The sequence below is a fragment of the Mastacembelus armatus genome, chromosome 13, assembly GCF_900324485.2.
Source record: "Mastacembelus armatus chromosome 13, fMasArm1.2, whole genome shotgun sequence".
Taxonomy (NCBI): Eukaryota; Metazoa; Chordata; class Actinopteri; order Synbranchiformes; family Mastacembelidae; genus Mastacembelus; species Mastacembelus armatus.
Genome location: NC_046645.1, coordinates 8066843 through 8565414, shown reverse-complemented (window position 1 = coordinate 8565414; position 498572 = coordinate 8066843). Strand labels below are relative to the sequence as shown.

Genomic DNA, 498572 nt, shown 5'->3' with positions numbered 1-498572 from the left:
TCTTTCTGACATGATAACTCATTCTGAGGCCAGTGCCTATGCTCAATGGTGAAAGAGACCTCTTTCATTACACGGTTGAGGAAGAAAACCAAGTTGAGGCTATTGATTTTTTTTTTTGCACAAGCACTTTTAACTTGTCACAGTAGGAAAATGACTCTTTTCTTGGCAGGTTATAAAGTCATGTCAGTGAGCCAGTATAATATCAGGGCCTTGGAGCTAGAACATCTAACCGAATGCAGTCTTTGTTAAGGTTATTAATTACACATGTGGTTTTTCTTGCTATGACATGTCAAAATGTCTGAACTGATGAAGACCCCTTGTTTTTTGTAGTGAATATCAGCCCAATCAGATGCTGATCCCATGCGCTGTTCCCTCGCAGTGTATATCTAATGTCCATCAAATCCAAATGTAGAATTATCTTCAGCTGGCATCCTTAGATAAAAATCAGTATCTCTGGCAAATATGGGAGGTCTGGAGATAAAGAAGAGTGGGAATCACTCCCTTCTGTGGGCCATAATACAAAATACAATACACTGTAGTATAATATAACTTTTCCATATTATACCTCTACAGTATATAACACTGTAACATGAAGAAATTAAACATTAAAAATAATGACAATCTATATAACCAGAATAATATACATACACTATAACATCAGATCCAAAAGTAGAAGAATCACAAACTTAAATGTCCTTGATGAGTAGCAAATGTTTCCATAATGATGAGAACACAACTAACAGTATTATATTGTATATATTTTATTCTATTAATATATAATTAATATATAATAACTTATAACTTGCAACCTGCAGTGCATGGTGGTTAAATACTCACAGTACAAAACACAAAATGTACTACACTGGTTGAACAAGTGGGGGTGCTATAACTCAATCATTCGACTGACAACCGCAATTTACTGCACTACTAAGACCACTGTTCAGTTAAATAAACAACACAGACACCATGAAACTCAATGATGGGATTAAGTAGTATAAGTAAAATGATCATCTTTGCAACCAACAGATGTTCTGGAAAAAAGTGTTCCGATTATGAAAGATACAACAGCATGCTCATGTGAAATCATAGGTATACATGGTATCATGATGTTGTCCAGGGCATACCATATTGCAAACTGTAATGACTTTGCAAATAAGAACATTGAACATGTGTACAGACACATGTTCATTCAGTTTGCTTGAGTTTTTCTGCATTATTTTGATTTATGGTTAAACTCCAGTACCGTTCAGAGAAAAACATTGTACATTTAAGTGAACTGCATTGATTTGACAGCTGTAGATATTTTTCAGATTGAAATGTCACATAAAACCATATGGAGAAGTTTATACAATCCAACACATAGTTAAACATTAAGCCAGTGGTTTCCAAGCTTTTTGGCTTGTGATTCCACTTAATAAATCAATGTAGTTGTGTCTCTTGACATGTGTCAAATGTCTATGAGCTGATAGCATTTTTACCACATACATGCCCCCTCTATACATATACAAGAAACATCCCCTAGGATTCACTGGGATGCATTGTCAGTGATGTATCCGGGGGTCATCGGGTGTCCCACAACATCAGATTCCCTTGCCCAGGTCACCCGCTGGGGTTGATCAGGCGCCGACTTGAGCCCCAGCAGCAACCCACAGTTCAGCCCTCTTAATCCAAAGCCACATTATGGCTTTCTCTGTGGCTTTGCTCATAGATTCAATGGCCCTCCTCTTGGTCACTCCTGTAACACCCAACCGTGTGAGGACCTTGCAGAATGGGTGTTCTGCTAACCCTCTGCATCAAACTTCTATGGGCTCAGTAGGCAATAGATGAAACGAATGTTTGTGGGTTGTGAGGCCTTCAGGAAAAGCCAATCACAGCTGTAGGATCTAGTTGCACTTGGATGATGGAGAGGGTGATGAAGTTGCATTGATGGTGGAATTCAGTACAGTCGAAAATGATTTAGTATCTGACAGAGTGACAATGAAGCTAACGGGGACCATATTGCTAAAGTCTACTTGGCTTTAGGAGAAGGACTACTTACCACCACTGGAATTCAGAAACTATGGAGGGATTTGTTTTAAGTTCAAAGACATGAATCATAGGGGAGTGTTTTCTCAGTGAAACATTTTTGAACAACATAAGCATATGTCTGGGAATTCAAACTGCAATTTTGATCTTTTAGTTAAGACAGCTGTCTTTGGGTAAAAAGCATCTATTTAATTTTCACCTTGGTACATATTTTCAGTAGTTTAACATCAAACATGTCAATGTTATATTTATTCTCTATCTCATCTGAGTGTATATTTGTCCCTTGGTAATTAGCACATACAATTAGCAGTTGCAATAACATTACCTCATTACTTGTACAGTACAACACATTTGTGGGGTCTTAATGTGACATTAAATAAACGTTTAATATACTTGGAACTACTACTTTTTTTTTTTTTTACAAAAGTTGGTAGTTTTTGACAGTAAGCTGTATTTTGAAGTGATCCACCTACAGAAACGGCTAAATGGTCTTATAGTGTCAGCCAATACAGTCTTCTGTGTCAGAACATTCCAGCTAGATTGCTATGACTATCACCATTGGGCACTGTGCAAGGGATCCCACAGGGTCCATTTCCAGAGGCCAACTTTTTCTCACTTTTTCTGTTCTACCTTGGCAACATTACTGTGTATCACTTACATTTTTGCCACCATGAATGCATCTTAAAAACCTGCCACTCATATGTCAACCCTAAACTGTTTCCAGTGATCACAGTTCTCAAGAGCAGGGGTGCCCAAACCTGGTCCTCAAAGGCCAGGGCCCTGCTTGCTTTCCAACTATTCCTGTTCAACCCAATGCTGGCTAGCCACTGCTGAAATATACCATCTCAGATGAGGTCTAAGATGAAGTCAATTGATATCTTCCAGCCTCTGATTGAGCAGCAATGGGTAGAGCTGTGACAGTGTGAAAACAAGCAGGATGTTGGAGGAACATGGGGTCCAACATGGGCACTGCTCAAGACGTTTGACAATCATTTCAAACTCCATGTCCTCCTGCTGCCCTTTTGTAAAGCTTATTTTCATCAGCAAATGGAGCTGTTATGACATCATCTACTGCATTTCTATGACTTGTCCATGTTGATTTTTTAAAAGAAACATGAAGGTTCATTTTTGAACTTGGAAATAGTTGTTTGCCAAAACAAACCCAGCTCTACGTGCAGTTAACTAGCCTTTTATGGAGCTTCCCACTGTATCACACAAAATGTTCCCACCTCCACAACAACTGAACATATATCAGACTGTCTGATAAGGTTGAAAGCTCAGAAAAAGCATCTATTTCCAAGGTCAAGTTTGTGTTAGTTTTATTTTACTGTCACTGACCCTGTATTATTTATATGTTCCAATTATGTGCTTATTGATCGTCTGGCTTATGTCTTTGTAAACGTTTTTGTTGAATAACTACTGTATATACACTATATATTTAAAAAAATATTTTCTTCATTGTATAGCAGAAGGTCTTGTTCTACTCAGATTTCACTTTGGATACTATGAATTTCACTAAACCAAGGTTTCAAGAAGAACAGCTGTGAAAACAGCTGACATGAATCCTTCACTAATGCACCAGAAAACCTTGTAGCCTATTTATCCCATTTTAGAAATATTTAAAAAATGGTCTTTGCTTAACTCTCTTAAACCCACATCGCTAAACCTCCCACCCTAACCTTTGGTATACAGTATCTCCTGGGTGGCTCTTCAGTTAATTGGATGTTAAAGCCAGCATATATAACTGGCTATCTTTGCAGTTACACTAGCCCTCTTCTTATTACCTTTGGCTTTATTATGTTCATGCTTGCTGTTCAGGGCTCCAAGAAATGCTGTCAGACTTGTGAGAAAATGCTTTGGACATATTGTTTATAATCTTCACTCCTTATCTTGTGTGTCTAGTGAAGTAACTAAATACAGTACTACACACAGTGGCATTAAACATCTAAAATATCTGATGTAAGTAGATCAATATCCAGGAATTTGTCTGTGTTTGTTTTAAATAAAGTAATATAGATAAGAAAATGACCACTGCCAAGAATTACAAGAGTACGCTCAATTTTAAATGTTCTGGAGTGATTAATCGATTGTTGACAGACTATCTTGACTCAGCCTTTAAAAAGAATTGGGCAGATAACTTTTACAAACTTGTATTTATCTTGTACACTGTACACTGGAGCAGACAATATACAGTGTATAATGAATGGCATGAAAGTTAAATGCCAATCACGTCATGTTTGTTTAATTTTCTGTGAATACACCTGTTTGTGCCATCTTCACATAAACCCTGACTTGTAATGAACTGTAGTACATTACAGCTGCTATGCTACAGTTCTGTATAGGCCTGTACATACAAATTTCCATTAAGTGTGTTTTCATAGCCATGAAACTTACTGACAGACTGATGACATTATTTACACAACCTAATAACTAAGGAAACAAGCCATTATTTATGAAGGCAGGGTAGGTGACACAAACGAAAACTTAGTTTAAGCACACAAGGGAAGGTCTTAAACCAAAGCACAGAGTGTTGAAAGTTTTTAAATTAAACACAAAAACTGAAAATTGAGATCAATTGCTGGAGTTGTTGAAAGCTGCTTTTCTATTCCTTATTACTAACTGTAATTTAAAATGCCTCTTGCCCCTTAATGTTCAAAGTCATGGTGATGCCTTTCTAAAGAAAATGAAAGAAAATATACATTATAGGATTTCTTCCCAACATAATCATCATTACCAATATGTAAAAACACATCTGGGGTTGGTTGAATTCTCTTGTATTGTGTGATTTAAATGATCCCTCATTCCAGCCTTTGAGAATTGACAGAATGGGGTCCTGGGAAACGAAAGAATCTTATCTATCTATTATTATGGCATTTCATGACCTTGGACTCTATTCTTCCTGTCTCAGCTGCTGCAGCCTTTCACTCTTCTCTATACTGTAATACTCACGCATAAGGTCAAAGGTGTAAATGAAAAATTAAGTGGCCAGTGCACAAGGGAAAAATAAGATTTTTGAGAGCACCCTCTTTGAGCCAGGTCTTCTTTCACTTATTAGATGTTTGTCTGGAAGGAATTTAGACAAAAAGATATTCACAGATTCCATCAATGTTTCTCATACATTACATTCATGAAGGTTGATCCCCTGATTTAATTTTTTTAATGAATTGACAAAAAAAATAAAAACAAGACCGGACTGTCTTTCCATAGTGGGCATGTGTGAGAGAATGTGCCTCTAAGATTTGATGGATGAATGGAAGGCCTAAATATTTTTTCTTCTTTGTCCTGATGTAGTACCTCAGACCACATGTTTTCTCATGATTTTCTTGGGAGAGGTTGACAGTTTTCTGTAATTAAATCAATCATCATTTGGCCCATTGCAACTGGAACAACTAAACTAATATCTGTTTGGGCATATGTTATGTTTCTTGCCAAAACAAAGACATGTAATGGTTTTGTATTCTTTCTAAAATGATTATAAGTGATCTATATAATAACAAAATACAGTTATATTTAAAGTATTCCTGACAGTTGAGCATTGTGGATTTTATCTCCAAATAGCATTAAGCAGCAGCTACACCTGTAGACTCACACATTCATTTTCCATATTAGGCTTTTTTCCCCTTCAGGGTGACAGGGGACTGAGCCTATTACTTTTATTAGAGCAATGACCTAATATTCACAGGTGGATGAGTGAAGTTCTGTCTATCTGAAGTATAAAGATTCGTTCTGCATACAGTTAGACTCTCATGGCTACTATTACTGTTTCAGTTATTAAATCAAATTCTTAACATGTTAATGTGGTGGACCGTCATGTTTATACAGGTTTTTCTTTTTTTTTTCACAAAATGTATACTTGGCCAAAGTTATTCCAGCTATATAAATCCAGCACGCTCTATAAATAAATTTGATATGAACTGTGCTAATAGCTGCAGTGCAATATAATATAGCCTGCACGTATATGTTGCATTATCTGCACTATATACATACATACATATATATATATATATATATATATATACATACATATATATATATATATATATATATATATATATATATATATATATATATATATATGTATCCAGTGAGAGGTGGGATGAAGTTGGGTAAGAGGTACAGCAAGCTGTCCTGGAGACTGCCAAGCAACGACTCGCAGCCCTGGCCACACGCCTAAAGAGGTACATCAGACAAATAGAAGCAGGGAGAATAAACAGGGTGTTCTCCACTGAACCATCCAAAGTGTACTCCCAATGGAAGGGTAGTAACATGTGCGCAGACCCACCAAGGCTGCAGACTGAACAATACTGGAAAAACATATGGGAGAAGGAGGCATCACATAACACCAATGCCCAGTGGCTGGCGGACCTGAGAGCAGACCACAGCAACCAATCTGAACAGGAATCAGTAACCATCACAATGGCAGATATCCAAGAAAGGGTCTCAAGCATGAAGAACTGGAAAGCACCGGGGCCTGACATGAGCCACACCTACTGGCTAAAGAAGCTAACTGCACTCCATGAGCACATGGTAGCTCAAATGACCCAGCTGCTAAGTCCCAGAGCTGCCAGCGCAGTGCTAGGAACAGCTAAGATACTGTGAAGAACCCTCAAACTCCCAGGCCTCTCCTCTGGTAGAGGACCCAAGATTGAGGAAGACACACATACCACCCATAGGGGTAAGAAGGGAATCCACCCCAGCAGAAGTACACGTCAGCGTAACAGATGCCACTTCCGGTTGCCATTTTGCTGTAGTCTGAACTTGTACTGAACGTTGAAACGTTTTGAATTGTAGCGCAGGTGTTACACTTAACGATGTATTCTGGACAGAAGAGAGGCTCAGGAAGTGTAGCCATGTCTTCAAATGAGCCGTAAGTGTCTCTTGTATTGTTCTTCTAGATAGTTATGGGTTTTGTTTTGTGGCTGAAACGATCACGTGTGACATGTTGTTAGATATGTTTGTGTGAAACAGTTAGCTCTAGTTGTAGCTTTAGCTATAGCTCGGTGTAGCTAGCTGAGCTAGCTAACGGTGGAGAGCGGTTAGCCCCGTTTGAAATTTAACGATTAAAGGTTAATTAAAGGGCCAACTTTAAAACAGAGTTAATAATAACTTAGTTAAGTTAACTAAGTCTAGGCAATGTTTAACTTTACATGCTTTGTATTTACCAATTATTTAGTAGTGCTAATGTATGTATAATTTTTACATTTAACTAAATGTGGACAGAAGAAAGAAAGGAAGGAAAGATGTCCCGTGAAATAACAGACCAAGGTTTCAAGGTAAGGGTCACTTTGTTTCACTAGAGTTAGTGGGCAAACATTTACTTTTGTTTTAAATTAATTTATTTTATTTTATTTTTGTACATTTATCATAATCAGCATTTCTTTTAGAATAATCAATTAATTAAAAAAATAGCCTAATATAATTTTACATTCAGTAAAGTATGGCTGCAACTAGCTACCTAATCATGATTTACAAAATTGTTATTATTATTATTATTATTATTATTATTATTATCAGTTTGTTGGTTATTTACTTTAATAATTGATTAGGCTGAATAATTATTAAACGTCATATAAATATGCCTGTTATTTCTTCAAATGTGTTGTTTTGTCATACTAAACCACCCAAAAGATATTCAGTTTACCGTCTCATATTAGAAAATCTACAAAACCTAACATTCGAGATGCTGCAACCAGTGTTGCACCAGAGTTTAGCATTTTTTTCTTAAAAATGTCTGTCAATTTGTCATGCTGCTATATTATCACCACTCAATTGACGTTCCATGGCAGGCCAAACAACCCACAGGCCAGGTGATGTCCTGGTGCTGCCAATGGTCTGTCTGTCATTAGCTCACACCACGACACTACACAGACTTTTTACATTGGAACTTGCAGGAAAAAAGGCTGGGTATTGTCTGTTCTGAGTTCCTCAGACAATTGCATTCTCACATGCAGATAAATGCATATCTGGAAGTCTGTTGCTTCATTTGGGTTAACACACCACTCTCTTTTGCTTTCAGTGTTAAATTCTAGTAAACAAGTGCCTCTTTAATGTAGAAAATTTAAGATCTGCTTAAATGTTGCTTGTGGCTTGTGCAGCAGAATGTCTATCTATCTAGTTATCTATCTGTCTGTCTGTCTGTATGTCGGTCTAATCTATCTAATTTCGAATTTCATGCATTGTTCATTGGGTGTTATAAAACTAGTTAGTGTGTGGCCTTTGGTGGGATCTACTGTACCTCTTTTTATGACTGTAAAACATTGTGTGTGTGTGTGTGTGCACTTACTTACATATAATACATATTGTTTATGGGATGTTTAAGTAAAAGCTTGGAAACGATGTTCATAGTTGCTCATTGTAAGAGCTCTCAACATTTATCATTTCATGTTACCTTTCACTCAGCTAAATATTTGTAGTATTAGGTAAGCTGTTCAAAAGCATTGAGCCAGACTACACATCTGAGTTATATTATCATGAAACACATGAATGAAATTGAGATGTATAGGAATAGAGGGGTGAATTTCGAACAAAAATGAGGTAGTTGTATAACCTGGCTGTTTCAGAGGTACAATAAAATACGATTCACACAATACAAATGACAGAAATATCATGAACTTACATTTGAACTTTTGGCCACACTGGTGCCTGACACAGTGTTGTTTTCACAAGATTTGAAGATCAGACCTGATTTAGGCAAGTGCTTCTGTGAAAGATGCAAGACAGTGTCACAAATGCATTAGGTACAAGGATTTTGTCAGAGGGTCTATTCACTGTAGAAGATAACAACAGGTGTTTTCACTTAAAGAGGAAATCCTGTAGGGTTTATTTTTCTATTACTTTTGCTTGTTCTATAATATTCTCCTGGTGGTTAGTGTTTATTATGCAGATACACGCATCTCCAAACTGGCAGGGTGTTCCAGTAAGATTATGAGAAATTCCTCCAAAAGAAATGATGCTGTCAATATCATGGAAAGATATTTTGACAAACATCGCCTCCATTTGAGAGTAATTTCCTGCTTGTGTTCTAAGTCAACAGCGTCAGAAAGGAAGAATGCCCTGAAAAGTCAGTGAAGCATGTTTTCTTTTTGTGGAGCCTAGATTGATTGATGTATGTCAGGTTATGGCTTCTGATTTTAAGAAGGTAAGATAAACCTTGTCACATAACATTACTTTCTATAAGAATGCCCTAATTTTGTTGGAATCAAACTCATGAGAAGCAGAAATCAATAACAGGACATTGTTTGAAACTGCTGTAGTCTGTTCTTACGTTTTACATCATTTTTACCACAGAATAATCGTTGAAATGTGATGTGCATGACATGCCCAACAGCCTATGTTCTGTAAAGTTTCTAATCTTAAACCTAGAGATTACAGTTGGCATGAATTAACAGCAGTGCGGCAACACTAATTTACCCTTCAATATACCATAATACCTTGAATTAACACATTGTTCAAGAGATAAATTTGTGGCAGTATTTTGTTTTATTTCCTGGCAATTTTGAACAATAATCCCATGTTGGGGTATTCTGGGAAAACTAAAACATTGGTAGTGCTGTACAGCATGTGTGAAATTGCTCCACCATTTGGCCTGCACCATAAATCAGCAAAGCTAATACTTGGAAAAGGTCAGTGAAGTCAGATGAAAGCTCTTTATGGCTGATGTTGGGGAAACAGTCGCTCCAGATCTTAGTCCTGAAAGCTGCACCTATTTAGTTTGTAATCTTTGTTTCCAAAATTTAAATTTATTATAAAAAAATGTTAGCAGCACTGTTTTGATTTCATGGATTATAAATATTCCCAAGACATGATAAATGGTGGTGCTCACGAAGGCAATATTTTCTGTTTAAGTCACTGTTAGACCATTTTGGCTAACACTTTGACCTGCGGCTTCGAAAAGTTAAAAAATCGGATATCGTGAAGACTTTCTCCTTTGTTAGATAAGAAGCCAGTTGATCCTTACTCTTCCTAATAAGCGATTTGATGGCAATTTGCTCCTTAGTTGTTCCAGGAATAGTCCATGCACTTTGTGTCCAGAAACTAACACCAGCTAGGAGCTGTATGTTGAACTGTTCATTTTCACTATAGCAGTCATCAAAACAGCTCATAGGGTATGTGTAATGTGGGAGTGTGCTCATACTTTCTGTCTTTCCACAGCTGCAACCATGACCACAATGCTGCAGTTTGGTTTGTCAACAATATGACATTCTTTAGCCGTACTGTTCCTGGATGTTATTTGACCATGTATTGGTCATTGCAATGACAACTCAGGTTTAGTGTCTCCAGTGTAGTTTCATTGTCTGAAAGACCAAACACTCAAATAAATGCAGTCATTTGATGCACACTGTGCCAGCATGACCTTGAAATTAAGAAAGTGTTGAATGGAGAAGCACCATATACCCAAGCCCAGGCTCAAAAATTTGACTTTGTTGAATGGAGAAGTACCATATACCCCAGCCCAGGTTTGAAAATTTCACAAAGTGTTGAATGGAGAAGTACCATAGCCCAAGTTTGAAAATTTCACAAAGTGTTGAATGGAGAAGTACCATAGCCCAAGTTTGAAAATTTCACTGTGTTGAATGGAGAAGTACCATAGCCCAAGTTTGAAAATTTCACTGTGTTGAATGGAGAAGTACCATAGCCCAAGTTTGAAAATTTCACTGTGTTGAATGGAGAAGTACCATAGCCCAGGTTTGAAAATTTCACTGTGTTGAATGGCGAAGTACCATATACCCAAGCCCAGATTTGAAAATTTCACTGTGTTGAATGGAGAAGTACCATATACCCAAGCCCAGGTTTGAAAATTTCACTAAGTGTTGAATGGAGAAGTACCATAGCCCAGGCTCGAAAATTTCACTGTGTTGAATGGCGAAGTACCATAGCCCTGGCTCGAAAATTTCACTGTGTTGAATGGAGAAGTACCATATACCCACGCCCAGATTTGAAAATTTCACTGTGTTGAATGGAGAAGTACCATATACCCCAGCCCAGATTTGAAAATTTCACTGTGTTGAATGGAGAAGTACCATATACCCACGCCCAGATTTGAAAATTTCACTGTGTTGAATGGAGAAGTACCATATACCCACGCCCAGATTTGAAAATTTCACTAAGTGTTGAATGGAGAAGTACCATATACCCACGCCCAGATTTGAAAATTTCACTAAGTGTTGAATGGAGAAGTACCATATACCCCAGCCCAGATTTGAAAATTTCACTAAGTGTTGAATGGAGAAGTACCATATACCCCAGCCCAGATTTGAAAATTTCACTAAGTGTTGAATGGAGAAGTACCATAGCCCAGGCTCGAAAATTTCACTGTGTTGAATGGCGAAGTACCATATACCCAAGCCCAGGTTTGAAAATTTCACTAAGTGTTGAATGGAGAAGTACCATAGCCCAGGCTCGAAAATTTCACTGTGTTGAATGGCGAAGTACCATAGCCCTGGCTCGAAAATTTCACTGTGTTGAATGGCGAAGTACCATAGCCCTGGCTCGAAAATTTCACTGTGTTGAATGGAGAAGTACCATATACCCACACCCAGATTTGAAAATTTCACTGTGTTGAATGGAGAAGTACCATATACCCACACCCAGATTTGAAAATTTCACTGTGTTGAATGGAGAAGTACCATATACCCCAGCCCAGATTTGAAAATTTCACTGTGTTGAATTGAGAAGTACCATATACCCCAGCCCAGATTTGAAAATTTCACTAAGTGTTGAATGGAGATGTACCATATGCCCACGCCCAGATTTGAAAATTTCACTAAGTGAAACTAACTTACATTTGAACTTTTGGCCACACTGATGCCTGACACAGTGTTGTTTTCACAAGATTTGAAGATCAGACCTGATTTAGGCAAGTGCTTCTGGGAAAGATGCAAGACAGTGTCACAAATGCATTAGGTACAAGGATTTTGTCAGAGGGTCTATTCACTGTAGAAGATAACAACAGATGTTTTCACTTAAAGAGGAAATCCTGTAGGGTTTATTTTTCTATTACTTTTGCTTGTTCTATAATATTCTCCTGGTGGTTAGTGTTTATTATGCAGATACACGCATCTCCAAACTGGCAGGGTGTTCCAGTAAGATTATGAGAAATTCCTCCAAAAGAAATGATGCTGTCAATATCATGGAAAGATATTTTAACAAACATCGCCTCCATATGAGAGTAATTTCCTGCTTGTGTTCTAAGTCAACAGCGTCAGAAAGGAAGAATGCCCTGAAAAGTCAGTGAAGCATGTTTTCTTTTTGTGGAGCCTAGATTGATTGATGTATGTCAGGTTATGGCTTCTGATTTTAAGAAGGTAAGATAAACTTTGTCACATAACATTACTTTCTATAAGAATGCCCTAATTTTGTTGGAATCAAACTCATGAGAAGCAGAAATCAATAACAGGACATTGTTTGAAACTGCTGTAGTCTGTTCTTACGTTTTACCTCATTTTTACCACAGAATAATCGTTGAAATGTGATGTGCATGACATGCCCAACAACCTAAGTTTTGTAAAGTTTCTAATCTTAAACCCAGAGATTACAGTTGGCATGAATCAACAGCAGTGCGGCAACACTAATATACCCTTCAATATACCATAATACCTTGAATTAACACATTGTTCAAGAGATAAATTTGTGGCAGTATTTTGTTTTATTTCCTGGCAATTTTGAACAATAATCCCATGTTGGGGTATTCTGGGAAAACTAAAACATTGGTAGTGCTGTACAGCATGTGTGAAATTGCTCCACCATTTGGCCTGCACCATAAATCAGCAAAGCTAATACTTGGAAAAGGTCAGTGAAGTCAGATGAAAGCTCTTTATGGCTGATGTTGGGGAAACAGTCGCTCCAGATCTTAGTCCTGAAAGCTGCACCTATTTAGTTTGTAATCTTTGTTTCCAAAATTTAAATTTATTATAAAAAAATGTTAGCAGCACTGTTTTGATTTCATGGATTATAAATATTCCCAAGACATGATAAATGGTGGTGCTCACGAAGGCAATATTTTCTGTTTAAGTCACTGTTAGACCATTTTGGCTAACACCTTGACCTGCGGCTTCGAAATGTTAAAAAATCGGATATCGTGAAGACTTTCTCCTTTGTTAGATAAAAAGCCAGTTGATCCTTACTCTTCCTAATAAGCGATTTGATGGCAATTTGCTCCTTAGTTGTTCCAGGAATAGTCCATGCACTTTGTGTCCAGAAACTCACACCAGCTAGGAGCTGTATGTTGAACTGTTCATTTTCACTATAGCAGTCATCAAAACAGCTCATAGGGTATGTGTAATGTGGGAGTGTGCTCATACTTTCTGTCTTTCCACAGCTGCAACCATGACCACAATGCTGCAGTTTGGTTTGTCAACAATATGACATTCTTTAGCCGTACTGTTCCTGGATGTTATTTGACCATGTATTGGGCATTGCAATGCCAACTCAGGTTTAGTGTCTCCAGTGTAGTTTCAATGTCTGAAAGACCAAACACTCAAATAGATGCAGTCATTTGATGCACACTGTGCCAGCATGACCTTGAAATTAAGGACCATTGATTCGGTCTTTTTAATTTTGATGCTACCCAGATGTGAGTCCTTTTAATGTTAACAGTGCCTTACTGTCAGTAAGGAAATCCAGTTTGTGTTTTTTGCCATAAACATAATTAAATCTTTTGTGTGTATATGTGTGGGAATGTGTCATTATGGTTAGCTTAAGCAGTGTTATTGGTATCAGCATTTACTTTTTTTTTTTTGATTTTTTGATTCCTCACATTTAGCTTTGTCCAGCAAACACACAGAGCTGGTGACTTTATTATATAGGCCTACATTAATTTATTTTTTATTTATGATTTTACATGTATTTAAATCACGTTCACTTGTTTTCATGTTTGATGTGCTGAAAGAATGGTCAACATTGTGAATGTCATGCTGTCCCATAGATTTATTGCTGTTTCATTTTTTTCTAGATTGCATACAACACCTTTTTTTTTTTTGCCAACTCTGAGTTTGAGCATCAATCTGCAGGCACTCTACCTGACACCTTGTTTTAATTGTCTTTGGAGTTTGTTTTGTCTATCTAATATTGAAAGCGGCAGTCCCCATCTACAACATGTAAACAAAATTTAGACTTGTTTTGTTTTAGGTTAATTGTTTCCTCTTGGATTGATAATGCCAGGCACAAGAGTTCAAACAGCATTGTCAGACATTTGGAAATTTTGAATTGATGTTAAGCTGCTGATGATTTATGTAATTGAAATGTACACTTGGCATCTATGATAGAGCAAAATCTTTTTGTCTTCACATAGCACTATCACAGCTGAACTAACAACTGGAGACCTCAACATACTGTCAAGAGAATCATCAATTTGTGTAGCGGAAAACTGAAATAACAATGAGATATCCACTTTAAGATGAGCATGACACCACTAGTGATTTATAGCAAGAAATAAAAAAGCTAAATGATTGCAGATTTTACACTGTACAATCCCACTGTGCATTTGTGACAGTGACATATAACATGCAAAGTTTATTTGAATATGACCTTATATTTCTGGCTCTCTGGTTCATCAACTGCCCTAATGGTATCCCTGAAAAAAATATGAGGTTGTTTGGCTACACTGACATTAGTTGTTATTATATTATAGTAATACACAATAGTATTACATGTTGCACATACAATGCACACACACATATGGGATGTCATAGTATATAAAACACATTGATGTATGCAGTGATTTTCTTAGTAGTTAGTACTGAGGTGCCTTTGTCACATTCTTTTTATTTCTTTCTTTTTTTTTTTTAAACTGTCCTGTCCTGCTGCTTGGCATACAATATTGATCTGGATGCCTTGTTGAACCAACAGAGTTGCTTTTTTAACAGGTGTTGAACCATCTCCTCTTGTTGAATAATTCTTGTTTAATTAGATGATGGGGTGAGGACAGAAGAACAGAGTAGATAGAAAAGAGAAAGACATAATAGAAAACAACAACAGCTGCAGTTATGCATATGCAATATAGAATATAAACAACAACGTTTATACAATGTCAGCAATACAATGTGATAACAATGCATTACGATTGTCAGTGATAATGCAATACAATATTGTTTATAATAATAGGAATAATAACTATAATGGCAACAATACACTTTACAGTGTCTAACAGTATAACAGTGCAATGATACACATAGTTGACCATAAAATGTGCATGTGACTGTGTGCATGAGTTAATGTGTGTGTGTGTGTGTGTGTGTGTGTGTGTCTGTGCGTCTGTGTGTGTGTGAGTGTGTGAGCATGTGCATGTGCGAGTAAGAGCCGGAGGCCACCATGCCACCACCCCAGCCCCAGCTGCAGACAGGTGTGTACTCTGACTGCCAGTTTGCAGTTGTCACATCCATTTGGTTGCTATTGAGATAATGTAAATGTTGAACAGAGTTTGCCTAAAACTATTTTCTGTCATTGTATTTATGTGGAGTAATATTGACTAATACCCTCTTAAACATTTGAAAAATAACAGTAGGTTATATTTGTATGCTTGTTTTATTGCCAGGTGTGCGATGTTTTAATGGTGACTCAAGCTGTGGCATGAACAGAACCTGAAAAGTTTCCATATAATGAGGTAAATACTGAAAACAGGTGACAAATGTTAGGCTGCAAGCTTTCCAGTTGTACTGTTGTTTCCCACCTTGTTCATTGTGTTGACAGAGCATTGACAGATTATGGACTTCCTCTAGGGTCAGGCATCAGAACAAGAAACATGCCGTTTGTATAGTTGTGGCTTTGTAATGAGGTAGAATTGTTTTACAGACACAGTGCTTGTAAATTCTAGCAGGAAATTTGAACACCTCTGAACTCTGCAATACTGGTTGAAAACAAGTGTTTTTCAGAACTGCAGGATTGTAACCCTGCTGAAAAAAGCCCCATGAGCTCAATGTCTTGTATGCCTAAACACTTACAATGCAGTGTGGTTTTTGTTGTTTTTGAAATTAAAAAAATAAAGTGAGGATAAGGTCCTCACTTCTAATTTCAAATATGAATGTATTCATCAACATCCAATCATTCATGTTTAAACTACAGTATAACCCGTTTGCAACAGCCCCGCTTGATTAACTCTAGAAAGTCTTTTGAAGGATTGTTCAGGATTGTTGTCAGTCTGGGATCATATGAAGAGACATTAGGACGCTTCATAAAGTTTGAATCTACAGAAGAACTGCAGCAGCTTTTCCAAGGTTCTGCAAAGTACCAGGAGAAAGTGTGCAGGTCAAACAAAAGAGAACTGTTGCTGGTGTAAGGGCAAAATGCTGCAAATACTGATTACATTTAGGTTTTGTTCCCCTTACTGCACTTTGTATGAGGTTCATGTTGAATGAAAAACTATGTAATTTATATTAAAAGCATCCCCTGTGTATTTTTAGTGCATTTACACAGTATGTATTTTCCAAATAGTGAAATATTTAACATTTTTGAATGTTATTTCAAATGTCTGGCAGTTTATGCTTTTAAATTTAAGACATCTCTTTTGGCTTATGTAGACCATGTGTATGCATTGGTTTTATTTTACAGATTCCAAATGTAAGCAACTCTGCCAGCATGGTGACAGGATACACTGCAGTACAGCTAAATTCTTATCATATTATTGTTTTTGGTGTTTAATTTTCCCAGGATTGTTAATTCTGTTGAAAGTGATAAATTAACTTCTAAACCAGAGGTCATGTGAAATTATTTACAGCCTGGCACCATCTACATCCTTTCTAATTCAGCTGTAGTGAGTCAAAATGATTCTTTTCTATTATATAAATTGAAAATTGAATAATAGAGAACACTGAATCAAGTTATGTATATACAGTATACAATGAAACTCCAGGGACGTATCAGGGCAGTAAAAGTGTCAGGAAAGTCTTTTTTTGACTGAACAGTGGTCTGTTACTGCAAATTAAATTTAATTGAAGGGAATCAAGTGCTAGCTTATTTTCATTTTCAGACATTTATATTAAATCATAGACATTTTGCATAAAACCTATGGTCAATGTTGCTAGAAGAAGAGATTATTCAGCCATGATTTGAGACTATGATTTATAGTATTTTCAAGAAATTATTGAGACATGAGTTGAGACTGATTTATAGTATTTTTTTCTGCTTTTTTTCTGTCACTAATATTTGCTCATCATCTAGAGCAAATACATTTTATACAAGTTATTCTTTTATATACTGTAGATCCATAGATGCTTGTTGTGCATTCTGGGTGACAATATTATCTGGAAATTAAAGCACTGCTCAAGAAGGGATGACAGTAGTTTCATGGACAAATCCTGCTATCCTGCCAGCCTACAAATATTTAAGTGACTTACCTAATGGGACTTGATTAATTATGGTTTGAGTCATTATATTGAGATCAGCACCTTCCTTGATTTGTTTTATTACAGTTGTTCTGTCTGCTGAAGATTATTTCTGGAACATCTGCATGCAGATACATCTCAATTCATTGAAATTATTTGATTTGCCAAGACTGGATTCCCTTTGAAATCAAAATTATAGTCTAAGAAAGCATGACATTGAAAACAAAATACATCACCCCTATGGCATCCCGTCCTACAAATTAGCAATAAGTCAGCACTGACTCACATTCTTGGTCTGCTTGTGTTTGTTCTTCACAGATTTTTGGCAAATTTGTTACCACTGTTTCTGATCTTCATACCCTCTGGCTCTCCCCTATGCTTTTCATTAAACTCATCTTTTCACTTTTAATATTTATTGCCATAAAGGAGTTAACGTGAAAAGTGTACAGCTCAGTGTCCCTGTTTACTATCGATGCCACAATGTGATATAAAATGTTAAAAAACATTCTAACATTAAAAAAAGTCTTAGGAATGGGCCAGTAAACGTCCTCTTACAGACTTTTACCTCACTTTTAAATGTGGTCAATCACTCAACCATGAATAATATCTTTTTTCTTGCTTAACATTTATACAAATTATTAAATCAATCACTAAATCAAAATGGTACATTGGAATTTATATTGAACCGAGGACGCTGTACTTTTTAACACTGTTTTTGTCACAGTTCAGTGTGAAACCTGGACCATGTGTAAATGCTTCTGAAGCTTTTCTGAAAAATCTGCACCAATTCTGACATCCATTCAGCATTTGACAGAAAAGCTTCAGCTATCTTCAGCAGGCAGACTGACAAAAATTGTTTTCATGTGGGTTCAGCAAGAATAAATCACCTTTGTTTTTATGATTTTATTGCTTTTTTCCCAGCAATATGGTATTACCAGCAATAGAACTGACTTTGTTTGAATACCAGAATAGGTCTGTATGTTTTAAAAATAATTTTAGGATAAATCATTCAGCCCAGGATACTATAAAAATCAGCGTTTGCAGTTGCCAAGTTCTGTTGCTAGAAGGTATTTGTAGATACTGCAGCTTGGGTGATCAAAGGCTGATTTAAAAACAAAACCTATTAAAAGTTGCAGCCCCTAATAGCATCTTTGCTTCTCCTACACTCAGCTTATTTTACAATAGTAGTGAGAACCTTGTGTGAAGCATCCCTGGTTCTTTCTCTGCAACTTCCTAACTTACTGTGTTTATTGTGAGGCAATTTAAGGCAGTCTTTTAGGAGGGGAGTGAAACCTTTGAGGATACTGTGGGTGTTGCTGTATGTTAGTCACTAAGAGGTGAAAAGAAGCAACTGGTTATATAATCTAAATTGTTTGGTCTGCTAGTACATTGTAGCTAAATAACTGTGCTTTGGGATACAAGTAACTGACCTGCCAGAAGCTTCTTTTTCACTCTTACAATTTCACCATTCTGTTTTCACTTTGGACTAAAGCAAATACTGTTGTGCTAGCTTTGTGACAGTCATCCAGTGTATTTAGTTCTGTTTATGTAACTACACATGCATGCAAAATCTGACATTTTTGTTTTATTTTTAAAAATAATGCACCCATTCAACCTTAAAATCTAGTGTCTGGTTTTACCTATATTCTTAAAGCTCTAACCAAACACTTGATCATAAGACGGGAACTTACATGGTTGCTAAGTCTAATCAGACCTTTTTGCTCCATATTGGTAGTTTGATGTAACAAAGCAGCCATTAGATACTTGCCATGCTATAGTTGCACCAAAGGCTTTTTTGTGTTATTTTCCTGGCCAGGTTTGTGGAAAATGTCTGGGCTTTTTGCAGCTTATGTTCAGTTACACAGCTTGTCCTGTCTGTCAGAACTCTTGACAAGACAGTCATTGTACTCTGACGATTTATGAGCCAATGACAGATTAGTTCTTGTCTTGTATTGTGAATATGTTGTCTGATTTTCAAAGAAAATGTTGTTGAGTTTGATTTGATATCGCACTGGCATTTGATACCACTTCTCAGGGGTTATAATGGAGAGCTGTAGTGTGCCTCACTTTGTGATTAATGAGTTTACAGTGGAGTAACCCTGTGGCAGACATGATGTAGACTGACTTGGAATTTCCATTTATGTTTTATGTTTTCAGGGCAGTTTAGTCATGTACCTCATGAGTGTTTAAATTTCTTTCGGTTGATCCCGTTAGGGTTTGCTACAGTGGACCAACTGATCCACATGATTGATTTCACACAAGTTTTACGCCAGCTGCACAGACACAGTATTGCACTGAGCAATTAGCAGTTATGGCTTTTTACAGAATGTCCACATAGTATATCAGGAAACTCAATGAAGGATTCATCTTTCGTTAACATCATTGGCATTTTAATTGATTTCTTATGACCATATTAGCAACAAAACCAAGAAATATATATTAGACAGTGTGTATTTTTCCTTTGATTAAAATCCTGGCAGGTAAGCCAACAGGCTCTTGTAACAGTTTGCCCTGATCATACACCATGTGCAGTCATGTGTCAGCCAACAATCCTTCACTCTGTCTCAAGCGTCCACGGCCTCTCAAAGCTAAGCAGTCCTGACAGATGAAGCTGCAAAGGCTGAGAGCATGGATTATAGAACAGACGAAAACTGTTTGAACTGTATCAGTGATAACATTATGAGTATGGGAGAAAGCATGCAGGACGAGCAGAGCAAGCCAAAAAAAAAGTCAATGAGCTTAACAAAGTTTTCCATAACACTACACGCAGCAGACAGTGACCCATGTTTAGAGTCTGTTGTAAACCTGTTCTGTTAAAGTCATGAGTTGCTGTTTGAGTTGCTTTTGATTTATGCACATAGATTTATTGTAAATTTTCTGTTGTATTAAAGGATAATACCACAGTAGTATATTATGCTTGGCTATAGTCATGATGTACAGTATGGTTGAATCCTGTGCTGTTCGTTTTAAAAGAGAATCACAGTAGCCTGTAAACGTATCTGGGCGCTAAGGGTAAATATATGCTGTCCTCATTACTGTTTTTATTGCTGTGTATTTTAGTCCAAATGATGAAGTTTTCATTTGTAATTACCAGGTTGCCAAAAAAACACAATGTCTGTTGTAAAGCTGAGTTTATTTATCAGTGAAGTTCCAGGTTTTCTAGTTTCCTGACTTATTCCAAGTTAGTGCTGTGGTAGACCAGTGACCAGGTTGAGGCATTTCTATCTTCTGCTCAATGTATACTGTACATTATTTATTATATTTTTCTCATCTGTATCAAGCTTACATATACATTGGGTAATACTGTTTTGAGAGCCATCATGTGTGCAAAGAAGGCATTATTTTTTGTTTGGGATTGTTCATTCCTTTATGGTTAATAGTTTTTCTGCGAAGTAAACAAGTTGCATTCTTTTATTACATGGAGTAAGAATCTTGTGACTTTTCTTTATTGTTTATTTTATATCATTCCAGAGAAGATTTTATTTTATCCGTAATATGCCTGTTAGACAGTATTTGTTTAGTGCCAGGAAATGAGTCACTTGTGTTCCACGACTGACTCTGAGACAAACCATTAAGAGATTTACTGACCCTCTGGTAGATATTAAGTTCACTGAAATCCCTATGTTCTTGTTTCAATAACAGGGTACTGTTAAGGCAACATAAATATCATGCAAGTTTCCCAGGGAGCTTTTACCTATGGATGTGCATTATTAACAAAGGTGAAAGCTGGACAGGTAGATTTTATATCGATTATTAGATTCCTTGCTAAAATGTGCAGTATACCAGAAAACCAAGGACACCCCTGGTTAATATTACAAAAATGAAATGAAATGAAATTAATGAAAGCAACTGGGATAGACTGTGTTGTGTCTACTGAACATAAACTGCAAAGCAGTTGCAGCAGTGGTTAGGGCCTATAGAAAGAGCAATGCTATCAATAACAGAAAAAGTGCCTGTCATCACAAAATGATGCCACTTGCAATTCACTATTTACACAACCTTGCACTGAAAAACAAACTGATATATGTTTCTGACCTGGCATCGGCCTGAATTTAATGCAACAGTACATGTTTGGATTATATTTTATTTGGTACAGCAATAAAATTGCTCCAGCACAGAAGAGAATTTACAACATTAAAATCCAAAAGTTAGATGGCAGAACATATTCAATGGAAAAGTCTGTAAATTACTGAAAAAAATGACTTTTTCTCTCCAAATACGAGTATTGTGTTTAGAATAAATTGGCTTCTTCTGCTGAGGTAAATAACATCCAAGCGTACATTTTGAATTTAAGTTAAAAAACAATCTGAACATTGTCTTAAAGTACTTCTGCTTTAAACTATGAATTAACAGTAAGACATAATTATTCTCTCTCTACTGTAGTGGGTGCCACTACTTTGCTAGCCCTGACCTTTTGCATGTTCATGATCTGTGAGAATAGCCAGACACAAGCTCAGGCCCAGCAGCGCCTCAGGCCACCCAGTACATGTGAGATAAGATAAAAAGAACAGGAGACTCAATCAATGCAGAAGTGCTTTACTGGCCAGGTTGAAGCTTTTATAGAAGTGTAGATAATTGTGTTCTAGCTGGCTACCTACTGATAGTGGATGATTTGAAAGCCAGTGTCCATTAGCATTGCATTCTTGCTGCCTTCTCAGCTTGCTCCTGAATGGCTCAGGGTGATGTCAAACAGGACATTTGCAAGACATCAAAAATCACAGACAGAAATAGCATCCAGCTGGAAAGAGACAGTGATGACAAGAATAATCACATCTTCACTCAAAAGCCTCCATCTACATTTTTGGATATGATTTTGGAAATGACTTAAGTTAGCGTGAATCTATTGCACCATATTTAGTAATAGTCCTGTTTAATGACACATCTCTTGCCTCATTTACCTCACTGCCATAGTTTAGCAGGACTTAGGTTTTGTCATCATCTTTTGTACTTCTTGACAGTGATGTACTTAAAAAAACTTAACTGTCATTCATTTTGATGTAAGCTGATCAGGAATCATAAAAACGAATAGGTTTCCACTTTGAAGCAAGATTATTATTCTCAACTGATGTGGGAATTCAGATTGATTGAACTTGCCATATTTTGAATCACACTTACCTAGGGTAGCATAAAGTTTTTATCTCTTGAAAATAGTTGAAAACAAAGTCAAGAAATGAGTTCCTGATGCAGACTTACCCAAAATATACTGTGGATTTACTCAGATTTTAGAGCTAAAAAGTCTTGTTGAGCGCTATGAATTTGTACACAGTTCTGTAAAACATGAGTTGGGTTGAAAGCAGACACATTCCTAATAAAATTCCTGCAAGAGGCCACAGGGTACAAGGCTCTGTTACTCTTTTTAAAAAGCAAGCTTCTGCTGATATTTCTGAGCTTACTGAGGCTTCTGAGAGCATATGACCTGGCAGTTATGAATCAAAGTTTTAGGAAATTTTGGGGAATATTTGATAATGAATGTGAGTAGTTCAAGTAGTTAATACTACTCTGTCTTCTCACGTTGTCCTGTTGCTATTAAGCAAAATACACAGCTGACAAATTAGCAATAAGTCAGAGACGAATACAGTACTTAAACAATAGTACATGTCTTATATAAACTAGCATTAAATAGTAAATTGTGGAAAGAAGTATCAGGGTCTGGTTTACATTCAAAAACTGCACTCCAGCATATTTGTTTTCAGCAGATAAAGCTTTTCTCTTTTTCTATTCCTGGTTGCTAAAAGGTCAGTTGTGGCTGCTCTGAGACCAGAGTTTTCAAGTTTAACACCACTCTCCTGTAATCTGCACATAAGTGGAGCCATGATTGGCTTTCAAATTTGTGGCAACAGAAATTTTTCTGCCAATGTATGTTTGAATCTCCGATTTCATGGGAGCAAACAGACATTCATCCTCTTCAGCAGAGGAATGTGAAAACAGCCTGTTAGTTACAAACTATGCGCATACAACATTATATTGGAGGGCAGATATTTATGGGGTATAACAATAAGAATGGAATAAAATACGTGTTTAAATGGTGGGGGGCTCTTTAAATATGTTAGATACAGTTGATGTATTTGGTATTTTTAAAATATTTAGAATCAGATTGCTTTTCTTGTCAGTAGATCTTATTTTAATTACATGGTTCATGGTTCAGCTGTATAATACTGTCACTGTGTTTTATTCCACTCAAATTCATAAAGATTTTGTGTAATAATATTGTGGTGATTTATTTTAAATCATAAACAGATTGTTGGTAGCTGGAGTTGGCTGTAGCTGGGTTTTAATAACTTGACTACACTGCCAACTGTTGCATCAGAGATCGGAGGTACAAAACATACATACTTTTTAAAATATGTACAAGACTGTGACAACAGACGTCAGTTACTTCAGAAATCAAAAACAAAAAACTGGCATATCCTGTGCCCATTTTAGTTCATATTTTCCTTTCGTCATTCCCTTCCAGGCAAGCACAGCTGCCGCAAAACAAGAGGCTCTTCAGGAGACCAGGACTAACAGAATATGGGGCAGTTGTTTTTGTTTCCCTAATGCCTACAATCTAACCAAAATGGCAGTGCTTAATTAGTTTGCATACAGAACAATAATGCCAAACCCTTCCTGAGCGTGTTCACTGGGCATATCACAGACATTACGCAGTGGTTTTGCCCCATTAAGAATCCATATTTTTATGCCAAGAACCACATCCAGTTACAAACAGGCCATCTTATAACTACATGAATGTGGGGCAACCACAGCAATGTACAAAGAGGATTGTCAGGAAAATGACTCTACCATTGAATAGTGCATCTGTTTTTGTAGGAAGTGTTCACTCTTAAGTCTTTCACTGCCACCTTTAGTGAACAGACTGCCTGCCAAAACTGCAGCGCAATAAAGTATAAGCTAATGTGTAACAAAAAAATGCAAAGCTGGCCTAATAGTATTATACTGATGTGCGAAACTTCAGGCTTCACCCAGCAACCTTGTTTTTGTGGAAAAATAAAGCAAAAAGAATCTACTCTGCTGAAAGTTTGTAAAATCAATGGAAAGTGTGACTTGAACTCAAAAGTGACAAAATCAGAACTTTTCACAATAAATATAGCAGTTGATCTTGAAAATAACCCAGTGACAAGTTAATGTGACAACTTTAATTTCTCATAACATGGACCATCAGTTCTGCCGCATTCTAACAAGATTTCTACTAAGAAAGTGCTTTTTAATCTTTCAGTTTTAAGCTAGTTACCCTTATTAAACTATAACTGGTGTATAGTCCTTAAAAATGAATGTGTTTGTCACAACTGGCAGCTGTGAGGGGGTGGTGGACCAGAGGGGATAACACTGAGTGGGCTAAGTCTCCATAGAAGCTCCCTTTAAAACTTGGAAGACTTGCCAGTCTGTAATAAACAGACTCCTTTGTGAGGGTTTTGGAGTGGTACTGTAAGGACAACAAGAACAAACCTAGGATTGGCAGCAACTCCATAAGGGTCTAGGAAACCCAAAGTTGAGATTATATTACATCTGAAATACTAAAATGAAAAAGAAAATAGAACATGTTAGAGTTGATTTAGCTTGCCAAGGGCTGCTGATCCAGTTAACTGCTTCCCAGAGGGGAGTCTCTGTTGTTTGAGCTGGACCTGCCAATCCTGCTTCTCTGCAGCCTTAGCCTACAGCTAATTAAAACAGATTCACAGTGTAGTTTCTCTAATATGGTGTGTCTGTACACTACCTACAATACATATATATAGATGCTAATTTTGAGGAATAAGAAGGGAACAACCTGGGCACTTGACATTATTTATTCTTTAGGTATGCTTTCTAATACTACATGATATGTATAACCTACTGTGGTAACAATCTTACATTTGGGAGGAGCTAACAGTGAGAACTTGTACTGTAGGTAAACTTTTTTCAACTACCGAATGAATCTTGTAACATGTAATAAATCTGTTATTATTTTCTTTCAAAATCACCATAGGCTACTTATTGGAGGGTGATAGATGACAAATTGTTAGCAGCCTATAATATTATTTTTTTTTTTTAGGTGTATTGACCTAATAACTAAAAAACACTGGGGTATTTTTGTTTATTTAATTTGCGTTCATGCTCATTGGCGAACGAAATGAAGACATTTTTCTCTTGACAGTTATTTCAAAGAGGCTATTTCAGAATTTCTCTGTAATTGCAATGTAAGTATACCTTCCTTGTTAAGGTAAGTGCAATATCTGCAGGTTGCAGTGCTCATTGTTACCCTCTTACCCTCCCAGATTTTGGATTTTTCCCCCTTCTATCTAGAAGTATATCTTGCTACACATTGGACAGATACAATATACTATTACTTCAAAAATAGTATGCAGTAAATTTACTTTTATTATGCTATATGTTGTAGACTGTACTCTAATTAAGAAAGGTGAAATACTTTGTGAATTAAACTATGCGAAAGCTAGACAAAGAATATCACTGGTGTCTTTTTTTTATAAACTGGAAAGTACAGGAAAATCTCTCAAATAAGTGTTCTGTTTGAGAGTATTCTGTTCAGCTCAGCTGGTTGTGTTTGGAGTCCATATTAGTTCAACCACAGAGCACGACAGATGATGCACAGCACACTCTTCTTCTTGAACATGGTATAAATTATGCACAGTATCTCCTGGGGTAATTTGGGAACAGGGATTGTAATTAACAGCAGGACTGCAGAAGGACTTTTAGGCTGCATATTTTGCAATGCTAAGCTGAACAAACTGGAATTATTACAGGACTGGAAGGCTGGAATGAAATTAGTGGCGCCTTTGAGGATTATAGCGGATGATCAGACATAAGCTCTTTCTGGACTTGACCATTCTCCATAAATTTCTAACTTTAAAGGTATTATTAGTAATTTGTATAAAATGACCACTGACTTTGGCTTTTTAGAACATATCAAACATTATTATTGAACAAAGCTCTGGATATGTGATCAGAATTTCTGTACCAAAGTTTTGATTTCCTCTGCTACACTGTTAAAAAATAAGTTTGGAGTTATTCAGGTCTGTCTCACAATTTGTCTTACATTACGTACATGCCATATGTACACTGAAGAGTGTTACCAGTTGTTGACTGTTCCTCTTCTCTATAATGGCCCTGGAGATATTCTGCTGTGACATAGTAGAAATGGGGGACAAAATCCAGTCCATTTTTTTCTTTTTTCTTTTTGGCAAAACTGCATTGTGATATCCAGCCAAAAATAAGAGCCTCAGCAGTCTGGATTTGCCAAACTAAGTGGCTAACTTCCAAAGTTAGTCTTTTTGGTATGAAATTCCATGAGTGCATTTCCCTGGATAGACTTAAACAAATCCAAATCTTTCCTTTAATTTGGCAATTAAGTAAAGGTGTGTATTGGATAAAAGGGTAATCATTATATAGAAAACAGCTGCAGCTTCAGGTCTGCTCTTAAGCCATGTTCTTTTGGTGTTTTCTGGTGGCTGATTGGATCATTGCACAGGGGAGTGCAAACTGTGAAAACAGCAGTGATGTGATCTGGAAGAGTCATCAGTAAAGTGATAGCATAAAAAAATGTTATACTCCATATGTAGTTTATGTTCAGGTTGTTCAAACATATAAAAAAGGGTCTGACTGGTAGTGGTTTTTAGTGTCTTTTTAGGCAGTTACTACAGCTGTGTTTTGTTAAGCAGGACCTCATCCAAAATCAATCTGGTTACAGACAAAGCTCCTATAAAATTAATATTTTCCAAATTAAAGTACAGTCTATACACATATTGTACAGTTTATTAGCCTAGTGGCTCATACTGGATCTGCCATAGGTGTCACCTAGTCACCTTTCATTGCTATAAGTGAAAGTCACAGGCAGGTACTCTTTAAATCTTTATGAATCTGTTTTCTTTTAGTGATGTGACCTTAGTCTTGCTCCATTGTGACATTTTGTCAAATCTGAAATGCTTTTGTTTCGCGATGTGTAATTTTATAAAACTTTTTTGTTAATTCTCTGCAGGTTGCTCTTAACTAGGACAGAGCAATATGATCAAAAATGACATTGTAATATTTTTTCATAAATCAATATTTTATTATTTATATTTAGACTTCGTGGACAGACAATATGCAGTGCATGAGTAGCACTGAATATAATGTTCACAAGAAAATTTGAAAGGAAACTTTAAATTTCCACAGGATAAGAGATAAGATATGTTGTGGTACTAAATAATCACTTGTTTATCAGTAATTTGATACCCTCCAGCTAACATGGTCTAACATTTAGGCTTGCCTGCTATGTCGTGCTGCTAGATTGCATGTGAGCATTTTCCATATCACAAATGTTGAGTAACCTGTCTTTTCCACAATTTCATCCTCCTGTGTGAGCTTCCATCGTGTCATTACTCATATTTATATTTCTAAATTCATATCCTTTTTTCGTGTTGGTCCTTGCATATGTCAGCTCTAATGCTGTGGTGTTACAGGAGTATTGTGCAGTAAGTTGTCCAGACTCAGAGCAGACACTTTTATTGCTAAAAAAGTATGTATCAATTTATCATCGTTATTAAGGGTACTTTTAATGTAATAGATCATTTTATTGCCCAGTCCACTCTACAGCACTATTCAATAAAACCTGGAAAATATGTACTTTTGTATTATTGTCTTTTTAATCAGACACGCTCGATACGCTTGTATAGGAGAGACAGTCACTGGCAGATTTCATGACAAATTTCTATTTGAAATGTTGATATTTTTGCATATTGTTTTAAGCTGCTCCAAAGCTAGAACAATGCTTGGCATCAATGGATTTTGTCTTCAACAAGCTATTGTAAATGCTTATACAGATGTACAGTACATGGCCTTCCCTCCCAGACATCATGTTTCATTTGTAATGGTCAGCTTGTGGAGAATTGTTGCGTAGATTTGTAACTTTAGAAGACAAAGAAAGACAGAGAACTTGGTGCGTGATCATTTTGGGGCTTGTGGAATTGTCGCTGAAGGTTGATGTTTGTGTCAAAATCTGCATTTAAATGCACTGATACATTAAATGCTTTTGGTATTGTAGTGATACTCTACACTGTGGCATTGGGAGGGCTGGGGTTTTATCTGATGTGACCTCACTCTAGGTAAACATCCGACCTGGCAAGTAGTTTTTAGCAGCTGCACAGGGAATGTAATGGCTTTTCAGCAAAGCATACACTGCATACAAAGCAGGCCTATGTTTTTATGACCAGTCTTACATGGACAGTTTTATATTGTTGAAAATGCTTAACTGGGTTGAGGGAAAGTTTTAAAATATACATAAAAATGTCTTAGCCAGCACAACATATACTGAAAAACAAAAAATCAAAAGTATGTTTTGACTTTTTGATCAATAATTGACTTTGTACTGCAACCACTGTATGGTAATAATGTGTTATTATATTATCTTCTCCCATTGGGATCACAGCATAAGCACAAAGCAGTGAGGTCACATAAAGTCATTCCATAATCTTGAACATATAGGTTTTAACATAAAGATTAACATATTTGCTCTCTACCAGAGTGTCTGAAAGGCCTGCCCTGTTTTTGACCAGCACAGCACAGTTTGTTTACCTGTGTGGTCAGAACATGCAGCAGCTCCTGCATGTTCTTCATTTTGAAGTATTATCTTTTTTTGAGAAAGTGCTCCAAATGTTTTGTGTACCCATTTTTCTGTTTTGTTACACTCCGTAATTGGTTTTTATGTCTTAAGTGAATTAGGGCTGACCCACTTTGTGTTGCAGAAACAGTGGCTTTTTGTTCAAGCATAAGCTTCCAAAGGGTCCGGCACTGACATCTTACAGCAGTGGGTCCAACCGTTTTGACCGTTTTGTAATTTTCCATTTCCAGTTCACTGCAGCCAAATGGAAGGTTTTTACCTTGTCATATGAAAGATGTTGTGTACTCTCAAAATGTGGATGTTTTTCACGTGTTATACTGTTGTAAATGCCTTTTTTTTAAAAAGTGTATAGGAGTAACTCTTTTGTTTGTTGAGAATGATTCACAATAAACTGTTTTGGTCTTGAAATTATTTATTTTCATTATTTTGTCCACTGTTGCAGTTCTCTCCCACATTAAATTATCTCCTGTCCTAAATTTTATGCTTCCAGTTGGTATATCTTTTTTCAGCAGTCCAGCTTTTTTTCATGGTATCCATGGCCAATGCTGAACATACTCCAAGGAAGCAGATGTAACATTTAACAACTGAATTTTGAATTCTGAAATCTTGTTACTGAAAATTATTTTAAGTACTTAGTAAGTACTTATTTCTAAACATCCTTCGATGTTTACACATGTTTACACTATGCCAAAATCTATATCCAGCCCTCTAATTTGCCAATATTATTAGAGACTTGTACCCGGGATTTGAGGATTTAACCAATGTACATAACTTGGTTATGACTAAACATGAACATCATATGTTAACCTGTGTAATTTCATACTTATGTTGAGTAATTAGTGTTTATGTACGGAAATGTACTGAGTGAAACCAAAGAGGTTTTGTTCCTCAGTCTCCATGTTCAGGGACTTCATTACTCCTCTACTCAGGAATGTGATATTCAGTTGCTGGCACAAAACATGCAAGACATGCATCAACTACATAATTATTTAAAAAACACTGATTATATCAGTGGTTACTTCATGTCTCATGGAGCTTTTTGACAGTTTAAAAGAGCCCTAATTAAGAGAATGTGGTATTTATGTTGTTTGGTGGTTTGGATGTTTTAAGCGAAGAAGTCCAGAAACATCCTCATTGTTGGACAGTTTGATTTTCAGGGCGAAGCATGTCTGAGCTGTTCATGTCTATATTATTAATGTATTGTTTCCTTTCTTGCTATTACTGTCCCAGGCCTTAACTGCAGCTGATTTCCTGCAGCAGTCAAAAACAGCCTTTTTCATTATAGGGTGTTGTGTACAAGTGATATTATTAAAGTACATGGGAAAATTCTTCAAGGTGAGTCTGCATTTGGATAAATTGACCCTAAATGCTGATATCGAGTGATTTTAACAGTCTTTGCTTGTTATGAATTTACAAGCAATGTCTGTAGAATCTGCAATTTACTTGCTTGTGTCCATTTTGAGATTAATCAGTCAAACCATTTAAAGAGGCATTATGTAAAATAGATAAATGAATTAGATCCAAGCAAAATATATGTCTCTTACCACTACAACCTCAAAAATGGCTGACTTCACCACAGTATACAAACAAATGGGCTAATGGTGAAAAACAGGCAACTAATTTATATGAAATTAGTGGCAGGTCTTTGCTTTCTTCATTATTTTATATACCATAAAAGGATGCAGTATCATAGGTTTTTTTTTTTTTTTCAAAATAGTATTTATGTGTTCTTCATATCTAAAATGCTTATCTAAGGTTGATGGCCATCATTTACTGTGTTGATACTGGATGCTGGGTGACATGATTCAGTGTTCTGTTATCTCTCATTAACTGCCATTAAGTTGAGTTATCTTTGCTAAGATTGAAGTGTCTTTTATTTTGCTAATAATTGGTCGCAAAACATTACAGTACAGAGCAATATGTGCTCTATTGTTGCATTGTGAGTTCAGTTTCAAATGCTCAGCTTTTTTATAATTAAAATGACATTAGCCTTTTCACACCATGGCACTTCATTAAGTATTATTATTATTATTATTATTATTAATAATAATGATCCAACTATATCACTGTGAATAAGGTGATCAGTATGCAGGTGCCTGTGTTTTTAGCAGCTTTCATCTCACTGTTTCAGTTTGATGGTCTGTTAAGTCACAGACAATGCAATGCAACCAGGCCACAAGCTCACATGACACAGAAACTGGGCATATCTTACTTGTCCAGCTTGAAATGGTTGTGAGCAGAAGTAGATGAGCGAGTTGTTAAGAAAGTGACACATTTATGAAGACAGATACACCTAGATGTTTTTGTCGGGATTGAAGCCAAACTAGGGGTAGGATAGCTATATTGAATACTGGACAGAACACTGGACAGAAAGTGAAGAACTTTAGTGGGATGCCCATGTCGCACTGTTTTCTAGTCACCACCTACAAGTTGCTGTGACATTGCTTTGGAGACTTTTTCCCCTCTAGTGGTCAAATAAAGCAATTGTAACTTGTAAGCTGCTTTAATGACTGTTCCTTTCATCAAGATTGTATTAGATTTGTCATACCTGCAACTGAATCTCCTTGGCATGCAGATCCAAACAGTACAATGACCTTCTGCTGTTGTATATATGCACACACACAGTACAGAAAAATAGGCACACATTTACAGGCACATGTTTATCATCACCCTGTAAAACCTGAATACTTTCTCTAAGCAGTCAACACTGTCAGATTAGGAGTGGGCAGAAAGACATGCATTTGGTTCCAAAAGGAAATATCTTGAATGACTGGGGCCTCAATACACTAAGTTCTCGAAGTGGATGGTGTGGTTCCTTTAGATTGAGCAACCTCAGTTTTGGAATATGTCTCTTTTAAGGCTATGAGCCAGTTTCACTTAGTGTGAGAACTTTCTGCCTTATCTATGAATTGGGCAGTGTGTCTCAGCGTTTCCTCCATGGGTATTCATGAAAATGCCATTGATTAATGTTCATGCACTAAAAGCACACACTGGGTACTTAGTACTTATCGCACATGGTGAACTCCCTTCTCTTGGCCACAGACCTGGGCCCAACAGTTCCGTAATGGGGGACATAAGGAAATTATAACAATGTCAAGGAAATGTGTTAGCATGCCTGTCGGAAATGAGTGTCTCTGTACTCAGCTGAACCTTGAGGAATGGGGTTAAACTAACCAAAAACTAAATTTTATTTGGAGCAGTTGTTATATATGGTGTGTAACTTTGATCCATAGAAGCAGGAAATATTACTTTTTTGTTCCTTGATGATTTCAGGGTTGGTGAAATGCATGAGAATGCTTATAATTTTGGCCTTAACTTGGTTTTCCCGTATCTTGTTATCATTCCACGTAATTGCAATGTCCTAAGCATGTCTAGTTGGAAGCCATCTGACATGATGAAAAGTTGTTTCATCAGCATTTTACATTGCCCATGGATTCTACTGCCTGGACTCTTTCTCACTCTTTAGTAGTGCATTTTCAGATTGCCCTTGACTCCCAGGAAAGCCTGAGAAACTCTTAGATTTGCACATCACTTTGCACTCAGCCGGCAAATTGTTCTTTTTTGGTATATAGAATAGAATAGAAGCAAGAGTGAGCACATTATTATTATTGTTATAATTATTATAAACCAAACCTCTTTTTGTGGGTTCACTGTTTTTTCAGTCAGCCCATAGTCTTCAAATTCTAAACCTATTAGTAGTAAGTGATATATGACATAAAGTTGCAATTTTTTTACAGCTAGTTTTGACACTATTGAAGTTGCTGACCAACTATTTGGCATTGCCCTTACCACTATAGATAGCTACTTTCTGTTGCATGACATTAGCAACACAAAGCAGTTTATGCTTGATTAACATGCATGCAAACCCCTGAATGGAGGCTCTAAGCACTATGCATTGCCAAAAACATTGCACATGAACTGAAAAAGAATACAATCACAGCTTTTATAGTAGTGCTCCTTCCAGTGGAAATAACCAAATGAGTACTTTAGTCATGCTTAAAAGATGTTATGATGAATTATTGTTTATTTTTAATCCTAATATTTAATTTTAAGCTGATAAACGAATTTCTCTTGTAAGCCCTACTTTGAAACATAGATGTGGCACATATAAGATAAACTGAATACTAATGGTCATTATAAGAAAATCCTGCATTCCTAATCTGTCCTTTATTTTACACTATACGTGTCCAAAGTCTTAGCATGGCAATTTAAACATAAAAGACATTTTAAGTATAATTAATGATCAGTACAAAGATTAAAGGAGAATTAGTGCATAGAAACTTGGATGTTTCACTTGAGTGCACGCAAAGCTCCCTTAACGTTTGAGTCTTCAAGATTTTAATGCCAAATGTGAGTCACCCTACAGCCTGGCTTGGCCCTTACCAGAACTCATCAGTTTTCCCTGGGTGCCTGGGCTCCGATCTGATGTTCACTGGAACCCGCTTTATATACAGACCTATGTTAACTGCTGAGAAACCACATCTGGAGTGTCGTCTAGATGTGTGCATCACAGTTTGGAGGTTAGCCAGTCTGCTTGTCTGTTATCATTAGAAGAATGATGTTTGTACTGCACCGGGCACTCCTCATCTACCAGTTTGCAATGGTTGTCACTCTGTGGTGTCTTACTATACAAAGATGAAGACAGACTATATAGGTTGAAAATAGTCGTTATGTGTCTTCATTGTGGTTTGTTTTTCACATGTTCTTTGGCAGCTTAGAACAAACATAGTTTTAAACAGGCCTCTGTTGTGAATACTGACAGGATCAAAAGAAAATCCAGCAATCTTCGGCATGCCAGGACGCATACTATGCTAGAACCACCCAACATAGCTGACCAGCTTCCCTCTGTGTTGTAATGATCTCAGAGCTGATCCAGTGCAGCACCCCACAGCAAGATATAAACAGTTGCCCAGTGAACAAAGGTTCATTGTACCAATAGTAGTCCATGTGTAGAGTGTTAAACTGTAATTTCCCCTCACGCTACAAGAAATACACAAGAAAACAGCACCATCTGTAATAGCATACTGTTCGTTTGAACCTTTGATCACAACAGACTGTCAAATCAGTTCACCATGGATAAATGGACTAACAAAGGTAATATATTTCTGCTCATGGAACAGATGTTGCCTCACAGCAAGAAGGTCCTGGGTTCGCAACCCAGCCTTTCTGTGTTGAGTTTGCATGTTCTCCCCGTGCATGCGTGGGTTTGCTCCAGGTACTCCGGTTTCCTCCCACAGTCCAAAAACATGTATGTTAAGTTCATTGGTGACTCTAAATTGCCCATAGGAGTGAGTGTGAGTGTGTGTGGTTGTTCGTCTTTGTGTGTCTCTATGTGGCCCTGTGATGGACTGGTGACCTGTCCAGGGTATATCCCTGCCTTCCACCCAAAGAGAGCTGGGATAGGCTCCAGCAGATCCCTGTGACCCTGGTTAAGGAATAAGCAGGTATAGAAAATGGATGGATGGAACAGATGTTGAATTGATCACATATTATACATGTTCATATGATATGAGTTTGTTGAAAAGAGTGTTATAGCCATATATTTGTACATTCATATTCATAACTGAATAGATATGAATGACCATTGACATTTTAAATCACCTTTTATAAACAGAACTACTAGCAATAACTTGGTCATAAAATTTGAGAGGTGCTCATTTGAGAACTAATTAGTATGTCTGTTAGAAGTAAATAAGTCCCCCACTGCCTTAAAATTTAATGTACTTATACCTCAGTGTGTTGATATGGTTTCTGGCAGTGACCTCAAAATCTGTCTTTAGAGATTTTATTTCAGTTCTCCTAAAGCTAGAGTACTTGGAAGCTTGAAGCGGAGTATATTGTGATGCTCAGCCAACTATACCTGTAGAGCAAGAGCCATTAGAGCAGGGTTCTTTTGTAATCTGTGGTTGTGTCCAAAAGAGCTGGTCTCACTGTGAAAGGCATGTGGGAGGAAACTGGAGTAAGCCCCATGGGGGCACACAAAGAACATGCAAACTCCACAACCTCTACACTGCCTTGTCACCCTCAGACACAACCACTCTCATGAAATACTAATCTTAATAAAAAAACAAAGCATTACAGTTACAACAGATAAATTCTGTCACTGTATAATTCCATTAAACTAATCTGAGACGAGTGATTTAGGATGGTTTGCGGTATTGACCAAATTCATACTAGGTCACATATGTTTCTGTTGACCATACAGCAAACTAGAGACTCAGTCAAAGGTTCTAATTCATTTGAATGGGAAAGTGCGTCTAAGCTTTTAACTAGTAGTGTAAATGCTAAATCCTATTTTTATTTGGTAAAAGTGAACAGCATGTCAAAGCAGAAACATAATTGTTATAAAGAACCCACTGTTTTGGGCATAATTAATAACAGCAAGTTCTGTGTGACCTCTCCTCAGCATTCCACCAAAGTCTATGTTCAATCTCAGCCTTTTTGGCAAAAACAGCATTCAGTTTAGCCCAGAGGAGGGCTACCAGACATGAGCTAAAATAGACATTAAGTCTCACAAATAAATGGAGAAAAACACTACTCTCATCCAGAATACACTTTTGCTTCCCAAACAGACTAGTCAGCTGGAGGTTTTTGGCCTTAAATCAAACATTGAAAGAATAGTACCATGCAGGATACGGCATTAGGTCAGTGTCCTGCTGATGTTTGGATTGTAACTAATAATTTACTGTAATCAAGCAAGCCCAGAGCACTTCAAATGTTTCTTTGTTACTGAGTTTTTGTTTTAGATTTTTTTACTTATTCAGTTTGAGGTTTTTTTCATGTAGCTGATGAGTTCACTGAGAAAAACAGATGTTTCATTCATTGTTGAAATTATCAATCCAATATGTATAATATAGGAATATTGAATGCAGCAATAAGTGACTATTGGCTATGAGTGCCGTAGCAGAGCAGGTTAAAATACACAATGGGATCTCAGGTGTGGCCTGAGAAAAGCAAAGCATAATTTCATTGTTTAAACAAATTTGTGAGCTTATAAACAAACCTGTTCCGCTAAGTTTATAACACCATCTGGCAGCTCATTTTATTTACTTGCTGGCCCATTTTGTTTGTTTGTATGCAGTTACATGATGTATGTTAATGTATTGCAGCCTTACCTATGGGTGCCTGACCACAAGAACGTTGTAAGACTAACAAGCGATAGAATAATTAATGAAGCTGGTATTTGCTTTGTTGGTTAGACCCTTGTGTATCCCGCCACTTAGGTTCAGTGTAGTAAAATGAGAACGATAATAATAATTAATAGTTGTATATCTATAAATAGGTCTCTAAATGTGAGAAAATTGGTGGCATAACCACAGTTTTTCTTTATGCCACAAGTTGCATGGAAGAATGGAAATAATTACTCTTTCTATTCAAGTTTATTCATAGCTGTTTGTACTACATAATTAAAGGGAAAATATACTTTCAGTCTGAATGAACCTTGAGGAGTTGAGATTGTTAAGATGCCTGACCTAACTTTAAGGAAATCAGCATGAGGGAATGTGAACACTAATGATGGCTGTCACTACTATGAAGGATAGTGTGTGTCTTGGAAAGCAGAACCCATTAGCATGCGTGCAACAGCCTGATCTGTCAGGTTTGTGTCTGAGAGAGTAATAATGTTGGCTGCACCTTCTGCCAGCATGAAGTACCTCTGCTCAACCTCTTGTACTTGAAAGTCCAAAAATCCAACCCAAGACAGAACAAAAAGCTGGACGACAGACTTGTCGGCACTGAGGTGTTTCCTCAGTACCATGAAAATGACTTGACATATGGTTTGACATATTGAACCAAGATGAATCTGCAAACAGGTGTCTGGAGAGGATGTGTCCTCTTAGTGGTAGAACTCCATATCAGCGGCACAATTTGTGATAGTCAGTAGGTCACAAAGTTGTTTTAAGGTGATTTATTGATGTTATTATTGGTAAATGAAGAGGAGTCTTAAGACATACTTTAGAAAGTACAATTAGTCTTTTTGTAGCAGTTATTTTTTTTTCCTCACTAATATTTTTTTCACCGTAAATTTCAACAGACATACCCTGATGAGAAATTACATTTATACTTATGTTTACTCAATTACATTGTGGTGGCAAATGTAATTGCTGGCTGGAATTTGTTCAGAGGCAACATGTTTTTTTGAATGAATGAGGCTGCACATTTATGGATTGGACCGGAGTCACCAGGAGGTGGTTGGGGAGGATGGCGGATGTGCAGAGTGCATGACTGTAACTGCATAGACTAAGGCTCCCCTCTGTGCTTCAGCTCAGGCAACAAAAAACACTTTGGTTAGGTTCAGGGAAAGATTGAGGATTAGATTATATGTAAATAAACACGTCATGTCTGAGATGGACTGAGGTTGGTCCTTGCTCTACTTCTGCTCATTTTTACAAGACTGACAGTCACAATCAACCAGGTGAACTTTCCTTAAGACTGTAGAGACCAGCAGGCTGATGTTTTTTGGGTTCAGTGCTCTCAGTCATCCCTGTGTGATGCTTTTCTTTACACTGTGACTGGCTTCCACACATGGATTCCCAGGCACAGCGCCCTGATGTTTCCAGTTTATGCATGCAGCCAGTGACTTTGTAATGTTTTCTTCTGATATTCTGTGGACACATGCTGATTGTTGCTGTATTCCTTTCTCTCTACCTCAAAGTTTTCAGGATCACTTGCTTAAGAGAAACAGCAAAAACTAATGTTGCTGCTTGTGTTGGAAAGCACTCAGCTAAAAATTAGAGCCACGGAGAACAGGTAATTATCTGGGTTGTGGTTCGCTCTTCCTCTGTCTCTCTTGACTCTTACAGATAAGTATGCGCTGTATCCATGCAAATGCTTGGCTGATAGTTCAGTTCCTTCTGGATGAGGAAGGGGTTGGGGGGGCTGTCTCTCGCTGTCTCAGTGTGTGTCTCTTTCTCTCTCTCTCTTTCCTTGCTGGCAGCAGCGTCTGTACTGTTGGCAGGAGTGACCAGAATAAAAACAGCAACACCAGACATAGAGGAGGAAAAAAAGCAAAGTGATCCATTGAACCAGAGTCTTTACCCTCTCCCAATTACGTCGAGTCTTACATTTTTTTCCCCTTTTTTCACCTTTTCCCCCTCTCTTTAAAACTTCGGGTTAGTGGTAATTATCTAGAACAGAATAAAACCATCTGATCGGGAGAGGGGTGGTGCATTTTGGAGCGAGATGGCTAACAGAAACATTCTGTTGCTCTTCTGTGGACTCTTCCTCTTAGCACTGATTCAGCCCTCTCTTCAAGGAGGTAAGTGTGAGCTACAGGTGAACTGAGCCACGAACTTTGCTGCATCAATCACCGATTTAGAACAGGTGCATTTCTTTTTTTATCTGTGTCTTTTTGATCCTTAGAGACATAAAACCAAAGACCTTACGTATTAGAAAGTTTTGCTAATCTTTGTTATCAGAGTTACAAATATAAGTTATCACTCATTTTATTAAAACTATTTAAATAACATACAGTTTTTCTGTTGCAGTGGAACTTGATTTAAATAAAATACATTTTTTAGTGCTAACTTTTTTTGTTGCTTTTTGCAGATTAATCTCAGCTATAATTTGACAAAAAGCAGTTCAACAATTGCATTTCTGTATTTTTTTTTGGTTATATAATTTAAATACATTTATTGTATTAATTGACACAATCATAAAAATTAAGATGAATATTGTTTAGTTGGGCTGATCTTCTATACTTTTACTGAATCACTCAATAGCAATTAGTGTCCTATCTAAATGTAAACATAAAATATGCAACCATTCATTTCTGTGGTTCCTTAAACGAGTATGTATGTTTTATGATGTTTTGAGATGATAACAGTCAGAACACTAAAAACTATGGATATTTAATGCATGTTTGCAAGGCTGCAGACACTGTCCTACAGTATGAAATATCAGGAAGAGAAAGTTCCTGTTGGTCCCTCTAGTCACTCAACAAAATCTCATAGGTTAAATTCCCCCTTGATGAACTTCCAGCTGCATAGACTGTTTGATAGTGTCTGAGCGGGTCTTTTCTGGACGTTAGAGGAGTCTTCTGCCAGATATCTATGAGGCAGCAACATGCAGATTTGATCGGTTAGTTTCATCAGCACTGTAAACCTAAAGCTAAAGAGAGCTTGTGAGCATGCCTTCACTCTGCTTACAAATGTTCCACCTGTGAGTTTGGTTTTTCTCCCCTTTTCTCGTTGCTTTGAGACTTTTTTTTTCCTGTTTTTGGCAGAGATTTTCCGAGTTATTTAGCCCTCAACTGGAAAACATTTTAAGAATCTGGGGCTGGGTAATAGTAGAGTATTTTTTTTCTTTTTTGTATTTATTTGCTCAAAAGTCACAGCTGTTTGTTTTTATTTGTTTTGTTTTGTTACTTTCTAGTGTCAATGTCTTATCTTCCAAGTGTCCTTTCAGATTCAGTATGGTTAGATTGCTAGACTTCTAAAAGAAATATTTGTCCATATGAAGCTGCAGTTGTTTTGTTTGCCTTCTCTCATTTGATCAATTTGACACAGTCTACCAAGTCTTTTTGTCTTAGTTCATAGATTGTACTATTTAAAAATGTCCTCATAGTGCATTTATCCATGCATTAATCCATTTATTCCTCTTTGTGACAGCCACATTTCAGGTGTATTTAGGTAAAATATCAAATGTAAATTATCTAAAATATATCAGCCAATGTGCCAACAAATTTCAAGACTGGCTTACCTCAAATGAATGTTGAATTAATCCATATAAAGCATTTCACTGGTGCTTAAAGTACTTCCATGTATCTTTGCACTTTTAACTTGGCCTGGTCCAAAGGTCAATTTTCTGTGAGTAACATGAACCTCATTAACACCCAGTGCACTCATTTAATGCCTCTGCACATAAAGCACTTTTTAAAAAAGCCAACCTTTGAATTATGATCGAAAGGAAGGACTGTATGAATGTTTTCCACTGACAAGTGTAAATGAGTTATGTTTCTAGAGGAAACATCTGGGAAGGAGTTGTTAATAAATATTCCCCTGTCAAGTTACCCTATGACCATTTGCAGGTACTGTAGTATGTTTGTTGTTTTTCCCTTTTACATTGAAAGGGGCAGGCTTAAATTACATTCTACAAACATCTGTCAAATGAATGAATGAGCTGAATGTTACTTTTATGAAACTAAATTTATGTTGACACAGCTTGGGCTCGGTGGCTTGTATTTTTTATTGCTGTGTTTGATAACTGAATCAAACCAGGCCTAGATAGATTCATAAAATTATTTGACTAAATTACCCAATGTAGGAATTTAATCAGCCTCATTCGTGATAAACAGTAAATCAGCCACAGTAAGCATCCCATCCTTCTCGTTCTAACCCTAACCTGAAGAACTTGTGCCAAAATTAAAGTTTGGCTCTTATGACAGGCTCAGTTCTGATGGATTAGTGGGAGATGAAGTGAGAAAAATAGCTGTTTTGTTCTCTCACAAATTCCAAAAAAGAGGCTGTGTGTTGTTTCCTTAAATGCCGCTGGAAGCCAGTTTACTTCATTTGGTATTCATCAGGTTCAGCCTAAAGGCTGCAGAGGAATTTAATAATCAATGACACTCACTTGGCTGTAGGTGAAGCTAAACTAAATCAGTGCAGATAGGATGGCATGCCTTAGCTGTCACAAAACACTAGTGATGAATTGCAGCATTACCCCAGCACTGCTGGTAAATACCTAAACTGATTGTTTTGATTCACCAACCAATTGGTGCTTCAGGCTTTATTGGTAGCGTGTGTTGTGAGAACTACTTCTGGTTAGGTTGAGTGCAAACCACAGCATACTGGATTAATGTCATGCATAGTCATCCCAGTGCTGAACAACTCTACGCTGCAATTAAAGAAATGGACCATTCGAAGTACCATCTGAGCAACACAGTGAGGTTTTCTTCAGTGGAGTTTTTGTTCAATTTCTTTGGCTTCTTTAATACTAGACCCACAGAGCCATCTTAATTTGTTGATGTTGAATGGTTTGGTGTAATTTGCAGTTGAGGTGACCTCATTCAGTTCTCATTTGGATAGCAGCCTTCTGGTTTCAAGCACTGCCTGACCAGGGTTTGCTGTTGTGAAAGAACCGTTATTCCATGTATTCATGTCTTACTCTGGCACACATCCTGGGAAAGTCTTAGAAGATCGGGCGATTCCATTCCAGATTAGAGTTTAACATCAAAGTTTGTAGCCTGGCTGGGAAGTCACTGTATAACGAAGCTCCTAGGCATAAAGAGATTACTAACAATTTGGCCAACAGGCTTTCCAATCATCATCTTTACTGTAACTACTGTTAAAAGTGCTGCAGGGATAAGACTAGAGCTTTGAGATGAATGAGTTGTTTTTAGTAGACGCAGTACAAAAGGACTGCAGTGTAAATCCTTCGCACTACACACAGCATTCTGTCCTATCAGTTGTAAACCTGATGGACTGTTAATGCAAGTGGATTATTGTCTGGCTGATTTGTGATCCAACATACTTTTGACTCAAACATATAAGTTTCTCACAAAGGCATCACGTTTTCACATGTAGATGCAGCATGTGCGCATTTACTGTGAGTGTATTCACGTAGTAGTGAGTCCTCACTGCAGCTAGAAACACATATCAGTTAATAATTGTTTAGTTCATAGTCTTTGGTTTTGGATAAATGTCAGCCCTAGCATCTCCCAGTGAGATGTTTGGTCTGCACTCAACCAGTGCCAAGTGTTCAACAAAGAAGCACATTAACTCAGATGATTCATTCCAGCCACTCTGCAAGCATCCCCTCACCAGGCTGTGAGCTGCTAGGAGCAGTCTCAGTGGGCCAGCGATCTGAAACGGCTCCTGTCAGGAATGTTTTCATCTCAACCTGCCATTGCCTACTGATAGCCAAGTTTACAACATGACATGACAGCATGAGCACATTAATATAAATAATATTTTTTAATAAAAAGCCTTAGCTGATCAACTGATGAGAAAAGATCTAATAAAATTAAATTGTAAATAAACACATTACGTCAATTTAATCAGAATTCTCTGGCGTAAGTCATTGTATGCTGGGTTGTATTAGTTTCAGTGCACTTTTTGTGGGAGTGGATGGAGATAAACATGGCACCTTTAGGCTTTTTGCATCAATGAGTTTTGTTTAAACTAAACAAAACTGCATTTTTGAAAGAGTTTTGTTAGATTTTACCAGCACAGCTACTTGAGAACATGTCCAGTTCCAGCATATGCTTTATAAAATGCCTACAGTCTGGGCTGGGTGCATAATGAAGATTTAGTTCTCTTTGACATAATTGACTGATTTTATGCTTTTCCCCTCTAACTGTATAAAGAGTTTTTACCCTTGTCAGGATAAAAGTAAAATGGTAAACTAAACATTTTGTTCATAAATACCACTGATAATTCTTCACTCAGTCGTGTTGTTGCTGACAATTCAGAGTGAGTGGCCAAAATCATTCTTTATGTCCTGCACTTAATATTTCAGAAGTCGGTACACATCAGTCTTATCTCGGTTGTAATGGTCAATTTCACATATATTTTATAAAATAAAACAACTGTACGATGTATTTAGTTTGAAATTTTGCATCTGATAGCTTTAAAAAAGGCATGAAAAATGCAAGGCAAAAACGTTTGTAGTGAATGTCCTTTATGTGGTCAATTATGGTCTATTTGACTTTGCCCCTGTTATTGTGTCAGTTCTACTGTGTGATATGATCGTATAAATCAGTTTCTGGAAAGGAGTCATAATATGAACTGTTTATTCCAATAGCTTGTAGTGATTTCACATTGTTGATGGTTATCTTCAACCATGGCTTATTCTTTCATTATGTTCAACCCTGAAATATTCATACAGGAGAGTCCGCAGTTGTTCCAAATCCCCTTTTTTTTACTTTCAAAGGCATGTCTTTCCTAATGTTGTAATGATCCCCTGTCAGCTTCCAGTGGTAAAGCTTCACCCAAGACACCTAAAGGCAAACAATCACTAGATTAGAATCGGTTCTAGGTTAAAATATTGCCATCTGTGGGCTGTGAGTTTGTTTTCCAGTGCACAGCTCAGTCCGATGTTCTGCTTCAGAGAAGCGTCACTGGGACTATGTTGGGCAAATGTAGAAAGGAAAGGTGAAGTCTGATTGGGGTGGGTGCAAGAATAAGATGAATTTTCCCATTAAAATTTTTTGCTTTCTGGATTGCTCCTCAAATTTTCCTTCTTCACCATCCAGCATGTTCTGGAAAATAGTGCACTGGGTGACTGATAGTAGGCCAGCTGTCACACATCTGATAACAGGAGATGTAAGTGTGCCAGGAACCAATGTTCGCTTCATTGCACTGCTGCTGTGTGTTGCAGTTGGAGAACTTTCCATAAAGACACAACTAAACATCTTTCTCTGGGAGAGTGGTTTTGAATTTGAACACAGCAGTTTTTTTTTTTTTTATTTTATTGAAAGGAATGGAAACAGTGGTACAGAATTGTCTAAATGTATGTGTGTGATGTTACTAAGTAGTTTTCCATAGGACTCCAAGCTATGTGAAGTGCAACACCATCATCATGAATAGTTATTTGTAAAGGACTAGGATTGTGAGGCTGTGTGAGGGTTTTTAATCACATGTTTGGCATCCATAAGTCCAATGTAAATTGTTCCTTCAGTTAATTTTATGATTTAGTGAAAGACTAATTATTAAACAACCACAACACGAGGTTGTGGAAATGGCACATTGCTCAACAGTTTGTAGTAAATGAAGTAAAAGCTAAACTTTTGAAGTTACAAAGAGCAATTGTAAAAACTGTATGGAGGTACTAAGGAAAAGCTGTCATTGGTTCAGTTTTATTGAGCAACAAACCAGTTCTTAAAATTTCCTAACTTCTTTCCTACTTAATTATTATTTGTGAGCCCAATAACCTGTATCCCCAGGAAAATGAAGTGCTTTAAGCCAGTATAAGGTTTCCACATTGACGGTAATTTGTAGATAAAATAATGAATCACATACATTTTTTTCTGCATGTGTATTGCCAGCTTTGAAGCTTAGCTAAACAGCTGATAAATGTTTCACTTCCTACTTTCCAGGCCGACACTCAAAACATGACATGATGCAAAACTAAACATACAAGGAGTTGTACAGCACTTTCCACCTGTTAGCCTGTCTGGTCAACTACATCATTTTATCAAAATTCAAAACAAGGGAATGTGAGAAACCAAAACACGTGCATACACATATGTTGTATATAAAAATGATTTTATCTAAGCCTTTGAGCTTTTAACACATTGTCTTCATTGTGTTGTATAAACAAAATTTTAATCCTTTGGAAGCTGAATTCTGATTATGAAATTTCTCAGCAATTGTATTGTCTTTGTGTTTTGAATTTAATTTCTGGAATTTCTTAGACATTACTGTCACTTCCACAATAAATGGATGTTCAAGTTTACTTGATATATCATAAGGACAGACAGGCTGATGGAAAGTGGGCATATATTAAACTCAGTTACAACAATTTCAGACAGCAAAGTCCCAAAAACATAAGAAATGTTGAATTCTTCACAGATTTTCAGTTGACATGACATTCATTTGTGAAAACACAGCCCGTAATGTCTGTTAACACAGACCCCTTGTCACTGTAAGCTTCCACATGGGCTGAAATTTGGGAAACTGAGAGCCATAAAAATTGTCCACCAATTCCATACTGTGTAAATCATTTAGATGGGCCTGCATGTGGGACACCTGCCAGAAAGCAGCTCAAGGTCACATCCAAAAGTAGATTTTTCTTTCTTCCTGCGTCCTTATTTGCACAAAGTTTACTGGTGAAGTAAAGTTGGAAGTGTTTTTTTCTGCAAAGCAAAGTATACAGAGTACTTTGCTCCAATTTATGTTAATTATCATTATGCAAGGAGGATGGGATTTGAAAAAAAAAAGAAAAAAGAAATGTATTATATTTATCCCACATGAAAACAGATAAATATCACACTTGGGATGATGGTTGCACAAATGGGCCACACTTTATAGCCAACATGACAATGTATTTGTGTTTTGGGACCCAAATTTCAGCCCATCATTAACCCATGTGAGAACCATATGGACATTTTGAAAAAGATATAATATATACTTTAGTCTTAGCACTTGTTCTAGATACACTGTAATTAACATTGGAGGTTTTCATGAAGTGTCAGTATGTCCCCCCCAGACAGTACCTTACATAGCAGTAGTTCCCTTCTGCTGATAACTGGCTGCATTTGCAGCTTACTGTGAGTGAGTCGTACAGTTGGAGCACATTCAAGTCCAAAGTGGAGTGATGATAAATTCAAATCACTGTCAGGATTCCTGTGAGTGCATGGACGTCATCACCCTCTTAATGCAGTCAGAGCAACTCTGGGCTCACACCACAACAGTAGACAATTCAGCTCACAGCAGTCATTGTATTTAACTGATAACAACAAGGCTTCTCACATGCTGGTGCATAACAGGAGGTGATTTATTGATGCTACACATTGTGTGTGCTAAAGTCACTACAATGTAATAGAAATTCAAATCTACTATTCCAGTGTTTTTTATCGATCAGTATTAATCATATTATAAACACTCAGGGCAAATTTTTAACTGGAATCAACTGTGAAATAAATTCTGCCTTGTTTAATCCCTTGTGCTCAATAACTCAGTCTTGTCCTTCACATAAATTCCAGCACATTACTGTGACCTGGAGTTCACAAGGAACATAAGCCCAAGATTATGATGACGATAATTAAGACAATCATGAAGAAATCCCGAAATTTATTGAGGTAGGTGAGGCTGAATAGCAGAGGTCGGTGTATGTCTTATTTACATATATGGCCTAAGTGAACCTAATGCACTTTGTAAAAATAATACAGTAGCACGATGGGATTCTAAGAAATAGGAAAACTGGAGCAGACACACACTCCCTCTTAACTTGCTTGCACTACCCAGACAGGAAATCCTCCTTTTGACTGTAAAATGAAGGAGCAGATTTGAGAACAATCACTCCACCCTCATCGTGTAGTGCCTGCACCTCAGATCTCTGACATACAGCCTCTGGCATGGGCAAAGTGACAGATATGTACATAAACACAAACACATGGGGGAACACATTAGTTGTATTGACTAATCAAATACAGGACCCTGGATAATATTATTTTTTTCCAAATTTTATTTTATTTGAACCTGCATGACTTTTAATAATTTTCTTCAGTCTGTCGTGAGTATAACAAGGCCAAACCCTAAGATATCTGATCAGTTCTACCCTCATCCATCTCAGTGTCCTTGAGTTAAAAGGCAACCTCTCTCATCTGTCCATTTGTTCATTAATCTTGTCATGAAGAACCTGTTCCCATTTACACTTGTGCTGAAAAAACAAAAAACTTTTACTTTGCACTCTGCAAACCGCTGTTGGCACACTACCCTTTGCTCAAGAAAAGAATTTTTCTTTTAAACAAAAACAGACAAATTTTTTCATCCTGTTCCAAACAAATTTTGAGTGCAGTTTTAGAATATTTCTATAAGTAAACATGACAGTGGTGTCCTTGCTAAATCACTATTACATCAACACGTTTAGATTCTGCTGTGTATACTTTCAGATTTTAATGTTTTACTTCGGCGTACTTTCAGGCTCTTTTTTTTTTACAAGTCAGTCAATCCACATTTTTTTATTGTTAAAAGTTGTGGTTATCCTGTACATGTTATAGCATCTTAGCAGCTCCATTTAAAAGTGTTTTCTTAATATATGTTTCTGAATGTTGCATTTAACAGGTTACATCCACTGATTGTTTGTGACTGCTCATTTTCATCTGTACAGTAGAAACAATAGGGATGTTATTGTGGCACTAACTCATTAAATATGTCACAGCTTGTTAGTGAAAAGGTGAAAGCCTTCTTCGGTGTAATGGATTTTAACTTTGATTTTTCTGTGGCATGTCTCATGATTTTTCATTCAACCCTATTCGGACAGTAATACCTTGTAATGTTCTTCCCCTAATGGACACACTGAGTGGACAGAACTCAAAGCACAGTGTTCACAGAGTATTCGCTAATAAACACATGAACGCCTCTGACATGTGGTTTAAATTAATTGGCCACCCCACACATGTAAGAACCATTACATATGATCATTGTGGTCCTGCAGCCCCATTCTCTTCATTGCATTGTGACTTTAGTGATCTAAACCAGATTTCCCCCTCAAAAAATATAACTCTGTAATTTTGGCCAGAGCTCACCAGTCCCCTTGGATTTAGCTGTTAGTCGTCCCAGAACAACTGGAGTCATTTTTTCATCCTCCCTCTCTTTTATTTCTGTTGTTGTTCTTCGCACACATGAGGCCACCATGTCTGGGATCCAGAACGACCATCTCAGGAATTACTCAGAGTTGCAGCCAGAAATCAGGCGAGAAATGAGGTTAGGGGGTGTAGGTGGGGGTTGAGCGTCTCCACAGTGCTTCAGCAGCTTTTTGAAAAGTTTCCAAATGCAATACCTCATCAGAATAAAAACACTTGGAATTTTCTCCTAATCAAGCCTATAAAGTTTTTTCTTTATTCTTTTTGGTTTCAATCTGGCTCTGGCTGGAGCCACTGTGTTCACGTTTTATTGTGCACCCCATCACTGCTGTGACCTGGGGCAGATGTGTATGCCAAGGACAGATTTCAGTTTGGTGTCTGGGTCACAGATGATGAATGTGTTTGAGAATGCTTGTCTAATAAATGGGCTTATTGTTTAGAAAAGCTGTTTTATTGCAATAAAAAGAAATATTGATGGCTGAAACGTCTTTGGCCACATTTTTATTGTATGTCATACATGCTGGTGAATTGTGTGTGACCTTTTGCTTTTTCCGTTGTTTTCTCCAGGTGTGTATGTACCACCTGGTGCTGCGGCCGGACCAGGAACTGGATTGTTTCCAGGTAACAGAGTCTCCAATGGCTGTCTGGACATTAAAAAAAAAAAAAAGTACATAGCCACAACAAACAAAGTCTGTTTATTGTGAACAGTGGTATAAGATTTTAATTACACTACTGTAGGCCAGAAGTTTTGCTAAAAGAAGCAGCATCTGAATGTGAATTTGTTCATGTATAGTAAATAATGTCAAGATAAAAAAAACTATAGTAATACAATATAATACACATTTCACAGTTGTCATGCAGTTGAAATGCATCCCTTTAGGATCACACAGCATTCATGCTTTACATGGTTGGATTAAGTTAACAGTTAATGTGTTCATTCAGTTATCTGAATAACCTGAAACCTGAAGTACTCACACACACACACAGACACACACACAGACACACACACACACACGTCATACTGTGCTCCATTAAATCCTTTAATGTTCACAGTGAGTCAAACTCATAAACCAACCGTCTCCTAGAATTTATTTTTAGGTACAGTTAAACTGCCACAGCAGATATGTTTTGGAGGAATCATGATTGCGACCGGATTACGGTTTCTGTTAATGTAATGAGAATATGTTCTTAATTTAAGAATTTGGCAAGCTGCAAATATCAGTAAAATGTTCACAGACAACATATTTGTTTCCTGCCAAAATATTCAGTCTTGCATTACAGAATCCACTTGTAGTGACTAAGTGTTAATGAACTTTTTATGGTTATGTTTTGGCACAGCACTAGGCTAAAGATCATGGTATGGTTTAATACAGAAAAGGGTTTCAGTGACACATCCTGTTTATTTACATTTAACCCAAACCATCTTAACCAAAGTGCTTTTGTTGCCTGAACGTAACCACAGACAGGACTGTATTCATTGTATCGTTGTACATCCACCATCCAACTTATCCACCCCTTGGCAACTCAGCTGCTGTTAATAAATGTGCAGCTTCACTCGTTCAAAAAAAAAAAAAAAGTCATCCGGTCTGAATCAATGATGTTTCATAAAACTGTTTGCTGTTGCAATTTTGTTGTGTCTAAACGTACTGTAGATAGTAACGTCACTTTTATTAATGTCAGTGTTGGTCCCTGCACAGTCATGATATCAAAACATATATGCATACTCACATAAACTGGCACAAGATGCGTGCCACAACATGCTCCCCTGGTGTAATGATTGCTGGGCCAAAAAACTGCCTGTTACATTACATGTTGCCATCACATAACTCAATACTCTATCATTGTTGTCTTACAAGGGTCTACGGGAGGGGTGCATGCAGGCTACCAGCCAGCTAAAGCTGCAGGTGAGTAGCCTTCATTTGTTGTTGTGCTACTTTTTATCACCTGATTTGTTGATGGACCAAATAAATTTCTCATGTAGCAGCTGCTTGGTTTAATTTATTGTTTTATGGTTGTTCATTAATTCTTTATTTTATTTACCTTTATTCTTTCATTATTTGTATTTGCAGAGGTTCGAATATTTGATGCTGCATTACTCATGAAGTAAATCCTTTCCATACAGTAGTCTCTGTCATGACAGCTGTTGCTTTCTCAGGGCTCTAATTGTTAATCCAAATGGCCTTGGTCTCCTCTGGGCGTAAACACAGCCACCAATATTCTGCCTGCTGTTTGTCATTTCACACATCCATAGCAGATACACTCAGCTCTGCATGCACACTACACTTTAGCAACAGTTTACCAACAGTCTGCAGTGTCCTGGCATGGCTTCAGCTCCCATTTGCTGAACACATTTGACCATGTGTAGCTTTTTTTTTAGATCTCAGTAATAAAGCCATGAATTCAGGAGGAACTGATACAATGAGACTTTTTGAATTTGTATTTTTATACTGTGAATTGTTTGTTAGATGTTTGTAAATTTTTATTTGAGTGCTAATATACTGTATAAACCTATGTTGTAGCACCAAACGATTTAGTATTTGTTATAACAAAAACAAGAAGAAACAAGTTGTTTCTCTGAAGACAAACTTCCCTTTCAGCACTCAGCTGTTCAGATCTGGGGGAAACACATGGTGAGACTTCCTTGTCACACCACCAAAACCTAAGAAGAATTAAATTTTAGGGATATTGCAATTGCAATAAACATTGTGTATGCGGCCAACCACTGCTGTTGAACCAGTTTACTGGAAGGCATAATGAGGTGTGAGGTTTGGAAATTTGAGGCTGATTATACAAGTCTCTTCTAGAAACTCAGTGGTCAGCAATTTTCAGGTAATTGACAATAAACCCTGAATTATGATCATAAAGACATGTTGGCAGATTTTAAATGTAGACAACAACAATGACAGCGACAGTACTAATCACAGTCATATCTGTCTCTGTTTCACTCTGACAGTAGGAGGTTATGGAGGGGGTGTGGGCCCAGGCGGCTTGGTGCCAGGAGCTGTTGGACCTGGTGGCTTGGGTTTTACAGGTAATATATTTAAAAGAAAACCGTGTAAACACTTTTGCTTCTATACAGCTGCATTGAGGAGTTTCCATCCTTACGTATATTCAGGATTTTCTTCAACATCATTGTTTGAAAAAAAGGTTAGAATGCTTCTCAAACATAAAGACGAACATGACCAAAGAAATTGTAGTTGCTGGTGCACCGTGTTAGCCAAATGGTTACACCACATGCCTTACATCCACAATAACCAGAGTTCAGTTATGTCAGGGGACATTTGTTGTATGTTGTACCTTTCTGTTTCCTGTTGTTTCTTGTGTCTTAAAAATTCTATTCATTTCTTAATGTTAGAAAGGTTGAAAAATGTAAAGCGGTGCATGTAATACATACACATATTCTATGTCTATATAGTTAGAAATAACAAGGAAAAAATATAGCCTCACATACATTTTATTTTTTATGTTTTTACCCAGCAGGACAAGCTGGAAAAGCTCCTAAACCTGGTAAGTTGGAACGTGTTATTCTTTGTGGAAACTGATGTAAAGTAAGATAATGGGTATATTTTATACTGCATGTATTAAAATAGACAATATGTCATACTGTAAGTGGACTTACTCTATATTTTGAAGATAGAGTCACAACCTTGTTCTTGCTCTGTTTATATGGCATTTGCTACAAAACAATACTGTAATAGAAGAAAACAGGTTTGTTTTGTTTACACCACGGAAAATTCCTGCATTACATTTAGTGTACAGAAAGTTTTGTTCTGGGGTGGATAAAGTACAGTATGTATAGACTGCATCTCATTCACCCTCCAACAGGACAGGGAGAGCTGCACAGACACAGGGCAATGACTCCCACACCTCTGCTGCTTTAAGGAGTGACGACTGGCAGTGTGCAAACAGCCATCACCACCAAACAATGGTGCCAAAGCACTGATTAATGTTATTGTAATGTTAAGAGTTTTACAATATCCGGAAACCTCTGTGTTGAATTTTACCACAGCCCTTCTGTCTGATAGTGTACAGTAAATATTTTCCTTTGCTGTAGTTCACTTTGAGCTGCATTGGCACTTTAATAAAGTTTAACCATCGTTTAATTTCCATAAGCACTGCTGATACAATCTCAGCCTACCTCTATGTGTTTAGAAAGATAAGGAGCCAAGCAATCGTCTTATAGCCCTGATAACACATGGTGTGGGTTACAGAAGGGTCCCTCTGGAGGGTCACACCCCCACCCTCTAACTAGTGTTGCTGCAGAGCCACTTTGTGAAAATGACTTAATATCCAGTATTAGGTGGAAGTTGACTTTGGCTGGGCTCAGCAGAGCATTACTTAGGAAATATTGCCCTGCCTTTCATATGCGTTTGCCTCACCAGGCGTACATTTCATAAATGATATTATTGTCAAAAAGGGAGGCAAACAATGTTGAAATCACCTTGTCATGTGATTTTATTTTAAATTAAAGCAATTTGGGTCTATGTGCTTGGCCTCATACACTCTACTGATCTCTGTTGTATGAAAAACCTTGAATTTAGAGTGAAGAGTTGAGGGTCAGCTAAGGTTTCAAACATTTTTGAAATGGAAGAAGAGACCTGAATTCACTAAGGCACAATAAAAAAATATTCCACCTTGTGGCTGTAATTTTCTTCAGTAATCTATAAATGTTGGTTTCCATCAGAGTGACTTTCATATCAGCGATTTCCATTCCTTCAGAAGAGTATTCTCTGAGCCTGTCCAAATTTGGATATAATAACTTTCTGCATATCTTAGTTTCCATTATTTTAAAAATGCTCATCCACAGTTCATCAGTACCGTAGGTAAGGTTCATACAGTGACAGGTTGGATCCATCTGTTTGGCTTTTGCCACAAAAAAACATGCCAGAAGAAATGATATGCTACCAGCATGTGAAAAATCATTGACATTTTCATTTGTTAACCTTAATAGATAAAGCAGGCTTCTGTTGCTAAAGAGACACAAATGCAAACATGAAGAGAGCTGCCATTTATTCTCATGTTTAAGCCAAGGAGTGACATCGCAGTCTGCAGATATGCACCTTGCCTGGCCAGTAATGGGGAACAGCAGCTGGCTGTATGAGTAGCGTGACTGCAGTGAATTGCAGTGTAGTTCATGCAAGACCTTGTACAATGTTACACTAATTGTGAGGCCTGTCAGCATCCAGCTTTGACAATACACTCAAAGCTGGAAAAAGGAACTTTCTCTTTATGAACAGCTGTTGGACACCATCTCCTTTACTGTGTTCCCTCAAGCAAAGGTGGATTTAATCCTCATGATGTGATTGCCAAAACTTGGCTGTTGTAGTCTAGCCAGTTGTCATTTTCAGGCAGTGTGAAGGCACTTAAGTGAAACATAGAGGTTACTGTTTTTGCTGTAGGTGTATTTTTATTGAATTATTACAACAGTCTGTTTTAGTTCGAGAAGGGATGTATCTGGGTGGGATTCCTACAGAGCGATACAAATTGAAGATGACAAAAAGGCAATGTTGTGTTTGTCCTACCTTTCTCTCACTGTCACAGAAAACTCTCAGTGAAATATTTTATGAGCAATCAGAATCTATAGGCAGCTTCATTTAGCATTTGTCTGCTTGGATTATAGATACACTAGTGGATGAATACTGTAGTCATTATTGTATTTCTAATATTTTGCCCATCCCCAGTGTCAGTGAGGACCTACACTACAACACTAAAGAAACATCTCACATTGTTATGCGATTGACTACATGTCACTTCTTTATTAGTGTCAAGACTCATAAAGTGTGTGGGAGACGTGTAAAATAAATTTGTGACAATGACAAAAGAAAATAAGTTAAAGTTTGGCTGGCAGTGGGTTGTGTGGAGCCTCCTTTGAGTTTGGCATCACCAGCTAGTTCAAGCAGCCCGAAAGGTGTTTGTCATAAACATTCTTCTGCTGTTTTTTGTCATTTGTCTGAAATGAAACAAATTTAAAGGTAGCCTGCAAGACATTTCCAAGCAAAAGACAAGTCAGCAATGGTTCTTCACTGCCACTGAAAACACCATAATCTATAGTAATAGAAAAATTGTATTAACAGTAGTCTCAGTGGTGAGGTGGAAGTGGAATCATACTTGATAAAACTGCAATATATCTTCATCAGAGGGGCAATGAGAGGCGGGGCACACCCTTAACAGATCTCCAGTCTATCACAGGGCTGACACATATTGACAGACAAACACTCGCCTTCACACCTATGGGCAATTTAGATTAACTAATCAGCCTAACACCATGTGTTTGGACTGTGGGAGGAAGGTGTACCCAGAGAAAAACCCACACAGATGCAGGGAGAACTCCACACATCCCCTTTTCCACTAAGGCATTTCCAGGTCTGGTTCGAAGCTAGTGCCTAATTTTGAAAAAGTTCTTTCCATTTCAACATCCAAAGAACTGGCTCTGGGCAAGGAAAGTTAGTGCTACCTTGGTACCAAATCTCTACTGGTCTAAAAGTAAGAACCACTTACATCAGAAGCTTAGGGCAGGATTATCATGACCAAGAAGACCAGGTGTGACTGTGTTTGGATGCCAATATTAGGAAGCTGAATCCAAATATGGTATTTGGCAAAGTACAAATAGTGGGGTTTTATGATTATATATTTAAGACAAATATTGTTAGTAATTTGTTTTAGGAAAGAAAAATCAATAAGTAGTTGGTCTGTGAGTGTGGTATGTATTTGTGTTCTATGTGTTGTGACAGGAAGATGAGTTGAGAGGGGAGAGATAGAGACTGAAAATATATACATAAAACGGAGACACTATTTTGTTGTAATTTTTTTTTTTCATTACCTGCTTTGCTGAAGTAGTTTTCTGTAACATTACTTGTCCTTTGTTTTTTTGCTGGACCTGCAGAGTTTCTTTACTCAAGAGCCCCTGGGCTGCTTGTTTTCCAACAATATGTGCCCTTCCCACTGCTGATTACCTGGATCAGACATGTTCAGTCAATCACAGGCAGGGATAGTTGGAAAACAAGCAGGGCAGGGCCTCTCAAGCACCAGGGCTGGCTACCCCTGATTTTCACACTGCACTCTCTGCTTGGTCAGCCTGTGTGTCACATAGTTGCAGGGATCACATAGAAACAGAGTGCTATTTGTAACTATTCTAACAAAAAGGCCCTGGGCGGACCAGGTTTCAAGCCCAGAATCCAGAACCTCATTTTGAATATTATGTATCTTTCTGCAGTTTAAAACACACTCCTCTATACATCCAGTTCTTTTGGTTCATCTTCAAACCGTCTGGTTCACATCAGGGTCATTGTTTAAAGAAGCACTAAGTGTAGGCCTGCTTCAAAACAGGAAGAGTGGAGGAAAGGCAGAGAAATGAAAAGATGGAGTAGATATGGGGAGGACAGAGAAGAGACGACGAAGGACGAAGCAAGGAGGGCAGAAAGGACCAATAACTCTTGTGAACATACCATAATATGTCATAGACGTACGTACACCGGTACTCATAAACACACACAACATTATATTCCACATGCATTTATGCAACACACATACTTAAATAGCTTGTTGAGAGAAAGGACAATGATAGATTGAGGTAAGGATGAAAGTATTTAGCCAGAACACGATGAGCTTGGAGGAGGTTTAGTCTCCTAGAGCACATATGTTTTTCATTACTGGAGCTCAGACCTGTCATTTGAGACTAGAAGTATCTGTCTCTGAAAGTGCATGACAGTGGGTATATGCAAATGTGTTTATGGTCTTCATATGTACATAATTGTAAGTGTGAACATGTGCATGCACAAACACACATAAATAATAAATATGTCTTCTGGCATTGATTTAGGGAAATATACTGTACTTTCCAGAATGCAGGCAGACATACACAGACGGATGATGCTTTATTTCTACCCACTTATCTTTACTTTGCCTCTCCTTAATCTTTTCTTCACCTTATTCTCACTGTTAATCTTTTAATATCTTGGAATCTAAACCGTCTGCAGAGAAAACTTTTTTATTTCAGGTCCCCACACTAGACTTAACCTACATACTGTAACGCAGTCAACACAGCTTGTTTGTTCACATTGGAAATGTCTTTTGGTTCCCAAACAAATGTTTCTTGGATGATGTCAACAGATGTTGTTGTTAGCTTCTTCAATAATCTCACTTATTCCTCTCAAAAATTAAATTTATTTTGGAGTAAAGCAAGATCAGATAACATCTTTATTAGTTTTTATTGGTGTCTAATCAGTCACGCATGCCACACATTACACTTTATAATTGTGGTATTTTACCCCCACATTGAACTTATGCTTTCACATTTACTGGGTAAGAGCTTCCCAGCCTTTTAAACCCACTTTGTGACATGATTGTGTGGTGGTTCTGTGTGGTAGTGCGCATGTTACCACCAAAGTATTTTTTTCCATGTTTTTGGGTCAGTGGATGATCCATAACTTGGCATGCTCTGACAACCCCTCCTGTGCTCTGTTTGCCAGCAGGTCTGGAGCATGGACCACTATCCTTGTCCATCTGGCAGAACACCCTAAATGCTGTTTATATTGCAATGGAGAAATGTCTTGCTCTTACTTCCCAAAAAGTCTATGAAGACAGATGACACTGTTGCAATCATTAATAGAAGCAAACTAAAGTCCTTTAGGTTTGAAGGCCAGTTTTGTGTATTTATAGCTGAGTAATAAATCATGCTGCTGTTTAGCATAAGAGGTCATAATAATGGCAGATTATTAGTTTGAGAAGCTGAGTAAAGTGTGAGTTCTACATTGAGTATAGCTGCAACTGAACAACACATTGGGTAGAATGTCACCTATTTACATGGAAAATGGTCATGTTAGAAAAATTGTCAACAAATGAGTCACACAAAACCTTCAGTCAATGGAGGGCATTAACTTAGAAATATCAAGTATTGCTTTAAGTTGTGACATGTCTTAAAGCAATAGTTTTTAAAGGCGGTATCATTTTAAATGGTGAAGGCAAATGTTGTTCTTAGTGAAGTGATGAAAGTCTTTTGTAGTCCATTGTTAGTGGTCCCAGAGTCATCTAACTCATTTTTAAAATGTCTGTATTTTTAAATTATCATGTTGATTCAAGGTCGTTATCTCACTGCATTGAAATTTCTCTCTAGATTTCTCTGTACTTACCTACACCCAGTGATGGACTAAATGACTCGTGAAGATGGATGGATTTAAAATGACTTCGGCTTTAGCACTTCAAGCCTAATTATACTGTAGGTATCCTGCTCTATTAGTCAATGTGGCAAAGTCGCTACATACATGTTTAGTTTGCTAAGCAGCTTATTCACTCAGTGAGACAGTTTATCTCTCGCATTTATTTTCCTTTGTAGCACATCCCATACATTTGTCATAGTGAACATATTGTTCAGCCTCAGATGGCTGCACAATGATCACAGCCGTTATACTGACAGAGAAACTTGGAACATGCCTGTGAGGCCGACTCAATGAATCTTAACATCATTGTTTCAATTTGCATGTTTTGCGCCAAGTCGACCTGTCGAACACTGGTCTCTTTTCTCATCCCTGAGTTGTCAGAAAAGTATTCAGTGGAACTGCAGTCACTTCCATATGTGGACCATCTGCGAGCAGAAAAACACTTGGCCAATTTTACATACCATGGCCACAGACTACATTTGTTGACTAATTTTTCCTTTTTTTGCCTTCTGCATAATTTGCACAATTGAACTTCTCTAGACATAACACATACTTGTTAAAATGAGCAGTTTTTCGAAAGTTAATTCTCTAAGTGCACATGTTCACTGCTGTTTAATGCTTACCGTGTGTTTCTGACTTGTCTGCATGCCAATACAGTACATGCTATGATCATTTGTGCCAAGCTACAGTGGGCAATGGCTCTGAGTTGGAGATGCTCTTCAGACATATTCAGGGGCGGTTGGCAGACCACATGTGACATTCCTTCAGAAGTGGAAAAAAGTAGAATAGCAGAGGCTCTCAACTCACAGAAACAAGCTAAAGCAAGAATTGTTTGGTTGACTTGAAAGCATGCAGCATAGCGTGTGCTGCTCTGTATGACTTGTAGCATAAACAATGACATCACATACTCAGTGGATATGGTGTAATGCATGGTGTACAAATTAGCACAGCTTGAATTAAGGGGCATGGTCTGAATGGTCTTCACACATATGTGTTTGAAATAAGGCATATGTTTTGTGGACGTGAGAAATGAGGACAGGCTGGTGAGGTCAGGCATTCACAGACGTCACTGGGCAAGGCAGCCTGGTCTGGCATGGTGGCAGTGCTGTGTAATCCACATAATATAAGTAAGGGTGACTTTTACACTTGCTGTTAATTTGGAGCCATTGGTAAAAGTTGCTGAACACCCCAGAAACTATGTGTGATTTGATGTCCAAATGTGTGGGTTGGTGAGACCCTCCAAAGTTGCTCCATCAATGTACAGTAAGTGCTTAACACACAGCAAAACACGGCACATTCTGATTGTAGTATGATGCAAATGTCCCTTAGAAACATAAAAATGACTGACTATACAAACTTAGAAGTTTGGAAGTCCAGTTTTATTACGTTGATTTTGACCTGGATGCTGCCCCCGTGGTAGAGAATGAGGCAAAGTTAGACCCTTTTTGTCTGAAGCAAATCTGACAGCTCAGACAGTGCTATTGGGATCATCTGGCAAAGAGGGAGGCTGAGGTTTTGGGACCTCACGTTGATAGTGTCAATGACTCCATGGAAGAGGAAAGCGAAAACAGTAAAAGGCTTGCCGCCAAAGTTGGTTGGCTCTCACAGGCCAGCAAGGGAGAGAGTTAGTGTGCAGTAATGTGACTGTGTGAATATTTAATTAGTCCACCATGTGACTAGTCCTGCTTCTCACAACTTTGAGACAGACATGACGGACAGCACAGAGAATCTAGAGGTGACAAGGTGCAGGGGAGAGGGGGAGAGGAAGCTTGGGGAGTGTCATTGTGTCCTCTTGTCTCACGCGATCTGGAATCACTACAGCACCTCACATCACTCTGCTTTCATCCTGCAGGTCCTGCATCACCTCAGAAGAATGTAATTCATCCACTAACTTGGAAGTGGAACGGTGTGATCATTTGATACTGATAAAACTCTGGTGTCGTGATAGTGAAGGACATAATGATGGGCTTAGCTTTCAAAGTAAAAATTTATACAGGACCACAGCCGAAGAACGAAATCTGTCTGTCAATTTCAGTAAAATGCTAATTCTCTTGAGGCCTCCAGAGAGCCTTTGAACATTAAGCTATCATCAAGTTTTGTCACATTCCATCACATTAACAAAACTGATGAATTTGACACGCCTTGACATGCGTCCATTCTTCTCATAACTACTCTTTACTCTTTGTCTGACTGTGGTTTGATGGTTTGTACAGCAAACCCAGTGTTTAGCTGAACACCCACCCACTATTTCTGATTCATCCATGACCCCCATGGAATTTTTGCATATTGACACTAGTTTCCAGCTCAGACAATACTATTAAAGAGACATGTAGAGAAAATAAACATTTATTCTTAGACCACTTCCCTAATCAAATATTAGCTATAACAACAAATATGAGATATAACAAATAATACGGTGAAAGCCAGTCTCAGAAATTTCATTTCAGAGCTCTGGCTTCGAGGTCTGCTCTCAGCGCGTCTGCTGTCAGTTACAATGGATCTGTGCCATGGAATTTTTTTGCTCTCTTAAATTAAACCCTTCACCAGGCCCAGCTGGTTCACAAAGTAGAAACAAGGAGGGGGGGTCAGGAAAAGATGGAGAAGAACGAGAAAATCTATCTTTCACTTCTCACGTTTGGCTTCCTCTGGTTGCTGCTATTAACACCTCATGTCTGGTCTATGCAACCTCTTAGACACAATTTGGACAGGAAAGAGTGAGTTAAAAGAGAAAAGGATGGCGTAACAAGGAGAACCAGCACAAGAGACTGAGTATTGAAAACAATGTTTTGATTAATGTCTCTTGTATTACCTTACCTAACCCCAGTGGAGAATGAGCAAGACGTTTCAGTGGTGAGATTGAAACCAGATATTTGTGTTCTCACTGGCTCATGTCCATCACTTGTACTGGACCAAAGTTTGAGAACATGACTGGTGACTGAAAGAACTAGCCATGCTGTCTGGCTTTTTATTCCAATGTCAGGCTTCGGCTTAAATACCAGTGCACATGACATGGTGCAGCAGGAGGCAATGACTATGGAAGCCTGTCCCTCATCACATTTTAATTCTCATGAAAACACAACTTCTTTGTTAGAGCAGATCATGACTTGCATTCAATTTGTACCCTCACTGAGATCATTCTCCAACCAGCCACCACAAATGAGTCACTGCTGCTGGACTATGCTCAGTAACGCTCTCCCACACCATCACAAATTTCACCCTCAACAACCTGCTGGTGCACTTGTCACCACACAGCTGTGAAAGCCAGTGGGCTTTTCTGAATGGAAACTGGCTAGTAAACCATGTTTCTGTCACACTTTTTTTTGTAGAAATCTAAGTGGAGGAAACTATGATATATTGCTGTGCCGCATCACTTACCTTCCAATTTTCTTGGCTCCCAGTCTTCTCTCCTGTGTAGTATTGGGTTTCTGTCCCTTCCATTTTGTATTCACAGTGTCGACCTTTTGTAGGGTTCCTTTGTCCACAGTCCAAAGGCTGTTGGGATTTTAAATGGTCTCCCACATAGTAGTTTCCCACTGAGCCTTGAGGGTCAGTGAGAAAATTATCTGCTACATTAGTTTACAGAAATCCTTGAGTTTGTCAGCCGTCTCCTAAATAGTGGGAGCAAAACCAAAGAAAAGTGATTATTTGATGTTAGGGTCATGGTGCAAAATTTCTATGTTTGTGATTCGTGACAGCAAACAACATTGGTGTAGTCTTCCAGTAATGTGTGACCTAAGACGGGTCTATTTGTGTGAGCTGACATACTGTAATCATATAGTAGTCCAACAAAAGCATACTTGTTTGACTTAGAAGATGTTGTGAAAATGGCAAAACTGAGAGCTTTTGTACAAAAAAATCTGCCCTGCGTCTCCCAAATATAATATCAGCAGATGGATGCCAAATCACCAGGTCTAGATTTTGTTAGCATATCCTCTTGTGTTGACCCTGAAAATACACAGTCCCCAGGGTAGTATTTTTTTTACTTGAGAGCGTTTTATTTTCCCAGTATGTTGTAATGTCAGTACTACAGACAATAAAGTTTCTTGTTTAAATCTTGTGTCTGCCCAAGGTCTGCACTCGTGATCACACACACAGCTTCTCAAGCTGACTTCTGCATGGCTGCATCTTGTCTCCTGATCTCAAATCAAAGAGCTGTGCTCAACGTGGCAGGTGCTGGTCGACCCTGAGTACGACTGCCAGAGCCAGGTTGGGTCATGCATATGTGAGCACAGGTGGACCAGATGATGGATGAATAGACTCAAAGTCTCCACAGTACTGCCTGTCTTCACTCTCTTTTCATGTTCCTCTTCCTCTGACATGCATCATCTCTCTATTGCGTAGATTGTGCTGTATTGCCATCACTCACACTGACACACACATACCCTTAGTCTGGCCAATGAGACATTCTGTGATCTGGAGGCTAGACCAGACAGTACGGTTTTAAAAGAACACACCAGACTAATTTTAAAGGTTTAAGGCATCAGCAGTGTTCAATAAATCACACAGCTCTCTTGTTTGTGTCAGTTTTATGTCAAATCCTGAACATTTTATGATATGTGGGCTTCACCGAAACAAATGAAGCAAATGTTACAAATTCCTTCTGTCAGTGGAAAAGGGAAAGGCCCAAATCAGTTTGATTTATATAAGAATTGATTACTGGTGTTATTACTTTGAGGTGTGTCTTATAGACAGTTGAGCAATCGGGAAGAATCGAGCTGATTGCTTTGAAGGAGAGAGATTATCACAAGGATGCTTAGCTTAGTGTCTGGGCTCGCACTGCATGCTCAGACTGTTTGCCAAGCCCTTGGCAATGCCAGTGCCCACATTTGTTTTGACTAGGTCCTGAAACCCCACACGTCCATCTTACTCTGTCTCTTCCAGCACATTCCTGCATCTCGTCAATATCATTACTTGAATCCTTCAGATTGCTGGACAGACTTCAAGCTCTCAACCTTCGATGCTCACCTTCTTTCCCATGCTTAGTTGTTCTCACTTCACATATTTTGGATTGCAAGTATTGATGATAAGTACCTTGATCAACCAGCTTGTTGGCAGCATTTCAATTCCTTCGTTTCATGTTTGTCACTGATAGGGGAACTAGTTAAGGTCAGAGCTGCTTTAATACAGCTCTCAGAAATACATCTCTGATAGTCATGTGTCTGACATTAAAACAATCCAAGAAACTGACATGTATCTTTTTGGCATCTCTTTGGACTTCACTTTGCTATTTGTCTCCTAATTTAAAGTATCTTCCTTGAATTCATGAGCAGGTGGTGAACAATTCAGTCCATGTCCTTTCCACACTTTCCTATTTTCTTTTCTTTTTTTTTTGTTCTTTTTTCATTGGTTAGCGAGCAGAGATCCAAGCTGGGATATAACTTTATTCATGTATCATGCACTGTTGCCAACCATAAATAGCTCTGAAAGAACAGATTGCTCCCTCCAGTGTTTAGACTACAGCATGACCAGATGACATTTTTGATGTCTATGTTTCTTAGTCAGTGGGGATCAACTTGGCTCTAGAAACATAAATGTGAAGTGTTTTCAATCAAACTTAATAATGTACACATGATATTGTCATATTTCTTTTGTTTTTTTATTTATAGGACAGTATGCTGTGGTTGTGGGCCTGGAAATGTTTTGATGAAAGAACGAATGATTAGTTTTTATTATGAGTTATTACTGAAGGCAAATTATCACTAAATAAATCACTAGAAATTCATTACAGGAAAAGCAGGATCTACAGTTTGTCCTACAGGAATTCTCACTTTATTCATTACCCTCTAATCTAATAACTGTTGTTTTCTTTTCTATTAAGGTTATGGCAATCTAGGAGTTGGTGGTCTTGGAGGTGTTGGCCATGGAGGAGGTGAATACAAGTAACCTTGAAACTAAACTTGGTCATGTGCAAGTGTAACATTTATTTGAGAGCAGGTTAGAACATTTCACGCCAAAGGTCTCCAATTTGTTTCATTTTGTTTGATTTACAGTAGGTGGATATGCTGGATATGGCAGAGGCCCTGTAGGCTTTTTCCCAGGAGCTGGACAGAAGGCTGCCAAAAGAGGTGAAGCAATGGCAGATAATGTTTGGAAATGAATCTTAATAATGTAAAGGGCCTTCAAATATTGATTGGGTTATATTACTTCATTGAGATATTATGTGCCTAAACCCATGGTGACATCATGTTCCTCACACAGGGGCAGTTCTTGAGGGGGGCAGAGGCATAGACTATAGAAGGGTGGCATACTGAATTAACGTGAAACTTTTTAAAATGGCCTAAGAAAGTCCTTGATTTTACAGGTTAATAATAACCAGTAGGGTAAAATATAAATAATATGACTGTTTAATACTTTATTTTACACTACACTTTACAGTGTATTTACCTTAAAGTGGTCAAGTGTTTCTAAGATGGTTTATTTTCCACAAAATAATGCTAAATTGAAAGTCTTCACACTATAGCATTGTTTGTTAATGTTTATTAACTGTATAAATATATATTCATATATTTATATGCAAGATAAATCAAAATCCTATGTGACATCAATGGCCAAGGTGCAAACAATACCACATACATCCAGGTGGTCACAATCAAAACTTCTTTTCCTTTCGGCTGCTCCATTCAGGGGTCGCCACAGCGAATCATCTGCGTCCGTTTAACCCTATAGGTGGTCACAATCAAAACAAGGTTTAAAAAGAAATCAGCTCTTCGTCAGCTCTGTATTGCATGAGGCTTTATCCCAGTTCAGAGTCTGCAGCCTTCGAAGGACACGGTTTACCAAAGCGCTTTACCAAAGCGCAGACTTCGTAGTCTATGTTGACCGAAATGCGACGGTCTAGTCTACGTAGGACTTCCTGTTTGCGTCATCAATTGTTCCCGCCTTACCGTTGAGTCACATAGCTCGGCTTCTGTCGCCTAGCAACCATCACAGGTTTGTTAAATTACTCGCTTATGATGGAGCCAGAATTTTTTTTTCATGATTTATATTATTTTGTAGAAAATGAGATGCTACGCCGCCAGCGTTGCTGACGATGTTTCTCATTGTGTGACATTACTTTTGGACAACAGTGTAAACTTTTGCTAAAGTTACTTTACTAGCGTTTTTAATGTGGGTAGTTGTATTTTCATGATGACCTCCTCGTCGCTCGTATGTTCGTTTTTGTCACCTTTCGCAAAGAATTTTGGGATATGTTGGGCAGCTTCGTATCCGGGGCCTTCTAAAATGGGACAGCCTTGTCGCGCCACTGTGACGCAATCGGATTTCAACTTGGCCTTCCCTGAACTGGGACAGATAAAGATGAACGTTTATTATGAATCATGAACAACATCAAAACACTTTAAAATCGCATTTTTACATCTATGTGGAGAAAAAGAAATATCACAATTAACTGAGCATAAATTTAACATCATCTTGTTTTGACTTGCAGTGATACTATATGGCTTTCCACTCCCGCTTTGGTTACTTCTGGTTCTTACATGTATATCTAGGCTTGCCATAAAAGATCCTTGTATAGGTGAAATGCCTCTGGTGTGTCATTTAGTATAATATTAAGAAAGATTATTTCTCTTTTGTGTTAAATCGGCTTTGCCCTGTGTTCAGTACTTGAAGTTAGACATCGTCTTCATGAACTAGTCATCTGCCCTCCCTGGTTTAAGATGTAATCAGAAGTAACAACTCAAAATATTCAGTTTGAAATCAGTTGATGTGTCACTATAAAACAACAACATAAATAAGGTTTCTTGATGGCTAATCTGATGATAATGATATAAACAAATTCTGCAAAAATTCTAGTTGCCCTCAGCACAGGCACAGGAGGCCCTCTGCTACCACAGGGAAATAGGCTGAAGACAGATTACTGTACAAACTTGAGCTCTGCTGAATACTGACTCTAAGCTTTTTTGAAGTTTGAAAACGCTGCATGCTTGTACGTTTTAAGAATGCCAAAATGAATGTTTCACATTAATGGTAACTCAGCATGAAAAACGCTCTTTGGCAAACACATGTACTTTTATCTTGTACCTGCAAACCTCGGACAGTTTGAACTTCGGCAAAGTCCAGCATGACCTTAAACTCTCTGAGCTGTGTATGTACAAATGATTTACTTTAAATGAGGCAGGCTGATTATGCATGGATTCAGGAGGACCCAATCATGGCCTGGACTGTGCTGTGGCAGAGAGCCAACTCTTAAGTATTGGTTGGCAGTGACAAAACTTGAGTGCCTAGAATCACTCTGCTCTTTTCATGACAGTCAAAATAACAAGTCATTCCTCTGAAAGAGCACAGATAAAACAAAAACATTCCCTCACTAAGCTCTTCCTCACCATATCTCTCAGGCCACATACTTAGAGGCAGTGCGCAACGTCTGTCCAGCAAAGTATGGGGAATTTAAGATTAAAAGATGAAAAAAAGGTTTAAACAAATAAACGAATCTGTTTTATTCTACAGCCAAGCCCCCTCACAAGTGAAGCTGACAGCTCATTTCCTTCATAAGGGGATAGCCAAAGAAATTAGGCATTTTATGAGGCAAGGCAAATGCCATCCATGCATGCTGGCTGCCTGTCCTGATTAGATTAAATGTCAGCCATGCTGCATTTGATCATGGGGTGTTGACAGCCTAGTAGGGCCAGATTAACTGCTTTCAATACTGATGTCCAGACTAAGGATATGGCTCCCTGCTGAAGAGATCAAGTCTAGCACAAACCTGCTCATCCAGTGTCATTGAGCCCCCTAGTGGCCACTGGATATACAGCTATAAAATATTTTCACCGCAAGGTTTTCATTAGTGTGTTGATGACTCCAGTTGTGAGTTTAACCTAGCAAAATTGTGTATTTATATTTTATACTTATGTCTGGGAACTTTCCGTATGAACAGGAACTGGAGGAACTGTGCTTGGGCCAGGAGGAGGTCCTGGTGGCGCAGGAACTGGAGCTGCACTGCCCGCTGGAGGCAAGACACGTCATTCTGTCTATTTTCTAATTTTCATAGCAGCTTTTTAATGAGAAGTCGAACTGGTGTTTGATACAACTTGTGTTTGTATTTTCCACACTGTAATTTCTGCCTTTTTCATGCCCAAATAGGCTTTTCCTCAGGTACAATACATTTAATTTCTCTGATGAACAGCCACCTCAGGCTCCAAACAGTTCTTATCCTGATAAAGAAAATACCGCTCGGTGTTCTTCAAAGACAGGAAACACAGTTACAGTTGTTTAGAAGAAATGTGTATATGTTTTTCACACTATTTTTTTCAAATTCCCTTCCATGAGCCAGTTTGTTTTTTTTTTCTTTCAGTACCTGTTTTACCTCAGACTGGCCTTCCAGGAGGGGCTGGTGCAGGAAAGAAAGCTGCCAAAGTGCCAGGTTTTGTAGACTCAACAATAAACTCATAAAACTGAAAGCAGACTGGATGTGGTTCACTTGGCAGGCACCACATGAAATTCATTTTCCATTGCATGTGGCAGGAGTTTCTTGTGGCTCTAAATAAAAACTATATATATATAAGTATCATGTGTTACAAACTTAAACTAAAATAATGTAAATAAAGGACAATGGCTATTATGTGTATGTATTTCTTATATAGTGTCACATTATATTTTCTGTGCCAGTATGAGGCTATGAAAAAATAAGATAATGTATTTTTTCACTTTTGGAATAAAACTAGATACAGGTGAAGCACCAGATGTCAGCAGCACCTGCCTGGCTTTGTTGCATCCTGTCTGGCTTCAATACAACAGTTTTGTGGTAGTGTTTTGTTATAACAATTGACAGGCATATAATTTTCCTGGCCAGCATTGCCATGTCTGACTCAAATGAAATAGATTATTGCTGCTCATGTGTGCTACATCCCTATCTCATATTTGAATGAGGATGCAGTGTTTGTAAATTGTACCGTTATTCTCTCATTTGTGAAAGGTGTGGGTGTCCCTGGGCTTTACCAAGGTGGACTGGTGCCAGGTAAAGGTTAGTCTCTGTAGTAGATTAATCTCAAACACCATTTGTCAAGTGTTTTACCACATGAATGCCAGTGCCTTTGTAATACTGTGCAGGAATTAAATGTGGCAGCTTTTTGTTTTCCTATGGCCCCTTTAGGGTTTGGTGGACGTGGAGTTCTGCCTGGCGTACCCACTGGTACCGGTCTAGGTTCAAAATCAAGTAAGATCAAAAATTGTTACCTTTCTTTCATCATTATTAGATACAATTTGTATTTTTATTTTTTAAAATACCTCAGTAGACAGTAACAGAAATATATGTTGAAGAGTTAGACATCGAAAAACAAAAGATAAATGTATAAATATATAATGTAAAAAAGTTAAAAGTGGTGGCAGTTTTCAAAGAACATTGTGAAAGTGTTACGGTGCGGACGCTGTTTAGTTTCAAGATTTGTATTCAGGTCATTTGTTTTATTGCTGCAGCTCTTACATTTACATATTGAATCAAAGATCTCTTTTCATCTGTGTCTGATTGGGTGTTCTGATTTCTCTTGTGCAGTTGGTGGTGTAGGACAAGGAGGAGCCCAAGGTAGATGGAACAGTATTTATGATTATAGTATTTAATACATCTGTGTTTTTGTCAGTATTATCAGGAATTAAATGTATTTTTCAGTCCCAGGAGGCCGTGGGTATGGTGGACCATTGCAGCCAGGAGTGTTCCATGGATACCCCCTCAAATCACCCAAAGTGCAAGGTGTGATCTGAATATAGATGATAACTTTCTTGTTCATTTTTGTTCATACATATAATGACAGTTTGAACTTTATCGATGTTGCATTTGAAAAATGTTTCAGACAATTTATTATAGATGGGTTTCAAGTAATTGACTGCATATGATCATGCGTGCACAGACACTTTTCAACTCATCATCTTCTCAAGAGATTTTTGTTCTGTTCAGGTGGCTATGGTGCAAAACCAGGAGGAGGAAAACTTCCCTTTGGTACAAATACTTCTTTGCAGAGATTTTCGATATAGCTGTTAACTATTAATAGAAATCCTGAAGCTAATGATGTGTTTTATTACCATGTCTTAGGCTATGGGGGCTTTGGTCAGGGCGGAGCAGGACTTCCAGGAGGACAAGGTGGTGTTGGTTCAAGGCCTGGATATCCTGTTGCAACTGGTGTGTGTTTTTATAAATGTACTGTTAAAATTTGTTGTTAAAGAATGGAGTATTGAGGTAAAAATACTATAAAATGTCTAATGGATTTTTTTTTCCTTCAGGAGTAGGGCCCGGAGGCATCTCACCGGCTCAGGCTAAAGCTGCCAAATATGGTAATCCATCACCTTTATTACCAAGACAATGCTTCCTTGATGTATCTTTCTTTTCAAATAAACAAAAAACATGATACAAGTTCTGTATCATCAGCACAAACATATTTGTGGCTGACTAAAGTCTGTGCTTTCTGTGCCTTCTGTGCTCCAGGTTTAGGTGGTATTGGTGGCACTGGTTTACTGTATCCAGGACAGGTACCAGGAGGTATAATATCCAGTAAATGATATAAAGATAAAATAATAATAATAATCAAATTTTTATAGCTATGCTAACAGATTTATGACTGACAAACTCATTACATACTAAAACTAAAACAATTGCAATACAATTTTTTTTATGTACTTTTAGTAGTGATATGAATCCCTATCTTTAAACATTTTCCCACAGGATATGGAGCAGGGGCCAAGGCTGCAAAATATGGTGGGAACCTTTAGGTTTATTTTAAATGATATTCTTAAACATGTTTTTTCACACTGTCTGCTCAGTCAACCTGAAAGTAGAAGATAAACATATTTAAATACTACGTATTATGTCAGGTGTACACGTGTATGTGTATGGGTGTTCCCTTTACAGGTGGAGTACCAGGTAGGGTCCCAGGTGTTGTCCCAGGATTTGTTCCAGGTGGAATACCAGGAGTGGTGCCAGGTGGAATACCAGGAGCTATACCAGGTGGAGTAAAAGGCGTTGTCCCAGGCGTTGTCCCAGGCGTTGTCCCAGGCGTTGTCCCAGGCGTTGTCCCAGGCGTTGTCCCAGGCGTTTTCCCAGGCGTTTTCCCAGGCGTTGTCCCGGGGGTGGTGCCAGGTCGAGTACCAGGTGTGGCCCCAGGTGTTGTCCCAGGAGTGGTACCAGGTGTTGTTCCAGGAGTGGTACCGGGTGGAGTAAAAACTAAGGCCCCAGGTGTTGTTCCAGGAGTGGTACCAGGTGGAGTACCAGGTGTGGTCCCAGGAGTTGTACCAGGAGGGGCACCCATTGTAGTACCAGGAGGGCTGTTTGGTGGATATTCACCAGCAGCCAAAGCGGCTAAATATGGTATGGTGTATAAATACTTTTTTAACTTTTTGCACTTTGCACTTTTTTATGTTATATTACGACCTTTAAATTATACACTTGTCATCAGAAGTAGAAAATACTTATCCAATGTGGAGCAAATGTGGGATATAATTGTTTTTCCCAGGGGCAGGAGGACAAATCGGGACGGGAGGACAAATCGGGACGGGAGGGCAAATCGGGACGGGAGGGCAAATCGGGACGGGAGGACAGATTGGACCAGGAGGACAAACAGGAATCGGATACTCTCCTGCTGCCAAAGCTGCTAAATATGGTAGGGTATTTACATTTTTAAAAATACATTTTTTGTGTTACAACATACATTTTTGAACAGTAAATTTATTTTCCTGTGTTGTCTTTTGACAAAAAAAATCAGTTTACTGTATATTATTTGCTTTTACCATGGAACAACTCAATTTTGTATTAATTTGTCAGAATACCATCACTTCTCCATCTACATTGATGGATAAATAATTTCCCTACAACTAGTCAGATTTCTTTGTTTTAAGCTGTATTTGTTTAACTTATTGTCCACAGGAGTAGGGGGACTGGGAGGCACCGGGGCACTGGGAGGCACAGGAGGACTGGGAGGCACCGGTGCACTGGGAGGCACGGGAGGACTGGGAGGCACAGGAGGAGTGGGAGACATAGGAGGAGGATACCCTGCTGCTGCCAAGGCTGCTAAATATGGTAATAACAGATTGCTATTATCAAATTGCAGAACTTATCATATGGCTCTTGTGGGAGGATGTGGACATTTAGCAGCAGCGCGCAATAATGTTAGACACAGAGGATACCAAAGGACATGTTAGCCTGACAAACCCTGACACTGAATACAAAGGAGATGAGATCACAATATACATCTCAATATTTTACACTTTTGACATCAATGCTTTTGCAAACACAAAACACTTGTTTCCAATAATCATCATAAAAGTCATCAGTAAACTCAACTCAAAATTGCTGGTGCTGGACTCATGATGATGAAATCTCCTGTCTTTTTTTGAATTAGGAGTTGCAGGAGGCACTGGAGTGAGTCCAGGGGGTGCAGGTGGAGTACCTGGTGCAGTAACAGGAGGGGGACAGTACTCTGCTGCTGCAAAAGCTGCTAAATACGGTATAACAAATACACACATAAACACATCACACATCCAGTTTTCAATAGTTACAAATCTGTTCTCCCACTTATGGACCTTGTCCTACTTTCTATTAGACCACCATAGTGATACTCGCTTTCTTGGTTATAAATAGGCTGTAATTATTAGGGCATAATTTTACAGTACTTTTTGTTGAATTTGCTGACCACATGGGTGGCTCTGGCAGGAGGCATTAGCGGAGTAGGACTTGCTCTGCCAGGAGTGACTCCACATTCAGCTGTCCAAGGTGTTCCTGATGGTTCTGTTGTTGTGTTACCAGGTGGTACAGGGGTTCCTGTAAAGCCAGGTAAACTTCAGTTTTTAGTTATTTTCCTAGAAAAACTTTTGTTAAATATAACTTTTGCCTTACAAATGAAGTTTTTATTGCTTTTACAGCAAAGGATGTAGGTCCTGCAGGAACTCCTAGACCAGGTACAGTGAAAAGCCAATGCTGTACACACATTTGTGTTGTCTTAAACAGCATATGGGAAGAAAATTTTACCTGCAAAATACAATACTTAACTACATATTCAACTAGCAGACCTGAATCAGGAAAAGTAATACATAGACCCATATTACATTTAGCAATGGGTCCATACCTTGGTGTGACTGAACTAGTTCTGTACCATCATTTATCCCCTCTACATTTTCTGCCCACAAAACTCATATGTTGTTTTCACAAGTGCAACCAACTATTGACCAGTTCACTTATAGCCTCCCAGTTGTGGCAGTATTAAAGGTCCACGTTATATCTTCTATCTTCTCTAGTGTCTCACACAATGTTTTTTCCTAAAACATTGTGTGCTCAGACTGTGTGCTTCCTATAGTGATGAAAGGGAAGTTAATTTAGCCTCTTGCCCCCTGCCACTCCTCTATTATTATTTCAGCTGTAGCCACAGATTGTCTCTTTCTCTCAATAATTGTCTGATCCTGCACTCCTTTCTTTTTTACTAAACTCTTACTGTGTTTGTTCAGTTACTTTCATGTATATCATAGCAGTGATTTTTGGACAACAGCAAATCTAATGCACTCACTAAAAAGACATTCAGAAGTTAGTGATGGAAAGGATGTCACATTTCCCACTTTGATTGCTTCTAGATATTTACAGACGTGTTTTGACAATGTGAATACTGATATTGTATTCTACTGGGGGGATTTTTTTCCCCCAGGGTTTGAAGTTTATAAAATAATTACCAGAAAAATCACACAATAATAATGTGTCTTTTTATCTGTACTTTTGTGTTGTCACTTCAGAAAGTATTCAGAGCCCTTCTATCTTTGTGCACCTTATTGTGTTGTAATTTCATTTTAAGTGACTAAAATTGTGATGTTGCAATCAACATACCAATGATGCCATTGCTAATTTATTTAAAATATAATATTTAATATTTATACATTTGTACAAACCCAAATGAGTGTCACTATCAGATGACAGAGACAGGATGTTAATGTAAGTGTAAGAATCTTCACATTGATGTTAGTACAACTGGTGATGTAGTTTAATCAACTTTTGAATAAAAGAGATTTTAGGCAGCAGAGAAACATTTGACTTAGAGACATTCAGACAGTCATTACCTGGATGTAAATATGAATATTTGTTACTGCTAAAATGAATTCTTACCATCCATGTCGACATAACCATCTAAAATTTCCTCTTGATGTTCACTAAAGAACTGCAGTACGTTTGTATTAATGTCATCCGCAGTGTCAAGTGTCTCCCACTAAACACCGTGGACAGAATTCTAATCAAAATGTGAACAAATCCAGTTTTTTAATTTACTCATTGCTCTGCAGAGTGACACTGTGTCACAGCACCTGTAACTGTGGTGACCTTACACAAACCACTATCTCGTTTTGAAGTGGAAATTATGTTCTAAGCAAATACTAATTGTCTAAATTAACACTGCAGACAGGTAGAACTGTAGTGGGAGAACCTGTCAGAAGGAAATCCACCTATAGAATACTACTTTTTAAAGTAGGTTGTTGTTTTGTATAGTTGCTGTCTTAACACAGTTTTAAACATGTTATTTCAAAAGGAGTTTGTCTTGCATCAAGTTGCTGTTTTTTCTCCTTCATCCCTTTTTGTGAGATGTGAAATTAAGGTATAGTTTTATAATTAACAACTGTATATTTCCTTATTCACATAAGGAAACGTATTTAAAGTTTTGCCTTTAAAAGACTAACAAACTGACAAATTTGACTTGAATTTGACTAATTATGTTGTTTCTGTGTTTTGTACTTTTCCACTTCATACTCTTGTGATGGATGTTTGAAAACAGGCGGTGAGTTCAAATTAAGGGTGTATTTGCAGTTATATAATTAAACATTGTAGATTCTCTGTAATTTTGTTTTAATTTCGATTGTGCGTTTAGCAATTGGTGGAGGAGTTATTCAGCCTAGTGGTGAGTCAAACATAAGTGCTTTTTTTTTTTTTTTTATTTATACCATACTATGACACTTATTTAAAACTGTAGAATTTATGGAAGATAACATAACAATATTTTTGATTTTACAGATGCCACAAGTGTTGGTAAATATATAAAATTATATAATATATTCATATTTAAATTACACAAATCTAATTTTTTCCATAGCCTGTATTAAGACATAAGGAATGTGACAAAATGTTGTGTATTTCTGTGTCACAGGTGGAGCAGGTGTTGCAGCACCCCCTAGTGGTAAGAGCAGTTTTAATTATGCACATGCATTGACTATGTGCCATTAATCAGTTTAAATATTCTGTTGGATGTGTACCCAATGTTTCTACTGTCTAACCCTGACTTATTTCTCAGTGAGGTTGCTTTCTGTCTCTGTCAGGTAACATATTTTATGGTGGATGTTAACTCATGTAACCTCTGCCTTTGTTTTTTTGTTGTTTTTTTTTTTGGTGCAACAGGCCAAGTTCAACCTGGTGAGTGTAGAAAATCAGTTTTTTGGTCATTAAAGTTGCTGTCTTCACTGATCCTGAAAACAATATTTCCTTTGTTTTAAAATGTTCCACTCATATTGTAACTAAAAGCTAGGTTATGCCACGATATCAGGCCTCACTGACTGGTCATGTGTTTTACATGGGTGAAATAAGTACATCATTTTATTGATAAAAAACAACAGTCTTCAAAATAAAAGACAAACTAAAGACAAAGCAAATAAAAATTAAGAAATAGTATAAAAATGTTCATAAAACAGATCAAATTTGATAAAAGAACACTGCACAAAGGAAAGTCTGGACAGATGGGTCTTGAGCAGCTTTTTAAAGGAAGTGTCCACAGATCTTAGGTCCAATTGAGAAAGTGCCAAAGTTTAGAAACTGTGACTTCAAAGTCTCAGTCTCCTAAAACCAACAAATCCTGATGAGAGGACCTCAGAGACCCACTGGTGACATAATGCGGCATTAGATGTCTTACGGAGATTGGTGTCTGGCCATGCAGAGCTCTAAAAGTAATCACAAGACTTTGAATTTGATGGAAAGCCAGTGTAAAGACATCAGGACTGGCATTAACATGAGGTCTCTTTGAAGGCCTGGACAAGATCTCAGCAGCTGCATTTTGGACCATTTGTAAGCAATCTAGGGATGTGTTATGCTAAGACAAGTGAAGAGGGAATTACAATAGTCTAGACGGGATCAAATAAAGGCATGAATAATCATCTCCATCTGAGCCTGATGCGCAAGGGGTCAGCAATGTTTCTTTGTTGGAAAGAGCCGGAACAAATGCAAACAGCCTGAAGTCCAGACTCAGTGCCTGGTCAACAATGACACCCTGATTTCTGACTGAGGGTTTGTGTTGTTCTGTGTGTACTTTCTTGTTGAGTTTTGTGCTTTTCATTGTTCATATTTTACTGCTCCTTTTTTTGTATTTTAAAGTACACAAACTGTAAAACTGTAAAATAGCGTAGGCTACTTGTCTCTTAACATGTACATGTAAGAAAAAATATACTATATTATAATTTGCAAGATCGACACTTTGGATTGGATTTGGGTTAATTAGTTTATGATTCAGATGTAAACTAACACCCTCTTCTCTCATTTAGTTGTACCTGGAGTCCAACAGCCTGGAGGTAGGCTGATTTTTACATTTTTGTTGATCCAAGAACTCCCATGATGGTTTTGCAAGCTATGCTGCATTGTTGAGACTCAGTGGATTATGATACGTACATTTGGCCACACAGTGGAGACAAATACAAATGGAACAGCTAGGGATTTTTTCTCTTTATTCTGTGACCATAATAATGCAAAGCTTTGCTGTTTTCAGGTGTTGTACCAGGTGTCAAAGCTCCTAAACCATATGTACCAGGTAAAGGAGTCTAATATTTATCTTTTTTAAAGACAACTGCACTGTTCAGTCTGTTAAACCATGTTAAAATGTGTTTGTTTTCATAATGTATAATATACTGTAATATACAATATACTGTATAATATACAACATTACCTCCTTATCTTCTTGTGGCATAAATTTAATTAATTATTCCTTAGTTGGTCTTTCATTGCCACAAAATCAATATTTGATCAATTGTACTGTGGGTGCTGAATATTCAGTATTACTGCAAAAGTAAACCTCCCTTTATTATGCTGTAGTAGAAAAGGTCACACTTTAAGAGGTCATTGTTGCCATTGCTATCCTTCTGTAAAATATTATAAAACATAAACTATCTCTGTTTTGCTATGACATTTTACAAAATCTAAGCATCTTAATAATGTTATCAATACGCTTTTTATGATCCTGATCAGTGTTGGTGATGTTAAGTCACACACAGGCTCTATTTATCTTACTGTGCACATTCTGTCTGGGCAGATAATGATTTGGCTTGAATCAATAAAACAAGGAGTTAATCTATAAGGAAACGCTGCATCAGGTCTTTCTCTACCCTTATGCCTCTGATGGACAGAACAGTCATTGATTTTGTGCATGTCTAGGTTTGCAGTTTTCTGCTGTTCTGCACTATTTTACATGTGACACAGGTGGAATAAAGTCCAAGGTGTTTTTCATGCATTGCATTTTAGTCATTTACTCAGTCAAATGTCAAGATAAATCTAATTATCCCTGAGAGGGACACCAGTCAATATAACCACAAATATATCATACATAAAACCAAAATAAAGGCAGAGTGTAACATGGGGGATGATTTGTCATGTTCATGTTAAAGCCAACTAAACTCTATAATATGTATGTATAAGTCATTGGTGACTAGAATCAGATTGATCCAATGAATATGTGTCTCCAGTTTTAGCAGAGAACTGATTTTTGAGATTTTGATTTCTTTTTTCATTAATCTCAGTTTTAATAAAGTAATAGAATGTCTAATTTAGTAAACAGTTCGCTTGGTTGTTGAATTTAGTAACTAGCTATTAAAGCTAAGATCTATTTAGAAAGAATAAAACCAGCATAGCAGGAACAGAAACGCATATTCCTCATCTTAAAGAGGAAAATTCTGCATTTACACCTTCGCTCTTCTAACACTTTCACTCTACAGCTCCTGGAGGCGGAGGTGGATATGCTGGAACTGGATATGGAGGCAAGTTTTCCATATGTTTAATTAACATTTATAGATGTGGTTTTAATCACTGTGAGTATTTTAACTTCATATTCCGGGCTTTAGTTCCTTATGCTGCCGGCACAGGAGCTGGAACTCTGCCTGGAGCGAAGCCTTTGAAGCCTCCAGGTATATCAAACCCCTCCATTCAAAATGTTTCCTAACAGTGACTTCTTCTTGTATACTTGTGTTTCTCTCTGATGTTTTTAGTCTTTAGCTTGTGTAGATCTATACACTGATGTGTTAAACTTTTTTGTAGTTCTGGGTGGAGCAGGAGGTGGAGCAGGTATCCCATTGGCAACTGGAGGTTAGAACACACCTATAATTCATTTAACTTGAAATATTATACAAACACGAGGCACACTGTAGGTTTCCAGTAATGGGGAAACATAAAACACAACAAGCTTACATCCTCTTACTTCCCTTTTCAAGAAAATTGTGTCTTATATCATAAACTTTAGCTGTTGTCATTTCTTGGATGAGTCCCAGACTCCAACTGTAGGAAACGAGATAGCCTACCAGAGAGTAATGCTACTTCCCCCGTGACTCATGGGAATTAAGTCCATATCGTTATGGTTATGGACAGATTAAGGAGAGGAGACTGGTGGCACCAGCGCTAACACTAATCTTCCTCCAATTTAAAATAAAACAAAGCAAAATAAAGACGTTCTGCCCAGTGCCCAAAGTGACAGTTGGTCAGGAGATGCCATCACGTTACACTTCCTGTGCAGGAAATTGGCCAACATGCTGATAAGTTCCTGATGGGACGTAGTGTTTCAGGAACAAGAAGCCTACTGGATGCTGTGATGAGGGAAATCAACTGGTGTTTTAGTGGAGACAGTACTTTCTCTATCTGGTTGACTGTCCTGTGCAGCACAGTTTCAGGTGTCTTCTGTTGATTCTGACAGGTGGGTTGACGTATCCCTCTGCTGTTGGACTGGGAGGTGCTGGAACTGGAGCTAAAGCACCCAAACTAGGTACTGACCTGTCACTGTTACAACACATGATGCACAATGTAGCTGGGGGTCTTCAAATTTAATTAAATATACAAGCATGTTTATCTTACATGCCACAGGCCTTAATTTAACTAACTTATGTCAATTTAAATTATGCCCACTAATTCCCCCTTGAATATTTTGAGAAGATTTTCAGCACTGGATCTGATTAAGAATTTTCTGTGTTGCATACTCAGACTTAAACATTAGTCATGTGCTGATTTGCAAAACAATTTCTTTCATTGTGACAAAGAGCCTGCTGAAGAAATGAAAATCTGAGTTCACCAGTATTAAAACATCCTCTACAGTACCAACATGTGAATTACTATTTTGTTTGAGAGACTGTCAAAAGCAAAATGCTTGTACAGTACTAGTTTCAGTTTCACCAAAGGTCCATGCAGTGTTACATTACCGTTAGGAATTTGTAAATGGAGCAAGTCCACAAAACAGCATGTCCCAATGGAGACTGATTACTGTGTACTAATACTGTTTACAACATCAAAGTGTGACTGAAGATAACACCAACCCCTGGAGAGTCCGGCCCTAGAAGGCAAAACTCTGAACCTTGTGACTGTGGTTTCAGTTTTCCAACCGGCTACTTCAGGGGCCAAAGAAAAATTACCGACCCAATACAAAGAAAGCCATGACAGTAAAACAAACACCTAATATGAACATACATGTTCTCATTATTTAATATTTGGTTGTACAGGCTATGGCAGTCTTTCAGTTGGTGGTGGACTTCAGCCAGGTGAGGACTTGTTAATATATATATATTTTTTTTCTGTGCCTCCCCATTTCATCCCCAGAATTGATTATTTATTAAAAACAAAAACAATGGCAGACTAATATTGGACCAGCAGGATCCAGGTGGATCCAGCAGTCAACCAGTGGTGAGAGATGAGTGTGATCACACAGATGCAGCTCCTTTAATGACTGACCTGTCATAAAAACTCATGTCCCTAATCCTCCCCCTAAGGGCTAGAGACTTGTCCGTCTGTGTGAAATGTTACTGCAGATGGTCTAATAACTTTCATTTACCAGCACAGCTTTTACAACTGAGAATTATATAATTTGTGTCGATTTGTTTTTTAACTGTTTAATGATCCAATTGTATGTCTGACATTTTCTGCCAACGGATGTACTGAGTCTCCATGGTAACTGCTTTCAAATTATACAGGTGCGGCTCCTGGTGCTCTGGGTTATGGCGGAGGTTACCCCCAACAGTACTACCAAGGTACTAGTACTGCGTCTTGTGCATGTCATCACTTGCTGATTAGGCTTTGTGAGATTTTCTCTGCTGATGATTCTGTGACGGACTAGTGCATCATGCAACATGGTGTAATTTTTGTATTTGATGATGAATTGCATTCTGTGTAGTGACATTTAGAGAAGCTGTTGTGTAAAAACCCGTGAAACGGGTGGACAACAAAGTAGAGCCATTTTTGGATGGGTAAGATGGCATTTGTGGTCGCTCCTTAAGAGAAGAGTTGTTGCCTTAGACAAAAACAGAAAACACTGCTCAACAAGAGAGTGGTTTTCTTTTACATTCACGCTTTATTAAAATTGTTTTTTCTACCGCTGGAAGCCAAACATTAGCCCCAGTGAGTTCCAGCCGAACCATCCTCCACCTACACAAGGATACGACTCTTTGATTTTTCATCCTTGTTTCTGGATCAGGAGGCACATTAATTCTCAAATTGCAGCAGCCATGTAACACAGCTGGATGGATGAAAGGACGGACAAACAGACTCATCCCCTTTATAGCTGAGGATATAGAAAAAGGAAGAGGGGTTCTGCTGCTTTTCCACAGTTGTGTCCGTTTGTGACTGGATTTTAGACAGGTCTCAATGACCCCTCTGGCTATTTCACCTAAACACAATGCAGATTCTCCACACCTCCACTCTGTGGGTTTCCTTGTAATCTCCCTTAAAAATGTGTTATTGGTTTTATTAACTGATTTACACCAGAAACAAATTTTTTTCTAAATCAATTTGTCATCAAGTCCCAAATTGAAAATGAAAACATTTATTGAAAAAATAATTGATGTTCACTTTTTTTTTCACAATATGCAATTACGGACTTCTGAGTTTTGGTTTGAGAATCATTTTATTTCTAATTTCTCACTCTCAGCCTATTAATACACATGGGAGGCTGAAGTAAATTGAATTTGCTTTGTCTGAATTTTCCCATTTCTATGCATCTAATTACAGAGAAATGAATTAACTAGGGCAGCATGGCTGAGTGGTTAACTCTGTTGCCTCACAGCAAGAAGGTCGTGGGTTCGCAACCCGGCCTTTCTCTGTGGAGTTTGCATGTTCTCCCTGTGCTTGTGTTTACTCCGGATACTCCAGTTTCCTCCCACAGTCCAAAAACATGTATGTCAGGTTGATTGGTGAATCTAAATTGCCTGTAGGTGTGTGAGTGTGTGAGGTTGTCTGTCCTTGTGTGTCTCTATGTGGCCCTGTGATGGACTGGTGACCTGTCCAGGGTGTACCCCTGCCTTTCACCCGAGAGAGAGCTGGGATAGGCTCCAGCAGATCCCCGTGTCCCTGGCTTTCAGGAAAAAGCACGTATAGAAGATGGATGGATGGATGAATTGAATAAATAACATAATATAAGGTTTAATGAAATCTTAACACTTTTGTAAATAAATAAAAATAGGTTGTGCAGTCTGTGTCAGTCTGAGCTGACTTTATTCAAATGTGTGTAGTTTCATCAGGCAAAACCAAACTTTTTATCTATCATGTTTAATTGGGATTAGGTGTTTTCATGTTTTAAATCTAAAATGCACACAGGAAAATATTACTGTCTGTGTACAATCTGGTCAGTAAAGTACAGTGACATCATCTCTGGATCAGACAGTTCTGAGTGCCTCCCATGAGATCTACTCGTGTCAACAGTTTTAGTCTTACCACACCCTGGCCAGAAGAGACACGTCAGCCAGTGTGACAGATCCAAAGTGCTTTCATCTTAGCATTAGTCTGTTGGCACCAACTCTTCTCTCATTCCTCTGTCTTTAATGTTCCTTAGGTGGATATGTACCAGCCCCGCTGACTCCTCAACAAGGTACCAAATACTCTCATCCTCACATCTCTCCATGTAGCCAAAAAACTCCTACTGAACAGCTAATAAGATGTTTCAGTGATGCCTCTGCCACCTTGGCTCCTTTTCCAATTTCTCTCTTGAATTCTGCTCTTTGGCAGAGGAAGGAAACATGTCAGGTTATTTGGATGAGATTGGAAAAGTTTGGAGCTTGGGTTGGTGCTGTGAGTGCTTGTCAGGTCAGATGGTGCGGCACAGCCGATGTGTCAAACGCACGGTAATCTACATTTTCCTGAAAATGGGAGATTACTGCTGGTGGGATTATTTCTAGGAAAGTATGTCTGGTTTCTTAGATAACTGCATTTTACTGGTTTAGACTCCCGTGGAGTCAGAGTTATAGTCTCCTTAGAGTGTAATGTAGATGGCTGATTATTACACAGATACCAATTTACAGAATCAATTTTGTGATTTACATGTATCAACTTTTATTGTTCATAACATCTTGTGCTTTACAGTTGCACTGAGTTCAGTAACAATGTTCATAAGTGTGAAACCACATGACCCAGGCATCTGAAGTGATTAACTACATATCTTGATTTTCATTTAGCTCACAGAGAAAACTCCTTGACTCCTCCGAGGCACATGTATCAAAAAAATAGAACAGCCACTATATACCTTTTTTATATCAGAAAAATAGGGATTTATGGGGAATTTTTACTTTACCACAGTGCATGCTGGGAAGTGTATGAATGTAAGCTAACAATGATTGGAAATAATTTGCTGACATAAGTAAACAATCACTTGGACATGATTTTAAGTTGTGAATGTGATAGTTAAATAATTTAAAGTCAAAACAAATAAACTTATCTAAGTACACTAAGTTAAAAGATGAAGAAAAAGATTAGAAAAAGCTTATGCATGACTGAGATTTGGAGAAAGTGTGAAGGTTTTTCAGATCAGTAAAAAGCAGTTCCTGAACGATCAATAAAATTATCTTAATTCAGGGTCTACGTATGTTACTACGACTTAAGTTAAAATTCCAGCATGAGACTATTTCCAAGGTTAAAAATGATATCAATTCCCATTATCTGGCTGTGCTGGGACAGATGTGACTGTAATGACATCAGGGCAGCATGTTATTCTGACCTACAGGTGCTGTATTGATATAAACGTATCGATGGGTGCGTGTTGTTATTAGTAATATTTGTTGTGTGGATGTTTCTTGTCACTGCATCGGTAACTGTCAGTTTTTCATACATCACTAATTTGCTGTCTTGAACCAGCCACCTCATCACTTCAACCCCCTGTAACAGCAGCACCTCTTCAATGGTAGTGAACATCAGAGGGTCTCCTGCATTTACTCATATTGCTCATTAGAGGCTGTAGTCAAACATCACAACCCTCACACACTCATGCATTACTACACCAGGAGGCATCTTTGGTTAAAGTCAATATACTGTTCTTGCTGTTTTGCAGCTAAAGCAGCCAAGTACGGTGCACTGCAGGGCTTCTTTGGTGGCGCAGGAGGAGGAGGTGCCTACAGAGGTAAAGAGTCTGGCTACATTTAAAACATTGTTCAAGTACTGTAGATAAAAGATTTGGTTATTTGTGGCTTGAACTAATTGATGCTGAGGAAAGACCAGACTCTGATTCTGATGATTTTTGCTGCAGATGGAGTTGGAGGATGCCAGGGCAAATACTGTGGGAGGAGGAAGTAGAGGATCTCTTGAGAGCCAGCGTGACCTCAAGAAACCATGGTGCTACTGCATGATCTAGAATGTACATTTCATATGCAAACAAACCCCCATTAGAAAACATGTAAAGCTGTTTTTTTTTTGTGTTTTTTTTTTTACTTAACTTCAATGTCTGTTTTTATACAAACCCACCGACCCAGAATTTTGTACACGTCTGATGTGACAAATGATACTGATAGTGCCTTTAATCATTAATGTGGTCAAGTGAATCAGCTTTAAATCTCAGTGCTACACCAGCCTACTTAAAATACAAAGAGTGTGTTTGCGTTGCCACGTGTGTGTGTGTGTGTTGTGTGTTGTGTGTGTATGTTTGGGCATGTAGTTGTACTGTTGTGCGAAAGACTGTCAGAACTATCAGCTGCCAATGTGACCTATGAATGATTTTCTTTCGGTTTGTAATCCAAAAGCAAGGGGACCTGTCCTCAGTGTTACAGCCCACACTGTCACACTCGGCTATAAAGAGTCCGTCACCTTTGTAACACGTCAGAGGGGCTTGGTTTGGTCAGGGTTCGTCCAAAAAAAAAACGGATGAAATCTGGCCAATCTCAGCATCGTTTCTGGCTCCCCCGTCTCCTCTGCTGCTATTTTTAGACCTGCTGGGTATAAGGCAGCGGGAATCGGGGCTCGGGCCAACCCATCTGCTCTCAATGATTCTAGTTGCTATGCACTTCAGTTTTCTCAGCATTTTTCATGTTGTCAAACTTGTGATGTATGAAGAGCAGTGTTTGCTCTGAGGAACGGTAAGCTGAAGAAAATAAAAAAACGTTCACTCATTACAGGATGTTCAAAAAACATGAGAAGCAGTGTTACCTTATGATGTAAGGTCCTTTTAGTTCCAAGTAAATTAAAATATCATTTAGGTTCTTCTCTGGCATGTTTGTATGTATGTTTACTTAAGCGCCCTTGTCCTGAACTCTGGCATAGAGCGCTTTAGTCTGCTTCAAATGTTTAGTCTCATTGCATCAGTTATTTACATTTATGTACCTTGTCATTACATGATTATTCAAGTTTTTCTTTTGTTGCACCATGTTTTGACTCATAGCTTTGTTATCAGGAATGTGTGAACATAAAACTAGAACAATCCTTTGCTTTTGCATTTATTCAGTGTTAAGAATTGTAGTACAGACTAAGACTTTGTTTAATGAGAGTGCTTAAGGTTTGTGTTCATGTGTGGCATAAGCTCCCATTATTCTTCATTTACTTGAGCTGCTTTTATTAAGGCTTTACTGACCAAAGGTTCATGAGTGCCATTGCCAAGTGATCCCATCTCTTCCTGTAACTATGTACTGTATTTTGTACTAATTTGATGTTAGCTGGCTTCAGTTCCTTCACTCAGTCCTGTGTAAGAACTGTCTTTGAGCCTTGCTGGGTCACACCTTGTCTTTTGTCCCGTGGGATACTCTTCATCTTTATTTAAAAACTGTTTTTAGAAGGAGGAACAGTGTGGTTTTGCACTTTTTATATTTCCACGAGACACATGTGACTTGTTCCCAGATATCCCAGCATTTTATTGGCTTCATTAAATAACAAAATAAAATATGTTTAAAGAACTTATGTCTTCCTGTTGGTTACTTCTCCAGCTTAGTGTGTTACAAAACAGCAACCATGTGTCCTGACGGCTGATCAGAACCACCTGGTCTGGGGGGTCCTAGTGGATCAGTCCTCTGTAAGCCACATACCACATTTATAATATATGATAATTTCATGGGCTCCAGTCCTGCCCGCTTGGGACCTCTGAGGCATCTCAGTTCGGCCAGATCTGTTCTGTCTCCCCTGCTGGGCAAACTTAACGAGGGACCATCAGATTTAGTATATTTTAAAATCTGATATCTGTATAATATGGCAGAGTTCTTTGTAATGAAATCAAGTCCCAGATTAAGGGAAGACATTTGCCAAGGCCTCAGTGTGGTGACTACAAACTCTGTTCATGTTGTGCCAGCTGGAAATAATGAACTCGTGGAGGTCTCCTGGGAGAGGCACTGACCCATGATCCACATCCTGTGAAAGTAGCTTACAGTGTTGTTCCATCAGCAGATGCTTTAGTCTTACAATGTCCCAGAAATACCACAGAACCTCTGTGGAACTGCAGTTTAATTTTATTATAATGTACTATAATGAGACAGTGTGTTTCAAGAAAACCATGTAACTTGTTTATCAGAAGAACATTTCAACTTTAACAGAGGTGGCCCTTGAAAGTTACAGCCAGAGGGTGATTTGGTACTTTGCTGGATTGTAGATTCAGCTCTTGTACTGTGCACTGACACAGTAGGTACGTCAGCCAAATCTTTTCATTTCTCACAGGACACACTCCAGCACTTCATCTTTTTCCTTGACCACTCAAGGACAGAGACAAGTCAGAGTCCTATGCTGAAGATGCTCCAGTGCTGTCTTGGTTGTTAGCTTCAGGTCATTGCTGTGCTGAAAGGAGAACTATCTCTCCAGTCTGAAGTCATGTACAATCTGAAGCAGGGTTTCTTTAAGGACCTCTCTGTATTGGCTACATCTATGCTTTCCTCATTTATGACCAGTCTCCCTGTGTGTGCATACTGCTTGGAGCGCTGCCCAAACAGTTCAATTATTGTCTCATCAGACCAGAGAATCTTTTTTTCCCATGCTCTGAGTCCTTTAAATGCCTTCAACTTGCTAGCTGTCTGTCATATGCCTTTTACTTAAAGTGGCTTACGTCTAGCCACTCTGCCATAAAGGCCTGATTGATGGTGTTGCTAAGATGGTCGTCCTTCCAGCAGATCCTCCCACCTCTCCGGAGGACTTCTGAAACTATGTTAGTGACCGTTCGGTTTTTGGTCACCTCCCACACTAAGGCTGACTCTAGAGTCGTGAAGGCTCCAAATGTTTTCCATTTATTTACTGAGGTCAGTGCTCTGGAAATGTTTAAACTTCTACAGGGGGTCACTTTGACTTACAGGTGAGTGTCTTTCTACGTTATGTCCAGATCAGCTGAAGTCTTGAACTTAAACTGATGTTTTCATTGCTCTGGTCTCCTGATTCCAGGTCAGCAGCTTTCACATCTGAAGCATTTCATGTGCTTCGCACTAACAGGACAGTCCACCTGGTTTCACTGCTGCTTTACCTTCTCTCATCCTGTCCTCTCTGATCAGAGATCACCAGTGTTCAGTGTCTACACCTCAGCCTTTGTCCTGCTTGGGTTTTAGCAGATGTCATACAAAACTGTCACATTTTTATTATCAAAAGACAATGTAACAATTTTTAACTGGGACTGGGAACCTGTTGAATATGAGATGGTGGTAAATGACTATTTCTGATGTTCAGCGCACTGCACTGATCCTTCTGACCCCTCCCCCTGGGATGTGCACGCATTATCCGGGCGGTGTTGCTGGTTGGCCGGGCCGTGTCTTCACCTCCCCGGCTCGGCAGCGTCATTGGTTCAGCCGCTCGCTTGAATGAAGCGCCGCAGAAACGTGCAGGCAGCAGGCAGGAGGAAGCCGTGTGCGCCGCCGCAGGGAGCCACCGACGCAGAGCGACACGATCCGCCGGGCGGGCTGCGGCGCTGCTCGGACACCGGTTATCTGTGGACCAGAGGCGGCTGGCTCTCTCCCGGGGCTCGGTGTCGGAGAGTGAATGAGGTTGATGCTGCTCTGCTGCACCTGGAAGGACGAACGCATGGGAGAGGAGGAAGGTGAGGAGCTGCGGGCTGTTTACGGAGGCGCGTCCTCTGCTGCTGAAAACACCGAGGACGCGCCTCGGAAACAAAACGCTGTGCGATGTTTTTCTCGCTTTGGGTTGATGTTGTCAGTCACAGGCGGCTGAGGACGGTGGTGTTGCTGCATCTGCAGGGAGCGTCAGGCTGGATGTCCATGTTGTGCTGCCATGTTTTCTCTCCGGGCTGGTGCACCCATCATGTTTGTATGCAGGGTTCACCCTCAGGCCATGCGCACCCTTCGTTTGCAGCCGCCCCGAATATTCGGCTCATACACAGGTAGTTTCAGTGAAATAAAAAGTTAGAACTTGCACAAAATAACATTAAAGTTCTGTAAAATTAAAGTGACATCAACAACATATTAGAGGCGTTTTCTCATTTTCTAACTAATTCAAATATCAAAATCTCCTTAAAGTCAAAAACTGTGAATGACACCCAGAGTCATTTGGAGGCAAACTGTTTTGTCCCCTCTGGTTTTTATCTTAATGTAAATTACTGACCAAATAAAACCAGAAATAAAAAAATACTGCTGCTGTAGAATATGTTTGGCTGACTGTTGTTGGTTCATACCTGCACTGAAACTGATGTTGTGCACATTCAGAGTCCAGTCAGGTTCACTGGACTTAACAACAGACCTTTTATGTTTGAGGTCGTGTGGAGAGGCAGAGGATTAGGGACAGGTTGGCCACATCTTCCTGCACAGGTTATACAATGTGTGTTTGTTTGCTGTTACTGGGGTATTTGCATCTTCAATGAGTCTCCTGCTCACAGGACAGGAAACAATTATCAGGGAGTGAAATGCTCCGTGATAAAGAGACACGGTGAAAAATATTAATTAAGGAATCAGTGAAGTGAAAGGTGAGGAGAACAGAGGCATTAACACAAACCCCCACCTGCCTCTTATTCAGTCTGATCAATAAAACTACATCAGAGCTGCTCACACATACACTACAGTGCCGACTACACACAGCCTCCACCTATGCATTTTTCTAATTGAGGGTCTGACTGAATAATAGCAGCAGCTGCAGCACTTTACCTGGTGATACATCATCGATCACTGGCACCAAATATCCAGATGTGCTTTTGCAATGGGCAGAGGTGTGTGTGCGAACTTTGTACTGATCTGTGTAAAGTTGTGTTGTACCTGAGTGACGGCACATGCTGCAATTTAAGATAATTGTCCCCCTAATTATTTCATTTCATTTTTATAAAATGATTTGAAGGCACCTAATAATAAAATACATTCATTTCTTTTTAGCTGTTTTTTTAGATGCAGAAACAGTAAATGATTTCACATAAATAAAAGTACCTTTTCTTTGTTCCCTGTCATCATAGTAACATAATCTATAAGTCCATCTGTTTCTATCACGTCTTACGTTCAGTCATACCTGCTGTTTGTTGAAAAGGTGAAAACGTGAACCTGTTGTTAGTTTTGCGTGACAAAGTGATGTGTTCTTAGGTGAATGAACTGCAGCAGTGTCTAATTGAGTGTTTGCTGTTTGCAGCTGATACTGCTGCTCTCTCTCTAATGCATTACAGAGTCAACTCTTCCATCTCCGCCAAATTGCATTTTCCTGAAACTCTAATCATAATTAAGATTTTCCTCATTAGAGAGTGGGAGGATGGGTTTGTGGTTTAAGCTAATGATGGAAGTCGACCGAGCTCACGTCATCAGAGAAATGTCTCTGTTGAAAACAAAGTGTGTTTTTCATAAGACATAAAAATGTTTGTATGTTATTTGTGAATCGTAACGAAGAGTTAGGAGTGTCTAATCTACATTTATGGATGTGGCAGCCTGTCATGGTCATGCCACATCAGCATCCTACCCTTTGTCCAAACCTGGATTTTAGCTGCGGTGACACCCAGTCACAGATACAGATACAGAGTGTGTTTTCACTCTGTGGCACAAAGTGTGTTTGGATCAGTTTATCTGTAAAACGACTGCGCACTGTGGCTTAGTTGGTTAATCTGCTTATCTAATGGTAAAGATCCTGGGTTTGAATCCCGTCAGTGCCTTGTTCTTGCAGGTAGGTCCATAAATATTTGCATGGCCTTGCTCAGGCATCAGTCTGCATGAGGCTTTTTCTTGCCAAATAGTGTCAATATAATTGTAAAGTGTTAGTGGACAAAATAACTACAACATAATATTTTGACCAGAGTTTTCTTTAATGATAGTGACTCCATCCATCCAGCCATCCATCCATCATTCCATCCATCCATCCATCCATCCATCCATCCATCCATCCATCATCTATACCTGCTTATTCCTTAACCAGGGTCACAGGGATCTGCTGGAGCCTATCCCAGCTCTCTTTGGGTGAAAGGCAGGGGTACACCCTGGACAGGTCACCAGTCCATCACAGATAAAAGTGATTTGAATCACTTAAAAGCTACTTGACTGAAATTAATAATTAATAACACTTATTTCTTGATTTTGATTAAGTTTGGCTTTAGATATACAGGTGAGCAACATTCAGTCAAAACCTCACTGAATGACACTAAATGCCTAAAAATTGGCCGCTGAATATAATTTGATTTGAAACACTGAAGACTTTTCATTAAGTCATGCATCAAATCAGTGGTTGCACGATGCTGAGTAGTGCTCTCATTACATGGCCTGTTAGCCGTCTGTGGACACCAGCAGACGAGCGACACTTCTCTGCTTCTTAGACTCGTGTTGTTGTGTTTTGCTGGTCTGGGTGTGTGACTAATGAAGGATTTCAGACACACTGCTGTGTTTGTGTGTGTTATTACCCAGCACTTGATTTGCATTAAAGAGATAGGGACAGAGATAACACATGCAAAATGCAAATATTCTATGTCATCAAATAACTTACTGATTTTAATGAGCTGTAAACACAAGCCGCTGCATGGAATGACCTTTGACCTCTTGTGTTACTGTTGTTACAGCTGGAGGAAGTTTGCCCGTGTGTGCGGGATGCAAACAGAGGATCTACGACGAGCAGTACCTCCAGGCCCTCAACAATGACTGGCACACCATCTGCTTCAGGTACTGTTCAACTCAAAGTCACTGAGTCACAATGTGCAAACACACCGGATGCATGAGCTCACGTTCCCCAAAACCTGCTATACCTGATTGTTTGGTACTCGGCAAGACAAGCGAACACAATACTGCAGATTGTTTTCTTCATTAGTCAGGTCAATATGTCGTCACCTTTGAAATTATTACAGTGAACAGCTGATCGTGAGCCCTCGTGTAGAAATACCTGCCTCTGTTAAAATAATATTAGCAGCTTTTTAATTTACATGTTTAAAAAATACAATCAATGCAATGAAATTATAATCTAATTTTTATCAGCTTCACATGAGGCACAAAGGGAACAGTGATGTAAATGAAGCACAGCAACTGCAGATCTGCTGGTCCTGGAACAGAGGCTCCTCTAACGCCTCCTGGAGGCCAGAATGCCGATCGGTGTGAGCAGGCTATTCTCAGCACAGAACAGGCGTGGACAGTATCAGAAGGACGATGTAGTGCCGACGGGGGGGGACTCTGGACAAGAGGGATCTACATGGTAGTGATTCAACTTCTGAAGGATGCAAAAAAACATAACATTTCACATCTGAGGCTTTAATTTACTGACTGGAGGGAGAGAGAGCAGTTAGTCATGTTTTGATAGGTCCACGTGCATTAGAGACATATTTATTACATGCTGTGGGAGGTTGAGGACATAAAACTTATTCTTTACTACATGTAGAGTAAGTGGAGAGAACAGTAAGTATAATAATTAAACATTCCCCATTGAAATGAATGTAGCAGCTGCATAAAACACCTAGAAAACAACCCGACAGGAGGAAGAGCCTGAGTTTAGTTCCACCAGACAAGTACAGCCTTCAGTTTGATGAACTTGCTCTCGTCCGAGAGGCTGGTGCGGACTGCCAAGCGCTTAACCTCTGCAGAGTCATAAACACCAGGAGGTTGAGGTCACATGCGGGTCGATGGTTCTCCTGGCCATCGTGCGCGTCAATAGGATCATACAATTAAAGGAGACGGGTCCAACTGCAGACCTCAGGAGACCCTCAGGTCTGCGAGTCAATGGGCAGAGATGATGTGAGGTGTGTCACTTCCTTTTCCGCAAAAGTGTAAAAGCTAACACACCTCTGCTTTTATGGTTAATGTGACTCATTTTCAAAAGAGGCTGAATGGATCTTCTGTGTAAAAGTGTGCTATGAGTGAAGTATAGGTGTTAGTGAGCAGAGTTAATCTTCAGTCTTTTATGCAGATGGTATAGCTAATAGGTTATTAATGGTCAGGGGGCTTGGTTTGATTTCTCAGGGGTTTGTTTCAGGGAAGAATTGACAATTTTGTGTTTTTGGTCTGAAGTATGTGAATCTTAATATAAGGCGTCATAGTTGTAAGTGCAGAGCGTATCTGACACATTAACGCTGAGGGCAGCATAAGTGTCTGGCAACAGTGTGAATGTGGAGACAATAAAATGTTTTCTGTTTCTTCTGTTAAATCCTGGTAGAGTGCGGTGGAGTATCGGGTGAGATTGCGCGTGTCTGTGTGTAAATGAAATCTGTTTGCAACTAGTATCTGGGTTTTTCATCTTGTGTGGTGAACTCCTCTGACTGCAGGAGGCGAATCTAGAGATGATTTGTGTAAAATAGCGTAAAAACAATCTCACCTCCAGGTCCTCACTTATGTGTGATAAGCCGTCCTGGCTTGGACTTTAAGTGAAAGTGTTGAACTTCAGGCTAAATCACAAAATCTTCAGATCAATATAGTCACTTTATGTCGTAACACACAATGTGTCAGAGCACGTGAGTGAGACGAGATCCACAGATGGCTGAGACGTACTAATGGCCTTCGATCCCTTCAGGAGATCAAAATGCAATTTGAGACTTCCGGAAGAAGCACATGTCCTGCTGAACGCTCTTCATGTGATTTCGTTTTTTTTACATCGTATGTGCCAACAATCAAACTGTTAGAGGGATTTTTTTTCTTTTATGAAGTAAAAGCAAAAATTTATTTTTTAAACTGAAAAATGAACTGATACAACATTTAGTTTTGTTTGATGCATTGTCTCACAGACTGATGGATCCTGTTCAGCATCAAACTCCATTATCTTTCACTGTTGTTATTTTAGATGAAACAAAGCATCAAAAAATAAAATCCTTGTTTCATAGTTTTCATTACTGCTGGAAATCTCTTCACAGTGAGCTGGACGTTAGTGACTTAAAATAGGGCAGTTTTTACAAGGCTGCTCTATTTATTATTAATATGGCACAGTTGTTGATGTTGCTGCAGCTTTTGTGACATCTCTGCTTCTGTCTCTCGGGCCCGTCTCTCACATACTTCGTGGATTTAACCTTGTTCTGAGATGAAGTACTGAGGAGTTCTCTCAGAACGTGTTGTTGTCAACCTTCAACACAAGCCATAATAGAACGTGCTGCACATCACATTACAGTGATCAAATCTTAAAACCAGAGATAAAATTAAAAGAATAAAAACGTTGAGTAAAGTCAGAAAAGGCTCTCCAATAAATGTATGTTTTAAGAAGAGGTTCAAAACACGTCACTGTGGTCTCAGTTCTGTGATATTTACTGACTGACTGACTGAAGCTGTTGCAGTTTGGTTGGAGGCGTATTTGCAGCCTGAGAACAGGCTTCATCTCACCTGAGAGAGTCATTATTTAATTGATGTGAGCTCTGAGACTATTAAAAGAGCTGTGGTTAGATGTTGCAGATTTTTTTTCACCTTATCAGTGTCCTCTTGACATTCTTCTTCAAGGTAGTAAATATCCAGCTGCATCATGTGTGTCTCTGCTCTTCACTTTGTTAATGAGAGCTTGTTGGCAGGTTGGCTGTCTCTGTGTGGAAAACAGCGCATCATTAATGATTTCCCCCTGCCAGGTGTCTGAATGGGGAAATCTGAGGAGGTTATCTGGGCACAGGGCAGAGTCCACAGTGGTTGTGTGGTGTGAGTTTTTGTGGGTGTGTGTGTGTGTGTCTGTGTTTGTGTGATGAAGCGTGGATGAAGGGTTGCTGCAGGTCTCAGTGAGGTGTCTTATTTTGAGTGTTTGCATTCTAGCATTTGCCTCTTTTGAGTGTGTTTATGTGTGAACTCATTTGACGCCTTTTCCTCTTTGCATATTTATGCACTTTGCACTTGCATTTCCTTGTAACTGCACAATCATTAGGCGTGATGTCTGTGTAGCTGATTCAGACCGGAGCCCTGTGCCAAGCTTCCTCATCCTCCTTTTGAGGTGTGACATATCAGCATGCAGCTTTAAGCCTTTCTGCCCACCACATAGTGACACAACTCATACCAGAACTGTTGGATTAACAGGGGTAAAGTCATGTGAGTAAGTAAATCTGTAAATAAAAAAAAAAAAAAAAAAAAAAAGAAAGAAGGGTTTTATTGTAGAAATTGAAGGAATGTTTCCCTATAGAGCACACCATGTTTAAATATTAGAGGAAATCTTTTTCTGACCCAGATCCAAACCCTCAGTGAGAGCAGGATTGTCATGGAAAGGGAGGATTTAAAATGGCTTCACTAGTCAGACAAGACGTCCGTGGAAAATTGAGTAGTGGGACTGGGAATTCAAGCTTAAGCCCAAACAAAAAATGTCCAGCTGCTGCGGTGAACCTAAAAAGATGGGAGAGGAGAGGAGAGCGGAGGGTGGAAGTGAAATCAAAGTGTTATTTGGTGTTATTTTAAGATTTCAGTCAGTCCCTTGGGTGGAGAAAAAAACCCTCCTCTTCAGAAAACAGCAGCAGCTCAATGTAGTTTTTCATAGGAAAATACTGTACAGCTGTGAGCTGTTCATATCTGCGCAGAGCTCCACTGTACAGGCTGGAGAACTTTATTAGAAAGGCAGCCATAGCATCTATTCACTGCCAAGAATGACTACAACAAAGCATCATTCAACCAAATAGATAAATATGTCTAATATAGTTTTATATTTCTGTCTTATAGCTCTGTGGGACAGAGTTTTCCTTTAATGTTTCAGGGTCTGTTGGCACTGGGTTTTGAAACTGTGACACTTATCTAGGTCTCAGTATTACTTATACTCTAGTTTTATACCTTTTATTATAATAGCACCAAGGGAATAAAAATGACATATTCACATTACCAGAAAAAGCAAAAGCAGCCTGGAATAAACAGTCGAGCAGTAAACATGACCCGAAAATATTCCAGTGGAAACAAATGTGTAGTGTGAAAGCCTCATCAGAAACACCACAGATGGTGACAAAATGAAATTAAAGAAAAAATGTCAGACACTTAGGATGAACATGGTTTGTTGTAACTTGGATGCTATTTTTGGTTTGGTCTTTCTATTGGTTATAACCCCAGTCTACTCCCTCCCTTATCGCTGACACCTGGGATCATTTCTGAAAAGATCAGTCGGTCAGATCATGAGACACCTTTTAAACACAATCCCAGATAAGAAAAACCTATTGTCTCCTCTAACTAATCCCATGACTTTTACTAACTGTAGTTGTCGGGTGAACGACTGTTACCAACATTTTGCCCATTTACCTCAAGGTAAATTTCTGTATATAAAACTCATATTCTGTCAAAGACAACTCAAGGTGCTTAACAATAGAAGAAAACAAAAGAATCAACAGAATGATATAACCTGACATACAAATGTGAACAATAGTCAGATTGCAATTCTTTTCTTTTTCTTTTCTTTTGCAATTCATTTCTTATGGGTCATCAGTGTGTGTGAGTGTAAAATAACACAATTTTTTGTTTCCTCTAATTTTATCTGACCAATAATTAACCTTCTGTTACATTATACAGCGTTGCCTTATTTATAATTATTTATTCATTCATTATTTCTGAAAAGGCCATGAGGCTCTCCAGATCCTCCTCTCATCGAGGAGCTCCTGGGCGGCTTTTATTGCCCTCACCCTGGATTTGAGGGGATTAAGTTAAAGTAGCTCTTAACATTTAAGAAAATACAACACCTGTGTAATGAGATGGTGTGTAGCATCATTGTGAGAGGACTCTGGAGTCTGTCTCCACCTCTCACTGCCTCCTGGGAATGAGGAATAAGAGGATTTCTGGTGTTATGCTTATTGGCATTCTGTGTCATCCTTTTAGTATCATCTGTTTTATTCACTGTGTCATGTTTGTATTTTAGATTCCTGTCTTTTATTGTTTTAATTATATCATGGAGTCTGAATTACCAGTTTACAGTTAGTCTAATTCTACCTGGTCCATTTGAACATTTATAATAAAGGTGTTAGAAAAATCTACATGGAGCTGGAATATGTTTTATCTCCAGCTCTGAGAAGTCGCCCTGTGCTGCAGTGTCTCTGCAGTACAGTGCAGCACTGTCCTGCTCTCAGTAAAACTATTTCTGCCTGACAGTCAGAGCCCAAAGGACTACAGACTTTTGCTTTGTTAGCACTTTAGCTATCAACCTCCTTTTTATATCCAGCGTGCATCTACTGATGCGACTGATAATATATAGATGCTGCCTTCTAACTTTAATGATGCATTAACAGTGTCCATGCAAACTTAGATGTAGATGTACACACACAAAGATGTAAGAGTGACAATGGTTTTGGCAAAACTGCCCTTTCTCAAGGACAAGTTGACTCAAGCACCCCCCCCCGCGCCGCTGTAGTGTCACACACACTCCTGTCACCATCTGTTCCTACACCCTTACACACGTCTGCAGGCCCAGAGTTCCACTTTCTGACACAGTCCTGTTTCTGATAATTGTCCCAGGATTGATATATAATCCCAAAAGTTGAAAAAGTAGATTGAAGCAAACAAAAGCTTATGAAATTACAATAACAATCACCATGCACCTGTAAAAGGTGATCATTTATTGATGAAATATCATCAATAACCACCAGATTTTACCTCCTGACTGTACAGACTGAAGCTGTACAGACAGTTTGAAGAGCTGCAGTGACGCAGCTGTTTCTACCTGCAGATGAACTCTGCCTGGTAACAGACGCTGCAGGAGATGATGGAGGCGAAAGATGATTTAGAGCCGATGTGTTGGACTGTTTACAGAGCTGAAGTAGACGCTAAACATTTCTGCATAACCACGACACTGAGCTCTGGTTCAGTAACGTTAATGAGGTGACAGTCAAGATTCCCACAGGAAAACTACTTATTGAGGATGGTAATTAATTCTGAGGCTTTATGAATAATCACAACAGTTTTTCTGAGCAGACGCAGCTGGTCAGAGTGGTGTTTAGTGCAGTTATGCCAAACATTTGCTGGTTTTAGCTTCTCAAAATTCAGGACTTGATGCTGAATATTTCTGCTTTGGGCTGTGGCTTGAATAAAAAAAAAACACTATCAATGGATCTGATTCAACTATTCAACTATTCACCACATGCTGCATTCACATGTGGAAAAATGAAACATATATTTGTTTTTATTTGTATGACAATAATATAAAAATGTTAAATGTAAATCATGTCTGTTTTCACATGTCATTTTAACTATAAACATGTCCAGCTCCTGAGAATAGACACAGACATGTAAATGTTGTGACTGACAGATTAACATAATTTGAATAATACTGATGCATCTATGTCTAAGCAGTATGTTATTGTTGGTCAGGGTGTAGCTGCTTTCACCTATTAGATAATTAGTTGTGCTCCGTGTTTTTCCGCCTAGTTATTCATAAATATTTTAAACATATTTGTTGGCCTTTGACAGTCAGGAAGAAACATAATCATCATCACTAAGTAAATAGAACAACGCGTGCGATGAAGTGAGAGCCTCCACTTCAGTTGTCCAGTACACTCACTCACTGAACTTTTTTTTTTTTTTTTTTTTTGCTCTGTTCTTTTTGCGTTTACTCTTGTTCAGGTGAAAAATAAACTTGTCAGTGCTCTCACGGTCAGACGACACTGTTTTTAAACTTATTCAGATGTACCAGTTGAAGGTTTTCAGTTTCCCACTGAATAAATGAGGGACTGTGCCCAAATATTTGACTGGTTGTGCATATTTGACATGTCTGTACTGGAATTTTTGTTTTTCTTATTTGCCTACAGTTGCCCGTATATACTGATAACACTATCTGGCCTGTTTATCAATAAAGCTGTAATATGTCTGAGTCAAGACGTCTGGGGATGTTTGGATCAATCCCAGCAGTTAGCTGATGACACACTGACAGAGGTGTAGACAGTAACTGACTCATCTGATTTGTCCTGGTTTGCTTGAACAGATGTTGACACAGATGTTACAGCCTAAATGAGATTTCTTGGCGTACCTGTGGGTGAGGTTAGGCTTATAAGAGGAAATGATGGCTCACTTGAACCTCTCTCAACAAAGATGTTGAATAATAGAAAAATTTGATTAGAGCTACCAGGATCTTTAAATGCATTGAAGAGTGCAGGAAATGGACAGCTTCACATTACAAGAGTGGCTCCAAGCAGAGTCTTAATAGGTTTACAAAGAAGAAATATGCTGCGATGAGGTAGGTGGGGCTGCTGTGTGATGTCACAGGGTCATGTCTGCTCCCACAGGACCGGCAGATGACAGGAAATAGTGGATATAGAAGCGTGACCCCTCGGTGCAGCTGCACTGAGAGAGGAAGTAGAGGAAGGGAGAGACACAGTACAGTGAGAGCTTGTCATTGATGGTTGTGACAGTGAAACTGCTCGAGCTGTTGAACATCAGAGCTGCTGACATGAGTCTGTCTCCTCACTGTCAAAACAAGACCCTCGCTCCCACGGGCAACATGTCAGCAAAGACCCAACGCAGAGAAATACGACTACGACGCAGACAGTAAGTGAACCAGTATATATTCATGAGCGTGTGATTATGGAGTTTATAGTCTGATGCTGATGATGATGGGACTCAGGCCTCGTGTAGTGAACCTTAACTTAAACATATGAAAAAAGCAATTTTAACCCAAGCATCACTTACATCGGTTGTTGCAGGGTTTATTCAGTCATAGATCAGTGAATGTACAGTTCATTTTGCTTTATTATAAGCATATCTAGACTTTTATTGTTCTGCCAATAATTTTCTTGATTAATGAATGAGTTCATAATTAATAGTTTGGTTTATAAAATATAAAAACAATGAAAAACACTGATAATGTTATATTGTCATAGTGCATGAGGTAACATCTTGTTTAGTGTGAGTAATGAACCAAAACCTCAAATATTTTCCATTACTCTAACACTCTTTTTTTGGGAAGACAAAAAGTAAAGATCTAATTGATCAATGTTCAGTTAAGTGACTGATTATTGAATCTCTGCTGTGGAGCTTAACAGAGAAAAATGATGAAATTAAATTTATGTTAGTATGCATCACTTATAAATCAAACCAACCAAGTTTCTTGTTTCCCATATAGAAGTTACAAATATATAACTAAAGATTATTAGCCCAGGGTAATGTCTTTAGCTTGCCTTTTTTTTTCTTTCTGACCAACCATGTAAAAACCCAAAGAGAATCAAAGCTGACTCACAGTAGTGAAACTAAAATGACCTGCAGCATATTGTTTCTTCAGTCCTTATCCAAACTCTAAACCACCAGTGATCTCTTCTGTTTTTATCAGGTAAGTCAGCTGTTTTTTTCGCTTCCCCATTGTTTCACACAGAAACTCCAAAACTGAAATAAATATAATAAACAACTTCATCATTTGGTGCTTACATATACCTATACTCATTGTCTTCCTTCAACTCTACAGCATTTAACAATAAACAGGAGGTGTCAGGGGGATGTAGTTACTGTAATGTGGTTTAGCTGATTTACTCATTTCTCTTTTAAATTGTCTCTTACTTCCCTAAATGCATGGTACATGTTATTCCACTGTCAGTGAAACTTCTGTCTCTTTGTAACCACAAATGTCTCAATTAGGGAATCAAACCCTGCCGTGCTGTGAGTGTCTGCATTATCTGTGTGGTGTGAATGTTTCTGATGTGTTAATATTAGCCAGCTCTTTATTTTCCTGCATCATCTGCTTTAACCAAACATACTCTGTGTGTGTGTGTGTGTGTGTGTGTGTGTGTGTGTGTGTGTGTGTGTGTGTGCGTGTGTGTGTGTGTGTGTGTGTGCGTGTGTGTGTGTGTGTGTGTTGCACTGTCAGGCTGTCAAAGTGGAAAACTCATTTGTTCATTGTTCAGGATATCTAGTTTGCCCTCTGTTATTCTAAAGAAGCCAGAAACAACAACATGTTTATACATACATACATACATACATGTATGTCTCTGTCTGCAGGGAAATGTGTAGATATCAAGCAAATTTGGCCATACACACTTAGGTTGAGGCACTTTGTTACCACTTTCTAATAATGCAGAGTCATGAAGAGGTTAGAAGTGATAATATAAATATAATAAACTCTCTTATTAATTTCTCTAATAATGTTGAAGCTGCTGCTTTGGTAAATTCATATTTTAAGCTGTTAAATATTCCACTGAAGCCTGCCATTTTTAAAAAAGGATTCATTCTCCTTTTACATTCAGGACTCACTGTGACATCCCGGGTTAATATCTGCTGATAACTCGCAGAGAGGAGAAAGGGGTCGACCTGTGAGTTGGTGCATTTTTCATTAACCGCCCGTACCTGAGCGCTAACCTTTGACCCTCCCTACTGTCCTTTAATCACACTTTGAAAATTCAATTCCGAAGCAGATGGAGTCCGGGCTTAAACCCTGAATGTGATTACAGGAAGGAAGATTAATGCCCTCGTTTTCTTTCTGTTTAGTTCTGTCACTTTCATAGTTCACAATAGGTTTAACTTCAACATTGGTCCCTGCTGTGTCTGCAGATTGTTAGTTCAGTGAAGTCATATTCAAGCTGCACAGCACAAGTTCTCTACAACCTGTGAGCGTTAAAGATGAAAAGGTTTGTGTGATTATCTATCATTAATTATTATCATTTGTTAAGTGTCATCAGTTGTTCTGTTGAGGCTATTTTAAAGGTGCGTCCACACTGACCTGCTTGGTGCAGCTCAAACAAACTGATGTCTGCTTTGGTTTGCACAGCTGACAAAAAAGAGCCTTGTGTGGTTTGTGTGTGTGGCACCAAATCAGCCCATGCATGACTGCCACATGATAGTTGGGTTTAATGTAAAGTCAAATGATAACTACTAATTCAATTCAGTTTGTGTTTTTGTAAACATGGTAACACGTATGCATGTCAGCACTGATCCAGCAGAAAATGAAACCCAGAGCTTTGGTCTCTTTAAGCAGTGAAATGAATAAGTTACAAAATGCCCCTTTTTGTCCCATTTCTAGGGGAAATGGAAGAAAAACCACTTGAAGTGAGAAGACCCCAGACTGACTGTGCTGACAGTCATTCAGTCAGGGAGGCTTAACAGCAACAAAGGGAAATGTTTCCATGCACGTCATTTACTCACAGTCATCCAGGGCCCCTGTTTACCAGACCAGTAGATCACCAGGCCTCAGATAAAGACACTGTCTCCCACAGTCTGAGACACTGCTTCAGCAGAGTTAAGGCTAGGGAAGGCACAATTCTTTCTGCTGTTTAAAATTCACAGTTTCTCTCTGCTTGATTTCAGTTCAGTTTAATTAGCAAATCCATCCATCAACTTTCTCCTGCTTAGCTAGATCCTATCATGGATGGTTAGGCCCATGGACAAAGACAGAAATGTTGTTCATGGGGCATTTTAGTCTCTTCATAGTTTTGCATCCCTTTGTATTTTAACTCATACTTGACTTGACTTAATGCCTATTTTAAACATTACATTTTAACAGTCACTTTATTTAGATGCCTCTGATCCCTTCAGGCCCCTGGCCCTCTGCCCTGTAGACCAGTAATCCATACATGGGTTCAGATTAGAGATTTTACTAGAAATGATTTTTATTCTTAAAACAAATTAAATTAAACATATTTGTTCTGCATCATCCTTTCATTGTTTAGGCTGTGAAAATGGTATTGACTAGTTACTGCTTTGACTGCCCTTCATGTCTTTAACAAAGGGCAAATTACAAGAATGAGTAAAATTGACAGATTCAATGTAAATGTAGTGGAGTGACTGTATACAAAAAACAGAAGTGAGAACAAGATGAATTTTTTATTTTATTTTAATTTTTAATGCAAAAACAAAAATACAAATTTCTTCACCTAAAAGCTGAAGTCTTCACTGTTGTTTGAGACTTCCAGTTATTTGTTTTGCCACATTTCTCTTGTTCTGTGGTTGCAGCACCTCGAGGTTGGCATTTTCTTCCTCGTGACACTAAATTTGTACATACTGATTGAACAACCAGCGTCTGATGGGAACCTAAACATTCTGTTTGGCTTCTGTTCAAAGCCACAATCATCTCTGCATTTTGTTTAGAAATTCCTCTCATGATGTTTGTTGAAATGTACATATTAATGAAGTTGTCTAATAGGAGGAACAGATTAGCCTGAATAGCTGAGGGATTTCCTGGTAGAGTCTGAAACCAGCCACAAAGCATGAGTGGGGGGTTCGCAGATGAGGTAATGCCTCTTTTTATGTGAGAATGACATCACTGCTGTGGCATTTTCTGTTACCATGGAGAAGGTGGAGGGAGGAGAGGGGGGGGGGTGGGGTGTGTCTGCGGGGGGGCACAAAATGAGGACGTGGGAATGTGTCTGTTCTGGGTTATACTGTTAATGAGACAGAGCTGAATGAATTAAACCAATTAATTTCACAAACTGTCACTTTTTATTTGTGACGGCTTGTTAAAAAAAGCAAAACAAACAGTAAAACATGGGAACCAAGTGGATCTTCTTATCTCTAACCTTAAAGCACCACTTAAAGAGGAATATTATCTTTATGGGTTTTAAACCTTCATACAGTTTCAAAATTACTGTTGCCTCTTTGTGTGGTCGTATGACCACTTCATCAATAAATCAGGTAAATTGTTTTCTTTTTCTCTGTACAAAACAAACCCTGACATGAATTTAAAAAATAAATCTTTTCTTTTCAAGATCACAGGCATTTTTTAAATGTATAAATTATTCTCAAAGGTAGATTTGTTTAAAAGAGCCTGTGGGTTTGGGAATCCTTTAGTTTTCCAGAAAATATCATTGCTGGAAATCTTGGCTCTGCTCCAGGAATCCCAGTCTATTTATGTCTCCTGAGGAAGAGAGGGTCTCCCCCAGACAGTCTGCCTTTTTCTGAGCTTGACTTTCACCCATCTGTGTGTGTGTGTGTGTGTGTGTGTGTGTGAGAGGGTGTGTGTGTGTGCGTGCGTGCGTGCGTGCGTGCGTGCGTGTGTGTCTAACCCTCCACCCTCTTGTCTCTTTCCTAGACGTTGTAACTTCTTTGTCTGTGAGGATTTTAGCTCAGCCTGCAGGAACAAGCCCTGATCTCTCTGCTGATCTGCTGATTTCAGGCTATGGACACATTTGTTTCTGCCACCATCAAACTCAGTATACACTTAACGTTTATTGTCACATTTCTCCTGATTTTACTGGAAGGTGCAGACGACCAGTGTATTGGCTTATTGATCAGAAGTACACAATGCATTTGTGCTGTCCTTGCACATTTAAAAGAAAAATGGATGGATGTCCTTCTGAGGTTGAGGCAGAGGATGGAAGATTAAATAATTAATGAGGAGATACAAATGTGTGCATGTGCCTGTGTGTGTTTGTGTTTGAGACATGTGCTTCCCTGTAAATCTTTCAGCCTTGCATCTGTCACTTAGTAATGATCCTCCTCCACGCCTGTACCAGAACACACAGAGCGCTTCCTTTGGACTCCCCCTGCTTCCTGTAGCAGTGTCAGCCTACACATCATTTAATAACCTGGATACATCTGCACAGACACACACACACACACACACACACACACACACACACAGTATGAAACGCTGACTAGAACTGGATGGTCAGTATGGCTTGTGTGGGAGTCTGATTCATTTTACTGCGAGGCATTCATGGGTTTAAATACTATAGTAAATAGTAAAGAAATAAAGCAACTCCTCCCATTTTAGAAACTGGAACAAGCGACTGTTTGACATTTATGCTTGAAATGTGACTGAAACTATACAGTGATTACCAGTAATGATTACTAAGGCACCATTAAGTCATCATGTCTTGTTCAATAAATTTACAATTTCATGACCTTCAGCAGTTGATTCCATTCATTCACTTGGGCCTGATGTTTTTTCCTTCAGCTCATTCATATCAGCAGGGACAAATTAATCATGTCAGGTATTGACCCGGGTCAGGCCGTCAGCAACCAATCATAGTCAGTCAGAATCCAGTCATATTATGAAACTGTCCAATGGGATCTAAAAACTATGGCTAATAGACTGATAAACAGCACATGGATAATTCATCTGGCACCTCATAATTTAAAAAAAAAAAAAAGGTAATTTATCTATTTACCTCAGGTTAAAGAGGTAAACCTATGCAGTATTTTATAAGAACAACCTATGAAAAGAAATGTTTGGATGTTTTCAGCTATGTGATGGCACTCAGCTTCAGTCTGGGTTTTGTTAAAGGTGAGATGCCGGGTAAAAGGCCGCCTCCTTTTGACCCGGAGAAAGAATTTATGATTCTGTCAGACAGATTTAGCTAATCCAGCCAGGGTTTTAAGCAGGAGAGGGGAAAGATTTACTAACTGCCCTCCCTCATTCCTCGTCTTCCCTTTCATTGGTTGTTTCCTGACCCTCGGGGGATCCAGCTGAGTTTCATGGTGTCTGAAATCTGCTCTGCTTCCTCTTGTTAGTTATGTCTGAGGATCCTGGGCAGCCTTCCCTTTGTCTTTGGCATTTTGTCTTGTCTCCCAGGACAGTGTATCTTAGCAAGTCAAATGTCATTTAGACTTTAATAACTGTTTATTTTGCCTTTTCTGTTGTTATGTTTTCCTTTCGTCTCCTGGATATTTTCTCATGTCTTTTTCTGACCTTGAGCAGTATTATTGATTGCTTTGCAGAAGGCCCTGTAATGCACAATTTTTCAGAATTTTGATTTTACTTATAGTTTTTGCACTGTATGGTGTCAGAGCGTAGCAGAGTGTGAGAAACAGATTTTCTGGGCATCATAGCAGATTCTGAGTCTGTCACACTGATAATCCTCTTAGGCCTCCATGTTATTGCGCACACAGTCACAGCCACAAAAACGGCCAAATGTGAGCACAAATAAAAAATCACTGATTGCAATCTTGGAACAAGTGTTCATTTTTACTGTGGGAGTCTTGGATTGTAACTGAGCATCTCTGTTTTTCTCACCTACATCTGAGATAAGATTCTTGTCCTGAAGGCAGAATTTGGCGTCTCCGTCTGGGAGTCAGTAATGTATTCACTCATATCTTTAATACTCTGCTGCCACTCCCAGCCCCAGTGGGAGTGAAATCTGTGATGGAGCTGAAGCTTTAACATCAATCCTGTGTGTGTGTGTGTGTGTGTGTGTGTGTGTGTGTGTGTGTCATATATGCATGTGCACTTATGTGTATCCTCCCCAGGTAGGGGTTTGCAGAATGTGTGTGTGTGTAGTAAAAGGCAGTTATTGAGTGGCAGAAAGCCAGAACAGCTGAGTTGCTCCTGGCTTGGTGCTGCAGACATCTTCTGAAAGCCTTGACCCACTTCCAATTCTCCTCCTCCTCCTCCTCCACCTCGCCCATACTCACTCAAACATACTGCATACTAAAGTAGTTCTACAATCTGCTGAGCTGCAGTGAAGCTCTGCATGCAGGCACTGGGGAAGGTGGGGTGTGTCCGTGGGTGTCTCTCCAGTAAATAAATTGTGTACGTGTGTCTGCATGTGTTCCAAGGTTATGTGTGTGTAAATGTGTGCATGTGTGTAGTTATAAGCACAGGCTTTAGGTAGGTACAACACCTTGGGCAAAGTCAGAGAGAGTTGCTGCTTCTACTGAATATTTTAATGAGGCAGCAAACATGTTTTACAGCTGAATGTGCAGGACTTGTTAAATGTGAAACAGAGCACAGCGGAATGATTGAGAGATGTATAACTGCATAGAGGGCAACACGTTGGCTTGGTGCTGCCTCACAGCAAGACATTTCTAGTTTGAAACCCATCAGGGACCTTTCTGTGTGGAGTTTGCATGTTCTCCCTGTGCTTGTGTGGGTTTTCTCCAGGTACTCCGGTTTCCTCCCACAGTCCAAAAACATGTATGTCAGGTTGATTGGTGACTCTAAATTGCCCATAGGAGTGAGTGTGAGTGTGTGAGGTTGTTTGTCTCTATGTGGTCCTGTGATGGACTGGTGCCTGGTACCCCTGCCTTCCACCCAAAGAGAGCTGGGATAGGCTCCAGCAGATCCCTGTGACCCTAAATATGAATAAGCAGGTACAGATAATGGATGGATGAATGAATAAGTGCATAGATTTGGGTCAGATTTCAGCCCTTTCACAACAGTTCTGTTGCAGAGTGCTGTGTGTAGCACAAGGAAATTAGCAAATCCTCACAAATGAGAAGCTGGAAACAGTAAATATCTGTAAATTTGATCAGAACATAAACATTTACTTGATTATTATTATATTATCTATATCTATGTGTCTATAATTATCATAATTGCTGAATCATTTTCTGTAATTTCAACATTAATAAGTGTGTATAAAATAAAGTAGCACAAAAATAAAGTACCTGTCAATTTAATGTCGAAAGCTATATTTCATTTAACGATTTAGGAGTCTTGAGAACATTTGTTTGCATTTGATGCTGGTTTGAAAGTGTTTTTTGTAATAAGCAAACCAGACGAAGACTAAATGTGTTTGCTGGACAAAACATAATGCATTGCTGAAGATTGGTCAGGACACCAGAGTACATTTGGTTTTCACCAGGATATCATGTTGCATATTTGTAACTCAAAAATTTGACTAAAAATTGTATGGCAGTCTTAAACACAGGGATGAGTCCAGACCATTGGCTGATGGGAGGGGAGCTCCATTTTAAAGGACTGAGACATCACTTAGTCCTAGCATTTACACAGAGATTTAGACAGATTATAAACAAGTACACACAAGCATGCAGGCACACACTAACTCACTAATGCATGAGTGTTTAATATACACAGGGGGATTAGTGCATATTTTGATTTATGGACACACACACAGCAAATGTGCCTGCTTACATAAAGACACAGTGTTTACACAAGTTATAACTTAACTGGATGTGAGCAGATACACTGTCTCGTTAGTAGGAGGATCAGTAAGTTGCTGTCTGGCTCACTGAGGACAATTTTGGCACATGATGAGTCCCACTAAAGCTCCTGATTCATATGAGAATGTTTCCTGAGAAGTGTTCTTATCATTTGGCATCACTTACCAGGAAATAAACTTCAGTCAAATGTTTTTTGGTTGTTTTGAATACCAGACCATCAGGGCAGGCCTTCTGGGAGTCTGGCAGGTGTGTGTGTGTGTGTGTGTGTGTGTGTTTGTTTCCACTCCTTTGTCCTTTGCCTTTCATTGTCAGCATCAGGCTGACATCACGCTGGACTGTTATCAAACAGATATTGAACTGTAGTGACAAACGGACAGAGCTCTGCAGACCAATGTGTCTGATGGTGTTCGGCATCACACTGTATCCAAACAACAGGTAGATGCATCTGATCGGCCACTTCACCACTTGAAATGTGATCTTGATGAATACAACCTAGAAAAAACCTAAATTTGAATGAGTGATTTCAGACTCAACCAAAGCTTTATGACTTTAGGTGGTTATTTCCCATGACAGTACTTGACTGACATCCGCCATTTGTTGCTAGGAGACGTTACACCCACATAGTGTTGGTAATGTGCTAATAGCAATTTGAGACGTCCATTCCTTTACAGCATCTTAAATTTTGGAGGGAGTCACACACTCTGAAAGTGAAAGCTACTGTAGGTACTCTGTCCTGAAGAGAAGTGACGTTGTCTCTTTGTTATTCCCTTGTGGTCACCCATGTTTTCTGTCTCAGTCACAGCTGTGTATTCTGGTGTGATCTCATTTGTCTGTTCCACCTCAGTTTGGGGTGACGTGTGATAACTCCACAAAGAGACCAATTATCACTATGAAAACTATAATTTGAGGCTTTGCAGGGTGTCATTAGGAGCGTTAAAGTACAGTTTGCAAAGTGCAGGACATGAAGATCTGTCAACACAATAACAACTTGATTTGCACTTTGTGTGCAGTTTTTAAAGTTCCTGGAGGTCTGTATGGCTGGTCCAGAGGCACAGTGACGATGTTTGGACAGATGTTTTTAATCTTTTTCTGCTCTCTTATATGTACAAATATCTTCCCGTTTATTTAAATACATACCTTTCTGCTCTCAGATACGGTTCATTATCATTATTTGTGACACATAAGAACAATGCTTCACAGAAAAGAGTAATTTGTTTAAAACTACTGAAGTTACGCTGTGACATGATTAGATCATATTGGATCATGCATCATTTGCATGTTCCTGATTATATATTGTTTCCATTGTCTCGATTTGCATGTCTTATATTCAGTGTTGAGCTAAAAGGGTAATGACATTTTATCTTCAAATGTCCATTAAAAAGTGGGAATTATTTGTTCCACTGCTCATGCATCTCTTTCCGCCTCTTCTTTTAGGTGCTGTGAGTGCAGCGCGTCACTGTCCCACTGGTATTATGAAAAAGATGGACGGCTCTTTTGCAAGAAGGACTACTGGGCTAAATTTGGGGAGCTGTGCCATGGCTGCAACGATCCGATCACCACCGGCCTCATCATGGTAAGAGGATCCATCCACTGACATCTCTCATCACCTCCCCGGCTCTTTGTTTGCTGTTAAACCTTGAGTTACAGTTTGGACACGCACGTCCCACTCCATGCATTTGCGGCCTCACCTGGTCGGTGTGTCCTGACATGGGTACATACATGTAGGCTAAGTGCCAGACCTGTAACTGACACTGACGCCTTTGGCTGCTTTGTCAGATTATCCTACAGGCCACCAGTGAAAGCCGGAGCTGCTGTTGAGCAGATGGGCTCATGTGTTCAGAATAGATGTGGTCGCATCACCGGAAAGCAGATAAACAATAGACTCAGCCTCTCCTGATAAGTGCTGCTGCATTATAGAAAAGACAAAGTACCAAAGGAGAGTATTGTCTGGTTGTTCATTAGTGGTGGAAACACACACATGCTAAGCTTGAAAAGCAGATTAATATTGTTTTGTTTTTTTTCCAGGCGTTTTAAACATGAAACAAGAAATTAATTAATTTAGCAAAAATAATCGACAAGCATCGATTATGAAAAAATCCTTCTCACTGTCCTCCGCATGTCGCTGAATGAAATCAATGTTTAATGTCACCTATCAGGTGTTTTGTCACTTTGTCAATTTGTTTGAAAAGTGCAGCAGCAGCTGATACCTGTGTCGTGCTTTACAACAGAGGGCAGGTGGGTGGTCAGGTATAGTTTGTCAAGTTTTCAGCAGCAGCATGATTTATGACGTGCATATTCCTGTCGTCACTGGTAATCTTTGCAGCGCCGGTCTTGGTAATCTTTGTGTTCACACTTCCCAGTGTGGTAAAATTAGAAATATTAGCCATGTCAGCTGTGTCTATAAATATGTGAGGCTCATACTTTTGGAAAACTATCACTTTCTCGTTTGAAGGAAATTATCCACTGAAATCCCCATTCATCCTTTGTGTTTTATTAGCTTTTTTACTCGCCTAGCAAGTGTTTTTTTTTTTGAAGTGGGATTTAATGTACAGGGCAACATGATAGTGCAGAGGTTAACACTGTTCTCTCAGCAAGAAGGATCAGGGTTTGAATCCCATTGAAACCTGGGGTATTTCTGTGTGGAGTTTGCATGTTCTCTGTCTGAGCAGGTTTTCTCCTGGTGCTCCAGTTTTCTCCCACAGTCCAAACACATGCAGTTTGGGGTTAGGTTAATTGCCCATTGGTCTGAATGTCAGAGTGAATGTCTCTATGTGTCACTCCTGTGATAGGCTGGGGATCTGTCCCCCACCTCTCCTCCAATGTCAGCTGGATTTGGCTGCAGCTCCCTGTGACTCTGGATAGGAATAAAATGGATGGATGAATTTAATGTACAGTTCATTTTAAATGACAGGACAGTTGAATTGTTATTTAAACTTCTTTTCATATATTTTTAATGAAGAAAACATGTAGTTAGAGTAGTTTAGTGTTGGTGAGGTAATACACTGCCTCTAAAGCAAAAAGCAGAGTACTGGTTAAACATCACTGATTGTTGGTAGCCTGTGATAGAGGAAGCTGCTTAAAATAAAAAACTGAGTGAGTCTGTTCATTGCACTTGAATTATCTCCTGTGATGCAGTTGGCTCTAGGTCAGACACTGCAGCCATGTTAAGCAGAAATCATTCATGGGTCTGAGTGTGTGTGTGCGTTTTATCATTTACAATACCTCCAGACAACTTGCCTTCTGCAGTGCAATCTCAGTAATGAAAGATGTAGGAGACTCTAAAGTGAATTAGAGAGGCCACTGCACCACGTCTCCTCTTTTTTCTCCTGCTGTTGGTTATTGCTCTTCTTACGGTGCAAAGAGGCTGATTGACCATCTCTGCAGTTACACTTCAGTAGATTGGTTAGCCAATCAGTCTTTATTGCTTTAATGGACAGATCAGTTGTTTTTCCCTGTAGAGATGCGGACCAAGGTCAGCTCCCACTGTCTGTGCCACACCCAGGAAGAAGGAGCAGGAACAAGCTTTAGTCCTGCACAGTCAGTCTGCAGATTAGCAGAACAAACAGATTAGCAAAAACAGTCCAATTTTATAAACTCATTGATGCTGCTGCACCAGACAAAGCTGCTGTCACAGTCAGTGAAAACACTTAATGCTTCATGATGCAGTGATGAGTCAGAGTCTGCAGACAGAAGCATAGAGATGATGGTCAGCAGGTGAGAAATAAATGAGTACAGAAAGTGAGAATGAAATGGGTTTGAATTTCCTGTAATTTCATCATGTTGGTGTAGTGGACCAGGATTCATGCTGGTTCTCACTTTAGTATGTTTCCAACAAAGTGTTCATTGGATTATCTGTTTGATGCTGGAACCCAGTCTGTGTATGTCTTTTTTTTTTTTAATTTCTCAAAATGGACAATGCATCAGACTCAGCAGCCTTAAACAGTGTGTGTGCGTGTGTGTGTGTGGATGTAAATGAGTCGGTATGTTTTGTCTCAAGGCTGCTTAGGATGCAGCTGGAAGATCTATGTTCTCTGTCGGAGGTTTCTCAGTTGTCATGGAATTGCACATTTTCAGTCTCTCTGTTTTCTCTGTCTCATATTTTTCGGACTTTATGTGCATGTTCTTTAATTGTTGTATGGTTTAAAGGTCCAGAACATCAATGTTAATGGGCCTTGACAGAAGATTATTTCCTCAGCAGCTACATGCAAGTTCAAGACTGACTCCTCAAGCGCGAAATGATTTGGTTGCTTACAGTGAAAAATTAAGTGTGCTTGTACAGTACATCATTTGCATTGTTTTCTTAGTAGCTACTGCTGCCCTGTGGATGGGGTCATTGTTCTAAGTTAGTATCATGTTATACAGAGGGAACTGTGTGTTTGCACAGTATGAACATGCCATTGTGTCTTCCTGTCAGCACGTTCAGCCTTGAGTACACTAACAGTAAATTAGCGAATGGATGTTACTCAGTTATTTACTACCTTTACCGCTGATTTATTTATTGAACATTAAGTAACTCATGTAATTGAATTTTCTATTAACCGTCTTTTGCCCAGTCCATCCATCATTCCTCCTACTGAAGATGAATCTGCAGTAATCGCAGCCATCTTCACATCCAGTTTAGGGTCAGTCAGCCTTTCAGCAAACAAATTAGGGCCGAGAGCTGATGGGAGCAGGGCCAGATATCGACCTGGACCTGTTAGGTCCAGAGCCCGGGAGAAGCTTCTAGTTTCACAGTTTTTTTTCACAGTTCCGCCGTGTGAACACTGCCACAGTATTTTGTCATCCACCTGTTCTCATATTGCTTCAGAGAGGACCTGAGCTTAATGTTGACCACCACAACAAGGTGGATCAATTTCCATAGTCTTCTTTAATGTAGTGATGAAGAGATGTTGAACCTCAAGATAGAGTGTGGTTTTTAAGGCTGTGCTACTCAAAACCCTGGACACTGATCCTCACAATATGCAGAAAGGCGGTGATATAATGTTTGACGTGTTGTGGTTATATATACAGAGCATGTTTTCAGACAGATCCATAGTGTTGAACAGAGTGACAGAAGTAGTTACAAGTATTTCTGAAGAGTATCCAGCAGCTTAAGAGGTTGAAGGTTACAGGTTTGTATTTCAAAGGAGTAGTTTCTTTTCCGTGGACTTAAAGTGATGAATCAGTCTCACAGCATTTATTCTCTTTGTCAGTGATGTCATGTAATCACTTTTCCTTTCAGCGGCCAAAACCTCTGCAGCACCAAAACTCAGTCCAAAACTCTGTTTAGGTCTCATTATTTTTTTGACATGACATGAATTTTCATTTTTTTTGTGTAGTCGTCATGTTAGTGTTTGCAGTTCTCAGATGGTTATGGTTTTGATCTGACTGGCGTTATGTTAAAACTTGGGGATTTTTGTTGTTTCTGTTCTGTGTTTCTTTGTTTTTCTGAGATTGCAGTAAGTACCAGAATAGTGGAAGGTGAAATCTAAAAAGTTTCCCTGAAATCAAAAGTATTCATGACTCTGGGATTTTTTTTTTTTAGCATGGTGTTGACCCTTCAGAAAATTCAAATCACATGCTTTGAATGTTACATCATGTGCTGTACCTCTCCATGTAGCCCATCTATACTAATGGTTGTTTTTTAGTTTCAGTCAAGCTTACAGTGGGTCACATTTAACAAATAGCAAAATTAAAGAACAATAAAAGCCAAAACAGAAACAAATGATAAACAGGACCTGACTTTGTGGTAGTTTAGTGAGACTAAGTTTCAGTGTTTTTGTTACATTAAAATTATGAAATTGTGATTTTATTTTTTATATGCTGTTGCCAGCACATACAGAGCAGTCCAACAGTGACACACAGCAGGTTTGAGCTCAGTGCATTTTTACTTTATGACTTGTTTATAAATACTTGTGTGGTTAATATTGAGAAATGCAAATTCTGGTTTGGGTTGACCAGCAAACCTATGGAAAGTCCCATATTTACTGTGCACTTTATCAACCTCCATTGGTGTGAGGTATCTCTGAGTAAGTGAGTGAGTGAGTGGGAATGTGCCTGTTGTTTCTGTAAATGCCTGGTGATTGGTTTGACTATAAGTGAAGACAGGAATTTCTGTGTAACATGTGTTGGGAAATGGTATTTCTTAACATCATGTTTCTGTTCAATTGTAATATTGTTTTCTTCAGCTATCACTGATGATCTCATCATTGCTTGTTTGGGCTGAACACGACGCTCTGTCACGGCGTACAAACTGGTTTTACACAACATCTGTGATAAGCCAGAGATGTTTTTTCCATTGAAACACAGGGTGGATTTCAGAAATCTAGCTAATAATGCATAACTTAGAAGTGTTGGCTTTATGTTATAATCTGTTTTTAAATATTGTACACAGTATTTCACTTTTAGAGTTTTAGAGAGATCATAATCTGACCAATAACCTTCAACTATGTATTTTTAGGAACTTGTGTAGCATTTCCTCTTTCCAGTGGGGTAAGACTGACGAAAGCAGCAGCCTGTGTAGGCTGAAATCCCCCCAGTGGTGCAGTTGTAGGCCACTGGGTTTCACTTTTGAACTGAACAGTTTGACTAAACTCAAATTTTGGTTTTTGTTATAGATGTTTAGAAAAAGTACAAGAGGCTTTAAAGTCAGCACAGCTATGCCAAATTAATATTAAATTAATGTGTAATGTAACATGCATAAATGTAATGTTACATTTAGTAAAAAGGGAAAAGATTTATAAGTCTGCAAAGCCCATTTTAAATATCTACTGTAACTAAACTCACTTTTATCCAGTTACTGCATGAATGCAAATGACTGTGAGATGTTTTTCATTTACAGCAGCAATAATTGGAGACAGATCAGCAGCTGGCTAGAGATGAGACATTATTATTTTCAGATATACGATTTTTCATCAATTATACAGAAAAACAATTACAAGATGCCACCAGTTCCCCAACTGATCACAGACAGATGTTGGGTCTGAGCACTAATAAACAAAGCTTAATCTCATTTTTGTGATGCAAAGAAACAGACATCACAGTCTGGTGATATTTGTATGTATTCCAGCTATAGTATATATTCATGGTAACATAATAATATTCAAACCATCTTTCTGTCTCCACCACTTTAACATAAGAGCCAACAGCCAGAGCAGAGCAGTGAGTGCTCTATTAATATCTGCCCCCCCCCCCCACATGGCCCTTAGGCAACTGGCTTGTAGTGAGGGGAGGGGTCGACACTTCTTGGCATGCAGGACATGTTAAGGACATGAACAGAGTGAAACAGCAAGGACACACAGAGGGAGAGAGTTGATGGATGAAGAATCAAGAATGAGGGGGAAATGATCACAGAAGTCAATCATAACGCTTTGTGACTGTTACTTTAGAGCTAAGGACAGTACAGGATTTCACTATTACATCTATTCTACATGTGACTAATGACTGCGTCTCTGAGGACAGGGGAAAGTTCTGGCTTTTGTTTTTTCTTTCACTTTTATCTTAATGTGGTAAAAACCTGCAGGTTGTCATCTCAGTGTGGGACTGAACTCAAATGACTGTTTAGTTGAACGTTTAATTAAACAGTGAACAGTGTCAGACAAAGACATTACAAGGAAGAAAAAAATGAATAAAATACATGCTGTCCTAGTTAAAAACTGTGTATGTGGAGGAACTCCTGTTTACACCATAACAGCAGTATCTAATTTGCAGAATTTAATTCTTAGGTCTTGTGCTGGATTAGTTCATTCGACTGTTAAGTCATTTGACCAGTATAAGGTAATTCTGATACATTTTTTATTGCAGTTATCAAGAAAAAATATTTTCTAATTCTATCGAGTATAAAATTGTGCTGTTTTTTAGCTTAAAGTTAGTTAAATATTAGGAATGTTTCTCTATTTTATAGACATTTTTATAGTGACATAAGAAAGACTACACAACGTAAACAAATCAGCTGGTGAGAACATTACTCCCCTGTGGTAGTTTGGAAATGTGATTGCAGAATGGGAGAACATGAGCAGTGAGGAATTTACTGAAGACACCGTGACAGCAGGGGTGGAGGGGAGTGTGTGGTTGAAGCAGCCAACAGTAGGCGGGGCCACACAGGAAACGATGAGGTCATAGCAAATATGAGAGAGGAGGAGGTGGCGGAGGAGCAAGGAGGAGTGACATTGATTCAGAGATGAGCTCAGCTGCAAAGGCGTGGGCTGCTCTCTCTCTCTCTCTCTAGCCTCCCTCCTCCTGCAGCTCTGTCTCTACCCGGCTTGGCCGCTGCCACTGTTTTGTTGTGACAAGGGAATCGCCTGCCTCAGTAGAATGAACTAGAACAGTCAGGAGAGACGCCGGCTCTCGTTGACATGGTGGGAGACTTGTTTTTCTGGAGCTTCTGCTGTCTCAGGCTGTGGAAAAGGGATAAGAAGGTGAGGCTGCTGCTCTGGGTCACTGGGTCTCTTATGGGTGACATAAAGTCATACATCAGCCGGCCAGGAGGAGGCAGGGGACCGGCCAGTCGCAAGTGGCTGGTGGAGATGGTTTTCTAGTTGTTTCTTCAGGGTCTCTTGTTGTTGCTGTGTAATTTGGAAACTGAAGCTGAAGCATGTTGCTGTACGCTGCTGTGTTGTTTCGTGTGTGCCAGTCTAATGCTTCGTAATTACAGATCTGTTTCTCTTTCTATACACAACTCTGTGGTTGGTTATTTATTTATTTATTTATTTTCCTGTCATGGAAAACTGATGAGCCGTGGCAAGCAGGGTATTTTTAGATGGCATTCTTTTCAGATAAAAGTAGGATTCAAAGTGTGTGTGCATTCAAAGATGGACCCCAGTTGTCTGGTCTAATAACTGTGTCACTGCACTCTATTATTTTTATTTACCACCCACATGCAGACCATGCTGTAAGCAGTCCCCTCATTTTAGCAGAGTGGATGTGACCTACAGAGAGGACGGAAGAGGCTAAATGCATTAACAGCATTTCTAAAGCTGAGGTCTGTGTTTGCTGTGGAAGTGTACTGTTTGTGGCAGAAGGGGAGTTTCCATCCAGGGAGCATCAATGTGGCCTACTGTCTTCTCTCTCAGGCTTTCAGTCTAATTGTATTTGCCTAAATGATGTCTATTGATAGAAGGATATGAGGAGTTTGGACAATCAGCTGTGACTTTATTACTCTTCACGCATTTTATGTTTAAGCTTAAGTATTTCCTTTGAAACATGAACCTGAATCTGCTGTCATCCCAGGTACCTAATGAGCGTGTTGTCTTCACAACATCTGAATGAGGTCATTTTAAAAAAAACCACGCCTCTAAACCTACGTGTTGATTTTGCAACTTCACATATGGATTGTGTTTTTTAGTTTAGCTGGTTTAGTTTGGACCAAAGTTCATCAAACATGAGGTTAAGCAGAGCCAGATCTGCCATAATTTAGTCAGGCCATTCAGAAGCACCTTGAGCACTGTTGATATGAGGTCACTGTTTCACATTTAGCTGGAGGAGAGTGAAGTCACAGGGTCTGACTGGTGTTCATTGGTGTGGAGGTAAAGGGACCAGGCAGCATGTGGCGCTTCATGATGAGGTCCTTCTGGTGTGCGCAGGTAATACACTTACACTGAAGATCTTAAGTCATACCTGGTACTTAATTGGTCCATGTCACAAACGACCTCTGGGTGTTCAGCTACAGCATGTAGAGGTTTAAATGAAATGTGGTGTGAACGTAGGAATCGAAGGTTAAGAAGTTGAATGTGTTAAGCAGAGCATGGCATCTTTTTCTTGACAATTAGGCTGCAAAACACCAGATTAATTAGAAAATGGTGAAAAATGTTCCCAGAGCTGAAGGTCACATCTTCAATAGACCAGTGGTCAGACAAAACAACCTGATATGTTTAATGTTGAATTTTAAATCATTTCCTTTATCATCAGCTATTCATTGTCTGAGACAAGCACTCGTCTACTTCAGTCTGGGAAAAACGTTCAGTCACTATAAGGGATTTGTGGGTTTTCTCCACATTACTGTAAGGTCTTGACTTTACTGTGTAAAAGGCATTGAGATGATTTTTTTTGTTGTGGTTTGCAACTATATTAATAAAGTCTATTGAACTGTATTGAATTCAGTACTACACATCCTGACTTTATGAAAGAACATGCAGATGTATCTGCCTCCCGATTCACTCAGTAGGTCTCATAATCACTTTTAACTTCTCTGTGATTTGTGATTGAACTGTTGGCATCTGTTGCTGTGTCATGTGGAAAACGTCTGATGTGGAATTAAAGCTAAATGGTTTGTTTGAAAGAGCAGCTAAAAGAAGAGATAAATGGTGAGATATTTTATCAGTGGTTTGAAGCCGAAGGAGGATTAAAAAAAAAAAAAAAAAAAAGGTTTACATTTTCAGAATATTTTTACAAATTATTTGAAGTTGTTTTATATTTTTATTCATTTGCTTTTTATTCTTTGTGATCATCTTTGGACTTCCACTGTTTTCAGCTCACATATATCTCACATTGTGTCTAAGCTAATTGTAATGCCCAAAGGTATGATTACCTCCACCTTGGCTGACTGATGGCCTGAAAGCAACCTTTTTTTTTTTTAAACTGTTTAGTGTTACTGAGGGCATTAGAGCGTCATAAATTCCTTCATACAGCTTGATAGGTCTTTGTCACATTCCACAACCAACTTAAGGTCCTACATATAAATCATTAAGAACAAATAAAGTCTAAGGCCTGCCAAGTTGACCTGTGTGGCTGAACATAGCTTTTAGTTGTGTCCAGCAACACTGGCTTGAGTCATTACATAGGAAGTGAACATAGTGGGGACAGTCAGGCAGTGGTTCATGGGAAGAGGGGAAATTATGATGCTAAAATAATCTTTATTTTTTAACTTTTCTCTTTTAGGTTTTAACTTTTTGCCTCTTGAACAACTGCTTCATAAGTTCAAGCCAAGTTATAACAGAAGTGTTTACTATAGTAAGTGGAGCTTACAGAGAAAGTTTGACTTGAAACTGTTACTTCAGGCAAATATTAATATTTTGTGATGCAGCAAAGATTTCCTGTTTACACAGCAATACAGATGTTTACTAATAAACAAATTAACACAGTACTGAAATGTTTATAAGCTAAGAAATGTATCATAGATGTTAAATTGAACAATAGTATACTTTGGATTAAGGAATCACAAGCACAAAAAACATTGGACCGAGGACTGAGGTGTCTCTTGCACATAATCAGTAAAAACCAAATGTCTCTTTTTGTGGTTGAGCTACATTTGTGTCGGTTGAGTCTGAGGTCGAGGTGTGTGACAGGGATCCCATCGACCTGCTCACCCTTCCCCCAGGAAGACATGTGCAAATGGTTTGGTTTGTTGTCACTAAAGGAGGCCACGAGGCTAAATGACCGCTGGCTAGTGCAGTCACACACTCGTGAGCCTGATGAGCTAATACAGAAATAATAAAAAACATTCTCAGAGGCTTGAGGACACACACACTCTTCAGTGTTGGGCGAGGATAAAAAGTGGAAGTAGAAGTGTGTTAATAGATGTGATGGTTCTTGAATTTGTCTATTGAAAGCTGTGAAGCAGTCACACGGTTTGATATCACATTAGAGTGACAGTTTACTTTATTGCATTTCAGTTTCCCCGAGTCTGTCTTTGTTTCTACAGTTTAAAGAGGAAGGATATCCTAAATGTGAAGGCAGCAGCTGTCGCCTGTCAGATGCAGTTGTAAAGGGTGTGTGAGTGTGTGTGTGGTTGTGTTGCCTTGATGGTAAGCAAATGGCAGCCACAGTGTTAGGTTGAGCAGAGCCATCTCTGTGCAGCTGTCCTCTCTTCTGGCTTTTCCCATTTGTGACAGATACAAATACACATACTGTCAAAAATCACAACTATCCACATTGAAAGTCTCCTTTTTAACTCTAAAATGATCTGTTACTGCCAAAGTCTACTACTGGTTAAGTCTTCATATTTTCCATCTCTCTTTCGTAGTTTGTACTTTTTGATGCATAGTGTTTATGCTTACTGGGAATGTTTGACAGTAATTTTTTATGGATCCTTTTTATGCGGCTGCTTGGAGGACAAATAAAGAAATTAAGCTGGTCAATAAGCCCTTGTTTCCTTGTTCGCCTTGTTTCCTTGTCCATTACAAAATCATTATATCTCTATTTTCTCCTCCTGCTCTCTCTGTTCCTCTGATATATTGTTTTTATCTTGGCCATTAAACAATCCATAATCTATTATATACTGCATATCCTGGGGGGGGGGGGTAGTCCCAGCTGACATTAGACAAGAGGCGTGGTCCATCCTGGACAGATCACCAGTCTATCACAGGGCTGACACACAGACAGACAAATGCTCACATCTTCAGGCATTTTAGAGGCACCGGTCAACCTAACCTGCATGTCTTTGGACTGTGGGAGGAAGCTGCAGTAACTGGGGAAAAACCCACACAGGCACGGGGAGAACATGCAAACTCCACACAGAAAGGCCATTAAACAACTTTTTTAGTCCAAATGAGGTCAATTCTTACTTAATCTGCTGACTATTTGCTGCTTTTTAGTTAAACCTAGATGTTTTCACTCTGAAAAACAAAAAGCATTTGAAAGACACAGCTAAGTCAGGATGTTACATTATCCTGCTCCACATGCCAAAGTCAGGTGATGGTATCTTTTCCTGGTATTTAGCTGAAAATAATTAGTTTAAAAGCTCTTTATTAATAAGCTTGTACAGTGTCCTCCTCCCTGCAGCCTGAGGGCCCTCTGCACGTGTTTATCAGTTTGTGTGTGCTTGTGGTTTCACTGCTACCCTCTGGAGACTGTGGGGCAGCAGCCATATGGCTATAGACAATGGTTTTATTGATTCATTGATCAACATGTTTTCTCTCTTCCTGCTTCAGTTTACCCATTTGTTTCAGATTTATCAACCATTTAGAAGCAGTATTTCTCTGCTTGGTACTTCTGTTTTAATTTTCCATTCAGTTGTGCATGAGTCTGCCTCATATACGCATTGATGAGTTCATATTTTCCTCCACTGCTGTTGGTTTGATGTAAGCAATACTATTTTATATTTAAATTTAGTAAACCTAATATGGTCCAGGGATGTTCTCTGAACTTGCTGTTCCATATAACTAATAATTTATTTTTATTCACGAATAATCTGCTGAGTGTTTTCTGGAGTAAAGCAATATTGGTATAGTATCAGACATCCCAGGGTGATGTGTTTAGATTGCTAATTCATCCCCTCCCGAAATATCCAGTTTTATCATAAATGACTAAAAACACTAACATCCTCATAAAACAACCATTTAGTCCTTTTTGCCAGTTTGCTCTCTATCAATAATGGGACTACAAAATCCTAAATGCTCAGTTTCTTTGATTTCTCCTTTCCATTTAACCGATTATTCTTTGTTCAGCAGTCCTCCACATAAAGTCCCTACTCAGCCTTGTTTTACTGAATTAGCATTGCAGATAAATGCAATTGAGAAGTGCTGTCAGGGGGCCCACTCCCTTCAAAATCTTCTGCCACTCTAAGCACAAAATTGTACCACAAGCACGGGCTCTGGGGAGCAGCCACAGCGCAGGATTCGACCATTGGTGCTTAACATCATAGCTCATGTTTAATCATGATGTTATTCGGTGTGGGTGGGTCATCTGCATTGGGTGCCAAATTATCTGTGGAAGTGTGAGCCTCTTAACCAGTTTGTGACTGAGAGTCACAATAAGCAAGTCTACACCGATTTGACAAACAGCAGTAAAAGTGTGTCGCTCAGTCAATAAGATACAGGCTCAAGCTTTTAATATGTTTAGATGAATCTGGTCATTTTAACAGTCCCTGGTGTTGGTCTGAGGATCATCCAGACCTGAAACCTCCAGCGGGGGCATCATCCGCTGATCTGCCACTGTCATTAATCTGCTCATTGCCTGCTCTGGTTTTTGGCTCTAACTCAATTTGCCCTCTTGTTTGCAAAACTGCTCTAAGCTTTGGGGGTAGGGGGAGAAAGGGGGGGGGGGGGGGGGGGTTTCTGGCAGCAGCAAACTCAATCTTTCAGCTTGTAACTCATATTACCCTCAGTGACCAGACCTCTCCCTACTTCTCCAAGCAGTTATTAAAGCCTCATGTTGCTTGTTGCTCCGGTCACGTCCAAAACTCAGTTGTGAATCCCTTCCCTCGAGCGTTTTCTCTGTCGATCACAGAACAATCTGTCTCACATGCTTGTACATTCGTTTTTCCCATTGTGCTCTGTTTTTAGGAAACATATGGATAAATATTAACTGTGCATGTGTGTATTTTTTTTCCCCCAACAGGTCGCAGGGGAACAGAAATATCACCCAGAATGCTTTACCTGTCTGAACTGCAGGACATTCATCGGTGATGGAGACACTTATGCTCTGGTGGAGAGATCCAAACTCTACTGGTGAGCATCGACCACTGAACAAATACACACACTGGGAAATTAAAAGTCTGGCATGATGAAAGAAGATTGCAAGATTGAGACCTACAGTGCACACTTTAAATAATTTTAATTCAATAAGGCAGCTTGTGTGGTTTTGCTTTTTGTGTTTTTAGTTAGTTTCTCTAATTGTTCCTCTGCCACAAACTAATCCACTTGAAATCCCTTTGAAGGGCAACCAAAAAAACAGTAAACATCCAATAAGCCAAAGTGGCTGTTGACTGACAAACCCTATGCCACTTATTTTGGGCTTCAAAGGACTAGTTGTGGCCATGAATAACTGGTGGTGACTGACACCATAGTGAAAATCACACACACATACTGTTCAACTACACCTGCAGTTCTTTAAGGCTGATATTGTTAGAGTGCCTTAATTGAGTAAAGAAGTAAAGGTTTTTAACCAAGCTGCACTACATATAGATGGAAGAGTCTCTGTCCTCTTGGATGTGGATGATGATAGTGCGACAACATTACATTTACCAAGAGATTTATGTATTACCAGTTAAGGTCAAAGCAGGAAAAACAAGAATTGTGTGTCTCTGGTAGAGGTGAAGCATAAAAGAGAGAGTGCATGTGTGTTTTGTGATTAGGTTTCTGGTATGTTAGTTGTAAATCACTTCATAGTTTTTTTTCATGAGTCATTGTCAGGCCATTCTCCCAGCATTCATTACATCCTGGGGAATAACAACCTTATTTGTCAGCCAAACTTACGAAACAGACTTCGATTGCACAGTATCTTCCCAAACTGAGCTAAAGCACCATCTCATTAACAACATGTGATGCTGTAAAAACTGTTGTAATGAGAACTTGACTGTCCTCTGACTTGCATGGATGGTTGTAGAGCCAGAAACATCACGAGGGTTCCCGTTTTCTGTGCTTTATTATCTCTAATGTCCTCCTTTCCATCCATCATTGCTTCCTTCATCCTGTTTTCCTTTCCCCAGCGGCCACTGTTATTACCAGACCATTGTTACCCCGGTGTCCTTGCCAGACTCGCCATGCTCGCGGATCCCTCACACCGTCACGCTGGTCTCCATCCCAGCCTCCACTGAGGGCAACAATGGACGCAGGGGGCGAGGTTTCTCAGTAGCCATCGACCAGCCACTCAGCCCGACCAATGGTTACAGCCCTGAACATGGACACACTGTCCGAGTGTCCCAGTGAGTCTATCTGTGCTTGCTTGTGTGTGTAATTGCATATTTGTGCAATTGTGGGGGAGTAAAAATGAGAATGAGACAAATAGTTAAGAGAGGTCAGTGTGGTGGAGGACAAAGAATGAGGGATTCAAAGTGGAGGACAGGGTGATAGATTAACTTCATTAAAATGAAACTATATAATAGTGTGGAAGGAAAAGGAAAAGAGTATGAGCTGAGACTTTATCAGATCGTAGGTCTGGGTCTGAATGAAAATTATTCAGTGTTTTCTTCATCTTTATCTAGGGTGGACGCAGACTGCATCAGCCCAGATGTGAAAAATTCCATTCATGTTGGAGATAGGATCCTGGAAATTAATGGGACTCCCATTCATAATGTTCCTCTGGATGAGGTACTCACTTCATATCCCTTATACTTCATTGTAAATATGCAAATGAGACCACAGTGTATTGACTCTTAGTTGAGAAGGGAAATGGGACAATAATTATCTACAGTTATTGTAGAAAAGCACTATGAAACCTAAAGAACCATCGTCTACTACACTTATAATCTAGTTTTCTGCTGTTTTAATTTTTGATGGACCAGCTCATCTGATCTTTCTCTTCCTCTATAGATCGATCTGTTAATCCAGGAGACGAGCCGGCTGCTGCAGCTCACTATCGAACATGACCCTCACAGTCAGGGGCAGGAGGAAGGCTCCTCAGAGGCTGAAGAGCAGGTGGATGGGCCCATGTCCATCCCTCTGTCGGAGGGTCCCAGCCCCATCCTGCCCATCACCCAGCCCCCTAACCCTGACATCAGCAACCTGAAGTCCCGCATCATCACGTAGGAAATGAACACATTTCAACTGTAATGCACAGTACCCAGTGTTACTGTAGGCAGCAGTTGTAAACAGTGCACTAAATATGTCAGAGTTTGAGCACTTATGACAATCGGGTTCTAACCTATTTTGCTCAACCTGGCAGCAGTTTCACTTCTGTGTGTCCGGTAATTGCTAACATTACGAAAGTGTGTGTTAAAACCTTAAAACAATGTTTATATTTCATGGAAAGCAGAAGTTATTTGACTTTTTTAATCACCTGCTCTTCTCTTCTTCATCCTCTCCACTGTCATACCCTCTTCACCTCTGTTTTCCCTTCTCTCCTTTTCCATCGCTTCACCCTGTCTGTCTCCACTGCCTCACTGCAGACGGAGCTACAGCATCGATAAGTCACCAGGCTCCAGCAACGCAGCGTCCCCCATCTCCCAAAGGAAGGATATCAACCGATCCGAGTCTCTCCGCGTCGTGTCCAATCGTACTCACCGCATCTTCCGCCCATCTGACCTCATCCATGGAGAGGTGCTGGGAAAAGGCTGCTTTGGACAGGCCATCAAGGTAGAATTAAAGAGACACTGCCCGCATATTCTTATTTTGACTTGTTTATAAAGCACATGCACAGTAATGTGAAATATAGTCATCCTTAAAATGTCCAAAAGATGGCAGCATTGACATAAGTAAGACGTTTGGGAGAAGCAGGAATGGAAACATTTGTGGTTTAACTCATCTTGTACTTTCCAAAACCCCCATGCTGACATATAGTAGATGGAACGAAAAAGTCGCAACCAAATGTTTATGGTTACAACAGTTAATTCTTTGTTCATTACATCATTGTGTCTTGTACAGGTGACCCACAGGGAGACAGGGGAGGTGATGGTGATGAAGGAGTTGATTCGCTTTGATGATGAAACACAGAAAACTTTCCTGAAAGAGGTGAGTGGATGTAGACAATATATACTCTATTTTTATTTTATATACTCTATTCTATTCAGAGGCTGAGTCAACTCTTTGCTTGTCCTAAAGAGAAATCTGAGATGAATATGTGTTGACCTCACATCGTAAAATGGTCATAATGATTACAAACATCATTTTAGTGTGATGTGAGTAGTGACTATGGTGTTAGAATGAGAGCAGCAGGGATCCTGAAGTTATTGGAACAGGTTTGTTACGTGAAAGCTGCAGATTTGACTTTTTAGACCATCTAGAAAAGAGTACTGGGTCATAGCTAGATGGAAAAGTGTTAAAGTAATATTTTCAAAGAAATCAGGAATGAATTTGAACTGTGGAGGATCTAGTGCCAGCTGGTGGTGGTGTGAAAAAAAAGAAAGTGTGAATGAATGAATTTAGAAAGAAAATCTCTGTTGAGAAAAGTAAAAGCAAAATGCTTTTTTGTGTGTGACCTGAAGCTGATGGTTTAAAATTAGCAGCTCCTCTGTGTGAATATAGAGCATGAGACAGTAAAGGGAAATGTTCTCCCTCATGAGTAAATGAAAATGTAATATTTAAAATGACCTCTGACATATGATGAAAAGGAGTGTTAACACAGTTTTCTCCCAAAATGACGGATGAGCAGAGGTTATTTTATTTTATTTTAACTCTCACACAAATCTTCATTTCTGTCCTGGCTCTCTGTTCATTTGAAAAGATAACAGAGACTGACTCATACGCAGACGTTCAGACTACAGTAAATTCTTGAGTTATTGTTGAACTGATCTAAATTACACTTAATGAGCTTGTTTGATGTTCGTCATGTAGACTCACTCATCCAGTTAACACTCCACTAACAGACGTTTGAAGTTCGCAGAAATGATTCTCCATCGGTTGTGTCTATGTATGTGTGGTGTTTCAGTTTTATTATTAGGTTTAGAGTCTGCTTTGTAATTGATGTGGATGATGACAGAGTAAATAGATTGGCTATAAAACAAACTCTAGCCACAATGAAGCATGATTATTACTCCCACTGGCTGTTTGTTTGTAGGTGGCCCAAGTCTCACATTACTGAGTGTCTGGTGATCTCATTTACAGCTTCACAGTCTCTCTGGTGAAGATTGCAAAAGTACGCACCAAACATTTCAGACATCATAAGATTTGAAGGGTCGTATTTCAAGTTTATTCGTGTGTGTGATAGTGGGCTGTCTCCTGTTTCACAGCACAACCATCAGGGAGGGAAGTCTTTTATGGGCTGAGTAGCGTGGGTAACCTCTTGAACTACAGTAAAGTTGCAGCATTTAATGACGGCGCTTTCTTTGTTGCTTTTTAAATTGGAACAAGTAGAAGTAGTAATAGAAGAAATCAGTAAATTGAATCTGAAATTTAGTTGTAGTTGTAGTCAAAATGATGTGCACACTAAATATGTAGTTGCAGTTCAGCCATGAGTGTGATCATACTAACTTTACAAGATGAAATACATTTGTTGACTTGTTCCATATGTCCAGCAGGGGCTGATGATTGAACATTGTGAAACAACCTGTTTTGATTTCATCAGGTGAAAGTCATGCGTTGCCTGGATCACCCCAACGTGCTCAAATTCATTGGAGTCCTTTACAAAGACAAAAGGCTCAACTTCATTGCAGAATACATAAAGGGAGGCACCCTGAGAGAAATCATCAAGAAAATGGTGAGTGGAGAGTGTGTGTCTGCAGGAATATGAATGTGTCTATCTCCTGTTCAGTAGTCAAAATGCATGGAATAAACTTTTTACTAATAGATGCAGTAAAACTGTCATTTGGCTGTGATTAACAGGACAGCAACTATCCCTGGAACCAGCGGGTCAGTTTTGCAAAGGACATTGCTGCTGGAATGGTGAGTTCAAATCCAGAAAAAAATCATGTAACTGTTATAGTTTACTCTATGTTATCAAAAAATGTAGTTCTGTAAAAATAAATAAATCAGTGAAATGTCTTGATGGCTGGTGTTTCCAGTTATCGTTGCTGCTCTCTCCCTTTAATGGTCATTTTGCTGAGCTGCAACACTTCTGCTAATGCTGTGCACAATCTCTTCCATCCCCCTCTATGGACTGAATTCGTGCAGGATTAGAACATGAGTTCCTGATATTTTCCCTTGATATAAGTACAATTATGAGTGTTGTAAATGGATTATTGTATTTACTACATCATCTACTTGGAATGAAACAAGGCATTACTGTTTCACTTTGCACAGGTTTTAAAGTACCACTAAAATCTCCTGTTTTTTTATTCTTCCTGCGTCTCTGCCCTCTCCAATCTGTCTGTCATTCAGTCATATCTGCATTCCATGAACATAATCCACCGGGACCTGAACTCACATAACTGTCTAGTCCGAGAGGTAAGAACTTATGTTTTTCAGTCCATACCTGTGCATATAGAGTATGTTTTCTTTGAGGATTTAACACAGTGCACCTGCCATTTGCTAGGGCAGTTAAAAAAACAAAGACAAAGCAGAGCTTTGTTAGCAGCTCTAACAGACTAAGACTTCTTAAGCTCCATATGAGGTAGTGTGGAAACAGAGAGAGCACTGTACATGTGCCACATGAAAACAAAAGGTTTGTATTGTAGAGCTCATATTTGAAATTTTAAGGCTTGAAGTTGAATTTTAAACTTTGTAAATGAGCTTGAAACTGCTTCTTTTGCCCCCCTTTGCCTGGAAGGGTAATATCAGCATTTTATTAAATGTTCAATTTTCTTCACTCAGGACAACACAGTGGTGGTGGCAGACTTTGGGCTGGCTCGGCTCATGGTTGACGACAAGCACGAGGAGAAGTTGTCGCAGGGTAAACTGCCGGGTCTGAAGAGGCATGATCGTAGGAAGAGATACACGGTGGTGGGAAACCCTTACTGGATGGCACCTGAGATGATCCATGGTATGATTTTTAGAGACACTTGTACTTTTTCAATAATATTGATTTACTGATTCACACCTTGTGAAACAAACTAGAGTGCTATAGTTGTTTTCTTGAAATCTGTTGTCTTTAACTCAACTATGTTGTTTATTCTGAAAATAAACAACAGCTTAATTTGTTCTTTTTTCATTTCCCAGGGAAGAGCTATGATGAAAGAGTGGACATCTTTTCCTTTGGTATCATGCTCTGCGAGGTAAGTGACTTTCCTAATCAGACAGCTAGGATTTCATACTGTTTTATTAGTAAAATCAAAAACATTTCCCATATACTTTTCACTCACACTTTCCTTGGTAGTATACTAAACTGTCACCTGAACAAAAAACTCTAGGTGCTTTTAGACCACGCATTTCTACAGACTACCCCACTGAAATACGGACCCGAGAACTACAGACCTTTTTTCTGTCCACATCCACACAGTTAGTTAGACCGTTGAATTAATGTAAGCCGGCTGATGGTTGGCATAGCAACGTCACCTCCACACAACATTCGACAACGCTAGCGAAAATTCATGATTGATCTGTCAAGATTGATCGTTGTTTATTCTACTTTAAATTAAAATTAGAAATCAGCATAAACATATGTCACTCATGGATTCCTTTGTACTGGAAAAGTACCTGCTCTGAAACACGAGCTAAAAATGTCCCCCAAAACAGTCTTCTAAGGACTATTATAGTTCTCAAGTCCTGCAGTGTAGACACACAAAAAAGGGGAACTTCCTCCAACAGCTCTGAGAAACATGAAAACAGTCCTCTGGTCCAAATGCACCTTTTATTGCCACTTAACGTTAGAGGTTTTGCAGTTTTACTACACACTAAATTTGGCCAAAATCTAAGTTCACATACAATTTTGGCCTATTACAGTATTTTCACAACTCCTCTTCTTGGTCCACAAATTACTAGTGTCTGCATTTTTTGACAGGTTTTTCATGTGTTAAACTGCTAACGTGTAAAATACACTATCCATTTGGTTTTATGAGGAAAAAATCTTTCTGGACGAGCTTTTCAGGGCCCCTAAAAATAAAAATAAAGAAACTTTCCAAATGAAAATCCAGCCCCAAAATGTGGTAACTTCTGGGCGTGGCCACACACAATCCCTGAAAATGACTTCCCCAGATGGACACCATTAGACAACAAATACTGCAGAGATTAGCGAGAGCAGAAAAACAAAGTTGTCTTCACGTGGCTTCTGACAGGCAGGCATCAGTCTGGGAGTTTACTGCTTTTCATAAGAGGACACCCTGACACTTCCATCTTTAAGTCCTCTTTCTCTGTCTGTCTTTTTGTTTTTCCTGCTCTCTTCAGATAATTGGCAGGGTGAACGCAGACCCAGACTACCTCCCTAGGGCTACAGACTTCGGACTGAATGTGTCTGGGTTCTTGGAGCACTACTGTCCTCCAGATTGTCCCCCTGCCTTCTTCCCCATGGCTGCTGTGTGCTGTGACCTTGATGCAGATAAACGGTCAGACATCTACTTCCAGCGTAGAAGTTCATAGTTTTCCTCTCATTTTAAGGTTTAGGGTAATTTGCAGAGCTTTGCATCTGTTGGCTGTAATTCACCCCACTGTTGTATATGCAGTGGTATTGGTTTGTGGTTGTCAAATTAGTGGAGTTTTTCTCATTTATATAAGTAAGACGCCCTCTACTGTACTGGGTGTGCTACAACTGTTATCTTTACAACTATGCTAATCACCCTCAAAGTATCTTGGTGAATAGTTTGTGTTCTGGTTAAGAGAGTTTAATTTCATAAAATTCAAAAATTCATAAATGCCTTCTTAATCTTTTTAGTCCTGCTTTCTGCAAACTGGAAGAGTGGTTGGAGAATCTGAAGATGCACTTGGACATCGGTCTGCCCCTGGTGTCTGAAGTGGACCAGCTGCATAAGGTCTTCTGGGAAAATCACAGCATCACACGCCCTGAAAACGGCCTACACACCCACCCCGAACAGCCAGAGTAGGACTACACACGGCAAGAGCAGTGGGAAATTAGAGTTATCCCCACAAGGGACAGTGAGCGCCTGCCTTGAGTGGTGCAATGGCTGGAGGGGTTGTGTAATCATCCCTCCATATTTGACACAGATGCAGCGGGCTCAGGCTGGCTCAGGCTTAATAAACAGACTCAGGGGGGGAATGCAGATCTGCAAAGCCACCTGTGCAGAGTGCACACATTCAAAGTCAAACCAAGACACTAACTATGATATCTTGAGCCTGCGGCACCTGAAGTTAAGGTGGAACATGTCATATGCAATCAGACCCAACTTTCAAATCATGACTCAACTCTTGAGTCATGTAGATCTAACATTAGTAGTCATACCATTCAAGAATACTTAGTGTACCTGCTGTAGTGTGTATATTCATGTGGATGAAATAGTCAAAAAGCATAAAGCAAACCTTCAGCCTCCTCACTTTAGGCCTCTACAGAGTACATAGTGCAGTATGTGTTCGCAGGTGTTTCTGTGTGAGTTTGGTTTGTTTTTTGATTTGGATCTCAAAACTGAACATGCAAAAAATGCAAAGGAGAGGGGCTCGTCTGTTGCTTAAGACACAAAAGGTGAGATCAACTTTCTGTTCACTTGTATAAGTCAAACAAAACCTTTCAAGCTTTAAACTGTTCACTGAAGAGTGCATGACTGTAAATAATGCTGTCAGGTCATATGCTGGTTCCTTGTGTCCCTCTGATCCCAGACCGACATGTGTCTGTGATGCTGCCCCTCTCCTTCATTTATTGTGTAGCACTGACTTAAACTGAGGTACACGTCTTTAGCATAAATTTGGTACGTTGTCTCCAAATTAAACACCTATAACCAGATCTCATTAACATTGATGTGGTGTCTTATACATTCAAACACATACTTGTGTACATATCTAGTGATTGTAAATGTTTTAAATAGTGTAAATGTACAGACATATTTTATATACGTATGCTACATTGCCATATTTTTATTGGCTGACCAGTTGAAATTAAGAAGAGTTAAAGTTTGACTGCAGTAAAAGGGCACAGCTCACTGTTTGTTAAAGTTTTCTACATTGTTACCACTGTGGCAGGTTGGGGGCTTTTAGCATTTGAGATAAGAGGAATCTTGGCACCACCATCTCCAACCCTTATAATCCGTAAATTCGACATTCTTCTTTTCCCTCCATCCAAAAAGTATTTCTTTACATTTAAGTGGTCTTCTTGGAGTTTCATGTAGATGTGTGCTGGAGTAAAAGTATATATCATAATACTAGATTACGTACTTATGTATCACGTTTCTGCAGGGTAAATTTCCCTTTTAAACATGCTGAACTTGATCTGGATATTATGATAAATTCAAATTATATTTTGAGGGCAATCAATCTGTTTTTTAATTATTCACTCTCATCTCATGTACTGTATAGTGGTTCAGGTGTAGAAATATCACCATGTACTGCCTCATTATGTCAGCTGTCTGTCCACATATCCTCTGTGGATGACCCACTGTTTGTTTACATGTAAATGCTGATTGTAAATATCACTGTATATATGTGTCTGTCCAAAAACTCATCTGCTTGCATTGCATAAATACGCGCACTCCTTCAAAATAATCTCTTCCACTGTCAAATTTCTCTTGCACCTTCTAACATAAGATTTCTATCTCTAATCTAAAAATCCTTTTTTAATTTCCTGCTGTTCTCACAAGCTGCATGATGTACAAGCTAAGTTTGTTTTAGCTTCTAAACCAAGCTTTTTTTTTTGTCTCTAAATATTTTATTATTATTATAGATTTCAAATAAGAAAAGAATGAAAGACAAAAAAGTCATGAAAGAATGCCAGGCTAAAATGGAAATGAGAAAATAAAAACACAGCATTTGTTTTTTACAGCCACTGAAATCTTTTTGTAAAGATTTGAGTACTTTAATTTGCACTATATTACCAAATGGCTGTTTGAAGCCATGTTTGTTAATTTCCTCTCTTGGGCTACTTGTGATAAGGAAATTATGTCAGTTCAGGTTGATATATGAATGCAAGACACTGATAGAGCCTTTCAACTGTAAAACTGGGATCTGGGAAATTCATCCTCTTGGTAGCAAACTGGACCAGGTGAGGATTAGATACATCATCATTTTAACTTTTAAATAAAGATTTCACAAGGGCCTGATTGCTCCCTCTGTGATCTTTTTGTAAATAGAGTCATACATCTGCAGCAATATCAACTATACACAAGCAAAACTCTCATGTTTTCTGACCTTTGCTACCTAGATGATGTTATATCCCAGCTCTGCCTGCTGCCTACAGACTGGTCCTTTGTGAAAGATGCTATGTGTTGCTTCTGACTGTTTGATTTCGTACGTGATGCCCACAGAAGCTGCAACAACTGCTAGTCTATCTGATAATAGAGCACTTAAACTGGCCTGTCTCACCTCTCACCTCCCTATCATACATACTCTTTTGGCTCAGGGCTGTAATTTTCTGGAGCTTACTTCACAAGTCGTTTAATTCTGCAGCTTAACAGGAAAGTAGTACTTCTTTATAGTAACAGTGAGACTCAAAGAGCATGTGACCTTCTGTCAATATGTAGGCTGATGACACAAAAAACGCTTCTGTAAAACAAACCCCTCCTGGTTGATGTATTGGTTTGTGGGCATGTACATGTACGTGAGTGGCTTTTTGCCCTATTTCTGTCTCCATTCCTGTCTGAGCCATGTTGAGCATGTTAGATGTGTCTATGAGGACGTGTTGATGATCATTGAGAATGTGTCCGCAGCACTTCTTTGCAAAGGATCGTTACCTCTGAACAATGCTGTGCCTTTGTTGTAAGCTAGCCTTGCCAACGACTCGAAAAAACGTGAACTGATTTCCTTTTTTATGTATCATAAGCGGAAGCCTGTTTCAAGTGGATTGAATATCATTGCTGATACTATGTTGTATGAGATTTCATCTTGTTCTGTATCATATTTATATCTCCATTGTCAGTTTTGATATTTTAATGTTGTTTCTTTTTTGTCTTATTTAATTTTTTACACAAGCTGTGAAAACAATTCTGCACTTTAATCCTGAACGTGAACATATAGACTCTTAAGGATTTTTTTTTCTGTCACAGCTAAAAATAAAATTGTTGCTCTTAAAACAATCAAACCAGCGTCTCAAAGTGTTTGTTCACCTTAAGCATTCTGACAAAAATAGCCACAACAAGGTTATGGTTGTATGTCCTATATTTACTCCACTATTAACCCTTCTTCACATTTGTAATTCTGAATTCACGTAGAAAACAAAGTATGACAGCACCAATAATTGTGCTTCACTCACTCACACTAGGACAGCACTGCATTGTCCAGATAAAAAGTGTGGGTGACATTTAGATGAAAAAGATAGTGCTCTTTTCTATTAACAGGTGAATGCATAATAAATGTATTAACAGATTGACCACCAGATGTCACTGTCTCTCTTTATTTATATGATGAAATAAAATGGGTGAATCTCAGAAATGAGATTAATGAAGCTAAATAAAGATGTTCATCTACAGTATGCACCAAAGTTAGCCTTTCTACTACTACAAATACTGCCAAATATTAGTACCAACAAACGGTTTCAGATCTTTTTCTTAATTACAGTGTAAAATTTACAATTTCTAGATTTTATGATATTATATGTTATTTGATTATCAGAACTAGTAAAAAGTACAATTTTAGGATGAATAATTCAAATTTAGTAAAATGGTGGTACTCAACTATAATACGTGTATTATACCTCCACAATGTAGTACAATCTAGTACTAAGTGCTTTGATACAAACAATATTGTATTTAGGACAGTCAAGACTGTAATAAGAGACACTACCTACACACAAGACAAACACATATAGAGTAATAGAACGAGAGAGAGAGAAAATAAATAAGATGCGATGCTAAACAATTTAAAAATAAACACAAACACAACAAAACAAACACAAAGACGAGACAATTATTTGTTTTTGCTCATTTTCGCTGACAATGGTGCACGTGAGCGTTCTCCAATCGCATCCACGTGCGATTGTTTTCATTCCGACGTCGCTGCTGTAACGGCTGGTGGTTCGTGACGTCAACGGCCTGGAGGTCAGGAGGCAGCCGAGCAGCCTCACACACCGACACAGCTACCCAGCATACCAGACGCACACACGGGGGGGACGGGTTTGTCCGGTCCGACACAACACACAAGACTGTCAGTTCAGCGCAGGTGTGTTCACATCGGCGGAGGAAATTAAGGAAATACCGCAGGAGGAGAAGAAACAGAAGAAGGAGAAGGTTGGACGTCGCGGCCGTTGGCGCTAACTGAAACTTTGAGACATGGAAAATTTGTCCAGCAACCACCGGTTTCGCTCTGCGGTCTTCAACCACGGTGAGTATGCAGCTTTATCACATCCGACACCGCATGTGGGATGTGATATTACTCAGGTGATGCTCGTCTGCTGTCTTAAATTACCCACAGCCCGGACTGGCCCACGAGTAAACCTTCAAATCTTGCTCTTAGTCATTAGGGACAAACGGGACTGTACCGCCTAAAACACACAATATCTATGGGGCATATTTGACTTTAAGTCACGTTTTGTCCCGTTTTATAAAATGTATTCTAACAGGACAGAGGGTGATTTTCGTTGTGCCGAACGAAAATCCCTGAAAATCCTGGTACTTTGAGCTTCACACGGGACACAGCAGCAGCAGCAGCAGCACACTGTAATTCTACAGTTATGCAAGAGTGGTACTGGGACTCGCCACACTAAACTATTTCTGGACCCAGTAAGATATAACTGAGCAGGGTTGCACCGACGAAACTGAGAGCTACGGCCGGTGGAGAGATATATGAGCTACTGTCCTAAAACAAGCCGTACTGGCACAGTCAGTTCGCGTTATGTCAACAAGCTTTAAGCCACAGAGACTTTCATTGCCTTCATTTTCGGCTCCAAGATGAACCATAGACCACCACAATTAAATCGACCTTAATCAATCATGTAAATAGTTTCGATTGACTAATCATTAATTGTTGTAGCTCTACTGAATAAGCTCCTTGTTACCAGCTCCCATATTTTTGCATGACCCTTTTTTTAAAAAAGCAAACAATAAAAACATTTTAGATAAATCACATTGGCCTTTAAATTGTGAGCATTTACTGCTTTTCTTTGTTTTACACAGTAGTATAGTTGACAAAACAAGACATTTTCAGACCTCTATAAACACACACTGTTTCTTAATGACTTCAGGCATATGTATGTATGTATGTATGTATGTATATGAAACCTCATGTCAGCCAATACATCGGCCTGCCCCTTTCATTGAACTGTACTTCTGCATAGTCCAGAGCATAAGAAAGATGAAAGATTTAGTGACTTCTTAAACTTTATCAAACATCCATCATCACTGCATCTTATTATGTCTGTAAATAGTTTTAGCTCTCAGCCTGTCTGCATCTTTTGATCTCTTAATCTGTGTAAAGACACTTGGCACATTCCATTGTGAATTTTGGTAACAGGAGCTCCAGCCTCATGGTATGGAGTAATGGAGGCTACAGTCAAAGAAAGATTTGACTCAGTGAAACTGTGAACAGAGAGAGTGCTGAGTTTCCATGTGAATTTGAGAGTGAGCTCAAATCATTGATAGAAGCTTTATTTTGTGTCCGTTTTACTACTACTTTTATTGCATTGGTTTAACCATAAACACTGGAGCTACTCCTTAACAAACAAATATATTTTATGTCCTTGTTGCATACCTGAGAGTTTATTTCTTCCTTTCTAGTTGTGTTACCTTTTCTTATCCCAAAAATGAAACTGCATGCCCAAAGATTCAACTTTATCTTCTATGCCAGTTCATTTTTTGAGGATCCGCTTCAGATTTAACATCTGGGTGATAAGTTCAAATGTTAGTTTTTCTATGTCCAATCTTTGTGTGTTACGTTAGACCATTTCATTTCACTGGAAAATCTTTTCTGAGTTTCTTTAGTGACATTTCTTTGCAAAACTGTTGACACAAGCCAGGGGATATACAGTCAGCTGAACTGACTTGTGGGATATTGGTGGAACTAGAACTGCTTTACAGAGAGCCTGCAAACTGTTTTACAGATCATGCAACTTTCTTTCTTTCTATACAAAGCACCACCAGTCCCTGATGTCAGTTTACTCACCTAAAAACAAAGTCTGACTTTGAAAGGCACCCACGATGAAAGTGAGTGTTATGCATGGGTGGCACAGTCAGCAGTGGCTAGTGTTCCTTAGGGAAAACCTTGTGGAGAGACACTAGCATCCTCACCACTGTCTGTGGCTGTGCTGACAGCATCTCTGGTGAAGGAACTCCGCATGAAGTTCAGGAGAGAAACCACAAGAAAAATGAACAAGTCAAGTGAGTCGTCATTTTAGTGCAGCACAGGAATTTAACACTGATGACATGTTCTGCGTCTCTCTAATAAGATGTTTTTGGCTCTAAATTTAGAGCTGTGGTTGTGGATGTTTAGTTTATCTGTTCGTTTGTTTGCTCTGTAAGCAGTGCACTGAAGTCTTATTTGTATGTCATCCTGCCACAGTAATTTGACTTAAAGTGCATCTGGAGAGATACATACTGATGCCACTTATATTTTAAAGACATACAGCTTAATCTTTATATGTCCTGAATATAAAGCACTGCCTGTCATCTGTAGCATTTGTGCTGTTCCTGAAGTGGTTGTAAATGGTGGCAGAAGCTAAAATGATATTTTAGTCCTTTGACCTGTGGCTCAGCACAGTCTTCTCTGTAAGCTTACAGGCAGTCATGGTCCTGGGTTTAAGATGGTGAATCAATATTTGTAAGACAGCCAGTAGGTTTCCCAGGACAGGCAGCATGGAGTAAAGAAATTTGTTTTGCTTCTTAAGAATATCAGTAAATGGCAAACATCATGAATAATTTGCACCAGTGTCTGCTCTTGACTAATTACTGTAGAGGTTGACTGATCTGTAAGTGCCAGGTTTTGAGATAACTGCCAGCTTCGATCATTACCAAGACTGCTTTGTTTCCTGAAGCAGGACAGCAGCAGGGTGTTTTCTCTGTGTGAAAATAGTAGTTTTCCAAATGCATTGTCCAGCAATAATTAATGTCATATATAGCTGCAGAACTAAAGGAGCAAAATTTCTCAGAAGCGACTGATGCTGTAACTGTCCACTGTAAAAGTAAAAACTCACCGGGAGCCCCTGCACTTTGCAGACTAAATTACATGCAGTCTTTGAAGCATGCTTACTTGGATACTTTTATCATTATCACATAAGGGTTATCACAGACAAGACTGTGTAATTGATGGTACTGTACTGTTTTCATAACCGTACTGTTTTCATGTGACATTTATGTTAATACTGTGTTTCTGTTCCTTTACTATGTTTCTGACCTCCACTGGATGTGGATTTTTGAAAATTGATCATCCTCCTCTGACCAGATGATGAGGTAAGCAACCAGAGTTTTCCTTATTCCTGCTGCTGGAGATGAAGTAGGTCATTGGTGAAGGGAGATTTAGCCTTGATTATCTCACCAAGATCAGGACACTGTGGTTTGTTGATGTCAGCCCATTTTGAACCCTGATGTATAGTATTGATGGGTTTTTGTTCATTGGGGATTTATATGGAAGGAGTTTATGAATTAGCTTTTAATAAGTATTAAACTCATTGATCCTTGAAATTTATGTATTTCGAACTACTGGAAGCACAGTAACCTGCTGTTTAGTCTGAATGTGAAATATTTTTTTATTAAGCATGCGACAGATGTTTTCTTTCCACAGTGTTAAACTGAGTGGGGATTTTTGCTGACTATTCTGAGCTTGTGTGACTTCCTATTCATAAATGTGGCAGTGTTTTACTTAACAGAGAAATACCTGTATGAATATGTATAATTTCCTTGTTCCTTGTCTCGCCAAATGACATCTGAGAATCTGTGTGTTAACTTTTTTGTGTGTTAGCTTTATTTGTGTGCTGAATTGCATTTGTTTCACCTTTTGGTTATAATTGCCTTTTCTGCTGAACTATCTTCAGCAGAATCAGGAGCGCTTTGTGAAGGGCACCATGGTTTCACAATGATGGTGGTCATGTGTTATCACCTTTCCAATAGCCAGAGCCTGTCACCTCAGTGTCAAAACTGACCCCTCCCTTCTCTGCCCTACGTCACTGTCTGCATCCCAAAGTCCTGCAGCTGTGTTTGACCTAGCTCAATGAAGGTGGAAGAGAGTTTGTTTTTAACCCCAAACAGTTCACAGATGGGTGGAGAGGAGTGGGTCTGTATGGGTGTGAGAAACTCTGGTTCCTTCCTCAGCAGTATTCCAAATCTGTTTAACAAACTGCAGCGCAGGCTGACAGAAGACACATCTCGTGAAGAAACTTTCAACATCTGTCCAAGGCCCAATGGCAATTGCTGCTGCTGGCGGCTTTCGGCTGGGTGAAAGCATTTACTAGTTGCTCTTGATGGTTTGGCACATTTCTCGCTGGGTGTGTGATTAAATGAGCAGATGTCTAATTCTACATACTTTTATTTCTTGCTCTGCAAACCACACCCATTGTGTGATTCTCACTAAAAACACAATGTGTCTTTCTGTTGAAAGCCATCATTCAGTCCAGGTTGACATAACTGAAGTGCTCTTCCCCTGAGTTCCACACCCCATGGCTACAAACCACACAGGACTCTGGGGTGTGGTAGAGCAAGAGAGTGACTGTGGCTTCCTTTTGTTAGTCTAAAAATGCCACCTAACCACATACACATGTATCTGCAGTCACAGAATGATGTTGCTGTTCATCGGCAGTGCCAGCTGTGGAAAGAGGAGCATAGAGAAGGGGATGGTTGTGTCTCTCGAGACGATTGCCAATCCACACACATTCATCATGCTGCATTCCTCTGTGGCTTTTACTCAACTATCCATTAGTTTCCTGTGCCTTCAATTGCTGCTTGCTACTGCAGCCAACATGTAGGCAATCCATTAGCTAGCTTGATCCTACAGTGGATGCTGGTTTTCTCCTTTGCTCTGTTTGTCCTGTAGTTGTTTGTGTTTTCTGGTTTGCTGTCAGTGTCAGTATGTGCACATTCATTGTATTCTTTTGCAAACTGGAATGGCAGAATGTGCAGATATGCCCCACCACACCCATCGGATCATCAATTGACATGTCATTGTTGAAACACATACAGCACATATTATTGTGAATGATGCAAGTAATTAGTAAAATGAATGTCAAATGATGGGTGTGAGACCTGGTGAAATGTTATTGCTTACAGGAAGACCACTTCATTGTTCAACACATTTTGTGTAAAATAAAGAGCAGTCAACCCAGACTCAAGCTGACCAGATACAGTTGTACTTAATTCCAAGTTCTCACTCTTCCTTCGTATATAACTAGTAATGTTTATCATCACAGGAATCTTAGCCAGCATACATTATCAATGTTAATGGTAGCCTGTCATCCATTACGTTATCTCATCAAGTCCGTGCACCAAAAACAGTGGCACTTTACTCTGCGAGCCCCTCAGTAAGAGAGAATGACATGCCAGCTCATTCAGTGAAACCTGATCCATCATTTTGTATAAGTCTGCTCTGGCTGAAGTGTGGGGGCTTTATTCTCTGAGCATGTAGTGAGAGTCATGGTGTGATGCCCCAATGGTGATGCAGACACTGTAGCAGTGGGGGTTTTGGCCTGTGGGTTTGACAGGGCTCCCTCTGGGCTTTTTCCAGTTTGATATGAGGGCAAACAATCGGGTTAGGGAGAAGGCACGCAACACTTCACTGAATATGCAGCTGGCTGCGATAAGACAACAATGAAGAAAAGGTGAAAGATTAGCTCTTAAAGAGGGATTTGTTGACACCAGACACTGTCGTGTGTTGAGTATTCTTTTGTAAGATCAGGTTTTTCCATAGTGAAGTAAAGGCAAATGTACCTTTCAGTCATTATGAATTATGTAGCACAATAGGGTGAATATCATCTTGCCCAATCACTGTTTTTAGTTTATTTTGGGGGTGGGAAGGTGCAGGTATGTGTTTATAGATTTTTGTTGATCTCATTTAGTATTTGAGGATGCAGTACTATTACTTTCATACTGTCAGCTTTATTGTTGTCACAGGAAAGAAAAACATAATAATCATAACTGAATTTCATTTAGCTGCTCCAATTTTAGTGTCAGGGCATTGTACGTGTTGGGTTACTGTTACAGCTTAGTGGGGCTTTATAAGAATTGACCCACTGTTATATTATTACCAACACCTTCATACCAAAATACTTTTACCAAGTGCTATTAAGAAAAACACATAATGCATATTACTTGGCTACACATAGAGATATCTTACAGTTAAAGGTACTACACAAAGGCTATCTAGTTCTACTTCAGTACTTCTAGTATTACTGAATATAAGTCACCTCATTTTCATAAATAGCTAGCTTTAAAATGGCTTGCTAAATTGCCCTATTTGGTCCTCCTCTGACATCTTAACTTCCTATGTCCACCACTTTCTTCCTGTCCCTGCTGGGCCTGCTCACCAGACCCTCCAGCTGCCTGCAGATGTCCCACGTCAGTGCAAGCTAGCCTCTCAACCTCCAGCCTCAGCATTCTGCCAAAGTTTTGGTCAGAGGGCAACCTTAGACATTCCTCTAAAGTCTCATAGAAGTGGCCCATGCCAAGCCCCCCACCCGCTATAAATAATCTCAGTCCAGTTCCCATGGCCCCCACTGAGATCCCAGCACTCTGTTAGCAATGCATGACATGCTACAGCTATACCAGAGACAGCACCTCCCTGTTCTACCAGCCTAGGGATGACTTGCTTTCTGAAAGGAAGTGGGGCAGGTGTTAATGCAATTTTTATCAAAGAGGGCTAAACATGGTTAAGGGAAAAAAGGAACTTTTCTGTTTGAACGTATGTGCTGTTCTTTGTTTTAGAGACTTGGCACTACCCATCTCATTCAGTTTTTCCACTGTGCTCATCGGTGTAGCTGTAGAACTGGTAGCATTATTTGTTATCACACTAAAACCTACATCTCTAGTGTTGCTGTTTTCTTTTTTTGGCATTCCATATTCACATTGCACAATTATTGTATTTACAGCATCTATTCCTAACCTCTAACCCCCCTGTGGGAGAGTCAAATTCCTTCAGTTTTTTTCACTCTGGTTTGAAGTGCAGTCATCTCTAATTCTTCTGGAATCAGCTTATTGAAAAAATATTTACATCTGAGGTAAGCAGGGGGAAAGAAAGTAACACTGTAGCTCATTAACACAAATGTTAGCATTTTGCCCTTTTGATTATTCATGATAAAATGCTGAAGGAGTGGCACATTTAATAATGGCACAGTTAAGGCAAGGCCTACAAATGTTTGTCTGTTTACTCGCATTGAACAAGCATATCTTCATCATCATCAGCAGACTTAGTAGCCAAGAATTAAGAGCACTGACTTTTACTCCAAGTTTATTGTCTGTTGATTCAGTTAGTACTATTACTGACAGCTTAAATCTACTGTGTGAAGCAGCAACTGTAGACATTTTTTGTATGTATTGTTGAAAAGTGTTTTGGGAAATATAGGAAATGTCAAAACTCTGAACCATACTTTGTACAAATTTCTCTTACTGCAACTGTGTCTTATTTAGTGTGTTACAAATTGACTTGTGCAGTGAAGCCACATACAGCAGAAGCATTGTATCAACCAATCTGATGTTTATTAGGATAGACAGTAGCCTGGGCAAGAACCAAAATGCCCTGATCTAATCTTTGTCCTTCTGGGAGCAAAGTCAGAGAGTTTAAATACAGACACTGTGAAGACAGCAACAAATCAGGCAGATTTGAATTTTGGTACTAGGATAGCTAAATAGCTTCTTTTTTTTTTTTTTTTTTTTTTGACATGATATCTGCAGATAAATAAAATGCTATGTTTGCTTACCCAGGGTAGTGATGAAATACCACTGTCAAAAAAAGATTTTTAGGGGAACCCGGTCTGAAGTCTCACAATGTTTTTGCAAATCACATTTTGAGCAAATCACATTTTTAACCAACATTTATATGTTTTTCATATTCCTGATTGAATGACCGATAGAATTATTCACTTATCAAACACGTGCTAACCTGGCTGCAGTTGATCCCTGCCATTGCCTTTTTTTTTTTTTTGTACTTTTTAAATTTTTATTTGTATGGCATCTTAATATGTCAGCCATTGGTCCTGAAGTTTGTGTGTACTTGCAGAGCATGTGTGTATGTGTGTTAATGCACAGAGAGAAGTTAACAGTTCTGGCTGTCCAGAACTGTCTTAGTCCTCAGCTAAAGCAGCCTCTACTTCCCCTAAGAAAACACTTCCCACCCCATTTTGCTCCCAGCATGCTGCAGGACAGGGAGAGGAAATGCCATGATAGGCAAAAGGAAGAGCAGAGAGATGGTGGAGATCTTCTTAAGAAAAGGGGTGTAGAAAAGGATGGTTATTGTCCCTGGAGAACATAAAACCTGTATCTTGATGTAATCTGCCAGTGGATAAATATGGGAGAAAATACATCGTGGAATGGATATTGGATAATGGTGTAATGCGGAGACAAAAATAATGTGGCGTTGAGAGAAGCGTGAAAATGAGAAGAAATAATTGAGTAGCAATGTGTATAGTTTAAAAAGCATGAAGGATGCTAGACTGTAATAAAAATCACTGATAAGAGAACTCAGAGATGTACCAGCTCATAGAAGCAACTCAACAAAACCAATGGTATGAACTATGCCAATATACAGTATAAATGTAAAACACCAGGAAAGATACAATCTTGATTGTTCAACCTACTGTATTCTTTCATTCACATCAGCATCGACATACCAACAGACACAGACTGCACAGTATCAGATTTAAGCACTTGATTGTAAGTGAAGCATGGAATGTGTTCGCATGCTGTGACATGATGATAGATGGAAGAGCGTGGAGGGGCTGAGAGTTTAAGACAGATCCACAGTATTTAGGGAGTGTTACTGTAATTGGGATTTAGGAAATGGTTTAATGAGAGAGAAGAGAAGTCAATCAATCAGTCAGTTATTTAATCATGGATTTGAATAGCTTTTGAATCTGCTGTTCCCTTTACCATAGGACTCCACAGCTGTCAGAAATAAAACCCAAATGTAGTAGGTATTGGCAGAAACCAGGTGCACTTTTATTGACCATCAGAACAGTATGTCATTTTTTTTTTTTCCCCTCCCCTCCACATATCACATCAGAGCATTATATGTGCATGCACATGCAAAAATTTACTACTATTTGAGTGGTTTTAATGGGAGTAATATCTTGTTTTATATTTTTAGAACTGCTGGCTGGATACAGGTTTAGTACATTTACAGTTGTGTTGAGCTGCACATGACTCACTAGTGTAGGTGATTTGGCATTGTATGGCACAGTAGCATATCATTTCCAAACTGATAATCAGTCATGATATTCTTTACTCCTTCTGTAAAGTGATTTTACTACAAATGATACGTTCTTTTGCATCTTCCTTAAACAATCTGTTTTCTTTTGGATATTGATAGTCTTTTATATCTGAAATCTACTTTCACCTTTTCTACTGAGACTTTTTCTTATTGTTCTACATTTTTGTCATTCCTCTATAAACAAGGTGTCTCAAAACAAATAAGTAGTGTTAACTGTCTTCTGACTTAGGCACTTGTCTGTAATGATCAGTTTAGTGTTGCTCTGTGACTAGCTGTAACCATAAAGGTGTTTTTGAGTCCAGAGACAATGATTTGATAGTTTGAGTGATTAAGTGATTTCAAGTGGTGGTGTTGTAAGTTTTGGGATTTGGGACAGAAGCATCTGAGGTGCGCTTCTGTGAGAATTGGGACCATATGAACCGGAGGAAAACCACAACATATGCCTCTCATTGAAGGATCAAAGAGGAGACAAGTTTCATACCTCCCTTCATCCATTGAGCCCACTCCCCCTTTTCCCCTTCACCTCTCTTCCCTCTTTTCCTTTTTTTTTTTTTTTTGTTCTGGTGCATGAAGTACCTCTCTTGTCGGCCTCAAATAGTCCATTTCATTTACAGAACTCATTCCCTGATATTACAAGCTTTCTGTCTTTTACATCCACATAAACACTCGCATACCTGTGGCACATTGACCTCCCTATAATCCAGAAGCTCAAACCAGAGCAGGATACCTCCCATACCCTCCTCTCAATGTGCCTCCACCCTCACTGCAAACGACCTGAAATAGACTGTAATGTGTAAAAGTGCCTTTCTGTGTGGCGTTCGCATGTTCTACCTGTGTGTACGTGGGTTTTAGTTGAGTACTCCAGCTTCCTCCTAGAGTCCATAGACATGCAGCTTAGCTTAGTTGGTGACTTTAAACTGAGTAGTTTCAGGGAACTACTTTACAGTTACAAGTGATTCGGACACTACTACAAAATGGCGTACGAGGACATACGGACACAGCCTGCGTATCTTAATGTGTGTCATTCCTGTAATTAGACTGGTGATCTGTCCAGGGTGCTCTCTGCCTATGGCCAATTGTCAGCAGGGATTGGCTCCAGCTCCCATTGGAACGTCTAATGGAAGCAGTATAGATAATGGATGATGAGTGGATCAATGTGTAAAAGTTTATGAAAGTTTTTTTTTTTTTGTTGGCAAGAGCCTGGTTTACATCACCATAACTCATACAGTATGAATTAACATGTTTTACTGAAACATATAGATGCTTGTTGATTTATAACCTGGACTAGAACTGCAACCACTTCTCTCTTAATCAATATATATCCTTTCTGTCTTCCTTTCCCTTAGACACTGTTAAGGATTACACAATGATGTCCTATGAATTATTTTTATTGCTGATCAACAGATAAACTGCTTTGATATTGAATAATCATTTGTCATTTTTAAGCAAAACTGTCAAATATTCCGTTTCCAGCCTCTAGAATGTCAGAATTTAATGCTTTTCCTTGTCTTACATAAATTATTAGCTATAATAATAATAATTACTTACAGTGCTAAATTTGACAATTAATGTCAGTTAAGCCTATTTTTGCTGAACATAAATATTGCTACCATCTGCTATAACTTTTTTTTGCTTCAGATTCAGAAATCCGCATCTAGACCATTTCCTATCAAATATAACTTTCCAATGCAATAAAAACTTACAAAAATTACAAAATCATAATCACGATTATTTTGGTCATTATTGAAAACCCGATTATTTTACACGATTCCTCATCGACTTTGGAAATATGTTGCATTTATTGAACAAAACAATGAATTCTCCTTAAAACAAATAATATAAAATATATTCAAATGTATAAATAGCATAAAAAATAAAGGCTTGTGAGATTTGTGGTGTTACCAAGAAGTGCCGACACCACTGCGTAGCAAATCTTGCACATAATATGTTTTTGATCCACGTCCGCTTCTTCGAATCCAAACTGTTCCCAAACAGCGGACTTGCTTCTATCTCTTTTGTTGACCAAAGACTTCTGTGGCTGCTCTCTTTCCACCATCTTCACTCACACTGATTTTTTAAAAAATGCCTCCAGATACCAGATATGCAACTTGCTTTGCTGACTGCATAGGCTGAGAGAATTCAGAATTCGGGATTCTGGAGGGGCGAAAGTGTGCATGCACGTCATTAAGAACACAGGCCAAAATAACCTGAAAAACTCTTTTGTTTTTTCTCCATTACATAGTTTTCATAACCGTTGAGACCTGAAATCAAAATGCGATTAATTGCACAGCCCTACACTTCTTACAACCATTATACTTGTATTTGTATTTATATTTTGTAATTTTCGACTGCTAATAATAATAATGAACTTACAGTAATATTTAACCAAAATTATCCTTCTAAAATAGTGTTCAAAATCCCCTGACTGGCAGGAAACCATTTACTCATTTACTGTTGTTCTGTATGAGGTAGACTTAATTACAATTACAGGTGTCCCATCTTAGTGTGTGTGTGTGTGTGTGTGTGTGTGTGTGTGTGTGTGTGTGTGTGTGTGTGTGTGTGTGTGTGTGTGTGTGTGTGTGTGTGTGTGTGTGTGTGTGTGTGTGTGTGTCCTGATCTTCAAAGGTTAACAGGACACAGAACACGGATGCCCATTACTTACTGTTTTATGGGTCTTGCCTTAGTATTTGAGCACCATAAGCAGCTAATGACTTCCTTATTTTTATGGCTGAAAACCTCTTCCTGTCTGTTTTTAGATTCCTAGTCTTTGAAAATAAACAAGAAAAAACAACTGCCAGTTTTAGCAGATTACTAGGTTGCCATGGGCAACTCTTCATGGAGTTAAACACACTAGCAATGCTTATACAGAGCTCTCACTGAGTATCCCTAGGATTTGTTTTTATTGTTTTAACTGGATTTTTACAGAACCACTGGTCTCTTTAGTGAGGTTTTCCTCATGTTTGAGGATATTTCTGATACATATTGTTGTGATCTCAGCATCACTGGTTTGTGTCTATGAAGATAACTTTAAAATGCAATGTTAAGTTGGATTGTAATACACAGTATTACATTTTCACATCCACCCATAATTTTTCATCCTCGCTGTCCCCTAGTTTGCTATACTACATATTACTAGTCAACTCCATCACTGACAGTACTCAGTTCAGTGTGTAGGCTCACATGTATTTTTTTCAAATGAGATTGTTCAACCAGAAGATAAGTTGACCTGAAACTGTCATTGAGATTCTGGGGGGAACAACAAAAAACAAACTTGATTCTAGCTGGTGGAGAAGCTGTGGGAAACTGGAATCAAAGCACAATTAGCCTCTGATTAGCTAGTGAATACACTATAGACTACTGGAAACCTTTTCTTTCCTTTACTGGTGCAGTGCTCACTTCTCAGCTCACCAGTAAAGGGCTATTAAACAAAAACACCTGATCACTGCTTCCTTTTTATCCTGTTAAAGAAAAAGTATGGGGATATTGTTAATGGTTTTTATGTCAACAGAATAAAAAAGCCGATAATCAACAATTATTTTCCTATAACATGCATGTCTGTGGACTCAGTCTGATAGTGTATATCGTATTCCTAATTTGACATTTTTTCAAAGCAGCATTTTCCTTTGTTGTCATGAACGCTTTTTTTTTTGGTTTTTTTTTTTTCAAATTCCACATACTACTGGAAAAACCTACAATACCAAATGTGAATGGTTCCATACTATTAACCCCTGTTTCAGTAATGGTTGCTAAAAGTTACAGAGCCCAGCTGTTTTATGCAAAAAATTGAGCTGAAATAAAAATGATAGTATAAAAATGAAACCATATATGTGTGAGCTATTTTTTTAAAAAGATTTACAGAAGCAGTGAGTTTGGAGCTGAGAGCCACAGACAGGGCATGGAAGTGGGGATGTTTTCAGAGATGAAGTAACACATTGTTGATTTTAGTCTTGTCAGAACATTTGATGTCAATAATACTGTATATAGCACAATACCAACTAAATCCTTTTAAGAGGATTCTGTCGTTTCTCAAGAATAGGCAGAAGTTAAATAGTCTGAAAGGCCCCAATAGGCTCTTTTATCCTCCCACCACAGAGCAGACCATTGGACAGTAAACAAACACCCTCAGTGTCCTTGTTTTCACTCCACCTGTTAACCACAACGACAACAGACTGCCAACTGCCCTCTTGTCCCACCAGTCTGTGATTTTTTATGATTGTGAGGAATGTATAGAATTGTGAGGATTTTTATGATGGTGAGGATCAAAGGTGGTCTAATGTATTTGATTAAATTACCAAACACAAACTGAAGACAATGAAAAATGTAAGTATTAAAATATGTAATCTTGAAACTGGTGAAGAGCGTAGTGTAACTCATTTATGGAGACATCATGATTATAAACCAGGCAACTTTTAGACATCACTAAAGTTAGGTAGCACTGTAAGTAGTATTGTTTATGGTCATTTTGGTTCTAAAACAATAGAGAAAAACTTTGTAGGTGGACCTACATCTTACTGTCCACAAAGACCAAGTTTTCTAAATGACAGTTGTGACCCTATCTACTCAGCCATTGTAGTTTTCACTGGGAAACCTACAGTACAGTTGGGCTTGCAAAAAGACATTTGGCATTGCATAACATCCCTAGACAATGTGTACCAATCCCCCTGTGTTTCAAAGAAAGCTATCCTCACACAAACACATCAGTGGGAATTCCTGTGTGACATGATGAAGCGTAAAAGTAAAATTCTGACAAATAAAACACAGCATGTCATAGTTTGTAGCATGGCAGAAGTTTGGCATGTCTCAAAACTTATGTCAGGAGCCTGTCAGAAGCTGTTAATCTTTTGCTGAATTTAGGCAAGTTTTTGACTGATTTACAGCTAGCTCTTGTTGGTGTTGGAGCTACAGTAGACCAGTATTCTCTAAATACCTCTCTGTTTTCCAGAGTCTGTGGAGAGTTTCCTAACTCTGAATGAGCAGTCTGGTTATGGCATAGCTGTGTCTCTCTCACATTGCTGCCCAGTTTCCCTGGGAATCATGCCAAATGGGGTGCCCCTGTCTCTGCAGCATTACTGTTAGAGGGAAATGTTGAAGGCTTGTGCATTATAATGATGCTAACAGATCATTGTGCTCAAAAGGCACACATTTTATTTCAATGCCCTTACAGATATTGAAATCATAGGATGTATGTGAGAGGCGTGGACTTAAATTTAAAATATCTGCAGTGTCTGGACTGGACAGTATATTTTTAGCTGCATTACTTTTCTTGTAAACAGTAAAGAATGATTAACTCCAATGCACTGAGAAGGAGATTTGGAAGCCCTGTTTTTCTTTCTAATCAACAGCCTGGTACATCGAGAGCCAGACTGAGCAGGGACTGGTGAGCAAGCACTGGCTGCTGACTTAGGAGTCTTGTGTTCAGTGGTGTCTGGGCTATTAATAGAGCTGGCCTGAGAATTCAGACTAAGGTCAGCAATCAGATTCCTGCTCCCAACTATTGGAAGGGAACAAAAAGGAAAAGCCCCTCCCTTAAATTATGCATTCACATTATTATTGACATACGTAAATATCTGCTTGTGCTGATATGTAGATTTGCCTCTAGAAAGCTCCAGCTGCCTACCTTAGCTCACTGCTTTCAATTTCCGTGATTGACTCAGTGGAAAGTACTATACCCCTCAGTCCCCTCATGTCCTCAGCATCTCAGTAGATTTTGTCTTTTTAATTCATGAGGTGAAACATTTTTATGCTCTAGAACTGTGCTTCACAGTAACTTCAGAACAAGTGGGTATTTTCAGAATGGGATAAATCTCCCTCCTAAATGTCATCCTCCTTTGTTGCCTTAGCATGAATTTGTTCAGAAAAGGGATAAATGAGAGCAAAGACAAGTGACAAAAGAAGTGTTGCTGTTGCACTTCATTAACACTATCAATTTCAATAGTGAACATTGGGGATTAACAGTTGTTTAGGTGAGTGCGTGCGTCCATTGTAAATGTGAAATAAAGCCAAACAATATTTACTTTATTTCTCCTCTAAAATTGTCGTGGGTTTCTTTATATTACAGACATGACTGACTGGATTATTGTTTTTAGGAAGGCACAGCTGCTAGCTAGACAATGGCAGCTTTGTTAGTGATCTGTCCACTCATACAGATGGATAAATAGACACACAAGTGTCAGTGAAGCCACACAGGCCTGACTATCACACACTAATTTAAACAGATATCACCAGAGGACAGTTTATTCCTCAGCCACAGATGGCCTGCAACCATGATTTACCAGTTTAAGTTAGTACATCATGAGCCATTCATATTATAATCCACATAAAAAGTTACACAGCTAAAGGGTTAAATACTTTATTATACATTATTTATACATTATTTATCAGTTTTCCACAGCATAGTGGGTAGTATGCAATTGTATATTCACAGTAACAGTGATCTATTCTTGAATCTGTGCTTTGGTCACTTTATGTCTACTCTGCTCTTGAATGTGTGCTTTGGTCACTTTGTGTAACATAAATCTAGTTTTGGTTTATTGAGATTATATCAAGAACATCTGGTGAAATAATTTAGACTGCTTCTTGTGCTTCTGCAACAGATGTGGTAACACAATAATTTGTGCAGATTTTTTTGTGTAAAGTTAACCTATTTATCATGGTTGCGATAGGCATACTTTTTCAAACATAGTTCAGCGAACTGCAAGAATGTAAACTGTATGGTCATTTTTGTTCTTTTGGGGTCATGCCTGCAAAAGATGGAATGAACAGAGCCAAGTTAAAAATACCTTGTGTAAAGAGCTGGGATGTTACAGTATTTGATTGTGGGTCTCTGATCTCAGTGCATCAGTCTCTACATTGCTTTTACAAGCTTTTTTCTCCACCTCTTCTATCTTTCTATCTATCTTGTTGTTAATTTCTCCTGACTTGCCCCTCACCTACTTCCTTTCTTCCACATTACTGTCACATTGTGCCATGGTGGCTCAGTCCATGCTGATGCCAGCAGCCATGAAGACCCAAGGCTGTTACAATGGAGTTCAGCACTATTCAGCCAACTCACAGAACAGTGTTTTTGACTGGAGCTTCTCAAATAGGCTCCTTACAGTCCCAGACGATTTGGAAAATATCTGTTCTGGAGAAGCTCTGTGCCATTTAGCTTTTGTCTGTCTGCCAGTCGAAAGGTTTAATATGATTATTAAACAGGTATAACACTATATCTCCAAACATTGTACCCATGCCAAGTTTCTGTGTTAGGTCTTAGCTGATAAATAAAAGCACCCAATGAATAAAAAAAAGTTTACGTGCAATTAAGGAAATCATCAAAAACTAGATTTTTATGAGAACAAATAGATTTTTGAAAGCAGATACAAATCTCAGTGTTAATAAACTGCATATATATTAATTATATGAGCAAAAATGTACATGCTTTACATTCTCCATTTATCCATTCGTTTTCAGGTATTTCCTACCTTTTACTACACTAAATTCTGGATCTAGTTATTAGCAGGAGAGTAGCATATAATAGAATTTTTGCTTCTGTGTAAAATTTTGTGCTTAAGTGTTTTCACATCTGCAAAAATCTCAATCAAATCAAAATGTTTATGTGAAAACAGCATTTCTGAATTAAAACTGGCACTTTAAATGGGTTATCAGTTGAGCCACCATTATTTATTTTTTTATTTTTATTTTTTTATCGTAAACTAACAAAGAATAAAAGTCAAAATGCCAGGTCTATAAAAATAGCATCACATCAAATTATACACCATGATTTATATTCCATTTGTTGGCCCGGGGCTCTGTATTTGAAATCACCCTGTGTGACACCCAGCAGGATGCCACGTGTTTTACTGGGTCTATGCTGTTTCCTCCTGACTATCTTTTGACACATCATTTACTTGAGATGCAAGTGCTGGTGACGCACACCATGTGCTATACATAATTTCATGCTCTTCAAATTAAAAAATCATGCAGTATTCTCAGAAATTTGTAGCAGCGCTTTTCTTGCAGCTCATTGTACACTGATACTAGGTTTTACAGTGGTTCATACATAATGAAATAGTAAAGCGTAGCGGAAGTGGTGACAATGAATATTTTAGTACGATTAAAGAAGAAAAAATGACCATAATAAGCAAAAGAAAGTTCTGAGTGGTGCTGGAGCTCCCCCGTTTTTTTCTGAGCTCTGACCCTCACACTCAAGCAGTTTTCTCCTTTGTCCAATATCGCTGCTCATTTTGCAGTAGTACCAGCCGCCAAGCCCAGGATGCAGCATGCGCTTGTGTGCAGCATTATGTTATTAATGTCCAGCTATAAGATTTTGTAGCTCACAATTGGTCGCTGTCCTTTACTGAGTCGTATGTGTCTGTGTCTTGGCCATCTGCACAATGGTAAGTGTATCGTGCTCTGCATTGTGATGCGAAGTGAAATATGCTTGTATGCCTGGCACAAGCCTTTAGTCACAGAGAATGTCTCCTGGTTTATAATATCAAGAGGCAAACCCACTGGTCATGCTGTCATCAGTCTGGCTTATATTTTTGACTGATATCATCAGATGCTCTGAACAGCTCTGTATTTTTGTTTCTCCCAGCCCAGTGTCCTGAGCAAGTCAGAGGTCTTTAATGCCAAATCTGTGCTTTTAATCCTGTGCTAATGCAGTGTCGTGGGATTGATATTTTGTTGGTGGCAATTACTGAGGTCAAAGGCATGTACATTAGTGAGTGCTTTGGCTTTTCCATCTGTACAGGACTGCTTGTGGCAGACAGATTTTCCAGTAGTTTCATTTTTAAAGCAGCTGTAAACCAGAGATCTGGCAGATTACTGTGAGAACCATATTAAGGGTTGCATGCTGATTGTGAAATATACTGTATGTTGGAGCTTCATGTGCTAAAGTTACTCCCATCACAGATGAATTATTTGGAAAGATATCCGATTTGTGAGTGGGCACTTGTGTTGAGGTTTACAGATTTTAGATGTTTGTGGCTCTTGGTGTGTTTGGGCATCAAGATTAGAGAAATAGATTAGGTCCAGGAGGAGAACAGATGGAAAGAGAAGGAGGAAGGGAACAATTATGTGTAGTTCATGTTGAAGCCCGTGCCAGTCAGATACCACCCCATAAGTCACCCACACCATCTGCTGAGTATACGCATGTGACAAATTTGCACATCCAAATCCTTTTTAAGAATTAGGAGAAACCATTTTCTTTTACTATTATTCTGGATTTGTCATGTAAACTAGCTGTCTGTATGATCTGCTTTCAGAACAGACTCGTTCCCTATTCTCTATTGAAGTCTTGAAGCCATATGGTGGGAGATCAGCTCTTATTGGTACATTAACAGATGAAGCACAGATGTAATAGTCATGTCCTTCGAACATGGTTTGGCAGTCAAATAACCTCAAGCCTTTTAGCTGCAGTGTCTAGAGAGACGCTTGAATCTTAAAAGGTCAGTCAGTGACCAGAGAGCCCTCCTGCTTATTATCCTTCATAATCCTGAGCACTCAGGGATTTCTCATCTGGTGTCTTAAGTGTCAATCACAGGTTCTTGCAGGTTCAAACTGAGGGCTGCTGCTTGTCAATCAGTGATACTGTTAGGAGTATAACAATCTTTGTATGAAATAAACAGCTCAATCACCAGGAAGGTACACTCAGACAGCCCAGGAGGCAGCAAAGGTGCCTACCTTTGCACACAACTACTATTGGATCCAGGTGAAACGTCACAAGAAGGAGAAATGTTTACCTATTGCATATTTATCTTTCTCTTTACCCCAAATTTTATTTATAGAAGTCTAAATGCTAAAAAATGTCTGTGGTCAAATTCTAAATTGTACTTTGTTAATGTTTATTCACATCCTCAGGTTTTCTTCCAAGAATTTGGCACTTTCAAATATCTGACTTGTTCTCACTTGAAGTAACACTTTGTTGATTTTGAAAGAGTAACATCCATTACACTGTATACAGAATGTACATGTAATGTCAATGTCAATGTATTACTACAGAACATTTTGGTATCAGAGGCATAATTGGCATTATTATATTTCAGTGCCTTGTGATCCTATATTAGTTGACCAGCAAATTTTATCATTGCCAGGTCAGCATAGTAAATCCCCCCAATGGCAGAATGTACTGTGTATCATTATATACAAAGTTTATATTAAGCCTATCATATCTCAACTTCCCTAATACAGATTATTTCTGAATGTGCATCTGGCATGCTTACCCTGGAATGTTGTTTTGTCTCTTGCTCTGATTCATTTTCAGAAACATTTGATTTTTACACTGATCTCTAAGATAAAAATAAAACCTAATAAAATACATGAATGTTTGTATTTTAGGGCATTTGTCAAAACTTTAACTCAGTCAATCAACATTGTCTTCCTTGGGGACTGTCGGCTGCGGTCTTTATCCACTGTTGAAAAAGTAATGAATCTGAGAATAGTTTAGCTACTTTGTGTTTGTTTCCACTCAATCTGCACCTCTTGGCATGTCAGGAAACCTTGTCCAGACACTGATGCAATTTCTCTTATTTAATCTGGTCAAGTCACAATGCCAGCACTGTTTCAGCAGTGTTCAGTAGCATTGTGATAAAGGCCAGCGGGAGCCAAAAATCACACAAGGTGGTTTTGTGTTTATGTAATGTGGGAGTTAGACAAGCTGGAATTCAGTATTGCAAAAGCAGGGCCACACACTAACCCACTGACTTCCTTTCACCAGGCTAAACAGAGTTCACCATCCATCACATGTTTTGTATTTTGCCTGTAGTTGCCTTTTGCCTCCAGGTGCTGTTTTTCTTTTTTTTTTCTTTTTCTTTTTTGGGGGGTGGGCGGGGTCTGTTTGGGTGTAACATTTCACTCTAAATAATTATTAATAGCACATTTTTACACTCCAAATCCTGTAATTTGTTTGTGGTTTCTTCATGATTCATCAAACATTTGTTCAGTGATGTGAGAGCCAGTGGTAACCAACACACATAATAATTCTATCTCATTTTGAATAATGAGAAACTGATGACGCCATTAAAATCGCATGGTGGAATAAATGCAGTTATTGCGCTTGAAACCAGGCCCTTTGTTGTCGCTGCAATTTCAGCACCCTGTGTGATAAGTTAGAAATCTGTTTGATAGTTTAAGTACTTCTTTCATAATTTAGCCAGATTGCAGCATATCATCCATGCTACTGCTAATGATGCAATTCAGACTTCTCAAACTGTTTAAAAATTACAAACAGAACAATGCACGCGACCTGTATTTGGGAATACAGTTCATATGGCCATAATTACTCTTTTCTGCTGGGTTCCCACAAATTGTTGGTGTATTTGTTTTGTAGCTCTCTCAGCAGTATCTCTTTAAACAGATTTTGGGCCACCTGGAAATCACACACTCTGCAGGGTGAGATGGTGTGAGTCCCTGTGGGTTACTGCAGATACAGGCTGGACAAGCCACAGGTGACCGGGTCTGACACAACACATAAATCTGCACATCCTATACAAACTGTACATACGAGCTATGTCTTTCTTGTAAACGCTTTAAACCATTATATGACCATTGAATGTAACATACAATTCAATTAAAATAACAACAAAGGAATTACTTTGACTATTCTGGAAAGACCCTCCCACCCCACTCCCACCCACTTTCTCTCTCTCTCTCACACACACACACACACACACACACACACTCACACACACTCACACACTCACATACTAAGGCATTTGAGCTATTGTTGCCCCATGCAATGTTTTAAGGGGAAAAAACAAAGTCAGAAAATGCTTTACCTCCTTTCCAACAGGAATTTCTCTGTCAGATAAAACGCTTTAACTGAATGGAGACGGAAGTGTAGGAAGTGTAACTTCAGCAGCTCCACCGTCTCCTTCTTCCTTGCTATTGTGAAACAGTATTTATGTTCCCGCAGATGATGTGGATATCTGCTTTAGAGGGCGTCAAGTGCATGCCACTGATTTCATTCAGATTCTCAGACAGTTCAGGAGAAAACCAATTGATATTTTCTTTTTTTTTTTTCTTTTCTTTTTTTTTCCTTTTTTTGTGATTACCTTTAGCAGAACTAGTTTCCTTTTTCCTGGGTTTTCCCTAGTTTTAAGTATTGTCACAGAACTGGTGATGCTCAGAGAGTGAAAGCTGTCAATGTGTTCAAAGCTAATGTGTACAACATCCATCTGTCTGCACTACAAATATATGAATTATAATATTTGCCTAATGCCCTAATGAGAAATAACGTATGTGCTGGACATGGATCATAAGTTCAAGGTTTTATTGAAATGTTAGACTTTTTGGTGATAAATTAATATATAACATCAGTGAGACTCTCGGCCTTATTTTGTACCATGACATTACATGTTTGTGAGTTAGTTATTTAATGTTAAGGTTGTGAACTACAGGCCTTTTTCCACAAGAAACTGACACAAATAAAATGATCAGAGCATAACAAATAATAATAATAGATATAGCTGGATTCCATTAACCTTAATGCTTCATTTCCAGGGCCCTGTTCTCTATGTTGAACAAAGCCATTAGTGTCTATTGTGTTTTTCCTGCTACTTAAAGTCAAAATCTTTGCAATAAAAAAAGCCTAGACACATGTACATAAAATACTACATGACATTGACGAGGAATAGTCAGACTGTTTGTAGTCATGAGCAGCAGGTGGCACTGTGTCCTCCCTCTACTGTCTGCTCCCAAGGGAAACAGTGGCAACACTGGATCCTCTGCAGCATAAATTAAATGAAACTGTATTAAATCAATGAATTGGAACAGCCCTTGCAGACACGTAACACAAATTTTCATGTTTTGTGTGAAACTTGGCTGGGCTTTAGGCATTTTTGAATACTGCTGTTTTTTGGATGCTGTGCTGTGGCTTTTATCAAGGAAATTAATCCAGGCCTGTTTGCCTCCAAGCCAGATAACCCTAAAGTATAGATAGGGTAAGAGAAACAGCATCTTTCTTTAAGGAAGATACATCTCCTGCCTGTTAGCCTGTGTCATTTCTGCCCTGTCTAATCCAGGTCAGTTCTCCACATACCACTTTAAATGGGGATTTAGTAACATTTGCCTACTGTGTGATTTGTTAGACTGGCATGTTTGTTGTCCTGATACTATTGATACAGGCTGCACTTTGCCTGGTACTTATGGTTATTATTGTTGTATAAGTTGGAACTTGGCACACTTGCAATGAGAGCAGTCAAGATTAGGATCATGTTACATTTAGTTCTTCCTCCCAGAGGCAGAAAATGAAATCTCAGCTGGATTCTGCCTTGTTTTTTGCTCTCCTGTTTTTTCTCATGTTAAACTGCAATGCTGAAGCCCCAGCCTTAAGGTGAGCCTTTCCAAGTAGGTAATTTCTTGTAGCCTAGACCAGGCTATGGTTAGTCTCTGGCACTGACACAGTCATTTAAATGCAGAAACAAATTCATGTAGTGTTTTATATGCAATAGGCAAACATTTCTCCTTCTTGTAATACACTATATCTAGTCACTGAAATGCAGTGCATCCATTCATTTCTTTACAAAACCCAAAGTAATCACTACTAATCACGAAATCTTTATTCCCTAAGGAATAAATGCAGATTATAAGACTTGCAAGGCACAGAGCTTCATCTAGATTAATAAAACAGCTTTGTGCCCTGGCCCACTTAAGTGTGTGTGTGTGTGTGTGTGTGTGTGTGTGTGTGTGTGTGTGTGTGTGTGTGTGTGTGTGTGTGTGTGTGTGTGTGTGTGTGTGTGTGTGTGTGTGTGAGAGAGAGAGTGAGAGAGAGCATGTGTGTAAGCATGAGCGAGCAAGTGAAAGTGTGAATCAGAAAAAAAAAAAGAAAAAAAAAGATTATTTCGTAGCCTGTAGGCCATAGATCATTTCTCGTCCCTTCACTGGACTTGTTTACATATGCTTTAGAGGGGACACTGACATAATTAATTCCCTAGCCCCTTACCCAAACCGTAACAAAAACTGAATTCTTATCTTAAACCTAAAACAAAGAAAATGTGATTTAACCCACAGGACAATAGTCCTTTGAAGTGGTGAGCACCAGCCCAAGTGTTCTTATTGGCAGAAAAATAAAATTTGTCCACACAACCATAGAAAGACATGTACACAAACACACACTGATTCTTTCTGTGCCGCTCTGGCCCTGGTACTGCCAGCTGGGATTTCTGGGTTGGATGTGACAGCCATTGTAAGAAGTTATGTGCAAACTGTTGTCTTCTTCTCACCCTTAAACCCAATATTGTATTGTTGAATTTTCAGTGATGAACCTCTACTTTGATTATTTTTTTTCCATTCTTAATTGATTTAAATTATTTCTGAATAGACATATCTGTGCTACTAAGATTGTGCCTGTGTTCGTGTGTGTGAGAGAGAGATCACTGGTCTGTTAAGATCTCACATGTAGCTTTAAGAATGAGGGCACAAGTGGCTTGCAGCAAGGCGACGGGGCAGATGTTGTCGAGCTCCCCACAGAGCAGCACCTCTTCTCAAATAAGAACAGTTCGTCACACGAGTTGGTGCCACACATCTGCTTATCAGCGGCAGATTCACCAGAAGTCTGGAGCAGGGTGGAGCTGTTGAAAAGCGCTAAATGCAGAGTGGCTGAGATTGAAGTTGTACCTTTTTTTTTTTTTTAAAAAAAGATGACCAAGTACAAGGGGATGTGGAGAGCAAAACTGGACACCAGCTCATTGGTGAGGCAGGAAAAATAGGTGTGCTTATGTAACACTGAAACTAAAGAAGTCATAGTCTGCGGAGCTTTCCAAGCCCCCCCCCCTCTCTCAAACCTTCCAAGGCTCTCTGGCGACACTAAAGGAATACCACTGGTTGTGAAGGGACAATATGGCAACTAATTCAGAAAGAGATAGTGATACAGAGGTATGTGCTGTACTTCTTTCTGACTCTAAAATCTCTAAGTGTTCGTGTCTTGCTCATCCTTGTTTTCTCTTCCCAAGGTTGCAGTGTTGTCTGCAGTTTTTTAGTGTGGATAAACAATATACATAACTTATCCTCATGAAGCCACACACAAGCTGGATCCATCACATGAATGCATGTGACTGGGCTTTGTGTTCAAATATGATTTTGTACAGGTAATAAAAACTTTCTGTTTCTGAAAGAAACCAGAATATAGTTTTTCCACATGACCACAGAACACAGTGTAGCTGATTAGTTTTTTTTTTTGTTTGTTTTTTTTTTGCTGTCCATTTATAAGATGTTAAATCACACATGTATTGATCAGGTGTGACAGCTTAATGTACTGAGTGTCTATCTGTGATCGTGAAAGAAATATATGTGGGGCAAAGAGGCACACAGAGCTGGAGTACCAGCATCTTTTTTTATCTTCCTTTGCTTTACACATATTGCTAAAGCCGAAAGAAACCATAGTTGAGTTTTCCTTTTCCTTGAATAAGTGGATTTTGGTCACGTGGAAATTTGCAAGAGCTCTATAGCTGTGGGAGTGTGTGCTGAGGGGGACTATTTCTGTCTCTGTCTTTCTCTCTCTCTCTCTCTGTACTGAGCCAGCTTCACACAGTGCCCTGCTATAACTATCCAAACAACCACAGCATTCACACAGAGTGCACATGGCTCATCTTACCACCTGCTACTGGTCTCGCCACAAGGGGAAATCTCACTGGTATTTAGTCCATGTATTCCACAACATTTACCTTTTAAGCAGGAGTAAACAAAGAACATTGTTTCTGGTGTGAATGCGTTTGAAGAGCCACATTTATAATCATGCTTTTCCTAGGAGACCATGTAAATGATGAGGTTTAAGATCAGTGTATATAAGTTGTTAAATACAATCCCACCGCATGCACCATAAAGAAGCATTCTTGCCAACAGAGGCTAAAGTTGCAAAGCAAAAATGATTTAGCATTCACTGAATAATAACACAGTGATTATCATAGCTGGACTATAAATGACTCTGTCGACTGCATTTCCTCCCAAGCTGAAACATGCTTTCATCATAGAAGGTCAATAACAACATGCTGTACAGTTTCTTTATGACTCTGGGCAGCTTCTGATTGCATTTCCCATGTCATACAGGGAACGTTTGAAGTGGGCTTTCCCCTGAGGGCCATCTTTCATACAACAAATCATCACCCATCAGCGCTGTGGCAGCCAAACCCACTACCACGATCCAACAGTAACAAAGCAGCGTTAACCACACAGCTTGTTTATTTTGAATTTGGTTTCATGTCCTTTCAGTTATTTCTCAGGGACTATGTGGGTTAGCCGTGAAGACTGTGTTGCACATCCCCGTTTGAAAGGTTACTTTCCTTACAGTGTTCTCCTTCATGAGCGCTTACTGACTGACGTTGACTTCAGTGGGTATCATTTGCTTCCCGTTGTTGTGCAACAACCTGACCTGCACCTCAGACTGCTTATTAAATGTAATTTAAATTATTGGATCCTTTGGTCCAGACTATGCATTAAGTGGCTCTGTGGTCAAATTGTTGGTTTAGCCCACTTTACTCAATTCATACAACAAACAGGACATTCCAGTCCAAGATCTCTTTGAGAGTGGAGATCTTAGATTGGACACAAGCTCGAGGTCAGTGTGGTCTCTTAAGAGGCATCAACACACCACAAGTGCAATTTTATCAGTATTGCGGGAAATGCCAAAAAAGCAGCTGGTTGGATTTTGTCATTACCAAAGATGTTCCTGCAAGCATAGAAATTGTTTAATTTCCTCTTTTTTGTTTTGTTTATATATAGAAAAAGTGAATGACTAATTTTTAAGTAATGTGAGGATGTCTTTAAAGCTAAGTGGGCTTGAGTTGTCCTGTTGTATTTGAAGGATTATTTGTCACAAAGTAGTTCTTGAGCCTTTGTGTTTCTGAGGCATTTCCTGTCTTATGTCTTGCTCCAGGGCCTCAGCTGCATTATATCACTTTCAAACTTAACCAGACACACTATGGTTTCACCATGTCTGAGGCTAGTTTATTCTGTTTCGTCACTTATGACCTGTGATAAAAGTTGTTGATTAGTCCTGATGAACTAACCCTTAAGAAGAAGTGGAATGTCACTTTAGCCATTTAAGGAAATTGCAATTGGTTCATGTCTCAGCTGTGAGTTGTTCCAGTGAGACTTTGTATAGTTGCCTAAAGAAAATGTGAGAAATTGATGTCAGGGCCCTGTGGGTTATTCCCTAATTAGAACATTGTTTTCACATCATGTGACTAATATTGTAGGAAGAGTATGAGCAGACATTTCTGAACGCTTATGATAAAATGTAAAAAAGGTTTGGTTGGTTCTCCTTCCAAACCTTTAATCGATTAACCTGATGAATTTTGGAATAATGCTGGGATGGCCCACCAGAGTTAGATTGATGTTTGTATTTGGATTTGTAATTTTGAGTAGAGCTGCAGCAGTTAGTTGATTAATTAGTTGATCAATGAATTTTTAACTATTTGATCATTGTAGCCATGTTTAGGAAAAAAATGCTAAACATTTGCTTTGAATTTAGTCTTTTACTTTGTCAGCAATGGGAATATTTTCAGCTGATGCACTGATTATTGGATAAAACTAAACATTTGAAGACATTATTTCAGTCTGTGAGAAATTTTAACTTTTTTTCTGACATTTTCTGGGTAAAACAAATAATTGAAAAAATAAACAGATTCATCAATAATGGAAATAATGATTAGCAGGCGCCCAATTCACAAGAAAATGAATGTGATTTTGGCCACTTGGGCAGTATGTCTGGCATATAAAAAGTCAGAGTGAAATTCCTCCCCTTCTCATATGCTTTTCTCAGTAGGAGAGGAAAAACTTGCACTGTGCTGCAGTTTGTTTTAGAAAGCTGTTTTGCATGGTTAGTGGAAAGTGAATCCTTTACCCACACAGGGTAGTCTAATGCCTTCCTCATCACTAGACTTGAATAAACAGTGTAACCAGATGTGTATGTGTGGGCTAGAGAATAAGAGCTGTGATCGAGCATTAAAGGAATACCACTGAAAGATGAAAAATGTCTGAATTCAGTGAGAAATGTCATGCAGTGGTGGAAGAAGTACCCAGATCCTTTACTGAAATAAACATAGTGATACTAAAGTGCAAAAACACTCTGTAAAATCCCTGCATTCAATACTTCAAATAACCATAGTAAAGTAAAAGTATTCAATGTACAAAATAGCACATTTTACATTTGTGTGTTATGTTATTGGATTAGAATTATTAATGCATAATTGTCTACATTAATCTTGAACCTGTAATTTTAACTACCCTAGCTTGTGGATTTCCAGCTTGTAAAGCCTCATGGTGATGTGATTTTATTAATTATTGAATTCTGAAAAGTAAAGTTATAAATACAGGGGAGTAAAAAGCACCTCAAACAAAGTGCCGCAAAATTGTACACACAGTACAGTATTTAGTACAGTAAATGTAAGCTACTTAGTTTCTTTCAACCTATGTCGTTAAGGACATTGGTTGAAAGGTCATATTATTATTTTCAGGTGAACCTATTATAACCATGTAAGTCATATTATCCCAAACATTTTGTCATCATGATATTTAGTGTATGTGTGTGTGTCATGAAGACAAACGGCCTGTAAAGTCGACAGTAAATTTTGGAGCAACTTTCTGCATACATTTGCATATGAATGAGGAATTCTCCTTAATGCTTAATGTGGTGTCTGAAAGCAAGTATGTTGGCACATAAATAGACTATAATTAATTCATTTATCAGCTTAATTAGTTACCTCATTAGCATAGCAGACTGTGTATAATATATATTTGTGATTATGACAGGGAATTATGCAGATCAAGTGACTTGGTTTGTAGATACACTGGTATTGAGTTCCTTTTAACATCAAACTGGAATATTACATCCATGTAATGTCTGTAATTCAGAAACTGTACCTCCTGTTCAGTAAAAGTTTTCTCTGCCACCTAAAATCTTTCTTCAAAAGTTGCTTAAAAAGTTTGACCAGTTGTATTAATACGAAGTTTCCTACATTTAGTTTGCTCTGTCATCTGCTGTTAGCATTGTATTGTCCGCATTGTGTCATGTCTGATGTCTGACAGTAAGTTGCGTTAAGTAGATTCAGCATCATTGTGTAGTGTATACTTCATGTCTGGGTTGGTCGCATAGCTTGTGAACAATGAAGCTCATCAATGCTGTTGATCAGTACCCAGAGGCACTGCACTGAGTGGCTCGATGAAGCTGAAGGACGGTCTGTCCTCTGGTTTGCAAGCATATAAATGCCTGAGCATGTGGGCTCTGCTTCCTGCTGCCTGTTGGAGTGGGCATGAAGAGCAGTTTACGCAGAGGCAAGAAGAGGCTTTACGCGCTGGTAAAAGTTACCACAGGTGAGGCAACGGAACGGAGGAGGTGAGGATATTGTGGAGAGATAGCAAGCGTGGTTTGTGTTGTGCCTTGTAATGTGGAAGAAGTGGTTTGGGGTTTAATGTTGTTTCTGTAATAGCTTGAGCTTTGATTTTTAGCAAGATATTAAAACATGTATTGGTGAAAGTCTGCATTTTACAGTCGTGTGTCTGTTTTTATGTTCCAAATGTAAAGCCTGCATGCATTTCTGATCCAAAGTTGTCAAAGATTTGCGATCAGCCATCTCTTCTGTGTAGGTCACAGGATGCGCCACATGTTGGACATTGATCTCTGTGCCATGGTGGTAGAACAGGAAAGCAGGTCACTGATTTTTCTGAACAGTGAAACTGTCAATTTCTCCTCTGCCCTTGAGCTGTAATTTCCAGCATAATTAAAACTGTGGGCCATGGATTGAGGACTTACTGTGAGTAACCACAATGGGTGGCAGTGAGGATTATTTCAGGAATACATTAGTTTTGATGGAATGACGCCAAACTTGCATGAGGCTTTAAATAATCTTGAGTGGGCATATTAACATATGAGGGAGTAAAACAAAATGTGCCTCGGTTGTACTTTTGCATTTGAAGTTTCATTTAACGTTCAATGATCCCCTGCATGATGTAACTGTAGCTGGGACAGATAAACTATCTGCTGGTACTGCTGTTGGCTGAAGTGGTTCATTTTAGCTGGTGGTTGTAACACTGACTAAGACAGGACAGGACTGTAGTGGCAGGAGGTTCAACCAACAAAATTAAATTAAAGACTGTGGAAACAACTGCCCGCAAAATACCATTATGTATCGTTCAATCATCTTGTTGATTACTCAACCAAGCTCCTGTCTGCTATGCTCTCATGTCACTTCCTGTGGTAAATGGTGGCATAATGTTTCATATTATTTTGCCTTTACTTATTTTATTTTTTTTCATCTTCTTCATCTGTCTTGCTTCAACATATTCACTCCTTTTGTCTTGGGATCCTTCTCCTCTCTTTCCTGACCTGACCCTCCTTTTCTTCATCCTAATAAACCTCACCCTAATAAACATGTGCTCGTTTCTGGTTGGAGATTGCAGAGTGTACTATAGCCCCAGTTGCAATGGAAGACAGTGACCATGAGGCTCACTCATCATCAGACGAGCCGGATTCCTGCCCTCCCTCCCCTAATCACAACAGGGACTATGATGCTGAACAGGTACCAGTGATGGCTTTAAAAGCACCTGAGCTTCCCACTCAGCTCCCAGTTGGATTTTTTTTGATTTGACTGCAGCAGACATACTCTACCATCAGACAGTTAAGATTTGTTTTTTGGCCAAACCTATTCCTTGCTTCTCAATTTAACTTCATCTATGGAGCCTTTCTCTAAAATAGCAATATATAGGTATTTTTAATCAGCAAAAGAATTTATGACCATCTCTAAAAATGTTCATTATCGGTTATCTCAGTGTCTATCTTTTCCATTCCTCTACCTGTCTTTGCCTCCACCTTCTCTCACCTTCTTTTTTTTTTTTCCATCTGTTCCTCTGCACCGCTGCATGCACCCCTTTCAACCATAATTTCAATTTAGCATTCAAGCCGTTCTGACGACTCGGAGGTGGAGAACATTATGCAAGACCCTCACCATCATGGTGGGCATGGCAATCACCACCACCATGGCCATGAGCCTCATGATGCATCAGACAGGGAAGCTGAGGGCGAAGACCGCCCCCACACCCCATCGTATTTGCGCCCCCCTGTGGCAGGAATGGCGCAGTCAGATTCAGGTTCAGACCCCAGTTTGTCCCAGAGCAGGAGTGTGGAGTTTGACTTGTCATCACTTGTCAGTCCTTCCAGGCCCAAGAGCCCCTGGGGTCTCTTTGACCCATACAACAATAATGAGGTAACACAAGGAGGTCCAGCCAAGAAACCTAGAGAGTGTAAAACAAGATCTGTATGGTTCAAGTGTGCTTTGAGGGCGAATTTCTTGTGTGCTGTAATGTGTTGAACAAGTCACCTTCAGGATGTGACAGCGTACAGGATTTATTTGCTTTATATAGTTTTTAAAAAAGGATTGATTTATGTTTATTTTCTTGTGATGTCAGTTGCTTTTTTGTTTTGGTGATAATGTTGAAAATTTATTTTCATAGTCATATCTATGTGGTAATATAGATATTATATATATTTCACTGATGTTTTTTTTTTTGTTTGTTTTTTTTTCTTTGCGTGTATTTTTAGGACCAAGACAAGGAGTATGTGGGTTTTGCAACACTACCAAACCAGGTACACCGCAAGTCAGTCAAGAAGGGCTTCGACTTCACGCTCATGGTAGCAGGTAAGACCTAGTTTGCACATAGCAGACATTTGATCTTAAGCCCAACCTTGGATTTGAAGAGACTGCTATTCACGCAGTCTTAACCTGACCTCTTTTTTTCTTTGTTGTTCTTTGTTTGAAGGGGAGTCTGGCCTGGGAAAATCCACCCTGGTCAACAGTCTGTTTCTCACAGATCTGTACAAAGATAGGAAACTGCTCAATGCTGAAGGTGAGGAAGCCACAGCTATTAATATATATATATTTTATTTATATATATATATATATATATATATATATGTGTGTTTGTTTGTTTTGTTTGTTTTTTTTTGCTTTGCCTGATAAATATTTGTTGTACAACAACATGTACATGTCATGCCTTATATTAAATGGTTTGTTTGTGTCCCTTCCCATAGAGCGAATCACACAAACAGTAGAAATCACCAAACACACAGTGGATATAGAAGAGAAAGGAGTCAAACTGAAGCTCACCATTGTGGACACCCCGGGGTTTGGGGATGCTGTAAACAACACTGAATGGTACAAGTCAAATATCTTGAATGTTTAAGATGACATGAGTCTAAATGAAACTATTAGTCTTCACAGAGCTCAGCTGGATGACTTCATTTAAGCTCTACTGTTGTAAAGTCATGTGCAGTTGTTGCCTCAGAGACTGAATGTCCTTTTGTTTCTGCTCTAGTTGGAAGTCAGTGGCTGACTACATCGACCAACAGTTTGAGCAATACTTTAGGGATGAGAGTGGCCTCAACCGCAAGAACATCCAGGACAACCGTGTACACTGCTGCCTCTATTTCATCTCACCCTTTGGCCATGGGTATGACAAAGCTGCAGAGCTCCTCTAGGGACAATTTGCCCTCACTATTTTTTTTTATTACTCTGAATAATGGAAGTGGGAATAGAAACCGTGTTACTGCAGTATGTAATGTCTGGCACTTGGTATCATAATCATAAAGAAAGCAGAAAAAGCATATTTTACCATAGGCTACCATCACTTTCTCTGAGGGGGGAAAAAAACATACATTGCAACATCTTCCATTATTATTCACAGCCTTTGTCCTGAACATGTAAATGTAAATATTTGTGTATCAGTATTTACTTGCCATGCATTCAGCCTCATAAATGTTTAATAGAGCAGGCTCTTGCCCAGTGTTGAAACAGTTCTCTACTGCCTCCAGGTGAGTTTACATCTGGTGCAGTACTTTCATTCTAATCAATTTGCTTGTGCTGAGTGCTGATGTGGTGCTTTTCAGCACATTTGTGCACATCCACTGTTCCACATCACTGTGCTCATTCAGGAACTATACCTCAAGGTGTCAAGTAATGCTGCAGTGCATTCTCAACGTCATTGTGATGGAGAAACTGCTCCCTCTGTTGATGAACATCAGTCATTACTCATCAGATGCCATGCCAAGAGGTCTATTCATGTCAAATCAATGTTGCACTCTTCCAAAGGAGATCAGGACTTGATACACAGTTGGGTCAAAGTAGCTCTAAAAATTAACTGTTTCAGATAAAGTAGCTGTTTCTTTGATCCCAATTGACTGCGAGTTTAAATATTATGAAAATATCTTTGAGACATAATGCTGACAGAGAAACATCTTAAATGGCTGATCATGAAAACTATATAAAAACATATTTCATCTGTAGGAGGAGTATAAATTCCCAAATAAAAAAACAACATATTTCAGTCATGTTGAAATACTGAATGTCCATTTGTTACATATAGACGGAGTATTGTGTTTTATAATCCTGAAAGTGTATGCTTTGTTTCTTTTCTAGCCTCCGACCTTTGGACGTGGAGTTTATGAAAGCACTGCATGAGAAGGTTAATATCGTCCCTGTTTTGGCCAAAGCCGACACACTCACTCCCAGTGAGGTCAAGAAAAAGAAGATTAAGGCAAGACTGATCTTTCTCTGAAGAGATGTATTGGTTTCATCAGTAGTAGTATTATTATTCACATTCACACTTTTACATTAGAAACACATTTTCAGTACATACTTTCCTATGTACATTTCCCTGCAGATTAGGGAGGAGATTGAGCAGTATGGTATTAAGATATACCAGTTCCCTGATTGTGACTCTGATGAAGATGAGGATTTTAAGCAGCAGGACCTTGAACTGAAGGTAAGGTCACATCAAGATGATCCACATATATAATGTAGTGACATTATAGTAAAATGTTCAGATCATACAATACATGACCTTCACAAATAGACCACTAGTAAGACTATATAATCTTGATGAGCAAAGCTTTCTTCACCCCTCTCACATCGTAAACTTGGAGGATTCCATTTTATTGCTCTGTGTTTGAGTAGCAGAGACGTAATCTGAATATTAATGGGAAGGTGGAAATCAAGCAAGTTAATTTTTAAATATTGAGTTAAAAGCTATTTATTGTTACTCCAAATGAGGTGAAGCAGTGATTAGAAAGTTAAGGAAAGATGATGGCAATAACAAGACAAAAGTGCTGAAGAGGCGAGTGTAGAAAGATAAAAACATCTACCACATCTGCACTGCACCACTTTCGGTACTGCACTGGTTCTTGACAACCAACTCATGCACACCCTCCCCTAGCAGATATTGTAGAAGCATGTCTTTAATTTTGTAAACCTTTTGTTCCCCCAACAAGGAAAGCATTCCCTTTGCAGTAATTGGTAGCAACACAGTGGTGGAGGCAAAAGGGAAGAGGGTGCGAGGCCGTCTGTACCCCTGGGGCATTGTAGAAGGTAGGTCCTATTCCAAGTTAAAGTTTGGTTTGTAGAAACAGGAGAAAGTGAAGTTTAATAATGATCATTTGCAGCAGCATAAGCCTGTATGTGGCATTTCATGTGCAATGACAGAGACTGTGTGCGTCTCATTGATCTTCCAGCCTTTTATTCACAGTTGCATGCATGGGAGCAGTATTTAAACATTAACAGTTTTTGAAGAATGCTAAATGTATTGTTAAAGGCTCTCTTTACACTGATTTGCAGTGGAGAACTCGGCACACTGCGACTTTGTGAAGCTGCGGAACATGCTTGTTCGCACACACATGCAAGATCTCAAGGACGTGACCCGGGAGACCCACTATGAGAACTATAGAGCCCAGTGCATCCAGAGCATGACCCGCATGGTCGTGAAGGAACGCAACCGCAAGTATGGTCACACTCAAGCAGGGTGTACACATACAAAAACACTTGCATAAATGAGTGAAGGGTGAAATATTGCATATAGCTATATATATAGCTATATATATATATATATATATATATTTTTTTTTTTTTTTTTTTTAAAGGGGTTTTCTTATATTAATCTTCACTTTGATGTGTAATGTGTTAATGATGGTTGCCAACAGCATTAGGTAGACAGGCAGGTGATTACACAGCACAGTGCAAAATGCAGATTTAAATTACTTTTGTGTGTTCAATGTGTGTTTTGTTCATTTTGGTTTTTCACATAACACCCTCATATGGAAGCTCGTCAACATATTCAGTAAAATAATTTTGAACCCCTTCAAAAAAACATCTATAAAATGCTGAACTTTACTACATGAATCTCTCTGCAGCAAACTAACCAGGGAGAGCGGCACAGACTTCCCCATACCTGTGGTGCCTGGAGTGACGGACGAGACAGAAAAGCTCATCCGAGAGAAGGATGAGGAGGTACGGCACCCTGACCGTGAGCTGGAGTCACATCACCACCAGCATGAGCATGAGCCAGAGCACAGTTCTGAACTCCATGAGCACAGAGACCCACATCCCAGCCCAGAGACACACACAGATCACATAGACGACGAAGCCCTTTGAGTGTCTTCAGCTCAGATAGTGTTTAAGCTTTGTTTGAAGAGCACTCACATCATGTTTTCTGAGGCTGACAATGAGTAGCCCCAAAAATATGAATCGGTGCAATTGTACATTCAAACCAACAGCTCCACTGTTCTCTCAGGCCTTGTGGATAGGAAAAGTGCTCAATGAGTACTATTTTGCACATACACTGCCCTTTAATGAACTATGCACATACTCATAGCGCTAGAGTTACATCCAGATACCCTGTGCCAGTGCAGTGCGAACACCTAAGACAAGCAATTATATTTAAGGGCTAAACACTGAAATTAGATGAACATAATTTTTTGTCAGAAAAATCATCAGACATCTAGCTTAGAAGGAATAATCTTAGAGGAAATGTTATTATATGAAGTGATCTTCCTTTTAGCTTCCAGACCCAGTCACTGATTATTTCCCAGTTAACTGAAGAATGAGCAGATATTCGTTATTGTGCATGGTATTAGTATTCATTAAAATCAAATTCATTCAGTCATTGTGAATTTGATTTGTGAAAAAGTGGTGAATTATCTCAGCTGTTTTTAAGATCCTTCCCTCTTCCCCAAGAAAATCCATTTATTTTATTAAATAAAGAGATAATTAATCCTGAGTTTCTGTTTCTGTTTAGTCCACATTAAATTTTGGTTAGAGATGACAATGCCACTCTTTCAATGTGTGATGGGAATGTGGAATCAGCCCATATACTATACTACAAAACATACATATACATCACAGCACAGTACACACACTATAGCACAACTGCAGACTGAGTGAGGCAGTGGTTCCCTGCAGTCTGTCAGCACAGGTCACGTGATCTAGAAACAACAGACTGCGTTATTGATTTGTTGTCTGTGCAGTCGTGGAAATAATTAGCATGCATGAAGGCTACAGTGCCTGTTGACATATTTATATCTCTATAAATTTAAAAATGAATGTGCTGCATCAAACTGTGGTAGTAACATTGGCCTCCTCTATCCCCTCAGTTGCGACGGATGCAGGAGATGCTGCAGAAGATCCAGGATCAAATGCACACTCAGAGAGATGCCTATTAGCAGAGGAAACCAGTCGTGCTGTGTATGTCTCTCACGCAGGAAACCTTTATTGATCTCTAGAACATTGACATCCCAACATGCCTCACTCAACCTCATCAACAGCATGTTACACATGGGTCAGGGACCTGCGAGAAGGTGGTAAGATGTTTTGGCATTTGCAGCTTAACAACACCCTTTATTCACCCCAGAATCTGTGACAACAGCACCACTGCTGCAAAAACACTCCAGCCTTTTCCACTTTATTGTTCTTTTCTGTCAAACCTATAAAATAACTTTCAAAAGGAACTTGTTTAATGTTTTTTTCAATAAATCTGTCTTGAGTCTGAGGGTTAGTTGACATATCTGAACTTTACCTAGTCACATGATCACAGGGTTGTTTTGTTTTTATTTTTTTACATAAGGTCTGATATGAGGTTTACATCCAAATACTGGGGGCCTACTCAGATTTTTCGAAGCACACTTTTCTGGTTCAAGCATTTATTTTTATCTCTATAGGTCAACAAGCATATATACTGTAATAATTTAATTTTCTATATTACTTGCGAACATTTTTTTCTACTGTCATTCATATTTTATGTATTGTTTTTTTTTAACTGCACCCTTTGACTCTGCTTGACATTGTGTATGGCTGCTTGTTTTATGTAGATTCAATTAAGCTAAATTTACTGTTGATTCATTGGGTTTAATTTTCATGTGTTTAGGTGTATATACATTTTGTTTTCCTCACTGTCTGCATGTTCATCATAGTTGCCACCTCTGCTGCCTGACAACATGGATGTTGGTGACTGTGCTCAATGCTGGCCAGTCTTAACTCACATAAGAAACCACTGCTTATGGTGTCTGACAGGTATGACAGACAGATCCTAACATTTAACATTCTGCAAAGCAGAACTGGTTCAATGTCGGTTCATCTCATATGTGGCTGTATCGTGGCAGAACCATCAACAGGTCACGTGTGTGTTGATGGCTTTGGTAAGACAAGACCCTTGTTTTGCATGAGGTGACATCCAAGAAAGGGGATGTGTCAAAAACCATGCAGTCTATTTATTTTTACATATGTTTTGTGAAGGTTGCTCACATCGCAGACCAATTTAGACGACATGAGGTTATTTATAAGGAATGAAATTATGTAGCTATGCAGCTGCCGGGAAGAAATATGTAGGAGGAATTTTTTTTTGGTTAGTTATGATGTTCACTTAAAGATCACATATTGGATCTGCTAACCTTAAAATTTATTTTTTAATCAAAGCCAACTCTGACAGACTTAATTGTCCTAAATTTAGTTTTTTCAAAGTGTGAATTTAGTTTTGTATTGACATGAAAAATATTGTTTTGGAATAATTTATCAGAAAAGTTGAATGAAGTTGATTATCTGGAAATTAGACGACTCTGCCATGTTTTGTAACCTTTGTTTAAAAAAAAAAAAAAAAAATTACATTCCTTGAGCTTTTTTCCCAGAGTCAGGTATTGGTTTTCTTAGTTGTTTGTTTTATATTAAATTTGACTTTTTTATTCTACTTTTTGGAGTATATTTATGTAATAAATGTATAAATAAAATCGGATGGAGAGGACAATATGTACAAATTCTAATATTGTAATAAAATATGAATTTTGTTTCATGTCTCCATCACACATTGGGTTTGTTGTGGAAAATTTAAGGCGAATTGAATGCTATGCCTTTATTTAAATAAATAAGTTCTCGCATTTTTAATCATCTAGTCCTAAATTAGATTTTTCGTCATTTGTGTGTTAGAGTTTCATTGTACTCAAAGGTTTGAGCGTCCAAGACTAAACTATGGCCCTCGTGTGTGTGTGTGCGTGTGTGTTGTTTGTCTGTGCGCGCGCCCGCGCGGACTCAGGGTTTGGCACAACTAATAGTTTTCAAAAACAGGTCTGTGTTGTTGAGTAGCCATCGCGGAGGACAGTCGAAGAAGCTCTTACAGACTAATTCATGATGACCTGCCATAGTAAGACTAATTTATAACGACCTGTAAAATGTTAGCGCAGGTTACGCTAGCATAATTTGTTAGCGACAGACGCCCAGGCTAACGCTAGCATGCTAGGGCTACCAGCTAGCTGAAGTTCATTTGCGTTATCCCATAATCTGACTAAAACCCTTTCGTTTTCGGTATATTGATTCATTCAGTCAATGCAGTGTCCATCGTAGTTACTCCTTCAGAACTAAATTAATTATTGGACTCTAGCTAACGCTACAGTGACAAGAAAAGAAAAGAAAACACATTGTCATGGTGAGTCTGAGACAGACGATATGTAGCAGGTGTTTCACATTTTTATGTCAACTTCATTTTTGACGCCAAAAGTGTGTGGTGACAAAGTAATGAAAATGGAGTCGACTGCGAAACCAAAAACCCATGGCGATATGAGATGCAATTGATTTATTTCCATTTAAAAACTTAAATGGTCTCCAACAAGCCCATTTAATTTCCAATTAAAAAATCAGCTGCAATTACTAAGTCACTTGTAGCTAGAGTAATCATTGTGGCTTTGTCGTCTTTGTTTTAACACGCACTTATATTCCTAATTTTTTAACACGCACTTATATTCCTAATTTTTATGTCGATATTTTCTCCATAAAACAAGATAGTATGATAAATAACTGACCAATCACGTGCCGCTAACAGACTAATTTATGACTTCCTTGTCTCCTCGTTCCACTCCTACGTGGGATGATTGACACATTTGATTGAGGTTGTTTCACCCATACACAGATTGCCGACGCTCACCATTTTGTAGAATTAATTGTGAATAACAGATATTTAGATATTTAGCCTTATGGCTAACGCCAGATCAGATTGTAGCCTTAGTAGCTTTTGCCGCTGTCTCCATTCCACAAGCTTGGTTCTGATTGGCTCAGTGGTCGTCATGGGAACGTTCACGTTTGGTGAGTTGATTGGTTTTCTAACGTCCGTTTCGGCCACTGGGATGAAAAATGAAACGAGCCTCTAAGTCAAAATAGGGAGATACTTTCTCAATATTCTGACTTGGTAACGAGAACTCGTGACTTCGTTACGCATGCCTTTCCATTGTCGGCCTTATTGTAGTAACGTCATGTAATACCCAATATTTTAAAGACTCGTGTTGTTGGCATAATTCAACAAGCATGTCTGCAATGCGCCTTTTGGCGCTGGTTTTGATTTGCCGCCATGTTTGTGAGGCATAAAGGTACACGACATCTGGTTGGTGACGTTTTCCTGTATGCTCCCAGGAATCATCAAACATGTTTGACATTTATGATCGAGGCCCCGACCCGATCAGGAGCAGTAAAATACTCGTGTTGACACCACACATTTGAGGATTGTTTAGACAAATCATCGGTCGATGGGAAATCTGGCATGAAATCGGACTTTAAAAACTGTGCCCATCAGAAGTCAGAATATTGAGAAAGTATGTTGTTTTTCAGAATATTGAGAAAGTATCTTATTTTGTCAGAATACTGAGAAAGTATCTTTTTTGTCAAAATATTGAGAAAGTATCTTATTTTGTCAGAATACTGAGAAAGTATCTTTTTTGTCAAAATATTGAGAAAGTATCTTGTCAAAATACTGAGAAAGTATCGTTTGTCAAAATACTGAGAAAGTCTTATTTTGTCAGAATTTTGAGAAAGTATATGATTTTTTTTGTCAGAATATTGAGAAAGTATCTTATTTTGTCAGAATACTGAGAAAGTATCTTGTTTGTCAAAATACTGAGAAAGTATCTTGTTTGTCAAAATACTGAGAAAGTATCTTGTTTGTCAAAATACTAAGAAAGTCTTAATTTGTCAGAATTTTGAGAAAGTATCTCGTTATTTTGACTTGCAAAGTCAGAATAAGGAGAAATTATATGCTTGTTTTGTCAGAATATTGAGAAAGTATCTTATTTTTGTCAGAATATTGAGAAGGTATCTTATTTTGACTTGCTAAGTCAGAATATTGAGAAAGTGTCTTTTTGTCAGAATATTGAAAAAGTATCTTATTTTTTGTCAGAATATTGAGAAAGTATCTTTTTTTTGGTCAGAATATTGAGAAAGTATCTTATTTTTTGTCAGAATATTGAGAAGGTATCTTATTTTGACTTGCTAAGTCATAATTTTGAGAAAGTATCTTTTTGTCAGAATATTGAGAAGGTATCTTATTTTGACTTGCTAAGTCATAATTTTGAGAAAGTATCTTTTTGTCAGAATATTGAGAAGGTATCTTATTTTGACTTGCTAAGTCATAATTTTGAGAAAGTATCTTTTTGTCAGAATATTGACAAGGTATCTTATTTTTTTGTCAGAATACTGAGAAAGTATCTTATTTTGTCAGAATATTGAGAAAGTATCTTTTTTTGTTAGAATATTGAGAAAGTATCTTATTTTTTGTCAGAATATTGAGAAGGTATCTTATTTTGACTTGCTAAGTCATAATTTTGAGAAAGTATCTTTTTGTCAGAATATTGACAAGGTATCTTATTTTGACTTGCTAAGTCATAATTTTGAGAAAGTATCTTTTTGTCAGAATATTGAGAAGGTATCTTATTTTGACTTGCTAAGTCATAATTTTGAGAAAGTATCTTTTTGTCAGAATATTGACAAGGTATCTTATTTTTTTGTCAGAATACTGAGAAAGTATCTTATTTTGTCAGAATATTGAGAAAGTATCTTTTTTTGTTAGAATATTGAGAAAGTATCTTATTTTTTGTCAGAATATTGAGAAGGTATCTTATTTTGACTTGCTAAGTCATAATTTTGAGAAAGTATCTTTTTGTCAGAATATTGAGAAGGTATCTTATTTTGACTTGCTAAGTCATAATTTTGAGAAAGTATCTTTTTGTCAGAATATTGACAAGGTATCTTATTTTTTTGTCAGAATACTGAGAAAGTATCTTATTTTGTCAGAATATTGAGAAAGTATCTTTTTTTGTTAGAATATTGAGAAAGTATCTTATTTTTTGTCAGAATATTGAGAAGGTATCTTATTTTGACTTGCTAAGTCATAATTTTGAGAAAGTATCTTTTTGTCAGAATATTGAGAAGGTATCTTATTTTGACTTGCTAAGTCATAATTTTGAGAAAGTATCTTTTTGTCAGAATATTGAGAAGGTATCTTATTTTGACTTGCTAAGTCATAATTTTGAGAAAGTATCTTTTGTCAGAATATTGAGAAGGTATCTTATTTTGACTTGCTAAGTCATAATTTTGAGAAAGTATCTTTTTGTCAGAATATTGACAAGGTATCTTATTTTTTTGTCAGAATACTGAGAAAGTATCTTATTTTGTCAGAATATTGAGAAAGTATCTTTTTTTGTTAGAATATTGAGAAAGTATCTTATTTTTTGTCAGAATATTGAGAAGGTATCTTATTTTGACTTGCTAAGTCATAATTTTGAGAAAGTATCTTTTTGTCAGAATATTGAGAAGGTATCTTATTTTGACTTGCTAAGTCATAATTTTGAGAAAGTATCTTATTTTGTCAGAATATTGAGAAAGTATCTTATTTTTTGTCAGAATATTGAGAAGGTATCTTATTTTGTCAGAACATTGAGAAAGTATCTTTTTTGTCAGAATATTGAGAAAGTATCTTGCTTGTCAGAATACTGAGAAAGTATCTTGCTTGTTAGAATACTGAGAAAGTATCTTATTTTGTCAGACAAAATATCTTTTTTGTCAGAATACTGAGAAGGTATCTTGTTTGTCAGAATATTGAGAAAGTATCTCATTATTTTCACTTGGAGGGTCGTTTTATTTTCCATTGACGGCAATAGCCTCAATATTTTTCACTATTTTGTGACATTTTATTGCAAAATTGCCCCCTCCCAATATTAAGCTGTCTGGTGTGTCTGCTCCAGTATAAAAAAAAGAAAAAAGAAAATGCAGTTTCAGGCATTTGTAAACATAAAACAATTTATTAAGTATCTTTTTTTAATAACTTTGTAATTATACATATTTCCCCAGCTTTTAACATGATACAGTTAGATCTAAATGCAGCCCAGTATTTACAGGCAATATACAACTTAAACTTTCTCCATAGGGAAAACGTGTGTTGTTGCTTCTTCAAGTATTTGAATCCGTGTTAACTTTTAACCCTGTTAACAAGTTGTTATGTTACAATATGATTTTAAAATCCATTTAAGACCATTTTCATAAAATCTGATAGTCCCTGCTCTGATCATATTGCATCACAACAAAAACAAAAAACATTTAGGAGTTAATACTTTCCATAGTGGCCAAATGTGCTAAACATGGGAAGAGGTCGTAGTCATTAACCCGATATACAGCACTGTACCTGGTCCCAGGGGCAAGGTGGCAAAAAAAAAAAAAAAAAAAAACCTATTATAAAATTTACACTGAACAGAAATAACGTTAGTCTCCAGATGAAACAAGCAACAGTAAATCTTAAAATACAAAATGTGTTTTAAATGTTACTTTACAAACATGATAGTTAATACATGTGATACCTTAAAGTAATCGCATATTTCTTTAAAAATAAAAAATAAGGTGGGGGGTTAAACTTCTGAAGAGTGCTCTACTCCATATCCTTTTACAAATGGGTACATTCAGATGAATTAGGAGGGCACATCATGTCGCTGTTCTGACAAGTGCTCTACTAAACTGCCAGTGTGCTGCACTCACCTGGCCAGCAGACTAACCTGTTCTCTATTCTATACAAAGAATTCTTTCACTAAGAAAGGACTGGGTTGGGCTGGCCAGGCTAGTGCTGCATAACTCAAATAAGAGAAATTAGTTTTCACAGCATTAGCTTTGAAAAAGGATACTCTTGAAATCAAACACGCATTAACTGTATTTATGTCAGGTATTTTCAGTGTGTACTCTGTATCCCAACCCAAAGTTATGGAGAGCAGAGCTTTGTGCCAAAAACTGCCAAATTCCTTTCTGCATCTTGATGTTGTCCATAGAGCAGATCAGACAGCAATGGGTCTTCCCTCTCAAAATAATCACTAAATTAACACAACATGGCGTGCATTCACAGCATGCAAACACACGTCCTACTATAATTCACCATACAAGACGGCACAAACTTTTTTTAAGGACCTTTTTAGGTATGCAATCAAAATCTCTAAACACCTAGCTCCCCCAACTCGGTATCACATTTGGCATTTGAACACACTGCTTGTGGAGTTTACATTTAGAGGGCATGTAGACCTAGAAACCAATCAAATTTTGCAATGTATCAGCATCTGTGACAAAAATATAACTTTATCCAAAATATGACCTTGTACTTGTACTTGTGCACAGTTGCCAGTATAGCTGAGAAATAGATACTAGAGAGAAGTAACTATTTGATTTGTCCTTTAATTATAACACTAAAAACCCAACACTGCTAAAGCTGTTCTTTAAGTTGCCTTGGTTTGACATCTTTTAGCATTACACATCACTGGAGGATTGCCTTTACCACCTCAAGGATAGCAGTACTATGTTGAACAGCTACAGTCAGCAGAGGGAGCTATTGCCTTATGCACCATCCCTGATGTCTGCAGCTCCTGTTCAGGGGGATAAATTCAGTCCACGATTTAGCTCCAACCCTGCAGCATGTGCCTCTGCTGGAGAGGAGGAGCTCCTCTAAATCACATTCCCAGTGTGCTGGTTATGGCGGGTCCAACACTCTGATCCCACAGTCACAACTCTCAAAAGCCAGTATAGCCTCTCCGGGTTGTGATCTAGTATTGGGTAATCCACAGCCGTCAAGCAGCTTAGGAACTAACTCGTACCTACATAAACACAGTCACAGGATGCTGTCTTTGACTGTGTTGTCAGCATTACATTTCCCTATCTGAAGCAGTTTCTATTAAGCTTGTGTGTAAATGACTATTGTTCCATTACATGTGATGATAGATTGCAAGTGAAAGTCTAAAACTGTGCATGTAGCCTGGCAAGTCCCAATTTCACTACCAAGACTTTAGGACACTGTGGTAGACTAATATTGAAAGATCTTTGCTGTTTGTTTTCAGGAATGTTCCCAGGTGTTTTTCAACAGCTGTTATGCTTAACGCACTGTAACATGCTCTGTGGATCAACGAGATGTCCAGCAGCTCCCCTGCCTTCACTGTCTGCGTGTTGCTGGCCTGACCTGAGGCCTCTGGTTCTTCCCTGTCACGGGGTGTCTTGGCCTGCAGTCTGGTGGTCCTGTTGGCAGTGTTCAGGCCAGCTTCAGAGTGCTGATGGGGAACGAGGGCATTGTCACCATTGTCACGGGGTTGAGCACTGTCTGACCAACTAGCTGCGGATGGTGGGTCATCATTTGGGTGCTCACTGTTGTCTGCTTGCCAATGATAGTCGCAGGTGGTTGGGTGGGTGTAGCACCTTTCACCTGAGCGTGGGCATGGTTTAATGCGTGGGTGATGTGACCAACCATAGCTGGCTGTGTAACAGCCACCGGTTGTGGATAGAGGGCAGGAAGATGCTGGCTCAGGTGAGCCACTGGGTGCACAGTGATGTGGCCAATGGGCTGGTGGCTGGTGGCTAACTGAACAGAGCTGGTGGTGGTGGAAGAAGCCAGATGGGTGATGTGTTTGTGACCCCCTCCTTGGATGACATGGTTGACTGCTTGGATGACTGAGGGATGGGACACTGAAGCATGGGCAATAACTGTGGGGTGGAGAGTTGGTGTGGTCACGATCTGTTTCTGCGTGGGGTTTAAGGGCTGACTCGGGATAGGTGGAGTGCTGGATGTTGTGCCTGTGAGTGAAGGTGGAGCTGCAGGATTGGATGCTGGCTGTGAAGGAGTCACAAGCAGTGGCTGAGGCTGCTGCAGAGGGGCTTTATTTTGGATGGATATGTGTTGAGTGATGATGGAGGTAGTGGTGGTGGCAGGTGTTAGGGTTGGGGTCTGTGTGGGTGGTGCAGTCTTGTGTAGCTCAGGTTTCATGGTTTGAGGCAAGGCAGGTAAGGCAGTCTGTGCTCTGGGCGGGGTCTCTTCATCTACGTCTTCGTCCATAATGTCTTCACCTTCTGTAACACCAGTACAGGAGCATTAACTCCATAGCTGCAATTGTGATTTTGCACATAGAGATATAATAATTAGACCCCGACTGATATGGATTTTTTTGGGCTGATACCGATATGAATTTAAAAAAAAAAAAAAAAAAAATCTGATCCGATACATAAACCGATATTATTGTGTATATTATAGTACGGTACCAGTTAAAAGTTTGGATACACTTGCACAGGCAATGGCATTTCAATTCATGTATCCAAACTTTTGACTAGTACTGTATATAGAATACAGAATACATAAACGCATTTTTAAAAAAATGTTAATATCGGCGACATATTCACCGATACTGTTATATCTGCGATAGGCTCATATTAACCGATAAAATCAGCAAAACGATATGTCAGTCGGGCTCTAATAATAATATTAATACAGGGGGAGGACTGCAGTGGCCCTTCCTCGACTGGTTACCTGAGGCAGTGGAGGTTGAGGCCTGGTCCTCCTCAGGCTGCACCGTCTGTCGCAGGACACGGTCGATCTCAATCACATCCATCCATTGGCTCAGCTCGTTCTTCAGCTCTGCTAATCGCTGCTGCGTGGCTATCTTCTCTCTGGCCAGTCGCTCCATGTCGTGCTCGTACTCCTTCTCTTTCCGCTTCAACGTCTGAAAGCAGAAGATGGTAGAAATGTTTTGTCTGCACAATAATAGACTGCAATATTCCATGGTACTGTGAATGTACACAAAGCAAATAGTTTATTAGATTCACATGTACAGGCTAATGAAATAATCTGGTACAACAGCTCCATAATAAATCCTGTCTTTGTAAAGTGCTTATGTTGTATATTGGGTTAGAGGAGCACTGATTCAGATGCAGGTGATATTTGTACTGCTACATGAATAGTTCCATTTACCTTAGACTTCTCCCCTACAATTCATAGGGAAATATACTTTTAACTTTAGTTACTACTTACTTTGCAGATGAAAAATATTAGTGATAATAGTAATAATACATTTTATTTATATAGCACTTTCTAAAACAAAGTGCAGCACAACATAAAATGGATAAGTTAGAAACATCTAAGACATACAAATAACAGTGCAGATACAGACACAGGCAAATACGCACGTATACGTTTAAGTACACTGACATGCATGCATCGCTTATACAATTAAACCACAAAGTAAAAGAAACATTTCTAAGAGTACAAAATACAATGAAATTTATGATGAATTATAGATTAAGTGTCCTGGTGGTATATAAAGTAGTTGAAATCAGTGATGTTTATACAGTAATTCATTAAAAAATACAACCCAGTAATTAAATACATAATATTCTTAAATGGACCAGACTGCACTATGAATACTTTTGGTACTTTATGTTTATGCATTCAATCAATTTTCTATATCACTTATTTGTATCAAGTGACGCTGGAGTCAATCGTGGGAGGAACCATAGTACCAAGAGAAAATCCACACAGACAGGGAGAACCTGTGAGTATATAAAGGTACCAGATCAACCAGCATTCAAACCCAGAACTAGTTACTGCACCACTACATCAGCCATATTCATTGTATTTCATTGCCAAACGAAGTAAAATTTTGAACTTTTAATTATTTTATCATTTTAGTATTGCTAGTTTAAAGGTAAAGTTCTGTAAACTCTTTCCACCATTGTCCACCCAGGTTAAACAAATACTTTATATTGTGCAGTACAACAGTCAGTTGGATCGTATCAAAACTTGCAAGGCCCGACTGTACAAAAAGAGCATCATCACAGACAATTAAACATGAAGCTCACGTCAGCCACTAAAGGAAGAGTGAGAATCTCAGGGACCGTTCACATCACGGCTTTTGTGCACTCAAGTTTATTTTTCAGCGGAGACATGCACTCAGAATATAGAGCGACTATTTTTCCAATCACGCTGATGCCGCAGCGAGATGAAAAAAAAGAGTCAACTTTTCAGAATGCAGCAAGTGCACCGGAGGTCATGTGACAAGAACCAACCAATCAGCCTCACCCTCTGTAACAACCTCCAGTTCAAAGTTCAGCAAGAATGGAGAAAACGCTGGTAATCCGTATACCTAGTTTTACAGTCTGTCAAGCTCGTTTTAGTTCGACACCAACAGGAGAAACAACGTCTAGAGACACTTAGGCGCAGAGTTTGTGATAACTGCTGAGCGATACATTGTTTTTACATGAATGCAAATCCATTTTGATTTATCCTGCAACTTCCTCGTCGTCATGCAGCACGTAGCTCATGGTTTCTAAGCAACGGCAAATGCAACTGGAGCACTTGCTTCGAAAGGAGGAGACACAGCGTGGTTGGCATTTTCCACGCCTTTTTAGACACGACATGTGAACGGCCCCTTATTAGTTCAACTATAAACCAATAAACCTCTAAAACGCCATGCTGCCTTCATGTCTGCCTATGTTCAGCTAATAATTTAACTGTAAACCTAAGACTTTAAAAACACTGCCTATGTGCAGGGAGCAGAATTACACAGCTACAATAGCAGGGGGAGGGAGGAAACAAGTATGGGCAGCAAGAGGTTTTTCCAGGCAGCGGCTCTGTATGACCCAGTTTCCACTAGCCTGTCAGCTGATGAGACAAAACCAAACAAACCTAGCTAGACTTCCATGTACACTGTAACAGCAGGAAAAGTTAAAAATGTATGAAAATATAAAAGGCAAAAAACATGTAAACACAAACACCAAGCCCCTAAAATACTCTCAGTACAAAACTTTTTTCCCCCCCACATAAATGGCTCTTGGCTAAAGCAGCACCAGCAAGATATAGTTACTGTTGGGAAACGCAAACATTACATATAATTTATTGTGTGTCAACTTCTGCTTGGTTAAGCTATTCAGCAGACTGTCTGGCCTCTTTAAGAGAGGCTAAAGGAAATGGCAGAGTGAAAACTGTGACCAGCAACCTGATGACTCAGGATTATAAAGCCTTTTTCCCCAAATGGTGGACTTCCTGTTACTGTTCAGGCCACCATGTCATTTGTTTGCGTGAGTGTACATGTGCAAGTCATCTTGTATGTGAGGGTGTGTGATCAGGAAAAGGTTATCTATATGTGTAAGCATGTTGTTGGTTTTGACTTCAGCTTTACTGTGTTTAAATGTGAGTAAGCTTTCTGCGTGGTCCATATCTACACTATAATATATGCACAAAAATGGCAAAGGGGGACAAAAGGGAGAACTTGTGTAGTTCACCATCCATCTCTTGTCTTCTAGGCAAAGTGGTCTGTGCTTGGGCTCTGTCCAACTGGGAATATTTTCAGTCAAACCCATTTTAGTTGGACAGAGGAGAGGTACGACAACAAGAAGACAATTAAACCCAATTACATCTGCGTGAACAAGCTGTTTATGTGGACGGCTGTCTAGTTATTAAGGTGAAAAGCAAGACTTAGAATTACAGGCCAATGGTGATAGATATTTAGGGGTTAAAAAAAAATCCCATATCTTGATACATATTATTTAAATATGTGTAATTAGCTATTGTCAGTTTTATCATATTAATCAGATTTATCAATTATCAGTCTGCTTTGTGTGTTTGTGTGCCTGTTTAATATGAAGTACTAAATTATATTAAAAATTGGTGGTTGAGTAAACCACACGTATTCAAGCATAGTATTCAGACAAGATGTTTTTAATTATTGCTTTTAGAACGAAATATAATATTGCGGGTATGCACTAAATTTTATAGCTTAATGAGATCAAATCGTATACTTATTAATGAATAAGATTATTTCTTACTATGTACTTAGAAACATCTGGACACAGATTAACTCGTGACCATCTGACAGCTGTCCTGCTCTCATCTAGAAGTGCTGAGGGTATCCATGTTTCAATCTGAACACATCAGCAGTGTCCTTGGTCTCAACACATCAAGTACTGAAATCCGCCTGTCTTTTGGGTTGTCATGGAAACAGCTGAAAACCTCTTAATGTTTCCTCAGTAACCCAAAAGACCATGCACAGCTTTGTGTGCCAAAGGTGCTATTTAGTTTTCTCTGCCAGTGCTCCAACATGTAAAGATTTAATGTAAAAGTATCTGGCCACAATCATAAAAACAGTTATTCACACTGATTCTGACACAGATACACAAACACTTATCTCAAAGGACTGTCAACGGAGTGAAATGTTACAAAGAGTGTACACAGCGTGTGACACGTGGACTAAAAAGGGTTGGCTGCCTCCCTTTTATCCTCATGCATTAGAAACCAGCCGTAGATGAGTGGCTCTACAACTGTGGATGCCAAAAACTATGACTCATGCAGAGACAGAACAAGGGTGGGGAGAAATGCTCTACAAACACCAAGACCCACTGAGCTGTCCCTGTTACAGTGCTAATAGTGGATAGCGTCAACGATAAGCTCGTCTTTCTGAAACAGCTAGTCTGAGATTAACCATGTGAATCTGATAAACAAGTCTTCAGCAGATGGATCCCACATGACTTCATTGCTGTGTTAATGTCACCAGGTTGGTAGGAAACAAGGTGCCAAGTACCTTTGTTTCTTTGCACATGGCCGCACCCCCTAAGCCTCTCCCCTCATCCTTCCACAGAGCCAAGGCCCCACCTCAGCCTTGTTTGTGTGTGAAACTCTACATCAGTACAGGGCTAACTGCATTGTGTGTGTGTGTGTGTGTGTGTGTGTGTGTGTGTGTGTGTGTGTGTGTGTGTGTGTGTGTGTGTGTGTGTGTGTGTGTGTGTATAAACACCACTCAAGCTCTGTCGCAAGCAATGCGCGGGCCGAGCACATGGCCCCACATAGAACGGGGAAGGGAGGGCAGCAGAACAGAGCAATACAAGCTGTACTCACTGACTTGCTTTTGCAGCAGTCGGGACAGACAGCACAAGGCTGTTTTCTTAAAGGGCCAGGAGCGCAGAAGGCCACGTTGCAGACATGCTGCTCAGCTTAGCTGACTGATCAGGCTTCTGCACACTGGTCTTGTGACAGTGTGGAAACCATAAACCCTTGTCTTTTTTTGCCTTCAAGCTGGAGCCGATAACTGCACGCAGTGCCTGGCTGTAACAATAAAAGGCTTGTCTGTGATAAAAATACCTACTTTTGCAAACTATTCCTTGCTTGTAAACTTGTGCTGCTCATAACTGGCCTAATGACCTTATCCTGGCTGAAAATTAACAGCTTGATGATCCAGATCATGCTACAGTGCAATCAAACAATACTGTTAGACTGCTCTGTGATAACAAATCTACACTGCACCTAATACTGTGGTGTGATACACTGTTATATTATAGTTCATATAACAGCTGAGATAACTTTTTCTTTTTTTAAAGAAAAAAGTACATTTATGTTCTACACAAAATTAACCATCAGATATTCAACTAGTGTAGACTTGAAACCATAAAAGAAGAAAACCAAGTGACTGTCACAAATACTAAAGCTCAGACTTTTAAGAATAGTGACCTTGACTGCTAAGGAAGTATAATTATATTTAATGTTCACAGCTAACTATGAAAATGTCAAAGCAATCAGTGCAACTGTGTTTTAAGGCAACTCTTCATGGGAAATATGCCATTTTGTGCACAAGGAAATGTCATTACGTGCTGAAAATATTTAAACATACGCTTCTTTTCTTCTATTCAGCTTATTTGTACATCAGGTTCCCCACCTGATGGTACGTTTCAGACTAGACATCTGGGGACGAGCAGTGGAGGAACAAGTTTAGTCAGCTTTAAGGGGGAAATGAAGCGCAAGTGGAGTAAACCGAGCCTTGTGTTTACAGCTCCATGTTCTCGCCCTGCTCCTGGCAGCTAAGCCTGGTGGTATGGCAAGTCCTGCCTGTTGCAGTGCTGGGCGGGGGCCCAGCACGGGGGGGTGACGTCACGCGGCTCAGGCTAGCCATGTGCTTGCTACTCATGTGGCCTTAAAAGCTCAGAGAGGCAGGACAGAGGGAGGGGGAGGAGAGAGGAGGAGCTCTGATGCATCAGGGCTTATTTTACAGCCCCAGCTTTTACAGCACCACTACAGCTCAGGAGAAAGCCTTTAGGAACAACATTCAGTAAATTAAAAGTAAAAACCCAGAGCCCAGTGTACGTCTTTAACACTACCAACTCCAGACACAAATGAAGTAAATGAATCTTTTCTACCTTTTCTGATCATAGTTGCTAAGATATTTTCACTTGAAATGAAACAAGGAAGTGGAACTTAAACTATGTCGCCACTGAGCATCATAATGACTTACTGTGGAAAACTGATAAACCAAGCCACAAAGACCACCACTATATGTGTACTAGAGATAAGCAAAATAAATCAAATGAGAAGTAGAGCCTAGAGCCTTTTTAACCCTTTCATGAGCTCTGTGTTCAAAGTCCCACTCAGACCTACAATATAAACTATTACAGGACGTATGTACAGCAAAGCTGATTGCTGGAAGGTTGTATTTTTTTGGACATCTGTGCAGAAAACTTATAAGCTGAGATTTGTTTCCTCTATTTGCTTTTAATAGAGCTCTTGTCCAGCTCAGCTGTTGACAAGAATAAAAAAAAAAAAAAAGAGGCAGGTCAGTCTGCCAGGCGAATACAACACACTGCACACACCGTGTTGCTTAATCACACAGGGTGGTGGTGACAAGCTCTGCACCCACGCTGTCCTAGTTTCCCTTCAGTATCCATGCACAGAAAGGAACAACCAGACTGCTGCCATTTAGAGCATCAAATCAGCAGCACATGGTCATCTGCAGAATTTACATGAATAGATCTGCACCACAGTTATATAACAGGGATATGAACAACTACAAGGTGGAGTCCTCAAACAGAGACCTTAAAAGCTCATAACAAACCGTGCACACCAGATGCTGCTGCTTAGCATAACCATACAAAGGAACCACCATAAGTAATTATTATGCAAGCCTAATATCAAATTCTAGGAAGACATGTACAAATACACATACAATAAAAACGGATCTGCCAGCTTATATGCATATTAATTATACTAGGAAGCATGTACTGTACCTGATTTATGTAAATGCAATTATAACCACAAAACAAAAAATGTGATAGCCATTGTTACACCACAACAACCAATACAAAGCTGGGCCTATGGGTGAACTTGTGTGTCTAGTTTAAAACTGTGACCCTACAAGGATTATCTATAGGAAAAGAAAGAAATGACTCACAGTAAACACTGACATACATAGTAGCACAGTCACAATCTGAAGGAGTTTAAACTAGGCCAGTGATGAACCTTTGACCCAGCACTTTAGAACAAGGATACTCTCACTGTACGTGCCACACATGCACACAGTGAGTCATTTCCAGACATGGCACATATTCTCAACATGAAACGCAGAGTCAGTGCTACAAACGTTAGAGTCCTCAGTAAAAAATAATCTAAATACTGACAGATAAAAGACACCAAATGTTAGAAAAAGCAGAATGGGACTAGAATCAATAAGAAAGCCAACAAGATGAAGCTGGACATATTTTCCAAAACATTTAAATTCTATTCAAGAAGATAAGAAGCAGACCTATGAATAATGAAAGTAACTAGTTGCAGCCCTATATCTAACCATGACTTGTTGAAGAAAAAAAAAAAAAAAAAAAAGTATACCAATGTTACATCCAGCTTAGACCCAACAACTGTGATCACTCTTTCCTATTTTTTTTAACAATTGCTCCTCCTCCTGTACCTCACACTGGAGCTTCTTTTGTAGTGTGGCTTCTAAAGAATGGAGGCATCACTGCTTGGTAATCATGAGTGGCAATAAACAAGTAGAAACAAGTCTTTGCAAACTTCCTAGATATCAGACGATGGTAGTACACAGGCCGAAGGTCAGTAATATTTCCCAAGTTAGAATATTTTGTCTACACTTGCATACATTATTAAAAAAAAAAAGTTTGTGTAGCATAGTTGCTTAACCACAGGTCTTTGCTGAAATTAAACAATCACTATTAGTAAAACACACTTGTCTTCACACCAATAACCAGCATTAAGCCACATCTGTCCCAGTTAAAACTGCAGATGACAATAAAAAGGGGACCAAGCCTTCCAAGCACTCATCCAAGCCTCCTCAAATGAAACAACTGAAACCATTCATGTTATGATAATAAAAGATGATATGAATTATGATTATGAACAGACTCCACCAGACATCTAGCTACCATTTGATCATTCACAAACTTTACACAGTTAGCAGTAAGAAAAACCACATCACCACATGCTTACCTGAATGTATCTCAGAGCACTTCTTAGCACACTCAGATTGGAGGTCTTCTTCTCATCAATGTTGGGGATGTTCTTTTTCAGCGTCTCAAAGCACTCCTTCAAGTGTGCTCGTCTGACCAACACAAGACAAACAAGGGACTTGAGACAGAAATAATAAAGCCACATTTGGATTTATTTTAGTAACAGGTGAACAAAGTTTTTCAGGTAGTGTGGTTGATGGAAGGTCAATAAGCAAAGCCATCAGTCAGAGAACAGAAGCTACTATTATTATTATTATTATTATTATTATCAATTCTTCTTGTTAAAACCTAATAAAACAACATCAAACCTGTCCCTCTTTAAGGAGGCTCTAAGGTAGACAGGTTAAACCCACCTGTTTTTCTCAAGCTTGTTATGTACTTCTCTTGTGCCTGCCCTGCAAAAGCACAGATGAGAGCACAGTAAGAATTTGGAGTCTAAAAAGGTCAACTTTAAGATGAATAATCGATACCAACCAGAAACCAGAAGAGTTTTCTTGCAGATAGTTTTTTGACTGATATTATCATCAGTGTCTAATTTAAAGTAGATTTTATCATGTGAGCTGAACCATCATACCTTAACACGTATACAAAGTATACTTTCTGATAAAATGGTCTTAGTTTAGTGCTTAAAAAAATATTTTAAAATAATTTTTACTTGTGCTTTTGGATGATTTTGAGGGCTGCAGGTCAATCATATTTGATTTTAAAAATACTGATCCACTGAGAAATATTACCAGATCTGTTAGAAACAATACTCCAGCCCTTTATCACTTTAATTTGGACTTACCCTCCCGGCTTCTTCTTGTTGTCTAAGTGGCGGCCGTCATCAGGAGGGCTCCCCCGGCTAATGGGGCTGTTCTGTAGAGGAGCCTGCTGGAGCACAGGGCCCGACTGTGGGACTAAGGCATGTTGCTGTGGGGGGGAGATGATGGAGCCAGGATAGCACTGGACCAGCTGTTGGTGTGTCTGCTGCTGCAGTTTAGTGTTGTTAGTTTGGGTGATGAGCTGGTGATGGTGATAGTGTTGGTGGTTCTGTATTGGCTGCGTGTGGCTGGTGGTCAGCACAGAGGTCGGGTGGTCGGGTTTGGGGTGAGGAGAGCGTGACAGCGGTGCAGCACTTTGCTCCTGGGGGGAATGAGGGTCTCTTCTTGGGGAGGCCTGTACAGGAGCAGCTGGAGGGGAGAGTGTGGTGACAGGTAGCGTGGGCGAGCCTGTAGGGTTGGGGCTGACCACAGGGATGGGGATGACGGTGATGGGCATGGAGGAGGGAGGCAGACAGGATGGTATGGCAGCTGGGCGACATTCAGCACGGCGCTCCTCTGATTTAGAAACATTGTTGATATGAATTGTTGAGTTGTACTTCCCGCCAGTGTACCGCTGCTCTGTCAGCTGCTCCAGACACAGCTTTTCCTTTAATTCATCCTCTGGGGGAACAAACAAGACAAGTTAACAGAACAAATTCCAAGTTTCTTTCTGTAACACACAAACCCAGGGGGAAAGTCAAAAGTTTGAACTTTGAAACGCATGAAGATATCAGTAAAGCACAGCAAAGAAGTTGTTACTCTGATGGATCTACATGTTGCTTTATTATTATCCCTGTCCCAATCCTGGAGCTCTACATCCTTAAGAAAAAAAAACAAGGCTCTTACCTAGGGAAGTCCTATCATCAAAATATATCTAGCACACCTTTTTACTAGAAACCAGGTTTCCTCTGTCAAGGATGGATAATATAACAGGATGCATGTTGCAAAGAGTGAAATAAAAACTCATTTAGGAAGCCAACTGTTTCTGGGGAGCACTACTGAATTTGTGCGAGTGAAGAAAAAGGCCATTTTGGAGCCTGCAGTTTGTGCTGCTTTTGGGTTAAGTTGAAGAATTCACCACTTTCTGAACATATTTGCCATTTAAAAAACATGTGTAAAACATGGAGGACACCTTTCCATTTCTAAATAGCTCTGGAGAACATTTTCATGGGGTCAGACAGTCCATTCAGTCTCTGTGTGTCGGCCCTGGAATAGACAGGTGATCTGTCCAGGGTATACCTCCCGCCTCTCGCCCAGTGTCAGCTAGGATTGGCTTGAGGCCCCTCGTGACTCAACAGGATAAGCATTTCATTGTTCATTTCATGTATGATTGGATAAGGAGTCCAGTATATCACTTTTTGCTGCATTATTTTACACTGACAAATAATTTCTTCAAATTAAAAAAAAAAAAAAAAAAAAAAAGCATGGCATTCTGGTATTCACCAGCTGTTGTAAGATATGACATGCCCTTATGTTATGAGAGACTGTCAAGTGTCTTTCCTGAGAGAAAACCTATGAAGAGCTCATAAAAACAAGAGGGTGTTCTATAGATATTATATAACCACAGCAGCACATAGACGAGCACTGGCCTACTTTCCTCTACACAGTGACCTGCTCTACAGTAGCAGAGGAGGAGGAGGAAAGACTGTGCCCTTCCTATGCAGCAAGCTGGAAGAGCTCAGAGGGGGAAGAAGCAGGAGGTCTCACTCTGAGCGGTTTTGAATACAGCTAATGGCTTTATTAAAGTTAGAGGGCTGAACTAATTCTTCCATCCATCCATTGTCTATACCCGCTTATTCCTAACTAGGGTCACAGGGATCTGCTGGAGCCTATCCCAGCTCTCTTTGGGTGGAAGTCAGGGGTACACCCTGGACAGGTCACAAGTCCATCACAGGGCTGAACTAATTCTTCCATTTAGGTTACAAAATAAGTTATGTGTTGTCAATGTTTATTGACAGCGTACTACACTATACCTGCAGTAACATCCTCTTCATAAACAATCTTTGGTAGGGGTTGCCCGGCACGCACGTGGTGAAAGGGGCGGGGCCAGTCCTACTGTTACCATGTGGGGGCGTGACCACATGTTACGCGTCATCGACAGACATTCAAAGCGCTCCACGAGTGCCTCGAAGGCCAAGGAGGGTTGTTTTTTTTTTTTGGTCAGGAGCTCGTGGGGGACAGGCTCTAGACAAGCAGAGGAAACCCTTGAGCTCCACAGTGCCACAGGACTACAACAGCCTACATTTTACAGCAGCGGGTGTGATTGAGAAGCACAGATGCACGTAGGGGAAGCCTGAAAGTCACGGTCACCTGATCTCTCGTGCGAACGATGTCAGGCCATTATTTAAAACATGGCAATCCCCTGCGCCACCGCCCATCGCCAGCCACCCCATGTTTGGTTTCTTCTTTTGGTTTTAAATATTTGTAGCACAGACAGTCAGAAATACACTGACGAAACAAAACCAGAGAAGAGTCGGAAAACTTGACATGATGCTGCTGTTGCATATAAAGAACCTCGTCTATGCAGCAGGTTTCAGTGCAGTAACTCGGGATACTGCAGCAGCCCCTGTACAGCTATGAATTTATAGCTTTAGTTGAACATGCAAACGGTTCCAGCAGACAAACCGAGAGCCGACCAGTCTACATCAAAATGAACCCGAAAGTAAAACTAAAATGTCATCGACTCATCAAGACACATCCCGTCCTGTAACTTGGTTAGTGATCGTATTTTTTAAAGCACCAAACCGGTGACGTGCGTGGCGTTAATTAGTTCATGAATAGGAAAAGCTCCGACACATCTTTAATCTTTGCCTAACTCAGAAAATAAATCTTTCAGAGACACGTCTCACTGAGCGGCTGAGTAAGAAAACAATGAATATTTCCTGGTTACCTAATGCTGGAAAAAGTCAGTCGCTATTTCTACAAAAAATACGAACTTACCACGTGCTTTTTGTTGTTGCTGGGCTTGCAATTCCAAAAACCTGGCTGCTTCCAGGAGCGTTTCGATGCTCATGTCTGTCCGGTTGGAAAGACTGTCTCTTTATTTGTAAAAGAAAGGCGATAACGCAAACGAGAGAGACGCCTGCGTACTACAGGGAGAGGTTCCCAGTCTAAAGCTGCTGAAAAGGGTAATCGGACACCCCCTCAAGAGAAACTCTAGCACTTACGTAGACTGAGTTACAAACAAGATGGCGCTCAAAGTAGTAGGAACAAATAAGGTTTGTAAATGTGCCCGCCCACACACGCACTCCCTCCCGTGCACTTTCCAGAGGACATGGCAAAACACGGAGGGGGAAGTGGACGGCTCTAACTGTGCCATGCGGCTGAGTCACGGCAGTGAACAGTCTGACCGCTGCTCATCTGAGAGAAACGTAACAAAAGTCACAGCAGATAACGCCTCGCGCTGCGAAAAGCCATGTGTCGCCTAGCAACCGCTTTAGCGGAACAGCTACAGTTCGCGCCCAGAAATAGAAACGTTTCACGCTGTTCTGTTTCTATCTGATCAAATCTAACACTGGTTGACCGTCTAGCGCCATGTCAGTATGATCGCTGACAGGTGTCTCCGCACATTTAACCACCAACCAGCGTGGATACAAGCAAAGCAGTTTTTATACTGTCTCCCCTGTACCTTGTCTAAGGGCTTCTCTGGTCAGACAGGGAGATATTTACACTAGATAAATATATAAATATACTTATTTTGCATATAATACAACATACAATCAACAAATAGGTTACATATTCTTTCATAGGTGAAATTTGGAAGATGTATTGCCTAGTATTAGTTGATTTTTAAGCTGCAATATACAAGTGACATACATGTAGTGCCTCAAAATGTATAATCTGGTGTGTTCATCTATGCTATACTAAAATTAGTACTTTTGATACTTTAATGTTTTGTTGGTAGTATGTTTTTCTTTATGTATGCAGACTTTTAAAGCATCTCTACACTTTGGTATCATTATTTAAATGGCTTCACAGCTGCACATAAGGCAACAAATTAAGGTCACATAGATGTGTTTGAGGTAGAATACAGATTAGTGGCTATATATGCTGCAGTAGCACAGCATTGGTTGATTGTAAAGCTGATCTATATCTTCAATTCATATTCTGTTTTTCAATTAATTATTTCATATCTAAAATGATAGAAATGTGTCTATCAATCAATTGACTACTCAAGGCATTTTTTGTTTTCAGCCTAAGAGTACAGCAAAGGCTGGGAACAGACTGATGCATATGCTAAGAAAGAAACTTCCTCTTACAAAAAAAAAAGTAACTACATCACAGCAGTTAACGTTTTTTTTGTATCCTACACTAACAAATGACACTAAGTGCCTGTTCACATTATTGTTAATGCTCCATTTTTCCCAGCTCTCATGTGACTCTCACACAGGCTGGAGTCAAAGTCCTGACAACTGAGGAACATGAAGTACGAGCAGAAACTGTTTTTGCTCGTGAGACTCGAACAATGAACCTGCACGTGCACTCATGGCCCTGGATACTTTCAATCTCATTTCCTGTTATTCAGTCACTTCTAGGTAGGAAGTATACAACACAGTACTAATAATATACTACAATACTAAAGGTATTTAAAGCACAGGGAATACTGAAGGCTTCCAGGAACATCCTGATTTACATAGGCTGTGTGTACGAACAGTCAGGAAAAGCAACTTACAAACTCAACATTTGTTAACACAATGTACGTTATTATTATAACCACTAATTGTGACAAGAGAGTAGAAGCACACGCACATGCACACCGTCCTCTTGTGGCCACTTCTGAAAACCACAACACCAAAAAAAACAAACCAAAAAAAAAACAAAACTTGGGTACAAAAGAAACACCATGTACCAAGTAGTAAAAATGTTAAAATATACATTTATTCCAAATGTTTTCAGAACAAAATAGCAGTGTGATGAATTTAGTACCTTAAAAGGTAAATCTGAACTGAAGTAATGACAAGTTATAATTATCTACAGGAATAAAACTCTAGAAGTCACATTTCCATAAAAATCATTTTACCTGTCCAAAAAGAAACTTCTCAAAACACTCACTCCATCCCAAACTCTAAAAACAACATTTGTAAAGTTTTATTTGCCGCTGTTTCCTGTCTGAATTTACTGTTTTGAAAAGTAAAGGTCAAGTCTTTCTGATCAGTTAGGACTTTGCTACAGACTTTAAAAGTATGTTCTTCAGGTAAGTGCACAGTTGGTTCATCAGGTCTTTGTTTTGACCCTCAACCCAGTGCATCTCAATCACCACGTCGCTCACCTCCTGCATCACGTTCAGCAGACACTTGAACAGGAAGTGTTCAACTGCACCCGGGCTCAGGGGTCTCTTGGCAGGTGGTTCACTTGCTGCAGAAGGTGTCTCTTTTGGTTCTGTTTCCTGTCCTGCTTCTGTGTATGAAGACTCCATGTCCACATCTTCATCTGCCATGTTTTCTAAGGCCTCATTTTGTTCTGCAGGTATGTTGTGTTTACTTGTCTCGGCTGAGTATGCGCCACTGCCAGTCTGCTGTGGACCAGCTAGCTCCTGTACAGGTGTCGTCGTGTTTTGACAACTATCATCAGGGGTGTTGCTGTTTTGGGTGGAGGCTGGGGCTGAGGCCACAGTGGTCTGAGAGCTGGTCCTAGCACAATGGGGCGCTCTGGGAAGCTCTCGCAGCTGACGTTTGTGTTCACGACGTTTCTGTCGTACATGGATCCAGGTGTTTTCCACAGCTGTCAGAAAGAGACCCTGCTCCTGCTCTCTGCATGGGACACGTTTATGCAGCACCTGTTGTGCAGAAAGGCCAGCAGACATAATGAGCTGACTGGAGAGTGAGCGTCAAGCTGATTGCTTTTAATGAATTAATTCAAAGTGCTGCAAACAGGGAGTGAACAGTAAAAGCCATACATGCACAGGTAATACAGAAGAACTGCAAACTCTCTCTGTTTTGCTCTGTTTTGATGTGACTGTGTAACAGTCTTAGAGGCTGTATGGAAATAGGTGTTAAAACAGCACAAGAGGCAGCAGTGGGGGCATGATGTTTCAGGTAACTGGTGAGACAAGGAAATGCAACGTGCAACATCCACTTTGAGCGATAGATTGTTGAGTGTGAAAGCCTATCGGATGCCAAAACACATCATGATTCATAATATTCAGACAGGACTTCACAACCCTAGAACACTTACCCTCAGGTCAGTGAGCGTCTTCTCCACCAGAGCAGTGATACAGTCCACAAAGCTACAGGAAGTGCAGCCGATGGCTGACGCCTTCACCTTGAGCTCGTTCAGTCCTGCTTCTGTTAGTGTGAACGACAGCGGTTTCCTGGTCTTCTCCAGTTTGCGCTTCTTACTGGGAGGAGACTGGGACAAAAGAGGGAGAAGCAGAGAGAATTAAACAATCTGACCACTGATTGTTCTGGACATGTAAAACAAATCCCAAATTAATCTTTCTCTTTATTAAAAGGCACATTTCATCAAATAGAAAACTTTACAAAAGGATAATAGGGAATGTGCACCACTGACAATGTAAATGCAGTTTTACATTGTGTAGATTAGCTATCAGAGGGACATTTTCTGCTTTTGGTTATTTTTTCTCCCCCAAATCATTCTGTTCATATTTTGGCTGTACATTTTGCTCACTATTTTTTTTAATCTGGTTTGTTATGTTCACTGATCTCACGCTCTTGTGTTTTTAAGTCACGTACTGGGACACGATGACCTGTCAAAACAGGAGGTTGAGAAACTTACAAACCACAGGCACTATCTTGTTATGGTGTTTTCAGACAAGAACATCACAGCCTAGAATGACTTAGTACTATAGTGATGTCCACAACAAAGCTCCCAACAGAGGGCAGTGAAATGTAGTGGTTTACACAGTACAAGCCATAACACACCCCCTTGGCAAATTTTAGTCTGTCATGAGATCAAATGTTTTCTTGTGACTTAACATGACACCACCTGGAAAAAATTAACTCTATTAACTCTCATCTAAGTGTTACTAAACCACAGAATCCACACAGTTCATATGGTCTGGGAAAGTCACCCATAAGAATGACATGTCTAATAATTTAAACGTTAACTTTGATAACCATACTTGGGTGAAAGAAACATAAGGGCTCAAAGTACGTGCACACATACAAAATACTGCAATACACATATTTTACACACTAGTGGAAAACTATCAAGTAACTGATACAATGAAACTATGTGGTTTCTTGTGTTGATCTCAACATCATGGAGTTGGTCTGCACAATGCTGTGACTTTGTGGATGCGCTCACTGACAAGCACTTGTTTCCCAGCTACACATTCACTTTGCAGTTGCTTTTGTCAGAAAAAAGCTTTTCAACAATTAATTGTCTTCAACTAAAATCCTTAGCATGTAACGAATGATGTATAGCAACAGAGATACGTCATTAGGTCTTATGAGCTGATAATTATGAGCTGTGGGGAGAATTTAGCTAAAAATATCAGTCTACCTATAAGCAAGGACAAATACACACAGGGTGGGTGCTCATTATACACCACAAGAGGGCGCTCAAACCACATGAGCTCCACATGGACCTGCAATGAATTAAACAGTGTTTCTTATTTCTAATCCCCTATAATGTCACACTGTGATGATGGTGGCGGTCATTACTCAACCGTGTCTGAATAGAGCAGTGTCTGCTACACGTTCACTGTGGCCAGTATTTCAGATCTGCGCTTGCAAGTCACTGCAGGCTGAGTGTTGGTGGGGAGGGGGCAGAGCAGACAGCATGGCCGACTGACCTACAAACAGCAGAAGGAAGGAGCAGCTTATGACCTTCACACTGCTGCACTCATCTGGAGCCAAGTTTTGATTACATGTTCCCTGTAGTGCATTACACTACAGGTTCTCTCTAATGACTTTAAGTGGAATTTGAAATAAAGTGCAGTAAATAAATCGTCATCTTTTCAGCATTTGATTCATGTTCACTGTGAGTAAAAGCTTTGTCCATCTTGATGTATTTGTGATGATTGTTTGTTAAAATTATGGCCCATTCAGCATGTTTAGAGGACATGGACATATTTAATTAATGGGCTGACAATAGATGCTGTCTTGTCTGGCTGCTGGTTAGAGTTATTTTTTCCTCGTTTCTCACTGATGTCTCTCCCCCTTTTCTCCAGGCTCTACAGGCCCTGAAGCTCATTGTTACAAGGAAAGGAAATCAATAAAATCCATCAAGGCAAATCTGTGTGTACAGACCATCCTTGACTAATACGTTGACATACACACATACATGCACACACACGCGCACACACAGATTCACAAAGACCATGAAACCCACTTGTACAGTTTTCTCATACACATCTCTCTATTGACTCACGTCCTCTTCTGACTGCTGCTCTTTCACTCCATTATTAATCCCACTTACCAACTATAACCTCACACACACACACACACACACACACACAAAATATGGCTAGACAAGCTCACAATAAAAGCCTGGCCTAATTTTGAAAACTAGGCAAGGTAAAAGCCTATGAGTTCAACAAGGGCTGTTCTCTCCAGATATGTTATTCAGTCATCCATCTTGACCTCCTAAGTGCACGTATACACACACGGCGTAGAAACAATTGCAGCCAATTTCACCTTCAGGCAAACACGAAATCCTACTCCAATCATCCCCATTCACTTTTTATCAAGTCAACACCACATGCATAGATTCTTCAACAAATCAACACACCTCAGAGTTCAGATAAAGCCAGGCAGTCTTGCACAATCCTTTATATTCTGTCTACATGTGCCCTAATCTCACTCACCACTGTTTCCATTCTCCTTTGTCTGCATTTTCTAAATTCATGTGCATCCTGTTTTCCTCTTGGTAATTTAAGAGTATTTAAGAGGCTTCTTGGTTATGGTGGAGCTGCACTTCACTTTGATTTGTGTTAAACAAGAGTGAAAAAGTAGCCAATGGTAGTAACAGAGGTCTACAGGCTGGTGAAGTAATACGTGGGTTAAGTAGGTCACATGTTACAGACTATATGTAACATTGATGAACAACCCCCATGACCAGAGGAACGAGCATGCAAGCAAGAATTACACATGCATGAATGTGTGTCATGTGACCACACACAGACAGCAAAAACACACTAAGCATGTGCTAGAGGGTTTGCCTGCAAATGATGGCCAGAAAGTGTGAAAGTGATGGAGGAGGTTTGCAGGAGAAAATGTAGGCCAATCTTTCTGCTCAACTGCTTTTATGGTGAAAAGGCCAAAACAGAGAAGAGTCCAACAATACACAAATAGCCCTCATCACAAAGCCTCTGCTGCACCTGCAGACCACCTCCCAGCTTTCTATTTGTTTTCGATCCATCGCTGTGAAACCATTCTTAGTCCTCTGTCTGATGCCTTTCACTGTTCTGGCTTTTTCATTGTCTCCGTTTTGTCTTTCTCTCACACTCTCTAACTGTACAGACTAGACAAAGGTATGTGTGGTGCAGATACACAATTGTGCCCTGGTAACTGTCGCCTGGATACAGCATTTTTTTAAAAATCACAAAAATATCTCCCCAGACAAAGGAATAAGTGCTTGTATTGGAACGAGGAATAAGAAGATACAGTCTGAAGAGAAGATGGAGCAGGACAGAGGTGGTTCTGGAAACATCCAGCAGCATGTGGGGAACTGCAAAATGTTGATGAGGTTATTTCCTTGGGAATTGTGTGTGTGTCTACTACTGTTTTTCAATGAATATCCAAAGAATATTGGGTGGTACCATAAAATCACAGCCAGAACTAGAGTTCTTCAAGTGCACAAGGGACAGAAATAAAACACAGAGACTTACAGGAACAATAACATCATCATAGAAACTCCAGGCCAGCGCCCACCGCATGGTTCGCCCCTGACAGAACTCTGTGTGGGTCACTTTAGGCACCTGAGCAAAAAAGAAAATAGAAAACATAGAGAATATAAATGCGCTTATGCTTGTAATGGGGTGTTAGTATAATGTGAGATAAGACATGAGAACCTTGACCACTATTTCCAAAAAACATCATTGCTGAGAAACTTTATTCCTGCTGTAAGTTTTATCTACACACACCTAACTATCCGTGAGAAATGAAAGACTAGGGGTCCATGATGTGAAAATTCTTCTACTAACAGAGCACTTTAACAGCTGCTGAGTCTGCTCCAGTAAACAGGAGGAGAGCCATTTAGATAGAGGCCAGGGGTCAAACAGCTCTTTCTGTGAGGCAGGATTTTATTTGTAACCAAGATTCACATTTGCTAAATTAAAAAACATCGAGCAGAGGAGGCACCAGAGAATTGAGTAATGGGCGATAAGAGCATTAGCATGTTAAGTAGACAAGGTTTCTTTTTTACACACACTTTAAAATAAGGCCACAGTCTCCTCCCTGGACATTAGCCAAGACTACAATCATTCTGATGAGCAGTGACTGCACCCTGAAACCTTTGGAAGGGGAAGCAGGCACAGGGGGCAACTGGAGTTTCTCATGAAAGAAGTGACTGGCACACAACCACAGGCCTGCAGCAGGCAGGAGACATGTGCTGGGCTATAAGTTAGGCTAATGATGTTAATGCATGTTAGCAATAGTGCTGTGTGAATCAGTCATGCACCGCTAACAGAAATCAGCTCATTCATGGCTCATTTGTAACATTGCTTAGCTGACGTATTAGGAAGAGCTGATCAGCTATAGTTCTGTAGGTTTCTGCTGTCCTGACAGCGATGGCTGGCACAGCAATATTCAGTCCCTGAAGAGTTTGAAAAGCGAGTCAAAGATGATTTTAACAGTCACCATCACCTGCACAGAGAGGCATGTTCCTGCATGAACAAGCTGTGGTTGCTCCGTAACACTCACTGACTGCAGTGGGTGCAGATTTATTCATCTGTGTTTGCCTTTGCTTTGCGTCTCACCGGCCACTCACCCCTTGCTTCCTCAGCTCCTCTTTCAAAGGTGCCAGGCTACATTTCTTCCCCAGCATGCAGCTGTACCACCTGCAGAAAGAAGAATCCATATTAAGCAGCTGTGTGCGACTGTGTCAGCAGCTCATGGCCTGGGCATGAGCTACGGAGCAGAGATCAAACGAGGTGAGGTGTGCTTAGAGGAGCACCACAAAGACACGAAGTAAAACACAAGAGCTGGAAAAACATCTGTGTGTGCACAGTCCACAGAGGAGGAAAAGATGCTTTGAAGCCATCCCATGCTGCAGGCTTGATCAATAATCTCTGCTGTGCAATAAAGAGATGAGGTTGGTCTTGATCAATGAGCAGTAGAGTCCAGCTGGGGAGGATGGAGCAAAGATAAACACATCAGGGACTCAGTCCAGAAGAAAGGCTGGTTAGTTTCACAAACCTTGTCAGCAGATATTTATTCAAACTAATCTGCTTTTTATTGAATCACCACAGCTTAGGGGGAAAAAAAAAATCACAGCATGTAATTTCCATAAATATTCACAGAACAATCCGTTTATTCACCCTCATTTCTGCAGGTCTCTAAAAAGTGTCCTCTTACTGTGCAGCTGTGGAAACTTAAATGAAAAAAGCTCAGAGTTGGTTAAAATGCTCACCTTCAATTGTATGGTCTAACTTTCAACCATAACAAATCAATTGATGGAATTTTTTCCTGATTTATGCCACATATCATTAAGGGCACAATACTAGCTTCACAGGAGAGGTTGGACATATCGCAAACAGTACACACCCTAGTTATTATTCTCCAAAAAGACCAAAAGTTAACATCTAAATGTAAATACAACATAAACACAATCAACAACATAAGCAAGGAAATTGAAGTGATTTTTCAGTAAGGGTTAGTTAATCAGCATTAAAACAACAAATGTTTGGCTTTATTATAAATGATTATTATTATTATACTAACATTATTACAGAAAACACCCTGAAACCAAACTCACACCCATATATACATAACCATAATCGCTAAATGTGGATAGGTAAAAATCTGCAGTCACACCCAGCTCGACAAAATGAGTGTGTGACAGTAAGAAAGGCACTGAAATGTAATCAGGTGTGGGATGTATGAAGATGCCCAGAGGGGTGAAGGGGAAAGCAACATGTCAGCTTCAGTTGACAGTGAAATATTGCACAGCCCTAATATTCACAGATGTTCTCCGGTTTCTGGCTTAGTGGGGAAGCCCCTGAACACCCTCCTCCATCACTGGCTTTTTCAAACATCCCGAAGTGTGCAGCTGCATTAGCATCCATATTCAATCTTCTCTCTTCACATTTTTGAAGCACAGGCATGTGATTAGAAGCTTATTACCAGAGATGGTAATTTTCATATCAATGACATGATAAATGTGGAGTGTTACCTCCTTTCTAACCCGGGCTCTGGGCTTTTGGATGAGTGAAATACTCGGGACTGAGGTGGCTTGGCCTTATCTGACAGTAATTATACTTCAGTGGAAAGAAGATGGGCAGGGTGGGGTGGTAAATAGTCTCAAAGGACCAATTGGCGAAGCTGGCAGTGTTTCCATGGACACCTGATAACTCCAGTATCCCAGCATGCTTTTGGGAGTGACAGCTGGCTGCGGTTGGTTTGACCTGAGCCACAAACCTGTTAAATAAACCTGGATTTGTTCCTCTCCTCGCTACATGAGTGTAACACAGAGCCACACAAGAGCAGGCAGGTGATAACATCAGCCTCTCTCAGGGCCGCTCATCTTTCCACTGCAGCATTATGCAAACAGGCGCACACAGACACACACACACACTGCACTCCCTCTTGGAGGCCAAGCAGGTGCGACATGTTTAATCAGTTTTAATAGCACCACTCTGCAGCTTCCTCTACCCATGTTTCACTCCGCTGCCCTGGTGACAGCCCTGGTAACAGGGGAGGGTAAAGTGACAGCCCCACCTACCCACCCAAAACACAGCTGGTCCCAGTGGGTTTCCGGATACAGTACAGGGCGAGTTTGTGCCAAATCCATTAAACCAACTGTGGCTGACAGCTCCATAAATGTGCAGCAACCCATCTGCCCCAGTTTAGCTCACAGTGTCTCCCGTTCACTGGTGCTGTCAGTGACTGTTTAAAGCTCTCACAGCCTCTCCAGAAAGAATAAAAATGCAGCACAACTAGCTGCCATTTTGAATATGTACTGTAGCTCTGAGGTCCTGGATTTTTACTATTCCTAATTTTAATTGGACACAATAAATCTGGTTTAGATTTGGCTTTACTGTCTGAGTCAGGGTTTATTTAGCAGGACAATGTCCTGTTCTTTTCCTCACCGCAGGCGTTTCTTGAGCTGCAGGCTGTCATGAATGATCCTCTTGACAAACTCCAGCTCTCCACCCTCTGCCATGATCTCTGTCACCCCACCGGTGTTCACTGAACTGGGAGGAGGTCGCCGTGAATTCCTGGAGTTTACACCCTGGGGCGAGCAACAAGACAGACAGATTAAGATGAAATCCTATTAGACGCCTGTTGCTATCATCTAAACAAACTGCTCTGACCAGCAAACGAGTGTTTTCTCTCAATATACCAAACTCCCATGATCAAAGAATTTAATGTTTATGAACTAAAATTCTTGAGACTCAAAAAGGACAGCAGTAAATTTTTACCTGTGCTTCCATCTGGTTCGCAAAGAAAGGAGGGTTGCACATGCAGAAATCATATATGATCTCCGTTTCCTCTTTCAAGGCATCCATCAGTAAAGTCTTCTGAGGGACTTTGACGACTGGGGAATGTAAGAACAGTGAGGTGAGACTAAGATCTGTGAGCTGGATGTTAGGTACTACTTTGTACCACATTCATGAAGGCCAATTTAAGACCAGAATCTTAAAAATATGATAGATGCAAACATCACATAGGCTGGTGTAACATCTATCCATCCACCACGTTATTATGTCTTTTCTGTTTTTAACCTGGAAACACTGAAAATTCAAAAAGATCTTAAAAAGTGCTGTTGATATGATGACAATGGATAGAGATGCACATTCCAGTTTCTTTTGCTAAAATTTTCTAAATTTGCTCCATGCCTGAGTGGAAACCTGGCTACTGATTGCCATTACGTTTACTGGTAGTCACAGTGACTGCAGTTTAGCCAGAGGCAGATAATGTCTCTTTAAGACACATTAACCACTGTCTTGAAAAACTGCTGTTTGTCTTAAGATAGTGGTCCTTTACCTTTAATGAGGTCAGACAGGTTGTTCTGCTCCACGTTTTTTGTAGCATAGTTAAAGCAGATGTCATCCACCTCTGTAGCAAGGAAATACCAGCTGTTCATTGTGGCTCCCAGCAAGGGGTAGATACAAGACGCCCCTGTGCCTGAAGAAACACACACACACACATTTTTGACAGCTTGACGATGATGTTTGTATTTGTGATGATAAACGATTATGACTGAACGATTAGTATGGAAAATGTCTGGGCTTCTCTTTTCTTTAACTTAGTGGCCAAAATGGACAACACATGCCAGTTTCAGTGGCAATGATACAATGATTAAATTATTCATATCTAACAAGGAACAAGGTAATTCAGTCTGGGATTAAAGGTCGCACAGTGGTGATCCATCAGGGAGCAGACAGCTTCAATCTGCTTACAGAAAGGTTCAGGGTCACCAATCAGTGCCCTGAGGCTCTAGAGAGGACACACACATTTGTCTTTCTGTAGTTCGGGTTAGGGTTATACATAATGCATTCACGAGCCTCTTAGCCTAAATGTAACATCACAAAAACATGCAAATGCTCAGATCTAACCCTAAACCTGAATCATCCCTTTGGAAATATGTGAAACAGTGGTCACTGGCAAAAATGCCACAGTAATGGTCTAAAACACACAATCAGAACACACACAAAGAGAGAGCCTTCTCTCTGACAGACAGAACATCAAACAAGCTGAGACATGTGGATAGGGATTTGGCTGATTAGTACTGGGAACAGTGGGAATGACTGGGCTCATGTACCAGCTGGAGGCACCAACTGACATTTCGAGTGCCGCTCTGAGCTGCTGGCAGCCACATGAAGAGTAAACAAGACCCGGGGTCTCTCACTGAAATTATCTCAGGGCCAACTGCTTGAACATGTTTTTTGTACTTCTTTCTACAGAGGACTGCAGCTATATCCAGTCCAAAACTGTGCCAGTGTGAGTATGGGGTTTCCAGAAACCATCAGACTATCCATTAAACAGTTCTGATGGTGAATACTGGCAGCACCAGCTATGCAGTTTAGGAGGAAGATAAATTGTATTAAGAGCTGGGTCAGGACACTGTGCTAAACATGATGAGACACTGTCAATTTAAACATGTTAATTCCAAATGATTGAATGAGTAGAAAGAGGAAGAAACTAGACCTGAGAAAAACTCTCGGGAAATGACAAGTGATTCGTTTGCGACACATTCATTGCACCAAAAGTCACATATAACATGTCATCTGCCAAGAGGATGACATGAGCGTACCGATGTCGATGCCCCTGCGTGGCTGTTTCGGTCCGTTGATGAGGTCCTCCACCCAGTGGATGTAGTTGAGACGTAGGGGGACAGTGGGTATGAGGCGCTCCAAAGGGATCTCGATGGTCAAGCCAAAGTCCTCCTTAAGCAAAGTGCAGGTCAGTGCCCTCACCGCCTCCGGCTCTTTGAAATTCACTCTGCAGGAGAAACATCAGACTGTCATCACAACTGTGATCAGCTGCCATATATACATTATATACCACTTATTCCTGCCACCCAGGGGATCACTAGTCCATCACAGGGCTGACACACATACACACTCAAATTCCAACCAACCGGGCAATTTGGAATCACCAATTAGCCTAATCCCAACCTGCATGTCTGTGGACTATGGGAGGAACATGGACCCTGGGTTTAATAGAATTAGACACCAGACCCCGCTTGCTGTAAGCTAACAGTAGTAACTTGAATTCAATGTTCTTGTATATCTGCTTGTGTTAAAACAACATATAAACCTGCTATAACATATTTTTTGGCAACTTCAGAGGAAACAGGTTGAGAACAAAACTAACCATGAAGTTTGTTTTCCTGACTGACTGCTAGTGTTTCTTCCACCATTTAACTTGACTGTTAGTGAGTGACCTCAGCATTTAATAAGGTTAATAAAGACTTAAGAGTAGCAGGAACGTGAGACAACCTATAAATATAAGAACAAGGATTGTATGAAAGCCCAGTGTCCTGTTCAGGGGACATTGAAGTGATTTTACTAAACAGCCCTTAACACAGTACTTCATTAACCCTCTGTTACTTCAGCCTGGTGTAGCTCTCTGCACGCACACATACACAAACACAGAGGACAATAGGGAAATAAGCACCCCATCAATTTACAATCCCCTGCTAATGACAATTAAATACACATTTTCCAGACTACTTAAACCTCCCACTTTTTATTCCCAGTTCTCAGTCCCACATGTTCAGCTTTCCCATCTTTTCTTCTCAACATGTTTAATGATTTCAGCTGTCACACAGGCAGGCACGAGTGCAGTAGACAAAATGAGGGGGTGAGATAGGTATAATTAAAGCTTCTCTAAGTGTTTCTGCACCTTGGAGGATGCAATTAGATGCATCCTGGTGATGGCACCTCACAAGTTTAGCCTGAGCATATTCTAGTGGGAAAAAAAAAAAAAAAAAAAAGCATAAAAAACATCCACTGTTCGTAATCATGGAGCTACAAATCAGAGCCAAAGCAGTCAACTTCTGATTGTGGTTTATTTTTCATTGTTCTGTTTTTTTCCCACATATCAAATGAAATAATTTACTCCTCTTTGGTACTACTTCACAACAGTTTAAAGTGAACCCCAATTTCTATTTTCATCTTTCCTTCCTGTGTAATGACCACAACGCATCAAACTAATTTAAATGGGTGTTCATGCTGAAAACAGTCCTGTGTTAAAAACACAAGGGGCTGTGTTGCTTCATCCAGCAGTAATATATGAAATACAGTACAGGAAGTCCAGTTTGAAGGTTTTTCAAAAGCCACAATGCTGTGCTTGATTTAAAAAAAACACCATAAAACATGTTCTTCTAGAAAGGTAAACTGTGGAAATAAATATACTTGCATTACAAAGTAACTGAGAAATTTATGCTTGCACATATTTGATTATACAGTGCAGCCTTTTCTAGGATGATGGGCTCCATTCAAATAATGAGGCAGCTGCATTTTTCTGAGTGGGGCCAAACCATGAATATGTTAAAGTAACTGCACACAGACCCCAGATGGTGCCCACTCACTTAAACTGGGATGAATCTAAACTTTTCTAAGGCTCTGAAAGTTTTAGAGTGGTGCTGAATAATAATACGTCCATGGGATGAATCAATTTGAATATGTCCTGAGGCAGCTCTGACATTTAACCTTTTGGGAGCATTTCAACGAAATTCTTCTCAGTTTTGGTTAGTTTCAGCTGCCAGGCCTAGCAACTGGTGGAGGTGAGGTGCTCTGCTTTGTAGAGCTGAGCATTGCTGCAACAATGTTCACATCTCCTTTAGGAGATTTACTTCATCTTACTGCTTCATCTCCCCCCACTCATTTCCTGTCACCTCTCAACATGAGCTGTCTAAAAATACCAAATTATTTGATATTGAAAAAACAAGACTGAGTAAAAAACAGGGGACAAACCAGCCTTGGTCCCTGAACTCTGTATCTGTATCTTCACTCTGGAGTGATAACATGGCCAAGTGTGAGACAGATATAAATGAGAAGTGATTTACCTGTAGAGTATGACATCAATCTTTCCCAGTGTCTCTTGGCCTACTGAACATATTTGGTTAATGGTCCAGTTTATTCAGCCGCTGAAGGAGAAAACTAACATCTGGCTCTTTTGAGGTTGTACAGCACTACGGCAAAAGATGAACCAGTGAAACATTTTGAAATTTAAAATGTCTTGAGCACAGGGGAGAAATTCAGGCTAAAGAGGGAGTAGTGACACATTAGTGAAAGGCTCACACTTCCCCAAAATGAAGGCCAGTCTGTCTCATCTGTCCAGCTCAGATATTCTGCCCCTTTCATTTTTCCTCAGAGGCATCATTAGATGAGGATCAATATTCAGAGAGGAAAGAAGGCTCCGGTCAGCCCTCTATTTTTAGCCACTGATGAGTGTGTGCATGGTAGTGTGTGTGTGTGAGATGCAGTCCGATTACTCCTATCAGCAGCCCTGCGAATGCCACATCTCCATGGCAACCCCACCTACTGAACAGATGAGGAGAGCACGCAAATCCGGCCACGCTGGAGCAATGGCTGATGCCAGGCAGAGCGTGAGAGTGCCCGTGATTTACGTCTCTGCTGCCACATAGGTGCACCATGCGTGCTTACGACATGAGCGTGGCTGACGGGATACAGTGTGGGACAAACGAGTAAAGAAGTCAATGAAGCCAGATATAGCGTACTGCAGCAATATAAGAAGCACTACAGAAAGTAGGCAGGAATCGAGAGGCAGTCAGAGCTCAAGACATGATCCCAGCTTGTGTCCAGATGAAAAGGAGCAGACTGAAGTGTAGAGTGAGAACTCAAGAGATAAAGAACGAACAGAGGAAAGAGATTCATGTGCTGAGAAACAGAAAAGTACTTGGCTCAGGTGGATGAAAAGGGCAACATCATTAAATCCAAGGGGAGTTTACTGCTGAGACAAACAGCTCAGTCTCACATCCATGTTACGCGATCAGCATGAAAGCAGACGCAGTAACATGCTTGCTCACTCTTTCAGTATCACAGTGAGGTGACCTTCAAGGTGCATCTACTTCACTCAGAGTGCTGGGGAAAATTTTGTGCTGATTAGTAGCATCCTCTGCTCTCATGCAGGGTGATTTTCTGAGTGAAACACAAAGGCAGAAATGAGTGCACTTAAAACCCAGAGTGACACTCTACTACTGAATATCTCGGAGCTTGTTGGTTGATATGTTAAATTTCTTAAAATGCCGATGCAAGAAAAAAAAATAGCCATTAGGATCCCCACAGCAACTCAATTTTCAGTGTCAATGTTTCAATGACAATTACTATTCATAATGATTTAAGTTTATTACTTATTTATAGGAGCTTTACAAATCATCAAAATATTGGCTATTTAATAACTTTAACAGTTAATGTCCCATACTGCTCATGTTGCTTCAAGAAAGCTGATTGGAGTTGATCACCAGCTTCCACAAAACAGAAATTATAATCCATAAATAACTGGCTTTTAGATAAACAGGTGTGTGGTGACGTCCTATGTGTCATGGGCACAACATGACCTCTCCACAGCAGAATCACAGGGTCAAATGTGTAAAAATAATACACTACCTAAGGCAGTGGGCTTCCCTGCTCTCTCTAATCAGGAAAAAAAGCAGCATTTTAATGGCTCTGCTGGGCTTTCCAGTGAGGGCTGCTGATCATTGTAGGTTTACAACTGTCATTTTGTCATGGAAGGTCATAATTATTCACTAATTGTTCTCTTTTACTACAATGAACATGTTTAATAAAATATCTCTGAACAAAACTGGTGTGAAAATTGAACACTTCATTAATTACAGGCGTGGAAATCTTTCCACAGAAGAACGTCTCCCAGCCCAGACAAAATACGACGAGCAAATTAAATGTCACCTGGGCTGTTGCATTTTTAATGGCCTTAATTTTTTTGCCCCTAATCCACATATCTATGTCAGATCAGACAGATAGAAAAATATCATAATGTGACTGACACACACACACACACACACACACACACACACACACACACACGACTATTTGGACCCTTATCTGGCCCTCTTCACTTCAATTCCAATCACATCCACCATATTTCTTCTCCTGCTGCCTCTGGTCTGAGCTCCACTCTATCAGTCGTCTTCACTGACGATCCCTAAATGCGGCTGAACATATCTCCCCGAGGACTGAGTGAGTGTCTCCCCAAGATTACTCTCATCCCCTAACTCACTGCTTATATACTTAAAAACCCAGTAGATTAATTCAACGAGAAATACAAAACCACACTAATCCTTCCACTGATGGAATGACAGACTGATGGGGTAGAAGAGCCAAATTTCTGCAGACGTGTGTTGATACAACACACAAAGTAAGAAGCAAATCCTGGACATCCGTTCATGTTGTAGAAAAAAAGACAATGAACTGGCAGCTGACTCCTGCCTGTATTACTGTACTCCTCCTCAGTGTACAGCTATTTTAATGTTGCTTAAATGATTTGCCAAACTACTTACCAACATTGAAAACTATATTATTTTTAAACAGTGACAGGCCCTAAATAAATGTGTTTAACTCACAGGACTCACATGGACAAAGTTTAAATCCTCATCTCCATTAGGTTGACAACCGAGCGGCAGTGACTGCATGACAGTAAAAACTGCGATAGTCAACTTTTGATATTTATTTGTTTTCAGGCAAAATATCAAACATTCTATGGTTTAATGTTGAAAAATGAGAATTTGCCGCTTTTCCTTGTTACATCTTTGCAAACTGACTGTTTTTGAATTTTCTTTTTTTTTTTTACTTTTTCCTGATTGTGTATCAACCAAATGATTAAGAAAATGTGCAGCTATTTCAGCAAATCTAAATGTAACTACAAGATTCACATCATAAAAATCATCAAGAAGCTCAAAGTGACAAAATGAAATGATTTGCGCTCAACTTGAGCTAAACATGAATGGAGGAGACATGAATGTGATTTTCCAAATTTGATGATCAATTTCATACTCAATTTCATACACTAGTTACAATTTAATTCAAATTACAGTTTAAGTAACAAAAGTCAAACTACTAAAGTAGAATGGCCTGTTCCAGAATAAATAATTAACTGGATTATTCGGTAACTATACACTAGTATACATTATTAAGTAGCTCGTGAAACTAACAACCAATGTTTCATTTCTGTCTTTTTACATTTTCATCTAAAAAAAAAAGAAGAAAAAAAAAAAGAAAAATAATTATCTAAACAGAATTTCCATAATGGATGTCTAGCCAAAACATTTCAGCCCTATTGTTTGTCGTCTGTCTGTCAGGGACCCACAGACAGACAGAGAGACAGTACAAACTGATAATTAACACCTGTCACAGACGGACATCAAGTGGAGCTTTACAGCGTGCCCACACACGTACACACGACCAGCCACAGTATGATTGACTGGCCACCTCAATACCACCATAGAGGATTAGGCGACACCAATATGTTCACAGTCGCACACATATGTTCAGACTTGCTGCAGTGACACCGTGTTCACATTCATCTGCATAACAGACAAAAACAAGTCATTTCCTCACTGAGCAGACGTGATACCTGTTTAATGCGACACAAACAAAGGAGGAGGAGAGTGTCTCAGTCCTGACAGATGAACAGCAGACCTCAAACACAAGCTCAACAATACCTGTCAGCTCTTAGCATTGGCAGGTTCCTTTGTTTTGACAGACATTTGTATTAGTTGAGAAGCATTAAAAAAAAAAAAATCTAAAAAAAAGACTAATCAAATGTGCTGTTCTTAAAAAACTAGACCCTTAATCAACCTAACACCCCAGTTCCCCAGTGATGATCTCCATGGTATAGATAATAGTTATATTTCAATACCACAAAAAAGTACCTATAGAAATATTTCCACAAGCAGCTGCACTAAGACTTTACATGACACAATTCAAAACTAGAAGAATTTTTGTTTATACAAGGAAATATATAATTCAGCATTTGAACCAAGCATTTGATTTGAATTTCACTGGTTCACTGGTTGTGTTTTCTTGGGCAACTATTGTTAGGGACTAACCACTGCAAAACCAGCCATCACAGCATGAGTCAGATCCTTACAAGTGCCCATTTTTCCTGCTTCCAACGCATCGACTCCAAGACCTGACGGTTCACTCGCTGCCTAATATATCTCACCACTTGTCAAATCCCAGTGTAACAAGATTAGCAGTCATAATGACTTCACCTGCCAGTGGTTTTAATGTTGTGCCTATTCTTCCTTTGTTCTTTCTAACATCATGACTTCTCAGCTAAATCTGGTTGGGAAGGGGACACACAATAACAGGAGCAGTATCACAATCTGTGTTTACACATTTAGATAAAACACAGGAAGCTTACTGGGCAGCTCCTACTTTTAAAATTGGGAGTTTGATTTAAGCGGTCACTTATATAGAAGTTGCTTTATAGAAGAAAAAGAGCAGAAAACAGAAGACGGGGTGAAAAAAGAAAAAAAAAACTTTTTTGTTGATTTTGGATTCAATCATTTGTGCAGTGTTGTTCTTCCTGCTGTTGCAGGAAGCTGAATGAGCAGTAAAGACGGGAGTCAGCTGGGACCTGAGCAGTGCTGAACTGGATCATTGGGGTTTGACTGAGCTAGGCTGGCATTTTCATATTCTCAGCATTAATAAATGACATGGAGACAGAGCTTTGAGAGCAAGACTGTTAAAGAATAAACAAGACAGTACGAGATAGACGTGACATGTCAGCTTATGTCTGAAAAGGTCTTATGGGACTGTTGAACACCTCAGTCAAAGTCCAAGCCAAAATTAGCCTCCAATCTTCTAGTTTCATGTTTAACACAAGGAACCAGGCTGCAGGGATTTACTACCATTCATCCACAGGAGCATTAGTGACTTGGCTGATAATGTGTCATTCACATGACACGGGCTATGGATGGGACAACTTCCCGTCTTTATACACACACACCAGAGTTGCAATCAAAGATTACTTTACTTATTGACTAATCTGTGGATGACTTTCTAAAAATACATATCCAGCCAAGCTGCTGTGACGTGGCCCTCAGTGAGCTATTCAGACATTAAAAGCAGAGACAGAGCTGAGTTACAATCTCAGGTACATACACAGGTCGTCCTGACAGGCTGGTGTGCACGTGCTGCTGGAAGTCCGGGTACTTGGAGGCCAGGTATGCGAAGTCCGGAGGTTTGTCTTTGTAACGGTTCCGGGGATGCATGGACTTGTTGAGAGCCATGTCAGCAGCCTGGGAAAAAAAACAAACATAAATGTGCTTTAGTTTGAAGCATCAGCAGACACGTAAGCTTTATACACAAACTGTGGTTTATGAGACGCAAACCGACTTCAACCACACATAGCTGGAAAATATGAAAAAATGATTTTCCCCGACAACATAAAGCATTTACTGTTTCCCTTAGTCCAAATGATACATTCAGACTCCTCCAGGTACTGTCAACTTCACGTTGAAAGGGTTCACTTCTCAAACTAACGGAGCTAACTAAGTTAACCACCAAGCTAACCCTACAAGCTACAGCCAAAACTAGTTTGTCAAAACTATTTACCTTCCTGAGCAGATTTTTTTGTGGCGATGGAGCTGGTAAATACCCTCCGACCGGCGCTGGCAGCGTTTTTTACACTTAAAAAATGTGTATAGAAACAAACAAAACTCACGTCGTACTAACGTTTTCACATTCTTCTTTTCTCTTCCTGGAAGTCGTCGGCGTAGCATCTGGACGCTGATGCGTGATGACGTCTGGAAAACGGTTTCCACGTAAACGGATTTTACAGCTGAACCTTTCGATAAAATAAATAAAAAAATGTTTTACTCGCTTTACAACATTAAAAATACTACTTCAAGCGCATTTCATCATGTCGTTTAAAGGCCTAAAATTATTTTATTTTTTTGGAAATTATTTTACAGGGAAGTTTTATTTCACAAATATATTTTTTCTAAAACAATTCCCATGTTTTTCCCCCGTTTCATTTTTTTGTTAAACTCAGCAAAATAACATAAATTTAGAAAACTACAGCAAACTGCACATATATTACAATTGCAGATTTTTAGGATTAACCTTTTTGTTTCCTTTTTAAATATTTTTGTCTTAATTTCCCTGTGTAGGTTTTGAAAGTACCTTCCTCTCGCCTGTGTAATGTATGGACAAAATATATTCTGACCAATGACATTTTGGGAAAAAAAGTAAAATGAACACCAGCTTCTGCGTGCGTCTGTACACTATTAATATTTTTAGTCTTTATCTCTATTCACTCATCACTTAGTTGACTTTATTTACACTACTTTAAAAGCTCAGTCTGTTTATTTTGAATGTAAAGATATTTTATTAGAAATGTAGTAGGTGTGTCAATTTTCTTGTTTCTAATACAACTTGCAAACGTTTGCTCAGGTTTGTCCAAATATTTTATTCAAAATACACTGACATTCAGTATAATAACTTACAGCTCCAGGTAAATAAGCAGGACAACAAAAGCAGATTTTACTTCTTTTATTATATCGCAAACAATAATGACATCCAGGTATATTGTTAACAGTTTGCTGAGTGAAGAGTGAGACCATAGTGGCGAAAATATCACAAGCTCTCCTGTAGGAGCTAGTTGTGCAGTCTGAAGCCCTCAGATGTGGTTCACAGGCAGGTTACAGTGGACAGGTGGACTTGAGGTCGGAGGAAACAACCCACAGACAGTCAAAACCCGTCTGTCGGTCCCTTCACACACCAGACCAGAGCACCAGAGCAGCAAAGGGATTGCTTGGGACCTGCGAATGGCAAAAGGGGGTTTTCTTTTTCAACAGGGCACACACTTGGATACAAAAGCAGGAACTGTGTTGTAGCTTTTTCCCCACCCATACTTAGAAAAAAAAACAGAACACACAATGTCCTGACCTTTGATTAACCACCTTCCTTAAGTACAACCAAGGAAGGGAGAAGTGTTTTACATTTTATGGTCCGGCATGTCATAGCGTGATCCTGAGGAGACTACCATCATTTTCAAAAGGCTGTGATCTCGCAAGATAAACCAGATTGACAATTTTCTCCATATTTGGCTTCAGCTAGAACATTTAACGCTTTGGCATCTTCATTAAACATGCCAAATTGTACTACAAAATTAGCTGATTCTCCACTCAAGTCTTAGGACAGAGAAAGCAGCTTGTAGAAAAAATACAACTACTGAAAGGGGAGACATCAGTAATATTCCCTGAAAGAGAGGGTTTCTCCTTTGGGATATCCTAGTCTGCCACAATCCCATTGCATTTACAGAAGAAGGAGAATTTAAACCTCCTTCAAATAGCATCACACACAACAAAACCAGCCTTTCTACAACCAATGAACAGAGCTGTCTGAACCGTGGACCAACAACACTGCAATATAGATCACATATAGAAATTTTGGGAGATACACTTATTCACTTTCTTGCGGAGATTTAATTGGGAAGATTGAGAACTCTCTCTTGAAGGTATAGTGTCTATGGAGCTGGGTGCAGCTGCTAAAAATACATAGCACAGAAGCTAATACTGACTAGTTTCCAAGCATGACTACAAGGTGTGTGCTAAACATTCCCAAACCAGACACCGGAATTAAGATTTTTACCCATTGTTTCCGATATCACATGAATGCAGCATTACACAATGTAAACAAATCGCCTCAACTGATTTATCAGCTGTACCTTTGTAAAAAGAGTTTACTGCATTTTAACATTACAACTTAAAGCTGTCGTAGTATATTTAGAATCTCAGGAACCAAATTTTGGGAAAAACATTTTCTACAAAGATTATCCATGTTTGCCATTACCCATCAAGACCCGACAGTTATGCTAAACTGAAACAAAAGGGACTATATTTGCAAATATCACATTGGCATTTCCATCGCCAGTTAATCAGGGGAGATGCCAACAAACAGGACATAATGTGCTGTTTTATTGTAGCAGGTAAGCAAATTTTTTTTAAATGAAGGGAAAGCCAGGCAAGCTATTGTTGAGTCTTTGTGCTAGACAGCTGCAGGGTATAGCTTCAGATTTATACTACAAATATTAGAATGGTAAAGAAATTTTGTTTCTTGTCTCAATATATTGTAACCAATTAGTCTCTGGTTGGAAGACTGTTGTTCTGACAGCTCTGTCTCCGGTGCAGGTTTACATGCAGCAGTGCTACATTAACAGGTCACATTAGGCTCACAGTAGCCACTAGCGGGAGCTTGAGCAGCAGATCACCACATCCAGTACACACAGTAAGAGGAAAACTTGTCAAAGAAGCTAAGGTAAGAAGATCCGTTAAGCAATGGAATTTCTTGTTAGCCAAGAACTGCACTGGAATGAAACGGCTAATCAGAAATTATAGGTTTATGAGATCAACATCATTAGATTTTATCTTTGGTCACTAAAGGACCAAAGATTTAGTGAAAACAGGGATGTGCAAGATTAATGAACCACCTCGCTAGCTACCGTTCAAAGCAAGATGTTTCATTTTTTGTCCTCCAACAGGAGTGGAATGGTCGTTTCTACAGTGTGGACTGGTTTACAGTTATTCTCCAGTCTTTGAAAAAAAAAAAAAAAAAAAAATTCCTGCTTTACAGTTACAGCTCCACCACAGTCAAAAGCTGAACATTTGAGGAAAGCCACTCAGAATATGTTTGCATATGTGAGGTGTTCTTTGAGGCTTGTCTCGATAAATTCTCACTGCTCAGACTGCAGCATTCTCTAGATTTGATCCAGGAGCTGCAATGCCCAACAACAATCACCCTCAACAACAAACCCCTCTACAGACAAAACAGCGTCGACAGGTCATTTAGCATGTCTGCTGCTAGCATTTCCTCACTAAGCCTAAATTCCCATCCAGTTCACCCGTTTAGTGCGATAATACAAAATTGCCAAATCTCTTAATAACAACCTAAATTTACATTTTCAAATTTTCACTGAAAACCTTTTTTTTTTTTTTTAAATGCATTTATGCAGAAAATATTTCACCCATCAGAAATTATATCTTTGCACATCCCAGATATCAAACCCAGGGGGCTCACTTTGACTTCATGTCACGCCTTTGTTTTCTCTTTAGCAGGTTTCTATCACACGAGGCTTACGTTTGTAACCTTCAGAGGCATCATGGGTCAACTGAGCATCGTCTAACTTTACATAATTCCTAGGGTACACTAATCCCCAAAAAGACTGATCGGTCAGGGGCTTACAAGTGGACAGAGGGTTCATTTGGACAAGTCTTACATGTAAGGTCACAGTAAATCATCTGATAAAGGGAGACCCACCTATGGTCTTTATCAAGTGCTAGAGACTGAAGTGGTGTAATCCCTGAACTCTGCTCAGGTGCTGCTGTGACCCAGGGTGCTCACTGACTGAAGCCAAAACAAACTTGCTCGCTACATTGGGCTTCTTGTGAAAAACTCAGTGCAGCTATTCACAAAGCCACTTTTCAACATTTCAACTTTTTATTCTGTGCTGCCGACTTATTAAACAGGATAATTTATCTAATGCCTAGCAGTGGTCCATGTGCCACTATGACAAGAGTACAAAGCTGTTTTTAAGCCCCCGAGGTCCAAAGACAACTGTCTGAAACATTCGTATATACAGCCATTAAAATATTACCTAGATCCACATGAAGAGAAATGGTATGCACACTTGAGAAGTGATGTTATAAAGCTACAGATTATTTCATTAACAAAGCCCCACAGACAATCGTATCTTATAGCATCATATATGCTTTTCCTGCCTTATCTCTTGAATGTTTTACCAAGCTAGGCACCAACAGACTACGACAGTGAAGGAGGAAAAGAACAGAAAAAAATTCTAAATAAAAAAATAGACAAAAAAATCTTACACATAAAGACACTGTCATTTCTTAAATTATCAGTTTTTTAGTGCCCTACATTTTACACCCAGTCAAAAACATCTGCCTTCGGTTGGTTGGTAAGGCTGCGTGACAGACAGCCAGCCCCGTGTTAAACCTATGGTACTTCTAAACAACGTTATGTAAATTTACAGTATACAATTTTGGATTACCATGCAAGAATACTTTTTTTGTAACATTTAATAGCTCGATCTACATCCAGGAATAATTTACAAAGAAGGACAAAAGTTATCGGACCAGAGAGCGCAATGGGTAAATAACCATGGTGGTAAGTGCAGCCGGAGGAGATGAAGATGCATGGGTGAAGTTTAGGTTAGGTCGGGGGTGGGGAGGGGAGGGGATGGCAAGAGGGGAGGTGGGATCATGAGGAGCCTGGGTAGTTGGGGTGGTGGTCCAATCCTCCAAGATCCAGATCAGCGACACTCCCACACTTTTACTGTTTGATCTACACTCCCAGTGACCACATAGGGAGCAGCCTTGTGGAAATCTGTTAAAGAAAAAAGTAATCAGCCATATGGTCAATAAGGGAGGAAATGAACTACTTACAATGATACAGATTGAAGATTGAATGGCATTTTACTACTGCACACGTTTATTAGTGTTTCCCACAGGTCAGAAATATACCGGAAACTGAATTTATGACCGCATACTATTGTTAAAATGGGTCAGAATATATGTGACACACTGGGTGGGCGACTAAATTATGCTACCAAGAACAGTGTTCTTTTTTCCAGACCTCTAAACATCATCTTAGAGATTCAAAAGGGTCTTTGAATTGATGGCAGTTTCTCTGATGATCATAAAATGGGTTGATACCTCACAACAAATAACCATGTCCTCCCTTTGCAGAAATGAGCTAACAACAGTGTAAGGCCATTTAATCTAAATGAAACTTCTGTTTCAGGGTATTTAAAAAGCAGATTGCAAACACACCTGGGGGAAAGTACTTGGTATTGCATTGTACTTACAGGACAATGTCTTTTTGAAAAAGGGGGAAATAACACATTTTTGAGTGATTTCAAACAAAGACGCTTTGTCTTTTCCACATCTTTCCAAAATTTATCGCATCAATAGCTTACAGCTATATCCTCTTTGGATAGAGCAGGATTTAAGAGGACTGGGTTTCAAACGGTTTGCCAAGGAAAAGTTGGCAAACCGTGATCCTCAAGGGAGTTCTCAAGCCTTGATCTCCTGAAAAGCTGCAGATAGGAGTGGGAGGTGGGAAAATCCTGCAGTGCTTGTGTACCTCTTAAACCCCAAATGCCAGCAACCCTCAGGACCCTCAACACACTGCCAGGTGGAGAAGCTAGGCTTTTTCACAATTACTAAACCTTCCTCTAAAGCACATATGAGCTCTGTTTTACTATCCTATCCCTATCAGGTTAGTATGATGAGGTTTCCTGCCACACATCAAGATTTTTTTTCTTTTAGTGGTGGTGATGGGATGGAGCCTACTTACCAAGAGAGGTAACAAAGTGTTCATGGGCACACAGGGTCTTCATGCAGCGCTTATTCTTGTAATCCCAGATCCTTAAAGTCTTGTCATCTGCACAGCTCACAATAAACTTGCCTCCAGGGTGGAAGAGGATCCCACGCACCCAGTTGTCATGGCCAACCTATGACACAGGCAGAAAATGCTCCTGCTGACAACCTAATTCATCTCAACGATGCAGTAAAATGTTCTCAATCAACATATTTTAGTATACTGAAAAGCTGTTAGCCTAAGTTGGTCCTCACCAGTGTCATAAGGCACATGCCAGTGCTAACATCCCACATCTTGATGGTTTTGTCTCTGGAACCAGACAGCAGGAAGGGGCCTGGCTTACCACTCTTCTTGGTCTGGTTAGGCACAAGGGAGAATGAAATACCATTAATGCACATTTAATACAGCATGAGTGTGGTTCAGTATTTCTATTTTAACTTTGAAAAAATGCACTATATTACACATTTATGTGAAAAGAAACCCTTTAATCAAAAACCTATGTCTCAAAAAGTCTGAAGATTCTCAGTCGTCCAGGGAAACTCATCTAAAGGTTGAGTCATGGCAACTGGACTTTCAGTTTTAAGGCCGAAACGTTTCACCACCCATCCAGGTGGCTTCATCAGTCTAAGAAAAAAGCTGGACTGGAACTTCTAATGTCTCAAAAAGTGCAATTTTAATTCCCCCTTCCTCCATCCCCTGGGGGAAAAAAGGATTTGCTTAAGTAAATTCATATACTGCTACATTAACCGCTGAGTACTAGTGGTGGTACAATAACAAAGCTGTATCAGACTCACAGACATCACTAATAGTTTTAATTCAGTGGAGATTGTGCTCCAACAGCTTGAGAGATACATATAAGCAATAACCAGAAAAATACAGAGCAGCTGCCTTTCACTGCTTGGGCCTGTTTAAATATTTTCATATAAAATATCTGAAGAAATCACAATCACTGTACCACAAAATAAAGACCAGCAGAACATCCCAAATACACTGTGAGGGTTCTACATTGCTGGCAACTAGTGTGAGTACATGGGCAAACGTCTGTGCAACAGCTGCTGTCTCTTGGTGTCAGGTCTGCCAAGTTCAACAACTCAGGCTAAAACTCAATACCTGCAATAATATAAAACCTATGTGCATATTTACTTCCATAAGAAACAAAACACCACTAAAAATTAACTTCTATGCAAGTGCAGTTTATCACAGAGGTTATACTGGGACAATTGCTGCAAGAAAAAAATGTTTTAATCTGACAAGGCTACAATTAGACACAGTTTCGATCACAAGGCATGAGGAGCAGGTCTGGGCTGACTCTAGGCCATGCTCATATTCTATCTGTGTATCCACACACACTCGTCATTCCAGGCCTTTCTTCTCACATGGCCGTCAGTTTGTACAGTGACGTTTAAGGTCCACTGACATGGCTAAAAACAAGGAATACATTCTGCATCATCTCATGGATGGGAAAGCCACCGTTGATAGACAATGGCAACAACGAGTTTACCTGCTAGACCGTTTCAAACTAGGATGCACAGGAGCTCTATCACCATGCGCTGTGTGTGGTCAGCAGGATATAGTTGTACAGGAACAGCTGCTTTTTGCGCTTGTGTTTCTAGTTAACGGTGACACCTATCACACTTCAACTCAGCTCATAATGAAGTCTGTATGCTCTGCTTTCATGATCAATCACACTGTAGGCCTCCTTACCTCCGAGCCTGTGGCATCTAGGATGGTGGGGTAGGCGCTCTCTGGTGCCCAAGAGATGCACTCCACCACATGTTCATGCTCCCTCAGCTCTGCCTTGCACTCTTTGGTGGCCACGACCCACACGCGCACCGTCTGGTCATTGGAGCAGCTGGCAATCAGTGTGCCATCTTGGTTGGGCCGCACCATGCGGACCCACTCCCTGTGGCCTGTGAAGGTCTTCACACAGTATCTAACAGAAAAGTAGAAGAGTTGTCAAGCTTTCAGAGCAGATGTGACAAATATCAGCCTTAAAAAAAAAAAAAAAAAAAATACATCACAGTGGTTTTTAAAGATGGCTTAAAGGGTGTTTTTGGACTGTGCTTACCCAGTTGCCACTTCCCACATTTTTATGGTTTTGTCCCTTGAGGCAGAAACAATGTGATCTCCATTGGGCATGATGGCTACAGATGAAACATTGTGGTCATGTCCTGAAAAACAGAAAATATAAAAACATTAACAGTGAGGAGCTACTGAGCTTATGAATCCATTAGAAACTATCTGAGCAGCCGAACCCCATGCAACATTGAAGCTTGCATAATATGTGATTTAATCATTTCAGACAAAAACACATTATCCTTTTAATCTTTCGTCAAAATTTAGAGACACTTTATTTTTTTAAAGAAACATCTTTACCCGCAAACAGCACCAAAAAACGATGCGTTTGGTCATAATTAGCCAATTAAATGACAAGAGAGGCAGCCAATTTGCTGGGGCTTACAATGTTCCACCGAGAATACGAGATGCCTAATTAACTAGACGCTGGTCCATATTTAAGCTGCTAAATAGATGAAGACAACAGTAAGTATACTCTAAAAGGCCAGCTTAGCTGTGGCTGGGTGTGTGTCTGTACACATACACATGCCATCAGGCTATAATAATGGATGGCAGCTACACAGAAAAGTGCTATCTGGTGCTGAAGAGGATAATTAACCCTGCTGTCCAAATCTGCACTAATCTACTTCACCACTTGGACTCATGTTTTTTTTTTTTTTTTTGATGTGAAAATAGTGGGAGTGGATTAAAACGGAAGAAACGTTGAGTAGATGAATTAAAAGTGAATGGTGTGAGGGTACAAAGACGAATGGGGGTGAAACGGCAGGGGACAAATCAAAACAGCTGACTCAGTTTTATAGAATAGACTCTCTGCGATTCAGTGTTTTACCATATGATGTGAACTGGTGAAGGGTGCCATCAGCTTGCAACGAATAAGACTGACAAACAATGAAACAGGTTACTTGCTTGCACAAAACATAGGATTTACAGCATAAATTGAAGAACACCAGAGTGCTTTGAGTTCCCTTAGTGGGCTTGTTTAATTCAATGATATTCATTCTGTCTGCTTCACAGTCACACATTAATCGGCACTTGTGGTAGACTTATGAAGAGCAGATCTAAATGTGAGTTGCTGAGGCTTCATGTTGTTTGGGCATCTGCTGGATGGTGGGGTGGGGGGATGTCTCACATTTCCAATAAGGAAAAACATTTTTCAAATGCCTTAAAATCAGTAGGGGATGAGGACACGTATGATATGCTGCCATCATTTACTTGGCAATTAGGTTGTAAAGGAGGGGGTACATGCTGATGGACTGCTTCAACAATGACATGATGAATGGCACTGGAGATTCTAAAATAAAATAAAATGAAAAACAAAAACACTTCTTAAAAACCCATATTTAAATGAGTGTATTATATTTTAAAAAGAAGTGGACGTAGGTGCCTGTGGGAGTACACTGTGGTGTAGTATGGAGAGGGCTGTAGCAGGACAAAGTAGCTAAAACAATCCATTTGTTAGAGCTGAATCTGGGCATAGCGTGCTGTGAATTGGAGCAGATTGAGCATCAGCAGCAGCATCAAATGTGGTAACGAAGAGCATCTGGTCCACCTGAGCCCTGTGCACAGCCACAAGCTACACAGACTGATATGGGAACCAAAATGGAAAATGTTCACATAGTTCATGTAAAAATGGTAGCAGCTGTGTTTGATGTCTGCAAATTTCTGGCCAAAATGTAATTATACATTCACCATCTTCAGATGTTTGTAATGAAATAAACTCTTATTTTCTTACCATGCATGGTCCTGATGCACTCAAAGCCTTGAAAATCCCACAGCTTGATAGTCATGTCTGCAGAGCAGGATGCTAGCAGTTTGCCAGTGTGGTCAAATGAGATGTCCTGCACCGAATCTGTGTGGCCTTTCAGTGTGCGTTCAAAGTCTCCTGTCTCATAGTCCCACACCTTAAGAAAAGACCATATTCATACATTATCTTTAGAGGAACATGCAAGTGCTATTGACAGACCCTCCTAACTGCAGTCTGGGAGCATGAGTTATGACTTATGCAGTTAATTTCAAACTGAATCCCATTTCAAACCCTAGCAAAGCCCCCAAATGTCACATCATCTGTGTCCCCATGCCCCCACTTTCTCAGCTGAGCAGCCTTAACAAGCTGAGAAAACCAAGCTGCCCAGGAAAGTCACATTACAGCCTTAACAAGCGGTTACACTGACGTAGAGTTATTAAAAATAACTCTGTTTCTTTGTCATACGATTTAGAGCCCGTATAGGCCTACCACTCTGTGTCAAATTAACGAATCATGACGCACTAATGCTGCTAATAGCAAAGATTCATGTGCCAGGGTGCCACTTAAAGTTACAGTCAGACCTGATAAAAGCCAAGAGACAATTTATAATGCCAGTTGGAGTGCAGACACAACCTGGAGTGACCCATTGTAAGCCTGATTTCCTAGTATGAGAAAGCTGTTGCATCTCCAGCTTTCAAGCAGACAGACGGTTTGTCACAAAAGGATAAATCCTCCTTGGTTCCTCTCTTGGGGTGGGGATTTGGGGCAGACGGTGACAGGAGATCCCCAACTCTCTTCTCCCTCCTCCCCTTAGTTCTTCAGCCTTCCACCCCCCAATGAAGCTACAGACAGTGCAGATGGCCATAAGGTACAAAGTGCATGGGTGGGAGTTTATTCTGGCAAGGATCAATGCAGTTCTTGTGTTTGGAGTTGCACCAGGTCTAACAGTGTGCATGTATTTAACTGTTTTAAGCAGCAGCATCTAATCCACACACACAATTCATGCTACAGGACTCCCACTGGCATTTTTCCAGGGTATTTATTAAGCTGCTGCCAAAAAAAACCTTGCCCAATTTCATGATGAGTAGTAGTTTACATCCTTTCAGAGAAAATGCCTTAGATCTTTGTCATTCAAAAGCCAACAGTAATGCAAAGACTTTCACTGTAGGCCCCTTTCATGAAGTAAGCTAGAGTAAACTGACACTCAAGCTCTTTGCCCTTGTTTAAATTAACCTAGCCTCTGGCTGACATGTCTGAGTGAGCACAGATCAGGAGATGCTAATTTACATACTGTGAAAGGTTAGAGCTGAGCTCAAGGTAACATCTTGCCATGCAAATATCAGCCACTTTAGGCCCCATCCACACGGAGACGCGTTTAGCTGTATACGAATAAATTTTGTATCATATAGGTGTTTCATCCAGATGGATCCAGCGTCACCCTTGCGTTTTCATGTGGACAGTGAACCAATATATTTTCTGAAACGACGATGTCATCAGCTCACATCTCGCCCCTAGTCAGACACCGTTATGCCATGTAACAGCGACAACAACAATAAAAACGTCTGACTACATGCTTGTGTTCGTGCTGCTTCTTTGCCATGTTCATCTTGTGTAGGTTTGTATACAGCGCGCAAGGTTTATGTGCATACTGCAGTTTCTTTGTCATCTGACGACAGGTTCATTAGCAAGGTGAATATGTCAGTCATGCTGAATGATTAGGGCAAACAAAATAAATCACCTCTTTAACAAAATAGCATTTCTGATTATTAGGCATTACATTCACGTGCAATAAGCTTATTAGTTTGTGCTTCTCAGCATCAAGAGCACAAGGCCTACTGCCCAGTTTAAAATTTAACAGAGTTATTCAAAAGGAGAAAACAAGGACATGCGGGGAGTCAGGCCAGGCCACAGAGAGACAAGGCAACCACATAAAGAGGTGCAGGAAAGCAGAGCTGAATTTTAGATTTGGGCCACAGCTCTGATCCTTCTGAGGGATGGATGGCTCTGATGGTGGGTAGTCATACTGGGGCAGCTACGGCTTTTAGTGCAAGATAAATGAGGCAGGATGCTGGAGGGTGGGGTTGTAGAAAGAAGGAGGGGTGGCGCTGGAGTAGGAAGGATTCCTGCTGTTTGGGTGTAGTTGAGGAGGAAATGTACATTTGTCTCTTATTGTCTCATGAATAATGCATACAGAACAAACAGCTTTAGAGTGGCATTATGCAGTGAGGCTGCAAAAATAGACCAGAGACAAACCATGGAGTTTATACATGGAATTGAGGGATCCATAGATGATAGAGATACTGTGTAATCCAGGGCGTGTCTTCAAAGGAGAGCAGAGGACATACACAAACTCTCATAGAAAGCAATGGGATTTGAATGAAAGCCCAAAACAACCTTTTTTCAGCCAATATTAGATTATCTTTGAAAATTTGTTTCCACTCAAGATTTACATTCGAACACCTTATTTTGAATGACTAAAGGTCAGTGAATATGTACAAAACCAGTTTATACCAAAAGTAACTCTACCCTAAATATTTTTTTCCTCTAAACATAATCACATATTTTCCTCCCAGCAAGTTTGATACAATGGGTGTAAAAATGTAGCTCATTTTTGTCTTATTGGATTTGACCATTTGGTTCACCTAAATCCTGTGGCTGTAACATAAGAGATACAGCTCAGTTTGTAAACTGACCCCCCACGTGTGATGCCAGCCGCTCTGTCACACATAAAGCGCAGAGCACAGGCTAGCCTCAGTCTGTGCCTCTCACACACAATATTAACAAGGCTTTTTTACATTGTGATTTTATCCATGTGGCTACAAACCAAATACCTCCCACAAGGACAATAACAATTGATTGACCGAATTGTCAAAAAGCAAAACAATGAGATTTATTCTTATGCAGCAGCAGTAAATAATAACGATTGTATGCAGAGCTTAGGAAAATATTTAAGCCTGACAAACAGTAATGTGAACCATAATAAACACCAGGGCTACAGCTACGTACTTATAGTCCTTCACAGACAGAGCGGAGAACCTCTCATACTGAAGCCACTAGCTCAGTTACAACATGGTGACAAACAGACTGTGACAGTCAAAGGTCCACCAGACTTTACCCAAAGAAAAAGAAAGTCTGACAGCCTCTTCTTATGGCTCTGAATACCAGATCAATATTGCTGTCCATATGAAAGCGGACTGACAGTTTTGAGTATGAGAAGGGCAAATCTGAGTGTGAATGTGGACTATCTGGGGGCAACAAAAGCACTACAAAGATTGAATATGAAACGAAGAAATTATGCTCTTAAACTATCGAATACAGACAGAAATAAACCCCCATAGGCAACACCTTCAACTCACTGCTCTCTCACTGTGCTGTATTCTTTCAGTGTTCTGGGACAGAGGCTCCTAGCAAATTTGACACAAAGGAGTCACATGACAAAGTGTGTGTCCTGCAGAACCTCAGCTCTCTTTGAGGGCTTGAAAACCCTGACAAAACACTGCTTAAACCTCATTTCAAACAAAAAAAAGATGAACATTACTCCCCCCTCTTATTTGAACACAACCTCTGCAACAAATTCGGAGGCAAACTGTCACTGCCAGCAGGACTGACCTTTATTGTTGCATCCTCAGAAGCCGATACCATGACACTGAAGACTGGGTGGAAGATGACACGGGTGACAGGACTGCGATGGCCACTCAGCGCGTACCTTTCTGGTGGGCGTGGAATCCACTCTTTGGGGTCACGCTTCTGACTTACAGGGCCACCCAAGGTGATTTCCTCTTTAGCTTCATTCAGTTTGGATTCAAGTTCCATCACCTGCCCAGAGTGCCCAAATAAAACTTGAAAAGTGTAGATGCAGAAAAACATTCAGAAATATGCACACATAACTCCACTAGTGACCATTAAACATCAGCTTTAAAAGGGCCTTTAAGTTTGCTGAAGTATGTGTTTTAAACAAGTCATATTAAGGGCTGAGATCATGCCTGACTTGATAGCATTATAGTGGAATCAGCAGTACTGTCATGAACCATTCACAAGACTACAATCCCCACAAGGATTCTTTGATGAGGAAAAACACCACAAACCTTCTTTTGTAATCTGATGACTGAGGTCCATTTCTTTTCCAAAAGGCCAGCATACTTCTTATCCAGTTCTTCATTCTGTGAAGAAAGGGGGGCAGAAATAAAAGGATATAAGGCAAATGGGTGAAGGAAGCCCATCAAAGTCATGGTCTGAGCATAACTGGTGAGGCCTGTGGGAGGGTGGCCAGCTGGGGTGACACGCTGAGGTCTTTGACTATACTAAGAAGGAAAAGGAAATTATTTACACACCCCTCATAGACCAGAGACTGCCAACCTACTGTACATTTAACACACACAAACTACTCACACACAAACACACACACCCTAGTGTTAATCCTCCTGACACAAGCTAATCTCCAGCAGACAAGAAAGGCTTAGGCAGCTTATAGCGTGCACACTCGGTGCTGGAGGCAGCGGTGGAAGTTAACTTGTGGCAGTCCTGGCAGGCAGAACCCTGAGTCCACTTGCAGGCTAATACCCTGAGCTGGACGCTACCTTTTACATAACAGACTACCTGGCACATGCAGCCTTTGTCTGACTGCCAGGAAAGAAACAAATCAATGTATTGGCATGTTTTCTATGTTATCACATAAAAAAAAATTAAAAAGGGTGCTACAAATAAAGAATTGTATTCTGTACTGTAGGCACAACAAACAGTTGATTTTATTTATTTATTTTGTTTTATTTAATTATTTGCCAAAACTGTTTTTATTTAAGAAGGCTTTAGAGGCTGTGATTTTTCAATATTAAAAAAATATTACAATGACAAACATTTTAAAATATTAAGGACATTTCCTCAAATGCAAGTAAAAGAGGAAAAACAGATGAGAAGGAACAAAAGTAGTTTTTGTCTCGTGTATTCTTATTCTGCAAACCAAATCCAACAGTTTTAGTGCTACTGTTTGTTTATCAATGCCTTGAGGCTGTTACTAACTACCAAAGTATCAAAAACCCACACTGACAGACAGCCACAAATCAGTCAGTGAGGGAGAAAATTAGTGCTGTGCTCCAATTTCACAGCTAGCTCCTCAGCGTTGGCTGGAAACAAAAGCAGACATCCTGGAGGTGTGGAGATTTGCAGGCAACACCGACACCTATATTTAACACCTCTCAAACGCAAGGGGCGATTCCTCAGACTAACATGAGGTGCATAAAAAGACTTGCACACTACAGAAAAAAGAAGGAGAAGGCAAAAGGCGAGACAGAAGCAGAAAAAGAAAAGGGAACCCGGTTTGGACAAGTCTGCTATCATCGAATCTGCCATCTGTCTGGACACGCACGCACACAAACGACAAGTGCTAGACTAATGCAGCCTACGAGTATATTTGTAGTGGGTAATGCATGTGTGTATGCATGCAGGTATGGACAGTACATTTTCTTTCTTTACATATCCCTTAGCCTTAAGCTTAAAACCTGTTACTCCATTAGCCACACAAAGGGCTGGAGTAAAGTACATTTGACAAGTACATCTGAAAAAAATAAATCTAATCACACTTAATAAACATTAAAAAAAAACAGAACAAGTGGGACAATATGGTCTCAGGTAAATGGTGCTAAAAATCACATGGTGCCGCGAAGGTGTGGGTTTGGCTGAACACCCAACCGGGTGCACCAATTCCCCCATGCCATTCATCTATTATTCAGCTGCATCCATAGGGCTGCCAATGAGAAAAAGTCTGGAGGAAGAGTGAATAAAGACAGGGGAGAGGGGGGTGGGGTGTGATGTAAAGGCAAGGTGAAAGAAGAAGTGCTACAGAGAAGCAGAGAGGATAAGAGTGAGATGAAAAAGAGTCTTTGATGTAAAGAAGTGCAGATAAATCAATAATAACATGACAAAGAGGAACAAGTTAACATTTTGCCAGTGAGCACTGAAGCTTCTCAATAAACTTTAGGAGCGCATTTGTTCAAAAAAATGAACATTCCCCCCTCTGTTTTAATTTCAGGGTTGCAGACAACAGCACATTTGCATTCACATTGTTTCTGTCCTTTTTTCCACAGTAGTACAGAGTCACACAGTAATTTGAGCTGAAGGATTTACAATTGCTAGAGTTTGAACTTAAAATGGATAAATTTGTAAATATAAAAGTGCAGGTGTATAGTGCCAAAACAACCGAAATATATTGCTATCTTGTTTTTTAGTTAATACTTTTGTGCATGTTTGGCTCAATAGATAATTATATACCAGTGATATTGAAAATGTAATATTTACATGCGGATAAAATCTTTTCCCCATTTTGTTAGCAGGAAGATGAAGCATAGACCCCCTAATCAGTCAGACTACCCTAATTGGGTGCAGGTGCTCCTGGTCACACTCATGAACATGCTGATTCAAATGAAAAATAAGGTGAAAATCAAGGCATATTGTTTGAATAAATTGGTCTGATTGGTTGTGCGGATGTATGTGTCCATCCTTAATCTACTCACATTATCTAATTCCGCCTCCTTCTTGAAAGTGGAATATGCCTCTTCATATCCATTGGAACGTAGATAATCGGCTATCGCTCGATTTCTGAAACAAAGAGGACCCATAATTAGTTCTCCTGATTAGCAGACAAGATAGTGGTTAAAGTGCCACGAGACACGACAGGAGTACAGGAGTTGCATTTAACAATGCAAAACAAAGAAAGCAAATGAACATGTTGAGGAAGCTAAATTTTTCAGGCTCTTCATAAATTCAGACTGTGTTATCCTGCTTCTAGATATATAGTAAAAACGGTTTGCAGGCATAAAGTTGAACCAACACATAACCCTGCATATAACAATACACAGTCTTTTGCTCCCTCACACACACACACATACACATACAGCCCTCTCTGCCCATTTGGCACAAATGGAGAACACATCTGTCTGGCTTCTATAATGAGCTCTTGTTGCTCTGGGCAAATAATGGGTAGGGATGACTCCCCATGGTGTTGATATGGGGAAATCGAAAGGCAGTGTACAACTCACCATCTACTATATACGCAGAGAAAGACAGACAAATCATAGAGAAGCAGGAAAATCCCTGAACTCAATAAGCTTCTGGCTATTGATATTTTTACTCCAGTCCATCTATTTTTGAGGTATAGGTTTACAGACAAACAAGTGGATATTCAGAGACACCTTCCAGTAAGCTGACACAAAAGATGGTGGGGATGGAGGCAGCAGTGTGTACCTCTTCTACTATTTGAAATATGTGAAGAGAGATGTTCAGATAGCGCAAACAATAGATTAGGCGGGAAGAGCTGAAAGCATGGATAGAGGAGACTGCCTTCATTCTTCCTGATTTGGTCTCCTGGGTTGCCTTAAGGAAAACCTCCCTACACACAGCTAACATACATGCGCACACACATACAGGTCTGGTATACGACTGAAGCCTCAGCAGCAGTTCAATTTACCTAGAGTTATTAATGAGGTTCATGTCAGTTTAAGCAAGATGCTCCAGTGTGTATAAAGCATGATGTACTCTTGTAATTATATTATATTTAGTTTGTTATGCTGATATTTTGATTTGGGGCTGCAGATATTTCAGTATCATCATATATATCGTTTTAGTTTAACCACATTTTTTAAAATATCATGTAATTTTCCAAAATTATGTTCAATGATTACAAGTAATCAATACTATTAGGTGTATCAATACAGTCCAACACAACCCAATAGAACTGTTACCATAAAATCAAGTTTATTTCCTAGAAAGGTCCATTTTTGTGGACCCTGTCATAGGAATGTTAATTAATTGCCCCTTTTTGCCCCTTGATTGGCCTATGAAAATTGGTTAACCAACATAGCTTGTAACAATAAGACCCTTATCTGTTAATCTATTTCCAGTGTTACTTCAACATAAAATGAAAGCATAATGTTTCCAAAGACAGATCATATTTGTGGTCTTCAACTCTTGCAACTCATTGTTTGCAGCATCAGTGGTTCTACGTGTTCAGAGGGTGTTAACCTGGCTAGCATGGTTTAGCTAATATTCTACAGGAGACAGTGCTTAAAAGATAAGGCTGTTGGCTGTGGTCTCTATGGGAAATAAAAAAACAACTGAATTCATGAACAATAAATGCAAATTCTCTAACATTTCTTTGATTCCAGCCCACCTGTGTTTGTGCACAGCAAACCCCACTAATAACACCAGGAGAAGCCAGACAAGCTGTCAACATTGCTTTGAGGTGCCAATATGAAGGGGGTGGAAGGGTACAATCTGTCAGCCCAGCCTGTGCCCCCTGCCCTCTCTGTGTTTTTAGTGCACTGAAACCCTCATCTCCTTCTGCCCACCTGAATCCCCATGACAACAGGAGCAGACCTTATTACAGCTCAAGGTTAACAGGAGGTTACCTACTCCTCTAACAGCCGGCCTGCCACAAGTCTGCAAAACTCGTTGGGAGGGCCGAGGTGTGCTAATATGTCTGGGAAAGTGTATAAACAGGTGAGAAGAACTGAGGCACAGAGGACACTTTGATGTGGTGTGGGTGTGTCAGAGTGCAGAGAGCAGAGTGTTTATGAGCAGGTGTTACAGCAGAGTACCAGAATATCAGAAAGGCAGGTTGGCTCCAAATACCACATGCATGCCAACTAGTCTTAAATGTTATCTATAAGTGATGATCAAGGAGGTGTCTTAATCTCTGGAAAGCCTGGTCAGTGAAGCTAAGAATAAGTCAAATCTGTAGCATTACAATTACAAATATCTATATTCATTTATAAGACAAGATGCTTTTTCTCAAATGCAAAATAGGGTACAAAAATAATACTACATTAATGCTGTGACAGGCACATGTAGCACATGGTAGTAATTGTAAGTCACCTTGATGTAGTTTATATCCAACTTTTATAAGTGTGTGGTATGGCATGCATGTGGAGAAGTTTATATAGTTTTTAATTGTTTTTTGCATAATGTAAGAGCAATAGAGCACATGCAGCCAAGTCATTTGCATAAAATAATTAGAGCTGAAAGAATTAATTGACTGCCAACTCTCAAAAAATTAAGTCAACCATTTTGATTATTAGTTTGAGCCTATCAGTCATTTTCCAAGAAAAAAGGCCCACTATTCACTGGTTCTGGCATCCCAAATGTGAGGGCTTTCATCTGACCATATACAGCATATGTTTGAATAAAACAACAGTATACATCTACTTGGGCTGTGGTAAATTGCAAAAAGGCTTTTTTTTTTCCTGACATTTTTAATAGACCAAACAAACAATAAACTGAAAAAATGATTGCTTAATCAGTTGCCCTAAAATCAAAGTGAACAAAACTAATATGAAGATGTAATACCTATGGTTTCTGTTTCTCAACAAATGCAGTTTCAAACCTATTCACTTTGAAGCAGAGCAGAAGTCGCCAGAGTGGACATCTTGCCACTGAGCCACAGTACTGACACAGCAGACAGCAACACAGAGGACAGACCACTACCCTGCACCCCGACTTCACCTTGGATGTGGCAAACAAACAAAAGATACACCAACATACAGTTTTCAATGTGTAGAGTCCCCGAAGTCTGCAAGGGAACGAGATAGAAAAGAGGGGTAAAGGAGGGAGATGTGTACTAACGTTGACAGGAGGAGACAAAACTGGATGGTTTCCATGGTTACCAGCAGCTCACAGCTAGATGACGTGATGGAGAAATAGTGATAAAGAGGGCAGGGCAAGCAAGTGGACAGGGAGAACTGATAAAAGACAAAAGAACAATAGCATGAAAGCCTGTATTGTAGCGGCACACTTGGTCTACTTCAGTGTGATGAAAAGCTTCCAATGTAAAAACATGATTGAAAATCATGCAGCAGCCATTCAAAAAACTGCAACACGGTCTTTACAAACAATATCATTTAAACCAAAATGAGCTCCACGTGAGTTAAATCAGTGCTGAGGTCAGTCAGACCTCGGGTGCAGCACTATTATGAAGCCTTAATGGAGTGACACAAACCTCGGTTGGGGATGAGAAAGGGGAGGGATGCGTGACTTCATCATTATGACAAGAGAGGGGAGTCAGACAACCAGCATGTCATGCCACTAACATCGCTTCCTTCCAGTAAGTGCTCCATGATTATACACTGTTACATTATTATAGAGATGAGCATTAAAATCTCCACCTACTGACAAACTTTGCTGCGTAAATGAAAAAAATGTGACTAAATTGAATGAGTGAAATATTTAACTGTCTACATTTTAACATGAGAAACCACACCTGGGGGTGATTGGGCCCTCCTGTTTCAAAAACATTGGATTATGGAAATTATCGAACATTTCTAGTTTTATACATTATATTACACATTTCTGGTGTCAGTATAGTTGAATGGATGCATGAAACTGAATACTTTATTTCTAATCAAACACACTACGTAAGTGGTAGATTAATGGATTAGTCCAACAGAAAAATTATGAACTATTTTGATTACTGATTGCTTCATTTATAAAGTAAACAAAATACCAAATATTTGCTGGTACAATCTTCCAAGGATTTTTTTTTTTTTTTTTTTTTAAATATGCGTCCTACACAATATATCTCTATACATATATATGGGAATTTCATGCAAAGCTCACACATTTGAATGTACAAGAAATACAGATTTACAGACTAGTAGAGCAGAAAAATGAATCAGCAGGTAAACACTTAACACATTCAATTTACAATGTATTTAACTAAGAACACATCGAGCACAGCATCCTCACCAGTTTTAGACAGACTAAATGCTTTAATAAATCTGAGAGGAAGCAGGTTTGGCTTGCCTGTCTGTTCTGGCCATTACCCTGTGCCATTTATGTGGGCACAAGGTTAACAAAGAACAATTTTTAGATCAAATGATTTAAGGACTAGGTCAATCTTTCCAAGTGCTGATGAAAGCTTAATGTAAAGAAGCTGAAGCTAAATCCTGAAAGGTCCATAAGCACAAACAAAATTCACCTTCCTATGAATTATTTCAGGGGCATATAGTTGACGGTGTTCTCTTTAAGCACATTGCCCACAATTTTAGACATATATAATTTGTAAATACCTGTACAAACACCTCATAATGAGAAGTAGAAATTTATGGTGGTCTTCAAGATGCTCCAAAAAGCTTACAGAAGTCATATAACTGGTTGTTCTTGGAAATGTTATCCACTAGCAAAGAATGACAGGTGATTTTGTAAAAGAGGCGTGAACAAAAGCTCTGCATTTTTCCCAAGCCATACATTTGTTTGAGTGAATGAACGTCTAAAAACCAGACGTGAACATTTTTTTGTTTCAACCTTAACTGCTGAACGAACCTTAAGATGTCAGTGTTAGTACTCTGTACTAAAAGTATCTGGCAATAAAGAGCAGGAGAGGCACCAGATACGCTAACAAGTCTCATCTCATATCCAGGATGGTCACGTCACAGGTACGCAAAATCAAGGTAATAAAGCTTAAAGAAAATAAATCACTATACTGAAAGGTTCAATGTGTGAAAATTATAAACCAGAGAAATAGAAAGATGAAGACTAGGAAAGAGTTGAAAAAGTTAAGCGGCTGTGTATAGTTTCAAGTTTACTAAAGCAAAAGATAAGAAGATGATCACTGAGACTAGACCACCCCTCACACATACAGAAAGGGGTAATAACATTGATTTTTTTTTTTTTAGTGGCCTAAACCATTTATAGGCAGTAATTAATATCAGGTTGGCACAACCAAGTGTTTCACATTGTAACTTAAAATGGCCACAACAATTAATCGATTTTCAAAATATTTGCAGACTTTTTCTGTCAACTGAGTACTCAATTAAATAGTATTCACTGTGCTGCTGCTCTTACTAAAACCAAGTCCTTTTTATGGGGATGGATAATGAATGCAGACCCTGTTACCATGGCAGTCCCTCTGCATGTGATTCCAAGGCAAGGCAAATATCTGATCCATACTACTGACAGACACCCTGCAGATGCATCTGGACATGTTCAGCATACTGTGCACCAATAGAGGAGATCATAAATTACAAAATGTTTGTGTGCACCATCAACAAATGTCTGTATAAACTGCTACCATCATCCCCAGGAGGCACCTATCACACCCAGACACTGGAGGGCTACCACAGATACAACATAGTCATTTAAAAATGTACTAACCCTAGTCTAGGGGACAAGCAATCAGTACCACTGGACATCATTTTAATCATGTAACCACAGCAGCTTTCTGTACTTTACCTTCCTTTCAGTGATGGGGGGATTTCCATTTTCTTTCTTTTTCAAAAGCAGTAGCCTCCTGCACTGATACGATTTAGGAAACTTCTAATTTGCTGACTCTAAGAAGTAAATACTACCTCCCAGCTACTCTACAACCTGTCTGTTATTAATTTGCATGTGTATGAACAGAAATTATTACAAGGGCAGTAGACAGACATATAAACACAATGACCAAGAAACTTGCACCAGGACACAAAATGAAAGGACTAGCCAGTGAATTAAACCTAACTCATGCCACAGCTTTGACAGCAGACCTTGATGCTGCTTATTATTAAGTCACCTCTATGTCCTCTGAATGGAAGATGTTTTGGGACTTGCTCTGTTATGTCATCACATTCATAGCCAGGAGATGATGGAAAAAAGACAAAAATCACATGAAACACCTTGAAGCCTAAGACATGAAAAAGCCTGAGGCGATTTTCTTTGTAAAACCAGAAAAAGTTCAAAAGCAAAGGCCCATCTGCACACTGGCAGCTACAGGTCTTTCACAGGAGCAGATAGTTTGTTTTCTATGTCTATTTTCACTATACGCCAGCAGGGATGAGTCCCCTGACCCTGGAATGAAACACAAATGCGCTTTCATTGGCAATGCTCATAAAAACAGTGTTGTGAAGATGCTGCGCAATAACAGCATCTGACTGTGTTGCTGACAAAACAAGACTAAGAATATTTCTCTTTTTAGAAACCCTGCTATTACCAGAGTAATAAAACCATTACGCTCTCTTTCAGTAGATCAATATCTACTGAAAAGTCAAAAACAACAACGAAGTTTAAACTACCTTCTCTGGCTTTCTGAAATGCAATGTTCACCCATTATGACTTAAAATAAAAGGAAAAATTTAATGTCAAAAAGACTGACTCTGATGGCACACAGAGTAAAGTGTTCTTATTGAACACAACCTATTTTGTTGTTCTAATACACAAGACTGTGACAAAGAAAGGGGAAGGCCCAATAAAACATTTGCCTGAATATTATCATGTCAATGTTCCCATCATCCTGTCTGCTAGGCTGCTTGGTTCAAAAATCGACTGCTGGGTCTCTAAGCTGGCCTCCCACAATGATGTTGCCAGTTAGGAAATAAGATCTTAACAACACTTTATAGTCGACAAACTCAGTGAGAGCACCAACTGAGCCAAGTGACATCTCCAACAGGCAGAACGCAACAGATGCTTCAATGTGACTCAAGAGGTCCCAAACCAGTTTCCTGTCAGCTATGGTGCCAGAGACTTGGGCAACATAGGAGAAAGGATGGGTACAGAGGGGGGTCCTGGCAGCTTCCTTTGAATAGCAAATAGCATGGAAGATTAGCATTCCAGTGGAGCTCTCCATACCAACAGACCACTCCCACAGTGCTAATCTAAACACTGTTGGGAATGCTAAGAGCCCTTGTCTCATGTGATGTGTTTCTCAAAAACAGAGACAAACCTGGTTGTCTCACATCATATCAACACAAAGCTAAAGAAACTATCATATCCTTTAAATCATCTGGTCCCAATATGCTTCACCAGTCACATAGGGGTAAAATGTTAAGGACTAAAGCTCAGCAAGACATCTCATCTCCTTCTTATGACCTTGTAACTCAGTTGCCTTTAGTTTTTATCCACCGCCTCAGGGGTTAATTACCAAGCCCACAGTCTGAGCAGGGGAAAATTACAGTGCTCCCTCATTATCACAGTCTCTTTCACGCTTCCCATTTGCTTACTATATTCTACACAACACGTGCAGATATTGGTTTGACACATCTGTGGATATGTCAGACACTTTCTACGCAGATTTCAGATATATTGGACACATGGTATCCCTGTGGAATGACTCGAGTACTGACAACGTGTACAGAGCCAGTCCAAGGGGCTTAGTACAACACTTAAGATCAGTTTCAGTTTCTTTTCTTGTGTGTATTTGGGACAAAGGTGGAAGTTAAGCTTCTACTAAGGGCAAAAAATGGCAAATTGTGAATACATCTTCAGGGGTAGGTAGTGGAGATGGAAGATCAAGACATCTGTACTGCAAAACCTCAGGAAAGCTCAGGGACCATCACTAATTTGACTTGAGGGGAACCAAAGTCAAAAATAAACCAAATTTCCCCATCAACTCCCTGATTCAATACTCATCCTTGCCTGGAAGCAAACAGATGTCACAAAAGACAATTGTAACAGGTGTCGCTGCTTTATATGCATCAGACAGTTTTATACACTGTAACTGCTGCTATGCTATTGGGTAGCTTTAAAAGAAACATCTCATTCAGATCAACACAGCAGCAGCTCTACTCATTTGGCCTTCTTAGTCAATTAGATGTGATTCAGAATAAGTGTGGCAGCAAAAAGACTGGCAATCTAATGGATGAAACGTGAGATGTTACTTACATTATCAAAGATGTTATTCTTAGGCTGTGCTGATAATGGTATGGCTATAAGGTCGCGAACATGCAACTGCAATGCCCTCAGCTCATGTTTGGCAGAGGACGGTGTTGCGTGTAATTCCCTACCTCTTTACTATTATCTTTTCACTTGCTGTCTCAAATAAAACACACAAAAATACTTGAAATGCTAGAACAAAAATGTTACTCTTGACTGTAGCTGAGGATTTGTTTTGGCAACAAAAGACATCTGTAGACTTTGGAATCTGAGAAAGTGGAATACTGTATATATTTCTCACTTTTCTGGCATTTCATATACTTACTGATGAATAGATCAATTGAGCAAACAAGTGCCGGTCATTTGCAGCCTCATTCTGTTTAACTCTAGGAAATTGTTTTATGTTTGACTTACACTAGATGGAAAAATAATATTAGAAGAAAAACTTGCAATACTTGGATAATGAAGTTATTTTTTAAGAAACTAAGCCCACTATTTATCTGATATGTTATAAATCAAACAAATGACCCGAGAAAGCAACACAGAACCTTAACAGACGATGGTGCAGCCCTAGTTTGAATGTTGCTCTTCCCTCCTTAGAAAAGCACTTAATCACGTTCATTCCTTCAAAGATGTACAACTGAAGAATGTGGTGGTACTAGACTGCTGTACCTGCATGTGAGCATCACATAAGGCAACAGATGTGCAAAACATCATCTATGTAAATTCACACGTTTTCAATGTTCCACCTTCGTTTCTCAGCCACATGTTGTGAAAAGTGTGTTGGCAACTTACAGTTCATCCCGTTGCCGTTGTGACAGCACCATAGTGACGGGGCAGTGTGGGCGGGGCTGGGAGGGATCAGTTGGTAGAAGGTGAATCTTGTGCAGCTGCTGTGCTCTCCTCAGTCAGGAGAAGAGCGGTGCTGATGCAAGCAACACAGGCGAGAACGACACGTGTACTCCAATGGCAGGCACTTGTTTTTTTTTTCCCCCAGACAAAGACTCAGACCAAGATGAGGGGAATGCAGGAATCTGCCCCCCAAGTAGATGACTCCAGAGACAACAGAAGTCAAGAGCCTGCAAACCAGTCACCAACCAAGTCTACACTGCATCTGGAAAGGAGAGAGGGAGAAACTCAGTATTAGGTGTGCATGACAGATATGTGTTGGGATAAGAAGGTTAACAAGCCAGAGACAAAATCTGAAAACTGTCAGTGGAATAAATAAATAAATAACATAAGCACAGCAGAGTACATGCACCATCATTTTCTACCAGAAAGAGAAAGTGACTCCCAAAGAAACAATTTCCCAGCACTCACCATCAACAATTAAAATAACAGCATAAAATCATCAGAATTTTCATAAAAATAAAGCACTCAATCTGCTTTTTAGCCCCCCTCCTGCTATCTGTATTAATAATCTGTCTCTCATGTCACCTGTCTAGCCTGAGAGCTCTGCTTGTTCTTGCAGCAAATTCCACTCTCCATGTACATAGAAGAGCTGACCCACATTCTCTCAGTAACGTACCTCTCCTCCTCGGTTGCCAACAGAAAAGAAAAACAGGACACAGCCAATTGAGCTTGAGTAACGGCTGTGCTCTTGTCAAATTCCTGTTTCATTATGACACCTTCAAAACTGTCTGGGTGGGCTGAGAATGAAATGACCGTTTTATTAGTGCCAGTGTGAAAATTCATTTATTGTTAAGATTGGAGTGTTAATGGTGAGGTACAACAAAGACTACACTGCATCATAGTCTTGAGGTCTTTGAGGACCAAACCAGGTGCCTTTAGAATACTAACAGAGCTAAAATATACCGTTTGTCTATGGGGACCAGCCTGACTAAATCTCTGCCAGACCAGGTACACACAGATTGAAACTAAGCCAATTTACATACTTTTGGAGACCTGAAATGAACTTACAAAAAGTACAAGGCATAGACATCTTGACACGTGTGCAGGAGAGAGTGTGTTAGATTTGCTGCAAAGGAGAGGGAGTAATAAAGAGAGCAGTCATACATCTGAAGCAGGAATGAGAACTGGAAAGACCCCAAAATTCACACATTCTTCATTTCAGCTGACGATGTAGGAGTGATGCTACCACAATGGAAAATTACTCCTTTTTATTCCTGCTATCATATGCACAGAAGAACAAAGCAAATTAGAGAGTGCAGCCCTTGTGGGTTCAGAATATAATATGTAATATTATATTCTGAACCCACGAAGGGTGCACATATACATTTGACCTACCAGGCACCAAGAGCACATTCAGCTGTAGCGTTTGCTTATTTATTCACCTATTTGACATTTTGACAGTACAGAAAAACAGTGCAACAGCAAGTAACCTAATATAGCCAACAGCTAACCTCTGGACCCTGATGTCACCACCTGACAGAGGCCCAAATGTCATCTTATCTTTGACTGTGTGGATTACAGCATGCAGAGGGTTTCTGGCCGCTCCCTAACACCTCAGTCGTAAACTCACGTACAATAAGATATAGCTAAATATGGCTCTTTCTAAAACTCCACTTACAAAACTTCCAATGAAGCCATGCACATTCTACATCAACTTGTACAACGCCTATCGTGTGTGAAATTAGGTCATTTACTATATATTGATACTTCCCTCTGTGTTGCTGGTAGCTGTCATCGTTGTGTGTATCCATTAATGTGTTAAACTCCACTCTCAGTAAATCTCATTTGAGGCCTCAGTATTGAGCAAAATGTTTGCACAATCACATAATCAGGCTAATTGGTTCAGCACAAAATGTGGTTTTGTCTTGATGGTGGGGGAACGGGCTGCCACAGTGCATCTACAAATCTGCCCTTGACAGTTAATAACGGTTATATGCCTTCCTCTCATTGATCGTCTAGTCTTTGTGTAGCAGTATAAATGATACAATAAAGGGTCCCTTACAGCAATGATGCTGACTGCTTTGAGAGATGCTTAATTTACTGATGAGTGTAGGTTATGTGTTGTTAAATTGCCATATTTAATGCACAATTAAAACATCCTCTGCATGTCAATTTAGGAATTGAACAACTGTGTGCCAAGTCCAAATTGTAATGAACCACACCCACTGTAACACTGTGTACAAACTTGGTTTTCATAAAGTCAAGCACATGAACCGGACCTATATGTTTAAAAATGTAATGTGCAAACCCTGCAACTGCAACAGGATAACCATGTAAGAAAACATCGGAGTAGCATGGCAGCAAATCTTTCAAAAAGAGTTAAAGAAAAAAAAAAAAAAAAAAAAAAAAAACTTTAATTCTTACTAAAATCTGACAAACATTTAGTCTGTTTAGTTTAAAATCAACATACATGTATCACTGAATCTGATCACCTTTAAAAGACCACAAACATTCAAAGTAATCAGACATCCAGACAAAAGGTAACGAGGCAGCAGCACCATATTACAACCTTGCTTTACTGCACCTGCCAAATAAGACAGACTAGGTGTGTGTACAACATGCTAAATAATCAGCACTTCCATGTCTGAACAAAGAAACATGACCCAGGGGAATGCAGTGCTAGAGCAGAAAAATAAGTCTAAAGTAAAACCTAGTGTGAAATAGTTTCCCCAGCAGCTCATCACAAAAATACCATCACAGCCCTGTTGACAATGCTGACAGTTATCACATCACTGTCGCCTCAGATTCACAGCTCAGAGTTTTCTACTGGTGTCTTTGTGTCATCATTCTCTTTCAAAAGCAAACCGCTGGAATCTGGAATGTCTTCATTTTCTGTTGGTGACTTCTCCTTCATATCACCATTGTCCTGGGAAAGTTATGTCATAATCATGCTTGACTGGCTTTAACAAATAAAATGAAGCATTTCTGAAAAGCTAAAGCATCCTAATGAATGTAGATAGAGCTAAATTCCCAAAGGTGACATGAAAATACCAGTAAAGGTGGCATGGCATTTCTTTCAGGGCACTTTTTGAACTATGTAGAGTAAGGTTGACAAACTGTTTTCTGCATGTCCACAAATCTCATCTCCAGCTGAGCACAACTTTCACACAAAAACTCCAGGTCAATAAAAGTTGCATGCGCAGTGCAGGAAATTGCCATAATTTTTTGTTGACATTTCTCAAACATGTTTTATATTAAATTGTAAGAATGCATGTTTTGGACATTAAATAACAGAGCCTTAAACCTGGCCAACAGCAACACAATGTTTTCTTTCTTCAACAGTTTTATTATTTGATCCATTGACATGTCATAAATATGCAAATCAAAATAAAGACATAATGGGAAAGTTGTTGAGCCAACATATTTACTAGATATTTAAGCAAATACAATTACATGGAGTGGAGATTACATTTTTGTACAAGATCTTTCTTAGTAACTTTGGTTTCTGCAGTAACATGCTATCAATATTTTTATTAAGATGATTATGTAGCAAATGTCCCTGTGAGGACACAGATATGCATAGTAATTTGCCTACAGTGCATCATCTATGTCTGCAAAGTTGCCAGTAAGACTGTTTTAGTCAGTACTTACACAACAACCCTATTATTCTGCTCCTGATCAGTGTAGCCCAGACAACTGCTATAAAACATGTGCTTGTAGTTTATCTGTTGCTAAATTACTTACCCACAAAGTTAACTATGGTAAGGCTTATCAATGGAAGATATCAGCCATTAATTTAACAATGTTATTCTTCGTGGGGAGGGTAGCAGTAAATGTATTGGCCCAAACCTAAAAACAAATTTTTTCCAAAACTTAATTCCAAAAAAAGTAGTGGTCACGTTATAATTGAGGACATGACAATAACCTGTTCACAACAGATACTCTTTTTAAGTATAGCACGGTCTTCTTACAGGCATTATGGGTTGTTTATAGCTAATGCAGCTAGACTGTGGAAAAGTTGTGACTTATTTATTTCTGTAAAAAAAAAAAAAAATTAGTGACTGATATCATCAACATTTTTAAACTTTTAGATACAGAAATTAGTATTGGCTTAATTTTATACAATATCAGTCAGGCTGTACTGTCGATAGCTTGTTACATGTGCAAGGACAGATTAGTAAATCTACCAAAGAAGCCAACAAACAGCTCAAAGCTCAAAGGAACAACAAAGCAGTCACATGCCCAAACCAAGCCCCACAAACCAAGCCCCACAAACCAAGCCCCACAAACCAAGCCCCACAAACCAAGCCCCACAAACCAAGCCCCACAAACCAAGCCACACACACACACACACACACACACACACACACACACACAAAAGATGGAAACAACGCAATCAAGATTAGATAGCCCCTGTCATTAACATGCTTGAATTAACAATTAGCTAAAAGGAAAGGTCTATCAGACTTTCAGTTATACAAGTCATTATGCCAACCATTTTAACTGGTTGCCAACACTAAAATCAATACTCTCTAGAGCATGTTACTAGTTATTTTTATGTTGCATATCAACAGTGTCAGACATTTGCTCATAAATTCTAAAAAGTATTTGCCAAAGAGGACACTTGCCGGCTGACAGGCAGCTGCTGGTGGCAAAGTAGAGTAACATGGGTATCTGTCCTTCAACCTGCCACTGATAAACATAAACAGACTTGCATGCTCATTATTGTCTGTGACACAAAATAAAAAGAAGGCCTCTTGGCCTGTACATTTCACTCCTTCCAAGCTTTACTTAGCTTTACTTTTACGAGATTTATGCCCTAAAAGATCTGTGACTGTCCATTGCTTTACTCTCCTGTCGATGAACTTGAAACAAGCGTCAGCAAACAGCACACTGAAGCTTTCTATTGCAGTGATGTACAGTCAGTGATACTGTGTTTCCATTGCCGACAATACTGAATAGAGCCTGGTTGCTTAGATGCACTTATTCAAATCAAACTGATAAAACCTGGGACAGACTAAGAACACTTTCAAGAGGGGAAAAAAAAAAAAACAGCTGACTGCTTTCAGTGACTATTTCTATCACCGTGACTGAGAAATATCTGTATTTAACAAAAAAGTGGGCTGCTGTTCTCATATGAGCCCCTTTTCCAAGCAGTCCAAAACAAAAAATGAGAACATAAACTAAAATTTCAGTCCATTTCATGTGGTGTGCCACCAGGGCTTTCACAGAGCAAGTCACAGAAGCAGATTTAGTCTGATAGAAACAAGACTGGCTTTAATATGAGTAAAATGTGCCTCTCTAACAAAATATAAGTGACCAACACTACTACAAAGCATCTAAAACTGGGAGGAAATCTTAGGTATGTCCATTGTGACCCACCACAAGTAACAAACGTTTAAGCTACTCCAATCAAATCTATTCAGTAACATCTTTAAGGCAGAGCCATGTTTGTGGTTTTGGTAGATTTGCATTTTGCATTAGATTCACATTTGAGTGAGGAGACAGTGTCTTTTTGACTCTGAGCATTGTTTTCAAAAAACAATTTCATCCCTATCCCATAATACCAGCTGAGCAGCAGCAGCAGCAAAAGATGTAGCTGGGTAAAGTAGACCAGGCAAGGCTCCTTGCTTCAAACAATACTTTATATCCAAAATCAGACCAAAGTTGTCCAAAATAACAAGAAATCAGTGCACAGCCTTGTGATCCACTGCTGCCATGATATGAAGTCATTCCAGTGCAAGCACTTATTTCATGAATCTGCCATACATCCACACAATAAGACAGAAAACATGCACAGGGGAAACAAGGCAGATACATGAGCACTGGCAAGACGCAATTCATACAAACTAATCGTCTTGCATGTGCTCCACCCTGATTTTCCAACACAGAGCCAACAAACGGCACGAAGCAGAGATGATGAGAGCTTCAGCTGCAGCATCCAACAGCATGACAAGCAGGGGGAACAAGACTGAGGAGCATGCCATGTTGGAAAGCTACAACAGAGCTGTCTGATGCTCACTTTTAAATTACATCTGCACGACAAATATCCAATGCAAACCACACGACGAATATCATTGATGGACCTACATCAGGCCACGTTGGATACAGAGGTGATCTAGCTGCAGCGCCGATTAACAACAAAACATTCACAGTGTGACAGAAAAATAGGTTTAAAGAGTTACCAGTCGCAGAGCTAGCACCAGACACCAGCTGTAACATCGTCCCACCTAGTGTCACATTTGATTGTGTAACAGTTAGTTTTTCTGCTTCAAACTCCGCTAATCACTGGTTGTTACTAACTTGGGATGAACGCCTATCAACAGTAATTTATGCTGGCACAGGCATACCCGACTCACTCACATGTTTTCCATGTGACCAGGGATATATAACGGCTTGGGTCGACCTGCCAGCCGGTAACTTAATGTTATCCGCCCGGTTATCGTTGGCTAATGTGAGCTAAAGTTAACGTTAGCCAAGTTAGCTTCCCGGCAATGCAGTCACAAAGTTAGCTCGTACACCAACTCTAATTAAAATTACAGTCTCGCACTATGCTTTCAAGCTCACGGAGTTATAATTAAGGCAACGCTAACCACCCCGAATAACAGGACATGCCGTGGTCTGGACTCGGGGTAAACTCCGGCTCGTTACCTGCTGCTTCGCTCCCAGCGGCCTATCCGCCATTTTGAGACATAAAAAGGAGGTGCACAAATTACAGCCACATCGTCATTTTCCCAACCTAACGCCACATTCCGACGACACCAACCGGCTTCACGTTTTAAAACAATTTGAACTCACCCTATGTTTCCTGCCCGTGAATATCCCCGGCGATATCACGACCCGAGAGGGCGTGAAATTTCCGCTGCGAACTCTGATCTTGTGATGCGGAGCTGAGCTGTCGCCTTCAACCGGGCGCGCGCTCCAAGCTCGCGTTCACGCTCTGACGGGAGCGTGCACGCCCTTGATAGAAAAGAAAAAACAAGCACATTGTTGTTTTATATGATTTACACAGTTAACTCTTACAAGGCTTCTCATCAGAAAAGGTTGACAAGTAGATATTATTTGATTGTGTATAAGTCCCGGATTGGTTTGAAACTGGGATATGTTTAGATGTGACATATAATCAGCCTGCATTATAAAATGAACTGTTGTATAGATCCACCTCAATCATAATAATCCAAAACACACTGCTTCAGGACCCACTTTGAGTACTTTTAATACTTTAAGTAAATGCTGCTGCTAATGCATTTCTATATCTACTACTAATAAATTCTGGGAGTTTTGCAGTGGTATGATGGTGCATGAGTTATCAAACTCCCAAACAAAACGTTTACTATTCTATCTTATTAATTTTTATTAAAAAAACGACTTAGACCAAAATATAATTAGGTTGTCACTCTGTAAAAAGCAAAACACAAATACCACACATAATCAAGAGAAGTGGACTCAAATACTCAGCCTAAAAAGCCTTTGTGCAAAAAATAAATCATCAGTGGAGAAAACACAAAACCCTCTGACAGTTATCTTGGGCATCAGAAATAATAAATTCAGTATGACCAGTGTGCAGGAAAGAGATTATTTGTATTTTGGTGTAAAGACAAATGTTTCCCCCCCCCCAATGTAAAGACATTTTGTTTGCAGTTGTTCATTTATTAATTAGTTTGAGCGCTTTGTAACAGTTATTTTGCAGATGATCCATCCATCCATAGTAAATGCAACTAGTATATTTTCTAATTATACATGTAAATGAACATGCTGTGGTTTTTGTATTATTATGCCATGTCACCTCAGATGCTACTGACTAATATTAACAGCTAAAACTATTCAAAACGAACAGTAGTGGCAAACAGTAGTGTGGTTATGAGATATTTCTATATCAAGTAATTAAAACACCCAAATAATAGGTTTTGCTGTTAGGGCCTCATCAGGTTCAGATCATCTTTAACACACTGTAATTTTTGATCACATGACTGATACTCTGGGAAAAATAGTTAAAATTTTAAGTCCCTTTTAATTCTTTGCCTATTGAATTTGTATGTCCTAGCACTGCAACATCTTCTCACGTTTACGTCAATTTACGCTATGTCCTTCAAAACAAGGCAAATATTAGTGTGCCACCTTATGGATCCTGCTGGTATTATTGCTGAGCAAAATTTAGAACAGGGAGAAAAAGGATCAAAGATCTCAAGTTAAAACAGAAAAGAAATTGTAACACAAGAAACCCAGAAAAACAAAATCAAGGTTATTATTTTGCCTTTATAAAGCATAAGGATTTTACCCGTTATCACCCCAGCTCGATTCAGAAGCATTAAGAGGCACAATACACACTTCATTATGCTACTGATGTTTCTCACTGCCCGGGCTGAAGAGCTCATCTTTTTTATATGGCCCCCTTATTTTTAGGTAATTGTGTCAGTACAATAAAAGTAGCATAAAAACAGCAGTTTCAAAAAACAACCAGGTCCAGCACCATCTCTCTATTGCTTTAATCACATACATTTAGACACGGCAACAATTAAGTGACAAATTGCCATTGGAGGGATACATTGCATGTATACAAGCGCAACCAAACTTTTACCAGTTTTACCATTTTCATTATTCGTTTTTTTTTTTTTTTTTTTTGGTACATTACGTTGAGGCAGCCCTTCTTTCGTCCACTTTTGATGGTGCTGTGAATATGTTAAAACATCCAAACAGCATGAGAAAGTGCATTAAATACTGCTCAATGAACAGACACTCCTGGCTAGTTTTTGTTACATGAAAATGACATGGCCCTAAAATGGAAAAAAAAAAAAAAAAAAAAAAAAAAAAAGACCCAGCAACAGTAAATCATTTTCCACTGCCAATGTTGAGCACCTCTCCAATGTGAGAAGAGGTCACTCTCAGCACCAATTCACACATAAGCAGATCTGCAACACTGGAGGCCTGGAATATTTCATGAAAAGATGCACCAGCCATCAGCCAGGTTTTCTATGAATAGAAAAATAGAAGATTTGGAAAGCAGATGTTCACTTAGCCTCTATTCAAACTATGCAGCAGCAAATGCAGCAACAGCCCTGGCCAACAGATCTTCTGTTGGACTACACAGAAACACACACACAGTCACACATACAAACATACATGCACATATTTTCTTTCAATGTGTAAAAATAGACTGAACACAACTAGTTTATAGATACTGCAGATAAATCTACTGTGTAAGATGGACGTTTTTCAGATCTGCATTTTTCATTAACATCAATCAAGTACCAGTCTAATCTGATAAAGATTTATACATCTTTTCCCACTTCTATACATTTTCTATAAAACAGACATGGCTTAAATTATTTGATGATCAACAGGCCTATAATATCATCAACTTAATTCTCTTGTGCACTTTTACAAAACTGTATTTACTAAAACAAATCCAGCAAATGAAATCAAACTGTTTGAAAGCTTGCTAATGTGTCACTGTATTGTTTACTTGGTGGTTTGCTTGCTTGGAGAAACAGGAACCATGGGCACAGCCGGCACCCACCCGGGATGTCATCAGTACAAATGAAAGAGTGATTAAATTAATTAGGGATCTGTATCAGTGATCGGTGATTGCCGCAGTGGCTTGAAGAAGACAATGATAAGGGAATTTACATTCTGGAGCCCCACTTGAAAAATCTCTAATTTAGCGACTGTTATCTGCTCTAAGTGCACAGTAAAAAGTACCCCTGAGTTCTAGGATAGGGTAGGTGCCTTCTCATTTAGAGCACCACTGAGGGGTGGCTACATGCCTGCAGAAACTTTAGAGAGTGGTGGGGCAATATGTGGTCCTGGCTAACAGAGCTGTGGGAAGTTGAAGGTGAGAAGACGCATTATTTGGGGTGTACGGTAAAGCAGATAAGGCTCTGGTATACAACGTCATGGTCATCCTTTGTCTCGCTCACACCTTGAGTGGCTTCATCGCCAGGTTCTTGGGCCAGGGATTTTTCAAATTGCACGTTAACATTTATTCTGCGTTGTTTGTACTTCTCCCACCTGCCCTGTATTCCTTTGACCTACAGTTCATTCAGTTTTTGCTCTGGACTGTCCTGACCCATCCCTCCCCTTGTTTATTTCAATGCTGATTCAAACTGCTTGGTTCTTGGGTCCACAGGCTCAGTGACATGAGCTGTTGTGTCACTGCCTCTCTCCCTTCATAGCAGAAAGTAGCTGTGTTGAGGGTTTTTGGACATTAATCAATGGGAATTTTGTCCTCTAGTTGCAGTTGGCTTTCCTCAGTGGGCTCCTCACTCTTCCCCAGCTCCTGCAGCTGCTGCCGCCTATGCACCTCTGCCTTCAGGTTCTCTAGATCCTTTTGGCTGAAAAAGAAAAATTGAAAGGGATTATTGTTAGATTCATGTAGACTTATCACCTTGCACCTTGTACTTGTATTTTTGGGAAACGCATGTATTGCTCCCCAAAACAGCTAATTTCTTATTTAAAGTTTACATGTCTCCAAACATCTGTAGTGCATATCATATCAAAACTCTGGTTGTATGTGCAGCCTTCTTAGATGCAATGTATAAAATTCAATATTTCAGAAAAAAGGAAGTGGTGGCACCACAAAGACACAGAGGTCAAATAACCAAGTCATTTTTATGGACTGCACTGTTTTTGAGGACAGCTACTTCATAATGATGTGGCTGCACTAATTCAATTCCAATACCTGCAGGTGTGCTGGGGATTACCAACTCCCATATAAATACAGTGCATACAATGACCATACCTGAGAGGTATGAAGATGATGCCATTGATGATGTTGAGCTGTTCCAGGACACTGGCCATGCTGGGGGCAGTAAACTGGAAAACAGAGGAAATAAAAACATAACATCAATGCTAAAATATTTGGGATAAAACAAATCTAGGCAGAAAAACATGTCTGACTCAGCAGGCACCTTGAGGGGCATGATGCTGGCGTTGGAGCCATTCTTGTAGATCTCATTCATGGTTCTCTGCAGAGCCACAGCCTGCTGGGTGAGATACTTCAGATAGTCTGAGCTCTCCTTGGTTTTCTCATGTGCCTCACCCATCTGAGAATTAAAAAACAAAAAATAATTTAAGATATATAATCATCACAACTGATAATGCCAAGTGTGTCAGTTCCCCCCAGTGCAGGGAGACCTGCAGGACCCACCTGGTTCTTGTAAATGGTGTATCCCTCCTTCTCATGCTGTAGTGCAGAGCGGAACTCAGCCTTGCTTTCGTAAACCCTTGCAACCAAGTGATGGCTGAAAAAATAAAAAGGCACACATCATGTTAATCATCTTATAAGTTAGCACTACACCTAATGCACCTGGATGAGGACTCTCTGCCCACCTGAGGGCCACTTTGAGGGACCGGGGTCCATGGTACTTTGTGTTGATGTTCAGGGCGTTTTCCAGGAATCTCAGAGACAGGTCATACTCCATCACTCCATGCAGCACCAACCCAATGTTACTCTGTGGAAAAAGCCAACTCCGCATTAGAGTTCATTCTGTACTGAGAGCAATCAACACTAAAATGCGGTAGGTTGGATTTTGCTCATTTACTGAGTGCTGGTGTATTACATTACAAGTAGTTAACACTTTATTTAAATGTTAAAGCACTCACATCTAGCAGTGCCATCTCTGGATGGTCCTCCCCGCAAACCAATAACATGAGGTAACGGGCACGATAAAGCAGCTTCAGGGCGGTCGACAGCTGGCCATTGGCAAAGCAGTACAGAGCCAAGTGCATCTGAGAAGTGAATTGAAAAAAAAAAAAAAAACACAGTTCAGAAACACATATATATCTTTTTACATGAAACAAAGGATTTTCTACATTTGGCACGATTAACTTACATATTCTTGAATTGTGTTGGGGTGCTCAATACCGAGGACTCTTTCACTCATCAGAGCAGCTTTTTGCTGGTTGCTGAGAGCCTGCAGGTAAATACGCAATTGTCACTCAGTGCCACAAAATCCATAGTAAACTTAATAATAGTAATATGTGCTGACTATATAGGATCTAGACTAAATCTGCCTACCTCAGGATGATCACCCATAATGTAATTGAGGCGTGCCAGCAGGCGCAGGCAGGCACAGATCTCTACGTGCATGGCTCCATACACATTGTTGAAGAGGTTGAGAGCTTCGTTGATCAGCTCACAGCCCTCCTTCAGAAAACCTGAGATCAAAAATGAAGGACAGCGAGATAAGTCAACGTGGACATAGTTCTGGTAAAAGATTATTGATTCAAAAAGTTTAGGTTTCTAAATTTTTATGTACGATTCCATCTGTTGGGAGTAAACACACACACACACATCTCACCTTGCTGCACTTTGGCCTGTCCACTTTGGAAAAAGTGGAAAGCATCAGAGGCTTTGGGGTTTACGTGCTTAACAACAGGGAAAATATTCAGGATGTCCTCCTCTGTGAAGGCAGGCTTGTGGCGGCTGTCGAAGTTGTACTCCTTTATCAAAATCTAAAAGATATATGACACAGATAATAAGAAAACATCTTTAGAGCCATTTGGTAAAGTGGTATGATGTGGTGTGGGCATCACTATAGACTAAACAAGTTACCTGGATGCCAGTTTTGATTGAAATTTCTCTGAGCAGAGTGGTTTTCTGAAAGCTGTACTTCTCCACCACCTGGTCAACGCTTTCACTGAGCAAGAAAAAACAAAAAAAAATTTAAGCTAATAATTGTCACCAATGATCAAACTCAAAAACAAAATGCTTAGGTGCAAAAGCAGGGCCCTTGTACTAATTGCTAGCATTACAGGGGCCCTTACCACTGTATGTTGTAGTGATAGTAGCTCTGAGCCTCAGAGGCAATGTTCTTCCACAGCTCGCTGGGCGTCAGGCTGGCCCACGCCGTGTTGTCTCCACCGCCGGGGACCCTGTTGCGACGTTTGCGACTTTTGCGGCGTGATACCAGCTCGTCTGGAGGCAGGTGGGCGACAGCGTCGGGGAAGGAGCTCAAGAAGCAGTTTAGGAAATGACTTACAGCAGCAGATAGGGCAGACAACTCCACACCCTACATGACGAAAAAGTTTTAATCAAAATAAAGAAATGCAGGTTTGTGGTTTCAAGAAGCTGGATAACGTTTGTCGAATGTTACCAACCTGGAGGTATGTCTTGAAGATATGTTTTGCACATCTAGTGATCAGCTCACTGACTCCTATTCTCTAAGGTAAGGAAAAAAAAAAAATGTTACAATGACAGAAAACATCTGATAGTGACAGTCAGCTCTGGGGAACCAGACTCACATAGATGTGTTCCAGCTGGGCTTTGGCTGGAGTCTTTTCCACAAACTCCAGAATGGTGCCCAAATAGCGAACATTGATGCCTCTCTGGTGCAAGGCCTCTGTCAGTGTGGCTCCATCCATGGGCAGAGCGCTGTGGTCCAAACAATCTTTGATCTGGTCATTTAACACACATATGGCTTTAAAATCACATGCCTAGAAAAGTCAACCCCTACACAACCCGGTTCTGTAGAAATAGACGTGGCACTGACCAGTGATGGGATCTGACAGGACACCAAGAAGGCAGCAGCATCTTTAAGCAGCTGCTTCTGCTTCTGGACTTCATCTACAGAGTTGTCTGGGAAACGGACTCCTGTTTGAAAAGAGACAAACACCAACTTTGTGATTCGCCTGTGAAAAAGTGTCAAACACGCTCAGCATTCAAATGATAATTTAATGTCAAATGAGCTAAAAATGGCTACAAGCAGGTAGGAAATAAGACACCGACAAATAGGGAAATGAAGATGAATGAAATATTATCATGGCTGCTCTTCATCTCAACGGGCAACAGGTCCATTATTTTGTAAGTACATTCACTACATTTTCATAAGTATTCTATCCAGCATTAGCTAGCCAGTTTTTCTTGGCCATTGTTAATTTATTTTGAATCAACAGAAACCCTACATTTATGGCAACACAGTTGCTTATATGACGCTTACTGTTTATAGACAGTAAAGTTATTGCCAAGCTTTTTCATGGTCCACAGATCAACTCACCTGGGGAGAAGATGTCAGGGTTGAAGCGGATGTCAAAAGACGTGTTGCTGATGGAGCCGACTGCCTTGCAGGCGTTGAGAACGACCTCACGGCTTTTGGGATCTGTTTGTGATTGGAGTCAAATAGAGCAAATAGAGAAGACAGAAGAATGTTAGACGTAATGGTGAAGGTCTGCATCAACACAAGGCTGTGGCGGTTTAAACCGTGTCCACATCAAGCCACTGTCAGAGCTGACTGCTTGGACTGAGCTGGGTGCTGTGGTCCAAATAATAGATTCTGTCAGCTGTAACTGAGTTATCACCTCATTTTGTTTTATTCTTTTATTGTCTTCACCAGACAGAATGCACATTAGTACACATTGCTATAAATGTGCCACAATTAGCCAAAAGGCTGTATTCATCACACACTGCGGACAGTATGGTTAATCTTGTGCTTATTTTGTTTATTTATTCAATGTTTTAAACATTTCAAATCAAAAATAGTGATTTCCTAAGCTTAGCGTAGACACGGCCTTGATCAGTTACCAACCACCATTACAAAGTTGCTGATCATAAACAGCTACAGATGCTACAGATTAGGTCAGCCTATTTGACAAGGAGATTATTGTGATTTAGGATCAACTGAGCAACACACAAATCACTGGAGATTATTTTGTGCATTCCAAAAGACATTTGGATTAATCGACACAGCAACTGATTATTCACTTTACTGGGTCAAATACCACAGCAATCTCATCACACGGAACAGGGGCAGACACTCGTCTCCTCTGCCAGCTGAGGACTGAACAGGGAGAGCTAGCCAGGTGGAGGACAGCCTCTACGACTCAGTACTTGAGAATGTAATGCTCTAAAGTTATGAACACACACAAAACGTATTTTCTCTAAAGTTTGCTGCATCAGCACAGCCAGCTACATACTTTTTGTATGACTAAATATGTATCCACCAGAGTAACTCTCCCCACATTGTCCTGCTTTCTTCGTGGAGTATTTTTTTTGACATACCAATACCAGATCCATCTTCGGCAACTAAGGTCTCCGCCAGCTCTTTGGCCTGAGCTAATCCTGGAATACTTTCCTCAAGCTCCTTACCCTCCAGTGGGCTCTTGCACGCCCCATTCTGGGTGGCTGCGGAGTCTAGAGGCCCGTTTGTGGCAGGCTCTGAGGAGTTTTCTTCACTGTCAGTCGCTGTCTGTGAGGCAGCGGAGGTGCTGCTGTCTGTCTGGGCGGTACAGTCTGTGCAGGTCTCTGTTTCAGTGGAATCTGATGTAGTGGTCTGTGTCTGGATTGTATCAGCAGTGCTCTCTGTGGATGTCTCTGAGGTTGCTGTGATGGCAGGTGTTTCAGTCTTGTTAGAGTCCTTGTTTGCTTTCTGTTGCATGAGTTGTAGTGCTGCCATCTTCATGAAGAGAAGATATCTAGCGAGGGACAGAACAGGTAAAAAGACAAAGAAACTCTAAATGTGTGATGACTTAAATATGGTTACCCACAGCAGCACAGACACCTACCTGTGTTCAACAAAGGCCTCAATGAGCTCTTGGCGTAGACAGGCCAGACGGTGGCGGTGCTGGCGAGGGAAGCCTTGGCGCTGACTCTCTGGAGGCAGCTCCTCTCCGTCCACAGGGAGGAAGTTGAGGTCAGGAGGGAAAGTACGAAGAAGGTCCAGAATATAATGTCGGCCATCATTTCCGATGATGCCTTTACACTCGACAGAAGAGCACAGCTCCACTGTCTCGTTCTTCTCGTTCAGCACATTGTGCCTCTGGACCTAAAGTTTACACCCAGGATATGTCAAAACTGAGTCACAGTATATCTGTTGTGGTGCTTGTAAATCTGAATGCAAATATTAATATACATTGTGTCCTATTGCCTATTTAATGCAGCAGCAATTGTCTATGGGAGATCAACTCAAGGTACAGTGCAGCGGCCATGTTTGTGATAATGAAAAAAACATGTCACCAGGTCGCTGGCTCAATGCTGAGTTGAGGCGGCCGTAGAGTTACTGACCTTGAGCGGCCTGCTGGTCTTCTCCAGTAGCTCCAAATATTTGCTGTGAGACACAACCGTCTTTCCAAAGTCAATGGAGCCATAAATGACGCTCTGCTCCTGCTCACGCTCCAGAATACCTGGGATGATGGACTGGGCAGTCACACGGTAGCCTCTATAGTCCACCACAACTGTCCCCAGGGTGTAGAGACCCTCCACATCCACCGCTCCGTAGGCTCGCACTCCATTCAAGTCATTGGTAGGTGCAGCGTGGGCGGCGGCATCTCCGCCTAGCTCACGATAGTGGTCCCGCACGTCGAAGCCGAGGCTAAAGAAGATGTTGTTCCAGATGAACATCTGCATGCGCGTTTCCTCTCCGGGGTTGATGGCCATTACGTTGCCATCAATCACTGCCATGGCACCTCGAGTGGCAGCTGCTGCAAAGTCACTGTGGACCTGCAATAGAAAAAACAGTTGATCAGAAGGAGAAAAAAAAAACAAAAAAAACTGCAACTTTACACATTAAATTGGCATCAGCTTCATCAGGCCTCCACTGTCAATGCTCTAAAGACAGATTCAGCTTAACAAGGGCTGGTTTAATATCATCTGTAAAGCTGATGTTAAACTAATTAATTGCATAGTATTTAAAACACAAAGATTTTTTTTGAAGTGTCTGACTCTGTGCTTTTTAAGACACGCAGCCTAAAAGGCTCCACTTGAAGGTGGTACCTTGAAAATGGCCCTCTCTCTCAGCAGCCGCTCAGGCAGGTTCTTCCGGGGCAGCTCTCTGGTGGTCTGCAGCTCCTCGTTCCAATCTCTGGTCTGAAGATATATCAGCATGTACAACTTATTAACACTAGAAAAAAAAAACATAATTTTTCTGCCTGATATGCTGCTCTGTTTACCTGTCCAGGAATGTGCTCCTCATAACCCAGGCGGGAGGTGTAGGCATCCTCAGCTCGCACACAGTCCATTGCGTGGTCTACCTGTGGAGCTGTCCAACTGTATACCTGGAAAGGCGTGGCTATCCTCTCAAATGGGTGTCTCTGGACCCTGCAGCAAAAACAGCAGCAGGATATTATTTGCACATTCTAATTTTATATATTTCAGACAGTGTTTATGTTTTTTTCCAATGTCTTCATCACAAAGAGAAGCTTTTCCAAGTACAAACTGAGTGAATCAGTGGGGTGACTGGTATTATGCTTCCCCATACCCTACTAGATGATCAGAATTCACATTGTTGTTCTGAATAGCTCAAAAAACAATGAAGTCACTCAGTATGAATTGATGTTTACACCTTTTCTTTTGCAGGGCAGTGAAGTTTTTCTTGAAAGCAGGGCTGATCTGGCTCAGCAGCTCCACCAGAGAATGGCTCAGGAAGCTGGGATTGGCTGGTTTGGGGTTGAAGGAGTAGGTAGTAGATCTGGAATGGACACATCATCATCATCATTCACATAAATAAAGCCTAGTAACTAGAGAGAAACTAAATAAACCTGGATCAGGGACTGGTTTTCTAAAAGGTCATTTAGCGTGGCGGTCTTCTCACAGAGGCCACAGAGCATTAACATTTGTTCATGCAGAACCATCTTATTAAATTGGCTGCTAAGCTTTTGTTGACACCCACACAGTCCACATTTTAAAAGGACACTATGCAGGGTATGTTTCTTTTATTTAAATGGAGAAATACAATGGTTGCCAAACAAACTGTATCCAGAGATTAAAGGCAGGCAGTCCTCTGCAGTGAAAACATGGAGCTGTGAGGAGATATGAGGCTGAACTGTTGACTCACTGGTTGAGGTAGAAGCCGCGTGTGGAGGCAGTGACGCTGACATGGCGTTCCTCCACAGTCACGATGTACAGGTACATCAGATCACCGTGCATCTTCCTGTTTCCAGGTGGAGGGTTCCAGCCGCTCATGGTCAGGACCTTCAGGCACTGCATAGGCTGAAGAGAAGAGCCAAAGAAACACATTTTAGACTCAAGTGTTCAATTTGTTTGGCCAAGAATTTGCTGCATTAATCTTCATGTTTTAATGCAAAACGTTCTTTCATATGTGAGGCCTTCATGCTCCTCACCTTCCAGTCCTTGTTCTGTGGCTGGAGGGGAACCAGTGGGCGCTCCTTGCTGCCTGGAAGGATGTGCTCTGGGGGGGTGCAATCAATCTGCTCCAGGTCGTTGCCCTTTTTCTTTCGCTTACCACTGTCTGCAACAACATAAGGTCAAAGTCTGTGCATTAAAATGCAAGCTGCACATGGCTGAACATGGCCGCACAGGAACTGTCTGTCTACCTATAGCACACTTACCTACACTGGAGGCTAATGTGATCACAAACAAGTCCCTGTTGTTCATCTGATAGTAATTTAACATGTTCTCATGTTGGAACAAGCATTCTGGTCACAATGGCTAGAGAGAGAGAGAGAAATGCACATATGGCTGTGCCCTCTCAGATCACCAACTGATCTTAGTACTGCTAAAATCAGTTTAATAGCAGATTCACTGTGAGCAGCAGGGACAAGCATGGTCATTATTTAAGGCTTTAAAATCCATTTTTACGTCGATCAATGATAATACCAGTAAGAAGAAAGCAAATACCATGCACGCAACTGCTGCTGTAAATGTTTCTGAATCCAGCTAGAAAAGATGCAAGACGCCTAAATGACTGAACACTAACACTTCTTTCACCAGATCAATGAAGTCAGAAACATCATGCATTTCTGTGATTGGAAAGGGCTATTGCATCATACCTCCGAGGTCTCCATCAGTGAAGATGCTGAGGAAGGACAGAGAGTTGCAGTCCACTCCATTGTAGGCATCTGAGGGGTCTAGACTTTTCAGCAGGTCTCTGATGTGGCGCACGTGGATGCGAGCTTCACGTACCGTGTAGGGCTCTGCACAAAGAGAAACGAAAGAAACCGAACAAGTGACAAATAGTAGGCGGGAGGTGGTTTGACAACACATCATATTTGTTTTAACTTGAACACACAGATGGTTAATGTATGCATCATTTGAATTTTTATAAACAGCTACATTAGTTAATACAGAAATTGCTAATTAATGATTTCTACAAAGCGTTTTTGAGAGGTTCTGAATTGTGCTCACTGAGGACAAGGATTGCTGGATCCTATACAATCTACGCACTTTATATAAAACTGCAACCATTATAATTTCTTTGAGCTATTCAAACATAAAGCTTTAATTTCCATCTTTGCACCAAAACAGGCCAAGTTGCTAAAACATATCTGAATCTCACCTTCCACCACTTTGAGCAGCGAACCCTCCTGGAGGCCCTCAATGGACTTCAGCTCGGCAAAGTTGTCCAGCACGTTTCCGTCCAGCTGCAGGGAGAAGCAGGTGCGATGACAAGTGTCCTCGCGATCCATCAGTACCTGATGAATCTCCTGTACCATTTCCTGGGGAGACACCTGAAGGAGGGGAGTGGATATGGAACATGAAATGACGGAGCTAAGTACAGCTTCAGAAATGTTTGCAGCTCGCGATGTATGATCTGCTTTGGTTAAACTGAATAGTCCTTTTTTATTTTCTAGTTTGAGGGAAAACATCGCCTACATACAGAGTTTTTTTATGCTCACACTTTATACAAGGACAGATTTTACATAGATATTTAAGAGCTAATTCTTACCTGCAGGTCAAACGGCTCAGTTCCAGGTGCCTGGATCTTTACAGTGAAGCCTGTGTCCTGGATCACTATCACCTCCTGTTCATTAGACTCCTCTTCTGCGTCTGCTTCACCGTTGCCATGCTGCTTCAATTCTGCCTCCCCTGTGTGCTCATGAGCCCCATCGCCATTCACCATGGCTTTATCTGCGTTGTGCCCTGCAATGGAAGAAATGCAGAGATCAAACGGAGCAACTCAAACTTGACGACATCATGTAAATTATTCAAACCGCTTCTTAAACCTGCACTTAGCCGTTTTGTTTTGTTTTTTTCAAGCAGTGAGGTTTGAGCATAGCATCTCAGCCAATATGGCAAATATGTGGCCTACTTACAGAGCTCACAGAGAATCATTTGGGAGTGAACTACAGTTAATTTGGGTTGGACACTGAACAATGAACAATCAATATAAATCTCTGTAAATCTGAAGGGATCGGCAGTTTCATGTGATAATTCTCACATACATTGTGTTCACACTCAGTTGATACAGAAAATATATTAATTACAGAAACCTTAAGTATGAAACAAAATGCAAAGCAGAGCATTGCAGGCTAAAAACTTTTACCCCCCCCCCCACTTCTATTCACTTCTGTCATTAACAACAAACACACCAACAGACAGTCGGCCATGCGAAGCAGCACATCCTGAGAGCAACAGCAGACATGATAACAGAGATGGGGGACAAACAAAGCGCACAGACCTAGAGGCTGAATGACCTTTCCAATAACCTTATGAAATATTTATGAACGGTTGCTCAAATGAATTCATCACAAATTGCAGAACAAGAGTGAGAGGAGGATCTAGATGCCATGGTTTCACATCAATCATTAACTGCAATGGCATTATCTCTCTGAATAAAAACCCTTCTACAAAGGTTTAAACTACAACACATAAGCACCATGTCACAATTTTGACAATGAGTAGCCAGCCCATCTTGGAAGAAGTACCTGTTGAAAACTGTTGATCATTTCCATGGTTGTTTTTTTTTTTTTTTCTTGCTGATGGAAAAACAGCAACTCAGGTGTGGCAACACCATTGAGTAGCTGCATCTTTCATGGTTATTTTACATCTTGAATAAAACTATATTATGCAAAAGATCTATACTAATGAATGACAGGGCTGCTGCTGCTAGACACTTTATCCCCCCCCCCCCCCCCCCCCCACACACACACACCCCCCCCACACCACACACACACACACACACTATTTCTCACCCTTTGCTGGAGTAATTCGTAGTTAAGATGAGAAGGAAAAGACATGAATAAAAATGAGCTTCTCGGGTAAACTAATTTAAAAGGAGCAGGGCCGAGAAACTTGGCTGCCTGAGAATTACGTGCTCTCCCTGGGACAACTGCTGCTAGTCAGTGTGTCCTTTGTCACTGTCAAGGGTAACACAGCATCAGGGTTACTGGAGCAGGGCCCAGAGAGAGGGGCGGGGCCTCATAACTGGACCACAACCTCGAGTGGAAATGAACAAAGTGAAAACGGTGGAGGAGTGGCGGCCACGCTCTGAATAACAAACACAACAGCTCCAGAGCAGACACACCAGTTAATAATGTTGCTTTGTGTCGAATGCTTGACTGTAACTGTATTGAGCATCAGGACAGAAATCTTTCTGTTCTTACCACATGAAAAAGGGTGTCCTTCGCTCATGGTTCTAATTTTTTTCTAATGAGCATATGATGCTCTTTTCTAGCATTTTACAAACTAAATGATTAAATGATTGATCAAAAATAACCATACTGAAGATAAACAGTCTTATTATGGCCTCATTTCAGTCACTCCCCTCAGAACAAGTGCTTCTGGCACCTTTGGGTGTGTCTTCAGAGTTTAGAGCTCAACTCACAAGTGATGAGGTGTGAAAAACATCTTAGTGAGGAAAAAGGTAGTTTTAGCTTCCATCTCAACAGAAATGCAGGAGTGCAAAGTGCCAGAAATGCTGCCATTAATGAGGCAGCCCAGCAGCCTGCATGTGGAAGAACTGGCCCATCTGGCTGCACAAGAAGAAAGTTCAGTATGAAGTGTGGAGTAAAGGGAAGCTACAGTGAAGCAGTAAAAAGCTAATGTATGCTGCTGTTTTAGAGGGAATAAATCTACATGCATCTAACTTTCTTCTCAATGCATTTCCTGTTGAAGTGATACAGGGTGGTGAGATATAATATACTGGTGACATCCACCCTAGTGACCTGAAACCCGAATGATTTCACCTCACTCAAAACAAACATTTTCTTTTCTCTTCTTACAAAACTATACAAACCCCATTAGATTTTTGCAGCAGATCTTCAATGGGAACAAATAAGACAAAAAAACCAAACAAACAAAAAAAAAAAAACAGATGAGAGCCGACGTTTAAAGCCAGTTTTTAAAAGGGTGGACCCTCACACTCATGGTAGGACAGTGACCAGACCCTTTACCAGGTCACGGTAAGGAATCAATGAATCAATGAAACAAGGACACAGATCAACAGAAAAAGAAAACGTTAAAACAAACAATGAAAACACTACAGCAAATTTACACAGTAACTGGCTCATTTTCCCCCTGGATAAACCTGCTTCTGATTCCAACTCTCAGCTCAGAGGGATAGTTCAGCTTCTTCCTTTGGATAAGCAGATACTTAGAAATGAGCTTCTCTTTGGTTCGTTACCCCAGGACAGCTCTCACTAACAAGCAAGTGATAAACACAGCAGTCAGTTCTCTGCTGCCTCTGACATGGGGATTCTGGCTGCTGCCATGCCAACATCAACCAGCCAGACAACCCTGAAAACAGCAACAACAACACAAGGTCTCTGTAATGTTTGCTGCTCCAAGAAGTGGCAAGCTTGTGGTGGACGGACAGACTGTGAGTCATACAGCTGCAATCAGATTTTGCAACCACAATGACTGAATATAAAGTCCATTTCAGGTTGAATTTATGAAATAAAATCACTAGCCAGAAATCAACAATGACATTCTTTAAAATTAAAATGAGCGGCATGCAAGACTATGCAGAGATAGTTTTATCATGCAATTATGTGGTAACACACAAAGTGTTTTAGTTAAATCAAAAATTTTGCTCATCCATCATTCTCATAATCATAATAATTAGCTTATTTGTTATTCACTAATTTCCAACCCTGGTTGTTTTTTGTGAAATATTGTACAGTTGCTCAAATGAAAAAACAGAGATGCTCCCAATGTGGATCCAGGGATGAGAAGTTCTACAAAAGGAGTTTAAGCAGGTCACTCTTCTTCCCACAGGAGCATTAACTAAGCCCCTTACAACAGTGACCCTCACCTCAACCTGTCTGCTCTGCCATGTGCTGTTAGTATGTCCTGCACTGACACAAAGTCCAATGTTGATTCAGCTTTGGACACATTTAAGCCACTGACCCGGCTATTGTCTTTCATATGTGACACTTTAATGTCAGGCCCAAGTCAGTCTGCAGCTAACATTTATTTTTTAAAGCTGCAACTTTTAGTCAATTATTCAACTAATCTATAAACAGAAAATTTATTTATTGCAGAACTTGCACATTTTAATACAAAAGTAAAAAAACATTTTAATGCTCTAGCAACTTTTTGTTTCTCTTTGATGTTTGCACAAATACACTGTACGTTTGCATTATGTTCAACCCCATGAATTACTGAAAAAAACAAGCAGTGGATTAATCAATTATGAAAAAAAAATCAAGGGCTGCACCAAAAAATTATTCTCATGATGGATTAATCTGCCAATTGTTTTCAACATTAACTTATAAATCTTTTAGTCTATAAAACAAACAATAGCAATAAATAACTGTCACAACATCTTACCGCTCAAGTCAGACAGATATCCATCCATTTATTCTCTATAGCCGTTTATTCCTAGTTAGGGTCACAGGATCTGCTCTTTGGGTGAAAGGCAGGGGTACACCCTGGACAGGTCATCAGTCCATCACAGGGCCACATAGAGACAAACAACCTCACACACTCACACTCACTCCTATGGGAAATTTAGAATCACCAATCAACCTGACATACATGTTTTTGGACTGTGGGAGGAAACCAGAGTACCTGGAGAAAAACCCACACAAGCACAGGGAGAACATGCAGACTCCACACAGAAAAGTCCCTGCTGGGTTTCAAACCAGGAACCTGCTGTGAAGCAACGGTGCTAACCACTAATGCACTGTGCCGCCTCAGAAAAACTTTTCAAATGTAAAAATATTCAGTTTTGTTTTGATCATAATGGTCATGGATGGTACCAGTACAGATGATGTTTATAAGCTGCTCTTTGCTGGTGGGATGTACTCAGGAAACACATCAATGTTATTTTGGATTCAAGTACGGACATGTACTTGAGCAGGCCATTACACTTTTATTTTCCAAGCATGTGGAGCCATGTTGCATTAGACACACTCTTCAATAACTTTCATTCAAACAGCCTTAACTGAAACTTTTGTTTGCAGTGACCAGACTGACTTTAGGTCAGTATTTACAATGTAGTCCATCTAACTGGTCTTCAGATAAAAACAATACCCTGCACTTAACTTTCAAATCAAAGAGTTATCATAAGAGGATGCAACTCTGACTTATGTCAAACTTATTGATCAGCCACTGTGATCAGTTTTCTTGTACCACCCAATCATCCAGCCACAGAATCAGCCATTCATTAAAACAGTGAGCCACACACACACACACACACACACACACACACACACACACACACACACACACACACACAGCAGGGAGTTGTAGTGCAAGCTGTATAACATTAACTCCACCGGCTCACGGTCTTGATCTCCGTTTAACCTCCATCTACCGACCACACTCCGCTGCTGCCTCCACCTGTTAGGGCACTCACCCGTCCGCGTGTTATTACCGTAACCTTCCCTCTCACCGTGCACGCACTGTCATGACTTTTTTTCTACACGAATACCAGCTTCCGCTTCCCGGTCGAGGAGAGACAGTCGATGTAATCTCCCTCGGCGCGGGGGGATGAGGGAAGCCGGTCGGAAGCTTAGCACCGACCGCTGGACGATTCATTAATCTAGCGTCTCTTGATGTGTATTACTAATCCTAAAACATCGCGAGAATGAATGTTTGTATAACCTTTCTGACAGGAAACATGGAATTAACATATAATGTGTAGAACCACCCCCCCGTGTTCCGGCAGGCAGTGGGCAGCTCCACTGAAGGTGACCTTCAGTTCATTCCTGACATGCTGTCACCGACATGTGAGTCAAGACCAGCTCGTCCACGCACGCTGCTGCATCGTGGAAACTCAACAAATCATGTCCCACACAGCCGAGTCGTGCTTTAGCTGGAAAACAACACTTTCCAGTACATGCGCTCGTTTTTTGGGGCGTGAATCGTGCGCGACCAGAGCGGCTAATTAGCCGCGTTAGCTAATGAGGAGCTAAATAGTCAGTGTGGCTGGTTTTGACTGACATGGGACCAGCTGTGACACGTGGAGACAGAATAGGACTTGACTTGTGCAGGCTGCTAACCTGCTAGTTAGTACAAGTCAAGGCACAGCTGTTTGTTAGAAGCAGGCCGGTAATCAGCAGATGATGCTAACATTAGCTGTTAGCTGGACCCGCTAAACTCTCAGAGGAGGGGGGAGGAGGGTATAACCCCACAGACCACCACCTTTGGGTCTTAAGGATATTAAGTCGCAATAACGAAGCGTGGAGGTAAATGTCACCAGCTACAAAATAGCCAGTGAAGCCCACAGGTTACCCAGTTAATGCACAGGGGCTGCTGGTTGCATGAATATTATGGTAACGTTATGTGTAGATCTCTAAATATTAGACGTGTTAGGTCTGTAAGAGCAGAAATGCAGCAGGCTGTAGCTGCAGGGTCTCACCACAACCGCATGAGTCCTTCAGACGTGTCTCCTTGCCGTCCTGGGCTCCATCCCCGGCTCCATCCGCAACATCAGCCGGGTTACAGTCGGGCACTGACGCCGGGATGTCATCTGTCTTGCTCACCATGGTCGGCAGTCAGTGTGGCGATAGATACCCCCCAGCAGCTCTGCTTCAATATCTGAGTCTGTAAAAACAACTATAATAAAAAATATTCTGCTTTTCCGGCCGACGCAGGCTAGCTGGCTACATGCGAAGGGTACAGGCTTACAAAAACAAGGCTACAGAGGAAGGACAGTGCTGTTCATGGTAGTGATCACACGTGGTTTTCTCCGCCCCTCCTCTTGACCTCTTTGCCTTTGCGTTGCACTTCCCCACCCACTGGAAGTACTGCTACGGCAAGCCAAGAGCGACAAATCGCTCTTACGAAATCCACGGTGCACAAAGCAGACAGGTAGGTATTCATCTGCGCAGCAAGATAAAATGGGAACAATGGCTGGGTGGAGCTGTTAGTGTTATCAACAACACAAGTAGAGACTTCACTGATTGCCTGACCTTTGACAGTTTGACCCCAGTGTTATCAGGTCCTGTCAGGCTTTTAACCTCCCACACTGAGAGCAGCAGCATTTCTTTGCTGCTATGTGGTACAAACTGTTTTCCTTTACTTGCAGTGCTGCATAGCCCTGTTTGGTAAAACATGTCAGTTTGGAAACATGTAACATAAAATCACAACACATTGTGTCATGTCTGAACATGCCCAGTAAACACTCACAGTGCTGATGGTAAAAAATATTTGATCTATTAGATTTAATAACCTCCTTTGGCAGCATCACAGGGGTTCACACACTTTTTCCAGTTTACATTATGAATTCTCAAATGATACTTCAGTATAAAAAAGAACAATACAATGATGTGTGTGCTATGAATTAAAGTTAACAGGTTGTGTTTGTTGAAATTGTAACTTAGAAGTTCTGTCCATAATTTAAGACACATTTATACACAAATGCAGGCAATTCCAAATAGTTTACTTACTCTTTCCAATCAAAAGTAACACTACAAAATAAATCATCCAATTCTATGTTTCTGAATTTATCAAATTCCCGGGGAGTTTATTCTGTTTCAATAAGAAGCAGGCAGCAGAGTAGACAATCCTTCATTTTATTCCAGTTATGTGTACAGCAGATCACTATAGAAAGCTAACACAGTATATGCGGTAATCAGTCAATAACTTAACCAAGGCCCAAAACCAGTCAACAACCCAGAACAACACCTCTCTGCTTTTCACAACAGGTACCACAGAGATTTATTGCTAGAGACCACATAAAATAACCTGCCAAAGAAGATGCTTTATGGTGACTCATACGATGCACGGAAATGTTTATGTAAAATGCAAAATAACATACGTGACCTAAACAGGGACTGACTAAAAGGATAAGACCTAGAGAAGAAACAAAATGGCACTGCTACTGACATGGTGCTGTTATTATCATGAGGATTAGGGTTATTACATTTGCATGGAGAAAGATGGAAGACATTCTCTGTGGCTGTGAGTAAATGGTCTAGTTATTGTGTGTGAATGATGTGAGATATGCTGTGGTACGCTCTGAAACGTAGTAAAGGAAAATGAGGCGATGAAGATTTATTCTCTTTAGCTGAAATATTATTCAAAAGGTATCTTCATTAAGGCATCACACCGTTCATCTGTATGTTATTTTTAGTATTGGGCCTCTTTGGTTTTCCCTCAAAGCAGTCACCAGTCTCTGCTCTAGCACAGATGCATAAAGCAGAGCCAGTGTTTTGATTATTTATCCAAGATGTTACACAATACCAAAGTGTAAAACATCTAAAATGTGTGACGATGCTGGGGAGTGGTAGCAAGAATTATGAAAGGGGGGCAGAGTTTGTTTGTTCATTTGGGCGACAAGTGGAGTGATGAAGTCTTAACAGTCTTTAGTTCAGCTTTCTACTTTTATCCCCTACTGTCTCAGAAAACCGGAGGAACAATAGTGCACACAGTCGCGCTAATGGCTTACCAGCTGGGAGGTAAATGAAAACCCTCATCACATTTGCCTTTATGCTCAAAATAAAACAGGTTCAGTTTGTTTTTGCACAGTCTTATGTTGCATATTAATATGCCTATTTGCTTAATGCTGCTTTACATGCAGCACAGCCTTGATTCTTCTATGCAAATGTGCCTCCTATAAACTGGAACAGAACAGTTACTCATATAAAGATACGGTGACAATAAGCAGAACATTGTAAAATGAAACGATCTATCAGGCAATTCAGAAAAAATACTGAGCAAAACATACTGAGCTCAGAAATGACAACATACAAAGTTAAACAATCATGAAATCTATTTCAACACCTCAAATGTCCTTAAACCAGCTAATAACATAGAAATATACGAATATATTGCTTTATTGAAGATATACTGCTGAAACACAATGTAAAACCTCTAACTGGTGTCTGTAGAAGGCGAGAAAAGCCTCACAGCAACTAATCACGATTAAATTCAATCTTACAGGAAGGCTTATGTCAAAGACTGCAGTTTCTGATGCTCAGTTCAGTAATGGTGCAAGTATCGACCGGCTCTGACACAAGTTTGAATCAAAAATAACTGAGGTGCCATGTTACATACAGTAAACCTTCGTATCCCAAAGAGTCTTAGAAAAGTGTTGTTAAAACATAAGGACACAATACTTGAGGAAAGAAATGTCTTAAGATTCCACGCTTTGTTCCGAGTCCTGCTTCTTTGTATAGACACTGCATTTCTTATGTCCATGGATCATCTATCATGAGGCAGTCATTAGAGTGGGTTATGGAACAGATGATGAATTCATAATCAGCATTGATGCATATAAACAATAACATAAAAAAGTATTTTTAGTATTAAGATTTAAATATAGTAACAGAGAGAGTTAGATTGATCTTCTACTAAAATATGCTCATTGCTCATAGTTACACTGGGGGTCACTATGTGCACTTGTGATGATGGGACAGAACACAAACACACATTTTTCTTCCCTCTTGTCATAGCACATAGACACTATCCTGGTGTGAATTTTGACATATCTACTTTGGGGATTTGTGTAAAGTGATGAAGGAACACATTGCGTCCATCAGAATTGAAAACACACCAAAACCTACAGCCGTGTTCATTTCTGTCCATTTTTCCTGAGGTGAAAAAGAACAAACACACAACAGAACCTTAAACAGAAATAGCAGTTGTCTGTCTGTGCGTCTTTGTGTTTACTACATGAATCACACCTGAGTGAAACACATGGTCCAATGAGTCAGAACTGATTATCACCTGAATGTGACCTGTTTGTACTGAGCAGTCACTGCAGAGAAACAGCAGCACACATGCCTCAATGTGCATCTTTTAGTAAATCATACAGGATAAATCTTGTGCTGGGCGAGGCTTGAACACGGCCAACACTACTGCTGACTGACACCTCCTCCTCCAAAGTGTGTTTTCATTTTTGAAGAAATAGTTACTCTACTGATATACGAATTACTTTAGTTGTAATATAATCACAAGATACAAAACCATATGTAAGTGAGAATAATAATATGAACACGTGATGATGGTTTTACTCATGTCTATAATATGCATTTTTATTTTTGATATCCTGTGTGTGTGTGTGTGTGTGTGTGTGTGTGTATGCCTGGTATTGCTTACATTTTGGAGGTTGTTGGTCCCCACTGTGTAAATAAATAAGTTAAAAAAAGTTAAAAATAGGGATTTGTTAGGGTTAGGGAAATATGGTGAAGGTTAACAAAATAACCACAAACCGCCACGAGGGATAAAAACAAGCGTGTATGTGTTCTGTGTGTTATGATAGTGTGGATTAGCTAATTTCCACTTTGATTTTTGTTTTTTTACAATTGATCATGGTCTGAAACAAACAATAATAAAAAGAATGTAGGTAAAAAAAAATCAGTGTGCAATTATGTGGAGCATAGCAATGTTACCCTTAAGTAAATTACATTGTGGACACTTGGTCAGATCCTGATCCACTTTAAAGTTTGTTTGCATCCTCTATTTTAGTGAGCAAGTTGTAATACCAGTATACCACATCACCATGTAGGCTCGGTGGCATGTCATGCAAATAACTAATAAAGTTTATTGTATATTCTGTCAGCCTTACACCAGAATGAAGCCAAAGTCATTACTATCACCTAAAACAGGTCAAAGTGTCTGCTGATTAAAGTCTTTTCACCAGAGAAAGCAACCTGAAGCATAATTATTGTTGGTGCTATCTTGAACAATAAATGTGTTTCGACAATTGACCAGCCTTTTTTACCTTCAAACTATGTTTCCTGTACCATTGCATCCTGTTAGTGCTTTGGATAGGTGCCTAGCCTCCCAGCAAATCAGAGATTATCTTATAAATTTAGATTATAAGTATTTTCTCTGGGCAAGGTTTAAAATGTAACCCCAATACCAATGGGACAGAGAGATCTTTAGTAGTCATGGATTAAATATCAAACAAAAACTGAAAAAATTTAAGTTACTGTATCTAACCAGGAATACACACAGAGGTGACCATAACTTCTGCTATTTCAGCTGTGACAAATCAGAGGCTACACAAACGTTTGGCCACATGTGATGAGTTATGGCTGATCTTGAAAGGTCACAGCTGTTCGGGTCACACACATGGTCTTGTAGTCCTTCTAAAATGTCTGCTACCATGGTCAAACGAACCATCACTGTAAATCAAAGAGGGTGCTCTCTAATAAGGCCCCATATAGAGCATGTGACACCGGTGAAAGCAGAAAATTCTAATTTCATTATTAAAGTGAGATTTGCTTTGCAAGTTATTTAAGATTATATCAAAGTACATATTAAAAAGTTTCTGTGGTAAGTGTAATATAACTCACTAGCTAAAATCAGCCTCAGTATTAATTAGTAAAGGTGCAGAACAACAGATATCAGCACTAATAGTCTGACAGACAGTCATACAGTGATCAAACTGTAGTTAAAGGACACGTCACAGTAGTTGCTAATCTGCCTTCGTCTCAGCAGCAGGGGGAGCTGCAGCTGAAGACATTAGCCTGGCAGCTTCATCCTGGGGTTGAATCACTGGCCCCTCCCCACCTCCTTCCTCCTGATCTTCCTTATCCAGGCCCAGTGGGGGCTGTCTTTGTGCCAAAGTGTGCCTGAAACGAGCTCTGTGCCTACGAGGGTGAAGAAAGAGTGCAGGGTCCGGCATGGCTGTGGGCTCTGCAGGGCCCATCACTTTCTCTGTGGGCACACACTCCCGGGCACGCTCCACTCTCAAAGATACCCTAGTGCTCTTACGCTTGGGTTTAACCACAGGAGAGGAAGGGGATGCTCCTGATGGCATCTGAGGAGAAGCAGAGTTCTGCTCTGCCCCGGAATGGGCCCCTTGACTATGGGCTCTAGCGAGGAGTCCCTGCCTCTGCTGCATCCGCTGGTGGTGAAGTTTCTGCCTGGCAGCGTGCAGCTGGAAGGAGAGGTATGCTGCCGCCTCCGTTTGTTTCTGCAGCTCTGTGTTGAGCAGGGTCGAACAGTGGCTGCGCCGTTTGAGCTCTTCCAGAAAGTGGCGCTCCTTTTCCTTGAGATTGGCTCTAAGAGCTCCTACCAAAGCCCCTTTGTGACTCAGCTCCTTGCGAAACTCTCCCAGAGTGCACTCCTGCTCAGCCAGGCGGACTTCTAAATCCCGACAGCGGGCTTCGAGGAGTTCCTCTTCCTCCTGTAACTCTAATCAAGCAGAAATGCAAATGTTAATTATTGTTAGTGTTCATTAAAAATGTTTTCTCACACACACACACACACACACTCACACATATATTTATATGTGTGTATGTAGTAATTTTCCATAGTTGAGTGTCAGGGTTAGCACAGTATCCTGCTTTTTGCTTCTGTAGACAAATTTAGTGCTCTTTGATTCCAGACAAAAACTCCAGAGGCGCAGGTTATGTGGATAAAAATCCCTGTGTCAGTGCAGCAACCTCAGGGCTGACTGTGCAGGAGCTCTCCAGAGGAGACGGAGATTACATTCATCGAGGTCTGCCTCTAAGCACAGAAATAGGTCGGGTTAGCCGGGTAGGAAGATCCCAAAGGGTGGTGGAAGGTTGGGTGAGTCTTGGAGGTGAAACTTTAAAGCGTGGAACTTATAAATGTAATACAGTGTTTCACACATTGATATAAGCTTTGGGTTTGGGGTTTTACTTTATTGGAAACCTATTTACATTTTTTCTAGCTTCCACTCTAATCTCTTGTTTTTTCCATCTATAGAGCCTTTATCATTCCTTAGTTTCTCAGTCCTGGTTCCCTCTGTCTTCCAAGATTGATCCACTGAGGACTGATCAGTCTCAGGTTTTCTGTCGCCCATCGCCACACCCAGCTTGAGCTCATATGCTAACTATAGACCATCTAATGTGATCTTCATATCCTCCTATACTCCTCTCCCCTCCTCCATGTCTGCAGCTGAACGCATTGTGCCGCCTTGTCTTTTCCCTTATCACTCTCCTCTCTACCTCTTATCACCTCTCTCCTTCCACCTCTTCCTCTCTTTTCCTGGCTCTATGCCTCTCCCGTTCTCAGCAATGTCGGTAAGTGGACACCCCCGTTGGGACCTCGAGGAAAAACGAGAGCAGGAAACAAAAAAGAGGATGGATCAATTTGTCAGGGTGGGAGGAGAACAGAGGGCCCTGCTGTATTGATGGGTAGGGGATAACCTGCCATGGAAAAGGAGATGGGGTCTAATGGCTGAGTAATGCAGCCAAGAATGACTCCCCCCTCTACCTCCAGTCCCTACACACACACACACACACACACACACACACAGACTCTTCTAACATTTTGACTCTGTTTCCTTGGTCTCTAATTTGCTGTGGCAAAATGGTGCCTCTCTGCATCCAGACAGTACAAACTGTCCTGCAAATATCAACCATGAGCCAAATACATCGAGGCATGTTGTCTTTGCCTCTGTCTCATGGGCGAAGAGATGAAGAGAAAGAGAACGATAGGGAGACGGGAGAGAAGAGAGGAGGGTGGCTGACAAAGATCTGTCCCCTGGGGGATGGTACAGTGGGAAAGACAGGGGGAGGCAGAGAGGAGTGCAGCTGTAGCAAGATCGTCAAACTGGGGTTGAGGTTGAGTGCAGCAAAGACAAAACCAACTCAGAGATGTAAACACATCTGTTTTTGTGTTTCCATGTCAGAGGAGGAAAACACAAGTACGAGACATACAGCTGAGGACATTCGAGGAATTAATTCATGATGGTTGAACATTAAGGGATTAAAAAAAATACCTATTTGACTTCTTCCTGGAGGCTTCACCTTCAGCTCACTTGTCAACTCTGAAAAATGAGAAAAAGACATAAACACAGTAAAAACATTAAAGAGGCAAAAAAAAAGCACACACATTAAATCCCATCCCAACCATCCACCTACTGGGTGAGAGGTGGGGATACACCCCAGACATTTTTCTGTCTTTATGTGTCACAGAGCTGAGATATACTGACAACCATTCAGACTTAAGAATAATTTAGAGTCAACAACTGCTCTAAATGCTTTTGGACTGGAGTAGGATACCAATGCAGGCTTGGGGGGAACATGCAAACTGCACACTGAAAGGCTCCAGGGAACACAGAGCCTTTGTGCTGTGAGGTGACAGTGGTAACCACTGCTTCACTGAGCCGCCCACTCATATTGTTAGAGCTGCAGTATAGATGCTCATCCGTGCTGAAATGTCTTATTAAAGCTGTTTGCTGATATTTTCATTGCTGGTTAACATAACAGATGCTAGATGCACTTTTCAGCACATTTTCAGTGAGCCTATACATAATTTATGAAGCTAAAGCTGCAACTTTACATCAAAGACCATGTGTCAGAGAACTGGCCAATGATGTTGTATTAAACAGGCTGGAGAAAAACTCACACTTTAACCTCAAACTATTGCCTATGCCGTTAGTTTCAAAAAAGCAAACAAAAAGCTCCAGTACAATTTGAAATTCTTGTCATCAAGCAGAGGTGCATTCATCAAAACATCTGAGCTAGGAAAAAAAGACGCTTTACACATCATTTGTCACTCATTTTAACCAGAATCAGCATCATTCTCCACATTGATGGGAAGATACATGTGATGTGATATTGTGTAAGAAGCCACTACTGTTGATTCAGATGCTCTAAAGTGATTTTCTAGCAAAACATTTGTGGAAGGAAATTTAGTGTCTGTTGTGTATTTCAATGAGGCAAGCTGTGTTTCTCCTCAATAATGTTATACCAAGGTACACTGTAGATGACTTTTATGTTCTGCATTAGTGGGAAGCTTTTACATCCATTTGTCTTGTGCCATAAAAAAAACAATGGCCAATCAGCAGACTGCCTGTCTGAATGCTGGACTGAACAGTAATAATAACAGTTCTGACCAAAGCCATGTCTATATGACTTCTTTTGCAATGCAGGGAATAGTAATAGTGTTGAATGGTGTTACTGTAAAATCTACATGATTAAGATTATCCAAGTATTACTTGACATCATATCTGTTACACTGGAAATTTTAGAAACTGGAATGATTATATCCCACGTTAGTGCAATATATCAAGTAGTGGTCAATGCTTTTTGCAAAGACAATGTATTATATATTGGTATATGATATTACTGGTGTTAGACTATCCCACACAAATATACGTCAGCAGTCTCTGATGGGACTGTCAGGCGCAGACCCCTGGTCGTGTCTGGCCTGTCACTCATTTCAGTGGTCATACAAAGAGTCCTGACGGCAGCAGAGAAATCTCCACGTTCAGCACACTCATCACAGCAGTGGGTGTTTGTGTCGCTCCCATCAGTTTTAGATTCATTTGGTACAGATATGTCTTATTTCGTTTTCCCAGAGCTACAAATGTTCACTCCGCATCACTTAAATCGCAAGATTAAAAATAAAATAAGAGGCACATGTACTCGTTATTTCTAGCCTTTCTTCCTCTTGCTCTGTCTGTCACACCCTTTCTCCTTCCTTCTGCAGTCAGCACAACACACCCACCCATGCAGTTAGCATAAAGACAGAAAAGCAGGGGTGAAAGCGAGGGCAGTAAGAAAGATAATAGAGAACAAAGCAGAATAGAAGGAAGGGCGGAAAGACTACTTGCTGATTCGGTATTGAACCATGACTGTCAAATATGGGCAACTTTGAGAACTCCTTTTTTCTAATTATTATTCACATTCACAACTGTAGTTCATTGAACTGCAGGAATAATGAAACATTTCTTGAAACAAGTCAAATAATAAAAACACGGAACGCAGCACATTTCAACATCCAGTGTGTGCAATGCTTTGTCGGTCAGCCTCATCTCCCACAGCCTAATTCAAGGTTTTCATTCAATCTCAACCTTGAATTTTGCAAAGATACTGTATACTGAAGGGCAAACACACACAGAGTTAATTTATTGCAATGACACACAATAAACATTATAATAGAGAAAAAAACACATTTTCAAGAACAGAAGACGAAGATTAATTCCCCTTGCTACTCAAAGAGATAGAAGTGCCTTAGTGCTGATAGGGAGTTTAGAGTAGGAAGCGATCAAAGCTACAAAGACAGAGCTAATAGGCTCAGCAATATTGTCAGCTCAACCTTGGAGTACATTATGAAGCTGTCAGCAAACACCTACTGCACCTGCAAACAGCTGATCAGCTTCTAGTTTTGCAGACTCTGCCTCACCTCATTTATATGTAAAAACAAAAAGACATTTCCACTATATCTTTTACTAACTTTACATCTGTTCAGACAATGTATTTTTTATGGCTGTTCTGAAGTAACCACATATGCAGTCAAAAAATAAATAAAATAAATAAATATCATCAGATCATAACTACATTTTTGAGAGCAGCCTCTTTTCCTGTGCATGTTTGAAATCTACAAGGTGCAGAGTAGCCTGTTGATCTAATTTGACTTAAAAAAAAACAGAGATTCACTCAAGCTTTGAAGATGCTCAGTAGAAGGAGTAAGGGGTAAGTAGCCATCCTACGGAAACTTGAATGAATGTGGAAATGAAGAGCTGATACAAAATGGAAAAAAGATTCATGACTCCGACTGCTTTAAGAAGAAAATTATATTACATACATATTATTTTAATGTCAATAGGTTCTAAGGTTTGTTTGTTTGTTATCACTGAGAAAATGCACTAAAACGCAGCAGAGACTTATGTATTGATTTTGTAATGCAAAGGATTGTCTCTCTGAAGGTTTGTCTAACAGTTTGTCTGGTTTTCTTAAAGCTGACTGAGCAGATCACCATAACTTTTGTTCTTCATGAACAACAAATTAGAAACAACATGTAAAAGCACCATGTGGGCTGCCCTCTGTGTTCACAGTGGGAGAGCCGTAGAGAGAGACAGAGGAAGAGGAGCAAAGGACCAGTAAACTTAAAAACACACCCCTCCTTTCTATCAGCCTCTCAACTTCTTTCTTTCTCTCTCTCACACACACACACACACACACACACACACACACACACACACACACACACACACACACACACACAGTAACCACTAGACACAGCTCTATTGACCAGATGTGATTCTGCAGCGGAGCTACAAAGTGATGGAGGGGGTTGTTGTCAACACAACTGGTCACACTGGCTCTGAGCCATCTCTGCCTCTCTCACACACACACACATGCACATACACACATATCTCGATTTGCTCTTCCCTACTGACTTTGTTAACCACAGTCTCCTTAATATGGGTCACTAAAGCTATGAATATGTGTGTCCATTTTTCTGAGGATATGTTGTGTGTGGTAATAAAAAAAAACTGTGTGTAGATGTGCATTTTGTGTTAGTCCACTCCATGTGTGCATGTTTGTATGTACATACTTGTGGGGACAGAAATCAGTTTATATGGCCCTATGAAGCGATTCCATCTCATCCTTAAATGTAGATATAGTTTTAGGTTTGTGACCAGGTTAAGGTTACATGTCCTTTACACTGGTAATAGGGAAAGCCTTATGGGAATTAATGAAATTAAATAGGTCTTCACGAATGTGATAATCCTCATGCATTTCAGTGGTCAATTAATGTTAAGTACCCATATGATTCATTGTGTGTGTGTGTGTGTGGGGGGGGGGGTTTCATATGCATTTGCTTGATTAAATGGGCGACACAGCCATTAACCCCCAAACAGGAAATTATGTCATCTACAGGAATTGTGGCATGACATCACCATGTAGTCTTTGTCTGGCATTGACTAATGGAGCGGACACACACTGAGAAAAAATAAAGACCGCATGCACATGGAATGAAAATGATTGTGACTAAACTCAAGAGTCATCACAGCAGCTCATGTCCCCCCTGGTCATGTGGTCCAAAAAGATGAAGACGAAAACCAAAAATGAAGTTCAGGGCCCTACCTGAACACTATCATAAAAAGAATGATAAAAAATATCTAGTTGATTGGTTGATGGAGCATTATGAAGTTAAAAAAGGACTTCAGTGAAGCAAAGACCACAATGAACAGGATATTTGCTAATTTAAAGACATAAAGCAGCAAAATAAATAAATAAATAAATGTGGTTGACAGAGAATTTATTAGTGAGTATTATTAATATCGAATATTGATCCTTTCAGTAATCTTTCAACCAAAAACACCAAACATATGATTCTTTACTCTGTAATGTAAATGACAGAAAGTCTAAACCCTTATTGTTCAGGGGAATAGTAAAACAAGTCACAAAGTACCTTCTTCTAATGTAATTATAACTGCAGTTTTGGCTCACACACACACAAACACACACGTTACCAACAGCAGCAATGTGTCCTGTACCTGAGCATCGTTTCTGCAGGGAGAGGATTTCCAGGTGGAGGCCGTGGAGCAAAGTGAGGTGCTCCTGCCTGAGGAACACCATGCTCCTCTCCACACTCTCTATCTGCCGAGTTAGACCGCTCTCATCAGCCATGGCCGAGTCTGGAGACACAGAGGTAGGGAGTCAGAAGGATGGGACTGATGACTGATTTCTGTTTATTCCACCAGCAGTCATGTCTTCATATGACACAGGAAAGGCAGAACTCCAGCTGCTAAATGTCACTTTGCTTAAGTCAGCCACAGAGAGAGGGGAGTGGAAGTTCTGTGTGGAGGTCATGTGGGTGCTATAAATAAGGTACTGATGACCAGACAAATCAACAGAAATGGGAGAAACCTCGCAGCTCTAGACAGGATGCAGCCAAAGCTATGCACAAGATAATAAGTCGATGCAAGTCTGTCTACTTACCTCCAAATTAATGTTAAGTACGAAAATCTATGAAAAGTGATTTGCAAGTGTTATAAAAACGTCCTCAGGTCCGGCCATGCTGGTCGCCAGTGCTGGTCCAAATCTTGCAGGCAGCATTTACCCAAAAGCATTTTTATCTGAAGCAGTAAAGACCTTTTCAGCTGCATGTGACGCCGTTTGATTAGGGGAGGAAGAGGCTGGGTTGCTGCGTAAAAATGTGAAACCACCAAGATGCATGGCACCGCGGCGCTTTGGCAAAACCGCCGCCTGCTGCTGCAACATCTGCGTCGAGCATCATTAGGATCAGGGTGTTTTCAGATTGATCGATACGCACGTCCGTGATGGAAGTGCGCAGTCCATTTTCAACATGCGCACCTTTCTTCGTCGCACCGAGCCCGCTGTGGTCGGCTGGGCTGGGAAATGATGAAAACAAGCCATCGTGAACGGAGAACACGCGAGAACATCGTACGACGGACGGAGCAAGGCAGCAGCTGATTGGAGGGACCAGTGTGTCCTCAGTGTACGTCTACACCGAGGAGGAGTACACAGAAAACACACAATACTTTAATGTCCTACTGGGAAAAAACAATGGTTAGAATGTGGTTAGAAAGAAATATTACAATATGTATTCAATTCAATTGTTAAACGCAAAAATCTAAATAAAAATGCTAGTCTCTCCTTATATATTTCTGGATGGAGTCAAGTTAGTTAGGTTGCCTTTCTATTCAATTTACAAAACATGCGTTTAACTCCATTTTATGCTACTTTATACTTCTAGTCTAGTCCTATTTTTAATTTGAATATACCAAAAGTTATGACCCTGTAAACTACATTGGAATATTCGACACTGAATTACCCAAGAGTATATCAAATAGTACAACTACAACATTACAAGCTAAAACATGAAAATACAGCTGTTACTGCCTCTGTGATATCAGTATAAGATATAATATTACTGTCAGGGGCCATTTACTTTCAAATGAGTACTTGTACTTTTATTACTTTTATTGCTAACATGCTGTGTTTGTATAAAATAATGGATTTTGAATTCAGCACATGTAATTGTATGGTTGAAATCAGCATTATATCATCTACATGTCATCCAGACTGCTCAGAAAACTGCACTGATACAACTGGATAAAGAATTCAGAGCACATCAGGTAAATCATGCACTTTAACTCTTTACCTTATTTTATTCCATATTTGTAATATTTTCTTTGTCTGCCATCTTAGCACTAACATTCATGTCCAGTTTGATGACAGTATCTGCTCAGTGCATCATGTCTGTGACCCTCCGATGTATTTTTCCTGTCAAGTCACAGTTGGGAATAACATTCAGATCATCAGACATTTCCTTCATGTTGATGCTCTAAAAAAAATAATAATAAAGCTTGTTTACAAGTCCCAAATCTGGAGTCTAAGTCCCCAAGTCTTCTTTTGTCCAAAGTCTCAAGGTACTGAGTGAGACTTAAGTATGACTTGAGTCCACCATCTCTACTCTTTGTTATTGTTATTCTAGGTTCATAAAACATCTTCCATCACTGTTACATAGTATCCATCAGCATTACTGCATCTACACTATAAGACCATGTATTCTACACTGCTCATATTAGCACAATTATATTTATCCCCAAATCTGTCAATGAAAAGAAAACACACCATTAATTTCTCTGACGTTTATTTTTACGTTAAATGTTTATATATAAACATATAAATCGGAGATTTAATTACAAAATAATTTCTGACAAAACATGACAAGACTGCTACAATATATTTAAACATAGAAGACAAAACTGTGAAATGTGAGTCTGATGCTCCAAGTTAAACATGGTTTTGCTTTCAGAATCTCAGTTGCTTCAGTATTCCAGGCTTTTCCCCTTAATGAAGGGTTTATAAGTCCTTGTCAAGCTACACAGTGTAAATAGTCTTCATTACTATTATAAACTTAATATCTAACAGTTACCAATGGACAATATTAAATCAATCAACAGAAAAATTGTATTAAACAAGGAAATAAAACGTTTGGTTGGTTGTAATAAAAAGAAATTCTTTTCTCATTCTCTAATGAAGTTGTTAAAAAAAGGATAATGAGACAACATAAGGCTATGTGGGAATAAAAGTTCACTATTTCCATTTCTCTGTAGTTACATCATAAAGTAATTTTCCTTCTGTCCATTATCCACTAAAATAAAGATTTTTGAAATACAAGCCGATAAAGATTTATGCATTACATTCACAATGTTAAGCTTTTTAATATGGAAGAAATTAGAGTCATCAGCTGTTTTCACTGAAGCTGTCCTAAAATTTTCAAGATTAAAAAAACAAAAACAAAAAAAACAGGGAACACCAGGGAAATGCTTCTGATTTGACCTTTGATTTTAAAAAAAGGTAACTGGGAATTATAACCCAAACTTCATTGTCTTTCCCCCAAACCATGAGTCACATGGTTTGGGGGAAAGACAGTGCAGTCATGGACTTTTAACAATTTGTGGAGTGTGTTTTTGTCACTTCATGAGCCGCATATAAGTGCAGAGCTTACTCCAAGTTTACAACATGGCTCTGATATTTGCTCTTAACTGTGGCAAAATACAAAATACCCTGCAACTACGTGACTTGCACAACTGACTTCACTATAATCAACTGTCTATCACGACAGAGAATTTCCTTCAAAATTGTTTTCATTTCAATTTAATTTACTACAAATAAATTACAAATACACATAATTTAGCCACTGAAACAATAATTATATATAGAAAAGCAACAACACTAGACTTGAATCACATCAAATATTTCTATGCCATAGAGATGACACTGCTGTGCTGACAGGGTGGGCAGCTATAAAGCGTGTGCAGAACACATCTGTATTCACAGATCTTAGACCTGTTTGGTCAAACAACCACCTCAGGAATTTCTCTGTATATACCTGTGCTTATTTGCAGCTTCAAATTAAAGGCAGGATGACAGTGATCTACCAAGAAGTTACAAAGTAAAGACATCTCTGGTGGTCCTGGATCTGTGTTGAGGTCACTGAGGTGATGTTGAGCAGTGTGTTTTCCACCATGGGCCAAAGGAAGAGTAATTTTTCCTGCCTACTGTAGACTGTACACCATCATGGTGTGCTATAAGAACATATCTAAATCATGACAAAATTATGAACTTATGTCAGTCTGTAATACAATGCTACCTACTGTAATTTATATTATATGTTATACTGAGTAATTAGAATGACTGCTGCTTTATAAATAATTTTTCCTAGATGATTTAATACACTGGCAAAGTGTAAAAGACCATAATTATATCCTAAAGATAAAGCAGATTGTGTCAATGAAGTAGAGTCAATTTAGTTTCAAGTAAACTGTATTTTTTCTGACTGGTGTTTGCTGGGTTTCCATAGACTAAACTTTCTTTTTTAAAATCTAACAACAAACAACCTGCCAAATGTTGACAACAACATTCCTTGTGATAGAAGGACGCAAAGAACTGGTAAAACCTTTCTGAGGTAGCAGGCGGTTTTCAGTTGAGGACCTCTGGTAGAAAAAAGAGACAAAGTCACCTCCAAACTGCTAGCCACAACATAATATGGATAGAATATATATACAAGTAAACAATAATCCTTATGAAATAACTCAAGATAATTTGCATTTGCTTTTTTGTTTCTGTGAAAGTATACATGAGTGTTGGAGGGTCAGTTTGCACATTGTATCCAAGCTACATTTTAGATTAAACTTGGCTAAAACACCCTGTGGGCAATAAGGCATTATCTTATTCTTATAGTGAGACAGTCATGACAATTAAGGATGACTGTAGCACACAATCACAGAAATTACTGATAGGCAACCTAGCTTTCAGCATACAAATTGTTTATGGGCTATGTTTCGAATGATACGCCTTAACTATACCTTGTATACACGTACCTGTACAGTATGAGAAATATAAACATCCCCCCATTCCTGCAGAACGATGGCAAATCTCAACCACAGGGTGTTAATGTACAGTAATGAGTGTGTTTATGAATGTGATTTTTCCTCCCTCCTCTCTACATCTCCTTCTCTTTCTTGGTCTCACGGGTGCTGTTCTTCAAAAAGTCACTCCTGAGCAGCCGATAAAAGAGGACAATATTCATGACTGTCATGATGGCCATGCCCACACTACCCAGCGTGTAGGCCAGGAGGGGCACCTTCTCCCTGTTGAGCACCAGCCAGCGGGTCATCCAGGCCAGCGTGTTAATGCGAAACACCACGTATGTGCCCAGGTTTATCATGCTGTTGACCCGGTACAACGTTCCTGTGACAATGTTGGCCATGCGCAGGATCTGCCTGAAGTGGAGGAACACAGAGTTTATCTCCACCAACAAAGCCACTACAGAAAATCCAATATAGCGGCAAGACAGCACAGACAGGCCAAAACAGGTGATCACCTGCAAAAGAAAAAAAAAAAAAACAAGGAAAAAGAGCATTACAATGGATGTGACCTCCCAGATGTGATTAATAGACAATATTTTCTTCTCAAACTACCAGCTTAAACTATTGAAAACTTTTGTTAATGGATTTAGTGCAAAATCAGCTTTTCTGCTATCTCTACATTTAGGAAGTTAGGTGTTTAAAAAAACAATTTGACTTTTTTTTTTTTTTTTAAAAAGTTCAACTCTTGTATGAACATACATCTATTTTAAAGTTGATATGCCCCAACAAAAAACATACGCTAGTATGTCAGTGTATTTCTCCAAACTGTGTATTTAAACTAAGAAGATGTCATGAAATAAAAGTACAATAGTGACTAAAGTCTCTGTGAACACGTGGACGGATGCCACTCCATCAATTAATTCTGCTGAGCATTGCTTATGAAAGATGTAACTAACAGATGAGCTCCACATGGTGGCAGCAACATCCTTTCAGTCTGAAAAATGATAAAAGGTTACACCACAAACCATACACGTTTACATTACACCTAAGATTCAGAGGGAAGGATTATGCACACTTTCCGATATCCACACACAGTGTAGCAGAAAGACAAACTTGTTCAGACACACTATACTTTATATTTAGACTTGTTGACATATTTATACTAGTAAGGTGAGATAATGAAAGAAGAGTAATACAAGTAGAAACCAGTCCAAAGCAAATTATTTGTTAGGGCAGTGCAGGTCATGGGACACACTGTGTTGTGAGAGAATGACCTTTACTGTCAGCTATGGCTCCTTTGTGTTTGTGTTTTGTATGAGGTCATGGGATGCCCTCTCTAATGCAACACAGAGTCAACTGACACACTGTATTAGGTTAGGTAACTAGTCATGTGAGAAAAGTCAGCAGCATACCATCTCTATCCTATCTATTGAAATGCAACTCTATTCATGTTCAAAAGTTTTTTTCACAGCATGTGTTTCCATTCCTGCACAAGGTTTAAACATTTGTAAAAACTAAAAATTCTTGTAAAAGGTTTTTGTTCTGGTGTCATTTTAAGTGCACTATCAGATGCACTGCTCTCCCCCAACAAAAACTACAGTTCAAACTGTGACTAGCATGGCTTTCGATGGCAATTAAACATAGGGTCCTGGTTCATATCAAATGAAATAAAACTTTGGCAATTTGTTTTAAAAACACCCTGTTATGGACATAAGTGTTAGACAAGGGAATACTTCAACTATATGTTACACTACAGCCAATGAAATCGCTACAAATAATTCTATGCTTACCATGAATCACCAGAGTAAACTGAATGGCAATCTGGCCAATATTGATTGAAATACTGCATCATGCTCTGGGCCAAAGTGTTAGACATTATCATAACTGATGTTCGGCTTTTAACTGGGGGCAAAAAAAAAAACCACTCACATATCCATTTTGGGATTAGATCTGATGCTCTTTCACACACACCACAAATCAAACTCTGCACCTGGTGTGAGGTTATGATGACGAACAATGCTGGTGAACAATTGTGATGCCTGCCGCAATCAAAGTCAGTGTGTTGGTAGTGAAAACAGTAATCTCAACAGGACAGAAGACCTTTTAGAACAAAACAAAGCTTAACACACAAACTCATGAGCTCACACCTCATTGTTGGTTGGTCAGTTGCTCTCCTGTGACATTGACAATTACTGCATTAACGACAAACTCAGCATTACAGAAGTGCTCTTCAAAGAATTAACATTTAAAATCAACTTAGTTAATATGCTCAACACCCCACATTAATACAGAAAAAGGACATTTTTGATATGGAGACTGAGGTGGGTAGTACTTTGGTTTAAACAGGACAGAATAAGACCAGAGGAGTGTTATTTAATATTTGGGCTGCAACTACATACATTGACTTATGAGTATAGCCACTTACATAAAATCCAAAAAAAGGGCTGAAAAACAAGGCAGTGTGGCTGTTTTCTTGTACAGTATTTTCTCCCTATGGGCTCAATTACACTGTCTCTATGCCCTGGTGAGAGACCTTCTGTTTGCCCCGTCAGGAAGAGAACACTGGGTGCAAAGATGGAAGACAAGTACAGCCAACAGGGTTATGAATAACCTGGGAAAAATCTCTTATCCTGACTTTTAGTGTCAAAGCATTACAATGAATGCACAGGTCACTCAAAAAGTGGGGTAAAGTTCATATGATAAGACAGTTGTGTAAAGACGGCAGGTATTGATAAATGTTTGAGCTGTTAAATTGAGCCAATATTGTAATGAGATTTCAGATGGTAAGCTGACAGGGCCAAAAAAAAAAAAAAAAAAGATTAAAAAGGTTTATTTAGCCCTATGCATGACTGAAAAACCAACACCTGCACACACAGGGGCTTAGGGCTGTTACCTCAAAATAGGAGGCAACCAATTAAGAACTGCATCTTTTTCTAATGGTTTAGAAAAAAAAAAAATTGAAAAAATATTGATGTCACATTGTGTCTGTGTTGCATTTCTTTCTTGTATTTAGTGTTTCATTTTCTGATTATAATATTTGTTGCTTTTTCTATTGATCCCACTCATTGGCAAGAATTCTATAGTCAAAGCTGAGACACATGCGGTAGAACCCGCCAAACCTCTACCAGGCCTCTTCACCCTTATTATACTCCCATTGTCTTTCTTCTTGGGTTGTTTGACAAGTTTACTGCCATCAGCATTCTCGCTCCGGCACACTCACAGACACACAAATGCCTCACATACCCATATACTTCCTACATTTCTGATGTACAGTATCTCACTTTCACATCTCATGCTTATCTTTTAATGAGCAGCCCTGCTTATCTAAAAATGTCTGCTGTCTTTCACAGTTTTTGTTACAATAGGCAGCACAAACACAAAGGCTTATTAGAGATTTCCATGTTAAACCAGTTTCCCTGCCTCTAGTTGAAAACATGCTGGCTACAATGGACAAAGTGTTGAATGACAACAAAAAGAAAGCAACAGGGTGGTGCAGCAAGACAAAAGAGGCTGTGTGTTTAAGATATTCTCAGAGCACATGCTCAGGGCAGCAGGTGTGAGGTTAGTGTGGTGGCTTTACATGTCAGCCATAAAAAAAAAAAGCCAGCATAAGCTCTGCCAGAGACACAGTGTATGATAATTTACTATATTTAAACACAATTCTATCTATCTAGATTTTAGTATTATTAAAATATGATAACTGTTAACCAGGATGTCAAGTACACTACTAAATAACTGATTTGATCGTCAGTTGATTATGTTACAGAAGGAAAAGATTGTCAGAGACGCAAAACTCATCTGTACAAGAGCACAATGGTAAAACATGAGAAGATGGGGTGTACTTACAAAGGGGATTCCAGAGCATGCTAGCATCAACTTCTATACATTAAGTGTAAGAAACTAGCAAGGTTACGAGTTAACTAATAAAACTGTATATAGCAACAGCAAGGTGTGTAGTGGATTTTGTATCATGTACAAGGCTCATTCTCTTTTTTTTTTTTTTTTTTTTTTTGCCCTGAAGTGGTCACGCGACTCGAAATCCCAGCACAGGAAAGAAAACTTCCTAATTTGGTCCCAATTTTTGTTTTTGACATAACAGAATTTTATATCTGTTTATTATTAGGTGTCAAAATAACGTGCAGAATTTGTCCAGTGCTTGATACTACTCACATTCAGCTATTAAATTTAGTATGAAGGATTTTTATTTAATAATTTTATCAGTACAAACATAAGAAATGTGTAAACAGAAATTATACTGAATACAAAATGCCACACTTAGTGTTATGTGGTCCTGTCCATTTCCATATATGACAATATACTGCATATCTAAGTACCCACATATAGATAACAATAATAGTGTTGTTTTATTAATATATTCAGTAATACAGCAATGTGACACTGCTACATGATGCAACACCCTAACACCATTACACTTCCTAAACATGCATTACAGAACAGGCAGTGCAATCCAATAAAGAGACAGGAAATGGCCTTGCAAAGTTGAGAAAAAAAACTTAATATGACACTCAACAGAAAGATGTTGGCCATCTGGTCAAAGGCAACACAGCTATGGGGTGATGGGCAGGTGGGAGGGTCTTACAATGGTTCAGTCTATGAGAGAAGGACGTTGGAGACACAAGACAGTAATGATTGCAGAAACCCACACACACACGAGCAAACAGGGAGTTCAAAGTTTAAAAGGGCACACACACATACACACTGAGGAACAGTGATCATAACTGTTAGCATGCGATTTGCATTAATTCTCATCAGCTGACAGCAGAATAGTAGTTCATTTCTTCACTGTCACAGATATCTGGTCAGAAATTCACCAAATGCACCCAAAGGCAATTATTTAGGGCAAATATGATCAATTAACATTGTGCATGTGCTTCTTCAAATGCTCAGAATCAGTGTCTTCTTCCTCATTGTCACATCGACAATCGGGTGAGGCTCTGTGGCTGTTAATGTTTTGATAAATTGTGACCAGTTGAGATATTTAACAACTGGGTGAGAAGGGAGGAGCAGAGGTGTGCATTGCTACAAGTGTGCTGTATGTCTCTGCCCTTGCCTAACTGATGCAATGAGAAGAAAAATGCCCCTCAGAGCTCTTCAAATGCATAGATAGAGTTTGCGCAGGTGGTAGGAGGACACATTGCCCCCTATAGTACCGGAACTAAATCACTACATTTGGTTTAAATACAACATCTGAGACTATAACATCTGATGACTTAGAATAAACATGCCTAGGGCAATTGGGTGCCTCACTGGTGGGTTTTTTAATAATGGCTCTAAGACACAGATAAATAAGATACAAAAGCTTCTGGATAGATACAACAGTAGTAGTAGCAGTAGTGGGATATATTGTTGGTTTCAGTCTTCATCAGCCTCACCTTTTATTGAATGAGATATAAAAATTAAAATTAGTAAATGTTTGAGGTGCTTGTTGGTGGATGTTGCTACTTTTGGAAAGAACAAACAAGCTGATTTCCTTTCTTTCCTGGATTTACAGAACTACACTACAGATAAGAGAGTGGTATTAATCATCTTAGCAATTACAGTAAAATATATAAAATATTTAGTAATACTTATCTTTTAATTCATAGCACAGTCCTAGCCAGGAAAGCTGGGGAGATGTGAGAAACAAAAGAAGCCTTTCACAGCTACTGGATATATCTCATCATTGCTATGAGAAATAAAACACACACACACACACACACACACACACACAGGTTAATTCCACTTACTACAAATGTTCAATATGAAGTTGTTCCTATGTTGTATACACCCACCCACGCTTATGGAATCAGATGCAAGTACCGTGGTATTCCCACAGCAGCTGGAGCTCAGCCATGTTCTCTGTTTTTTATGTCTTGCTTCTAGTCAGTTATGTTTGGCACCAAATGTAGTGTTCCTACTTCGCCACGCTTTGCTTTCCAGTCAGGACAAGTCATAGTACAAGTCAAGTCATACAAGTAGCTTACAGTGTCAACTCCCTGTGTTTTCCAAAACTGCTACTGGATAGACACCTATTCAAACAGCATGACTTGTTATTATGCCAACTATGAATAAATGTCACGCTCTTTTTTTTTTTTTAAGCGCAGTCTGCTTTTCCAGCCTCCATCCTCTTTGAAATGCATTTTACCTTTATTTGAGACTCTGTAGCCAAAGCTGCTCCTTTCTGCTGTGTAGCTTATTTCTACTTCACTGAATTTCACAATCCTTAGCCTTGTAATGGGATCAACACCAAAATGTACTTTGTTTTTGCAACACATTTTCCCATAAAAACATATTTTTTAAAATGGTCCATTACTCACAAAATGTACTTTCTATTTCTTAACTCTCAATTCCCAGCCAATCCTAATAATTTTATTTTTCATGTCATTTCATTATATTCTTTGCATTTTAAATAGGCATGCAAATTTTATGTCACACATGGCCGTGGACAAATTCACACATTGCATATGTAAAAGGTAATTATATTGTCAACATGTCTAGCTGACGTATGGAGACTGATCAAACACATGCATCATGAAAGTTCACTGCTTTTCATTGCTTCACAGCGGCATTTCTTTGGATGGCAAAGAGTCAAGTAGATGCATCCACCAATTTGTGGATTTTGTTTTTTCGTTGCTTTTGCATTAGAAAATATAAACTGTTTTGACCACAAAACAAGGACATTCTTCAAGTTTAGAAATGCATTCCATGAGAACGTAAAACCACCCAAAAACAAAGTATTATTGTACTGGAGCACACAAGCTTTCATTGGTTTGTAGTCAGGTGAGGAAGCATTACAAGCAAGAGAGTAGGTGGATGAGGGGAGATGTTGGTGACTTATGCAAGGAATGGTGTGTGTGTGTGTGGTGGAGGTCGGGGGGCCTGATAACAAGGCGTCAAGTGTGATATATGGAAAGGAACTGCCACACAGAAATGTTTTGAGGGGGTGCACATTTTGCAGAAGGCCTCTCAGAAAGATGAAGGCTTGCAGCATGTGTGTTTGTCTCTCTCTTGGGTGCCTGAGGTTCATGTGGAGACCAGATAATAGTCTTCCTGTCTCGACAGACAGAGAAAGAGGGGTCCACCATTTTTGCCAGTAAAAAGAGGCGCGAAGACAAACTTACACATTACACTCTTTCCCCACCCAAAACACATGTTTAGGTTTTTTGGTCTTTTGGTCATCTGTTTCTGTCTACCATCTCACTGGCCATCACTAACCTCAAAATGTGACATGAGGTTGTTGCCTTTGTATTGTGTGAGGTCTTCTCATTATTAATAAGTCATTAAAACAGAGGTTCCAGTAGCTCACAGTTTGCAAACATGCTGTTAACTTTTAAGAACACTTGCTGCATGTGGTTTATCGCAACAAAGTGTGGGTCAAAAAGAACAAATGGCAGAGTCCACATATTTTGAAGGCTGGACATGCATCTGTGGGCTGGCTAGCAAGAACATACAAAACAAAATAAAAGAATATACATTAAAAAAAAAAACATACTATCCATACAACATCAGCTGCTGTTATGAAATAGCAATAGACCCTAGCAGTTCTAACCATGAAAAGATAACAAGGGTAATTATATACTGTGAACTACACTTACAAAAGAGCCTTGTCATTCTCAACAGCGTGCTCATTAATGTTCCTGTCTAGGAAACATTAACTACTGTAGGAAGCACATCCTTCAGGAAACAGACCAGCTGAGCTTCGGAAATATTCGTTTAAACAAGACTGCCTCAGCAACAATAGAGGCTTCAAACTAAATGAGACTTTAAGAATTGCTGCTATCACATTAAGAAACCACAGATCAACAGCTTGACAACCTGCAGCTGGTGGAAGGTGCAGTTGAATCAAAGAAAAGGGAACTGATAAATTGATACAGTGAAAGATACAAACAGGGATACAGGATAATTAGGTTTGACAGAGCTTAAGATTTAGTATTGTGTGGCAGACATGACAATCCGGTGCCATGTGGCGTCACACCAAATACAGTACATTCCTGCATCCTAAAGTGACATTCTGTGTGGACTATCTGAGACAGTGTCATGATCCTATCACAAATATCTATTTTTACTCACAATAAACATGCTCATATAGGTTGGTGCAAAAGGAACCTTCAGAAGGAAAAATCTGACTGAGGTTAAATATGAGCAGGCAAACACAGAGAATTTTCAGGTTATAAGGTCATGAGCAATACAAACATGCTGTCATTTTGGTGATATTATTATGCTTTAATATCTAAAATTTGAGGGCTCTATAACTTCAGGTAAGCTGCTGTTTTGAACGTAACTTGAAGTTATTTCTTATTTGTGCACTTATGATGGCTCAATATAAAGTTTATTAATCATATTTTTTGAAAACTGTTTAACAGCAGTTTTACTGTGTGTGCAACATTGTTAAATACTGTACATTAAAAGAGTCAATGCTTATGATTATTTTCAAAAAACGTGCATGTTATGTTTCTTAAACAATATACAGTATATTGTAGATAAACAGATATTTCATCTTATTGTTATTTATAAGTGGGAGAAAATGTAGGGCTTCTTGCTAGCAAAGGAAAAAAAAAAAAAAAGATTATGGCTGTCAGTGGCTCATCAGGCATTAGTAACTGGGGCAGGGCCCACACATTCATAGAAATAAGATGCTGTAATCTCCACTACGGTCATTAGTAAGGGAAAAAAAAAAACCTTCCATGGAATGTTTGACTTTATTATTCTTCCTTAACTGAGGCAACGGGAATCAACAAAACTCATGTTTCATCATGACCATTTTTAATATGGCGTAACAGAAAAAACCTTCATGGTAGGCTAAGATCAGAGTTGGGCTAGAGAAATGAATTGTACATTTAAATTTCTTTTGCCATTTAGGAAAGACAATGTTGTATTTGATTGTGTTTTTTCTTTTTGTAGCGTGTTTCTGTATTTAGTTGTGTTTTCTCTTTTTAACTTTCTTCTGTTTTGTTTATTTTCATCTTTTTTTCTTAAAACTGCAATATGTTACGCTCTCAGGGCCACCTTATAAGACAAACCAAAGTTCTGTCGAAATTTTAGGTTATCCATTATCCATTTTTTAATACCCAATTGCACTTCAATCCTTTATGTAGCATTTTATATATGCATAGTTGTACAGTGTATATACCATTGACAGTCATTGGTATATACATAGACATTGTCATAAAAAATCTAAATGTGAATAAATGAATGTTAACTCTCAAAAGATCTTTCCCTTCAACTAGATCCAAAAATTTAACAAGATTAAAAAAGCCAAAACAGAAAATGGTTGGAAATCAAGCAGTGAACATCATAAAAAAAGAATAAATGAAAGTGGTATAATAGGAAGTGCAAAGGGAAATGAAGGGAGTCAGAAGAAAGATTTAGAGCTGAAGCACAGAGAGTTATGTGAATGAGAAGGAGGTCTGTGTCACTCCCACACTCAAGTGACTATCTGAAGCCAGCTGGTCTGGCCTATTCACTAGAGTTCCTGGAAGTGAAGGAGAAAAAAAAAAGACTTTCTGTAAAAAGAGGCTACTGCTATTTTCTCTCAAACCTTGCTGGGCCTTTTCCACCAGCAAACCAGGTGTTGGTGAACCTGGTTTCCACAGCTAATCCAAAATGAGTATTTCCACCCGTGAAACACTGAATCCCACCTGGCATCTTAGGTGTGATTAGGAAGAATTCACCTGTGAAATGCCCTTGATGTCTCAAGCTTGTACCATCATCACCACACAAACCCACGGTAGATTAACTCTTAAGCAACCAGACATCACATGCATTGTGAACAATGACATTTGACCTGGGCCCAAAATTCATAATACCACCATAATTTGTCCAATAATTTTTTGGCAAAAGGTACAAAAAGATTTTGAACACAAAACTTTAAATTTTGCCAAGGATAACATGACATGCACAAACAATGTCAGAGAAGAGGCAAAGCCAAGTGTGTCTGGAAAACAGAGGAAGTAACTTTTTTGTAAATTTGTGTAAAAGTCAATAAAAACTACAAACTACAGATTATGAAAAGGTACCCTTAAAATCAGATTCAATAGAAAGAGACAAAGATGTACTAGATTTTTACTTGCTGCATTAACTGAAATTATGCAGTATACGGCATATCTATTGATTTGGGTATATCCAACAGACACTACTGTGTTTAATGGAAAGTGTGCTGCTCAAGCAACCACTAAAGAAAATCTTGAGAATCTGTAAGACCAAGGGTTTTTGCAAGAAACTCCCAGACCTTGTTGTGGAACCATCTGACTACCAAAACCAGCAGAAAAGTTGGTCAGTTGATAATAATCCTATGCCAATATTCTGGCATAGTATTATGTGAGAAAGGTACTGGAAAGAGATTCTAATTTACATTTTAGAGTTGTTTTCCACATAAAAGCACAGGACACTTTCCACCAGTGAGCACACTCCAAATGCAAAAATGATATTTATATGTATCTGGCCACACATACATTTACATTCATATGCACCATATGCCTGTGTTTATACCTAAAGAGTATGTTAATGCTGCCATTTGTAAGCATGCTTTTTGTAAATGAAACATCACCATGCTTTTTCCTGTACGCAGCATAATCCTTGTCTTGTGACCTGATTTCTAAATTTTGTAAATGAATACTACATTTTTAGTTTGAAATTGTGCCTGTGTTAACAAACATATACTCATTATGGCTGATGTACAGTGCAAATCCTAAGGCATTTAAACAAATAGCTCTGGTGAGGGGTGTAATGCACTACAATAACAAGAACAAACGCTTGACAACAGAAAGCAATCCAAACATCAGCAGGGTTTTAGATGTAGGCCACACTGCCAGAAGCAAAGTGAGAACATACTTGAAGATCTAGTTCTGTATTTCCACTGTAATTTCCCTTGTTTTTCATAGTGCTTAAAAGAAAGAATCTCCATTAGGGCAGTCTGCTAGGGTCACGTGTCATGAAGATGACAGTGTGAACAGAATCTCCTAGATGTTGTAGTGTGGGTAAATGAAATGCCAGACACTGAATACTAGGTCCCCCGTATTAAATGTTAAACGTTTAAAGAAATGGGGGGGGTGGATGCTTGCCAGGGGGCTTTCACACCGGAATGATTGACTCTTTGTTCCACCCTCATTTGTTCTTTGTAAGTAGACAAGACAGACAGGTTTTTCATCTTTCCCATGTTTATGCTTTTCACAAAAGTATTGGGTTTTGGTGCTTAATCTGTTTCATAACTACATAGGAGTTATTTTTACAGTTGAATTATTTCTTACACAGATGCAGATAAGATACTCTTCTGCCAGTTACACTCAAAGTGAAACATCTTGAAGCTTATTTTTGACTGTGATATAGGGCTTGAAAGACCTACCACAATGTGATGAAAGAGAAGCTCCCAGGACTGATTCAGCTTCTGGTTTGTCACCATGTCAAAGAAGTCATAGATGAAGTAACCTGTGGGGATAGACACCATTTAGCAACAGTTAATGTCTTATTTAGGTTCAACAACTCATTAATTAAACCCAACAGACTCTTCTGACAAACACATCCTTTAGTTTATCACGTGTGTCAGGGAGACCCTGCATCCATGACGACAGCAATGGAGAGGGGCTATTCATATCCACCACCCTGCACCCATTTCCTGCCAACAGATGTATCCATAGCAACAGCTTTTGAGAATGCTAGAAAAATATCGACATTTTGAGGATGGAAATGGAGGGATACAAAGAAGATCAAGGCTCTGGCAAGACTGGAACAAACCCATTATTTTGGAAATTTGACACCAGGATCTGTCTGTTAATGTGGCATGATGTTTGGGTTTGTCTCACCATAAATAAATGTATGTGCTACCAGCCACCAACCAGTTATTATTACAAGTGTGCTATCAAGCACTTGATTTGTTTTTATTTGATTTGGTTTATTTGCATAATGTGGTCTCCATAGTTTCTTCACATTGTTTTATAGGAGCACTGAAAGCGAAGAAGACAAGGTTTGGGTCAGGTTTTACAATAAACAGCCAACTGGAGCAAAAACAGTACTCTTTAGTGACATTTCTTATCTTGCCATTCTGTCTTTTATAATGATTTGCTCATTACTGATATCTGTGTTCACAACATACATGTTAAAGAACCAAAAAATATGACAGAGAAAAATTTATTTAGCTTATTTTTACATCTTTATATTCAGCAACATAAGCATGATGCCCAAAACAAAGTGAACCAAACACTGCTGGACTGTCAACCAAAGTCTGAGCAGGAAAGCCAGAGAAAGAAAAAGTATGCTTCTAATGAAATCTTCCAAAACAATAAATTTACTTTCATTCATCGTTCAGTGTTCATTGATCGTTTGGAGCTAAGCTGCAATGGAATGCTTCCATGAAGGGGAACTCCTTTCTTAAACCAGTCAGTCAAACAACAGGTTTCAGGCTGACACACACCGAAATTATTGGAATAATCCAGTTAAGCAAGAGAAACCTGATTTAGACGCCTAGCTTAATTTAATACCGTCCAAGTTACGGCAGTATATAAACATCTCGAAAGTTGGTAAGGCCTCAGAAGAATCACACCACATTTTTAGAGTGAGGGCTTGGGAGAAGCACTCCCCTTGTTTTTGCATAGATTACTCCCCTTTCCATTACCACTTGTATCTGATGTTTATGGCTCGCATAGATCAACTGACTTTTTGCATAGTTACTGTCTTGGTGGTGTCACATGACTGTACAGGGTTACGCACTGTGCCAGGGACTGACCATAATAGCCCCTATTGATCTTCACATACCAACACTGCTCCTTGCTATGCTCAGCTTCCAAGGCTGGACTTCCTGAAAAAATGTTAACCATCCCAGGAATCCCTGGGGAGGCCCTTGCACAGTTCCAATAAATTTGTGAATTTAAGAGCTCTAATATACCACCAACTGCTCTAGACTACTTTGAGATTTGATGAGAAAAAGCAAAAAGCAGAACAGGCAGCAAATTAAGAATGTGGGATAGCATGCACACTTAAATTTGAAAAAAATCCTAATAATCTAATTTGTGCAAGTCAGAGAATAGATGTACAAAAAGTATCAGGTTCCCATAGCTGCCCAATTCTTACAGACAAATATGCTTTCCATATCTGTATCTGCTTCTGTATCTGACAAATATGCTTTCCATATTTGTCACGGGAAATGGAAACACTAAAAGTTCACTCTCCCATTTACTGACATAATTATGCAAAATGTTTTCTTATTCAGCAAATTAAAATACTAAATGCTTGTCAGTTTAAGGCTTGTATTAGCCGATTAAAAGATAGACATTTATATACTTAAACACCTTGACCTAAACCTGGCTTGACAACATTTAATCTCACTTCCACATTTTCCCTTAGGATGGCAGCACCTCTGGGTGCCACCACCAGCCCATTTGCACAAGGACCAAATTTGCAATTTACAAGTGGACACAATAGAAGTGCTACTTACCAATGGAAAATGACACTAAAGCATGAGAAAACACAGAGTGAGTTTCGATCAAATCTTCGGCCATCTGTGGGTGCAGGAAAAAGCTGAAAAGAAAAACAGAAGAGTTAAAGTTTACAACTTCAGAGTAAAAGATTTGAGGAATTTAACTTTAGGATAACTTTACAAACAATCCAGTCAACTTTAATTTTAACATTGATATGCATTAAAATGGTCACCGCAAGGCATAGTTAGCTCATTCTTACACCACATATTAAAGTCTACTGCCAATAAACTTTTTAATCATGGTAGAGGATGCGACCAAACGGTATGGCAAAAGTAGAAAACCTCCAGCACTGAACAACATTCAAACTGCTCAGTTACATGTAAACCAAACCACGCCAAAAAGAGAAAGAGAAAACCATAAGAGAAAACCATGCCCGCACGCTAAGCATATCTAACCTCTTAATTTCAGATCCTGGTTAACTTAAAATGCTGAGTAAAACTGTCTTATTCAGCTTAACTTACCAAAGCACTGCCAATGTCGCCGTAATAAAACTGTGCACGAAGGATGCAGATATATTTCTCCATTTCCATGTATTTCTGCGAGCAGATTCAGGTATGGGGAGTTTGCTGACTCCAGCGTTGACAACTCTGAAAAATCCGACGGAGCCCCCAGTCATTAAAATGACTGAACTCAGATCCATAGCTGTTTTTCTTTCTTTCTAGTATTTAAGGACCTCACAGGCCACAACTGTCTCCGATGGGAGTGGTGGGTAAACGCAGCGAAGGCTAAGACTGTGGCCCAGACAGACTGTGGGTTTACTTGTTTGCGAAGATCGACACAATCACGTTAACATCCCCAATCATTTATTCACTGGTTTTTCAAAGAGGCTTAAGACGCGAAAAAAAACCGTGATTGTTTCACACCTATTGTCCAGAAAGAGAAACGGCGTGGACTGTCAAATGGTTTCCCACTTACACGGATTGAATATATGTTTTTTTCTGAGGTAATCCGGCTAAAGAAAGCGGCCACAGGTGTACACGGCAGAGGTGAAGGTTGACCGTAGGCGTCAAGCCTCTTTAACTGTTGTGAAACCGTCCTGTTGTAAAACCCCATCACACCACGCTTGTGTAACTTTTTGACATCAACATAAAGCAAGCAGCTTCTCCCCGCCCTACTATAAAGAGGTGCGGCCAAAAGCACGTTTCATGTATTATGAGGGGTTCAAGTATGTCGGAAATGTCTCTTTCAAAGATAACATTATCAATATCACAAGATACGCTATAAAATACAAAAACAACACTATAGAAGAAATGTATATACTTTGAAGTTTTATATTAACAACAAATTATCCAAGACGTGAGGAAAATCTGGCTTTGAAAAGCTGCGTTTTATGCGCCTGTAGCGCGGTTAAAGCAGGTTGACAGCTTGAAGTTCGACATTGACAGATACACCCTCTCTGGAGCCATTTTAGGGACTGTCACTCAAAAAAAAAAAAAAAAAAAAAGATTTGACTAATTGACTAAAAGTCATGTAACCTGGTGACTAAAAATTATGCATCATTTATAGGGCACACCTTTTACAATTAAAATATATCACTTCATTTATTTTATTTTAATATTAAATATAGAAGATTTTCACTTAATAGCTTCCATCCCTAAAACAGCTCTGGAGAGGGTGGATCTGTCGAATATCGAATTATAATTGGTCTGTCTGTGCCAGTAAGTTTTTGCTATAGCCTAGGGATTCAAATGAGGAAAAGTGAAATTGAATCTGTTGATCCCCGTGGTAAGATTTGATACTTAAAAATGTTTCAAAGCCTGTAACGTCCAAAGGCACTTTCACAAATGAAAACAGTAAATATGATTTATCACCGCTTTATTTTCATTGCTATTTGGCTAATACCTTTGAGGCTATTTATTTTCTCGAATAAAACAACCGACACCAACGTTGGTTACGTTAGAGAATATCTTTAGTAAAAAGCTCCAGAATGCACATTTGTACATCACGAAGAACACCTGAAAGCAGCATTGCTTCCGGTGCACCTCATTGGGGGAATCGTATGTTGTTTGTACATGTAAACAAATATTACGTAAAGATGCTACTATGATTTGGCACAGTATTTATCATGTGCTCTTTGTTATTCTTACCGCACATCGCAACTTGGTAAATACTATACTCTTGAGGCCTGCTTCGTTTAGACGAACTAGCGTTTAAATCTGGTCACAGATGAAACAGCGCCATCATCTTGTTGTGGACCATGTCTGAATTTAACATATAATTTAAACACCATCCTAACTATCAAACCTCTCATTATTGAAAATAAAATAGGGGTTCTGGTCTGATGAATGCCACATTAGTGTCATAAACAGATGTAAGGGGCCCCTGCATCTCTTAAAAACAGTTACACATCTTCTTTTTACACATTAGCTTCATGACAGGTTAAAGAGTTTAAACATTTTCTCCCCTTGTCTTTTATTTATTCATGTCTTCACTATTTAGTATTTCTATTTTCTGATATGTTATGGTGCCGCTCCGCTGCAATACAGTGGGAAATACTACATTATTTTCTATACTGCATTTTTCTGATGACTGAAAATACAAAATATATTCAACAAATAAATTATGGATTAAATATCACGGGAAACTTGAAATGTCACAAGTTACTCAGTATAAAAAGTAGTTATATGAGTCCCAACTTTAGCAGTTGCAACATTAAAGTGATGTACATAAGCAATAATATTTGCAATAATTAATAATGAAAAATGGGCCATTCTGCACAGTAAGCTTTTTTATAGTATAGTTTAATACAAATACTACTTTACTTTTTGTTGAGTATTTTTTGAATGCATGGATTCTACTACCAGCAGCTACCAGGTTTTGGTAAGGTATTTTTTGGTAAGAATTTATATCCTGAAGTTGATGGCTTTATTAATGATTAATACATAATTTAATTTGAAAATACATAATCTAATTTTATAGATTCATCAGGCCCTATAAGCCATTCATTAGGAAGGTTTTTTGAAGTGCTAGATTGTGGGTAATCCTCCTTCAACACAACACTTTGCAGGTCCTTTAAACGAACTACTTTTTCATTCATTAGGGAGACAGTTATGGACTGATTGACAAGATTTGACCCAGAATACATTTAGCTATAGGCCAAATGCTCTTAACTGTTACACCTGCATACCCGATGGCTTGCAGAAAACTTTACTAATTGTATTTACAATGTATTCTGCTAATTTGCTAACGGCTCCTTAGAAATTTAGAAACCCAAGACCATTTGTTCACACCAAACATTTACCGCTACCCAGGCCATTTATTACAGCTTTCAACTTTAAACTCCTTATAAATGGTGTCTCGTCGCAAAGAGTATCTGTTTATATAAGTATTACTATTTTGTACTACAAGTTCAAAGTTATTAATCTGTTGCTTTATATAGCTAACGTTAGCTGGCTAGCTAGTTACTTCCCCGATAAACTTTTCGCTTTCCTTACTATAAAATAACAGTTCTGAGTTGTCCTACAGCTACAAACAGTAAACTTTTTCTTATTACACGTTTCTGCATTACCTGGATAGCTTAACACTAGCGTTATGTGTAAATTAAACAGGGATATTAATTAATCAGCATAATAGCTGCGAAAAAAAAAGTTATATTTACGTCTTTGCTACTAAATCTTCCTCAATACCCTTCAACAAGTAAAAACCATTAGCGGTCATTTAAAATAGCTACAACTTTTACTATCAGCCCACCTGTTTCACTCACCCTGACAGCGTCCACCGCTCACCGCCCTCAGGCGGATGTCATCACCTCCTCTGCTTCGGCCGTTGCTACGGTTGGTCAGCGGGGTCTCGCGGAGGAGCACGAGACTCCACTTGGCTGTCACGAGGGCGGTTCCCTTGCACTCGTTCCTGAGCGCACGCTTTTGTTTGTCACGGCTCTCACATCTCCGCGGGGATCCAGGTGGATCTTCTGATTATGTGGAGGCAAACAGGTGAGCTTTGCTTCGACTTGTCGCTGATCACTGGAGCTAAATGTATGAGGTATACACACCTGTGGCGATAGATGTGTGGTGGATCTGATCATTGGATTTTTGATGTCACCTGACACTATAAGCTGTAGAAGCCATAGATATTTTTGTTTCTATGTACTTACTTATAGATTAAGTACTATAGAAAATATGACCAGTATTCGCTGATTAACTGCTTGGTTCATTACTCACAGACTATTCTACTACTGATCAGCTAAGCATTTGAGTTTAAAACAAAGATAATGACTGATAGTTGCAGTTTCTTCTTCTTGTCTTACTCATTTAATCTTGACATTTTTTGGTTATAAAACATGGCAGCTCTGCTAAATTGTGATCTCAGACCAATAACATAACAGCCTGTTAAAATGTGCTTTCACAGAACTAAATTAAATCCCTTTGTGTCTGCATCTCATGTGTCCTTTGCAGAACCTGTTTTCTCACCTTACCTTTATCTCTCAGTTACAGTATGAATCGGCATCCAGAACTAGGTCAAAGTGAAGAACAGGAGGAGGTGACTGGTGTGGTATGTCAGGAGGCTGATTTGGAAGATGGACAGTAAGTCACAACACTTTCTTTAGTGGAGAAGCAACAGGATTATATTAACTAATATTAACTATTAGCTTTGAATGATCCCTTGTCTGTTTTGTGTTTTTATTCAGGATGAGGGAAGTAACTGTGGGGGATCAGAAGGTGCTGTTGGTCCGGACCCAGGGTCAATACAGTGCTGTTGGAAGCCAGTGCTCCCATTACAATGCTCCTCTTGTCAAAGGTAAACCTAACCTTTTCAGTTTCTTAATTTCTGTATATACACAGTCTATAAAAATTATGAAAAGTTTTGCACTGATTCTGAATAGTGTTAACTGCATGTTGTCTGATAATTCAGGAGCACTAGTTGGTGACAGAGTCAGATGTCCCTTTCACGGTGCTTGCTTCAATGTCCGAACTGGAGATATTGAAGAGTATCCAGGACTGGACTGTCTGCCAATTTATAGAGTAAAACATGTCTCTATTGTTCAGGGTACTTCCTCAGCCTTTCGAAATATTTCCTCTTTTTTTTCTTATTGTAGGATAGATGATGTCTGAAACCTTGATTCTGAACTGACAAACAAATGAGCTTTATTTTTTTTTTTATCTACCAGGTCAAAGTTGAGGATGGCAAGGTGTATGTCTCTATCAACAAAAAAGTAGGAACTGCAAGAACTGCAAATGATCACAGTGTTTCCTTTCAGGTTATGTTAAAATACCCAGTCCCTTGTTTCTTTATTCCCCTCAGTCTCTAACGTTAACCAAGCGGGTGAAGAAGATGTGCAGCATGGTACCAGACATCAAGCACACTGTTCTTCTCGTAGGAGGGGGTAAGGGCCTAGATAAATACAGAATCTTCACTTGAGAGTTACAGCATCAAATTAGTGACCATTTAATTTGTACTGACTGGCAGGTGGGAGGCAGGGGACCTTTTAGTACACAGCTTTGGACACACTTTGGGTTGCTATATAAGTAATCAACTTATGTAATGGCAAAGGTTTTGTATCAGTAAATGTGAAATTTGTCCCCTGGTAAAAAATAATTTTGAAAAAATTACACCCTGAATATGATTGTGATTTCAGGTCCTGCCTCTCTGGTTTGTGCTGAGACTCTGCGGCAGAACTGCTACCAAGGTCGAGTCATCATTATAACCAAAGACACTTATCCTCCCTTTGACAAGCCCAAACTGAGTAAGGTAAGTTGAAATGAAGAGGTAACATACATTCCTAAGTATTGATATCAATGTTTTAAATACCTAGTATTTAAAGGTAAGTTGTTAGTAAATGGCTTTGTCTCTTTTCAGGCTATGAATCTGGACGTCAGCAGCATCCTTCTCCGCTCTGGTGACTTTTATCAACAATATGGAATAGAGGTGTGGACACAAAAGGAGGTGAGAAGTAATAACTAGTAGTCTGTCTGTGCAGTATTCTCCTTGTCTAGTTGGCAGATCCTCTCTTTGGCCAAGTTGAGAAATGTATTTTATGTTGCAGGTGGTGTCAGTAAACCCGGCTGATAAGACAGTGAAGCTGAGTGATGGCGCTTTGCAGCATTATGACCAACTCCTGGTCTCAACAGGCTGCAAGTGAGGCGTCAAACTGTTTCTCAAAGTCTTTAAAAACCAAAAGAAAATTTGCAATTTGAAATGATTTTATGTTTCCATATGAGAAAAGTATAACAAAATTTCTTACTTTGCTCACAGAGCCCGGCCTCTCAACTGTCCTGGTGGTGACTTGAAGGGAGTCAAGTTACTGCAGAGTTATGAAGACGCCAAAGAGATTCACAGCTCCTGTGTCGGCCAGAAGGCTGTGGTCATTGGGGCATCCTTCATAGGTTAGCAGATTCAGATTTTCTTTACATAGTGAAAATTAGATTCTTTACCTTTGCAATTATACATTTGTTGTGTTGTGTTTCTTTCTTTTTTCTTTTTTTATTAGATTTTCAGGTTGATATGATGATCTATTTTCAGGGAGTCATTATTTAGTCATTATTCACCTATGTGCTTTTTGAAAACTGTGTTATTTTTATACAGATGGGTGACAAATTAAAGGAAAAATCTAAATACCTGACCCCTACAGTGACAGGATCTGGTGGCTCTATTGCGCTGTGGGGGACAATTTGCTGCTGTGATTTGGGTCCACTTGTCCCCTTAGTTAGAAGCGTTACTGTAAATCAATACAGTTGTTCGGAATAATCCCCTTTATCCTATGCGGAAAGATATATATCCTGATGGGAGGGTTCTCTTCTGGTAGGACAGTGCCGTCATCCATAGGACGCAAGGGGTCACTGTTGAGTATAAATATGATGTGAATCACATACTTTGGTGTTCACAGTCAGCAGATCCCAACTCAAATGAACATCTGTCACAGATTTTGGGGAATAGCTTTTGGAGTTCAGAGTCTTGTAGAATCAGTGTTTTTTCCTTAATTAGTCTGTATTTTCCAGTGCAAGATAAAACTACTTTACGACAATTGTCATCACACCTATTGCATACAAACTCAACAGAGTATTGAAATGTTTTTTCATGACAATTAAACATGATAGGTATGGAGGTGGCATCCTACTTGTCAGACAAAGCTGCCAGTGTGTCCATAGTTGGTTCTACCAGATATCCATATGAGCGGTCCCTGGGCCCAGAGGTCGGAAAAATGACTATGCAAGTAAGTACATATGCTGGGACTGCTCCATTGCTGTCAGAATACAGTGGAATTTTTAGGTTTTATTAAATGAAAACATTTTATAAACGTTTCTGTCCCTTAAGATGTTGGAGGAACACAATGTGAAGTTCTACATGAATGATGCAATCACTGAGATCAGAGGGGAGCACAGCAAGGTAACTCCACCTGTGGACCAGCCTATACATGGACCTGAGACTAAAGCAGCTAAATGGAGTTCAGCCAACGTTAACTCTGTCATTTACAGCTTGTCTTATTTCTACTCTGACAGATCAAAATGTAATCAATGAAAAAGTGCCAGCACTGAAACTTTTGCTTCAAACCAAGTGTATATTCTACATTAGATGCTCAAATGTAGCTTTTCTTCCTAGGTAAAGGAGGTGGTGCTGAAGAGTGGTACAGTCCTGGAAGTTGATGTAGTGATTGTTGGAATTGGTAATTTTATTATTCTGCTTCAGTGTGTTAGCATATTGTTTTATGGAGCTATTTTAAAATGCAGACATCTTAATACATGAACTACCGATGATGTTGTTTACATTGGTCTGCCACTACTCTGCCTTATCCGTATCTCATGTTTAGACCTTTCCTGTGAGCTCTGACAAATACACAAAGATCTGTTTTTCAGGTGTAATTCCAACTTCAGACTTCTTGACAGGAAGTGGGGTGAAACTGGATTCCAGGAAAGCTGTGATTGTTGACAAGGTAACGGTCAACAGAGGAGATAACCTACAGCCAGTATTTATTATTAACTTATTGTAACCATAAATATCTACAACATAGTATAATATAAAAGTATGATTAATCAAAGTGGATCCCTTAAAGGACTGTGTCTAAGTTACTTAGACACATAGATGCGTAAATGTCTTTTTTAGGCATAAAATTGAGACCGTGCTTTACAAATGTATAATTTTTCTAACAGTTTATGAGGACGAACATACCAGATGTTTTTAGTGCCGGAGATGTGACCACCTTCCCTTTGACAATTCGTGGAGACCAAAGGGTCAACGTTGGTCACTGGCAAATGTCACAAGCTCAAGGTAAGACTCAAAGAAACAAAAGACGTTGTTTTGTTAGTCTTCTGGTGAGTTCTGTTTACATATTTTCACATTGTACATTTTTTTCATATATCCATTATCTATACCCGTTTATTCCTATTTAGGGTTACGGGGACATTTTTTTCATCCAAGATAAAATTCAAAAATTATGTGTTATAAGTGAAAATTACTTTATACTTGGGATTAACCTTATCATGTTTGGGTTTATTTTTTTGTTTGTTTTTGTTTCAACTTCAGGAAGAGTAGCGGCCCTGAACATGCTAAAAAAACCTACCAAAATTGAGTCTGTTCCTTTCTTCTGGACTGTGTTGCTTGGGAAGAGTATCAGATACACAGGTAGTTTTGTTTTTTTTTTTTTTATTGTTTTTTTTGTAAATGCCACATCATTAAATTTAAGCCCACATTATGTTGAATCTCAAGTTTCCCTTTCATTCCTCCATTCTAGGCTATGGTGAAGGATACACAGAAATCATATTCAAAGGCAAAGTGGAAGAAAGGAAATTCCTGGCATTTTACATAAAGTGAGCAACTGTGAATGCAACTCTTGATGAATGCGAATGTACCACTTACTATTTGTGTTTTTTCATTCTTCCTCAACAGGGATGAGGTGGTGGTAGCTGCAGCCAGCCTGATGTTCGACCCTGCTGTGGCTCGTATTGCAGAGCTGATGGCTACTGGCCAGGTTTTGACAAAGGCACAGGCTCAGTAAGTGACAACTTCCATTCTTTCAAACTAGACTGTTTTTATATACTGTGTGCACATGAAATACTTGAAATAATAATGGATTTCTAAGGTGTGATATACAGTGGTTTGGGTTATAGCATTAGGCAATATGTCACACTTAAGGTTTAATACTGCTTTGATATGAATGGTGTCCACTGAACCCAAGTCCAATATTTATTGTTGTTTGGAAATTCTGAGTTGAACTGTTAACTTTACACACTTCATCCAGTGTTAGTCTGAAAAATAATAGTAGTAGTTGCTTAAACCATTATACTGTAACGCTGTTAGGCAATGCAGAGAGTTGTGGGATGTTGAAGATGCACCTGTACCAAAAGCACAGTGCTTAGAAACAACATGTAAACGCTACACAAGGATATACTGTAAATTCTTGAATGACTTTTTCTGTGTAAACATCATATCCCAAATCACCCATAACCTAGATACTGTTCGGTGTTTATTTATTTTCTTACCTTTTTCTGTTCAGAGCTGATGACTTGAGCTGGCTGCAGATGTAATCTGGAGTAACATCTCTCAGTGACGACAGAGGTCGCCTTTTTCTTCCTCATTCCTCAGTCAAATAGTGACAACTTAGATTGTTCTGTTTACTGCCTCTGGCCTTCTGAAAGCCAGTCAGACCTCATCTCTTACTCTTACTCAGGGCACTATTACCATTGCAAGGCTTTATTTAGTCTGAACTTTGTGAATCCAGTGAATAATCAGGTTAATATAAAAAGAGACTGAGGTGACTTGCTACAGCTATAATAAATGATCAGTTTATTAGTATTAGCGATTTTCGTAGTATTTTATCCCTGTACTGAAAATGCACACTCCACTGAATAATTGCAGTACATCTATCAAAGTAGGAGGTTAATTTAAATGCTTCAGTCAAAAGACATTGGTAACAGGTTACTTTTAATTTTGGGGAGTTCCTTTTAATGTATACTCCATGCATTAATCACAGAGTTGTAGCTTGTTTGCATTCTTTATTATATACTGTAAAACTTATTTCTCTGTAGATAACCATTGCTACTTCCATGTTTTAGGTTTTGACAGAGTGATAGTTGCTTTTCTGTTTACATAATTATGTAACAAATAACAATGCAATTACCTGTCTAATAAAACATGCCTCATCAAATTTATTTTTAAAGATCCCTTTAATCACTACAGGTAGGTTATGTCTCTGCATAAATGATCTCTTTTCTAACAAGCCTTTAGAAAAATGTGAGTTACAATTTTAGTTTTGCAGTCGTCCTCAGTCTTTCTTCTGGATTAATCTGCCTCTTTATTTGCTTGTTTTGGAGCATTTTTTCACAGGATCCCAATTTGTCAGCCAACAGAAATGGGTTGAGGTGGTTGTACTAAGAGAACAAACAGAAAATCCACAGTCAAATGTTATTACCAAAGCTTGCACTGTACAGTGTCTATTAGGGGTTATTTAAATAATTTCAAATGATTATGCTTAGAATAACAAATATTTAATCTGACTGTCTCTATCCACTAGGTAACTATTCAGAATTAAAGCCTGTTAGGCAGAGTAGACCCAGAATATGAGCTACCTGTGGTGTTGATTCTGAGCTGGACACATGTTTATCCAACATCTGGATTTTGAAATCTGGAGAGAAACGCGAACTCTGGAGGATTGATGCCATCTCTCCATTAACCGCCACTGCCACGTCTCTCTGCATAGCACAAGTAAACATTAAGTCAGTCCAGTGAAATGACAGATGATTTTTCAGTGTAAATAATCAGTACATGTGTTTTTTCTTATTGGAACAATGTGCCATGGGATAGTTAATGCTCTTATGTAAAGATTAATCAGCAATTCAGCACTGGCTAGCTTAGTCAGCTTTATTATACCTTAAAACAGTGCGATGAATCGAAGTCCAGTTGATCTGGGAATTCTGCCACTGTACCTTTATAGGTCACTGTTGTGTCAGACATGACTGGATTTTTGGGCAGTTTAAAAAGCCTGTAAGTACCTGAAGCATAGCTGATATCGCCTGCAAAATGAACATACACCTTAATTATAGAATGAACATTGTGAACATAAGTGACATTTAAACTTTTTTTTTTACCTGCTTTTTCTTTGAGTTCACTGTTAAACACCACAATGTGGCTTGCTGAAACAAGGTGTGGAGTGCTGAAACCTATGCTGAGGGCCAGTTCAATCAGGTCCTGCCAAAAGAGAGCACCACCCATTCCTTCACCTAAGACCAAAAAGAAAGGGGTTGCAGCCAAAGGATAGCACGTCATTGTCTTTTACATCGAATTTTAGATGAGTGCAATGTTAGTTTACCCCACAGGACTGTGTCTTTCTTCATGTGATCAGGAACGACTTTGCTGGCATACATGTCACTGAAGTACAGTTCCCCCCCCCCCTGTGTACATTGAGAAAATCGATGAAAATCACAAAAAATATGTCTGTGTCTTCCATTAATATCTGTCATGGTAATGTAGCTGAAGAAAATCTCCAATAGATTAAATTCTTCAGACTAACCTTTAGGACGTTGTAGGCTTGCTGTAGCACTGCTCTTTTATCAGGACACAAACAGATGACACAGTTGGATCTGGACAGATCACAGCAGAAAAACAGTGTTTCACTCTCTCAAAGCAAAGTAAATAGTAGCAGATTATAAAGTCCCCTGACATGTCTTGCACTGTGGAGTCATAACCATGTTTTAAACATACAGAACGATATCCATTGATTCACTTTGTATGCCAGCTTCACTGAGGTTCTCCATGTACCCCTGGACAAAGGTGACATTGGGCTCCTTATAGCCAAACTTCTCCTGATGATAGCCAATGTACTGACGAGACTCTGTGATCTAAAGAAAGACAAGTTAAAGTACAGAAATCAGTGTCAAAGTCATGTACACATGCATGTGTAGTTACCAGCTCCTCTGTCATATCAATCCCTGTCACATGTCCACTCATTCCAACAAGTTTACTGTAGGCATAACAGTCTCTGCCAGAGCCGCTGCCAAGGTCCAGCACTCTACAGCCCTGGAGCTTCGCTGGGAATGGCAGGCCACAGCCGAAGAATCTGGAGGAACAGTCAGTCTGATGACAGTGCATATCCACAAATTCACCGTATGCAGACATCACAGAGATGGTTATATGAAGCATGTAACTAGGAGGACAGCAGGCTAAGAAACTCTTTTCTCTGCTTGATGTAATATTAATCATAATATATAGGTCATTCTCTTATAACGTTGCCAGTTTTGGTGTGTTGAGCAACACTAGTGGATGCGTTCACAGATTTTCACTAATATGTTTAAGCTTTTCAGTGTGTGCACAGAGAAGTTCCATATTATCAATGTCTTCATTGTCAGTGAACCTGTTGAATTATCATAATAATTATTTGCCTGACGTTATCTGCTTTGTATAGACAATGGTGGCTCTGAATAATGAAGTAGCTTGGAGGCATGTACCTTTTGGTTACCTCAGGATGAACCAGGCTCAGAGCATCTGTGACGCTTTTAGGCACCGGGCAGCAGGACAAGCTGCAGGAAGCTGCACTTGTCTGCAGATCGCCAGAGGCCTGCAGTCGACTGCCATAGTACGCCTGCACACGACATGTTAGTCACAATGAAAACACGACTGAACTTTGTTCAATGTCAGAAGTGCGATGGAAAAACAGCCATGAACCGTCTCAGATGATACCTTCACATTTTCCCGTACGTCGCCAGCAGTCGTCATGTCTGAAAGTTTAAAAAATGTATTTTCAGCTATTTAAAAACAAAAACTGGTCTGAGTGAGAATCAGTTCGACGTGGCCTCCTCTTAAAACCAGCGCACTTCCGGTCCGTTTTTTTTTTTCAGATTAAAAGCGTCATCTACAGCAGGGTAACTAATACATAGTTTACAGAATAGATTCATACTGGGGTTTACATTTTTCCCTACTGGTAACAAATACTCTCACAAACAAAATAAAAAAACTAATAGTGTGTTAAACGTGTTATACGAGGGAATAAAAATGTTATTCCAACTTTATCTTGGTTTTGTCCTATGTACTTTTTACTTGTTTTTTTTCTGTAAAGCACTTTGAATTACTTTGTGTATGAATTGTGCTATGTAAATAAACTTGCCTTACCTAGAAAGATAAGTGTGAATGTGTATCATCATGTATGGACAAGGCCATATAAAATAAATGGGGTTTTAACCTCTGTTAACCTACTGTTGGTTTACAAAGCACTCAGTGGTTTAGAACCAACATGTATCTCTGATCTACTATGGTGTAAACCATCCAGGTCTGCCTATTGTCACCTCAGACTCAAAATAATGTAAACCTAGGGGGAAAAAATTAAAGATAGCCCAAGCATATTGAGATAGGTACATAACCTAAATGGAATATTCAAACTAAGAGGGCAAAGATAAAATATTTTGAGGACACCCTTAGGGAAAAAAATAAAAATAAAAGTCAAACATAAAAAACATTAAAAAATGTTTTTAAATAAAAGACTTTTATTATTATTATTATTATTATTATCATTATCAGTAGTAGTAGTAGCATTTATTGATTAACAAATTTTGATCATTGGATTTATCCGAACCTCCAAACTACAGGGGGCAGTAAAGTGCCGGAAACAGGATCATCCGGGCATCTTAAAATTGCGCTTGTTCAACGTTTGCGTATCTTTCGGCGTAGCGCCTTGCGTGATTAGCGGTAAGCAACATTCACATCCGGCGTAGCTGTTGCTTGTGAATTCTACGGAGCTGCGTCCATCGTGTAGCCGCCGTAGTTCGTGGTGCGTGATACGTTTTCATCGAGCGAATACAAGAGGACAGCTCTGACTGCAGCTTTGAGGGAGAAATGCTGGTGTAGCTGCCTGTGTGTGGAAGAAGGCCGTGTTCAGCGTTAGGACTTTACTCTGGCAGTGAGGGGAGCGAGGTGTGCTGCGTGTTTTTGTTACTCAACGTTCAGTTGGTAGCCGCAATGCTAATCTTAGCACTCGGCTAGCTTACCGTTTCATCCACGCTTGGCCTAATTCATTTCGAAAGCAACAATACTAGTTAATTTTTCTACACGCTAAGTGTGCCTTTTATTGTAATAAATCAATTGACCGTGGCTTACGCTGTAAGATCTGCCAAAGCAGTTAGGTGTTTAACGTTAGCTTTACAATAACGTTATGTGCCATTCAGGAAGCCATGTTGTAACAATAAAGCTAACAGCGTTAGCAAATTTACCCATCGTGATAATTACGGTTAACTGTAGTATGAAATTATATTGTAGTAGTAGTTTTTATTGTCAAAACACAGCAACTCCAGTGTGAGTCAAACAAAGAAAGTAGACTTTAACTTAACTAACTTTATGTAGTTTATAGCCTCATCGTCGACTGGCTAGATACACTAGGGAACTCGTGTGTTGACTTTAATATGTAAACATGTATATGTGATTTTGCTGTTTTCACTTGTAATCCTTGTTGAAAACATAAAGACTCAGTTCTGAAACTGTTTTGTTGGCTCTTTCCATCAGTGAGGCGCCATGGCAGCTACCTTCCCCTACAGAGGGGTCCCTGCAGGGATGCCACCTGGTGTCCCCCCTCCTGCGCCCCTTCCAGACTACATGTCTGAGGAAAAACTGCAAGAGAAAGGTATGTGAGCTTTCAGTCAATGCAGCATATATATGGTGTAAAACTACAGTGTAAAATTAGAAATGGATGCTATTTATTTATTTTTTTTCTGTTCAATGTCTCTGAAACCCACAGCAAGAAAATGGCAGCAATTGCAGGCAAAGCGCTACTCGGAGAAGAGGAAGTTTGGCTTTGTGGATGCTCAGAAAGAAGACATGCCACCAGAACATGTCCGCAAGATCATCAGGGACCATGGAGACATGACCAACAGAAAGTTTCGCCATGACAAGAGAGTCTACCTTGGGTAAAAATGAAATATTGACGAGTTAACTTGTTGATTTTAAAGGTTAAATAGAAGATACTGTATTTTATCTGAGAAATCAGATTCAGATATAGCTACATGTTAACTCATTTGGTTATTGGTTAGTAAACCCATCACTATTGCTGTAGCTCATTTTCTTTTTGTTGAACAGTGCTCTCAAGTACATGCCACATGCAGTGCTGAAGTTGTTGGAGAACATGCCTATGCCATGGGAACAGATACGTGATGTGCCTGTCCTCTACCATATTACTGGAGCTATTTCCTTTGTGAATGAAATCCCTTGGGTCATAGAGCCAGTCTACATTGCCCAGTGGGGGTAAGAGAAAGTGCAGTAGTATTATATTTGTGGTACATTGCACTTGTGCCTTTTGATAAATGCACAAATTTTAGTGCTCATTTATATTTCTAAAATATTTAAAATCCTTGGCATCCCTTATCCTCTTCCCAGTACTATGTGGATCATGATGCGTCGTGAAAAACGTGACCGTCGGCATTTCAAACGTATGCGTTTCCCACCCTTTGATGATGAGGAGCCGCCACTGGACTATGCTGACAACGTCCTTGATGTGGAGCCACTGGAGGCAATTCAGATGGAGCTGGACCCTGAGGAGGACTCCTCAGTTGTGGAGTGGTTCTACGAGCACCAACCCCTCAAAGACACTGCCAAGTATGTCAGCACATCAGCCTTTTAAGACAAGCAGGTTTTATATATTCAACTGAATTTTAGCTGGCAAAATCTTACAAATAATTCGTTTTTGCTCTCCTCAGGTTTGTGAATGGCACCACCTACCGTCGCTGGCAGTTCACACTGCCCATGATGTCCACTCTGTACCGTCTGGCCAATCAACTGCTGACAGATCTGGTGGATTTTAATTACTTTTATCTGTTTGATCTCAAGGCTTTCTTTACTTCCAAGGCCTTAAATATGGCCATCCCTGGGGGACCAAAGTTTGAGCCACTGGTCAGAGACATCAACCTCCAGTAAGGACCTCTTACCTTTGAGTTAAGACTTGATTGTTATGAGGGCCGCTTTGCATGGCCTCCCACATGCTCACAAATATGTTTTACATTTATTTTTGTTGTACCGTAAACAAGAGATTGAATAAGAATACATGCTGGGTGATTTGTGCCTTAGCTGATCCTTGTTTCTGCTGCAGGGATGAAGACTGGAATGAGTTCAACGACATCAACAAAATAATCATTCGACAACCAATCAGAACAGAGTACAAAATTGCCTTCCCCTATCTGTACAACAACTTGCCACATCATGTCCACCTCACTTGGTAAGGCATATATGATTTTTTTTTTTTTTATTAAATGGTAATACTGGTATTGATGCTGCAGATGTAAGCTTTTTGTAATACTCATGAAGTTTTTTTTTTTTTTAATATATATATATATATATATATATATATAATCAGGCTACTAGATTTGATATATCTCTAATTGACTGTAATAATGAGTGAACACTCATAACCCTGTCTTTGCAGGTACCACACACCCAACGTTGTGTTTATCAAGACAGAAGATCCGGATCTGCCAGCATTCTACTTTGACCCATTGATCAACCCAATCTCACACAGACATTCTGTCAAGGTAAGGCCAGATATCTTATGTTGGCAGGTTAAAAAAAAAATGTAAAATTTGGTTCCCTTACCACAAATCCCAGAAGTCCTCTTACAAAGGCGCACTTGCACTGGTCTGCTTGCCTGTGCGTAAGAATTGGAGGAATATCAAAATGAGTGGTGGGTGTTTTATTTTTCACTAGCTGCAGGTGCAGTTGGGCCTTCACCACTCAGATATTACTTCTAATAATTTAGAGTAATTAGTTAATTTGGGTTAAAACCCCAGCAACGCACAATTTTTGAGATTATGTTTATTTTCAACTCAGAGTCAGGAGCCCCTGCCAGATGACGATGAGGAATTTGAGCTTCCTGAGTATGTGGAGCCCTTCCTCAAAGAGACCCCACTCTATACAGACAACACAGCCAATGGTATTGCTTTGCTTTGGGCACCAAGACCTTTCAACCTCCGATCAGGCCGTACAAGACGTGCTATTGATATCCCACTGATCAAGAACTGGTGAGCAAACTACCAACATGTTAGAGAAAGACTGTCTCTTGCAACTTACACACGGAGAACCGATGGATCAGTTTCACTTTTAGTTTTTTGTTTCTTATTGAAGTGATTTATGAGAAATTTCTCATGAACAGCTGTTAAATTTTTCAACAGGTATCGGGAGCACTGCCCTGCTGGACAGCCAGTGAAAGTGCGTGTTTCATACCAGAAACTGCTGAAGTACTATGTGCTCAATGCTCTTAAACACAGACCACCCAAGGCTCAAAAGAAGAGGTGAGAATTGTTCAAGACAATTATATTTTTCTTATAAGGTGTTTCAAATTAAAGCTGTTGTTTTTTTTTTTTGTTTGGTTTTTTTTTTTTTTTTTGCTTGTCATCTAGTTGCTTTATTTCGAGTTTTTTCCATTTTCTTTTAGGTATTTGTTCCGTTCCTTCAAGGCCACAAAGTTCTTTCAGTCCACCAAGTTGGACTGGGTGGAGGTGGGTTTACAGGTGTGCAGACAGGGCTATAATATGCTCAATCTGCTGATCCACCGCAAGAACCTCAACTACCTGCATCTTGACTACAACTTCAATCTGAAACCTGTCAAGACACTGACCACAAAGGTACAAGCTCCAAAGCAGATCATGTCTTCATTTCACTGGGTGGCACAGTATGAAGTGACTTAATAGCAAGAAGTTGTGGCTTCCTCCGAATCTGATTTTACTTTGTTGGAGATTTTTTTTTTTTTCCCCCATTTTCTTTGTATTGTTACACTATTTGTAAAGTATCTGCTGTTAGCTGTGCTTGTTTCTGTCCTACAGGAGCGAAAGAAGTCCCGATTTGGCAATGCCTTCCATTTGTGCAGAGAGGTGCTGCGTCTCAGCAAGCTGGTGGTGGACAGCCATGTGCAGTACCGACTGGGAAATGTTGATGCCTTCCAGGTTCTGCAACATATTTTCCACCAAACAAAATAAAAATTCTTCCTTTCCTGTTCCTAAGAAGCTGTGATAATTAATTTCTCATTGCATTGATTGCTAGTGTTAACACTGTCTGCCATAGCTTTTTTTTGTTTAATTTACATGACACTTTCTTTTGACTCTGTATTGTAGTTGGCAGATGGGCTGCAGTACATTTTTGCTCATGTGGGTCAGCTGACAGGCATGTATCGTTACAAGTACAAGCTGATGAGACAAATCCGGATGTGCAAAGACCTGAAGCATCTGATCTACTACCGGTTCAACACTGTAAGTGAACAAATTGTGTATTTTATCTGTGTGGGTGTTTTTTTTTTTGTTTGTTTGTTTGTTTTTTCCCCACACACCATTTGTATATGATTTTGGTCTTCTGATCTGATATTTGTTTGATCAGGGTCCTGTGGGCAAGGGTCCAGGTTGTGGCTTCTGGGCTCCTGGCTGGAGAGTGTGGCTGTTCTTCATGAGGGGCATCACTCCACTGTTGGAGAGGTGGCTGGGGAATCTGTTGGCTAGGCAGTTTGAAGGTATGTATATACACCTTTCCATAACAAGTATTTGAAGAACTAATAGCGTGATTCAGGGGTTATGCGGGCAGGAACTGTGCAAGTTTTAGCAGAACTTTATTTTGATTTGCCCAACAGGACGTCATTCCAAAGGTGTAGCCAAGACAGTGACCAAACAGCGTGTGGAGTCTCACTTTGACCTGGAGCTGCGTGCTGCGGTGATGCATGACATCTTGGACATGATGCCTGAAGGTATCAAACAGAACAAGGCCAGGACCATCCTGCAGCACCTCAGTGAGTCCTGGAGGTGCTGGAAAGCCAACATACCTTGGAAGGTCAGTTTATCAGGGACTATTTAACTCTGAGTCATATGTATATACAAGGCTTACCACTCCATTTGAATTTAGGATTTGTGACTTGCCAGTGTCTCAAGTAAAATGCATTTGTCAAAAGTGTTTGACATTCCTTTTCACATCCATCCATTATGTACCACTTACTCTTCAGGAGGTGGTATCAACCAGTGTCCACTAATCTCAGCCAACATTGGGCAGCTCACCACCATAGTGGAGACATTTCCATTATATTATAGCAAGTTAACACTGAGTATATAAAAGGTCAAGATGCCAGTGGTTCAAAACATTTGTGCCACTTTAAGTTTAGCCATTTTTTTCTCTCCATCATTTCAGGTACCTGGCCTGCCCACTCCCATTGAGAACATGATCCTGCGCTACGTGAAGGCCAAGGCTGACTGGTGGACCAACACAGCCCACTACAACCGTGAGCGTATCCGTCGCGGTGCCACCGTGGACAAAACTGTGTGCAAAAAGAACCTGGGTAGATTGACACGTCTGTACCTGAAAGCTGAACAGGAGAGACAACACAACTACCTTAAGGTAATGGTCGCAGAAGAAAGCTCAAAACTAAATATTACAACCAAGTATGTGTTGTTGAATGGCAGTCTGTGTTTAGCAGATGAGGAAAGATTACCATTATTACAATGTTCTCGCAACAAATGACCTCTTTCAAAGGCGCACTTGCATTGGTCTGCTTGCCTGTGCCTAAGAAATGGAGGAATATCAAAATGAATGGAGGCTTTATTTATCACTGGCTGCAGTTGCAGGTGGTCCCCCTGCCGTTCAGATATTACTTTTAATTTATACAATGACTTTGTATTAACATTCACATTTTTCTTTTCTGTCTTATCCTGTCCTTGTTCCCCCACAGTATTAGCTAATACTACAGTACTTGAACACAGAGTTGTAAAAATTAGTGCCACACCATCACTTTGTCAAAACTCCTAAAGCATTGTTTTAAGTGTACGTTTACTGCCTACAGGATGGCCCCTACATCACAGCTGAAGAGGCAGTAGCCATTTACACCACAACTGTGCACTGGCTGGAGAGTCGGCGATTCTCACCCATCCCCTTCCCTCCATTGTCATACAAACATGACACCAAGCTGCTCATCCTGGCCTTGGAGAGACTCAAGGAGGCATACAGGTAAACATGCTGAGAGCATGACTGATGTTATTAGTGAATGCTAATGCCAGAGAACTCTTTTCTACATTGTTCAGTTCATCTCTGTCTCCCCTAGTGTGAAGTCTCGTCTGAACCAGAGTCAGAGGGAAGAGCTGGGGCTGATTGAGCAGGCTTATGACAATCCTCATGAGGCCCTCTCCAGGATCAAACGTCACCTGCTCACACAGAGAGCTTTCAAAGAGGTCAGGACCAGGATTTGTAGATATTTTTTTTAGTTATGCAGTTTACTTCTAGCTTTCAATCATCAAATGTTGAAGCTCAAAGCATTGGTTGAAAACACATATATGAAATGTATTTTTCACAGTTCACCAAATAATTTGTAAACAATATGGATGTAAATATAAGCTATAGAGAAAGATTAGAATCCCTATTCGTTAAAGTATTGATTTCAGCGGAATCATTGTAAACCATTGCAGGTTACATTTTGAATTAGGTTTGACTTTCCTTAATGCTGCTGCTTCTTTCCCATCATATTCAATTCCGCTCTCAGTTTCAGAATATCTGCTTCTTTTGCAGGTGGGTATCGAGTTCATGGACTTGTATAGCCATCTGGTCCCTGTGTACGATGTGGAGCCACTGGAGAAGATCACTGACGCCTACCTGGACCAGTACCTGTGGTATGAGGCAGATAAGAGACGCCTGTTCCCACCTTGGATCAAACCTGCTGACACTGAGCCACCGCCACTCCTGGTCTACAAGTGGTGCCAAGGTCAGGCTCCTCTCAGGCTTATATTGAAGGCCCATTAATAAAGTGTTACTAAATTCGCACTTGATCATATTCTGTCATAACCTCAATATCTGTTTAAGTGGAGTTTTCTTATTCAGCTCTATCCCTTCTCATTGTTAGCACATCCTCAAGTCAAACATTATCTAACAGCTGGTTTGCTGGTTCTCCTCAGGCATCAACAACTTGCAGGACGTGTGGGAGACTGCAGAGGGAGAGTGCAACGTGATGCTGGAGTCCCGCTATGAGAAGATGTATGAGAAGATTGATCTGACGTTGCTCAACAGGCTGCTGCGTCTTATTGTTGACCACAACATTGCTGATTATATGACAGCCAAGAACAATGTGGTCATCAACTACAAAGTAAACATTTATTTCTTTAAGATCTGTTGCATTCCCAATACACTCACTATAGATAAATAACCAGAACTCTGTTATTCTCTTCAAATGTGAGTTACAGTTCAGTAACACACTTTACATTTTACATGTATTTGTTTTCCTTTCTCTCGTCCACCTAGGACATGAACCACACCAACTCCTACGGCATCATCAGGGGTCTCCAGTTTGCCTCATTCATTGTACAGTACTATGGCCTTGTGATGGACCTGCTGGTGCTGGGCCTGCATCGGGCCAGTGAGATGGCTGGCCCACCTCAGATGCCAAACGACTTCCTCAGTTTTCAAGACACAGCTACAGAGACCGCCCATCCAATCAGGCTGTACTGTCGCTACATTGACCGCATCCACATCTTCTTCAGGTGAGATTGAATCACTGATATGTAGGCCCTATCTAATTTGTTGTTTCTCTACAAACACAGTGTGAGAGTAGTAAAAATGGAAACCGTGCAAAATCAGCAAAATTGTAAGTGATGAGTTTTTAATGGGTCCTTCAGGTTTTCTGCTGACGAGGCCAGGGATCTGATTCAGAGATATCTCACAGAGCACCCAGACCCCAACAATGAGAACATTGTGGGTTACAACAACAAGAAGTGCTGGCCCCGTGATGCCCGCATGAGGCTAATGAAGCATGATGTCAACCTGTGAGTTCCACCTTAAGACTCCTCATAGTTTATTATAAAATTCAATCTTCTTGTTATACATGATGGTTACTAGACTCATTTTGGAAACAGAAGTAACTTTTATAATCACTCTTTCCAGTGGACGTGCTGTTTTTTGGGACATCAAAAACCGCCTCCCCAGATCTGTGACCACAGTCCAGTGGGAGAACAGCTTTGTGTCGGTCTACAGCAAAGACAACCCCAACCTGCTCTTCAACATGTGTGGCTTTGAATGCCGCATCCTTCCCAAGTGCCGCACCAGCTATGAGGAGTTTACTCATAAGGATGGCGTGTGGAACCTGCAGAATGAGGTGAGTAATTAATGACCAAATTTAAAAAACAGTTACACTCCCTGTTGTTCAGACAGATCAAGTTGGATAAATATTGTAGTGCAGTACTGATACCTACATCTTATTAAAGCATTACTGTACTGTTTTCTTTGATTGTTTTTTTTTTCTCTCCAATGTTCATGATAACTTTCCAGACATCAAGATCTCACCCTGTGTTTGCATTTATAGGTAACCAAAGAGAGAACCGCACAGTGTTTCCTGCGTGTCGATGATGAATCGATGCAACGCTTCCACAACAGAGTGCGTCAGATCCTGATGGCATCAGGATCCACCACATTCACTAAGGTCTGCAGACTGGTTTATCCCAAAAATTAGAATGCATAAAAAACTAATAGTAGTGGTGTAATAGTACTTCCGTGTCAGACTATTTCAGCATGCTCTGTCCATACCTGCAGATTGTGAACAAATGGAACACAGCTCTGATTGGTTTGATGACGTACTTCCGTGAGGCTGTGGTCAATACCCAGGAGCTCCTTGACCTGCTGGTGAAGTGTGAAAACAAGATCCAGACACGTATCAAGATTGGTCTCAACTCTAAAATGCCTAGCCGCTTTCCCCCAGTAGTCTTCTACACACCTAAAGAGTTGGGCGGCCTTGGCATGTTGTCCATGGGTCATGTACTTATCCCACAGTCAGACCTGCGGTAAGTCAGCATCCCAAACTGTGTTCATTTTACCTTTTGTCATTAAATTGTCTCAAAGATTCATGTAGTGTTGGTGCTACAGCAAAGTGGACATATTTCATCTTTCTCTCCTAACAGGTGGTCCAAGCAGACAGATGTTGGCATCACCCACTTCAGGTCTGGAATGAGTCATGAGGAGGACCAGCTGATTCCTAACCTGTACCGTTACATTCAGCCATGGGAGAGTGAGTTCATCGACTCCCAGAGAGTGTGGGCTGAGTACGCTCTCAAGAGGCAGGAGGCCATCGCTCAGAACAGGTCAGGCCTTTAACAGATTAGTGTAACATGTTGGAGACATCTGCAAAAGAGTTCTAGTGATTTTTTATTTTTTTTTGGTGGGGGGGGGTATGTTGAACATTTATTTTAGAAAATAAGAACTGAAAGTTGACATGGCAAGTGTTTTCTAGGCGTCTCACCTTGGAGGATTTGGAGGACTCGTGGGACAGAGGAATCCCCCGTATCAACACACTTTTCCAGAAGGACAGACACACACTGGCCTATGATAAAGGCTGGCGAGTCAGGACAGATTTCAAACAGTACCAGGTATGATGGTATAATTTAGATACATTTCAACACAACCCAAAAAGCTGAAAAGTCTACAATTTTGCTTGATAAACTTAAAGTGGAAAACAGTGTAAAATTTGGTCTGAATTTGTGGCCAAACGAAAGACCATGATATCAGGAAAGAAAAATTAACTCTTACTTTTTCAGCCCGAGATGTACTAGGCATCAACAGGACCCACCAAAGTGCTTAAAATTTGGATATTAGTGTTATCATATTCTATGTTGATAGCTTGTATGTAATATCTAGTAAAAATCATGAACATGCAAGCTTTTTTTTTTTTTGACGTCTGTCTTGATTGACTGCAGGTGCTGAAGCAGAATCCGTTCTGGTGGACCCACCAGAGGCACGACGGCAAACTGTGGAACCTGAACAACTACCGCACAGACATGATCCAGGCTCTGGGCGGAGTGGAGGGAATCCTGGAACACACACTCTTCAAAGGAACTTACTTTCCCACCTGGGAGGGTCTCTTCTGGTAAAAGAACTGAAAAACTAGTACACTAGTAGTGTACTTTGAGAATTAAGTAAAATGTTGGCCATTAAGAACTAACAGTTGGAAGAGAAGAAGCACTTTTTATGTGCACATTACTCTTTTGTTTGGCAATTGATCAAAATATCTAAATGGTGAACAAATCACTTTTATTCTTCGAGAGAGAAGTAAAAATCAGCCCATTATCTTTGTGTACTTGTTTATACACAATTCCTTGTGTTTAAAAAAGAAAAAGCTTTACTTGTCTTTCTTGACTTCAGGGAGAAGGCCAGTGGCTTTGAGGAGTCTATGAAATGGAAGAAGCTGACAAATGCCCAGAGGTCTGGTCTAAACCAAATTCCCAATCGTCGCTTCACGCTTTGGTGGTCACCCACCATCAACAGAGCCAACGTTAGTAGCCATTTCATTTCTGTTGTGTGTAGAAATATAAAGAATGTCTTCATGGTTTAATCATGGTTTAAATCCTCTGTTGTGACATTTGCTTTTTTTTTTTTTTTTTTATAGGTGTACGTGGGTTTCCAGGTGCAGCTTGACCTGACAGGAATCTTTATGCATGGCAAAATCCCAACGCTGAAGATCTCCCTCATTCAGATTTTCAGGGCTCACTTGTGGCAGAAGATTCATGAGAGCATTGTCATGGATCTCTGTCAGGTAGATTTGATGTTTTTATACCAGATTTTGAAGTTCACTCACCATTACAGCATTACTTACTTGCTTATTGCAAGTAGAAATTTGTTATCAGAATGTTTTTTTTTTTTACCTGCTCGGTTACTGACTTGGTCTTGTCACAGTGTGAATAAGGTTTCTGCTTTTGTTTTCAGGTGTTTGATCAGGAGCTGGATGCTCTGGAGATTGAGACAGTGCAGAAGGAGACCATCCACCCTAGGAAGTCATACAAGATGAACTCATCCTGTGCAGACATCCTCCTCTTTGCATCATACAAGTGGAACGTCTCCCGACCATCTCTGCTTGCAGACTCAAAGTACGACTGACATTTATAACTCAGTTACTTTACTTAATGTTGTCTGACAGTATTATGAAATCCTCATATGAACCATATATAATGCAAGTATTCTGTTTAGTATCATGTGAAGTAATGTCCACATTGTCCTACAGGGACGTGATGGACAGCACCACCACACAGAAGTACTGGATCGACATTCAGCTACGTTGGGGTGACTATGACTCACATGACATCGAGCGCTATGCCAGGGCCAAGTTCCTGGACTACACCACTGACAACATGAGTATCTACCCCTCCCCCACCGGGGTGCTCATTGCCATTGACCTGGCCTACAACCTTCACAGGTTAGGATTGTTACAAATACAGATTCTAATTTTAGCTGTTTGACTTGATGCAAAAACATGGTGTCACATAAAATGTTTTGTTATTGTGGTTGCGTGATTCAATGTGCGTAACGTATTATTTTGGCTTATCTTCTACTTCAGTAGTAGTGTTTGTAGCCAAAGAAAGAGTAATAGTGCTTTCCCTCTGTTTAAAGAGAGTTCCAGTGTGTTACAGGTTTCTAAAAATAACTAGAAATTTTTCAAGCAAATGCTTGACAGTATTGCCTAGGCCTGGCATCCATTTGTCAACAAGTATGTTCTGCTGCAGTCTGTTAAGACTTCACTAGTTTCCTAAGTTATTGTTCATGAACACAATTATCAGCAATACGCTGACTACCCTGTTTCTTTTGATATCAGAGAAAATAGTCAGCAAAAAAGTCTTTGGCAATGTTTTCCTGAATTGTGGGTTTTGTTTGTTCTCCTTGCATAGTGCCTACGGTAACTGGTTCCCTGGAAGCAAGCCTCTGATCCAGCAGGCCATGGCCAAGATCATGAAGGCCAACCCTGCCCTGTATGTGCTCAGGGAGCGCATCCGCAAAGGTCTGCAGCTGTACTCCTCAGAGCCCACAGAGCCCTACCTGTCCTCACAGAACTATGGTGAACTCTTCTCTAACCAGATCATCTGGTTTGTAGACGACACCAACGTCTACAGAGTCACCATCCACAAGGTGAGGGCGACCTCTGAGTGAATTGTCTGAATATTTTTGCTTTTGCATAGAAAAAATTCTTTGCTAAATATCCTTTGAATTTCGTTACATGTAGTTTCTATCTGTCTCAACAGACCTTTGAGGGTAACTTGACCACAAAGCCCATCAATGGGGCTATTTTCATCTTCAACCCCAGGACTGGCCAGCTCTTCCTCAAGATCATCCACACATCTGTGTGGGCTGGACAGAAACGTCTGGGACAGGTACAACCATGCTCTACATAGATGTTTGGCCCAAACACTGAAGTTGTTAATGTTTTTCCAAGTGTCCAACTTCATCCTTTTCTGTCTTTAGCTGGCTAAATGGAAGACGGCCGAAGAAGTTGCTGCCCTGATTCGTTCCCTGCCTGTGGAAGAGCAGCCAAAACAGATCATTGTAACACGGAAGGGCATGCTGGATCCTCTGGAGGTGACACTCTCTAAACCTTATTCTCAGTTTTATTTCTTAATTTTGAATGTAATTTCATAAAGTTAAATAAATACTGATAATGTTTTTCAGTCCTAATACTGTTGTCTCCTTACAGGTCCACTTGCTCGACTTCCCTAACATTGTGATCAAGGGTTCTGAGTTGCAGTTGCCCTTCCAGGCCTGTCTGAAGGTTGAGAAGTTTGGAGACCTGATCCTGAAGGCCACAGAGCCTCAGATGGTTCTGTTCAACCTGTATGATGACTGGCTCAAGACCATCTCGTCTTACACAGTGAGTTTCACTTTTTACCACAAGCGCCTCAGGCAGGAATAAATGTACACCGTTGTATTATGACCCTGTAGTTCATCTGTAGTATGTTTGAGGGAATTCTCATTATACCAAGCATCTATGTTCATTAACCAACACAAATTCTGATTACAAAACATGTACCTGAGGTTGTCAAGTTTGCCTCAGCTGGTCCAAGCTGAGTTCCCAAAAAAATTCTTTCTGGTATGTTAAAGTTTGACATCAATTTGTTCCTGTGTGTAAATAGTTTGTTTGGTTTCCTCCCTCTCTAGGCCTTCTCCCGACTCATTCTGATCCTCAGAGCGCTCCATGTCAACAATGACCGGGCTAAGGTGATCCTGAAGCCTGACAAGACAACCATCACTGAGCCCCACCACATCTGGCCCACCCTCACCGATGAGGAGTGGATCAAAGTGGAAGTGCAACTCAAGGATCTCATTCTGGCTGATTATGGCAAAAAGAATAAGTAAGGATTGTGCTTGGGCTTATTTGCTTGGCAAAAATAAAGACATATTTCTGCTTATATGTGGGACCTGCTGTTTTTAAGATGCCAACAAAGCAGAATTAAACCAGACTTGTCTCCCCCTTCTCTCTCCAGTGTGAACGTAGCCTCGCTGACGCAGTCTGAGATCCGTGACATCATCTTGGGTATGGAGATCTCGGCTCCATCACAGCAGCGCCAGCAAATTGCAGAGATCGAGAAGCAGACCAAGGAACAGTCGCAGCTCACCGCCACACAGACTCGCACTGTCAACAAGCACGGTGATGAGATTATCACCTCCACCACCTCCAACTATGAGACCCAGACCTTTTCCTCCAAGACGGAGTGGAGAGTCAGGTATGCAGACAGTTTGTCTGAATTTCAGACATTTTGTTAAGGTCGTTAAGGAAAAATAGTCTTTAGCGTATGGTAGCAAACACAAAACTAGAATCATAGTGTTTGACTTTAATGTTCCTTGTCCTAACAGGGCTATATCTGCTGCTAACCTCCATCTCCGAACCAACCACATCTACGTGTCATCTGATGACATCAAGGAGACAGGCTACACCTACATTCTGCCCAAGAACGTCCTCAAGAAGTTCATATGCATCTCAGATCTGCGAGCACAAGTATGCAGTGAATTCATAGTACTGTAGTTTGTAGACAGTTGCTCTAACATTTAAATCAGAATATGATATCTGCACATATTGACCGTGCACTATGATGTCCCAGATTGCAGGCTACTTGTACGGCACCAGTCCACCGGACAACCCCCAGGTGAAGGAGATCCGTTGTATTGTCATGGTCCCACAGTGGGGGACGCACCAGACTGTCCACCTGCCCAACCAGCTGCCTGGTCATGAATACCTTAAAGTAAGACACATATAGTCAGCTCAGTCTTAGCACTTTATGACATACTGGCTGTTTTGCAGCTTCTTTAAAATGTGCTGTGTTGTCCTGGCAATTGTTAACATTTTTCATTTCCTTAAACAGGAAATGGAGCCCCTTGGATGGATCCACACCCAGCCTAATGAGTCACCCCAGCTGTCGCCGCAGGACGTCACTACCCATGCCAAAATCATGGCTGATAACCCTTCTTGGGATGGGGAAAAGACCATAATCATCACTTGCAGGTAGAGATACGTGCTGTCTGCCAACTGCCAACTTAGTTTTAGATCTGCATTTTTTGGAACTAATATCCGTAGGCCAAATATTTGATACCAGTTCAGTTATTAATTTAATACTAAACTATTATCACAAAGCAGGAGATATTTGAACCTGCAATAAGTAGATATTGAGGTTTGTTAATCACATTGCAAAGCCACTGATTTGAAGAAATCCATGTTTTAGCAGTTAATGTATGAGATTTTGTTTTTGCAGGGATTTTTTAAAGTTGATTTTTGAAAGTTATGCAGCTTGATATTAACTTAAATTAATTGACTGAAGGCTATTACGTTACTAATGTGGTTGTCTTTAATGTAGTTGTAGTAGCTGATACTGTAAGGACCTTTTGCTATATAAAATAACATGAGCTTGGTTTTCGTCTGATGTATTTTCATATTGCGTTACTATTTTTGCTCTATGGTATTGGTAGATGAATGGTAAAAGGATTTTGCCTGTGATTTGCAGTTTCACCCCAGGCTCGTGCACACTCACCGCCTACAAACTGACACCCAGTGGGTATGAGTGGGGTCGGCAGAACACAGACAAGGGCAACAACCCTAAAGGCTACTTGCCATCCCACTATGAAAGAGTGCAGATGCTGCTCTCTGACCGCTTCCTTGGCTTCTTCATGGTGCCAGGACAAGTTTCCTGGAACTACAACTTCATGGGTCAGTAGCTGTATTTTTTTATACTTTTAATAGATGACCTAAATGATTCAGCTTTGAAAAGAGCTCTAAACTGGCCACATCTGTCATAACCCCCATACTGTTGCATAATGTTAAACAATTGCTTACATTACTGAAACCACTGACACCAAGTTGTAGACTATATACAGGAATGACAGAATGGATAAGTTCAGATGATCATTTTGTTAATTTGTCTGGTTACAGGTGTGCGCCATGATCCCAACATGAAGTACGACCTGCAGCTGGCCAACCCCAAAGAGTTCTACCACGAAGTCCACCGGCCCTCGCACTTCCTAAACTTTGCCTCACTGCAGGAGGGTGAGATCTACAATGCTGACCGTGAGGACATGTTTGCTTGAGAGATGTCCTGCACTCAATACTTTTTGTAGATATCTTTGCCAGGATCATGTTGAGCCAGTCTAAAACAGCCCTTGTGATATTTCTATTCAACACATTTAACTTTGATGTTTGAGATTTTATTTAAAGGCTTTAGGGCCTTTGAGGAATCTGTTCTTTTTTTTTTTTCTATGAATGTCACCCTGTTGCTCCCTTGTTTCAATAAGGCTTCTTTGAGCAAGTCTTTAAATTTTGTTGCTTCTGGTACATCTAAGCATATGTGTATTCGTGTGTAGTTTTCAGTACACAATAGTTCTGTGTAATATTTGATCATTTACATTGTTTCTGAATGGTAAAGATGTACTTCCTGTTAGCCCTTTGAGAAATGAAAGTTGTATTTTTATCCCCTGTTATGAACTGTACATCCTGTGACATGGTAGCTTGGGTTTAAATAAAGATAACAATTTTTATAAACATTTGCCGTGTGATAATGTATGCTCTGATTCTGATGGTTTTCTCTAGAAAAGTATAAGTGGTGTAAGTATAGAGAGAAGTGGGGCTTTTATGTTAATTTTGACTGTGCAGGGGAATTTTGTTTTTGGCTTGTTTCCTTCTTCAGTGAGGCCAGAGGTCAACACCACCCACAGTGCTGCACTCAGCCTGGTTTGGTAACCAGTAACTTGCTCAAACACACAGCATGCATACCAGGAACTGGTGAATAGGAACTCTGCAAGACTGGTGTAGTGAAGTTACTGTACTTTGTAATGTGCAGGCTTCAGTCTCTGCCATGAACATTTATCAGACAGCTGTAGGGCAGCGTTTGACTGCGGATCTACAGAGGAAATTGAATATTCACGGTCTGCTGCATGCATCACCGAGGCCTGGTAGCTCAGTTTCTGCGTTTAGCTGTGTGCGTGTGCGTGTGCATGCTGTCATTACATTGGTCAGAAAAGTAGGAGGATCCTGCAGACAGCAGAAGCACTGTCCTGGACTGGGCACCCCTGGTGTACAGTGTATTACGGAGTAGGCGATGTCGTTGTATTATATTATTTTTTGTTAGGCTGCATTAATGTCACCGCATAGTGTGCATGCGTGAAGTGAGGTGCTGTTGTCGGGTAGAGAAGCAGGTCAAGTTCAGGCGTGTCGGTGGCGTGGAAGCAGCGATGGACGCACTGTAAACTTTACACCGGTGCTACCTGGAAAGTGTTTTCACATTTATAATGTTAGTTTTACGGGTGTCTGTCATGTCGCGCTGACGAGCCAGTCTCGGTTTCGATAGCTGATAAAGGGCATGTGAAAGGGAGCTGCCCCGGGCTCAGACATGGAGGGACCCGAAGCACAATCAGAAACCAGAATCGCGGAGAGCTGCTTTGACAGGACCTATTCAGCTCTGACTGTGGACGACGTATATGAAATAGCCAAACTAATCGGCGCCGAGGTGGAGAGGCTAATTGACGGCTACGGCAGAGACAGTGTCGTGGGTCTGGTGCCGAAGATAGTGAAAGTGTTGGAGCTGTTGGAGAGCTTCGCTTCGAGGAGCCATGCTCACAAACTGAAGGAAGAGGAGCTGCTCAAGACCTTCGAGTCGATCCAGCTGCAGCAGCAGAAGAAACGTGCAGGGAAAGAAACCGAAGAGGGCAACGACAAACATGAAATACGGGTGAGAGAGACGTGGGAGGATTTCATCCTCCAGGCTTTTGCTAACCAAGAGACCCACGGGCTTTGCCTGTTGTCCACTGTGTTATAGCATTGTTAGCAGCGTGTAATAGGCTTCACTCAGCCCTGAGTTAACTGGTAAGTGGTAACACATGTCTGAGTCGTGACCCGGGTCTGGCCAAGTCAACCTAAGGTGGCTCCATGATACACACTGCTCCACTGGGCCGCAGGCTCACAAATGCAGCTACAACACAAACCAAGAAAACACAGGAGGCTTTTGTGTGGAGTGAACTGAGACAGTTGTAACATCTGCTTTGATAGTTTGAGCTTGATGATGTTAATGATGCAGCTAAACCAAACATGGGTGCTGTCAACCCTCCTGGCTCTCAGTCAACTGAGATAAACAAATAAACAGTCCGATTGACTCATTGATGTTCACCTTTGACAAGTTGAAACCACAGAAATGTATTAAAAACGACTAAAAGAGATTTAGCATCGAAATAGTTGGATTATTTTTCTAGTTTATTTCTTTTTGTTTATTTTTTACTAGCCAGTTAACTTAAAAAATATCTACCATTAACGTTAGCAAGCTATTGGTCATGTTAGCTAACAACCTACGTGAACAATTAGGATATTTAACTTTAAAAAAAAATTCAAAATATTATTAGCTCACCAAAGGTTTCATGTAGACAACCCAGCAGCGATTTTAGCAAAGTTTGGTTAGATAACATTACATAATGTCATAACATTATGTTACATGTTATAACATTACATATCTAGTGCATAGCGTTTAAAGTTAACGTTAGCTACTAGTTTGTAACTACTATAAGTAGCCAGCTAGCTAGTAATTAACTAGCTAGTCACCAAGTAGCTTGGCTATAGCTGAGGTGATACAGTCAGACATTTAGCATCTTATTTAAAGACAGCATGTAAGTATTAAATTCACTTGGTACCTAATTCTTTAATAGTAACTAGCTAAATATGAATGTACAGCAGTTAATGACAGAGGTGTAACTCAGCTAGCTATAAATGTTCTGTGGGGTCAGGTGGGGCCCAGTCTTCATAAATCACTTCTGTTACATTTACAAGTAACTAAATAATAACTAAACTTTTATTTTGTGCTTCTGCATATGATGTTTTTAGTGGTGGGGGCTTATTTACATGTCTGGGCCCTGAGGGCTGTTGTATCATAATCCATCCTTGACTAAACACAGTAATCTTTAATCATTAATGAGCATTTGCACATCATTTATGTTGCTTGTTTAATAAATATGTTGTACTTTCAAAGAAAAGGCTTAACACTAACTTATAGTTTTTGTACTATACTGTTTAATCTACTTTGTTGTCAGTTCTCCATCTAAATCACTTTTGTACTGCTTATTCACCAGCACGTCTAACCCTTTACACGTAAATCCATAGTATCAATGGATTGTCAACAGGCCGTGCTGACAGAGTGAATGCAGAGGTGTGGTTCACAGAAGTCAGAATTGGAGCCATGTTAACAAAGCATCTGTAATAACTTAACAACAGAATGATCCACTTGGACACAGCCAAATTCCTAAATGCTCCAGGGTTTTTTTCTTTTCACCATGTGTAAAAATCTGATTATGTTTTTTTTTTTTTTTTTTTCCTTTAAGTTTAGTGTAGCCTATTTGAGGTTCTGGTGCTACAGTCTAACCCCTGTCTTCTCAAGCAGGAGCTGCAGCAGAAGGAGCAGCAGTGGAGGAGGAGATGTGAGGAGCTGCAGGACCAGGTACAGCAGCTGCAGGTAGAAAGGGAGGAGTTGCAGAGCAGGCTGAAGGGCAGCCATGCACAGGAAGGTATGTGTTAGTTTAGGTTTCAGCTATTGTTCAAGTAAAATACGCATTTTTAAAATCTGTGTTGTCTGCTAAATTGCTTTCCAAATAATTTCCAAAAGAGCTTCTTTCACTGAAAAGACAGCCTTTCAGTCATTTAGTCCTACATGTTGTTTTAAATCCTCACATGACTTTTTAAATTTCTCCCTAAAAATGGAGATGTTACCATGCGAACATTTAAAAAATGCTACAGAAAACACTTGGTGTTTTTAGGGATCCCAATGTCCAGCGTGAGTTATAATAACATTTTTAAAAAGCTAAACTGAATCGCTGTAGATATCACAAAAATTATCTACTTGATATCCCTGAGACTGATCTATCTTTGCCGTAAGCTGTTCTCATTAGCGCCATTTGCTTATGTACTTTTCAATTACTGTCCAGGGTACGTTTGCAAATGTATGAGAAAATATCTATGGTGAAAAATCTTGTCAACCAAGTACAGTACAAATTCACTTCAGTAGGTTGACTGTGGCTGAAAGCAGTTGAACTGGTCGCTGCAGTGTTTATCTTGCAGTTTGATTGTGAGTTTAAGCAGCAGAAGTTCTCAGGTAAAAGACAAGTCAGAAGAGGACTGTGCTGAATCTGCACACATGAGGATACCTTGAGAAAAGTCCAACATATTAAATGAAGAAATAAAGACATTTTCCTTTAATCACAAATTATATTTTCACTTCCTAGAGTGAAGTATAATCAAAAAAATAATGACAAAGTGAAACAAAAACAAAGTCATCTATTTTGAAGGTGGAGTCGCTTTGCTGACTCTTATTTTCTTGTACTGACAGGAAAAACATGCTGTTGCAATACTTTTATGATTTATATGACAAGAGGCCAGGAGCCGAGTGAACATTATCTTTCATTTTATGTGATGAATGCGACTGCTGTCAGGCTCCTGTGCCTCATTTAACTGAGGCAAAGTTCAAAAGTGCTGTCAATTATTTCAGTTTATGTACATTTTTGTTTTAAGAGACTACAGTATATGGTTTTTTATTTTTGTTGCACTGCCACTGTTTAAAAGAACAGCTTATCCAAATATCAACTTGCCAGTATTTTGTATCTAGTTGTGCAATCACTTGGATTTCATTTGCCCAGATTTTGAAACATCCAGGTCAGAGTTTTCTGCCTCTAAATCAATACAAAAAGGTGAATGAAAAGCTATTTGAGGAGTGTACACATAAAAAATATATGTCAAAAACTCAACAGCCATCCATTATCTGTACCCACTTATTCAAACAAAGTGTATAATTATGTGATATGGGTGAATCAAACCTTCTATGTGTCTTTGTAACGTATCAAGATGATAAACCGAATCCTGTCACTGTATAATAACAAGTTTCATATAAGTTATTACACATTTTCTTGATGGAGAAGAGGGGGTTGATTTAGTTGTCAGGTTTTAGAGCTACAGTTTGCTTTGCCTGACCCTTTGCGCATGTTTGTGTTCATATGTGTGTGGATGTCTATGCACAGACCGTGTCCAGCGGCAGGAAAGAGAGGTGATGCTGAAGCTGAAGCAGGTGGTGGACAAGCAGAGAGATGATCTAAGGGCCAAAGTTCAAGAGATAAGCACCATCTCCAAAGAGGTGGAGGCGGTAAGAAGACAAAAACACCTCATAAACTGATTCTGCTGTCTGTTCACACTGAGACACGTTCAAGCACAGAAGCTTTTTACTCACTTTTCTGAGAGATTTCATTGATGAATCCATTGGCAGCTGGTGGGTGCCAGGTCTCTTTATTGAACACCATCGCCATGTGCATGACACATGAAATGCAGATACACACAAACACCATTATAATGCACACTACAGAAGTCACAGTCATAAATATTTCCCCATAGAAACAATGCTGTGTTTTGTCTTACTGCCATGCTCAGATATTCACGTAATCACACAATGATTATTTTTTTCAGTATTAAAAGACAGAGTGCATCATGCAACCACCAATAAACATTATCACACAGGAATGAGTTAACAATTATCCACTGGCTGAGGATTACCCTGCACTTTAGAACAAGTCTGGACAGGATTTTAACCACCATGCAGTTACAGTGTTGGTGTGTGTATGACTGTTCCTTGACACACATCCAAATGTGTGTCAAGGCACATGTACCAAAAATTTAGATAGCAGCCAAAACTGCATGTGTATTTCTTGTGACTTAACTTTTTGTTCACAGTTAGTTGACTTAAGTGAAAGATCAACTCATGAATGCCTGAGGTTGTTTTCACTGTTTTACTCAAACAAATGCCTAGAATTTTATTCCTCTTTAAAATGAATGTTTCTTTTGTCTCAGCACTGTGTGGTTACATTCCTATTCCTCTCCAGTTCTCAAATTACCCATGCATGCATAATTTCACCCCATTCACCTCCTGCCATTATTATTAACTGGCTTTACCTGTATACTTGCTGGAAAATCTAGGAACTGTCTGTTTTTAAGCTTGTTTGCTATGTCTGTTTGGTACTGTTGAGCCTATGGGCCTCCTGTTTATTGTTGTAATATATGCACAGTGGGTCTGTGGGAGGCTCCAAAGGGTTAAAATGTGTAGTCCATATGCGTTTGTGTGTGTTCAGCTCCAGGAGCAGTTGGAGCGCTTCATGAAGATGAATTCAGAGCTGCGGCACAAGCAGAATGTGCTGCAGGCCCAGCTGACGAGCACAGTGGAGAGGAAGGCAGACATGGAGGCTGACCTGAAGGAGAAAAACAAAGAGATAGAAAACCTCCAAACACAGCTGGACAGAACCAACAGCAACAGTCCTGTATGCATGTTATATTTCTTTCATGTCACAACATCATCTTGTATGTCACGTTGGTTTGCTTTTCAAATTCAAAAAACACTACATTGCGTAATATGTTAGAAATAACTTAGTTATAAGTTATAACTTAAGTTTGGATGAATCTGATTACTGTCTGTTCTCTGTTCTCTTATCAGTCCAGTCCTTGTGAGTCAACAAACGAGTCGACAGCAGACCAAAAGGGTCCTGACCAGCCATGCTTCACCAAGAAGGAGGTGCGTGACATCATTTTTGAGAGGAATGAACTGAAAACCAACCTGTTCCTGGTGCAGGAGGAACTCAACTACTATCAGAGGTATGTCCACTGTGTGTGTGTGTGTGTGTGTGTGTGTGTGTGTGCGTGTGTGCGCGCGCGCGCGCATGCAGTCATTTATTGTTTTGCTAGCTTTCTGAGGAAAAAGTTTTAGAAAAATGTGCATAAATCAGTTGCAGTTATCACAGTTTTCATTAAAGAAACAGTTTTTAATATTGTAAATGAAACTGATTGTTTCTGCAGGGAGATCCTGAATGAGGAGCGGTGCCCAGGTTTCCTCTTGGAAGCTGTCCGCTCTGTCATCAAAAAAAAGAGAAAGCTCATTAAGGCCAAGATGCTGGGAACAGATGATAATGAATGCAACAGCAGGTCTCACAGACACACAGTGCTCATTCATCATATCCAGAAATAAGATAGCAGTTTAAAATATGTGCAGACGAAAGCAAACAGTTTAGTTAAATTTTCTTTGTTGCCAGTGATGAGGAAGAGAGGAGGTCTCTGTTTGGGCAGACAGAAGTAGATGGCACACAAGCTGATGTCACCGACCAACCAGCTGTATCACGCATTCAGAACCTGTGAGTACATCTTTGGTATCTTTGTTTCCCAATCTGTTCCCGGTTATATAATATATACGTTTATTTACTCACTTTTTCTTGACCTTCTTACCTTAAGTACAATGTTGATAATGGATTAGGGCACACCGGCACTGTCCTGAGATCTTCATCAATCCTGGACTATATTTAGCTGTAATCCCTCACTACAGGTCTGTCTTGTCTGCCCTGCAGCTTTGGCTTTCTAACGCCTCAAGGCAGTGTCCGGAGCACCGCCCACATGAGCAACTCCGCCTCCAGCTGGGAAATCATCGGAGACTCAGAAGCCAATAATGAGACGGAGCAACCCCTGTCTTCCTGAACCGGGTACTGGCATCTGATTCTCCGAGCCTGTCTTCATTCGCTCTCAAACACACACCCTTCTCTTCTCAGTCACAGCTAAGCTTGAAACAGAAAGTCTGGTTGTATCTTGGGAAAAAAGGTTACAAACCCATTTGAACATGGCCCTAGGGAATATATAACACAAAAGCACGAGTGTGAGGAAGGCAAATGTATGAATGTTTTGAAACAAACCTTTTAACTGTCTCACTTTTGTTTTGCTTTTTAGGCGTTTCCCCTTAAGTTTATTCTAACTCCCCTAATTTTTCCATAGAAGTGATAATTAAGAACAATATGGTACAGTGTTAAGCGGGATACCTAATAACACAAAAATTTTTCTGTATTTCTTCATTGTAAAAATCGTTCTAATAACATGTTTTTACCCACAGATGTTTATATATACAGTACATACCATTTTAAAAGCAACCAAAGACAATACAAAGCTCTATTCTGAAATAAAACCATGCACTCTTGTTATATGGAAAACGGAAGTTCACCTTGGTTCCACAAGAGGGCATTGGTTCAGTTTAGTACAGAAAAGTATATTTTTTTATGTTTACCACAAAAATATTCAATGTAACTTTAACTTCAGTGTGGGAATTTTTAGCCATGTGTTCATTTGTGTATTTTTGCACTTATGTAATTAAGGAAAAAATGAATTTTTATAAACATTTACTTATAAACAAAATTATAGTTTCTTAATTTTCAGTCACCATTCTTGCCACAGAGCCATTTGTTTGGCTGGTGTGTATTTAATGGTTGTGCCAAAAGTGTGTTTAAAACAGAGATGTGATCAGGCTGATGTACCAGCCTCCACAGATTAGCTTCTTTTAAAGGAAGTTGTGTGCTTCCCCTGTGGAAATAAGTAAATGTGTATGTTGATTATTGTTCATCACAACTGGCTAACAAGTTATTATATAGTAACCAACATTTACTATCTGACAATAGCACTAGTTTGACAGTCCAGTGGTTTTGTATTTATGTGTGACCTGTGATGTTTTCCTTCAGACGTTTTCCTAAAAAATATTGTGTATGCAAGTTATTTTTGTAAGCATGTTTTTAATGGAAAGGTTTTTTTTTGATGAAAGCACATTTAAGATGGCAATTAATATGCAAGTCACCAAAAATGTCATAAAACAAAAAGTGGATTTTTTTGTAATCAAAATTCAATGAAATCAATTAAACACAGACTTGTATTGAAAACTAAGATAATCTCTGCATTTTTTTCTCATAATTAGACGAGGAAATAGACCCATTAAATTCAGTAAGGCTATCGTGCAGCATGTTGCTGCTGTAGAATGAAAAAAGGTTTTCTTACAGGAGCTCAAAGGAAGATGTGAATTGACTTTGTGACTTACAAGGATGATGAAGACTTTCTTCATCATCTCCAGGAAGACCGTCAACAGATTCTGGGAAAAAGGTGAACACCAAGGGCGTGAGTTTGTGTTTGTATGTGGCCCACTGGTGTGTGCGGCGAGATTTGTGTGTTAGTGTTCAACCATCTTTAAAAAGCTCTGTGTCTGGCTGAATAGAAGGAAGTGGCTTTGACTTCCCCAGGAAATGGGAAGAGGAAACCTGGGGGCTTCGACCTCTCTGGCTGCGCTGGAGCTGCAAGACGACTCAGGCGAGAAAGAGATAGAGAAAGGAAAGGAGGGAAGGGTGGTGGGCGGACAGAAAAAGAGATACAGCCTCTCATTGTGCTCACTTTCTGGCTGGAAGGAGACCAAGCTGAGACTAAGGCACTAAGTCAGTAACAGATTGGACATTAAGGCGTGAGACAAAGACATTTGGCCTGGAGTTTTGGTTTCAGTCTGGTGTGGAGATGAAGCTTCTCCTCAGAGCTGTGAGTGTCCTGCTGTGCTGTTCATTGTCCTCCTCACACACACTAGATCCTGCTGGGAAGAACGTCTGTCTCAACGCCAGGTACTTTTTCCTCACCTGTCGGGTCTTTATTGTTGTATCAAAGGGTGAAAGCAGGAGCCATTCTTACCTTAGTGGTTTTAATATTAAAGCTGCTACTGTGACAAATTTTAGAGACATGACAATGTATTTTACAAGGAGCTCCACCTTCTTGAGGAATATAGAACTGACATCACCTTTGAATACTGGCTCCAATTTTGTCTTTGTAGTTGATTCTTTAATGGTTAGATGATGCAGATAGTTTAATTTGCTACGTTTCTTATTATTTTCTTTATATTCAGGGACCCCTCCACCCTTGTATGTTGCACTGGATGGCGTCAAGAGGGTAAAGAGTGCACCATACGTGAGTTTAACCGTTTCTATTAAGAGAATAATCTGTAGTAATTATCTGTTTATTGTTTGTGTTCCTGGTTTCTCGTTCACTGATACGTAATATATGTGTGTGTGTTTGTGTGTAGCTGTGTGTGAGGGTGAGAAGGCCTGCCTAAAGGATGAGATTTGTGTGTATCCTGGAGTATGTCGCTGTCCACCTGGCTACTATGGAGCTCACTGCAAAACACGTGAGTTACAAAAAAAAAAAAAACCCAACAGTACCATCAAACTATTGACATGTGTTTATCAGTTTAATTTACAGTACATGTCTCAGTTTTATTGTGTAAAAGTGTCTATCAACAGATACGAATAAACAAATATATTGGAAATGATTTTGTTTTATAACAAACTATGTGATCATATTTTCTAATTCTGCTGAATATTAACACTAAACTGCAAAATCTACTGTTGGCTGATTGTTATCCAGGTAACTGGAAGAACTGTTCAAATAAATAAAAATGCTCAATTACACAAATATAAGCTGAAAGGTATTATCAGGTTAATGTACTAGAACAGTCTGAAGTCAAACACATGATGTATTTTTAAAACCTTTCATATGTGTTTATTGAGAAGCTAAACTATATTCATTAAATTTGAATATAGCATTATACTCTTTATACATTGGTTAAACTTTTCTGTTCAGTATGTGTGGTATATGTATTTGCTGTGTTTGGTTCTTCCCAGGCTGTCCTCTTGAGTTCTGGGGTTCTGACTGTCGGAAGGTGTGTCAGTGCTACCCACATGGTCGCTGTGACCCAGTAACCGGCGAGTGCACCTGTAACCCCAACCGCTGGGGTCCGCTGTGCCAGTACTCCTGCAAGTGCTCCCGTCATGGCAAGTGCCACCCCGTACACGGAAACTGCACCTGCGACGAAGGCTGGTGGACGCCCACTTGCTCTAAACCGTGCCACTGTGTCAGCTGGAACTCTGTGGGCCCCGGCTGCGACCAGCTAATGGGCCGGTGTCAGTGTCACAGAGGGCATTGGGGTCCAAAATGTCTCGCCAATTGCAGCTGCTACCTATCACCGTGTAATCAGCGGAATGGTGTGTGTGAGTGCCAGGCAGGCTGGTGGGGACCCAGCTGTGACCGGCGATGTAACTGTGACCTCACACACAGCAGATGTGAACCGGACAACGGTCGGTGCCTGTGCCAACCAGGCTACCGGGGTGTCTTCTGCAACCAGCCCTGTGAGGCTGGAAAGTACGGCAGTGGGTGTGAAATGAGGTAGGTTATTTAGGATAGGTAGATAAATTTACATATCAGTGTTTCCATGTTGAACATCCAGGGTGTTGTTTTTTTAATAATAAACTGTGTGACTCTCCTGACTGCATCTCATGTCCTTAGTTGTGGTTACTGTAAAGACCAGCCTTGCTCTGCCACTGATGGTGCCTGTGCTGGCTGTGAGCCTGGCTGGAATGGCATGCGGTGCGACCGCTCCTGCCCATCTGGTTTTTATGGTGATAGCTGTCAGGAGAAGTGTCCACGCTGCAGGAACAATGAGCCCTGTGACCCGAAAACTGGAAAATGTAGGAGATGTGACCCTGGATGGACCGGACCCAGGTGTGAATAAATATTTGATCCATATGTGAGCATGTTTGACAGTACTGTTGTACTGTACTGTAATTACACTGAAGGTTACAGGATTATTTAGAACCATAAATCACTTGTATGATGTTTTTATTTCAATCTTCACATTTCAATAGTAGCCAGCTTTATAGAATAGTCTGTGGTTTTCTTTGAAAATGAGACTGAGCGTGCTTGACAGAATGGACAATAATGCAAAGTCCTTACATGCAGGGGAAAATGTCCACAATGAGGGAAAATCAGTTTAAACTGCTCTACATCTAGTGAGATGTCCTCATTATTTGTTTCTGTGGTCATTGCCCGGTGTCACCCAGGTGTGATCAGGCCTGCTCTAACAGGACGTTTGGAGATGCCTGCAGCTTCCTGTGTAGCCCCTGTTTTCATGGTAACTGTCATCATGTGACAGGAAGATGCATCTGTCTGCCAGGCTTTCAGGGAGAGAGGTGAGCTGACTGGGAGAGTTACACATCTAAGCAATGCTTCTCCTTGGACAGGCACATTTGAATCAGCCACACCAACACATTTCACTGGTACACACAAAACCTAAATCTGTTTCATCCTGTGTTTAAAGTGAACAATAGATATATATACATAATAATGTATACCAACTGTTTTGACACACTTTGTGCAAAAGTTGGTACTTTGTAACTGTGTTTGGTACTTTGGTACTTTGTAACTCAAACAGTAGAAAGACCTAAAGAGAAATGAGATATACAAGAAGTGAAAATAAACAAATCCTGCCAAACACTGATGCTACACTAACTAATCTATTTTAATGCCCTTACCACTGTCTAAATGCAAAATGTGCAAAATGATGTATGAGAGTGGGTTTAGATTTTTTTAACCCAGGCAGGGAGACATTTCAAACCAAGACAGTTGTATAATGCAAACAAATGAGATGTGTTGTATGATTTGGAAAATAGCTGTATTGTTATTCATTAATAAGTACATGCTAATTGAGGTTGGCAGATTAAAACATGCAAAAACTTTATTGTGGTCTCTGTTAATATTCTTGTCTATGTCACCACAGTGTTAATAAGTAATTTCAGTATAGTTCTTTGAGTACTAAAATAGATCATGAGTCAGCATTTATACAGTTTTTTTTTGTTTTTGTTGGTGTAGTGTAATTACTTCATTCTTTATTTTCTCCAGCTGTAACAGCAGCTGTCCTGCCCTGCAGTTCGGCCTCAACTGTTCCTCTGCCTGTGACTGCAGTGACGGGGTCAGCTGCCACCCAATCACTGGAGTCTGCTCCAACAGTATGTTCTTCCATCCATCCATCCATCCATCCATCCCTCCATCCACCCAATCTATCTACCTATAGTATTAATACTAATGTTGGATTAAGCTCATCACGTTTTTTTGTTATGTGTGTGTGTTTGCATCAGGTGGCAGAAGTGCTGTACTAGCAGGTGTGTTAGTCCCTTTGCTCCTGTTGTTGTTAGCCGTGCTCTGCTGTTGTTTGTGTTGTGGAGGAGGCCCTGTTGATGGCAAAGACAGGTCTGTATCTCATGTACCTGTACAGAGGTGAAGCCAGGACACAAATTACATACAGTTTGTGCTTGGCTATATTTTATACCAGGGTGTATTTTGCTCTGTATAGTATTATTTACATTTTAATTCCATGCATTTATATCACATCTTATTCAAGTGATTCAACAAATAACTTCCTATTACAATAAGCATGCAGATATTCATAAAACTACTATATTTTATACTATATATGCATAAATAATAAATATCCCTGAATTATCATAACATTTCAGGCCGTGGGAAACTGATTCTAAGGATCTAAATTAGTCACGTTCAACTATGCAATAAACAGTGAAAATTCAGCGGTGCAAAAATGTAAGATGAATACCACATAGACCTTCTTCTTCCAGGGAGACTTTGGCAGATGGAGACTTATCTGTTCGAATGAAATATCATGTGTACAGCGTCCTGGCTAATATTGGCGCTGCCCTTCCCTGTATATCTAATTGGTCCTCTGGTCTGCCTCGTGTCACCGGTCAGTCTGAAAACACAGTATTTCTACACTAATACAATAATACACTTTAATGAATTTCACAACCCAAGTCATATGTATATATAACATATGTACAGCTCATTTTGACATAGATCCTAGATGTCAAGTAGCAAAGCCTTATATGGATTGGATTCATTTTTTTATATTATTTAATCTGTTTTTCCCACACACACAGTATCTCACCATGACCCAGAGCTGACCTTTAACCACAGCTTTATTGAGCCTCCTTCCTCTGGCTGGGTGACTGAAGGGTCGTCCTTCGACAGTGATGAGGAGGAGGGAGAGGCTCTCTACAGTGTCCCTCCAAGAGAAGGTAGAAGCTGGGAAACTGTTTGCTAAGCTTTACGTACATATATCCCTCTTTTCATGTGAGCAGAGCTGCCACTACAAACTATCATTACATTGTTGGCATTTCTTTCTCTGTCTCTTTGACAGACATCCCGGCAGTGGCAGGCGGTGAGTTCCAGGAGATGAGCTCGAAGTGTAACATGTTCTTAGACCCATCAGGTTTCAGCAGTGAGGACATCACTTCACCCTTCAACATCCCACGCACCTCCAGCATCGCCAAATCGAAGCGGCCATCTGTCTCTTTTGCTGAGGGCACCCGTTTTAGCCCCAAAGAGAGGCGTGGCTCAGCTCAGGACCCCAGCACTCGCAACAAACCCAAAGCAAACTGGGGGGTTTTGATGCTCTCTGCTCTCCAAAGTCAGGGAGGTGCAGCTAGGACAGGGGAGGGGGATGCAGCTGAAGGTGAGGAGAAGGAAGATGACGTGGATGTGCAGGTGACAGCCAACCAGGAGGCAAACTGTGAGACCGGTGACCAGGAAGTAGACAAAACTGAGGCCCAGGCCACCTTGCAGATTCCCGGGGCGTCAGGAAGAAGACTGACTATATCTAACACAGCAGCTCGTAGAGGGGCCCAGCTGCCAACATCTGTTTCAGATGGCCAGGTGGGGTTGTCAAATAAAGTCACCACTGTCTATGTAACAGTGGGTAAGCCAGGTAGACCTATGTCAAGGACGGACTCAAGCTCTGAGGGCCCAGTTCAGGCAATGCTGCGGCGACTCGGAAGCCTCCAGAGACAAAGAGAACAGGAGTCTGGCAAGGCCAAACCCAAGGGAGGTGAAGCCATTACCAAACCGCCCAGGAGAAAGCTTGGAGCTCGGGCGAGTGTGTGGGAGCAGGGAGGGCCATCTGGTGGGGATGGTGGTGTATGTAAGCCTGTCAGGAGGAAGCATGCTTCTCTCAACTCCCCTGACACAGTGGGTGCTAGTGACACTCCACCATCAGACAGCGGCACTCCAAACAGGCCACTATCTTCTATTTTGAAGAGTGTACCAGAGGTGGCTTCGGCTGACTCTGGGTCAGATCTGAGGGCTGAGGGAAACACGAAGCAGGATGGTCACTCTAGTACAGGACAAACAGAGAGCAACTACCTGACAGTAGGACCAGCAGGCGACGTTGTGAGTCTCACTGAGGTCATTGCCAACCAAGGAGCAGTGGTCAGTGTGAATGATGAACCCTGCTATGAAAATGTCATGATTAACCACTCGTAACCTCTGAGAAACTACAACATCAGCAGGTCTGATCACACAACACCATACAGTATTTATTATATTGCAGGTGTAACAAGTGCAAATGAAAAAAACTTACTAACTACTGTAAATTTAGATTTTTTTAATTACGATGTAAGTGCAGCTTCTATACAATTTAAGATGTGTATTTTATCTTAAAAGGTAAATGTGACAAAGAAACTCCAGTTTATGAGGTATGTTCTCCTGAAAAATGCCACTTACTGCATTGAGTATCTCCAAGCTCATATGAACAGGAACTACAGGGGACAGTCAAGCGATAAATGTTTTTATTTGGCTCACTGATACAAGGACTGTGATATCATGGCCTCTGTCTGTGTGAGAACAGATAAAAATATGTGGTGAGTGGAGAATTATCTTTTACAAACACAAATGACACAAACATCATTTCAGCTGTAATGAACACAAATGTATCTGATCTGGAGCATGAGAATATGATATAAATATTATGACACAAGGAACCAAAAAATGAGGGGGTGTGAATTTTTAAAACATAGAAATTCTGTTGCAAAAGTCAAACAGCTGGACGTTGGCTAACTTTGGACTTTCACTGATCTCCAATATTTGCTCACTGTTGTTACACTGAACATGTTTGATAAACTTTAAACAGGAAAACACAGGCCAAGTGAAAAGAATAATCTGTTGTGTATATCTAGTCCAGATTCTAACAATAAAACATATGAAGTATTTGAAAGTACTACTTCTCTGCCCCACTGGTGTCTGAGCAGCCAAGCCAGTACTTGGCAATGGACCTGGGATATGGAGGAGAGGCGGGGTCAACTCTCTTGGTCCGGAGATCCACTCTGTAATATTTATCTAGAAAAAACATAAAACAAGACAATCATTCATTTAATCTCTGAGGGCAGTTGAATTAACAATGACAGATCATGACTGATGCTCTAAAGTTAAAATATACATTTGTCTAATGTAAAAAAGTCTTACTCAATAAACATAAACAGCAGTTTGGAACTGTCATCACTGTCTATTGTTGGGCAAAGCATAAACCAGACAATATAACTGAATTTTATGAAACTGATGCACAAGAAATACACAATAAGTTAGAGCAATAGAGAAGTGCAGTGATTTTAGGCATCATGTGGACATCATGTGAAACTAGTCACAACAAACTTTGTGTGCAGAGACAAAAAGTTTGATTAAATTAGTGCATTCCTGTCCCGTCTCACAGCTGTAACTCTATTCACAAGGGTTTGCTTTCATCAGCCTGAAACGTGTTGGGATTAAATGCAAAGGTTTTTGAACTCACAATGTGAGAAAGTGAGGGAGGCCCGTGCATTTCTCAATATTCTCTGACATCCAGCAATTATTTGTAAATAAAAAAACAACTAGAGAGACCTAATGAATATTTTATGAAGTTGCTTTGTCTGAATCATTTTGCTAGTGAATCTGTCCCTGCCGAGGTACCTCCTTTAAAGAAGTAGACGCTCTGTATGGGCAGACTCCTCTGGAGAATCTCCCAGTATGACCTGTCATCTCTGGAGTCATAGTTGCCTCTATTGTTCTGGTGGTATCTATCCCTCCTTCTGTCCTGGTCCCAGTCTTGATTCCACCGTCTGTCCCAGTCTCGCCCAAACCTCTCTTCCATTTCCATTCTCCTTTCTGCCAACCGCAGACCCATTTCCATCCCCCTTTCAGCAAAATCCTGACCCATGTTCATCCCCTGCTCAGCCATTGAGGCCCAAAAAGGAGAACGACTTTGCCTCCTCCGACCCCATTGCTGTCCGTACTGCTGGTTCCACTGCTGGCCTCGTTGTTGCCCCCACTGTTGCCCATACTGCCGGTTCCACTGCTGTCTTTGTTGTCGATCCCACTGCTGGTCAGGCTGGTAGTTGTTGTGTTGTTGTCTCAACCTCCTGGGAGGGACGTAGATTCTGCCAGCCATGGCAGCATCCACTGGAGCCCTGAGGCCCATCCAGTCCTTGTCAATAAAGTGGTGATTCCCATTATGTTGAGACACTAAAGAACATTAGAAAAACATTAAATTGTAAATGGGCACCACGTGCCCCAATCTCCAAACAAGTACAAATGATTTACAACAACACAACTCACGGTCAGAGAAGAGCTCGCTGAATACATGTTCATAGTTGTTGTAGTATATGTCAGTGTAACGCCTGAACGATATCGACGGGGACTTCTCGGACATGGTGATACACTCCTCATGAGATGGCTGGTGCAAAAACTCATACACATAATACTGATCCCCTGGAGAAAGATGCTGTCATAAAGATCTTACAACATTTAAGTAACTTTATATTAGGTGTATAATGAGTATTTTCCACGTGATCACAATTTTAAAATATTCTATAAAAATATCAGAAAACATTGTATAACATCTGACTGCACCTTTGAAAAAATAGGCTTTCTCTTTTCCGTGATGACCTGGCGCAGGGAGGGCAAATACTGCATCCACATGGTCAGGAATCTTGTCAAAGCCCACGCTGATATCTCGAGGATAGTCATCATCCAGTACACCATTATCAAACCTCCAGTATTTGTTTCCCTGTTGGAAGTTTTGACTTGTTTAAATCATAATCTTGGTGTTGCGATATATAGTTGACCTGTAAATTTATATATATATGTTTTTTTGTATCCTCACTTTGAATATGTATGTTTTCCCTTGACAGTTGACACGAGTAAAAGCAGCATCAATAGGCCCACTGATGCCCCACACATCCTTAATGAGCTTTGGATAACCAGGAAGCACAGACTTCTGGTCCAGTTCAAAAAAGTACTCACCTAGAATACATACAAGTTCATCAGCATGCTCTCCCAAGACAGAAGGGTAATATATTTCATTGTGCTGTAATTCCTCTACAAGGCAGACCTTACACACTCCACAGAAACCCCAGGTTTTGATTTTATCAAATGTGAGATTACTACATTAAAATCTTAGGGGATTCCACTGCCAGTCACTCACCCCTGAAGGTGTATATAGAGCCATTTTTTAGCTGCATAAAAGCATCAAAAGGCCTCCCACTGCAGACCACAGCGTCTGGATCGGGGGCTTCTGTGGTTGCTGTTGAAACAGTGGTGGTCTCAGCTGCTGCATCAGTCTCAGAAGGTCCAGTTCTGGTGAGGATGCCTGTATGTGGAGTGGGGTTCATCTGTCCAACAGGGAATCTCTGAAATTTTGTGTCCATCAGTCTTGGGGGTTTGGTCATTTCTAGAGTGGTTTCTGGATGTTGCTGTGACCTGTGACCGAAGTCTGGGATGGACTGCTGTGTGGCCTTCAGCTGATCACTGATAACAGCAAAAGACTGTGCTGAACGTCCATAGGTTGGAGTGGTAGCTTCAAACAGCTCATCATCATCATCATCATCCTCTGCAAACACGAACGTATCTCCACGAGCTGCAGAAGGAGAATGATGAATGAATGATCATCTCTCCCTGCACCATTTTAACCGATAATTGTACAAACAAAACTAGAAGAGTTTTCTTACTTATCCTGCCACAGGTGACCTCAAAATCAGAACAGCAGCTCTTGTAATACTTGCACATCGAGTCACACTGGCATGTCTTCTGAGAGTCGAAGCCATTCTCGCAGCGACCCATACAAGACTCTTAGGATAAAAGAGTTAAGAAAATGGATTGTCTCTCTTGTACAGTGCTTCTGTATATTAATTGCATATAATAAAATTTAAATGGATTTTATTACACTTCATGGTATGTGTTTTCCTTCATTGTTGATATTTTTCTCTCTCTATCATTGTAACTAGCACCGTATATTTAATACCTTCTTACTTTGTCCAGTTTATACACATAATTATGAGTGCTGAAATAAAGTAACAATTGATCAACACACCAAAATGTTGATAATGTCATATTAAAATGAATTTTTGGTCACTTTGAAGACAGGATTATTTGTTGGTTGAAAGAATAACCATCAGGTTAAGTTAGGGTGATTATATTTCTTTGTCCTAACTGGAATAACTGGCTACCTGTGTTGACAGGGTACCTAAAGTTGAAACTGTTGATTGGATTTGCCTTGTCTAATGAATGTGTTGTTCTGAAATATGAATTGCTTTTTTCAATAAGTAGTTGTAGTTGTTGATAGCAAAATACAAAGTCTACATCAGTAAAGAAAACATTTGAGTCAGCACTTTGTAAAGTCTTACTAATACATGATAACATTACACTGAAAGACAGCAACCTCAGGATAAAATACTTGGTAAACTTTAGATTATTAATGCTGTGCTTACCATCTGCAGCAAAAGTCTTAGCGAGCAGAGCGAGCAGCAGGATGGCCCACAGCCTCATGTTGTCTCTGCTGTGTGAGCAGACAGAATGAGAGACGGTGTGCTCCTAATCATTAGAAACATGTGTCAGTCACCCTACTTGCTTGTTTGCTTAAAGCTTGTTTGCAAACCTCAAATAAACAGAGCCACAAAAATGAAGGGATCAATAGAATGACCTATTGCTGTTCTTAGACATAGTTGAGATCAATCTGTAAAAAAAAAAAAAAAAGTAATTTTCTCTTAATATTGACTGGAAATTATAGCCAGATATGGACTATTTTAAGACATTTTCACTGTAATAATATTTCACAGATTGTACTAATATCTATTTTAGAATATGTAGTTGTATTTTTACTTGGTAAAACTTAGACAGGGAAGCACGGTGGATAGTGGTTAGTACTGTTGCCTCACAGCAAGAAGTTCCTGAGTTTGCAACCGGTCAGGGGCCTTTCTATGTGTAGTTTGCATTTTCTCCCTGTGCTTGCGTGGGTTTATTCTGGTTTCCTCCCACAGTCCAACAACATGTATGTCAGGTTGATTGGTGACTGTAAATTGTCCATGGGAGTGAATGGGTGTGAGGTTGTTTGTTTCTGTGTGTCTATAAGTGGCCCTGTGATGGACTGGTGACCTGTCCAGGGTGTACCCCTGCCTTTCTCTCAAAGAGAGCTGGGATAGGCTCCAGCAGATCCCTGTGACCCTGATAAGGAATAAATGGTTATAGATAATGAATGGATGAAAATGTAGGCATATTATATTCATATAATTGCCATTTAATCTGCTGTGGCACAATTTTTCTTTTTGTGGATTTAGGAGTCCTGATATCAAAATCCCCCTGCTCTTTCCATACCACACAAAAATAAAAGGATTGTATTTTATTTATTAGTTAACTATGAAATTATTTATTCAGAGTATTCTCTGCATTCTTATTTGATCAAAAGTGAGACAGTAGTTTCAGTACAAATGATTTTACTTGAATATGACTTTTAGCACTTCTTCAAAAATTACTTAATAGTTATCAAACTTTAATCCATTGTTTCTGCAATAGCCACCATATTAATGAGTTTCCAGGAACCATACAACTCCTTATGTCATTTATTATAACCGTTAAAAAATTAGCAATATGATGTTTACTTTGTAGGTGTAATTTACATTCTTTAAACGTCTTTAGCATGGTCAAAGCCTTATTTGGAGGGGTCACTCTGCTTCTGTGCTTTGTAAACAAGGTATGAACATCTTTCACTTAATAACTTTGTGTTTCAACTTAATTCCGTCTAGTATGATACCTATCTCAATTGTAGTTGTGTATTAATTTAGGGTTAGCTACTGCTAGTGTAAGTCAAACTGCATAAGCTGAGTCTGGACGTGTTCTCATAGTTTGATCTATTATCAGAGTATCTGCAGGTCTTCAATAGCATTAAAAATACTAAATTGTTTACTTGAAACAAGCCTTAGAAGAAGAAGTCTTAAATTGTTTGATTGGATACAGTAAATTATTAAGCCATCTATTAATTTTTTGCCTCCTTTTGTAATTATTCACATTCTTCATTAACAAATATTTTTTTATATAAACCAGAAACTAGCTCCACGTGGCTAATTTGCACACATTAACATGGACACATGGGCTTCCTTTTTCTGACCAGGAACAGCTGTTTTTAACTAGTAAACTGTCTCAAAACAAATACATTGCAGTAGCATGTAGAGCACAGCATCTCTGAACCTGTGTTGTTGTAAATTCAGGGTCATGATTATTTTAATGGACAGACTTTTATTTTGTGGAGGTTGCGACATTTCCGCTGATTACTGTATCTATGGTAACGCATTGAGTAGCACTTAGGCGCGAAAACATGTTCAAAATGAAGGTAAGCAGAGCGGGGCTAATAAAGTATTAAATAGTATTATTCAGTTTTACGCCTTGTAACTATATTTACTTTTTAAAAAATATATTAACTATATTTACTTTTTTCTATTTTTAATATTGTTATATTATTGTTGAAACATTATTTTGTTGAAGTTGAGGTTTGACGTCGCTAACTGCAGTTAGCTAGCTAAAGTTTACCAGCTAGCTTAGCTAAGCTTAGCTAAATGTGTGCACTTATATTAGTGTCAGCTTTGTTGTTTATTTTGGGATCAGGGATGTCGAGACTACACTTAACGTTATATACATGTGACATGGTGACTTGTTTGTTTGAAAATAATAATCATTTACAGAGAATCCATAGCAAAATAGTCCTGGTTAACGTAGTGAAGAGTTAAACGGCAAGATGAACTTGGGTCTTCAGCACCTTTTGAAAGCTAGTTCTCCAGCTCTTCCAGCAGAGGGCCTGTAGTGTTGCATTCATCTCTGGTCGTGCTGGGCATGCTCATCCCGGTTGTGATGCAGGGAGGAAAGGAGCGCAGGGGCTGTTTCTTTTTCTCTACAGCGGAGCAGAAGGGCGGTGCAGACACATGAAGATCCCGACAGTCTGTGGATGCTGACCGGGGGGAAGCGACAAGTCAGGTGCTGCTACTGGAAGACGGTATCAAACGTCATATTTCTGCAGAAAACAAACTACTACAGTGCGCCGGATGCGTTGGTAAGAAATTAAGAGGATCAGGCTTTCTTTGTTTTTAAGATGAATTTGCCAGAAGAAAAAGACAACAATAGTTTAGTCTCTTCTCCGGGAAACGAGTAACTAGGATTTGCCTTTTATCTTTTCAGACTGATGTCCTGTGTGCTGAGGTTTTACTCTTTCAAGGACGCTTCTTTAACCTGATACTATTGGTGAATGAGACAAAGCAGTAGCTGTGCGTAGGAATATGCGTAAACATCCTCAGACCGTGTCGAGATCTACTTTGTGGGCTTACTGCCAAGCATGACATCCGGAAAGAAGTGATGCGATTTTGTGAAAGCTGCCACCTTTGATTTACAAAAGAGATCTTGTTGCATTCGGGGAGTGGGTTGTGTTTACAAGGTGCGCAGCAAACTGCAAAGCAGGGATTAGAGGCCTTTGTACACAAAGATTTAAGCGTTGGGGACTGATACACATTCACGGACCCTGATAACACTTGTTTCTTCCGGTAGATGCTCTTTTGTCTGACGCTCGTCCTGTCGTGGCTCTACCAGCGTTTCTCCGTGATGTTCAGCTCAGAAAGACTCACAGTCCCGGATTATGTCAGCCGACTGCAAAGAGGGAGAAGCGGCTCCGGTTCCGACCCCAGAGCAGTCTCTCCAGGCATCAATGCCGACGTCCAGGCGGCTTTGGACATCTCGCTCCCCGCCCTGCGCTCAGCCATCAGGAGGCTGAAGTCAGCCAAAGAAACCTCTGACTCAGATGAGACGCGCAGAGCCATCGCAGAGACTTTTCAGCTGGTGGAGGAGGCCTGGGTTTTGCCCACTGTAGGTCGTCAGGTGGCCGAGGAGATCTGCAACAGGATCCGGCTGGATGGAGGCCTGGAGCTGCTGCTTCAGCTCCAACAGTCACCTGCTGTAGAGATCACCTATGAGTCTGCAAAACTGCTGGAGCAGATACTGATCTCAGAGAACAGGTATATGTACTGAGGTGGATTAAATAATCAGAAAAATTAGGTTTGCTTTTTTGTATATTTCATTTAATTTATTTGTATTTAATTAAAAGGTTTATTTAGGTAACATCGCTGGCACAGTCTTATCAAAATGCAGCTTTTAAAAAGTTATAGTTTTGTCTTCAGCTATACATTTATGTGGGTTTGAGAGCATATTTTAATTATTGATTGTGTTGCTTTTTTAGTCAATAAAATGTTTAGATAAAAATGTCACAAATAAGCAAATAAACAAAAACAACAAATTCCCATCACAGTGGCATCTGATATGACAACTTGTTTTGTTTAACTGGCAGTCCCAAAATAGACTGCTTTTCATGGATGCATGGTATCCATGAATGCTTGGCATTTTTCCTTGAATCATTCAAATGATGGTTAATTGTCAAACAACTAATTGGTTCATAAGCTGTTTCTCTCAGCACTAGTTGATTTATTTAACTTTTTAAGAATTATTTATGAATTGCAGTCAGTTTTTGTCATATTAACATTTCTGTTGACAGAGATTATGTAGCTCGTATGGGTCTGGGGGTCATCCTCAACCTGACTCGGCAGCAGGAAGATGCCCAGCTGGCTCGCAGTGTCTCAGGGATCCTGGAGCACATGTTCAAACACACTGAGGAAACATCTGTCCACCTTATCTCCAATGGTGCCCTGGATGCCCTCCTCTTCTGGTGCCGAAGTACAGATCCCACTGTACTACGCCACTGTGCTGTTGCCCTAGCTAACTGTGCCATGTATGGAGGCCACCGCTGTCAGCGATGGATGATTGAGAAACAGGCAGCTGAGTGGCTTTTCCCACTAGCTTTTTCTAAAGAGGATGAACTCATTCGTTTTCATGCATGCCTAGCTGTAACTGTGTTAGCTGCAAACCGAGAAATTGAGAAAGAGGTGGTGAAATCTGGGACCTTGGAGTTGGTGGAGCCATTCATTGCATCTTTGGATCCAGATGACTTTGCCCGCAGTTTATTGGACAGCGCAGACTGCATGCAGGGGAAGACAGCATCTGATCTGCAGCACCTTTTGCCATTACTGGATGGTACAAGAGTGGAGGGAAAGTGCATTGCAGCTTTTTACCTTTGTGTTGAGACCAGCATCAAGTCCCGTCAGCGCAACACAAAGGTACAGTCATTGTCTGCTTCCCATAGAGCTCAAGGTTTAGGTAACATACTAATGGATTTGTTGTGACTTGAATTTGTCATCCTTTTCAAGATATTTCAAGAGATTGGAGCAGTGCAGAGCCTAAAAAGAATTGTAATGTACTCCAGCAATGGCACAGCCTCTGCCCTTGCCAAGCGGGCGCTAAGCATGATGGGAGAGGAAGTGCCAAAACGTGTCTTGTCATGTGTGCCCAACTGGAAAACCTGTGAAGTGCAGACCTGGCTGCAGCAAGTTGGCTTCAATGACTTTTGTGACCGTTTCCAGGTTAGTAAAACATCAAAGAGTGTCATTGCTATAGCAATACTTAGTGAAATAGTTAGTCATATATCATATGTATCTGATACATTTTCCAATATACTGCTCTATAGGAACTTCAGGTTGATGGAGACCTCCTGCTGAACATCACAGACGAGGATCTGAGCACTGATCTGGGCATGATTGCAGGCCTTACCCGAAAGAGGCAAGTGGTGCAAACCTTGTAATGTATGGAACTTAGCAAAAGTAAAACCTATCTCATCTGCTCATTTTTTACCTCTCCAGGTTCCTGAGAGATCTGCGAGTGTTAAAGACTTATGCTGACTACTCCACATGTGACCCAAACAACATGGCTGACTGGCTAGTAGAGGTGGACCCCCGTTTCCGCCAGTACACCTACGGCCTGGTCCAGTCAGGAGTGGATCGCAAAAATGTCCAGAACCTAACTGATCAGCAACTCCAGCATGACTGCCACATAGACAACGGAGTCCACAGAGCTAAGATACTGTCCACTAGTTGCAGGCCCATAAAACCCTGTCATACAGATGCCCAGCCTGCAGGGCCTGACGTGTTCATCAGTTATCGTCGGACTACTGGCTCCCAGTTGGCTAGGTAAGAACTGATATGGGTGTGGATGAGGAGTTATTTCAGGAAGTCAAAATGGGTTAAATCTTAGCCAGGGCAAGGACAGAGTTTGGTAGATCTGTAAGATTTATGCATTTCTGTTTCCTTAAACTATAGTTTTCACTAATTTTCTATTTTTCTTACTTGTCTCAAGCCTTTTGAAGGTCCACCTGCAGGTTCGAGGATACAGCGTCTTCATAGATGTGGAGAAACTGGAGGCTGGTAAATTTGAGGACAAACTGATTCAGAGTGTTCAGCGTGCACGTAACTTCATCCTGGTCCTGTCAGCCAATGCTCTTGACAAGTGCATGGGTGACACTGCCATGAAGGACTGGGTGCATAAGGTCAGGGACTCCATATTGAAATGTCAGGTCACATTATATCTAGTGTTTGCTTAAAACTTTCACTCTGCCGCACTTTAAGCCTTTATTAAGATACTCCACATTTATGTTGATACAACAACTGAACTGTATTATCTGGGATAGTTCTGATCAGATTTGTGAAGACACAAATATATTATATATTCTGTTATGCAATTTTGTTGCAATCCTACTAGTTACTTTTACGTTCACAAAATGTCTGTTAATGTTCAATGTAAACGTATCTGAAAATATCACTAACCTTTGTCTTCTACAGAATGCCTGAGAATTACTTGTCAATTTTGTCAATCCAGTTGCATCCATAATCTCTATGAGCTTTTAGTTGAAATTGCAGTAAACCTCACATACGTAGTGTAGCAAGAACAAAGGATCAGATGATTCCTGGCACGTGATTGCGGTCATTTGTATTTTAATGTCTCAGTTTTACATTGAAGTAGCTCATTGACTCAAAGAAATAATTATTTGTCTTGCAGGAGATAGTCACAGCTTTGGCTGGTAAGAAGAACATAGTTCCTGTTACAGACAATTTTATGTGGCCTGACCCCATGTCTCTGCCAGAGGACATGAGGGCTATTCTCAACTTCAATGGCATCAAGTGAGTCACTGTAAACTCTGTAACTGGAACAGTATATTTTGGTGTTCACCACACAACTACGTGGTTTATATTTTTGTGCTAATATTAATCTTTCAATGCCTTGAATTTCTTTTATCAATATTTTATTAATGAAATGGTTAACTTTTTTATGATGTTGAGTAGATCTGTACAATGTCCATTAGAGACACAACTGATTGGCTTATAATGCGTATTGTCAAATAACTTTTGCTGTCTCTTTACACAGATGGTCCCATGAATATCAGGAGGCTACAATTGAGAAGATCCTCCGCTTTCTGAATGGACACCAAGACCAAATCGATGCTCCTGACGCTTCCAAAGGACAAGAGAAGTAAATAAACTGATAATTCAAAGTGTGTCCTCAGCTATATTAGTGTTTAGTGATGCCAAATTCCTATGGTGAACTGGCCAACAGTTTCCCCTGCTCTACCCAAACGCATGTGAAGTGAATTTGAGATTACATACTCACATAAAGACCTATTGTTAGTAGAGCTAATATAATGCAAACAAGCAGTGAAATTATCCTTGTACTGCTGTATATTTGTAAATACATACAGTATACGTCTTTTGTCTCTCAGGAAAACAACTGTGATAGTTTAGCCATCACCGGCACCCAGCAAAATCATCAATAGCAATTTCTGAGGCATCCACAAACACTTCCTTCATAAAAGTTTTCAATATGCAAAGCTCTTTTGTTTAACTCTATACAAAACATTCACAGGACCAAAGCAGGTCTCTGTTGGATTGGCTTTATATGTGTAGTGTGATAGAAAAGAAGCCATTCCTAGCAGATGCACTGATGTGTTTATGATGAGAGTATCCATGGTAGGAATGAGGCATGACATATTGTACAGAAATAAAAGATGTACGTGATATATAACCCCGAATTTTCAGATCTAAGGTGATTACAGGCAATGAAAAACACCAATGCAGTATTAAGTTCTTCTTTCCTTGGGCAAAAGTGGATACAAATTTTACTTTCACTTTGAATTGACATACATTAACTTAATACTACTCAAAATCCAGTTAATTCTGTAAAATTAAAATTCCATTGTTTTACAGTCTTATAGACTGCCATTGGAACGTAGTTCAATACATGAAACTCATTTACGACTGTTGACTTGAGGTTTTATTTAGAAGAGTCTTGGGTGTGATTCGTGATGATTTGTCTGCTTTGCAGTGGAAATTTGATCCTTGTTCCTTCAGTGCATTTGAAAGAAGCTGTGTAGTAGAAGCTTGTCATATAAGCCCAGTGGAAAATAACTTCTAAGCCTATGTAAGTAAAAAAGATATAAAATGTGAAGTTGTATAAATAATACAGTGAAACATTCAGCTTGCAAATTAATCGGAAGATGTGTTGGTCACATCATACTTGGATACAACTGCTGTTCTTCAGGGCTTCTGATTTTGCCTTAATGTTTTCTTCTAATGTCCACCTCATAGTGTATATTACATACGCTGTGTAATTGACGTGGACTTTTTCCAGCAGTAACTCAAGACTTCATTTTTGTCATAATGTTTTTTAATGTCCTCACTGTAAAATAGTTTGGCCCTTTTTGTTTGAAAAGCAATGATTAAAAATAAAACGTGTTGCAAATAATTTAATTTGCTAAATCCTTTATTTAAACTTAATTTCCAGTGTGTACAGAAAACATCTTCATTACAAACTGTCTAAAAGAATACAGTTCTATCACAATAAACAAATGACTGCAGCTTATTAACAATGCGTGACTATGGCATTTTGTTATAAAGCGTGTCTACGGAACAGCTTTGATCACATGATCCAACCAAACTGCAGCAATCAAAAATAACCTTCATGCAGATCAGTTCACATTTGTTCCACTAATCCTTTACTTAACCTCATAACTTCCTTCTGTGCATTTTAAAACTGATGCGTCAGCTCTGGTTCCCTCGCTGTGAAACTATAACCTCTGTGTTCATGTTGGGTGTGAGCTGTGAGACTATCCTGTGGTGTCATGGTGGTGCTAGTGTTGAGGGCGTTACTTCAGACTCTGCTCTCTGATTTATGAAAAGACAAGGGAGAGAGAAGGGTCAAGGAGTAACTCACTAACTCACTGATCCCCACCTATTGTTACACTTTAACGCTCTGCTGTGGATTAGTGATAATTAGGTTTCATCACGTTTGGCACAAATGATCACTCTGCCTTACAGAGTGACGCCAAGAAACTGGTATTGATTGAGGGTTTTAAATCTACTATATCTACAGGCTTAGCATAGGCATAAACATGACCTGACCAACTCTACTTAAACGTGCAAACAGCGTATTCAGAGTACTCAGATCTTGTAATTAAGTAAACAGCATTAACAAATATAGATAAAAGTATTGCCCTCAATGTTTGGTGCTCCAAATATCAAATGTGAAAGTAATTGTTGAATGTAGAATGGTCCATTTATTAAATGAAAGCATAATGTATAATATTATTGTATAATATTGAATTATAATACCTGATTCCTGAATAATATCTGGATCTGGATTACTTGTGGATTATGATTTATTATATTATTTATCTGAATTTACAAGTAATTGCAGTTATAAAATAAATGTAGTGGAACAAATTAAAATAATTAAAAATTCTGTGCTTAATGTGAAGCAGTTCACTGACAGAATATTGTTTTACACACAACATGTGACCTTTTAAAATTGGAACAACTGTGTTATGTGATTAAAATATTGTTGAATCTCATATTTAGCAACTTCTAGTGTTGCATTAGAGCTACAAAATTAACACAGTAAAATCTAAATGTATGACACTTATTACAGTGCACTGAAAATGTGTAAAAGTATTAGTAGTACTGAATTTTGTATCAAATCAAATCATCTGAATATCAAGATAAAATAACCATAGTGGGTTTTTTTTTTTAGGGCCAGCAAATATTTCCCAAAGCCATAGTGTCTGTTCTCCAGTTCTCAAGACAGAAGAGGTTTTTCATTCACGTCAGTCAGAAAGTTGATTCTCAGTGTTTTGGTCTTGATCACTTTGATGTGACTTGTTAGTCCCATGGCTGAGTGAGCTAACAGCAGTCAGCTGCCCCTCCACTGTCTGTCCTGGCATCGCAGATGGACATGATGGACGCCTCTGTGTCAGAGCTGCTCACCTCACATTCTGACACCAGGATAAACCTAAAACTCCGACTATTTCCTGCCATCTGCCTTTCTTCAGGTCACGATGGTGTGGATTCTATGTGGCCTCTCCTCTGGTGTACACATTGCAGGGTCCTAGAAAGACAAATAGAAAACAAGGATACAGATTGTTTGCTTTGATAATTACAATTAACTATTAAATACAACTTCAAGACATTAAGTGAGAGAAGAATAGCCTCACCCAATTATTCCACAGGGTATTAATAGGATGATGGAAGCAAAAAGGAAGGGGAAGCCCTTCATGAAATGCAGGGTGGCTGGATACAGGGAGTTGAAGACACTACTTCCCACCAGAAAACATAAGCTCTCCACACAGGCAACAGAGGCAAAGAGGGCACCTGGGAGAAAGTGCAATCATACAATTAGGTACACGAGCTGACCCTGTAATATTACTACACTGCAACACTGCTGGCACACTGAGCTTGCTCTCAATTCCAAATGTGTCCTAAACATTTGGTACAATTAAATGACGTTTTTTTTTTAATCCAATCCTCACTGTCGCAGTTTGCCAAGTTAAAAAAAAAAAAAGCTTGTTTGAAATGCGTATTTGTACATGATCAGAGACTAACCTTGCTCTGATGGGTCCACCAACTTGGACAGTTTTGACCTGAGCACAGGTGTTGCAGTCATTAGGAGGAAACACAGACCATAACCTGTAAACATACAAATAAACACATCGTCACACTGATGCATACGTAAAATGTTCACCGAAATAACTGATAATTGTGTCAACTAACCTAATTTTGCCAAGTACTCTAAATTACTTTTTTCCATTTAATCATAATCAGAGTAACCATTTTGGGGGTCCTATTTTGTCTCATCTGTGCAGCTGTGTATTAACTATTAACTTTAGTGCTTACTCAAACGAATAGTTAGACTTTGACGAAAACACTTTTTGGACAGAAAACCGTGACTTCAACCACTAAAATCATTTTTAGAAGAAAGTTGGTTGCCTAAACATCTCCAGATTCTCTCACCTGTGAACATTAATGCAGTGGTGTTAGCTACAGAGAAGACCACCAGGCCAGTGATATTGGAGATCAGACCGATGACAGCCACCCATGAGTCCTCTAGGCAGTACTGCATGATCTTCAGCCCTAACAGACTGCTCAGGTAGGCCAGGTGCTGAGCTGCTGATCCATAACCAATGAGGGCCGGCCCCCAGCACAGTGGTGAGCTTAGCTCGTACAACACGTACAGTTCCCTGCTGCCACAATGTACAGTCACCACAAGAAAGAAGCACAGTGTGTACAGCCACAGCTTGCTTCTGTGAAGGCTTTCACTGCTCTCACTACTGCAGCCTCCTGCTGAGTAGAGGTGCCAGACGGACTTATAGTGGCGAGTGGTGAAGAGTACTGCACTTGGGTCTGGCAGGACAGACTCACGGACAAACAGGTACGTGTACAAAGCCGAAGCCAAGCTGGTGGCCAGGACCAGCCAGAATGGGTTGATGTACCTGAATGAAATAGTCATAATGATTTTAAATTCAGATGCAAGATGAGTGTGGAATGACGTTAATACAGACATGACTGCAACAATAAACACATCTTACCCTTGCGCCTGCCGCCACTGTCCTCCGATTATGCTGGCCAGCATCCCTGAAAGACCCAGACAGGCCTCCAGCACTGCCACCCTGAATGTGCGAGACCTTCTGTCACTGGTATCAGCCACATATGCGAAGCAGCCTGCAAGGACGGAGTTAAAATCACCTGAAAGGCCACTGAGCAGCCTCCCCACTAGAAACCAGACCACAGGCAGCTTCAGATACATCACGACTAGGTAAACCACTGCCTGCAGGGTCAGGCCAAGGTTGGCCAGGATGAGGATTGGCCTGCGACCTGCAAGGTCACTCCATGAGCCCATGAGAGGCACCACCAACAGGCCTACAGAAAAACCCCCAAGGCTGATGTAAAGGTTCCAGTGGGCTGTTAAGGTTTCCACCTCCTGAAAAAAACAAAACACAAGTCACCTGGCCAACCACACTAACAGGTAAAGTTAGACGTGATTAGGTATAGTTAGACATAGACACAGACAATACGCATTTGAAGAGATCTGAGCTCTTACTGTTGGACCCCCATCAATATGTACCTTGGTAGATCCTAGGTCTAATTTTGTCATATCAGCTGCTCTACCTAGAACAGTGCACTAACTGGATGTTCATCATATCACTTTTGCTTCCTCTTTGCTGAAACTATTTCTGGCTTTTATTCTATTGCGCCAGAGGGACTTATGTTTTTTTACATGTTGCCGTTATCTTGTGTGTTAAGCAGTTTATAATGCAGCTTGTTTATTTTTATGAAATATTATTTCTTTTCATTTTGGTTTGCATGGGGTTTAATGTGTGCTTCATTGTGAATATCAAGTAAGATGTCACAGAGTGCTAACCTTATTCTGTCTGCAGCCCTGTGCATTTGTTATTTTAAAAAGGCTTTTTTGGTTCTGCCTGATAGTCAATGTCATTTGATGAAAACATGATTTGCCTGTAAGCTGCCTCAGCTACTGCCAAAAACCTTTTAATGAAAATGCTGAGCAACTGCTTTTCTGTTTCTTGCAACACTTAATGCTGTAAAAACAAAGTGTTAAAAAACACTGCATGGCCTTGGCTTGTCAAATCTGGACTGTAGATGAAAAACATCTACACTTAAGGTGTGAAATGTGAATTAGATGAAATTAAATTAATAAATATCAATAGTATTTAATAAGAATAAGAATAGTTAATTATTAAGCCTTGTATTTAAGGGTGAAGACAGACCTCTTAGCTTAGAGCCGGTCTGCATTGGGGCTCTCTGGGTGTTTTATGCGGACTGACCTTCTGCAGAGGGTCGAGGGGCGCTGACCCGTTGCTGCACTCTGACCTCTTGGAGCCGTTGTAGCCCAGGTCTTCACTGATGCGGTCCCACAGATACTGGGTGGACAGTGGCGCCTGCAGGGTCAGAGAAAACATGGAGAGGAACAACACTGGCTGCACTGACACCGGCAGAGGGCATGTAAACGGCGGCCGTGGTGGACGGCTGCTCCGTTCATCAGCCTGGTCTTTATGGACCGAGTCCTCCGGCAGCAGGTCATCCGCTGAGGCAGCGTTGAGGACGTCTCTGGGGATGATTGCTGCGGTGTCCGACTCGTCCATGTCGTGACCTTATCAGGTAAACTGACTGTGTTAACGGCACTATCGTGATATCCCCGGTGCCCGCACACAAAGACTTTATGTACCGGTGTGACGTTAGCTACAGGGCTAAGAGCTAGCTAGCTGATCATGCTAAGGCTCGTTTGTGAGCTAACGCCGCCTCTGTGAATAAAAAGCTCAGCTACGTTTAAGAAAGGAAGCACAAAAAAGCGTGGACTCAGCGACCTCGTCCGGACGAGCAGGTGAAATACAAGTTTATTTAATCTGCAGAGGCAAAGTAGCTCAGAAACCGCGTCCGTCTAACGTTAGTGTATTGTGGTGAAACAGCTAAGCTAAATGCGCAGTAAAGTTCCTGTTAAGTTTAATTAACCAGCTAACTCAGTTACAGGGACATGTTCTGTGACACGTTCACTCAGCAAACTTCAGTTTTCATTTCATTTTATTCCATTTCCGTAGTTTTAAGTATTCAATGTTTTAAGTACAACACTATATACTTGTAATATAAATTACATAGTTTTCATTCAACAGTGAATCTCATACAATGTGCATTAAGGGGAACAAAACCTAAATGTAATCAGTATTTGCAGCATTTTGCCCTTATACCAGCAGCAGTTCTCTTTTGTTTGACCTGCACACTTTCTCCTGGTACTTTGCAGAACCTTGGAAAAGCTGTGATATGAATCTAAAAACATCTAAAATGCCAAAAACCTCTGAATGGCACTGTGGCTTATCATAGTTACTGTGCACTATAAACTAAGGCACTAAATTTTAAGTTAGGATCTTTTCAAAAGTAATGGCGTGGATTGAAACTAAGCCCCATCGACTCCTCTTCCACTGATAAATCAGCTATTTTTATGGGGTGTTTTATTTTATTTTAAAAACTAGGTTATTTGAACAAATTTTAACACCAAGTATATTTGGCTACTACAGCAAACTAAATCCTAAAGCCTAATTATTTGTGAGATTTAATAAAATCTAGTTTCTTTTCTCTTAGTTGAATCTAATGACTGACTGTAACTTGAACTGTACACACTCTACTACTGTTTAGGTTGGTTTGACATGAATGATTAATGTGCAATACTGTAAATGAAAGCCAACATCAGTAACATGTGATGTTTCACACAGATTCAGTTTTGGTTTCTGGAGACTGTATTTAGATGGGTAATTCCCACTTGTGTGTACTCATCCTTTTAGTAGCCTAGAATCTGCCACCTGTAGGTTATGTGTGAATTGCAGTTTCCTCTGCTTGTGTGAAATGGCAACACTATATCTTTTGAAACATGCACCAGAGAAATATTATCACATGATCTTTTATTGCTTCTAAATGATAACTGTATTATACTTGATTTATATAAAACACTTTGTGCAAAGTCAAAATAATGATCTGTTAAAAGCTGAGAAAAAGATATGGAGAGATATTTTGTGATTTTGCAAAAGGTTTCCTACAAATTTCTGTCCAGAGCAATGGTCTGTAGTATAAAGGCCACTTAGGGAAGGATAGAATAGTTTTATCCTCTGTTATGTCCTATGTATTTCATTTTACTGGACGTTTTAATCTCAGATGAAGTATGGAAAGAATCCACTATTTAAAATAATCCCGTAACGTGTGTGGCAATCCAAACCTATCAATCGTAAATTGTCACTTTCAAACACGGGAAAATCTACCCGTGTAGGTTAGTTTGGATTACTTTCTTCAGGTTTAATTTACAACATCCCATGTAGCATGTAGCAGACATATTGCGTCTGTTCATATTTTGTATGCACGTGTTACTGCTGCACTTACCTGCAGATAGGACTGCTTAAAACTGCTTAAAACTAAAACTGTTTAAAATATCAAGATAAAACTACTCTGGGCATTTAGTTTACAGTCATAAATGTAGAGTTTAAAGTAATTCAAATAATGTTCAATCAGAAAAGACTGACAGTGTGGTATGTATGTGTGTATTTTATATCAAGCATTGTATGTCAAAGTCTGGCCATCTGGACCCATAGTCAAACCCATAGTATACATGTGTCATGTGAGTTTTACTTTTAGAGTAAATAAATACCACCTCGGGTGAAAAAATGCAACGCTAAATACCACTCCTTCCTGTAATACTCCTTCAATTTTTCATTCTAAACAAACACACACATATGCATGCATGAAGTGGGAGGGTGATCTGGTTTACCTAGATCTCAGCTTCTTCTTTGGAATCACAAAATTGTTTTTATAAGTTACACCCACACCGGCTATTTATAAGATCTTAAAATATGTTATTTAATTTAACCGCTCTTCCTACAAGACATGGACAGCACACGCATATTCAAGGGTTATGAATGTAATTTCTTTGTTTGTTGTTTCTTTTGTGGTGAAACACCTTAAGACATCTGCCACTTTCCCACTTCAACAAACAGTGATTAAGTTTTGTTAATGTCATTACTACATAACATTCCCCTTAAGTATGAAATAATGTCAGTGTCAACGTGTCTCTAGATGTATTAGCTCTGTGAGAGTCCTTCTAATAATCACAATTTTTATGGTGTACACCCAATGCAGAAAAACTGTTCTTACATCTCACAGTCAACATTGAAAAGATTTGTTTTTCTGTAGATTATTGCTTCTGTTGCTTATTTACCCCCTTCAAAATGCTTGTAATATATTCTCTACAAGCCTGCCCCTCACTACAAGTAAATTTTTCAGGTTTACATATTTCTCATGGTCTATAAACTGTGACTTCATATGTTTGTTTCCACTATTATTTTACAGTTCTTTGGATTTCAGTCAAAATCTTTGCTGTTTTTCTCTGGAGACATAGCACTTGTATTGTGATAGTCTCCTCCCCTCTTCTTCTTCTGTCTCTACCACTGATAATCTCGACTCTGGTAAGAACATGAAAATGAATTTAGCCAACAGACCTGTTAATAGGATGTTACATATTATATCATATGTGAGCTTTGATTTTTGGTCATGACGTTCTGATAGCAAAGACACTTCCCCCAACATAGTGCTCATTATGACCAATACGACTACTCAAGATGCCCACTCACCACCAAGCACCACTCAGTACTAGACTACAAGCATGACACTTACTAATGAGAGGTTAAGGTAAATCTTTTTCTCTCCTTGTAGACCATTAGATAGGGAGACAGTCTCACACTGCGTAACATTTACGTTAACAAAGCTAAATAGCAACATTTTTGCCAGTATCTGGGTTAATATTAACATGCAGTAAAACACATACTAAAATCATATAAAACGTGTATTTTGATGCTACTAGTATTTAAGCAACTTAAAGTTCAAGGGCAGTGTGATTAGTAGGAATAGGGAGTGCAAAGGTCATAGTGTCCTGTAAACAAAACTTTTCGGTATAAGTCACTATAGCAGAACCAAAATGAAGACAATATCAATCTTAGGTGAGGAAGAATATTATGGAATGTATTACTATATTATCTATTGTTTTTTTTTAATATATAATAAAATGTAATTCACTGGGGGTGTATTCATACAAGCCCACCTCAAACTTGATTACACTTGGCATTAATAAAATGAATAATCCATTTCTGCCCTTTCTTATATTTTCAGAATTAATTTTCTAAATCCACAAAGTATATTTGAATTAAAAGGGAGAGGTAGTTCCAACAGGACAATATCGGAATCTGTAGCCAAAATCTGCAGCAAAATGAACAAGGTAACTTTTAATAATCAAAAAGGATCAAAGACATAAATCTAGAGGAATATTTATAGCTTTACATTGTGTTTTTAGCTGTAACATATCCAGGACAGGCCTGTGTCACTGACCCTTTGTCCCATGTAATCTCTGACATGATAAATTGAAAAGTGGGATCATGTTCAGGGACTCAGTCTGTTTCAATAAATCAATGACCACAGGCTCTTTATGTACAGCATAAAACATACTGTATATGTGAACATAAAAACAAACATGAGACTCGAGTGAAGACGACAATATAAGTTGCTATACACTTTCTATGGACAGTATTTCACATGATGGAGTTGATGAATATAGGGCATACAGCAAAAAAAGCAATTCAAACAGGGAAGTATTATTAAGCAGAAGTCTTTTCTGTTTAATTTTTAATACTTAACAGAACAGCAGCAGTTCTATGCTCCAGCATGAGCCTATTTGAATTTCTTTTTTCTATTTGGCCAAGCTTTGTTTGTTGAAAGGTTTTGTTTTGGTCGTTTTTTTGTTGTTGGTCTAATGTTGTTTTTCAGATGCAAATAATGACAACAGCAAACAGGAGTAAGAGAAAGCAATGTTTTTTGAGTACATGTAGGTGTTTAACTTTGTCATTGAGTTAGAGAAGTCAAAATTCTCTAAGTGAACATAGCAGAAGAAGAGGTGTAAAAGTGCCATGGTACAGGCAAATGTATTCTCACGCTACCACACCCAGTGTCATACTGAAGGGCTTGATTGATGAGTACAACCTGCTCATATGAAAATACACCCACAGCGCACACACACACACACACGTGGACAAATTTCTCTGATGCAGATTGAGCTTCTGGTCCTGCACTGAATCACAAAATTCAGTTTAATTCAACACTAGATCTGCAGAAATCCAATCTTTAGAAACTCACTAATTTTCTCATCTTCACTCTTGACTTCCTCTTCTTCTGATCTCTGTCAACAAAAATTTCATTTATCCAGCCACTTTATTTGTAGTTTCGGCTAACATTCTTAATTGTTTTGATAAGGTTTTATAATTTATCACATTGTTGACATATATGCATACAGTAGACACATGAGTGCTTTAGGTAATGGAATTACTTAAGCTTGGTTGAATTTAAATTTGTCTGGTCACTCATGTAGATGCCGTGTGTTGTTTAATTTAAAGCAAGTAGATCCAACAGAAAGTGTTACAATATTAACTGATAAGTGAGAGCCAAAACAACAAAATAATAATTACACCAACATCAGTTATAAACAAGAAAATAACTGTATGTATGTAACTTGTATGCATTTGCATTTGCAGTTATTCATGTCTGAAAGGTGTAATGTAAGGTGTTTGGTTTGTTACTGATCTCACTGTATTCTTTTTTGTCATTAACAGATTCCCAAATAATGGAGGCACAGTCACCTTTGCGAGCTCATTTAGCTTCTCGTGGTGCTAGTGTCGTTATTTAAGGTAATAGCCTATTTTTCAGAACAGACCTAGCCAAAGCATCCACATGAAAACAGAGAGTAATTTGTTTTCATATATTGTCGTTCCAGAGTGAAAGAGTCATTTGGATGTGGCCCACACAAAGATGGTGACATAAACGAATGTCAGGTAAGTGTAGTGATGAGTATGAAATATTTGCTTTTGGAAGTGCTTAGCTTAGAGCTGTGTATTGATTATCTTCATGTTGCTGGTTTATCCCTGATTGATATACACACCTTTACAAAAAATCTGTGCAAATTTGGAACATGAAATGCCTTCCTTACTTCTGAAGCCTGTTTCATATGAGATTGTACTTACATACAGGTTTAGACTGTAAGTTGATGACAAAATTGTGATTGAATACATAAATGAGCATATTTTAAGAAGAATAATATATATTAAAGCATGAAGGCAGAATTTTTTAACTACAGTATATGTGCATGTTTGGACAGCACAGCGTCATTCGTATTTTATGTGTTTGCAGAAGTTAATACTGTCCCATGAAGATATGAGTGAAGTTATATAACCACATCTGTCTTCTCCATGTATGTACTGTAACAAAGATATAGTCAATAACCTTTACTGCTGTGACAACTCATGTTGCTGATGTAGTGCTTTCTAATGGACGTTATTCCAACTTTTTCTTCAGTTGTAGCCTGATAGCCCTAAGGTCAAGTCTGTACAGCAGTTCATGCGGTGCTGTTTCTTAGACAAACTACTTTTGTAGCAGTGATTATTCTTTTCTCTCTTGGTAACTTAAGTGGAGCATGTCCTGGTCTTGCCTATAAGCAACTAAGTCTTTGCTGTTCTGCAGAAAATGGAAAAGCGGTGTGTTTTGTACACATGAGAGTGACACAATGATTAACACACACCAAAGTTTAAATGGTGTGATGCAGACATTGAGGTGCCAGAGTCCACTTCTTACCTTAAAACAATGCTTGGTCAGTGTTATTAAAAAATATCCACTGAACATCATGTTTCCCTGCAGCAACAGGCAGCAAAGACCTTTTACATGAACAAAGAGATAAGGCAGGAAAAATACTGGGCTCTTTTACCTTAAGATATTAATCCATGTTCCAACATCAGCATGGGCAAACTTTGGATCGTTTTATTTGATATAGAATTAATGGTGTTAAAGAATTTGGTGACACCTATTATATTTGAGACCTTAATCCCTTACTAATATGTAAAATTAGTAATTAGTTTCATCGCCATTTTATTATTCCACCATAAACTGGTGTTGCTTTTATCACAGTGTTTATGCATACTCCAGTAGTGTCTCTAGAGGATTCAACTTTTTAAAGAGTTAATTTGTTTGTGCCTAACCAAGTTGCTGGGTCCAGATATAAGATTATTATTATACCAGATATGATTTTGGTCATGTTTAATTGTTATCCTGGTTGTTCCAGCCCAAAGCTGAACTCATTTTGACCTTTCTTGGAGTCTGTCAATTTTGTCATTATTATGTGCAGTGTGGTCATGATTCAGTTATATACCTTTCCCAGCTGTGCTAATGTCACAGAAGCACATTGAGAATGAACTCTGGAAAATGGAAATGGGAGAAATGAGGCTAAACAGTCTGTGCTTTTTTTTTTTTTTTTCAAGATTCAGCCTCTGGAGAACTGGGCATGCTTATTTAGCTCCCCTCTGTACTCCAGCCAGTACTGATGTTCACCTGTCTTTGCGTGCTGACACAAATTCGTCTATGCGGAAGAGATAATCTTAACAGGATAAAGATTAATGATCCCTATTTTCTCAGATGGCTATGTAAAGCCAATTATACATGCAATTTTAAAGATACTTAAGGTACTCAAACTATTTTGTGTTATGTATCAATGAAATATATATATATATATATATATATATATATATATATTTAGTTTGCAAGAAAACATTTGGATAAGAGATGCTGATGGTTTCCTGTAATTTTTAACTGAGGTTGTGAAATATGATGAGCTCAAATCTCATTGCTGTCCATAGGATTAGAGCCGCTGGATTCCCAGTGATTTAAAGAGATCAAATGGGGAAGAAGCAAAATCCTTCCAAAGGGTCAAAGTTGGAGAGATGCAGAATGATTGAAGGTAAGGGAAATCAATTGATTAAAAACATTTGAGCTACTTGGCAGGGGGGCATATATCTGCAGTATGTGAAGACCTGGGACAAAATGGATTTTAAAGTGGTGAAACAACAATTCACAGAGGCCAAAAGACTAAGCAGTTTTAAAATCCTAAACATTTTATTCTGGTAAATTGTGAATGATGACAACATTCAAAGGAAAAACTATCACTCGTTTTCTCTCTCCTTAAATTCTTCTAGTAAAGAGTGAATGACGACAGCATTCAAAGGAAACTCATGCTCTTTCTTTCTTGTTGAACTGGTTCTCATAGTAATGCTGTGATGGATGTCTGCTATCAGAGGTAGGACAATTATTTTATATCATGATGTATTGCGTTTGAATAGTTTTAGTTTGTCTGTACATTATATAAGTTGGTTTAATGTCAGTCAAGTCCCAGTTTGTGTTTTCTAATGTTACCATGCTGCGCTACATATAGAGCTTAAAAACTCAGGTGGATTATTATTATTTCATCTAAGTTTCAGCTTATTGACTGTGTGTAAGAAGTAACAAGATTTGAGTCAATATGACACATTACCACCTGCAATGTTCATACTCATACAAGCTTTACTGCTTTCCGTACTTAGCATTTTTAGTGTTTTTAATAAGAGACGTGAATCAGTGGTTAAATGGTAATTGGGTATAGAACATATTGAGAACAGCAATTTGGAGAAACAGCTGCACATTTTCATATGAAATATCCCTGGGATAGGCAAAGTAATTACTGAATTTATATAAACCTCACCCTGAGCCAGAAAGTGAAGTATTCAGTGATAAATTTCACTGCCTCAGGGACTCTGAATATTTTCCTCTGAGTTTCAAAAGACACTCCTAAATCAGTCTTTCTGATGACATAAAATATGGAGTTAGATCTTACACTAATCATCTAATTTCTGAATATTCTTATTATGGACAATCATTAGAATTGTTATGAAACTAATGAAAACAATTGGAGTGTTCAGTGACAAACACGTTGCTTCAAACATTTAAACTACTGGAACAGGCAGTTTAACGTCATGGTTGATGTAAGACCTATTTCCAAGTCAATCCTTGAATAGCAAAGTATTTCCAAATGACATGTTTCTGCACAGGTGTGGCTTGTAAGAAAAATAAACAATCAACGCCCTTCGATTATAGTATAAGAATAGTAAAACCCAAGGGTAGAGCACATGCTGTAGGATCACTAAATTCATGAAGTATAAATACACCTTGTATTCTTGAAATGATAAAGATCACAGATCTGCAGTGTTTAGTGCAATCAAAGATCTATGTTGTGGTGAAATTGTGTAATTTACTGATTTATCTGCATTGACGTTTGCTGTAATTCTCACATTACTAATGTCTAGGAAAGATGTGTGTTTCTTTCAACTGTGTGTTTTCGTTTTTAACTCTAACCCAAATAGCATAAAGGTTAAGATACAAAATGTCAATGTCTGTCACTGTAACATGACAGCTTTTTTGCATTGAAGTCGCAATTTTTTGCATGCTAGTTTCACGAAGATGTACATGTAAATGTCATAAATGCTGGATAATTTGAAGCACATTGATCACATCTCAGTCCATAATGTAGCGGCAGTTGCTTTACATCAGCTGTTAATGTCAAATTAGTGTATGCTTGTAGGACTTTCTACAGATTCATAAATTCTAAATTGGGCTGATAATTGTTAATTGAACAAAATCCAGATAGATGAGCCAAAACATTTAGGTGCATGCTGAGCCAGCATGTCTAAATACCTCTTGAATGACATGTTTCTGGTTTGCATATTGCAGAATAAAACATACATGCTCAGATATGTGTGAGAAACATCACATCTTACACTGCTCTAACTATGCCATAGTTTATTATACTTTATTTTATTAAAATTTTTTGACCAGAGTTGATAGTGGTGATTCTTGAATTCGCTGAAACTCTGGTTGGCAGCCAGTGTCTCAAATTCAGAAGCTGATGTCTAAAACTGTCTCAGTTTTATTACCTGTGTTTACATCAGGATTGTTAAACTAATGCTTACCAAGAGCAGTGTAGAGAAACACAACTTTGATGCTTTTAAATTATAAAAGGGTCAATAACATGTTCTACCTCTGCAAAACATGATATTGCAACTGAGAACACCTGAGCACTGGAGCAATTATTTCCCAGAAGACAATGAGACTTTCACTGAAGTGCCCCATGGAATCTGTTCCCACATTACACCCTCCTCAAGAACTCCATCTTTGGCAGAAAGAGCCTTCGGCAGTAGCTTCGCTCTGCAGAGGCCTTGCACTGTAACAGAAGAGTTTATTCATCTGTAATTAATCCTCCATCTCTCTGTCATTCTGCCTCGCCCTCTCACTGAGGACAAGGTTTGTTCAAGGTATAGCTACGAGCTAAGGCTGCTGTTGTTTTCCTGGTTCATTGGGAGGATAGGATAGGAATCTACCTGTATTGACATACCTCTCCCTCTTACTTTCTCACTTTCTCCTTTACTTCTCTACCTCCCTTATTCTTTGAGCCTCATACTGTCACAGTAAAAGTTTCAGAGAAGAAGTCAAGTTTAGATTCTAAAGAAAAAGATACATATATGAAAACTCGCCCGCATGGAGCGTCCTAAAATGAATGCAGGAGCTGCCTGATGATCTGAGAGTAGTTTGACTTCACATCCCACTGACCACGACCTGATTGGTACGTATGCCCATTAGTTATGATTTTAACTCCTACTGGTTGCTTCAGAGACCGACGGCTTCTCTTTACCAGAGTAGACGGTACTTTGTGGTTTAGTTTGCTACAGCGGTAACACTGTGTTCTTCAAATGTGAAAATGATCCTGCCTGTATTTACTTGTGCATGTTTGTTTGAATGTGCAACAGTAAAGTGGAACTAGATCACATTTAAGACAGCCTTTGCCATGGGCAAGCTCAGAAACCAGGGCACTGCGCCCGCTCTCTGCCACTGGCTGAGTAGTGTATCTTATATCCTATTCAGACAAGTAACCATTCAGTCAGGCAAAGAAAGACTGATGGGAGAAGGAAGAGAGCATTGCCAGCTGCCAATGACTGCACCAGTAGGTCTTTTGGAACCTGTTGCAGCAGGTTTTTCTTTTTGTATATCTTATTGCTGGGCTAGCCTGGACAAATGCCAGACACACACACTCACTCTCTCTCTCTCACACACACACACACACACTGAATTAGGATGATATTATGAGCTGCCAAAATCTGAAACCAGCCCATCAGCCACTTCCATACATATTTAGACAGTCAATCTAATCGACGTGCTTCACTGTCAGGGTGGAGGGGGCTGGAGGTGCATGGACCCATGAGGGAAGTGGGCTCGAGATGTGGACAGACCTTCAGGTGTGAGTGAGAGAATCTGACTGAAACTACAAATTCACGAAAAAGAGAGCGCAGTTATTGAGGCAAAGGTTAGGTGAGTGAATATATGTGAATGCTAGTGTTTATATGAACTGCTGCAACAATTCTTTCTGTAATATAGGGAGCTTGATTAGATGATTTAATTCTCTTTGCCACATGTTTAAATAGTAGCTACGAGACGCTACTGTGCTGTTCTGTGCTGAAACTGTTGACACTCCTGTAGGTGCTGAATGCTGGTTTACTTCTCTAAACTTTGAGTGCAACTTTCTCAGGTCAGTGTCCGTGTATAATCCTTAAAATTAGGCTCACGATGAAAAGATACACGTTCTTTTCTTCTGATAGCCATAAGCATCCAATGTAATAGCATCATAAATATATGTGTAAAACTTGTGGCAAATAACATGGAGATAAGGTGCTGACAGCTCACAGTGATCCTTACAGTTGTCACTGATGAGATGTGTGGAACCACTCTACACTTTTTATTAAGCTTTGGAAAATCTCTTTAAAAGTAACATAACCGTTTAAGAAAGCAAGAAAAGTATATAGTTTTTTGATGAACATTTATTTACAGTAACCTATTATTGACACATTTTATATGCTCAAAATCCGCCTCCCTTTCTTTTTGCATTTTAAAACATTGGAATACAGTTTTGCATAAAGTATATTTCTTTCAAGATCCAGAATATTTTCATGTTCTTAAATTTTATAATGAAATTATGCATTTGCTGAATCTGTGAAAGGGATTTTACTTTAGAAGAAAAAACACAGCAGCTATACTCTCATCATGCATCTTTTAAAAGGGTTTATAACTACACATTTTCACGCAGTTTTAGTATAATAGCCAATTTTAAAATAATAAAATCAAAGTAACATAATGAGATGCTTTGGTTCACATTAGATCTAACAGTGATGAGGAGTTTATGGTAGCACAGCAAAAACATTCACGCAATACTACTTTTAAGGTGGTGCTTCAAAAAACTAAAAAACAGAAAGCACAAAAGATTCATTTTTCATCTTCTCTCCAGTCTCCAGATGATTTGCAGTTTTGTACAATTCAAGCACATCAGCAGCATCAGAACTAACCCCACTCACCCGCAATTCTCTTAAACAAACTAGCCTGGCACACGACACGTGACGTGACCTCCTGTGCAGAGCAGGACAGCACACCAAGGAACCATATAAATGTTAAAAACTAAGAAGTAGACATAAAGCACAGTGACACATGCATACTGTGCAATTATGGCAAGCTATTGCTCAGACTAACTCAGTGGTACAGACACACCTTTCCCAAACTGCACACAGTATTACACATAGCTGTCACAGCCTGGGATACAAAATAAAATAGGAACAAAATAATTCATTAATTAAGTCATATGACATGACAATAGGATTTAACTGTTAAATGACCATGTGTGCTTTTCTGACACCAAAGAGCTGTTCTGAAAAAGATAAAGATTATAGAGTGGGCTCATGTGTAGCATAAGAGCAGCCATTCCACAACCACAACCTTTACTGTGTTATTGTGACCACGGTGACAAAGGTCCCGACATTTTAGCCCTAAATCAATCCAGGTTATTTTTATGCCTAAACCTAATTGAACAGTGATCATTGTGAGGTTACTTGTTCCAATGGGTTGTATCAGGGAATAGAGAAATGAGCTCTGTGGTCATTTGTGTCGGAAGACCTGCTGCGTCAGTGAGTTTTGTGCTATGCATAACCAGACTCTAACCACAACAAAGTGGGATGTAACAGCAGGAGGGAAATTTAAAAGGCAGATGGGCTGATATCCATATGAGCCACTGCCGCACCAATATAGGCCCAACTTGACTTTGATATCTTTAGGGAGGCGGATCCTTGGTGTGAATGAGGGTAACCCCCCAAAACCTTCCTTTATTTTGCACACTGGCATCAAATGACTTAATTAGAGCTTTAGACATTTGTAATTTTAAAACTAAAGTAGAATCAACACACTAAACTTGGACTTGAGATTCTTCCATATCCAGCATTAATAAAATAATATAAAGATAAGATAAAACTTTTTTCATCCACAAAGGGAAATGCAGTTCAATAATACAAATATATAAACATTTAAATACTATTGGCCCAGGATATATTGTCTAACATGCACTAACATGCAACTAACTATTTCTTGTAATTATGAGCAACAAAGATTTGGCAGTGGGGTGATTACTGATATCAGCACTATTTCTACAACAGAAAATTAGCCAACCTTCTTTTCTAATTAAACTCCAACTAACCGGAATACATGTGTGTTGGCTTCTATCCAAAGCTTTGCCAGTATTTGCACTGACTCATGTTGAAAACAAACAGTAATGTTTGCATCTAAGAAACTCATGACACTGCTGATATATAGGCCAGGAAATACTGGTAGTGTATTTGACATTTGAAAAGAAAGTTTATATTTTTTAAGCCTGCCTTGAAATAATAGTTATTCTTCCTATTTACACTGTCCATTACCTTCCTTCCCTTCAAACATGTAGTCACAACCTTATATGAAGATGAATATCTTCAGCAGTTTAGGTTAGACAAATCAAGACCTTATTTTCCAATGTTACAAAATTCCTTCTTTCTCTTCTGTGAGTAAAGAGATTAGAAACACTAAACGTACTAAAATGTACTTATACTCGTCAGCTTGACTAAAACCAAATGAATTCTTTATGAATTGTAACAAATAAGTTTATATGGGTTCAACAACTATGAAACCTAAAGCCAAAGAAAATGAAAAATACTGTATAATTACAACATAATTAGAGTAACTCCCATTTCAGTAAAATATTACATGTACAATGAAAATAAAAAAAAAAATTGGTGACTGTAGTAACTATGTCATGTCAGTCAAAGAGTGCTGGTTATCCATTTTAAAGACTATAATAACTAAACCAGAAACCAAGAAAAATCCAGCGGAGCGATTAAGATCACTACATCAAAGATGATTCATTCCCAAATTACTTTGCCTAAAAATTCAGAGAAAACTACTCCTGTGAAATAGATTTATTTTATAAAGTGGACACCGATTTACACCCTGTCACCATCAAGGCACTATTTACTTTTAGGAAAATTCCCTATATGTGGCTACAAACACATATGAGAGGAAGAAAAGGACACAAACAACAAATCATGTTTATTTGAGCCTTTTATTATATTATTCTTTAAAAAGCATCAGATATTTCTTATACACTACAACTCTATTCCATGACCCACACAAAAATGCCCATGGACCTTTTGAAAAACCCAAAAAAACACTTGTTAAACCATCTGAAGGAAAAAAAAAAAATCTTCATTTACAAAATAAAAGAAAAACTTTAACCTTTTTCTCAAGTTATGAACGTACCAGAATGAAAATATAAAATATTAAAATACTGGATATTGAGTAGAAACATTAGGGCAATTTGTAGTTTTGCCTTACATTCCTCAAAGTACATATGCAATTTCATGCAGCCATATTAGTTTGGGTCGAGATAAAGTTAGTTCATATTGTTAGAAGAGTCTTAATTCACAAACTGAGGTATCATCTGTACATTAAACCTGAACATTATTATGAAGCTACCCCTACATACAGGCACACGTTACTGGTGCTGAAGTTTATACTTGTCTTACTGTAAGTGCATCTGTTCTGGTTGGTGGCAGCGTGTCTGTCAAGCAGATGAGAGGATTTGTTGCCACAGTGATGAAACGGCAGTCTCTCAACTTTCACCCTGACACTTTAGCCTCTTTTGATCAGAACAGAAAGCACTACGATTGCTACTTCTCTCTCTCTCTCTCTCTCTCTCCCCCTCCCTGTGTCTTACACACACATTATAGGAGAAGTTGATTCCACTTACTCTGCCTCAGCATTATTTGGCTTTATGTGACCTAACAGCCATGGTTTGTTGGCAGTTTTAATGAGCTTGGTTTATGTCGGGGCTGAGATTACCTTTACTGGAACCTGGGCCACGTGTCTCCCACCTCTGCTGGGATCAGATAACACTTCGCTAGACTCTGCCAGATAAACCTGGGCCCCATGTATATCCATTAATGTCAGACTTTGGGGCCTTAATATACTGGCACTAAACATGAACTCAGCTATTCCCACTCATACTATGAGAAGAGACAGTGAATGTCACATATTTACAGTAGAATAATAACTCATGAGACACGATCTCAGAGGATCAGTGAAGAGAAGTACTTCAGCGTCCTGTCAAGTCCCAACGTAAAAATCGATAGAATAAAAAGGTAAACTTTTTCTGCCTATAGTGTTTTTCTAGCTCATATGAATCCGCAAGATTGATACTATTCATGTCCGTATAATAACTATGAAGCTACCATTAGCGGTGGGTTATCTTAGCTTAGCATGAAGACCAAAAACAATAGGAAACAGTGTGAAACGTTCTGGAAGTCGCTGCTGTCAGCAGAAATAGCCCTGTGCAGTCCTATCCCCAGCCAAGGAAAGAAGTGTTGATATACCACACATTAAACATATACACGTTTTAAACGATTTAGACCAAATCCACATGCTATCAGAAGTGTTTAAACAATATCAAATAACTTGAAATTAGATATTAGGTATTAAATTAGTTTTTGTTCCTACACACAAACCATCAGACAAAGCTGTACTGTATGTAGAGCTGCTGTTGCTGTGGTGTGTTAAGTTCTTCTTAAATTAAACTTTTTTTTTTATCCAAATCTCTTCACAGGAGCAGGTTTTGGTACAGAATGTCAGATTCCCTCAGCAGGAGTAAGTCTCAAACATCAGCCCCTCAGGCCAACCTACACATCTGTGAGCCACGTGGGACCTCCTGCCAGCAGATGGCAGAATCACAGGTACTGAGCTGCCGCAGTCTTTCCTGTTTTAATCCACAGCAATATTTTGAGTGCTAACAGTGGAAACACTGACATCTTTGTTGTATATAAAAATATGGTGATATGAGCCGAATGCAGGGCAGGGATCATAGGGGAAAGATAGTCCCTAAAGATGGGACACAGGGCTTAATTGTATACGTAACAGAACAGGCATGCATTCAACTGGTCTAGCCTGTTTACAATGTAATCAGCCAAAAACAATTACACATACTGTATATTACCTCAATGTAATATTTATGATAAAAAATTAAGACATTTACTAACAGTACTGGAAAAAGAATTGGAAATCAATTTACAGAATATTTTAGGAGGAACCTTGGGGAAACTACAATATTTAGCCTGATAAAATATAAATAATAAATAATGAAACAGGGATAATAAAAAAAATCTCTCTAATGTTCCACTCTCCAGTCCAGTTGTTGTGGTAATGCTTCTTAAAGCTGGTTGCCACAAATAGCAGATAGAAGAAGAAGAAACACCAGAAACACTGGAAATCAGGATTGACTGTGCTTTGAGTCATGTCTGGCTGCTATCTGCATCCCAGCATGCACAGATTTTGCTTTTAATAATGAAGGTTATGTTTGTGGATTCAGTGTCAGGTTTATGATTATTGTGATTTTCAGTTTAACATTAAGATGAGAGAAACTTCCTGTTGTACACTGGCAGGTTTTCTTCAGAGTTTCTCTCTGTCTCGCCCCCTCCTGCTGAGTCTGAAGATGCTGTCTGACAGTTGATATCATAACATATACTGGAGCACATAAATCTGCAGATGTTTACCTTGAGAGTGGAAAAAATAACAAACAATAAAGCCTTTATTGACCTTACCACTTTTATGATCAATGAGTTATCAATATCTGTGACTTTACAACACTGATTCTGTGGCCAACTGTTACTTTGAAAAGCAGTTTCCTCCGCACTGAAACATTACTGCAATAATAACTGTACATTAAAAATATGTATGTGTGAACGTACATTAAATTGTATACAGTATGCCACAATGTTAAATTCTTTTTTGTTATTATGGTCTTTTCCAGGGCTTTTTTTACTATAAATATGTACCTACAATCAATGTTGCCAACTTTCAAAATAAAAATTGAAAAGCATATTTTCTAAAATGTTGGACTACTCCTTTAACCTGTCAGCCGTATTGCATATCACAAGAAAATAAAAAGAATGTAGTTTTCTGCCACAGCAGTAAAAATGAAAAAAAAAATTTCAGAATGAGCATGAGTCAGGAATGCATGCTACAATAATTTATTATGGTTTATTTTCTGTGACAGAGAGTGTTTCTGGTAATGGCCTGAGGTCTGTCCCTATAAGGATAGTGATTCAATGTTTACTTGGTTTGTAAAGTGAGTGATGACAAGATCTACACAGCCCGACCCTGTGTTTGATTGTGATGAACATCTTGAATGACTAGTTTCACTGTGCTCATTATCACACTATAGACTAAAGAGGGCAGGGATGTCTGCTTCACTGAGCACCTTCAGCTGGACAGGAGACAGACCAACACCTTCAGCTTGAGGAGGGCAGCTGTGAACAGGAGACACAGCATTGATGGGACCATCAGTTCAGGGTCAGGATCAGCCCCAGGGCGAGGCCACGTTGACTCTGACCGTTTCCACCCATACAGACGACAGTTCAGCGATGTAGCGTTGATGACTGCAGGTTGTCTCCAGCAGTGTTCTTCTGCCTTCAGCTGTTTGCAGGAGATTGTCAGCCCTGACACCCGTTCATACAGCTCCGGCAGCGAGGCATCGCCATCCTGGGACCAATACAGCAGCAGTGTTCAGGTTTGTAGACTCAGCATTTTGTACAATCCCAAACAACAAGCTCATATCAGAAAGGTGCCTACTGGAAAGAATGGGAGTAAATAAACAGAATGGACATGTGTATAAGATTTATTATTATTATTTATTATTTTTCCACCATGTTCCTCATGACAATACAGACATGGTTATCCCTGCACATTAATAACTTACTACTAAAAAAGGATAATTATTTTGAATACACAAGTTAATGACATTAAGCTAATGCCACAAATTCAAGTCAAGTTAATTAGAGAAACACAAACAGAGATGTCCTATTGCATTGAACAGAGTTTTTTTAATTTCTCCTGTTTGCAGAGTTCACACCCAGAACTCCCAGCTGTACCAGTGGAGCCCTCCTGCTTCCTCTCTCAAAGCTACCCACCCTACAGCTCCACAAGCCCTCTGCAACAAGTGAGTGTGTTAGATCAGATACAGGAGAATGCTGAAGGTGGATCCATGTTTGAGAAGCAGCACACCTGATTATGGTTTAATAGTGGTAGAAATGGCTATTTGTGATTATCATGACCAATTGGATGAGCAACAGTTTATGGATCAATAGATTTGACTCGGTCAGCTTTCAAGACTGTGTGTGTGTGTACATGTGTTCTCTCCAGATCTCATCTAGACTGTACCCTAATAATGATCAGTCCAACAGCTCCAAGTATTTGCTCCAGACTCTCTCCACACAGTCACACCAGGAGAGCACCACACAGTCTCTCTTTCCCAAGCCCATTTACTCATACAGGTAACACTGCAGCACATTGCATTTTTACCAGCATTGATAATTTCGTCTACCTTTATTGAAACTGTGCCAAGCCTAACACCAGGTAAGATGCTAATGTCCAATAAAAATGTCTCATTCCTCACTGCAGCATCTTGATCTTCATGGCTCTGAAGAACAGTAAAACAGGAAGTTTGCCAGTCAGTGAGATCTACAGCTTCATGACCGAACACTTCCCCTATTTCAAGGTACAGTTCAAACACACAATTACCATTTTCTTCGTCATACACTGAACGTACAAACATAAAATAATCTCACCAGATCTTGTGATTACATGGTGTGGTTTTACAGCACCTTTGATTCTGTTTTAGTTGCACTTCTCTCAAACCTCTTTCTCCCTCCAGTCAGCTTAGCTGGTCATCACACTGTCACTATGCTTTTGGAGATGTTTGGCTGGTCACTGGTACAGGATATAGGTACATTTGTTTTTGCTCACGAGAGAATGGCAGCAATGTTTTTGCTGTCTAACCACAACATTTTCCCCTTGTAATTATTTTATTTAATTATTTATGTTTTGCAGTACGGTAAACTATTTGAACATTGTGATATGATTTTTCTGAGCTTTTGTCACCTGTCTGGAGTTGACATTTGTTAAATTCTGCTTCCCCATCCTCATGAGTACAGCATCCTGACCTCTCGTTATTATCCATCCATCCATCCATTTTCTATACCCGCTTATTCCTTAACCAGGGTCACGGGGATCTCCTGGAGCCTATTCTGGTTATTATTACCCTATTTAATAAATCTGAGTGGAATAATGCATGTATATGGACAGGTTTGCAACAAATCCAGTTGTAATTAGTCTTTCCTTTGTAGCTGAAGGGCTCATGTTCAGGATTGCCCTGTTTTGTTCTAAGTATCATTATCATCAAACCACATGTGCATTGTTTTTGACATTAATTAATCCTACAATATTACTACAGTGATGAATGTCACTGCAAGCAACACTGTGCTACACCTGCAGTCATGTGGCTGTGGGCCAGCTGGGCAGTAACCTGTTAAGGCATGAGGGTAATATTTGCATTGTGTGTTTGTGTGTGTATGTTTGCTATGGGGCTGTTGCAGGAACCACTGAACCATTCAGAAACTTGAATCTGATAATTAAAACCAAAAAGATGTTATAAATTCATGCCCTCATGCTTTGGTATTGATTAAATGAGGCAGCTGGAGGGTTGGACCTCTGTTTGAACTGTCTTCACAAATACTGTAGATTTTCCAAAGTATTCCAGATATCTACAAATCAAATAAGTTCAGACTCACCTCTGGAAAGAGCTCAAAGACTTGCTGGCATTCATATTCAAGAAGGCACCTTATAGATGGCTGCTTTCCAAACAGCTGCCTGTAACATTAAAAACAGGCTGCAGGGCCCAAAAATACAGATCATAAAATGATAGCAGCACTTCTCAGCTGTATTTTGAAAAAGCTGTGATTTGTAAGGTATATTTAAATATTTTCTGAATGTCATTCAGTATGCCTCACTTAAGTTCATTTCAGTTCAGTGGACATTTGCTATGGCATGCAGAAACTATTCACTGACAGAGCAGGTGGTGGCAAAAATGAATATATGAAATGTTCTATACACCGGTGGATATGATGCATATGTAACATGCTCATTACTTTCCTTCTTGTACCATGAAATAGCCAGACATTACATTATAAGCTGAACAGTTGCTTTTCTTAAATATATTCTGTACTGACTGCTGTTTCTGTGTTCAGACAGCTCCTGATGGATGGAAGAACTCTGTGCGTCACAACCTCTCCCTGAACAAATGCTTTGAAAAAGTGGAGAACAGAAACGGGAACTCATCCCGCAAAGGCTGTCTGTGGGCTCTCAATCCAGCTAAGGTGGAGAAGATGCAGGAGGAGTTGCATAAGTGGCGTCGCAAAGACCCCATCACTGTCCGCAGGAGCATGGCCAGGCCAGGTGGGACCCTTAATAGTCAAAAGACTTTATGACCACCTCTGAGAGAATTAAGATGATGAACTGGACACTGTCAGAAGAATTATTTTTATTATTGATTTTTAAGGGTAAAAGCTCAAAGATCTACTCTATTTTGCGTCCATTTAATCAGTTTTTAATTAGTCTGAAATGCACTTTAAATTGATTAAAGTCAGGATGTAATTTTATTACATTGTATTTGATCCACATTTTTTTTCTACAGAAGACCTTGATCGTCTACTGGGAGAGAGATTGGACAAGCTTAGGCCTTTGCCACCTTATACCAACCCAGCACTCTTACCCAGAGTGGACCCTATCCAAAGCACCCCCCTGTCATCCTGCACCTCAGCCCAGCTTCATGCCCCCTGCGTACCCACTCAGCGTTCTCAGTATGGCCACATTCAGCCTCAGCACAGCTACCTTTCCCCTGCTGGTGCTCATCCCAGCAGCTCATCTGCCTTGTACTCACCCTGTGCACAACAGCCTGCAGCTGGTGTCCTATCAACCAATGGAAGCCAGAATTCTCCTCTGGCTGGAAAGATGCCACCTGTGTACAATGCTGCACTGCAGGCTGAGTACGGTGTTGCTGTACAGGACTTTCTGTTGGAGGGAGATGGTAGCTATGACATCGACACACTCAACCCCAGCCTGACTGACCTGCAGCTGCAAGGTAAGCCAGAGAAAACCAAACAGGCACATGGGTTTTCCCTGTGGCGATCTAATGAGGAATCCGACTGGTCACTGAAATGTTAATAGATTATTGATACAATTATTAGATATTATTATTATTATTATTATTATTATTAATAATAATAATAATAAAACAGAACATATTGGAAAGGAATATCAATATATAAGAATATAACTATAATGAATGATGAATCATCCCACAGCATGTTTTAAGATTTTAAAATATCTTAAATCAAATGTTGCAGGAGGAAGTGGACTCTTTAACACAAAAAATACAATACTGACCTCAGTATTATACTGCTTACTGCTGAGGTATTAGTGGTACAAACCATACCTGAGGTTTCTCCCTCTGTTTTTAGGTAACGTGTGGGAGGAGTTAAGGGAGGACAGCCTGGTGTCTGACCCACAAGTTACCACCACAACACCGTCCTCTTCATGTGCTCCGCATGACCTACACATGCAGACCAGCTGTCTGCAGCTCACGCCTCCTGTCAGTCAGACATCAGAGGTGACTGCTATCGGCCGACATAAAGTAGAGTATGAGGAAGAGGATGCATGTAGTGGACGAAACTTAGAGCATGACTGTTTGAATGGACTGCATCCTGTGGTTTATTCAGGGGTGGAGACACTGGCTACGTATCTGACCTCCTGCACCACATCCATCTCCTTAATGTAAAGACCTGACTGTCAATCGCCCCCCTGACCTTTAATGTATTTTATCTACCTGAATGAGGAATATTGTAACAAGCAGCTTCATTCCACAGTATTAGCTTGGTGCTTATTTAACCTGTGAAATTCTCTGTTTACCACAGTGTGGCAGATGGATGAACCACTTAAAAAGATATTCTACACTTTTTGCATCCACTGTCACCAGCAAGTTCAGCTGATAATAAAAAGTAAGAAATCTTAACTCCTGTTATGTCTTTTGTTTCTCCACTTATGACATATGATAGTTGGTTTCATAAATGGAAGAGTAAACTGGGAAACACCTGATAAATTAAAATTGTGATTTATAACTTTTAAATTTATTTTTGAATTTATGTATTCATTTACCTTTAACAAACTATAATGTTTGATTTACACATCTTTCATGGTATGATTCATATGTTACGTAAAAAGTTCCAGTTATGGTTGTTCATGTGTAAATCAGTTTTCCGTTTCAATTAAATATGAGTTTATCATTTATAAGCTGATTATTCTATTGGTGGATTTAATATATTTGTACATTCTAGTCATTCAGTTTTGTCAGCAGCTTAAAACCATGTTAAGATCACTCCACATCAAAATATATTGAACTCAGTAGGTAGGCGTGTCCAAACCTTTGACTGGCAGTGTAAGTCCAATGCAGGTTAAGGCTAGAGAGTCACCATGTGAAGCTCACTGACTTCATGAAGCGTAGCTCAGTGAGTTTTAGCTAACTGTTTCAATATCCCACCCAAAATGTTATATTTTTGGTTCACTGTGCCCTCATAACCTCATTTTCAGCCCCGACAGACAACTGTTTTCAGATGGTTAATATATTGGAGCCAAGAACCAAAACAGCATTAAAAAAAAAACAGTAGAGTTAATATTACTTACATTTGCCAGGTGGCCAGAAAGATAAATAATAAAATCCATGTCTGGTGGATGTGTAATTAACATTGTAATTAACAATGTAAGTAAATGTATTATTGTCTCAGCAGTGCAGTAAGACTGCTGTTGCAGAAGATGGCAGCAAAGGTACTCTGTGACCTGCAGCTTGTTTCTTAAATATCCTTCACAACTTTTAATCTGTTGGTGTTTTATGTTTTCTACATCAAGCAGCCTAACAAACCTGAGAAACTACAAACTTTACTGGACATTATTTTAAAAGTTTTGGTTACTGAGATTTAATGTGTAAGTATTGTCCTAAACCAATGAAATAGTGGCATTTTTGATCAAAGCGGAAAACTTTAAAGTCTTGTTTATTATTACTTGGATGTTTTAACCGTCACTGTGCAAAGTGAATCACTTGAAAGCTGCTGAAGTGGGAAAGCGTGATTTCTGTCAGAGATCTACTTTAATAATAAATAATTTTATTTTCATACATTTTTATGGCAAGGAATAAAAAATGAGATTTTTTTTAACTAGATAATTTATTTATCAAACACAAATTATTAGTCTGAGCAAAGTATTTTATGAGCTCAATCATGTCAGAGAAGGATCAGTGCTCTTAATGTGATTCTTAGAGCATGGTAAATTTCCAAACAAGTATTTGTAAAATAATAGCAATTGAGAAGATAAAATAAATATTTAAAGTTAAACTTGTAAGACAGCTAACTTTGTCATATTAGAATAAATGATTTCATCAGTAGAAGTGCTGAAATTAAGATGACAAAAGACAACAACACAACATTAGCAGTATAGCTAAACCATGACTCACATTTATTGGGTCTTAATTCATTTTGAGTGGATGTATTGTTTATGGAATTGAATTCAAAGTCCTCCTTCACACATTTAAGGCCATCCAAAACCTCGCTACTCCCTATCTGTATGGCCTCCTCCACATCGCCACCTCCTCCCGCTCCCTTAGGTCCTCCTCCTCCATTCATCTCACTGTGCCCTCTGCCCGTCTCAGCACCATGGGTAGTCAAGCTTTTAACCGCTCTGCTCCCCAACTCTGGAACTCACTCCCACCAGACATCTGCAATATTGATTCTCTCCCTCTGTTCGAATCTTGACTTAAAAGTAACTTGTTCAAAACAGCATATTCTCTGTAATTGCACTGCTCCATTTTGTATCATATGTAGCTTTTAACTGTTGTTTTACTCTACGTGTTTTGTTTTTGTTTTGTGCAGCGACCTTGAGTGTTGTGAAAGGCGCTTATAAATAAAATGCATTATTATTAACTTTGTACTCATTTTGTTAATTTATTGCCTGTAAAATGTGCTTTTAAAATCATATTTGGTTTTTCTTGTGTAATTTTCCCTCTTTTTGTAAAAAAAGAAAAATATATTAACATTTTGAAAAAAAAAAATCACGTATTTATTGCCATGATGGAATTTTGGCCATGAAAACTTTACATATTTTTTAAATTTATACTTAAAGCATTCATTATAATTAACGTATACACAGTGTTCTGTACTACAGAGAATGTACTGGATATCAAAACTGGAATCTGACATTTGATTTTTGACTAATTGTTTTCTGACACTTCAAAATGGCTATTTATTGAAAAAATACTCCTGACGTAATAGTACTATGAACATGACAACATAAAGCAAATGACACATTCACAAAGATAAAGTACACATCTCTGTCATTCAAATGAGCAATCACAGATCATGGTACCAGGACTGAATCATTGAGATATGTGCTACTACAAATTTTACAAACTTCAGGAGTAAAAATGTAGTGAAATTCCTATACAGACTATTTACATATACATCTGAATGGAATAATTATTAAACATTTTTAACTTAACATCATTTCTCTCTTTGTCTCATTGTGTTTCAGGACAAGAAAAACAAGACTTGCTGTCTTCTTTTCATATCAACAACTAGCAAAATATAAGGTCAGATTTTCCTGATGATCACATATACAGACTGGAATCAACAGTATGTACAGACACTGCATGTATTTGCTGCCCACATGCACAATCACTCACACACACTAACGCAAACAGACGATAAAACTGGCAGATTTTGATGTTCCTGCAAAGAGGCAAAGGGAGAAATCTGTTGGTCAGGCAGTTGAATGTCTGAATAGAAACACAGCTAACGGGAGACGAGTGCTTAATGCCAGTGATTTTTCCTTCAGTTCTTCTGTTTCTGGTCCTGATGTAGTACCTGGGTCATGGAAAATGTCTAAAATAGGGGGGTGGGGGGTAAAGAATGGATGGAGGTCTTCCTATGGCCCCCCACTGTAGGAATAATCTGCCTTGTTGTGCATCACCAGTTTGTTGTCCACAAAGTAGAAGCTGTCAGACTGCGTCTCGTAAGGATGCAGGATCATCTCACGCACTGAGGGAGGAGAAGCACAGACACAACACTCAGGATGTTGCAACATCAGATCCTGTGAGATCTAAGCAGCCATATCTGTGTGGCTGTGTTTGTCTCATGTGGGGTTACGTTTGTGCTGGAGTGACACTCACTGAGTTCCTCGGACAGTGCGGGGAACTCGTAGATGTGCTCGCATGTGTTCTTGCTGCTGGGCATGCAGAAGCCAAACTCGAAATCAAAGCTCTTGAGCAGCTGATCGCGGAAGTAGTGTCTCTCAATCATGCGGAAGTTGTTGATGGGGGTGTCTCCCACTGTGAACTCCACTCTGCGGAGACACAGGGAAAAATAGTCTGTGGAAAAGGTGGATTGCACAGTTGGTTTGACAGCAGGCAACCATTTTGATCACAACTACCCTAATAATCATTTTATCGTCCAGAGCAATAGAATTAGATTCTAAATAATAATATACACATTGTTTTTCTGGTGCTCCTCTGAATAAAATCATCAAACCTCTACCATTAAAGTACAAGTTCTATTTAATACACATTAGGCTTTTTCATTAGACCTAGATCATCCAGACATGTCAGTTGTTGGGTGAGTCGTGGAGTGGGAGTCTGATGATGAGCAGGACTCTGACAGTTATTTGCCACCTGACTCAGCAGGTGGGCTGGGCTGCTCAGCATCATCAGTCCCTCATCCCACACGGCCCACATTCTGAGTAAACCAGACATTATTGAATATGCATGAGCTCATCTGAGGTCTTAGGACCCACGTCGCTGTCTTACACAGTCTCTGTTTGCCATTTGAATGGAACAAACACACCAAAAACTTTCACTTACGTTGCTCCGACCTGCCGCAACTGCAGGAAGGCTGGGGTGAACTGGTATCGGACAAAGCGGCCGGCGTTGGGGTCACAATGCTTTTTACCTCCCGCTAAAGAGGAGATGTTCAGAGAAGATAAGAAAACAAGTCATTATTTTGCACACAGTGTGAGAAGGATGCACTTTGGGCTATAGCCTCACACAGGACTGTCATGGGAACATAAAAAACATCACACAATAAAACCGGAACATTTAATGCTGTTTTAAAGCATTAAACGTGGTTCATCCATCTGCCACACAGTGGTAAACTTAAATACCCCAGTCTGGCTACTACACTGCATCATTTTCACATTTCTAAATCTACACTGTGTAGTTTCTGAGGCTTCAAGCTGACCTGGTGTTGGAGGTTTAGTAATCTCAAACAGGACTGTCCCTGTCTCCATGTCACGGATCTTAAACCTGGTGAAGTCGATCATGTGGACATTTTCCTCTGGAGAACAAAGATAATCTGAAAAAAAAAGAGGAATGAAACAGAATTTATGCTCAGGTCAGACACGCTAAGACAGAAGAACTGTGAGCTCTGTTGCTCTCTGCCAGGATACAGTAATATCTGCTGTTATGGACATGTCTGAACTGATATCATTTGCAGGCCTGCTCCATGCTGAATACACTCTGCAGCCTTGCTTTCATGGATGATCACCACTGTGACCTCACTGTAAGGTCAGGGAAGCTATTTTTTCCACATCATGTCTTTCTCAGCACCAAGACGTGACACTGACAGAAAGAACAACCTCTCTGAGCACGTCGACGGCTAATAAAGGCTCAGAGAGCAGTCCAGGTCACATGTTATAAACTGCCAGGCCTTTTCAAGGAGACAAATACACAAAGCAGAAAAAAAAACAAAACACGCACATTACTCCAGTTTTCTGTTGTAAAGCCAAGTCATTAATCTTCTCTGTCTTTACTTGTCAAAGAGCCCAGCAGAACCTGGTTTTACAACAATGACAATGTCTTCATCTTTCTAAAGTGTCAGTAAATTCTTCTTATTGATACTTATCAAAATAGTCAATTCAGCTGTACTTAGATAGACCAAGGGCTCAAAGTTATTGCAGTGTCTGTATGACAGTTTTTATCTTAGACCTTTGATTCTAAGGACGAACTCACAAAAACCCATTTAAAGAGAAAAAATGAAGAAATATCAGGAATAGAATCAGAGAAGGGATCCTTCTTCCAGGATGAACATAGATACTGCTGTTTACTGTAGCTTTTAGTGTGCCTTCAGTCAGATCGCTGTGATTAGTGTCAGTCAATGTAAACTTGTTATCCTTCCTCCTGAGAAGAACATCTTTCACACACAAATGTTTCATTTTATTTACATATTAGTTACATATTTTATTTAGATTTGCCCATAAAGCAAATACCTTTTGTTTCCTTGTTTAATCTGTACAAGTCAGAGGTTAAAATAGAAGTAGTCACTTTTAAATCTTGATAAACTTCAATCTATACAACTCAACTCCATATTTTTATATTGCTGAGTAGACAGGCTGATTCACACCTGTGCCACTTTCTGTGCTTTTTGTGTCGACATTCACGATCACATTCATCATCTCTAACAGGATTTAGTTTGCGCTCAACAGCTGGATTATCAGGTCCAGTGAACACGAGCCGAGCCCACTGGAAGACAGAAACCCGTGTATCCTCAGGAAGGTGACAGATTTGTATAATGTGTGTGTGTGTGTAAGAGAGAGAGAGAGAGAGAGAGAGACACTCCCCTCCCATTGGGACAGAATTAGATATAAGAGGCTTATTGTGTTTTACCATCACATGGGCTGATGGATTGGGACACACACATGCAAATTACTGTTTTCATTACACAAGGGGACTTTACATTGACTTAAATTCATTTCCGGAAGACTTGCCTTAACATTATCTATAACCACTGCTGTACTTGCCTAAATTTGTCTAACGTTATCAAAAATGATATTTTGGGGGACTTTTGTTCTTTTTGTCCCCACGTGGACACTGAGTCCAGAAATGTGAATGTGTGAACAGATTTATGTCGCTAAACATGACTAGTCCACACACAGTAACGTAAGGGCTGAAGGGTCTTTGTTACTTTCACGCCACCCATGCCAACATATTAAGTTACACTTGTTTAAGTTACACTGACTTTATTATCAACACATTAAATGTGTGCATTCATATGGCCACAGACTCACACAGACAGTTGCATCCTCATATATGAGGGTTAGGGAACAGATGGGGCACGCAGGCTTTAGCCACCTGCTTGAAGATATTTATAGACCTTTTCATAAAGTACAAAACACCACACCTGACACCAGAAACAGCCCTATTTAGTATTTAGTACAGTAGACTATACAGATCCTAATTAATTAGAGCTGCAAATGTCTGACATCGAACCTACAGCAGAGCTGAGACAACACCTAACATCTTGTCTTAAGCTGTGACATACAGAGAAAATGTCACTGACTAATTAGATCATTTAAATGTGAATATGTAATTTTTTAAATAGCAGAACAAGGAAACTGTGCTCTATGTAGTTTCTGTGTTTCACAGATGGATCTTTTCAGCAGCAGATCACAAAAAAGCACATTGCAGTGGAATAAAACACAAAATACCTCGATTATATTGGTTAGATGTATGAATCGTGTAAAGAAATCCAGTCAATTATCAATTAATCAATAAATTCTAAATTACAGCATTCAAGAAACATTTTTTACAACTTCAAATCTGATTAAACTGAACTCACTGAGCTTCTTGTGTATCGTGATGTTCTGTCTTTTGATGGTCGCTGATGTCAAACAGTGTGTGGTACTAAAGTTAGTCACACATGCCCCCTGGAAATAATATCAAGAATAATTTGACAGCCATAGAAATCAGCAATGACTGCACGTTAAAAGTCTTGGGAGGGATGTTTTCATCAGGCGTTGTACTGCAGGTATAGGTGCATGTGTGGAGGGAATCTGTGTGCACCTTGTACATATATATACTTTTATGTGTGAATCTTTCGGCACATGCATTGCAGAATGAGCAGGTCTCTGATGTTAACAAGCTATAGATGTGACTGGACTGTTTCCAGGATAAACATCACAAGACCGGTCAAGAGATTTCTAAGTAAAGCTGTTTTGGCTCAAAAACACAAAGTCTCTTTATGCAACCTTTCAAACTACAGTAAGAGGGTTAGAGAGCTGCTGTTTGTTGTGCTCGCATGTGTTCTGCTGTTTCTGCTCTGAAACCATTATTGTTGAGTACATCCATCCATCCATTATCTATACCCACTTATTCCTATTTAGGGTCACAGGGATCTGCTGGAGCCTATCCCAGCCCTCTTCGGGTGGAAGGCAGGGGTACACCCTGGACAGGTCACCAGTCCATCACAGGGCCACATAGAGACAAACAACCTCACACACTCACACTCACTCCTATGGACAATTTAGAGTCACCAATCAACCTGACATACATGTTTTTGGACTGTGGGAGGAAACCAGAGTACCTGGAGAAAACCCACACAAGCACAGGGAGAACATGCAAACTCCACACAGAAAGGCCTCTGCTGGGTTTCAAACCAGAAATCTTCTTACTGTGAGGCAACAGTGATAATCACCAAGCCACCGTGATGCACCATGTTGAGTACATGCCTACTGTTACTTAGGTACTCTGTTTCATTTTTCTTGTGTAGCTGTCAATGGGCTCGCTCTCTTTGTGGGTGACCAGTTTGTGAATCAGATATGGATACATTCCAAGGCCACTGAAAGAGACAGATGGAGCGTTTCATCTGATGGCACATCTAGTGAAGTCGCTCTCACCCTTCGCATGCAAGAATTCCCACATCAACATGTGTCTGCCACAGTCATATGAAGCTCACTACGCCATGAGTCCACATGCAGCAGACTGAATGAGAACAGCTGACTGTGCTGCTGAGATTCATATGAGCAGTAATAAAAAATCTGTCCGTTTCAGACGCTCACTGTGAGGAGCGAAAAGCAGCAAGATACACAAAGTGAAAGATGAAAGAAAGAGGGGACAGAGAAACACAGAGAAAATGATAATAAATGGAGAGTGCATATTTGAGGAAGAAATTTGTAAATTGTCTTTACTACCATATCTGATGAATTCAGCCTGTTTTATAAGCTGCAGTTTGTCTTTCCAATGACTAACCAGGGCCTTGTTTCTCAGTGAACAGATTTCTAGATATCCACTTGGGAATGTTTAGGTTACTTCATGCCACAGCTCATGTTTGGAGCAAAACAATCTCATCGGTCAAAATGCAGACAGATTTTAAAATGGTTTCTAAAGACGTATCTCTGGGGCACAGAGACACCATGTGTTTATTGACATGTGGTCTGTGGAAGAAATGAGCTCACGGAAGTCAAACTGCCTTAAAGGCCACATAGGGCCACATTATAAGTCACTGGTCCTATACAGCAAAGATAAAAACAATGACTTGTAATAACTGGTGTTAGTCTTAATGTAAACTTGTGGTAATAATATAGAAAAACTAAACGTATGAGGGCAGATATGAGGTGGGCTTTGGCGCACCAAGGAGGAAAGGGATGCAAGACGCCGTCCCGGATCTCAGCCAGTGTTGTCAGTGCTGCAGATCTGGTAGTCTGACACTGGTGGATTATTTCTTTTGTTTTTATTCTGGACTCATGGGAGATGTCTCCGTGGGGACTACTGAGTAGGGAACTGTGCTGGATGGACAGAAATGGACATGAGTAGCCTACAAGCTGAGGCTGCATCATAAGTTGTGGCTGAAGTGCGGACTGTTCCATGTGCAGTATTTATCGGACAACTGGGGGGGGGGGGTAACTCGTGGATTATTATATTGCTAAGTAGGAGACATCTTTGTGTTTATTTGTGGAAAGATGAATTAAACCCACTGAACAACTGGAACTGGGGCCGCACGAGGGTTTAGGCAGTTGTGTAAAGTGTATTGGTTATATCAGACATTGTGTTATATCATACATTGTGTTATATCATTCATTGTGTTATTATGTGGGAAGTGCAGGTGAAGTGTTAGTGGGGGCCAGTATGGGGTGCTGGGTTAGGGTCGGGTGCTTTAAGAAGATCCAAAACAGCCTGAAATTCAGATGAATAATAATTAATACTTTACCACAGATTATGGTTTAGTTTTGTTTAATTGATTAACACACGCACACACAGGCAGGCGCACATACACGCACATTTTACGCTTTTTTTTTTACATCCGGTTAAATATTTGAACATATTATTCCTCCTGGAGTACTGTCTACCAGCAGCCCACACATACCAGAGGAGAATGTCACCATGGACAGTCTGGAGGCAGTCCAGGTTACTGGCCCTCCCTATGACCCATATCATCATGTCACCAGCAGACACAATCAGAGTGGCATCACTGAGCTGACCAGATTAATGGAGACCATGAATTTAGAGCAACCTGAGCAGGAACCACCACACGCTGAAGAGGAGGATGATGGGAAACAGGCGATTCTGGAGCAGCTTCAGACACTTCAGCTGAGAACTGATGCCTTGGAAAGTCGGCTCAAAGAGACCATGGATAGTAGCCTCAGTCGAGAGGATGGGCTGCAATGGAGGCGATGAAGGAGTATGTGGATGCTAAGTTGCAACCATTCGATGAAGTTATTGTAACCTGCTTGCCATGTAGAGATAAACGCTGGGGTGAAGAATTGAGAAAGACTCTTGTCAAAAGTCGGCTCACCTGGAGACCTGCCCCTTTCCCTACTCCTGGAGTTCCTGTGTCTACTAGCTGCCACCTAAATGAGGGCGGCATCACCTTCCCTATTCCACTCACAGTCACTGCCAGACCACCTGGTCTGGAGTTTCCCCAGTTTGGCAAGTCCAGGAGCTCTTCAGATACCAGACTTCATTGAGCAGTGAGAAAACTTCCTGACTCTCAGGCCATTGAGTGATGCTGAACTGATGGGTACCCTTAATGCAAACTTGGTGATTACCTGGAAAAAACCCATGCAAGCACAGGGAGAACATGCAAACTTCACACAGAAAGGCCTCTGTTGGGTTACGAACCCAGGACCTTCTTCCTGTGAGGCAACAGTGCTAACCGCTAAACCAGGGCCTACGTTATAATCTATACAGTCATAACATATGTGATTCACTGGTGATTCTAATAAAGTTCTTTTAAAAATCACCTCTGACTCAGACACAAGTAGCTTTAGTGCTGTTGTAAAAAGGATATTGTTGCTTTATCATTGTTCTTCTAATGAAGAAGAGACAGTAGTGCTGCAACTGCAACCAAATCATTATTGATATTATTACTAGAAATGTTTATGCAAAAAGACCAAAAACAAAATTAGTTATTTTCCTGCTGCATGAATCACAATGTACTTAAACTTGAAGGTGAACTGATTTGTTCCAGCTTGATATTTTAAAGTCTGCATGATGTGCTGATGTTTTCGGTCTCTTTACCTCCTTTTGTTTATTTCCAAACCACACACACACAAACACACACACACACACACACACAGTGCTCCACTTCACTTCCTTCAACACTGTCACCTAGCAACGTGCTTTCTGATAGTGTGCCAGCTCGATTAGCTTGTCGTTTTCCTTCTCTACATCCACCTGGCTGCTCTGCAACAAGAAGGTGCAGCAGCAAATCAAAGGAGAGTCTCTTGGGATATGCATCGGTAGCATGCAAATGTTGCACGCCTGCGATCTGATGAAGGTGTACTTGAAGCCGCCCTCCTATACAGGGAGGCCTGACTTCACACCCTGAAGCACGAGAGGTGGAAGATTATGCAGAGTTCATGCAGAATTTAAGGAGGGCATGTGTCATGAAATGATAGATTACAGTACATGTTACTGTCCTTGTGGGGAAACACATCATTAAATTGCAGCACAACTAAAATGCAGTAATGTTAAAATAGTCTTTCTACTCTTGCTTGGAGGTTGAATGTATAATTCTGCATTTACTTTTCACATATTTTATCATATATCTGATTTCCTGTTTATGGCTCTGCAAAAAATCGATCTCATCAATACGAGCACATGTGTCCCACATCCAAAGACTAACAGCCGATTGTCAAACATGACCATTTTCGACCTGCTGAAATACAAAGTCAATATAAGCAAATGCTTCTCGGAAGGTGTTCAAATTAGCAGCAAGTCTGGAGTCATGCTTTGTTCCTGTGTTCACATACGCAGACCCCGTCTGACACCAAAGTGGCATTCATAAAGAGCAAGCAAGCTGCCACTTATAGCTCCTTAATCCCCAAGATTAGCCTGGAGTTACAGACCTTCAGCCACAGGGACAGACTTCACATGGCTCATTGACTCTGGTTTCTGATGAAGGCTGAACTGTGCTGAATTAATCACAGAACACGCAGAAGAACAAAGCACACATGTTTACTTGTCTTCACATTCAAATAATCCATAGCCAAAGGCAGCTAGTGGCATTAACATTACACCTCAATGTTCACATCAGGATGTTGAGTGCACCTGTGTATGGCAGGCTGTTTCATGTCTCTTGGTTAACAGCACCTGTAGGCGAACTGGCAAACAGCAGGGTTCATGCAGAGGTTGCATCAGAGCAGCTGAATGCAGATGAGGTCCTTTTCTCTAATCCTTCTCCAGCACACAGCACAGAGCAGAGAAAACATAACTTCTACTGTGAGAGGGTTTTATGAGGGCAAATACTGTGACCTAAACTTGCTGGGTAAGAATGACACTGAACCATCGGGTCATTTAAGGGAAGACAACAAAGCCATTTTTAATTTTTACCTTTTTAGCCTTAAAGTGATGGACTGGCTTCCTGGAAGTAGGGTGATTTGATTTCTAACAGAGATTTAGACGAGATGATTGGTACCAATAAAACTGATGTCTACTTTTATAAAGTCTATAAATAACATTCATGAGAACAAAAAAATCCTTGTCTAAGGGATATATAATTTTACCCTCAGGATTAATACATGTATAGATAAAGTGAACAGGGAATAAAGTTGTCTGCCTTCTGTTCAGGATCATCCCTGTTTAATCAGATTTATATCTTTCATAAAATTTATCCTATCAAGAGAAGGTCAGACATTCACTGTCTCGGCTAAACAACTGTAGACAACAATAGTTTAATCTGAAAGAGATGCATGTTTAGACATTTTCTACAGAATGTCCTAGAGAACATCTTCAGTCACCTTTAATGTTGTATTCTGCTGCTCCCTGTACTTTGGCCTGTACCTGATTTCTACAGAGAGAAGTTATAAGGGGGTGGTGGGCAAAGACCACAGGTTGAATTGCTTCACCAATAACAACATCAAATATCTGAAATTTCTCCTCCATCCTGATTATACCTTTAGGAAGTTTCACTTCTTACTGGTACTAACTGTGTCATCCGGGCTTCTTTGTAGTTTGGTCTGAGCTGATATGATTTACTACCAATTGCTGAAAGAATGAGCTGGTAGTGAAGACTGCATGCTGTCGTACAATTAGGACAATCAGTAGCGTAAAGAACTCCAGAATTATGATGAATCAGAAATATCAGCACCAGCCGGTCATGAGTGAGGCACTGTAATGATCAATGTCCCTCTCAAACTCTCACCCGGTACAGTCCAGTGTCACATGATGCACTATCAATAAAATAAATATTAACCAAAGATTAAGTACATTAGAGAAAGAAATGAAAAATTTCATTTGCTGTGATCTAATAGGCCCTGTCATGGTTCCAGTCTCACCCTGTTCTTATTGGCCTGCAATTCTCCAATCATTTCACCAGCTGCCCCTGGACTTCTCGTCACCTGACCTTCCCCGCCCACTCACACACCTGTTCCTAGCTTCCTCATCACTTCTGTCTCTATTTAAACCTGCCAGGTTGACTGGTGCAAGTTTGTCCGTTGTATTATCCCTGCTCTTTCCAGCATCTTTGTACTCACCTGTTTGCCTGCCTGTTTTTTTTTTTTTTTTGCCTTCCTGTTTTTGACCTCCTGCATGTTTTTGGACCTGCCTGTTTGCCTGGTGTTCCTGCCTGCCTCTTACTGACCACTGCCAGACTGCATCACCTTTTAATGAAGGCAAATTGGTAGAACTTTTCTTCTGTGTCTGAGTCATGCAGTCGAGTCCTGAGTTTCTGCGCCATGACAAGCCGTCTCTCTCTCTCCATGTCAAATCACTAAAAGAGTAACCTTGTGACAGCTGTGCATGGAAGATTAGAAACCGGCTGCACCAATCAATTTTAATTAAAGCTGCATCCATTGTGTTGGCAGACATCACAGAGCGGAAATCCCGCCTGAGGTAGATAAAGCACCGCTCTGTGTCCCAGACTCATAAAGGCTGAACAACTGATGACCCATTAGTGTGAAAGGAACCAGACCACTCTGAGTAAATCATCTGGTTAAGAAGAAATTACACACCAATGTGGATCGTTTGAGTCAAAAATATCCACAGTACTACAGCGGCTCCATTGTGGGAGAGCTTATCTCTTCCCATTGCATAACAATTATTTTGATATTGTGAAGGTATGCGTCTTACATTTGTCTGTATCTATTCTTGTTAATCCTTTTGGTATCGTCGTTGTTTCAGGATGAGAAATGTGGTCACTTATATAGTAAAGATGTTTTAATGATACATCCAGTAAGACCAGAAGAGAGTGGAACATATTATTTACAAAATAATGAACCGTAACTCATAGGCATTAAAAGCAATGTATCTAAGATGTTAAATGGTTTAGGAAAATGTATTATCATTAAATACTGAAATAGTATCATTGGACAGCAGCTTAAAATTGGGTTTAGTCAAAAACACTAATTATCCAGTCACAGTAGGTGTTTTGTCTAGTCGTCTCGTAAACAGTCAAGACTGTAATGCCCAAAACATTTTTCTTTTTGGATGTGGTTTGATGACCTGTCAAACTTGATGTCTTTTCTATCTGATTCAGTGACTGAAGGATTATAGTTTATAATATTGCAGTTAGAAATTCCTGTAATGCTCCATTTTGGCATTTTGTTATAGCTTGCTGAGAGTTAACTCTAGCTGATGGGTTTATCTGTTGGGTTGGTTTTCTGTGTTCAGGAGACAGGCTTCTTGGAGACATGCTACTTTGGTTTGTGGGGAGGTTAGCCCTTTCCAAAAGAGAACAAATGCAATCTCCCAATATTTTTTCTTTACTGAGAGATCTATAAATTGCACAGCTGATGTCAGGATTTCTGGAGAGCTGTGTGCAGTCTCTGAGGCTGAGTGAGCCGCTGGATGGTTGGTAAATCCCTCCAGACTGTAGGGTTACCTGCATGATAAATCCCAATAAATACAAAAGATGTGATGTGTCAGTGGGGAGGATAATTTTTTTGCCAAATAACTTGCCCAACACTGCTCACAATCACCCTCACCAATGCAGCTCTAAGGTTTTTAATATTGGGCTGTTTTCCATCTGAATGTGCTGCTAATCATGAGTGGGGACAGGGATCTGGAGCTCTGGGGTTGCTATAATTTATCTGAGCAGTGCGTCATGTATATTTAAAAATCTTGTGGTAAATTGAAAGACTAAAGATTATTTTCAGGACGAGGCACCATTTTGCTTTTTCTCAACACAAGATCTCCAGTCTCTTGTGACAGTTCTCTCTAGTGCACTTACATGGGAACACAATTAGACATGGTGCATAAAACAGACAGCAGGTCCTACTGAGAAGTAAATAATTTCATGATGAACCATTTCCCAAAATGCACTGAACATGATTATATACTATATAACAAATATATGTTGATTATATCAAATTCACGCCTCTGTTGTCCATTAGTATTTATTGTAATCCCTCTGATTATAGCGTTTAAAAAAATGACAATTACACATCGAAGTATTTCTGTTTATGCCTGCCTGTGCATCATAAATCATCCACCATGTAAACAGGAAACTGATAAGGTGCCATTTTTCATATCACAGCAGCTCTTCTCATCTGCCTGGATTATATTTCTTTCTCTCTCTGCCTGTGTGACAATGAAGCGCTCTGGCTCGCTTATCAGCACTGAACCACCGTGACAGACTGGAGCTGGGCTGCCCCAAAATGGTGGCATTTACCTGCCAAAAGCACAACTGGAAAAGTCATTTACACTACCTGGTGAGGCGTTTTCTGCTTCCCTCCTTTCCAGCTGCAATTTTCTTTCTCTTGCAGCAGAAAATGATAGCCTGAATTGTGCAGCACACTGAGCTTATCTCTGTGGTATAGGCTTTTTGTATTGTCTGTCATTTTAAAATGGTTGGGCCTTGGGGAAAAATTGTTGTGCTCTCATCCTTTAAAAGGAAACAAGGGAGCAGGTTTAACATGGGTCCATTTATAGAAGCCCAAATATCACCCAGACCAGTTACAAAAACTACAAGTATCAGATTTTTAATACAAATAACATATATAATATATCTTCCTAGTCCAATGTGAAGTCAGTAAAGATCAGCTAAGGAGCACACAACTCCATTTTTAATCTGATATCTTTAACATAATCAAGCTCATTTACACTTTGACTAAACAGGTCATTAATTACCTGAGGTCTACTGTGTCGTTGCAGGATGCTGCGTTACAGCCTTCCTCATATAATCCAGATTACATGTCAGTGCAGAGTGGAGATTACTGCACCAGCATAAGTGATTTGGGTATTATCGCACTGACACAGCCCAAATATTTCTTTTATGCTGTTCCACATGAAACCAGATGTGGTGGTCTGAGAGAGGAAAAGAGCAGAGAGTTGGTGATAAGATTTTTTTTTTATTATCGTTGCCTATTTGTGCTGTTTATTGACAAATCTGTTTGTAGACAATTCAGTCAAACTGAGAGAGGAAACCTTATTTATTTACCCAATATTTGGGATCAAATGTAGGTTTTATAAATGTTAAAGGTTAAAGTAAGGAGTCTATATGTAAACAAAAGGGCCCATTCATCCACATTTACTGACAAAGTAATTAGACTTTTAGATTATTTTTATTTATTACATTTCTAACACCAAGAATGAAAGAATGAATGTTACACTCATAATTAGACTCTGAAATAGATACTTCAATAATCTTTTGAGGCAGGTATATTCTGCAGGCCTTGGGTATATATAGCAGCTCAACAGTAATTAAAATTTCAACTTGGACTTAATATATTTTACAATATTTCACCTCTTTGGTCCTGTTTCATTGTCTTTCACAAAAGCAAATCACTAGATGGTCTGAACCACCAGCATGAAACATCTCAGGCAGCAAAAGCACGATTTTAACAGTAACAGTGTGAGATATTATGTGATAGTAGCAAAGTTTCTTCTTCTCTGACTCTGCTAAATCAGGGTTTCAAACCAGGCCTGTTAGCTGACTCTGTGTAGCCACGTCCTGTTTCCACTGTCTAATATGAAAACGTTTCCATAATGTGTTAAATAAGAAGCTGATTCTTCTCTGCCTGCGCTCTGTGACAAGCTACAGGCTTAATCAGTGGATCACATCTCTGGCCACCTGTTCCCTCTGAGCCACAGGTGTCTTCAGGTGAGGAGCCAGAGTTTGTTTTCAGAATATTTTACTTTTTGAGAAGCTCCCCAGGAAGTACGGTCACCTTCACCCTCTTTCATTGGTTACACATTCAGACCCACAGGGACTCGAACACACACTGAAGCATTAATGGCAACACAGGTGAACTCAACATGCGTTATGCTCCATTACGCGTTGAAGTGCTGGACTCTAAGGTCCGATCTGTCCTTGACAAAAACAGTAAATGTTTAACTGTTGATGGATTGTTAGAAGAGGTTAGTGTTAATGCCATAGAGACCCTCTGTGACTATGTCGCTGTCCATGGTATCTATCAATGGAAACACTAAATTAGCGCAGGCAAAATCTTACAACATAAACAGAAAGACGCTATGAAGAGCGCACATGGGCTGCACTAATCTCCTCTGATTGTAAGGCTTTACTGTCCTCATCGTGCCGATTACACTAGCAGGTTACTTACTCTTGGTGATCTTCTGTAACCCAAGCACATCCTCGGGCGTTATTACGGTATTTCTGCGTAATTCTTCCTCGGTTGTAACCGGGATCCCCATGTCTGATGAGTTGCAGCCCTGCTGCACTTTCATGTCCAACAGAGGAGGGTTGTTCCGTGTGCAACCTGACAGGAGCTGAGGTCTTCTGATGCGTCGTCGCCGCAGGAGCCGATTTACTTGCGTCGGAGCCTTTCGTTACGCGCAGGCTAAAACACCGTGCGGAAAACAGGCTCTGTGCTGCTCACAAGAATAACTCATTCTACGCGCCGCCTCCTCTTCTCGATCCACTACAAGATAAAAACCAGCCCTTAGCTCCCTCCCTCACTGACGGCTCATCGGCTCCCTCACAAGCTATTAAATCCAAATCCTGTGGCTTTAAACCGACCACTGGTGCGTGGCTGACAGCGTGCGCGCCTCGTCACCCGCTCACACAGCGATGAGTGTATGTGCATGTCTGGGCTTTACTGAGACTGAAACTCATTAGATGATGCCCGTTTCTCACCTCACCAGCTGCTACCTGCGGCGCAGCAGAAGCTCGTAGGTGTCAGGACCTCTTGAGAGGATATTTGCTTTGGTTGGCTGTTACCACCGTGTGGAGGGACAGGGGGCGCTAAACCAGCCTGTGTTTCTCTCCTTTGGGTAGAGATTGTTTAGAAACCAACAGCTGAAATGATCTTCAACGTTCTCTATGGTTTGTGATGTGATGTGTCCTGTTGTTTGGGATCTGAGCTAAGAGGTTACAAAATGCTCTGCGGAGTTGAGAAACACAATGATGGTTCTTATGGAAAATACAGACCAAAGAGAAACAGAAAGAAGTTGAGACCATCTTTAATGTATCATCTTTTTGTTTTGTTTTTCCATTGGAAAGTTGTTTACCAGATGCCAGCATCCCTGAGAAAGTGTGAAATGCAAATCTTCTGGACAGGCCAGTCAAAAGATTTTCACATCTGAATCACAGACCCCTGCACAGCTGCCGTTCTCTTTTTTAAATCATAGACTGACCAGGAACTTCCTCCAGTCACTCAGCTGACCCTTTTGTTTTCAGGGTGAAGAGACAGGGCCTCCGCCTGCCTGGCAAACTTACTGCAGGGCGTGTGCAGATCTGAGAGCTGTCCGTGGTGGTACTTTGTGAGGAGAGATTGAATTGTCTAAACCTGGACTCTCTAAAATTGGTGGATCCCACGAGAGGGGGAGGATGAACAGGTCTATTGGCATCATTTCAGCTTGATATACATAGTAGAGTAAAATTTTTAAAAAATGTCATTTCTGCAGCAGGTGTGCCTGACTATAGCATTGACATAGACTAATAAATACAAACTATTAACTAAAATTGCTAAAACTGATATTCTATTATCCCCTTTCATAAATATGATAAACCATCATTTTTCTATGAGGTCTGTGGACAGAGGGCTTTGTTTTTTTTTTGTTTTTACCAGTGATATAGTTACTCTGGCAGTGTGTGACAATCTGAACGCTTTCAGAATCATTCACAATGACACATACTCCCAAATCCTGCCAGTAAAAACAGTAGTGAAAGCTTGTGTGACTAAGTGGCTGTTGAAGAGGATCCAAGGCCGAGTTAGCTGCATGTCAAGCCTGACCCCTTGTTATCTCCTCCTGTTAGTCCACAGTTTGCTGGATCCTGGTCTATGCGGTCATCTCGAAGAAGCCCCTGCGGTGCGTCTGCATGTCTCTCACCCTGCGGATGGACTGGATCTGGGGATTGTGGGCTCCCCACTCATTCCAGTGTTTGAAGGGACCCATTTCAAACACATACTGGTAGCCACGGTAGCCAGGGTACTGGTAACCCACCCAGCTGTGAGGGGAAGCAGAGAACAGGTGTGAACCACACAAATCTATGTTAACCAATAACTGTGTATATCTTTACTTTCATTCTCTTTTTACTTTGTGAAGAGGTCATTTAAACTATGCTTTTCTTGCTGTACAAATATTAGTATGCAAGTGAAACTGGTGAAATTTGGAAACTTTGAATAGATAATGTTACACACTTCAGATAGAAACAACCTCAGAGACAAAAAATGACTTACGTTCCCCCAGTCACCTGAATGCTGGCAACATGGTCCTGGAAGCCATAAGACCACAGACTGGGAATATCCTCATCACACACTTCCATTTTACGACCCTCGAAGTTTGCACATTCATACAGGCAAATCTTGTGGTCCTGAGGATCCTATTTAAAAGAATAGTAACTGCAGCCACTAGTCATACATTCACTGTAGATGATGCTGTTGCAGGAGCTTCTCTTCTGGTTCACTCTCTGTCCAACATTTTAGCCAGTAAAGACATTTGACCCAGCAGGATCATTTTTGTAATGTAAAAATTCTTACCCAGTTTTGTAATACTGAGGGGAATAGAAATTTTTAAGAGACCAAGTCCCAACCTACTCAGGAAAAGAATGAAAATTTCCAATGGCACAAAAATGTCAGTGAAACTGAGTCTATAAATGCACATATTACTACAACCATAAAATACACTTTCCTCTGTGCCAATAAAATATACATGATAGGAGAGATGGATGTGAGCTCTACAACAAAAATACACTTACAGCCATAAGGAACCACAGGAAACATTGGAGAAACAAATAAAAAAGGCCTACAGGCTGGTCAGTACTCACCATTCGGAGTGGCCTGACTGACATGAAGTGGTCACACCTGTAGCTGTTGGACCAGGTGTCCCATCGCGGGTACTCGCCCTTCTCCAGTATGAACATCTCACCAGTCATGTTCTGCTGCTCATAACCCACCCAGCTTGATGGACAGGCAGACAGATATTTAACTTATAAACTGTGAGGGAAAAGATATGTAGTGTTGTAATAGATATTTGTCGGCAGGTTGGGTGACTTACGGCCCGCACTCTACCCTGATGGAGCCGATTCTGTCAAAACCCTTCTCACACAGGTTACGGCACTCTCCAAACAGGTCCATCCTACGGCCTTGGAAGTTCTCGTATTCATAGAGGTATATCTGTAAAGACAGCAAGCTCAGTACTTTCATTTCCAAAGAAAAATATTCTGGTCTAATCCATTATTCGTTTTTTCAGTTATTCAGGATTACTTTATTAAAAAACAGTGGATTTACCTTGTAATTGCGCAGCCCGATGGCAGAGTGGCTGCCAATGCTGCCTTGAGCACCTGAGTGAGACATGATCAGATCTGTAGAGAGAAGAAGCACAGTCAGTCTGCCATTTTCAGAGATGGGGCTGTGAAGTTGGTAATTACTGTTTCCTCACTGCTTCAATACACCAAGTGTGGTGTTTAAAATAGCAGGTGTGTGCACATGAACCCCTCCTGTTGATCCAAATCACTCAAAGGATACTCAAGCCAACATGTTGCTGTCACAGCTATCTAAAACCCTTCAGCAAATGTCATGGAGTCAAGTGCCCCTTGATATTTAAACGTAATGAAAGTCAATATGGAGATGTTCATATCTTTCAAATCACCAAAATCAGCTCAATCTTTTTTTGCTCTAGAGCTAAAATGGAAAATTTTACTTGTTGAACAGCAGTTTTCATATAGTATTTCTACTACCGATGTTCAAATAGTAAAGTTAAATCCTATCCTATCCTCTGAAATATGATGATTGTGCATCCTGATGAAGACTGTGAAAACCAGTGTCAGTTTCACCCCTGACCACACCTGGCATTGCTGATGAATCACCCGTGCCCACAACAAGCGGTGATGTCACATCATACATACACACCCTGATGTACACGTCTACACCACAGAACCACGGTGAGAACTACTAGAGAGCAAAAACTAAATTTAAGGGATTGTAAAGTTTGTCTTTAGGGTTAAAAATGTCAATTTTACTTATTGTTTGGACTTTTATTGTGTAATATATCAAACAAACCTTAAAGTGTCTTTTTTGTCTGGTTTCAGATACCTCACAACCTGTTTGCTAACAACATCCTTCATCTAATTCGTCCTTCAAAAGGGTATTTTTTCTGTAAAGTTCCCAGTGTAGTCTCAGAAACTTTGTACTTAACAACATCAAATTAAAAACAACAAAGCATTATTCTGTCAAAACATGCCATAATTGGGTTTTAAGAAAAAATGATTAGACAGGCTCTCATCTTTCTTATTATTACCACAGGGTCGGCCACAGAACATCAATTTATGTCAATACTCCATCTGCTCTGTCCAAAGTTAAGGCTTAAGAGAGGAAGCAATCCTTACATTTGAGTAGACAGGAAAACCACAATATTCCTTAATATCCAATAATGCCAGCAGAGTTAGAAAACCTTAGAGTAGAAACTTACAGTTACAGTTTCAGGCTGAAACAGACCGATCTTTGGAGAAACTGATGGACACAGGTGTTGTGCTCGGGTATATATATATATACATTCACATCCAGCCCAAGTTTATAGTGGCAGGATACTGAGTTCTCATTGGCTATGAGGTGTTTGGAGCATGGTGTGGGGTCAAAGGTCATATCTGCTTATCTGTGGACAAGTGCTGCTGAGTCGGCTGCCTGTTTTGTTATCCAGCACCATTGTGGAGGACTGCAGACAGCCACTGTCATCAGCAGAAAGTTTTCCCCACCCCACTAACTGCACACAAACATGCACACACACACACACACACACACCTACTCCAAACATTATCCTAACCTGAACCTAATTCTAACCTTAATCCTAAAACCAAATCTTAATCCTCAGTCATTTTCGGACTGTGTGAAAATGAGAACCAGTCAAAATGTCCTGACTCCCATAATATTGTGTTGAAAATGGTTTTCACAAAGATAGACATACAAGAAAAACAGTTACACAGTTATTTTCAGGTTCTGTACTTGGCTTTCTTTTTACATCCCTTGTGTTTCTTTATTCCCCCATAATGTCATTTTATCTAGTTTCAGTGTGATCTGTCTTTCACCTCCATATTTTCTCTCATTTTCTCTTGATCCTTGGTGCAGCCAGCCCAAGCCTTTGAGCCCTGTGTGTGTAATGTGCTGACTACAGGAGTGACAGCCATCTCTCTATTGTTCAGGCAGGCCAGTGTATTATAGGCTGTATCCTTGCATACACATCTCACACAACCCCACCTACACACTTATATGTGTACGTACTGTATATGCATGCATGGTGGCATGCAGTTTTTGTGGTCTAATAAATTATTTCACACTGGTTCAATGTCAGACAGGTTTTCAAAAATCTGCAGAGAAATATTTGTATTATGACCTTATTATGAAAAAAAAAAAAACATAATGCGTGTTTTATTTTTGTTTTTCTTTGCGCAGTGTCTACAGATGAATGAGAAGAACAACACATCAGACATCTGGTATTATATAGATATTTATTTCCTGAAAATTAAAATTTGTTTCTGAGCTGTTTGGTGTTATGGCTAATTCTTCTTTTCAAGTCATTCTACATTTACAGTCACTGGTGTTGCCACTGTATGTTGTGCTTCATGGGCCGTCTGTACCCAAAATATCTAAGGGATAACAAGTTTCCAACATGGTCTGAAGATTTTATGACATCACTATGTTACAACATTGAATATGCAACATATTCAAATTTGCCGAAAATGTCAACACTACACTTATATCATATTTCTGGGTGTGCCTGAACTGTCAATTTAATTAGATGCCTACAAAGCTAGTACTGATGTTTCGTTCTGCAGAGATCACATGCCCATGCTCTTTGATCGGCTCAGAAAACTATAAGCTTCATGATAAACAAAGAAAAGGATGCTTTTACAGAAATGTTACCTCTAAATATGAATTTAAATTGTTAACACAAGCTTAACAAAGACAAACAACTGTTTCAGGTGATTATTTAATTCCATATCAGCCCATATTTCTTACAGTAGCATATTTGTAGCTGTGTAATATATGTAAAGTTACTAATAATTGTTTGTAGTTTATAAAGGTAGATGAAATGTTTTGAAAACAGTCATCCTGTAGAGTTTTAATTTTCTATAAACTATAATGTAAATGCACTTTTGCTAGTACACATAGTTGTGTACAATGCACAGTTTTTTTACTTCATCTCATGAATTCTAAGGTCATTTGTGTATCAGCTGAGTGTTGCTTTGTGTGCATTTAATGTATGCATGCCTTTGTGTTTCCGTCTCCATGAATATGTGCGTGCATGACTGAGCATGTGTGTACAGGAGAGAGTGAAAAGGTGAAAGGACCAGAGATGATGGGTCAGTGGAAGTAGACCTGGAGGTGGAGATGGAGCAAAGCACAAAGTAGTGGGAACTTAGTGAGTACAACTTTAAAATACAAATCCACCTTGTTTATTAGACATGTTTGATATTTTGAGTTAAGTGGCTTTTTGACGAGAGTTTAAATACCAGGACCACCATAGTTAAAGAGTGATAATGCTCTGTTTGTTCTTACTTTGCTTTACATTTAAAAGCAATTTTTTTTTTTTTTTTAGCACCAAAGTCACTGGCATGAATATCCCCATCTGTGATGATCTGCTACTGATCCAGGCTGTGCCAGGTGTTCGTCCGACCCACTCTTCATGGATCATTTGGAACTTGTGCTTATCTGCACTGGGCATGGTGCCCTCCAGCCGGTCCCACTGCAGTGAACTAAAGCCCAGCAGCTCAGCACTGAACAATGACTGGACCAGTAATGTGCTGACTCCGGCCCTGACCCACAGGCCCAGCTGCTTTTCAGCACCAGCATGTATAAATAGGTCCGTTTACTCGGAGGTCAGAAGATCGCTTTTGTGGAGCCCCCTGTGAGCATTGAACAACTATTCCTTGGGGTCGGTCAGGTAAGCCCTCCATATCTATTTTGGTTGATTCTGGTGAGCCACATCAATGTATAGATTGAGATCAGACATCCAAATGTATTGACACATTGAGCATATGAGCTGGCAGAATTAAGATGCACTGAACATGCATCAGCAGCTGGCTCTGTATGAGTGTGTAGTCAGCTTGAAGAAAAGTTTCATAATAAACAGATGAGATAGAATAGGTCATGTGTTCTCTTACACAACTCTAGATTATTGCTACTCTTTGAATTTGTATACAAACACCATGAAATCTCCTGACAGCTTTTCAAATCCATTTCAAAAGCACAGAAATAAAGAAATATGAAAGGAATATGAAATCCTAAAACAATCCTACATCCTGCCTTGCACATGGGAATAAACTTCAGATCACACACACTAGTTGGTGTGGAGGATATGAAAGGTTGTGTTTAATCTGTGTAATGTTTTCCTTAATTAGGGTTTGAATGTTAACATTAAGATTCTCCCTGCTCTCTAAAGGTAATCCTCACTGAGATACACACTAGCATGGCTCTGAATAATCCCAACCCACTGGGACCATGGAAGGTGAGTTTGATGTGTGTCCTTGGATCATTAACAAAGGCAGATTACCTTTTTTTTTTAAGTTCATGCCTGCTTTAATAATGCCAGTGATGTGTGTGTACACGTGTATGTGTATGTTACAAGTGTGCATTTGTGTCCTCTCCAGATCACAGTTTATGACCAGGAGAACTTCCAGGGGAAGCGTCTGGAGTTTACGTCAGCCTGCCAGAACATCATGGAGGGTGGTGTTGACAACATTCGCTCCCTGAAGGTGGAGTGTGGCGCGTAAGTTGAAGGTTTTACAGAGGATAGCATTACCTGTAGAACAGACATACCTTGTAGTGGTTATATATATTATTAAAGTTCAGCTTCTTCTTCTTTTCCTTTCGGCTGCTCCCTTCAGGGGTCGCCACAGCGAATCATCTGCCTCCATTTAACCCTATCCTCTGTATCCTCCTCACCCACACCGACTCATGTCCTCCTTCACTACATCCAAGAACCTCCTCTTTGGTCGTCCTCTAGGCCTCCTTCCTGGCAGCTCTAACCTCAGCATCCTTTCACCAATGTATTCACTGTCCCTCCTCTGAACATGTTCAAACCATCTCAATCTGGCTTCTCTGGATTTTTCTCCAAAACATCTAACATGAGCTGTCCCTCTGATGTCCTCATTCCTGATCCCATCCATCCTCGTCACTCCCAGAGAGAACCTCAACATCTTCAGCTCTGCTACCTCCAGCTCTGCCTCCTGTCTTTTTCTCAGAGCCACTGTCTCTAAACCAGACAACATTGCTGGTCTCACCACTGTCATGTCCACCTTTCCTTTCATTCTTGCTGACACTCTTTTGTCACACATCACACCTGACACTTCCTCCACCTGTTCTATCCTGCTTGCACACGTCTCTTCACTTCTTTTCCACACTCTCCGTTGCTCTGGACTGTTGACCATAGGCAGTTAAAATCCTCCAACTTCTTCATCTCTACTCCCTGTAACCTCACCGTTCTACTTGAGTCCCTCTCATTTACACACATGTACTCTGTTTTACTGCAGTTAAGCTTCATTCCTCTCCTTTCCTTTATTATTAAATATTATTATTAATTAATAATTAAATTAAATTACTTTAATTACTTTCATTACTTTAATTTAATTAATATTATTAAAGTTCAGCACACTAGTAATATGCTATAAAAAAACATCTATCTGACATCGGATGACCAGTCGGTTTTTTAAAAGATTCAAAGTGAGCCAATGCTTCTGTATGGATGTGTTTGTATGTATGCTTGGTTGCCGGGGACAGCTGGGCAGGATACGAGCACTCCAGCTTCTGTGGACAGCAGTTTGTATTGGAGAGAGGAGAGTACCCTCACTGGGAGTCATGGAGTGGTAGCAACGCCTACCACATTGAACGGATGATGTCCTTCCGCCCCATCTGTTCTGCTGTGAGTCTTTGTTCCAATCCACTGGCCTCTGCTACCCTCTATCCAACTTGTCATTTGTCTCCAGAAAAGATTCAGAGTTAAAAGGCTCTAAACTCATTAAATTGGTTTGCTTAGGATTAGAACCCTTTTCTTGTGTGGCAAAGCTAGAGACCGACTTATTCCAGATGCCGTTTGCAGTTAAATATAGATTGTAGAGCAGTGTGATCTTATTCATCTTAGGAAAGCTTTCTTTATCGCTCTGTACCTGATGTGTAAGGCTTTATGACCATTTATGTAAAAAGAAAAAACAAGAAAATGTCTCGTAAAGAAGATACATTTGTAGCAACATTTAATCTCCACTTGGTATATTACTATGTTCCTCATCAATCTTCATCTAAGACAGAAAGTGAAACAGTTTGATGTTGATACTGAATATAACTGTGAATGAAAACAACCAAGTACTTTGCTATAAAAAAGCTCTGATTTCAGCATCATCATGGCCATTTTACTCCCACTGCCTTCTACAAATCCCATGCAGTGTAAGTGGTGCTTTTTTATGTCTAATAACTCTGACTGGACATGTCCATTGATGCATCATGTGCACACAGAACCACAAGGAGTCCAAGATGGTTTTGTTTGAGAAAGAGAACTTCATGGGGCGCCAATGGGAGATAAATGATGACTACCCCTCTCTGCAGGCCATGGGCTGGGGCAATAATGAGATTGGATCCATGCAAGTTCAGAGTGGCGCGTAAGTCTTAACCTCTGCATTTATAGGACTCTCCCTTTAGGAATACTTAGTAAGTAATAACACACAGTTCTGTGTTGCTGTTTAAATATTATTGAATATGTTGTTTTGCATTCTTACAAGTGCAGAAACTGTATTTCACAACACTACATGTCAACAACACAGTTTCTAGTTATTCTATGAATAGTGTCCATAGCAGCATTTTTTAGCTTTTGTTTATTTGTCTCCAGTTTTTATGCTCTATGTTGTTTGAATAGTGAGCAAAATGCTCTCATTCATAGTTTTTTTAAGAGGCCTGTAGTATTTAACTACATATCACAGAGGTTGCATTGCCCATAATGTGTAAAACCACATGACTGTCTTTAATCAGTGTTTTTTCGTCTTGCCCTCCAGTTGGGTGTGCTACCAGTTTCCAGGTTACCGTGGTTACCAGTACATCCTGGAGTGTGATCATCATGGCGGCGAGTACAAACACTACAGAGAGTGGGGCTCCCATGCTCAGTCCTTCCAGGTGCAATCACTGCGTCGAATCCAGCAATGAGACCTGCAGCTTCCTCTAGCAACCTCTCGTTCTTTACCTCCTCCACCTCCAAAACCTCCTCCTCTTCCTCCTCCTCCCTTCACCCACTCATTCCAACACCCTCCGGTGCTTTACCACCAAGATGTTTATAGCACGTTTCTTTTGTTTCTGTTGCCAAATGGAAATGAAGAAAAACATGGAGAGAATTAAGAAAAGACAAAGAGCCACTGAAGAGAAGTCCCTGACTGCTGCCCCACTGAGAGACGAAGTTTAAAGGCCTCATGGCGGCAGCAGGGAGGTGATGTCATTGCTCCTTATATTTATGGGTAAACATGGTGCTAACAGTGATCAATAAAGAAGGAATGTGCAACTTAAAAAGACAGAAATATAAGAGTCTGCTGCTAACCACCATGAGCTCAGTTGTGCTTTATTTTTTTCTTCTATGCTGATTTATGTTGCAATACATTCACTGTACACAACAGCGTCTCCATTTAACTGGGACCTTTACCAACCAAGAGTCGCTCTGTTGATTCACATAAACTGCTGTTTATCATAAAGTTCACATTAGGCATGCTACGAAATTGAGTAAACTAAAATCATTCTTCTATATTAATTGTACAAAGTATGTGCATTTTGAAAAATGAAAATGAGGCAAACATGAACACCAACATTATTTATGCAATGCAAAGGGTTAATTTTGGAAATCATGAGCAAGACTTTTTTTGTGATAATACATCCTGTTCTAAATCAATAACTAATGCAAAATATTGATAGGTTAGCTGTATTGAGGTTGCTCCACCCACTTACACAAGTGTAATGATAACAATTAAAGCATAACAGCATAGATGAGAAAACATTTTCACTTACATTCCTAATTATTTCAACAGGGAAAGACCAAATAGAAACATAGAATTGTTTTATAATTGTTTTATAACATAAAATTACAATCAATTACAATCACAATAATAGGGTTGTTGAATTTCTGATACTACACCAGTGATATTCTTCAAAAAGTTGAACTAAAATATTAATATGACACAGGAGGCTTCGTTTGTTCCTATTAAGGTCTCACTGTAAATAGTTTAATTGTTGACATGAAAGGGTTAGACATGTTCAGAGGAGGGACAGTGAGGTATGCTGGTGTTGGAGGTGTTAGAGCTGCCAGGAAGGAGGCCTAGAGGAAGACCAGAGAGAAGGTTCTTGGATGTAGTGAAGGAGGACATAAGTCGGTGTGGGTGAGGAGGAAACAGAGGATAGGGTTAAATGGAGGCAGATGATTCGTTGTGGTCACCCCTGAAGGGAGCAGCCGAAAGGAGAAGGTGACATTAAAGGGTTAAAAAGGTTAAACTCCACGGCCCACCTTAAAACGTGACGTCACGGTGAGGCTCCGCCCCTGTGAGGTTAGAGGAAATAGATGGAGCCAGGGAGGCCAGGCCGATTCTGACAAAAGACATAGCTGGTGTTGAAAGACAAGCACCCATAAAACCTTTGTTTTCTCATTTGAGAGTCCGGATGGTGTATTCGTCAACATGGTCCACAGGTCGACGGTGCTGAAGCCACGGGTGTTACTTTTCGCCCTCCTGCTCCTTGCCTCCCTCGGTGACGCCAGGCTCCCGAGGACGCGGCGCCTCAGCGCCGACACCGTGGAAGAAACTTACGACAAATACTACAGCTATGTCGACCTGACCGCCCGTCTACAGTCCTTGGCCCAGAAATACTCCCACATAGCCAACGTGTCGAGCATAGGCAGGTCTGTGGAAGGCAGGGAGCTCTGGGTGGTGCGGGTCACCATAGACCCCAACGCGGACTCACCGGGGAAGCCTAAATTTAAGTACGTGGGGAACATGCACGGCGACGAAACCGTGTCCAGGCAGGTGCTGGTCTACCTTGTGGAGTACCTGCTGACTAAATATGGGGAGGACCCGCGCATTACTGAGCTGGTGAACACCACGGATATTTACATCATGCCCAGCATGAACCCCGACGGCTTTGAGAAGTCCAGGGAGGGGGACTGCAGTGGCGACAGCGGGGGTCGAAGTAATGCCAGAAATATGGACCTGAACAGAAGCTTTCCAGACCAGTATGACGGGACGACTGCCCGTCGAGAGGATATACCCGAGGTCATGGCTGTGATCAGATGGATCCAGGAGAAAAAGTGAGTTCACCAAAGTGTCTCAGCTTTTCAAAGATGTTCCATTTTCCTGGTGTTGAACAGGTTGGATGGAGACTTCACTGATCCCAAGCACCTTTTAGCTGATGTGTCTCTCACAGTGCAGGATGTGTCAAATGTCCCAGTCAATGGGAAGGCAGGTTTATTTATAGAGCACATTTTCACACAAAAGCTGTAAAAAGTGCTTTATATAATGTAAGAGATGAATGGAGACAAAAGAGACAGAACAGACAGATGCAAAAATAGTGGAAAACAAAAAATAACGTAAAAAAAAAACAAATGGTATAGTGTGTGAGACTTTTCTTTTGAGTAGAGCTGAACTGACAGAAAATGACTCAGCAGCTGTTTGGATGACGGATTTCTTCAATGCTTCTCAAGCAAATAAAAATAAATATAGTGTTGAGTATTTCTGGATTATACACTGGTGGTGTATAAATAACTATTTTCATCATTTTAGACTTCAGGAAATTGTGGGTGGTATTTTTTTTCAATACAAGGTTTTATTGTTCAAGAACATTTTGTACATCTAAATATTAATGGAATAATAAAAAAAATATTGGAGGGCATCCTGGTAGCTGAAAGGTTTTTTTTCTTTTTTTGTGTACCTGTCTTTATTCCTTTGTTACCTGTCTGCCTCTGTGCTATTAGCTAACCATTAAAGTCATTAAACGCCAAAACAAACTTAATTAAAGCATCGTCAGATTAATCAACAATAACCTGCTGCCTAATATTTGCCAATGAGTAACTAATTTCCCCCTTAGTCACATTATTTGTTGGGGCCTCTAGGTGTGACTCATAAAGCAAGCATGAACTCTTGTCCTGAGAAATCATAATGGATTTTTGTGTAAGGCTGAGGTTCTTTAGGAAGAGTAGACGTCATCCCTGCATGCACAGTTAACGTGGCCTTACCAGCTCTGGCTCCAAGCAAAATTGCAAACTTTCTTTCCAAGAAACGTCACATTTATTTGCACAATAGCCTGCAGCACAATAGTTTCCTTGTCTTTTCTTAAAGGTTTGTTTGACAGTATTTCAGGTAATTTCAATATGTTATGTGCTGATACACATTTATTCCTGAAGTTCAGATTGAGCCAAAAGACCTTTTAGCACTAACGTCACACTTTTAACTTTGGGGCCAATACCAACAGGAGCAACAACCAGTGATCAATAACCTGAAATGTACATATGGACATGTGACTTTTGCTTCAAGATAATGTGAACTGGTCTTTTAAGACCACTGCTAAAATGCAACATTGTCCCTCCAGATTCGTGCTGTCTGGGAACCTGCATGGCGGCACTGTTGTCGCCAGTTATCCTTTTGATGATTCGGCCTCTCACCAGCGGCAGGGCCGCTACAGCCCGTCAGAGGATGACACTCTGTTCCGCTACTTGGCCCTGGTGTATTCCCAGAACCACCCTGTGATGAAGACAGGACAACCCAACTGTCCCGATGCCCAGGAAGAAACTTTCAAAGACGGCATCACCAATGGGGCACAGTGGTATGATGTGTCTGGTAAGATGATCCAATTTTCAAAGCCCAGTTTAGTGATTGAGAATTCATTCATTTTTTTGTTGAATCTTGAGGTCAGTGTATAGTACTATAGTGTAGTATAAGAGAATGGTTTATCCAGTACTTTCTATTTGTAGTGAACAGCAGTTAAACCTCTTCAGGCTTACCTGTGTTGCTGCTTGATATCTTCTCATCTGAAAACAAAAATGCGCATATGTGAGAACAGTGAAATGTACAAGTTACCTCTTGTTTGTGTACATGACTGTAGTTCCCTTTACACTTGGTGTAGCACAGTTTAAGCTTTTGTTAAGGGTTGTTTGGCACAAGCACTAACATTTCAGATTTCTAAGCAGAATAGCTTAATTTTAGAACAGATCTTTAACTAGTTTACTTACCGGAGCAGCTTAAAGGCGGTTTCCCACAGTGTTGTTACCTCATTTACTAATAAAACAAAGCAAACTTCAGTGTTGCTGTGTGTACTGTTACACTATTAGACCTCTTACAGCTGCATTGTGTAACTTGTTAGATATAGTTTGAGTTAGCCTGTATACCAGAGAACTGAATTTACTGATGCTTCCAACACAACATTGGGAATGACCCAAAAATTATTTCAGGCTCATCTTTTTCTGTCATTGAAACACTGGATTGTGTGGCCTAGTTTGGGGTTTTTCATGCATCAAAACATGGAAAATTTGTAAATACTTTAGCTCAGCAGGCTATATCATTGGGTTTGTCTGCAAAAGCCTGCAATTACTGGTAGACCATAGACAGGTTTCTCATTGTATTGCACTCTTACTCTTAGGTGCATTCTGTGCACACTAGGGCCGATGGGGCCCTAATGCTACAGACAGCTCAGCTTATGTTGTTTCCCTACTTACTACGGTCCATTCAGTTCAGAAAGTCTACTCTGCGTCACCCAGGCAGAAACCTGATCGGCCTTGTAGTCTTTGTTTTGTTGTTTTGTCTGAGGGGTTGGCAGGTGGTGATGTAAGTCTCTGTAGCCTCAGGTTACCACATTTCTGTTCCTGCTGATATGTGTTGTTTCAAAATTCAGGAAAAGACAGTGTGTCTTCTAATTTGTGGTTTCCCATTGCATTGCCCATAATGTGTAAAACCACATGATTGTCTTTAATCAGTGTTTTTTCATCTTGGACCAGCCTTGGTCCAGTTAGTTTAGCTGATTAAAGTGTAGCTCTCCAGAGTAAGCAGCTCTTTGGCTCCTCTGTTATCTTTACTTCTCATTCAGATGTGTTATCTGTTTAGTGTGAACATTTTCGGATTTAAATGGTGACACCAGCCACTTCATGTGCTGGTATTTTATTCACCTTTATTATCTTACCAGATTTTGTAACATAGTTAAACTGATACCTATATCCAAAATAACAAAAATACTATTTGCTCCTGTTGCAGGTCACTTTAAGCTTGATCTTATGACATTATCTGTTTATCACCACAAGGAACTGGAGCAGTAAATCATTACCAAAGCCCTGGGCACAGACTCTTAAACAGCAAGACTTTGCTATTATCTTCGTAGGAGCACAGTGACAAAACCTGGATGTTTTTAGCTGGAAAGAATATATTTTCTTTTTTATTTCTCAAACAGCCAGTATGCAGACGGACAGACTAGGCTCATACAAGCAACAGGTGTTTAAAGCTCTCAGCAGCAGCGGGGTCTGCAACACTACCGAGTTTAAAACTGTTGAATAGACTATGCTGGTGCCTCACGTCTCAGTGGATGAAATATCACTGCTAAAACTGGGCTAATGACAGATAATGGAAACAGGGCATTGTGTGATATAATTCGTGATCCAGGCAAAGGGCCAGGACCAGGAGTCAGGCACAAGAGATTTTTGTGTGGCAGTCAGGACTTGAAATAATGATTCAGCATTACATGTTACCTTGATTCAAAATGTTTTCACACAGTGAAAGTCACATTCTCTTATACCAGGGAGGGTGTCCTTTACTTGTGAACTGTATTTGGTTTTTGATAAGCTTTAGCACATAACTAGAATATCTTGGTGTTGTAGAAAATAAATACTGTGTTCTATTTTACACGTTTTTTGACTTTGATGATACTTACTTTGTTTTCTAAACTGTTCAAAGTGTTTATGGGTCTTTTGTGAAAAGCTATAGGCATAGATTATTGTAAAACTGTATGTTTTGGAAGCTACATGTCATTCCCTTTTAAAAACAAGAGAGAATAAGGTCCAGAATATAATTTCCTTGCAGCTCTACTGCTGTGTTGATCTGAAGTCACTGGAAGTGTGTGAACATGCTGATCGTCATATGTTCATCCTGTGTCACTCTAACCTGCTGACAGTCTTTTGACAGTAACTTTCTTTTCCATCTCTTCCTTATAGTACCAGTTAAAAATAGGATACTCTTCTGTACTGCATTGTATCAACAAACCCCTAAAGTCACATTATATGACCCCTGTGCCTGGCACAGAAAGTTCAGCTGCTGGCTGACTTTGGCTTCTTTGTCTGGCCAGGGGTTTCCTGCTCAGTTCAGGGTGTGTCACTGAATCCGGTATGTAGACAGGATATTTAATGTACGTGCTGCCATAGTCTGTTTGCGTGTTTGCCATTTTCTGTCAGCGAATTGAGGATGTTTACTTTAAGTGGTTTGCTTCAAAGACAATAATAATTCAGTTTAAACAGTTTAAATAACAAAGTAACAGACAACGCCTAATGTCTTGTGATCGGAAAAGAGGATTTGATGTTGTCATGTTATGACCTAATGTTGATCTGGTTTTATTTGCTCATCATTAGCAGGAGAGATTGCTTTGGTTGACATGGCACCCTGCTGCCACAACAGGGGATAAAACCTCTAATGAATCACCCCAACACATCTCACTCATGTTCAAAATAAGCTCAGAAGGCTTGGTCCCCATTGTCCTGTGTTTGTGCCCACCTCTTCAGTAATGGTTTGGATCATTCTGCAGTATTCAGTGGGCCAGTGCACTTCCTGTAGTTCCTAAAAAAATAAGCATATTGGTTCTGTCAGACATGAATATGTGTCTGATACTTATCCAGTGAGCTGGTTAATTACATTTTCTAAAGTGGTTCTTTCCAGTGAAAGACCTGGCAGCCAGTGACCCTTGCCAAGCTTCAAACAGCTGAACAGCTGTCGCTTGACCGGAGATGACTCAGAAGATCTTGTGTTTGTGGTGTATATTTTGGTGCACCTCCTCTTAGAGCCAAGGCGTGTACCACATCACAGCTTTCAGCGCCCTTTAGTTTGCAATGAAAGAATTATAATTTTCTTGAATGCATTTTTTTCCAGTTTCCAAAATGATTCTCCGGAAGATCGCACTAGACGAACAGATCAGTGGTTTAAAAAAATGGCTAGAAGTATGGATGTCTAACAGTTTAAATGTAGTGTTAACAAACGTAGTAGTTTTCACATTGAGTTGTTCAGAAATAAAAAGGTATTTAATGAGATAGATTGCAAAAAGCTAAAAATGAATTGGGCTGCATTTAGAACTGTGTTGTCACAGTATTGTAGGTTCTGAATATTAGGTGTTTAGGGTGTGACTATTATTATTTACTGTAAATACATTTATATGTAGACTGGGAAAAATAGTCATATGTCAAAGTAGGTGCTTGTATGCGGCTCTGTTGTCTTTCACAGATGACTACAGCTTTTTTTCATTGTGTGGTGTGTAATTGAGACTGCTGGGAGGCTGGTTGCTCTGCTGAAGTTATTTATCAGTGTTTGGTGTGTGCGCTCTATTGCTTAAACTGTTGCAAAGTGGCAAACAGTGCCTGCTTTTATTGGGCTCCTGTGGCCACCCAGCAGGCATTCATGGCAACGCTCCAGCCGGCTGTCGTTCCAGAGGAATGGCCAGCTGAACGCCACTCGGGTCCCTTGCTGTTTGCGTTACAGGAAAGCTGGGCTGGCTTGGTAAAGGGAAGATGTTATGGCTTTTTGCCTCCTGAAACACAAAGTGGGGTGCTGAAGAGACACAGACAGACTCAAGCTTCTCCAAGTTTAATCAATTGGCTTGGCACCAATGGGGGGTGAAATTTAGTGAATTAGAGCAGCTTTCAGGATTTACTTTATGAGTACAGTTTTACATTTATTGTACACGTCAGGTTAATCTCAGAGTTTATACACATGCTTCTTTTTTATGTAGTATATAGTGTAATGTGTTCTGCCATTTACAGCATGGTTATTCTATGACATTTTTGCCTTGTTTTTCAGGGGGGATGCAGGACTACAATTACCTCTATGGAAATTGTCTCGAAATTACCATGGAGCTGAGCTGTTGTAAATATCCTCCTGCTGCCGAGCTTCGTAATGAGTGGGATCTGAACAGGGAATCCCTGTTGGCCTACATGGAACAGGTCGAGCTTACATCTTAAAAAGGATATTAATACATCATAATTTATAACAATTTATGTGCCTTTGCTTTTTAGGTTTATTTAAAATTATAGTAACACATTTGAAGCATGGCTGATACATTTAGCATAGCATTTGCCCAGTTGAAGATGTTTTTATAGTATTTACAATACTTTTGTCTTCCAGGTCCATATAGGCGTTCGTGGCTATGTGACAGAGGCCACCAGTGGCGCTGCCCTCACCAATGTCAGCATTATAGTGGCAGGCATTCGACACAACCTGACCACTGGAAAATATGGAGACTACTACCGCCTGCTTCTCCCAGGAACATACAATATCACAGCTGTGGCCCCAGGGTCCGTAATACTTTTCAACTTCCTTCAAATAGTATGTTTTTCAAAAGTTATGTAATAAAGGACAACATTTAAAAATGGTACATTATTGTCCAATTTCAGAATTCATTGCAAAGACTGACTGACTAGTGATGTCACTTCTGCACATCTGTCATAGGCAGCCTGGACTTTAGCATTGGTCCATTTGTGTGAGCTTTTCATGTCTAAATTAGTTGTTTAAACTACTAAAATAAACTTTTAAAAAGTTATTGTTTCACCAATCAATGTAAAACGTGTCACTTTTGGTTCCTATTGTACTGCAAAGTGCCTATTCCAAAGTACAAGATAAAAAAAGTCCCTCCTAAACAGCTTTCTAAGAACTGTTACAGTTCTCAATTCCTGTGGTGCGGACACACAACAAAGGGGAACTTCCTCCAAAGGTTCTAAGTAATATGAAAGTGCTCTTCCGTTCTGAAAATGCCTTTATTGCCTCTTGATAGTTGCCAGTTTAAAAGAAACAAAACAGAATCAGTAAAGCTTATTAAACATGTGTCAGATTTACCCTCAAGTGCTGCACTAAAGAGAAGCATAACATCAGTTACTTCCTGATTAGAGTTATAGATTAACTTTTTTGTATAAAAATCAATAAAAATTAGTTTAAAATATGACTTAGTGAATGACTTTCTGGTAGAGACATTAAATGGAAACTGCCTCATGGTACTTCCTGGTGATTTTAAGGTGGATTGGAAGTCCTCAAGCATGTGCTTTTTTTTTTTCTGCACATAGGTACATATCAATGACGTTCTACAGTGTCCAGGTCACAGAAGGGGAAGCCACAGAACTGAACTTTACTTTGGCACCTGTGCCCAGTGCAGCTACAGGTCACAACACGCCTACATTCTCCACACCATCTACAACCAGTAATCCACTCATCACCACCACCACCAGCAGCTCTCCTGACTCCAGCCAGACCAGAATGGTTCCTTCCACAGGAAACAAGAATAGCCCTCCTTTGCTTCCACCAGAAGACCAGGCAATCCAACCACAGGAGTTTCGCCACCACAACTATGCAGACATGGAGCTGTTCTTACGCAACTACAACAGCGAGTTCCCATCTATTGCTCATCTTTACTCTATTGGCCGCTCTGTAGAAGACCGTGAGCTCTATGTGATGGCCATTTCAGGCAACCCCACTGTTCATGACCATGGTACGACTTATGGGTCATGTAATCGCTTTTTTTACATGAAATTAAGACTATAGCTTTAAATGTTCCTAATGATAATGTGTAGATTCTTTGTTAATGTTATCTGTTGATATAAGTTTTCATTTTGCCTGTCACTCTCTGTTTCCATGCCAGGTGAGCCAGAGTTTAAGTATGTGGCCAACATGCACGGTAATGAGGTGGTGGGCCGAGAGTTGTTGCTCAATCTCATTGAGTACCTGTGCCGTAACTATGGTACTGACCCAGAGGTCACTCAGTTGATCAACAACACCCGCATTCACATCATGCCCTCTATGAACCCTGATGGATATGAAGCGGCCATTGAAGGTAAGAGAAAAGGACATAGGCATGTGCAAAGCTGTGCTTATATAGGTAACAATAAAGTTACACTAACTGCATGTCATGAAATTCAGACTTCATGATAACTAGAGTATTTTGGTGTACAGGTTACACAGATGTTTTGCTTTGGAGCAGTGGTGTAATGTTACTGGACTTTTACAGGATCATTTGACTGACATTGTTTTAGTGTGTGGTGCCAACTGCTATCACATTTGACTGATGTAAATGAAACAGGGTTTGCAAAGTGACCAGATCACATTCATATGCAGATGTAGTGTTGCGTGAATATTATTACATGGTCATCTCTGTGCATGAAGTGTTTTAGATTTACGAAATAGACCATCAGCATTTCACAAACCGCTTCCTCTGTTTGCCAGTGTGCTTATTTGATCGCTGCATTTGATGTGTAACAGGAAGTTCAGAGGAGGTGGGACTAAGGGAGGTGTATGTCTTCAATGAGGAACATTCTGTGGTTACACACAACATTGTAGGTGTCTCATGACTATTACTTATTTCCTTACAGGTGATGTAAGAAGCTATAAAGGGCGCAACAACAGTAACAATTTTGACCTGAACCGCAACTTTCCCGACCAGTTTTTCACCATCACAGAGCCCAGACAGCCAGAGACTATAGCTGTGATGAACTGGCTGAAGAGCATCCCCTTTGTCCTGTCAGCCAACCTCCATGGAGGCATGTTCTTATTTTGAGCTTTTAGTGCCAAAGATGGTAGTTTTTCAGTATCCCAACCACCATTTGATAGTGATAATCCTGTTTACAAATTGAAAAATTGTGTTATTACATGTTTTGCAAACTAGTTATTTAAGTAGCATAATTTAAATTCCACCGTTTATTATGACTTGTCAGTCATTGATATTGATGTTTATTTTATTTATCTATGTGTTGTGGGGTTCAGGTTCCTTGGTGGTCAACTATCCCTATGATGATGACAAAGAAGGGACTATTCAGTACAGCCAGTCACCTGACGACAAAGTCTTTCAGCAGGTCTCTAGAGCCTACTCGCAGGTAAATGGATTCATTTTAGCTGGGATAATGTCTGCTTCTGGATTCATGTTGTAATTGAAAACAAAATCTGGTGTTGGAGCATTGATTGGAGAGAGACAAGCTTGGAAAACTTGACTACAACAGTATTCATTGTTGAGTTCTGACTTGTGTGTTTTTTGTATGTGCAGGAGAATCCTCTGATGCACAATGGCCACCCTTGTGAGGACCTGTACCCTGATGAATATTTTGTTGATGGCGTCACTAATGGCGCCAACTGGTACAATGTTCCTGGTAATCACATCTCTCATTCATCTATTCATTTTTTTGCACAGGGACTGTTTTGTCAGTTCACTTTTTTTTTTTTTTCCATTTTAAGAAAGTTAATTTAAGTCGGTTTGACTGCAAGAGGTATATTCAGTCAGTGCATATGTCTGTACAGTTAACTGTGATACACATAGTACTGCATCTGTTTCTACTGATGATGCATTATTTTTTACAGACTAAAACATTTTTTTTGGTAGAAACTATAATCAGTTAAACCTAATAATGGCTTTCAAGTTTGAGATGAAATTAAAAAGAACAGTTTCTCTTTAGGTGGCATGCAGGACTGGAACTACTTAAACACCAACTGTTTTGAGGTGACCATTGAGTTGGGTTGTGTCAAGTACCCTATGGCCAAGGACCTGCCAAAATATTGGGAACAAAATCGAAGAGCCTTGCTTCAGTTTATACACCAGGTAACAAACACAGATGTTAACATTACCTTGAGTCTTCTACTCACTACTCATATGCATTTACTCATGTGTATGTGGTTTTGTGTGTGTTTAGGTCCACACTGGAATAAAGGGCACAGTCTCTGACAGTAGGGACGGTACAGGAATTCCCAATGCTACAATTAGTGTAGTGGAGATAGATCACAACATCTCCACAGCTCATACTGGAGACTACTGGAGATTGCTGGTCCCTGACACTTACACTATCACAGCCTCTGCCCATGGGTAAGATACCAATATCAGCGAGAAGAACTGGAGATTAAGCAAATACAGTAAAGTCACTGAACAAAGGACTAGGTCTTTGTGTTATTACTTATCCTGATTTTCATTGCTCTTAACTTAAAATAATTTTTCCTTTTGTTCAGGTATATACCTGTGACAATCTACGCATCTGTCTCAAAGGACAGAGTGGAGGTGGTGGACTTCAGACTGACACGTTTACACTCAGACCCTGGCCAGTCTCAAAAGGGTCCCCAACCCACACAAAATCCATCTGAGAAGGAGTTTCAGAGCTTGATCAAGGACCTCTCTCTAGGCCCGGGTTTGGAGCAGTTGGTCAAGAGCACAGCCACAGAGAACAGTTTCCGCTACCGACGCTACAAAGAGCTGTCTGCATTTCTGAGAGGCCTCACTCTTAACTTTCCCAAAATTACATCTTTACACACGTAGGAAAGCTTTATCTTCCCCCAACACCTTAATTTGAACCAAACTATATCATTTCCCTTTAATGGTACATCATATCTCTGTATTGGTCTCTTATGTTTCCAGTTTAGGCCAAAGTGTAGAGTTTCGAACCATATGGGCTTTGGAAATCTCCAACAAACCCAGAGAAGCTGAATCATCTGAACCCAAAATCCGTTTTGTAGCAGGGATTCATGGTAATGCTCCAGTGGGTACAGAGCTCCTGCTGGAGTTCGCTGCCTTCCTGTGTATCAACTACGGCAAGAACCCAGTCATCACCAGAGTAAGTTTTGGAGCTAATCATGTATAGTGTTTAATATCAGCTGAGTTGCACATGCAGCCACTTGTACCTTTTTAAAAACTTACATTTGATTACACTGAAATATACTAAATGCTGTTTTTATACAAACTGAGGAATCTACAGTGTAGAGATTGTGTTTGGATTAATGAACTGTCATTTTGTTATAACACTAAACAAACTGGTCTAGTAAACTGTTCTTCTCCATTTCTCTACCCCAGCTGATCAATGAGACAAGGATTGTCATTGTACCCTCTATTAACCCAGATGGACGAGAACAAGCTGTTGAGAAGCAATGCACCTCAACCCAGGGCTTGACCAATGCTCATGGCAAAGATCTGGACACAGATTTCTTTGGTTAGTTGAACTGATTTTTTGTTTGTGTGTGTGTCCGCAACTGGCAAAGACAAAATAAGTGTTGTACATTCAAAGATTTGTAGTAAAGGTAAAAATAAATGTCATAGCTTGTAGTTACGTTTTCCATAAGAAGCTAATCATGCTCTAACAGCTCTGTTTCCTGTCCATCACGTTTGTCTCCTTATTTTTTAGGCAATGCATCACAGCGTGTAGCAGAGGCCCAACCAGAAACCAGAGCAATGATGGATTTAATTTTAGAGAAGGGCTACACACTGTCTGTAGCTCTGGATGGAGGCTCCCTTGTTGCTACCTACCCCTATGACAAACCTGTGCAAAGTGGTAAGACCACTATTTACTATTCCTATATAATAATATTCAATTTTGTGTGGAATCTTACTTGACATGTTATATCATTTTTAATAGTCAGTTACAGTAATTAAAAGTGCTTGACTGGGAAATTGTTTCATTTGTTGATTTTGGCTTAACAGGATCATATGTTTGTTCAGGGTCTATACTTCCAGAGCAAATCTTCTTCACAGATTTGTGTCCTCTTACTTTGTTTGTGCTGAGACTTGTTGTAAAATAATGCATTTTAAATAAAGTTGAACTGGAACCTTAACTTTAATCTGGAATAGATATTCATGGTCCACCCACAAAAGATAGTTTTAAGCTGATGTTTTGGATGACTACTTGTTTCTATGAACCCAACGTTCAGGCCAAATCCCCCAGAGCAAACATCGAAATCAAACTTACTTTTTTCACTTTTTGAGCACATTAGTGCTTCCAAGAAACTAAAGGACCTCCATGTGGACACATGAATGTTTTCTGTAGCACTACTGTTAACCCACCCTCAGAGTCTACAGAACTTGACAGGTTTTCCATCTGGAATTATAAAAATAACAGCGATTCACAAGTGCAGGACAAAGAATAGCCTTTTAAACATTGACTGCTCTTTAGTATCTCTAGATCTACCTCTGTGTGTTTATGTAATCATTTGTTTTTATCTCTCTAGTTGAAAATGAGGGTACATTGAAGTACTTGGCAGGTGTTTATGCCAACAACCATCCCAAAATGCACCTTGGAACCACTGCATGTTCAAGTAATGGGCAAAGTATGCAATTTAAGAATTCCTCTTGGTCCTGAATATCAATCATAAATAAAAAAAATGTTGGTTGACAGTTGGCACCTTTCTATTATTCAGTGGGCAACATTCCAGATGGCGTTATCAGAGCAGCAGAGAGACAAAGTCACATGGGGAGCATGAAGGTAAGTGCCACCCACCACCCCCATGGATGTGACAGCAAATGATGCACTGAGGCATCCATGCTGCCATTACATAGTACTTGAGTTTCATGAAGATATTACAGTGAACTATTTTCAAATCCTGAGTGATAATTTGGAAATATCTATCATGTCAAATAAGTAAAGCAAAGCCAGAAATGGACCTATGGCCCAGTCCTGTCTGATGTATTTTTGTGTCCTCCCAGGATTTCAGTGTGGACTTTGGCCACTGTCCAGAAATCACAGTGTATACTGGCTGCTGTCTGTTTCCTCCTGCTGAGCAGCTGGCCACACTCTGGGCTGAGAACAAGGCGGCTCTCCTAAGCATGTTATTGGAGGTATGGTATGAGATTTTATCAGCACGACATAGGGATGTGTAATTGACCTCTTTAACATTGCTATGTGTGGATTTTTAACAGTTGTGCAACTTTTTAACCAGCTTTTAGATGCTTTCATGAAATTATCATGTACTCTGGCTTTAAACACCCATTTTAAGATACAATTACACAAATGTCTTCAAAGCAAGAGTTTTTGTTTTTTAATTGACTATTGTGCTTTTCCCATCACTATACACTGTTAATTTTACATCCATAGGTCCATAAAGGGGTGCGTGGCGTGGTAAGGGACAGGAGTGGACAGCCTATTGTGGGGGCGATCGTTGTACTGAATGGGGGAGTGCGAGTCTTTTCTATGGAGGGTGGCTACTTCCATGCACTGCTGGCTCCTGGCAGTCACAGCATCGAAGCTGTTGCTGATGGTTACCAACAGCAACGCCAAGAGGTACGCAGTTGTATATGCACCTCATGTAGTACACAGGATAGGAATGCACTAACTTTCAGGAAAGTTGCCACATTAATATGAAAAGTTGCCTAAATAATAGTTTCTATTGGGTAATTAAATTGCCCTTAGTGCCCACGTAACTCAAGCTTCAGGAAAAACTGAAGTTCATATTATGCCTGGAAATTTTTCAAGATGTGACACCAGAAGCATTTAATGCAGATTCAAACTCAAAGAGGAGGCTTACAATGTCTGGTTTTGAGTATTGATTTTTATGGTTAAGTATTAGAAAGCAGAAATCAGCTGTGCTCTGTTTAACAGCTAAGCGTCACACACAGATGCTCTGTGCTACCTATTTTTAGTGGTTGACCAGCTTAACGAGTAATGTTATATACTAAGCACTTTGGACCTCAATTGAAAATGCAGCATTCACAGATTTGGGCTTCATAGGACCTGAATGACTTGATTTTTTTAACCTGTTTCTACAGAAGAACTTAATTGCAAAATGTCAGACATTTGAATTTTTTTCCAATAAAAATTGGAAATAGAAATATTACTACAACCACATTTCAGATGATACAAAACAAAATGTCTGAATTAGAGACATAAGTAGGAAAAACAAGTACATGTGAGAGTCTGTGGCAGATTATTACTTTGGTTCTCCTTTACTGTCTATATCTATGAAAGGTGTAGGGCGGAGCACACAAAATCTCTCCATCACCTCCACCTTTCCATGTGACTGTTCTGAAATGTGAAGTGTTGGATAGGCAAGTTCTCTAAACAGATGTTCCTTAATGTTACGCCCCAGTTCCAAACTGTAGGCTATGAGTGTCCCACAAGGATTAAAGAGCAGGGGATCCACTACTGAATGGTAGGTCTGCTGGTACTCTGGTACTGTGAAGCCGTGGATCAGGGGTCCTGGTTGACCATTTGGCATGCTGCTAGAGATCCTGTCCTCAACACCGGCTCTGCTGTTGTTGGGCAGTTCGAGATCTGGAAGAATGGCAGCGTTCCTTATATACCTGTCATCCAGGGGTTTCTGAGGGTCTGCTTCACTCTGCTCACTCACAAAGTCCAGTTCATGTCTTAGGTCCAAAGTGTATTTTCTCTTCTTAGTAGTCTCCCCATATTTCTTAGGGCATTGAATACTCTGCCTTAGGCCATAAGGACCCATCTCATATCTCTGGAAATCAAAGAGACATTATGTTTCACTGTCTGAAAACCTCTGGGTTCTTTGTGTCCTGCCGTTAAAAAAAAAAAAAACAACCAACACATGTTTATAATGAAAAAGGAAATGAATTTTGTGCACTTACTCTTTGGGTGTGTGTTCAGATCAAATTGCCAAATCAGGTCTGAAAGCACAGTTTGAAAGCCTTGTTTCCCAGCCTCTCAACCTACTCTTACCATTTTTCAAACTGTACTTGAATATTGACACTAAATACATTACAGACACTTTGCTTGCTATGGAGAGAAGTAAAGGCCATTACAAGAATCCAAGTTCACTTTTTGTCATTTACCCTTTCAGAAAATGGCTGAGTAAGTTTAGATCCAGTTGTAGGTGCACAACACAACCTGCCCCAGGTTGTACTAAACAGTCACACCTGTGGCTAAGACTTGCTAATTAGGTAATTACCAGCCCACTTGAGCAGTCAGCCATATGCTTGTTACTTCCCAGCCATGATGTACAAGACAGTGTGGTAAAACATTTTCTTCTTGTTACTGCTTTTTGAGCTACTTTTTAAGTTAGAAACAAACTAAAACGAATGAAGAACAATTCATTTTCCACTTTAATTATTTAAATTTCACATGCCACAGATGCAGAAAACCAGCTGATGTTTGTGAAAGTCTTCAAAGAAGTCCCTTGTTAACAATGGCCACAGCTTTTGGGATGGTTGTGTATTACCTTGACTGTAGCAGTTTTCACTTTATATTCAGAGGCTACCAGGCCCCAATAAAGTATAGTAAAAAAGGCAGCTTGCTTCAGGCATTTGGAATAATATTTTTCCTTATTGCTATGTTCAAGGTGATGGTGTCTTCATTTGAAGCTGCTATCTCGATCATCATTGAGTTGGACATGGATAACAGCATATTTGGCCTGCCCAGGGAGTTTGTGGTGGCCAGTGCTGGTATGTATCTCTTTAAAAAAAAAACAAAACAAAAAAAAACCTTTTGACTGAATATGCTATTTGACTTGTCCACATAAAGCCAAATTCTCTATCATGTCATTTTATATTGACTATTTTATCATACTGAAAAGGTGTTCCAACCTGTTAATATTTTGTTTTGAAAACCTGATATGTTACCTTGCTTTGTAGCACTTACAACACTACTCTTGGTAGTGACAGGTCTAAGAATCAAACATTTCTTTTGACTGGGTTTTGTCTGCATGTACTATATCTGTCACAGATCACTGGCACTCAGTAACTGCCTACCTTTTGTGACACTGTCTTTACAAGCTGTTTGAACTGGGAAGAAAAAGTTTCTACTCAGTTTCATTGTCGACACTGTATTGAGTTGTTTTTCTTTTTTTTTTCCACTGGGGTCTGTCTTTAGTTCTTGAGTACAGTCTTTAGTTTGCTTAATCATCAAAACAAAAACCTGTCTGCTCTGTGATGGACTCAGTCTTTTATGTTCTCTCACTTACAAACTGTGTATATACATGTATGCAGACATGCTAAGTCTTGTTTCTCTTTCCACTCTGCAGCAGCCTCCATGACTGCATTGGTGGTGACAGCGTGCATCATCTGGTGTGTGTGTGCAGCCAAGTCTAATCATCAGAAGGATGGCTTCCACCGTTTGAGACAGCATAGAGACGATTACGAGGATGAGATCCGGCTCACTTCTATGGGCTCCAAGAAGTCACTGCTTGCCCATGAGTTTCAGGATGAGAGTGAAAGTGAAGAGGAGACACTCTATGCCAACAAAATCTGAGAAACACTCTGCGAGTGTGGCTGTTGATTCAGTATTTTATTTTGATCTCCTCCTTAAATTAAACCCCTGGTCCAAGGAACAGGTTGAACAACAGCATAAGAGTGAAAAGACACTTTATTCCAATAGGTTCTGGCCACACAGTTGTTAGTGCTACTAAATGAATACTTCCCAACATCCTGCTGGAGTCAGGCCTGAAGAGCTTGCCGTTTTTGTGCTTGATCTTAACGGGCTCAACAAATGTAAAGAGGGGGAAGATGCTAAAGAGAGGCTGAAGAAACAGTCCGTCCACTGTTGCCTCTCATCCATCCTTACAGCAGGTTTTGAGTCTAACAGGCTTTGTTTTGTTTCCGATCCATTCAAGAGTGCTCTTTTAGACCACCACCTGACCAGCCAGACCAGACCAGGTCAAGCCGATAAGTCCAAAAAACTCCTGCTCTAGTGGTTGTGTATTGAACTTTAGGTTGAAGCGCTTCATCTCACACAACCATCTGAATGATGTCTGTCTTTACCATGCATTTACCATGCTTTAAGTTGAGAAGTTAGGAATTACATCTTTAACTTTTATCCAAGACAGCTTTGCCATGTGCGGCTTTGAGAGATTGGATATGTTACTGTGCCTTGGCTTCTGTAGTGTTTAGAGTGTGTGTGGGGTGTTGTATGAGACAGGAGGCAGCAACATAATGACTATAATAATTATTAGTCCATGTTGGATTTTAAGCCATTCTGTACTCAGGTGGTAGGATAAGAGAGAAATGAATAAAGGGCTGTAGTTTGTGCACAGGTTGGCTGACCAGGGTTCAGTGCTTTGGTATTTTTCTGGAGTTGTCTAAAGTCATTAGGAAAGTGAGCATTTCTAAACCTTTAAGGCATCAGGGAGAATCTGCTTGAATTAAACTCTTCCCAGTTAGTGCAGAGTTCTCTTTTGATGGAGGTTGTTTGCACTAAATGGAAAGCAAGGACCATTTTCTATTATCCTATATCATTGGCCAAGTAAAAATAAATTGTAATGATGGGACAAATGTGTATATATATATATATTTTTTCAGATTATTTTGTCTGCATGGAGAGTTACTGCTGCCTTTCATGCATGTTACATTGAGTCACTGCCCTGTTTGTGAAGGAAGTGCATTTTCACACTCTGTCACTACAAGGAATATCATTTTGTTTGCATCTTGAGTGTGTGCGTGTGTGTGTCTTTTTCCCACTAAACCTTGTTAAATACTGAAGGCAAGTATTGTCTGTCCCTTATTGATCAGTGTCTATTAATTAATATCCGAGCCACCTCAATAATACTTGAGGGTCCAATGCAAAGAAATAATTTTCTATACTTTTTGTAAAGGAGAGTATGGAGCTTAAGGCAGTCAACTGTCCGATGTGTTTGAAAGCCCAGAAAATACTTGATTTGAGCTTTATTTCATATGGAGAGATACTCATTCCTTGAGAATGTTGTCCAGAACATGGGAAATCATATGTTTTTGGTGGATAGCCTTAATGGCTTTAAAAAACAATGTAGTTTGGTGTGAAATGCAGGCTTTCTCATTTCCCTTTATATGGTTTTTGTGTGTAGATATGGAAGTTTCCTGGAGAGTTGCTGGAAAAAGACAATGAGACCTGTTGGTTATCCTGAGCTGGAACGTCATATGGTACAGAACTGAATTGAAAACAAATATTGTGAAATCAGACAAATTGCCAAACACCAAAGCTGTAGTTTTCATTATATCAGAAACCAATGTGTAACTACTTCTAAGTTTAGAGGTGTTGCAGTGCATTAGTAAAATGAGAGTTTTTAACTTAGAGGTGTTTTGTTTTTTTTTGTTTGTTTTTAATCACATACAGCATTTTGAAGGAAAACACACTTGGTCACTAAAGAATTTGCCCTGACTTCCAATTACTTTCAGAAGAGATTTTTCTTTCGTTTTACAAATGCAACTGTCATCAGTTAGATCAGTAAACCTGATATTTGTACAGAGAGACGGTGAATGTGTGTGTTTGGGTAATGCAGTGTTGGTGTAAAGATTTTATATAATCTGTAAATAATGCCAGTTGAGTGGGGAAAATAAGTGCAATTCATATTAACCATGAATCTACACGACAAAACATTTTGTAAGACCCATGACAAACTAACATGCATTAAAAACTCAAATACAATGAAATAAAATCTCTCACCTGTCATGCTTTTGTGTTGCATTGTGGGGTTTTTATTTGTGTGACACTTTGAAACCAATCAGACCAAGGTTCACTCAATGAATGGTGTATTTGAGAGTAAAGGATTTACTTCTTAAAAATTACACAATTCTTCAAATGAAGGAGGCTTAGTCTACTGTCTACTAATGGTTTGATCACTGTGGTTGAGGCCCAGTTAATGCACCACCTGATATGTAGCAAATTAAACTTCAGTTTCTCCTTAATTTACAATTATCAGAAATAACACTGAGGCAATAACAGAAGGGCAGGTAGATTTCTACTGTGGTCATAAATATCCTGTGTAAGGTTTAAGTTTGAAGTCCTTTATTTGCAAAATAGGTAATGGACCAATTGCAGCGTTGGTGAAGACACTGAACCTCAAACTGATGACTAATATGAGTGTGGGTGAAAAAGAGGTATCTCAAAACGTTTTGTCTGAGGATGTTTGTAATGTGGTACAGTATTGTAAAGTGCAATTTGTCTATGCAGGTGGACCACAGTCAGAGTTTTATAGTGGGTTATTGATATCAGTATTTTGGAAAATGAAAAAAAGGGCCACAGGTGAAAGCACAGGATTGAAGTCACAAGTAAAACAAAGGATACCATAATATACTAATATAAGGATACTATAATATACTGTTAAACATTGGTTCTTTCACCTTGAACCGTTTTTGTGTTGGTTGGCAGGATGCAAGTTTATATTTTTACAATTTGACATGGTAAATAGCTCTGTAGTTGCAGATGTAAATAGAAAGTGATAAAGCAGGTAATGAATACATATCAGTATTTAGTGATTTGTGCAGTACTGAACAGAATATGAAGTCGGGGAGCAGACTTTGAAGACCAGAAACCAGACAGTTTTCAGGGTATTACAGGCAGGTATAGTCCTGTGAATAAAGCAAAATAAAGTCCCCAGTGCTGTGTTGAAGTTTGTGTTTTCCCCTTAGTACCTTCACCTGAACCTCACCTCATCCTAGGGAACATATTCTTTATACAGCACTGTCATTTCCTTCACCAAAAGCCGATTGGAGTAGTTCTGTAATACGGTGGAGGCCCTACATGCCCAGTAGGTGCCGCTGTTTTTCTTTTCTGTTACTCTTTACAACAAAGGAGGTCCAATATTTATACAAAAACAAACAATTTGTTCGAGCCCTGTTGTTCTTCACATTTTCAATGAAGTCGCCGGGCCAAAGGAGACACATTATGGTGAGCTATCAGTGGGGGGCAGTAACACGCTTAGTGAGGTTAAAACAACCGGAAATACAGTAGAAGAAGAAGAAGAAGACGGACGTAGAACAACAAAGATGGCAGGAATAGGAAGCAGCAATTATTGGGAAGGTAAGAGAGAAGAATTCACACTAAATTGTATTTCCGACAACACCTGACAGTTGCTAGACTTTTGATAATATTGATAATGAACAACCTTCTAACCAGTGCCCTCGCCTGCACGTTTGACTTTTACATAAACGTTTTAAAGACATATGGTGCCGGTACAACTAGTTAGCTAACACTTCACCGTGTAAGTTAGCGTCTCAGGCTTTATCAGCTGCTTGACCAGGCTGGTAGTTTTTACTAAAAGCTCTCTCTGTGTTTGCTGTATTACTGCAGCGCAAGGTAACATTACAGCAGCTGTCTAAGAGCAAACTTAACAAAACACATCTGGACACTTGGAGCTGGAAAATTAAAGAAACGGGTTTATCTTAAAAGCAGGAATATATATTTTTTCTCTTATGTTACTTTTCCTTTGTATATGTTAAGAAATATAAAATATATAAAGCAGCCACTGTGAATCTAAACTGAAGACTGCTTTTTTCCACAGTCTCTCACTAGTATGACATTTTTACTTAAGTTTTGATTTGTGGCGCATTACACTTGTCTCTATTTTTATTTTGTTCATTTTATATTTACAGTTTTTATTTTTATGTATTATATGTCTACAATGTTCTTTGATCATATGTTTCTCTTATGTTTTCTTTTTTCTTGCATTATGTCATTGAAGACAAAATCATCTTGAAGGTTGTAAAATGACTGCCCAATAAAAACTACTTTCCTATCTTCAGCTGTCATTCAGAGTAGCTACAGATACCACATTAATGTTGAATAAAAACTACAATACTTTCCACTGAAATATAGAGGAGTAGATGTGTAAAGTAGTGATTCTGTACTGAGTGTTAAAATGTTTTGTCTGGGTGTTACAGATCTGCGAAAGCAGGCCAGACAGTTGGAGAATGAACTTGACCTGAAGTTGGTTTCCTTCAGTAAACTGTGCACCAGCTACAGTGGTTCCAGGGAGGGACGTCGGGCAGACACGTAAGATTAAGTCTCATATCAGACCTGCGTTAACAACTGCCTAAAGCAGGGGTAGCAACCCTGTTCCTCCAGAGCTACTGCCCTGCTATTTTTCCAACTATAACTGGAATTTTTAATTAATTTCCAGCATTTTGTAAAGACCAAATTTAATAGTGTTCAAATATTAGTCAGTAATGAATATAGTTGTTATTTGGAGTTCTTATTAAGTAAGGAGTTTCCATCCTTTTGATTTTTGTTAGTTAAGGATGCATGTCTAATCCCTCTAGGAAGGGAATAAAACCATATGGGACATTTCCTAGATTTTATAATTTAATAATAAAAAAGATGGGTTCTTTGCAGTGGTCAGAGATTTTCAAAGTTTCTGTGAGCAATAACTTGAATCTGAGGTGTTGTTCACTAGCTAATCCTTAAAGGGATGTAAATGAAGAACTTCCCTAAGCACTACCTATATGCCCTTGTTTCCTTCTGTGAAAATATTTTGTTGCTATGTGTATCATTTATTCAGTGGTGCAGTTCAACTTAATACAGTTATATTCACCCATCCATATTCTATACTTCTTAGTCAGAGTGACAAGGGTCTGATATATAGAAATATTTTTATTACTTAAGCTTTAAGTTGACTTTCTAATTGTTCTTCATTATTTGTTTTTCCTCTTGAAGGTCAGACACCACCCCGCTGCTAAACAACTCTACCCAGGACAGGATGTTTGACACCATGTCAGTGGAAATTGAACAATTGCTGGCCAAAGTAAGTAAATACTCATAGGGCAGTGACTCATGAAAGCCAACAAAACAACTCTAGTAAGAACAGCTCTTGGTTTTTAATATTGTAATGTTTTGCAGTTAGGAACAAAAGTCTTGGGTGGACATAAATGTATTGAGTTACATCACAGAATAAATGATAAATGGAGCAATCTTATCCAACTGAAATCTCTTTAGCTTCTCTAAATTAATACCTTTTACGGATGTTGAGGGTTCTGCGGTGTGTTATTTGCTGATCCCCTTGTTTTTATGAGGATTTCTCATCCATATGTCCATTCGCTCTCTCCTTCAGCTGACTGCAGTGAATGACAAGATGGCGGAGTACACAAACACCCCAGGCACGGCTTCTCTCAATGCTGCACTCATGCACACACTCCAGAGACATAGAGACATCCTACAGGTTTGCCTCACTATTTCTGTGTTTATGTTGCATATACTGTGTCTCCTTATGGTACCTTTTGTTTTTCCTCCATTTGTATACGTTTTCACTTATATGTGTTGTCCACTCAGGATTACACTCATGAATTCCACAAAACCAAAGGCAACTTTGTGGCCATCCGGGAAAGAGAAGACCTGCTGGGGTCCGTCAGAAAAGACATTGAGTGAGTACCTAGTCCTGCCATGTTATGATTAATTGAGCCATGCAGCTGATATACCGGCTGTGGAGTAAAAACTGTCAGGCATTAGTCACCCTGCTGTAGACTTAATTCCTTAGAGCGATTCTTGAACCTTGACTTCCATTTGGCATAATGTTGAAAAATGTAGCCCATTAAAAAGTAACCAGATTCTCTGGCCTTGTATTGAGGAAGTGTGTCCTCTCCTCAGATTGGCTCCGTTTTGAATTAGTGTATTGAAATGAGATGGAGGCTCACCCAGACCATGATTCTCCCAGACCTTGTTTGTTTGTATTGGTTTATTGATCTGTAAGATGCAGCAGTGAGCATACCGTGAGCACTGCAGGATTCCCATTGATCCCCCTTCATCCATCTAGTGTGCAGGTAGTCTGTGACTGCCTCACACAAGAATCATACATGTACCATAGGCCTCAGGAATTTTACATAACTCTTGGATTAAACTCGTTACTTAATTTTATTCCTTCATTTCTCATTATAGTCTAGTGGTCAAATGTAATATTAATATCTGATCATATACTAGATGCATAGAAGTGATTGGCTTAATGTACTGGATCTTAAAACACATATCTGCAAAATCACCTCAGCAATGTAATTTTATTTTAAAACACGAGAACATATACAGTTAAAGGATATTGTAGCTTTTCACGTCACCTTTCCATTGAATCCCTTTTTAAACAGTGGGTTAGGTTTAGGGTTAGCAGCTGGATTAGCACTGCTGATTCAAAACCATGCATTGTCAAACACTTGATGAGATTACACATACAAGTGCAAAGGGTGATAGTGAAGAAAGCAGCTTCCCACTGCTCCTTTTCCTACACTGATGTCCGTGAAACACTAAAACCATTCCAGAAAATGCGTGCATGCGCTTCCTTTAGTTTGTGACCCATCTGTATTTTTTTTTTTTTTTATCAGTGCACAACCAACCCATTATCATCTAATTAAAACAGAGTGACACTGCACATAAGCAATCAAGATTTTAACTGTATGTCTACTCAATAATGTCCCTTGAGGTCTGCACTACAAGCAACAGTACACTCAGTTTTCTCATTAAATCAGATTGCTAGGAGTGCCACTGACCCTACTAATAGGCCCAGTGCTGCTGAATCTAATGCATAGAAATGAGCCAGAGTTGTTGACCCAGTGCTCAACCTAACGATGACTAATGTGCCCAGGGGCTGGTAATGAATGAGCCGCCTGAACCTACTGGTAGGGCAATTACAGCTGTTCCTGTTACGGCACAGTGCAATGCGATTTCAAGTCATGCTTTACATGAGGCTGGTTCTTTTGAGAAGCAGGTTGCCCCTGATCTCCCCCAGTGACTTTTGCTGGTGGGGCATGGGGACTTGAGAATACACAAAAGCCTCCATATCCTGGATAGCTGGAAGGCTAGCTTATTATTTTTCCAAGACTGTTGAACTGTCCTGACTATAATGCAGATAGTATGTAAGTGAGAATAACAAAACATTAAACTCCCTTGATAACACTAATGGAAATCTATTATTATTTTTAGAATGGCATACAGAGAGATCAGTTATGACAGCTTTCTCTAAGTTAATTGTTGTCCACAACAACAGAGATTTATTGTAAGAAAAATAAAGCTACAAAATTATTTTCACAAGTCAGAAATCTGAGCGGCATCTGAGCATTGTAACTTGGTGATTTAATCAAAATAAAAAGCGTAAGATAGGTCAGTCCTTGACTAGAACAGCACAGTCTTTTAATAATAATGAAAGTGTCCAGAGTCAGTTTTTGAAATGATTTGTAATTGTGATTTGGCACTATACTAATAAATTTGAATTGAATTGAAATATACCTTCTATATTGTGAGGAACTGTTTGCTGTGACTCAACCTTTTTCCCCTTTTGTCAGGTAGAGGGCAGTAGAGCTCTTGAACATGGAGTAAATTTTTATGCGTATGAGGGCTGTTTACACTGCACACACAAATAAATCCATACTGATTAAAGACGTGCACATTAATGCAGACACCTAAATGAACAACAGACCATTCTCTCGACCACAGTATCAGTTTCTTACAATGTTGTCAACAAATCGATTCTCACATTCATCCATAAGCATGCTTTTTTTATGTGCAGTAGTACCATTCAGAACAGCAGCATGGAGCAGAGCAAAGCACACTCCTGCTTTGATTGCAAATGTCAGCAACATAAATGACACCTTGCTTGTGATTTACATCGTTGGCCTTTTATAAAACTTTGCTGCGGTGATGAAGCTGGCATTCGGCCTACTGGTTGTGCAGCCATCTTGGGCTCATGGCAGCCACTGTGGAGTGTGCTGTGTGTGCACTGAATATAGTGTTTCCACTCACTGGCTTTGGATGGTGCATTAGGGATGAAGTAGGCACATTTGTTCTTGGACCGCTTACAGTGAGCTGGGTGGGGTAGGATGCTATACAGTATTATCTGTATGTATACTCTTATGTTACACAGTTACCCCTCCTCCCCTGCTCTTTATTGCGTTCTTCCCCAACAGGAGGGCGTGGCCATGTTAAATGATCAGAGACCCGGGAGAGCACAGCCAGTCAGCTGTTGAGTCATGCCGATAGCTAGAGTTGCATCAAGGGAAAGAGAAATGGTGTGATGTATTCGCTGTATGTAACAAGCTATCTATTAACTTTGACTGCTTTGGTGCCAGTTAGCTCAGTGAAAGAGCATACTGCTTCATTTCTGCGTTTTCATTAATCTGAGATTGTGTTGTGCTAGCTATATGAGGATAGAATCAGTTTTTAAAATTTTTTTATTTCAGAGATTACACATAGAGTAGTAAAATAATTAACTACAGGGAACAAAAGAGATTCTGAACCCATTCTTAACCATTTTTAACAATTTCTCATGTTCTCTATTAACAGAATTGTAATTTACAGCTGCTAAAATTCTTGAATGGAAGGTATATATTGGCTGGAGGAATAAATAGGCAGGAGAACAAGAAATATAACTCTGCTGGCAACTGATGGTGAGGATAAGGTCAGGCCAGGCAGCTCCTTTGGCCCAGTATGGCATTTTCAGATATGCTATGGCATGCTGAGCTGTGATTTTATGGAGTTCCATTGCTGCTTCATAGCAGGGGAAGTCCAGGCTGGCACTGTTAGGGCAGGATGACCATCTCTGCCCTAAGTCATGTTGTTGCTGTAAACTAATTAGCTCAACATGAGGTAACTCCGGTGACTTGAGAGAAACATTGTCCATGATGGAAGAGCCTGTGTGACATGAGGTGGTTTCTGGATAGCACTCTTATTGTCCTATGTTGTCTGACCTCCTCAGCTACAACTATACTAGTGCTGTATTTGTTGTGTTAAGTTACCACCAAGCTAATGCAAACCTGATATGTTCTGTTCCTGCTGCTTTACATTAAGGTTTCCACTAGTGAACCACAAGGAGGCTTTTACTCTAAAACATTGTACAGGGAATGTGGCATTGGCGCCAACTGCTCTTTGATTAAAAAGTGACCTTACACAGCAATTATGGCAGTGTCTTTTTTGTCCGTGGTTCAGATGACATATTCAGAAGTAACAGTAAACGAAGTAGCTGCAGTGAGCTAGTTAGTATATAGCTCCAGCTCTGTCTTTTACCGTCTGATTCTGAAACCCCCTGATAAGAATAGGTGAGAGTCAGTAGTACCAGACAAAATGTGAAAGCTACAGCTGATTGTCTGGTGCCATCTGTCGACTGTCACTTAACTGTCAGCTTGGTAAGTCAGGATCCAAGGATTTTATTTTCAAGTTTCCCAGGTTGTGAGGTCTAGGCCTTTTTTATCTTTGACTTAGATGAAATAACAGGACTTCTTCTTTCTTCCAGAAGACAATGGATGTGCTCTCATTTTTTTTTTCAAATACTGTGTCATATTACACAAGCAGCAAATATTGTTACTTAACCTTTTTGTATCTGTGTTGTTTTAGCGGTGTGTCTGTGTGCCTTTTTCAGGATGTACAAGAGTGGCTCTGGGGTCAACAACAGAAGAACAGAACTATTTCTAAAGGAGCATGAGCACCTGAGAAAGTAGGTTCCCAACACTTTTCTTTGCCATATTTGAAAAAAATTGAAGTAATCAAGAATCCATTTCTTTAATTCACTTTTTTAGGGATACCAGCTCAAAACAGACTTTAGCTGCACATTTTCCAGTTACTCACCCTTTCAACGCAAAGTAAAGCAATAGCCAGAATAGCTTCCAAGAAATCAAAGCTGCAATAACTCATGTTGATGGTGTAGCACAGCCTTTTCGTTGCTGTTGCTGATTTTTGCTTTTGAACTCTTGCACCCTTGGGTCTCTTTGCTTTTACTTTCTTACATCTCAAATGTTTTCATGAAGATGCATTCATTAATTTAGAGTTTGTCGAGTAATTTAAGAAAATGTAGACTGTATTTGAGTGCTTTTCTGGCTAGGTGAGACAAAAACTGTTAACTGTGCCTAATTAATGTACTATTAAAGAAAATATTGGCAAGAACAGGTTTAGATTTGAGTGCATGGGGACTTACACTTATTGTCTTATTATACCAAGTAAGCACTATTTAAAAAATCTTGCATCCTATCCTTGCATCTTAAAAGTTTGATGTACTTTTTATACTGACACCAAAGGTGAACCATGATCTGTCAGCAACCTGATTAGTGTCCTCCTGTCATTTGGCTGACTCTGAAGAACAGCAGAACAGCATGAAACATTAAACTTCATAAAACCTGTATGCATGTGCCGGTGTGTGAGAGGCACCCTGTGTGGAAAGTAAAATTGAATGTCAGCAAGGCACTCATACTCACACACTCTAACAAAACACAAATAAACCACAGAGGAGCTTTTAACATTGCCAGGCTGGAGGATCCCATCTGATAATTTGGTCATAGCCTACAAACACAAAGCAGTCTGATTGATTTTCTCTTTGGCTAAATGTTTGTTTCCTGTTTCAAGCTCTCAAAGGAATAATGCCTCAATTATTCCCCATCAAAGACCTCTTAACTCATTTCAAAACAGGTTTTACCTGCTCTGACATGCCATGGCTAATGTTTATCTCTCAATTTATAAAATGAAAAGGGGTTTTATATAGTGACTCACATACAAGAGGTGTACTCAACAACATTAACACCTTTTAAAATACAGTTCAGTTCATAGCATACACATACACACATAGATTACACCGAATTGTTAGGGAAGTATTTAACTATTTGTTAACACAGATGATCAAGAAAAGTAGAGGGCAGAGATATGGGTGGATCATTCCACAGAAAATGCACTTTTGCATCAGGCAGTGTATGTAGTCCATATATATAGAGAGAGTATAGAGATGCATGTATATATATTGATTTTTGTGTTATTTTCATTTTTTAAGGTCTGAGCAGTGTCAATTTTATGGCTAGAATTGTATTATAACATGTTTTCAATTGCATAAACATTTGAGTTTAATCTTATTAAGTACTGCTTTGGGTTGCCTTTGTCCCTATCCGTTTAACAGCATCTACTGTGGCATTAACACAACAAGGATCTGTAGTGTATGATGATACAGATCTGAACATGCAGAAAACTGTAGTTGCCCATTGCTGATGGTGGATACAATGTACATGGATACATATTAGAGTTAATCCAAAAGGTATTAAATAGGATTCATATTAGAGTGGCCTCATACTGTCAAGATAATATTCCTTAAAGAATTACTGGACAATTGTTGCCTGACAGATCCTGTCACAGTGTTGTTGAAGCAGTGAAATGTAGCAGAGTTTTACCTCCAACACTGTAAGTGTATCTGTAATCTGAGTTTATTTCATCAGCAGCAGTTCAACAAATGCTTTAATGGTGTACAGGATAAAAGAAAAGAAAGAATAACAAAAACAGGCCCTCTTTTTGTTATTCTTTGCCAACCTCATTATAAAATTTCTGTCTAGTATAAAGTAGAACATGGATCATTTTTTGGTAGCAAGACTCATTTTTTTATCCTATAAAATTGATTCTGATTATTTAAATGCAGTGTGGGTTCCAACTTTAACAGTAAAGTTCAGAAAAAGAGAGCACTGGGTGGATTGGTATGCCACTTTAATAGATACCCTGAGTACAGGTTCAGGACAGCAGTTTAAGAATAGGGTGATGTAGCTGCAGAATAACACTGCTGTCAAGCTTCTTTAGTGAGTTTAGGGTTGAGGCTATTTATCTATATATAATTATATGAATACTGATGATAAAATTATCTTATCTGAGAAATGTGCAATGATAACTGTGGTGCATTGTGCTCTACCTCCTCCACTCTCTTTCAGCCAGCTGCATTGGCAGCAGTCTCTTGTGCCAATCCAATACAGTTGATCGCGATATCGATAATGAAATTATCTTATTAAACTACAGCCCATATTATAGGGCCTCCCCAGACTATTGACAAAGGTGGAAGGGGAAAGAGGCAATTGGTAATGGGGATCAAGTTACCCCTGATTGATCCTATTAGTGCCATAAAACAGGAAAGAGGGCTGGAAGAGAAAAGGGCTAAAATGTATTAGTGGCCAGAGCAGTGGTCCGAAGTCTGCTCATACTTGATGGAGATGAAACATTTGAGTTCCAATAGTGTAACATTTTTCTCATGCTTGACACGGTCCGTTTCTGTTTTTCTTTTTTTCAAAAGGCATTTTCAAAGATGTATTAATGCATTACACGTCAGCTTACATGATCTGCTTGGATCTAGAACGATTTTCTGATTTTTAACATTCGCACCATGTTATAGAGAGCTCGCAGTGGAGGTCTAATTTGTGGTGCAGGTTGTAATAAAGCCCTGTTTTGTGCGATACACTCAAAAGAAGTAGTCTTTTCCAGTCAAAGCACTGTGGTGGGTGGATTGTTAGCCAGCCTGCATTCATTCTCAGCTGGACTTAATGAGACAGATATGTCTAGATTAATTTTTAAGATACTCTTCTCTTTTGCTGCTAGTAATGAACCCTATAGCTCTGCATTAGTCTGACCTGCTTTTATTTTAGGCTCGACATCTGCTGCTGTGGCACTGTGTAAATATGACATAAAATACAAAAGAATTTAAATTGATGCTGTTTAATTTTTTAGAGGTACTGTAAGTGGTGTTGATTATTTCTCAATCTGTTATTTTTTACCCTATCTCTTTCTTTATATTTGTATATCTGCTTTTCCATCTCTCTGTCTGTCATGAAGGGCAGTGTTCATGAATAAACTAAAAGGTGGGAGGCGCTGGTCCATTAAAAGTTCATGTTGAAACAGCTCTAATGGTAGCGGTTACACTGATAAAGACTTCCTGTCAAACAGACACAACAGTGGTGTCAGGCAATTTTGCACCTCACATTTAGACGTAGCTGCTTGAATCCGATAATGTGGTTGCTGTATTTTTTAAAAAATTTTTTTTAATTTGTCACAAAAAGTAAATAACTTGTTAAAAACTTATCTGGAAGTTCAGTTCTTTCTGTAACTTTCCTCTAGATGGTCTTTGCCCCCTTTTGGCCGTGCACATTCATATGGCGTAATAATATAGTCCCAGGCTAAGTGAGTCTTAGCCTCAGTTTATTGCGGACTACAGTAAATATGTGTCCTTTCTCATAAATTCACTTTTTCCCTTTGTCTCTGTATGCTAACTGGACTCTTTGACATCCTGGTACTATATGCTGCCTGTGGGTACTAAATGACTGAAATGCACAAATGATCAGCAAACCAGATTTTTATGAGAAAAATAATTTGGGTTCCCCTGTGATGGACTGGGGACCTGTCCAGGGTATATCCCTGCCTTTCACCCAAAAAGAGAGCTGGGATGGGCTCTAGCAGATCCTCGTGACCCTGGTTAAGGAATAAGCAGGTGTAGATAATGGATGGAGAACCCTGATGTTAAATATAACTGTAGCACTTCTCTACTGCATGTCAGTTTTCTTTCTACAAGGTCTTCAAATGCAATTTGCAAATATCAGTATATGAAAGAAGGTTTGTGGGTGTGTCATCATCTAACTCACTTTTTCATTGGCATTTTTAACATTTTTTTAATGCCACAGTGACCACCTGTCTTGCTTTCTTTCATTTTCTTTCTTTTCTGTTTTTCTTAGCCCTCAAGTTTGAGTCCCCTGCTTCTATTCTGCTTGGATTGTTTCCCATCTTAAGGAATTTGTTCTGAGCTGCCAGTTTCTTAATATGCTAATGTAATCAGTGGAGGAGAGCTCTGAGCATTCGCGATAAAGTGCTGTCCTGTTTTTTCTTGTGCACCAAAGCGTTAGAGACCCAAACAGTTCAGTTTAGAATCCGTTCAGGAGGTTTACCTAACAGGTATGAGCATTTTTAGGTCAGCTCGTTTCACTGTTTGCCTCCTTGTTAGTTATCAAGGTACAGTACATGGACCGTGGACAAAGTGCCATAACCATATTCACTTAGCTTATATTCAACACTCCATTATGGTCTATCAAAGCATGTTTTCCTGTAAAGACCTTATCAAGATTAAGATCATGTACCACTTAATGCTCTGTTGTGAAATTAGATGCCTTTTTCTATTTGATTACAGTGGGTTTGCAGATTGGTATTCACTGATTGTGCTGTTGATGCTTGGTGTTTTATTTGAACAGGGCGACAGTTTGTATCTGAGCAGCCAAATGCTCTGTGTTTGGACCAGGCAATGTGAGCTGAACTGTCACCCAAAAAGCAGAGGGTACTTAGTAGCTGTGGATACAGACAGCATGTATCCATTTATCTAGTGGACAAATACTAAACGAACTGCTGTAATTCTATTTTCATACGTGTATGAATGGTAAAAGAGAGTGCGGAAGCATGTGGTCAGGGCTGGTTGATACATACACTGGGAAAGGCAATTAGCTCGGAGCTAATGAGCAATTTAATGACTGCAACAAAACATGACTGACCAGGGGAAATGGAGAGAACTCACTCAAAGCTGCAACCACAGAAGGACACATATACATGAAGTGATGGCACATTCAACCTCGATGCTACTGTAGCAGCTTATTGATTGATATAGATTATGTTTACAGCAATTAAACTAGTGCATATTTACTAGTTGAGGCCAGTCCTGTTTGGCACACCAGAAGAGAGTCTGGTCCTAATATTGCAGGTCATTAGCAGGACTAATCTCAAGTGATTGCATCAGTATATAACTCACCCATCATGAGTGATCAGTTGGTCATTTCTTGATGAAGTATGTGACCTGAACGAGGTTTATAATCAAATTTAACCAAAACTGTATCTTTGAACGTCCTCTGACTACTCAGCATCAGTTACATGAAAACATTAAACAGCACATTTAGCACACATATGTGATAACAATGGATGTGTTCATTTAAAGTCTTGTGGTACTGTATGTTGCCACCTCATTCAAAAAGAAAACAGTTGTAAGGCAGAGAGAGGTCATCCCATTAATCTAATTTACTGTGTGGAGACTGGCACACTATCACACTTGTGATCAATAGAATGGACATGAAAAAGAACATTTTTCACATTGATATGATAAGAAGAGCCACTATAGTTTGGTTGGCAAATCTTGTTACAGTTGTCCAAAAAGAGTGGAAGTGGTAAAATAACAAGTTGTAGATAGAAATTGACAGAAAATTATAGACCAAGGTTATGAGCACAAGAACTGTGATTGAACACCAGACCAGAAGGGTGTGTTTAAAACACTTAGGTAATAACCTACAGGGAAGTCAAGTTAAGCCATAATGAGAAGGTTTAGGAGATGGTTATAGATTGGTAGATGTGTAGTGTGGATACATTTAAAGTAGGAATCTTTGAGTGACCTTTCCTCTCTTCTTGTAAGAAGAGCAGAGAAATGCTAAGAGCTTAACAGAAACTACATACTGGGCATGGCAATGAGAATGTGGAGCTATTGAATGGGTGTTGAACTAAATACCTTCCCTTGTGTTTGAGTTTTTTTTTTTTTTGGAAGATTATCCAAACAGATTGCAATTAAGCCCTAAACCACTGAGAGTATTGTTTTTTCTGAGCAATCTGAGACACACCACTGGTGTAAAAACATAAAGTGCATACATGCATGTGTCCGCATCTAACACTCCCTCTGCGATGTGCTTATGCAGAAGATTAATCTCCAGGATCTCTGAGGGGGTATTCTCTCTGGGTCTAGTTAGTCAAGACTCACCCACCAGACAATGAACTAGACAAATTGCAACCATCCTATTTCATGCAGAGGTTTAAGAGAAATGAATAGGTTGCACGTATTTGTTGACAGCTTTACTTTGAATTGAAATGTTTCTTGCGTACAAAAACAAATGCGTGTGTATCATTAAGAATTGACAGTAACACATACACAAAGACACATGTATGTGGGAGTGGATAGGACTGTGGACAAAGAAATCCAATCCCAAATAACCAAACATGTAATTCAGATTTAGGTCTAGGTCTGTTTCTCAGAAATCTAGCCCAGTCAGCTCTGTATTGTTCATTGCTGATGTAAAACTGAAACTGATAGCTGCCCCAACATCATTTGTTTATTGCCATTCTGTATTTTTGCTACACTGCTGCATGTCATTAACTAATTGGTCACTTCTTCTTTCTCTTTCCTCCTGTTCCCACCTCCTGCCAATAGTTCTGATCGACTGATGGATGACACAATAAGGTAAGACCTTCTGTCTGCACATATACATAGACTTCTTTTTGCAAGAAATGCTAAATACTTGGAGGGGGAAAGGAATAACACGACAGAAAATGTGATTCTGTGTCCATCCAGTTTTAGATCTGCAGTATGAGAAAATAAGCTGCACAAACCCTGAAAACAGTTTTTTGGTCCATATGTATCTTGTGTCAGTTTGGTATGATGAAATTTTCTATATGTCCTTGTAGCCATGGGCTTCAGGAGTCACTGTTATGGAGAACACAAGCTATCCTGCTTGAGCTCCTAATCAGAGGTGTAAAATAGTCTAAATGGTTCATTGTTTCCTGTTATTTGATCAATTTTCATCTCACTTCACAGCCCGGTGATAAATGTCAGGGGTCAAACCACAAACCACTATTTAAGTGCAGTCATTGAATCAATAATGTCTGTAGAGTTTACCTTTCCTCTAGTTGCCTAGTATCTCCATTTCTCTGGTTCATATCTTAAAAAAATCAGAAACAAAAGAGAAGGACGGGTTTTTACACAGAATCACTTTTCTGAATTGTACTGTATTGTGTACTGAATTTACATTGATTTTACAAGAAAGCTCTTAATGTATTCTGTTGTTCCTCATGAGGTTTCTGTCTTTCCCCATTTATTTATTTTTGAGGCACCCTGATAGCTTAATGGTTACAGTGGTGTATCATATACACATGCACAGTCCTTTGGCTGACATTTGTTGCAAATGACCCTCTTGCTTTATGTCTATGGCCTGCATTTCCTGTCCATGTGTTTGCAGCCCACTGGAAAATAAAGGCACAATGAATACCAAAAAAAACCAAACAAAAATAACGTGAATCTGATTTTATCTTTGGATAGAGGGCACCATTTATTGTGCAGTTTGTGAAGCCCTATGAGACAGATTTATGTTTGTGATTTTGGGTTATATAAATGAAATTTACATTTCCTGACATGTTACAGTACACCCCCCCCCCCCCCCCCCCCCACGCACACACACACACACTTCCAACATATCTGATTACTGACTGATTAAATACTGTGAATAAAGTTTTTATCTTCCAGCTCTGATTCTCATGAGCTAGTTAACATTGAGATAAAGACTTGCAGAGGTTGCTGGAGTCAGCAGAAGGATTTCTTCCTGACTGAGGAGAACATGATCCTCAAAACACTGCTCCAGGCCAAGACTGCGGACTGTCCCCTCAGCAGTCTCCAACCGCAGGAGATGACCTCACCCACCTGTGCTCACACACACAGTCTGGTTTCCTGGACTTCAGAGGACATTACAGTGATCTAGATTGTAGTCCTGGAGACTTGTCCTAACCTTAACCATAAGCACTACTTGCTTAACACTAAGTCTTTCTATAACCCTAACCTAAAACTTACCTTATACCAACTCATATCTAAAATATGATGATTTACATTGTTGGGACTTGCTTTTTGTCTCCAAAATAAAGGCGAGTCCCCACAATGTGGCTGTGTAAACAGATCTGTGTCCCCACAACATGACCATCACCAGCCCACACACACTCACGTATGTTTTCATTGCTTGTAAGGCCTTTGCCTTGATTTATATTAATTTACTGGAGACTAACCCTAACCTTAACCAAAACATCTACTGACCTAACACTTACCCTAATCCTAAAGCAAGTCGTTACCTCAAACTCAGTGATTTACATGGTTGGGACCGGCATTTGGTTATCCATAAGGGGGGCTGAGTCCTCATTTTGTAGGTGTCTAAACTGGTCGTGATCTCCAGAATGTCTTTTCTTTCTCACAACTTACAAACTAACTTCATGCCTGTTGCTCATCAACTTTACCAGATAAACAACGGTGGTGATTTCATGTTTCTTGTTTTGATCTGCCTCCTATGGGGCTCTGTCACTCTGGGGTGGGAGGAGTTTGTCCCCAGTGGCCAGTTCAGGAGTCACATAATGCCACTTGCGGTGAAAAAAAAAACTGTTGTACCGATTGTTGGTGGAGCTTATTAACAATGTACTTTTGTTTGTATATTAAACAGGAATATATAAAATGATTAAGTACCTAAATTAGTTAAAGGTTGTTATGGGTTCCTTCAAAAGCTTCTAACAAATGATGCACATATAATAAATGTGCTACATTCTAACTAATAAGTAAAGTAAGGACAGAAATGCAAAACTAGTTCTGAAATCATGTAAAAAGAGTTTATCCACCAGCTAGCACTGTCATGTTTATTTTTTAACTGTCTTCAATACCTTCAATGTTTGTGTATATCTTTGGGTCCAGATGAGATAGAAAACTATATAGACTGATGTTACAGCTGATTTCTGACAGCTCAGACACTCTGATCTTAGCAAAGAGGTGAAGGACTCAAAAGTGGGCTCAGTAGTTGCTATTGATTATTGTGTGTAACAGATGCCACTGAACGCAAACATAGAGCTGGGACTTTTCCTGCCAACTGCCCAGCTGCACTTCCCTGCTGTGAAAGTTGCTGAGGAATATAGAAGAAATACAATATCACATCAAAGACACACACACTGTAGACACCCATATAATGTGATAGGATGTTTCACCTCACTCCTTTGCATAGCATGGATGTTCCTACAGACACAGTCTTTTAATACTCATTTATAATTAATTACAGGAGGATATTAAAGTAATCAAACTATGTTCTACAGTCCCATATAGGACCAGTCTGCTTTCCTGCCCCCAAAAGTTGCTAGAAACCCCCTGGTGGAATTTGCTTTATAATATTCTTCTGTCTCATTTGCACTTGAAGGCCCTTTACACTACTAATGACTGCAACCCCATGACTGCGGTATTGTCACTTCTCAACTCATTCCTCTTTCTCGGCCCCTTTAGTATTGCCATGGCGACCAAGGAGAACATGACCTCCCAAAGGGGCATCCTGAAATCCATACAGAGCAGGGTCAACACACTGGCCAGTATCCTTTACGCTGCATATACACAGGGTTGTGTGTGAGGAACTGAATGGAAGAAAGCTAATTAAAAGATGAAGGGTTCTTGGTGTGAAATCACTACTAGTCCCTCAGCTGGGCCAACTTTCTATGAATGAAAGTGTATCCCCAGGCCCCTTTGTAAATCTCTTTCTGTGGTCCTGAAGGGCAAATGCAAATTGTTGTTTTTCTTTTTATTTATTTTAATCCCACTGAAAATTCAGGAATTGACATATTTTTAGGTTTCCTTAACTCTTGACTTTCTTAGACCGTTTTCCAACTATCAACAATCTCATCCAGCGTATCAACCTGCGGAAAAGAAGGGATTCGCTCATCCTTGGCACAGTGATCGGCATCTGCACCATTCTTCTTCTCCTCTATGCTTTTCACTAAAGGCCACATTTGGTGAAATCTTTAAAGGAGCGGGAGAGATCTGCTCTTTGTAGCATGAGAATTCCAGAAGGGACTGAACGTATGAACTGTGAGACCCTGGAGACTCTTTGGCAAAAGGACATTCAGTTGGTCCATTTCTGGGACAGGAACATATTTGTCCAACATGAACTACTGGACTTGTATTTAGCAATGGGACAGACAAAGGGCTGGTGGTTGTTTGCTTTGCATTCAACAAGAGAATGGACCAAATCTACATAACATACTAGATTTTTAAAAAAAAATGATACTGATTTGTCACTTGGAGGGAAACTGTGTTGTTCAATGTGTGGAAAGACTGAACTTTATCATTTTTTTTTCACAGATGTGAAGGTTTTTATTGGAACTGTCCTTTTTAATTGATGGAGTGGGACTGTTGGGTCACTGTAGGCTGTAAAATGTGAATTAATAAATTATTCATATCACCACGTGAAAAAGGTGTGTGACACTACTACATACTCAACATCTAGAAGATCATAATTTTTTTAATCATTTGACCTCTATTAAAGTGTATTGAACCTTCCTAGTTCAGTTCAGTTGCCTAAAGTGTGCTCTAGGTTTCTATAGAAGAAAACCTAAACCATGATGCTGCTTTGATGATTGGTGACTGAAAAAGTCAACCAGCTGCACTATTCCTGGTGTTTTCCACCTGATGTACCTGTTTGAGTCAGTCCAACTGAAGCGCAAATTGACATTTGTGTTTGAAGGTGGAAACTAAAGTATTTGTCAGAGGAGGGAACAATCTCAGGTTTAGACTTAGATTATAGTCTTAGCTTGTTCTTGAAGTTGTAGGAATGTGAAAGTAAGAAACAAACATCACTGTGTTTTTGTCTCACAGCTTCAGGCTGTTACTCGGTTGGAATCCAAATAAAATGAGCTCACATCAAGGGTCTGAAGAGGATAAAATTGGTTTCTTATCCTCATTCACCCATCTGATTTGTGAAAAACTAAAAGCACAAAAAGCTTGGCACTTTTTTGTTTTTGTGGATTGTTTATCTAATTTCTAATTCAAACCCAGTTTTCTTAACTTCATCACAGCTGTTGTTTTCTTGAAGAGGCACAACACACACACAGACCTATTCAGTTTCTTTTCTTTCCATTGTCTTAACTAAACTATCTTAAAAGTATTATCTTGTGTTCAGATCAAACCAGGATCCAGGATGTAACAAACACCATTTGATTAGATATTAAGGTCCCCTAAAGTTGTTATACATGGGCATGTTTAGATAAAATATGTCTAATCGTATTGTGCATTGTTGACAGATAGAATCCAAAGCACTATTGTAGGTATGTGGTCATTTTTGCTGTAATTTAAATGTGCAGAAAGTTACAGATTTACAGCCTTAGATATTATTTTTAGAATTGCTACAGCTGTTTTATGTTTGAGAGCCATCAATAGCCTTTTCTCCATTTTACAGCAGGCAGACAAGTGCTGCCATTGTTCCCTCAACATCTTCTTTCCTTTAGGAGGGAAGCCCTGTGCTAAAATCTAAATTTGGTCCAGACGTGTAGACGCTGTCAGTAGACTGCAGAGGTGCTGATGCATTCACCTCCTGAATATTTCAACTACTCAAACTGAACACCATCCAAGCAGAACTAAGCACCAGATCCTCTCACTTAGTAGGGTTGCACTTGAGTAATTTTGGGCAATTGTCTGTTTATGTAGAGCAGCTGAAATGCAAGATGATGATGAAAGTCTGGTCCTTTGTGTCTGTGAAGAAATCTGCCATTTTAAGCTGTGTTTTTATTTTTATTTTTTAAAACCACTGGATGCATCACTCTTCTGATGTCATATTGGCCTCTTTGAGTTGAGGAGTTTTTGGGGGCATTTTGAGTTTAAATTAAATAATCAAGTTCCCCTTTTTTTGGCAGTAAACACTCAAGATCTTGGGTCGGGGCAAAGATGTGTTTTTTGCTGTGTTTTCTGTAGAGAGACTGTGCTGACTTGACTCATTAAGCTGTTGCTCTGCACCGTGTGTAGGTGACGGGAGCTGGCTTTTTTAAAAAAATGAAAAATTAGCCTCAAATTCTTTGGTTTCCTTTACTTTCCTCAACCATTTGTTGTAACAGCCACGAAAAATGGTTTTGTGTACTCTGAAACAATTATAGTAACGGAATTTTGATGTATTAAAAGCAACAGCTGTACAATGCAGTATAATGCAATCTGATGCAGACTGCTGCCTTATCACAGAATTTAATCAGGCTTTGATTTGGTCCCGGTAAAAATGGAACATTACACATGAATTCAATCTTCACAAATGTAGTCTTTTATTCTATTGTACAGGTAGAGCTTTTTTTGTGCCCAGTCTGTGCACTTGAGAGATATTGCTTACTTAAATGATTTGATATTTCTGTTTCTTTTCTGGGCTGTTGCCATTTTGCATAATTGATGACTTTCTCCATACATTTTTTACAGCAGTTCAAAAAGTACACTCACTATCTGACACTCGCACAGATGCCAATGTTCGCCTGTTGGCTGTTCCAGCGTTTTGGACTACACACAGATATGTCAACAACTTGTGGTTGGTTGGCTGTAATATTTTTTGTGTGCATTCATGGTCCCTGGGGGATGATACTTCAATTGTTAATATTTTGTTTAATGTTTTCTTCCATGGGACCATATACATTTTAAACTCTGGTTCAAAACCAGATACATACAAAACAAATTACATTCCCTTTAGCCTCAGATCCACTTTGTATTTAGTGCTAATTGGCAAATGTAAAACATGCTAAACTACAATGGTTAACATGGCAAACACTATACCTGCCAAGCATCAACATGTTACCATTGCCACTGTATGAGTGTTACCAGGCTGATGTTAGCAGTGATCCTGACCCACTGCTCTGTCTAAGTGCAGACTCTCAGAGCTGCAGCACAGAGCTCATCTCACTCAGTATCATCAAAAGGCAAAACTTGGACCATGCATGGTAACATTTATTGCAGACATGCAAAATGTACACCACAAAGATGAAAACTGACACACATAATATATTGGAAAAGAAACACAGTAATGTGTAGAAATGAAATCAAAAGTTTTACTGACAGAGAAGTGCTTGTGAGATAGACAGTTGGCTACAGACTGCCAGCGTTAGAGATGGAAAATGTACATGTTTAGAGAATTGCATTAGATCAGAAACCTACAGTGGCCTACATCAGTGACAGATGACCTGCCATTTTGGCAACAATGTCATGTAATATATTTTCATTAGTTTGGTAGTAAACACCGGGGACATTTGGATTTTATTGGTTTTACATGTTTGAAAAAAGATATTTATGTACAACTATGAATTGGAATTAAATCGATAAAAAGCCATTTTACACAAAACATTGCACTGTGTTAGTTCTTGCAGCTTTACGTTGATGATGTTCAGTTAAAAACTTGGTAGAATCAAATTTAGCTGCATAAATATTCTCCCTCATCATTAGCTGGTGTTTTTTTTGTTTCACTTATGAGCCCTTTAGCAAATGACCATTGGAAATCAAGAAATTACATTTTTAAAATCAACTTAAAGGGATTAAGGCATTAATGCCCAGTGAAAAGCTGCGGTTTGAAATGATGCTACATGGTCGTACAGTGATGTTACCTGTGCTTGTAGTATAAGCCTGTAATGTGTCAATACAACAGTCTATACACAGGGGACATGAAACAGCAACTTCTCTCTGATAGTGACGTTACAATCCGAGTCCTTAAATGCTATTTTTTGTAACTGAGTTGAGCTCATAGGCCTGTTCATTTACAAAATAAATAAATAAAAAAGTGGGAGTGCCTGTTTGGCGCACAGCATGCGTACATATTGCATATATATATATTCTCTCTTATAAATACATTTCATACCAATACAACGAGCAGAAAATAACATTCAGTGAAACAGTAGTATTTAACAGTCAGTGCATAACAATGTAATGGAAAAGTTATGGTGTTGAAAGGCAGTAAAGTTTGAAATGTAAAATGGAGTTTAGGTGACAAAGATGACAGATCAGAGATGAAACGAAAGGGCAGTGGCCACTAAGTCAGGTTTTGTGGTAAAGAATTGGAAGTTGTGTAAGGAAAAGAAGGAACTTGAAGAGGATGAGAGGTTTGACATGCGTTTCAGCCTCTGCCAAAGCGAGGCACTCAGAGGGCTCAATCACAGTCCTCACACTTTCTACAGTGGGTGGACTCACATTATGTACACAAATCACTCCAAAGCAATCCTGTTAACCTGTCTGAAAACTAATAACAGTCAAAATGAAGGCAGAATTTTAGTTATCTACATTTAGGCATGCAGTTGGTCTCATTTTTTTTTTTTTTAGCTCAAATTATTATAAATAATCAAAATTTAAAAAAAAATGTTTTCCCTGTCCCCTTTCACAAACCCTTGAAATTCCACTGATGTTCTAAGTGCCACTGTGACATTCTTAACAAACCCAGCACCACTTGGCATACAAACATTTTTAGAAAATGTACATATATATATTCATATATCCATATTTCAAATATGTGTAGCTTTATATGCTTTGAATGCAAGAGGTTCAGTAAGGAATATATGAGGATTACTGTATATGCAGCTGTCCAAATTTTAAAGCCCAAACCCAGAATCCGTTTCATGAAGGAGCCCCTTCCCAGACACAGGAAAAGTCTATTGTTCATTCTCTCCTCATATTGTAGAGCATCCTCTTCGTTTTGAAAGGTCCTCTTGATCACACACAAATCTGCACATCCTCTGTTTTAACCTGAAGAATTTTGCAACAGTTTATTTTTGTCAAGCAAATGTTACTGGATTCTAATGCATGCATCTCAAAATTATTTTTTTTTTGTTTACTTGCTGCAGTACCTATTCTCTTAATTTCTTACATATATCTTTTGCTTTCTGAATGTGGTCATGATTTAATTACAATATGGTATAAAGTTAGGAATTATATTTCTTTTTTTGTTTGTTTTTTGTTTTGGAATGGGCTTTGTTTTCTTGTTGGATCAGTGGTTTGGCTTTCACTGTAAATTTTTTCACTCAGGTACGTCATGTCAGTGGGTTACTGTGAAAAAGAGAAAAGAAGAGAGGAGGTGTTGTTAGGGAAAGTCATGACAGAAAAAAATTAAATTGCCCATCAAATTCACATTTTGACTTGTGTAGCTCTAGTGGGCATCCGAGTATCTGTCCTTGCTGCATAGTCAGCTCACAACCTGCAGTGCTAAATCAATCTGCATGTACACACACACACACACACACACACAAGGTTTCGAAATGTGCTGAGCTTGGATCTTAGAAAACCACACATCACATGCTTGCATGGTAGTGTCGTATATCACGCCGTCATTGTAATGCAGCAGATATTCTTTTCTGTTGTTGTTTAACTTGCTGTTGAAGCCCTGTGTATTTATCTGTGTGTGTTGCACCTGCTTATATATCTTACATTATTTTCAAGTAATGTCCCTTTGGATAAAATTGAACACAAATCTGAATTAAATATGCACTAAACCTTAAAACGTTTGTGGTGAATTCACATATTGAGCAGGCACTTTTTATCTCTCATCATTGTATTTCGAAATTTGTCCTCCTTGTCTTTATTTATTTTATTTTATTTTATTTTTTTACCTGAAACTGTGACATAGACTATGATGATGAGCACACCCAGGACGATGGAGACGATACTGAGCAGGCGAGCCAGTCGACCCAGCCTCCTGGCCCCATCCATATCCCCTGCTTGGAGACTGTTTCTGGACTGGAGACACACAAAAGCACAGGTTATTACCAAGGGGAGCACATGAATATTATGTTAACCTTCATGGTCTTGCTGTAATTTTTGTCGTTTTAAGGAAATCAAATTTAGCTGCAGGCTGAAATACAAGTCAAATTACAATAAAAGTGTAAAACTTTTAACTTGATCACTTTGGTCAAATGCCTACAAAGCTAAAAGGATATCAGGATAAACTAAATATTTAGGACCAAAGATTTATCTTTGTAAGAAAAGAATGAAAAATGAATAGATGCTATAATAAATGTTAGAGTCAGGTCATCCCACAATACCACCATATTCCTCAGATGAGTCTGACAGTGTTGTTTGAATTTCACATATTCACAGTGACTTAAAAAACAGGATTACAGTTTGGGTCCCCAAACATAACACAGGCCCTCTATAACCCTCACCCTGTGCTTTACAGCAGGCTGACTCTCCAGAGAGCTACATTTAAAATATTTATCAAGTGATTTTCCATTAATCGACAGCCATGTTGTCCAGCTCAGTAGCACTCGTCTGCTGGAGGCTGTAGAGTCCTGTAAGATAAAATTCCAACAATAATGTATTCCCAGATCTGAAGAGTGAAACTGTCTATTCCAGACTGGCAGACTGGGATTGATGGAAGCAGGTGACATGCAGAGCAGCTGGATGAAGCAGGTGAGCACTGTGAAGGGGTTGTATATCAACTTAATGCACTATGTATAGGCCTTTACATTATGCATGCTGCAGGTATGGAGACAGGATGGTTTATGTGTGTGTGTGAAGCATAAAAGATGCATTCATATTCAAGTCTTACACAAGGTATTATTCTTTGTAGAGTAGTATACATGTGGGGGTCCCTGGTCATTCCTTGAAATAAGCGGACTACATGAATCAGAAGAAAAGCTAGGATACTTATTGAATCAGCCTGTTAAATCTAACTATGTAGATGCAAATGAGAAGATGCATTAGAAAAGGCTCAGGAGAACAATTATACAGTTTACCCATATGTGCAGGAGCTGCTTTATCCAAGTTGATCTACATCTATGATGCAGTTTTATCGCGTTCAAGATGATGTTGGAAAAAAGCTGATTATCAAAAGTGTTTGCAGCTAACATTTACTTTATATCATGGATCTACTGAATATTTTATTATTAATAGATTAATCTTTTAGTATTATAAATGTCAGAAAACAAAAAAAAAATGCATGTTAGTGCAAAGGACAACATTAATGTGAATCCTTGTATCTATCTCGAAGCAGACAACATATTGTAAGCATGCAGATCATCAGAAAGTGTGTAGATAGCTAACTGAGTGCTGCATGGACCAACGTCTGCCCCCACCTGAACACAGGTAGAACAGTACTGGAGAGCTGGAGAAACAGTGGCTGCATTAATGCATTCCAATCCCCGCTGTCTCACAGTAGCTGTGTGACTCCATGCATCCATCATGCAGAGTGAAAACTCTGCAGGCTGCTGGCAGCGTGATGGTGTTGATTAGGTTTGAATGGAACTCATTAAGCCACTTGGATTATGTACACAGGAATGTATCTGGCTGAGTTTCTTTAGGGAGATAATGCGGAATACCAGAAGAAGACAAAGTCACAATCCTATTTCCTATTTTTGTCCCTCAAAACAGAGCTACAATGGGTAGTGGATGAAATATTCTGCTCTAGTGGTTTTTCTTGCGTGGGCTTTGGGTTGGGTTTGACTACGTTTTGGGTTCATGCTCTAATAAAGCGATACTCCTCAGGGAAAATATGATTAGAAATGTGTCATTGAAACTGTCAGTGTTTTCATACTGTTAAACCTTCCATGGACTGAGGGTGTGGTTTTGTGCATGTGACGGCAACATCCTGTACTTTTTCAGCCTGATGAAAACTTTAGGAGCTGTCTGTGGTGCTGAATGTGTCTTTTTAAACCAGAGGGTACAGACTCTGCAATACAGCAGGAAATGGGCCTCGCTCTCCTCTCATCTATATTAAATTACACAGCTATAGTTTTCTAGGGCATGTTTTCCCATTAAGATAGAGTGGTATTAGGAACCTTATCCTGACAAATTAAATTACATACACACATACAACCTATTCAGCAATACAAAGACATAATTGTCTAATGATTTGCCTCATTCATTTACTCTCAATAAATGCAGATTTAATTTTACAAAAAAGATATCAAAGATGAAACAGAGAGGGGTAGAATTAAAAAGTTCTTTTAATAAAAACACATTTCCAGTCTAGATTTCATTTTAGAAGGGCAATATTTTTTGTAATATAATACAATATTTTTATGGCATTTTCTACTTTTATTATTACTTTTTAATTACTTTTTGCAAACTTTTTAAAACTGATTTTCCATTGTGAGTTCTGCATTGCCCAAAATAGAAGAGACTCCGTCGGATCACATCACAACTGTATGAAAAATCCAAAGCATTGTACGTTAAATCACAATATGTTGTGTGTGTCGCCTTGCCTCACTACTCGCTCACTCAACAATGAGGATACAGATCAGGGACAGCCCTAGTATAGGATAATGTTACACCACTGAGGGAAAGACAAGGAGAGAGAGCCCTCCCCCCCTGTAGTCACTGATCTCCTACTAGTTGCCTCATCCTCTTGCTCCCATGTGCCTCTCTGCCTCCAGCCTGTCTCTGATGTGGTTTGTGCAAGTAGGGTGGGACAGTCACCCGGGGGTTCTACTCTGAAAAAGGTGCTGCTGGCTAGAAAACTACTTTTAAAAAAACTGATATCTCACTCTGCTTTTAATGTTTCTGAAAATGGTATAATTTCAAATTATGTGTAAACGTTCTCTTTCCCACTGGAGTTTTAAAGCGTGTAACATGCAGCCTTATTCAGTTTTCTTATAGGAATATTAATAATTAGGCAAATACATCTTAACTGTGGAAGACTGACAATTCCTTTGAATTGAAGATGATTTAATGTGTCTATCTGTAATACAACAGATTTTTTTTTTTCTTCTCCCAGTCACACACAAGGACACACTTCAGCATCTCACCTCCAGGCCTGCAATGTGAATCTACACTACACACACAGTCCCATTCAGCTTGTATTGATCTGGATTAACATCACAGAAAAAAGCTGCACACATCAGCACCTTAAATCAATTTTAAGCCTCTTTCAGAAAACGTTGCACATTTAGCTTTAGATAAGAAAAATGTCATATATCATCATAAAAAATAAGAAATAAAAGCAAACTTCAGTTCCAGCATTCTTGTTTAAAACACCCACCCTTTCTTATATTATCCCCAGTAGCTGCAAAACATGTTGTGTGTATTTGTGTTTGTGTGGTTAGCGGGAGGCACCCTTGGCTTGGCTGATGAATGACAAATATTGATTCAACAGTAAGAGTATGCCTGCTCATATTTATTTTCTGAATGGGAAATTCTACCCTCAGAGTGTCTTGTCCAGCATTCATCGTGCTGCCAGCATACACACCAGCTACACACACAGTACTCTCTCTAGTCCATGCGTTCAGCAGAGGAAGGTGGAAGCTAGTAACTCAGTAAGTGCTCCCTTTCTTGCTTGTCATTAATAATGTAGAGCCAGCAGCAGCCCGGTGACGAGGGACAGAGTGTAGCCAGGAGCTGATGTGTAGTTATGTCCATTTTCAGAAATAAAATGTTTTATTAGCATTTACATTACTTTATTAGAAATCATATCCTATAATACCAGCCTAATTATCTGCTTACTGTGCATTTTTTGTTTTTGGTTCTCTTAAAATCAGATTCCTGATTTTAGGAAGGTATTTTTTAAAGTTAGGAACCAAAATTTAAAAATGATGGTTGAGGGTAATTTAGAAATTGTGGTAATTTTTAAGCTCTAAGAGTGAGAGCACACGACTGATAGTCTGGTAGTGTAAACCACTGTGGTATTGTTGGGTGTAAGGCACATCACAGCCTCTAGGGGCCGCAAACAGGGCTTTTAGACTCAGTCTTGTAACAACAGAATCTCCATTAAAATTGCAAACCACTCAGTGTGGTCAAAGGATCAAATCTGTCAGACCCACGATGGCAGAGCTCTCAGTCTTGGTGCTATAAAACCCATTCTAGCCTCTGCTGCTGCTCATAAATTTTGACTGTATTTATATCTTGGTTAGTTGATGAACTGGAAGCACAGTTCAAAAAGGCCATAAAAGGCCATAATGGTACATGTCTTATTCCTTTTACCACATCACTAATAAGTGAACCACTGTCAGACGTGTGTATTTAGATAATATAAGCCGGGGCCCAGCTTCCCATTGTATGATTTAAAATGATGTCCACACAATGAGAACCCAGTTCTAACATTAGGTGGATCTATAGGTGATCTATAGGTTAAAGCTACTACAGTGTAATATAAAACCAAATTTAGACAAATATAAATAAGATAGCCCTTCCTGTACACATATCTAACATATATACAGCTTGAACTTCCCTTCAGGGATTAATCAAGTATATACAGTATATAGATAATGACACCCCTCTCTATACCAAAATCATGCATGTTAATTTTCCATATTTAATCCACTGTGGAATGATACCAACAGTTACACACTGCAAATAATAAACAGTTCTATTTTCCTTTCCAGTATGAACAGCGTCTGATTTTCTCTCTATAGGCTTCATATAATTGGCAACAGCCATGTGAAGTGCTCTGCCACTGTCCGTAGTATTAAATCTTTAATAAGATGTCATTTACCTATGTACACACATACACACTCACATATACAATCATCCATCCAGTGCAGCGTTGCCAGTCCATATTTCACAGGCAAATCTGTTGAGCGTGCAATAATGCTCCTGCAGTTCAAGCCTTCCCATTACTGGGATAGGCTGGTCTGGGCAGTAAAAACCTATTACCCTTGCCTCTCCAATCCCCATAATTGACTGCACATCTTCAGTGTTTGCCAGCCACAAGCCTTCCCCACTAGAGCATCTGTCAGAGATCTGTGGCGGCAGCCAGCTGGAAGTTGTCTTTTAGATGGTCCTGCTGCTGGAAGTGGTGGTGGATGATGATGGATGTAACTTCTGCTGGTCCCATTGTTAGTAATGCACCATATGCCAGTACAGAAACATGCTGATTTTTTTACAAGGCTAAATGAGGCTTTAACAGATTTTCCTTAATTATAGGTGATTTTGTTAGCTTGCAGGATTAAAACTTGGAAACCTGTCTCGTTGTTTGATGTTTCATGTCTGCACAGACAGTCTTTACTTGTGCTGCCTTTCCCGCTGTGCTGTCACAGATGGGTTGGCTACACTTTATGTGTATGCTGGGCTTCTGAAATATAGTCTAGTGCTTACCTGCCTCTCTTGTTAAGGCTGGCTCCTCAGTAGGGTAAGTGGTCTATGTAACTGATGGATAGAAAATAACTTTCAGCTGGTTGGCTTTATAAACGAATTCTGACAGAAATATCCACCTGAGATAAATTCTCCCCTGTATTCCTCAGCTAACCCTGTCTGTCTGCTGCTTGAGGCTGAGCAAATAACTACAACTATAGTTATGGTCTAGAGCAGGTTTTAAATGAACACTTAATATATACATACATACAAGTATATACAACTGTGAGGTCTCATATCAAACTACTGTTTATGTTGGAAAAAGCGAACCATGTTCTTCTTTTTTTTTCTCTTTTTCTATTTACAATTTCCTTGTGTCTGGGCTGTTTCCTCTGACCTTCACTCATTAATACAGTTTTATCAGCAGTTGAGTACTTTCTTTTTTTTTTCTGTTTCAACTTTCCAGAAGTATCCATTTCATGGGCGAGGAGAATATTAGCACTTAGTAGTGATCTTGCACTCTAGAGCTGTATCGTGTGGTGTCAACCGCATTACTCTTGATTCATTTGTTCGTAGCGAATGTTGTAAACCTCTGTTTTCCTGCTGTGACTCAGTTGCACTTATCTGACATCACTGTGGTATCTGATTCAATTCCTTCCTAATCCAGTGATAGGAACTACTTTATGGCCATTTGCTGCCTCCCTCACACCCATCTGCCCTTGTAGTGAATGATGTTTTGATCTTCTTTGTGAGGCCCATATCCCTTTTCCACACCCCGAGGAAAAGAAGAGTATGTTGATCGCTGCCACAGAGCTGGGTAACTGCTGCAATCTGCCCTCTGCAGAGAAACTAAATTGACTTCTCTCGCCTTCTATTGAGTTAGTGGGCAGCTCCAGTTTCTCCCTCCACTTTTACTTCTGCCCTCTGTCAGAGCCTCTCTTTCTCTTTCTCTCTCTCTCTCTCTCTCTCTCACACACACACACACACACACACGTACACACATTTTGTGCCATTAGCAAGCAGCCGACTTGTGAATGTCAGTGGGTTCGTGATGATGGCTTGGGGATGTACAGACTGTCTCATGGATACTGCCTCATATTCCCTTTGGTGTGTAGTGCCCACAGGAGTGATATTACAGAACTAATGGGTTTACTGCATTTCTTTTGCCTTGTTTCTCTCTAGATCTTTTGTGTGTTGGCTGCCGTTCGGTATCATAAGTAAAGTGCACTCAAAAACACAAATGACTGTGCCAGTAGCAACCAAACTGCCATCAGCCAACAGGAGTTAAAATCCTCACACAATGGAGTTACTACTGAAAGGCTCCTGTTAAAGTACTGCTGGATATTTAACGTAAAGGTGTGTCAAAAGCTTTATTTGTCTGTACTTCTCAATTACAGTAGCTTTCTGTGTCTGACGTTTCCTGGCTATGAATATTGTGGCACAGACTGAGGCTGCACTGTAATACACTGTGCTCAGCTTCATTATGGTTAATTATTCGCTATTTTTTCAGATAGAAAAAAGTACTTTTTCGCTTAAATATGCACATCACACTCTTTCTCTTACTTGCAATTATTTGCAGGAAGAGAATGTTTGGAAACAAAAATATTATCTTCATATCTCATGACGACAGCATCCAAGATTTAAGACACTCCCCACAGATGTAACACTGCTGCTCTGCACTGCTGCTGAGTTGGTTCTAATATTGTGTCTCATCTTTGTTTTTGTAGTGTGTTTTCTGCTTAAATGTTTAAGTGAAACTCAATTCATTTTCTAAATTAATTATAAATTTAAAAAATGTAAAAAAGGTTACTTATGGATATCATTTGCCATTTTTTAAAATTTAAAACATTTATTCCAAACAAAATAAAATAGCAGGTGGCTTGAATAAACCTTTGCTGCATCATGTTTCTCTCATTTCACTCCTGTAGTGCGTAGGCCTTAAACACAGTCGTCAGTGTAATTCATTCATTAAAACCAAATACATGTTGAATGCAAGTGTTGAAACTGGAACAGCACCCAAACAGAATAACCCAGTGCTGTTCCACGAAATGTCTTACTATATTTCATTTCCTTCACCTTTCTTCAAACTAAAAACTCCAAAATCAACTCAAGAATAAAGAAAAGGCGATGCAGTGTTTCATTAAACAAACGTTGCATTATACCAAAATTGTGTTTTTAAATTGTTACACACTTATTTGTTGCCTACTATAACTCAGACCTGGAATAAAGCACAGTCCCACTGAAGGAATCTGTAGTTAAAGTAGTTCAGTTATTTGCAGTACCTCATTAGTGACAGAAGAAAAGGTTGTGTGTGATGCAGGAGACGATTTCACCCAGTTTCAGTACGTCACTGGACTAGGAAACAGCAGTGTGGATGTCCTGCTGCACATTATGTGACAGTGTGTCTGTGTAACAATCCCCTAAAATTTCTTTTAGAACACATCCTGTATGTGTGTTAAGTAACCTAACCCATACAAGTATACAAGTATAATACGTAATGACAACCTCCTGGTGACTGGGCCTGAGGTTATGTCTGTAACTACCTAAATGGACCCATCAAAGAATTTTAGATTCTTTTATTTTCTCTAACTCTGGGTCTCTGATGACAGAGGATTTTTAAGCTCAGAGGGCAGAAGATGAGGATACGACGACATAATGAAGTACAGTGATAACTAATGGGAAGAGTAAATCATGTCAGGTATCACATGCCTTCTCCAGATTTCAGGATATTTTATTCTATCAACTTGCACCAGTTGCAGTTTAAAGGCAAAACGTGAAGCTTAAAGTATGAACATGTTGTTTATTCATGTGTTGTCAGCTGTGCTGAAATACCACTGGCAGATGGCAGCATATGTTTTTATTAATAGTAGGCACTACATGTTCATACGTATTCATTTTGTTTTTACATAGTTTATAAAGATTTAACACAAATTTACTTATCAGGTCACACTTGACCCCCCTTCATACAATGTTTGCAGTTTTACTCATCAAACCCAAACGTAAGCCCAGCTATATCTCGCTTAGCGACTGCATCAATAGGGGCTTTTCAACACTGCAGAGGGTGACAATGACCAAGTGTCAGCTTTCAGTGTTAAAGACCCCCAGAGCAACAGCAGATCCTTAACATGGATCCTGTAGGCTCAGTTATCCATCCATCCATTTATTCTCTATACCCTCTTATTCCTATTTAGGGTCACAGGGATCTGCTGGAGCCTATGCAGCACGGTACACCCTGGACAGGTCACCAGTCCATCACAGTCAGTTACACACGCAGCAGTATAAATACGGATCATGTGGACAGTGCACAAGGTCTATAGGTGGTTTGGAAAGAACTTTGTAGACCGACTGAATATTTAGTCCCCAGAAAAACATGTGTTGAATAGAGAGTACTTAATAGTCGCAGCACATCAAACATCAGTGTCTGAGCTGAATCTTGAATCACTTTGGGAAACTTTCAGTGAGAGGATTAATCAGGTGTCAGTGCCTGGAAACCAGAAGAACCAGCAGCTGATTGGCAGCAGACCTGAGATCAGGTAAAGCCTCAGTACTGATGGTGCAGAGTCATTTAGGTGCCAGCAAACCCTGAAAGCCAGGGCAGACACTAAAAAGGCGAGGCGCCTTCCTTTAGAGTCAAAGAAAGAAATTTATTCATTGACTGTTATTGATAACTGATTAATCACTGATTGTGACTTACTGAATAACAACACCAAATATTTGTCAGTTCTGGCTTCTGAGTTGTGTGGATTTGCTGCTTTTCTCTGCCATATATTCCTGTAAATCTAAAACCTTTGAGGTGTGGACTGCTGACCAGGAAAAATAAGTCATTTTAAGATGACACCCTGGGCTTTATTGACTCATGTTGAGCGATTTAGCTTTTTTAAAATGTATTTGACAGAGAAATTAGTTTTTATTTTCAAAAATGTCATATTGTCCCTCCCAGGCACTTTGTTGACTGTCCCCTCAGAGAATATTGTTCTTAGCTAAGTGCAATATCCACAATCTCTGAAACATCTTTGAAATATCACTGACTTTTTTAAAATAGCCATACACTGTATTGACAATAAAACCAGAACAGATTGTGGCCGAAGCTATGGAGTCATTCTGAGGAGCATGTTGACATGTAATTTATTCAAACCTGACCTTTTTTATTTTAATATCAAACCCACTGTCACATTGTGACCTAATACTACATGAATATCCCTGTTTACTAAGAAATTACCTTCATTCTGGTTTCTACATTTACTGTGGGCTTTAGATACAGGGCTGTGATCCACAGCATCCACAGGACCCAGCACTGAGATGATGCTGGTCACAGATCATCAGCATGTGGTCTCTCCATCACATATTCCCTGATCCATCTGCTCCAGATCTGCTTTTGCTCCAGATTGCTTTCTAGTTATACACGGACAGCTCAGTAAAGTGATACTCACCATGATGGAGTACACCAGTGCCACAATGCTGACGGGCCACACGGGGCAGAAGCAGGACATGATGACCAGGATGAGGTAATCCCTGGGCTTCGGGGTCTCCTGGACCGCAGCGTTCCCGGTGGAGGAGCGGCTCAGGCTGGCCTTGGACGGGGAGAGGGGGGCGGCGGCGGCCAGCTGCCCCACGGAGCCCGACCTCACGGCGACGCTGTGGCCGTTCTGGTCGGCCTCCAGGCCCTTGTCGCTGTCCATGTTGACCGTGAAAGAGGTGGACACCTTCATCCCATTTCCTCCAGGCTCGGTGGTCACCGCCAGCAGTTTCTCCGTCTCCTGTGAGTCCGCGGGCTGAGCGCCTCCTCCACCCTCACCCAGGCTGGACTTCTGGAATTCGGTGTCCGTGTTGATGGCCATGTTCAACTCTCACTTCTATCAAAATATATCAGGAAAGGAATCTTTTTAAAAACGGCTTTAGATTTGATTACAAGTCAGGAGACGCCGACATCCCATACTACAGCTGACAGCAAGTTTTTACAACTAATCTTTGAAGCTGAGGTCAAAAGTGGGACTGAAGGAGCTCGATCACCAAGCTGAGGTGTAGCAGATGGACAAAAATTCAATTATTGAAACTTGATGTGCTTTGAAAGCTCTGGTGTAATGGATCAACCCCCTAAGAGAAATCAGAGAGGAGGTGAAGGCAGGTCGACTCCTCTAGATATATCATTCTTCCTATACATCACTTTCCTTCACCGCTGGACTCATCTCCAAAGGAAAAACCTCCGGTCCTCTCCGCTACATCCAAACCGGTCAGAACAGCTCCTGGCGCCGCCTTGATCCACTTCCACCACTTTCCTTTGGGTCTAAGTCTGGGTGTGCATTGAAAAGTAGCCCGAGCGCTTTTCTTTGCTTTGAGAAGAAAGGACAAAGGAGGGGAAGGGTCTGTGTCAGAGCAGACTGTACAATGAGCCACTTTCTCCTCCTCCTCTCTCCTGTCTACACGATGCTGCAGCGCCTCTGCTCAACTTGGGACCACTGTCAAGTTCCTGCATTCAAACACGACACTTCCTGCAACTAAACCCAAAATAAAAGCTCTTCAGTCCATAGTGAGCGAAAATAAACCTACATATATTTTTTAAAGATATCGATTACATTCAAATGAAATTACTGTTATTTATTTGAATAGCAGCAAATGTGCTGTCAAGGCCCCCGAAACTGTGGAATAACCTTTATCTGGGAATCAGACACAACCTTAGTGTCCTGTGTTGATTTAAAAAAAAAAAATGCTGTATCCATATTGCACAGGATTAACAGTGTTATATTACACTGTATGAGTTGTATAAACATAACCTCAGGGCAGTACACACTACAACAACAACAACTACTACTACTACTACTACTACTACTAATAATAATATTATTAATAATAATAACATGACATGAAACATGACAAACAGCTCAGGTGTTACTGAGCTGGTTCTAAATCCAACTCCTTCTCTCCACATTTCAAAGTGTCCTTATCAACACTGAACTCCAAATTACAGGAAAACAATGTCCTGTGCTAAATGAAGAGTGAAGCAGAAAGGAACCAACCAGTCCTAAACATATATCCATAATGTATTCCTAACAGGCCTATTGGCCTACATTAAAACTAATAATACCTTAACAGTAAAAGTGAAGGGTAAAAACTAAAACAAGCAGACAAGAAACATGAAATCACAGACTTACTTGCTTCTTTCCAGAAGATGACATTTATATGATTTTATTTTGAATACATGATTGTGGTACGTCTGGTAAGGAATTGGCTTTCTCTGGCTAACTTTACACATCTCATGTTGGAGCAGGGCAGTCTGGCATGGAGCCACCTCCTCCTCCTCCTTTTCTTCTCCTCCTCTCAACATCAGTAGCAGTGGTTTATGGAGCGAAGCCAGCGGCAGATTGTGCTGCTATGCAGAATTTACTGTAGCCTGCTGTTTTAGTCCCGGGCACATGTTCCTGTGGCACAGCCCAACATCATAAATCAACTCTTTCTAAGACACCTTTCTAACCACCACTCAAAATGCAGCTGTGTCATCTTGTTAAAGATTTTGTTTTGAGATTCAAGTGTATATGTACCTATATCTTAGTGACTGCTGCATTCAACCGCAGGTTTTAGTCTCCATTTCTTAGATGCTCGCCTCAGATAAGGCAAGACACACTCAGCAGTAAACTCTGCACTAGTGGAGGTGGCTGTAATGGTCTGAATGTTGAATGCTTAATCACGGTGGGGGTTTTCTTTGATCAGCCCCTATTGATTTTCTACATCATTGGACTGGTGCATTAGCATCAGCCTCATTTCCCAGAGTGACTGCTACACTGCACTGTGACCTGTGGTAGTGATGGTGGGGACGGTGCGGATTGTGATGAGAGGGGATTCCCTGAATGAAACTGAGCTCTGACTGTGATGCACCCAGTTGATTTAATCATTTAATGCACAAAGACTAGTGCATTTAAGTGTGTTTCTCAGTTCATTTCTTTGTCCTCAAATGTATCTGGTTTTCAGGAAATACTAACTGCCCCTTCACATTCCATCTACCTGTTCTTTTGTTTTTATGAAGCTTAGTTTCTTTACAATTTGTAGCGAGCTTTGTGCAGGACGGTGCACAAAGGAAAGAAGGGTAGAAGACAAGCAATAGATACAACCAAGACCATTTGTTTTTACGAGCCCCTAGACTCCTCATGAAGACATGAATGGTGCTTAGGCTCAGGATAATTTCTCTACAGGGCTCAGGCAGAATCAGAGGGATAATTGTGATCAGAGCCCCACCTTGTGGTAGGACAATGTGCTTACAAGATTTGGTTTTAAGTAGTGGCAAAGTGTAACATTAGAAAAAAAATACTACAACCAAGCCGCCCCTACAGTTTATGAATGGCCATCAATGAGGGATGAATGTTTTTAGAAAAATCCCCAGATAATATTACAAATATTTAGTGGTATGGATCCCATCGAATTCTTGACAAGAAAGCAAACCTGTGTACCGGTCCTTTAAACAACCCTTGTAGCCACTAAACTCTTTAGGAACATATGTGGAAGAGAAAGAAAATTAGGCCACAATTCTGGTGTTTATATCGGTTACCAGTTTAATAAGCCAGATTTATTTTTTATTTTAGTAGCAGTTAAAGGTAAAATCAATTGCGTCGCTCTTTCTTTCAAAACTCTTTGCTGATTCTTCACCCTTGGGCAGAGTCTCTTCTGGTCAAAACATGCCCTTGTACTTGTCTCTGTCCTCCTGCTTCTTCTCTTCCATGCGCATGTTAAGTACAGCAAGCTCCCTCTTGATGGCTTTTTTCATCCCTGGGTCCAGGTCCAGCACCTTGCTGAAGTCCTGTCGAGCCTCTGCTTCGTTCCACACCTCCATGTGGGCTTTCCCACGTAGGTAGAAGGCCTTAACAACACCTGCAGGTTAAATATAAACTATATGAAACACACGTCTGACAGCAGCCTATAATATAGGGTATGTGATATTCAATAGTATCAATAATATACAAAACACTGTGCTAAATGTTCCTAAGTGATGTGAAGTATTTGCACCAACTCAATAATTGTAGCTGTATTTTACAACTGAATGATACGTGTATCTACGATATGAATACACACAAGTACAGGCTGTGCATGTCAGTGTGGAAACAGAGGCAGCAGACCTTTTATAGGGTAAGACTTTATAGACATGTGAAATCATGCATTTACAACTGCCATAAAAACCTGCATACACACACACACACACACACACACTGTGAGAAACATACACAACAAACTGTTTGGCTTACATAGCATGCCTGTAGCTGCAGTGTAATAATAGACTAGCAATAAAGGTTTTTTTCTGCTATAAAATGTCACATCAGCCCATGTCGGTGCCAAACCTGGGTGCTGATTGACAATGTCGCTTGTGTGCTCGATGACCTCATAGAACTCTTCCATGCGTAGTAGACACTGGCAGTAGTTGAGAGTTAAGGTGTTGGCCATCTTCTCCAGTTTCATCCATGGGACCTCCCATGCCTTCTCCTGTAGAGAAAAGCAGCTCAGGTCTATGTCGGTACATGCTGAGAAATTCATGTTTTGTTAACTGTGGCCAACCACACTTCTATAGAAGCAAATAATATTTGATTTTGAGTAACATATTTAATGTTTTCACCTTAGTCTGCACATTCTTGATGCAGATGATCGCCTCTTTGTACTTTTGTGTGGCCTCTTGGTAGTGTCCCTGTTTATAGAGCTTGTTCCCCTGTCCATGTAGCACCGGCACCGCTTTCAACCTCTCCTCATCACTCAGAGCCCAGGACTCCCTGTTGTATTCACTCGGCTGCTGAACCTATAAAACATGTGGGAGTATTTTTGTATTATTGATCATTTTTACATTTTCTTTTGCCAATGATGCTTCTGGTTGACACAGACCTCTTCATCGGTCAGAACCTTTCTTACCTTGAGCAGCTCAAGGACAAAGTAGAGGGGTTTTGGTTCTTTCATCAGTTCATCCAAGTCATCGTAGCCGAGGCTGTGGTAGGCAAACATGTTGGCCATACCACATGTATGGATGTGCCAGTCAACTGGGTCTTTGCCTTCTGCAATGCGTCGCATACTCTTGGATACAATTGGATAAATGCCGGTGTGCTGGAGGGGAAGGAAGTTAACAGAAAATAAATAATATTTTATCTTTGTAAATAAGTTTTTTGAGACTAGGCTCAAGTTTTAATCTGACTGAGATTTGACATTACAGCTTGTGACCATTTCCCCATAACGCCTGACTACCAGATTTGCTTAAAATATGAGTTCTTGCATTTTTTGCTGCCACTCCAGGATTTGTCATAGAGCATTTTAGAAAGATTTAGACGTTGCAGTATGTCCCTTTAAGGTGTCATGGTGTCCTTCAAAGACCAACTCTCTTATCATGTCACAGTTTGAATGTCTAGTGGTTGAATTTACTGTTTTGATTTTATAATTGAATTTTACTCTTCACATAGTGTAAATTTACAAATTATTTTTCTACTTAAAAATACCATCCACAGGAAATTGGCTTAATTTTACATTAAAGCGATTAAGGAATAGTTGTACTGTCAAATGTTTCTTTTACATCAGGTCTCTTTCTTCAGCTCAGCTTTTTAAACTTGCCCTCCACTGGATGAGAGTGATAATGCAGAACATACCCAGCAGAGCGTGTGGTGCAGCCATGTCATTCAGAGGACTGAATAAGTGCTCTAAGCCCCATCAAATCTGATCAGAGTGGATGGGAGTCAGCGGCACTGACTCAGCAGGAATCAGAGCCGATTAGGGAAAAGTGAGGCTGCAGCCGATTAATGACAGTATGGCTCAACCCATCTGTCTCTGACAGTCTGAGCACATACCCAGTCAAGCCCTAACAAATGATCTATTGCCTAAAATACACGGTCATCAATACATATGCAGTGCAGGTATGTTTGCTTCCTAACATGTCTCAGGTACAAAGCCATACATCAGACATATACATATATATATATATATGTATATGTGTGTGTGTGTGTGTGTGTGTAACGCCTGAAATTAGTTTTATATATTGTTGTTTTTCTGCTTGTTATTGAAAGTAGTATATAACTTCCACAGCTGCAGGGTGACATCATTCTGTATGAAGTGCACAGTCACATTTCTCAGAACAGACTACAATCCACCAAACTTAAAAACAAACTAGCAGCAATGCATGAAAACCTACAACCAGATGAGAACACACAACCTACCCCCACCCCAAGCTTGCACTTGGTGAAAAATCCTAACTTTTTTTATTTTAGCACTCACCATGGTGTCACACCAGAACTCAGCCACCTCCCCGATCCTCATGGAGGACAGCAAGGTCTCCCAGATGTCCAGTTTAAACATGTTACCAATCACTATCTCCATGGGTGTCCCAACCACTTTGCTATCATCTATTACTGTGCGGTCATCATCACACAGTTGGGTGCGAAAGTGGAACGTCACCTGGAGAAACAAGAGCCATAAAAAAGAGCCATAAAAGGGACAATGTTCAGAGAAAAACTATATGTAGCTTGTTTATATATATTTATATATTATAAATTTAGAGTTAAATTCTTGTGTATGACTTCAGTGGGTTTCTCTGGCTGGTATAGGATAATCACTGAATTTATTCCACTGCATTTCATGAACTGTCTAATACGCTTTAGACCCCCAAGTTTAACATAATGTGAAAACTCTTTCTCGACAATGTTAATGTGATTACATCTTCCATTTTAATTGCAAAAACACAGGTCAGTCTTACCACTGGACAGAGAAACACCTCAAAATTAAACTGTGAAACAAAACTCACTAACCAGTGAAAATAACAGGAAACAGGGGCCTGCTAAACACAACCAAACATCAGTCTCAACAAAAACATTATGTCACAAGATTCACACAGCTGAGGTATTCAGCGGGGCAGACAGAGGAGAAAGGTTGCATGGTTGTATAACATCCACACTGTGGTGCAAAAACTTTCTTTCATCTTCTCCTACATTACAGGCTGACACTGCCCTCACACACAGTACCAGCACCTGTCAAAAATGATTTTATGAACCTAGGATGATGTGTTTCTCTTGGTTACTTGACCAACACTGTTGGTGAGGCTTTAGGAGCAGTTTGGAGCACAAAGTAGATTTTCACTAAAAACATACAGAAACTGTAACACAGTTAATAAACCATATAAGGTCATGAAGCTGGTATAAACAGGATTATGGCAAGCCTTCATACCCACATAACAGGCTGGCAAATTTGAAACTCTTTTTCAGACTGAAGAATGGATTCATATCACAAACCATTTCTGACACATGCCCAATGCAATGCTAATGCATCTGGTATATATATATATACACACACATATATATATATATATATATATATATATATACTGTGTGTGTGTGTGTGTGTGTGTGTGTATTATGGCCATACTGCACAGAGCTGATCTGATTCCTCATAAGGAAAAATATGCCATTTTTAAAACTATTTTGACGCATTTCAACCATTTTAGCACAGTACAGATAAAACTGTTTTGCTTTGTTTTTGTATCGCCCACCGTATGATCTTTAAATCCATATGTTAAATTAAACCAGCATATCTAATTAGATTTGGAATAGCTACTAACAGACTAACTTAATTCAGCCTCTTTCATTTGTGCAATCCAGGGCCATACAGAGTTAGTGTTTAGCTGAAATATGACTCAGTTGAATTAGTTTACAGTAGAAGGAAATCGCTGTGGACCAATGCAGTTTGGTTTGTAGTGAATGCAAACTCACTTGTTTCAAAGCCCAATTGAAAGTAAAGACACAGTTTTCATATTCATACTTTAACATGTAAAATGAAGTGTTGAAAAGCTACAGTACCTTTGCTCCAGTGATGAATTTTGGTATATCACCGGTGCCTCCATGCAGTATGGTTTTCTTGATGCCCTCTGAGCCCAGCAACAGCGTATTCTGCATATCTGACATCTTGTGTTTGTGTATTGCTAATGATCACCATATACTACCACACATTTATATATTGTATTATTATGTATTGTAATGAAATGTCAAATAAGATACCATGTGTATCTGGGGTACAGGCAGCTTGGAGGTGTTGTTCCTGGTGGATTAGGTTAGGTAGGTATAATGAGATTATAAACTTCTCCTCCTCTCGTTGTATTTCATCATCTCTCTGTTGCTTATTGTGTTAGTCAGTTATCATCAGCCCTTTCTCTCAGTACTCAGAAACATCCAGAAATGAAAAGAATAGGAAGCAAAAAAGAGTCGGAATGACAGAAAGTGGAATAAGAGTTTGGATGGCCATAATCCCAGCAATGACGAAGGGAGGAGAGTCAAAATCAGTTACATGTACCACGAGAACAGAGCTGAAGTATGTATGTACTGTATATGTGTGTGTGTGTGTGTGTGTGACAGAGAAAGAAAAGTAAAGAAACAAAATGGGTCTGTGAGAGTGGAACATGGTTTCCATTCCAGAGGAAATTTCTTGGCTTTATGTGGATGTGGTGATCTGAACAATGCAGAAAATACTGAGAAATAGTGGAGCAGACAATGACTGTATGGACTCCTTGACCTTGTGTCTTAAACATCTGTCTCCCATCTGGGCAGTGTGTTTTAGCATGTATGTGTATGTGTATGTGAGTGAGAGAGCGAGAGAGAGAGAGAGTAATCTAAGTCTACTTTAGTGTTTGCTAACAAAGTCTGCAAGGAGCTCGAGGGAACATTTGTTTTCAGACATTACCCAGTGTTAATGCCTTATTCTGTACTAATTACACAAATAGAAAACCCTGTTACTGCACCGTGGCATTGTGTATAACTGTACAGCTTTTGAGGATCTTATCTGTATTCAAATAAGACTTTCTTATATGTAAGTGCTGTGATATACTATCAAGCTTGCCTTTTTTTTCCACTGATGTGACAAACAGGATTGGGCAACAGTTTGGTATGTAAGGCTTGGCAGCTCTCCACAACAGAGGAACAGATCATACTCCCTCCTGTGGAAGAGGCTGGTAGTACAGCAGGAGTTGCTCCTCTTCTTGACCTGAGTGATCTGAGTAAATGGTTTGAAGGTGTTGTGGCCCTTTAAAACCATTTAGTATTTGTACAGCATGTCATACTGTGCTACGCAAATACATTTCATTTGGCTGGATTTGTACACACACATCTCCATACTGTAGAATTATTAACACTAATAAAGATAGTTGCGACCTTTCAGAGGTGATAGCGGAGTTATGTGGGAGATATTTTTGATATTTATGATAATACACCTAAATGCAATTTAGAATGTAGAAAAAGGTAAAACATTTTAAAAAGACATAAACTCTTTCTCCTCTTTCTGGATTTTTCTCCTCCAATTTTTTCTGTGGTTTTGGAAACACTGAAAATGCAACATGGGCATGTGGTGGGGGCGCTTCTCTTGCATGACAGGTTTCTGTTACTATAGTTACAGCCTTCTACATCATTATCATCGTCGTCGTCACCATCATGATACCATTTCTGAGTTTAAAAGAGAAAAAAGTGAATAGAATCTTCATTGTTGGATCCATGTCTTCAATTATGGAGCTGATGAAAAACGGTATCGAGATTTCGTCCTGACAGTGGTCTTGTAGATGGTGATTCAAAGCTATATCTGTGTCCTCTGTTCTGGTCACTTTTTCCTATTTGTGAGGGGAAGGAGAGCAGCAATCCATCCAACCTGTTGGAGAGGTAATATTATGACAATGGTGTGTGTTGTTACTCAGGCTTGGTGTCAGAGTGACTCATGTTGCTTGCGTCACACCGCCTACACCTTTCTCTTCTGCTTTGCCTATTCGTGTCTAGGTGCATCTGTGAGTGTGTATACATGCATATCTGAATTTGTGCATGTACATTGTAGCGTGGGAAACGAAATGTGCTAGTTTGCTGAACCACATGCACACATGTCTGTCAAAGCAGATTCAGCTACAAGCGATCCTGCCTGCAGGAGGTACAACCCGGTCTCCAGCTTATTTAGCCCTGCTGGAAACCCATTGCTGGTGTATTAGTTCCACTTCAAGCAAGTCATACTCTATTTCAGGAAAATACAGTCATGGATTTTCTGGAGAGGAGCCATACCTTGTGTAAAAGCCATTCATTCTTGTACATAACACAACAGGGGAAGGTGCCTTCCATGACGCACAGTATATACGCACTTAGTATAATGTTTATGAATGTGTAAACCTTTTGTGCTGTGGGAAAAGAGGCAGAGGGAGGGAGAGAGAGAGAGAGTGAAAATCCTTCTTTCCATCACACTGACATGCAGAGCTGGCTGCAAAAAGAAGAGGAACAGTCAATAAGTGCAGTGTGGGAGTCATTTTGCATGGTTGGATGATATGACACACCACAGATATTTATTTGGTAGATTTAATGACTGCTTACTTTGCAGAATGAAATTTAAATGACCTACAGTGAGCCTTGTTATACAGTATACTAACAGTATTACTAGCTCCAGCTTCACAAGCTATATATTACATGCACACGTTGAAGCATCTATAATAAAAATTCATGTATAGGCCTCCTGTTGTTTAATGATTGTCTTTGAATTTGTAACTTTAAGTAGATCAAGATTATACGTAGTCATTTGTTAGCACAAAAATATTATCTTGTGATCTTGTGCTTTGCGTTTGCAGAACAAATGTAACTTTAATTTTAAGTAAAGTATCTGAAGTAAAGTAAAATATCTGAAGTCTTTCTCCACCACTGACACAAACATACAGTACATGAATCGAGGCCGAGGCACCACGTAACAAAGTACCATCGCCTTTGTCTTGTTGCGTTTGTGAATGTGTGTGCATTTCTAACGTTGACAGGGTGGAGGGTTACAAGCTGAATCAGATCCCCTGTGATGCTCACACGTGATCTTAGACACCCAAATGGCGTGGGTAATGTACCTATTGTGCACACCTGCATTACACCTAAAGACAAATACACACATATTTTACTAACAGCCCCACCCTGTACACCAGGAACACACTGACTGACAAGGATTGCGCTCTTTTCAGAGGCATGTGAATTTGGAAGGAGAAGGAACTTCCAAACTATAGATTCTTGCTAACATTCCCTACACTAATGGTGACATGTCTAATTTTTAAGTTTACGTCTTTTCCGCTTTGTTTTATTAATAGCTAATAAAGTAGTTAATGAGGGAGCAAGTCACACTCATCATCCAGAAGTTCATTGGTGCAATATTGATGTAAGTGGAATTACGTAATTCTTAAATGCTTGTTTGCAGAAAAGTTTGTGGCAAAAACATAGTTGGCAATTAGAAACTGGGAACTTAATTTGGAACAGGAATAGTTTGAGATTGTCACATTAGATTTGTAGTACGGTGCTAAAAGACACACCTAGCTTTGTGGTGAATTTCCTTTACAGAAATATTGAAGACACTCGAATGCAACCTATAGCTTTGCGTGCATACACACTCCAAATACCATTCAGCATTATGTCATAAGTCAAAGTGAATGACAGCCTGCCTCAACAGGTGATGATCCAGGGCAAACTGTATAAGAGCAACACTTTTAGATTGTTAGGCAATTCTTTATTTAAAAAGAGAGGTCAGTGAAGCAAAGCAAAAGTAAATTATATAACATTTTGCACATCTGATGTAAACATTTGAATAATAACATGACCCTTATTATTTTACCCATGCCAGTGCAATGCACATTATGTAATGTGCCAGTCTGTACTTTTAAATGATCCAGAAAAAAAGTCAGTGATAGTCATGGAGTTCTGTAAATTCTGTAAATCATTCAATTTTACTTTTCAGGTTTTTGCTCCAACGTCTCTGTTTACAAATGAGACAGTGTTTTAATACCCCAGTGAGTGGCACATTCAGATCAGTCCAAACTGAGTGTATGTGTTTACTAATCAGTGAAGTGCTATTTGAGCAGAATGAATTCAGAATGACTGATACTGTAATAAAACTGATAATTAAGAACAATAAAAAGATATTCCCTTTTATTTGTCTAGTCCCCCCAGATTAGGGAGTGAAATTGAAATTTCCAGTCCATCCCTCGTATTTCCTCAGAAGATTTGAAAAGGATAAGCAAGATGGCAGCAGTTCAATCAAGTCAAATCCTCTAGGCACAGGGGATTTCATGTTTTATATTCAACTTTTTAAACTGTGTGTATACTTTATTTATCAAATTGCCCCAAATGGAGGAAAGCTGTGCACACAACTTTCATTCATAGATTACAGATGCCTTTGGAATTTGATTTCAGCCTTCTGGTTCTTATTTCCATGCATCTGCATTTTTGCATCTATAGTCATCATCACTACCTTATACTAGTGTTCATGCTTCCAAGCCTTGTAATGTTCCACATATTTCTGTAGAACTACACTGTAGAACAAGGTCGTAGATCAGGAAGGATTGCATAACAAATGGCAGCGTCTCAACCATGTCTTCCAGAATTCTGCTGTGAGTCAACACAATGATGACTTTTGTTCTGTGGCTGGATTAAACACATAAACAGTAAACAGAAGTGATATTTAACCCTGCATTATACGGATAGAATAGTGTTCCTCTGTCTTCCTTGAGTAAATCTAGTCTAATCATGACATGACAAAGTGCAAAGCAGACAGTTGGCTGCTTGCCCGAACAGAAGAGTCAGGGGTCAGAGTCACTGCCTCCAAACCACTGAGGCAAAACACTTTTGACCCTGCAATACATCTTGTGACCAACAGGAGGACAGCTGCATAGCTTATTGTGTGTGTGTGTGTGTCAGGGCTAATGTGTGCATGTGTGTGTGCTGTAGCTGCCTTGACTTGCAGAAGTCTCAGGAACAGCCTGCGCTAAAGTCTTGTGAAGTCATGCAGTGGGCAAAGACAGACGAGAAGTTTCACACACCTAACCTCTTTTTGTAGAGGTAAAGCTAAATTTACATAGCTCACTCATTGATTCTGTAGCCTGTAATCATTCAGCTGGAGCTGTGTTTTGTTTTGCTCTGATATTCGCGGCCCTGTCCTGATCCATACTCTCATTAGAGCCACTGGCCTTTGGCTCTGGGGCTCTCCCCAGCCACAGCTTTCCCTGACGGGGCCTCTGCCGTCCTGCTCTGCCTGGCCCCGACCTTTAGCTACATACCAGAACACATAGCAGCGAGGACAAAGGGCAAGTGCACACAACTGATAAACACACTCACACAGTACATACCGGCTCCCAGTTTCTTAGGCACATACTAATGCAAAGGTGTCATCTGGAACACAGGAAATATTGGATCTAGGTTTGTCATGTTCAACATGAAGGATTTAGCTAGTACACACACATACACACACACACACACACACACGCACACACACACACACACACACACACACCCACACACATACATACACACTTAGTCACAGCATGGTTGCTGACACAGTCACCTTCACAGTTCACACAATCATATGAGCTGGGCTACCCAGGGTGACCAGTTGGCTATAGGGGAGTATTGTGGGATAGAACAGTTGTCCCACACACACTTGATTTAGGTCACAGTATTTAGGAATGTAAGTCAAAATCTTTCACAAGTAAAAGCAGAAATGGACAAATGAAAAAATAATGGTACACCTTTAATGTCCTCTACAGATCACATTAGTAGTGATGCTGTTTTTTTTGACTAGATTTTTTAATACAACCTTAAAAGACTTTTTTTATTTTATTGCAGATTTTATTCAATTATTTTTTATTAATGCACTTTCATAAAATGAGGGGACATGTAACTGGTGACTTCAACGTGTTTAATCAGTGGAATACCCCTTTAAAAACTATGAATCAACATCCTATACAATGAGCTTATCCCAGACCTGCAGCAGGTCCTTTCAGAAAATAAAACTTCATTACACACCCTCTTAAAACCTACAGTTCTATTCAAATGTTAATTTTTACCCTGTAGATTTGAGGGGCAGAGTCATGGAGTTTATTTAGAGACTCTATCTGTAGCTGTGTCACACGTTGGGAGGTTGTCAGTGGTGCCAGTGGTAATTGACAGTATAGTTTTGATGAGACACTGACAAAGACAAGGTAAATCTCGCTGCGCCCATGCTGCGAGCTAATAGAGCTAATTGACCTAATAGATCCAACACCTCTATGCAGACCTGTACAGACCTAATCCTGCTGTTTACTTTCAACAACAGCTAATGCCACTATCCAGATCCAGATCTTTCTCCCTACCACTTGCACAACATATGAAATTCAAAAAAGAAGCCTGTATACAGATGCAGGCACATCAGTCTCAGAGCATTGAGATCATATGTGCTAATGTTAAACAAAAAGAGGACATGCAAAACATTAAAACTCATGCCCATACCCTGATCTCTTTGATAGGTTTTCATTTTGTAGCACACAAAGGCAGAAACATTAAAGGCAATAAAACAATTAATTTGCCATCTAAATCCTTTGTACACAGACATTCCTCAAACCAGACACATAACAAGACAAATAACAAACTTCTATTTTTTTAATCAAATAAATGACTAAACATAGCTTTTGATGTCCATTTCAGATCAGTTTATTACAAATACAACTCCCCAGCATTTTGAAAAACTACAGGAAACAGACTAAAACAAATACAAATGATTAATAGAAAAGATTACAGCAGCAATCAGCAGTAGAGAACAGCAGCACTTTTAGCTGTAATAAATATATCCCATTGTTAAAAACTGATCATATTTAATAATCTTTTAAGAAAGCTAAACGTAACAAATTTGACCATGTCGTCTCTTTTGATTTTACTGTTGACCCAGTGCAATCAGTGGTTTAATGATGTGTGTTTCAGTTCAACCTGCTGCAGAAGTATTAATATTGTAAGGAATTGACCTGGCTTATGTTTTTATTGTTTCTTGTACTATTGTTAGTCCTTTTAGTTTTGTTTTTTTTTTGTCTAGTATTAAATGTCTAGTCATCATCAAATCCTGCCTGTGTTGCCATCATGAATCACTGATTGAAGTAGTGTTGCGATCAGCCTATGTGAAGGTGCCGTACCGACCTTTTCTGTGGGGACAGTGGAGATACAAGGGGGACGTGGGATATTGAGTGTGACTGAAGTGCAGCCAACAGAGAGTGACAGGATCGACTAATCTGTTGGCTGGGCCAGGTCAAGAGATTAAACGGGTGGTGTTCTGCAGTTATCCTGTCTGACCTCAATACTCTTAACCTGACTAGTCTTTAAGACAAATCATCTACCTAAGATGCTGTGTGGTAGTAATCTTATGAAAGGCCTAGTTGGGGGTGCAACACTTTTTTTTCTTTTTAATCATCATCTGGTGCAGTGTTTATTTATGGATAAATATCAAATTATATTTTTGTAATGTTTAAACCCAGTTTTTCTAGTTGCACATCAGTAACTTGACTCTCTGAGCTTTGTAGAAAACAAAATGTAGTCTGCACCTCCCTCACAAGTGAATCATAGTAATCAGTGATAATTGTTGGGATTGTTGTAATCTGTAAACCAGTGTTATAGAGACACTCCATGTGGACTTAAGATTATAGAAATCATCATTCTCTTGTGCGTTATGAAATTTGCACTTTGTAAACAGACTCCTGCACATTTTAACACTGTGTTTCTTTAAAAGATGACCAGGCTCTATTGCTTTGAAGCTCTGGAGCAAAACCAAGTTATGTGAATAATGCATCGATCCAGGCCTTATATTATTACAGTCCACTGGTACACTCTGCATGACTGAACACAAACCCAGTGAACTTGGAAGTCTCTGAAAACACTCATGGGAAAGATTATCCACTCAGAAGCCCTAAGTATTTCAAATGCAATGTCATTTCCTGACCAAGGAAGACCACTGAAACAACCCAACGCTTGCAGAACCTGATGGCGAGAATGCCCTAGTGGGAGATTGCAGTGTTTGCTGGGCTTTAATGTGGACCATGTGGTCTCAGGGGGCAAGACAGGGCTGAGCTGTCCTGGTCTTCATGAGGAACTATTGACAATTTCCTCAAGTATCCGTGAGATGCACGCAGAGAAGGATACTCCCAGAAATATGCACACATGTTTTGTACAGATATCTTTGTGAGAACACTCAATGACATAATGCATTCATCTAAGGCGTTTAAGAGACTAAGAAGTAAGAAGAAAACACAACAAACAGCAACATATGTACAATTTTCTATTCTATTAATATTTTTCTATTCTATTCCATTTGCTATTCATTTTGTTTACAAGTCTATGGTTAAAAAGTTCAAAGAAACTTTTTCACTGATTGATTCTATCAAATGAGAAAATTGACAGCATTTCTTTACAATAAGCTGTAAGTTGATTTTGTCTGAAATATAAAGTATAAAAACTTAAACTAAACCTAAACACAAATGCAAGTTAACCTACCTACTAATGTGAGTGTGAAAAGTACAACAGAACAATGTGTGTCTGTTTATAAGCTAACGTGCACATAGCATGCACGTGTATATTACAACCTAAAACTGAATCCAAGAAAGAGCCAATGTTTGCTGTCGCTCTCTAAGTGGTAATAAGCAACAGTAGCTTGGAAATCCTAGACAGCCCCACGTTCACAAGTCTCCCCCTGCATTTCTCTCTTACAAGGGATTAAGTTGTCGGGTTACATTGAACTCTGAGCGCCCTCCACCCAGACAAAACCGTCTTAAGGTGCAGGCTGTCCGGTTATTTATAACTCTGTTGAGTAAGCCTCCACTCTCTACAGCCCACTTCAGCACACTGACATGTATGGGCCTCTGTGTCCTGCTTTATTATGGGAACTCAAGGGGAACACGTCACAATAGTTTGTGAATACATTTTTATCTATGCTATGTTGTACAGTTGTGTGATACCGTATCTACATGTTTTAGTGTGTGTGTGTATTTGCCCATCATAGCCATTTAACAACACTGTCTGACTACCTCTGCTCAGACTTTGCAAAGAATTACGTAATGGGCCTCCACTGAAGAGCACCAGACTGACAAGAGCACCTTTCCTGATGTCACCATACATGTGGACACACACACAGTGAATCAGGAGGTGCAGGGTGCAGGCAGCAGATTACGCAGACACACAATACCCGTCCTCTTTCCTTTTGTTACACTGTCCTACGTCCCACTTTCACTACCTTTTCCACTTTGTCTCTCTTTCACTTCACAGCCCACCTATTTGGATCTACTGTCTATTTTGGGAGCTTGGTGCTGGCCAAGTATCGGCAGCAATGTGTAGACACATCACTGGTAGGGGCCCCTTTGAGACACGATGGCTAAAACACTGTGGTGAGTGGGTGTTGGCTACTTCATATAATCTCTGAATCCCTGGTTGGACACTGGTTTCAAATCAGACTTTAAACCTTTTTGTGACACATCTAATAACATTTTTATCTTTGGTTTAGAAATAGAGAGCTATTATATTAGATGTGCAGGGTTAAAAATAGATTTTTGGTGCAAATCCAGTCTCTGCTCAACTTATCCTTCCCTTTTTACACGTCTCTGACTGGATTTACACCCGTGGGTTTCAACAGTCAAAACACTCATAAAAAAATCTAACAAGATTATGCTGTTTCAGGTTCCTGTAAAGGCCAAGCAGTTTTTCACACCTGGGTGCCAGTAATATGCGCCTTACACTATAGGCCCTCACATGATTTATGGCCACCTGTATTATATAGTGAAATGTGAAAGCTCTGAAGACAGTTATTGACTGTTTCAATACATTACCTTATTCATTGTACATTTATCAGAGCTGCACAACTCCCCCATAAAACAGCTGCATGAGGCAAAACAGAAGAACACGGTGATAAAACAAGACTGTGCTCAGAAGAAAAACCAGACCTCAACACATTTCAGCAGCTGACATTTTTGCAATTGTTCTTCAATTCTCAAGAGCGAGTTCCTAGTTTGAATCTGTTTGAGCAGGGTTTATTTATAGTTCTACCACTTTATTTGTACATCATGTATGGAAAAACCGCATGTAGGATAATGTCACAAAAGCAGAAGAATCACCTAAATAAACCTGGACTCCACAAATCTAAGCATTTTAGCCGACACCAGTCTCTGGTTTTGCTTTTTTATCTTGTTTTCCAAGAATTACACAGTTATTACTCTTTGCATTTATCTGTTTTTCTAGAAGTTTTCAAATCAATGAGTACAGCTGTTGTCTAGACAGTGTGATTGGTATATTCAGCTTGTTTGTGTGTTGTGTAATGGTCCCTGAAATTGTAGTTTTTTTTAAAGAATGAAGAGTATTTAAACTGTTCCAAGCGCCAGAGTTTACGTCTGGATCAGCTGAAATGTTTTATCTTGGGTTCGTCCTGGCAAAGGCTCCAGTGAGAAGCACTGAAACTGAAGGCCCTTCATTTTTAATGAAACTTGCCTCAGTGTGATAGCACATGGATTTTATTGGAGCATTATGTTTTTATAAGGTGATAGTGCACCTGGGACCTCATTAAATTACACTTGGAAGGAATCCATTCTTCTACTTATGGCTACACCTAATTTAGAAAAATGTCACTTTTCATCTACATAGAAATTGCCAGTGCCTGACAAATTTGAGCACATGTGGACAAGCTGCAATTCCCTAGAGTTTAAAAGTCTTAGTGACTGCAACAGATAAATAGAAACTTATAACGTTACACATTATGGACAGAAAACGGCACCCTGATGGCGCATCATATGAAAATATTCTCATATCTATCAACATCAGATGTCAAGTGACAAGAGAGACAAATACATTCCACTTTTAATACATGCTCATAATTTAGTCTGTCATTACAAAATGAGTTGAATAAGTTCAGACAAGGAAATCCTTTTTGAGGGCATCTATTCAGTATCCCCGACTATTGTCTTTTAGAGAATGATTTCAATTGTTTTTTTGAAAATATGAATTAGTTCTTCACTTTGTTTTTTTTTTGTAATATAACTTAATACCATTAATTTCTCTGTCTTGAAAGAAAGTTAGTAAACACCAGGGACAGGAAGTCCAGTAAACTAGAGTATTATGCTATCCCTGACAATATATTTGTGTTTGCAATAAATCAAAACCAAATCCAAATAAAAAATCAATTCATTGCGTGTTGTACCATATTGTATGTTTATTAATAGTACAGAAATGATAAATATTCAAAATATGCAGTTTGCAAAATGTAAGTTTAAACATGCATAAAGCACCACGCATTCCTTTAGTATTTTAATATTGCTTTACATAATTCCACACATCTCCGTTGCTTAATACACATTCCTGAACAATCCAATCAACTGATTATAATGCTTCATTTGTAACTGATTAAACATTGTTTGTGTAATGTGTGTATTTGTGTGCGTCCTGTTTGGTTTGGGCCACAAGATGCACTTTTCCCTCTGGGGCTAAAGGTCATGGTGGATTGTGGGAGCACACTGTGCAACAGGCTGCGGTTGCGTCACGGCCAGTATTGAGTCAGGTGCACTCTCAAGGATCTCGCTGGCAGCTGCTGTCGAGGCAGGGATAATCTGCCTAAGCAGCTTTCACATGATTTCACCTACAGGGAAGAATTTAGGAGTGGTTTGTAAACCTGGGCTTGGAGCTTCTTCCTGCTTTGACTTAAGAGGTGAAAAGGGCTGTACACCAGACACCAGGGAATATTTCTGTCCAAAAAACCCTCTGCTCATTTGCAATGTATTCTTTTCACACACGGACACACATAAACCCTTGTTACTTATCTAAACAAAGAGGATATGTACATCTTGTCCATTAGCTCTTTGTTCTCCAACTTTTTATTTCAAAGTATGCAAAAACACACTATCACTCCATTAGCCATTACACAGAAAGCACCGCTATTAGGCTTGATGCGATAAGGAACATTATCAGATCTTATAGATGCCCTGAGTAAAACTCCCTCTATAGCAGATAGAGAACAGATTTATCTACTTGAAAAGACTGTGGGAAGTTTGTCTGACCTTCTCTGTGAGGGTCAGATGAACTTGAACAGATGAAGTTAATCTACTAACAGTCGGGGGTCAAAGACAGTGGTCTGTACATGCTGTGCAAGGATATGACTGGTATTACATATTCCAAAGGGCAGTGACAACTCTATCTGTAGGAGAAAAACCGCTTCAGTGAGACCTGTGTGCCTGTGTGAAGCTTTGACTTTTGGCTTCTGATTGCACTGCAAATCAAAGCTATTGTTTATGTAGTTTCACCTCAAATTTTTCTTATATTCTAACCCAGTCAAATTGCGCTGTAAAGAGCCTGTTGTTTGCGATTAAAGTGAACTGAGATCAGCCCCTGTGCAAGTTCAGATGGAAATCAATCTTAACCATAATGACCAAAAACAACCCAATAATTTGAGTCGATATAAAGTGCCTGCTGACCAGGCATATAACTCAATAATGTGCTATAATGCCACATTATGCTACAGAACTAGTCATAGTCTTATCCTCAGATTGCTTGAATAAGGGTTTGCTATTAGTGCTCACAGAACAGCTCACACCTTAAGAAGATTATTGTTTATGTTTCCCTGGCACTACAATGTATGTCTTCAACAGGAAGTGTGTTAAGTCCGTAAGCCTGGAGTCTGCAACACTAATGTGCTGTAGTTCAGCTCTTAACATGTGAGTTTGAGCCTCCAGTTCAAATGCACGAACATTAATTAAATTTAATGTTGATTTTATCTTTGTGATGCTCTTGTACAAATGTTAAGAAAATGGTAAAACAGTGCAGCTGAACCCTATTTTTGTTAGTGAGTGATCTGAATTAAGTGGCTCCAAAATTTACATAAGATTTTTTTTTCAGTGTAGAGCTAGAGCACAGCACAATACAGTCTTAATTCCTGTTTCATGCTTTTGAATTAAGTTCTTTACTGTAAAGCAACTGCGAGCTAATAATAAATATATTAAGATTGATGGCGTGTAGGTGGATTCAGTCCTCTTTGATGATACTTCTGTGCCCATTTGCAAGCGGCTGTCTGTTTATCTCTTTCCGTGATGCTGTTCTACTTGCTCAGTGTCCACAGCTGGCACACCAACTGGCACAGGTGGCCCAGGTCTACTGGTATAGGTGTACCACATCTGGATGGGAAAGAGGAAGGATGTGAGGGGTTCATGCAAACACATGTGCATTCAAATATAAGCCAGATTGGAAAATGATTCTATCCTGTTGTGTCAGGTGGATTCATCTTACTGCAGGTGTTTCTCCTCCAAGCCTCTTGCATCCTTCCTTCCACAATCTCTTAATGCACTCACAGGCCGATTCCCCGAGAGTGGATCAGGCAGACGAGTCACTGACCTGAAACAAATCTACACAGCACACAAGGTCAAGGCGTGACCTTTATATGCACTGTTATGGCACATTAATGCAGGGTTCTGGCAGTGCTATCTGAAGAGGATATACTGGAGAGACAGTGGAATAATCCCATGTTGGTGTTTGCTGTGTGTGTGTGTCTGTCTGTCACTGGAGTGAGGGATGATTGTGGGGGAGGAGGGAGAGGAGCAAAAGGTCTGCCAAGCATAAGGACATGGAGGTAAAGAGGAGAAGACAAGAAGATAAGGAGATCGGGGCACAGACAGAGAGCTAGGAGCCAGATCACATTAAACGTAGTTGATAAAGAAGACGATGTACTTCAGACAGACTGAGGAAGGAGTCTGCCCAGTTTTCAGCTCCATCTGTGGTGTTAAGGAAGAGCTCGAGGAGCGAGAGAAGGCAGCAGAGAGCATGTGTGCAAGGGAGAGTAAGCCGGGGCATCTGGTTTTGTTAAGGCCCCAGAACATTCCTTCCCTCTGTTCAACTCTGGCTGGCAGCTTTTAAAGGGACACGTTCACTCTCATATCCTGCTCTGGGCATTGCCCTCTCTCTTGAAGTCAGATTTATGACTGCTGTTACAGGCAATACTGTCTGTTTATGTGCACACTCTTCTCTGTGACACTCAGGACTGTTACAGAAGGGAAATGCTGTGTCTTTTATGACACAAAGGGTGAAAGAAGCATGCTGACTGCAGACTTCAAACGTTTATTTCATGTCTTCAAGTGTTATTAATTTTGCATTTTTCCTCACTATTCATTAAGCACACAGATTTATGAGAGAATAAAAAAATGACTACTATCTTCTGTCAACACTACCACATTTGTGGATTATTCTATGCACTAACAATATCGATGTAATGACATGTAGTGGAACCACTTTGTCATCGTTAGAATTATATTTTTAGCCTTTAATTTCATTAGCTTCAGCTGTGATTATGGAGCTGTTGAGCTCCCAGCATCATGTTTTGACAATGAAAGCATTTTCTTCAAAGGAAGTTTCACTGGAAATTTTTAAATTCTTAGGAAATCCATTTTAGATGTTTGTCATTTAAAATTTTAAACAGGAGCTGTGTATTAGAGCTGAAGTAAAGAAAAAAAAAAAGATGTATCTGACACTTTACTAAAATGTCTGTTCTGGGAGGATGCAAGCCAGGCGAAAATATAAAATATTACCACACTCTCATAACAATATAATAACATGAAGTATAAGTTGCACAGCTATAATCCAGAATGACGGAGAGGACTTCCATGACGCATTACTTTTGTTACATGATGCAGCAGGAGTCATGGTATGAATCGGAACGCATGAACATGCCGCATAAGCAACAGTTTCCAACAGCGAGGGACCACGATTATTATTTGTTAAAGATAATTTTGCCCTTTTCCTCATCTCACTTGAGGCAATGGATGTACTGCCTGTGCAGGAAAGAGCCAACCACAACAGTTCTTCAGCTGGCAGCTTTAGTTGGTACATGAGGACATAAAGCTTGCCAGTGAAGAACTACTGTAGGTCAGCCAACAAATACCCAGTATTCTACTATACAGAGCAAAATCTGAAGAAAAATATGGACTTAATTACAGTGAAGTTAGCCATAGTTTCTATTTTGAAGCTTTGATTTCACTTTACTTCCTGCAGCCACTTGTGAAGGTAACCAAGGCTCGTACCATGAGACACCTGTCAATCAAGCAAATGTGCCCCTAAACAAACACAACCTGTTAAAGTCTTGTCTGCTTAATGAAGCCGTAATTCTCAGAATCACCACAGAGGCACAAATTAGCTTGTTGTTGAGGCCATAAGTTTTTCTAACAAAGAATTAACGGCTGTTTCTAGAAAAAAGTGGGAAGCTTTTCAATAGGATTCTGTGCAGTTGGAGATTTTTTGGATCCTGCATCTAGCAACCATTTCTTGTGCTCCATCTTAAGTCTCTTCCACATTGGCTTCAGCCTTTGGCGATGGTGGTTGCTGCTTGGCACACAAACACACACTCCTTCGTTCTATGCTTACTTTAAGGGAAACCTGTGGGAGAGAGGTGAGGAGTTAGAGAGAAAGGTACCAGAGAGGAAAATGGTTGGAAATCTTGTCCTTATTTGTGAATATTGTGTGTTACAGTACATTTAAATGCCTGTGCATGCATAAATATACAGGCTGCATGTGCATGTGGGCATGGAGCTGGCCTGCATCAGACATGCCAGCCTACTTGTTTTAGCATTCACTCTGCCTCTGCTATAATTGAATACAGAAGTCTTTGCTAGCTTGATAGCTTGGCCTCTAGTTGCAGCCTGATAGAAAACAGCTCTTGTCATGTGGGGCAGTTTGGCGTACAGCAGCCATGCAGGGCTGAATAAAGGTTTAGACACATCCACTCCCTTGGGTGTAGGACTTCTTCACCGACATGTCAAGTATTTTGTTATTTCACCTTGAGAAACCCCAGAAATTTACATCCTCCACAAATGTCAGTTTAAGTAGAATGATGAAGCCTTTAAACACAAGGCCAGTTTGGTCTATTATGTTTTGAAAGTTTACCCATAGCCTGATTGAGGGTTACAGATTCAAATTGACAAGAAAACCCTCTATGCGATGTACCACTTTAACATCCCCTTTCAGGCGACCACTGTGTAATACTTACAAGTAGTCCAGGATTTGTCTTGCCTGGCTTCCATTCAGTTGGCCTGGCTTCAACTATTGCAGTCAGTCAGTCTAAAAAGCCTTTCCCTAGCAGCATATTCTTTCACAGTTCAAGGACAGGACTTTGGGCAAACTAGCTCTCAGCAGCGCCACGAACCCAGCAACCCCTAAAAACCCAACGAACCCCATGCTGCTCTGAGCAACAGTGGAAAGCTCTGGACTGCTGAAACACACACATTTGTACAGCTATATTTGTGAAGGTATTCATTCACATAATATATTCTCTAACCCCTTAACCATCATGTCTAAATGCCTAACCCCAATCCTAACCCTAACCTTAATCAAAATCTATAGTTAACCTTAACCCTAAAACCAAGTGTTAATCCTCAAACAGTCCTTTGAAAGGATGTCAGAAAATGAAGACCAGTGAAAAATCCTCACTCCCATGATATAAAACTCAAACCAGTTCTCACATTGTTGCCCATACACACTTTCAATCCGTCAATGTGACCGAATAGTTGCCCTCCACTGAGACCAGGTTTGAGAAAGAATTCTGAATGGGCTGTGGGCCTTGATCTTGTACTGAATCCAGAAAGATCTATTGTGGGTGTATAATACTGGAGATGAGATCCAGGGCAAAGGCTTCTCTTTTCTCCTCATTGAGCAAATTTGTAAAGAGGCAACTGATAGCTCCATTGGTCTTGGTTAACAATGAGAAGATTACTTTCTTCTGGTGTCCAACAGATCGTATTTAAACGGGCAAGACGATTACAGTTTTAGGATGGAAAGAGGTAAACTGATAAAAAGGAAGACGGATAGAGAGAAAAGGTTAGTGAAAAGAGCATGAAACACAAAGATGGTCAACAATCAGCACTACTAAAAGAAAACAAACTTGTGACAGCTAATGTAATAACGCTAATGTGACACAACATGAGCCTCTCTCTGACAAAACACCAGTATATATCAACTCATCAGTCGAAACATGACGTGCAGTGAAAGGAGCACTTAGTATTTAGAATCATGTTGCTTGCTAACCAGTGCTAGCAGAAGTATCTGCTGTGGAGTGAAGAAGCTGAGTGAAGTTGTAGCATTACTTTGAAATGAAAAGTGGCACCCACTGTTTTCAGCTCAGAAATGCACAAACAAATCTAACACTAGAATAAGCAAGAAAAAAAGTAGACATTTTTTCTCCATCATCGGCTTATCCCAACTTTTAATATGATACTAAGACTTGTTTTCTCTACTGTCTGGACATGTAAAGCCCGAGGGGAAATGGAAGAATGTGCAACAAAAGGTGCAGAACAAAAAATGACTTCAAGAAATAATTTTACATCGACATTACACACCAATTGCATGCATTTTTTTTTTTTTGGTTTTCCACATACCATAAGAAATTATACCTTTGGTTTTTTCGCTCCAAATGTAATTTTCAACTCGTATTTTTCCTTAGCTATGTGGTCTCTCTGCTCACAATATGTAAAGCATGCACATTACATGCACACAGAGCAGAGAACACAGTGTACCAGAGGAGTGATTTATTACATAGAGCTGAAGATTCCCAGGACAATTACAGCCAACCTAAGCAACAGGCTGAACATGGCTCCTCAGTGTGTGTACACACAAACATGCAAACACCCTAGAAGTACCCAGAGCATGTATAAATGAGTGGTGCAAGTGATAACTTCATGGAGTCATGGCGAACGGGACCTACTGTCCCAAAATTTTGTCACGGCACAGAGAAACATCTCACATGTGTTTGTATTTTAGATGTTTTTGTCTGGTCCTAAGGCAGCACTGTGACCACTTAGAAGACAGTTGGAGAAGATATCTATTAAACTCCAAAGCAATTACAAATCTCTAACAAACCACGAACACTAACTGACTATAAAAGGTGTGCTTATTGTTGATGGGATGAGGTGGTGGTTAACTTGTGGTTAGAATGAGGGCAAATGTTAAAGATGCAGTCTGACTAAACTAACATTTTAATCAAATTTTGTGAGACTTCCTAAAATTATTTAGGACATAACATTTTGAAAGTGTCAGCATACCCTCATAGTTTATACAGAGCTCATGCCATCTGGGGAGTGGGAAACACCCTCATATGTTTCCAGTGAAACCTAACTTGTGTGTGTGTGGAGGGGGGGGGACTGGTAGGTTCAGTTTGCACTGTAATGGTCTTTCTCAGTAAATGTAAATGATATCTAATTGGTGAAGTATGACTCAAAACAAATAAACACACACAGAAAGGATGGCGAATGGATTAAATCTATGAATGTTTGCCAATATCAACATATCCCAGAGGTCCGTGCAGGGAATGAATTGGCCAACATGTAAGAATGGAAAACCTTGTGAATCATTCTGAGAATGCCATTTCTTATCCAAAATAGGCCACAAAGAATGCATCCAATCTGTACTGAAATATTTGTACATATTCAGTGTTATATGAAGACGTAGTAATAGAAGCTAAATGTTTCTGCAACATGGGGATACAATCAAATCCTCTGCTCAAAGATTTAGGCTGGATTTCAGGCTGCACATAACTGCAGGACTAACACTACAGTTGAGTATACTATAGTTGTTCTCTATATGCGTAGGATAAACTTACACATGTGCTTACTGTGTTATGAGGATGAAAGCAGCTTTGCAATAGACTCTGGCAAGCCTCTTATCTGTCCTCCAAAGGCATCAACAATATCCCTTTCCCAAGCTGCATCCCCCAGAAATCATCTTTGAGCATCATGGCAATCTAAAATATTTTTCCTTGAAAGCCACAAGCTTGGCTGAACAGCTAATGTTAGCTTTGTCACAGCATCCTTACAACCCATTACACTCCATTACAATTAGTAGTCAATAACTACAAACTATTAATACAACATTGTTATGGATCCAGTCCCCTGGTATTTCGTTCCCCTGTGTATAATGTTCATAGTAGTACAAGGCCAAGGTCGAAACACTGTGCTTGTTACTTTAGAAGAAAACGTTACAATTTATTGCCTTGCAAATATTACAAATGTCACGATAGGCTACTTACAAATAATCCAAAACGTCTTCATTGGCATTTGTTTCAGATTTTTCAGATAATAACATCATTTATAAATGTTTGTAATTGTCCTGCTCTGAGATTTTTTTTTGTAGTAATATTAAATGATTAAATTAAGCTGTAACTACACCTTCTCCAGCATGCATTTGTGCACAAGCATACACATATAGGCGGATGAAGTATTGCATTGTGCCATTGTCCTAATGTTGACTAGTCTGCACTCAGTCATGTGTATGCACACCCAGCCCCCACAATCCTTTTCCCATGGCCACGACAAATTGCTTTCAAGTCAAGAGCAGATCAATATATTTACCAGTGCTTTCCTCCTACAGTCTTGATGGGATTAGTGAGAAGAAAGCGAATGGATTTCAAGGGACATATACACACACACACACATGCAGAGTCACACAAGCAAACATTACAAGTGTAATTCTGGTAGAGAGGCGTGCTAGCACTAGCACTCTGTCTGAGTACGTTTATCACCCAGACGGCTGGCTTCTCAAAATGACCAAGATGGGAAGACAAACTAGAAGTGAGTGGGACTGATGATTGCATGCAGGCGCGCGTGTGCTTGTGTGTGTGTGTGTGTGTGTGTGTGTGTGTGTGTGTGTGTGTGTGTGTGTGTGTGTGTGTATGCACGAGTGTGAGACGGATAATGAGCAGTACACACCCTGTTTTATAGAAGCACAATCAGCTCATTCCCTCACAAAGTGCACACACCAAGTGAATTATGAAACACCAATTGACACTTCTGACAGAAAATGAGGGAGTGTGTGTGAGTGAGTATCCATGTATGTGCATGAGCCCTGTGCATCCTTACTGTATAATCTCTATTTGTGAAAATGGCTGCAATTTATCTGGATATGAATTAATAATTCAAAATGAAACCAGTTATAGCTGGAAGTGGAAGAACAACCTCCAGTAGTAGAAAACAAGAATGTACATCAGGTGTTTTTTTTAAATGTGGACAAAAGCACAGAAGAAGCAGGCTAATGTGTTTCTCATAAGGAATTCTGGCTGCTACAGCTGTTCCCCTGGTAGAAAACATCCAGTAATGTCCCAAAGTGTGCTAATAAGAGGTTCTCTTCTAATGTTGCACCCCAAGAAAGAGGGGTTGAGGTAAAAGAGAGGGATTCAGAGAAAGACAGCAGTAAGGATGGCATAAACAAATGACTCAGCTACATACACAGATACCATTTTATCTCAACAAGGCATTTTTGCTCCAAAAATACTCATCCAATTACAACCTGACAGCAATTTTGCTATAGCTTTACTTCCAGTAAAGTATTGCATTGCGTCTAACAGGATTTTTCACTGAGCATCTGGAGTCAGGAATGCATGGGAACAGTATGGAGTCAGTGTGTGTGTGTGTGTGCGGGAAGATAGGGATATCTGCTTCAGTGATATTGTGAAGTGATAAGCAGACAACCTGGTACCAGTGTTCCCACCACACACACATGAGACAATGATGCAGCATGTCTGAATCTGTGTATGTGTGTCTGATGCAAGCTCTGGTGAAGGACACAAAGTGTCAAATTTTACATACACACAAACAAAGGATCAACTCATCCTCTGGAAACTATAACTCAACAGGCTTGAGAGCAAAATCACCTGAGCTGGTGAGATACAGATACAGAAGGGTGGAAGTAGGAGTGTGAGCACTGGTCAAAGGGGCCCAACATAAAGAAAAGATTTGTGTGCTTCCTCCGGCTGTCATCTCCCTTCCTACCACTGAGAAGAAGTGTGTCAAAGAGTACATTGTTTCTCTCTATGTATGTGTTTGTGTCCATCCTTTGCTCTGGCTAAATGCCCCTGTAGTCCCCTTGAACTCATCCTCTCTCTCTCTTTCTGTATATATATCCTATGTCCCCCTCCCCCTCTAACTAGCAGTTTACTTAGCATGCTGAAAGACAGGAAATGCCTGTAGGGCAAATGAATAAGAAGTGGCAGCTGCCCATGTGTGGTACAAATCCACACATTCTCCTCACTATCATCCCTTCACCCCACCCACCCTCCCTCCTAGTGAAGGAGAAACAGACAGAGGGCTGAACATGCCACAGATCACTGAGAAATGTCATTTCATTAAAGCAATAGTTTCTCTTTAAAAATTCAAACCACTTGTTGACAGAGATAACGTTATAGCTCAACTTCTGATTAACTTGTGGAACATACCAGTGTCTCAGTACTTGTCTTCTCTGTGAGGTGACTGCTCCATCTTTTTCTTTCTGTCTTCGAACAGAAGCTAAACAGTGGAAGGTAGTAATGCAGCACTGAACTGAATTTGATCAAATGCTGAAAAATACAACAAAAAAAGTGACACACCACTCTGTCTTTATACAGCTCATGAGTGTAAGGTATGGAGAGATTTTTTGCTGCCCTCTGTAGCCAAAATGGACAGGACAATGAGAGTGAACTAAAAGAGTAACATAGTGGGTAAATAAAATCTGTCTTTGTGTTTTTGTCTATGTGATTAGGTGTCTACTGGATAGTTCAGCCAACCTTACAAAGTTGACTTAACTATTGACCTCTGCCTTTCACATTTGTGTAAGGACAAACATTTGCTTCACGCAATCCAACCGTCTAATACCAGCCGTCCCCAGTTGCAGATCAGCCCCATCAAGGGTTACCATGCTAATGCAAGCTTGTCCCCAAAGAAGAGATCATAATTTACTTTACTGGTTCCTGGTTTTTCAACTTTCTCATTAGAAAAAGGATTAAGAATTGGAAATTTATCTCACTGACAGAAGATGAATGCTGATGACAGTTTGTTCGGTCAATAAAACACCAGTTAGGCTTTGCACACTCCACTGAACAGGGTGTGTACATATGTGTAGGGGGCATGTCTGGGATATGTTAGACTAAGTAAAAAAACAGAATGTTTTTGTAAGTGTGTGTATTTGTGTGTGAGTGTGTTTCCTGCCGTTCTGGCCCCAGCTGTACCCAGATGGCCTGAGAGAACAACATGCTAAGCTAACAGAGATGGAAAAGAGATATTCAAAATGCAGTGGTCCCCCAAAAAGGATCAAATCATCTCTGCTCTGTTTACCTTATGAACCAAAACTCTCCACTCAATGTACAAATCCACGTTTCATTCATAGAAGTCACGGCTGATTAAATATCCTGTGCATTGTACAGTTTGACATAACTATCCAACAGTGTAAAGTCTTGAACAAAGCCTGAACTAATGGAGCAGGCTAGAGTAGGACTAGACTGTAATTCCTGATGCATTTAATTGGGCAAAAACCAAGCAGCCCCAGGAACATTTGTGTCATTAATCACAGCAGATGACACATCACACCTGGATTAAAGAGGTGTGGGGCACAGAAGTGATTAGGTTTAGTCATACACATTAAAATCTACTAAAAATCAATCATTATTTTCAATATAAATCATTAAGTCCATTTTTTGATTAATCTTTTAGTTTATAAATTACAAAAAAGCTGTCTACTAGTTCTGAAAATCTGAAGTGACGTCTTCAAATGTTGTTTTGCTCGACTAAAAATCCAAAACCTCACTACATCTCAAATATCAATTAAATAATTACTCAATTAAATAAATCAAAAACAATTACTATCAAAAATGTTGTAGATTAATTTTCCAATGAATTCTTTCATTCATTTTTTGTCAGAATATGGATATCATCAACAGTTAAATACAGTGCTGCACAGAGGTATATAATATACCTTAAGTTTACATTTAAGAAGCCAGTCTACACACCCCACAACTCTTTGTCTGCACGAACCTTTATGAAGCTGCTTGTTACATTAATTGCAATAATGAATTTTTACTAGATTTTATTGAGTATGTATCTGCTCGTGTACTTTCTCCATCTATTGCACACTTTCCTTCACCCCCTATCTTTCCCACACTCATCTAACATGTGCTTTGCTAATCTCTCTTCTTCTGTCTTCTAAGCTTTAATTTTCCACCATCTTTCCTTTTCTTCACTGTGATCCATTTTGTTCTTTAATAGCATCTTCATTGCTCTACCTTCATTATGCCCTTTCTCTCTTCCTCATCCTGCTCTGCTCACTGCCTTTAGGTTGGTCAGTTCAGCAAGGCTGAGCTACATTCCTGGGATGTCTGCTACATATGGTCCACATTCCAGCAGGTCTGCAGAGAGGCCCATCTCTCCTCGCCACTGGCCCTGCACAGACCGGCCCAAAGCTGACCCTGCTATAGCATTTCTACAGCCTAAAATAAGCTTAACACAGCTTTACTTTAGGTCAGCCTGTGCCTGCATGAGGCTTATTAAGACTGACCAATCAAAACTCTGAACCAAAAACCTAACCCGAGCCTCCAGTGATATTTGATTTAGCTCTCTTTCCTTAAATACTGGCTGCTGTAGTTTCTTTCTCTGTCTTTCTGTTCCCCCCAGGCTACTAGCTCTGGCTCCATCTATGTGTGAATGTGTGTGTGTCTGAAAATTCTACAAAACACAATAGTCTTTCTTCTTCAACTAGCTCACCTACTGAAAAGTGTGAAAACCAAATCTGGATATCAGGGGTGAGTATCTCAGGAAATCATGGCTCGCATACTTTCTGCCTAGTTTAACGACGCCATGTAGAAACTTACTAGGAGCCCAAAGCACAGGCATCAATCTGAGGGTCAAGCTTCAGACAAAACAAGAAAACTAGTCAGGATTATTCTACTAAAACCAATCTCACCTGTGTTTAACAGATGAAACTATTCATTTGTTGTTTGTTTTGTGTTTTGCTCAAGAGATCTTTTCCATTGGACAGCCGCACAAAGTGCAACATGTGTTGTCCATATGAGTTCAGGGCTGGTCTGGTAAACCACAAACAGCCCTGCTTAAGGGTGGTGACAGTCTCTCTCCATAGAAGACAGTTAAAATACAGTCTGGAACATAGTTACTATTGGTGCTGCATCACCAAGCACTATATTTCAGACTTGGCCAAGGTGTGCACTGTACATTCTGTGTGCACATACAAGGACAGAGAGAACATCCTGTCTCTCTATCAGATGATACCATACATACACGTAGAAAGAGCATCACACGGAGCTTTGGTTGTCTGAACCAGATGCAGATGCACAACTCAACCCACTTAAAATTTTTGTACCAGTTAACAACTGTATATTAATATTGGAAGCAATATTTCAATATTCAACAAACGTTGGCGTATTTGTATTAAAGCATGTAAATTATTAGTATGCTAATCAAAGTTTGGACTCTGAGGCTGTCAGGGTGTGGCCATAAAAATGTGCAACCTCACTGCAGCTACCGCATTTCCACCGCAGATCCTCCCCTTTTTCATTTGCCATCAATAACAGTCAGTGTTCAGTCCTTCTCAGTTACACCAAGTCACTTGATGGGCTAGTCATTCATAAACGTATGTTGGCAGAAGAGGAATGACTCATCAAATGACAGATATTTATATTCTGTGGCTCTGATCAAAATCATCATTACAGACAGGGCAAAATGGTTTGAGATTTTTTTGTGGATATTTAGGAGAGTTAAGTAAAAGGCCTGTTTGCCAGGCTAAATCCTACCCAGATTACAGACCCACAAATATACACATATTTGCATAAAATATGGCAAATATTCAAACATACACGCAAAGATAATTGCATTCATCCATACTCAAAATAATGACGCTCAGGATCACTTGACATTTGGCTCTAGATAACATAGCAAAGAGACAAGAAAATTGCTGGAACAGACATCAGATTCCAATCTTTCAACTCTAACATGCTCTTTCTGCGTGTGTCTGTGTCTAGGGAGTGGCACAATGGACGTCATTGCTGGACGGCTGTATTAATGACATTTAACCATGCAGAGATAACAACTGGTACTGGTTAACCACTAACGTACACGTGCACAGAGGGCCATACATACATAGGTCAAACCAAAGTGGCAAAACATTCAGCGCCCAGACAAAGCAAACACTCAAACAAGATGGAAACGTAGAGAAGAAGAGAAAAAGGGCTAAAAAAGCTCATAAGGGAATAACTTGTTAATGGTACAGAGTGGTACACTATACTGTACAATGCGTAACAGCAGAATGTCTGTTGTGGTGAATAAGGGTGGCATCTGAACAGCGATTCAGCTTAGGATTTATAAAGTCATTAGTTTCTGCAAATCAACAGCAATTACCCTTGAATTGCAAGAATGTGGCTACTGAGGCTACAGATGTTTTATTTAAAAAACATGGCACTGACGTGTATCTGTAACCAGAACCATATTTCATTAAGTTAGAATCCTGTACACTGCCTTCCTTTCACATACCATACTCATGACAATCATTATGTCTCCTTGTAAAAGAAGTCCCTTGTAATTACATCATCATATATGTGCAACCAGTTTCAGTACAGCGCCTCCTGTTTAGAATCTGGGTTAGACTTGTGCTCGGGCTGTGATATTATTACCACCAAGGTTAGTTCTCATAAAAAAGCCCAAGGCCTGGAGCATTCAAATGGTGACATCCTAATATTCCACGTGTCCAGCGGCCTGTACTCTGACCAGCCTGCAGCATCATGTATAATTCACCATTGATAGCCAAAGAGAGGGTAATTACAGCAGGCCAGGCACTCTTGAGGAAACGACAGACAGTCAGGGAAGTTAAAGTGAGTCCTGTGCAGCAGACAAACATTTCCAGACAATCTCCAAAAGTGCATTTTCTTTGAGACATAATGTAAAATATCAGGAAGGATGGGAGGAAAAAGGGGCAGTGTTACTTTGGCAATTCAACCAAGTAAGCTTGTTGGTATCAGACAGGTCTTTTGGAAAATGAGCAGCAAATGAATCTCTCAGATCTACAGTCTGAAGGGAAACGGCAGGTAAATCAGCCAACAGATATGATCATGACTTGTACAAGGTCAAGTTACCCATCAGGGGCTTTTATGTCTTACAAAGATGAGACATCAAGGTCTGAGCTGTCATTTGACTGACACAGGTGGAAAAAGCTGCCAGGTGCTAAACAGAATGTGAAGATGGGCAGTAGCATGTTCTCACTAAAGTCGAACCACACTCAGTGCAGTCGTCTACAAACAAAACTGAGCTTTGGAGCCTGAGCTTTGTCATATTTTAACCCAGTGCCTTTCTTAATGTTGAAATGTTTAAACTGAGATTGCACAAGCCAAGGTTGGAGGCCTGAATGCTGCCTTTAAGGTTACATAATCACTAGAATTCATAGAAAAGGGGGGTTAGAGTACACAGGCTGTCTAAACTTGCAACAGGTTGATGAGCCCAGTGCAATAACCAGGGTGTCAGTAAAAAGGCCAGTAATGGAAAAACAAAGCAGGCAAATGCAAAAAGTTCTGAGCTATATTAACTATAATGCATCCCAGTAGGCCAACTTAATCCAGTTCTGGGTTGATACAGTTGAACACAGAGCTGTTGGGTTTCCAGGCTTAAGATAAAACCCCGCCTTACCTCCATCAATTAGCACCTCTGTGGATTTCTGGAAGTAGATCCTGATGCCGTGATCTAACGCTGGTTAAGAGGAGATCTACTGTAGGCACCTGGAGATACTGGGGGGGGGGGACAGCACAAGACAAGCTTGAAAGGGGAAATGAATGACGCAGAGAGAGAGAGAGAGGGAGAGAGAGAGAGAGAGAGAGAGAGGAAGGGGCAACTCTCCACATTCATGTTGCGCTACAAAGGGTGGGGCCTTGAGGAATTCACTCTATCTGCTTTCTCTCGACTTAAAGCTTTTCTTAATTAGACAATAGTGGGTCAGCCGCCTGCGCACTCACTCATGGTGAGAAACTACATTGCCACATTGCCTCAAGTACAGAATTTACTTCTCGATTTTCTTTGACAAGTCTGTAATGCAGACCCAACTCTTCATCCCCCTCCTCCTCCCCTGATGATTTAAATACACTCAACGCCCAAATTCCCGTAAAAATTCTCGCAGTAGGATTCGGGACAAATAAAGAGAAGGAAGATGTTATACAGGCCTCGGCCGACCGACACTCCTTCTGTACCAAATCATCCCGTTTCTTCTGCTCAGACTCGCACAATATTTCTGAATAAAACGATGAAGTGCTTTATTTAGGACAACACCGTAGCACGCCCTCTCCTGTGGCCTTTTAATGTCACCTCCGCTAAAAAGTTTGCAAAATGTATTTGACAGTCGCACTTACTTTCATTCAGGTGAATCCACTTGCTCCACCGCGGCTCTTGTCATGAAGACTATACTATATCAAATATGCGCAATTTGTACCGTGCCTAGATAAGATTGGAGGGTTATTATGCTCAGATCGGACTATTTCCCCCACGCCCAGTTCGCCTGTGGCAGGGCTGGCTACTGTAAAGTTGCCACGTCCGTTACTTATGAAACCAAAACGAGCCAAGCGCTTAAAAAACAAAAAAATACACGACTTACTTTTTTCGCTGCGTAAAAGATCATCCCATTAATCTGGGATTCTGTGAGGGGTTTAAGCCAAAAGGTGCGCGCAACAAGATGGTAATACATTTGTTATGTAATATTCCTTAATGAATATGACTGACTCTAATTTTTAAAGCCACTAGTAGATGTAAGAGCCTCAGCTCTGACTGGCCGCTCTCGAGGCGAAACAATCGGTTTGGTGAGATTTTCCAGAGCAGAAGCCTCACAGAAACCCTCAGCCACACCTTAACTCTCAATCAATTTTTTCTGACACTTCCAGAGGTTTCGACGCGACGCGAAGCCTTTTCAACAGCACTGTCGCTTTGTGGGTCTCATGCACTCCGGCGTGAACGTTTCGACCTTTAAAGAAGAATCATGAAAACGGTCCAATCTGAGTATCCTGCTGGCCGGTACCACCCCGAGCTGCTCACTGCTCCTCGGGGCTCCCTCCCCGGTCTCTCTCTCCGGTCCAACTCCTCTCTTCAAACCGGCTTCTCACTCCGATCAGCTGGCACGGCCGTGACGTCAGCAGGCGCAGCCCACCAATCAGACGCGAACCGGAAAAAATCACTGCCAACGCCCACTGCACACGCACGATGACGATCAGGTGCGTCGACCAATGACGAGGCAGCTCCTTGTGAGAAATAAGGCGGGCACTAGAAATAAATGACCAATGGCTTTGCATCCGCCCATGGGAGGCGTTTTATCCTCTGACCTATTAGATGTTGGGAAGTATTATCTTCTGTGAAATGTTGGGAACTTTCTACACTTACAGGCTGAAAATGAAATGATAGTTGAAGTAATGAAATGTCTTAACTTTCTCTTACTGTGCCTAATGACAGGTTTATAAAGTCAACAGCTAATTACTGTAATTTTCAAATTGTGTGTCACCAAATGTCAAAGTCAAATGCTGCCTATTTTATTCCAGTCAAGTCAGTTTTATACCTCAAATCATACATTTACTTTAGAGACTTGTATAATATGCACCATCTATGTCTGGAAATATCCAAATCAGGTAAGGCAAAACTTCCCCAATTCTATCCTGTTCATGTTCACATATAAGGCCTGGCACTGAGGTATAAAACCAAACACCTATTGTTTCTACAGTTCTGCCAAATATGTTAAACTGTTCCTGAGTCCAGGTTCAAATCAAAAGAGGATCAAGACTTTGCACCTCACATCTGAACCAGACCTCAATTTACCTTCCTCAGGCCCCGTTTATGTCCTTTTACTGTCTTTGCCTTTTATTATTTTAAGAGCTACTTGCTTCACAAGTGCTTTGTAAATACACTATAATGTTAATATAACCGAAAAGAAATTTTAGGAGCACATTACACATTCACAGTGCAGTTATACTGGTTTATGCAAATGTAACAAATGCAAACTTTCACCGTTCTGCAGTAACAAATGCCACTAAATTTAGGATACACTTCTAAAGTGTGGTACTTTATGCATGCCCCGAAGGCAGCGGGGCTACACTTGGAATTATTGGTCTTTACACATAACAGCTATTGTGGTATTGATACTATGTCCATTAGTGATCGAGTAAATAAGGCAATGAAATGATAACTACAACCCAAAAAGTAAATATAATTTAAAGATGAAGATGCTTTTTGTGATTAGACACATGACATGCTGTAACACCCTGTTATCCACCTCTTCTTCGTTATATACCATACATTGCCCACCCATGGTCTCTAAGAAGGCTCCATGTTGAACCCAAAATGTGCAACACTGAAATCCAAATAACAAACTTCTTAGCATTTTAAATTGTTTTTCAATGTTCACTTTGCATCTTTTTTAAGCAAACACAGCATTCCTGTGGTTTGGAGTGGAGTGTAAATCGGGTTCTACTACCAAATAAGTGATTGCACTTCTCATGGACGGAAACCTCAATTGGAGGCTTGCTTGTTGAAGTCACTACAATTCCACATTTGGAAAAGAAAATGGAGTGTGCTGCATTTTCCCTTTGAAATGTGGGGGAAAAAAAATGAAACATTTGTTTGCAAGCTGTGGAGGAAACTGTCTTGAGGACTCAAGGTGAAATGAAAATGCAAACGATGTAATTTATGTGATAAAATCTGTGTTGAAAAGATTAGCCATGCTATTGTGAGGATACAGTAGCATAGTTTGATGATGAAATGTGACATGAAGATACACAAGTCTTTGATACCAACAAGAATTGGCCAGTTCTATAAAAATGAAAATACCTGAAGTCTTCCTGGAGCACTGTAGTGCATGCATGAGAAAAACCAAATCTTGAGTGGATTTCTCATGACTTTTTAATGTAGTGGCTTTGTGTGTGCACATTCCACATGATTTGTCGCATACTAGCATGGATTTTGAGAGTAAGGACCATTTATTGTTTTATTTGCCTATGCACATAATATGAACTCAGATATTGTAAGTGTAAATGCATGTGTTCATGTCAGAGGAGAATAAAAAATGTTTGGTTTATATGGCACCATTTCAGCCCATCTTTAGGCTGAGCCACAGAGCAGTGAGGTTACACAGATCAGAGGCAACAACCTGTCAACCCTTTTGTTGTAGCATTATAAACAAGCAGTAACACAATGCTGCCTCAGCACAGTGATACAGCCTTTATTCCTTGCTTCAATTTATGTTGATGCATTCACAAAGCTGGGCATTAAATGTGCCACAGGCACACATCGTTCATGAACCCCCCCCTCCCCAGCATTCTTGTACAGTCTCCGCTCACATTGTGAAGTGGGTGTTTCCTCAAGGACCAAACTGTGACTGTTTTTTCCCCCCATTTTCTTTGTCTGTTGACTTAGAACCATCAGGGCAGGGGGCACCATTCTGCTCATATTAAAGCCAAGTTTTATTATCAACTTCGAAGCAATGCTAATTTATTTGTTCAGTTGCATCATGGTTGGTTGTGGTATTGTTATATGATTTGGAAAATGAAAACTTTGAACATAATGCCTTCAACCTTCCACATCTTTTCTAGCTGTTCTTTCAGCCATTTGTATTTTTCTCGTGTTCCTTCTTTCTGATGTTGCTATCACTTGGGATTGCTACATCTACCACTACGGCTTTCTTCTGGTGTTTGTCCACCACTTCTATGTCCAGTTGGTTAGCCATCACCAGTTTGTCAGTCTGTAGCTGGAAGTCCCACAAGATCTTAGCTTGGTCATTCTCCACCACCTTTGGAGGTGTGTCCCATTTTGACCTCAGGACCTCCAGCCCATACTTGGCACAGATGTTCCCTGAACATTATGCCAGCCACTTGGTTATGGCGTGCCATGCATGCCCTGCCTGCTAGCATCTTACAACCTGCTGTTATGTGCTGGATTGTCTCAGGGGCATCTTTGCACAGCCTGCACCTGGGGTCCTGCCTGGTGTGGTAGACCCCAGCCTCTGTTGATCTTGTACTCAGGGCCTGTTCTTGTGCTGCTACGATTAGTGCCTCTGTGTTGTCTTTCAGTCCAACCTTTTACAGCTACTGGTAGGACTTTTTGATATCAGCCACTTCTTCTATCTGTTGGTGGTACATACCATGCAGGGGTTTGTCCTGCCATGATGCTTCTTGTTCCTCTTCCTCTGCTTCAGGCTTCTGTTGCCTGAGATATTCTCTAAGTACTCCATCGCTCAGGGCCATCTTCCTGATGTACGCATGGATCATATATATCCCTCAGTGGGAGGGCAGTAACACAAGGGCCGACCCACCAAGGCTGGAGACTGAACGATACTGGAAAAACATATGGGAGAGGGAGGCATCACATAACACCAATGCCCAGTGGTTGGCAGACCTGAGAGCAGACCACAGCAACCTCCCTGAACAGGAACCAGTAACCATCGCAACGGCAGATATCCGAGAAAGGGTCTCAAACATGAAGAGCTGGACAGCACCGGGGCCTGACATGATCCACACCTACTGGCTAAAGAAGCTAACTGCCCTCCATGAGCGCCTGGCAGCTCAAATGAACCAGCTGCTAATGGATGGGACCCACCCAGAGTGGCTAACTGAAGGCAGGACAGTCCTGATCCTGAAGGACCCCCAATAGGGAGCAGTCCCATCCAACTACCGTCCGATAACCTGCCTCTGCACAACATGGAAGCTCCTGTCGGGCATCATAGCTGCTAAGATGAGTAGGCACATGGCTCAATACATGAGCGGGGCCCAGAAAGGAATGGGTAAGGACACCAGGGGAGCAAAACACCAACTACTGGTGGATAAAGCGGTCGCTCGAGACTGTAAGACCAGGCAGACCAACCTGTGCACCGCCTGGATTGACTACAAGAAAGCCTACGACTCAATGCCTCACACATGGATCCTGGAATGCCTGGAACTGTACAACATCAATAGGACCCTAAGAACCTTCATAAGGAACTCGATGGGACTGTGGAAAACAACCCTAGTAGCCAACCTCAAGCCGATAGCACAAGTCTCCATCAAGTGCGGCATCTACCAAGGAGATGCTCTGTCCCTGCTGCTGTTCTGCATAGGCCTGAACCCCCTCAGCCAGATCATCACTAAGACTGGCTTCGGATACCGACTGCGAAATGGGGCAACCATCAGCCACCTCCTGTACATGGATGACATCAAGCTGTATGCCAGGACTGAGCGAGACATCGACTCACTGATCCACACCACCAGGATATACAGCAACGACATTGGAATGTCATTCGGACTGGACAAGTGTGGTCGAATGATAACAAAGAGAGGGAAGGTTGTCAGGACTGAAGGAGTTGAACTCCCAGAAGGCAGCATAGCGGATGTTGAGGGCAGCTACAAGTACCTTGGAATCCCACAGGCAAATGGGAACCAGGAAGAAGCCGCAAGGAAAGCAGCCACAGCCAAATACCTACAGAGAGTAAGGCAAGTCCTAAGAAGTCAGCTAAATGGGAAGAACAAGGTCCAAGCCATCAACACCTACGCCCTGCCGGTCATCAGATACCCCGCTGACATAATAAGCTGGCCAAAAGAGGACATAGAAGCCACTGATGTCAAGACAAGGAAGCTCTTCACAATGCATGGAGGACTTCACCCCAAATCCAGCATCCTGAGACTGTACGCTAAGAGGAAGGAAGGAGGCCGGGGACTGGTGAGCGTCAGAGCCACCATCCAAGATGAAACAACCAAGATCCATGAGTACATCAGGAAGATGGCCCCAAGCGATGGAATACTTAGTGAATATCTCAGGCAACAGAAGCCCGATGCAGAGGAAGAAGAGCAAGAACCATCATGGCAGGACAAACCCCTGCATGGTATGTACCACCGACAGATACAAGAAGTGGCTGATATCGAAAAGTCCTACCGGTGGCTGGAAAAAGCTGGACTGAAAGACAGCACAGAGGCACTGATCGTAGCAGCACAAGAACAGGCCCTGAGCACAAGATCGATAGAGGCCGGGGTCTACCACACCAGGCAGGACCCCAGGTGCAGGCTGTGCAAAGATGCCCCTGAGACAATCCAGCACATAACAGCAGGTTGTAAGATGCTAGCAGGCAGGGCAGACATGGCACGCCATAACCAAGTGGCTGGCATAATGTACAGGGAACATCTGTGCCAAGTATGGGCTGGAGGTCCCAAGGTCAAAATGGGACACACCTCCAAAGGTGAGGGAGAATGACCAAGCTAAGATCCTGTGGGACTTCCAGATACAGACCGACAAACAGGTGATGGCTAACCAACCGGACATAGTAGTGGTGGACAAACAGCAGAAGAAAGCCGTAGTGGTAGATGTAGCGATCCCAAGTGACAGCAACATCAGAAAGAAGGAACATGAGAAGCTGGAGAAATACCAAGGGCTTAAAGAAGAGCTAGAAAGGATGTGGAAGGTGAAGGCAACAGTGGTCCCCGTGGTAATCGGCACCCTCGGGGCTGTGACCCCCAAACTGGGAGAGTGGCTCCAACAGATCCCAGGAACAACATCAGAGATCTCAGTCCAGAAGAGCGCAGAGCTAGGAACAGCTAAGATACTGCGAAGAACCCTCAAACTCCCAGGCCTCTGGTAGAGGACCCGAGATTGAGGAAGACACACACCACCCATAGGAGTGAGACGGGAGATTTTTATATATATATATATATATATATATATATATATATATATATATATATATAAAAATATATATATATACATATACATATGTATATATATATATATATATATATATATATATACATATGTATGTACTCGCTGTCATATTGTTTAGCTATATACATATGTATATATATAGCTAAACAATCTGACAGCGAGTCCACAGACATACTTCTGCTGATTTATAATTTAACTACAACATGGGTTGAAACTTAACTAAAGATTAATAATGTGAATTGCTATGGGTCATTACAGAAAACACTGGTGCCCCTAAAGGATTCTTTAATTTGCTTCTATCATCATCATTACATTAGTAACTGGGTTACAGAGTGCCTTTAAATAATGTGTGTATTAGTAAATATAATCAATACTGCATATAGGTGAATGAGAGGACAATTTGAATGGCTTTTTCAGATCTTCTAATACAATTAAGATTATTCAAATGACTATTGCTTCTCCAGTGGGTGATGTAGCATACCTACACTGTTACTTTACAAATATAGCCCAAGTCTGAGCATTATTAGCAACAATGAAGAAAGCAGCATGTTGCCATTCTTCCTTTACTTGCATCAATAGAGTAAATGAGCCTCTTTGCTTTGGGTCCAGTGTGATGTGTTTAAGTGAAAACATAATTCTTGTAATTCCTGTCTCATAACAACACAACAAAGACTGAGGAACAATGCTTTGATTCAAATGGAGCAGTGCAACGTGTTAGTTAGAGCAACACATGTCAGATCTGTATTTCTCAGGTTTCAGTGCATCCTCCTCTTTTTCTCTTGCGGTTTGTCTCTTTTTCTATGTTTCTCTTCCTCTCTCAGTTCCGACTTGCTCTTGGTTAACATACTGTACAGCAAATAAATAAATAGATTCCAAAAAGCAGTCAGTACTGCTGCCAGGGAAGGAGCAATCTGGAAACAATTTAGGTCAGGTAATGGCTCCCCAAAGCAAAGAGAACACATTGCATAGTCACACACTACAACAGGTGGTGGACTTTCTGCTTCAAGTGACCGAGACCCAACTATTGCAATTGAAATTCAGAGCCTCAAGCTATGAGTCAGAGGGGTCAACACAGACAGGCTGCAGAGGATATTACCAAAACCATCTTGGTCATACAGGATCAAGGTACTATGGTTCAGAAAAGTGCAGCTCAATCACAAAAAGGTTTTAGTAACTTGCCTTGTGTGACCTCCCACCTTTGTGCTCAGTGACATAAGCAAAGGCACAGAGGGCAACTATAACTTGTTAGTATTAATTGCTATTTGGTTGATTGACTTTTTTATAATATAGAATATCTGGTTAGTTGGCAAGTTTAAAATGTGAGAGTGCTGATTAGATTTTTTGTTCAAATAATGCAAGCAGCTCTGTCTCAAGTTGCACTTAACAGGCTTTCAGCTAAATGCTAACAGCAAGTAACGTTTAAAGATATGTTTGCCATATTTGTCCTCTTAGCTTAGCATATTATGCTAATTTTTTCTATATATCATCAAACACAGTTCAGTTGATGCTCAGTGTCAGTTTACCAGGTAAACTAAAGAAGTGGACAACTGCCAAAGTGTTTGCATAGGAAAAACATGTGGCTTTTCACCGTAACTAAAAATAGAAAAAGAGATCAGGTATGTGCTCAGTAAAATAAATAGATACATACACCATTTCCATGTAGTGATAGAGCTTTTTTCCAATTTTATTTCACCTTTTAACAGGTTTAAATGTTTTTTTTTTTCAGGTGTATATTGGCTCAGCCTTCTTTTCCTTTTGGCTGCTCCCTTCAGGGGTCGCCACAGTGAATCATCCGCCTCCATTCAACCCTATCCTCTGTATCCTCCTCACCCACACCAACTATCCTCAAGTCCTCCTTCACTACATCACTACATGTATACTAGCTCAGTAAATTACCTATTTGACCATCTTGTTGGTGGTCAAAACTTTTGCAGCTATGTGTAGACCTGCTGTTGTACTCCAGAATATTGACATTTCCTCACTTTCTGATTTGCCACCCGAACTTATCTTGCCATCTCCCCATGACTTATATTTGTTTCTCTTCACAGTTGTCTCTCACACAGCTTCTCTCTTCCCCACTACTAAACTCCTATGGGCTTCTTGGGGCTGGTCCTCTCAGACTGTCAGTTAGACATCAGTCACGAGGGAGTTAGGGAAGCACCTCTGTCACTTTAAGAAATGCCTCTGGCAGAAAGAAACTGATTAGTAAAGCTGGCAGCCAACCACGTGGACCGCTTTCTGGAGACCAAAGCCAATGAGGAGCCCTGCTGGATGGAGGTTACAAAAGCAGCCGTGAACCCAATGACTCAGCATAGTTGGGTGCGTGTGTGATGACACTTTGCAGCAATTTAAAGGGCCAGTGTGCCGGCTTGCAGCCTTCCAAAGGAAGCTGAAAAATGCACTGAAAATTAGGCCAAGTGTTCACTCCCTCCCTCTTGGGCAGATCATGAAAAGTATGTGGCTGAGGTTGTTGTGCAGAGTTGTAAAGACTGTGCCGAGTCCATTAGAGGGCTACACCCTTCTTTTTTCACTCAGAGGGCACAGTCTGATGAAGTGTTAGTCAGTGAAATATACATAACTTTGCTATTGAATTACCCAGTGCACCCTTGTGTGACATATATGGAAATTAAACTGCAGTATGACAAAATAAGTGCTGTCACATCTGCTATCTGAGGGCAGCACTATGCTTGAAAAGTAGAGCTAAAAACGATACAAACTGTCTAAGTATAGCATGGCATAACAGCAAAGCCCAAAAGCTATTGACTGTAAGTTAGCTGTTAAGCTAATATTATATGCGTAAGCTAAAAAGTACAATAAAACATCACTGTAATTGCTTGATAATGTATTGCAAGTTCTGCAAGAATAAAAGATCATTAGTGCTAATGCAATCCTATCAGTAATGGTGCAAATGGTGCAACAAGTGTCCAACATCACAATTTACTCAAACATTGAGTTTTTCTTATACAAGGCATCTGTCTTCAGCTACTTTCAGCATAACACACTTGCAGTAATCATTACTATGAAAGGACTGCATGTCATGAAATTTGTTAATTTAGCTTTGACCTGATTTGTATTTTAAGGCACTCCCTGGGGAATATCAGTCTAAAGATGGTTTTCAATTATCAGAATAAGAATTTATTTAATCTTCTTCTTCCTATAATGATTTTCTTCCAATATGACAATATAAGTCATATCTGCACACTGGTTTGCAGATTTTGTGATTGATAATGAGTTGGTCCTGTCAGCTTCGTTATAGATAGTATGACCCAAATTATGATCCACTCGTTCATTCTTCCTCTTTATGCTGTTATACTGCACAGTATTGTGAAGGAGTCAAGTCTGAGAGCAGCAGTGGAAACTTCCATCAGGCCACAGGAGAAGTATACTCCTGAGTATTGTGCTGGTCAGGCCTGCAACAGTCAGCATAGCATAGCACACCATTGTGACAAGACAGGGACTATATATATATATATATATATATATATATATATATATATATATGTACTGTGGCTAGCAGTAATTCAGCAGCTGCAGCCATTTCCAGCATCCCAGCTACCACTGCAAGATGAGAAGGAGCCTCTTCATGTCATTAAAGCAATAAAACACAACAACACAAATATACCTATTCACATTCCTGGCAAGGCTTAGATAAAAACATCAATACTACTCTTATCTGTTTGTTCAATTTGATGCAGGAGCCAGGAGACAGTTAGTTTAACTTAGTTTAAGGACTGAAAACAGAAATGGCTACCTTAGATTTTTCTAAAGGTAAACAATCTGCACACCACTACCTCCAAAACTCACTAATTAACACTATATCTAGCTGTGTAGTGCTCAGGGCTACTGGTTAGCATGGTTGCCTCAAATCAAGAAGGTCCTGGGTTTGAATTTGGGCCAACCAGGGTGTGTCTGTGTGGAGTTTGCCGTTCTCTCTGTGTCTGTGTGGGGTTTTTTTTTCAGCTTTCTCCTACAGTACAACAACATGCAGGTCAGGTTAATTGGTGGCTCTAGATTGTCCATAGGTCTAAATGGCTGTCCCAATGTGCTGACCCTGTAGCAGACAGACAATCTGTCCACAGTGCATATCTTTCACCTAATATCGACTGGGTTTAGTTCCAGACCCCATGACCTTCTACAGGATAAGTGGCTGACTGAAAGTTGCTGGGGTTTATATTCTAGACTGTTTCTCAGACACCTCTAAGCTAAAATAAACCAACCAACTGCTCAGTGTAGACATAGGAGTGGCATTCATCCTCTCACCTAACTCTAATCAACAAAGCAAATATGCTTTGTTGCCAAATTAAAATGTGAAATTATTCCTTGAATATATGACAAAAAATCAGTGATGAGGTATTTTGACAATGTATGGAAAGGAGCACCAGAAAGCTGCCATTAGCTGTAGTAATGAAATGCCCTTATCAGGCTGAAGTTTGGTTAAATCTCTTCATATTCCCAGAGTTGTTGTCAACTACACAGTCATCTGTGGCAAGATATCCTGTTCGTGGTCATGACCCATTTTTAAACATACAGCAACATGTAAAGGTGCTGTTACATCAATGTTACAGTGCTGGCACTACAGCCTGAAAAAGATCCAAGTGACGCGTAACCAAGTCAAGCCATAATTTGAAATTTGTGTAACATTTACTTATACAAAAGCTTCAGTACATTCTCTTTATAATCAAAAAGTCTTTTGAGTCATCCAGATGCTCCGGTTAGTTAGGCAACTAAGGGAATGCTGGAGGGAACTGGGATGTTAAAGTGAATATTTATTACTACAAAGTGAATGTTTGCATAACAGCATTGACAAAAGTTGCTTCTCCCAACGGGTGAAGCATTGGTTCAAAGTACTATGCCCGTTGTACTCTTTTGCAGTCAGTGAAGTGTAACCACCGCCCTTGGTCTTTGTCACCTCTTCACGTTGATTTTGTTTGTTCTAGGAAATGTTCTCACCTGAACCCTGAACTCTTTAAGAAACCACTTATTTTCTTCACTGCTCAAGCCAGAGAAAGGAGTCAGCTATTTCCTCATTGATTCATGTGACCCACGTCTAGCTGTTTTGTAAGCTTGTTATGGCTGTAATGCCAACCACACTGCAACTTAACTACACAGGAAGGGTTTTTATGCATGGTCATGGTTACTTGTAACCACTGAACTGCAAGTGTAGCAGATCTTTTTTAGGTGTAAAGGTTTAGCTTGGTCCCTGTGTCTCTATTACATCACTGTCCAACTTAGCAGACAGGGGAACTCTGATCCCTTTGCATGTGACAACAAGGAGGCCGTGGCAATGTGCAGTCGTGCCCGAATTCCCGGAGAACAGCATTTCCAACAAGGTTTATCTTGGTTGCCACATGCAGGGCCAAGGCCTGCTTACTGATATGATTAGCCTTACTGGTGGAAAAGGAACACATTATCCTCACAGTCTGATCCAACCTCAATTCTTTCCAAACAGTCTTATTTGCCTAATGCCCAGAGCAACTAATGATGATAGTAAGTGAAACACACATCCCTCTTACTAAAAAAAAAATGATGAGGTGTTGAAGCTCATAGATTGAGACAGTTCTGCTAGCTGAAAGTGATGACATCACCCCAGCAGGGGGACTTTGAAAGAAGACGTGTTGGTGACAAGAGGTAGCTATTAGAGCTGACAGGCCACTCTAAGGCACTTCCTTTTTCCCAATATCAAAGTGCCAGGGCTCACATTTTCACACCAGAAGGTTAAATATTAATACCATCCAAATCTCTTGTCTCATTTTAACTCAAAACCTCATATTTATTGGATCAGGTTGTGCCAGTCCGTTAGCGCCTCCAGCAATATTCTGTCATGTCTGCTTTCCATACTGGGACACCATGTGACAGTATGGGCAGCAGACAGACCAGAGAGCTGCCTTAGCCCCAACTGACGCTCTGTTTTCCGACATGCACTCTCACGGATCAATAACCTCTTACATAACATTCTGGTTTGGACTGGAGGCAAGATTCCAGCTGACTGGAACATGTGACACAGCTTTGACTGTATTGACCCACATTTTCCCTTCTTCTCGAGATCACTCCCTCCCTCGAATCATTCCTTCTCCTTAACACCCACTGTCCATCTTCGTTTCGCGCTACACCCTAAACCTCTCTCTGCCCCTTTACACCCTCCAGGAAATCAGTCAAGTAGGCAGTCAAATCCAGACTTGGGTGGATCAGAGCTTTCTGCAATGTGCCCAGACATGCACCCAGACAGAAAGAATTAGCTATTGACTGAATAGTAGGTTTTACTCGGACAAATGACATAAGCGTATAGGGATGGTCATAGAAAATGTCTGACTTTGTATGTTATTCCAGACAGATTTAGAGTTATGGTTTAGTGCTTTAGCTGAAGGTCTTTGCATGGTTTTCCACTTGCTGCAGTAAAGTATATAGTGTAATTTTTTTCAATGACGGGTACTGTGGCCATTATTTTTGTCTAAAGGTTAATAATTACATCACAGGTACTAAGCTCAGAAATGTACTACTATTTCAATAATGTGAGGGTCAACTTGTTTGATGTCTTACCAGGGGTTTGATCTATAGTTTGATATCAGTTTCTTCTATGCTTGTTCAGACTTGTTCACACTGCTGCCAGGTGCCTTAGCTATAGTTACAAAGGTGAGGAGAACATATCCCATTGGACAAACTCTAGAGTGTTCATGAATTTTTGGAGCACTGCTAGCCTCATAGCCTACATTAGTCATTTTCTATATCTGGAACATTTTGTTAACAAGTAATGCCAGTAAAGCCTGTGCAAAGCTCCTTTTACATATTTGAATTGAGTCAGTTAGTGTAAATGCTTTAAGCAATGTAAATGGAGCGATCATTGAATGCTGTCGGCCATTTTGCTTCATTTATATTGGCACAAGTTCTTTTTACCGAGTTGCAGATATTGTACAGCAGCTGTCAGAAAACTCAGTCTCCAACTGGAAATTATAAATCAGAGGCTAATGTTGTTTTTATGACTTGGCTGTTCATAATTACTGACTTTACAGTAAATCAAAACTTGCCTTACTTACATATTGTGTCATTTTAGTTGCCAATTAGTCATCAGGTATTTGGTCTACATTTAACTGACTTCTCTGTTACAGTAGGTATTTGGCTGTTGTTAGTGAATAGTTTCTAACAGTAGGCTAGTGGCTTTGCCTCCCCCCTTGCAAATCCATCCCTGATGTCTTAGCTTCTGTTTCTGCATCTTAAATACAGAATACAAGAGGAGTTGGTGTGACAGAACTTTGGAGATTAAAGGCATGTTGGACTGAGTAACAAAAATAACGAGTCATGTAGCTAATTAATGTTATGATTTTGCTGAGCAATTACATTACTATATATATATTTTATCAAAATATGCCATTAGTAATTTATTACATTTGTCAAGTTGCTTGACTAACAGCTACCACTATTATTTGTCAGTTAACATTGTGCTTTGTTTGTCCAGTTTTCTGATGTTGTGTTAGAAGAAAATACTAGTTAGTATTTCTATGCACAACATAACCTTGTTGTGCCTTGAGGGAGAATGGAGATCATGCGTGTTTGGGAAACACACACACATGCACACAATTGTACTGCTATCTATGAGAGGGCACTCATTGACATGACCCTTATCCTAACCTTAACCATCACAATTAAAGGGGTAATGTGTAAAATGTGAAAGATCTATGTAGACCAATCCAGTGATTGAGATCGCAAATGCAACCTTCCCTTGTTTT

General features: G+C 39.7%; 25 protein-coding genes and 1 long non-coding RNA gene across 49 annotated transcripts; 12 read left to right on the top strand and 14 right to left on the bottom strand.

The window, feature by feature from the left end:
- Positions 1-37879: 37879 nt before the first annotated feature.
- elna (elastin a) lies at positions 37880-82641 on the top strand. 6 transcript variants are annotated; one of them, XM_026298446.2, is made up of 40 exons: positions 37880-38185; positions 47741-47794; positions 49030-49077; positions 50127-50204; positions 50654-50680; positions 62147-62197; positions 62319-62393; positions 65201-65275; positions 65618-65686; positions 66239-66286; positions 66416-66478; positions 66815-66844; positions 66929-67009; positions 67214-67255; positions 67349-67435; positions 67537-67587; positions 67739-67792; positions 67976-68008; positions 68162-68617; positions 68763-68909; positions 69173-69325; positions 69648-69752; positions 69959-70078; positions 70168-70203; positions 72051-72053; positions 72144-72173; positions 72287-72301; positions 72420-72449; positions 72668-72682; positions 73801-73827; positions 74022-74063; positions 75241-75282; positions 75367-75429; positions 75560-75607; positions 76209-76277; positions 77005-77043; positions 77473-77529; positions 79326-79361; positions 80814-80882; positions 81009-82641. In XM_026298446.2, the coding sequence occupies exons 1-40, from the start codon at positions 38110-38112 to the stop codon at positions 81053-81055; spliced, it is 2691 nt and encodes an 896-aa protein (XP_026154231.1). In that variant the 5' UTR covers positions 37880-38109; the 3' UTR covers positions 81056-82641. The 6 variants fall into 6 exon arrangements, with proteins under 6 accessions (XP_026154231.1, XP_026154232.1, XP_026154230.1 ...); XM_026298447.2 differs by having other exon boundaries at positions 50651-50680; positions 70052-70078; XM_026298445.2 differs by having other exon boundaries at positions 50651-50680.
- Positions 82642-84509: 1868 nt separating this feature from the next.
- On the top strand, positions 84510-129245 carry limk1a (LIM domain kinase 1a). 3 transcript variants are annotated; one of them, XM_026319380.1, is made up of 16 exons: positions 84510-84749; positions 87681-87780; positions 105214-105352; positions 118033-118142; positions 119123-119338; positions 119618-119723; positions 119946-120157; positions 120521-120707; positions 120996-121082; positions 122635-122766; positions 122892-122951; positions 123387-123452; positions 123819-123987; positions 124164-124219; positions 125328-125485; positions 125812-129245. In XM_026319380.1, exons 1-16 carry the CDS (start codon positions 84692-84694, stop codon positions 125978-125980), a joined length of 2025 nt encoding a protein of 674 aa, XP_026175165.1. In that variant the 5' UTR covers positions 84510-84691; the 3' UTR covers positions 125981-129245. The 3 variants fall into 3 exon arrangements, with proteins under 3 accessions (XP_026175165.1, XP_026175174.1, XP_026175182.1); XM_026319389.2 differs by lacking the exons at positions 84510-84749; positions 87681-87780 and adding an exon at positions 95293-95502; XM_026319397.1 differs by lacking the exons at positions 84510-84749; positions 87681-87780; positions 105214-105352 and adding an exon at positions 111932-112175.
- An 835-nt stretch (positions 129246-130080) lies between these two features.
- Positions 130081-167463, top strand: septin4b (septin 4b). 5 transcript variants are annotated; one of them, XM_026333765.1, is made up of 14 exons: positions 130081-130355; positions 133407-133414; positions 159740-159865; positions 160238-160549; positions 160885-160981; positions 161103-161189; positions 161374-161497; positions 161658-161792; positions 162758-162875; positions 163002-163103; positions 163609-163705; positions 163952-164114; positions 164524-164620; positions 165763-167463. In XM_026333765.1, the coding sequence occupies exons 1-14, from the start codon at positions 130304-130306 to the stop codon at positions 165829-165831; spliced, it is 1587 nt and encodes a 528-aa protein (XP_026189550.1). In that variant the 5' UTR covers positions 130081-130303; the 3' UTR covers positions 165832-167463. The 5 variants fall into 5 exon arrangements, with proteins under 5 accessions (XP_026189550.1, XP_026189556.1, XP_026189542.1 ...); XM_026333771.1 differs by lacking the exon at positions 165763-167463 and having other exon boundaries at positions 159747-159865; positions 164524-164764; XM_026333757.1 differs by lacking the exon at positions 165763-167463 and having other exon boundaries at positions 164524-164764.
- Positions 167464-171703: 4240 nt separating this feature from the next.
- Positions 171704-187100, bottom strand: mnta (MAX network transcriptional repressor a). The gene is made up of 6 exons (XM_026298467.1): positions 186727-187100; positions 183771-184407; positions 183337-183378; positions 182964-183075; positions 175236-175428; positions 171704-174781 (listed from the first exon to the last, which is right to left on the bottom strand). The coding sequence occupies exons 1-6, from the start codon at positions 186797-186799 to the stop codon at positions 173970-173972; spliced, it is 1869 nt and encodes a 622-aa protein (XP_026154252.1). The 5' UTR covers positions 186800-187100; the 3' UTR covers positions 171704-173969.
- A 1542-nt stretch (positions 187101-188642) lies between these two features.
- On the bottom strand, positions 188643-207144 carry mettl16 (methyltransferase 16, N6-methyladenosine). 3 transcript variants are annotated; one of them, XM_026298649.1, is made up of 10 exons: positions 207072-207144; positions 206510-206646; positions 199168-199355; positions 197898-198038; positions 197333-197448; positions 197000-197142; positions 194680-194749; positions 193580-193669; positions 189961-190134; positions 188643-189562 (listed from the first exon to the last, which is right to left on the bottom strand). In XM_026298649.1, the coding sequence occupies exons 2-10, from the start codon at positions 206635-206637 to the stop codon at positions 188942-188944; spliced, it is 1671 nt and encodes a 556-aa protein (XP_026154434.1). In that variant the 5' UTR covers positions 206638-206646; positions 207072-207144; the 3' UTR covers positions 188643-188941. The 3 variants fall into 3 exon arrangements, with proteins under 3 accessions (XP_026154434.1, XP_026154435.1, XP_026154433.1); XM_026298650.1 differs by having other exon boundaries at positions 207083-207121; XM_026298648.1 differs by having other exon boundaries at positions 206963-207120.
- A 742-nt stretch (positions 207145-207886) lies between these two features.
- Positions 207887-238958, bottom strand: LOC113138521 (lissencephaly-1 homolog). The gene is made up of 11 exons (XM_026321041.1): positions 238830-238958; positions 231975-232293; positions 223076-223160; positions 220655-220729; positions 220179-220385; positions 216558-216726; positions 214818-214920; positions 214454-214682; positions 213004-213105; positions 212726-212882; positions 207887-211753 (listed from the first exon to the last, which is right to left on the bottom strand). Exons 2-11 carry the CDS (start codon positions 232004-232006, stop codon positions 211680-211682), a joined length of 1233 nt encoding a protein of 410 aa, XP_026176826.1. The 5' UTR covers positions 232007-232293; positions 238830-238958; the 3' UTR covers positions 207887-211679.
- Positions 238959-240498: 1540 nt separating this feature from the next.
- On the bottom strand, positions 240499-257834 carry cluha (clustered mitochondria (cluA/CLU1) homolog a). 4 transcript variants are annotated; one of them, XM_026329817.1, is made up of 27 exons: positions 257507-257834; positions 251648-251841; positions 251258-251429; positions 250752-250895; positions 250083-250210; positions 249797-249951; positions 249305-249430; positions 248913-249060; positions 248737-248829; positions 248029-248463; positions 247530-247789; positions 247027-247439; positions 246026-246127; positions 245522-245622; positions 245274-245426; positions 245130-245192; positions 244797-245041; positions 244585-244669; positions 244331-244484; positions 244048-244187; positions 243863-243943; positions 243633-243758; positions 243360-243481; positions 243178-243271; positions 242939-243073; positions 242770-242843; positions 240499-242362 (listed from the first exon to the last, which is right to left on the bottom strand). In XM_026329817.1, the coding sequence occupies exons 1-27, from the start codon at positions 257631-257633 to the stop codon at positions 242236-242238; spliced, it is 4197 nt and encodes a 1398-aa protein (XP_026185602.1). In that variant the 5' UTR covers positions 257634-257834; the 3' UTR covers positions 240499-242235. The 4 variants fall into 4 exon arrangements, with proteins under 4 accessions (XP_026185602.1, XP_026185611.1, XP_026185628.1 ...); XM_026329826.1 differs by having other exon boundaries at positions 247114-247439; XM_026329843.1 differs by lacking the exon at positions 257507-257834 and adding an exon at positions 256502-256576.
- Positions 257835-258646: 812 nt separating this feature from the next.
- Positions 258647-270208, bottom strand: ccdc92ba (coiled-coil domain containing 92Ba). Its single transcript, XM_026299116.2, has 4 exons — positions 269748-270208; positions 269303-269443; positions 264791-264838; positions 258647-263235 (listed from the first exon to the last, which is right to left on the bottom strand). Exons 2-4 carry the CDS (start codon positions 269433-269435, stop codon positions 262514-262516), a joined length of 903 nt encoding a protein of 300 aa, XP_026154901.1. The 5' UTR covers positions 269436-269443; positions 269748-270208; the 3' UTR covers positions 258647-262513.
- A 1200-nt stretch (positions 270209-271408) lies between these two features.
- Positions 271409-288223, bottom strand: tlcd2 (TLC domain containing 2). Its single transcript, XM_026332069.2, has 4 exons — positions 287580-288223; positions 287076-287158; positions 284991-285073; positions 271409-274164 (listed from the first exon to the last, which is right to left on the bottom strand). The coding sequence occupies exons 1-4, from the start codon at positions 287756-287758 to the stop codon at positions 273784-273786; spliced, it is 726 nt and encodes a 241-aa protein (XP_026187854.1). The 5' UTR covers positions 287759-288223; the 3' UTR covers positions 271409-273783.
- A 2605-nt stretch (positions 288224-290828) lies between these two features.
- Positions 290829-297196, top strand: aifm4 (apoptosis inducing factor mitochondria associated 4). The gene is made up of 19 exons (XM_026299060.1): positions 290829-291050; positions 291546-291641; positions 291746-291855; positions 291970-292079; positions 292226-292270; positions 292360-292441; positions 292694-292806; positions 292915-293001; positions 293102-293193; positions 293311-293441; positions 294153-294268; positions 294370-294441; positions 294655-294718; positions 294909-294985; positions 295203-295320; positions 295576-295674; positions 295784-295859; positions 295939-296043; positions 296546-297196. The coding sequence occupies exons 1-19, from the start codon at positions 290857-290859 to the stop codon at positions 296574-296576; spliced, it is 1818 nt and encodes a 605-aa protein (XP_026154845.1). The 5' UTR covers positions 290829-290856; the 3' UTR covers positions 296577-297196.
- On the bottom strand, positions 297028-299866 carry LOC113125539 (arsenite methyltransferase). Its single transcript, XM_074933693.1, is given in 11 exon segments — positions 297028-297374; positions 297376-297419; positions 297618-297740; positions 297919-298061; positions 298137-298268; positions 298358-298439; positions 298559-298628; positions 298750-298886; positions 298954-299104; positions 299493-299626; positions 299725-299866. Coding segments are annotated over 11 exon segments (1083 nt in total). The 5' UTR covers positions 299761-299866; the 3' UTR covers positions 297028-297343.
- Positions 299867-300777: 911 nt separating this feature from the next.
- Positions 300778-316811, top strand: prpf8 (pre-mRNA processing factor 8). Its single transcript, XM_026327949.1, has 43 exons — positions 300778-300951; positions 301537-301654; positions 301769-301937; positions 302107-302271; positions 302404-302622; positions 302724-302936; positions 303113-303238; positions 303446-303551; positions 303847-304037; positions 304188-304307; positions 304451-304640; positions 304839-304958; positions 305127-305261; positions 305386-305515; positions 305633-305829; positions 306181-306387; positions 306830-306993; positions 307088-307214; positions 307549-307741; positions 307932-308119; positions 308275-308513; positions 308649-308795; positions 308914-309124; positions 309332-309448; positions 309559-309806; positions 309924-310103; positions 310253-310388; positions 310716-310885; positions 311161-311290; positions 311405-311551; positions 311722-311882; positions 312017-312208; positions 312678-312915; positions 313029-313157; positions 313249-313362; positions 313478-313651; positions 313939-314132; positions 314265-314504; positions 314635-314776; positions 314880-315020; positions 315141-315280; positions 315777-315979; positions 316202-316811. Exons 2-43 carry the CDS (start codon positions 301546-301548, stop codon positions 316354-316356), a joined length of 7017 nt encoding a protein of 2338 aa, XP_026183734.1. The 5' UTR covers positions 300778-300951; positions 301537-301545; the 3' UTR covers positions 316357-316811.
- Positions 316812-317016: 205 nt separating this feature from the next.
- rilp (Rab interacting lysosomal protein) lies at positions 317017-325006 on the top strand. The gene is made up of 8 exons (XM_026297502.2): positions 317017-317993; positions 319686-319809; positions 321313-321434; positions 322411-322596; positions 322770-322927; positions 323129-323254; positions 323362-323460; positions 323671-325006. The coding sequence occupies exons 1-8, from the start codon at positions 317655-317657 to the stop codon at positions 323795-323797; spliced, it is 1281 nt and encodes a 426-aa protein (XP_026153287.1). The 5' UTR covers positions 317017-317654; the 3' UTR covers positions 323798-325006.
- Positions 325007-325492: 486 nt separating this feature from the next.
- On the top strand, positions 325493-332830 carry scarf1 (scavenger receptor class F, member 1). 2 transcript variants are annotated; one of them, XM_026297399.2, is made up of 11 exons: positions 325493-325737; positions 326016-326077; positions 326193-326294; positions 326791-327331; positions 327452-327667; positions 328006-328134; positions 328844-328950; positions 329080-329191; positions 329629-329699; positions 329893-330030; positions 330153-332830. In XM_026297399.2, exons 1-11 carry the CDS (start codon positions 325637-325639, stop codon positions 331271-331273), a joined length of 2700 nt encoding a protein of 899 aa, XP_026153184.1. In that variant the 5' UTR covers positions 325493-325636; the 3' UTR covers positions 331274-332830. The 2 variants fall into 2 exon arrangements, with proteins under 2 accessions (XP_026153184.1, XP_026153175.1); XM_026297390.2 differs by having other exon boundaries at positions 329575-329699.
- Positions 331998-335614, bottom strand: vtna (vitronectin a). Its single transcript, XM_026297513.2, has 8 exons — positions 335527-335614; positions 334768-334887; positions 334245-334676; positions 333924-334063; positions 333671-333827; positions 333377-333529; positions 332732-333283; positions 331998-332125 (listed from the first exon to the last, which is right to left on the bottom strand). The coding sequence occupies exons 1-8, from the start codon at positions 335582-335584 to the stop codon at positions 332007-332009; spliced, it is 1731 nt and encodes a 576-aa protein (XP_026153298.1). The 5' UTR covers positions 335585-335614; the 3' UTR covers positions 331998-332006.
- A 2327-nt stretch (positions 335615-337941) lies between these two features.
- Positions 337942-343639, top strand: sarm1 (sterile alpha and TIR motif containing 1). The gene is made up of 9 exons (XM_026297411.1): positions 337942-338135; positions 338624-339087; positions 339621-340239; positions 340330-340542; positions 340647-340738; positions 340819-341145; positions 341312-341501; positions 342011-342132; positions 342377-343639. Exons 1-9 carry the CDS (start codon positions 338031-338033, stop codon positions 342483-342485), a joined length of 2241 nt encoding a protein of 746 aa, XP_026153196.1. The 5' UTR covers positions 337942-338030; the 3' UTR covers positions 342486-343639.
- A 111-nt stretch (positions 343640-343750) lies between these two features.
- On the bottom strand, positions 343751-348587 carry slc46a1 (solute carrier family 46 member 1). The gene is made up of 6 exons (XM_026297490.1): positions 348123-348587; positions 346866-347257; positions 346291-346769; positions 345883-345966; positions 345495-345651; positions 343751-345388 (listed from the first exon to the last, which is right to left on the bottom strand). The coding sequence occupies exons 1-6, from the start codon at positions 348438-348440 to the stop codon at positions 345334-345336; spliced, it is 1485 nt and encodes a 494-aa protein (XP_026153275.1). The 5' UTR covers positions 348441-348587; the 3' UTR covers positions 343751-345333.
- On the top strand, positions 348320-369998 carry foxn1 (forkhead box N1). 7 transcript variants are annotated; one of them, XM_026297434.1, is made up of 13 exons: positions 348320-348456; positions 353490-353564; positions 353651-353708; positions 355560-355660; positions 355896-355996; positions 363734-363860; positions 365348-365692; positions 366026-366121; positions 366325-366455; positions 366583-366679; positions 368208-368415; positions 368657-369100; positions 369480-369998. In XM_026297434.1, exons 5-13 carry the CDS (start codon positions 355977-355979, stop codon positions 369794-369796), a joined length of 1785 nt encoding a protein of 594 aa, XP_026153219.1. In that variant the 5' UTR covers positions 348320-348456; positions 353490-353564; positions 353651-353708; positions 355560-355660; positions 355896-355976; the 3' UTR covers positions 369797-369998. The 7 variants fall into 7 exon arrangements, with proteins under 7 accessions (XP_026153219.1, XP_026153210.1, XP_026153255.1 ...); XM_026297425.1 differs by having other exon boundaries at positions 368654-369100; XM_026297470.1 differs by lacking the exons at positions 348320-348456; positions 353490-353564; positions 353651-353708; positions 355560-355660; positions 355896-355996 and adding exons at positions 356664-358351; positions 358955-359089 and having other exon boundaries at positions 368654-369100.
- Positions 369999-371618: 1620 nt separating this feature from the next.
- unc119a1 (unc-119 lipid binding chaperone a1) lies at positions 371619-387172 on the bottom strand. Its single transcript, XM_026298811.2, has 5 exons — positions 386830-387172; positions 374295-374408; positions 373919-374012; positions 373232-373404; positions 371619-373100 (listed from the first exon to the last, which is right to left on the bottom strand). The coding sequence occupies exons 1-5, from the start codon at positions 386951-386953 to the stop codon at positions 372988-372990; spliced, it is 618 nt and encodes a 205-aa protein (XP_026154596.1). The 5' UTR covers positions 386954-387172; the 3' UTR covers positions 371619-372987.
- A 1335-nt stretch (positions 387173-388507) lies between these two features.
- On the bottom strand, positions 388508-390092 carry crybb1l3 (crystallin, beta B1, like 3). Its single transcript, XM_026298809.1, has 5 exons — positions 389959-390092; positions 389726-389844; positions 389496-389628; positions 388909-389051; positions 388508-388676 (listed from the first exon to the last, which is right to left on the bottom strand). The coding sequence occupies exons 1-5, from the start codon at positions 390022-390024 to the stop codon at positions 388508-388510; spliced, it is 630 nt and encodes a 209-aa protein (XP_026154594.1). The 5' UTR covers positions 390025-390092.
- Positions 390093-394124: 4032 nt separating this feature from the next.
- On the top strand, positions 394125-396852 carry cryba1a (crystallin, beta A1a). Its single transcript, XM_026298812.1, has 5 exons — positions 394125-394171; positions 394314-394432; positions 395443-395584; positions 396172-396314; positions 396705-396852. Exons 1-5 carry the CDS (start codon positions 394133-394135, stop codon positions 396850-396852), a joined length of 591 nt encoding a protein of 196 aa, XP_026154597.1. The 5' UTR covers positions 394125-394132.
- Positions 396853-398217: 1365 nt separating this feature from the next.
- On the top strand, positions 398218-416685 carry cpda (carboxypeptidase D, a). Its single transcript, XM_026321661.2, has 21 exons — positions 398218-398986; positions 400264-400511; positions 404715-404857; positions 405039-405208; positions 405971-406392; positions 406543-406734; positions 407270-407437; positions 407661-407770; positions 407938-408040; positions 408344-408486; positions 408578-408747; positions 408888-409187; positions 409291-409486; positions 409723-409858; positions 410051-410197; positions 410871-410969; positions 411060-411124; positions 411346-411477; positions 411734-411919; positions 413940-414042; positions 414621-416685. Exons 1-21 carry the CDS (start codon positions 398361-398363, stop codon positions 414845-414847), a joined length of 4086 nt encoding a protein of 1361 aa, XP_026177446.1. The 5' UTR covers positions 398218-398360; the 3' UTR covers positions 414848-416685.
- A 1631-nt stretch (positions 416686-418316) lies between these two features.
- Positions 418317-437907, top strand: gosr1 (golgi SNAP receptor complex member 1). Its single transcript, XM_026328595.2, has 9 exons — positions 418317-418369; positions 419230-419341; positions 420002-420089; positions 420396-420503; positions 420614-420705; positions 424677-424751; positions 431268-431297; positions 434133-434215; positions 434496-437907. The coding sequence occupies exons 1-9, from the start codon at positions 418336-418338 to the stop codon at positions 434618-434620; spliced, it is 747 nt and encodes a 248-aa protein (XP_026184380.1). The 5' UTR covers positions 418317-418335; the 3' UTR covers positions 434621-437907.
- Positions 437908-439575: 1668 nt separating this feature from the next.
- trarg1a (trafficking regulator of GLUT4 (SLC2A4) 1a) lies at positions 439576-450463 on the bottom strand. Its single transcript, XM_026328603.2, has 3 exons — positions 450056-450463; positions 440231-440357; positions 439576-439670 (listed from the first exon to the last, which is right to left on the bottom strand). Exons 1-3 carry the CDS (start codon positions 450461-450463, stop codon positions 439660-439662), a joined length of 546 nt encoding a protein of 181 aa, XP_026184388.1. The 3' UTR covers positions 439576-439659.
- Positions 450464-453282: 2819 nt separating this feature from the next.
- On the bottom strand, positions 453283-457528 carry aipl1 (aryl hydrocarbon receptor interacting protein-like 1). The gene is made up of 6 exons (XM_026328584.1): positions 457424-457528; positions 455850-456029; positions 454506-454694; positions 454219-454395; positions 453947-454088; positions 453283-453482 (listed from the first exon to the last, which is right to left on the bottom strand). The coding sequence occupies exons 1-6, from the start codon at positions 457526-457528 to the stop codon at positions 453283-453285; spliced, it is 993 nt and encodes a 330-aa protein (XP_026184369.1).
- An 11642-nt stretch (positions 457529-469170) lies between these two features.
- On the bottom strand, positions 469171-471782 carry LOC113143139 (uncharacterized). Its single transcript, XR_003297011.1, has 2 exons — positions 470654-471782; positions 469171-470541 (listed from the first exon to the last, which is right to left on the bottom strand). It is a non-coding gene; the product is annotated as an uncharacterized LOC113143139 (long non-coding RNA).
- Positions 471783-498572: the final 26790 nt, after the last annotated feature.

Coding starts and splice junctions, on each gene's coding strand:
- crybb1l3 (XM_026298809.1), bottom strand. CDS start 390,024: ATGTCTCACTCAGGTGCTCAAGGCAGCATTGGCAGCCACTCTGCCATC. Junction 389,845..389,958: donor TCGGGCTGCGCAATTACAAG/GTAAATCCACTG, acceptor CTGTCTTTACAG/ATATACCTCTATGAATACGA. Junction 389,629..389,725: donor ATCAGGGTAGAGTGCGGGCC/GTAAGTCACCCA, acceptor CTGTCCATCAAG/CTGGGTGGGTTATGAGCAGC.
- ccdc92ba (XM_026299116.2), bottom strand. CDS start 269,435: ATGGCTGATGAGAGCGGTCTAACTCGGCAGATAGAGAGTGTGGAGAGG. Junction 264,839..269,302: donor CCTGCAGAAACGATGCTCAG/GTACAGGACACA, acceptor CTCATTTTTCAG/AGTTGACAAGTGAGCTGAAG. Junction 263,236..264,790: donor TCCAGGAAGAAGTCAAATAG/GTATTTTTTTTA, acceptor CTGCTTGATTAG/AGTTACAGGAGGAAGAGGAA.
- elna (XM_026298445.2), top strand. CDS start 38,110: ATGGCTAACAGAAACATTCTGTTGCTCTTCTGTGGACTCTTCCTCTTA. Junction 65,276..65,617: donor AGCTGCACTGCCCGCTGGAG/GCAAGACACGTC, acceptor TTTTTCTTTCAG/TACCTGTTTTACCTCAGACT. Junction 75,283..75,366: donor TGCTGGAACTGGATATGGAG/GCAAGTTTTCCA, acceptor TCCGGGCTTTAG/TTCCTTATGCTGCCGGCACA.
- mettl16 (XM_026298649.1), bottom strand. CDS start 206,637: ATGGCTCTCAACAAGTCCATGCATCCCCGGAACCGTTACAAAGACAAA. Junction 198,039..199,167: donor ACGCAGGGGCATCGACATCG/GTACGCTCATGT, acceptor GTGTTTCTTCAG/GCACAGGGGCGTCTTGTATC. Junction 190,135..193,579: donor ATGATGATGTTATTGTTCCT/GTAAGTCTCTGT, acceptor CTTTTGTCCCAG/TCTCCTCCCAGTAAGAAGCG.
- cryba1a (XM_026298812.1), top strand. CDS start 394,133: ATGGCTCTGAATAATCCCAACCCACTGGGACCATGGAAG. Junction 394,172..394,313: donor ACCCACTGGGACCATGGAAG/GTGAGTTTGATG, acceptor TGTCCTCTCCAG/ATCACAGTTTATGACCAGGA. Junction 396,315..396,704: donor ATGCAAGTTCAGAGTGGCGC/GTAAGTCTTAAC, acceptor CTTGCCCTCCAG/TTGGGTGTGCTACCAGTTTC.
- septin4b (XM_026333757.1), top strand. CDS start 130,304: ATGGAAAATTTGTCCAGCAACCACCGGTTTCGCTCTGCGGTCTTCAAC. Junction 160,550..160,884: donor ACCCATACAACAATAATGAG/GTAACACAAGGA, acceptor GTGTATTTTTAG/GACCAAGACAAGGAGTATGT. Junction 161,190..161,373: donor GAAACTGCTCAATGCTGAAG/GTGAGGAAGCCA, acceptor CCCTTCCCATAG/AGCGAATCACACAAACAGTA.
- tlcd2 (XM_026332069.2), bottom strand. CDS start 287,758: ATGGATCTGAGTTCAGTCATTTTAATGACTGGGGGCTCCGTCGGATTT. Junction 285,074..287,075: donor TTTAGTGTCATTTTCCATTG/GTAAGTAGCACT, acceptor CTATCCCCACAG/GTTACTTCATCTATGACTTC. Junction 274,165..284,990: donor TTCTCTTTCATCACATTGTG/GTAGGTCTTTCA, acceptor TTTCTTTTGCAG/GTGATCACCTGTTTTGGCCT.
- aifm4 (XM_026299060.1), top strand. CDS start 290,857: ATGTCATCACCTCCTCTGCTTCGGCCGTTGCTACGGTTGGTCAGCGGG. Junction 292,442..292,693: donor TGTTCTTCTCGTAGGAGGGG/GTAAGGGCCTAG, acceptor TTGTGATTTCAG/GTCCTGCCTCTCTGGTTTGT. Junction 295,860..295,938: donor TTCCTGGCATTTTACATAAA/GTGAGCAACTGT, acceptor CTTCCTCAACAG/GGATGAGGTGGTGGTAGCTG.
- rilp (XM_026297502.2), top strand. CDS start 317,655: ATGGAGGGACCCGAAGCACAATCAGAAACCAGAATCGCGGAGAGCTGC. Junction 317,994..319,685: donor ACGACAAACATGAAATACGG/GTGAGAGAGACG, acceptor CTTCTCAAGCAG/GAGCTGCAGCAGAAGGAGCA. Junction 321,435..322,410: donor TCTCCAAAGAGGTGGAGGCG/GTAAGAAGACAA, acceptor GTGTGTGTTCAG/CTCCAGGAGCAGTTGGAGCG.
- prpf8 (XM_026327949.1), top strand. CDS start 301,546: ATGGCAGCTACCTTCCCCTACAGAGGGGTCCCTGCAGGGATGCCACCT. Junction 309,807..309,923: donor ATCCCACAGTCAGACCTGCG/GTAAGTCAGCAT, acceptor CTCTCCTAACAG/GTGGTCCAAGCAGACAGATG. Junction 310,886..311,160: donor ACCTGGGAGGGTCTCTTCTG/GTAAAAGAACTG, acceptor TCTTGACTTCAG/GGAGAAGGCCAGTGGCTTTG.
- cluha (XM_026329817.1), bottom strand. CDS start 257,633: ATGGTGAGCAAGACAGATGACATCCCGGCGTCAGTGCCCGACTGTAAC. Junction 250,896..251,257: donor GCTGCTCAAAGTGGTGGAAG/GTGAGATTCAGA, acceptor CTCTTTGTGCAG/AGCCCTACACGGTACGTGAA. Junction 245,193..245,273: donor CCCAGCTGGAACACATCTAT/GTGAGTCTGGTT, acceptor TCCTTACCTTAG/AGAATAGGAGTCAGTGAGCT.
- gosr1 (XM_026328595.2), top strand. CDS start 418,336: ATGGCAGGAATAGGAAGCAGCAATTATTGGGAAG. Junction 420,090..420,395: donor TTGAACAATTGCTGGCCAAA/GTAAGTAAATAC, acceptor TCTCTCCTTCAG/CTGACTGCAGTGAATGACAA. Junction 420,706..424,676: donor TCCGTCAGAAAAGACATTGA/GTGAGTACCTAG, acceptor TGCCTTTTTCAG/GATGTACAAGAGTGGCTCTG.
- unc119a1 (XM_026298811.2), bottom strand. CDS start 386,953: ATGAAAGTGCAGCAGGGCTGCAACTCATCAGACATGGGGATCCCGGTT. Junction 374,013..374,294: donor TACTAAACCTCCAACACCAG/GTCAGCTTGAAG, acceptor TCTCCTCTTTAG/CGGGAGGTAAAAAGCATTGT. Junction 373,405..373,918: donor TTGCGGCAGGTCGGAGCAAC/GTAAGTGAAAGT, acceptor GTGTCTCCGCAG/AGTGGAGTTCACAGTGGGAG.
- limk1a (XM_026319380.1), top strand. CDS start 84,692: ATGAGGTTGATGCTGCTCTGCTGCACCTGGAAGGACGAACGCATGGGA. Junction 105,353..118,032: donor TCACCACCGGCCTCATCATG/GTAAGAGGATCC, acceptor TTCCCCCAACAG/GTCGCAGGGGAACAGAAATA. Junction 120,708..120,995: donor GCTTTGGACAGGCCATCAAG/GTAGAATTAAAG, acceptor TGTCTTGTACAG/GTGACCCACAGGGAGACAGG.
- cpda (XM_026321661.2), top strand. CDS start 398,361: ATGGTCCACAGGTCGACGGTGCTGAAGCCACGGGTGTTACTTTTCGCC. Junction 398,987..400,263: donor AGATGGATCCAGGAGAAAAA/GTGAGTTCACCA, acceptor TTGTCCCTCCAG/ATTCGTGCTGTCTGGGAACC. Junction 405,209..405,970: donor ATCACAGCTGTGGCCCCAGG/GTCCGTAATACT, acceptor TTCTGCACATAG/GTACATATCAATGACGTTCT.
- scarf1 (XM_026297390.2), top strand. CDS start 325,637: ATGAAGCTTCTCCTCAGAGCTGTGAGTGTCCTGCTGTGCTGTTCATTG. Junction 325,738..326,015: donor AACGTCTGTCTCAACGCCAG/GTACTTTTTCCT, acceptor CTTTATATTCAG/GGACCCCTCCACCCTTGTAT. Junction 326,295..326,790: donor TGGAGCTCACTGCAAAACAC/GTGAGTTACAAA, acceptor GGTTCTTCCCAG/GCTGTCCTCTTGAGTTCTGG.
- vtna (XM_026297513.2), bottom strand. CDS start 335,584: ATGAGGCTGTGGGCCATCCTGCTGCTCGCTCTGCTCGCTAAGACTTTT. Junction 334,888..335,526: donor TAAGACTTTTGCTGCAGATG/GTAAGCACAGCA, acceptor TTTTATCCTAAG/AGTCTTGTATGGGTCGCTGC. Junction 334,064..334,244: donor CTCTATATACACCTTCAGGG/GTGAGTGACTGG, acceptor TATGTATTCTAG/GTGAGTACTTTTTTGAACTG.
- LOC113138521 (XM_026321041.1), bottom strand. CDS start 232,006: ATGGTGCTGTCACAACGGCAACGGGATGAACT. Junction 223,161..231,974: donor CAACGGCAACGGGATGAACT/GTAAGTTGCCAA, acceptor TCTTTGTTTCAG/AAATCGAGCGATAGCCGATT. Junction 214,921..216,557: donor GTGCATCAGGACCATGCATG/GTAAGAAAATAA, acceptor TCTGTTTTTCAG/GACATGACCACAATGTTTCA.
- trarg1a (XM_026328603.2), bottom strand. CDS start 450,463: ATGGCCATCAACACGGACACCGAATTCCAGAAGTCCAGCCTGGGTGAG. Junction 440,358..450,055: donor CACTGGTGTACTCCATCATG/GTGAGTATCACT, acceptor GTGTGTCTCCAG/TCCAGAAACAGTCTCCAAGC.
- aipl1 (XM_026328584.1), bottom strand. CDS start 457,528: ATGTCAGATATGCAGAATACGCTGTTGCTGGGCTCAGAGGGCATCAAG. Junction 454,695..455,849: donor AGTTCTGGTGTGACACCATG/GTGAGTGCTAAA, acceptor CTTCCCCTCCAG/CACACCGGCATTTATCCAAT. Junction 453,483..453,946: donor CATTGTCAATCAGCACCCAG/GTTTGGCACCGA, acceptor TTTAACCTGCAG/GTGTTGTTAAGGCCTTCTAC.
- mnta (XM_026298467.1), bottom strand. CDS start 186,799: ATGAGCATCGAAACGCTCCTGGAAGCAGCCAGGTTTTTGGAATTGCAA. Junction 175,429..182,963: donor GTGCTCTGAGATACATTCAG/GTAAGCATGTGG, acceptor TTCTGCTTTCAG/ACGTTGAAGCGGAAAGAGAA. Junction 174,782..175,235: donor CTCAACCTCCACTGCCTCAG/GTAACCAGTCGA, acceptor CTGGTGTTACAG/AAGGTGAAGACATTATGGAC.
- slc46a1 (XM_026297490.1), bottom strand. CDS start 348,440: ATGGACGAGTCGGACACCGCAGCAATCATCCCCAGAGACGTCCTCAAC. Junction 345,652..345,882: donor GGTGGACCCATCAGAGCAAG/GTTAGTCTCTGA, acceptor ACTTTCTCCCAG/GTGCCCTCTTTGCCTCTGTT. Junction 345,389..345,494: donor ATACCCTGTGGAATAATTGG/GTGAGGCTATTC, acceptor TTGTCTTTCTAG/GACCCTGCAATGTGTACACC.
- foxn1 (XM_026297425.1), top strand. CDS start 355,977: ATGGATGTCTGCTATCAGAG. Junction 365,693..366,025: donor AATACAGCAGCAGTGTTCAG/GTTTGTAGACTC, acceptor TCCTGTTTGCAG/AGTTCACACCCAGAACTCCC. Junction 368,416..368,653: donor CAGGAGCATGGCCAGGCCAG/GTGGGACCCTTA, acceptor TTTTTTCTACAG/AAGACCTTGATCGTCTACTG.
- sarm1 (XM_026297411.1), top strand. CDS start 338,031: ATGCTGACCGGGGGGAAGCGACAAGTCAGGTGCTGCTACTGGAAGACG. Junction 340,739..340,818: donor GCAGGCCTTACCCGAAAGAG/GCAAGTGGTGCA, acceptor TTACCTCTCCAG/GTTCCTGAGAGATCTGCGAG. Junction 341,146..341,311: donor ACTGGCTCCCAGTTGGCTAG/GTAAGAACTGAT, acceptor ACTTGTCTCAAG/CCTTTTGAAGGTCCACCTGC.